This window comes from Coregonus lavaretus, assembly GCF_964263955.1.
Source record: "Coregonus lavaretus genome assembly, chromosome: 29".
Taxonomy (NCBI): domain Eukaryota; kingdom Metazoa; phylum Chordata; class Actinopteri; order Salmoniformes; family Salmonidae; genus Coregonus; species Coregonus lavaretus.
In genome coordinates this window covers 40,206,660-40,783,375 of record NC_140016.1, presented here as the reverse complement: position 1 = coordinate 40,783,375, position 576,716 = coordinate 40,206,660, and the positions used below count along the sequence as shown (strand labels likewise).

Here is a 576,716-nt window from a genome sequence, read left to right as displayed (position 1 = left end):
CGTGATCGTTGTAGTGCGCCTGCTCGGGCTGAAGCTGCTGTGTGAGAATGGCTGGGGGCCGAGTGTATGCTGCAGAGCTGTCTGTTAGCATTGAAGAGCATTCCAACGCCGCTTCAACCTGGAGTGCTATTTTAATAGCTCCATCTAGTTGTAAATTATCCGATTCCAAAAGCAGTTTCTCCCATGTCTTTTCACATAACGTCCCCTCTATCAACTGATCCCTGATGATCTCGTCCTGAAGTGTCCCGTAGTTACAAGAGCTAGCCAAATCCCTCAGATTAGCCACGTAGCTTTGAATGGACTCACCCGGCCGTTGGTGTCTCTTCCGTAGCCGGTAGCGTCGCTCTTTCCCGGCGAAGTGGTTGGAAATGTAGACGTGCGCGTATATAATAATAATATGCCATTTAGCAGACGCTTTTATCCAAAGCGATTTACAGTCATGTGCGCATACATGTTTACGTATGGGTGGTCCCAGGGATGGAACACACTACCCTGGCGTTACAAGCGCCATGCTCTACCAATTGAGCTACAGAGGACCACGTATAAATAGATCAATTATGCCTTTTTGATGGAAATATTGAGGTGGGATTTTGGAGATCAGTTCATAATTTACGCGCGCTCTCTGCAAATAAGGCGGGCCAGCTCGATGTCCTAGGGCACGATATGCACCCTCTTTGCGTGGATGGCACACAGTTTGGTGTCCTCAAACAGACCGACCAGGTAAGCCTCGCTGGCCTCCTGCAGGGCCATCACGGCGGAGCTCTGGAAGCGCAGGTCGGTCTTGAAGAACAGGGCGATGTTTCTCCCCAGGCGCTGGAAGGGCACATTGCGGATGAGCAGCTCAGTGGAGCTTTGGTAACGACGGATCTCTCTGAGACACGGTGCCGGGCCTGTAACGGGGAGGCTCTCCTGCGCGCAGCCTTGGCGGCGAGCTGCATCCTGTAGGCTTTGCCACGGGTGGATTTGCGAGCGGTTTGCTTGGTTCTGGCCATGGCGCTAGCTTCCTTCTTAGACAGTCGGAGTATAGCCTCGAAATGCCCATGTGAAATGTATAAAGCCGGCAGTGGCATCTGCTGATTGGACACCATCTCCCCACCACCCCGATTGACCCGTTACGGAGGCCTCCTCTGTCGGCTATCGGAAGGGATGCTTTGCTTCTCTTTTTTTTTGACCGCGCACCCAAAACAGTACACTGCGCACCCAAAACAATACACTGCGCGCCCATAAAACACACTGTACGCCAAAAAACAATACACTTTGCGTGCGCCCGCAATAATACACTGCGCGCCCAAAACAATAGATCACTGCCGGCCTTTACACGCAATAATTGTCGCCAAAGTCAAGAGTGAAATATTGTGTTATAATTTAATGCTAGCCTGCTATGGCAAACGAGGCCAATAGTACACTGCGCGGATGCAACTGCACACTGCGCGCAGGCAAAAGCACAATGTGTGCGCAAAAGTACACTGCCGGCCCTTTATGCGCAATAATAGTCGCTGAAGTCAAGAGTGAAATCTTGTGTTATAATTTAATGCTAGCCTGCTATGGCAAACGAGCCCAATAGTACACTGCGCGGATGCAACTGCACACTGCGCGCAGGCAAAAGCACAATGTGCGCGCAAAAGTACACTGCCGGCCCTTTATGCGCAATAATAGTCGCTGAAGTCAAGAGTGAAATCTTATGTTCTAATCTAATGCCAGCCTGCTATGGCAAACGATGCCAATAGTCCACTGCGCGCAGGCATTAGGACACTGCCGCGCGATAATATTAGCCAAAGTCAAGAGTGAAATCTTTTGTTCTAATCACCACATGTTCAGTAATGGCATTTCCCCCCTTTATTCAAATTACAACCTCTCACTTTCAGTTATTTGAAATGAAATAATCTCTCAAATATCACTATATCTAAAACAAGCCATAGAAAGTTGGTTGCAATTTCAATTAAATCATCCAGAAACGACAGAACAAACTCAAATACACTAATAGGAGAAAATATATATTTATTGATATTGTATGTTGTATAGCCTTACTTGTTGGTATCTCAGACGACCAGAACCTTAATAATAATCACCATACTTACTTCACATAGCACGGACATATAGTAGACTACTGACACTCACTCCTATGGAATGGGTATGGGGACTGGACACGCCGGGACCCAGACCCTACTGTTGTCGATCACACATATTAATGTCGTGTTCAGGGTGCTATCAGAGTTATCGGAAATACCTAGTTCCGACTGGGAAGTTTCACTTTAATGACCCTCCAAGTAGGAATTACAAGTGAGAAATAGTGAAAATGTTGTTGCCAATCTTATTGGTTTAAGAATTGTTCCGACTTCAAAACCACTTGAACACAATCATGTGGGAGTTACAACTTCCCATTTTCCACGAGAATGTGAAGTTGGCATAATACAGCATTCAAGTGCTAGTCGGTACTAGGAAATGGACATTTCTGACTTGCTAACTGGTTGAACGCGTTACAATAGCCTAAGTATATAATATGATTGACATAACCACAATAGAAAGGCCTTGGAAGTGCCATAAGTGAAAGCCGACATATTTCATTATTTTTACATTAACCTCTTTAACATGTATTAAATGAATAATGAAGAAAATTGTGTAATTTAGACTACGAAATATGAAATGCATTATGAAGAAAGTCGTGTACTTTTGCCTACACGGAAAAGGGGGCTTTCTGACCAAAAGTGCACCAGTGTCCCAAAGTATTAATCGAAATCAAGCATAGAAAACAGCGTTAGCATTAATAAAACAATTTTTCCCACGAATTAAGTTGCACGTAAATGTGTGTATTTTCTCACAAATGATGTTCAGAAAATCTCAAACAGTACATAGGCATACAACTACAATGTTTGAAACATTATTAAATAAAGACAACATTTCTGTATATTCATAACGTTTAATTAGCCATAATAAAGAAAATAAAGAAAAATAGGCTATCCGTTTATGGTTGTTGTGTGTTAAATTGCTGTCTTTTCGCACGAATTAAGTAGCACATAAATTTGTGTCTTTTCACACAGAAACGCACGAAATCTGCTGAAATACATTATGCTACCAGTGGTTTTTTCGAGCACGGTTATATGTCAGACATTTAAACGGCGACGGATAGCGGAAAGCAAACCCCGTATTGAGTCAATACTGTCATCGATTGGTAAACATAATCCTTAACGTAAATATCCCAGGTTAGTACACAACGATTTTCCTTACATGTTGTGCTAGGTCCTGCAGGACATCACCCCCTTCATCTTGCTGGGAAAAAAAATTACACACAAACACAGACATTCTTTCAATGTTGGGAACAAATTTTACATGAACATTTAAATCAAGATGGATTACGAGATGCCCAGGCTGATGCGCAAAGGCAACTATGCCGAGCGTTTGGGCGCTGTCGCACCAGTCTACCTGGCTGCCGTGCTCGAGTGCCTGACTGCTGAGATCCTGGAGTTGGCCGGAGACATTGCCCGTGCAAACAAGAAGCCCCCATTACCTACTCCCCAAGAAGACCGTCAAAGCCAAGTAAATTCGCTACTGCGGCTTCAACTTGACAACTCAACCTCCAAAGGCTATTTTAAGAGCCAACCAATTGAGTGGGTGTATACACAATTATGTCGACTATTACTTACATACATGGCACTATATCATGTTCCCATATGAGGCCATGAATGAACAATAACACCTACTAGGCCTCGTTTGCCATAGCAGGCAAGCATTAGATTAGAACACAAGATTTCACTCTGGACTTTGGAGACTAATATTCCGCATAAAGGGCCGTCAGTGTGCTGTTTCGCGCGCACAGTGTGCTTTTGCCGGCGCGCAGTGTGTAGTTGTGTGCAGGCAGTGTACCATTGGCCTCGTTTGCCATAACAGGCTAGCATTAAAATATAACACAAGATTTCACTCTTGACTTTGACGACTATTATTGCGCGCAAAGGGCCAGCAGTGTGCTATTGTACGCACGCGCTTAGTGGACTATTGTTTTGGGCGCCCAGTGTATTGTGTTGGGCGCGCGGTCCTAAAAAAAAGAAGCAAAGCATCCCTTCCAGTAACCGACAGAGGAGTCCTCCGCAATGGGCCAATCGGGGTGGTGGGGAGATGGTGTCCAATCAGCAGATGCCACTGCCGTCTTTATACATTTCACATGGGCATTTCGAGGCTATACTCCGACTGCAAATCCACCCTTGACAAAGCCTACAGGAAGCAGCTCAACGCCAAGTCTGCGCGCAGGAGCGCCTCCCAGTTATAGGCCCGGCACCGTGTCTCAGAGAGATCCGTCGGCCACTGAGATGCTCGTCCGCATTGTGCCCTTCCAGCGCCTGTGGAGAAAAATCGCCGACCTGCGCTTCCAGAGCTCCGCCGTGATGGCCCTGCAGGAGGCTAGCGAGACTTACCTGGTCGGTCTGTTCGAGGACACCAAACTGTGTGCCATCCACGCAAAGAGGGTGACCATCGTGTCCTAGGACATCCAGCTGGCCCGCCTTATTGGCAGAGAGCGAGCTATAAGGAATAAGTCAACTCATCATTCAAGTAATATAGGGAGGGATCTTAGCACCACCTGCTGGATCAGAAGTACTCTTTACCGTAGGCTCAGAGAGCCATCATCTCTCAACCGGTGCAATTTTCATAAGTATGTGGTAAAAAAATAAATACAACAGCTCATCATATAGGCAGTGGTTTCAAAACTCTAAGCACATGTTCAAGTAGAGCACACCAAATCATACAGGTACTTGTTCACCACACTGAATCAGTGTTTAATCTAGAAATACATGCTTCGCATTGCAATACATGTTCTTGTAAAGTCATTGCTTTCCACAATGCAATGCTCACATCACTTTCCATGTGATATTGTTGTTCATTTGTTCAAATGTATTTGACTATGACCTAATCCGACTGCTCTGAATTCATAATCACTTCACGGTTTGGTGTTAACCTACCGATTTTCAACTGCTTTGCCTACTACAGATTAGGAACACTGTCATGGAAATGTATGGTTGGGAAGTCTAAAATGAGGGTAACTCCCCTTAAGGTAAATGTCTGTGTTCTGAGTGGCAAAAATAAATAAAATGTTTTATAACATTTAGATATGTGCATACTGGCTTTCCTTAGGCAAACGCATTTAGAAGGGAAAGAAGTGGAACCAATTAATACTTTTCTTGCTCTTCAATCAAAACAAAACCTTCACAAAGTGGTGCGTTTTGTCCCAAAAATGACCCCTGAGGATTAGTGTGTTCTCATTTGTCAGTAATTGACCCTGACATACTCCCTTTAAATTGTACTATTTTACTCAAATATATACTGTAATGTACTACTATTATGATGATGACTATTATGATTTTACTTCACGGTAAGTAGAGCAAAATGTTCCTTTTTCAAACTCCCCGACGGTAGATGGCGCTGATGAGCGCCACTGAACCATATGCGCTGCACCCCGAAGTTAGTGACAGAAGAAGAGATACTATTGCTGCGAAATACAAAAACGTCACTACCTCAAGAAGTCTGATAATAAATTGAGCTGAGACGAGACTAGGTATGTAACAATGAAATGTCGTCCAATTGAGTACTCACTCTCTTAAACTTTAAATCTTGAAGTAAATTATTTGTTTGTGCGTGTGAACATGATTTAGTGTGGTGAATGTATTCCAAATAATTTAACATAAATACAGGAAATGATGCGCAAAAATCAGCCGCTTTTGCAAGTCAAATCTATGCTGGACAAATGCACATTATTTTAATGACAGTTTTTTGATTACATGTTTTGTCTGCGCATTTGTTGGTTTGTATGTGACCGATGGTTAGCGAGCTCTCGTTTGGCCATGTGTTACTAGCTAACGTAGCCTAGACTAGCTAGCTAGCTAGACATTTGCACGCCAAAAGACAGGAAGTGATCAACCAGTGTCCCAGTGTTGAAGACATGAAAGACAGATAGCCTGCTCTGTTTAGAAGCCTCTCAGGTGAGTCGGCAGGCAAAAAAAGGAAATGCCAAATGATGTCTTCACTATGACAAACCTCTTTGTTATGAGCCTTGCTTGATGATATTTCAGTATTTGTCTTTCAGATCAATGAACAATTCCACAGGCTCACCGCAAAGCATCTTGAGGCAAGGTTTATGCAGGACACCCCTAAGCCCCTAAGTCCTTATTCCATTCCAAGGGAGGAGTACTTTCAGACAGATTGCGGGTCATGCTGGATGGTAAAGTATCCTCAGGAAAAATGCACTCTTTTGTATTTAGCTGGCTGATGTTCGGTGCTGCAATTTAAGCCACGGGCCCCACGGTGCTATTGTACACCTTTTGCTAAAATCGGATACTTGGGTCAGTGATTTCATATATTTCACATGCACAGATTGAATCCAATGAGATCAGTGATTTTATTCTATATCAGGGTCATGATGTGAGTTCAGTGAGGAATTATTGTTCAGCTTTACTGGAGGTGGCCTCATTAAAGACTACCGTGTGGGGGGCAATAAAGCATTTTCATCCATGAATATTCGATCACGTGTGTGTGTGTGTGAGAGAGAGAGAGAGGGAGAGAATGTTCACTGCAATCTGATAACAAATAAGGGCATGTCGTAATCCAGGTGGAATAAAATGTGTTCCCCACATTGACAGAATGTCTGTATTTGTGTGTTATTTATTTTACAGGAAGCTGAGGGGGGTCATTTCCTGCAAGACCTTGCGCAACATGTAAAGCAAATCTATGCGATCAACAAGGAGGGTGCCGTGGCGAGTGATGGTCCAGAGGAGGTAGGCGTCATCCTTAAGTGATCACCGGTCTGAGTTTTGCAAAGGCTTCTGCCATTCTTCTTGGCATGACATACAGTGAGGGGAAAACAGTATTTGATCCCCTGCTGATTCTGTATGTTTGCCCACTGACAAAGAAATGATAAGTCTATAATTTGAATGGTAGGTTTATTTGAACAGTGAAAGACAGAATAACAGCAAAAACTTCCAGAAAAAAACGCATGTCCAAAATGTTATGAATTGATTAGCATTTTAATGAGGGAAATAAGTAGTTGACCCCCTCTCAATCAGAAAGATGTCTGGCTCCCAGGTGTCTTTTATACAGGTTACGAGCTGTGATTAGGAGCACACTCATAAAGGGAATGCTCCTAATCTCAGCGTGTTACCTGTATAAAAAAAAAATGTATAAAAGACACCGGTCCACAGAAGCAATCAATCAATCAGATTCCATACTCTCCGCCGTGGCCAAGACCAAAGACCTCTCCAAGGATGTCAGGGACAAGATACTTATTTCCCTCATTAAAATGCAAATGAATTTATAACATTTTTGACATGCGTTTTTCTGGATTGTTTTGTTGTTATTCTGTCTCTCACTGTTCAAATAAACCTACCATTACAATTATAGACTGATCATGTCTTTGTCAGTGGGCAAACGTACAAAATCAGCAGGGGATCAAATACTTTTTTTCCTCACTGTATGCTCTGAATCTCAGCCACCCCTAAAAGCCGGAGTACACGTTCAAGGCATTCCAGAAAGTGTTTGTGGAGCTGGACTGCTCAAAGCTCACAGTCAAGATGACAGGCCTCAAGAACAAATGACTGTCTTAAGCAGAATGACAGGCCAGAGGACAATTGTCATAGACTGAATGTCACGGTTACTTTGTAACACCTTCGTAGTTAAACGCTGAGGTGCCTTTTGGAACTCTTCTCTCCCTTCATTTTTTCTGGTAGCAGGTCAGGAACGGTGTCCTCTACCACAGGCCCGCTTGTTGTTGGTGAAGCCGCCTGGGGCACAGAATCTGTGCTGGGACCAACCTCTGCCTACCGGGGGATGGTCACCGAGAGGCGGGGCTCGAGCACATTGCGGTCTGGGACCCCGTCCCCGATGGGCCCGTGGCGGTCATCTAGGCTAAAGAGGTTAGAGGGTAAGGAAGACACGTTTATTCTGCAAGGTGTGTTTTAAAGGGTTACTGCCACAGTATTTTCCATTGTGTTTTTGTATACAAGAGATTTAATGAAGGATGTCATTGTAAAATGTAATGTCCATTTTGTTCCCATACACAGTGGTTGTAGAGGTTGCAACAGGTCAGTCGGTACAGTCGGTACATCAGGAGTAAATGTCACTTGGCTTTTCATAGGCGGCCATTTAGAGGTTGAAATAGCAGCAGGTGCGGGACAGATTTCTATTGGGAACTGTTGAAAAAAGGCGCACCTACAACATTAATGGGTTAAAGGAAAAATTACCAAAGTAATATACAGTGGGGAAAAAAAGTATTTAGTCAGCCACCAATTGTGCAAGTTCTCCCACTTAAAAAGATGAGAGGCCTGTAATTTTCATCATAGGTACACGTCAACTATGACAGACAAAATGAGATTTTTTTTCTCCAGAAAATCACATTGTAGGATTTTTAATAAATGTATTTGCAAATTATGGTGGAAAATAAGTATTTGGTCAATAACAAAAGTTTCTCAATACTTTGTTATATACCCTTTGTTGGCAATGACACAGGTCAAACATTTTCTGTAAGTCTTCACAAGGTTTTCACACACTGTTGCTGGTATTTTGGCCCATTCCTCCATGCAGATCTCCTCCAGAGCAGTGATGTTTTGGGGCTGTCGCTGGGCAACACGGACTTTCAACTCCCTCCAAAGATTTTCTATGGGGTTGAGATCTGGAGACTGGCTAGGCCACTCCAGGACCTTGAAATGCTTCTTACGAAGCCACTCCTTCGTTGCCCGGGCGGTGTGTTTGGGATCATTGTCATGCTGAAAGACCCAGCCACGTTTCATCTTCAATGCCATTTTTTTAATTTTTATTTTATTTCACCTTTATTTAACAAGGTAAACCAGTTGAGAACAAGTTCTCATTTACAACTGCGACCTGGCCAAGATAAAGCATAGCAGTGCGATAAAAACAAACACAGAGTTACATATGGGGTAAAACAAAACAAAGTCAAAAATACAACAGAAATACATATAATATACAGTGTGCAAATTTAGCAAGTTATGGAGGTAGGCAATAAAATAGGCTATAGTGCAAAATAATTACAATTAGTATTAACACTGGAATGATAGATGTGCAAGAGATGATGTGCAAATAGAGATACTGGGGTACAAATGAGCAAAATAGATAACAATATAGGGATGAGGTAGTTGGGCGGGCTAATTTCAGATGGGCTGTGTACAGGTGCAGTGATCGGTAAGGTGCTCTGACAACTGATGCTTAAAGTTAGTGAGGGAGATAAGTGTCTCCAGCTTCAGAGATTTTTGCAATTTGTTCCAGTCATTGGCAGCAGAGAACTGGAAGGAATTGCGGCTAAAGGAGGTGTTGGCTTTGGGGATGACCAGTGAGATATACCCGCTGGAGCACAGACTACGGGTGGGTGTTGCTATGGTGACCATTGAGCTAAGATAAGGCGGGGATTTGCCTAGCAGTGATTTATAGATGGCCTGGAGCCAGTGGGTTTGGCGACGAATATGTAGTGAGGACCAGCCAACAAGAGCGTACAGGTCACAGTGGTGGGTATTATATGGGGCTTTGGAGACAAAACGGATGGCACTGTGATAGACTACATCCAATTTGCTGAGTAGAGTGTTGGAGGCTATTTTGTAAATGACATCGCCGAAGTCAAGGATCGGTAGGATAGTCAGTTTTACGAGGGCATGTTTGGCAGCATGAGTGAAGGAGGCTTTGTTGCGAAATAGGAAACCGATTCTAGATTTAACTTTGGATTGGAGATTCTTAATGTGAGTCTGGAAGGAGAGTTTACAGTCTAACCAGACACCTAGGTATTTGTAGTTGTCCACATACTCTAGGTCAGACCCGTCGAGAGTAGTGATTCTAGTCGGGTGGGCGGGTGCAAGCAGCGTTCGGTTGAAGAGCATGCATTTAGTTTTACTAGTGTTTAAGAGCAGTTGGAGGCTACTGAAGGAGTGTTGTATGGAATTGAAGCTCGTTTGGAGGTTTGTTAACACAGTGTCCAATGAAGGGCCAGATGTATACAAAATGGTGTCGTCTGCGTAGAGGTGGATCTGAGAGTCACCAGCAGCAAGAGCGACGTCATTGATATACACAGAGAAAAGAGTCGGCCCAAGAATTGAACCCTGTGGCACCCCCATAGAGACTGCCATAGGTCCAGACAACAGGCCCTCCGATTTTACACATTGAACTCTATCTGAGAAGTAGTTGGTGAACCAGGCGAGGCAGTCATTTGAGAAACCAAGGCTATTTAGTCTGCCAATAAGAATGCGGTGGTTGACAGAGTCGAAAGCCTTGGCCAGGTCAATGAAAACGGCTGCACAGTACTGTCTATTATCGATCGCGGTTATAATATCGTTTAGGACCTTGAGCGTGGCTGAAGTGCACCCATGACCAGCTCGGAAACCGGATTGCATAGCGGAGAAGGTAAGGTGGGATTCGAAATGGTCGGTGATCTGTTTGTTGACTTTCAAAAACTTTTGAAAGGCAGGGCAGGATGGATATGGGTCTGTAACAGTTTGGATCTAGAGTGTCACCCCCTTCGAAGAGGGGGATGACCGCGGCAGCTTTCCAATCTCTGGGGATCTCAGACGTTACGAAAGAGAGGTTGAACAGGCTAGTAATAGGGGTTGCGACAATTTCGGCGGCTAGTTTTAGAAAGAAAGGGTCCAGATTGTCTAGCCCAGATGATTTGTAGGGGTCCAGATTTTGCAGCTCTTTTAGAACATCAGCTGTCTGGATTTGTGTGAAGGAGAAGCGGTGGGGGCATGGGCAAGTTGCAGCGGAGGGTGCAGAGCTGGTGGCCTGGGTAGTGGTAGCCAGGTGGAAAGCATGGCCAGCCGTAGCAAAATGCTTGTTGAAATTCTCGATTATTGTAGATTTATCGGTGGTGATAGTGTTTCCTAGCCTCAGTGCAGTGGGCAGCTGGGAGGAAGTGCTCTTATTTTCCATGGACTTTACAGTGTCCCAAAACTTTTTGGAGTTAGTGCTACAGGATGCAAATTTCTGTTTGAAAAAGTTAGCCTTTGCTTTCCTAACTGCTTGTGTATATTGGTTCCTAACTTCCCTGAATAAGGCAGTGATCCCAGGCAATAAGGCAGTGATCGCTGAGATCCTGGTTGAAGACAGCGGAGGTGTATTTAGAGGGTAAGTTAGTCAGGATGATATCTATGAGGGTACCCATGTTTACGGATTTAGGGTTGAACCTGGTAGGTTCGTTGATAATTTGTGTGAGATTGAGGGCATCTAGTTTAGATTGTAGGATGGCCGGGGTGTTAAGCATATCCCAATTTAGGTCACCAAGCAGTACGAACTCTGAGGATAGATGGGGGGCAATCAATTCACATATGGTGTCCAGGGCACAGCTGGGGGCTGAGGGGGGTCTGTAGCAAGCGGCAACAGTGAGAGATTTATTTCTGGAAAGGTGGATTTTTAGAAGTAGAAGCTCAAACTGTTTGGGCACAGACCTGGATAGTATGATGGAGCTCTGCAGGCTATCTCTACAGTAGATTGCAACTCCACCCCCTTTGGCAGTTCTATCTAAACGGAAAATGTTATAGTTGGGGATGGAAATTTCAGAATTTTTGGTGGCCTTCCTAAGCCAGGATTTAGACACTGCTAGAACATCAGTGTTGGCGGAGTGTGCTAACGCAGTGAATAACTCAAACTTAGGAAGGAGGCTTCTGATATTTATGTGCAGAAAACCAAGACTTTTACGGTTACAGAAGTCAACAAATGATAGCTCCTGGGGAGTAGGAGTGATACTGGGGGCTGCAGGGCCTGGGTTAGCCTCTATATCACCAGAGGAACAGAGGAGGACTAGAATAAGGATACGACTAAAGGCTTTAAGAACTGGTCTTCTAGTGCGTTGGGTACATAGAATAAAGGGGGCAGTTCTCCGGGCGTTGTAGAAAAGATTCAGGGCATTATGTACAGAAAAGGATATGGAAGGATATGAGTACAGTTCAGGTAACCCTAAGCGTTGGGTAACAATGAAAGAGATAGCGTCATTGGAGGCATCGATTGAGCCGGTCTCGGCGTGTATGGGGGGTGGAACAAAGGAACTATATGAGGCAGTTTGAGAGGGACTAGGGGTTCTACAGTTAAATTGTATAATATGAACTAACCCAAACAGCAATAGGCAAGGCATAATTGACATGGGAGAGAGGCATAAAGCAGTCACAGGTGTTATTAGAGAGAGCTAAGACACAACTGGAAATAGCGATAACGTTTGGGCTAAGACTAAACAGAATAAACAGGACAGGGTACCGTGTAAAGGAACAGTCCAGCAGGCATCAGCTGTGCAGCTGAGTGATCATAAGGTCCAGTGAACAGCAATATGTGAGTCCGAGAGCAGTTCAAATTGGTGCTTCAGCACAGCTAGCAGGGAGCACAGTTGTAGTTTGCGTGTGCTAGTGGGCCGGGGCTGGCAGATGGATCTTCGTGGTCGTCGCAACGGGAAGCCTGTTGAAACCACATCAGACTATTTCGTCGGCAAACAAGTCGTGTTGGATCGGTGGGGCTCCGTGTCAACACTAGGTGGTCCCGTCCGGTTGACAGAGAGGTAGATAGCCGGGAGATGGGAGATGGGCCTAGCTCAGGATGATTAGCCAGACCTCAACGTCCATTTTGTAGCAGCTAGCTGGTAGCGATGAATCCGGAGTTAAAGGTCCAGTGATTCAGTGATTCCGGCAGAAAAACTGATATGTTCTGGGTCGATAACGCGCTGTGCAGACTGGCCGAATAATAGTCTGGACTAGAGCTGGCTGGTAGGTGGTGCAGGCCACGGACAATGGTGAAAAACCGCTAACGGTAGCAAGTAGCTAGTTAGCTGGCTACTCCCGTCCGGTAGACCTAGAGGTAGATAGCCAGGATATGAGCCTGACTCTAGGCTAGCTCGAGGCTAACTGGTGCTTGCATCGGGGGCAGTGGCGATTAGCCAAACAGCAACATCCATTCGGTTGCGGCTAGCTAGTTGCGATCCGGTGATTAATGTCCAGTGATTAAATTATTCCGGCAGAAAATCCAATGTTCGTGCTCGCGGCGGCACTAAGGGAAGGGGTTCTACTTCTTTGTCTTCCACCACACTGCACCCGTGTCCTGCAGCCGCTGGACGTGGCATACTTTGGCCCTTTAAAGGCTGAGTTCTCCAAGGTAGCTGGAGACCTTAGCCATTTTGACCACTCCTACATGGTAAACAAATCAGAATTTGCCAGAGTATTCCGCTACTCGTACCAGCGATGCAAGGACATGCGCTATGTGGTGGAAGGGTTTAATAAGTGTGGCCTCTTCCCTTTTTGACCCTTCAGCCATTGAAGTGTCCCGTTTAATGTTGTCTCTGTCCCTACTGTGTCCCACCACCGTCTCTCCTGGAACCAGCAGCACTGTGCCATCTGTCAGCGCCTCCTCCCCAGCGACCACAGGAGGACCCTCAGCCCCATCTCCAGTCCCAGTCCCAGGCCTAGCTCTAGAAGAGCACCCCCTAATAGAGGGTGGGCTGATAGCGAAGGACCTGGCGCACATCCTTACTGTCCTGAAGTATCGGATGGACCGATACAGAAGAGTCGCTGTGGTCGCCACGTGCCTCACCGGGGAGGAATACACGCGCCGGTGGCAGGAGAGGGGTGAGAAGGAGAGGGCCGAGACAGAGGAGAAAGAGCGTCGGGCAGCCCTCAGAACACAGAGGGCACAGGAGAGGCCTGCCGTGGATGAGACCATTGGCGCCATCGCCTCTGCGGGACCCCCTGCCGGAACCACTCCTGACAGCTGTATCACCACTGCCAGTGCCTCCCGGTGTGCAACACCTGTAGGAGCCGCCGGAGTCCCCAGCTGCAGAAGGCCACGTGCCTACTCTCCCGGCCACACCGTCGTCGGCCCCTCAACCCCACCGTTACAAACACCGGCTCCTCCAAGCCATCGTCGGCGGTTTTGTCCACCGCCACCGCGATGCACACCACCCACCCTGTCTGTCACCACCAACACGGCCTCCTCTGGACCAACTGCCTCCTCAGACTCCCCTGGTCACACCACCGTAGCGGCCTCATCTGGTGTCCCTGGCCCCCTGCAATTTGAATACCGCCACCTCCACAGGTAAACGCGTGTTAAATTACATAAAAATGACTGTTTGTTATCTGTTTTATACAACAGCAATGTAAACAACAGAATATCTCTTTACATATCTACAGTGCATAGCACCAGCCCTCAAGTCATCTCCACCTCCTCCAAAACCTCTGCGGCTTCCTCCAGAGGTGTTGGTGTAAAAAAGTGGAAAAGGGTTTTCATGAAACATGCTCTGTCTAACAGTACTTTTTCTCAAACTGCAGCACAGAAAAGGAAGAGAAAAGCTCCACCGGTCACGTCAGTCACGCCACCCATGGCACCGCTCTCAGGTACTTCATCTGTTTTTCTCTCTCTCTCTCTCTCTCAGTTGTATCAATTACTATTGTTGCTGAAGAACTTCTACATTTTGTAAAACCATATTAATCCATCTATTATTTGGTATAAAAGAAGACCACCTGCTGTGCTCGCTGCGGGGAGCGTGATCCGCCTGCAAGCTCCTCTCAGGAGTGTAGATCCGAGGTGCCATGGTTGTGCTGTGACTTCTGCCAGCACTGGTTCCACTGCAGGTGTGTGCAGTGGTATCAAGAGGTAGCGGTGGAGCTGGAATATTATTGTGATTTTTGTGACAATATAAGGATGGAGGTCGAGATTTAATTGTTTGTGTTCATAAGAAATTATTTATTTGTACAAAAAAATAAGTCTAAAATGCTATATATATATATATATATATATATATGGAACCACTCTTGTGTAGTTCTTCCTTTACTTTCCAAGTGCATCTCTGCAACAAACTCCAAGTGTTTTCATTGTTTATGTCAATGCACATCACTGAAAATAAAGGTTTATTTGATGTAAATTATTAATACTCATATTTTAGATTTAAACTGTTATCTACTTTCTCAAAACATAAGATGAATCTATAAGACAAATGATGAGACATTGTAGCTGATGGACCATTTTTTAATCGTCCTCAAGAGGGCGCACCGGGCCACGCAATGAAAACTGGACAGGAAATTCATTATTTTTTACCGGAAGCCTAGCAAACTAGTCAAACACTTCCGGTACGCGGGCCGTGTGTCTCTTGAACAAAATTGAACGGATATATCTTGTAATGGAACTGAATAGTAAGGTGGCCAACAACTGGGGCCCGAATGGCGATAATACGTGAGGTTTTTTTTCTCAAAACCGCTCATCAAAAAGCTGAAAATAGTATTTTCACTGAAATTTCAAACTTGCTAATTGCTAACATTTTGACATCACCAAAAATCACCTAACATTGATGGCTTGATCACAAGATAACATTGTTGAAGGTAATGCATTATTTAAACGCTGTTGAATATGCCGAGAATACGGCGTCCCACGCTACGTTTCCGCGTCCCCTTATTTGTGTCATACTACCTTTAGCTAGTAGGTAGCTAGCTAGGTTACTTTCTAAGATAAGCTAACATTAGCTAATTTAGGTTTGTCTGTATTAGCGCGAACTAGCTAGTAGCGTATCAACCGTGTTGAGACAGATAGCCTGCTCTGTTTAGAAGCCTCTCAGGTGAGTCGGCAGGCAAAAAAAGAAAATGCCAAATGATGTCTTCACTATGACAAACCTCTTTGTTATGAGCCTTGCTTGATGATATTTCAGTATTTGTCTTTCAGATCAATGAACAATTCCACAGGCTCACCGCAAAGCATCTTGAGGCAAGGTTTATGCAGGACACCCCTAAGCCCCTAAGTCCTTATTCCATTCCAAGGGAGGAGTACTTTCAGACAGATTGCGGGTCATGCTGGATGGTAAAGTATCCTCAGGAAAAATGCACTGTTTTGTATTTAGCTGGCTGATGTTCGGTGCTGCAATTTAAGCCACGGGCCCCACTGTGCTATTGTACACCTTTTGCTAAAATAGGATACTTGGGTCAGTGATTTCATATATTTCACAAGCACAGATTGAATCCAATGAGATCAGTGATTTTATTCTATATCAGGGTCATGATGTGAGTTCAGTGAGGAATTATTGTTCAGCTTTACTGGAGGTGGCCTCATTAAAGACTACCGTGTGGGGGGCAATAAAGCATTTTCATCCATGAATATTCGATCACGTGTGTGTGTGTGTGAGAGAGAGGGAGAGAATGTTCACTGCAATCTGATAACAAATAAGGGCATGTCGTAATCCAGGTGGAATAAAATGTGTTCCCCACATTGACAGAATGTCTGTATTTGTGTGTTATTTATTTTACAGGAAGCTGAGGGGGGTCATTTCCTGCAAGACCTTGCGCAACATGTAAAGCAAATCTATGCGATCAACGAGGAGGGTGCCGTGGCGAGTGATGGTCCAGAGGAGGTAGGCGTCATCCTTAAGTGATCACCGGTCTGAGTTTTGCAAAGGCTTCTGCCATTCTTCTTGGCATGACATACAGTGAGGGGAAAACAGTATTTGATCCCCTGCTGATTCTGTACGTTTGCCCACTGACAAAGAAATTATCAGTCTATAATTTGAATGGTAGGTTTATTTGAACAGTGAAAGACAGAATAACAGCAAAAACTTCCAGAAAAAAACGCATGTCCAAAATGTTATGAATTGATTAGCATTTTAATGAGGGAAATAAGTAGTTGACCCCCTCTCAATCAGAAAGATGTCTGGCTCCCAGGTGTCTTTTATACAGGTAACGAGCTGAGATTAGGAGCACACTCATAAAGGGAATGCTCCTAATCTCAGCGTGTTACCTGTATAAAAAAAAAATGTATAAAAGACACCGGTCCACAGAAGCAATCAATCAATCAGATTCCATACTCTCCGCCGTGGCCAAGACCAAAGACCTCTCCAAGGATGTCAGGGACAAGATACTTATTTCCCTCATTAAAATGCAAATGAATTTATAACATTTTTGACATGCGTTTTTCTGGATTGTTTTGTTGTTATTCTGTCTCTCACTGTTCAAATAAACCTACCATTACAATTATAGACTGATCATGTCTTTGTCAGTGGGCAAACGTACAAAATCAGCAGGGGATCAAATACTTTTTTTCCTCACTGTATGCTCTGAATCTCAGCCACCCCTAAAAGCCGGAGTACACGTTCAAGGCATTCCAGAAAGTGTTTGTGGAGCTGGACTGCTCAAAGCTCACAGTCAAGATGACAGGCCTCAAGAACAAATGACTGTCTTAAGCAAAATGCCAGGCCAGAGGACAATTGTCATAGACTGAATGTCACGGTTACTTTGTAACACCTTTGTAGTTAAACGCTGAGGTGCCTTTTGGAACTCTTCTCTCCCTTCATTTTTTCTGGTAGCAGGTCAGGAACGGTGTCCTCTACCACAGGCCCGCTTGTTGTTGGTGAAGCCGCCTGGGGCACAGAATCTGTGCTGGGACCAACCTCTGCCTACCGGGGGATGGTCACCGAGAGGCGGGGCTCGAGCACATTGCGGTCTGGGACCCCGTCCCCGATGGGCCCGTGGCGGTCATCTAGGCTAAAGAGGTTAGAGGGTAAGGAAGACACGTTTATTCTGCAAGGTGTGTTTTAATGGGTCACTGCCACAGTATTTTCCATTGTGTTTTTGTATACAAGAGATACCAAATAGGTGTTTTTAATGAAGGATGTCATTGTAAAATGTAATGTCCATTTTTTTCCCATACAGTTGCGGTTTGAAATGTCCATTTTTGAATCCGTTGTACGTACCATTTTGAGGTTTCATCAAGGTACACACCTTTTACCACTGGTATTTTGACAATTCTACCATCAATCAATCAATCAATGAAGTGGATCTATAAAGCCCTTTTTACATCAACAGATGTCACAAAGTGCTATGCAGAAACCCAGCCTAAAACCCCAAACGGCAAGCGATGCAGATGTAGAAACGCGGTGGCTAGGAAAAACTGCCTAGAAAGGCACAAACCTAGAGAACAACCAGGCTCTGAGGGGTGCCCAGTGCCCTTCTGCCTGTGCCGGGTGGAGATTACAACAGTACGTGGCCATTAAGGGCACATTTCTCTCCAAGATGTTCAAACGTTCATAGAAAACCAGCAGGGTCAAATAATAAGCACAGTGGTTGTAGAGGTTGCAACAGGTCAGTCGGTACATCAGGAGTAAATGTCACTTGGCTTTTCATAGGCGGCCATTTAGAGGTTGAAATAGCAGCAGGTGCGGTACAGATTTCTATTGGGAACTGTTGAAAAAAGGCGCACCTACAACATTAATGGGTTAAAGGAAAAATGACCAAAGTAATATACCGTGGGGAAAAAAAGTATTTAGTCAGCCACCAATTGTGCAAGTTCTCCCACTTAAAAAGATGAGAGAGGCCTGTAATTTTCATCATAGATACACGTCAACTATGACAGACAAAATGAGATTTTTTTTCTCCAGAAAATCACATTGTATGATTTTTAATAAATGTATTTGCAAATTATGGTGGAAAATAAGTATTTGGTCAATAACAAAAGTTTCTCAATACTTTGTTATATACCCTTTGTTGGCAATGACACAGGTCAAACATTTTCTGTAAGTCTTCACAAGGTTTTCACACACTGTTGCTGGTATTTTGGCCCATTCCTCCATGCAGATCTCCTCCAGAGCAGTGATATTTTGGGGCTGTCGCTGGGCAACACGGACTTTCAACTCCCTCCAAAGATTTTCTATGGGGTTGAGATCTGGAGACTGGCTAGGCCACTCCAGGACCTTGAAATGATTCTTACGAAGCCACTCCTTCGTTGCCCGGGCGGTGTGTTTGGGATCATTGTCATGCTGAATGACCCAGCCACGTTTCATCTTCAATGCCCTTGCTGATGGAAGGAGGTTTTCACTCAAAATCTCACGATACATGGCCCCATTCATTATTTCCTTTACACGGATCAGTCGTCCTGGTCCCTTTGCAGAAAAACAGCCCCAAAGCATGATGTTTCCACCCCCGTGCTTCACAGTAGGTATGGTGTTCTTTGGATGCAACTCAGCATTCTTTGTCCTCCAAACACGACAAGTTGAGTTTTTACCAAAAAGTTATATTTTGGTTTCATCTGACCATATGACATTCTCCCAATCCTCTTCTGGATCATCCAAATGCACTCTAGCAAACTTCAGACGGGCCTGGACATGTACTGGCTTAAGCAGGGGTACACGTCTGGCACTGCAGGATTTGAGTCCCCGGCGGCGTAGTGTGTTACTGATGGTAGGCTTTGTTACTTTGGTCCCAGCTCTCTGCAGGTCATTCACTCGGTCCCCCCGTGTGGTTCTGGGATTTTTGCTCACCGTTCTTGTGATCAGTTTGACCCCACGGGGTGAGATCTTGCGTGGAGCCCCAGATCGAGGGAGATTATCAGTGGTCTTGTATGTCTTCCATTTCATAATAATTGCTCCCACAGTTGATTTCTTCAAACCAAGCTGCTTACCTATTGCAGATTCAGTCTTCCCAGCCTGGTGCAGGTCTACAATTTTGTTTCTGGTTCCTTTGACAGCTCTTTGGTCTTGGCCATAGTGGAGTTTGGAGTGTGACTGTTTTGAGGTTGTGGACAGGTGTCTTTTATACTGATAACAAGTTCAAACAGGTGCCATTAATACAGGTAACGAGTGGAGGACAGGGGAGCCTCTTAAAGAAGAAGTTACAGGTCTGTGAGAGCCAGAAATCTTGCTTGTTTGTAGGTGACCAAATACTTATTTTCCACCATAATTTGCAAATAAATTCATAAAAAATCCTACAATGTGATTTTCTGGAAACAAATTTCTCAATTTGTCTGTCATAGTTGACGTGTATGATGAAAATTACAGATTTTTTTTCATCCACAGAGGGTTCTCCCCAACAAACTGGCAAAGTACACAGACTTACTAGAGAACCACAGAAAGCGTAAGTCCTCCTCTTCCCGTGATACTCTTGTGAAAAATGCAAAAATCACAGCCTTCGCTGCCCCAGGACGGGTAACACAAGCAACGCTTGACAAGCTGGTGCTAAGTTTTGTATGTGAGGCCAACCAACCATTTTCTGTGGTTGAGACGCCATCCTTCAATACTTTGATAGAAACCTTGCAACCTCAAACAGTAATGACAAGGAAAACGTTATGCACAAGAATACAAGAAGCTGCAAAACACAAGAAGAGCATAATCATCAAAAAGCTGAGTGCTGTGAACTATGTTGCTACCACAACAGACTGCTGGTCTGCCAGACAACGTAGCTACTTAGGTGTCACCTGTCACTGGATAGACAACACCTCACTGGAGAGGCACTCCGCTGCATTGGCTTGTAGACCTGTCAAAGGCTCGCACACGTTTGATGTCCGTGCTGCTGCATTAGAGGAAATACATTCTGAGTACCACATCAGGGAAAAAGTGACCATGGCGACAACAGACAGTGGCTCAAACTTCCTGAAGGCCTTTCGATTATATGGTGAGGAGAAAAAGGAGGAAGCCATCAATGTACAAGAGGAGAGTGACTCCACCCTTGATGATGCAACAGAAGATCAGAGTGAGTCAGAGGTGGAGTGTCAAGATGTGTCTGCTATTCTGGATGACAACACAGGCCTTGAGTACCAACTTCCAAGGCACCAAAAGTGTGCATGCCATCTCCTCAATCTTATATCCACAGTTGATGCCACTGCTGCAGGAGGAGCTGCAAACGAAACCTACAAGAGGCTGTCTCGGTCTGCTTTTGCAAAGTGTCATGCTCTTTGGAATAAAACCAGCAGGTCAACCATGGCTCATGAAACAGTGGAACGTGAATGCAAGCTGCTGTTTCTCCGACCCAATCAGACACGCTGGAGCTCCCTGTTCCTTGCTGTAGAAAGGATTGTGCGCATTCACAGAGAGCAAGGAGAACAAGCAATTCGCAATGTCTGCACAGCATTAAAGATAAATATGTAAGTTGACAAAATGTATATTTTGTTTTAAAAGAATAATAAAAAATAAATAAGCCTTGCTGATTAATGGGTGATTCCACTTGTCTCAAGTAACTAAGTTTTCTTTGCATGGTGGTGTGACAATTGTGGATGACTTGAATGAAATCATTTAACTAATTTATTATATTTTTATTTATTTGTGCATTATTTTTATTTATTTGTGCATTTAACATGTACAATGCATAATAAACACATTGTACCAGAAATAGCTATAAGTAATTTTTTTATCGTTACATCTTTTATAGGTTCAATCCAGCTGAAATTCTAATCCCCGAGCCGACTAGGTGAAAAATCTGTCGATGTGCCCTTAAGCAAGGCACTTAACCCTAATTGCTCCTGTAAGTCGCTCTGGATAAGAGCGTCTGCTAAATGACTAAAATGTAAATGTAAATTGGGTTTTTGGTCGAGTATGCTGCTGTGATGAAGCCTGTTGCCATGGTCCTTAATATCCTCCAAGGGGAATCATCTGTGCATATGGGCCTCCTGCTGCCAACACCTTACCAGTTGCGGGACAAGCTGAAGAGGTTGGAGTCAACTTGCAAAATGTGTACACCTCTTGTTCACGCCCTGCAGCAAGGGATCCAGAAACGTTTTGGAGACGTCATGAAAGAGCCTGAGCTGATTGCAGCAGCAATACTCCTACCAAGATTCAGAACATCCTGGACCACAGAGGAGAACATCTTAAATGCTGGTAAATATAATTGTTTATCAATTCAAATGTGAACCAGTAGACATTGACCTATATAACTCTGTATAATATTACTGTAATTTAGGATTATAGTGTGTCAGTGACAAACCACAGGGTGGCAATATAGTTAGAAGCTCAGGTAGCTTTTAATGTCAAACATCAGCAGCTTGACAGCCTATACAGTAGAAGGGTAAGAATAATGTGCAGACTTAATTCGTTTGAAAAACGATTTATCTTGCCCTAAATCCCACAGGCCTTGACTACATCAGAAATCACCTCAACACCGACTTGGATGATGTCACCAGCGCAAACAGCGGCCTCTCTGATGAAGACGACTTCTTTGCCTCCATGGAGTTGGGAAAATCACAAGTAGGAGAGCTGGAGAGGTACCTTTCATGTCTGTCCCCTGCAGGTATGGATCTACTCCACACCTTTCCTCGCATCAAGAAGCTGTCACTCAAAGTCAACACAGGTCTTCCTGCATCTGCAGCCTGTGAGAGACTTTTCAGTCATGCAGGACTCCTGTTCACTGCTAAACGATCACAGCTTCACAGCAAGAACCTTGACAGCCAGCTACTGTTGAAGCTTAATAGTGACATCACTGAGCGATTCTTTGGTGAAATAGTTTGTTTCTGCATGTTTTGACACACACACACAAACTCCCAGTGGGGCCTTCAATATAAAAGGGTTTTCATGTTACTGTGCCAAAGAGTTCCTGGAGTGTTGACTGAAGTCAACCAGTCAAAGGGCCAGTGTCAGCCTAAAGGTTAGAATATTGCCAAATCTGTTGTCTGCCTGTGGGAGTCTAGATGGGGGAAGCTGCTCCTCTCTCAGCTGCTTTTGAGCAAAGCGTGTAATCCCCTTAACTGTGTAATGGTTGTGCTAGAGAGCACAGAGCTATTAATGTATAACTCCATTGTAAAGACACATCATACATGCTTTATGCTGCTTATCTTGGGGGGGTGGGGACAAGTGTGACTTTTTTTTTGCTGACTTTTCTTGTTAGATATTGGAGCTGGAAGTAAACATAATGCCCCATCTACAACTACATCACTCTCCTCTGATGCCTTTTAGAGAACATGCATTCAGCTTAATTTGTGTTCTGGGATACTAGGCCTGCAATATTGTTTTATTTGGCCATCTATCATGGACTGGTGCTTTTTCAGTTGATGTGTATTGCTGCTCTTTTCCTCTGCTCAGTGAGATGTGCAGTGTGGCCTAATCACAGATCAGAGTATTAATTTCTAGGCACACAGAAAAAGGGCTGTTGCTTGACATGCAATACAAAGGTACTGAGTAGGCCTAATCAACACCTATTGATTATTTTATGTTGACCGCTTCCTTCTGGTGTGCAGTTTTCTGTTCAGCATACCTGGTATGAAATGTTTGTGTTTCCTTCTGTTGTTCTGTCACTGTGGAGACACACACATACACAGTTTATGAGAGTTTATGGGCTTCCTCATTCTAGTTCTGCCTGGTAAAAAAAAGTATAAAAGTTTGGAAATGTGTGTTACTTGTGCTTTTTATTTTTTTTATTTTTATTTATTTGATAAGTACTTGAATTTACCGGAATTATTTTCATTTAAGCTATTTTGTAATTCATTTTAATTTATTTTATTGTTGGATGAACTATAATTTGCCTAAAGATGATTATTTTGTATTTTTGTCTGTCTGATTGTTGCCTTGTGTTAAAAAATAAACTCAAGTAACTCAACAGTTACTCAGTACTTGAGTAGTTTTTTCACCAAGTACTTTTTTACTCTTCCTCAAGTAATTATTTGGATGACTACTTTTACTTGAGTCATATTTGTTATATCTAGCCTAGCTGTAGAAGAACGGACATCTGCACAGTTTCACATTGTACATCACTCTGTCGTTTAATGAATGTGCCACACATTCTGACAACCCATTCATCCGTAAAGCAGCACACTATCGTAAACCATAACAACGTACAGTACGACGTACAGCACGTCGTACCATACATAACATTTCCCCCCCTTTCCAAAACCAGGGACTGGTACCATATATAAAATGTCCATAGGGCAAGAACCTAGAGTGATACCTGTAAGAAATAAACATTAACCCTTAAACGGATGGACTCTCCAAACTAGCCAGTTCAGTCCATTAACCTGGAGGTTGACTAAGACACCTAACGGAGCCTAAGAATGAAAAGAGGTTAAGTAGTCCCCCAGATAAGCAGGGCGAGTTCGTGCCCGCATAGGCCTTTCTTCATCCGCCACCGCTTGTGGATCTGGCCCTTGGGGAGCCCACAGAGGCTGGGGCTCGGGTGGTAGTGGTGGAGGAGGTCCATCCGGTGGCGTCTCTGGCCTGCATGTCTGTTTTGTGTGCCTTTGTGTTCCTCGAGGGGCAGGGACTTTTCTGAGGCGGCTGGCGTGCCAGCGTGATCCATTGCTCATCATGAAATATGGCGGGCCCCAGTTGTCGACTGACCTGCAAGGGGTCCGACCAGAATGAGGGCATTTTGTTGTACTGCTGAGGCCGTCGGGCTCGGACCCAGTCTGACACTTGGATGATCGACAACTTAGAGCTAGTAGCAGGGGCCGAACGACACACTCACTTTCGCAAAGTGATTGTATTTTGAACAGTTCTTGCATATTTTCCCACGGGCTGGGCAGTTTGAAGCCCTTGAATTGTGAGAGCTAGCCCCACAGTTGCCACAGCTACTTCTGTTGGTTTGTCTGTGTGCCTGCTGCACGGGCATGCCGGTGTCTGTGTCCATGCAGCTATCGACGTGGGAGGGCGTGCGCAGCGCGTGATCGTTGTAGTGCGCCTGCTCGGGCTGAAGCTGCTGTGTGAGAATGGCTGGGGGCCGAGTGTATGCTGCAGAGCTGTCTGTTAGCATTGAAGAGCATTCCAACGCCGCTTCAACGTGGAGTGCTATTTTAATAGCTCCATCTAGTTGTAAATTATCCGATTCCAAAAGCAGTTTCTCCCATGTCTTTTCACATAACGTCCCCTCTATCAACTGATCCCTGATGATCTCGTCCTGAAGTGTCCCGTAGTTAAAAGAGCTAGCCAAATCCCTCAGATTAGCCACGTAGCTTTGAATGGACTCACCCGGCCGTTGGTGTCTCTTCCGTAGCCGGTAGCGTCACTCTTTCCCGGCGAAGTGGTTGGAAATGTAGACGTGCGCGTATATAATAATAATATGCCATTTAGCAGACGCTTTTATCCAAAGCGATTTACAGTCATGTGCGCATACATGTTTACGTATGGGTGGTCCCAGGGATGGAACCCACTACCCTGGCGTTACAAGCGCCATGCTCTACCAATTGAGCTACAGAGGACCACGTATAAATAGATCAATTATGCCTTTTTGATGGAAATATTGAGGTGGGATTTTGGAGATCACTTCATAATTTACGCGCGCTCTCTGCAAATAAGGCGGGCCAGCTCGATGTCCTAGGGCACGATATGCACCCTCTTTGCGTGGATGGCACACAGTTTGATGTCCTCAAACAGACCGACCAGGTAAGCCTCGCTGGCCTCCTGCAGGGCCATCACGGCGGAGCTCTGGAAGCGCAGGTCGGTCTTGAAGAACAGGGCGATTTTTCTCCCCAGGCGCTGGAAGGGCACATTGCGGATGAGCAGCTCAGTGGAGCTTTGGTAACGACGGATCTCTCTGAGACACGGTGCCAGGCCTGTAACGGGGAGGCTCTCCTGCGCGCAGCCTTGGCGGCGAGCTGCATCCTGTAGGCTTTGCCACGGGTGGATTTGCGAGCGGTTTGCTTGATTCTGGCCATGGCGCTAGCTTCCTTCTTAGACAGTCGGAGTATAGCCTCGAAATGCCCATGTGAAATGTATAAAGCCGGCAGTGGCATCTGCTGATTGGACACCATCTCCCCACCACCCCGATTGGCCCGTTACGGAGGCCTCCTCTGTCGGCTATCGGAAGGGATGCTTTGCTTCTCTTTTTTTTTGACCGCGCACCCAAAACAGTACACTGCGCACCCAAAACAATACACTGCGCGCCCATAAAACACACTGTACGCCAAAAAACAATACACTTTGCGTGCGCCCGCAATAATACACTGCGCGCCCAAAACAATAGATCACTGCTGGCCTTTACAGGCAATAATAGTCGCCATAGTCAAGAGTGAAATCTTGTGTTATAATTTAATGCTAGCCTGCTATGGCAAACGAGGCCAATAGTACACTGCGCGGATGCAACTGCACACTGCGCGCAGGCAAAAGCACAATGTGCGCGCAAAAGTACACTGCCGGCCCTTTATGCGCAATAATAGTCGCTGAAGTCAAGAGTGAAATCTTGTGTTATAATTTAATGCTAGCCTGCTATGGCAAACGAGGCCAATAGTACACTGCGCGGATGCAACTGCACACTGCGCGCAGGCAAAAGCACAATGTGCGCGCAAAAGTACACTGCCGGCCCTTTATGCGCAATAATAGTCGCTGAAGTCAAGAGTGAAATCTTATGTTCTAATCTAATGCCAGCCTGCTATGGCGAACGATGCCAATAGTCCACTGCGCGCAGGCATTAGGACACTGCCGCGCGATAATATTCGCCAAAGTCAAGAGTAAAATCTTTTGTTCTAATCACCACATGTTCAGTAATGGCATTTCCCCCCTTTATTCAAATTACAACCTCTCACTTTCAGTTATTTGAAATGAAATAATCTCTCAAATATCACTATATCTAAAACAAGCCATAGAAAGTTGGTTGCAATTTCAATTAAATCATCCAGAAACGACAGAACAAACTCAAATACACTAATAGGAGAAAATATATATTTATTGATATTGTATGTTGTATAGCCTTACTTGTTGGTATCTCAGACGACCAGAACCTTAATAATAATCACCATACTTACTTCACATAGCACGGACATATAGTAGACTACTGACACTCACTCCTATGGAATGGGTATGGGGACTGGACACGCCGGGACCCAGACCCTACAGTTGTCGATCACACATATTAATGTCTTGTTCAGGGTGCTATCAGAGTTATCGGAAATAACTAGTTCCGACTGGGAAGTTTCACTTGAATGAACCTCCAAGTAGGAATTACAAGTGAGAAATAGTGAAAATGTTGTTGCCAATCTTATTGGTTTAAGAATTGTTCCGACTTCAAAACCACTTGAACACAATCATGTGGGAGTTATAACTTCCCATTTTCCACGAGAATGTGAAGTTGGCATAATACAGCATTCAAGTGCTAGTCGGTACTAGGAAACTGACATTTCTGACTTGCTAACTGGTTGAACGCGTTACAATAGCCTAAGTATATAATATGATTGACATAACCACAATAGAAAGGCCTTGGAAGTGCCATAAGTGAAAGCCGACATATTTCATTATTTTTACATTAACCTCTTTAACATGTATTAAATGAATAATGAAGAAAATTGTGTAATTTAGACTCTACGAAATATGAAATGCATTATGAAGAAAATCGTGTACTGTTGCCTACACGGAAAAGGGGGCTTTCTGACCAAAAGTGCACCAGTGTCCCAAAGTATTAATCGAAATCAAGCATAGAAAACAGCGTTAGCATTAATAAAACAATTTTTCCCACGAATTAAGTTGCACGTAAATGTGTGTATTTTCTCACAAATGATGTTCAGAAAATCTCAAACAGTACATAGGAGTACAACTACAATGTTTGAAACATTATTAAATAAAGACAACATTTCTGTATATTCATAACGTTTAATTAGCCATAATATAAGAAAATAAAGAAAAATAGGCTATCCGTTTATGGTTGTTGTGTGTTAAATTGCTGTCTTTTCGCACGAATTAAGTAGCACATAAATTTGTGTCTTTTCACACAGAAACGCACGAAATCTGATGAAATACATTATGCTACCTGTGGTTTTCTCGAGCACGGTTATATGTCAGACATTTGAACGGCTACGGATAGCGGAAAGCAAACCCCGTATTGAGTCAATACTGTCATCGATTGGTAAACATAATCCTTAACGTAAATATCCCAGGTTCGTACACAACGATTTTCCTTACATGTTGACTTTGCGCGCAGCCTTGGCGGCGAGCTGCATCCTGTAGGCTTTGCCACGGGTGGATTTGCGAGCGGTTTGCTTGGTTCTGGCCATGGCGCTAGCTTCATTCTTAGACAGTCGGAGTATAGCCTCGAAATGCCCATGTGAAATGTATAAAGCCGGCAGTGGCATCTGCTGATTGGACACAATCTCCCCACCACCCCGATTGGCCCGTTACGGAGGCCTCCTCTGACGGCTATCGGAAGGGATGCTTTGCTTCTCTTTTTTTTTGACCGCGCACCCAAAACAGTACACTGCGCACCCAAAACAATACACTGCGCGCCCATAAAACACACTGTACGCCAAAAAACAATACACTTTGCGTGCGCCCGCAATAATACACTGCGCGCCCAAAACAATAGATCACTGCTGGCCTTTACACGCAATAATAGTCGCCATAGTCAAGAGTGAAATCTTGTGTTATAATTTAATGCTAGCCTGCTATGGCAAAGGAGGCCAATAGTACACTGCGCGGATGCAACTGCACACTGCGCGCAGGCAAAAGCACAATGTGCGCGCAAAAGTACACTGCCGGCCCTTTATGCGCAATAATAGTCGCTGAAGTCAAGAGTGAAATCTTGTGTTATAATTTAATGCTAGCCTGCTATGGCAAACGAGGCCAATAGTACACTGCGCGGATGCAACTGCACACTGCGCGCAGGCAAAAGCACAATGTGCGCGCAAAAGTACACTGCCGGCCCTTTATGCGCAATAATAGTCGCTGAAGTCAAGAGTGAAATCTTATGTTCTAATCTAATGTCAGCCTGCTATGGCGAACGATGCCAATAGTCCACTGCGCGCAGGCATTAGGACACTGCCGCGCGATAATATTCATCAAAGTCAAGAGTAAAATCTTTTGTTCTAATCACCACATGTTCAGTAATGGCATTTCCCCCCTTTATTCAAATTACAACCTCTCACTTTGTGACACTCTGGCTCTAGGTCTTGTGTATGTGAGCTAGAGTGTATGTTGTTTTGTTGGGGTTTGGGTGTATTTCTATGTTTGCATGTCTGTGGGTTATATTTCTAGGTTGTTGTATGTTGTCGTCAATGACTCCCAATCGGAGGTAACGAGTGTCAGCTGTCGGCTCGTTATCTCTGATTGGGAGCCATATTTAAACTGTGTGTTTTCACCTTGTGTTTGTGGGTTTTTGTTTCCTTGTTGCTGATAGTGGTATTCAGTGTTGAACTTCACTTTCGTCTATTTTGGTTTATTGTTTGTGATCGTGGTTTCTTTAATAAAGTCTACGATGTTCGCTCAACACGCTGCGCTTTGGTCCGCTCATTTTGAAGACGAACGTGACAGAAAAACCCACCATCAAAGGACCAAGCAGCGTGTCCAGGAGCCGAGGGTCTGGACATGGGAGGAGTTATTGGACGGAAAGGGTCCTTGGGCACAACCGGGAGAATATCGCCTCCCTCGTGAAGAGCTGGAGGCAGCCAAAGCCGAGAGGAGGTGGTACGAGGAGGCAGCACGAAGGCGAGGCTGGAAGCCCGTGGAAGAGAGGCAACCCCAAGAAATTTTTTGGGGGGGGCACATGGCTTGGGCGACTGAGCAGCAGGAGGCTGCCACAAGGCAGAGTCAGAAGGCTGCCAGGTTAAGGGGGCTGACGGAGGCAGAGAAGGGACGGATTCAGGAGGCTACCAGGTCAAGGGGGCTACTGGGTAAAGCAGGGAAGGAAGGTGTAGAGGCTCGGCGAGAGGTACTGGGGTGTGTAACCAGTCCGGTCCGGCCCGTTCCTAATCCCGAGGTACAGCCAGTAGTGTGTGTTCCCCGTACGGTACGGCCTGTTCCGGCCCCTCGCACTAAGTGTACGGTGCGCGTCGCCAGCCCGGTTCGGCCTGTTCCTGCCACCCGCACCAAGTGTACGGTGCGCGTCGCCAGCCCAGCCCGGCCTGTTCCTGAGCCTCGTAGGAAGCCTACGGTGCGCGTCGCCAGTCCGGTTCGGCCTGTTCCTGCCACCCGCACCAAGTGTACGGTGCGCGTCGCCAGCCCAGCCCGACCTGTTCCTGCCACCCGCACCAAGTGTACGGTGCGCGTCGCCAGCCCAGCCCGGCCTGTTCCTGAGCCTCGTAGGAAGCCTACGGTGCGCGTCGCCAGCCCGGTTCGGCCTGTTCCTGCCACCCGCACCAAGTGTACGGTGCGCGTCGCCAGCCCAGCCCGACCAGTTCCGGCACCACGCATCAGGCCTACGGTGCGTCCCCAGGGCCAAGCATGCCCTGTTGCTACTCCCCGCACTAGCCCTGAGATGCGTGTCCTCAGCCCGGTACCTCCAGTTCCGGCACCACGCATCAGGCCTACGGTGCGTCCCCAGGGCCAAGCATGCCCTGTTGCTGCTTCCCGCACTAGCCCTGAGATGCGTGTCCTCAGCCCGGTACCTCCAGTTCCGGCACCACGCATCAGGCCTACGGTGCGTCCCCAGGGTCCAGCATGCCCTGTTGCTTCTCCCCGCACTAGCCCTGAGATGCGTGTCCTCAGCCCGGTACCTCCTGTTCCGGCACCACGCACCAGGCCTACGATGCGCCTCAGACGGCCAGAGTCTGCCGTCTGCCCAACGGGGCCTGAACTGCCCGTCTGCCCAAAGCCTGCAAAGCCGCCCGTCTGCCATGAGCCATCAGAGCCGTCCGCCAGACCGGAGCCGCTAGAGCCTTCCGCCAGACAGGATCAGCCAGAGCCTTCCGCCAGACAGGATCAGCCAGAGCCTTCTGCCAGACAGGATCAGCCAGAGCCTTCTGCCAGACAGGATCAGCCAGAGCCTTCTGCCAGACAGGATCAGCCAGAGCCTTCCACCAGACAGGATCAGCCAGATCCGTCAGTCGGCCATGAGCAGCCAGATCCGTCAGCCAGCCATGAGCAGCCAGATCCGTCAGCCAGCCATGAGCAGCCAGATCCGTCAGCCAGCCATGAGCAGCCAGATCCGTCAGCCAGCCATGAGCAGCCAGATCCGTCAGCCAGCCATGAGCAGCCAGATCCGTCAGCCAGCCATGAGCAGCCAGATCCGTCAGCCAGCCATGAGCAGCCAGATCCGTCAGCCAGCCATGAGCCGTCCAGCCAGGATCCGCCAGAGCCGTCCAGCCGGGATCCGCCAGAGCCGTCCAGCCGGGATCCGCCAGAGCCGTCCAGCCGGGATCCGCCAGAGCCGTCCAGCCGGGATCCGCCAGAGCCGTCCAGCCAGGATCCGCCAGCCAGCCAGGATCCGCCAGAGCCAGCCAGCCAGGATCCGCCATTTAGTCAGGTGCTGCCCCTTAGCTCGGTGTTGCTCCTTATCCTGGTGCTGTCCCTTATCCTGGTGCTGTCCCTTAGCCTGGTACTGCCCCTTAGTCCGGTACTGCCCCTTAGTCCGGTACTGCCCCGTAGTCCGGTGCTGCCCCTTAGTCCGGTGCCGCCCCTTAACCCAGTGGGGTGTAGTTGGGGGGTGGTAATGTGTAGGAGGCTACTTAAGCAGGTTGTGACTGTGGTGGGGTGGGGATCACGACCGGGGCCAGAACCGCCACCGTGGACAGACGCCCACCCAGACCCTCCCCTAGACTGTGGGCTGGTGCGCCCGGAGTTCGCACCTTTAGGGGGGGGTACTGTGACACTCTGGCTCTAGGTCTTGTGTATGTGAGCTAGAGTGTATGTTGTTTTGTTGGGGTTTGGGTGTATTTCTATGTTTGCATGTCTGTGGGTTATATTTCTAGGTTGTTGTATGTTGTCGTCAATGACTCCCAATCGGAGGTAACGAGTGTCAGCTGTCGGCTCGTTATCTCTGATTGGGAGCCATATTTAAACTGTGTGTTTTCACCTTGTGTTTGTGGGTTTTTGTTTCCTTGTTGCTGATAGTGGTATTCAGTGTTGAACTTCACTTTCGTCTATTTTGGTTTATTGTTTGTGATCGTGGTTTCTTTAATAAAGTCTACGATGTTCGCTCAACACGCTGCGCTTTGGTCCGCTCATTTTGAAGACGAACGTGACACACTTTCAGTTATTTGAAATGAAATAATCTCTCAAATATCACTATATCTAAAACAAGCCATAGAAAGTTGGTTGCAATTTCAATTAAATCATCCAGAAACGACAGAACAAACTCAAATACACTAATAGGAGAAAATATATATTTATTGATATTGTATGTTGTATAGCCTTACTTGTTGGTATCTCAGACGACCAGAACCTTAATAATAATCACCATACTTACTTCACATAGCACGGACATATAGTAGACTACTGACACTCACTCCTATGGAATGGGTATGGGGACTGGACACGCCGGGACCCAGACCCTACTGTTGTCGATCACACATATTAATGTCGTGTTCAGGGTGCTATCAGAGTTATCGGAAATACCTAGTTCCGACTGGGAAGTTTCACTTGAATGACCCTCCAAGTAGGAATTACAAGTGAGAAATAGTGAAAATGTTGTTGCCAATCTTATTGGTTTAAGAATTGTTCCGACTTCAAAACCACTTGAACACAATCATGTGGGAGTTACAACTTCCCATTTTCCACGAGAATGTGAAGTTGGCATAATACAGCATTCAAGTGCAAGTCGGTACTAGGAAATGGACATTTCTGACTTGCTAACTGGTTGAACGCGTTACAATAGCCTAAGTATATAATATGATTGACATAACCACAATAGAAAGGCCTTGGAAGTGCCATAAGTGAAAGCCGACATATTTCATTATTTTTACATTAACCTCTTTAACATGTATTAAATGAATAATGAAGAAAATTGTGTAATTTAGACTCTACGAAATATGAAATGCATTATGAAGAAAATCGTGTACTGTTGCCTACACGGAAAAGGGGCCTTTCTGACCAAAAGTGCACCAGTGTCCCAAAGTATTAATCGAAATCAAGCATAGAAAACAGCGTTAGCATTAATAAAACAATTTTTCCCACGAATTAAGTTGCACGTAAATGTGTGTATTTTCTCACAAATGATGTTCAGAAAATCTCAAACAGTACATAGGCATACAACTACAATGTTTGAAACATTATTAAATAAAGACAACATTTCTGTATATTCATAACGTTTAATTAGCCATAATAAAGAAAATAAAGAAAAATAGGCTATCCGTTTATGGTTGTTGTGTGTTAAATTGCTGTCTTTTCGCACGAATTAAGTAGCACATAAATTCGTGTCTTTTCACACAGAAACGCACGAAATCTGATGAAATAAATTATGCTACCTGTGGTTTTCTCGAGCACGGTTATATGTCAGACATTTAAACGGCGACGGATAGCGGAAAGCAAACCCCGTATTGAGTATATACTGTCATCGGTTGGTAAACATAATCCTTAACGTAAATATCCCAGGTTCGTACACAACGATTTTCCTTACATGTTGACTTTGCGCGCAGCCTTGGCGGCGAGCTGCATCCTGTAGGCTTTGCCACGGGTGGATTTGCGAGCGGTTTGCTTGGTTCTGGCCATGGCGCTAGCTTCCTTCTTAGACAGTCGGAGTATAGCCTCGAAATGCCCATGTGAAATGTATAAAGCCGGCAGTGGCATCTGCTGATTGGACACCATCTCCCCACCACCCCGATTGGCCCGTTACGGAGGCCTCCTCTGTCGGCTATCGGAAGGGATGCTTTGCTTCTCTTTTTTTTTGACCGCGCACCCAAAACAGTACACTGCGCACCCAAAACAATACACTGCGCGCCCATAAAACACACTGTACGCCAAAAAACAATACACTTTGCGTGCGCCCGCAATAATACACTGCGCGCCCAAAACAATAGATCACTGCTGGCCTTTACACGCAATAATAGTCGCCATAGTCAAGAGTGAAATCTTTTGTTATAATTTAATGCTAGCCTGCTATGGCAAACGAGGCCAATAGTACACTGCGCGGATGCAACTGCACACTGCGCGCAGGCAAAAGCACAATGTGCGCGCAAAAGTACACTGCCGGCCCTTTATGCGCAATAATAGTCGCTGAAGTCAAGAGTGAAATCTTGTGTTATAATTTAATGCTAGCCTGCTATGGCAAACGAGGCCAATAGTACACTGCGCGGATGCAACTGCACACTGCGCGCAGGCAAAAGCACAATGTGCGCGCAAAAGTACACTGCCGGCCCTTTATGCGCAATAATAGTCGCTGAAGTCAAGAGTGAAATCTTATGTTCTAATCTAATGCCAGCCTGCTATGGCAAACGAGGCCAATAGTCCACTGCGCGCAGGCATTAGGACACTGCCGCGCGATAATATTCGCCAAAGTCAAGAGTGAAATATTTTGTTCTAATCACCACATGTTCAGTAATGGCATTTCCCCCCTTTATTCAAATTACAACCTCTCACTTTCAGTTATTTGAAATGAAATAATCTCTCAAATATCACTATATCTAAAACAAGCCATAGAAAGTTGGTTGCAATTTCAATTAAATCATCCAGAAACGACAGAACAAACTCAAATACACTAATAGGAGAAAATATATATTTATTGATATTGTATGTTGTATAGCCTTACTTGTTGGTATCTCAGACGACCAGAACCTTAATAATAATCACCATACTTACTTCACATAGCACGGACATATAGTAGACTACTGACACTCACTCCTATGGAATTGGTATGGGGACTGGACACGCCAGGACCCAGACCCTACTCTTGTCGATCACACATATTAATGTCGTGTTCAGGGTGCTATCAGAGTTATCGGAAATACCTAGTTCCGACTGGGAAGTTTCACTTGAATGACCCTCCAAGTAGGAATTACAAGTGAGAAATAGTGAAAATGTTGTTGCCAATCTTATTGGTTTAAGAATTGTTCCGACTTCAAAACCACTTGAACACAATCATGTGGGAGTTACAACTTCCCATTTTCCACGAGAATGTGAAGTTGGCATAATACAGCATTCAAGTGCAAGTCGGTACTAGGAAATGGACATTTCTGACTTGCTAACTGGTTGAACGCGTTACAATAGCCTAAGTATATAATATGATTGACATAACCACAATAGAAAGGCCTTGGAAGTGCCATAAGTGAAAGCCGACATATTTCATTATTTTTACATTAACCTCTTTAACATGTATTAAATGAATAATGAAGAAAATTGTGTAATTTAGACTCTACGAAATATGAAATGCATTATGAAGAAAATCGTGTACTGTTGCCTACACGGAAAAGGGGCCTTTCTGACCAAAAGTGCACCAGTAACCCAAAGTATTAAAGTATTAATCGAAATCAAGCATAGAAAACAGCGTTAACATTAATAAGGGTGGCAGGTAGCTTAGTGGGTAAGAGCGTTGTGCCAGTAACCGAAAGGTCGCTGGTTCTAGTCCCCGGGCCGACTAGGTGAAAAATCTGTCGATGTGCCCTTAAGCAAGGCACTTAACCCTAAATGCTCCTGTAAGTCGCTCTGGATAAGAGCATCTGCTAAATGACTAAAATGTAATAAAACAATTTTTCCCACGTAAATGTGTGTATTTTCTCACAAATTATGTTCAGAAAATCTCAAACAGTACATAGGCATACAACTACAATGTTTGAAACATTATTAAATAAAGACAACATTTATGTATATTCACAACTATAATAAAGAAAAATAGGCTATCCGTTTATGGTTGTTGTGTGTAGCTTACTGGTTAAATTGGTGTCTTTTCGCACGAATTAAGTAGCACATAAATTTGTGTCTTTTCACACAGAAACGCACGAAATCTGCTGAAATACATTACGCTACCTGTGGCTTTCTCGAGCACGGTTATATGTCAGACATTTGAACGGCTACGGATAGCGGAAAGCAAACCCCGTATTGAGTCAATACTGTCATCGATTGGTAAACATAATCCTTAACGTAAATATCCCAGGTTAGTACACAACGATTTTCCTTGCATGTTTTGCTAGGTCCTGCAGGACATCACCCCCTTCATCTTCCTGGAATAAAAAAATCACACACAAACACAGACATTCTTTCAATGTTGGGAACACATTTTACATGAACATTTAAATCAAGATGGATTACGAGATGCCCAGGCTGATGCGCAAAGGCAACTATGCCGAGCGTGTGGGCGCTGTTGCACCAGTCTACTTGGCTTCCGTGCTCGAGTGCCTGACTGCTGAGATCCTGGAGTTGGCCGGAGACATTGCCCGTGCAAACAAGAAGCCTCACATTACACTGATTAACTCTATAGTATTATCCCAGTTTACGGTCTTGCCTACACCTAGCGAACAGTTCTTTAATTGATATGAAAAATAAATATTCCATTTGATTTGGAACAGCAAGCCAGACAAAATTAAACGGGCCTATTTATAAAATGAATATCAATAGAGAGGACAGAATTGATTAAATATTTTAAGCTTGGACCTACCACTAAAAGCTTCAGTCATACAAAAGTTATACTTAAATCCGAACTGGTTCTGTAGAAATGTGTAAGACTGTCTCACCACGTTCAATAAATGGCATTTCCCCCCTTTATTCAGATTACGACCTCTCACTTTCAGTTAGTTGAAATGAAATCAATTCTCAAATATCACTATATCTAAAACAAGCCATATAAAGTTGGATGCAATTTCAATTTAATCATCCAGAAACGACAGAACAAACTCATATACACTAATAGAAAAATACATATGTCTTGATATTGTATAGCCTACTTGTTGGTATCTCAGACGACCAGAACCTTAATAATAATCACCATACTTACTTCACAAACAATAATTATACTAGCTGCCTGCACATAGCACAGACATATCACTGTAAACCCGAATAAGTAAGCAGAACTTTAAGAAAGTGAGGCAATCCGTTGCCACAGTTTTTGAGTTCATAAACTCAAACATTTGAGTATATCATTGCTTATATATTTGGAGTTCATGTTAAATGTAATTTTTAATTATAATTAAATTAAATGTACTGATTAAGCCAACTCAAAAATTTTCAGTTTATGCTACTCAGAATATTTATTCATCTTTCTCATTGCAATATCTCAAGAGAACTTAATAATTTCAAGCATGAAAATGAAACATAAATATCCTGAGTTAACTTAACATTTATTCGTTTTTTCAATCAATCTTCTGATTACCCATAACTCAAAAACATAGACTTGTTACAACTCAAAATCATTTACCACCAAACTTAAAATATTTGTGGCAACTGATTGCCTTAAAAATAATAAGTACTCTTGACTTAAAGGTCAAACAAAAAAACATCATCTATTCAGATGTTTAGTATAAACTTTTCTTGCCCAGTCTTTTAGCAAAAAAATATGAAATAAAAAAACATAAATAAAAAATAACAATTAACAAGTCTACTTCTGGGTATTTTGTTTATACTTTAAGATGAACTATGTAATAGTAGAACATATTCAAACTCAGAAAAGCTAAAATTACATTAAGAAAATATCATCATATCACAAATAGCTTATAAACTGTTAATACAACATTACCAGGAGGGCATCAGCAAGTCTTGGGTGGTGACCAAACATATGTTTAGAAAGATTATTTGCCCACACCTGTGCCTTTTAGCACAAAATGAAACAATCTATTTAATAATAATAGTAATATAACAATAATAGTAATACAAATAATTAAGAATTAAAAAGATAATTAAATAAACAATTACAAAGGCACACTTTTGGCCATCTGGTTGTAAACTTGCAGTGCAGCAATGTATAAACAAATTGCTTGTAAATTCTTCACAACTAAAACGGCTAAAATTTCAAAACGGTACATTAACATGTAAAAAGGCAGTGTTTAGCCTTCCTTTGGCTATCTGGTTCAAATCTAGCAACTTCAGGGTGCACTGTATAGTTTTAGAAAATTAATTCAAACTCGAAAACTCGAAAAGCAAAATTAACAATATTAATAAGACAATAAAAATTATTTTACCATTTCCATAACTGAATAAACATCCCATCCTCAGAAGAAAATAAAGTCCCTATAACACTGTTTCCAACTGAAACTTTGAGGACAGTTTATTTATTTATGAAAATGTATCAATGAAGAGCTTTCCTTTCTGATAAAAATGTACTTCCCAAAGCTATATAGTACACCTTTAAAAAAAAAAAAAAAAAAAAAATGCCATAGAAGAACAAAATGCCATAATGCCATAAATATTTTTGCCAAAATGCCATAAATATGGAGGATATATTTATTCATAATTAAAATTGAAAGTCCAAAGAGAAAAAGAAGCATAATCATGCCATAATTAAATGTATGATGTAAAAGCTTAAAATGGAAATACTTCAATTAAAATCTAAAATATAATTGTTTTATTTTAGCCTTTCCCCTTTATAATTTTCAATTTGACATTTTATCTTTTGAATTTTACGTTTTACATTTGACATTGACATTTTCAGATTCACCTTTTACATTTTGATTTAAGCTTTTCATTTAGAAGTGACAGGTGTCAATTAAAAAGGAGGCATGGCCCAACGGCTGGTGGGAGGGTCTGAAACGACTTCCAGCTGACAGTTGAAGCTTTGCATTTTAAATTTGACTTTTTAAATTTAATTATGGCATGATTTTTCCTAGTAGTGTAGTAAAATAATAATATTTTTAATTTGATCTCGCTTCGTTTTCCCTTTGGCCTTTCAATTTGAATTATGAATAAAAATATCCTCCATATATAAACACTTAATTCAACCCTGAATTTCAGTTTAACAACAATTAAATGTACATTAAAACGTACAAAGACAGTGTGTACTTTGTGCCATTTGGCTGAAAACCCGTTGAGTAGAGCAGCAACAGTATTCAACATGGACCTGACATGACATATTCTCATTATGGACTATGCTCTAACAGAGTGAGCCATCAGAATCCACCACTCCTTTTTGGATCTTCAGTTACACATACAACATCAGCTCATTTTTAAGATTCTGCAGCTTGGGTGACAGTTTAGAGTCATCAAGACCAAGTAAGATTTTCTGTGTGAACTCAAAAGTGTTTGTCAGTCCCTTGGGATAGCTGAGATGTAGTGCATAAATCAGGCCGAACATTACCAGGAAGGCATCAGCAAGCCTGGGGAGATTGACAACCACATCACCCTCTAGGACGACAGAGACTCTCACTGGGTGGTAGTGAACTGGGCTTGTGGCATCATCACTGACTGTTGTAAGGAGGACCACTGATGCATCCCACAGGTCTGGCTCATCCATATCATCCTTTAAAAAATGAAAGGGAGAACATATACTAATCACATTTACTGAAACTATGGCTGTGGCAATTTTGATTACAGTTGGATGTAGGGGTGGAACGGTACATGTATTTGTATTGAACCGAAATGGTACGGGCGTCTCGGTACGGTACATGAATTTACACGGAGAATACACAGTATAAAAATAAATAAAACTTGAGTGCAAATTAATTAATGTAATGCGGAACTACTGTTAGACAAGCGGTTCTTTAGGGACACCTAATCTGTAGCCCTGCCCTTAGCTCTGAAGCTCCCGAGCCCCGCCTACATGTCGAGTCAGTCAGTCCAGTCCAAATGAAGAGTCCACATGAAGCGAACTAGTCCCTTCCAAATACAACCAAACACGGACGTAGCTGTATCCCTTCTCGCCTCGACCACAAATGGCCTCCAGGCCCGTTTGATTCGCTGTTTGCTCCGGTATTAGCTGTTAGCTCCGCCGTTAGCTTCGCCGTTAGCGTGTGAAGCTAACACCAAAACTCACATCATCCCCTGTCACCTGCAGCTGGCCTTCTGTAACGACGAGGACCCAACATCCGGGCGGTGCTACTCCCCAAGAAGACCGAGAATGCCGTCAAAGCCAAGTAAATTCGCTACTGCGGCTTCAACTTGACTACTCAACCCCCAAAGGCTATTTTAAGTGCCAACCAATTGAGTGGGTGTATACACAAAGAACCAGACACCTGGATAGTTCCCGTTGAGGTTCCCCCCGGAAGAGAAATTGTTTCTGACTGCAACAGTGAGTCCTACAACATCTTAATTATATCAACCCCCTCTCCACTAAGCACCCCAGTTATTTTAGGGACACATATCACTTCTTAGAAAATATCAAACACATAGCTGTTCCCTCCCAAACATATACACATATATACAGTATCTCACAAAAGTGAGTACACCCCTCACATTTTTGTAAATATTTGAGTATATCTTTTCATGTGACAACACTGAAGAAATGACACTTTGCTACATTGTAGAGTAGTGAATGTACAGCTTGAATAACAGTGTACATTTGCTGTCCCCTCAAAATAACTCAACACACAGCCATTAATGTCTAAACTGCTGGCAACAAAAGTGAGTACACCCCTAAGTGAAAATGTTCACTCGTTAGTGTTACAAGGTCTCAGGTGTGAATGGGGAGCAGGTGTGTTAAAATTTGGTGTCATCGCTCTCACACTCCCTCATACTGGTCACTGGAAGTTCAACATGGCACCTCATGGCAAAGAACTCTGAGGATCTGAAAAAAAGAATTGTTGCTCTACATAAAGATGGCCTGGGCTATAAGAAGATTGCCAAGACCCTGAAACTGAGCTGCAGCACGGTGGCCAAGACCATACAGCGATTTAACAGGACAGGTTCCACTCAGAACAGGCCTCACCATGGTCGACCAAAGAAGTTGAGTGAACGTGCTCAGCGTCATATCCAGAGGTTGTCTTTGGGAAATAGACGTATGAGTGCTGCCAGCATTGCTGCAGCGGTTGAAGGGGTCGGGGGTCAGCCTGTCAGTGCTCAGACCATACACTGCACCAAATTGGTCTGCATGGCTGTCGTCCCAGAAGGAAGCCTCTTCTAAAGATGATGCACAAGAAAGACCGCAAACAGTTTGCTGAAGACAAGCAGACTAAGGACATGGATTACTGGAACCATGTCCTGTGGTCTGATGAGACCAAGATAAACTTATTTGGTTCAGATAGTGTCAAGCGTGAATGGCGGCAACCAGGTGAGGAGTACAAAGACAAGTGTCTTGCCTACAGTCAAACATGGTGGTGGGAGTGTCATGGTCTGGGGCTGCATGAGTGCTGTCGGCACTGGGGAGCTACAGTTCATTGAGGGAACCATTACTGCCAACATGTACTGTGACATACTGAAGCAGAGCATGATCCCCTCCCTTCGGAGACTGAGCCGCAGGGCAAGTCACAGTGGGGGGAAAAAGTATTTAGTCAGCCACCAACTGTGCAAGTTCTCCCACTTAAAAAGATGAGAGAGGCCTGTAATTTTCATCATAGGTCAACTATGACAGAGAAAATGAGAAGAAAAAAAATCCAGAAAATCACATTGTAGGATTTTTTAATGAATTTATTTGCAAATTATGGTGGAAAATAAGTATTTGGTCAATAACAAAAGTTACTCAATACTTTGTTATATACCCTCTGTTGGCAATGACACAGGTCAAACGTTTTCTGTAAGTCTTCACAAGGTTTTCACACACTGTTGCTGGTATTTTGGCCCATTCCTCCATGCAGATCTCCTCTAGAGCAGTGATGTTTTGGGGCTGTCGCTGGGCAACACGGACTTTCAACTCCCTCCAAAGATTTTCTATGGGGTTGAGATCTGGAGACTGGCTAGGCCACTCCGGGACCTTGAAATGCTTCTTACGAAGCCACTCCTTTGTTGCCCGGGCGGTGTGTTTGGGATCATTGTCATGCTGAAAGACCCAGCCACGTTTCATCTTCAATGCCCTTGCTGATGGAAGGAGGTTTTCACTCAAAATCTCACGATACATGGCCCCATTCATTCTTTCCTTTACACGGATCAGTCGTCCTGGTCCCTTTGCAGAAAAACAGCCCCAAAGCATGATGTTTCCACCCCCATGCTTCACAGTAGGTATGGTGTTCTTTGGATGCAACTCAGCATTCTTTGTCCTCCAAACACTACATGTTGAGTTTTTACCAAAAAGTTATATTTTGGTTTCATCTGACCATATGACATTCTCCCAATCCTCTTCTGGATCATCCAAATGCACTCTAGCAAACTTCAGACGGGCCTGGACATGTACTGGCTTAAGCAGGGGGACACATCTGGCACTGCAGGATTTGAGTCCCCGGCGGCGTAGTGTGTTACTGAGGGTAGGCTTTGTTACTTTGGTCCCAGCTCTCTGCAGGTCATTCACTAGGTCCCCCCGTGTGGTTCTGGGATTTTTGCTCACCGTTCTTGTGATCAGTTTGACCCCACGGGGTGAGATCTTGCGTGGAGCCCCAGATCGAGGGAGATTATCAGTGGTCTTGTATGTCTTCCATTTCATAATAATTGCTCCCACAGTTGATTTCTTCAAACCAAGCTGCTTACCTATTGCAGATTCAGTCTTCCCAGCCTGGTGCAGGTCTACAATTTTGTTTCTGGTTCCTTTGACAGCTCTTTGGTCTTGGCCATAGTGGAGTTTGGAGTGTGACTGTTTGAGGTTGTGGACAGGTGTCTTTTATACTGATAACAAGTTCAAACAGGTGCCATTAATACAGGTAACGAGTGGAGGACAGGGGAGCCTCTTAAAGAAGAAGTTACAGGTCTGTGAGAGCCAGAAATCTTGCTTGTTTGTAGGTGACCAAATACTTATTTTCCACCATAATTTGCAAATAAATTCATAAAAAATCCTACAATGTGATTTTCTGGAAACAAATTTCTCAATTTGTCTGTCATAGTTGACGTGTATGATGAAAAATTTTTATCCACAGAGGGTTCTCCCCAACAAACTGGCAAAGTACACAGACTTACTAGAGAACCACAGAAAGCGTAAGTCCTCCTCTTCCAGTGATACTCTTGTGAAAAATGCAAAAATCACAGCCTTCGCTGCCCCAGGACGGGTAACACAAGCAACGCTTGACAAGCTGGTGCTAAATTTTGTATGTGAGGCCAACCAACCATTTTCTGTGGTTGAGACGCCATCCTTCAAGACTTTGATAGAAACCTTGCAACCTCAAACAGTAATGACAAGGAAAACGTTATGCACAAGAATACAAGAAGCTGCAAAACACAAGAAGAGCATAATCATCAAAAAGCTGAGTGCTGTGAACTATGTTGCTACCACAACAGACTGCTGGTCTGCCAGACAACGTAGCTACTTAGGTGTCACCTGTCACTGGATAGACAACACCTCACTGGAGATGCACTCCGCTGCATTGGCTTGTAGACCTGTCAAAGGCTCGCACACGTTTGATGTCCGTGCTGCTGCATTAGAGGAAATACATTCTGAGTACCACATCAGGGAAAAAGTGACCATGGCGACAACAGACAGTGGCTCAAACTTCCTGAAGGCCTTTCGATTATATGGTGAGGAGAAAAAGGAGGAAGCCATCAATGTACAAGAGGAGAGTGACTCCACCCTTGATGATGCAACAGAAGATCAGAGTGAGTCAGAGGTGGAGTGTCAAGATGTGTCTGCTATTCTGGATGACAACACAGGCCTTGAGTACCAACTTCCAAGGCACCAAAAGTGTGCATGCCATCTCCTCAATCTTATATCCACAGTTGATGCCACTGCTGCAGGAGGAGCTGCAAACGAAACCTACAAGAGGCTGTCTCGGTCTGCTTTTGCAAAGTGTCATGCTCTTTGGAATAAAACCAGCAGGTCAACCAGTCTGATAACAGTCTGCTGTAGTTTACAACAATTCTAATTTCTAAAGTGGAAGTTGGGAGAGTTTTACTCGGGTGGTTCAGTGAAACAATTATAGTTTCTGAGGTGGAAGTTGGGAGAGTTATATATATATATATTTTTTTTGGTGAGGGAGGCCTGCTCTCTCCTTTCCCTGATGTTTAGTTCATTTTATTCCGATCTCCTCTGCATTATTGTAGCCATCTGCTGCAGCCTGTCAACTATGCCTCTGCCTATCCCTGTTCTCTCCTCTCCGCACAGGCTACACAAACGCCTCACACCGCGTGGCTGCTGCCTCTCTAACCTGGTGGTCCCTGCACGCACCACACACCTGGAGTTCCAGGTCTCAGGCAGCCTCTGGAACTGCCGTTCTGCCGCCAACAAGGCTGACTTCATCCCAGCCTATGCTACCCTCCAGTCCCTCGACTTCCTGGCACTGACGGAAACATGGATTACCACTGAAAACACTGCTACTCCTACTGCTCTCTCCTCGTCTGACCATGTGTTCTCGCATACCCCGAGAGCATCTGGTCAGAGGGGTGGTGGCACAGGAATCCTCATCTCTCCCAAGTGGTCATTCTCAATTTTTCCCCTAACCCATCTGTCTATCTCCTCATTTGAATTCCACGCTGTCACAGTCACTAGCCCATTTAAGCTTAATATCCTTGTCATCTATCGCCCTCCAGGTTCCCTTGGAGAGTTCATCAATGAGCTTGACGCCTTGATAAGTTCCTTTCCTGAGGATGGCTCACCCTTCACAGTTTTGGGGGATTTCAACCTCCCCATGTCTACATTTGACTCATTTCTCTCTGCCTCCTTCTTTCCACTCCTCTCCTCTTTTGACCTCACCCTCTCACCACCCCCCCCCCCCCCCCCCCACTCACAAGGCAGGCAATACGCTTGACTTCATCTTTACTAGATGTTGCTCTTCTACTAATCTCACTGCAACTCCCCTCCATGTCTCCGACCACTACTTTGTATCCTTTTCTCTCTCGCTCTCCTCCAACACTACTCACTCTGCCCCTACACAGATGGTAACGCGCCGCCGCAACCTTCGCTCTCTCTCTCCCACTACTCTCTCCTCTTCCATCCTATCATCTCTTCCCTCTGCTCAATCCTTCTCCCTCCAATCTCCTGATTCTGCCTCCTCAACCCTCCTCTCCTCCCTTTCTGCATCCTTTGACTCCCTGTGTCCCCTATCCTCCCGGCCGGCTCGGTCCTCCCCTCCAGCTCTGTGGCTTGATGACTCATTGCGAGCTCACAGAACAGAGCTCCGGGCAGCTGAGCGGAAATGGAAGAAAACTAAACTCCCTGCCGACCTGGCATCTTTTCACTCCCTCCTCTCTACATTTTCTTCATCTGTTTCTGCTGCTAAGGCCACTTTCTACCACTCTAAATTCCAAGCATCTGCCTCTAACCCTAGGAAGCTCTTTGCCACATTCTCCTCACTGCTGAATCCCCCCCCCCCCTCTCTGTGGATGACTTTGTCAACCACTTTGAAAAGAAGGTTGACGACATCCGATCCTCGTTTGTTAAGTCTAATGACACTGCTGGTCCTGCTCACACTGCCCTACCCTATGCTTTGACTTCTTTCTCCCCTCTCTCTCCAGATAAAATCTTGCGACTAGTGACTGCAGGCCGCCCAACAACCTGCCAGCTTGACCCCATCCCCTCCTCTCTTCTCCAGACCATCTCCGGTGACCTTCTCCCCTACCTCACCTCGCTGATCAACTCATCCTTGACCGCTGGCCATGTCCCTTCCGTCTTCAAGAGAGCGAGAGTTGCACCCCTTCTCAAAAAACCAACACTCGATCCCACTGATGTCAACAACTACAGACCAGTATCCCTTCTTTCTTTTCTTTCCAAAACTATTGAGCGTGCCGTCTTTAGCCAACTCTCTTGCTATCTCTCTCAGAATGACCTTCTTGATCCAAACCAGTCAGGTTTCAGGACTGGTCATTCAACTGAGACTGCTCTTCTCTGTGTCACGGAGGCTCTCCGCACTGCTAAAGCTAACTCTCTCTCCTCTGCTCTTGTCCTTCTAGACCTGTCTGCTGCCTTTGATACAGTGAACCATCAGATCCTCCTCTCCACCCTCTCCGAGCTGGGCATCTCCGGCGCGGCTCACTCCTGGATTGCGTCCTACCTGACCGGTCGCTCCTACCAAGTGGCGTGGCGAGAAGCTGTCTCCGCACCACGTGCTCTCACCACTGGTGTCCCCCAGGGCTCAGTTCTAGGCCCTCTCCTTTTCTCCCTATACACCAAGTCACTTGGCTCTGTCATATCCTCACATGGCCTCTCCTATCATTGCTACGCTGACGATACACAACTAATCTTCTCCTTTCCCCCTTCTGATAACCAGGTGGCGAATTGCATCTCTGCATGTCTGGCCGACATATCAGTATGGATGACGGATCACCACCTCAAGCTGAACCCTGGCAAGACGGAACTGCTCTTCCTCCCGGGGAAGGACTGCCCGTTCCATGATCTCGCCATCACGGTTGACAACTCCGTTGTGTCCTCCTCCCAGAGTGCGAAGAGCCTTGGCGTGACCCTGGACAACACCCTGTCGTTCTCCGCCAACATCAAGGCGGTGACCCGATCCTGCAGGTTCATGCTCTACAACATTCGGAGAGTACGACCCTGCCTTACACAGGAAGCGGCACAGGTCCTAATCCAAGCACTTGTCATCTCCCGTCTGGATTACTGCAACTCGCTGTTGGCTGGGCTCCCTGCCTGTGCCATTAAACCCCTACAACTCATCCAGAATGCCGCAGCCCGTCTGGTGTTCAACCTTCCCAAGTTCTCTCACGTCACTCCCCTCCTCCGCACACTCCACTGGCTTCCAGTTGAAGCTCGCATCCGTTACAAGACCATGGTGCTTGCCTATTGAGCAGTGAGGGGAACGGCACCTCCGTACCTTCAGGCTCTGATCAGTCCCTACACCCAGGCGAGGGCATTGCGTTCATCCACCTCTGGCCTGCTGGCTCCCCTTCCTCTGCGGAAGCATAGTTCCCGCTCAGCCCAGTCAAAGCTGTTCGCTGCTCTGGCACCCCAATGGTGGAACAAGCTCCCTCACGACGCCAGGACAGCGGAGTCACTCACCACCTTCCGGAGACATTTGAAACCCCACCTCTTTAAGGAACACCCGGGATAGGATAAAGTAAGTACCCCCCCCAAAATTTAAAAAAAAAAATATATACAAAATAAAATAAAAAAATAAAAATAGCTGCTGTTTCTCCGACCCAATCAGACACGCTGGAGCTCCCTGTTCCTCGCTGTAGAAAGGATTGTGCGCATTCACCGAGAGCAAGGAGAACAAGCAATTCGCAATGTCTGCACAGCATTAAAGATAAAGATGTAAGTTGACAAAATGTATATTTTGTTTTAAAAGAATAATAGAAATAAATAAGCCTTGCTGATTAATGGGTGATTCCACTTGTCTCAAGTAACTAAGTTTTCTTTGCATGGTGGTGTGACAATTGTGGATGACTTGAATGAAATAATGTAACTAATTTATTTTATTTTTTATTTATTTGTGCATTTAACATGTACAATGCATAATAAACACATTGTACCAGAAATAGCTATAAGTAATTTTTTTATCGTTACATCTTTTATAGGTTCAATCCAGCTGAAATTGGGTTTTTGGTCGAGTATGCTGCTGTGATGAAGCCTGTTGCCATGGTCCTTAATATCCTCCAAGGGGAATCATCTGTGCATATGGGCCTCCTGCTGCCAACACCTTACCAGTTGCGGGACAAGCTGAAGAGGTTGGAGTCAACTTGCAAAATGTGTACACCTCTTGTTCACGCCCTGCAGCAAGGGATCCAGAAACGTTTTGGAGACGTCATGAAAGAGCCTGAGCTGATTGCAGCAGCAATACTCCTACCAAGATTCAGAACATCCTGGACCACAGAGGAGAACATCTTAAATGCTGGTAAATATAATTGTTTATCAATTCAAATGTGAACCAGTAGACATTGACCTATATAACTCTGTATAATATTACTGTAATTTAGGATTATAGTGTGTCAGTGACAAACCACAGGGTGGCAATATAGTTAGAAGCTCAGGTAGCTTTTAATGTCAAACATCAGCAGCTTGACAGCCTATACAGTAGAAGGGTAAGAATAATGTGCAGACTTAATTCGTTTGAAAAACGATTTATCTTGCCCTAAAACCCACAGGCCTTGACTACATCAGAAATCACCTCAACACCGACTTGGATGATGTCACCAGCGCAAACAGCGGCCTCTCTGATGAAGACGACTTCTTTGCATCCATGGAGTTGGGAAAATCACAAGTAGGAGAGCTGGAGAGGTACCTTTCATGTCTGTCCCCTGCAGGTATGGATCTACTCCACACCTTTCCTCGCATCAAGAAGCTGTCACTCAAAGTCAACACAGGTCTTCCTGCATCTGCAGCCTGTGAGAGACTTTTCAGTCATGCAGGACTCCTGTTCACTGCTAAACGATCACAGCTTCACAGCAAGAACCTTGAGAGCCAGCTACTGTTGAAGCTTAATAGTGACATCACTGAGCGATTCTTTGGTGAAATAGTTTGTTTCTGCATGTTTTGACACACACAAACTCCCAGTGGGGCCTTCAATATAAAAGGGTTTTCATGTTACTGTGCCAAAGAGTTCCTGGAGTGTTGACTGAAGTCAACCAGTCAAAGGGCCAGTGTCAGCCTAAAGGTTAGAATATTGCCAAATCTGTTTTCTGTCTGTGGGAGTCTAGATGGGGGAAGCTGCTCCTCTCTCAGCTGCTTTTGAGCAAAGCGTTTAATCCCCTTAACTGTGTAATGGTTGTGCTAGAGAGCACAGAGCTATTAATGTATAACTCCATTGTAAAGACACATCATACATGCTTTATGCTGCTTATCTTGGGGGGGTGGGGACAAGTGTGACTTTTTTTTTGCTGACTTTTCTTGTTAGATATTGGAGCTGGAAGTAAACATAATGCCCCATCTACAACTACATCACTCTCCTCTGATGCCTTTTAGAGAACATGCATTCAGCTTAATTTGTGTTCTGGGATACTAGGCCTGCAATATTGTTTTATTTGGCCATCTATCATGGACTGGTGCTTTTTCAGTTGATGTGTATTGCTGCTCTTTTCCTCTGCTCAGTGAGATGTGCAGTGTGGCCTAATCACAGATCAGAGTATTAATTTCTAGGCACACAGAAAAAGGGCTGTGGCTTGCCATGCAATACAAAGGTACTGAGTAGGCCTAATCAACACCTATTGATTATTTTATGTTGACCGCTTCCTTCTGGTGTGCAGTTTTCTGTTCAGCATACCTGGTATGAAATGTTTGTGTGTTTCCTTCTGTTGTTCTGTCACTGTGGATACACACACATACACAGTTTATGAGAGTTTATGGGCTGCCTCATTCTAGTTCTGCCTGGTAAAAAAAAGTATAAAGGTTTGGAAATGTGTGTTACTTGTGCTTATTTTTGTATTATTATTATTTTATTTGATAAGTACTTGAATTTACCGGAATTATTTTAATTTAAGCTATTTTGTAATTCATTTTAATTTATTTTATTGTTGGATGAACTAGAATTTGCCTAAAGATTATTATTTTGTATTTTTGTCTGTCTGATTGTTGCCTTGTGTTAAAAAATAAACTCAAGTAACTCAACAGTTACTCAGTACTTGAGTAGTTTTTTCACCAAGTACTTTTTTACTCTTACTCAAGTAATTATTTGGATGACTACTTTTTACTTTTACTAGAGCCATATTTGTTATATCTAGCCTAGCTGTAGAAGAACGGACATCTGCACAGTTTCACATTGTACATCACTCTGTCGTTTAATGACATATGCCACACATTCTGACAACCAATTCATCCGTAAAGCAGCACACTATCGTAAACCATAACAACGTACAGCACGTCGTACCATACATAACATTTCCCCCCCTTTCGCAAAGTGATTGTATTTGAACAGTTCTTGCATATTTTCCCACGGGCTGGGCAGTTTGAAGCCCTTGAATTGTGAGAGCTAGCCCCACAGTTGCCACAGCTACTTCTGTTGGTTTGTCTGTGTGCCTGCTGCACGGGCATGCCGGTGTCTGTGTCCATGCAACAATTGACGTGGGAGGGTGTGCGCAGCGCGTGATCGTGGTAGTGCGCCTGCTCGGGCTGAAGCTGCTGTGTGAGAATGGCTGGGGGCCGAGTGTATGCTGCAGAGCTGTCTGTTAGCATTGAAGAGCATTCCAACGCCGCTTCAACCTGGAGTGCTATTTTAATAGCTCCATCTAGTTGTAAATTATCCGATTCCAAAAGCAGTTTCTCCCTTGTCTTTTCACATTACGTCCCCTCTATCAACTGATCCCTGATGATCTCGTCCTGAAGTGTCCCGTAGTTACAAGAGCTAGCCAAATCCCTCAGATTAGCCACGTAGCTTTAAATGGACTCACCCGGCCGTTGGTGTCTCTTCCGTAGCCGGTAGCGTCGCTCTTTCCCGGCGAAGTGGTTCCGTAGGAGGCTGACTGCAGCAGTGAATGTAAGAGCCGATCCAAGCGCTCTGAAAATCCTCTGTCCCTCTGTACCAAGGCAGTGACGGAGCAGTCCTCCGCTTGTCGGAGATTGTAGAAAAGTCCATAGCTTCGAGATAAGTGTTAAAACTTTCAAGCCAGTTATTCCACGGGACTGGAGGTTCGCCAGGCACGGCAAGGAATGGTGCTGGCAGTGGTAAACTGAATTCAGTCATCTTCGTCGCCAATGTTATATCTAGCCTAGCTGTAGAAGAACGGACATCTGCACAGTTTCACATTGTATATCACTCTGTCGTTTAATGACATGTGCCACACATTCTGACAACCCATTCATCCGTAAAGCAGCACACTGTCGTAAACCATAACAACGTACAGCACGTCGTACCATAAATAACAATATTATTCTGAAGTAACAGTACTTTTACTTGAGTACAATTTTTGGCTACTCTACCCACCTCTGTATGTATATAAGCCAAGCTTACCTCCCGCCAGAGAGACAAAACTTCAACCTCTGACTCTGAATGCATTCAACCGTGCTGAATACAGAAACGCATGCGCGGAGCCTTCCTGATTTGGCCATGCGACTTTGACTATTGTAGATAATCCATTTGGATTGATGCCTTTTATTTCAACGCCTCAGGCAAGTAAAACGTGCAGTACGTAGCTTTTAGACAAGTTAGTTAACAACATACATGGTGAGAAATGTAGACGTATATAATAATAATTTGCCATTTAACAGACGCTTTTATCCAAAGCGACTTACAGTTAGTGAATACATATATATTTTTTATACTGGCCCCCTGTGGCAATCAAACCCAAAACCCTGGTGTTGCAAACGCCACGCTATATCAACTGAGCTACATCCCTGCCGGCCATTCCCTCCCCTACCCTGGACGACTTGTGCGCCGCTCATGAGTATCCAGGTCGCGGCCAGCTGCAACAGAGCCTGGATTCGAACCAGGATCTCTAGTGGCACAGTTAGCACTGCAAAGCAGTGCCTTAGACAACTGCGCCACTCAGGAGCTACAGCGGTAGGGGAGGGAATGGCCGGCGGGGAGGTAGCTCAGTTGGTAGAGCATGGCGTTTGCAACGCCAGGGTTGTGGGTTCGATTCCCAAGGGGGGCCAGTATGAAATGTAGACGTGCGCGTATATGATAATAATATGCCATTTAGCAGAGGCTTTTATCCAAAGCAACTTACAGTCATGTGCGCATACATGTTTACGTATGGGTGGTCCCAGGGATGGAACCCCCTACCCTGGCGTTACAAGCGCCATGCTCTACCAATTGAGCTTCAGAGGACCACGTATAAATAGATAAATTGTGCCTTTTTGATGGAAATATTGAGGTGTGATTTTGGAGATCAGGTCATAATTTACGCGCGCTCTCTGCAAATAAGGCGGGCCAGCTGGATGTCCTAGGGCACGATATGCACCCTCTTTGCGTGGATGGCACACAGTTTGGTGTCCTCGAACAGACCGACCAGGTAAGCCTCGCTGGCCTCCTGCAGGGCCATCATGGCGGAGCTCTGGAAGCGCAGGTCGGTCTTGAAGAACAGGGCGATTTTTCTTCCCAGGCGCTGGAAGGGCACATTGGGGATGAGCAGCTAAGTGGAGCTTTGGTAACGACGGATCTCTCTGAGACACGGTGCCGGGCCTGTAACAGGGAGGCTCTCCTGCGCGCAGCCTTGGCGGCGAGCTGCATCCTGTAGGCTTTGCCACGGGTGGATTTGCGAGCGGTTTGCTTGGTTCTGGCCATGGTGCTAGCTTCCTTCTTAGACAGTCGGAGTATAGCCTCGAAATGCCCATGTGAAATGTATACAGCCGGCAGTGGCATCTGCTGATTGGACACCATCTCCCCACCACCCCGATTGGCCCGTTGCGGAGGCCTCCTCTGTCAGCTATCGGAAGGGATGCTTTGCTTCTTTTATTTTTTGACCGCGCACCCAAAACAGTACACTGCGCACCCAAAACAATACACTGCGCGCCCAAAAAACACACTGTACGCCAAAAAACAATACACTTTGCGTGCGCCCGCAATAATACACTGCGCGCCCAAAACAATAGAACACTGCCGGCCTTTACATGCAATAATAGTCGCCAAAGTCAAGAGTGAAATCTTGTGTTATAATTTAATGCTAGCCTGCTATGGCAAACAAGGCCAATAGTACACTGCGCGGATGCAACTGCACACTGCGCGCAGGCAAAAGCACAATGTGCGCGCAACAGTACACTGCCGTCCCTTTATGCGCAATAATAGTCGCTGAAGTCAAGAGTGAAATCTTATGTTCTAATCTAATGCCAGCCTGCTATGGCAAACGATGCCAATAGACCACTGCGCGCAGGCATTAGGACACTGCTGCGCGATAATATTCGCCAAAGTCAAGAGTGAAATCTTTTGTTCTAATCACCACATGTTCAATAATGGCATTTCCCCCCTTTATTCAAATTACAACCTCTCACTTTCAGTTATTTGAAATGAAATAATCTCTCAAATATCACTATATCTAAAACAAGCCATAGAAAGTTGGTTGCAATTTCAATTAAATCATCCAGAAACGACAGAACAAACTCAAATACACTAATAGGAGAAAATATATATTTATTGATATTGTATGTTGTATAGCCTTACTTGTTGGTTTCTCAGACGACCAGAACCTTTAATAATAATCACCATACTTACTTCACATAGCACGGACATATAGTAGACTACTGACACTCACTCCTATGGAATGGGTATGGGGACTGGACATGCCGGGACCCAGACTCTACTGTTGTCGATCACACATATTAATGTCGTGTTCAGGGTGCTATCAGAGTTATCAGAAATACCTAGTTCCGACTGGGAAGTTTCACTTGAATGACCCTCCAAGTAGGAATTACAAGTGAGAAATAGTGAAAATGTTGTTGCCAATCTTATTGGTTTAAGAATTGTTCCGACTTCAAAACCACTTGAACACAATCATGTGGGAGTTACAACTTCCCATTTTCCACGAGAATGTGAAGTTGGCATAATACAGCATTCAAGTGCTAGTCGGTACTAGGAAACGGACATTTCTGACTTGCTAACTGGTTGAACGCGTTACAATAGCCTAAGTATATAATATGATTGACATAACCACAATAGAAAGGCCTTGGAAGTGCCATAAGTGAAAGCCGACATATTTCATTATTTTTACATTAACCTCTTTAACATGTATTAAATTAATAATGAAGAAAATTGTGTAATTTAGACCCTATGAAATATGAAATGCATTTTGAAGAAAATCGTGTACTGTTGCCTACACGAAAAAGGGGCCTTTCTGACCAAAAGTGCACCAGTATCCCAAAGTATTAATCGAAATCAAGCATAGAAAACAGCATTAGCATTAATAAAACAATTTTTCCCACGAATTAAGTTGCACGTAAATGTGTGTATTTTCTCACAAATGATGTTCAGAAAATCTCAAACAGTACATAGGCATACAACTGCAGTGTTTGAAACATTATTAAATTAAGACAACATTTCTGTATATTCAAAACGTTTAATTAGCCATAATAAAGAAAATAAAGAAAAATAGGCTATCCGTTTATGGTTGTTGTGTGTAGCCTACTGGTTAAATTGGTGTCTTTTCGCACGAATTAAGTAGCACATAAAATCTGCTGAAATACATTATGCTACCTGTGGTTTTCTCGAGCACGGTTATATGTCAGACATGTAAACCGTGACGGATAGCGAAAGCAAACCCCGTATTGAGTCAATACTGTCATCGATTGGTAAACATAATCCTTAATGTAAATATCCCAGGTTAGTACACAACGATTTTCCTTACATGTTGTGCTCGGTCCTGCAGGACATCACCCCCTTCATCTTGCTGGAAAAAAAATAACACACAAACACAGACATTTTTCAATGTTGGGAACAAATTTTACATGAACATTTAAATCAAGATGGATTAAGAGATGCCCAGGCTGATGCGCAAAGGCAACTACACCGAGCGTGTGGGCGCTGTCGCACCAGTCTACCTGGCTGCCGTGCTCGAGTGCCTGACTGCTGAGATCCTGGAGTTGGCCGGAGACATTGCCCGTGCAAACAAGAAGCCTCACATCATTCCCCATTACCTACTCCCCAAGAAGACCGTCAAAGCCAAGTAAATTCGCTACTGAGGCTTCAACTTGACAACTCAACATCCAAAGGCTATTTTAAGAGCCAACCAATTGAGTGGGTGTATACACAATTATGTCGACTATTTCTTACATACATGCCACTATATCATGTTCCCACATGAGGCCATGAATGAACAATAACACCTACTAGGCCTCGTTTGCCATAGCAGGCAAGCATTAGATTAGAACACAAGATTTCACTCTGGACTTTGGAGACTATTATTCCGCATAAAGGGCCGTCAGTGTGCTGTTGCACGCGCACAGTGTGCTTTTGCCGGCGCGCAGTGTGTAGTTGTGTGCAGGCAGTGTACCATTGGCATCGTTTGCCATAACAGGCTACCATTAAAATATAACACAAGATTTCACTCTTGACTTTGACAAACTATTATTGTGCGCAAAGGGCCAGCAGTGTGCTATTGTACGCACGCGCTTAGTGGACTATTGTTTTGGGCGCCCAGTGTATTGTGTTGGGCGCGCGGTCCTAAAAAAAAGAAGCAAAGCATCCCTTCCAGTAACCGACAGAGGAGTCCTCCGCAATGGGCCAATCGGGGTGGTGGGGAGATGGTGTCCAATCAGCAGATGCCACTGCCGGCTTTATACATTTCACATGGGCATTTCGAGGCTATACTCCGACTGCAAATCCACCCTTGGCAAAGCATACAGGAAGCAGCTCAACGCCAAGTCTGCGCGCAGGAGCGCCTCCCAGTTACAGGCCCGGCACCGTGTCTCAGAGAGATCCGTCGTTACCAAAGGGCCACTTAGCTGCTCATCCGCATTGTGCCCTTCCAGCGCCTGTGGAGAAAAATCGCCGACCTGCGCTTCCAGAGCTCCGCCGTGATGGCCCTGCAGGAGGCTAGCGAGACTTACCTGGTCGGTCTGTTCGAGGACACCAAACTGTGTGCCATCCACGCAAAGAGGGTGACCATCGTGTCCTAGGACATCCAGCTGGCCCGCCTTATTCGCAGAGAGCGCGCGTAAATTATGACTTGATCTCCAAAATCCCACCTCCATATTTCCATCAAAAAGGCACAATTGATATATTTATTCGTGATCCTCTGTAGCTAAACTGGTAGAGCATAGTGCTTGTAACGCCAGGGTAGTGGGTTCGATCCCCGGGACGTAAAAATGTATGCGCACATGGCTTATTATATACGCTCACCTCTACATTTCTCACCATGTATGTTGTTAACTAACCTGTCTAAAAGCTACGTATTGCACGTTTTACTTGCCTGAGGCGTTGAAATAAAAGGCACCTGCTGGACCAGAAGTCATGTGGCCAACACTCTGCTTAAAATCATTAAGAGCTATAAGGAGTCCATCAACTAACTGGTCAGTCAAGTCATATAGGGAGGGATTTCATGGCCATCTGCTGGAGCAGAAGTAATGTTTGCCAACACTGGCCTTAAAATCATTAGGAGCTATAAGGAATACGTCAACTCTTCATTCAAGTAATATAGGGAGGGATCTTAGCACCACCTGCTGGATCAGAAGTACTCTTCACCATAGGCTCAGAGAGCCATCATCTCTCAACCGGTGCAATTTTCATAAGTATGTGGTTAAAAAAATACAACAACAGCTCATCATATAGGCAGTGGTTTCAAAACTCTAGTAGAGCACACCAAATCATACAGGTACTTGTTCACCACACTGAATCAGTGTTTAATCTAGAAATACATGCTTCGCATTGCAATACATGTTCTTGTAAAGTCATTGCTTTCCACAATGCAATGCTCACATCACTTTCCGTGTGATATTGTTGTTCATTTGTTCAAATGTATTTGACTATGACCTAATCCGACTGCTCTGAATTCATAATCACTTCACGGTTTGGTGTTAACCTACCGATTTTCAACTGCTTTGCCTATTGCAGATTAGGAACACTGTCATGAAAATGTATGGTTGGGAAGTCTAAAATGAGGGTAACTCCCCTTAAGGTAAATGTCTGTGTTCTGAGTGGCAAAAAAAACACAATGTTTTATAACATTTAGATATGTGCATACTGGCTGTCCTTAGGCAAACGCATTTAGAAGGGAAAGAAGTGGAACCAATTAATACTTTTCTTGCTCTTCAATCAAAACAAACCTTCACAAAGTGGTGCGTTTTGCCCAAAAATGACCCCTGAGGATTAGTGTGTTCTCATTTGCCAGTAATTGACCCTGACATACTCCCTTTAAATTGTACTATTTTACTCAAATATATACTGTAATGTACTACTATTATGATGATGACTATTATGATTTTACTTCACGGTAAGTAGAGCAAAATGCTGAAATTGACAAGATCAGAGACTCGTTCGTTCCTTTTTTCAAACTCCCCGACGGTAGATGGCGCTGATGAACCATATGCGCTGCACCCCGAAGTTAGTGACAGAAGAAGAGATACTGTTGCTGCGAAAGACAAAAACGGTCACTACCTCAAGAAGTCTGATAATAAGCTGAGCTGAGACTAGGTATGTAACAATGAAATGTCGTCCAATTGAGTACTCACTCTCTTAAACTTTAAATCTTGAAGTAAATTATTTGTTTGTGCGTGTGAACATGATTTTGTGTGGTGAATGCATTCCAAATAATTTAACATAAATACAGGAAATGATGCGCAAAAATCAGCCGCTTTTGCAAGTCAAATCTATGCTGGACAAATGCGCATTATTTTAATGACAGTTTTTTGATTACATGTTTTGTCTGCGCATTTGTTGGGTCGTATGTGACCGATGGTAAGCGAGCTCTCGTTTGGTCATGTGTTACTAGCTAACGTAGCCTAGACTAGCTAGCTAGCTAGCTAGCTAACTTGTAGCTAATTTCCCCCTAACCTCTGACACTCTCTAGCGGTTGGAGGACTAAATCACCTCGAGCTCAACATTTTAAAATGGAACTGGAAAATGGTACGTTTTGCTGCTAACGACACCCTTCTAGCTAGCTGACCACCGATTTGAGGTGAAAGCTAGTGCGACTTTCATTTGGTGACGTCACTTGCTCTATTAACTGGAAGTAGTTACTTTGAGAGCATCGCAGATGGTGTGGAATGCCTGGCGAGGTATGTAGAGGGTTCCTGGTTCGAAAACAGTTAGGGACAGTGATTAAAGCTTTCACAGTGGGGCTATATACCTAGATTACCGTATTGGTCCGAATATAAGACGACCCTGATTATAAGACGACCCCCCGTTTTTCAACACAAACATTTAGAAAAACAGATTTGCAGACTAGATTTGCCGAACAAAGAACTTCATTTTATTTTAAAATAACAATATTAAAAACACAGTGAATTAAACACAAAGGCAAACTATGTACAGTATGATTCAAAATTAATATCAAGCAATAATAAAGCAACATTTTTAAATAACAGAGAAAATACAGGCCACACATTTAACTAAACTTAACAAAAATTCGCCAAACTTCTCCTCCGATGTCTCTCTATCCCTCACACACGTCCTCTGCCCCGCTGTGTTCGCTCTCGCTGTCATCGCTCCCCAGCTGCTCCGCTTCCACCGGCTCCTCCCAAAGCACGTCGTCCTCGCTGCCGTCCAATGCATTTGAGATGCAACATTTTTTAAAGCCATCGATGATGCTCTGTGAGGGAATAGCATCCCATGCATGCAGGATCCATTCACACAGTAGACTTCTCTCCGAAGTCTGACGGCAGGCGTTGGGCCAAACTCGTTCTCCGTCTAAGTGACAGTCCATTACGCCGCATCATCCTACGACACCAGCCGAGGCTGGCTTTAAATCCAGTGATGTTGAGCTCTCTGGCGATTTCCAGGGCCTTAACCTGGATGACAGCTCTGGTAATGGGCATTCCCTCACTTCTTTTTTCCCCTGACATATTCAAAAACCCTCCGGTCAACCTCAATGAAACGACCACTTTGAGGACCACGGAAGGATTTTCGCTGACTGTTAGCATCTTTTAGACGTTGTTTTTCTGCTCGCCATCTTCTTACATTACACTCAGTGACCCCGAATGTCTTGGCAGCTTGGCAGTTGTTAGATGACTCTGCCTTATTGACAACCATTATTTTGAAATTGGCATCATAGCTCCTCCGCTGTTGTTTATTGACCTGGCCCACTTTTGAGCCACTTGTCTCTAAATGGTCAGCCTGTCTTTCCATCTTTAAACACCGGTAACGGGCTGGTTGTTAAGGACGCCTCTTCCCTCCGTCCGGAACGAATTTTTGGCGCCATCTGTGCCCGCGAATGTGTATTGACATTTAAAGGGAGCGCCGAAGAAGAGAAACTGCGCTCTGAATACTAGACCCCGAATATAAGACGACCCGACTTTTTTGGACCTATTTCGAGGGGAAAAAAGGCCGTCTTATATTCGGACCAATACGGTACTATGTGGATTGAGAAATGTGAAAGGTTGAATTAGATAGCTTAAATAGAAGTATTCTAGAAAGGTCTATGAAAATATGTTATAAGGACACCATGCGCCTCCCCCATAATGTAGGAAGGAGCAGGAGAGGGGGGGGGTGTGAGAGACAGTACATAGTTCAGATGGTAGGAATGTCATTAAGTGTATACTGATCAACGATATCAAGCATTTGTTTTATTAATTAGGGCCTAATCAGAGAGAACAGTTAAAGAAATTGAATAGCGAACTGAAATGGGTTAGCGGGAAAATATAAATAGTTGGTACAACGATAATTTATTTTGGTTACGGGGAAGCAAGTGGCATTGGCTGTTGTGCTGGGGAAATAGCGCCAGCCTGTGGTGGGTTCTGGATTTGTTATAAATACATTTATATTTTAAACTAAAGTGATGGAATAGACTACAATTATAACATCAGAAAAAGGGCACAATATAATTTGTAAGTTATTATAATTATTATTGATAGTTATTGCAGTTATTATCATTGATTCAGTAATGATAGAAGGGTAGAGAGGAAATAGGCAGGAAGAGCTAGAGAAAGTAAACACAGAGAGTTTAAACACAGGGAGTTGAAGAGATTAGAAGACTATAATAAGCCAGGGAGAGTAACCACCCTCCCTGGCTTATTATAGTCTTCTAATCTCTTCAATGATGAGGAAGGGGATGACCAGTACCCTTTGATAGCCTTGCCGAACCCAAGGGCTGGGGAGGAGCATGCACCAGACACACTGGATGTATATAGGGCGTGGACACAGCGAGATGTAGTAAGAGCAATAGAGGGTGTAGTGCACCCTAAGAGAGGAGAGGGGTCAGAGGAACACATTGATACGGGGTGGGAAGTGTTTGAATTGGAAACAATTTAATTGGCTCTGCAGCAAGAACAGAAACCGTACCTCACCTTAACAATATTAGGGAAAAATATTACATTCTTGTGTGACACAGGGGCATGTCGAACAGCAATCTGTGTAGCCGACATACCCAAAATAATTAGAATTAAGGGGGGGAAAAATCATGGTACGCTCGGCCTCGGGCTATCAATTTATGGAGCGATTATCAGCCCCTGTGACTTTACAACATGAAGATTCAGGGGGAGAGGTATGCATACCTGTACTGGTATCAAGCCGGTGGCCTCATTAAAGACTACCATGTGGGGCCAATAAAGCATTTTCACCCATGAATATTCGATCACGTGTGTGTGTGTGTGTGTGTGTGTGTGTGTGTGAGAGAGAGAGGGAGAGAATGTTCACTGCAATCTGATAACAAATAAGGGCATGTCGTAATCTAGGTGGAATAAAATGTGTTCCCCACATTGACAGAATATTTGTGTCTTATTTATTTTACAGGAAGCTGAGTGGGGTCATTTCCTGCAAGACCTTGCGTAACATGTAAAGGAAATCTATGCGATCAACAAGGAGGGTGCCGTGGCGAGTGACAGCCCTCAAGAACAAATGACTGTCTTAAGCAGAATGACAGGCCAGAGGACAATTGTCATAGACTGAATGTCAGGGTTACTTTGTAACACCTTCGTAGTTAAACGCTGAGGTGCCTTTGGAACTCTTCTCTCCCTTCATTTTTTTCTGGTAGCAGGTCAGGAACGGTGTCCTCTACCACAAGCCCGCTTGTTGTTGGTGAAGCCGCCTGGGGCACAGAATCTGTGCTGGGACCAACCTCTGCCTACTGGGGGATGGTCACCGAGAGGCGGGGCTCAAGCACATTGCGGTCTGGGACCCCGTCCCCGATGGGCCCGTGGCGGTTCTCTAGGCTAAAGAGGTTAGAGGGTAAGGAAGACACGTTTATTTTGCAAGGTGAGTTTTAAAGGGTCACTGCCACGGTATTTTCCATTGTGTTTTGTATACAAAAGATACAAAATAGGTGTTTTTAATGAAGGATGTCATTGTAAAATGTAATGTCTATTTTGTTCCCATACAGTTGCGGTTTGAAATTCCGATTTTTGAATCCGTTGTACCATTTTAAGGTTTCATCAAGGTACACACCTTTCATCACTGGTATTTTGACAATTCTACCATCAATCAATCAATGAAGTGGATTTATAAAGCCCTTTTTACATCAAAAGATGTCACAAAGTGCTATACAGAAACCCAGCCTAAAACCCCACACAGCAAGCGATGCAGATGTAGAAGCGCGGTGGCTAGGAAAAACTCCCTAGAAAGGCACAAACCTAGAGAACAACCAGGCTCTGAGGGGTGGCCGGTGCCCTTCTGCCTGTTCCGGGTGGAGATTATAACAGTACGTGGCCATTAAGGGCACATTTTTCTCCAAGATGTTAAAACGTTCATAGATGACCAGCAGGGTCAAATAATAAGCACAGTGGTTGTAGAGGTTGCAACAGGTCAGTCAGTACATCAAGAGTAAATGTCACTTGGCTTTTCATAGGCGGCCATTTAGAGGTTGAAATAGCAGCAGGTGCGGTACCAGGGTCTCTCTGCACAGTATGGTTGTTATGACATCACAATGCTACCTGCATCACTGATGGTCTACTGCAAAACCTTGTAGTTTATTTTAAACAGATTTCTATTGGGAACTGTTGAAAAAAGGCGCATCTACAACATTAATGGGTTAAAGGAAAAATGACCAAAGTAATATAGGTGGCATCCATCAGCAGTGCTCGTGAACAGAGAAATGTTATAGGAACAAACGAGTAAGTGTTTCGATTATTGGGGTTGTCACGTCTTTAATTATTTTGGCCTTGTAGGCAACATTGTAGTTTGAAAAATATCCCACAGTGCAAACACAAGCTATTTGAGCCTCCATTTCAGTAGTTATCCATGGTTACTATGATAATATTTTGTTCCCCGTGACGTCTATGGGGTTGAAGCTCCATTGTATCTCTCGTAAGTAAATGTTCTGCCCACAGAGATCTTATACTAGTTAGTGTTCTAGGTCCTATTTCTATGGTTTTGCCTACCTACAGCAATCAGGACTTAACTGCAGTGTTGTTTGCAATTCCGTAATTTGTCAACTCATAATAACACATATTTAGCAAAACGTTGATGTTTAAATAAATGGATTCCCGGTGTCCGGATACCTTTTCTCTTAAGGGATCTGATTGAGTGAATCCAAAGTAAAAATGTGAACCTTTTCTGAGTTGGTCTAAATGAATATATCATGTAACATTGAGTACATAATAGGATGAATCATTCAGGTAAAATAACACAATGTCATGGATCTATTTGAGTTGAATCAATGTAATATAATCATTTTTTACCTCTATCATCTTTACTCAATGTATTTGACCACATCTAAACAACTTACTCAAGCTTATCTACTCATAAAAACAAGCAAAAATATCTAATCAATAATATGACGTGTGCTTTTGTTGACTGTAATAGTTTGAGTACATTCCAAAAAGTCCTTTTTTACAGTGTATCTAAAGACACGTTTGTTGTGGTGATGCACTTTTTCTTTGACGTTGAACTTGCATTGAACAGACAATTCCATTTCGTTACAACCCTTTTGTAGTATGACTTAGGAATATTTTTTGATTATCCTAATGTCTATGCTTGAATAGTGATTGGTTGTTGGTGAAATATTGCTGAGAACCCATAGTTTCCTGCCATTTTTTGACTCCCTTTAGGTACCATGGGTGAAAGCAAAACTTTGCAACATCCAATAAATGTTTGGGTAGCTCTATTTGAATAGTCAACTTCTCCTTCGGGGGGGTTCACACTGCTTTTCGGAAATGGCATTGGCCAATGCCCTACCTTCATAACCTATAGCTTTGATATAGCTGGCGCTTTTATCCCAAGTGACAACAGTGAGTCCATACCTTTTTAGCATGTGACCCCAGTGGGGATCCAACCCACAACCATGGTGTTGCTAGTGACATGCGCTGAATACCTGAGCCACACAATACTGTGAAATGCAATACAGGTGGAAGGTGTGTGTGATTGCCATCCCCATGAGCGAGCCACCCTCCTCCAGGCCACAGATGAGGCATGCAATGACATCAAATCCACACCTATGTCAAAATGCTCAAGACAGGCTTGATGCAAACTAGTGCCTGCTAAACGTTCGGTTTGTTTCATTCATTCCATTTGTGTCGTTTGATTACAGGACATCTATGTTGTAATTATCTAAAGAATACATGGACTTTTTCCTTCAATGATTGTGACATGTCTTCAATGACGACACAGGGGATAAGATAGATGTAAATGTGATTTCCACAGTGTAATTGACAGACTGTAGCATGCTACATTCAAAGAGCAATTTAGAAACATTTGTTTTGCTATTAGATTCATAATGGTCACCTGGGACAAGTAATTAGTTCAGCGGTTGGCATTAAAGCGATCGAACCAAGTCATCATAATAGGCTAGTATTAGCCTAAAGCAGGGTTTCCCAAACTCAGGCCACGTTTTGGGAGTTTTTGCCCTAGCACTACACAGCTGATTCAAATAATCAACTCATTATCATCAAGCTGGGAGTATTAGAATCAGCTGTGGAGTGCTAAGGCAAAACGCGCACCCCTTGGGGACCCCAGGACCGCGTTTGGGAAACGCTGGGCTAAAGAGCTACATGGGCAGTACCCGAGTTGAACCACAAGATGCCCTCCATGCTCCACTGTAAAGTTTTGGCCTCTGCATGAGTCTCTCAGCAGCACTACAACATGGGACTTTCAAAGTCAGTTGGCATGCAATGTTTTTTCTTGACTGCATGCAAGGCTATTATTACACACAACTAATAGTGTCAATTATTCATCTGAACACAATTCTTGTTACTATTCGGCCTATATTATCACTAGTTTCTTTTTCCCCTCCTTTGTAAAGCATTTTACTGTGCTAGTATAGTCCAAAGGAAGTGGATGATGCCAGATGGTTGTATATACACACACAAACATTGAAGCTAGACTTCAGGCAACTAAAAGGTGCAATACGTAGCTTTTAGACGTGTTAGTGAACAACATACACATGCTGGGTAATGTAGAGGTGCGTGTATACATGGAACAATTGTGCCTTTTTGATGGAAATATGGAGGTGGCTCTTAAAAGAGCATTTGGGGGATTTTGGAGATCAGGTCATCCTCATTTATGCGTGCTCTCCGCGAATTCGGCGGGCCAGCTGGATGTCCTTGGGCATGATGGTCACCGGCTTGGCGTGGATGGCGCACAGGTTGCTGTCCTCGAACAGGCCGACCAGGTAAGCCTCGCTAGCCTCCTGCAGGGCCATCACGGCGGAGCTCTGGAAGCGCAGGTCTGTCTTGAAGTCCTGGGCAATTTCTCTCACCAGGCGCTGGAAGGGCAGCTTGCGGATGAGCAGTTCAGTGGACTTCTGGTAACGATGGATCTCTCTCAGAGCCACGGTGCCGGGCCTGTAACGGTGAGGCTTCTTCACACCGCCGGTGGCCGGGGTGCTCTTGCGAGCAGCCTTAGTGGCAAGCTGCTTCCTGGGGGCTTTGCCACCGGTGGATTTGCGAGTGGTTTGCTTGGTTCTGGCCATGGCGCGTCTCTGCATTTCGAGGCTATACTCCCGACTGTCAGTGTGCTTTTGCCAGCGAGCAGTGTGTAGTTGTGTGCAGGCAGTGTACTATTGGCCTCGTTTGCGATAACAGGCTAGCATTAAAATATAACACAAGATTTCACTCTTGACTTTGACGACTATTATTGTGCGTAAAGGGCCAGCAGTGTGCTATTGTACGCACGCGCTTAGTGTACTATTGTTTTTGGCGCGCAGTGTATTGTGATGGGTGCGCGGTCCTAAAAAAAAAGAAGCAAAGCATCCTTTCCAGTAACCGACAGAGGAGTCCTCCGCAACGGGCCAATCGGGGTGGTGGGGAGATGGTGTCCAATCAGCAGATGCCACTGCCGGCTTTATACATTTCACATGGGCATTTCGCGGCTATACTCCGACTGTCTAAGAAGGAAGCAAGCGCCATGGCCAGAACCAAACAAACCGCTCGCAAATCCACCCGTGGCAAAGCCTACAGGAAGCAGCTAGCCGCCAAGTCTGAGCGCAGGAGCGCCTCCCCGTTACGAGCCCTGCCAGCGCCTGGGGAGAAAAATCGCCCAGTTCTTCAAGATCGACCTCCGCTTCTAGAGCTCCGCCGTGATAGCCCTGCAGGAGGCTAGCGAGGCTTACCTGGTCGGTCTGTTCGAGGACACCAAACTGTGTGCCATCCACGCAAAGAGGGTGTCCATCGTGCCCTAGGACATCCAGATGGCCCACTGTATTTGCGGAGAGCGCGTGTAAATGATGTCCTGATCTCCAAAATCTCACCTCCATATTTCCATCAAAAAGGCACAATTTCTCCATTTATACGCGCACCTCTACATTTCTCACCATGTATGTTGTTAACTAACCCGTCTTAAAGCTACGTATTGCACGTTTAACTTGCCTGAGGCGTTAAAATAAAACGCATAAATCCAAAGGGATTATCTACAATAGTCAAAGACGCGCGGCAGACCGAAATACTCAAATAATTGGCCAAATCAGGAAGGACAAAGGAAGACTCGGTGCATGCGTTGCTTTATTCAGCACAGTTGAATGGACAGCACTTCTGCTTCATCTCCACTCACGAGACGGGTAATAGCGGAGCTCCGTGGTGCTGAAATGTAAAAAGTTGTCCACTATCGGTATATCTATTTATTATGGCCATCGAAATGTTAGCTATTCAAATCAGATCCAACAATTATATCAAGGGATTAGAAATCCAAGGTTTAAAAACAAACGTGTCATTGTACTCAGAGGATCTAGATACATTTTCTAACCTCTCTGGAATACAACCACATTATGATAAATGTACTATATAAGGTATTGGCCCTCCTGTAGCTCAGTTGGTAGAGCATGGCGCTTGCATCGCAAGGGTTGTGGGTTCGATTCTCACGGGGGCCAGTATGAAAAATGTATGCACTCACTAATTGGAAGTCGCGTCTGCTAAATGACTAAACTGTAAATTGGATCACTGACAATACAACTTGTAGTTTAAAAATAAAATGGTCTGATGGTGATGTGGATACATATCCCAAAATAAATAAAATTATCTCACTCTATTAAATGTTAATAGAAAGTTAGCAAAAAATGCTACGATCTTGCTACCAAGGAAAGGTAAAAATACCTGTCTATTTGTGGAAAGAAATCGCATTGATTAACTCTATAGTATTATCCCAGTTTACGGTCTTGCCTACACCTAGCGAACAGTTTTTTAATTTATATGAAAAAGAAACATTCCATTTTATTTGGAACAGCAAGCCAGACGAAATTAAACGGGCCTATTTATAAAATGAATATCAATAGGGAGGACAGAAATGATTAAATATTTTAAGCGTTGGACCTACCACTAAAAGCTTCAGTCATACAAAAGTTATACTTAAATCTGTAGGCCTACATGTATTATAGATTATAGTGGACTCCAAATTAAATAATGTACTATGTTGCTATTACTGCTTTCAGTGTCTCAAAACTATTTGAGTGGTCCACAATGTGGATTGTTTAAGCTGTTTTGTATTGTCAAATGATGTATCACTGTGGTGTGACAGACTTTTTTCAGTGATGGATTGTTCTTACTGAAAAAACTGTTGTGTCAAGGAAGTTGACTTCTTGCAGATGAATTGTGTATTTAATCTTAATGGATGGATGATTGTTGAGAATGTTTAGGAAATCTGTAAATAGTTGAAAGTCGTGAGGCCAGGCTCCTATTATATCGTCTAAGAATCGGTAATAACATGTTGGTTGGTATGGACACTTGGCCAGTGCCTCTCTCTCCCATTCAGCGCCTCTCTCTCCCATTCAGCCATGTATATATTTGCGTATGCAGGTGCACATGTTTTACCAATAGCTGTTTCCACCACCTGTGCTGTGGATCGTTGAATAAAAAGTTATTGCTAGTAAGGCTGATTTCTAATAGTTGTAGTATTTCTTTGTCTGGTCTAGTGTTAACTGTATATCTCTTGAAAATGTTTCTGACTGCTTGTATTCATGTTGCTGTATTTATATTAGTGTATAGGCCATCAATATATATTGTGAATATGTGGGTTTGGGAGCGAACAACTATGGGTCCAATCCTCTCCATTAAGTGATAAGTGTCCCTAAGATAACTGGGGTGCTTAGTGGAGAGGGGGTTGATATAATAGTCAATGTATTCTGAGATGTTGTAGGACTCACTGTTGCAGTCAGAAACAATTGGTCTTCCGGGGGGAACCTCAAAGGGAACTATCCAGGTTTCTGGTTCTTTGTGAATTTTCGGGAGAAGGTACAGTGAGGGGAAAAAAGTATTTAATCCCCTGCTGATTTTGTACGTTTGACAACTGACAAAGAAATGATCAGTCTATAATTTTAATGGTAGGTTTATTTGAACAGTGAGAGACAGAATAACAACAAAAAAATCCAGAAAAACGCATTTCAAAAATGTTATAAATTGATTTGCATTTTAATGAGAGAAATAAGTATTTGACCCCCTCTCAATCAGAAAGATTTCTGGCTCCCAGGTGTCTTTTTATACAGGTAACGAGCAGAGATTAGGAGCACACTCTTAAAGGGAGTGCTCCTAATCTCAGCTTGTTACCTGTATAACAGACACCTGTCCACAGAATCAATCAATCAATCAGATTACAAACTCTCCACCATGGCCATGACCAAAGAGCTCTCCAAGGATGTCAGGGATAAGATTGTAGACCTACACAAGGCTGGAATGGGCTACAAGACCATCGCCAAGCTGCTTGGCGAGAAGGTGACAACAGGTGGTGCGATTATTCACAAATGGAAGGAACACAAAACAACTGTCAATCTCCCTCTGCCTGGGGCTCCATGCAATATCTCACCTTGTGGAGTTGCAATGATCATGAGAACGGTGAGGAATCAGCCCAGAACTACACGGGAGGATCTTGTCAATGATCTCAAGGCAGCTGGGACCATATTAACCAAGAAAACAATTGGTAACACACTACGCCGTGAAGGACTGAAATCCTGCAACGCCCGCAAGGTCCCCCTGCTCAAGAAAGCACATATACATGCCCGTCTGAAGTTTGCCAATGAACATCTGAATGATTCAGAGGAGAACTGGATGAAAGTGTTGTGGTCAGATGAGACCAAAATCGAGCTCTTTGGCATCAACTCAACTCGCCGTGTTTGGTGGAGGAGGAATGCTGCCTATGACCACAAGAACACCATCCCCACCATCAAACATGGAGGTGGAAACATGCTTTGGGGGTGATTTTCTGCTAAGGGGACAGGACAACTTCGCCGCATCAAAGGGATGATGGATGGGGCCATGTACTGTCAACTATTGGGTGAGAACCTCCTTCCCTCAGCCAGGGCATTGAAAATGGGTCGTGGATGGTAATCCAGCATGACAATGACCCAAAACACACGGCCAAGGCAACAAAGGAGTTGCTCAAGAAGAAGCACATTAAGGTCCTTGAGTGGCCTAGCCAGTCTCCAGACCTTAATCCCATAGAAAATCTGTGGAGGGAGTTGAAGGTTCGAGTTGCCAAACGTCAGCCTCGAAACCTCAATGACTTGGAGAAGATCTGCAAAGAGGAGTGGGACAAAATCCATCCTGAGATGTGTGCAAACCTGGTGGCCAACTACAAGAAACGTCTGACCTCTGTGATTGCCAACAAGGGTTTTGCCACCAAGTACTAAGCCCTGTTTTGCAGAGGGTTCAAATACTTATTTCCCTCATTAAAATGCAAATAAATTCATAACATTTTTGACATGCGTTTTTCTGGATTATTTTGTTGTTATTCTGTCTCTCACTGTTCAAATATACCTACCACTAAAATGATAGACTGATCATTTCTTTGTCAGTGGGCAAACGTACACAATCAGCAGGGTATCAAATACTTTTTTCCCTCACTGTAAAACATTCTAGGTCGTGGGGTGTCTGGTCCAAAGAGAAAGTTCCGTTGTTTAGCAGTGATATGTTTTTCATAGAAGGTTTGAAATTTGCCTTAATTGTATTTGTGTCTGTAGTTGTATACTGTTGTCTATTGGTTAATAGTGTTTAGTGTTGGATAATTATATTGGTGTTTATCTATTATAACTCTTTTTGATCCTTTGTCTGCTGGTTTCGGTATATTGTGTGGGTTGTTTTTAAGTTTTTTATGGCCTCTCTTTCTATGTGGGTGAGATTGTCTTTTGTGTCTGTCTGGGGTTGGTCATTGTGGAGAGTATTTTTCTCTGTTCTGATTAGCTGCTTAATCCTCCCATCCACCTGGGACAACTTTGTTTCCCAGGTGGAAGGAAGGGTAAATGGCAAGTGATTGTCATTAGTCTCATAGTCAAAATAGTCTGAAAGTCTTAGTCGTCTGTGGTACTTGTGGGTGTCCCTTTGAAGTTCCTCCCAATCGAATCTGTTGGGGCGGGGAATGAAATAAAAACCATTTTCCAGGAATTGGATCTGTATTGCTGTTGGCTGAAAAGTTTTTGATAAATCCATGATGTTTGATAAACCAGGTGTAGTTCTGCCCTCTGCTGTGGGATCTGAGGTAGTGGCTGTGGCAGCAACAGTGAGGTAAGAGGGAAAGAGTTATATTAATATTCTGTTGGTGTGGCTATGATTGTCCAAGCTGTGGATGGAAGTCAATGTAAATGTAATGCTGACACCAGTTATTGAATATCAGTCTTGCTGTGGTTGTTGTCCAGTGTATCAGATCTGGAGACGCATGGAATGTATCATACAGTATCTCTAGGAGTGTTGGGAATTGTGTGGTGATGTATCCATTCGTGATTTTCAGGTTGTGTTTCTGCACTGGGGTGAGGAACTATGAGTGGTTAAGGATAGGGATATAAATAATAGCATTTGGAAAAGTGTTTTTTGCTTCTTTATACATGGCTGCCGGTTGTTTGAGGGAGGTCTGGTAGGGATCATGGTCCTTGTTGTTTATACCCACCGAGAGAACCACCTGGCTGGTGTCTAAGTGCACAGGTGTCTTTTTCAGAACCTTGGCAAAATGATAAAAAGTTGCACCTGGGTAGCTGTCGATTTGTATGTTTGGGTTATTGAATGGGGGTATTCAGTTGAGGTTGGAATCTCCTAGTATCAGTGTGGATGCTGTGCCTATGAAGTTTTGTATTTGGGTCTTGCTATATGGTATGTAGGTGTTTGGTGTGTTAGTGTGGGTGCAGACCGAGGCTGGAGTTGGGGCTGGTACGATTGGAACTGTGTCTGAGGTGGATGTGCTGAGGTACCAGTTGTTTCGGGGTCCCGGTCCGGCAAGGGCATGGTGTTTTCAGGGACGGGCTCAGATTGTTTTTTTGACTGGGTTTACCAATAGTTTGTCATGTGCCCTATTAGCTGCCCTGTCCGTGACTGGACCCCTGAACTGGTGCCTCCTGTTGGTGAAAGAGAGAAGAGGGGTGAGATGCTTTCCATGTTAGTACTGCTACATTGCTGTGCCTCTTTCATGTGTTTGCTGGTAGGGGAGAGTGGGAGGATGTTGTTGCTGTTGGTTGGCTGCAGTATCTGTGATGTACCATGACGGGTATGTTAATATTGGACTTGGGAGGTATGGGTTCAATATTGCTGACATCCATCTGTAATTGCAGAGGAGTAGTGTGATTGTGCGGAGTTGTGGTACGGTTCTCTTTTATTGTTGTATGAGAACCCGGTTGTGTCTGGGGAGGGGTGTGAGAGGGGGGATATTTTTCTATGCAGTCCTTTGCTATTGAAGACCGAGTGGGTACTGAGGTTGGGGCAGTGGGTAGAGGGATCGGTTGTGCTCTTTCATTAATAGTGGCAGTGGTGTCACATGCTCTTGGGCGTGGTCCAAGTGAATGTGAGCGTTTGGGTCGAGGAGGGGGCTTGAGTAGGGGAGGAGGGGGCTTGGGTAGGGGAGGGTACTCATCAATTGGTGGTAGGTAGGGGGCTGGGGCGGTAGCCAGTTTAGCAATTACCATTCTGGTTGTTGGTATTTTCAAAGGGGCTGCGGGAAATGGGTTCTGTACTGTGGTGAGAAGGGGTGTTCCTAGGAGCTTGACTATTGCTTGTGGCTGGGGAGGGATTGAGAGCTGCCTCTACTGTAGTGATGGTGGTCAATGTGAGTTTACGTGCGTATCGTTTCTCTGCCCAGCCCACAGCTATATTAAGTGCCAGAGATTCGAAGGTGTTTTGTGGTTGTGTGAGTGATTGGATGATGTTGTTGTAATTTATTTGTAATATCTGCATGTTATTGTTCATCCATTGGTTAGTGTTTGCTGCTACCAGGGCTGTGGTGTGATCTGTGGGTGAGGAGGGTTTGATGAAGGCGGTGAAATGTTTCACCTGTCTCATCATTCCAACAGGGAACATTTGGGTTGAGATTATTGCTCTGTGGTGTATTGCTTGAATTACCTTAAAGTACACCTTGGCCATCTGTCTGGTCGCATCATCAGGAGGTTGGTTGAGTTGGGGCTGTCAGTGGATAGGCCATGGTGGGATTGTGTTGGTACGGGGTTTTTGGACTCTATAGGGTAAGCGTTGTATTGTTCCATGGGGGAAGGGCTGTGGTGTTCTGTTTGTGTGTGAACGTGTCACTATGTTCATCAGGGGCTACATGATGAATTATACAGGGTGTGGTCCTAAAACTATAGCAAAAGGTGTTATCAATAGGCAAAATGACAAGACAGTTTGTCCCCCCCACATTGGTATAAACTATATTTAAAAACAGGATGTGAATTTTCCCAACAGCACAAGGCATGTGCTGTCAGGAATGGGTTCTTACTGCCTTGATATTTGTAGGCTGGTTGGTCCTAGGGTTGGAATGGTGTTGCCTGGTGGATGAAGTCCAGATAAAACAGATTCTACTGGTAGTTAAAATGTCGTTGACGTTATATCACCAAACCCCTGAACCCTTCACCTCCTGTTGTTAAAACGTAACTTTTAATAAATGATTTAAAATCAAGATCAATAAAGAAAACCAAAACCAAGGTGAGGCCCACTGTGTCGTCCCGTTTTAAAATCCTCCTGACGTTTTGCAGTGATACTGCTTCTTCAGAGGACATTTTACCTATTGAGGACACCCTAGTGCTTTTAAAAGAGAGTAGTTGGGATAGGGGAGGAGAAACTCTCCAATTGCTCTTATATTGGGGGAGGGCCTAGCTGTTGCCCTTGCTGTTGATTGGCTGGCCGTGTTATACCTTAGCCTATCAACCTTCTAGTAGATCAGCCTATCCAAACTATTTACTCAATTTTTATGTAAAGGTAGTAGAGCATGTGCATCTTTAGGTGAGTACTGTTTTCTGTGTTGCATTGATTTGATTGAAGAAGGCTGTTGTATCCAAGAAATGTACTTCCATTGGTTCTATATCGTGGAGCTCCGCCCCATAGGGGAGCTCTGCTCCTAGTGGTTTACCCTCTGCCCTAAGGCAGCATCAGCCTGAGACAAAATTATGCACACACCTGCAGCCAATAGGAGTACAGGTGTCCCTATAAGAGGGGATGCCTCCCCTCAATCAGCCTCCCTTTTTCTTCAGCGACTGGATGACTAGACTGAAGAGCCAAGAAGAGACGAAGCACAAGACTCAGGACGAAAACGCAGTTGATATTCCAGTCATCAACGTCGTCTAAATGAGCACACCGGGAGATTTTCCACCCCCAAAAGCTCTTTTCAGAGCTCAGTGCAGATGCACTTCCATGGCGGCCGGTGACCACCACGACCTGTGTTTCGTGTGTTTGGGATGCCAGCATGCCAAGGAAGGCGTCTGCAGTCCCCCGAATTGCGCCTCCTGCGCCCTCCTTTCTTTAAAGGAGAGGAAGCAGCGTTGGGCGTTTTTCAGGGAGGACATCCCCCTTGAGGACGTGCTGTCGATACTAGCCTCTGCTTCAGAGGCGTCGTCCGACAGCGCAGACTCGGGGGAAGATTGGGACTTTGAGGAGGGGTCTGGCATTCCAATGGAACAGTCGGAACCCATCCCTCATACTTTCAAGCCCCCCTTTCCTTTGGAGAGCGAGAGGGCTTATAGTCCCTATAGCGAAGGGGATACGAGCTCTGAGAGATCAGAAGCTCTCTCTTTCGCTGCAGCCTCTCTGAGATCGGATTTTCCGGGTCTCATTGAGAGAGCTGCTCAACGGCTGGTGATAAGGCTGCCACCTCTTCCCTCCGCACCGGAGGTTGATATGATGGAGAGCGGTCCTTATTCCAGGCCAAGGAAGGCGGCAGAGCCAGTGGCTCCTGCCATGCCTTCTTTGGCTAGGTACGTTGAGGGCTCGTGGGAGGCACCTTTAGCGGCGCGTTCGCCTGTAAAAGCGTATCTCCCATTCACGAGAGTGGAAGGAAGGTTCCAGGGTCAGGGAATCCCCAGGTTAGAGAGCGCCATTGCGGCGTATCTCGTACCGGGTTCGAGCCCTTGGCCCTCTTCCAAGAAGGCCACGTTGCCATCCCAGAAGGACCGACTCACAGCGTTGCTGTTAGAGAAGTCCTTTGGGTTGGGAGCCCAAGCTGTAGCAGCAGCTAACAACATTGCCCTCTTGGCGGCCTCTCTGTCCCGTTTAACCACGGGCAAGACAGAGCTTGCACCGGAGGAGGTGGAGGAGGCGTCCAGAATTTCTGGCGCCATACTCCACCTGACACAGGCGTCCGCAGTCTGCGCGGGGAGGTCCATGGCCACTTCGGTGGTCGGGGAACGACACCTCTGGTTGTCCTTGACATCCATGAAAGAGGCAGACAGGACGTCTCTTTTGAACGCCCCCCTCTCTGACGACGGCCTCTTTGGGGTCGCAGTCAAAGAGGCGACGGAGCGTTTTTCCAAGCTGGAGGAGGAAACGAAACAGCTGGCCAAGCACCTGCCGTTGGCAGGATGACTCGGCCCCGCTCCATCCCAAAGGCCATCTACCTCCGCCCCTCCAAGTAGACCGGGGTCTACGGCGAGGCGGCGTAATCGGCGTCATCCGGCGGCCACGAGCAGCAAGGGAATGGGCCCCGCCCTTCCAGCAGCTACGGTAGCCCCACTACAGCCGGCGAGGGAGGTGACGAGGACGCCGACCTGGCCCTCCAAGGGAGGCAAGAGGAGGCGTATGTGACGGGACGCGGGGGAGTGGATGGAGGACGCATCGATGGTGTCGAACGTGCCCACTGTTCCCCCCCCACCCTTCAGTTGAAGGGATGGGTGTTGATGTAAATGCCTTTGTTGATGTATTTAATAAAGAGTTGGCTCCACCTGACTTTGTCAAAAAAGAGCCTCTTTTCCATAATACGTCCGAGAGCGTTCAAATCTCACCCTCTCTTCCTTACCACTCTAAGAGCCGTTCAGCCCACCAAGGGTGCGTTGCTGAACAGGCACTTAGAGTAGGTATCCATAAGACCTCAATCAGGTCGTCACATCACACTTCACGTATAAGAAGTGCTTTACATAGCAGGCAGCAGTCCCTGTCAGATTCTGACATGAGGACGCAGCCGCTATTTGGGGATGGCGCACTAGCACAGACTAAGGTCTCCGCTAGTACGAGCCAGACCCATGCTGCGTTCACGGAGGGCCCGATTACCGCAGTCACGAAGGTGTCCAGAGTATCGGCGCCCCCAGGCATTGTAACACAGCAGCTATCTGGGGACGGCGCATTATCGCAGACCAAGGTCTCGGTTAATGCGATTCAGACCAATGCTACGTTCACAGAGGGCCAGATTACTAGGGTTATGGTTATAACCAACGTATCGGCTCCCCTGACAGAACGAGCTAGTACTCACCACACTGAGTGTGAATCAACCCACCAGGGGTGCAGAGTTGAACGCACACAGAAGGTGAAAGTTAAGAAGGTATCAAGGCGCCGCCTTGTTTTACCTCATAGAGACCTCATACTACAGACTTCTAGGAGTACTGTAGTGAAGGGCTTGGATAGCGAATTGCAGTCTCCTAAAATGACGCAATCGCTTGCTGGGGATGGTGCCCTGCCGCAGGCTGTGACCTCGGTCAGCGCAATTCAGACCCGCGATGCGTTCAAGGAGGGCAGGAATACAACGGTTACGAGTTTAACTGACGTCCCTGCTCCTCTTTCTCTCTCAGAACGCATTGATGGTTCCTCTCCCTTTCACGGGAGGCCCACCTTGGGCTGTTCCACCACTTCAATGTTGGGGAACAGTGGCGGTAAGGGCCATAGAGGAATACAGGTCCTTCCTACTGGATGCACCTCAGCTTCGTGCTCAGCCGCTTTCCTGCATTGCTGGCAGTGGCGAAGAAGCTGCACCCTCTCACGCTGGCTAGAACAGACGTTGCAGAAGGGTTATGCTCTCCAATTCCACCGGACCCCACCCCCGTTCAGGGGAGTGGGGGAGACGGTGATGAAAACGCCAGACAAAGTGGCCGCTCTGATGTCAGAGATTACGGAACTTTTGGCGAAGGAGGCGGTGACAGTAGTTCCCCGGGAGCAAAGGAACAAAGGGCTATATTCGCCTTATTTCCTAGTGCCCAAAAAGACGGGGGGAGTGAGGCCGATTTTGGACTTACTCATTCTCAACGAGAGCATAACCAAACGGCCCTTCCGAATGCTAACGACAAAACGTCTGCTGGAATGTGTCCAGAGAGGGGACTTTTGTACGAGCATAGACCTAAAGGATGCGTACTTTCATGTGCCGGTTCAGCCGAGTTACAGGAAGTTTCTGCGGTTCGCCTTTCAAGGGGTGGCGTACGAATACACAAGGATGCCATTTGGGTACGCCCTGGCACCTCGCACATTTTCCAAGTGTGTGGAGGCGGCATTGGAACCGCTGCATCGTCAGGGAATACGGCTACTAGCCTACCTGGACGATCTACTGGTTCTCGCCCCGTCAGCAGAGCTGGCGATCACTCACACAACACAGACAGTGATGCATCTCACAAGTCTGGGGTTTGCTGTGAATTGGAAAAAGAGCGCGCCCTAGCCCACTCATCAGATTGTCTACCTGGGGATACAGCTAGACACTGTGAGGATGAGGGCTCGAATTTCGGACCCCCGAAGGGTAGCCTTGTTGCTAGCCCTGAGGAAGTGTCGTCCGAATCACACGGTGACGGCGCTGTCGATCATGTCACTTTTGGTTCTCATGTCATCAGCCCACTCTGTGGTTCCGCTGGGACTCCTGCATATGCGCAGGATGCAGCGATGGTTCGCCCAACTAAGACTAGACCCATTGCGTCAACGTCATCGGTTGGTGGTGGTTCCCCTCTCGCTCAGTGCAGATCTGAACTATTGGAGAAACCCGCGCGTTCTCACGCACGGAGTCCCGATAGGAAAGGTGTCCTCTCACATCCCAGTATTCACGGATGCGTCCCTGACGGGATGGGGAGGGACATGTCAGACCCAAGCGATAGGAGGTGTGTGGCCTCAATCAGGTCGTCATATCAACCTCTTGGAGTTGGAAACGGTTCGACTGGTTCTGACCCACTTCGCGTCTACCCTTTGGGGTCGCGATGTGCTGGTCTGGTCAGACAACCGGACCCCAGTAGCTCACATAAATCGCCAGGGAGGAGTCAGGTCTCCTGCTCTCCATCGGGCGGCAGAGGAATTGTGGCTGTGGGCTCACGAGCACCTTCGCTCATTGAGAGCAGCACACATTCCGGGCTACTTGAACGTAGGAGCAGACCTCATGTCAAGAGGGGGTCCTCGAGACGACGAGTGGTGTCTGCATCCGGACATTGTTCTTCAGATTTGGGAACAATTCGGGAGAGCCGAGGTGGACCTATTCGCGTCACGCGTGAACGCGCAATGTCCTCTGTGGTTCTCTCTGAGGGAACAGGACGAACCGCCACTGGGAAGGGCGCCTTTGCGCACCATCCGTGGCCGAGAGTTCTCCTGTATGCATTCCCTCCGCTGTCCTGCATTCTCCCACTGCTAGCCAGGGTGAGGTCAGGGGGGCTGTCAGTGATACTGATAGCGCCCGATCGCCCGGGGGCTCCTTGGTTTGCGGAGATGAGTCAGATGTTGATTGCGCCACCTTGGCCAATTCCACATCGACGGGACGTGTTGTCTCAGGCGGGAGGCACGATAGGGAAATTGCCCATAATCGGCCAACCACTGAAGGCCTGGCTGCTGAGAGGGACAGGCTAGAGCGCCGTGGGTTATCTGATGCAGTGAATAGGACCATACAGGGTTCACGTGCCAGTTCCACTTCTAAGATGTATGCCAGTAGATGGAACGTGTTTTCACGATGGTGTGTCACACAAGGTGTAGACCCCATGAGCTGTCAGGTGGAGAGTATTCTCTCTTTTCTACAGCTCACGTTTGATAAGCAAAAATCGCCTGCCACTATTAGGGTGTTTGCAGCAGCGATTTCAGCTGGTCATGAGGGGTTTGGCAGAGACAATGTCTTTAGCCACCCTCTAGTGAAACGCTTCCTATTAGGAACGCGGCGACTTAGGCCAACACCCAGAGTCACGCTTCCTCAGTGGGATTTGGCTTTGGTACTCGAAGCGCTATGTAAGTCGCCGTTCGAGCCATTGAATCAAATACCCCTCAAGATGCTGTCTATGAAGACAGCACTGTTGCTCGCTTTGACTACAGCTAAGCGGGTCAGTGATTTGTGTGCTCTTTCGACGAGACCTGACTGCCTGGCCATCAATGGTGACCTGAGCAGAGCAGTGTTACGTCCTAACCCGGCATTTGTGCCGAAGGTTATTAAGAGTTCATATAGGTCACAGACCGTGGAGCTGTGGGGTTTTTCTCCTCCTCCTCATAGAGAGAGGAGTGAGGAAAAGCTCAATCGCCTGTGCCCGGTACGCGCTTTGGCGTGTTACGTCGAGCGCACAGCAGCGATTAGATCATCGCCTCAGTTGTTTGTGTGTCACGGTGCGGCTGCACTAGGTAGACCACTTTCAAAACAGCGGTTGTCTCACTGGCTTTGTGAAGGCATTGAGACAGCTTATGAGGCAGCGGGGCTGCAATTGCCTCAGGGTATCAGAGCTCACTCCACTCGTGGAGTAGCGGCTTCCACTGCCCTTTTCAGAGGAACAGGGGTAGAGGATATCTGTAGAGCAGCATCCTGGTCGACGCCGTCTCCATTTATCCGTTTCTATTCTCTTAGATATGTCTTCTAACTCTCTGGCTCAATCTGTACTCAGCGTGGCTGAAGGGAGATCTTGAGCAAGAAAGAGAGGAGAAGCAGGACTGTGGACACAGGTTTCCATCAGGTCCGCTTTGGTTAGGAAGACGTGTTTTTGACAGATATGTTTTCTAACTCTTTGGCTCGGTCTGTACTCAGCATAGCTGAAGGGAGATCTTGAGCTAGGAGGAGAGGAAAAAGCAGGACTATGGACAAGGTTTCCATCAGGTCCGCTTTGGATAAGAAAATATATTTTGTGGCATGACTCCTGACTGACAGGTTCAGTACAGTAGAGGCATGTGTTGATTGACAGAATGTGAGGTCATCTATCTGCTTGTTCAGTTTAGTATGACCCATGTTTTGTTCCTGTCCACTAATCTCTGGGATTCCATTGAGTGAGTGAGGCGGTCTACCGCGTTCACAATGTAGAGTGACACTTGGTGTCATTCCATTAGTGGTCGGTAGTGTTTTCACAGGATATTGAGGCACATCTATCTGCTAGTACAGATTAGTATGGTTTCTATTCTGGTGATCTGCCCACTAGTCATTGGCATTGCCATTGGACTAGGTGGGGCGGGTCTTTAACCGATGACGCGGTATATTGTGACGCCCGTATGGGTTTTTAGTTGCAGTACTGCGGGACTTGGTTGCAGCCATTGCTAGGCCTGACCTTTTCGTTTCGATGGGAAGTGTTAGGCTCGGCAGGGAGTACATTTTGGAGCGCTACGCTCCGCCTTAAACCACTAGGAGCAGAGCTCCCCTATGGGGCGGAGCTCCACGATATAGAACGATTAGTTACCGGAGTGTAACTCCAGTTCTATGAGTGGAGCGGAGCCCCATAGGACTTAAGGCCCTGCCGACCCTCTCTAGTCTCGCTGAAGAAAAATATCTCGGGAGGCTGATTGAGGGGAGGCATCCCCTCTTATAGGGACACCTGTACTCCTATTGGCTGCAGGTGTGTGCATAATTTTGTCTCAGGCTTATGCCTGAGACAAACTAGGAGCAGAGCTCCCCTATGGGGCTCCGCTCCACTCATAGAATTGGAGTTACACTCCGGTAACTAATCGATCTATTGTGTATTTAACTTGAATTGATGGGTGATGATTATTGAAAAAAAAAAAACTCGCCCTCTAAGGACATGAAATAAGGTTGAGATGGCATTGTCCAGGTCCTGTTGACGGGAGGAGATTCTATTGAAGCAAATTCATTGTGATTTCACTATACCGTTGAAAGTGTGTTTTGGATGGTAGCTGTGTTTATGGAGTAGAGCATGTGTATCTTTAGGTGAGTAATGTTTTCTGTGTTGCATTGTTTTGGTTGAAGAAGGCTGTTGTATCCAAGAAATGTACTTCCATTGGATCTATTGTGTATTTAACTTGAATTGATGGGTGGTGATTATTGAGAATATTAATGAAATCTGTGAAAAGTGTGATGTAATTGGGCCAAGATCCTATGATGTCATCTAAAATAGAAGGTCGGTGGGAACGGGCACTTTGCCAGTACCTCTCTCTCCAATTCAACCATGTAAATGTTTGCATATGCAGGTGCAAATGTCTTACCCATAGTTGTTCCCTCCACTTGTAAGTAGTGCCTACCATTAAACATGAAGTCATTGCTCGTCAGGCTGATCTCTTACAGTTCTAATATGTCGTTGTCCGGTCTATCCCTATCTGGAAACCTATTGAAAAGTGTTCTAACTGCCTCTATCCCTACTACTGTGTTGATATTGGTGTATAAGCTATCTATATCAATGGTAAATATATATATACACACACAGTGGGGAGAACAAGTATTTGATACACTGCAGATTTTGCAGGTTTTCCTACTTACAAAGCATGTAGAGGTCTGTAATTTTTATCATAGGTACAGTTCAACTGTGAGAGATGGAATCTAAAACAAAAATCCAGAAAATCACATTGTATGATTTAAGTAATTAATTTGCATTTTATTGCATGACATAAGTATTTGATACATCAGAAAAGCAGAACTTAATATTTGGTACATAAACCTTTGTTTGCAATTACAGAGATCATACGTTTCCTGTAGGTCTTGACCAGGTTTGCACACACTGCAGCAGGGATTTTGGCCCACTCCGCCATACAGACCTTCCTCAGATCCTTCAGGTTTCGGGGCTGTCGCTGGGCAATACGGACTTTCAGCTCCCTCCAAACATGTTCTATTGTGTTCAGGTCTGGAGACTGGCTAGGCCACTCCAGGACCTTGAGATGCTTCTTACGGAGCCACTCCTTAGTTGCCCTGGCTGTGTGTTTCGGGTCGTTGTCATGCTGGAAGACCCAGCCACGACCCATCTTCAATGCTCTTACTGAGGGAAGGAGGTTGTTGGCCAAGATCTCGCGATGCATGGCCCCATCCATCCTCCCCTCAATATGGTGCAGTCGTCCTGTCCCCTTTGCAGAAAAGCATCCCCAAAGAATTATGTTTCCACCTCCATGCTTCACGGTTGGGATGGTGTTCTTGGGGTTGTACTCATCCTTCTTCTTCCTCCAAACACGGCGAGTGGAGTTTAGACCAAAAAGCTCTATTTTTGTCTCATCAGACCACATGACCTTCTCCCATTCCTCCTCTGGATCACCCAGATGGTCATTGGCAAACTTCAGACGGGCCTGGACATGCGCTGGCTTGAGCAGGGGGACCTTGCGTGCGCTGCAGGATTTTAATCCATGACGGCGTAGTGTGTTACTAATGGTTTTCTTTGAGACTGTGGTCCCAGCTCTCTTCAGGTCATTGACCAGGTCCTGCCGTGTAGTTCTGGGCTGATCCCTCACCTTCCTCATGATCATTGATGCCCCACCAGGTGAGATCTTGCATGGAGCCCCAGACCGAGGGTGATTGACCGTCATCTTGAACTTCTTCCATTTTCTAATAATTGCGCCAACAGTTGTTGCCTTCTCACCAAGCTGCTTGCCTATTGTCCTGTAGCCCATCCCAGCCTTGTGCAGGTCTACAATTTTATCCCTGATGTCCTTACACAGCTCTCTGGTCTTGGCCATTGTGGAGAGGTTGGAGTCTGTTTGATTGAGTGTGTGGACAGGTGTCTTTTATACAGGTAACGAGTTCAAACAGGTGCAGTTAATACAGGTAATGAGTGGAGAACAGGAGGGCTTCTTAAAGAAAAACTAACAGGTCTGTGAGAGCCGGAATTCTTACTGGTTGGTAGGTGATCAAATACTTATGTCATGCAATAAAATGCAAATTAATTACTTAAAAATCATACAATGTGATTTTCTGGATTTTTTGTTTTAGATTCCGTCTCTCACAGTTGAAGTGTACCTATGATAAAAATTGCAGACCTCTACATGCTTTGTAAGTAGGAAAACCTGCAAAATCGGCAGTGTATCAAATACTTGTTCTCCCCACTGTATATCTGTGTTGTAACAGTGTTTGTGTCGCACTGCCCGTGACGTAGTATAAAATGTGTCTGAATTTTCTAATTATATTTTTAACTATTCATACATTATTCTTGCGCAATGTGACTTTCATTTAAATGTCGTATACATTTTCGGATTCTATTAAATAATTGATGTAACAGATAAATTCTTATGTTACAGAAACCGGAAAAGTTGTGAACTATAAACGTGGCGCCATTTTTTATTTTTTTCCTAACCCTAACCGGTTGATTCTTTATTAATATCTTCACCAACATCTTTCTAATTGATGTGTAGAATGATATGTACACTCATGATGACATACATAATGCTGTACTGCATCAGAACATTCCAATTCAATGTCTGAAATGTGTTTTTTTGTCCTAAGTAGTTAAGCTTGAAATGTTTGTTTCTTAAGATTTAATAATGTCCCCTTACTAAACCTTCACGTCAAATAACGTTAGACTATGTTAATCTATTCTTGATTAAAAAATCATCAAAGTTTGTGGAAAAGTCGACTGTGGGTGGCGCTATTGAGCACCCCATGTGCACCAGGGGTATGGGATTGCATAATTATGTCTAATTGATGCAAAATATTATTTGTGCCAAGCCATAAGACTGAGCTACGAAAAACAACAAAAATATTTTGGGGGGGATTCCATGACCAGACCTGACCTCTTCCAAAGGTTTCCTGGTGGTGTATAAAGGTTCATGACAGAAAACAAGTGTATGTATAGAAATGCTTATGGAAACGTTGTTACATCGATATTGGCGCTTCTAGAGGCTCAAATAATAGACAATGTAAACATTCAACAGCCTATATGTGGCTTTTCAACCCCTATACCCATTACCCGCATGGCCTTATAACCGCACCTCTATTGCCATGGTCCTTGGCACATCATATTCCTATTCCTAATAAGCAACAATGATGAAAAACTCCAACCAAACAATTGGCCAAATCAGGAAGAACAAAGGAAGACGGCGCATGCGTTGCTGCATTCAGCACCGTTGAATGGACAGCACTTCTGCTTCATCTCCACTCATGAGACGGGTAATAGCGGTGCTCCGTGGTGCTGAAATGTACAGCGCCTCTGTCCAGTTGGCAAGGGATATTTCCCGTTTGAGGGAATTCTGACATGCTAAAGGCACTGTTCAGTACACCCCTCATCCAATAGACCCCAGCTACTGAATTTAGGATACTTGTTATGGTATAGGGGATGCATCTGTTACATACCGTACGTCTCTGATATGGTCAATATCAGCATTTTGCTCTACTTACTGTGAATGTCTAGTTTTAAATGTGGTACTTGGTAATAATGCTCATTTAACTCTAGCAGGGGTATATCAGCTCCTCCTTGTACTCCATGCAAATTATCTGATATACTGTCTAACTATGCAAACTCTGAATTACTGATTTTGGGAGATTTTAACCTGGATTGGCTTTCAACAGTATCCGATAAATTAAAAGACCCGGTTTTAGCCCTTGCTTTTTTCTCTTCTATTGTTACCTCTATGTCTGATAAACATGGCCCGCTTAAGAATCACAGAGTAAGAAACCGAACCAGTTATTGGTTCTCTCCTGAATTGTCAGGTGTTTTTCTGCAAAAGAATCGGGCCTGGGCCTTGGCGAAGAAAACAGGTACTCCAGCTGATTGGCTGTTTTTTAGGCAATTGAGAAATAAATGTACTGCAGCTTTCAAAAAGGCAAAATCAAATTACTTCCTTAATGCTATGACAGATTCTGCAGGAGATCCTGCAAAATTCTGGAAAACCATTAATTCACTGAAACGGGGGAATTATGCTGTTTCTCTTCCTAAGCAAATTATCTCAGACTCCTGTATTCTAAGTGAAAAAAATTATATTTGTGATGCTTTTAATAAGCATTTAATCTCTGCTGGTTTTTTATTTGAAAAGAAAAGTGGCCATTGTGGTACTGGCCAGTTAGTTGATTTTTCGTCTTGCTTTTCAACTGTTACTCTGAAAAATGGTAACCCTGTTTTTACTTTCCAGAAAATAACTGAAGCAGAGGTTCTAGCTGCCCTGTGTGCCATTGATACTAAGAAATCCTTAGGCCCTGACAATTTAGACCTGTACTTACTTAAGTGTGCTGCACCTATCATTGCTGGTTCAGTGACACACATTTTTAATCTAACATTAAGCACAGGACATATCCCTAAGGTGTGGAAAGCAGCTTTTGTTCTGCCATTACATAAGGGAGGTGACGGTAGTGATTTGGATAACTATCGACCCATCTCTAGGCTCCCTTGTCTGGCAAAGATCCTAGAATCTATAGTCAACAAACAGTTACAATCTTTTCTTTCTGTTAACAGTATTTTTAGCCCCAATCAATCTGGTTTTAGATCTAAACACAGTACCACATCGGCCACTGTGCTTGTTGTAAATGATATTGCAAATGCCTTAGATGATAGAAAGCACTGTGTTGCATTGTTTGTAGATTTGTCAAAAGCTTTTGACACTGTAGACCATGCTATCCTTTTGAGTAAGCTGTCATCTATAGGACTGAGCACTGATGCCTGTCGATGGTTTTATGACTATTTTAAAGATAGAACTCAGCCCGTCATGGTCGACGGGGTCAAGTCTGACCCCTTACAGTTACTTAAAAGGGTCCCTCGGGGTTCAATAATTGGCCCACTATTGTTCTCACTTTATATAAACAACATTGGTGATGATGTCAGATATTGTAAATTCCATTTATATGCAGATGACACAGTGATGTACTCTATTGCTCCAACAGCGGACCAAGCTTTAATGCAGTTGGAGTCTGATTTTAGGATACTACAGGGGTCTCGTTTACAGCTTAAACTTGTTTTAAACGCTAAGAAAACAAATGTCATGTTTTTTTCTAGGTCTAAACTCTCAATTAGAAACACTTCTGTAATCACTAGCTTGGATGGTACTCAAATCAAACAGGTCTCTGCATATAAATACTTAGGGGTATGGTTAGATGATAGGCTTTCTTTTAAAAAAACATGTTACTGAATTGGGAAAAAAGCTCAAATTCAAGATAGGGTTCCTTTACAGAAACAGGGCTTGTCTGTCCTCCGTAAATAGAAAACAAATTGTGCAGGCTACTTTTATGTCCATTTTAGATTATGGTGATATTATCTATATGCATGCATCGGCAAACACATTAAAACCACTGGATGCTATTTACCATTGTGCACTCAGGTTTATCACAGGTGATAGTTACAAAACTCATCACTGTATCCTATATCAACATGTGGGTTGGGCCTCTCTATCTGTGAGGCGAGAGCAACATGCTCTCTTGTTTATTTATAAAGCACTTCTTTTAAAACTACCTCCATATATCATCATTCATTTCCACTAGATATACTAATTTTAAAACCAGATCACAGATGTGGATTACATTAGAGACGTCTGTGGTCTCCACAGAGTTGGGTAGGACTGCCTTCAGTTCCTTTGCACCTTATTTATTTAACAAACTGCAGATCCAACTTTAGTTAGACACTCTGGTGTCCCTTGCCCATTTAAAACATGTTATGGAGGATCAACATGATGTTGTCTGTGATTGTTTCTGTTGAATTGTGTTTTTGTTTTGTATGTTTGAAATGTTGTTGTCTGTATGTCTAAAACTGTACATGTCAACATGTTTACACAGGGCACAGTCATAAAAGAGATCCAGGTCTCAGTCTGTTTTTCCCTGTTAAAATAAAGATTTAAAAAAACAAAGTAAAATCATATTAGTCATCATCACAACATTAGTACATCGCAGTATATATCATCCCCATCCTGTAATTCTCACAGAACCCCCTTTATTTAGGCAAAAAAAAATTCAACAGTTTCCCTGGATGTCCCTAGTCTTGCTCAACAAAACATTTGATCTGTCATCTCTACTTTTTAAGTCACTGCAACAAAACGATTTTTGAGGTGCATTTATGTAATATTTTGCCATTGAGTAAAAGTTGTATAGGCTAAGGATAGCCAGTATGCACATATATAAATCTTACCAAACATTGTTTTTTTGGGGCAGACAGAAATAGACATTTCCCGTAAGGGGGGCGTTTTCCCCCCAAGTTACCCTCATTTTATACTTCACAAACATACATTTTCATGATGTAGTGTTCAAAATCTGCAGTAGACAAACAAATCTGTAGGTTAACACCAAATGGTTAAGTGGTTATGAATTCATAGCAGTCGGATTAAGTAACAGTCGCATACATTTTAACAAATGAAAAAGATCCTATCAAAAGTAATGTGAGCATTGCATTGTGGAAAACAATGACTTTATAAGAACGTGAATTGCAATGGGAAGCATGCATTTATAGATGAAACACTGATTACGTTTGGTGAAAAAGTAACCGCATGATTTGATGTGCTCTACTTGAAAATATGCTTAGAGTTTTGAAACCGCTGCCTATTTGATGATTTGTTGTTGTTTACCTTGCGATGATGGCTCTCTGTGGCCTTGGTGAACAGTACTTCTGATCCAGTAGGTGGCGCTAAAACCCCTCCCTTTATGACTTGAGTGATGAGTTGACTTATTCCTTATAGCTCCTAATGAATTTAAGCTCCGTGTTGGCAACATTACATTACTTCTGATCCAGCAGGTGGCAATGAAAGCCCTCCCTATATGACTTGACTGACCATATAGTTGACTGACTCCTTATAGCTCCTAATGATTTTAAGCAGAGTGTTGGCAACATTACTTCTGGTCCAGCAGGTTGGTGGGGAAATCCCTCCCTATATGAGTTGACTTATTACTTTGAGCTTCTAAATGGGGTTAGGTTTAGGTTAAGGGGGGTAGAGTTGGGAGAGTAGGGTTTAGGTGGGGTTAGAGTTAAGGTTAGGGGTTTGTAGTCCTGTGTAGCTCAGTTGGTAGAGCTTGGTGCTTGCAACGCCAGGGTTGTGGGTTCGATTCCCACGGGGGGCCAGTATGAAAAAATAAAATACAAAATGTTGCACTGGATAACAGCGTCTGCTAAAATGTAATGTGGTTACGGTTAGGTTTTGAATATGATTGTGTTTTAGGTCAGCTAGTTTGCTTTCCGGTGCACAGGCCTATCTCATATTTATCCCCCTCCCTGTAATAACACATCTGTTATTTTGTATGTAATACTAATCCAATTTTATTGGTCACATACACTGTCCGGTCTTCCTTGGCTGAGAATACCCTGGTTGGATTGTATTATATTAGGAAGTATTTTATTTAGTTGTTTTAGCCTCGTAGTTTAGTTAAACATATTTTTATTTTATTTTTTTGGGTCATTTAGCAGACGCTCTTATCCAGAGCGACTTACAGGAGCAATTAGGGTTAAGTGCCTTGCTCAAGGGCACATCGACAGATTTTTCACCTAGTCGGCTCGGGGATTAGAACCAGCGACCTTTTGGTTACTGGCACAACGCTCTTACCCACTAAGCTACCTGCCGCCCTAATGAATTTGAGAAGCAAGCCATACTATAGCAGGATATCACAACCCTACACATACAAGCAGTCTCACCTATACGAACCTCCAGATGAGGAGTCTAGGCATCCTGCTAAATTATATTTCAAACTCATACAGGCAACCCAACACATGAGAAGGCCCCCTTAAAACCCATGCATTTCCTAGTGGCATGATGAGACAGGTGCATCGTGTCACCAACTTCATCAAGCCATCCTCATCCACAGACCTCACCACAGCAGAACTATCACAGTACAAACACCAGTGGATGCACAACAATATGCACAATCACCCACACCATTACACAACAAATGAACACATTCAACACTCTCGCACTGACCATTGCAATGGGCTGGGCACACAAGAGGTACAAACATAAACTGACACCCACCACCATCACCACAGCTGAAACTACTTTGAAACTTCCTCAGGTCCCCCCGTCTCCCAAACAAACAACTACACGGACCCACACAATACCAGACCAACAACATACACCTCCAGCAATAGAATACACCCCACTACAAACTTCCCTGCCAACAGGACCAAATCCAGCTTCAACCCCAGTGCCCTCCCTCTCCTCAACTGAGGAATTTGCACCCGTTATCAATGCCTCTTCCCATCAAAAACACAGCAATCACACATTCGGGCACTATCACTGGGCAGACAACCGGCCCTGAGTGAAATCTGTAACTCTCGCAAACAGACTCTCTCTAAAACTCATCTCCACTCTCCACATCCACTTTCCCTGTTTCCCCCCTCTCCAACCAAAAAGGAGAGGGAAGAATAGCAACCCCTATAACTACAGATACGAGATGGATAAGTCCAGTGGGTCCCCCTACTCCCCAAGCAGCCACCCCTATCATAGGCCAGGTTCACCACACAGTCAACAGTCAAACAGAAACCTGTACACCTACACCCCTCAAACAAAACACTGGCCGGGAAAGGTGGCTCAAAGTGGAGGAGAGATTGACTTCATCACTACTTGAATTTATGAGTGGTATTGACATGTTGAATGCATCGAGCTGTCTGTTTTAAACTACTAGCACACAGCTCGGACACCCATGCATACCCCACAAGACCAGAGGTCTCTTCACAGTCCCCAAGTCCAGAACAGTACTACATAGAGCCATTTCTACATGGAACTCTGTTTCACATCAAGTAACTGATGCAAGCAGTAAAATTAGATGTAATAAACAGATAAAAATACATGTTATGGAACAGCGTGGACTGTGAAGCAACAACTTCTTGTCCGAATGATTTTGTGACTATTTTCTTGTCCGGATCCTGTCATATGTAGAATAAGACCGATTTCCCAAGCCCCATGTTATGGAATTGGCACAAGCTTTATATTGGTGGAAAGAGGGGATTGAGGTGCAGCCACTACAAGGTAAGTCTCTAGCATATACACACGGGGAGCTATTCAATATCTAAAATTATGTCACCGTGTGACGCATGGGTGCGTCAATCGACTCTAGGGTTTTTTAAACATCTAACATCAAATGAAGTGCATATGATGAAACATTATGAACATTCATATTCAATCATATTCAATTTTCATTGACGTGAGACAAGCATTGCATGCTTGTTGAGTAACATTATCATTCCGATATGTCTTTTTAAAGGGACGGGGTCCTGAACAACATGATCACACAAAAGAACGCTCACAATGGTCGAAAATCAGACACAGAAAACCGCATATTCAAACGTCCGTTTTAGACGTTGATAAGCAGGTTAACCTTCAAGCTAGCAACTGGTTATTTAGCAAATTGGTTAACAAGTGGTAAAGTTAGTAAGTCACTTAAGGTTATGTTTATAAGTCACCTTGTCCAAGCCAGAATGGCCCATAGGCAGCACGCCCGTGTAGCTCAGTTGGTAGAGCATGGCGCTTGCAACGCCAGGGTTGTGGTTTCCATTCCCACAGGGGACCAGTATGAAAATGTATGCACTCACTAACTGTAAGTCGCTCTGGATAAGAGCGTCTGCTAAATGACAAAAATGTAAAATGTTGTGTTTACAACAGAGTTACTCGTCCACTAGGGGCACCAAAAACAACAACACGCCAGGATTTGTACCACTGCCACTTCTGGACTGCGAGCCCAGGGCTCTGTCTGACAATCAGTCTATTATTCTTATGGTGATTGAATAGGGAGTACTGAACGCACTCCGTAATTATTGATTCGCTATAATGCCTTAGTAAAGCATTTATTAAACTTGACTGGCAAAGATAACATTATTGCTTGTTCACAATTAAGTCTCACACGTATACAACCTTATACGATTTTTTGCTAACACTATCCGTAACCTAGAGGTTGTAACTGCTCCAGTTTCATGAAATAGACAGAGTTAGAGCAAATCCCCAGTTGTTTATGCGATTTTCGAATATTTAATGTATCTATCTCACACGACAATAATTATCCCCCTTCCTGTTTATATTGTAAAGACTGTATCTCGTACAATCTCAATATTAACTAGATTATTTTGGTAATAGCTATTCACCTAGGGTCCCCCCTTCCTTCCTTTAATAATTATTATTTCCTTTGAGATTTTGGTAACTATTCTCTGCCCTTCACAAGAATTACTATTCTTATACAAGTTCAAATAATTACACCAAAACCATGAATTAAAATTCCTGACCTCCTCCTTGCAGTCGGGATTAAATGCTTTTTCAATCTCGTTAACGTCTTTATCGTTCATAAGATTCATCACCGGCCTGTTTATAACCTTAACGTCGAAGGCCAGGACTATTCTCCACGGATGCTATCATCCGCCCGTGCACGGTTTCGGTGTCCTTAGAACGACAAAGACGTATTTTTGAGCTCCGCTTGAAGGATCACCGCTCTGGTTTTAATCATAAATGATTCAAGGTCCACAACCAGCAAGAATGATCTGTATATTTAATCATGGAGAGCTCTGCCGCCAAAATACATACATACAGCTTTATACCCCTTGACACACAAAGGCACTTTGCTCCGCCCACCTTTAGGAGGCTTTTTTTAACCCGTTTTCTCAGTCCCCTTCACCCTGGAATGTTTAGTCCCGCCCACCTCTGTTAGTGGGTTGCCACTACATTATAACTCTAACACCGTCACACATTTATACTGTATTTGGGGTGAAATCCTTTCGTCATTATTCTTAAAATACTAATTAATCTATCAATCCACCCCTTTGACTAAATGTTTTCACATTCAGGATAAATGTATTTTACAAGCACGATTAATCTCAGAGATTACGTCAGAACTAATAAACATTTCATCCAATGGCGGTCTTTCAGTGTCAAAATCCTTGTCATCCACCAAGCCTGGAGGATCGTTTTTCACATTCCCCTGGTCAGAGTCCGGTGTTGGTCCATCTCTCATCATTGTTGAGATACTGCAATTCACCAACGCCTGACTCACCAATCCTCGGACACAGGGAACAAGACAACAACCACATAATACAATAATACCCATACAAACACTGACCGCTCCTAAGATGGTGGCTGCTATGGTTTTCCATTTACCAAACATTTAATCAAACCACCCCAACTTCTGAGTTCTCAGTTCATTCTTCACTTAGTGCAGTTAATTCTGCAAGAGCTCTGGTGACTGTCCCATCCAGTGTGGTGTTGTTAGGGATAAATGTGCAATAATGGTTTATCATTCTATAGACACCGGCCCTTTCTGCCTGATCTAGAGCCAACCTCCACTAAGTAATGAGTGGGATGGCGGATAATTGCTCGGAGATCCCCTTTACTGCATCTCTAGTCTGGTTAATAAATCGTTGTTGGTTGTAATAGATATAATTTATCCAATCCACATTCTTGTTTATTGTCACCCACCCGCGAGATGATAATCCGGGCTGCGAGATGATAAAAAAAAAAAAAAAGTTTTAATGTAAAGTATAAAAATGCGCTGCAATTTTTCAATAAAATAAACTGCTGTTCCAATTGCGTCCACTGGATGGCGCAATGGCAATTGTGTTAAGCAAGCAAACTGTTTATACCGGGGCAGAGCAAGTAGGTCAAGCACGTGCAGCCAATGAGCTACTTTGTTTTGCCCGCGATATTTATTACGGCTTCTACTTTTAACATTATGTGCTTTGGCACCCTCATTGCCCCAATATGTCTCTGTCAAAAAAGAGAAAAGTGGACGCAGAGTGTTCCAAGAAAAATGGTCATCCTATTTAATCACGGAATTGAATGGGAAAGCTGTATGTTTGGTGTGTTCAGAGCATGTTGCAGTGCTGAAAGAATATAACCTTCGTCGCCACTATGTGAGTCTTCATGCCGACAAATATGACAACTTTCAAGGACAGCGGAGATGAGAGAAGGTGAATGAACTGTTGGCGGGTCTGAAGAAACAGCAGTCTGTGTTTACTCACAGCCGAGACATCAGTGACGCTGCAGTGAAAGCTAGCTACCTCATTGCTAATGAAATCGCAGTGGCTTCAAAACCATTTAGTGAGGGTGAATTTGTAAAAACATGCATGATGAAGGCAGCGGAGATTGTGTGCGCGACCCAACATGTGGCAAACATGAAGCGGTTCAAAGATAAAATAACGGGACTGTTACGGGAGTTTGAGCAACGCTTTCAGATTTATGTTTATATGTGTTTATGTTGATGTGCTATTGTTTTTAATTGATTTTATTTTATTTGTATATTTAACCCATTCTTGACTCTGTGGTTCTTGCACTTGTTTGGGGAACAGGATTTCATTATTTTTATCTACATTTCTGCCTGAGAAATGACACCCTGATATAGTTCTGTGATCTGTGATATACTTCTGTGAATCACTGAGGCATTGTGTGTTTGTGTGTTCTTTTTCTTTAGAATTTTCAAATAAACTTGACGTGTTTTATGATTAATAGTGATGTTGTGCTTGTACTATTTTGGACACACTGTCCTCAGGCTCCAGCTTTATGTAGTATGTTGATCGTATTAAAACAAAGAAAACAATCTGAAGTTGTTGTTTTTAAGTTATATATACCATGATTTTTCCGGTCCGGCCCACTTGGGAATAGATTTTCCTCCATGTGGCCCCTGAGCTAAAATGAGTTTGACACCCCTGCTCTAATCATTGCAACCTGTTGCATTGATGTTCTTAAAATATAAACCTATTGTTTAATAACTTCATACTTATAACCAATGTTTATTCAATCCATCTTCCTAATAGTAAAAACGATCTCCCCTTGTTCATGTACCGAAACCAAATTATTTTTTTAGAATCCACCACTTATTTTCATACACCACGGTTGTTACTCAACCTATACAATAGAGTAATAATCATTTGAATTAATCAAAGCACTTCCTTCCAGTCAAGTCTTTAGACCTCTACTTGAAATTTTCCAGCTCAATCTAACTCGCTGGACTCTCAATTTTTTCCCGCTAACCAGAGCCATAAATTATTCTCCTTTGTCCTCAACTCAATTTTCACAGCTCTATCGCCATTTCAGTTCGCTATTCAATTTTTAAAACTGTTCTCTCTGATTAGGCTCTAATTAATAAAACAAATACTTGCTATCGTTGATAAGCATACATTTAATTATATTCCTATCCTTTAAACTATGTACTGTCTCTCACCCCTTCTTCCCCCCCTGCTCCTTCCTACACAACGGGGGAGGCGCGGGGACCTGCCCTAACATATTTTCATAGACCTTTTTAGAATACTTCTACTTAAGATATCTAATTCAACCTTTCACATTTCTCAATCCACGTAATAATCTAGGTCTATAGCCCCAATGCGAAAGCTTTACCCACTGTCCCTACCTGGGTTCGAACCAGGGACCCTCTCCATACATTGCCAGTCACCACACACATTCCGCGATGCTTTCAAAGCACGCCAAACAACCTCTTCCATGTCGCACAACCAGCCACGTCATCACTCCCGACTAGCCAGCCCTTTCATCTCAAACACTAAATCCCCCAGTAGCAAAAATAAAACACACTCTCAAACAGCATTCTGCATTTACCTCTATCATCGGTATAAACAAATATTTATAATTAATATGCCATTTAGCAGACGCTTTTATCCAAAGCGACTTACAGTCATGTGTGCATACATATTTGTGTATGGGGGTGGTCCCGGGGATCGAACCCACTACCTTGGCGTTACAAGCGCCGTGCTCGACCAGCTGAGCTACAGAGGACCACATAAAAAAATAAAAATAACGTAACAACATTAACCATCCTCTATTGCTGTAGTAACGTCTTGCTTGGTTCAGTTTATTTATTACGGAGTGTCCATAATACTTCTCTATTCTCAGTAGTTTAACTCCCACCTCATTCAGTAACACAAAAACTCTCTCCCCGCACCTATTTCAGCCGCCGAATTCACTCATACACACAGACCTCACCTTATGCCATTGAAATGCCAAATAAACCATAATAGTTCAATGGAACCCTCTGTTGGCTCTCTGCTATATTATACATTACTTCTATACCCACATTAGTCATTTAGCAGACACTCTTATTCAGAGCGACTTACAGTTAGCGCATACATTATTTTACCGAACCCACAACCCTGGCGTTGCAAACACCATGCTCTACCAACTGAGCTACATCCCCTGCCGGCCATTCCCTCCCCTACCCTGGGCCAATTGTGCGCCGCCCAATGGCTCTACCGGTCGCGGCCGGCTACGACAGAGCCTGGATTCGAACCAGGATCTCTAGTGGCACAGCTAGCACTGTAATGGGTAATCGGGTCCGATTACCCATTAAACCTTATCACATGATCAAACAACGGCACAACCTTAAACTCATATGGGGCGGCAGGTAGCCCAGTAACCAAGAGCACCGTGCCAGCAACTGAGAGGTCTCCGGTGCTAATCCCCGAGCCGACCAGGTGAAAAATCTGCCGATGTGCCCCTGAGCAAGGCACCCAACCCCAATTGCTCCTGCAAGTCGCTCCGGACCAGAGCGTCTGCTAAATGACCAAAAATGCAAATGTAAATATTCTCTACTTTCTCACCCATGACGTATGTCTACGTTTGGTTGAGAAAATCCATACGTATATATTGTTAGAAATGTATAGGTACCTCTCAAATAATCACTTCGTGGTGTTTTTAGCCAATTCTTAATCGACACAAATCACTTCTTCAAACATTTTACCCGTGGAACCAAAAAATAGACTGTCATTTCCCGGACATTGCCCTTTCCCTCCCTGGCCAAATGTCCCTCTTTGTTCTCTTTACTGGCCTCCCTACTCTGCCCCCCCTCTTCCCGCCCTCCCAACATTTCGGCTTGGCTGTCATATGGTGGGGGAGGAGAGGGGATCACTCCTAATTTTCTCCTACACATGAAAACGTTATCATCTGGCCTTTCTTTCCAAGCCTGTTCTACCAAAACTGGATATAACCTTTCTGCTCTCTGCTCTGGGGGAGGCACTGAAACCTCAATTTTTATGTCACTTTCTCTTTGCATATCTAATATTTTTTTTATTAATTATTTAATAAAAAAATAAAAATAAACTTTGTCCCTCCTCTCTCCTTCGCGCTTCCAAAAGCCATACCCTTCTCCCAAATGGATCCATTAAACATATTTCTTCGATCCCCCGTTAATTCTCGGACCTCTTTAGAATATTTATTTCCCATGGTGGAAAAATAAGAAATCCCCCCGTTTAGTAATAATTCAATCCAGAATTATTTTCCTGGGACTTATTATTAGGTGCGACTCTTGAGCCAATGTTTATGATCTGCTTTTGTAATTAACCATTTAAATTATCCAACCCGTAACCCAGTTTCATGAAAGGGATCGGACAACCATTTTTTTCTCACGCGACCTATTTTAGTTCCTTCCTTGAAACAATTATCACGTATTTCGATGGATCATTAAGTCTCACACGTATACAACCTTATACGCTTTTTTGCTAACACTATCCGTAACCTAGAGGTTGTAACTGCTCCAGTTTCATGAAATAGAAAGAGTTAGAGCAAATCCCCAGTTGTTTATGCGATTTTCGAATATTTAATGTATCTATCTCACACGACAATAATTATCCCCCTTCCTGTTTATATTGTAAAGACTGTATCTCGTACAATCTCAATATTAACTAGATTATTTTGGTAATAGCTATTCACCTAGGGTCAATTCCGGACCCCCCTTCCTTCCTTTAATAATTATTATTTCCTTTGAGATTTTGGTAACTATTCTCTGCCCTTCACAAGAATTACTATTCTTATACAAGTTCAAATAATGTCACGCTCTGGCTCCGGGACTGTGTAGGTAGAGCCAGGGTGTATTCGTTTGGTTGTGTGGGGTATGGGTGTGTTCATTAGTTGTGTTTGTCATGTGACTCCCAATCGGAGGTAACGAGTGTCAGCTGTCGGCTCGTTATCTCTGATTGGGAGCCATATTTAAACTGTGTGTTTTCACCTTGTGTTTGTGGGTTTTTGTTCCGTGTTCCTGTTCAGTCATTGTCACTTTTGGACTTCACGTATCGTCATTTGGTTTTGTTATTTTCGTGGTTGCTTTGTTTAATAAAGTCAACATGTTCGCTACAAACGCTGCGCTTTGGTCCGCTTCCTTAGACGATCGTGACAGAAAAACCCACCACAAAAGGACCAAGCAGCGTGTCCAGGAGCCAAGGGTCTGGACATGGGAGGAGATTTTGGACGGAAAAGGGTCCTGGACTTGGGAGGAAATCCTGGATGGGATGGATCGCCGTCCATGGAGCGAAACAGTGGAGAGGCGACGGAGAGAGGAGCAACGGCGTCAGCAGGGCCATCGTCGGAAGGACGAGAGGCAACCCCAAAAAATTTTTTGGGGGGGGCACATGGCTTGGGCGGCTGGGCAGCAGGAGGCTGCCACAGGGAGACGTGGAGAGAAGGCTACCGGATTACGGGAGCCATTGGCGAGTAGAGGGAGGGAAGTTGTTGTGGCACGGCGTGAGAGACTGATGTGTGTTACCAGTCCGGTCCGGCCCGTTCCTGAGCCCCGGTTAAGGCCAGTGGTGTGTGTTCCCAGTACGGACCGGCCTGTTTCTACTCCACGCATCAAGCCCACGGTGTGCGTCGCCAGCCCAGCCCGGCCTGTTCCTGCGCCACGTACGAAGCCTACGGTGTGCGTCGCCAGCCCAGCCCGGCCTGTCCCTGCGCCACGTACGAAGCCTACGGTGTGCGTCGCCAGCCCAGCCCGGCCTGTTCCTGCGCCACGTACGAGGCCTACGGTGTGCGTCGCCAGCCCAGCCCGGCCTGTCCCTGCGCCACGTACGAAGCCTACGGTGTGCGTCGCCAGCCCAGCCCGGCCTGTTCCTGCGCCACGTACGAAGCCTATGGTGTGCGTCGCCAGCCCAGCCAGGCCTGTTCCTGTGCCACGTACGAAGCCTACGGTGTGCGTCGCCAGCCCGGCCCGGCCTGTTCCTGCCACTCGCACCAAACCAGGGGTGCGAGTCGTCAGCCTGGTCCAGCCCGTTCCTGCTACTCGCACCAAGCCAAAGGTGCGAGTCGCCAGCCTGGTCCAGCCCGTTCCTGCTACTCGCATCAAGCCAAGGGTGCGTGTCCTCAGCCCGGTACCTCCAGTTCCGGCACCACGTACCAGGCCTATAGGGCGTCTCGGCCGGCCAGAGTCTGCCGTCTGTCTAACGGCGCCTGAACTGCCCGTCTGCCCAACGCCGTCTGAACTGTCCGTTTGCCAAGCACTGCATGAACGGCCCGTCTGTACTGAGCCTGCTAAGCCGCCCGTCTGCCATGAGCCTTCAGAGCCGTCCGCCAGACCGGAGCCGCTAAAGCCTTCCGCCAGACAGGAGCCGCCAGAGCCTTCCGCCAGACAGGATCAGCCAGAGCCTTCCGCCAGACAGGATCAGCCAGAGCCTTCCGCCAGACAGGATCAGCCAGAGCCGTCCGCCAGCCATGAGCAGCCAGATCCGTCAGCCAGCCATGAGCAGCCAGATCCGTCAGCCAGCCATGAGCAGCCAGATCCGTCAGCCAGCCATGAGCAGCCAGATCCGTCAGCCAGCCATGAGCAGCCAGATCCGTCAGCCAGCCATGAGCAGCCAGATCCGCCAGCCAGCCATGAGCCGTCCAGCCAGGATCCGCCAGAGCCGTCCAGCCGGGATCCGCCAGAGCCGTCCAGCCGGGATCCGCCAGAGCCGTCCAGCCGGGATCCGCCAGAGCCGTCCAGCCGGGATCCGCCAGAGCCGTCCAGCCGGGATCCGCCAGAGCCGTCCAGCCGGGATCCGCCAGAGCCGTCTAGCCGGGATCCGCCAGCCAGCCGGGATCCGCCAGAGCCGTCCAGCCGGGATCCGCCAGAGCCGTCCAGCCAGGATCCGCCAGCCAGCCAGGATCCGCCAGAGCCAGCCAGCCAGGATCCGCCGTTTAGCTCGGTGCTGCTCCTTATCCTGGTGCTGACCCTTATCCTGGTGCTGCCCCTTAGTCCGGTGCTGCCCCTTAGCTCGGTGCTGCTCCTTATCCTGGTGCTGTCCCTTAGTCCGGTGCTGCCCCTTATCCTGGTGCTGCCCCTTAGTCCGGTGCTGCCCCTTAGCTCGGTGCTGCTCCTTATCCTGGTGCTGTCCCTTAGTCCGGTGCTGCCCCTTAGCTCGGTGCTGCTCCTTATCCTGGTGCTGCCCCTTAGTCCGGTGCTGCCCCTTAGTCCGGTGCTGCCTCTTAGTCCGGTGCTGCCCCTTAATCCAGTGGGGTTAGGTTGGAGGGTGGTCAGTTGGAGGAGGCTACGAAAGCGGGTAGTGACTATGGTGGGGTGGGGACCACGACCAGTGCCAGAGCCGCCTCCGAGGAGCAACACCCACCCAGCCCTCCCCATTTTTGGGGTGTAGGCGCGGTCGGAGTCCGCGCCTTTAGGGGGGGGTACTGTCACGCTCTGGCTCCGGGACTGTGTAGGTAGAGCCAGGGTGTATTCGTTTGGTTGTGTGGGGTATGGGTGTGTTCATTAGTTGTGTTTGTCATGTGACTCCCAATCGGAGGTAACGAGTGTCAGCTGTCGGCTCGTTATCTCTGATTGGGAGCCATATTTAAACTGTGTGTTTTCACCTTGTGTTTGTGGGTTTTTGTTCCGTGTTCCTGTTCAGTCATTGTCACTTTTGGACTTCACGTATCGTCATTTGGTTTTGTTGTTTTCGTGGTTGCTTTGTTTAATAAAGTCAACATGTTCGCTACAAACGCTGCGCTTTGGTCCGCTTCCTTAGACGATCGTGACAAATAATTACACCAAAACCATGAATTAAAATTCCTGACCTCCTCCTTGCAGTCGGGATTAAATGCTTTTTCAATCTCGTTAACGTCTTTATCGTTCATAAGATTCATCACCGGCCTGTTTATAACCTTAACGTCGAAGGCCAGGACTATTCTCCACGGATGCTATCATCCGCCCGTGCACGGTTTCGGTGTCCTTAGAACGACAAAGACGTATTTTTGAGCTCCGCTTGAAGGATCACCGCTCTGGTTTTAATCATAAATGATTCAAGGTCCACAACCAGCAAGAATGATCTGTATTTTTAATCATGGAGAGGTCTACCGCCCAAATACATACATACAGCTTTACACCCCTTGACACACAAAGGCACTTTGCTCCGCCCACCTTTAGGAGGCTTTTTTTAACCCGTTTTCTCAGTCCCCTTCACCCTGGAATGTTTAGTCCCGGCCCCTTCTGGTAGTGGGTTGCCACCACATTATAACTCTAACACCGTCACACATTTATACTGTATTTTGGGTGAAATCCTTTAGTCATTATTCTTAAAATACAAATTAATCTATCATCCATCCCCTTGTTTGAGTTAATAACTCAGGAGAAACTGGGGATCATATCGGATCGTTGTTTGTTCTGTGATAAGCTGAAGAAGCCTGTTATCTTAGCGGCCAGTGCTAAATTAGCCTGTTTTGCTCTACTGATTTGAATCTCCTACCGGGGTGCTTCTTTCGCCCCTATACCAAAAATGAGGTTACTGGGAATATTGTGAGTTTGATGTCGCTGCTTTGTAACAAACCCAGAAAAAAACAATTATTCCAAATTTTCACACATTTTTTATTCATTTTATTTTATTTATTTAACTAGGCAAGTCATGCCACAATGCAAATCTAATGCCAGTAATAACCCTAACATGTAATTTATATATATATATATATATATATATATATATATATATATATATATATCTATATATATATCAACAGTTTTAGAACACCTACTCATTGTAGAAAATAGTAAAAATAAAGAAAAACCCTTGAATGTGTAGGTGTGCCTTCTTAAATGTTAATTTGTGGAATTTCTTTCCTTCTTAATGCATTTGAGACAATCAGTTATGTTGTGACAAGGTAGGGAGGGTATACGGAAGATAGCCCTATTTGGTAAAAGACCAAGTCCATGTTATGGCAAGAAAAGCTCAAATAAGCAAAGAGAAACCACAGTCCATCATTACTTTAAGACATGAAGGTCAGTCAATCCGGAACATTTCAAGAACTTTAAAAGTTTCTTCAAGTGCAGTTGCAAAAACCATCAAGTGCTATGATGAAACTGGCTCTCAAGAGGACGACCATAGGAATGGAAGACCCAGAGTTACCTCTGCTGCAGAGGATAAGTTCATTAGAGTTACCAGCCTCAGAAATTGCAGCCCAAATAAATTCTTCACAGAGTTCAAGTAACAGACAAACCTCAACATCAACTGTTCAGAGGATACTACGTGAATCAGGCCTTCATGGCCGAATTGCTGCAAAGAAACCACTACTAAAGGACACCAATAATAATAAGAGACTAGCTTGGCCCAAGAAACACGAGCAATGGACATTAGACCGGTGGAAATTTGTCCTTTGGTCTGGAGTCCAAATTTGAGATTTTTGGTTCCAATAGCTGTGTCTTTGTGAAACGCGGTGTGGGTGAACGGATGATCTCCACATGTGTATTTCCCACCGTAAAGCATGGAGGAGGAGGTGTTAGGGTGTGGGGGTGCTTTGCTAGTGACACTATCTGTTATTTATTTAGAATTCAAGGCACACTTAACCAGCATGGCTGCCACAGCATTCTGCAGCGATACGTCATCCCAACTGGTTTTGGCTTAGTGGGACTATCATTTGTTTTTCAACAGGACAATGACCAAACACACCTCCAGGCTGTGTAAGGGTTATTGGACCAAGAAGGAGAGTTATGGAGTGCTGCATCAGATGACCTGGCCTCCACAATCCACCGACCTCAACCAAATTGAGATGGTTTGGGATGAGTCGGACCGCAGAGTGAAGGAAAAGCAGCCAACAAGTGCTCAGCATATGTGGAACTCCTTCAAGACTGTTGGAAATGCATTTCAGGTGAAGCTGGATGAGATAATGCCAAGAGCGTGCAAAGCTATCATCAAGGCAAATGGTGGCAATTTGAAGAATATATATGTTGATTTGTTTAACACTTTTTTGGTTACTACATGATTCCATATGTGTTATTTCATAGTTTTGATGTCTTCACTATTATTCTACAATGTAGAAAATATAAAAAAATTAAGAAAAGCACTTGAATGAGTAGTTGTGTCCCAACTTTTGACTGGTAGTGTATGTAAACCAGACCATTTAAACGTTATATTTACAAAGAAAATATTACAAAATGTCAACCATGTATTTATTTTTGAAGCTGTTGAATACATTTGTCTGTAATATGCTTGCAGTCTTGTGACCATTTTGAGAAACTTCTCTGAATCATACTTGACAACTTAATAATACATGATATGTGACACATTAACTTCTCTAGAGCCTGTAATGTACAAACACTATAGTGACCCATGGGATTAAATGGGTTGATGTAATGCCACAAACGACCAACCATTTAAAGGAAGTCTGGAGGTCCATCCCACATTAGTGCTGGATTAGCCAAGTCCCATCTTGCAGGATGTGGCTTTCTCCAAATGCATGACTCCGCCTCTGTCAGAACACTTAAGGGCTTATTGCACCTTATTTCAAAAGTGAACAGACTTTCTTAGGTAGTTTAGAGCAGGGGGGTCAGTTGGGTATGGCAGGGCATGACCGTCACGATACCCAAGCTCATATCTAAAAAGTCAGGCGCGAGAGGTAAAATACCGTAGTCCAGAGTTTATACCGTTTACATAAACCAAATGCCCCAAGCGTCAAACGAAACAATTACAAGGGAAAACATCCACCTTGGCATAAACACAATGAAATATTAGCTCAACCGAGCTACACGCTCTCACAACAAACAATCACTCACAAAGACAAGGGGAACAGAGGGAACACTTCTACACATACTAATTAGGGGAATGAGCACCAGGTGTGTGTGATTGACAAGACATGACAAGTGGAGTAATGAGAATGGGATCGGCAGTAGCTCGTACTCCGGTGACGACGAACGCCGAAGCCTGCCCGAACCAGGAGGGGGAGCAGCGTCGGTGGAAGCCGTGACAGTACCCCCCCCGCCCACTGACAAAGAAATTATCAGTCTATCATTTTAATGGTAGGTTTATTTGAACAGTGAGAAATAGAATAACAACAAAAAAATCAAGAAAAACGCATGTCCAAAATGTTATGAATTGATTTTCATTTTAATGAGGGAAATAAGTATTTGACCCCTCTGCAAAATATGACTTAGTATTTGGTGGCAAAACGCTTGTTTTTCAGGAGAGATTTTGTCCCACTCCTCTTTGCAGATCTTCTCCAAGTCATTAAGGTTTCGAGGCTGACGTTTGGCAACTCAAACCTTCAGCTCCCTCCACAGATTTTCTATCGGATTAAGGTCTGGAGACTGGCTAGGCCCTGTTGTAATGTGCTTCTTCTTCAGACACTCCTTTGTTGCCTTGGCCGTGTGTTTTGGGTCATTGTCATGCAGGAATACCCATCCATGACCCATTTTCAATGCCCTGGCTGAGGGAAGGAGGTTCTCACCCAAGATTTGACGGTACATGGCCCGTCCATCGTCCTTTTGATGCAGTGAAGTTGTCCTGTCCCCTTAGCAGAAAAACACCCCCAAAGCATAATGTTTCCACCTCCATGTTTGACGGTGGGGAAGTGTTCTTGGGGTCAGAGGCAGCATTCCTCCTCCTCCAAACACGGCGAGTTGAGTTGATGCCAAAGAGCTCCATTTTGGTCTCATCTGACCACAACAATTTCACCCAGTTCTCCTCTGAATCATTCAGATGTTCAAACCTCAGATCGTCATGTATATGTGCTTTCTTGAGCAGGGGGACCTTGCGGGCGCTGCAGGATTTCAGTCCTTCACGTCATAGTGTGTTACCAATTGTTTTCTTGGTGACTATGGTCCCAGCTGCCTTGAGATCATTGACAAGATACTCCCGTGTAGTTCTTGGCTGATTCCTCACCGTTCTCATGATCATTGCAACTCCACGAGGTGAGATCTTGCATTGAGCCCCAGGCCGAGGGAGATTGACAGTTCTTTTGTGTTTCTTCCATTTGCGAATAATCGCACCAACTGTTGTCACCTTCTCACCAAGCTGCTTGGCGATGGTCTTGTAGCCCATTCCAGCCTTGTGTAGGTCTACAATCTTGTCCCTGACATCCTTGGAGAGCTCTTTGGTCTTGGCCATGGTGGACAGTTTGGAATCTGATTGATTGATTGCTTCTGTGGACAGATGTCTTTAATACAGGTAACAAGCTGAGATTAGGAGCACTCCCTTTAAGAGTGTGCTCCGAATCTCAGCTCGTTACCTGTATAAAAGACACCTGGGAACCAGAAATCTTTCTGATTGAGAGGGGGTCAAATACTTATTTCCCTCATTAAAATGCAAATCAATTAATAACATTTTTGACATGCGTTTTTCTGTATTTTTTTGTTGTTATTTTGTCTCTCACTGTTCAAATAAACCTACCATTAAAATTATAGACTGATCATTTCTTTGTCAGTGGGCAAACATTCAAAATCAGCAGGGGATCAATTACTTTTTTCCCTCACTGTAATTCTCGGTCAGGCAGCGCATTGTACGACCGATACTGTCACGATTCAGACAGACGACCAGAGGACCACAATTGCGTCACACCAGAAAGTTTATTAAACTTAAGGGAAAAGGGAAGTAGGGAGTGAATGAAGACTCCAGGGGTAACAGGGGTCCCGTCCAATGTGCTGGGTCTGTGCCCCCCCCAGTGGCAGCGATGCGTCCTATGAAGCCGGTGGTGGGTGGTCCAGAAGTCCTGGGGGGGGGGAGACACAGACACAACAGGGCGGAATGAAACAAGGCAGCAGTACAGTTCAAGGGAAATCCAAAATACGTAGTAGCAAGGCAGAAGGCTGGTCAGAGTTACCGGGATTGAAGAGTAGTCAGGAGTCGTAATGGCAGAAGCAGGTCTGGATCTCCTGAGGCAGAAGAGTATCCAAAAAACAGGCAGGTCCGGGGTCACAAAACCAGGGTGAGCCAGAAGCGCGAGCAAACAGGTTCCGGGTGTGAGCTTTGCAGACGATCTGACACCGGAGAGCTGAAAGACAGGGCCTTAAATACTGGGAGAGGTAGTGGGTAATGCAGCGCAGCTGGCAGAGTAATTAGAGCAGAGCAGAGCAGGGACAGGTGGAGCTAGTTAGGCTGAGTAGAGAGAGTGGTGAGCAGAGTGGAAGAAAATTAAGGTGGTAACCCGGTGGAGTGAGAGGCCCATGACAGAACCCCCCCCCCAAGGGACGGCCCCAGAAGTCCCAAGAGCAACACCACGCCGGGCGGGAGGAGGGGAGCCGGAGGAGGGCTAGAACTCCTCCGAACGGTCCGAGTGAACGTCCTCATCCTCGGAGGAAGCCGGAGGGCCGTGGTCGGGAGATGGGACAGGTCCCGAGACAGGATCAGGCACAGGACAGGAAGCCGAGCGGGCAGGACGGTTAGGGACCCCTCTGGGGCGGCCCCTACGGATTGCAGGTTGATCAGGATGCCGTTGGTGGAAAGCGGTGATGAGAGTCCTATCCACAATCCGACTAGCTGGCACCCAGGTCCTTTCCTCAGGTCCATAGCCCTCCCAGTCAATGAGGTACTGGAGACCCCTACCCCTCCGTCTGGACCGAAGCAGGCGGCGGACGGTGTAAACCAGACCACCATCGACGAGCCGTGGAGGAGGAGGACCAGGCGCAGCAGGGACCAGCGGACTCTCATGGATGGGCTTAATCTTAGACACATGGAAAGTGGGGTGCACCCTCAGGGAATTAGGCAGTTGGAGCCGGACAGCAGTTGGGCTAATCACTCTTATGATAGGGAATGGGCCAATGAACCGAGGTGCCAGCTTCTGCGACTCCACCCTGAGTGGCAGGTTCTTCGATGACAACCACACCCTTTGACCAACATGGTAGGTGGGAGCAGGAATTCTCCGACGGTTGGCCCCGGTAGTGTAGCTGGCAACGGATCTGAGGAGTGTGGCTCGGGCTTGTGACCAGGTGCGGCGACATCGACGGGCAAAAGCAAGTGCAGATGGGCAAGTAACCTCCTCTTCCTGGCTGGCAAATAGAGGAGGCTGGTATCCATAAACACATTGGAAAGGGGACATACCGATGGCAGAGCAGGTCAGAGAATTGTGTGCGTACTCCACCCATGTCAATTGCTGCGACCAGGAGTGGGGGTTGCGTGAAGTCATGCATCGCAGTGCCTTCTCGAGCTCCTGATTAGCCCGCTCTGACTGCCCATTGGATTGGGGATGGAATCCGGAAGTCAGACTGACTGTGGCTCCCAGCAGGTGACAGAACTCCTTCCAAAAAGCGGAGGAGAATTGTGGACCACGGTCAGAAACTACATCCTTTGGCAGTCCGTGGATCCGGAAGACGTGTTCCAGGACCACCTGGGCGGTCTCCTTGGCGGTTGGGAGCTTGGGGAGGGGAATGAAGTGTGCCATCTTGCTGAAACGGTCAACGATGGTGAGAATGACGGTCATGCCACTTGAAGGGGGCAGCCCCGTGACAAAGTCAAGGGCGATGTGAGACCAGGGACGTCTGGGCACAGGCAGGGGCTGCAGCAATCCAGCTGGGGGCTGGCAGGACGACTTGTGTTGGTTGCAGATGGGGCAGGCTTGGACGAATTCCCGTACATCCTTCCTCAGAGAGGGCCACCAGAACCTCTGGGCGAGCAGGTTGTAAGTGCGGGTGGAGCCAGGGTGACAAGCTAGGCGGGAGTCATGTCCCCACTGAACGACCTGGGACCTCAGGTCTTCGGGGACAAAAAGGCGGTCAGCTGGGCAAGTGCTGGGACCTGGCTGGTTACGGAGAGCCTCCAGCACCTGTTCCTCAACAGCCCAGGTCAGAGCTGCAACGATGCAGGGACTTGGCAGAATCGACACAGGGTCCTTGGAGGGGGTGTCATCCTTCTGGAATTGACGGGAGAGGGCGTCTGGCTTGGTGTTGCGTGATCCAGGCCGGTATGACAGAGTGAAATTAAACCTGGTGAAGAACAGGGCCCAGCGGGACTGCCTGGAGTTCAACCGTTTGGCCGTGCGGATGTACTCCAAGTTCTTATGATCGGTCCAAACGAGAAATGGAATGGTGGACCCCTCCAGCCAGTGACGCCACTCCTCCAAGGCAAGCTTCACAGCCAGCAGCTCACGGTTCCCTATGTCGTAATTGCACTCAGAGGGGGACAACCGACGTGAGAAAAAGGCACAGGGATGGAGCTTCCTATCCTCCGCAGCCCACTGAGAAATCACAGCACCAACTCCCACATCCGAGGCGTCCACCTCCACAATGAATTGCCGGTCCACATCAGGCATCTGGAGGATGGGAGCGGAGGTGAACCTCACCTTGAGGGTACTGAAGGCTTTGTCGGCTGCTGGGGTCCAGGTGAAGGGTTGCTTGGTGCTGGTTAGAGCAGTGAGAGGGGCAGCAACGGTACTGTAGTTCCGGATAAACTTCCTATAGAAGTTAGCAAACCCCAGAAACTGTTGCAGCTTCTTTCTGTTCTCCGGAACTGGCCATGAAGTGACTGCTGATACTTTGGCAGGATCCATTTGGATACTTCCCTCTGCCACTATGTACCCCAGGAAGGCCACTGTCTTGACGTGAAACTCACATTTCTCTGCCTTGGCGTAGAGGGAATTCTCCAGAAGACGATGAAGGACTTGCTGGACATGGCGGGTGTGTTCAGACAGGTTTCTGGAGTAGATTAAGATGTCATCCAGGTAAACGAAGACAAACTTGTTTAACATGTCCCGCAGTACATCATTCACTAGAGCCTGGAACACAGCAGGAGCATTGGTGAGGCCAAAAGGCATAACCAGATACTCGTAGTGGCCTGTTGGTGTATTGAATGCGGTTTTCCATTCATCTCCCTCCCGGATCCGCACTAGGTGGTAAGCGTTTCTGAGATCCAACTTGGTAAAAACAGTGGCTCCCTGGAGCAACTCAAAAGCAGAGGTGAGCAGAGGCAGAGGGTAACGGTTTTTTCACTGTGATGTCGTTGAGTCCCCTGTAGTCGATGCAGGGGCGAAGAGATCCGTCCTTCTTCCCCACAAAGAAGAAGCCAGCACCAGCAGGAGATGAAGATGAACGGATTAATCCTGCGGACAGAGAGCCATTGATGTAGTCCTCCATGGACTTTCTTTCAGGAGCAGACAACGAATAAAGACGACCCTTTGGAGGAGCTGTTCCAGGGAGGAGGTCGATGGCACAGTCGTACGGTCGGTGAGGGGGCAGAGATGTGGCTCTTGCTTTGTTAAACACCTCTCTGAGACCATGGTAGCATTCTGGGACATTGGAGAGGTCAGGAGCGGAGTTAGTAGGTACTGGCCGAGGGGGTAGTGCGGCAGCAAGCAGGCAGGTTCGGTGGCAGTCCTCTCCCCACTCCCTGATCACCCCGGTCACCCAGTCGAGCTGAGGGTTGTGCCGGCGGAGCCATGGGTAACCCAGGATGAGGGGTTGGCCTGGAGAGGGGAGCAGGTGAAACTGGATAGTTTCTTGATGGTTTCCGGACAGACCCATCGAGACCGGGGCCGTGACATGAGTGACCGATCCGAGTAAGTGTCCGTCCAGTGCCCGGGCAGGAATAGGAGGTGTCAAACGGAGGTTCTCCAGTCCCAGTTGGCGTGCCAGCTTGATGTCCATTATGTTGGCTTCGGCGCCAGAATCCACCAGAGCAGCCAGGGTGTGAGTAGAGTCAGAGAGGCGGAGGTGAACTTGCAGCAGGGGTTTGCGGTCGGAGGACTGGATGGTCATTGAACTCAACCGGACTCCCCCTATGCCCGGTGAGCTTCGGCCCTTTAAAGGGCAGGTTACCACACGATGTCCATCACCTCCACAATAGAGGCAGAGGTTTGAGGTGAAGCGGCGCTGGCGCTCTGCAGGAGTGAGAGAGGCTCGCCCAATCTCCATAGGCTCAGACTGATCAAGCTGACCTGGGTGAGTGGCAGTAGATGACAGGAGCCCAGTCGGATCTCTCCGAATGCCGGTAGTAGGTGGACCTTGGCGCCCCCTCTCACGACGACGGGTCTGTATCCTTCTGTCGATCCTGACAGTCAGTGCGATGGCTTCATCAAGAGTGGAAGGCAGTTCATGGGAGACCAACTCGTCCGTGATATAGTCAGCCAAACTATGGAAGAACGCGTCCACCAACGATGGTGTGTTCCAAGAACTTCGTCTAGCCAGGGTTCGGAAGTCGATGGAATGGTCTGCGACTGTACGTCTGCCTTGTCGAATACTGAACAGTTCACGAGACGCCTCTGCGGTGGGTGAATCCAGGTCAAACACCTTCAGCATCTCCTCAGCAAACAGGTCGAAGGTTGCACATGCGGGGGTTTGACGTTCGAACTCTGCTGTTCCCCAGAGTCGAGCTCGGCCCGTCAGGTGAGTGATGGCATACCCAACTTTAGCCCCCTCCGTGGCGAAGGTCCTTGGCTGCAAGGAGAACTGAAGTCGGCAGCTAGTCAGGAATGGCCGGACCTGGGTTGAATCGCCGTTGAACCGCTCGGGGTTTCCAATCTTGGGTTCCGGAGCAGCGGCTGCAATGACCGGGGCAGGTAACTCGGGGGCAGGGCTGGTGGGCAGACTGGCTGGGGTAAGGTTGGTGAGGAGTTGAATGATCATGGCGAGTTGTTGTTGCTGCTGCTGGAACTGCTGCTCATGCTCATCGGTTTCCATGTCGGGGAAAGTGTGCGCTGAGTCCATAATGGTCAGATCGTACTGTCACGATTCAGACAGACGACCAGAGGACCACAATTGCGTCACACCAGAAAGTTTATTAAACTTAAGGGAAAAGGGAAGTAGGGAGTGAATGAAGACTCCAGGGGTAACAGGGGTCCCGTCCAATGTGCTGGGTCTGTGCCCCCCCCAGTGGCAGCGATGCGTCCTATGAAGCCGGTGGTGGGTGGTCCAGAAGTCCTGGGGGGGGGGAGACACAGACACAACAGGGCGGAATGAAACAAGGCAGCAGTACAGTTCAAGGGAAATCCAAAATACGTAGTAGCAAGGCAGAAGGCTGGTCAGAGTTACCGGGATTGAAGAGTAGTCAGGAGTCGTAATGGCAGAAGCAGGTCTGGATCTCCTGAGGCAGAAGAGTATCCAAAAAACAGGCAGGTCCGGGGTCACAAAACCAGGGTGAGCCAGAAGCGCGAGCAAACAGGTTCCGGGTGTGAGCTTTGCAGACGATCTGACACCGGAGAGCTGAAAGACAGGGCCTTAAATACTGGGAGAGGTAGTGGGTAATGCAGCGCAGCTGGCAGAGTAATTAGAGCAGAGCAGAGCAGGGACAGGTGGAGCTAGTTAGGCTGAGTAGAGAGAGTGGTGAGCAGAGTGGAAGAAAATTAAGGTGGTAACCCGGTGGAGTGAGAGGCCCATGACAGATACCTGGATGACCAGAGGAGAGTGACGTGTGTGCCCAGTAAATCAGACAATCACGGTAAGCGCAGGCACGTACTGAAGCCCAGCTGGACAATGCGGTGGAGATGGAACAGTGCGTAATGCCTGCGCTATATCTGCGTCCATCGCCCATACTACCGGCGCCACAATGCATGAGGCCGGGAGTATGGGGGTGTTGTCTCTGGGCCTCTCCTTGTGTCATACAGCTGAGCCTTCACATTCTTCGTACCTGGAATGTATGAGAGTGTGAAATCAAACCAGGTGAAGAAGAGGGCCCACCTGGCCTGCCGAGGATTCAGCCTCCTCGCTGTCCGAATGTACTCCAGGTTACGGTGGTCTGTCCAGACGAGGAAAGGGTGTTTCGCCCCTTCGAGCCAATGTCTCCACACCGTCAAAGCTCAGACAACAGCCAGCAGCTCCCGATCACCAACGCCGTAGTTCTGCTCCGCCGAGCTGAGCTTCTTAGAAAATAAGGCACGGGGTGGAGCTTGGGTGGCGTACCCGAGCATTGGGATAATGAAGCTCCTATCCCTACCTCAGACGCATCCACCTCCACCACGAACAGTATTGATGGATCGGGGTGAGCCAGTACCGGGGCTGAGGTGAAAAGACACCGCAATCTACTGAAGGCCAAATCAGCCTCAACAGACCAGCGGAGCCGGGACGGCCCACCCTTCAACAAGGAGATAATGGGAGCTGCGACCTTGCCAAAGCCCCGAATAAACCTTTGATAGTAGTTGGCAAAGCAAAGGAAGCTCTGCACCCCCTTTACCATGATTGGAGTCGGCCAATTACAAACGGCTGCAATGCGGTCTCCCTACATCTCCACACCTGTGGTGGTAATGCGATATCCGAGGAAGGAGATTGACTGCTGGAAAAACTCACACTTCTCTGCCTTGGCATAAAGAACATTTTCCAGCAGTCGGACAAGTACCTTGCGAACCAGGGACACATGCTCGGCGCGCGTAGCGGAATACACCAGGATGTCATCGATGCAGACCACCACACCGCGATCAAGCATGTCCCGAAACACCTCGTTCACAAAGGACTGGAAAACTGATGGAGCATTCATAAAACCGTAGGCCATCACCAGGTATTCATAATGTCCCGAGGTTGTGCTGAATTCTGTTTTCCACTCACCCCCTGCCCGAATACGCACCAGGTTGTAGCACTCCTGAGGTCTAATTTGGTGAAAAAGCAGGCCCCATGCATTGACTTAATCACTGATGGAATGAAGGGAAGAGGATAACTAAATCGTACCGTCACATTATTCAGTGGTCGATAATCAATGCACGGGCGTAAACTGTCATCTTACTTCTTCACAAAGAAGAAACTTGAGGAGGCAGGTGAAGAGGAGGGACGTATATACCCCTGGCGCAGGGACTCGGTGATGTATGTTTCCATAGCCTCCGTTTCAGCCTGTGACAGGAGATACACATGACTTCTGGGAGGTACAGAGTCTACCCGAAGGTTTATTGCGCAATCCCCCTTCCGATGAGGTGGTAATTTAGTTGCTTGCGTATTGGAAAATGCGAGTGCCAGATCATGGTATTCGGGGGAATGCGCACGTTGGGGGTACCGTCTGGACTTTCCACCATGGTCGCACCAACGGAAACACCTAGACACCTACCCGGACACTCACGCGACCACCCCGTAAGAACCCTCTGCAGCCATGAGAAATTGGGGTTTTGAAGGGCTAACCACAGGATACCCAAGACTACAGGGTAATTTGGAGACTCAATAATCATAAATGTGATATGCTCAACATGCGTCTCCTGCGTAATCATGGTGACTGGTACCGTAACTTCCTTAACCAACCCTAATGGTCGACTATCAAGTGCTCTGATTGGGAGTGGAATGGTTAGGGGAACCAATGAAATGCCTTGACGGCATGCAAATGCCCTGTCCATAAAATTCCCAGCTGCGCCTGAATCGACTAGCGCCTTACACTGGGAACCTACCAAGTGATCGGGAAAGGACATAGATAAAGTACAGCGTGCCGCAAATGGCTTTCAACAAGTTTGGGTGTTCGTTACCTGGGGTGATGCGTGAGTACCCTGCCTACCGCCTCCAGACCCAAAAGAACGTTGACTGCGACGTGAGTTGGATTGCTCCCCCCATCTCCATCTGCTCGGGGTCAGTCGTTCGGAGTGGGAACGGTCAGACCCCTACCAGGACGTCCTCTGGATGCTAGCAGATTGTCCAGCCGGATGGCCATGTCCACCAGTTGGGAGAACGATAGCATGGCATCCCGGCAGGCTAGCTCCCGTCGGACGTCCTCCCTTAGGTGGCACCGGAAATGGTCGATCAGGGCCCCCTCGTTCCACCCGGACCCCGCGTCCGGAACTCCAGCGCATAGTCCTGAGCGGTCCTCGTCCCCTGCCTCAGATGAACCAGTCGTTCGCCCGCCTCTCGACCCTCAGGCGGGTGATCAAAAATGGCCCAAAAGAGGCGAGCAACCTCCCCATAGTCCTCCAACATGGTACCTCCCTCATTCCACACCGTGTTGGCCCACTCCAGGTCTCTCCCACAAAGGCAGGAAACGAGGACGGATATCTTCTCCCACTCCCGGGGCGCCGGCCTGATGCTCAAGAAATACAACTCCAGTTGGAGTAGGAATCCCTTACATCGCGCTGCCATCCCATCAAACGCCGGTGGCCGGGATATCTGAATCCCTCCAGGGGCTGGGGTGTAGGTGGCTGGATCCGGACGACCAGCTGGTCTCGATAGATCGGATCCTCTCCTCTCCAGGCGTTGTACCACCTGAAGAACCCGATCCATCGCTTCCCCCAAGCTGGCCAACATCGAGGAATGCTACTGGACCCTTGCCACAACTCCAGGCATGCGGTCTTCTCCTGCTGACTCCATTTCAGATCAGGTGAGTGAATCTGTGACGAGGTGTGAATGAAGGAGTCAGGCGCAGGAGGTAAAATACCGAAGTCCAGAGTTTATTCCTTTTACATAAATCAAACGCCCCAAGCGTCAAACGAAACTATTACAAGGGAAAACATCCACCTTGGCATAAACACAATGAAATAGTAGCTCAACTGAGCTACACGCTCTCACAACAAACAATCACTCACAAAGACAAGGGAAACAGATGGAACACTTATACACATACTAATTAGGGGAATGAGCACCACATGTGTGTGATTGACAAGACATGACAAGTGGAGTGATGAGAATGGGATCGGCAGTAGCTAGTACTCCGGTGACGGCGAACGCCGAAGATGCCCGAACCAGGAGGGGCAGCCTCGGCGGAAGTCGTGACAAGAGCAGAGACTTTGCCAGACAGTTTGCTTTGTTGGTCAGCTGTTTAGGCAGTGTGCTGATTGCTTTGAATTTGATGTTGGCTATTTAACGTTGCCTTGTAAGCCTCACGGCCAGCTGTTATCTAGAATTTGATGAGAGTCCACCTGTGATCAATTCAATTGATTGGACATGATTTGGAAAGGCACACAGCTGTCTATATAAGGTGCCACAGTTGACAATGCATGTCAGAGCAAAAACCAAGCCATGAGGTCGAAGGAATTGTCAGTAGAGCTCCGAGACAGAATTGTGTTGAGGCACAGATCTGGCGAAGGGTACCAAAAATGTTCTGCAGCATTGAAGGTCCCCAAGAACACAGTGGCCTCCATCATTCTTAAATGAAAGAAGTTTGGAACCACCAACACTCTTCCAAGAGCTGGCCGCCCGGCCAAACTGAGCAATCGGGGGAGAAGGGCCTTGGTCACTCTGACAGAGCTCTGGAATTCCTCTGTGGAGATGGGAGAACCTTCCAGAAGGACAACCATTTCTGCAGCACTCCACCAATCAGGCCTTTATGGTAGATTGTCCAGACGGAAGCCACTCCTTAGTAAAAGGCACATGACAGCCCGCTTGGAGTTTGCCAAAAGGCACCTGAAGACTCTCAGACCATGAGAAACAAGTTTCTCTGGTCTGATGAAACCAAGATTGAACTCTTCGGCCTGAATGCCAAGTGTCACGTCTGGAGGAAACCTGGCACCATACTAATGGTGAAGCATGGTGGTGGCAGCATCATGCTGTGGGGATATTTTTCAGCAGCAGGGACTTGGAGACTAGTCAGGAATGAGGGAAAGATTAACGGAGCAAAGTACAGAGAGTTCCTTGGTGAAATCCTAATCCAGAGTGCTCAGGACCTCAGACTGTGGCATAAATTCACCTTCCAACAGGACAGCGACCCTAAGCACACAGCCAAGACAACACAGGAGTGGATTTGGGACTAGTCCTCCTGACCGTACCCCTCCAACTCCACGAGGTGCTGAAGGCCGTACCTCCCCCACCCGACGCCTTGAATCCAGGATGGAACGGATGGAGTACGCCGGGCCCCCTCGATGTCCAGAGGAGGCGGAGGGACCTCCCGCACCTCAGACTCCTGGAGCAGACCAGCCACCATCGGCCTGAGGAGAGACACATGGAACGTGGGGTTAATTCGATAATCTGGCGGGAGTAACAACCTATAGGTAACCTTGTTTATCCTCCTCAGGACTTTGAACGGCCTCACAAACCGCAGGCTCAGCAGCAGTCATCCACCCCAGGAGCCTCGGTCTGGCTCTAGTGCCACGGTGTCAGAACCGGTTGATAACCTAAACACATTGAAATGGTTTTAGGTTAGTGGAGGAGTGACGGAGAGAGTTCTGGGCTTATTCGGCCCATGGCAAGAACACCGACCACTCCCCCGGCCGGTTCTGGCAGTAGGACCGCAGGAACCTACCCACATCCTGATTCACTCGTTCCACCTGCCCATTAGACTCGGGTGAAAACCAGAGGTCAGGCTGACCGAGACCCTCAGACGTTCCATGAACGCCTTCCAGACCTTTGATGTGAACTGGGGACCCCGGTCAGACACTATGTCCTCTGGTACTCCATAGTGCCTGAAGACATGTGTAAACAGCGCCTCCGCAGTCTGCAGGGCCGTGGGGAGACCGGGCAGAGGAAGGAGGTGGCAGGCTTTGGAAAAGCAGTCCACAATGACCAGAATGGTGGTGTTACCTTGAGAGAGGGTAAGATCAGTGAGGCAATCAATACTCAAGTGGGACCAGGGCCGTTGTGGGACTGGTAAAGGCTCTAGCTTACACGCTGTGAGGTGCCTAGGTGCCTTACTCTGGGCGCACACCGAGCAGGAGGAGACATACACCCTCACATCCTTAGCCAAGGTAGGCCACCAGCACTTTCCGGTCAGGCAGCGCACTGGACGACCGATACCTGGGTAACCAGAGGAGGGGGACATGTGTGCCCAATAGATCTACGGTCACGGACAAGAGCAGGCACGTACTGCAGCCCAGCTGGACACTGAGGTGGAGAGGGCTTTGTGCGTAACGCCTGCTCTATATCCGTGTCCATCGCCCATACTACCGGCACCACAATGCAGGAGGCCGGGAGTATGGGTGAGTTGTCTCTGGGCCTCTCCTCTGTGTCGTACAGCAGTGACAGCGCGTCTGCCTTCACGTTCTTCATACCCGGGATGTATGATAGTGTAAAATCAAACCGGGTGAAGAATAGGGCCCACCTGGCCTGGCGAGGGTTCAGCCTCCTCGCTGCCCGGATGTACTCCAGGTGGCGGTGGTCCGTCCAGACGAGGAAAGGGTGTTTCGCCTCCTCAAGCCAGAGCCTCCACACGGTCAGGGCTCGGACAACAGCCAACAGCTCCCAATCACCAACGTCGTAGTTCTGCTCCGCCGGGCTGAGCTTCTTGGAGAAGAAGGCACGGGCGGAGCTTGGGTGGCGTGCCCGAGCATTGAGATAGGACCGCGCCTATCCCTACCTCGGATGCATCCACCTCCACTATGAACGGTAGTGATGGATCGGGTTGGGCCAGTAACGGGGGTGAGGTGAACAAACCCCTCAGGTTACTGAAGGCCCTGTCAGCCTCAGCAGACCAGCGGAGCCGGGATGGCCCACCCTTCAACAGAGATGTGATGGGAGCTGCGACCTTGCCAAAGCCCTGGATAAACCTCCGATAGTAGTTGGCAAAGCCAATAAAGCGCAGCACCGCCTTTACCGTGGTTGGAGTCGGCCAATTACGCACGGCTGAAATGCGATCTCCCTCCATCTCCAAACCTAAGGTGGTAATGCGGTATCCGAGGAAGGAGACTGACTGTTGGAAAAACAGACACTTCTCTGCCTTGGCATAAAGGTCATGTTCCAACAGTCGGGGCAGCACTTTGCGAACCAGGGACACATGCTCGGTGCGTAGCGGAATACACCAGAATGTAATCGATGTAGACCACTTCACCGCTTCAAGCATGTCCCGAAACACCTCGTTCACAAAGGACTGGAATACGGGTGGAGCATTCATCAATCTGTAAGGCATCACCAGGTATTCGTAATGCCACGTGGTTATGCTGAATGCTGTCTTCCACTCGTCCTGCTCTCGGACACACACCAGGTTGTATGCACTCCGGAGATCTAATTTTGTGAAAAAGCGCGCCCCATGCATTGACTCGATCACAGATGGAATGAGGGGTAGAGGATAACAAAATCGTATCTTCTCCTTGTTCAGTGATCGGTAATCAATGCAAGGGCGCAGACCTCCGTCTTTCCTCTTCACAAATAAGAAACTCGAGGAGGCGGGCGTAGTGGAGGGACGTATAAACCCCTGGCGCAGGGACTCTGAGACTTTTGCCTCCATAACCTCAGTTTCAGCCTGTGACAGGGGATATACATGACTCCTGGGAAGCACATCCTCTACCCGGAGGTTTATCGCGCAATCCTCCGCCCGATGAGGTGGTAATTTGGTCGCCTGCGTTTTGGAAAATGTGTGTGCCAAATCAAGTTATTTGGGGGGAATGCGCTAGACACCTACCCTGACACTCTCGCGACCACCCTGTGAGAACCCTCTGAGGCCATGAAAAGGTGGGGTAGTGGAGTGCTAACCAGGGATACCTAACACAACAGGGAAATCAGGAGACTGAATAATAAAAAAGTGACTTGCTCGTGATAAGTCTCGTGTGTAACCATAGTGACTGGTGCTGTAACCTCCCTAATGAACCCGGACCATAATGGTCGACTGTCAAGTGCTCTGATGGGGAGTGGAATGGATAGGGGAACCAATGTAATGCCTAGACTGTGTGAAATTACCTATCCATAAAGTTCCCAGCTGCGGAAGTTCCCAGAGTCCGGAACTCCAGGGTGAAGTCCTGCATAAAGATAACAACTTTACAATGTTTTTTTTTTTTTTTTTTTTGGGGGGGGGGGGGGGGGGTGGGGGGGGGTAGAAGGATTACTTTATCCTATCCCAGGTATTCCTTAAAGAGGTGGGGGTTCAAATGTCTCTGGAAGGTTGTGAGTGACTCCGCTGTACTGGCGTCGTGAGGGAGCTTGTTCCACCATTGGGGTGCCAGAGCAGCGAACAGTTTTGACTGGGCTGAGGCGGGAACTGTGCTTCTGCAGAGGTAGGGGAGCCAGCAGGCCAGAGTTGGATGAACGCAATGCCCTCGTTTGGGTGTAGGGACTGATCAGAGCCTGAAGGTACGGAGGTGCCGTTCCCCTCACAGCTCCGTAGGCAAGCACCATGGTCTTGTAGCAGATGCGAGCTTCAACTGGAAGCCAGTGGAGTGTGCGGAGGAGCGGGGTGACGTGAGAGAACATGGGAAGGTTGAACACCAGACGGGCTGCGGAATTCTGGATGAGTTGTAGGGGTTTAATGGCACAGGCAGGGAGCCCAGCCAACAGCGAGTTGCAGTAATCCAGAGTGGAGATGACAAGTGCCTGGATTAGGACCTGTGCCGCTTCCTGTGTAAGGCAGGGTCGTACTCTCTGAATGTTGTAGAGCATGAACCTACAGGATCGGGTCACCGCCTTGATGTTAGCGAAGAACAACAGGGTGTTGTCCAGGGTCACGCCAAGGCTCTTCGCACTCTGGGAGGAGGACACAACGGAGTTGTCAACTGTGATGGCAAGATCATGGAACGGGCAGTCCTTCCCCGGGAGGAAGAGCAGCTCTGTCTTGCCAAGGTTCAGCTTGAGGTGGTGATCCGTCATCCACACTGATATGTCTGCCAGACATGCAGAGATGTGATTCGCCACCTGGTTATCAGAAGGGGGAAAGGAGAAGATTAGTTGTGTGTCGTCTGCGTAGCAATGATAGGAGAGGCCATGTGAGGATATGACAGAGCCAAGTGACTTGGTGTATAGCGAGAATAGGAGAGGGCCTAGAACTGAGCCCTGGGGGACACCAGTGGTGAGAGCACGTGGTGCGGAGACAGCTTCTCGCCACGCCACTTGGTAGGTGCGACCGGTCAGGTAGGACGCAATCCAATTGTACTGGTGCATGTGTGATCAAGTGTGTGTTGCTTGTGTGTTTGCCTTTTCAATGGCAGAGCTTGTTTTCAGGAGGCATGGTGTGGGTTGTGTTTGCGAACTCATTTTAGCTCACAACAAGCTTGTAGCATAGCTAATACTAGACAGAAAAATGCTGCAAAGCTCAATGCGGAAGAGGAATACATGTCAAGCATGTCTACACTCCATAAACTACTCGATCAACAAAAAGAGTTCTATAAAGATTTAATAGATCTGCAGGAAAATAACTAAGTACTTCCTGCAACTCTTTTTGGATTCTACCAGTAAAAGGGTTGATGATCTGTTTAAGGATGTCATGGAATTTAAACACAGGAATTTACGCAGCCAGAGGTGGAGGAGCTAAAGGGCGCGAATGTCACCAGCCAGATCACATTCAAAACCATGTCTTTAGGATTTTGCAATTTTCCAAACAACACTTGACAAGCACTCTTCCAAAGGAGACCACCTCGAAAACCAATTGAAGCGCAATAACATTTTACGTAAAGACTGAAACTTGGCATGAAACAGAAGTCAAGGCCAAGAAACTCTTTGCAGATCAACTCAAACTGGACCCTAAACTCATAGAGTTGGAGAGGATACAAAGGAATGTCACTTTCTTCCCCGATGGACAGCCCAGATCTATAGTTGTGAAACTGCTCTGGTTCAAAGACATGGACGAGATTCTCAGGAGAGCCAAGTGCCTGAGGGAACCAAAATCTTAAATCAATGAAAACTTATCCGAAAAGGTATGCCTCAAAAGAAAGGAACTGCTGCAACAACTAATTGAAGAATGAAAAAAAGGCAACATCGCATACCTGAAGTATGATCAGCTGCTCCCCCCCCCCCATGCCAATGGCAAATGATTTGACACACACACCCACATACACACACATACAAATATGTATTCTACTTTGTTTCACCTAACCTCATGACCAAAAACACACGTTGCTCTAAATGTCATAACCCTCTGAAGTCTTAAGTGGTGTTATGGTGACTGTGTCAATGTGCATTCCATATGAAGTGCATCCCTATTGATAAAACTTACACAAATGTATGGTTGTATTGGACATGTGAGGCATGCACTTCTATGTTTCTGTTCCATTCTCTGGATGATTTTGACTGTGTACCTCTCTTGGTTGGGCAGGAAATCAACCCTGATAACATGATCTTTAACCCATTAGATATTAATGAAGCAAACAATAAATATAATGATTGTATTGATCCAGATTCAAATTTCCTGAGATTTACCAGAGATGAGTCTATCACTTGTGATTACTATAATGTTAAGCAATTTAACAACCTGTGTAGCAGTTTATCTAATTCCAAGACAAGCTTATTTTCTACTTTCATTTGAACGTTCGCAGTCTTCCTAAAAATCATGACCACCTTGTACATTATCTGTCTTCTCTCAGTCATGAATGTTCCATTGTTGCCCTTTCAGAAACATGGCTGACTGAAGAGACAACCATGCTTAATGACATGTCCCCTTATAATGTTGTTCACCACTGCAGAACCTCAAGAGTGGGAGGAGGAGTGTCCATTTTTGTTCGTAAACATTTTCAATTATTTGTAAGAGAGGACATCACACTTATATCTGATAACACTGATGTTCAATCTCTTTTCATAGAAATTCCCTCCCGTTAATTTTTGGGTGGTAAAAAAGTGGTAATTGGACACCCAATTCTGCCATTGGTTGTTATATTGATATCCTTGCATCAACCTTGGATTTGATAAATAATGAAGATAAAATGTATTTTCTATTGGATGATTACAACATAAACTCATTTAAAACTGAGAACCACTTACTGACATCTGACTTTTTGAATACTTTATACTGCAGCTATCCGTATCCCCTCATATATAAGCCCACAAGAGTGATCAGTTGACCTGCCACCCATATTGATAATATATTTACAAATTCTTTGAATAATGTGGCTAATACAGGTACACTTTATAGTGACATTTCTGACCAGTTTCCAATTTCCCACTTCTCTTTGGCAGCTGGAAATGAACAGATGGGAATGATTAGTAGTATTAAGGGTAGAATATTTAACAAAAGTGAGCGCTTTAAGATGTTGATTGATGATACTTCATGGAATTTTTTTAATAATCAGGCCGATGTGGAGTCTGCTTACCAGACTTTTCTCACATCTTTCAATTCTATATTTCACCAATGCTTTCCCTTAAATAAATCACGGAAGAGAGCAGCAGATGGGTTCTGGAAACCTTGGTTTACAACCGGTCTCAAAAAATCCTCAGTTATAAAAAACAAGTTGTATAAGAAGTTTCTCACAAATCCCACTCCCCTGAAATCTGCAAATTACAAAAAGTATAAGAAAACATGTACTCACCTACTTCGGATATCCAAAAAAACCTCAAGCCTTAAACTTGAAAAATCAACAATCAATAAGAAAAAGGCATATATAACTATCCATTCTCAACGTATTGTTGAAAATAAGACCTATAGTGATCTTGATGTTATTTAATGTGAATTTGATAACTTTCTTTGTGAAAGTGGGTTCCTCTGTCAAAGAAAATAGAGAAAACTAATGGAAATCCTTTGGATTACATTAAGGGACATTTCCCTTTGTGTTTTTGAACGTAGCCCTGTCTTTCATTTTTGTTAATTGGTTTCACCTGTTTTAGTTACACACCTGGTCTCATCAGCTCGTTATTTAGTTCAGTTCATTCTGTTTGTGCCTTGTGAGGTATTGTTCGTTTTGTCTCCAGAAAGCCTTTTCCTAGCTCGTTTGTGAGAACCAGTTATAACCTTCAGTCCTAGTTTTTGAATCTCCTGCCTGTTTGCCTTCCTGTGTATGACCATTGCCTGCCTGTGACCATGATTCCTGCCTTCTGCGAAGGCGAAATAGACACCTGCCACGCTCTGTGCGCAAATCTACACCTTATTCTCCCTTAGTATTCATTACAAGTACCAGTCAAAAGATTTAGAACACCTACTCATTCAAGGGTTTTTCTTTATTTTTACTATTTTCTACATTCTAGAATAATATTGAAAGCATCAAATCTATGAAATAACACATATGGAATCATGTAGTAACCAAAATAGTGTTAAACAAATCAAAATATATTATATATTTGAGATTCTTCAAATAGCCACCCTTTGCCTTTGCATTCTCTCAACCAGATTCATGAGGTAGTCACTTTGAATGCATTAGATTTAACAGGTGTGCCTTCTTAAAAGTTAATTTGTGGAATGTATTTCCTTCTTAATTTGTTTGAGCCAATCAGTTGTGTTGTGACAAGGTAGAGGGGGGTGTACAGAAGATAGCCCTATTTGGTAAAAGACCAAGTCCATATTATGGCTAGAAAAGCTCAAATAAGCAAACAGAAACAACAGACTATCATTACTTTAAGACATGAAGGTCAGTCAATCCAGAAAATTCCAAGAACTTTGAAAGTTTCTTCAAGTGCAGTCGCAAAAACCATCAAGCGCTATGATGAAACTGGCTCTCATGAGGGCCGCCACAGGAATGGAAGACCCAGAGTTACCTCTGCTGCAGAGGATAAGTTCATCAGAGTTACCAGCCTCAGAAATTCCAGGCCAAAGTCACAGACACATCTCAACATCAACTGTTCAGAGGAGACTGTATGAATCAGGCCTTCATGGTCGAATTGCTGCAAAGAAAACACTACTAAATGACACCAATAAGAAGAAGAGACTTGCTTGGGCCAAGAAACACAAGCAATGGACATTAGACCAGTGGAAATATGTCCTTTGGTCTGGAGTCCAAATTGGAACATTTTGATTCCAACCGCCGTGTCTTTGTGATACGCAGAGTAGGTGAACGGATGATCTCAACATTAGTTTCTCCCACAGTAAAGCATGGAGGAGGAGGTGTTATGGTGTGGGGGTGCTTTGCTGGTGACACTGTCAGTGATTTATTTACAATTCAAGGCACACTTAACCAGCATGGCTGCCACAGCATACTGCAGCAATACGCCATCCCATCTGGTTTGGGCTTAGTGGGACTGTGATTTGTTTTTCAACAGGACAATGACCCAACACACCTCCAGGCAGTGTAAGGGCTATTTTACCAAGAAAGAGAGTGATGGAGTGCTGCATCAGATGACCTGGCCTCCACAATCCCCCCACCTCAACCAAATTTAGATGGTTTGGGATGAGTCGGACCGCAGAGTGAATAAAATACGGCTAACGGGTGCTCAGCATGTGTGGGAACTCCTTCAAAACTGTTGGAAGAGCATTCCAGGTGAAGCTGGTTGAGAGAATGCCAAGAGTGTGCAAAGCTGTCATCAAGGCAAAGGGTGGCTATTTGAAAGATCTCAAAAATAATATATATTTTGATTTGTTTAACACTGTTTTGGTTACTACATGATTCCATATGTTGTTATTTCATAGTTTTGATGTCTTCACTATTATTCTACAATGTAGACAATAGTACAAATAAAGAAAAACCCTTGGATGAGTAGGTGTTCTAAAACTTTTGACTGGTACTGTATGTTGGGTATATTTTGTATATTTATGTTGCATATACAGGGCACATTCGTAAAAGAGCCTTAGGTCTCAATACGTCTTCCCTGTTAAAATAAAATAAAAACTGCTGGTCTTGGTAGATCTGTTTTTGTACTTGCTATGACCACACCAGAGACTCAGTCAAGATTTTCCCACATCATTCCCATTTGGTCCTGCAGGTGGTGCTACAAGAACAACTAACTCCTGCTATGCTCTCCCGCGACGTCACTAACATTACATTTACATCATTTAGCAGACTCTCTTATCCAAAACGACTTACAGTTAGTGAGAGCATATATTTTCACACTGGTCCCCCGTGGGAATCGAACCCACAACCCTGGCGTTGCAAGCGCCATGCTCTACCAACTGAGCTACACGGGACTAGCATCAACATCCAGCATCAGTGTTTCTGTCAGTTGAGGCTGTTGAGGGGAGGACGGGTAATAATTATGCCTGGAATGGAGTCAATGGAATGGTATCAAACACATCAACGATGTGGTTTCCATGTTTCCATTGACTCCATTCCAGCCATAATTATGATCCGTCCTCCTCTCAGCAGCCTCCACTGGTTTCCATCTCAGCTCATCTTATGACAGCGTGTTACTTACCAACCTGAGATCTGTATACTCAGTGAATGAGTGCAGTCTACAAAATGTATAAGTGAGAGAGGTAGCCTACGATCAAATAAGCATGTAGGCTATGTGATTGCTTGGATTTAGTTGACATGACTAGTAGCCTAGGCTAGCCTATAATTTTATTGAGGACGATTTGTCAAAATATTTAAATAGTTATGGTATAAAACGTTGTTCCACTGCCTTCAATGAATGATAGACACGGTGTGTCAGTGCTGAAATATGTGTCGGAGTTCATACTGGACCGAGATGAAGGTGGAATGATACCAAAATAATAAGAGATATAGGCTATGGTTTTACTGTTCGTATCATATATAATTACATATTTCGAAAATGTGCAATGAGAAAGATAATGTTTGGAAATCTCTAAACAGGACTTGCTTCCCTCTGCCTTTTTGCTGTATGTAGTATTTCGTATATATGTGTGTGTGAATGTGTGTGTGAATATGTATGTGTATGTGAATGTGTGTGTGTGTGTGTGTTTGTTTGTGTGTGTGTGTGAGAGAGAGAGAATTGCTTTTGAAATCACTTCACTCTCACACGCGCATCTTGCAGCGGCGCGAAGTGAGTGGTGGAGCAAACGAACCCGAGGCAGCCCATAGTTGTGTGACTGTAAGAGGGTGACTTACAGAGGACCAAAACGCTGGCAATTAATGTACATATTGTGGTTTTATCCTGTTTTTTTCCCCTCCATGGCATTTCACTTTGGAACCCTCTGCTACGGGAACATATTGAAGATGCTGTCATTTTAGTGTAGCAGTGGTGAGAATGTTCCAAACTAAGCACGGGATCCTGCTGTGAAACTGGTCCGGAGACCTTCTAATCTTCTATACTGGGTTGTTTCCGTATCAGATGATGGGAGAACAATCTGATGCGTGGCACTTCGGGTTCACCAAGTTGTTTTCTGACGGCAATTGGCAATTAATCCAACACACACGATTGTACAGGGAATTGATATCCGGGGGACCATCGTTGGATTTGAAGGAATAACCTTCGTTGGCCGATCCAGTGGAATGTTTTTTGTTATTTTTACAGGGAGTGCATTGTTAATGTATTGTGGATTCCTAATTGTGGGGAGATATTGAGGGCTGAAGTGGCTTCCTTCAGGAGCGGAGAGAGATCGACGCGTCTAGCCCGGCTGAAGCGCTCAGATCTGGGATAGCCTACTGAGGAGTTATCATCCATCCAAGGTATGAACTTCACTGTCACAACTCACAGCGCTCATATTATTATTTTATTGACAGTAAACACACACATATTATCCCTACCAGTCCCTTGGGTATGCGATCCATTACGCGCAACAAATGATATCCAGGTCCAATAGTGTGTATTTTCCAATTAATTGGGAACGGTAACATTATAATAACGACTGGGGGATATGTATAATGAAATATTCCACAAACGTGTGGAGATTTCGCTCCGTTTCATTCTGAGAGTGAATACTTGTTTGCTTTCCGACCGTGGGCTTGTGTGTTGGCGGTTGATATTCACCGCATGATCTTTGCACTGATGACTACTGACGTGAGATGTTTACCCCTACACTACTGGTATTGATTTCTCTATGAGGGACAGTGACCCCGTCTACCGTCGAAAATTACCATTCCATATACAATATGTCATAAATGAGCTAAAACTCACCACGAAATCTCTCCCTCTGGGGTCACGAAATGCGCTTTTTATGAGGACCTTCCAGTGAGGAATATTTTAAATAAATATATATTACTTGCCTAATGATGATTTTTTTGGTGGGGATACCTCAGCCCAACCTAGACAAATAGGCACATGGCTTGAACGTAATATGCGAATAGTAAGGTAATAAATATTCAATATTACCATTCCAATATATCAGCAGAGAATAGCCTACCCAGCAATATACTATAGTTTGAAGAATCTTAAATGGATCAATTGTAAATGTCCATTCATTTCTAAATTAGTTACTTTAAAAAAGTAGTTGTCTATTATAATTTATAAAACAGTCATATGCTTATGGGTAGCCAATGCGCCCTTCCAATTGAAGCTCTTGTAGCACCTGTAGCTTTTACACACTTTTTCAATGCACATTCCCTCTTATTCAGCCTAGGCCTCTTTATCAACAGGCAGTATGCTATAGTTTATAGCTAAATGGCAATATCTGATCATGACAGCCACACTGGCTGTGACATTACAGGGTTATCCGGTCTTTCTGGCCTCTCCTGTTCCAAGCTGTCTCCTTCCACAAAGGCGTCTAACCTGCTTTGCAATAGATGGTCTTGGCATTTACACAAGTGAGAGGATATACTGTTGAAATATTACTGATGAATAAAGACACTTAATTGTTGAAAGTCTACAGACATGCAGTTGACATCTTACCGAGAGTATGTAGAGCATCTACAGATGGACTTTCCAAATAAAGTGTTACCCCAGCCTTCGCTGTGTTTTTGCTGGTGACTTTATTGTGGTTTCGTGGTGCGGGACACATGAAACGATGGTGTGGGACACATGAAACCATAGAGATGAAACTCACACCTCTGAGTAGTATCTCACTTAGGATGATATTGATAAAGGATTGTATGGGGAGATTGAGGGCGCATCGACACATAATTCGGTCGTTTCATGCAATTACCTCCTCTCTTCGCCCTATATAATTTACATTTTAGTCAATTAGCAGACACTCTTATCCAAAGCGATTTACAGGAGCAATTAGGATTAAGTGCCTTGCTCAAGGGGGGCACATCATCAGATTTCTCACCTAGCCGCTCAGGGATTCGAACCAGCGACCGTTCTGTTACTGGCCCAACGCTCTTAAACGCTAGGCTAGCTGGCACTCTAATTTGGCTACCATAGCTACCATCTAATTTAAGCACCTCAAAATAAATTGTCTAAACTTCGACGTAGGCCATGATGGGCAAAAACTGCACTTTATTAGCCAACCACGACTTACCCAAGCCTACCACTGTAGTCCAGCATAGGCTAGTGAAAGATGAAGCAAGCATTTGGGGGAGAATGGTTTCGGGTTCAAGGATATTCACCAAGATTATCTGCCCGCTGGTAAAATGCCAAGCTCCCCAGCTCGTCTGATTCATTTGCATGCGGGGATCACGCAATCAAAAATTATTAGATGCGAGCTAACAACGTATTTCTATTGACGTTGCTTAGGTTTAGGCCTACATAGCCTACCAGAAAAGATGTCAAAAACATGAACGTGTTGCTGGATTTTAAACTGGAGGCCTACGGTGTAGGCCTAGATTGGTCAAGCAAAATATTGTGGACTATTCCATAGAATTTACATACTCACAAGCAACAAAGTAACACAGGCCAGTTGGTTATCGTCAGCCCACCTGGTTCCATGTAGGTTGGGTTATGCATAAGCTTGATTATCAACACAATTGGCCAGTACTTCAATATCACGTGCCAAGTGGGAATCTGGGGTCGTTACAAGAGCCTGGCTCATTCAGTGTGTGTTTTCCCTTGAATGTCAAGAATCTTGCCTCATTTGAACCGTGAGTATTTTAAATAATTTCTGTATTTATTAACAGAGTAGGGTAGCCTATAGTTGTTTGCTCATATTATTGACAGTGTTCACTATGTAGCCAATTAGCCTTGAACTATTGTCGACCTACCAAAGACACTTGTGACATGTTGCAATGGAATGAGCAGGGAATGCAGAGAAAGGCTAAACTCAAAAAATAAATAGCACTTGTGTAAAATTAAAGATCTGAGTCGATAGGTTCACTGAAGCCGTAGGCTTCTTAGCTGTGTGCCCTAGACCTCATGAGAATGGGTGTGGTGGATAATGTGTCTATGCTTCAGACTATGCATTTCCATGGCCTGTTTTGGGTTCAGAAAGTCTTATTCCAACTGTAAACATAGTAAATGTGACTTCCAATTCGATATATTGCGATTTTTTTCTACCTACCCTAATTTCAACAGAATTAGACCATGTAGGTAAACAATGGATAGAATCATTGCATTCATTCAGATTCTAGCAGCTATAATAAATATGTTTTTAAAGAGATCACATCATGACTTCTGATATAGGCCTACAGATGTAGGATCTTAATTTGATCACTCTTTTGTTGCTGAGAATTTGTTACTGAGAATTGCAGGAAATGCAAACTCGTAGTGTATTGAAGGTTTAAAAAGGCTTCTAAAGTTTGTAATTTCCATTTTAAAATGTCAGACTTGATTTGCCCTAACGAAAAATTTATCAACACCTACAAAAAAATTCCATTAAGTATAATTAATATATTAATTCACACTTCCAATTGCTGAGGGATTATACCTAGGTGAACAACATCTAGCCTTCATGGTTTGACTATATGCCGCCTTGCCTTCATTTGGTGTTATCTAGCGGTAGTCAATGACATACACATACTAGAGCTAGGGCACTGGCTCTTTGGATCACAGAGGAGGAACATCTCGATGCAATTAAAGACTTTAAGTCTGGGAAAACTCCAGGGTTGGATGTCATACCAGTTGAGGTATACCAAACATTTAAATATACTCACCATTATTAGCATGTTTTAACCACTCCTATGTAAATGGTAGATTATCAGACACTCAAGAAGAAGGTCTGATTTCAGTAATACTGAAACAAGATACAAGTGGGAAATATAAAGATCAAGTCCATTTAAAAAAAATTGGAGGCCCCTTACACTTCAGTGTTGTGGTGCAAAAATTCTAGCCAAATGTATAGCACATAGAATAAAAAAGGTATTGTTGGACATTATTCATTCTAATCAGACAGGTTTTTTATATGGACGATACATTGGAGATAATATAAAGCAAGTACTGGAAACAATAGAATACTATGAAAAATCTGGGAAACCAGGCCTACCATTCATAGCAGACTTTGAAAAGGAATTTGTACAACTGGAGTTTATATATAAATGCCTGGAGCATTTCAATTTTGGAGAATCTCTTATAAAATTGGTTAAAATAATGTATAGTAACCCTAGGTGTAAAATAGTAAATAATAGCTATTTGTCTGAAAGTTTTAAACTGTCTAGAGGAGAAAAACAAGGTTGTCCACTATTGTCATATTTATTTATTATGGTCATCGAAATGTTAGCTATTAAAATCAGATCCGACAATAATGTCAAGGGATTAGAAATCCAGGGCTTAAAAACAAAGGTGTCACTGTACGCTGATAATTCATGTTTTCTTTTAAATCCACAACTTGAATCCCTCCACAGCCTCATAGAGGATCTAGATACTTTTTCTAACCTCTCTGGATTACAACCAAATTATTATAAATGTACTATATTAGGTATTGGATCACTTAAAAATACAACTTTTACATTACCTTGTAATTTACCAATAAAATGGTCTGGTGGTGATGTGGATATACTCAGATTACATATCCCAAATGAAATGAATGATCTCACTCCAATATATTTTAATAGAAAGTTAGCACAAATAGAAAATATCTTTCTACCATGGAAAGGTAAATACCTATCTATTTGTGGAAAAATCACACTGATTAACTCTTTAGTATTTTCCCAGTTTACCTATTTGCTTATGGTCTTGTCTACACCTAGCAAACAGTTTTTTTTTTATTATATGAGAACAAAATATTCAATTTTATTTGTAACGGCAAGCCAGACAAAATTAAATGGGACTATTTATATCATGAATATGAATTCGGAGAACAGAAATTATTAAATATTAAAGCATTAGACCTATCACTAAAAGCTTCAGTCATACAAAAGTTATACTTAAATCCGAACTGGTTCTCTAGCAAATTAGTAAGATTGTCTCACCCAATGTTCAAGAATGGCCGTTTTCTCTTTATTCAGAATACAACCTCTCCCAAATATCACTATTTCTAAAACAAGCCATAGAAAGTTGGTTGCAATTTAAATTTAATCCTCCAGAAATGGCAGAACAAAAAATGACTAAAATGTAAAAATGCAACAAATATTGTGGTTAAACTCAAATATACAAATTATTTTTTGAAAAAATGTTTTAAAACGGTATACAGTGGGGAAAAAAAGTATTTAGTCAGCCACCAATTGTTCAAGTTCTCCCACTTAAAAAGATGAGAGAGGCCTGTAATGTTCATCATAGGTGCACATCAACTATGACAGACAAACTGAGAAAAGAAATCCAGAAAATCACATTGTAGGATTTTTAATGAATTTATTTGCAAATTATGGTGGAAAATAAGTAATTGGTCACCTATAAACAAGCAAGATTTCTGGTTCTCACAGACCTGTAACTTCTTCTTTAAGAGGCTCCTCTGTCCTCCACTCGTTACCTGTATTAATGGCACCTGTTTGAACTTGTTATCAGTATAAAAGACACCTGTCCACAACCTCATACAATCACACTCCAAACTCCACTATGGCCAAGACCAAAGAGCTGTCAAAGGACACCAGAAACAAAATTGTAGACCTGCACCAGGCTGGGAAGACTGAATCTACAATAGGTAAGCAGCTCGGTTTGAAGAAATCAACTGTGGGAGCAATTATTAGGAAATGGAAGACATACAAGACCACTGATAATCTCCCTCGATCTGGGGCTCCACGCAAGATCTCACCCCGTGGGGTCAAAATGATCACAAGAACGGTGACCAAAAATCCCAGAACCACACGGGGGGACCTAGTGAATGACCTGCAGAGTGCTGGGACCAAAGTAACAAAGCCTACCATCAGTAACACACTACGCCGCCAGGGACTCAAATCCTGCAGTGCCAGACGTGTCCCCCTGCTTAAGCCAGTACATGTCCAGGCCCGTCTGAAGTTTGCTAGAGTGCATTTGGATGATCCAGAAGAGGATTGGGAGAATGTCATATGGTCAAATGAAACCAAAATAGAACTTTTTGGTAAAAACTCAACTCGTCGTGTTTGGAGGACAAAGAATGCTGAGTTGCACCCAAAGAACACCATACCTACTGTGAAGCATGGGGGTGGAAACATCATGCTTTGGGGCTGTTTTTCTGCAAAGGGACCAGGACGACTGATCCGTGTAAAGGAAAGAATGAATGGGGCCATGTATTGTGAGATTTTGAGTGAAAACCTCCTTCCATCAGCAAGGGCATTGAAGATGAAACGTGGCTGGGTCTTTCAGCATGACAATGATCCCAAACACACCGCTCCGGGCAATGAAGGAGTGGCTTCGTAAGAAGCATTTCAAGGTCCTGGAGTGGCCTAGCCAGTCTCCAGATCTCAACCCCATAGAAAATCTTTGGAGGGAGTTGAAAGTCCGTGTTGCACAGCGACAGCCCCAAAACATCACTGCTCTAGAGGAGATCTGCATGGAGGAATGGGCCAAAATACCAGAAACAGTGTGTGAAAACCTTGTGAAGACTTACAGAAAACATTTGACCTGTGTCATTGCCAACAAAGGGTATATAACAAAGTATTGAGAAACTTTTGTTATTGACCAAATACTTATTTTCCACCATAATTTGCACAAAAAAAATAAAAAATAAAAAAATTCATTAAAAATCCTACAATGTGATTTTCTGCATTTTATTTTCTCATTTTGTTTGTCATAGTTGACGTGTACCTATGATGAAAATTACAGGCCTCTCTCATCTTTTTAAGTGGGAGAACTTGCACAATTGGTGGCTGACTAAATACTTTTTTCCCCCACTGTAATATTCGTAAATTATATCATTGGTAGGACTGGTGGAGTTATGTCGCATATGCAGCTAACGAAAACATATGGAAATGTCTGCTCCAAAATTACAACCAAATAATTGCAGCGTTACTGCAAATATGGAAGAGGAAAGTGGAAGGTGGAAAAACTTGTCTGTCGGCCCTGCATTAAAGAACATAATTGGATAAAGAAAATCGTGATAAATAAAAAGTATACCAGTTTAATTTCAGGACCAAAGGATTACCAGCCATCCCATATAGATTGCAAAATAGTTGGGAAGAGATTTTTTGACGTACCAATTCCATGGCATAGTGTTTATAAACTGATAAACAAAACAACGCCATATTCAGAACTTATAATTTTTCCATTTATATTATTATACAAATTTCTTGCTACCAATAGAATGTTATTTATATGGGGGATACAATCTTCCCAGCTCTGCAGATTTTGCTACGAAGTGACAGAATCATTAGATAATTTGTTTTGGTACTGTCCATTTGTAGCTTGTTTTTGGACACAGGTCCAGGAATGGCTGAAGGATTGCTATATTTACCTGGAGCTAACCCTGCAGATAGCACTACTGGGTGATCTGAAAAGTCATAGTCAATCGATCAATAATATAATAATACTTTTAGCAAAAATGTTTATTTACAATCTGTAGAAACAATGAGAATAGAAGGGTTCAGAACTTTTGTGAAACATCACAGTACAGTAGAAAAATATATGGCAAATAGAAATCCAATATGGATGGTGTCTGAGAGAGATTGGAGGTGTGGCTACAGGTTTTCGAGCATGAACTGCCTTTTGAAGGTCATGCCACAGCATCTCAATAGGATTCAGGTCAGGACTTTGACTAGGCCACTCCAAAGTCTTCATTTTGTTTTTCTTCAGCCATTCAGAGGTGGACTTGCTGGTGTGTTTTGGATCATTTTCCTGCTGCAGAACCCAAGTTCGCTTCAGCTTGAGGTCACGAACAGATGGTCGGACATTCCCCTTCAGGATTTTTTGGTAGACAGCAGAATTGATGGTTCCATTTATCACAGCGAGTTTTCCAGGTCCTGAAGCAGCAAAACAGGCCCAGACCATCACACTACCACCACCATATTTGACTGTTGGTATGATGTTCTTTTTCTGAAATGCGGTGTTACTTTTACGCCAGATGTAATGGGACACACACCTTCCAAAAAGTTCAGCTTTTGTCTCGTCAGTCCACTGAGTATTTTCCCAAAGGTCTTGGGTATCATCAAGATTTTTTCTGGCAAAAATGAGACGAGCCTTAATGTTATTTTTGCTCAGCAGTGGTTTTCGTCTTGGAACTCTGCCATGCAGGCCATTTTTGCCCAGTCTCTTTCTTATGGTGGAGTCATGAACACTGACCTTAACTGAGGCAAGTGAGGCCTGCAGCTCTTTGGATGTTGTTGTGGGTTCTTTTGTGACCTCTTGGATGAGTCGTCGCTGCGCTCTTGGGCTAATTTTGGTCGGCCGGCCACTCCTGGGAAGGTTCACCACTGTTCCATGTTTTTGCCATTTGTGGATAATGGCTCTCACTGTGGTTCCCTGGAGTCCCAAAGCTTTAGAAATGGCTATATAACCTTTTCCAGACTGATGGATCTCAATTACTTTCTTTCTCATTTGTTCCTGAATTTCTTTGGATCTCGGCATGTCTAGCTTTTGAGGATCTTTTGGTCTACTTCACTTTGTCAGGCAGGTCCTATTTAAGTGATTCCTTGATTGAGAACAGGTGTGGCAGTAATCTGGCCTGGGTGTGGCTAGAGGAATTAAACTCAAGTGTGATAAACCACAGTTGAGTTCTGTTATAACAGGGGGGACAAACACTTTTTCACACAGGGCAATGTAGGTTTGGATTTTGTTTTCCCTTAATAATAACAACCTTCATTTCAAAACTGCATTTTGTGTTTACTTGTGTTATCTTTGACTAATATTTAAATTTGTTTGATGATCTGAAACATTTAAGTGTGACAAAAATGCAAACAAATAACAAATCAGGAAGGGGGCAAACACTTTTTCACACCTTTGTATATGTATGTATGTGTATGTGTATGTATGTATGTACAGTTCTATGATAAAGTATTTGCCCCCTTTCAAATTTGCTCTACTTTTGCATATTTGGGATACTGAATGTTATCAGATCTTCAACCAAAAGCTAATATTAGATAAAGGGAACATAAGTGAACAAATAACACAACAATTACATATTTATTTCATAAACAAAGTTATGCAACACCCAATTCCCCTGTGTGAAATAGTAATTGCCCCCTTACACTCAATAACTGGTTATGCCACCTTTAGCTGCAATGACTCCAACCAAATGCTTCCTGTAGTTGTTGATCAGTCTCTCACGTTGTTGTGGAGTAATTTTGGCCCACTCTTCCATGCAGAACTGCTTTAACTCAGTGACGTGTGGGTTTTCAAGCATGAACTGCTCGTTTCAAGTCCTGCCACAACATCTCAATTGGGATTAGGTCTGGACTTTGACTAGGCCATTCCAAAACTTCCAATTTGTTGCTTTTTAGCAATTTTCATGTAGACTTGATTGTGTGTTTTGGATCATTGTCTTGCTGCATGACCCAGCTGCGCTTCAGCTTCAGCTCACAGACGGATGGTCTGACATTCTCCTGTAGAATTCTCTGATACAGAGCAGAATTCATGGTTCCTTCTATTAAGGCAAGTCGTCCAGGTCCTGAGGCTGCAAAGCATCCCCAAACCATCACACCACCACCACCATGCTTGACCTTTGGTATGATGTTCTTACTGTGGAATGCAGTCTTTGGTTTTCGCGAGGCATTACTGGAACCAGGTCGTCGATTTTTTTGTTGTTATTCTGTCTCTAACTCTTCCATTAAAATTATAGACTGATCATGTCTTTGTCAGTGGGCAAACTTACAAAATTAGCAGGGGATCAAATTATTTTTTCTCTCACTGTGTGCGAGAAAAAAAAACATATGGGGGATTGGAAGTGATGCAGACAATTACGTTGATGGAAGTTACAATCTATCTGCAATGTTAAAGCTGATCTATACCCTCAAAAGGTATAATCCATATATTAATGCTCAGTTCCTATTGCTGCAGGATTATACCTAGGTAAACAACATCTAGCCTTCATATGATTTCACTCTATGCCGCCTTGCCTTCAATTGGTGTTATCTAGCTGCAGTCAATGACATACACATACCAGAGCTAGGGCAGATTTGTATGATCTCCATAATTCCACTGGCTCTTTGGATCCTACTAAGGTGAACAATATCTAGCCTCTCAACCAGACACAGTGTTCTGGTTCCACTGTCTCTTTGGATCATACCAAGGTGAACAACGTCTAGCCTTCATATGGTTTGGCAAAAAGCAGTCAGTTGGAACGGTTAGACCACAATCATTCTCACTGCAGTTTATCTCATAGGCTAGACTGTGAGATAGAGACACTGTATCCTACTCACCTAGACTAGAGTCTTCCAGCCCTATACTGTACATTCTGCCAAACCACAAGAGACAGCTTCCCATCTCCTCATCACCCCATCAAATATTACACTAGCATACTGCTAGTACAGCGAAATAATAACAACAATATGTGGTGGTAAACTATGTCAAAGCCTGAAATTGTCCCTGATATTTTGTTTCCACCAGCAGCCACACATATTGTCCCAGCATGTTGAGTCTCACTGCACACCATCCTAGCATGCCATATCTCTGTCAGCCATCAACAGTGAGTGGTGTAGTGGAGCGCTTTAGTCTTCATCCGCCCTTAGCAGCAGCCCTGGCTTGGTGATGCTGTGACTTTGTGGATGACGCTATCCCACTATGCTCTGCCTCTTTGACCGGCAACAGTTTGCCTACTTCTGAATAAAGGGGAGAGCCAAACAATAGAGTTGAATGAAATCATTGAAGTAATCCCCTCTGTGCTATGGGGTTTTGGGACCGCCCATTCAGCATGGAAAGAAGCCTCCGTCCATGAGTCCCCAGAGCGGAGAAGAGAATCGGGCCGATTCTGCTGGACAATGGCCTGGCTGGATGGGCCGTCCAGAGTTGGGTCCAACCCCCCCTCACTTCAAACTGGAACAGATAAAAAGCCAGTGTATAAAAATGGAAAGAGTCATGTTCTATGTAATTGGTACAATGTGGTTCATGTAAGATGTACAGAAATGTGTGTGTTTGCCTGGAATAACCTACGTCTTCTCTCTGTGTGGACATGACCCTGGCTGTCTGTATGGGTTTTGTTTGTGTGTGTGCATTGGGGAGGGGGGGGGTACTCTACTTATATTGTTGCCGGTAACATTGTAATAATAGTTGCTCACTTACTCCGAAACATATAAGCAAACGTTTAATTTGTTTGCCTTGAGATCTTGTGAGCAGTTGGTAAGCAATTCCTGTGTGGTGCAGTAAAAAGCCTGGTTCACCCTGTAATAGTGAGGTTACACATTAACCAGGGAGGGAAAGATGCAATCGTCCAGTGCTCTCTCACAGAGTCAATCATTCCGCTAGCACGTCTGGAACAATGCCACTTCTTAACCTCCATAAATGTCACTGTGTAATTTGATCCTTGAATTATTCGGCCTTATGCACATTCCAATGAGGGCTCGAGTGAAGTGTGTGAACGGCTTCTCGTTACCATGACGCAGCGGCATCGCAATGGTAAATTACTTGGCAAACTGGTCAGCTTGCTGTGTGTCTTGCTGTTTCTTCTGCAACTGCTTTTATGTCGCTAAATTACATTATGAGATTACATCCCAATATTACACTTTATATACATCACAGAAGACTGAAATATAAGAAAACCATCTGACATAGAAACACCGGCTATTCGTCTGTAATTTATTTTATTTTTTATTATGAAATTATGAAAAATATTACTAACATTCCACCCATGAGGACCACTAAAGGGAGATTTGGTAATTTGACTGCAGGAAAGAGAGCCAGAAAAGCTCAGTCAAGCACAGATAAAGTAAATGTATTTGAAATTATTTAAAGTAGTATTTGAACCCAGGTCTGGTAGCTAGCTGGATGGTTGAGGGAAGGTTGCTGGGGGGTTAGGATATGAATTCCTTGCCACGGGTTTGAGGTAAAACCTTAATACAATGATTGTATGCAATGTCAGCGGGAGGCCTTGGAATAGCAATTAGCCCGTTAAATCTGTTAACCTCCTTCAGTGTGGAAGCGCAATGCTCTCCAAGAGAAAGGAGGGAGAGAGGAAGATGAGAGGAAGGAGGGAGGAGAGCAAAGGAGGGAGGGAGTATAGGAGGGATAAGGTAAAAGAGAGATCTAGAGAGGTGAATCAAAGGAGGGTGGGAGTATGGAGAGACAGAGGGAGAGAGAGAGACAGAGAGATGTACAATGAGGGGATTTGTAATGGGTCTTTGTGAGCTGAATTTAGCGTGCAGCAAGCTAGCAGAGGACACAGCATCACAGGTGTAGGGCACATGTGTGGGTGTAATACCCAGTGCACAAGTCACAATGCCTTTTCATTCACAAATCCATTGGTTTCTATAATATTCACGTTGATAGAAATGGAACGAGGAAGCTACTAGTTTCCAAGGCATCCTACAACAGCAGAGGTCTCTCTCTCTCTCTCTCTCTCTCTGGCTCTCTCTCGCGTGTGATCTTCAGAATTGTCACGCGTTGCTCAGACACACATCTCTCCAGCACTGCTAATGAGGGAGGTGGGGAGAGCCGGCCTGTGTTGATCTATTAGCCGAAAAGCAGCCAAATGGCACACTATTCTCTATGTTGTACACTACTTTTGACCTGTGCCCGTAGCACTATGTAAGGAATAGGGTGCCATTTGGGACTTAACCCCAGTCTCTCACAGCCCCTTGCCCCATCCATCACAACGAAACTAGTCAAACCCCACACACTTATCATATCTCATAATATGATAATACATATTTACTACATATGTATTTACAGCCTAAAGGGTCATGTTAAACATATCTGTTACAGTGGCATAATGATACATGATTAGGTGGACACTGATGCTTCTTTCTAGTTTGTTATCTATCACCAACTCTGGCCTTTCTAGGTTTTCACTAAACAGGTCCATGATGAAGTCAGTTGGTTGGATGGGTTTTTAGTGGTGGCCTGTGTTTTTCCTCACCAGCGGTACAGAATTCAATGCAGCCTGTTCTCCCAGGCCTCCTCGGAGGGTTGAGAAATGTCTGTGGCATGACTGACTCGCTGAGAGGCGGAGACGAAAGCCCAGGTATTTTGTACCTCTGAAAAGCTCTCCACACTCTACCACACACACAAACACAGACGAGTACACAAGTACACATACATTGACACACTCAAACTACACACACACACACACACACTTTATAATTCTGCCTGTTTGGAGACCCAGAATTAGACAGCAGAACTGAGTCTCTCTCTCCCACTTGCTCACCCTTGATCGTAGATTGCAGCTGATGTTCCGTACGAGTCTCATTAGTGCATCTCTCCTGCCTGGGTATGAGTAGCATTCTGTGGGTATGCACTTGAGTACCCTATATGTCATTTATTGTGTGTGTGTGTGCACGTGTGTGAGAAAGAGTCTCTCTCACGGTATACTGGTTCAGGCTGTGGGGTTAAGTAGAGAGATCTCTCTCTGGGCCTCTGATCCGCCCCAACTCTGCATCATTAGAGTTAGAGTCAGAAAGTAAAGGATAGAGGTAGGGAGAGATAGAGAGAGGGAAAGAGAAGAGAGAAACAGAAAGGCCTAATGTTCCACAGCCGTGATAGGGGCCTCTGCAATTAGCACAGCGGACAACATCAAGTACCGTGACCTTAAACAGAAATCTGTTTTATTAAATGTAGATACTTTGTTCATCTTATTCTCTCTATCCCTCTCTATCGCTCCCTCCCTCCTGTGCATGTAGAGGTTGGTACTGTGGCTGTCGAGCAGAGGGGGTTGGTTGTCACGGCGCTGCCCTCTCCTCTTTTCCCCTTCAACCCCTCTTCTCTCTTCTCATGTAGTGTGTGATGAGTTTTGAAACGGGGAAGAAATGTTAATAGCTGAAGTGGCCAGTGGAAGATTTAAAAAAGCACTGTCTCTCTCTCTCTTTCTCCTATTATTTTGCCTCATTAAAGAGACACCAGGGGACCAGACTTCCAGGAAATTAAGGTTTATTTTCCTCTTCTCTTATTTTTGCAATGCACACACACATACTGTACTCACACTCACACACATACAGTGGGGAGAACAAGTATTTGATACACTGCCGATTTTGCAGGTTTTCCTACTTACAAAGCATGTAGAGGTCTGTAATTTTTATCATAGGTACACTTCAACTGTGAGAGACGGAATCTAAAACAAAAATCCAGAAAATCACATTGTATGATTTCTAAGTAATGAATTTGCATTTTATTGCATGACAAAAGTATTTGATACATCAGAAAAGCAAAACTTAATATTTGGTACAGAAACCTTTGTTTGCAATTACAGAGATCATATGTTTCCTGTAGGTCTTGACCAGGTTTGCACACACTGCTGCAGGGATTTTGGCCCACTCCTCCATACAGACCTTCTCCAGATCCTTTAGGTTTCGGGGCTGTCGCTGGGCAATACGGACTTTCAGCTCCCTCCAAAGATTTTCTATTGGGTTCAGGTCTGGAGACTGGCTAGGCCACTCCAGGACCTTGAGATGCTTCTTACGGAGCCACTCCTTAGTTGCCCTGGCTGTGTGTTTCGGGTCGTTGTCATGCTGGAAGACCCAGCCACGACCCCTCTTCAATGCTCTTAATGAGGGAAGGAGGTTGTTGGCCAAGATCTTGCGATACATGGCCCCATCCATCCTCCCCTCAATACGGTGCAGTCGTCCTGTCCCCTTTGCAGAAAAGCATCCCCAAAGAATTATGTTTACACCTCCATGCTTCACGGTTGGGATGGTGTTCTTGGGGTTGTACTCATCCTTCTTCTTCCTCCAAACACGGCGAGTGGAGTTTAGACCAAAAAGCTCATTTTTTGTCTCATCAGACCACATGACCTTCTCCCATTCCTCCTCTGGATCATCCAGATGGTCATTGGCAAACTTCAGACAGGCCTGGACATGCGCTGGCTTGAGCAGGGGGACCTTGCGTGCGCTGCAGGATTTTTAATCCATGACGGCGTAGTGTGTAACTAATGGTTTTCTTTGAGACTGTGGTCCCAGCTCTCTTCAGGTCATTGACCAGGTCCTGCCGTGTAGTTCTGGGCTGATCCCTCACCTTCCTCATGATCATTGATGCCCCACGAGGTGAGATCTTGCATGGAGCCCCAGACCGAGGTTGATTGACCGTCATCTTGAACTTCTTCCATTTTCTAATAATTGCGCCAACAGTTGTTGCCTTCTCACCAAGCTGCTTGCCTATTGTCCTGTAGCCCATCACAGCCTTGTGCAGGTCTACAATTTTATCCCTGATGTCCTTACACAGCTCTCTGGTCTTGGCCATTGTGGAGAGGTTGGAGTCTGTTTGATTGAGTGTGTGGACAGGTGTCTTTTATACAGGTAACGAGTTCAAACAGGTGCAGTTAATACAGGTAATGAGTGGAGAACAGGAGGGCTTCTTAAAGAAAAACTAACAGGTCTGTGAGAGCCAGAATTCTTACTGGTTGGTAGGTGATCAAATACTTATGTCATGCAATAAAATGCAAATTAATTACTTAAAAATAATACAATGTGATTTTCTGGATTTTTGTTTTAGATTCCTTCTCTCACAGTTGAAGTGCACCTATGATAAAAATTACAGACCTCTACATGCTTTGTAAGTAGGAAAACCTGCAAAATCGCCAGTGTATCAAATACTTGTTCTCCCCACTGTATATACACACACCTCAACGCATTGTTAAACAGCTATGACTCAAGATTGCAGCAGAGTGATGGAGGCATGTATGAGGAGGAAGAGGAGGAGGACAAAGAGAAGGCAAATCGGTCATTCCACATTTCTTCTTTCAGCATGCCAGACCATACACAGTGTCTGAGGAGAGGGATGGGGGGGGCGATTAGAAGTCATCCTTTCAAAAACAAGGACGTGAGAAACTCCACAGATTAACCCCCGGTGACCTGCCTCCTTCTCCCCCCGGTTGCAGCAAGCATTAGACTTTCCACACGCAGAGAAAATATAATATACATGAATTACAGCCAGGGGAGAAAAGGGAAGGGGAAAAAACTGCCAGCTACACACAAAAAATGCGAGTTTCTCACGTCTTTGTTTTTGAAAGCAAAGAACCCTTTTGTGAACTGTAAAAATACATTGAAGAGCTCAAAGGGTTATTTAAGTCATTATGATCCCACATAGAACCATCAACCTTCCCAAAGAACCCTTTGAGCTCTTCAATGTATTTTTGGAGTTCACAAAAGGGTTCTTTAGCTTTCTTAGGGGCGTGGTTTACGTACAGGTCTTTTTGTGCAACCGTGACTGAGAGTGTTATTCCTGTTTATGTAATGTGTTGTTTTATGCCTTTACATATTACTGTATATATGATTATGGCTAGTGACGGTGCCTTGTGAAAGACTTAATCTATCATTAGTCATCAATTCTCTCCTCAGGGACCCCCAGTTGTTCCAGAGGTAGCTCACTTGATTCAACTTGTCAATTAACACAATAATTAATATCTATGGAATTTTTACAACATAATATGGCTGACCAGAATAAAAAACCCTTTATGGTTCTTCAAAATGCTCCACAAAGAACCTTTTAGATTGAGAAATGTTCTTTATAGAACCACTATCCATAAAGGTTCTATAAAGAACCATGAAAAAAAGGTTCTATACAGCCCCAAAAAGGGTTGTAACTAGGGCTGTTGCGGTGACCGTATTACTGCCACACCGGCGGTCACGAGTCATGAAGGCAGTCAAATTCCATGTGACCATTTAGTCACAGTAATTAGGCTTCTCCATGCTCTGATGTTGCTGCTGGTCATTAGTAGCCTACCAGACTTGCCAACTGCCTGGTACTCAGCACTCTATTGTCCCTCTAATCACTCTGACATGTAATCAAAAAATCGAATCAAACACTTCATGAGAGCCCATGAGCTCATGTTGCGCAACATTTCTACAGGCTATGCAATTGCGTGAGAAAACAGAGTGATGGCCTCTACTAAAAAGAGGAGGATCCCTTCAGCTTTCTATAGGCTAGGCCTACTACTGTATATTTATTTCTCAACTTTCCTAATATTAAGCACATTGCTTATATTTACAACACGAGTATAGCCTATCTGGCTGGCATGAAAATGAACCACGGGAAAAGCGTCATCCATTCGCTATTTAAGTGCATAGATTACAGGTATTTTTTCCCGCTGCCCCTGTTTCGATACAGGGGCTGTCACGCCCTGACTCTGGGGACTCTTATTTGTTGAGTCAGGGTGTGATTTTCTATGTTGTATTTTCTATGTTTGGATCTAGTATGTTCTAGATCTATGTTGGCCGGTGTGGTTCCCAATCAGAGGCAGCTGTCGCTCGTTGTCTCTGATTGGGGACCATACTTAGGCAGCCTATTGGCACTAGTGGGTTGTGGGATCTTGTTCCGTGTTAGGTATGTTGTTTGTGTACCTTGGACTTCACGTTTCGTTTGTTGTTTTGTCGTTGTGTTTATTAGTCAAATAAACATGTATGCATATCACGCTGCGCCTTGGTCTGACCCGTTCATGAACGAACGTGACAGGGGCATGATAATGGTCCATTCTAAATCAAAACAAATTTCACACACATATTATTTAGTATATGTAAAGACAAGATAAAATCAAGAATAGTCCGGTGTAGAGCCTAACATAAGCAGCGAGTGGGTTTCAAGTTTGGGGAAGATAATTTTCACCATAAAAATGCACCTTTATAAAAAAAGCATTACATGCATAATTGCATTTGCGGTCACTTTTGATAATGTGAAGAAATAGCCTGATAGTTTATCAGCATTTTAAACTGAACGTTCTGATCTGTTGCATCAGCCACATTGTGTAAAAAGGTTTTTTGATGCTAGTGGTTGTATTAATTTGGGAGGTATCACATCCCACAACTGTCCCATAGTTGGCTTGGGAAAGTATTAACCCCTCTTGGAATTTTTTTCTAGTGAAACAAACAAGAAATAGGATGAAAGAAACTGAACACTTGAACGTGCATAACTATTCTCCCCCCCAAAGTAAATACTTTGTAGAGCCACCTTTTGCAGCAATTACAGCTGCAAGTCTATTGGGATATGTCTCTATAAGATGGCACATCTAGACATTGGGATGTTTGCCCATTCTTCAAGACAAAACTGCTCCAGCTTCTTCAAGTTGGATGGGTTCCGCTGGTGTACAGCAATCTTTAAGTCATACCACAGATTCTCAATTGGATTGAGGTCTGGGCTTTGACTAGGCCATTCCAAGACATTTAAATGTTTCCCATTAAACCACTCGAGTGTTGCTTTAGCAGTATGCTTAGGGTCATTGTCCTACTGGAAGGTGAACCTCCATCCCAGTCTCAAATCTCTGGAAGACTGAAACAGGTTTCCCTCAAGAATTTCCCTGTATTTAGCGCCATCCATCATTCCTTCAATTCTGACCAGTTACCCAGTCCCTGCCGATGAAAAACATCCCCACAGCATGATTCTGCCACCACCATGCTTCACTGTGGGGATGGTGTTCTTGGGGTGATGAGATGTGTTGTATTTTCCTTGATGGCCAAAAAGCTCAATTTTAGTCTAATCTGACCAGAGTAACTTCTTCCATATGTTTGAGGAGTCTCCCACTTGCCTTTTGGCGAACAACAAACGTGTTTGCTTATTTTTTTCTTGAAGCAATGGCTTTTTTCTGGCCATTCTTCTGTAAAGCCCAGCTCTGTGGAGTGCATGGCTTAAAGTGGTCCTGTACACAGATACTCCATTCTCTGCTGTGGAGCTTTGCAGCTCCTTCAGGGTTATCTTTGGTCTCTTTATTACCTCTCTGATTAATGCCCTCTTGCCAGGTGAGTTTTGACGGGCGGCCCTCTCTTGGCAGGTTTGTTGTGGTGCCATATTATTTCCATTTTTTTATAATGGATTTAATGGTGCTCCGTGGGATGTTCAAAGTTTAGGATATTTTTTATAACCCAACCCTGATCTGTACCTCTCCACAACTTTGTCCCTGACCTGTTTGGATAACTCCTTGGTCTTCATGATGCTGCTTATTTTATTTATTTTATTTTTGGTCATTTAGCAGACGCTCTTATCCAGAGCGACTTACAGGAGCAATTAGGGTTAAGTGCCTTGCTCAAGGGCACATCGACAGATTTTTCACCTAGTCGGCTCGGGGATTAGAACCAGCGACCTTTCGGTTACTGGCACAACGCTCTTACCCACTAAGCTACCTGCCGCCCTTACCCACTAAGCTACCTGCCGCTACCTGCCGCTTGGTGGTGCCCCTTGCCTAGTGGTGTTGCAGACTCTGGGGTGTTTCACAACAGGTTTATATATACACTGAAATCATGTGACAGATCATGTGACACTTAGATTGCACACAGGTGGACTTTATTTAACTAATTATGTGACTTCTGAAGGTAATTGGTTGCACAGATCTTATTTAGGGGCTTCATAGCAAAGGGGTGAATTTATATGCATGCACAACATTTACGTTATTTATTTTCTTAAATTTTTTTAAACAAGTAATTTTTATCATTTCACTTCACCAATTTGGTGGAATGTCCGAACCTTTGTAGAAGATGAGTGAGGCCTTTTCTAACCATGTTTGTTTGTTTTTTCTTTGTATTTTTTTTCATCTACAGGCCGAAGCTGTGCCAGTCGAGCGGAGTAATGGCGCTGAGGTGGGGTGCCACCCTGGTATTGGCCGCCATGCTGCTGGTTTACTGTGGCGCCTCCCCCACCGACATTCTCTACCGGATGCGCGAGGAGCAGCCTCCCAACACGTTGATCGGCAGCCTGGCATCGGATGAGGGCCTGCCTGACTCGGGCCACCTGTACAAGCTGGAGGTGGGCAGCCCTTACCTTCGTGTGGATGGCAAGACGGGTGACATCTATACCACGGATAGCCCCATTGACCGTGAGACGCTGCGGGACTGCCGCAACTTGTTCGAGGGCGACAAGTGCTTCCTGGAGTTCGAGGTGTCCATCACGGACCTGATGCAGGGCCAGGGACCGCGGCTGATTGAGGGCCTCATCGAGGTGCAGGACGTTAATGACAACACACCCCAGTTCGCCTCGCCCATCCTCACACTGTCCATCCCAGAGAACACACACATCGGGGCCGTCTTCTTCATCCCCATGGCCAGCGACAAGGACTCGGGCCACAATGGCGTGGCCGAGTATTCACTTAGTGCCGGGCCTAACGCCGACCAACTCTTCAGCCTACAGGTGGCCGAGGACACGGATGAGAAGTTGCCGCAGCTCATCGTCATGGGCAACCTGGACCGCGAGCAGAAAGACTCATACGACCTTAACATCCGCGTGGTGGACGGGGGCACACCGCCGCGCGCCAGCAGTGCCCTGCTGAGGGTCACCGTCACCGACCAGAATGACAATGCACCCAAGTTCGAGAGGAGCCACTACGAGGTTGAGCTGGCCGAGAACAGCCCAATGGGACACTCAGTTCTGCAGGTACAAGACACACATATACCTACAGCACATACACACAGACTATTTCATTTTTTTTTTTTTTTACAGTTTAGTCATTTAGCAGACCAGAGTGACTTACAGTTAGGTTGACATACACTCATAGACTCACTCACTCACTCACTCATTCACTCACTCACACACTGTCTCTCTCTCCCTCTTTCAGAGCATTTCAAACATGAAAATAACTGCCATTTCTTGCTGTGGGGCCAATTGTTTCAGTAAAAAACAAAAACAAGTAGATTCAGTCCTTTATTTATTTATTTATTTATTTTTTAAACAGCCTTTAAACTCAGACTTTGTGGTTCAGCTATTCAACTCCCCACACCAAATGTATTCTTCACAAATGAGATCTGGTGGAGAGACTGGGTGAGAGAGGAGCTGTTGAACTAACTCTCACTGACATCCCAAGAGCCCGGAAGCCCCTCAAACTCCACTTGACAAACACCCTTATTACATAAGGCTCCCTCTTTCCCATGGGGCCCGTGCACCGATGCAAAACAACAGGGTTAAGGTTAAGAAAATTATTAAACCAAATCATATTCTCCTCAGCAAATAAATTGTTCTTCCTCTTCCCTCTGTCACTTAAACATCAGCTTTAGAAAACACTATTGAATTATTGACAGGTTCTGAGAATTGCATATTGGATTGCAATGCAAACACAGCCGTTAACGTGAGCCCTACAGTTGGCCGGGTTCCAGGAGCAATTTGAGGCAAAGTGTCCAGGCATGAAATTGGTATAAATACTGTTCATCTCTTAGTCAACAATTAGTCCATGTGATCATGAGCGTCTCAAGAGTATTTACTTTCATGATTATCTTGCTAAGGGAGCAGTGGCAATTGAAAGGCAAGGGAAGAAAAATTGACTAATTTGATGACTTAAAGGAGAAATCCACTCCAAAACTATCTTTTTATTTATTTTTTATTAGTCAACTGTTGATACAGTCCCAAAATGTTTTGCATGTCAGAAGTCATGTTTTCAAGATATAGGATTTTCAAGAAGCAGTGTAACTTTCCACATCATCATGATTCTGAATTTTGCATGTGTCAAGTTACACTTTGCTTCTTGAAAGTCCAATATCTTGAACACTTGACTGCTGACATGCAAAACATTTGTGACTGTATTACCAGTGGACTAATGGAAAAAATACAAAAACATTGTTTGTGAGTGGACTTTTCCTTTAAACAGGTCAGACGTGTCAATCAAGCATTTCTTCTTCCTCAATGGAAGTCTCTTCAAATTCCTGTTAACGATTCCCTTATGTTCCGGGTCAATTTGATGTAATCTTTCCACCATGACCCTTCATCTACTTACCTAAGTATGGGTCTCAAAATTGTAAAACATGTAATAAAAAACAGTATAATAATAATAGACCCAGTACCGGAAAAGTGAAGTCCATGATGTTCTGGGAAAACTGGACCTGCAATTTGACCCGTTCTATTTGACCTTGACCTTGGTCAATATACACTACATGGCCTCCTGCTCGTCGAACATCTCATTCCAAAATCATGGGCATTAATATGAAGTTGGTCCCCCCTTTGCTGTTGTAAGATCCTCCACTTTTCTGGGAAGGCTTTCCAATAGATGTTGGAACATTGCTAAAGGGACTTGCTTCTATTCAACCACAAGAGCATTAGTGAGGTCAGGCACTGATGTTGGGCGATTAGGCCTGGCTCTTAGTCGGCGTTCCAATTCATCCCAAAGGTGTTCAATCAAATCAAATCACATACACATGTTTAGCAGATGTTATTGTGGGTGTAGCGAAATGCTTGTGCTTCTAGATCCGACAGTGCTAACAAGTATATCTAACATCTAACAGATATCTAACAAGTAATATGTAACAATTTCACAACATATACCCAATACACACAAATCTAAGTAAGGAATGAATTAAGAATATATGCATATATACAGTACCAGTCAAAAGTTTGGACACACCTACTCATTCCAGGGTTTTTCTTTATTTGTGCTATTTTCTACGTTGTAGAATAATAGAGAAGACATCAAACTATGAAATAACACATATGGAATCAAGTAGTAACCAAAAAAGTGTTAACCTCTTAAGGATCTGACCTTTTTTTTCAATTTTTGCCAAAAATGACATACCCAAATCTAACTGCCTGTAGCTCAGGACCTGAAGCAAGGATATGCATATTCTTGATACTATTTGAAAGGAAACACTTAGAAATTTGTGGAAATGTGAAATTAATGTAGGAGAATATAACATATTAGATCTGGTAAAAGATAATACAAACAAAAAAATGTGCATTTTCTATTGTTTATTTAGATCCATCATCTTTGAAATGCAAGAGAAAGGCCACAATATAATATTGCAGTTTAGGCGCAATTTAGATTTTAGCCATCAGATGGCAGTAGTGGGTGTGCAACATTTCAGATTGATCCAGTGAAGCATTGCAATACTGGACTGTATTTTCGACATAAAGTCGAAAAATACAACAGAAAATATATATACAGTGTGTGCAAATGTAGCAAGTTATGGAGGTAAGGCAATAAATAGGCTATAATGCAAAATAATTACAATTAGTATTAACACTGGAATGATAGATGTGCAAGAGATAATGTGCAAATAGAGATACTGGGGTGCAAATGAGCAAAATAAATAACAATATGGGGATGAGGTAGTTGGGTGGGCTAATTTCAGATGGGCTGTGTACAGATGCAGCGATCGGTAAGCTGCTCTGACAACTGACGCTTAAAGTTAGTGAGGGAGATAAGAGTCTCCAGCTTCAGAGATTTTTGCAATTCGTTCCAGTCATTGGCAGCAGAGAACTGGAAGGAATGGCGGCCAATGGAGGTGTTGGCTTTGGGGATGACCAGTGAGATATACCTGCTGGAGCGCATACTACGGGTGGGTGTTGCTATGGTGACCAATGAGCTAAGATAAGGCAGGGATTTGCCTAGCAGTGACTTATAGATGACCAGGAGCCAGTGGGTTTGACGACGAACATGTAATGAGGACCAGCCAACAAGAGCGCACAGGTCACAGTGGTGGGTAGTGTATGGGGCTTTGGAGACAAAACGGATGGCACTGTGATAGACTACATCCAATTTGCTGAGTAGAGTTTTGGAGGCTATTTTGTAAATGACATCGCTGAAGTCAAGGATCGGTAGGATAGTCAGTTTTACGAGGGCATGTTTGGCAGCATGAGTGAAAGAGGCTTTGTTGCGAAATAGGAAGCCGATTCTAGATTTAACTTTGGATTGGAGATTCTTAATGTGAGTCTGGAAGGAGAGTTTACAGTCTAACCAGACACCTAGGTATTTGTAGTTGTCCACATACTCTAGGTCAGACCCGTCGAGAGTTGTGATTCTAGTCGGGTGGGCGGGTGCCAGCAGCGTTTGATTGAAGAGCATGCATTTAGTTTTACTAGTGTTTAAGAGCAGTTGGAGGCTACTGAAGGAGTGTTGTATGGCATTGAAGCTCGTTTGGAGGTTTGTTAACACAGTGTCCAATGAAGGGCCAGATGTATACAAAATGGTGTCGTCTGCGTAGAGGTGGATCTGAGAGTCACCAGCAGCAAGAGCGACAGCAATGATATACACAGAGAAAAGAGTCGGCCCAAGAATTGAACACTGTGGCACCCCCATAGAGACTGCCATAGGTCTAGACAACAGGCCCTCCGATTTGACACATTGAACTCTATCTGAGACGTAGTTGGTGAACCAGGTTAGGCAGTCATTTGAGAAACCAAGGCTATTTAGTCTGCCAATAAGAATGCGGTGGTTGACAGAGTCGAAAGCCTTGGCCAGGTCGATGAAGATGGCTGCACAGTACTGTCTATTATCGATCGCGATTATAATATCGTTTAGGACCTTGAGCGTGGCTGAGGTGCACCCATGACCAGCTCGGAAACCGGATTGCATAGCGGAGAAGGTACGGTGGGATTCGAAATGGTCGGTGATCTGTTTGTTAACTTGGCTTTCAAAAACTTTCGAAAGGCAGGCCAGGATTGATATACAGTGGGGAAAAAAAGTATTTAGTCAGCCACCAATTGTGCAAGTTCTCCCACTTAAAAAGATGAGAGAGGCCTGTAATTTTCATCATAGGTACACGTCAACTATGACAGACAAAATGAGAAAAAAAAATCCAGAAAATCACATTGTAGGATTTTTAATGAATTTATTGGCATATGATGGTGGAAAATAAGTATTTGGTCACCTACAAACAAGCAAGATTTCTGGCTCTCACAGACCTGTAACCTCTTCTTTAAGAGGCTCCTCTGTCCTCCACTCGTTACCTGTATTAATGGCACCTGTTTGAACTTGTTATCAGTATAAAAGACACCTGTCCACAACCTCAAACAGTCACACTCCAAACTCCACTATGGTCAAGACCAAAGAGCTGTCAAAGGACACCAGAAGCAAAATTGTAGACCTGCACCAGGCTGGGAAGACTGAATCTGCAATAGGTAAGCAGCTTGGTTTGAAGAAATCAACTGTGGGAGCAATTATTAGGAAATGGAAGACATACAAGACCACTGATAATCTCCCTCGATCTGGTGCTCCACGCAAGATCTCACCCCGTGGGGTCAAAATGATCACAAGAACGGTGAGCAAAAATCCCAGAACCACACGGGGGGACCTAGTGAATGACCTGCAGAGTGCTGGGACCAAAGTAACAAAGCCTACCATCAGTAACACACTACTCCGCCAGGGACTCAAATCCTGCATTGCCAGACGTGTCCCCCTGCTTAAGCCAGTACATGTCCAGGCCCGTCTGAAGTTTGCTAGAGTGCATTTGGATGATCCAGAAGAGGATTGGGAGAATGTCATATGGTCAGATGAAACCAAAATATAACTTTTTGGTAAAAACTAAACTCATCGTGTTTGGAGGACAAAGAATGCTGAGTTGCATCCAAAGAACACCATACCTACTGTGAAGCATGGGGGTGGAAACTTCATGCTTTGGGGCTGTTTTTCTGCAAAGGGACCAGGACGACTGATCCGTGTAAAGGAAAGAATGAATGGGGCCATGTATCGTGAGATTTTGAGTGAAAACCTCCTTCCATCAGCAAGGGCATTGAAGATGAAACGTGGCTGGGTCTTTTAGCATGACAATGATCCCAAACACACCTCCCGGGCAACGAAGGAGTGGCTTCGTAAGAAGCATTTCAAGGTCCTGGAGTGGCCTAGCCAGTCTCCAGATCTCAACCCCATAGAAAATCTTTGGAGGGAGTTGAAAGTCTGTGTTGCCCAGCGACAGCCCCAAAACATCACTGCTCTAGAGGAGATCTGCATGGAGGAATGGGCCAAAATACCAGCAACAGTGTGTGAAAACCTTGTGAAGACTTACAGAAAACGTTTGACCTGTGTCATTGCCAACAAGGGGTATATAACAAAGTATTTAGAAACTTTTGTTATTGACCAAATACTTATTTTCCACCATAATTTGCAAATAAATTCATAAGAAATCCTACAATGTGATTTTCTGGATTATTTTTTCTCAATTTGTCTGTCATAGTTGACGTGTACCTATGATGAAAATTACAGGCCTCTCTCATCTTTTTAAGTGGGAGAACTTGCACAATTGTTGGCTGACTAAATACTTTTTTCCCCCACTGTAGGTCTGTAACAGTTTGGACCTAGAGTGTCACGCCCTTTGAAGAGGGGGATGACCGCGGCAGCTTTCCAATCTCTGGGGATCTCAGATGTTACGAAAGAGAGATTGAACAGGCTAGTAATAGGGGTTGCGACAATTTCGGCAGCTCTTTCAGAACATCAGCTGTCTGAATTTGTGTGAAGGAGAAGCGGGGGGGGGGCATGGGCAAGTTGCAGCGGAGGGTGCAGAGCTGGTGGCCGGGGTAGTGGTATCCAGCTGGAAAGCATGGCCAGCCGTAGGAAAATGCTTGTGGAAATTCTCGATGATTATAGATTTATCGGATGGTGATAGTGTTTCCTAGCCTCAGTGCAGTGGGCAGCTGGGAGGAGGTGCTCTTATTCTCCATGGACTTTACAGTGTCCCAAAACTTTTTGGAGTTAATGCTACAGGATGCAAATTTCTGTTTGAAAAAGTTAGCCTTTGCTTTCCTAACTGCTTATGTATATTGGTTCCTGACTTCCCTGAAAAGTTGCATATCACGGGGCCTATTTGATGCTAATGCAGTGCGCCACAGGATGTTTTTGTGCTGGTCAAGGGCAGTCAACTCTGAGGAGAACAGGGGCCATATCTGTTCTTAGTTCTGTATTTTTTTAATGGGGCATGTTTATTTAAGATTGAGAGGAAATTACTTTTAAAGAACAACCAGGCATCCTCTACTGACGGAATGAGATCTATATCCATCCAGGATACCTGGGCCAGGTCAATTAGGAAGGCCTGCTCGCTAAAGTGTTTTAGGGAGCTTTTCACAGTCATGAGGGCTGGTCGTTTGACCGTGGACCCATTACGGACGCAGGCAATAAGGCAGTGATCGCTGAGATCCTGGTTGAAGACAGCGGAGGTGTATTTAGAGGGTAAGTTAGTCAGGATGATATCTATGAGGGTACCCATGTTTACGGATTTAGGGTTGTACCTGATAGGTTCGTTGATAATTTGTGTGAGATTGAGGGCATCTAGTTTGGATTGTAGGACGGCCAGGGTGTTAAGCATATCCCAATTTAGGTCACCAAGCACTACGAGCAATGAGGATAAATGGTGGGCAATCAATTCACATATGGTGTCCAGGGCACAGCTTGGGGCTGAGGGGGGTCTGTAGCAAGCGGCAACAGTGAGAGACTTATTTCTGGAAAGGTGGATTTTTAGAAGTAGAAGCTCAAACTGTTTGGGCACAGACCTGGATAGTATGATAGAGCTCTGCAGGCTATCTCTACAGTAGATTGCATCTCCACCCCTTTTGGCAGTTCTATCGAGACAGAAAATGTTGTAGTTGGGGATGGACATTTCAGAATTTTTGGTGGCCTTCCTAAGCCAGGATTCAGACACTACTAGAACATCAGGGTAGGCGGAGTGTGCTAACGTAGTGAATAACTCAAACTTAGGAAGTAGAATTCTGATGTTAACGTGAAGAAAACCAAGGCTTTTATGGTTACAGAAGTCAACAAATGATAGCTCCTGGGGAGTAGGAGTGATACTGGGGGCTGCAGGGCCTGGGTTAGCCTCTACATCACCAGAGGAACAGAGGAGGACTAGAATAATGATACGGCTAAAGGATTTAAGAACTGGTCTTCTAGTGCGTTGGGTACAGAGAATAAAAGCGGCAGATTTCCGGGCTTTGTAGAAAAGATTCAGGGCATTATGTACAGACAAGGATATGGAAGGATATGAGTACAGTGGAGGTAAACCTAAGTGTTGGGTAACAATAAAAGATATAGCATCACTGGAGGCACCGATAGAGCTGGTCTCGGCGTGTATGGGGGGTGGAACAAAGGAACTATTTGAGGCAGTTTGAGAGGGACATGGGGTTCTACAGTGAAATTGTATAATAGGAACTAACTGGAACAGCAATAGGCAAGGCATATTGACATGGGAGAGAGGCATAAAGCAATCACAGGTGTTATTAGAGAGAGCTAAGACAACAACTGGTAATGGCGATAAAGTTTGGGCTGAGGCTAAACAGAATAAACAGGACAGGGTACCGTGTAAAGGAACAGTCCAGCAGGCATCAGCTGTGCAGCTGAGTGATCATAAGGTCCAGTGAACAGCAGTTCAAATTGGTGCTTCAGCACAGCGAGAAGGAAGCACGGTTGTAGTTTGTGTGTGCTAGCGGGCCGGGGCTAGCAGATGGATCTTTGTGGTCGTCGCAACGGGTAAACTGTTGAAACCACTGACGATTACATCGGCAAACCAGTCGTGATGGATCGGCAGGGCTCCGTGTCGACTCTAGGAGGTCCCGTCCGGTTGACAGAGAGGTAGATAGCCGGGAGATCTGCTTGACTCAAGGCTAGCTCAAGGCTGATTAGCTAACAACAACGTTCATTTGGTTGGAGCTAGCTAGTTGTGATTATCCAGTGTTAAAGGTCCAGTGATTCCGGCAGAAAATCCGATAGGTTCTGGGTCGATAACTCGCTGTGCAGACAGTGCAGACTGGCCGATAACAGTCCAGACTAGAGCTGGCTGGTAGGTAGTGCAGGACATGGACAATGGAGAAAAAGCCGCTAACGGTGGCTAATAGCAAGTAGCTAGTTAGCTGGTTAGCTGGCTACTCCCGTCCGGTAGACAAAGAGGTAGATAGCCGGGGCTAGCTCAAGGCTCAAGGCTAACTGGTGCTACGAGGGCACACCTGTTAATTGAAATGCATTCCAGGTGACTAGCTCATGAAGCTGGTTGAGATAATGCCAAGAGTGTGCAAAGCTGTCATCAAGGCAATGGGTGGCTATTTTGAAGAATCTCAATTATAAAATATATTTTGATTTGTTTAACACTTTTTTGGTTACTACATGATTCCATATGTATTATTTCATAGTTTTGATGTCTTCACTATTATTCTACAATGTAGAAAATAGTAAAAATAAAACCCTTGAATGAGTAGGTGTGTCCAAACTTTGACTGGTACTGTACAAATATGGACGAGCGATGTCAAAGCGGCATGGAATAAGATACAGTAGAATAGTATAGAATACAGTATATACACATTAGATGAGTAATGCAAAATATGTAAACATTATTAAAGTGGCTAGTGTTCCATTTCTTAAAGTGGCCAGTGATTTCTAGTCTATGTCTATAGGCAGCAGCCTCTAATGTGCTAATGATGGCTGTTTAACAGTCTGATGGCCTTGAGATATAAGCTGTTTTTCAGTCTCTCGGTCCCAGCTTTGATGCACCTGTGCTGACCTCACCTTCTGGATGATAGCGGGGTGAACAGGCAGTGGCTCGGGTGGTTGATGTCCTTGATTATATTTTTGTCCTTCCTGTGACATCAGGTGCTGTAGGTGTCCTGGAGTGCGGGTAGTTTGCCCCTGTTAATACGTTGGGCAGACCGCCCCACCCTCTGGAGAGCCTTGCAGTTGTGGGCGGTGCAGTTGCCGTACAAGGCGGTTATACAGCCCGACAGGATGCTCTCAATTGTGCATCTGTAAAAGCTTGTGAAGGTTTTAGGTGCCAAGACACATTTCTTTAGCCTCCTTGAGGTTGAAGAGGCTCTGTTGCGCCTTTTTCACCACATTGTCTGTGTGGGTGGTCCATTTCAGTTTGTCAGTGATGTGTATGCCAAGGAACTTGAAGCTTACCACCTTCTCCACTGTGGTCCCGTCGATGTGGATAGGGGGGTGCACCCTCTGCTGTTTCCTGAAGTCCACGATCATCTCCTTTGTTTTGTTGACGTTGAGTGAGAGGTTATTTTCCTGGCACCACATTCCCAAAGACCTCACCTCCTCCCTGTAGGCTTTCTCGTCATTGTTGGTTATCAAGCCAACTACTGTTGTCTGCAAAGTTGATGATTGAGTTGGAGACGTGCTTGGCCACGCAATCATGGGTGAACAGGGAGTACGGGCAGAGCACGCACCCTTGTGGGGCCCCAGTGTTTAGGATCAGCGAAGTGGAGGTGTTGTTTCCTGCCTTTACCACCCGGGGGCTGCCTGTCAGGAAGTCCAGGACCCAGTTGCACAGGGCGGGGTTCAGACCAAGGGCCTCAAACTTAATGATGAGCTTGGAGGGTACTATGGTGTTTAATGATGAGCTGTAGTCAATGAACAGCATTCTAACGTAGGTATTCCTTTTGTCCAGATGGGATAGGGCAGTGTGCAGAGTGATGGCGATTGCATCGTCTGTGGATCTATTGGGGCGTTAAGCAATTTGAAGTGGGTCTAGGATGGCAGGTAAGGTAGAGGTGATATGATCCTTGACTAGTCAATGGGGTTGAGGTCAGGGCTCTGTGGAGGCCAGTCAAGTTTTCCACATCGTTCTCGACAAACCATTTCTGTATGGACTTCGCTTCGTCCACGGGGACATTGTCATATTGAAACAGGAAAGGGCCTTCCCCAAACTGTTGGCACAAAGATGGAAGTACAGAATCGTCTATAATGTCATTGTATGCTGTAGCATTAAGATTTCAATTCACTGGAACTAAGGGGCCTAGCCCGAACCATGAAAAACAGCCACAGACCATTATTCATCCTCCACCAAACTTTACAGTTGGCACTATGTACTGGGGTTGGTAGTGTTCTCCTGGCATCTGCCAAACCCAGATTTGTCCGTCCGACTGCCAGATGGTGAAACGTGATTCATAATTTCCACTGCTCCAGAGTCCAATGGTGACGAGCTTTCCACCACTCCAGCCGAATTTTGGCATTGCGCATGGTGATCTTAGGCTTGTGTGCGGCTGCTCGGTCATGGAAACCCACATCATGAAGCTCCCGACTAACAGTTATTGTGCTGACGTTGCTTCCAGAGGCAGTTTGGAACTCGGTAGTGAGTGTTGCAACGAGGACAGACTATTTGTACGCGTTATGTGCTTCAACACTCACTGTTCTGTGAGCTTGTGTGGGCTACCACTTCGCGGCTGAGCCGTTGTTGCTCCTAGACGTTTCCATTTCACAATAACAGCACTTACTCCATTTAATCCAGACAGCACACCAGATAGAGTGGGGAAAAAAAGTATTTAGTCAGCCACCAATTGTGCAAATTCTCCCACTTAAAAAGATGAGAGAGGCCTGTAATTTTCATCATAGGTACACGTCAACTATGACAGACAAATTACCTGTCCACAACCTCAAACAGTCACACTCCAAACTCCACTATGGCCAAGACCAAAGAGCTGTCAAAGGACACCAGAAACAAAATTGTAGACCAGCACCAGGCTGGGAAGACTGAATCTGCAATAGGGAAGCAGCTTGGTTTGAAGAAATCAACTGTGGGAGCAATTATTAGGAAATGGAAGACATACAAGACCACTGATAATGTCCCTCGATCTGAGGCTCCACGCAAGATCACACTCCGTGGGGTCAAAATGATCACAAGAACGGTGAGCAAAAATCCCAGAACCACACGGGGGGACCTAGTGAATGACCTGCAGAGAGCTGGGACCAAAGTAACAAAGCCTACCATCAGTAACACACTACGCCGCCAGGGACTCAAATCCTGCAGTGCCAGACGTGTCCCCCTGCTTAAGCCAGTACATGTCCAGGCCCGTCTGAAGTTTGCTAGAGTGCATTTGGATGATCCAGAAGAGGATTGGGAGAATGTCATATGGTCAGATGAAACTAAAATAGAACTTTTTGGTAAAAACTCAACTCGTCGTGTTTGGAGGACAAAGAATGCTGAGTTGCATCCAAAGAACACCATACCTACTGTGAAGCATGGGGGTGGAAACATCATGCTTTGGGGCTGTTTTTCTGCAAAGCGACCAGGACGACTGATCCGTGTATAGGAAAGAATGAATGGGGCCATGTATCGTGATATTTTGAGTGAAAACCTCCTTCCATCAGCAAGGGCATTGAAGATGAAACATGGCTGGGTCTTTCAGCATGACAATGATCCCAAACACACCGCCCGGGCAACGAAGGAGTGGCTTCGTAAGAAGCATTTCAAGGTCCTGGAGTGGCCTAGCCAGTCTCCAGATCTCAACCCCATAGAAAATCTTTGGAGGGAGTTGAAAATCTGTGTTGCCCAGCGACAGCCCCAAAACATCACTGCTCTAGAGGAGATCTGCATGGAGGAATGGGCCAAAATACCAGCAACAGTGTGTGAAAACCTTGTGAAGACTTACAGAAAACGTTTGACCTGTGTCATTGCCAACAAAGGGTATATAACAAAGTATTGAGAAACTTTTGTTATTGACCAAATACTTATTTTTCACCATAATTTGCAAATAAATTCATAAAAAATCCTACAATGTGATTTTCTGGATTTTTTTCCTCATTTTGTCTGTCATAGCTGACGTGTACCTATGATGAAAATTACAGGCCTCTCTCATCTTTTTAAGTGGGAGAACATGCACAATTGGTGGCTGACTAAATACTTTTTTCCCCACTGTATGTATATTATTTTACTTCTCTAGGGGTATAATTATTTTCTGGAGAACCTTATTTGATTGATTTTTACCGTACATTCTTTCACTCTTTATGCGATATACACTGCAGTGAACACTGGAAGAAGAATTGTCACTGAATTACCACAGTGAATTATTTTAATGTTTGTTTATGTGTCAATTAATCCCATAAGGCATGGGTTGCCAATTGGCGATTTGACACGAAAATAATATGTCATTCATACAGTTGAACATGGCAGCTCTAGCAGGGCAGACATTTGACGAACTGACTTGTTGGAAAGGTGGCATCCTATGACGGTGCCACGTTGAAAGTCACTGAGCTCTTCAGTACAGGCAATTCTACTGCCAATGTTTGTCTATTGATATTGCATGGCTGTGTGCTCAATTTTATACACCTGTCAGCAATGGGTGTGGCTGAAATAGCCAAATCCACTAATATGAAGGAGTGTAACTTTTGAGGCTGAGCAACACAGGTCTGAAGTCAATTTGACCAGCAATTTGACCTTGGCCTACTTAACTTTTGAACAGTGTGTCCTAGAAACAAGACATTTTCTGTACAGGAATGGTGCTACCATTCTGATCACGTATATTATGCTCAGAGGCTGAGCAACACTGATTTGAAGTCAATTTGAAGTCAACGTGACCATGACCTTTGGCCTTGACTTTTGTGCTAGAGACAAATGGTCTTCTGTGCAGTAAAGATCTATACATTATGATCACAAGGATATAAGTATGCTTTCCCTGTGATGTTCAGAGGCCGACGGATAGTGGTCAAAAGTTTGGCTAAAAATAGGCTAAACATTTCATAAAATGCAATCATTTGATTGATTTATGGATTTGGTACAGTATTCTTTTGAACAGTTGGGTTTATCAACTCAAGGGGAAAAGCATATGAAAGAGGACATTCTCTGCTACTGGAACATACATTTGTGGAAGTTATAATCATATATTTATGTACTTAACTGGTCAAATTGTCCGAGAACATAAACGGTGAAGGCCGAATTGAACATACGTACCAATCAAACGTTTGGACACACCTACTCATTCAAGGGTTTTTCTTTATTTTTACTATTTTCTACATTGTAGAATAATAGTGAAGACATCAACACTATGAAATAACACATATGGAATCATGTAGTAACCAAAAAAGTGTTAAACAAATCAAAATGTTTTATATTTGAGATTCTTCAAAGTAGCCACCTTTTGCCTTCATGACAGCTTTACACACTCTTGGCATTCTCTCAACCAGCTTCATGAGGTAGTCACCTGGAATTGATTTCAATTAACAGGTGTGCCTTGTTAAAAGCTAATTTGTGGAATTTCTTTCCTTCTTAATGTGTTTGAGACAATCAGTTGTGTTGCGTCAAGGTAGAAGGGGTATACAGAAGATAGGCCTATTTGGTAAAAGACCAAGTCCATATTATGGCAAGAACAGCTCAAATAATCAAAGAGAAACGACAGTCCATCATTACTTTAAGACATGAAGGTCAGTCAATCCGGAAAATTTCAAGAACTTTGAAAGTTTCTTCAAGTGCAGTCGCAAAAACCATGAAGCTCTAAGATGAAACTGGCTCTCATGAGGACCGCCACAGGAAAGGATGCCTCTGCTGCAGAGGATAAATTCATAAGAGTTACCAGCCTCAGAAATTGCAGCAACTGTTCAGAGGGGACTGTGTAAATCAGGCCTTCATAGTCGAATTGCTGCAAAGAAACCACTACTAAAGGACACCAATAAGAAGAAGAGACTTGATTGGGCCAAGAAACATGAGCAATGGACATTAGACTGGTGGAAATATGTCCTTTGGTCTGTTGAGTCAAAATTTCAGATCTTTGGTTCCAACCGCCATGTCTTTGTGAGACGCAGAGTAGGTGAACGGATGATCTCCGCATGTGTGGTTCACATCATGAAGCATGGAGGAGTTTGTGTGATGGTGCTTTGTTGGTGACACTGTCAGTGATTTATTTAGAATTCAAGGCACACTTAACCAGCATGGCTACCACAGCATTCTGCAGCGATACGCCATCCCATCTGGTTTGCGCTTAGTGGGACTATCATTTGTTTTTCAACAGGACAATGACCCAAAACACACCTCCAGGCTGTGTAAGGGTTATTTTACCAAGAAGGAGAGTGATGGAGTGCTGCATCAGATGACCTGGCCTCAACCCAATTGAGATGGTTTGGGATGAGTTGGACCACAGAGTGAAGGAAAAGCAGCCAGCAAGTGCTCAGCATATGTGGGAACGACTTTTGGAAAAGCATTCCTCATGAAGCTGGTTGAAAGAATGTGCAAAAGTGTCATCAAGGCAAAGTGTTGCTACTTTGAAGAACCAAAAATATAAAATATATTTTGATTTGTTTAACAATTTTTTCGTTGCTACATGATTCCATATGTGTTATTTCATAGTTTTGATGTCTTCACTATTATTCTACAATGTAGAAAATAATACAAATAAAGTAAAACCCTTGAATGAGTAGGTATGTCCAAAACTTTGACTGGTACTGCAGGAAGGGTTAAGTTGAATGAATTCTGTTTTTTCTCTGGCAAGGATGAAATGGAATTAGTGTGTTAAAGGATAGTTAATGTTATAAAGATTACAGAAGTGGATCTTGGTGTGTAAGGTGGTAAGGTGTCAGGTGTGATGTTAAGTGTAACAGTGACACTACAAGGTTTGGTTAATCAGTTAAAGGGAATTCTTGGTTTACCATTCTCATTTGCTCAGTCCATTTACACCAGATATACTCACATACACATATATGTATACTGTGTAATAATGGGCCTATAATGGGAATAAAATACATTAGGATCCTTATGACCAAATTCACTGAGATGACATTCCCCCATGTGTAGGTAACAGAGATGTCTTGCTTGTGTCGTAATGTATTACTTCCTCTAATCCCACATGAATAAATACTAAAGTGTATACTATTGTACCAATACTATAGTATCCACTGTAGTGTTTTTGCTGAATTTGCTTTAGTTTAAAACACTACAGTGAAAACTGTGGTATACCGTAGCATTTACAGTTTACTATAGTATACATACTGTAGTAAAATAAAGAGTAGTATGTACTATAGGTATTACTGTAGTGTTTTTGCAGACTCTAGTATACTGTAGTATTTATTGTAGTGTTTTTGTCGACTGTAGTATACTGTAGTATTTACTGTCGTTTTTTGGGGGACCGTATTATTTACTAAAGTGTTTTAGTTTTATTATCTTTGAATAATAATAGAAGTGGGGTGCACATTTTTCATAACCTATAGGTAGGTAGGACTGGGTTCAGCACTTCTGCTCTTTTCTATAACCTGTAGGGAACACAATATATGGTCTATAGCATGTAGATTTCTCAGTTACGGGTGGCACAAATTGGGATATGGAGGAGGGGAATGGGCTGGCTATATGCAAATGAAATACTGTAGTATTTACTGTAGTAAAACAAATGTAGTGTTTTAGCGGACTGTAGTGTTTTTGCGGATATTTCTGTAGTGTTTACTACAGTGTTTTTTTGTGGATAATAACTATTTACTATAGTATTCTACAGTATACTACAGTTTACTACAGAATTCTATATTAAGTACTGAAGTATTCTACAGCAAACTGTAGTATGTCTTATGTGGAATGCAAGTCTGTTCTCAGTAGCCTATGGGAAATGTCTTGTTTTGGCAAGGATTACAAAGGCAGGACAAAGACAATACATTGCCACCAATCCCTTTTGATAATGAGAGGAACATTAACACTCTCAGTAATTTAGCTGCTCACTCCATTAGCTGCCAATGACCCATGTGACAATCACTAGATGTTTATGTGGGGCTGCGCATGCTTAGTCCAAAGCTATGGGAAGAATCAATGCTTTGATAGAATCTAGGAGTGACTTTAGAGGTAATTACATAAATTACAGGGAATACAATTGTTTTGTGGTTTTGAAAGTGGTAGGTTGTAGAAGCTAAAGACTCATCTTTATGTGTGTGTGTCCCCAGGTGAAAGCCAGCGATGCTGACATGGGCACTAATAGGGAAATCGACTACAGCCTGCACCAGGCCTCCGATGCCATCCAGAGACTGCTGCACATCGACATCTCCACAGGCATCATATACGTCAAGGGCCTGGTGGACCGAGAGGAGGAGAACTTCCTCAAATTATTCGTGATAGCCAAGGACCGCGGCCCCAACTCCAAGAGCTCCAAAGTCCTGGTGACCATAAACATCAAAGACCAGAATGACAACGCACCCTCCATCGAGATCCGCGGTATCGGCCTAGTCAACCACCAAGACGGCGTGGCCAACATCTCTGAGGACATGCCCATCGGCACGCCCGTGGCACTGGTGCAGGTGTCGGACCGCGACGAAGGGGAAAACGCAATGGTCACCTGCGTGGTGGCTGGGGAAGTCCCCTTTCGATTGCGGCCCGCCAGCGAGTCAGCCAACGACCGCAAGAGGAAGTACTTCCTGCAGACAACGACCCTGCTGGACTATGAGCGCACCAAGGACTACAGGATTGAGATAGTAGCAGTGGACTCTGGAAACCCCGCTTTGTCCAGCACCAACTCCCTGAAGGTGCAAGTCACCGACATGAATGACAATGCACCTGTCTTCTCCCCCACCCTGTTCGAGGTGGATTTTGCAGAGGAGAACAAGCCAGGCGATAAGGTCCTGGATGTGTTGGCCACGGACGCGGACAGTGCCGCCAACGCAAAGCTGACTTACAGCATCATCATGGATTCGGCCACTAAGGGTCTCTTTGAGATCGACCCCAAAACGGGAGAGGTGCGCGTGAGGAACACGCTGGACCGTGAGCACAGGGAGCACTACGAGTTCCACGTGGCGGCGGCCGATATGGGCACGCCTAGGCTGAGGGGGACGGCCACGGTGGTGGTCAAGGTGCTGGACCGTAACGACAACGACCCCAAGTTCATGTTGAGTGGCTACAGCTTCTCCGTCTTGGAGAACATGCTTCCGCTCAGCCCCGTCGGCATGGTGACGGTCATCGACGCAGATAAGGGCGAGAACGCCAGGGTGCAGCTATCGGTGGAGCCTGACAACGGCCAGTTTTTCATCCAGAACGGCACAGGCACTATCCTCTCCAGCATCTCCTTCGACCGCGAGAAGAAGAGCACCTACACTTTCCGCCTCAAGGCTATTGATGCCGGTGACCCTCCCAGGTCCTCTTACGTGAGCGTGACTATCAACGTCTTGGATGAGAACGATAACGCCCCCTACGTCACCAAGCCCTCCAACTCCTCCTACAAGTTCCTCCCACCTCTCACCAACCCTGACACCAGCGTGGAAGTGGTAGAGGCCGAGGACATCGACACAGGACCCAACGCCGAGCTGGTCTTTAGCATCACCGGCGGGAACCCCTACGGACTCTTCCACATTTCCCCCAACAATGGAGAGATCACCCTGGCTCAGGAGTTCACCCGCAAGCACAATGGGCTCCACCGTCTGGTGGTGAAGGTGAGCGACAAAGGCAAGCACCCGTGCCACACCACCACCCTGGTCCACATCTTCATCAATGACACCATGGGGAACATCACACTGATCGAGTCTCTGGTGGGTCACAGCCTCTACACCCCTCTGGACAGAGACATTGCCGGGGACCCCAACTACGCGCTGGCCCAGCGCAGCAACATCCTGTGCGGCAGTCTGGCGGGCATCGCCGGAGTAATTCTGGTCATTGTGGTGGTGGTGGTAATCCGCCATCGCCTGCAGAAGGACACCAAGAGTGGCTACCAAGCAGGCAAAAAGGAGAGTAAGGACCTGTACACTCCCAAAGCAGGGCCCATGAATGGCAAGGGCAAAAAGAGCAAGAAGGGCAAGGCGCACAAGCCCGCCAAGTCAGTGGAGGAGGACAAGGAGGCCAGCCTCCAGAAGGGCCTCAAGTTCAACCTTATAAATGATAATGTCAATGACAGTCCCCGGATCCACCTGCCCCTCAACTACCCCCCGGGTAGCCCCGACCTGGGCAGACACTACCGCTCCAACTCCCCTCTGCCCTCCATCCAGCTGCAGCCCCAGTCCCCCTCCGCCTCCATGAAGCACCAAGCCGTTCAGGACCTACCTGCCACCAACACCTTTGTGGGCACGGGTGACAACAACTCTACAGGCTCTGATCAGTATTCTGATTACAGCTACAAGGCCAACCCGCCAAAATACAGCAGCAAACAGGTAGGCGACTACTTCGTAAACATGGCAGGGTACAACAGGAACATTATGTAGACCAACAAGGTTTGGTAGACATTGACTGAGATCTGCTTCCAAAGTTACACTGATCACTCTTTCTCTCACAGCGACCATGGCATTACCTTTCCCCATTTAGGGAAGGCTTGCCTTTTCATCTCTCTTGTTTATTTATATTTTTTGTTATGTTTGTCATTAATTTTTTTCCACTTTAAAATGGACTCACTACACTTTAACACTAAGAAAGAAATATATTTTTTTTATTACATTTTATCGCACCTTTTCTGGAGGGGGGGTAAATGAAGGAGCTTATGTTGTTTTTTATTGTTTTTATTTTACAAGAGGCATATCTTTGATTGGGGACCTACACTGCCCCACACAGAGTCAATCCGTATATTTGAATGTGTTTGGAGAAATAATTTGGTTTTAAAGACCTTCTTTATGGCAGGATTCTATTTCCCTTCACACTGAGTTTGTTCAATTGAGTTTGACAAAGAGCAAATGTGAATTCCTCAGACATGTTTATTTTCTGTTGGCTACCATTGGAGAGTAACAGCTTGGCTTAACTGCTCTTTTCACTGGGTTCAAAACAATTAAGGCCACAGGAGGTTGGTGACACTTTAATTGGGGAGGACGGGCTTGTGGTAATGGCTGGTGCGGAATTGGTGGAATGGTATCAAATACATCAAACACATGGTTTGATGCCATTCCATTTGTCCGTTCCAGTCATTATTATGAGCCGTCCTCCCCTCAGCAGCCTCCACTGACTAAGGCCGTTCAGCAAAAGGTAGAGAGCCAAGGGGGAAGAAGGGAGAGGGGGAAGGGGAAGGACAAAAAGAAGAGCACACTTAACGACAAGGGAAGTTCCTTTCAGACCCCTCGTCTTATTTTGAACTCTGCCACTGCACATCCTCAGGCCATTGAAATATGACTTTAATTAGTCCCTCTTCATTTACTGGGGCTTAAGTAAATTCTTTGCACAGAATAACAACAGGTCATTCAGGCCCACTCGTCTGTACACAGAGAGTGCCTTGCTTTATTTAATGTACATACAGTGGGGAGAACAAGTATTTGATACACTGCCAATTTTGCAGGTTTTCCTACTTACAAAGCATGTAGAGGTCTGTAATTTGTATCATAGTTACACTTCAACTGTGAGAGAAGGAATCTAAAACAAAAATCCAGAAAATGACATTGTATGATTTTTAAGTAATTCATTTGCATTTTATTGCATAACATACAGTGGGGAAAAAAAGTATGTAGTCAGCCACCAATTGTGCAAGTTCTCCCACTTAAAAAGATGAGAGAGGCCTGTAATTTTCATTTTAAAAAATCCAGAAAATCACATTGTAGGATCTTTTATGAATTTATTTGAAAATAAGTATTTGGTCAATAACAAAAGTTTCTCAATACTTTGTTATATACCCTTTGTTGGCAATGACACAGGTCAAACTTTTTCTGTAAGTCTTCACAAGGTTTTCACACACTGTTGCTGGTATTTTGGCCCATTCCTCCATGCAGATCTCCTCTAGAGCAGTGATGTTTTGGGGCTGTCGCTGGGCAACACGGACTTTCAACTCCCTCCAAAGATTTTCTATGGGGTTGAGATCTGGAGACTGGCTAGGCCACTCCAGGACCTTGAAATGCTTCTTACGAAGCCACTCCTTCGTTGCCCGGGTGGTGTGTTTGGGATCATTGTCATGCTGAAAGACCAAGCCACGTTTCATATTCAATGCCCTTGCTGATGGAAGGAGGTTTTCACTCAAAATCTCACGATACATGGCCCCATTCATTCTTTCCTTTACACGGATCAGTCGTCCTGGTCCCTTTGCAGAAAAACAGCCCCAAAGCATGATGTTTCCACCCCCATGCTTCACAGTAGGTATGGTGTTCTTTGGATGCAACTCAGCATTCTTTGTCCTCCAAACACGACGAGTTGAGTTTTTACCAAAAAGTTCTATTTTGGTTTCATCTGACCATATGACATTCTCCCAATCCTCTTCTGGATCATCTAAATGCACTCTAGCAAACTTCAGATGGGCCTGGACATGTACTGGCTTAAGCAGGGGGACACGTCTGGCACTGCAGGATTTGAGTCCCTGGCGGCGTAGTGTGTTACTGATGGTAGGCTTTGTTACTTTGGTCCCAGCTCTCTGCAGGTCATTCACTAGGTCCCCCCGTGTGGTTCTGGGATTTTTGCTCACCGTTCTTGTGATCATTTTGACCCCACGGGGTGAGATCTTGCGTGGAGCCCCAGATCGAGGGAGATTATCAGTGGTCTTGTATGTCTTCCATTTCCTAATAATTAATCCCACAGTTGATTTCTTCAAACCAAGCTGCTTACCTATTGCAGATTTAGTCTTCCCAGCCTGGTGCAGGTCAACAATTTTGTTTCTGGTGTCCTTTGACAGCTCTTTGGTCTTGGCCATAGTGGAGTTTGGAGTGTGACTGTTTGAGGTTGTGGACAGGTGTCTTTTATACTGATAACAAGTTCAAACAGGTGCCATTAACACAGGTAACGAGTGGAGGACAGAGGAGCCTCTTAAAGAAGAAGTTACAGGTCTGTGAGAGCCAGAAATCTTGCTTGTTTGTAGGTGACCAAATGCTTATTTTCCACCATAATTTGCAAATAAATTCATAAAAAATCCTACAATGTGATTCTCTGGATTTTTTTTCTCAATTTGTCTGTCATAGTGGACGTGTACCTATGATGAAAATTACAGGCCTCTCTCATATTTTTAAGTAGGAGAACTTGCACAATTGGTGGCTGACTAAATACTTGTTTTCCCCACTGTAAGTATTTGATCACCTACCAACCAGTAAGAATTCCGGCTCTCACAGACCTGTTAGTTTTTCTTTAAGAAGCCCTCCTGTTCTCCACTCATTACCTGTATTAACTGCACCTGTTTGAACTCGTTACCTATATAAAAGACACCTGTCCACACACTCAATCAAACAGACTCCAACCTCTCCACAATGGCCAAGACCAGAGAGCTGTGTAAGGACATCAGGGATACAATTGTAGACCTGCACAAGGCTGGGATGGGCTACAGGACAATAGGCAAGCAGCTTGGTGAGAAGGCAACAACTGTTGGCGCAATTATTAGAAAATGGAAGAAGTTCAAGATGACGGTCAATCACCCTCGGTCTGGGGCTCCATGTAAGATCTCACCTCGTGGGGCATCAATGATCATGAGGAAGGTGAGGGATCAGCCCAGAACTACACAGCAGGACCTGGTCAACGACCTGAAGAGAGCTGGTACCACAGTCTCAAAGAAAACCATTAGTAACACACTACGCCGTCATGGATTAAAATCCTGCAGCGCACGCAAGGTCCCCCTGCTCAAGCCAGCGCATGTCCAGGCCCATCTGAAGTTTGCCAATGACCATCTGGATGAACCAGACGAGGAATGGGTGAAAGTCATGTGGTCTGATGAGACAAAAATTGAGCTTTTTGGTCTAAACTCCACTCGCCGTGTTTGGAGGAAGAAGAAGGATGAGTACAACCCTAAGAACACCATCCCAACCGTGAAGCATGGAGGTGGAAACATCATTCTTTGGGGATGCTTTTCTGCAAAGGGGACAGGACGACTGCACCGTATTGAGGGGAGGTTGGATGGGGCCATGTATCGCGAGATCTTGGCCAATAACCTCCTTCCCTCAGTAAGAGGATTGAAGATGGGTTGTGGCTGGGTCTTCCAGCATGACAACGACCCAAAACACACAGCCAGGGCAAGTAAGGAGTGGTTCCGTAAGAAGCATCTCAAGGTCCTGGAGTGGCCTAGCCAGTCTCCAGACCTGAACCCAATAGAAAATCTTTGGAGGGAGCTGAAAGTCCGTATTGCCCAGCGACAGCCCCGAAACCTGAAGGATCTGGAGAAGGTCTGTATGGAGGAGTGGGCCAAAATCCCTGCTGCAGTGTGTGCAAACCTGGTCAAGCCCTACAGGAAACGTATGATCTCTGTCATTGCAAACAAAGATTTCTGTACCAAATATTAAGTTCTGCTTTTCTGATGTATCAAATACTTATTTCATGCAATAAAATGCAAATTAATTACTTAAAAATCATACAAAGTGATTTTCTGGATTTTTGTTTTAGATTCCGTCTCTCACAGTTGAAGTGTACCTATGATAAAAACTACAGACCTCTACATGCTTTGTAAGTAGGAAAACCTGCAAAATCGGCAGTGTATCAAATACTTGTTATCCCCACTGTATGTGGGGTCGTTAAATGCATGCTCATAATGAGCTTTCCATGTCAGGTGCGTGGTATGGGACCTTTATAAGTAATGGTGTTGAGGCTCCGGCAAGCTGTGAATAATGTCACATCCACTTTGAAACGAGAGGCTCTGAAAAGAAAGAACAGGAGGCCGAGATAGTATCCGTTGGAGAGTATACCAAATAAAAACAGCATTGCTTTGTTCATATGGCCTCTTTCCAATGATTTCGGAGACAATCGTATGAGGTAATAATATGCAAGTGAATAACAAACAATTTTTGCTGTTGTATTTTTGTTTTTGTTTTACTCATCATGTGTTGTTTGTTCTGATTGCAACATTTCCCTGTGTGTGATTTATACTCAAATGGAGCACATTCATTTTCTGTGCCTAACTGTGGCACTCAGTTTTCCTTGTTAGTGATGCCTGCATTCACCAACAAAATGCACACACACACACGCACGCACGCACGCACGCACGCAAGCACGCACACACACACACACACACACACACACACACACACACACACACACACACACACACACACACAGACACACAGACACACAGACACACAGACACACAGACACACAAACACACAGTCTTGTGCAGCTAACCTTGTGGGGACAGTCCCATTCTAAATCCTATTTTCCCTAACCCCTAACCCGTACCCTTACCCTAACCCTATCCTTATCCTTAACCCTAACCCTAAACCTACCCTATCTTCTAACCCTAACAATAAACCTAATTCTAACGTAACACTAATTCTAACCTTAACCCTAAACCCCCTAGAAATAGCATTTGACCTTGTGGGGACCAACACAATGTCCCCAGTTGGTCAAATCTTACTTGGTTTACTATTCTTGTGGGGACTTCTGGTCCCCAAACGTATAGTTAAACACGTCCACACACACAAATACACATACACGCACACACACACACACACACACACACATTTAAATACAGGAGGTCGTACTGTTTGCCAGTAGAGTGCCCAGGAGGCATTGCGGTTCAGTGTTCCATGTTGCTTGTGTACCATCTGTGAGTTCAGCTGTATTTATAGCTGCAGTTGTCCCTATTTTGACAATACATTTTCCTTTTGCCTTAGTTTTTATTTCACCCATTTGTTTGCAAAAATAATGTACCATGAGAAATTATTGTACACCGTTTTTTACGACTACATTCAATTTTATTTCAATAAAAATGTTGTTAAAATTAAGAACTCACACTCTCTGTGCATTCCATGGGCATTGGGCTTGAGCTAAAGTAGTATTTTGGGCCGGGCCAAATGGCGATTCAAGTTACAAATGGGAATGAATGCTTAAGGTACAGTATCCCATTTTCATTTCCATCTTTCTTTGTTAACAACCTTTAACATTCCATATAGCTTACAAGCTAAATTTCACCATGGATTATATGGGTTTGACTAACAGCTCCACAATAACTAAAATGTAAATGTAATGTAAATGTACTCACCAGTGTGCACTAGCCACTGCACTTATACTTTACATTTATGACTCCCCTCTCCCAGTTAGCATTTTAACTTTAAAATTTCAAAGAAACACAATAAGGTGAACATTTATAAAGCCTTGACCTCACTCTAAATGCTAAATTAGCTCTTATAACTGCATTAGCCTACATGCCATTTATAAGATATAAACCTTAATAATTAACTTTTTTGTTGCTGCTGTTTTTGTCTTTCTGTGTTTGAGAAGTAAATCTCTGACATTTTCAGTTAAATGAAATCCCTATTCCCCATCCCTACCCAAGCTGCATTTCCCCCTCAATATGGAATGTAGACTGAGTTGACAAAACATGAACACCTGCTCTTTCCATGACATAGACTGACCAGATGAAAGCTATGATCCCTTATTGATGTCACTTCTTAAATCCGCTTAAATGTAGATGAAGGGAAGGAGACAGGTTAAAGAAGGATTTTTAAGCCTTGAGACATTGTGTATGTGTGCCATTCAGAGGGTCAATGGGAAAGAAGGGGTCCCGTGTGGCTCAGTTGGTAGAGCATGGCATTTGCAACGCCAGAGTTGTGGGTTCAATTCCCATGGGGGACAGTTTCCCATGTGTTTCAAGAATGGTCCACCACCGAGGACATCCAGCCAACTTGACACAACTGTGGGAGGCATTGGAGTCAACATGGGCCAGCAGCCCCGTGGAACGCTTTCGACACCTTGTAGGGTTATGGTCAGATTTGCCAAATGGAGGGCGAGGGAGAGCTTTGTGTGTGAAGTAAAGGTGATCTAGAGTTTTTTTTTGCCTCTGGTTGCACAGGTGAAATGCTGGTAGAAATGAAGTAAAACAGATTTCAGTTTTCTGCATTAAAGTCACCGGCCACTAGGAGCGCTTCCTCTGGGTGAGCATTTTCTTGTTTACTTATGGCCTTATGCAGCTTGTTGAGTGAGATCTTAGTACCAGCATCAGTTTGTGGTGGTAAATAGAAAGCTACGAAAAATATAGATGTAAATAGTATGGTCTACAGCTTATCAGGAGGTACTCTAACTCAGGTGAGCAGAACAGCGCACCAGCTGTTGTTAATAAAGAGACACACAACCCTTCCTCTAAGCTTCACCAACGCCACCTTTCTGTCCTGGCCGATGAATAGAAAAAACAGCTAGATTTAAATGTACCATGTCCTTGTTCAGCCACGACTCGGAGAAACATAGGCTATTACAGTTCTTCAGATCACGTTGTTTGAATAGTCTCGAATGGAGCTCATGCAGTTTATTCTACAGTGATTGCACGTTAGCCAATAGAATGGAGGGTAGAGGCGGTTTATCCACTCTCCGACGTAGTGTCGTCAGGTATCCCGCACGCCGGCCTCTATAGCGTCGTCTCCTCCTTCTATGAGTGTCGAGGATTTGGGCCTGGTTCATATCAAACATTTCTGAAAAAAATCTAATGGTGCATTCTAACAGCCAGACTTTTTGGCAAGTCCCAACAGTTTCCCAAATGGCTGAGAATTTTAAACAAAAAACAGTGGAAAGGGGATCATGTGCTGACATAGAGGGGTCAGGTGTTGACATAGAGGGGTCAGGTGTTGACATAGAGGGGTCAGGTGTTGACATAGAGGGGTCAGGTGTTGACATAGAGGGGTCAGGTGTTGACATTGAGGGGCCCATCACACATTCAGAGTGCGGGTTAAGGGCGAGAGGTTGTCAAAGAAACTGTCTCCTGATCCTTTTGGTTCGATAGGACTACTTGTACGCCAGCGGCTACTTTAAACCCCCCACCCAGCCTAAAAACAAACACACCTCCTGTACCCTCACACTTACCCACCCTCCCAACCTCCCAGAATTGAAATTCCTCCTGCATCCATGCTGCCTAAGCACTGTCGATTCTGCCCTCAGCTTGCACGGTCACCATGGAAACGGAATGACCAGGGTGTTGTGTGTATGTGGGCTGACTCACGGAGCTGTGCGGCGTAGGTGGGGAGGGGGAGGTGGAGGGGAGAGAGACAGAGCTCTGCCTTAGCTCTCTGTTATGCCCTCATACCCAGTGCCTGTCCCTCTAATGCTCACATCATTACATCTCCTGTGGTCGTCACACAGAGATAATCAAATCATCCCTTTTCAGTCACTCTTAAATACACAGTAGGATTTTAATAGAAGAATACTGTACCTTGCGTGTTTGGGTTTTTCTCTCTGTGCTCTGCCCTTTGAGGGAGAAAAAATAGTAGGGGATACTGCAGCCTTAAGCAGTGTGTGTGTGTGTGTGTGTGTGTGTGTGTGTGTGTGTGTGTGTGTGTGTGTGTGTGTGTGTGTGGACGTGTTTAACTATACTTGTGGGGACCAGAAGTCCCCACAAGAATAGTAAACAAACAAAAAGTTGACCAACTGGGTACATTTTGGTGGTCCCCCACAAGGTCAAATGCTATTTCTAGGGGGTTTAGGGTTAAGGATAGAATTAGTGTTAGGTTTTCGGGTTAAGGTTATGGTTAATGTTAGGGTTAGGGTAAGGGTATGGGCAAGGGTACGGGTTAGGTTTAGGGTTAGGGGTTAGGGAAAATAGGATTTTGAATGGGACTGAATTGTGTGTCCCCACAAGGTTAGTTGTACAAGACTGTGTGTTTTTGTATGTGTTTGTATGTGTGTGTGTGTCTGTGTGTGTGTGATGCATCAGCGGTGCTTTTTGTTTGTGCTCACTGGCATTCCTGTCTTGGTGTAACTACGTGGCTTATAGCCCCACCAATATCTGTTTAGTCACAAGCTGAAATAGGTGTTCTTGTTCGTCAGAGTTTGATGGCTACAGAGATGCATTTGGACAACTACTACTTGTGGTCGCGGAACAGTTATTTCTTGTCTGCTTTCCCTTTTTAGTTTTTGTTGAAGTGGGTGTGGGAGTGATGGTTCCCGAAGGCATAATGGTGTACTGTAAAAGCACAGAGAGAAAGAAAGGAAGAAAGAGGGAGTATTTGACATGTGACATGTGTTTCCCTCAAATTGGGTCTGAAGAGCCAGAACAATGGTGAAGACCCACCGTCTATGCTTTAGACTGAAATGAAAATCTTCCTCCCTCCGAGTGGGCCTGAGAATGAGGGAATATTAATGCCCTCTCTCTCTCTGTCCATCCCTCCTGCCATCCCTCTCTCATTCACAGATTTACTGCTGTCCATTAACCTACCCCTGCCTTTCATGGCAGTCATTTCCCAAACGCTCAATCACTCTTTCTCTCGCTCTCTCTCTGTAATTTCCCCTTCTGTCACAGTGGTCAGGCCACCTAGGGCAAAAAAAGTACAGTGTCACCCTATTCATCTAAGAAGGAAGTAAATTATGCAAATGAGTCCAATGGCAGATGGTATGACAAGCCCTTGCATAATGTCCAGAGAGTTTTTAAGGCTGTCTGTCTCAGACCTGAATGTCAGACTTATCTCCCCGTTGGTCGGTTTAGCCAACGTTTCACTCCCTTTTTCATGAATCCCTCAATGAGCGTCCATCCCTAGTTAATCTTCAACTCAATGAGACTGTGATCGACATTCAATGGTGACTCACACAGGCACAACAACACAACAGATCTGTAGGTGTAGATAGATAGGAAAAAAACAAGCGAGGGGAAAAATGACCACCACAAAAGATTTGGGAATAAGAAAACTGACCAACAAGTTTTTGTCGACAATGCCGGGCTAAATACAATAAAAGGAACCCAATTTTAAGGAGCAGAATCCCGTTAAGAGTCTTATTGTTTTTCTTTTTTCGCCAGCGTTGGTCTCTTCTGACTTGGCGTGACACTGATGAGATGAGAATCATTAGCCTAGCAGTGCTCCCCACCTGTGCCAGCCCCCAGACTGATAACATATTTTGTGTGCATTTCATAGGAGAAAATTACACAAATTTTAGCACCGCCGTGGCTCTTTGTGCCTGGCAGTTTTTCATCTGTAATCAGGGATACCCGAGCCCTTTGTGTATGTGTGTCTATGTATACATTACAGTACGTGCGCTCCTGTGTGTGTATGCATTATGCGTGTGTATGTATGCTTGCGTTCATGTGTGTGTGTCTTGTGCACAGGGCTAGACTGGATAGAGAGACAAGACAGGTGAATTCATAACACAACTGAACACAATTCCCTTACTGAGGGCCTCATTCACCTTTTGACCTCATTAACAAACAACAGTATAGGAAGGTCAGGGTTATTAGCCTGCTCACGGTCGACAGTCAACAGCTCACAAAAGATGTCTCTTCTGTCAGGATAGCATGGTGATTGGTGAAAGAGACTAACAGACAAAGTCCCTTGGTTTTAGTAACACTACTACAGTCAACGGCCATGTTAAACATGATTGCATTCCAGACCTGGGATCAAGTACTATTTGAAATTCTTAAATACTGCTCTAGCTTGTCTAGAGTGCCCGATGGGAGGGTTTTAAAGTTTTGGGACTATAATGTTGGTCAATTAAGTCAGGCAAGCTCAATCAATCACAGTCAAATAAGTTGCAATTAATTTGAATAGTATTTGAGCACAGGTCTGCACTTACTGCCATGTTAATCATTATGGCATGCCTCCATTTGAGAGGATGTTAGTCACATATACAGTTGAAATCGGAAGTTTACATACACCTTAGCCAAATACATTTAAACTCAGTTTTCACAATTCCTGACATTTAATCCTAGTAAAAATTCCCTGTCTTAGGTCAGGTTTATTTTAAGAATGTGAAATGTCAGAATAATAGTAGAGAGAATGATTTATTTCAGCTTTTATTTCTTTCATCACTTTCCCAGTGGGTCAGAAGTTTACATACACTCAATTAGTATTTGGTAGCATTGCCTTTAAATTGTTTAACTTGGATCAAACATTTCGGGTACCCTTCCACAAGCTTCCCACAATAAGTTGGGTGAATTTTGGCCGATTCCTCCTCACAGAGCTGGTGTAACTGAATCATGTTTGTAGGCCTCCTTGCTCACACACGCTTTTTCAGTTCTGCCCACACGTTTTCTATAGGAAAAGGTCAGGGCTTTGTGATTGCCACTCCAATACTTTGACTCTGTTGTCCTTAAGCCATTTTGCCACAACTTTGGAAGTATGCTTGGGGTCATTGTCCATTTGGATGACCCATTTGCGACCAAGCTTTAACTTCCTGACTGATGTCTTGAGACGTTGCTTCAATATATCCACATCATTTTCCTTCCTCATGATGCCATCTATTTTGTGAAGTGCACCAGTCTCTCCTGCAGCAAAGCACCCCTACAGCATGATGCTGCCACCCCCGTGCTTCACGGTTGGGATGGTGTCTTTCAGCTTGCAAGTCACCCCCTTTTTCCTCCAAACATAACGATGGTCATTATGGCCAAACAGTTCTATTTTTGTCTCATCAGACCAGAGGACATTTCTACAAAAATCTTTGTCCCCATGTGCAGTTGCAAACCGTAGTCTGGCTTTTTTATGGCTGTTTTGGAGCAGTGGCTTCTTCCATGCTGAGCGGCCTTTCAGGTTATGTCGATATAGGACTCGTTTTACTGTGAATATAGATCGTTTTGTACCTGTTTCCTCCAGCATTCAGTACCTTCAGGCGTTTGGAAATTGCTCCCAAGGATGAAGCAGACATGTGGAGGTATACATTTTTTTTCTGAGGTCTTGGCTGATTTGTTTTCCTTTTCCCATGATGTCAAGCAAAGAGGCACTGAGTTTGAAGGTAGGCCTTGAAATACATCCACAGGTACACCTCCAATTGACTCAAATTAGCCTATCAGAAGCTTCTAAAGCCATGACATCATTTTCTGGAATTTTCCAAGCTGTTTAAAGGCACAGTCAACTTAGTGTATGTAAACTTCTGACCCACTGAAATTGTGATAAAGTGAATTATTAGTTAAATAATCTGTCTGTAAACAATTGTTGGTAAAATTACTTGTGTCATGCACAAAGTAGATATCCTAACCGACTTGCCAAAACTATACTTTGTTAACAAGAAATTTGTGGAGTGGTTGAAAAACAAGTTTTATTGACCCCAACCTAAGTGTATGTAAATGTCCGATTTCAACTGTAGGTATGTTAATAGCTCCTGATTAAGTCTTTTAGGTTATTTGTACAGGCATGTTAGTTGTCTTAGGACCATTTTGAACAGAGCCTTGACTCCTATAGCCCTCTGCAGAAAATACATCTTCATGTTCACTTGGGAGTTAGGAAGTATGTCTGCTAATGGCGACAGACTCACTGTCCACCTACAACAGATGGTCTTTCACATGACATAATCTAATGCCACCATGCCTCTCTCGCTCTCTCTCGCTCCTGCGATTGTCAATTACTTTCCATCTTCCATCCTGTCGGCGGCACTGGTTGCCATGCCGCTCCTTGGAGACTGTACACTTCACAGACACACTCCACTACCACCCCCACCACGGTGGAGGCTTCTCAGAGGAGGAAAGGTAGGACCATCCACATCAGGTGAATTCCATAAAAATAAAAATAGTGAAACATTTATAAAGTTATCATTTTTTAGACGAAACTATATAAAATATATTCAAATGTCACCAAATAATTGATTAATACACACTGTTTTGCAATGAAGGTCTACAGTAGCCACAACAGCACTTTGTAGGGTACCACGATGGTGTAGCCGCAGGACAGCTAGCTTCCGTCTTCCTCTGGGTACATTGAATTCAATTCAAAACCTAGGAGGCTTGTGGTTCTCACCCCCTTCCATAGACTTACACAGTAATAATGACAACTTCCGGAGGACATCCTCCAACCTATCAGAGCTCTTGCAGCATGAACTGACTTGTTGTCCAACCAATCAAAGGATCAGATAATTAATCATGTACTGAAAGCATAAGCTACAGCTAGCTAGCACTGCAGTGCATACAATGTGGTGAGTAGTTGACTCAAAGAGAAAGACAATAGTTGAACAGTTTTGAAAAAATGTATTTCTAGCTATATTTTGTCATTTCTTTTTCCCATTTTCACTTTCAATTACTAATGCAGCTAGCTAGTTTAGTCTACCTAAACACCTGGCTCAAACAGAGAGATGCTATGTTAGCTAGCTGTCTATGACCATCCAACACGGAAACTCTTCCAAGTCACGGTAAGCTTTTGGTTTTACTATTTTATTTCCACTGGGGCCCGCCAGTGTAACTGCTAAACTGCTTACTGACTGTACACTGTACTGCATGATTGTAACAGGTTTACTAACGCGTTAGTTCTGTTAACTATGTTGACTATGACGTTATAATGATGTAGGCTGTGTGTAGCAGTTATGATATGAAGGTTTGGCTTGGAAAATATTTTTTGCTTGGTCACAGACAGCTGATGTGCATTGAATTCCATAAGCAAAGGGAAAAGTTGAGAGGAGGAGAGCACGTAGATGTGAGAAGGAATACAATGAGCTGTTTGTATGTTGCTGCTATGAAAGTGAACTGTGTTTACGTGTGATCAAGGGTGTACGAACAAATATGAATGTATATGAATGTATGCACTCACTACTGTAAGTTGCTCTGGATAAGAGCATCTGCACTGCCCCACCATCCCTGTGACTCACACATACTCACACACTCCCCAGAGGGCCTTCATGCACACCCTCGATTGTCAGCTAGCATCTGCTGGAATTTCGTCTCGCCATCCTCCCCTCTCTCCCATTCCTCACTTTTCCCTCCCTCCCTCCCTCCATCCAAATGCCCGTCTGGTGACAACAGCTGACTTTTACAGGGGCCTAAGAGCAGGAAAATAAACATGCGTACATATTCACCCATGGGACCTTAGCAAAGAGCCTTGAATGATCATCATAATAATCGTAAAAATTAGGATTCCAATAAACCCGGGCTACTGTATTCTGCCATGTTTACACCCTCCACCTTACAAAGAGGAGCCAAAAGACACTGTCAGCTCTGTGGCGAAAACATGACGCACAGTGAGGTGGAAAAAAAGGAAGGGTGAAGGAGTGGGGTATATTGCGAAGTTTGTGGGGACCTGTCAATTGGAGGAGACAGATTGGGTGAACTTTAGCTAAGTCTAGCTGCTCAGTCACCCAGTTAGGACTACCTTATCATATTCTAGCCTTAACTGATTATTTCTTGTCTCTTCTTAGGGCGGACAGGGGATCAGCAGTGTGCGCACACACACACACACACACACACACACACAGAGATGCTCTAACACACCGAGATGAACAGACTCTTCATGTGTCACTTCTTATGTCACTGTGGTGAATGCACACACATGCTGACATACACACTTGAGTAACCTTGCTTGCTTTTAGATGTAGCTACACTCCAAGGACATAGAGTGACATTTAACTGTCAAATCTAAATGCACAGACACATATACACATTTCATACACTGAGTGTACAAAACATGATGCTCTTTCCATGACATAGACTGTCCATGTGAATCCAGGTTAAAGCTATGATCCCTTATTGATGTCACTTGTAAATCCACTTCAATCAGCATAGATCAAGGGGAGGAGACAGCTTAAAGAAGGAATTTTAAGCCTTGAGACAATTGAGACATGGATTGTGTTTGTGTGCCATTCACAGGGTGAATGGGCAAGACAAAAGTGCAGTGGGTGATTTGGATGGAGTCAGGCGCAGGGGGGTAAATCACATAATAAATTGTTTATTCGGTAAATACAGCAGTACGCAGCTATGTGTAAAACACTACAGTGCGGTAAAACAGAGCATTAGAGAAAACAAGCACAAGGGTGAATATCCCGGCGATACAAATATATATAGCTCCACCGAGCTATCGTCACCTCCACAATAACCAATCACACACAAAGACATGGGGGACAGAGAGAATACTTACACAGGTACTGAAATGAACCAGGTTTGTGTAAAAATAAGACAAAACAAATGGAATGATGAGATGAGGAGCAGCAGTGGCTAGAAGGCCGGTGACAAAAAATAGAAGTGCTTTTGAACTGTGAATGGTAGTAGGTGACAGGCGCACCTGTTTGTGTCAAAAACTGCACCGCTGCTGGGTTTTTCAAGCTAAACAGTTTCCCGTGTGTATCAAGAATGGTCCACCACCCAAAGGACATCCAGCCAACTTGACACAACTGTGGGAAGAATCGGAGTCAACATTGGCCAGCATCCCTGTGGAATGCGTTCCACACCTTGTAAAGTCCATTCCCCGACGAATTGAAGCTATGCTGAGGGCAAAAGCGGGGGTGCAACTCAATATTAGTAAAGGCGCTCTTAATGTTTTGTACAGTATATACAGTGGGGAGAACAAGTATTTGATACACTGCCGATTTTGCAGGTTTTCCTACTTACAAAGCATATAGAGGTCTGTCATTTTTATCATAGGTACACTACAACTGTGAGAGACAGAATCTAAAACAAAAATCCAGAAAAACACATTGTATGATTTTTAAGTAATTAATTTACATTTTATTGTATGACATAAGTATTTGATCACCTACCAACCAGTAAGAATTCTGGCTCTCACAGACCTGTTCGTTTTTCTTTAAAAAGCCCTCCTGTTCTCCACTCATTACCTGTATTAACTGCACCTGTTTGAACTCGTTACCTGTATAAAAGACACCTGTCCACACACTCAATTAAACAGACTCCAACCTCTCCACAATGGCCAAGACCAGAGAGCTGTGTAAGGACATCAGGGATAAAATTGTAGACCTGCACAAGGCTGGGATGGGCTACAGGACACTAGGCAAGCAGCTTGGAGAGAAGGCAACAACTGTTGGCGCAATTATCAGAAAATGGAAGAACAAGATGACGGTCAATCACCCTCGGTCTGGGGCTCCATGCAAGATCTCACCTCGTGGGGCATCAATGATCATGAGGAAGGTGAGGGATCAGCCCAGAACTACACGGCAGGACCTGGTCAATGACCTGAAGAGAGCTGGGACCACAGTCTCAAAGAAAACCATTAGTAACACACTACGCCATCATGGATTAAAATCCTGCAGCGCACGCAAGGTCCCCCTGCTCAAGCCAGCGCATGTCCAGGCCCGTCTGAAGTTTGCCGATGATCCAGAGGAGGAATGGGAGAAGGTCATGTGGTCTGATGAGACAAAAATAGAGCTTTTTGGTCTAAACTCCACTCGCCGTGTTTGGAGGAAGAAGAAGGATGAGTACAACCCCAAGAACACCATCCCAACCGTGAAGCATTGAGGTGGAAACATTTATTTGGGGATGCTTTTCTGCAAAGGGGACAGGACGACTGCACCATATTGAGGGGAGGATGGATGGGGCCATGCATCGCGAGATCTTGGCCAACAACCTCCTTCCCTCAGTAAGAGCATTGAAGATGGGTCGTGGCTGGGTCTTCCAGCATGACAATGACCCGAAACACACAGCCAGGGCAACTAAGGAGTGGCTCCGTAAGAAGCATCTCAAGGTCCTGGAGTGGCCTAGCCAGTCTCCAGACCTGAACTCAATAGAAAATCTTTGGAGGGAGCTATTGCCCATCGACAGCCCTGAAACCTGAAGGATCTGGAGAAGGTCTGAATGGAGGAGAGGGCCAAAATCCCTGCTGCAGTGTGTGCAAACCTGGTCAAGACCTACAGGAAACGTATGATCTCTGTAATTGCAAACAAAGGTTTCTGTGCCAAATATTAAGTTCTGCTTTTCTGATGTATCAAATACTTATGTCATGCAATACAATGCAAATTAATTACTTAAAAATCATACAATGTGATTTTCTGGATTTTTGCTTTAGATTCCGTCTCTCACAGTTGAAGTGTACCTATGATAAAAATTACAGACCTCTATATGCTTTTGTAAGTAGGAAAACCTGCAAAATCTGCAGTGTATCAAATACTTGTTCTCCCCACTGTATATACACAATACCAGTAAAAGTTTGGACACACCTACTAATTTTTGGGTTTTTCTTTATTTTAACTATTGTGAAGACATCAAAACTATGAAATAACAACATATGGAATCATGTAGTAACCAAAAAAAGTGTTAAACGAATCAAAATATATTTTATATTTGAGATTCTTCAAAGTAGCCACCCTTTGCCTTGATGACAGCTTTGCACACCCTTGGCATTCTCTCAATCAGCTTCACCTGGAATGCTCTTCCAACAGTCTTGAAGGAGTTCCCACATATGCTGAGCACTTGTTCGCTGTTTTTCCTTCACTCTGCGGTCCAACTCATCCCAAACCATCTCAATTGGGTTGAGGTTGGGGGATTGTGAAGGCCAGGTCATCTGACGCAGCACTCCATCACTATCCTTCTTGGTCAAATAGTCCTGTTGAAAACCAAATGATTGTCCCACTAAGCCCAAACCAGATGTGATGGCATAGCACTGCAGAATGCTGTGGTAGCCATGCTGGTTAAGTGTGACTTGAATTCTAAATAAATCACAGACAGCGTCACCAGCAAAGCACCCTCACACCATCACACCTCCTCCTCGCTTCACGGTGGGAACTACACATGCGGAGATCATCTGTTCACCTACACTGCGTCTCACAAAGACACAGCGGTTGGAACCAAAAATCTCTAATTTGGACTCCAGACCGAAGGACACATTTCCACCGGTCTAATGTCCATTGCTTGTGTTTCTTGGCCCAAGCAAGTCTCTTCTTCTTATTGGTGTCCTTTAGTAGTGGTTTCTTTGCAGAAATTCAATCATGAAGGCCTAATTCACATAGTCCCCTCTGAACAGTTGATGTTGAGATGTGTCTGTTAGTTGAACTCTGTGAAGAATTTATTTGGGCTGCAATTTCTGAGGCTGGTAATTAATGAATTTATCCTCTTGACATTTACAGGATTAACGGACCTTCATGTCTTAAAGTAATGATGGACTGTCGTTTCTCTTTGATTATTTTAGCTGTTCTTGCCTTAATGTGGACTTGGTCTTTTACCAAATAGGGCTATCTTCTGTATACTTCTTCTACCTTGTCAAAACACAACTGCTTGTCTCCAACGCATTAAGAAGGATTGAAATTCCACAAATTAACTTTTAGCAAGGCACACCTGCTAATTGAAATGCATTCCAGGTGACTAGCTCATGAAGCTGGTTGAGAGAATGCCAAGAGTGTGCAAAGCTGTCATGAAGGCAAAGGGTGGCTACTTTGAAGAATCTCAAGTATAAAATATATTTTGATTTGTTTAACGCTTTTTTTGGTTACTACATGATTCCATATGTGTTATTTCATAGTATTGATGTCTTCACTATTATTCTATAATGTGAAACATAGAAAAAATAAAGAAAAACCATGGAATGAGTAGGTGTGTCCAAACATTTGACTGGTACTGACTATATAAGTCAACTAACTGTACAGTACAGTACAGTATGAAGACATGACGCTAACCCTTTGTTGGCAGTCATCTGTGGCATGCTGTATACATGGACATGAGGACCAGAGAGAGGAGGGGTGAGAGCACGGCAGAAGACATGTTGGCGTGCGTGCGTGTTTGTGTTTGTGTGTGTAAGAGAGAGAATGCGCAGAGAGGAGATGTAATCTGCACTGAAGGAACAGGCCCAGTGCAGACGTTAACTAATGGACTGACGGCATTTCCACTCCCCCCATCCTCCCATCCCTGGCACCTAGTCAGGAGGAGAGCAGATTGAAGCAGAAATAATTAAAGAGTAGCACAAGGCTGCGTCTCGTATGGGCAGAGGAGGAGAGGAAGTGACCCATCCCTACTTCGCTAAATCTATCCACCTTCTCTAGGTAAACCCCCCACCCCCCTGTGTCTACCAATGCTGGTGTCTGCATCTGATCTTTGACTTTTGTTAGCGGTGGCCCCTGTGTGGTGTGTGTGTGTGTGTGTGTGTGTGTGTGTGTGTGTGTGTGTGTGTGTGTGTGTGTGTGTGTGTGTGTGTGTGTGTGTGTATGTGTGTGTGTGTGTATGTGTGTGTGTGTGTGTGTGTGTGTGTGTGTGTGTGTGTGTGTGTGTGTGTGTGTGTGTGTGTGTGTGTGTGCGTGTGTGCGTGTTATGTGTGTGTGCGGGTGTGTGTGACAAGACAGGGTTGGTAGCAGGTGGCAGAGCTCCGAAAAGGTGCATGCTCGTTGCCTTGCCCTGCAGTGAACACATGTTGTCTAGGGTGGAGCTCACACACACACACATGCACAAACAAACAAACAAACCCACGCACACGATAGTGCACGTAACAGTAGGGTTTGTGTGTGCATTTTTATATGTCCAATATGGCTTAGGAAGACAAATGCGTTGCTCAAGCTAGTTTGTCTGTGTGAGCCTGGTTGTGTGTGTGTGTGTGTTTGTTTACGTGTGTGTGTGTGTGTTTTCGTGTGTTTTCGTGTGTAACAGCTTAGTAAAAAATTAAGCACAAGCTGCTTCCCACTCTTCCTTCTCCTCTTCCTTCTCCTCTTCCTTCCCACTCTTCCTTCCCACTCTTCCTTCTACTCTTCCTTCTCCTCTTCCTTCCCACTCTTCCTTCTCCTCTTCATTCTCCTCTTCCTTCCCACTCTTCCTTCCCACTCTTCATTCCCACTCTTCCTTCTCCTCTTCCTTCTCCTTTTCCTTCCCACTCTTCCTGCTCCTCTTCCTTCTCCTCTTCCTTCCCCCTCTTCCTGCTCCTCTTCCTTCTCCTCTTCCTTCCCACTCTTCCTCTTCATCCTTTCCCCTCCACAAACAGTGCTAACATATACAGTCGCTCACTGCATGTTGTTCCTGAGTACTTGAATGTGTGTATGTGGTGTGTGTGTGTATATTGAGACAGGGACTCAGCTTGTGATTCCATTCAACTTCATTTCCATCGCCGGAGCAGGTGGAAAAACTACACAAAGCAGCTCAATGACGCCATTTACATCAATTGGAAAGGCTAAGAATAAGAAAACACACACACAAACACAACTACAGTGCTTTGCAAAAGTATTCATCCCCCTTGGCGTTTTTCCTATTTTGTTGCATTACAACCTTTAATATAAATTGATTTTTATTTGGATTTCATGTAATACACATACACAAAATAGTCCAAGTTGGTGAAGTGAAAAAAAAAAAAAAAACTTGTTTCAAAAGATTCTAAAAAATTAATTACGGAAAAGTGGTGCGTGCATATGTATACACCCCCTTTGCTATGAAGCCCCTAAATAAGATCTGGTGCAACCAATTACCTTCAGAAGTCACATAATTAGTTAAATAATGTCCATCTGTGTGCAATCTAAGTGTCATATGATCTGTCACATGATCTCAGTATCTATACACCTGTTCTGAAAGGCCCCAGAATCTGCAACACCATTAAGCAAGGGGCACCACCAAGCAAGCGGCACCATGAAGACCAAGGAGCTCTCCAAACAGGTCAGGGACAAAGTAAGCAATTACAGCTGCAAGTCTCTTGGGGTATGTCTCTATAAGCTTGGCACATCTAGCCACTGGGATCTTTGCCCATTCTTCAAGGCAAAACTGCTCCAGCGCCTTCAAGTTGGACGGGTTCCACTGGTGTACAGCAATCTTTAAGTCATACCACAGATTCCCAATTGGATTTAGGTCTGGGCTTTGACTAGGCCATTCCAAGACAGTTAAATGTTTCCCCTTAAACCACTCGAGTGTTGCTTTAGCAATATGCTTAGGGTCATTGTCCTGCTGGAAGGTGAACCTCCGTCCCAGTCTCAAATCTCTGGAAGACTGAAACAGGTTTCCCTCAATAATTTTCCTGTATTTAGCGACCATTCCATCATTCCTTCAGTTCTGACCAGTTTCCCAGTCCCTGCCGATGAAAAACATCCCCACAGCATGATGCTGCAACCATAATGCTTCACTGTGGGGATGGTGTTCTCGGGGTGATGAGAGGTGTTGCGATGGCCAAAAAGCTCAATTTTAGTCTCATCTGACTAGAGTACCTTCTTCCATATGTTTGGGGAGTCTCCCACATGGCTTTTGTCGAACACCATGTTTGCTTTTTTTTTTTTTAACAATGGCTTTTTTCTGGCCACTCTTCCGTAAAGCCCAGCTCTGTGGAGTGAACGGCTTAAAGTGGTCCTATGGACAGATACTCCAATCTCCGCTTTGGAGCTTTGCAGCTCCTTCAGGGTTATCTTTGGTCTCTTTGTTGCCTCTCTGATTAATGCCCTCCTTGCCTGGTCCATGAGTTTTGGTGGGCGGCCCTCTCTTGGCAGGTTTGTTTTGGTGCCATATTCTTTCCATTTTTTAATAATGGATTTAATGGTGCTCCGTGGGATGTTCAAAGTTTCAGATATTTTTTTATAACCCAAACCTGATCTGTACTTCTCCACAACTTTGTCCCTCAAATACTTATTTACCTCATTACAATGCAAATAAGTGTATAACATATTTGACGTGCGTTTTTCTGGATTTTGTTGTTGTTATTCTGTCTCTCACTGTTCAAATAAACCTACCATTAAAATGATAGACTGATCATTTCTTTGTCAGTGGGCAAACTTACAAAATCAGCAGGGGATCAAATACTTTTTTCCCTCACTGTATAAAATGTTTGACATACGTTTTTCTGGATTTTTTTTGTTGTTATTCTGTCTCTCACTGTTCAAATAAACCTACCATTAAAATTATAGACTGATAATTTCTTTGTCAGTGGAAAACGTACAAAATCAGCAGGGGATTAAATTACTTTTTAATTCTGTCATGGAAATAATACATATTCTTCTTACCATGTCATTTATGGTTTCAATGCCTTTAGTTTTCCATGTGGACCAATTTATCAGTGAATTCTGAAAGGCTATTCAAGGTTCACATAGAATTGGATGTAAAACTTTCCTTTTTATTCTATGAATTTTATTAGGCCATATAAAGTATTATGTCCAACAATGAAAATTCTACCAAAATATCAGATATTTCAAGCCTCATTATCCTTTATTCTTTAAAAGTGTTCTTAAACTATGATTACACTATGATTTTGAACATACAAAGCAACTGGGAAACGTCCATGGCAGGCACTAACTTTGTTTCCATTAATTAATGATTTTTTTGTTGACATTTAGAAAGTTTGCATAGAAAATAGATGCGACGTTCGCCTACTAGGGTGAGTTTCCATTGAACTATCTGCAGTGTTGAATAAAAATGAAATGATTGAAGTGTTTCCATTACTCATTTAGGCAAATTGCATATTAATAAATTGGCGACAGCCTGTTTGCCCTCCGAACTATCTATTTCATGTCTCAGGTAGCTTGCGAAAGCCAACATGGATAGAATGCAATAATTGACTAATATTTGCCATATTATAATAATTATCATATGCTAACATATCACCACGGTCCATGGCATGGTGAAACTTGCACTCCAATAGATCTGAAATAATGGGATGGTGAAACTTGCCAGCCAACCAGAAAAGCAAGGCGAAGCAATTCAGGTATTTGTGAACCATGTCCTGCAAAGAAACATTTTTATATTGAAAAAAAAAAGGGTTTTGCAAGCAGTATGCATTTTAGAATTAAATGTGGAAGGGAGCTTTATAGTTACGTGATGAAATCATGTGCCCCGCAATCATAATTCGAAAAACACAGTTTCCATCATGTGTAAAAAATTTCGCAAATAAATAAAGTTTGAAAAAAGAAAAATCGACCCTTCTCGAACGGATACATTTTTTGTCAATTTTTAGAACGTTTCTCCTATACAGTGGGGGGAAAAAGTATTTAGTCAGCCACCATTTGTGCAAGATCTCCCACTTAAAAAGATGAGAGAGACCTGTAATTTTCATCATAGGTACACGTCAACTATGACAGACAAATTGAGGAGAAAAAAATCCAGAACATCACATTGTAGGATTTTTTATGAATTTATTTGCAAATTATGGTGGAAAATAAGTATTTGGTCACCTACAAACAAGCAAGATTTCTGGCTCTCACTGACCTGTAACTTCTTCTTTAAGAGGCTCCTCTGTCCTCCACTCGTTACCTGTATTAATGGCACCTGTTTGAACTTGTTATCAGTATAAAAGACACCTGTCCACAACCTCAAACAGTCACACTCCAAACTCCACTATGGCCAAGACCAAAGTGCTGTCAAAGGACACCAGAAACAAAATTGTAGACCTGCACCAGGCTGGGAAGACTGAATCTGCAATAGGTAAGCAGCTTGGTTTGAAGAAATCAACTGTGGGAGAAATTATTAGGAAATGGAAGACATACAAGACCACTGATAATCTCCCTCGATCTGGGGCTCCACGCAAGATCTCACCCCATGGGGTCAAAATGATCACAAGAACGGTGAGCAAAAATCCCAGAACCACACGGGGGGACCTAGTGAATGACCTGCAGAGAGCTGGGACCAAAATAACAATGCCTACCATCAGTAACACACTACGCCGCCAGGGACTCAAATCCTGCAGTGCAGACGTGTCCCCCTTCTTAAGCCAGTACATGTCCAGGCCCGTCTGAAGTTTGCTAGAGTGCATTTGGATGATCCAGAAGAGGATTGGGAGAATGTCATATGGTCAGATGAAACCAAAATATAACTTTTTGGTAAAAACTCAACTTGTCGTGTTTGGAGGACAAAGAATGCTGAGTTGCATCCAAAGAACACCATACCTACTGTGAAGCATGGGGGTGGAAACATAATGCTTTGGGGTTGTTTTTCTGCAAAGGGACCAGGACGACTGATCCGTTTAAAGGAAAGAATGAATGGGGCCATGTATTGTAAGATTTTGAGTGAAAACCTCCTTCCATCAGCAAGGGCATTGAAGATGAAACGTGGCTGGGTCTTTCAGCATGACAATGATCCCAAACACACCACCCGGGCAACGAAGGAGTGGCTTCGCAAGAAGCATTTCAAGGTCCTGGAGTGGCCTAGCCAGTCTTCAGATTACCCCATAGAAAATCTTTGGAGGGAGTTGAAAGTCCGTGTTGCCCAGCGACAGCCCCAAAACATCACTGCTCTAGAGGAGATCTGCATGGAGGAATGGGCCAAAATACTAGCAACAGTGTGTGAAAACATTTACATTACATTTACGTCATTTAGCAGACGCTCTTATCCAGAGTGAGTTACAAATTGGTGCATTCACCTTATAGCCAGTGGGATAACCACTTTACAATTATAATTTTTTACAATTATAAGGGGGGATTAGAAGGATAACTTTATCCTATCCCAGGTGTTCCTTAAAGAGGTGGGGTTTCAAATGTCTCCGGAAGGTGGTGAGTGACTCCGCTGTCCTGGCGTCGTGAGGGAGCTTGTTCCACCATTGGGGTGCCAGAGCAGCGAACAGTTTTGACTGGGCTGAGCGGGAACTGTGCTTCAGCAGAGGTAGGGGAGCCAGCAGGCCAGAGGTGGATGAACGCAATGCCCTCGTTTGGGTGTAGGGACTGATCAGAGCCTGAAGGTACGGAGGTGCCGTTCCCCTCACAGCTCCGTAGGCAAGCACCATGGTCTTGTAGCAGATGCGAGCTTCAACTGGAAGCCAGTGTAGTGTGCGGAGGAGCGGGGTGAAGTGAGAGAACTTGGGAAGTTTGAACACCAGACGGGCTGCGGCATTCTGGATGAGTTGTAGGGGTTTAATGGCACACGCAGGGAGCCCAGCCAACAGCGAGTTGCAGTAATCCAGACGGGAGATGACAAGTGCCTGGATTAGGACCTGTGCCGCTTCCTGTGTAAGGCAGGGTCGTACTCTCCGAATGTTGTAGAGCTTAAACCTACAGGATCGGGTCACCACCTTGATGTTATCGGAGAACAACAGGGTGTTGTCCAGGGTCACGCCAAGGCTCTTCGCACTCTGGGAGGAGAACACAACGGAGTTGTCAACCGTGATGGCGAGATCATGGAACGGGCAGTCCTTCCCCGGGAGGAAGAGCAGCTCCGTCTTGCCAAGGTTCAGCTTGAGGTTGTGATCCGTCATCCATACTGATATGTCTGCCAGACATGCAGAGATGCGATTCGCCACCTGGTTATCAGATGGGGGAAAGGAGAAGATTAGTTGTGTGTCGTCTGCGTAGCAATGATAGGAGAGGCCATGTGAGGACATGAAAGAGCCAAGTGACTTGGTGTATAGCGAGAATAGGAGAGGGCCTAGAACTGAGCCCTGGGGGACACCAGTGGTGAGAGCATGTGGTGCGGAGACAGCTTCTCGCCACGCCACTTGGTAGGAGCGACCAGTCAGGTAGGACGCAATCCAAGAGTGAGCCGCGCCGGAGATGCCCAGCTCGGAGAGGGTGGAGAGGAGGATCTGATGGTTCACAGTATCAAAGGCAGCAGACAGGTCTGGAAGGACAAGAGCAGAGGAGAGAGAGTTAGCTTTAGCAGTGTGGAGAGCCTCCGTGACACAGAGAAGAGCAGTCTCAGTTGAATGACCAGTCTTGAAACCTGACTGGTTTGGATCAAGAAGGTCATTCTGAGAGAGATAGCAAGAGAGTTGGCTAAAACCTTGTGAAGACTTACAGAAAACGTTTGATCTATGTCATTGCCAACAAAGGGTATATAACAAAGTATTGAGAAACTTTTGTTATTGACCAAATACTTATTTTCCACCATAATTTGCAAATAAATTCATTAAAAATCCTACAATGTGATATTCTGGATTTTCTTTTCTCATTTTGTCTGTCATAGTTGACTTGTACCTATGATGAAAATTACAGGCCTCTCTCATCTTTTTAAGTGGGAGAACTTGCACAATTGGTGGCTGACTAAATACATTTTTCCCCCACTGTATCTTCCATTTCCATTGCACGTCGCAAATATTTATTTAGGTGACATTGCTTTTGTCGACTAATCCTGCGTCAATGGAATGGCAGGTTTATTGTTGTCACCTTAGCTAATTCTGAAGACGGATGCTGTACCATCATTGACAGTAGATCAGTGGATCTTGCAAGCGCTGACCATAAGTATCAGAGTTTGATAAGTCTGACACTGTGGCTGTAACTGTGGCTGTTTTGACTTGTGAACCGTATATTTTCTGTAACACCTGATAGTCACTATATGGTTTTTGTTCATCTACCCCTAAGCCCCCTACGTTGAATCTGAGAACTGCCAGCACACAGCTGACATGAATGAAAGTAGTCCACAAAAGGAGTTGCGGTGTGTATGGTATTTGTAATTTACCCCTTAAAATCATATTCTGCCTTTCCATTGTGTAGGTTGTTGTCTTACAGTTTATGTAGCTTGTGTCATTGGGGCTAATTATTCTGTTATTAGTTACAAAACAACAAAAATGCAGTTGTGTATTGCTGCTGTTTGCCTGATATCCAACAGTTCATGATAAGCTCTGCTGACCATGAGAACATTTTGCTGAGAAAATAACTACTATTTAGGCTCAGAATGACATGTGGCCCATTGTTTACCTTGTTACCTGGCAACAACCACATGGGTGTTTCAAAGAGCTGTCAGTCAAGGCGAGCTCATGAATATAAGCTCCCCACACACTCAGCCTGTTCTTTCAGGCTTCCTGATAGTTAGAGATCAGAGAAAAGGTCAACTATTTTCAATTCTGAGCATTTTAATAGTATAAAGATACTATGGTTGATGTTTTGGTCATTCAAAGGCTATTTTTACTTGGGAAATAGGATGACTGTGTGGGACATTTAAAACATTCTGCCCACACCTCTACAGAACTATGATAAAATTTGCCATTGCCCTTTCTTTTAGAAACTGACATGGCCCAGTTCCAACATCTCCAAATCATACAGCAAATTAGGGCGTTTTTGTATCCATTAAAGGTGAATGGAGGGCATTTTCCAGGGGGGTTGTACTGCTCGTTCACAAGGGCAGAAATATATTATGGCTATGATTTATCAATGAAAACTGTCGCGTGCAACAGTTTGATAAATCCCAATAATTTTGTTGTGGAAAATTCAATCCAAAGATTAAGACAGAGACCAATGCATGATATAATAGAACAATATTTAATACAAGCAGCAGCAGGGGAGATCTATCTCTGATTTCACAGGAAAGAAGTCAAGGAAGAAATTGTTACATGTCCCTTATATATTGGGAGGTGATAATACAATCAATTGTTTACACAACAGTAATTTCAATACAAGCAACAGTTCTGGAACACAATGGCCTTGTGTTATTGTGCAGACATACCAGAGTATATGAAAGGCATAACATCACAGTCCAACACAGAACATATCCCTTAAGAAGTTACAATAGCTCACCCCACAATTTGTTGTGCAAGCAAATTCCAGAAACTCCACGTACGCCAGAATTTAGTGAGAAATTTACGCAGGTTGATAAATGAAGCCCCTGGGGCCTCATGTATCAATCTTGCGTACGCACGAAAACACGGCGTACACCAGCTTTCACGTTCACGGTCAGATGTACTAACAGTGAAATTAACGTAAGAATGTGCGTTCTTCCACGTAAACATCAGGCCTGGCGTACGTACATTTTTGTGATGTTTGTCCGTTGGCGACTCATAGAGGCAATAAAGTGAAGTGGCAAACATTACACTACGAACTGTTCTATCGCACCTGCCAGATATTGCTTATAATTTGTAATTGATAAATGATTTGCCATATTATTGTCACACGAGTCTTATTAGAATATTCTATTAATTATGCAATTAAGTAAGAACATATATAAAGGATGTGAAAATTGATACAACCCGTCTAGCAATGGCAGCTTTGGCTTTATTAGAAGACATTTTCAATGGACAAATCCGGAGAGAACGAGTTTCTAGGGACCACAGTGATTTTCTGGCCCACGACGATGACTGGCTCATCAGCCGTTTCAGATTTCCAAGGGCTATACTCTTGGAGCTCTGCGCTGAGTTGGGTCCGAATTTGGAAAGAGAGACAGTGAGGAGCCACGCATTACCCGTTCCTTTACAGGTGCTTACTACACTTGGTTTCCTAGCAACCGGTTCTTTCCAAAGAGAACTGGCAGACCGCTCAGGAATAAGCCAGTCGTGTTTGAGCCGTGCAATGCCACCTGTATGGGACGGCATCATCCGCTTGTCTACCAGGTATATAACGTTCCCATACGATGCAGGTGACCAGCCAAACATCAAAGCGCAATTTGCAGCGATAGCCGGTTTTCCTAATGTAATCGGAGCGATCGACTGCACACATATTGCTATAAAGGCGCCATCTGAAGACGAATTTGCATATGTGAATCGGAAACATTTCCATTCAATAAATGTGCAGATTATATGTGATGCACAAATGCGCCTAACAAATATTGTGGCAAGGTGGCCTGGGTCAACCCATGATTCATATATCCTTACAAACAGCATGGTTGGGATGAGACTCCAAGCTGGCAGGGTGCGCGATGGGTGGCTACTTGGTAAGTTATGCATTTAAATGTATGGTTCTATCTAAAAGTAAAATGTTTGTGTCTGTAATTATTATTACTGCCCATCAGGAGACAGTGGTTATCCACTAAAGACGTGGCTGTTAACCCCCCTCACCAACCCACAAACTGACCGAGAGCGCAGATACAATGATGCCCATTCCCGCACTCGGTCAGTTGTGGAGCGGGCGATTGGGCAGCTGAAATGTCGGTGGCGCTGCCTTGACAGGACCGGGGGGATGCTGTTATACCGCCCTGACAAGGTTTGCCGCATCATACTGGCCTGTGGAGTGCTGCACAATGTCGCGCACAGGCATGGCATACCCCTTGGTGAGGTGGGGGCACCGCCAGATGACCCTGACCCAGGACCAGTATATGTGCAGCACAATCAACAAGCCATTCAGGCCCGTCAACGTGTAATTGCGACAATATAAATGGTACTCAGACACAAAGTTCATTTTTTGACCAATTCTTTTAATGAATGGCTTATTTCTGTGAGTGCGTCAGTGACATTTTTAAGGTGACTGTTCATTTCTTCAATGGCCCTAACAATTTGTTGTTGTGACTCCAGAACAGCATGCGTCAAGACACGGCCAGATGGACGGGCTTCAGCACTGGGGGGAACATTAGAGACACGGGAGACGCTGGACTGAATGGGCTCTGGCTGCTCAGGTGGTGCGGACTCTGAGTGCGTGCCAGTGGACGTTCCTGCGGTTCCTAAGTCCAATTAAACACAGGCACATCTTAACAGTAATTTGAGTCTGTACACGCATTTGCAATAAAAGCAGTGGATACGTGAAATCTCTGGTGTACCTTTTGCTATATTGCATGCATTTTAAAATTAAACGGTGGCTGGCTATGTATATCAAAGTTAAGGAAATAAATCTGAGTCACCTTGCTGGCAGTCCTGTAGTATATCCGAGTCTCCTACATCAGCGGATACGATTCCAGAGATTAACGTGTCTCCTACAATAGAGGCAACTCTCTGATCAAAGGGTGCAAGTTCATCGGTCCCTGTACCACCGCCTGTTCTGCCCACACTTTGTCGGTGCGCAGCAGTTCTCCGCTTAACTTCCACCTTTATGTCTGACCATTTCTTCTTCAGTTCATTTACGGTGCAACTCTCAGATCCCACCGCGTTGACGGCATCAGACAAACTCGCCCACTCTTTTTTCTTTCTTTTGTTATTAATTCCAGAGGACAGATTTCCAAATAAAATATGTTTTCTTGTTTCTACCTCTGATAGTAGCACCTCTAATTCGTTTTCAGTGAAATTTCGTTTCTTGCTTGCTTTAGCCATGTTCTTGCAGGTTTATTTTGCCAAATTGGACTAATTACCATATTTAAATTGATTTAATTGAGGGAGGAGACAGGGTGTGGTGTGGTGCTCGTGCATGTGCGCTCAATTTCGCGTTGATTGGGATGTACAAAGAGAATGTATGTGGAATGCTGCGTACGCAGAGATTCATACATCAGATTTTTTTGGTGCGTACGCACATTTATGGCTTTGTCCGTACGCAATGTTTTAGTATGAATTCAACGCAAGTCTTTGTACATGAGGCCCCTGGTGTCCCAGGTCTGAATCAGTCCCTGATTACAAGGGCAGGCTGAAAACCAGCTGTGATGTGGACTTAAAGGGGAACTGCACCCACTGATTTGGCCTTGGTTTTGGCTTGCTCCTCAAGAAATGCTGGCGGCCATGACAGAAGCCAAACGTTAGTTGGCTTTGGGGTGTGGTTTGATGTGGGTGTGTCCTTGCCACCACCAAGACACACCCATCTGTCAGAAAATTGCCCACAGCTGTTTCCCCCCACCCAATCCCAACAAACAAACCTCCTGCAGAGGGGTATACTACAAAGCAGGATAAATGAGTTAGCCAGCCAACTTTGATAAACAACCAGAAATAAATACAGATTTTTTGGTTCATTAAGAAATCGAAACATAGATATGTGTTTTTGCGTATTGAGTCAAATAGACCACGCTCATTTCAAGCTTATCTTTCAAAAAAATGTAACGTTATTTCAGAATATTTAGGCAAGTTAGCTGGCTAACGCATTAATTCTGCTTTGTAGTTGAGTTCAATAATTACAGGCAGATGTTTGGTGAGATGCCGGAGGAAGCTTTGAATAAGCAATATGAGAAGAAGGCAATTGCTGATCTCATGTAGATATTCTAAAAGAAGTGTTTTGATAACTTTCAAATGTAGTAATAGGTCCATGTAGAATAAATAACCCATTAGATAACACCATAGAAGCAGTGTTTTGCTAATTTAACAGTGTGCACCTTTCATCTTTCATTGTCATTCCCAGCTGATACAGATACTGTGCCTATCGGCATTTTGTCTGGTGGTAATGGGGGCTACTCATCTACACAGCTATGGGACAGAGAATGAGTGGATCACACCATCTACTCACCACAGTGATTTCACCCTTGCCGTTAAGGGGCTCCAGAAGGAGGAGGGAAGCCACTACGTGCCCACCTTCCTACAGACAGCAGCTCAGACCACCATCGACCAGGCCGCTGCCAACCAGACCACCCAGACTGCCACTGCAAGCTACAGAGAGTGGTACGCTGCCCAGAGAGGACCTGCACGGTACGATTACCACTGCTCTTCAGGGAGTGGGGGTGGTGGAAAACCCCAAACCTGGAAGGTATGAGGTCTGTAAACTCTCCAGCTTCCCTGCCAGCATGCTCCAAGGTCCTGCATAGGAGCTTTGCCTCAACGAACATGCCAGTTCACAGAAAGGCTGATGAAGTCCTCATCGTCTGTCACCTGGCCCATTCAGGCATAAGTGACTGTGTTCAGTGAACTAAACACCTGCTGAGTTACCAGTATGGACAGTGACAGTCAAAACTGTTTGTATTTGTTTTGATAATTGAAAAAATTGGAGTTTATTGCTCTAGGCCAGTGGCCTATCCACATAAGGGTACTTGATCAAAATCATGAGATGGTAGGTCTATTGGTAAAATATACATGAGGGGTTACTTCAGGGGTACTCAGGTCAGAGCGAAATTTGGTGGTACAGTAACTGAACAAGTTCGGGAACCACTGCTTGCCACAACAAAATGTTTGAATAGTTATTTACTCAAGAAAATGCAGCTTTTCATTTGTTATTAATTAAACAAAGCACCCCCACACCATCACACAAACGGCTCCATGCTTCACGGTCGGAACCACACATGAAAAGATCATCCGTTCACCTACTATGCGTCTCACAAAGACACAGCGGTTGGAATATAAAATCTCACATTTGGACTCATCAGACCAAAGGACAGATTTCCACCAGTCTAATGTCCATTGCTCATGTTTCTTGGCAGAAGCAAGTCTCTTCTTCTTATTGGTGTCCTTTAGTAGTGGTTTCTTTGCAGCAATTTGACCATGAAGGTCTGATTCATGCAGTCTCCTCTGAACAGTTGATGTTGAGATATGTCTGTTACTTGAACTCTGTGAAGCATTTATTTGGGCTGCAATTTCAGAGGCTGGTAACTCTACTGAACTTATCCTCTGCAGCAGAGGGAACTCTGGGTCTTCCTTTCCTGTGGTGGTCCTCATGAGAGCCAGTTTCATCATAGCGCTTGATGGTCTTTGCGACTGCACTTGAAGATACTTTCAAAGTTTTTGAAATTGTCCGGATTGACTGACCTTCATGTCTTCCAGGTGACTACCTCATGAAGCTGGTTGAGAGAATGCCAAGAGTGTGCAAAGTTGTCATCAAGGCAAAGGGTGGCTATTTGAAGAATCTCAAGTATAAAATACACTGCTCAAAAAAATAAAGGGAACACTAAAATAACACATCCTAGATCTGAATGAATGAAATAATCTTATTAAATACTTTTCTCTTTACATAGTTGAATGTGCTGACAACAAAATCACACAAAAATGATCAATGGAAGTCAAATTTATCAACCCATGGAGGTCTGGATTTGGAGTCACCCTCAAAATTAAAGTGGAAAACCACACTACAGGCTGATCCTACTTTGATGTAATGTCCTTAAAACAAGTCAAAATGAGGCTCAGTAGTGCGTGTGGCCTCCACGTGCCTGTATGACCTCCCTACAACGCCTGGGCATGCTCCTGATGAGGTGGCGGATGGTCTCCTGAGGGATCTCCTCCCAGACCTGGACTAAAGCATCCGCCAACTCCTGGACAGTCTGTGGTGCAACGTGGCATTGGTGGATGGAGCGAGACATGATGTCCCAGATGTGCTCAATTGGATTCAGGTCTGGGGAACGGGCAGGCCAGTCCATAGCATCAATGCCTTCCTCTTGCAGGAACTGCTGACACACTCCAGCCACATGAGGTCTAGCATTGTCTTGCATTAGGAGGAACCCAGGGCCAACCGCACCAGCATATGGTCTCACAAGGGGTCTGAGGATCTCATCTCGGTACCTAATGGCAGTCAGGCTACCTCTGGCGAGCACATGTAGGGCTGTGCGGCCCCCCAAAGAAATGCCACCCCACACCATGACTGACCCACCGCCAAACCGGTCATGCTGGAGGATGTTGCAGGCAGCAGAACATTCTCCATGGCGTCTCCAGACTCTGTCACGTCTGTCACATGTGCTCAGTGTGAACCTGCTTTCATCTGTGAAGAGCACAGGGCGCCAGTGGCGAATTTACCAAATCTTGGTGTTCTCTGGCAAATGCCAAACGTCCTGCACGGTGTTGGGCTGTAAGCACAACCCCCACCTGTGGACGTCGGGCCCTCATACCACCCTCATGGAGTCTGTTTCTGACCGTTTGAGCAGACACATGCACATTTGTGGCCTGCTGGAGGTCATTTTGCAGGGCTCTGGCAGTGCTCCTCCTGCTCCTCCTTGCACAAAGGTGGAGGTAGCAGTCCTGCTGCTGGGTTGTTGCCCTCCTACGGCCTCCTCCACGTCTCCTGATGTACTGGCCTGTCTCCTGGTAGCGCCTCCATGCTCTGGACACTACGCTGACAGACACAGCAAACCTTCTTGCCACAGCTCGCATTGATGTGCCATCCTGGATGAGCTGCACTACCTGAGCCACTTGTGTGGGTTGTAGACTCCGTCTCATGCTACCACTAGAGTGAAAGCACCGCCTGCATTCAAAAGTGACCAAAACATCAGCCAGGAAGCATAGGAACTGAGAAGTGGTCTGTGGTCACCACCTGCAAAACCAGTCCTTTATTGGGGGTGTCTTGCTAATTGCCTATAATTTCCACCTGTTGTCTATTCCATTTGCACAACAGCATGTGAAATTTATTGTCAATCAGTGTTGCTTCCTAAGTGGACAGTTTGATTTCACAGAAGTGTGAATGAGTTGGAGTTACATTGTGTTGTTTAAGTGTTCCCTTTATTTTTTTGAGCAGTGTATATAACACTTATTTGGTTACTACATGATTCCATATGTGTTCTTTCATAGTTTTGATGTTTTCACTATTATTCTACAATGTAGAAAATAGTAAAAATTAAGAAAAACCCTTGAATGAGTAGCTGTGTCCAAACTTTTGACTGGTACTGTATATGTTGACAGATAGTGACACACATATAACAACTTCAATTCAATATACAGTATGTAACAAAAGGTTAATGTATGTCAGCAACATACAGTGTATATCAATATGTAACATACACATGACACATATTGCTATAAATAGTCCCCATAAACAGACTAATGGATTAATACTCGTCAGACCCCATATTTGACTAGTCACACAGAGCGCAGGTCAGACAATTCCCTTGAAATGCATGGCAGCTGCTGCCGTGGAGCTTACACCCGGATATTGGGCCAAACCAGGTACAAAAGCCCTTATTTACTGGTTGATCCTCTTAGCGACCGGTGCTGCATCCATCTCTCAAATGGAGCTTAGCATAGATTAACCAGGGGAAGATCCTCTTTCTGATATTTAGCTCTTCTAATCGTTGCATTAGAACAAGAGGATGGGAGCCCCGGTGGCCGTGTATCAGTGTGTTTGGGTGTGCTTGGTTAACTGTGTGCATGTGCGTGTGCGTTTGATGATGGGGGGCAGAGTAGGTCTGTTTTAGCTCTGGCTAGACGACCTACGAGTAAGGTGTTTGGACAGTAAGGTGTGTTTGGGGCAATAATGTTTGACTGATGAATGAAATGTAATAGCATACAGACAACCAAATATAGCACAGGAACTGGACAAAAAGATGAACAACAGCAATAAAAAGAAGGAAATGTCTCTCTGTTTACTGTTTGCTGCTCGAATATGTGAGTTTTAATTAAGCTTACTGACTTTGTACTTGTATCTCTAAGCCTCATTACAAATCAAGTTGGAGAGCAGCTGATAGCTGATAAAGGATGACTCTCATAAGGAACAAGGTGAGGATTTAGAGCTTTCTGAGGTATGGAGAATTGAGCTTTGGTGGTTTGGAAGTTGGAGTGCCCTGTAGGGCTTCATCGTCAAGACATACTTTAAATAAGATGAGCTCGGGTCCCTTAGGGACTCCTTTCAGAGTGGCTTTAGAATGCAGTAACCTGGGATATAAGCCAGAATGGAGAACCTCCCCATCATCCCACCGACTGAGCAAGATGCTCTCCCAAAGTTTAATTAGAATGCATGGGACTGCAACTCTGCCGCTTCCATCCATATTCCTCCTCCCTCCTTGCCTCCATCTCCATCTCATCTTCTCTTTCTTGCATAAATGGGTGTGTCTGCACAGACGTAAGATTGCTGTGACAGATGAATGTGCTGTGGCTAAGCTGGTATAATTTTACTTCCCTTTATAGGACATTGGGTGCCCATGACTTCCCTTAGATGTGAGTAAACACTCTTAAAAAAAAAGACAGGAGAAAGTAGAGGGAAAATATAACCCCCCGTCAAACGAAAATAATCACGACCAAAGAAAATTTAACTAAGGGACAATTTAAATATGCCAACAACTTCAAAGTGTAAGATGTTTTTTGGACATGGAGTAAGGAAATGTAATTGCCTCTGAAAATCCCAAGGTTTGCTTGTACGTGTCTGTTGGGGAGATAGAAAACAAGGGGTGGCCATTGAAGTCGCCTGTCTGCATAAAATAACTTGCACTGTATGACTTGGCAGGAGAGACACATGGTGCATGGATTAATGTCTGATTTAAGACTTTATTTATCATTTTGGTTGCTTCGGAGAAGAGGTGAATAGAGCACGAACAGTCGTCAATACTAATGTGCTGAGCAAAAACACTGAGATCGCAGCAAAGTCTTCTCTTTTGTCAAGACAGATTTTGATCTTCTCAGATCCCTTCCCCTCTTTCAATCTCTCTCCACCACCACACCTCTCTTTCTCTCGCTGTCTCTCTCTCTCTCTCTTGTGCCTTCTTGCCATTCCTTGAGTAGTTAAAGGCTAATTAAAAGCAAAACAGTGTTCGCTGAAGACAAGGTGTCAATATGTGAAGTAAACAACGTGTGTGATAATCGGGTGGAACAGCGCAGAGGAATGCGCTGTCTCATCCTGGAATATCCAAGGCCTGACGTCATCTGCCTTTGGCCTAAAGAGCAGGAACCTGGACATTGTCATCCTACAAGAAATATGGTATAGAGGAGATGGGCCCACTGGTTGCCTTCTAGGTTACAGAGAGCTGGTAGTCCCATCCACCAAACTACCAGGAATAAAACAGGGAAGGGACTCATGGGGTATGCTAATTTGATATAGAGCAGACCTAACTCACTCTATTAAATTAATCAAGACAGGAATATTTTACATTTGGCTAGAAATTCTAAAGGAAATTATCTCAACAGAGAAAAATGTATTCCTGTGTGCAACCTATATCCCCATACTTTACTGAAGACAGCTTCTCCATCCTAGTGGGGGAGAGCAATCATTTCCAGGGCCAGGGACATGTACTAGTCTGTGGCGACCTAAATGCCAGAACTGGACAAGAACCTGACACCCTCAGCACACAGGGGGACAAACACCTACCTGGAGGTGACAGCATTCCTTCCCCCATATGCCCCCCCCCCCCAGACATAACTACGACAACATAACCAACAAAAATGGGTCACAACTCCTGCAGCTCTGTCACACGCTGGGTATGTACATAGTCAATTGTAGGCTTCAAGGGGACTCCTACGGTAGGTACAACTATAGCTCATTTCTTGGCAGTAGTACTGTAGACTACTTTATCACTGACCTCAACCCAGAGTCTCTCAGAGCGTTCACAGTCAGCCCACAGACACCCCTATCAGATCACAGCAAAATCCAAGTCTACTTGAACAGAGCAATCCTCAAATCATGAGACATCAAGCCAAAGGAATTTAATACTATTAAGAAATGCAATAGATGGAAGGAAAGTAGTGTGGAAACCTAACAAAAAACTATTAGGCAACAACAAATTAAATCCCTTTAAGACAACTTCCTGGACAAAACGTTCCACTGTAATAGTGAAGGTGTAAACTTTTCAAGCAGACAACCTAAGAAAATTAACAATGACAAATGGTTTGATGAAGACTGCAAAAACCTAAGAAAGAAATTGAGAAACTTATCCAACCAAAAACATAGAGACCCAGAAAACCTGAGCCTACGCCTTCACTATGGTGAATCACTAAAACAATACAGAAAGACACGTCAGAAATCAGCTCAATGTAATTGAGGAATCCATAGAATCTAACCGCTTCTGGGAAAATTGGAACACACTAAGGGAGATGCATGGATAATCCACTTCTCCAATCTTTTTGGCTCTATAAACAAAGAAAAAAGAACAAACAGCCAAAACAAATACATGATCAAATACAAATCTTAGAATCAACTATTAAAGACTACCAGAATCCACTGGATTCTCCAATTACATTGAATGAACTAGAGGACAAAATACAAAAAGGCCTATGGTGTTGATGGTATCCTAAATTAAATGAAAAAATATACAGACCACAAATTCCAATTGGCTATAGTTAAACTCTTTAACATCATCCTCAGCTCTGGCATCTTCCCCAATATTTGAAACCAAGGACTGATCACTCTAATCTACAAATGTGGAGATACATTTGACCCCAATAACTGCTGTGGGATATGTGTTAACAGCAACCTTGGGAAAATCCTCTGCATTATCATTAACAGCAGATTCGTAAATTTCCTCAGTGAAACAATGTACTGAGCAAATGTCAAATTGGCTTTTTACCAAATTACCATACGACAGATCATGTATTCACCCTGCACACCCTATTGACAAACAAACAAAACAAAACAAAGGCAAAGTCTTCACATGCTTTGTTGATTTCAAAAAAGCTGTTGACTCAATTTGGCATGAGGGTCTGCTATACAAATTGATGGAAAGCGGTGTTGGGGGAAAAACATATGACATTATAAAATCCATGTACACAAAGAACAAGTGTGCGGTTAAAATTGACATAAAACACATTTATTTTCACATGGCCGTGGGGACAGACAGGGATGCAGTTTGAGCCCCACCCTCTTCAACATATCAATCAATGAATTGGTGAGGGCACTAGAACAGTCTGCAGCGCCCTACCTCACCCTACTAGAATCTGAAGTCAAATGTCTACTGTTTGCTGATGATCTGGTGTGTCTGTCCCAAACCAAGGACGGCCTACAGCAGCACCTAGATCTTCTGCATAGATTCTGTCAGACCTGGGCCCTGACAGTAAATCTCAATAAGACAAAAATAATTGTGTTCCAAAAAAGGTCCAGTTGTCTGGACCACAAATACAAATTCCATCTAGACACCATTGCCCTAGAACACACAAAAAGCTATACATGCCTCGGCCTAAACATCACCGCCACAGGTAACTTCCACAAAACTGTGAACAATCTGAGAGACAAGGCAAGAAGGGCCTTCTATGCCAACAAAAATAACATAAAATTCGACATACCAATTAGGATCTGGCTAAAAATACTTGAATCAGTTATAGAACCCATTGCCCTTCATGGTTGTGAGGTCTGTGGTCCGCTTACCAACCAATAATTCACAAAATGGACAAACACCAAATGAATAGATGGTGAATAGAGCCTCAAACTTCCAACCTCCCTTCTGTTGTTGTAAGGTTAAGGAAGGGAGAGGCAATTTAGATGCCAGCACTAATTTATCTCTCTGGGCATAAACCTAAAGAAAATATTTCAGTGGACACAAACTTTTACTGAATAGGCCTATAAAGTAAGTTTGTTTCATTGTCTTTTTTAAATGTATTTTTACAAGGGCTTCTATAATGAAACACTTGATAGAACGATAGACACATACTTTTAATTAAACTCATTCACAGTAATTTGCTACCTCTTTGGGCCAGCATTAAAGGTGACCTTTACAAAAGAAATAAAACTAAAAGAACATGATATCCAACATCTGCATTGTTAAGCACTGCCAAGGGTAGTACCTGTTATAGTGTGGACACTATATCAATAATTACATTGAATATGTGTTGTACTTACCTGCAATATAGTATGATTGCTATTCATGTGTGCATGGTTATTATTGGCATTGACCGTGACCTTTCCCCTTTTGATGATGTCATCACCAAGAGTCAGATCTGTACAATGTGATTCTACCACAGGTTGAGTGGGCTGTATCGTTCTGCTGTTTTTGTACCGTTTGTACACCTTTTATTTATTGGGTTTAAAGTAAAGGAAAGTAATATTGAAATGGATGTTGGCATTCCTTGTCAAGTTACTACATCTTTTTGGCGACGAGGATAAAACTTTATCAACATGTACAGGGCGATGTGCTAGCTAGCTAAGTAACAGTGGAGGTAGTCAGTTAGCTAGCTAGCTTAATGAGCGACGAAGAGCAGGTGCCGCTGGACGGAAACGCAGCAAGTGAAAATCGCTAACGAGGATCAAGGACAAGTTGGCGTTATAATGGCAATGTTTGGGACTATCACTGAGTTTGTGGAAGAGAACGAGGACTGGACGGAATATATGGAAAGGTTGGGACACTTTTTCTTGGCAAATGGAATCACAGATGAGGCTAAACAGCGCTCTATTCTCTTGAGTGTGTGTGGGGCTAAAACCTACAAGCTAATGAGGAATTTGGCTACACCCCGGAGACCGGGAGAAATTGCTTTTGGGGATCTAGTTGTTCTCGTTCAGACTCACCACAATCCAAAGCCTTCAGTGATTGTCCAGAGGCTCAAGTTTAACTGCCATTTTCGGGAAAACAGGTCAGTCTGTTGCTAACTTTGTTGCTGAATTCCGTGAACTCTCTGAACATTGTGAGTTTGGGGCTATGTTAGAGGACATGCTCCGTGACAGATTAGTCTGTGGCATTAATGAGGACAGCATAGAGCGCCGGTTGCTGGGGGAAGCCACACTGACTTTCAAGAGAGCATTGGAACTATCTCAAGGGATGAAGATGGCCGCTAGTAATGCGAAACATTTTCAAAAGGCCAACAGTGGAAGTTGTGCAGTGCATCAGGTGACAAAAGTGGTGGCAGGAAAAAGGGGAAAAGCAGTGGAATGTTTCAGATGTGGAGGAAAACATTATCCAAACAACTGTAAGTTCATGGATACTGTCTGTCACAATTGCAACAAAAAGGGACATTTAGCTAAAACATGCAGGGGTCCTAGGAGCAAGCCAGAGGGTGGGCAGACTGGGCAGTCAGCAGCGCACCACCTAGAGAGCACAGAGGAGGTGGAAGAGCATTGTACCTACAACATGTTTAATGTGAGTGAGCCGCGTGCAGAGCCTATCTATGCTACAGTGGATCTATGCTACAGTGGAGGTAGATGGAAAGCAGATGAGGATGGAGGTTGACACAGGGGCCTCTGCCTCTGTCATCAGTGAGGAGACCTACAAACAAATGTGGGGCTCAAAACAGGCTTCTGCCCTCACACCGGCAGGAATCAGACTGCGTACGTACACTGGGGAGACCATACCATTGCTGGGGGCTCTAGAGGTGGACATTGCATACAACAGCCAGGAAGCGAGAGCACGGCTCCTTGTGGTGAAAGGGAATGGGCCTAGTTTACTAGGGCGTGACTGGCTAAACAAAATACAACTGAACTGGGGTGAGATAAAACACACCCGAGTGACTGAGGATGTCATTCAAAAGTACCCAGAGATTTTCAAAGATGAACTGGGCACACTGCAGGGCACTGCAGTTAAGCTGTTTGTGGATCCTTAGGCCGAGCCTCGCTTTTTCAAGCCCAGGACAGTGCCTTACGCCATGAAAAAGAAAGTGGAAGATGAGTTGGAGCAGCTGCAGGAAACAAACATCATTACTCCCATTCAGTTCTCCCGCTCGGCAGCTCCAATCATTCCCATTCTGAAAAGTGACGGCACGGTGCGTATATGTGGGGACTACAAACTCACCATCAACAGGGCCTCTAAGCTAGACGCTTACCCGCTGCCGCGGGTGGAGGACCTGTTCGCGATACTTGCAGGAGGCAAGACGTTCTCAAAGCTTGACATGAGTCACGCCTACCAACAGCTCTTCCTGGATGAGGACTCAAAAGAGTATGTCACAGTCAACACACACACAGGCTTGTTCAGGTACAACCGCTTGGTTTTCAGAGTGGCATCCAGCCCAGCCATTTTCCAGAGGACAATGGACAATCTGCTGCAGGGGATCCCTCATGTAGCAGTGTACCTGGACGACATCCTGGTTACAGGGGAGACGGAGGAGGAGCACCTCTACCATCTGGACCAGGTGATAAAGATAATCTCTGAGGCAGGGCTGCACCTGAAGCGTAGCAAGTGCACATTCCAAGCACAGAGTGTGACATACCCAGGTCACAAGATCACAGCGCAGGGTCTGTGTCCTGTGGAGGACAAAGTCAGGGCAATCAAGGATGCTCCAAACCCCAAGAATGTGTCCGAGCTTAGGTCGTTCCTGGGCATGGTGAACTACTTTGGTAAGTTCCTCCCTGAGCTGTCAACAGTGTTGGCTCCACTTTATCAGCTGCTCCACAAAGACTGACAAATGGAAGTGGGGGCCAGCACAAGAGAAAGCTTTCAAGGAAGTGAAAGCACTACTACAATCAGCACAACTTCTGTTTCATTTTGACCAAGACAAAGAGATCATCCTGTCATGTGACGCCTCGCCCTATGGCGTCGGGGCAGTACTCTCTCATTGATGGAGGACGGGTCAGAGAAACCCATTGGATTCACATCACGTAAGCTGACGAGTGCTGAGAAGGGTTATTCACAATTAGACAAGAAAGGCCATAGGGCCTTCAGCAAGGATACAGCGCTGGGCCCTCACACTGTCAGCTTACCAGTACACTATAGTGTATAGAGCGCTCAGCAGTCTCCCGCTATCTTAAATGGAAAGATTCTATGTTTTGAATCCGGTGTCGTTTTGCATATCAGTTCATAAACACTATGCCATCGGATCTGTACGTCAAAAATCTCTTCCCAACTATTTTGCAATCTACAGAATATGGGACGGCTGTCAATCCTTTGGTCCTTAAATGAAACTGGTATACTTTTTTATTTATCACAGTTTTCTTTAACCAATTATGTTCTTTAATGCAAGGCCGACAGACAAGTTCCTTACTTTCACCCCCTTCCACTTGCCTTTTCCATTTTTGCGGTAAGGCTGCAATTATTTGGTTGTAATTTTGGGTAGAGCAGACATTTCCATATCTTTTTGTTAGCTGCATGTGCGACATAACTCCACCAGTCCTATTGATGATATCATTTACAAAGATTATACCTTTTTTAATTTTTTATAAAAAAAAAAAAATAGTTTTTTTGTCAATTAGTATATTTGAGTTTAACCACAATATTTGTTGCATTATTTGTTCTGTCGTTTCTGGAGGATTAAATTGAAATTGCAACCAACTTTCTATGGCTTGTTTTAGAAATAGTGATATTTGGGATATTATTTACTTTTCAAATAACTGAAAGGGAGCGGTTGTAATCTGAATATTCTTGAACATTGTTCACAATTCTTGAACATTGGGTGAGACAATCTTACTAATTTGCTAGAGAACCAGTTCGGATTTAAGTATAACTTTTGTATGACTGAAGCTTTTGGTGATAGCTCTAATGCTTTATATTTAATAATTTCTGTCCTCTGAATTTATATTCATTATATAAATAGGCCCGTTTAATTTAGTCTGGCTTGCCGTTCCAAATAAAATGGAATATATATTTTTTCATATAATTAAAAAAACTGTTCGCTAGGCGTAGGCAAGACCATAAGCAAATATAGTTGGGAAAAAAAGTATTTAGTCAGCCACCAATTGTGCAAGTTCTCCCACTTAAAAAGATGAGAGAGGCCTGTAATTTGCATCATAGGTACACGTCAACTATGACAGACAAATTGAGAAAAAGAAATCCAGAAAATCACATTGTAGGATTTTTAATGAATTTATTTGCAAATTATGGTGGAAAATAAGTATTTGGTCACCTACAAACAAGCAAGATTTCTGGCTCTCACAGACCTGTAACTTCTTCTTTAAGAAGCTCCTCTGTCCTCCACTCGTTACCTGTATTAATGGCACCTGTTTGAACTTGTTATCAGTATAAAAGACACCTGTCCACAACCTCAAACAGTCACACTCCAAACTCCACTATGGCCAAGACCAAAGAGCTGTCAAAGGACACCAGAAACAAAATTGTAGACCTGCACCAGGCTGGGAAGACTGAATCTGCAATAGGTAAGCAGCTTGGTTTGAAGAAATCAACTGTGGGAGCAATTATTAGGAAATGGAAGACATACAAGACCACTGATAATCTCCCTCGATCTGGGGCTCCACGCAAGATCTCACCCCGTGGGGTCAAAATGATCACAAGAACGGTGAGCAAAAATCCCAGAACCACACGGAGAGCTGGGCTGGGACCAAAGTAACAAAGCCTACCATCAGTAACACACTACGCTGCCAGGGACTCAAATCCTGCAGTGCCAGACGTGTCCCCCTGCTTAAGCCAGTACATGTCCAGGCCCATCTGAAGTTTGCTAGAGTGCATTTGGATGATTCAGAAGAGGATTGGGAGAATGTCATATGGTCAGATGAAACCAAAATATAACTTTTTGGTAAAAACTCAACTTGTTGTGTTTGGAGGACAAAGAATGCTGAGTTGCATCCAAAGAACACCATACCTACTGTGAAGCATGGGGGTGGAAACATCATGCTTTGGGGCTGTTTTTCTGCAAAGGGACCAGGACGACTGATCCGTGTAAAGTAAAGAATGAATATCGTGAGATTTTGAGTGAAAACAACCTTCCATCAGCAAGGGCATTAAAGATGAAATGTGGCTGGGTCTTTCAGCATGACAATGATCCCAAACACACCACCCGGGCAACGAAGGAGTGGCTTCGTAAGAAGCATTTCAAGGTCCTGGAGTGGCCTAGCCAGTCTCCAGATCTCAACCCCATAGAAAATCTTTGGAGGGATTTGAAACTCTGTGTTGCCCAGCGACAGCCCCAAAACATCACTGCTCTAGAGGAGATCTGCATGGAGGAATGGGCCAAAATACCAGCAACAGTGTGTGAAAACCTTGTGAAGACTTACAGAAAACGTTATACCTGTGTCATTGCCAACAAAGGGTATATAACAAAGTATTGAGAAACTTTTGTTATTGACCAAATACTTATTTTCCGCCACAATTTGCAAATAAATTCATTACAAATCCTACAATGTGATTTTCTGGATGTTTTTTTTTCATTTTTGTCTGTCATAGTTGACGCGTACCTATGATGAAAATTACAGGCCTCTCTCATCTTTTTAAGTGGGAGAACTTGTACAATTGGTGGCTGACTAAATACTTTTTTCCCCCACTGTAGGTAAACTGGGATAATACTAAAGAGTTAATCAGGGTGATTTCTTCACAAATTGACAGGTATTTACCTTTCCATGGTAGCAAGATCTTATCTATTTTTGCTAACCTTCTATTAAAATGTATTGGAGTGAGATCATTTATTTCCTTTGGGATATGTATTCCGAGTATATCCACATCACCATCAGACCGTTTTATTGCTAATCTACATGGTAATGTAAAAATGTAATTTTTTTGTGATCCAATACGTAATATAGTACATTTGTCATAATTTGGTTGTAATCCAGAGAGGTTAGAAAATGTATCTAGATCCTCTATGAGGCTGTGGAGGGATTCTAGTTGTGGATTTAAAAGAAAACATGAATCATCAGTGTACAATGACACCTTTGTTTTTAAGCCCTGGATTTCTAATCCCTTGATATTATTGTTGGATCTGATTTTAATAGCTAACATCTCGATGGCCATAATAAATAGATATGCCGATAGTGGACAACCTCTCTCGGTTCTTGTTCCAGTACTGCATCACGCCACAAACAACAACAGGACAGGCTCCAGTGGAGATGTTTAATGGGCAGAAAGCCAAAAGCTCACCTGGATCTACTGCGTCCGGACATCAAAGCACGAGTGGAACGGAAGCAGGAGAAACAAAAAGAGAGACATGACCACCACGCGAGGGAGAGACAGTTAAAACCCAATGACACTGTCTACATCTGCAACTTCACAAGCAGCCAACGCGGGTTACCAGGTATCATTCTGAGTCAGAGTGGTCCCGTCTCCTTTGTGGTCAAACTGACTGATGGTCGAGTCATGCGCAGACACCAGGACCACCTCCGCCTGCGCCATGACAAAGACAAGACCATGTTTTCAGACGGAACAGCTGTGGGTGGTAGTATACAAGTTGAAACCCCACAGGAAACAGTATCTGATTAACAGGGGCATTCAGTGGTTCCAGCAGAGGGAAATGGACATTCTCTCACAAACACCCAACCCGCTCCTGTGCCCTCAGACACTGCTTCACTGGGACACGCCTTACCTGTGTCTCATGGCACACCAGGAGTACTGCGCAGATCACAGTGTAGTCACAAGCCTCCTGAAAGACTAACTCTGTAGTTGACACTGAGCGACTTGTGGTGTTAGTGTTTGTTTAGAGCAGCAGACCTAGTTGAAAAGAAATAAGGACTGTCATTTTTTTGTTTTGTTTACATTTACAGTAACACCAGCAGAAGTTCTACAATGTTGAAAAGAAAAGAAAACACTGATGTGGTTTACTTGTTAACCTTATGTTTTCCTGTGTTATAGTGTGGACACTATATAAATAATTACATTTAATATGCATTGTACTTACCTGCAGTATAGTATGATTGCTATTCATGTGTGCATGGTTTTTATTGGCATTGACCGTGACCTTTCCCCTTTTGATGATGTCATACCCAAGAGTCAGATCTGTACAATGTGATTCTACCACAGGTGAGTGGGCTGTATCGTTCTGCTGTTTTTGTACCGTTTGTACACCTTTTATTTATTGGGTTGAAAGTAAAGGAAAGTAATATTGAAATGCATGTGGGCATTCCTTGTCAAGTTACTACAAAACCTCTCTCTCCATTCCTCTCTCCCTCCCTCCTCCTTCTTCGGTCTCCTAGAGCAACTGTGTGTTATCAGTAGGAGGCCTACATAAAAGGTCAAGAAAAGGCTTTCTCTTTTTGTTCCATATTAATTTCTCATTCCTGGTTTAATTGGTCTTAATTAGAACATCTAGAGGACTCAAAGAAAACCCATGCACAAAAAACACAAGGCCTTTCAAAATCCACACCGACAAAGACGACCACTTCAGCGCTATCTATCGCCTGAAGGAACCTCTAAAGGTCAGACTATTGTCATCCCAGTGACCGTCTCAGACAAAATTAGCATTCATCAACCCCTCTGGTCTTCAACCTGTCTTTCTTTCTTCTGAGGACGCTTGGGAAGGATAGAAGTCAATGCTCCTGTTTTCTGCAACTCGACGCTTCAATATCGTTAGCCCGCCTTGCCGACTCCTCGTCTTGTTTCCCTTTCTCAGTTCCACCTGTTTTGCTCTCTCTCTCTCTCTCTCTCTCTCTCTCTCTCTCTCTCTCTCTCTCTCTCTCTCTCTCTCTCTCTCTCTCTCTCTCTCTCTCTCTCTCTCTCTGTCCATCCTATTGTTCTGTCATTTAAAACATTTGTTTATCTCTAGGTGCTGTCTCTTCCCTCTCTGTGTCTCTGTAAGTACTTCATTCAGGTGGCCCTTTCTCAAACCCTGGAAAGCCAGGAGAGTCTAAATGCATTGCAGCGTTTCCTCTTTTTCTGTTGTTCTTTTCGATTGATGGCGACTTAGGGGTGGAAAAATTGAGCGGTCTCAGGCGAGGGGGGCCTTCAATCAGTAAATAAATGTGGTGTGTGAGAAGTGAAGTGGAGTGGATGCCAGATCCCAGGCTGAGGCTCTACCTCTTGTCTTTCCTGTTTCAGGGCCTTAAGCAGGTGTTAGTGAAGCGTGGCCTTCGAATCCCGGGGCCCCTCGTGGTCTGCTCTCCCGCTCCCGCTCCCGCTCTCGCATGTTTTGTTTATCTGCTCACATGAAGGAAGCACTATAAGAGCAATACAGAGGGTTCCGATATGATCTGTGGTGAGCTATTTAGAAAATTTGTGTTTTCTTCTGTTTTAAAGTCTTTGCCTCTTCCCTCATTTGGTCTGTGCTGTGTGTGTGTGTGTGTTTGTGCGCGTACGTGCACGTGTGCGTATAGGCCAAAGAATAAGGATAAGCGGTATACATATCATATGTTGAGCTCAGGGAGAGGCCACTCACTGTGTCACTTCTAAATGAGAATTTCCATGTCATTTGGAAAATTCAATTTCACTGTGATAAGGCTGTGGCTGCACACACAATAAGATAAGCCAAAGACATGGACCACATTCTCTCTCTCCCTCTGTCATGCTTTGCCTCTCCCCCTCTCCCTCCCCCTGTCTCGTTCGCGCTGGCCCCTCCATTTCCAATCCTCTGCTTGACCTCCTCTGATGCTCATTTCTCCCCTGCTCCCTCTCTCCCCCCCTCCTCCTACCAGCTTTGTCATTTCATCTCACCCTTCCCTCTTTCCCCTTACTGTAAATAAATCCCATACATTTGCTGTGGCCTCTGAATGGGAAAAATACTTTGGGAACCTAAGCGTTGTTTTCTTTAGGTGAGGGTCGAAAAGACACACCTCTGACCAACTCGTTACTTCCTTCCCAATTGCTTGTGATATCTCCTCCCCGTCTCTCATTGTCCCATACTCAGGAGGACACCTGCACAGATGCTAATGTCCTAACACCAACCAATGCTAACATGTTGCTACAGTAAATCTTAGCCCCATTTATGAATAAAAACAAGATAATTGAGAAGACACAATGGCACAGCATGGGACCTTTTTAGAATTGCAAAATATAAACAATTAAAAGATGAATTAGAGAACATGCATTAGAATGTGTTTCAACCGTACTCCCTGCTACTGCTAGGAGTAACATGCATCAGAATGAGTAGCAACTGTGCTACCTGCTACTGCTAAGAGGAACACGCATCAGAATGAGTAGCAACCGTGCTCCCTGCTACTGCTAGGAGGAACACGCATCAGAGTGAATAGCAACCATGCTCCCTGCCACTGTTAGGTGGAACACGCATCAGAGTGAGTAGCAACCGTGTTCCCTGATACTGCCAGGTGGAACACGCATCAGAATGAGTATCAACCGTGCTCCCTGCTACTGTTAGGAGGAACACGCATCAGAGTGAGTAGCAACCGTGTTCCCTGCTACTGCTATGAGGAACACGCATCAGAATGAGTAGCAACCGTGCTCCCTGCTACTGCTAGGAGGAACACGCATCAGAAGGAGTAGCAACCGTGCTCCCTGCTACTGCCAGGAGGAACACGCATCAGAATGAGTAGCAACCGTGTTCCCTGCTACTGCTAGGAGGAACACGCATCAGAGTGAGTATCAACCGTGCTCCCTGCTACTGTTAGGAGGAACAAGCATCAGAGTCAGTAGCAACCGTGTTCCCTGCTACTGCCTGGAGGATCACGCATCAGAGTGAGTATCAACCATGCTCCCTGCTATTGCCTGGAGGATCACGCATCAGAGTCAGTAGCAACCGTGTTCCCTGCTACTGCTAGGAGGAACACGCATCAGAGTGAGTATCAACCGTGCTCCCTGCTACTGTTAGGAGGAACACGCATCAGAGTCAGTAGCAACCATGTTCCCTGCTACTGCTAGGAGGAACACGCATCAGAATGAGTAGCAACCGTGTTCCCTGCTACTGCTAGGTGGAACACGCATCAGAGTGAGTAGCAACCGTGCTCCCTAATACTGCCTGGAGGAACACGCATCAGAGTGAGTAGCAACCGTGTTCCCTGCTACTGCCAGGAGGAACACGCATCAGAATGAGTAGCAACCGTGCTCCCTTCAACTGCTTGGAGAAACACGCATCAGGGTGAGTATCAACCTTGCTCCTTGCTACTGTTACGAGGAACACTTATCAGAGTGAGTATCAACCGTGCTCCCTGCTACGAGGAACACGCATCAGAGTGAGTAGCAACCGTGCTACCTGCTACTGCTAGGAGGAACATGCATCAGAATGTGAAGCAACCTTGCTCATTGCTACTGTTAGGAGGAACACTTATCAGAGTGAGTATCAACCGTGCTCCCTGCTACGAGGAACACGCATCAGAATGAGTAGCAACCATGCTCCCTGCTACTGCTAGGTGGAACAAGCATCAGAATGAGTAGCAATTGTACTCCTTGCTACTGCTAGGAGGAACACGCATCAGAGTGAGTATCAACCGTGCTCCCTGCTACTGCCTGGAGGAACACGCATCAGAATGAGTAGCAACCGTGCTCCCTTCAACTGCTTGGAGAAACACGCATCAGAGTGAGTATCAACCTTGCTCCTTGCTACTGTTACGAGGAACACTTATCAGAGTGAGTATCAACCGTGCTCCCTGCTACGAGGAACACGCATCAGAGTGAGTAGCAACCGTGCTACCTGCTACTGCTAGGAGGAACATGCATCAGAATGTGAAGCAACCGTGCTCCCTGCTTCTACTAGGAGGAACACGCATCAGAGTGAGTATCAACCTTGCTCCCTGCTACTGTTAGGAGGAACACTTATCAAAGTGAGTATCAACCGTGCTCCCTGCTACGAGGAACACGCATCAGAGTGAGAAGCAACCGTGCTCCCTGCTACTGCTAGGAGGAACACGCATCAGAGTGAGTAGCAACCTTGCTCCCTACTACTGCTAGGAGGAACACGCATCAGAGTGAGAAGCAACCGTGCTCCCCACTACTGCTAGGAGGAACACGCATCAGAGTGAGTAGCAACCGTGCTCCCTACTACTGCTAGGAGGAACACGCATCAGAGTGAATAGCAACCGTGCTCCCTGCTACTGTTAGGTGGAACACGCATCAGAGTGAGTAGCAACCGTGTTCCCTGATACTGCCAGGAGGAACACGCATTAGAATGAGTATCAACCATGCTCCCTGCTACTGTTAGGAGGAACACGCATCAGAGTGAGTAGCAACCGTGCTCCCTGCTACTGCTAGGTGGAACACACATCAGAGTGAGTAGCAACCGTGTTCCCTGCTACTGCTAGGAGGAACACGCATCAGAATGAGTATCAACCATGCTCCCTGCTACTGCCAGGAGGAACACGCATCAGAAGGAGTAGCAACCGTGCTCCCTGCTACTTCAGGAGGAACACGCATCAGAGTGAGTAGCAACCATACTCCCTGCTAAAAAGGTTGAAGGGGGAGGTAGACAGTCGTGAAGGAGAGGAAAGTCCTTGTACATTCATCCAGTTGCATAGGTGTGCTTATGCAAAGCGGGCCTTATTGACAAGTAAAGATGGCTAGCAGATGTGTTAGCACGTGGTTAAAGCTCCATTAATTGTCCTAATTTTGTCTTGGACTCTGTCGGAGGTATGCTAACCTTGAGCTTACTCATGCCAACTGTCTTTGCTTAACAAACTTGTTAAATCACTGTGTATCATTTAATGTCATTACTGATGCAAAAACTTGGCTACTATAGGCCTGGCTTAAACACACAGTGCATGTTTGAACAGGGGATATACTGTACTGTTACTGTACATGATGACTCAGTTGTCTCTATTTGCCTCTTGACTGTGTCTCTGTCTTGCTCTGTCTCACTCGTTTGTTCTTTCCCTACATCTTTCACATGCACACACACACATACTTTCGCTCTCTCACTCTCTCTCTCTCTCATATTTCCAATTTAGAGAGATTACCGGCCCGGGCGCGCCATTAATGGAGCCAAAATAAGCCTTTGAGAGCATAAACTTAACTCAGCATAAATATGTCATCGGTTGTGGTCACATTAACACACACACACACACACGCCCTAATCCAGGACCCTCAGAGTGGGGATGGATGTGTGTCACTCAGTCTCAAATCCCTGAGCGTGCACACACGCGCACACACACACACACACACACACACAAACACACACACACACACACAGTCTTGAACAGCTAACCTTATGGGGACAGACAATTCAGTCCCTTTCAAAATCCTATTATCCCTAACTCCTAACCCTAAACCTTACCTTAACCCAAAAACCTAACCTCAACCCTAACCCTAAACCTAGCTCGTAACCCTAACCCTATAACTAACTCTAGCTCCTAACCCTAACCCTTAACGTAATTCTAACCCTAAGACTAATTCTAAACTTAACCCTAAACCCCCTAGAAATAGCATTTGACTTCGTGGGGACTAACAAAATGATCTCAACTTGCTGTGTGTTTGTTGTGCTAGACTGAACACTACTGAGAAAAGGTCCTAAAAATCAGACCAACCCTTTCAAGTTAAACCTTCCTCTTTTGACCCTATTGTCTTCTGCCCATACCTTAAAAATGCCAGCCTCCTACTGATCTAAATGGCAAAAAATAATATAGTTAAATAATATAGTTAAATCATCTAGGCTGAATGCCACATGTTAACTCCTTCCTGAGTTAGCATCCGCTTTTTGCGGATGCTAACCAATGCTAACACATTATGCTGTAAGGCACTGGCAGGCTATAGCTAACCCATGCCAACACGTTCTGCTGTAAGGCACTGGCACTCCTCACTCCTCTTTATCTTCTTGTACCTCTTCTCCCTTGAAGGTGCAGAGGTAGCGGTTCCTCAAGAGAAGGTATTTTGGTTTGGGTAGGTTTTAATAGTCAGTGGGAACAACATTCCCTATACACTTCCTGATGAACTCAGTCACCGTGTGCATGTATAAGTCATTGTTATTCTCAGAGGCAACCCGGAGCAAATCCCAGTCCGTGTGATCAAAACAATCTTGAAGCATGGATTCTGATTGGTCAGACCAGTGTTGAATAGACCTTAGCACGAGTACTTCTGGTTTTAGTTTCTGCCTATAGGAAGGGAGGAGCAGAATGGAGTCATGATCTGATTTTCCGAAGGGAGGGCAGGGCAGGGCCTTGTACCCATCCCGGAAGTTAGAGTAACTTTGGATTCTCCTATGTCATTAAAAGGGGTATAATGTTTATTTGCTGTAACATGGAATGTGTGTATTTCACCCAAGGCACTGTATGTTTGGAACCTACAGTCTATGTATTTCATCCTAGACAGTTAAACTGTTTTCTGTACAGTAGAAACATGCTGTGGACACCTACTCAGACCGAAGCAATCATCCCAGAGGGGATCCTGCGAAACACACGGTTGGCGAGAGAGCGAAAGATAACTATTTTGACTGTGAACTATTTCGGCCTGATGGCCTCAGCACTGGTGTCAAGAGAGACTTCGACAACCATCCATCCCGGCTCCTTCCCATCCTAATCGGAATCCAAATGGGCAGGCAACATAGACATACAAGTAATATTACCCTGTTACATTCTTCACCTCCTCTGAAAGTGGCGTTGTTTGTAAAGTGGTGGATGTTATTGAGTATTGTAAAACGGCATGCTCTTGTTAGGGATGCTCTTGTTTGGGTGTGAGGCCTTGAACAAGTGTGTGTGTGTTATTTGTGCGGGGAGAGGGAAGAGATGTTACACTAAATTGGTTGAATAAGGTGCAAACATCTTCAGGCAGATGAGCTCTGTGCTAAGCGTGGCTCTGAATGGTTCAGTATCACGAGCTGCAGTGTGTGTGTGTGTGTGTGTGTGTGTGTGTGTGCGCACGTGCATGTTTGTGTTCTCTCAGTGAGGGCACTCAAGATTACATCCTGACAGCTGACAAGTCGCCACAGGACACCCAGCACCGTGTTTGTGTGTTTGATTGTACTATCCTTGTGGGGTACAGAAGGATAGTACAAGTGGGAAATACGGACAAGTGGGGACATTTCGCCGGTCCCCACAATGAAAAAGGCTTTTTTAGGCTTAGGGGTTAGGTTTAGGGTTACAATTAGGGTTAGAGGGTTAGAATTAGGTTTAGGTGTAGGGTTGGGGTTATGGTTAGGTTTAGGGTTCGGTTAAGGGTTAGGGTTAGGTTTTGGGTTAGGGGTTAGGGAAAATAGGATTTTCAATGGGAATCAATTGTTTGGTCCCCACAAGGATAGTAAAACAAAAGTGTATGTCTGTCTGCGTGTGTATCCATCCATCTGTAGGTGGTTAGGTGTTAGGTGAAGAGTGAATTATTCACTCATTAATTTTGTAATTACACCTTTGCCCTAAGGACTGAACTTTGATTTGTCTAGGGTCCTCCACATGACTAAAAACCTGCATGAATTACAGTGAATTACAAGATGCAACAGTTGGGTTCAGAGCAGAATATTTACTGACTGGCTATTTGACCTTTGTCCTTTGAATTGGAGGTGAGAGTGTTATTGTATTTTGTATTTATTAAGGATCCCCATGCCAAGGCAGCAGCTACTCTTCCTGGGGTCCAGCAACATTAAGGCAGTTATATACAATACAAAATATTACATGACATTACATTTCATAACACTTTCACAACAAATTAAGTGTGTGCCCTCAGGCCATTACTCTACTACCACATAACTACAATACAAAATCCATGTGTACGTGTGTGTAGAGTGAGTGTGTTAGCATATGTACAGTGGGGAAAAAAAGTATTTAGTCAGCCACCAATTGTGCAAGTTCTCCCACTTAAAAATATGAGAGAGGCCTGTAATTTTCATCATAGGTACACGTCAACTATGACAGACAAAATGAAAAAAAAATCCAGAAAATCACATTGTAGGATTTTTAATGAATTTATATGCAAATTATGGTGGAAAATAAGTATTTGGTCACCTACAAACAAGCAAGATTTCTGGCTCTCACAGACCTGTAACTTCTTCTTTAAGAGGCTCCTCTGTCCTCCACTCGTTACCTGTATTAATGGCACCTGTTTGAACTTGTTATCAGTATAAAAGACACCTGTCCACAACCTCAAACAGTCACACTCCAAACTCCACCATTGCCAAGACCAAAGAGCTGTCAAAGGACACCAGAAACAAAATTGTAGACCTGCACCAGGCTGGGAAGACTGAATCTGCAATAGGTAAGCAGCTTGGTTTGAAGAAATCAACTATGGGAGCAATTATTAGGAAATGGAAGACATACAAGACCACTGATAATGTCCCTCGATCTGGGGCTCCACGCAAGATCTCACCCCGTGGGGTCAAAATGATCCCAAGAACGGTGAGCAAAAATCCCAAAACCACACGGGGGGACCTAGTGAATGACCTGCAGAGAGCTAGGACCAAAGTAACAAAGCCTACCATCAGTAACACACTACGCCGCCAGGGACTCAAATCCTGCAGTGACAGACGTGTCCCCCTGCTTAAGCCAGTACATGTCCAGGCCCGTCTGAAGTTTGCTAGAGTGCATTTGGATGATCCAGAAGAGGATTGGGAGAATGTCATATGGTCAGATGAAACCAAAATAGAACTTTTTGGTAAAAACTCAACTCGTCGTGTTTGGAGGACAAAGAATGCTGAGTTGCATCCAAAGAACACCATACCTACTGTGAAGCATGGGGGTGGAAACATCATGCTTTGGGGATGTTTTTCTGCAAAGGGACCAGGACGACTGATCCGTGTAAAGGAAAGAATGAATGGGGCCATGTATCGTGAGATTTTTTGTGAAAACCTCCTTCCATCAGCAAGGGCATTGAAGATGAAACGTGGCTGGGTCTTTCAGTATGACAATGATCCCAAACACACCGCCCGGGCAACGAAGGAGTGGCTTCGTAAGAAGCATTTCAAGGTCCTGGAGTGGCCTAACCAGTCTCCAGATCTCAACTCCATAGAAAATATTTGGAGGGAGTTGAAAGTCCATGTTGCCCAACGACAGCCCCAAAACATCACTGCTCTAGAGGAGATCTGCATGGAGGAATGGGCCAAAATACCAGCAACAGTGTGTGGAAACCTTGTGAAGACTTACAGAAAACGTTTGACCTGTGTCATTGCCAACAAAGGGTATATAACAAAGTATTGACAAACTTTTGTCATTGACCAAATACTTATTTTTCCACCATAATTTGCAAATAAATTCATTAAAAATCCTACAATGTGATTTTATGGAGAACTTGCACAATTGGTGGCTGACTAAATACTTTTTTTCCCCACTGTATGTGTGTTCATGTTTATGTGCCTGAGTATGTCCCTGCTGTTCCATAAGGTGTATTTGTATCTGTTTTTTAGATCTGATTCTACTGCTTGCATAAGTTACCTGATGTGGAATAGAGTTCCATGTAGTCATGGCTCTATGTAATACTGTGCGCACCCCATAGTCTGTTCTGGACTTAGGAATTGTGAAGAGACCTCTGGTGATAAAGTCAATTTCTCCTCTACTTTAAGCCATGAGAGTTTGACATGAATATTATTAATCTTAGCTCTCCGTGTACATTTAAGGGCCAGCCGTGATGCCCTGTTCTGAGCCAATTGTAATTTTCATAAATCCCTCTTAGTGGCACCTGACCACACGACTGGACACTAGTCCAGGTGTGACAAAACTATGGCCTGTAGGACCTGCCTTGTTGATAGTGCTGTTAAGAAGGCAGAATAGCGCTTTATTATGGACAGACTTCTCCCCTTTTTAACTACTGTTGCATCAACATGATTTGACCATGACAGTTTACAATCCAGGGTTACTCCAAGCAGTTTAATCACCTCAACTTGCTCAATTTCCACATTATTCATTACAATTGAGGTTTAGGGTTTAGTGAAGGATTTGTCCTAAATACAATGCTTTTAGTTTTTAAAATATTTAGGACATACCTTTTTCATGCCACCCATTCTGAAACTGACTGCAGTTTTTTGTTAAATGTTGCAGTGATTTCACTCGCTGTAGTAGCTGATGTGCATAGTGTTGATTCATCTGCATACATAGACACACTGGCTTTGCTCAAAGCCAGTGGAAGGACATTAGTAAAGATTGAAAAAAGTAAGGGGCCTAGACATCTGCCCTGGGGCGAATGCCTGATTCTACCTGGATTATGTTGGAGAGGCTTCCATTAAAGAATACCCTCTGTGTTCTGCTAGACAGGTAACTCTTTATCCAAAATATAGCAAGGGGTGTAAAGCCATAACATACGTTTTTTCTGCAGCATACTATGATCGACAATGTCAAAAGCTGCACTGAAGTCTAGAAAAACCGCTCCCACAATGTTTACGAAGGGTTGGTAACAGGCTGATTGGTCGGGGACTTGAGCCAGTAAAGGGGGCTTTACAATTATTGGTCGCGGAATTACTTTTGCTTCCCTCCAGGCCTGAGCACACACACTTTCTTCAGATTTCAGATTCAGATCAACTTTATTATCCCACCAGGGGGACATTCATTTGGTCAAGTGCTTAAAAAGACGGTACATAAAACATGAAAACACAGAAGTTACTCAAAATAATTAATTCAAAGTGCTGTAGCTACACATTTAAAGTGAAAGTGCAATATGCTGTATACTGGAGGGACCAACAGACTATCTATTATACAACCTAATGGCTGTTGGAATAAAAGAGTCCCCATATCTATCTGTTTTTATTTTATTTTGAAGAAGTCTCTTTCCCATTGTACGGCTGCTGCTTTGACATAATTTTGAGTGAAGGGGATGAGTACTGTCCTGTAAAATGGTTTAAAGTTTTAGGAGGATGAGTTTTGTGTACAGGTTGGTTGATCTATACAAATTATCCTTCCCGCCATCTTAATCAAGCGCTGAAGCTTGACTTGGTCTTGCACTTGCATCTTTCCAAAGACACATATCAGACCAAAGGACAGCACACTCTGCAGGACAGATTTATAGAACATTTGTAAGGTATGGTGGTCGACATTAAAATGGTTCAGTTTGCGTAAAAAAACATTATCTGTTGCAATTTCTTTGTCTTTGCAAAGGTACAGTCAATGAATTTCAGTTTATTGTCTATTTCGATTCCCAGGTACTTATATGTGGTCACTCTATCGACTGATCTTCGTAGGGGGTAGTGGAGTTTTTTTCCTTCTGAAATACATTTTCCATCTCTTTTGTTTTCTTAATGTTTATTTCAAGAATGTTATCTGCAAACCACTGGATGACTTTTGCTGTTTCTCTGTCAAAACCTTTGTGATGAGTACTGAGTATACGAAGAGGCAGGACGCAGATGCAGGAATAAAAAAGGTCAAGGTTTACTTAACAATGACAAAGAGAAATAACAAAGATAGAGTAAACGACACAAAGCTAAACAATCACACACAACATCATCCAGAACAGTCCAGGGCTAAATAGGGGTGGTGATGAGGTGCAGGTGTGCTGGAGGTGATTAGGGTGCATTGGGTTTCCATTCCGGTGTTGCCGAGGTGGTGCACTCAGACCGGTGGCTCAGTAGACCGGCGAATCAGAGCGCTGGAGGGGAGCAACGGGAGTAGACGTGACAGTACCCCCCCGGACGCGCGGCTCCAGCCGCTGGACGTCGCTGGCCAGGAGGACGACCCCGAGGACGGTCAGGGCGGCGACGGTGGAAGTCCCAAATTAGGTTGGGGTCCAGAACGTCCCCAGCCGGAACCCAGCCCCTCTCCTCAGGACCATACCCCCCCCAGTCCACCAGGTAATTGACCTGTCCCCCACGGAACCTGGAGTCCAGCAGGTCCCTCACCGCATACGCCGGACTCCGGTCAATGTCCAGGAGCGGAAGAGGCATACCCCGGGGGACGGCATCAGCCAGAGGACCAGGAACCACCGGCCTGAGGAGAGACATGAAAAGTGGTAGTGAAGGGGAAGGGGCAGCCGGTATGATACCTCATTTATCCGCCGGAGGACCTTAAACAGCCCCACAAACCAGGGGCTAAGTTTCTTGCAGGGCAGGTGGAGAGGGAGGTTTTTTGTGGACAGCCAGATACGATCCTCAGGCTGGAACAAAGGGGCCTCACTGCGGTGGCGGTCGGCTTGGTCCTTCTGACGATGAATGACCCTCTGGAGATGGACATGGGAGGCGTCCCAGACCTGTCCGGCCCTGTGGAACCATTCGTCGACATCGGGCGCATCGGTCTGGCTGGGTGTCCAAGGGGCCAGGGCCGGCTGGTACCCCAGGACGCACTCGAAGGGAGTGAGCCCCGTGGAAGAGTGAATGAGGGAGTTCTGGGCATATTCTGCCCAGGGAAGAAATCTCACCCACACACCCTGCCGGTCCTGACGGTGGCAACGAAGAAACCTCCCCAGCTCCTGGTTCATGCTCTCCACCTGCCTGTTCGACTGAGGCCTATACCTGGAAGTGAGGCTGGCCGTGGCCCCGATCTTCTCCAGGAAAGCCTTCCACACTCGGGAGGTGAATTTGGGTCCTCGGTCCGAGACGATGTCCTCCGGAAGTCCATAATGCCGGAAGACCTGTTGGAACAGGACCTCAGCGACCTGGAGAGCAGAAGGAAGACCAGTTAGTGGCAAAATACGGCATGATTTGGAGAACCACTCTATGACCACCATGACTGTGGTGAAGCCGTCAGAACGTGGAAGGTCGGTGACAATGTCTATGGACAGGTGTGACCAAGGTCGCTGAGGCACTGGGAGAGGAACTAGTTTGCCTGCCGGGGCGTTCCGAGGTGTCTTTGCTTGGGCACATACGGAACAGGAGTTGACATAGCGGGAGACATCAGAAGCCAAGGTGGGCCACCAGCACAGTGACATTGCTTACTTACAAGCCCTTAACCAACAATGCAGTTTTAAGAAAAATTTGTATTAAGTAAAAAATAGATAAGTTAAAAATTAAAATAAAAAAGGAGCAGCAGTAAAATAAAATAACAGGTACCGGTACAGAGTCAATGTGCTGGGGCACAGGTTAGTTGAGGCAATTGAGGTAATATTTACATGTGGGTATAGTTAAAGTGACTATGAATAGATAATAAACAGAGAGTAGCAGCAGCGTGAAAGAGGGGGTGGGGTGATGGAACAATGCAAATAGTCCGGGTAGCCATGATTAGCTGTTCAGGAGTGTTATGGCTTGTGGGTAGAAGATGTTAAGAAGTATTTTGGACCTAGACTTGGCACTCCGGTACCGCTTGCTGTGCGTTAGCAGAGAGAACAGTCTATGACTAGGGTGGCTGGAGTCTTTGACAATTTTTAGTGCCGTCCTCTGACACCGCCTGGTATTGAGGTCCTGGATGGCAGGAAGCTTGGCCCCAGTGATGTACTGGGGCCATACGCACTACCCTCTGTAGTGCCTTGCGGTCGGAGGCTGAGCGGTTGCCATACCAGGCAGTGATGCAACCAGTCAGGATGCTCTCGATGGTGCGGCTGTAGAACCTTTTGAGGATCTGAGGACCCGTACCAAATCTTTTCAGTCTCCTGAGGGTAAATAGGCTTTGTCGTGCCCTCTTCACGACTGTCTTGTTTGTTGGTGATGTGGACACCATGGAACTCTCAACCTGTTGCACTACAGCCCCGTCGATGAGAATGGAGCCGTGCTCAGTCCACTTTTTTTTCCTGTAGTCCACAATCATCTCCTTTGTCTTGATCACGTTGAGGGAGAGGTTGTTATCCTGGCACCACATGGCCAGGTCTCTGACCTCCTCCCTTTAGGCTGTTTCATCGTTGTCGGTGATCAGGCCTACCACTGTTGTGTCGTCGGCAAACTTAATGATGGTGTTGGAGTCGTGCTTGGCCATGCAATCATGTGTGAACAGGGAGTACAGAAGGGAACTGAACACGCACCCCTGAGGGGCCCCCGTGTTGAGGATCAGCATGGCAGATGTGTTGTTACCTACGCTTAACACCCGGGTGCGGCCTGTCAGGAAGTTCAGGATCCAGTTGCAGAGGGAGGTGTTTAGTCCCAGGGTCCTTAGCTTAGTGATGAGCTTTGAGGGCACTATGGTGTTGAACACTGAGCTGTAGTCGTAGTTGGCAATATCAGTGGGTTTTGTGATGAATGAGTAATCCTATTCAATGAAAATAAATGTAATTTAAGGTGCTCCAATGCTTTTTACTATCATTCTTTATATTATTTATCTTTGTTTCACAGAATAGTTTCTTCTTTTTTTATTCAGTTTAGTCAGTCTTATTTGTAAATGTTTCAATTCCTCATCAATCCACGAGAATTTAAGAGTTTTTATAGTCATTTTCTTAATGGGTGCATGCTTATTAGTAACTGGAATAAGCAATTTCATAAATGTGTCAAGTGCAGCGTCTGTTTGCTCCTCATTACACATCACAGACGAGCAAATATGCTTTATAATAATAATATGCCATTTAGCAGACGCTTTTATCCAAAGCGACTTACAGTCATGCGTGCATACATTTTTTTTTGTGTATGGGTGGTCCCGGGGATCGAACCCACTACCTTGGTGTTACAAGCGCCGTGCTCTACCAGCTGAGCTACAGAGGACCACCATTTACATCATCAAGATAGGAATCACTGCAAAACCCCCCTCCAGCGCTCTATGTTGCCGTTCTACTAACCACCGGTTCTGGCAACCCATCATTACGCACACCTGCACCTCATCGTTAGGCACACCTGGACATCACTGCACCTCTTTCCTGACTCCTGCGTATTCGTTACAGAATTCTGCCTCATAAAATGGCAGCAGCAGCCAACCGAGACATCTCCCAGACGGTCGATGAAAAGGGAGACCTACATCACTAACACCACTGCCAGCTGGCACAACTGGGGACGGTGATGGATGAGGTCCTGCATGTTCTTCAACATCTAGATCTTCCTCAAGAGGCATCACCTCCAACGAGGATCCTCTACCATGAGTCGACCCAGTGAGCCAGCACCTCAGCCCATTCAGCAGTCCGCCCAGGTCAGCGATGCCCATTTGTACCACCCGGACAAATATGACAGGACTCCATTCAAATGTCGTGGCTTCCTCCTCCAGTACTCCCTCTATTTTGCTCATCAGATGGGAGTCCCCACCACCGAGAGGTCCAATGTTGCCACGGTTATTTCCCTGCTGACCAGGCGGGTGTTGGAGTGGGCTACGGCCATCTGGGAGAGAGGAGAGGAAGAGCTGGGTTCCTATGAGAGGTGCATGGCTCTGTTCAGAGGAGTCTTCGATCATCCACCGGAGGGCAGAGAGGGGTTGAGCGCCTACTCCAAGTACGGCAGGAAGGCCATACTGCTGTGGAGTATTCCCTCAACTTCCGTACAGTGGCAGCATCCAGTGGATGGAATGAACCGGAGCTCCGCACCTTATTCAGAAGAGGATTGCGCGAAGAGGTCCAGATGGAGTTGGCATGCCGAGACGACACCCTCCCCTTGGACGCACTCATCACAATTGCCAGCCGTCTGGATAACCTTCTTCGGGAGCGTTGGTACCCCCGTCGCCTCTCTCCCTCCTTCGGTGACAGTTCTGATTCAGAGCCTGAATCCATAGAGGTAGGGACCACATGCCTCCCCGCGGCTGAGCGACGCCGTCGGAGACAGCTGGGGCTCTGTCGTTATTGTGGTCAGGAGCTTCAACAGTCCACTAGAGCAGAGGGACAGCTCGTGATCATCTGTCTCCTGGGGTAGGCGTGAGTATTCTATCATCATCACTTTCCACCAAACCCTTTTACGTACCGATTTCACTAGCTGGCGGTCCCTCATGTGTTTTTTCTACAGGCCCTTGCCTCCTCCCTGAACATAACCTCATACCCGCTCTCCTCTCCGTTACCGGTTCAAGCGCTGGATAATTGACCACTGGGATCTGGGCAATCACACACATCACAGCACCACTCACCATCACCGTGGAACCTCTGCACCAAGAAAGCCTTCCCTTCCTCATCATCGAGGCACCCATACACAAAGTCATCCTCGGCCTCCCGTGGCTCCAATGCCACGACCCCACCATCTCCTGGTCGAGGATGGAGATTACAGCCTGGGCACCCAGATGTCGGAAGACCTTACCCTGTGGTTCCAGGTTGTTTGAGAATCCTGTGGTTCCCTCCAGGCTAACATCCCAGAGTTTACCAGGATCTCCGGGAGGTTTTATCCAAGATCCGTGCAACCTGTCTCCCTCCTTATCGCCCATGGGACTGTGCCATCGACCGGCTAGCAGACGCTGGATGGCCAGACTACGTCTACCTCCTGTCGATGGCTCAAACCAAGGCTATGGAGGAGTACATCCAGGAAGCTCTCCAACAGGGTTTTATCAGCCCATCCACCTCCCCTGCGTCAGCAGGCTTCTTCTTTGTGGCCAAGAAGGAGGGTGGTCTATGTCCGTGTATCGACCACAGGAGTCTCAACTCCATCACCACCATGTACCGCTACCCTCTCCCGTTGGTACCGGAATGGAATGGAAGATGGCCTTCAGCACAATGTTCCATCGGTGTTCCAGGCATTCATGAACGAGGTGTTCCGGGACATGCTTGGGCATCAGGTGGTTGTGTATATCGATTACATCCTGATCTACACGGTCACCTTGGAGGATCACATCGCCCACGTCCGGGTAGTCCTGGGACGCCTCCTGGAGAACCACCTGTACGTCAAAGAGGAGAAGTGCCAGTTCCATCAGGCCGCTGTCTCCTTCCTGGGATACCGGATCAGCCTGCAGGGAGTGGTTATGGATGAAAGGAAGGTCGAGGCAGTCAGGTCATGGCCAGTTCCACTCACCATAAATGGACTGCAACAGCTTTTGAGGTTTACCAACTTCTACCACAACTTCATTAAAAACTTCAGATCCATTGCCTCTCCACTCACCTCTCTCCTCAAGGGTTGTCCCTGTAAGTTGATATGGAGTCCTGCAGCCGATGAGGCCTTCCTCCTTCTGAAGGGGCGTTTCACCTCCGCCCTGTTGCTGAAACACCCAGATCCTACGCTGCCATTTGTGGTGGAGGTGGATGCCTCAGAAGTGGGCGTGGCAGCTGTCCTGTCACAACACCAAGGTAACCCACAACATTTTAATCCATGTGCATATTGCTCAAAAAATCTGTCTGCTGCAGAGAGGAACTATGATTTACATTTTAGTCATTTAGCAGACGCTCTTATCCAGAGCGACTTACATGAGCAATTAGGGTTAAGTGCCTTGCTCAAGGGCACATCGACAGATTTTTCACCTAGTCGGCTCGGGGATTAGAACCAGCGACCTTTCGGTTACTGGCACAACGCTCTTAACCACTAAGCTACCTGCCGCCAGAAGTTGGTGATCGGGAGTTTCTGGTGGTGAAGTTGCCACTAGAGGATTGGAGACTGACTGGAAGGCGCCAAGGACCCATTTCTCGTCCTTACTGACCATTGGAACCTGGAGTACATATGGACATTGAGGCGGCTGAACCCGTGCCAAGCAAAGTGGGCCCTTTTCTTCACTAGATTCTGTCACGCTGCCCAGGTTCAAAGAACATCAAGGCCGATGCCCTGTCCCGTCTCCACGATTCGGGAGAGGTCATTCCACCCTCCAGAATCATTGAACCTGTGCTTTGGGATGTACACATGGACATCCGCCAGGCTCTGGAGAGGGAACCCGTGCCTGCTACCTGCCCTCCAGAGCACACCTACATTCCCATGTAGGTAAGGGATTGGCTGTTGACCTGGGTACACATATTCCTTGTCGCTGGACACCCAGGTATCACCCGCACCATTCAATCCATCTCCGGTAAGTACTGGTGGCCCATCTTGGCGCAGGACGTCGCTCGCTACATCAACTCATTCTCCGTATGTGCCCAAACCAAATCTACCCGGCACGCTCCAGCAGGGAAGCTCCTTCTCCTTCCCGTGCCTCAGTGGCCTTGGTCTCATCTGGCCATTGATTTAATCACTGATCTCCCTTCTTCTGATGGTTACACTACTATTATAGTTGTTGTGGACAGATTTTCTAAATCTTGCCATTTTATCCCTCTCTCTGGTCTCCCTACCACTTTCCAGGTCGCTGAGGCACTGTTCCAGCAGGTCTTCCGGCACTATGGCCTTCCGGAGGACATCGTCTCCGTCCGTGGCCCCAATTCACGTCACAGGTATGGAGAGCCTTCATGGAAAAGCTGGGGGTCATGGTCAGCCTTACTGCTGGGTACTGGCCTCAGTCCAACGGGTAGGTGGAGAGGATGAACCAGGAGCTGGGGAGTTTCCTTAGGAGTCCCTGCCAGAACCGGCAGGGGAAGTGGGCCCGGTTCCTTCCCTGGGCGGAGTACGCCCAGAATTTACTTAATCACTCCTCCACCAGGCTGTCTCCCTTCCAGTGCATTCTGGTGTACCAGCCAGCCCTGACTCTGTGGACCCTAAGCCAGACCGAAACTCCTGTGGTGGACGAGGGGTTCCAGAAGGAGCAGGCAGACCACCACTGCAGTGAGGCTCCTGTGCTCTATCCTGGTAATCGCATCTGGCTATAAACGAGGAACCTCTCACTCCAACTGCCCTGCCGGAAGGTGAGCCCCCAGTTTGTGGGGCCATTCAAAGTACTCCGAAGGTTCAAGTGGTTAACATACCGATTACAACTCCCCACTAACTACCGGATCTCACCCTCTTTTCACGTTTCCCTCCTCAGGCCGGTGGTTCCTGGTCCCCTGGCTGATGCCGCCCCCCATGACACCTCTCCGCCTTCCCTAGACATCGAGATGAACATCGTGGTGGACTGGGAGGGATACGGTCCAGAGGAGCGGTTGTTGGTTCCTGTGGACAACATCATCCGAGATTTCCACCTTTGCCGTCCGGACCGGCCCGCTCCTCGACCTTGGGGTTGTCCTCCTGGCCGGCGTCCTCCTGGCCGGCGTCATCCCACGGCTGGACCCGCGAGTCGGGAGGGGTCCTGTCATATCTACTCCCGCTCCTCCCCTCCGGCGCTCAACGTTGCCGGTCTACTAACCACTGGTCCTGGCAACCCATCATTACGCAAACCTGCCAACCATCATTAGGCACACCTGCACCTCATCATTAGGCACACAGGGACTTCATCACTTCCCTGACTACTCCCCCTTTGTCTAGCACTCAGTTGTTATCACCCATCAGGCAGCATTGTTCCTGTGTTCATGTTCAGACGCTACTTGTTTGTGTATTCACTTTATGTTCATTCATATTAAACTCACCGACTGCACCTGCTTCCTGACTCCCTGCGTCTTTGTTACGTATCGGCGATCACTCACCAGCATTCCAACCACAAATTCAATTTCCCTGTATTGGATCCTTTGTTTCAACAAACAAGGAAGTTCCATTCATCCCGGGGGCTGCTCCAAGACGGCGACGCCGGAGAAAATGAATAATGAGTGTGCTCCTAGTCAGAGTCAGGAGGCATGTATACCATTAATCGCTTCCGAGTATATTACTCACTAACGTTCAGTCCTTGGACAATAAAGTAGACAAGATCACGGCTTGGAGTAACCCTGGATTGCAAACTGTCATGGTCAAAACATATCGATACAACAGTAGCTAAGATGGGGAGAAGTCTGTCCATAATAAAGCGCTGCTCTACCTTCTGAACAACACTATCAACAAGGCAGGTCCTACAGGCCCTAGTTTTGTCGCACCTGGACTACTGTTCAGTAGTGTGGTCAGGTGCCACAAAGAGGGACTTAGGAAAATTACAATTGGCTCAGAACAGGGCAGCACGGCTGGCCCTTAAAAGTACACGTGGATCTAACATTAATGATATGCATGTCAATCTCTCATTGCTCAAAGTGGAAGAGAGATTGACTTCATCACTACTTGTTTTTGTAAGAAGTGTTGACAAGCTGAATGTACCGAGCTGTCTTTAAAAAAAAACTAGCACACAGCTCGGACACCCATGCAAACCCCATAAGACATGCCACCAGAGGTCTCTTCACAATCCTCAAATCCAGAACAGACTATGGGAGGCGCCCAGTACTACAGAGACCCATGACTACATGGAACTCTATTCCACATCAGGTAACTGATGCACGCAGTAGAATCAGATTTTTTTTTAAACAGGTAAAAATACCCCTTGTGGAACAGTGGGGACTGTGAAGAGACACACAAAGGTACAGACACACGCATTCAAGCACTAACACACGCACTCTAACACACATACATTGTAATATTGTTGTATGGTGGGATTATACATTGTGTATTGTAGATATGTAGTGGTGTAATAATGTTATATGATGTACAGTTTTTTCTTTGTTTTATACGTAATGTAAGTGCCTTAATCTGATGTTTGGTGTTTGTCACACAGAGATGGCCAGTCTTTCACACCATTGGCTCCTGCCTCTACTCCCCTCTCATTGCTAGACATAAATAGTGTTGGAAAGTGGGTGATCTAATCACCCTCGGTCCTTCTCGCTCTCTCCCTATCTCTCTGCTAATACCCATCTCCCCTCAGTTTTAAAATCCTCACAAATCTCTCCTCTTCTCATCTCACCCACTTGTGCACACACACATCTACACACACCCTCACAGTGACATTCCTATTCCTGCCACACACAGGGTTAGAAAAGTTGATGTGTCTCATGCTTTTAAGACCATTCTTCTTCACCTATCTAATGACTACTCTAAGACCATTTCTAAGCTCACAAAAAAAAGGTATGCCAGGTTATGACAGATGCTACACATCTTGATGACATGTTTACATTATTTTTATGAAGCTTTTTGGTGGTTAGTTCAAGTAAAGTGTTAGTGCAAAGTATTAGTCCGGGCTCTGGCTGGGCCACTCATGGACATTCAGAGACTTGTCCCGAAGCCACTCCTGCATTGTCTTGGCTGTGTACTTAGGGCTGTTATGCTGTTGGAAGGTAAACCTTCACCACAGTGTGAGGTCCTGAGCGCTCTGGAGCAGGTTTTCATCAAGGATCTCTCTGTACTTTGCTCTGTTCATCTTTGCCTCGATCCTGACTAGTCTCCCAGTCCCTGCCGCTGGAAAACATCCTACAGCATGATGCTGCCACCACCATGTTTCACCGTAGGGATGGTGCCAGGTTTCCTCCAGACGTGACGCTTGGCATTCAGGCCAAAGAGTTCAATCTTGGTTTCATCAGACCAGAGAATCTTGTTTCTCATGGTCTGAGTGTCACGATCGTTGGAGGAAGTGGACCAATGCGCAGCGTGATGAGTGAACATACTTTTTATTTTATTCACCACACGAAGCAAAACAACAAAACGATACGTGAAATCCTAGGTAACAGACACAAACCATACACGGAACAAGATCCCACAAACACTGTGGCAAAACAGGCTGCCTAAGTATGGTTCCCAATCAGAGACAACAATCAACAGCTGATTTACGTTGCCTCTGATTGAGAACCACACCGGCCAACATAGAAAACACATTGGCTTGGTGCGGGGTGCAGGAACAGGCCTTGCCGGGCTGGCGACGCGCACCATTGGCTTGGTGCGGGGAGCAGAAACAGGCCGGACCGGGCTGGCGACACGCACCATTGGCTTGGTGCGGGGAGCAGGAACAGGCCGGGCCGGGCTGGCGACGCGCACCATTGGCTTGGTGCGGGGAGCAGGAACAGGCCGGGCCGGGCTGGCGACGCGCACCATAGGCTTGGTGCGGGGAGCAGGAACAGGCCGGGCCGGGCTGGCGACGCGCACCATAGGCTTGGTGCGAGAGGCAGGCGACGCTCATCACAGGCTTGGTGCGAGGGACAGGAACAGGCCAGACCGCACTGGGAACACACACCACTGGCCTCACACGGGGATCAGGAACGGGCCAGACCGGACTGGCAACACACCTCAGTACCTCTCGCCGTGCCTCTACATCTTCCTTCCCTCTACTCGCCAATGGCTCCCGTAACCCGGTGGCCTTCTCTCCTCGTCCACTAACTCGCCCCTTATCTGCCTCCAGCAGTCCCGTTGTCCACGGTGTGAGCCCCCCCCTAAAAATTTCTTGGGTTCGTCTCTCCCCCGTGGCTATGGCCTCCATGGCTCTCGCCAGACTCTCCAGCCTCTGCTCCCAAGTCCAACCTCTCTCCTCCTCACGCGGCTTGACCCAGTCAAGGTGGATATCCGCTAGAGTTACCTCTGGCGTTGGTTCCATGACACGCTGCTTGACCCAGTCGAGGTGGATATCCGCTAGAGTTACCTCTGGCGTTGGCTCCTGGACACACTGCTTGGTCCAGTTTTGGTGGGATCTTCTGTCACGATCGTTGGAGGAAGTGGACCAATGCGCAGCGTGATGAGTGAACATACTTTTTATTTTATTCACCACATGAAACAAAACAACAAAATGATACGTGAAGTCCTAGGTAACAGACACAAACCATACACGGAACAAGATCCCATAAACACTGTGGCAAAACAGGCTGCCTAAGTATGGTCCCAATCAGAGACAACAATCAACAGCTGATTCACGTTGCCTCTGATTGAGAACCACACCGGCCAACATAGAAAACACATCAGCTAGATAAACAACCTAGAACACAGACACATAGAAAACTACACACCCTGGCTCAACATAACAGAGTCCCAGAGCCAGGGCGTGACACTGAGAGTCTTTAGGTGACTTTTGGCTAAATCCAAGCGGGCTGTCATGTACATTTTACTGAGGAATGGCTTCCGTCTAGCCACTATACCATAAAGGCCTGATTGGTGGAATGCTGCAGAGATGGTTGTCCTTCTGGAAGGTTCTTCCATCTCCACAGAGAAACCTTAGAGCAATGTCAGAGTGACCATCGGGTTCTTGGTCACCTCCCGACGGGTTCTTGGTCAAGGCCCTTCTCCCCCGATTGCTCAGCTTGGTCGGGCGGCCAGCTCTAGTAAACGTCTTGGGGGTTCCAAACTTCTTCCATTTAAGAATGATGGAGGCCACTGTGTTCTTGGGGACCTTCAATGCTGCAGAATATTTTTTGTTCCCTTCCCCAGATCTGTGCCTCAACATAATGTCTCGGAGCGCTACAGACAATTCCTTCGACCTCTTGGCTTGTTTTTTACTCGGACATGCACTGTCAACTGTGGGACCTTATATAGAAAGGTGTGTGCCTTTCCAAATCATGTCCAATAAATTGAATTGACCACAGGTGGACTCCAATCAAGTTGTAGAAACATCTCAAGGATGATCAATTAAACAGGATGCACCTGAGTTCAATTTCGAGTCTCATAGCAAAGGGTCTTAATACTTATGTAAATAAGGTATTCCTGTTTTTTATGTTTAATACATTTGCAAACATTTCTAAAAACCTGATTTCACTTTGTTGTTATGGGATGTTGTGTGTAGATTGCTGTGGATTTGTATTTATTAAATATATTTTAGAATAAGGCTGTAACGTAACAAAATTTCTAAAAAGTAAAGGGGTCTGAATACATTTGTATTATTTTTATTATTAATTTTGCCCATTTACCATAGGTGCCCCCTTGTTTGCGAGGCATTGGACAACCTACCTGGTCTTTGTGGTTGAATCTGTGTTTGAAATTCACTGCTCGACTGAGAGACCTTACAGATAATTGTATGTGTGGGGTACAGAGATGATGTAGTCATTCAAAAATCATGTTAAACACTATTATTGCACACAGAGTGAGTCCATGCAACGTATTATCTGTCTTGTTAAGCACATATTTACTCCTGAAAAGATTTAGGCTTGTCATAACAAAGGGGTTGAATATTTATTGATTCAAGACATTTCAGCTTTTCATTTGTAATTAATTTCTAAAGGTTTGAAAAAACATAATCCAATTTGACATTATGGGGTATTGTGTGTAGGCCAGTGACATTTTTTTTTGTAATTTCATCCATTTTAAATTCAGGCTGTAACACAAAAAAAATTGGAAAAAGTCAAGGGGTGTGAATACTTTTTGAAAGCATTGTAATACATACAGTTCATCAATTCTACATTTACCTTTTATGTAACTTTTCACAACGAATGGCCGACTTCTTTAGTCATTTGGCTATTTATTCCCCCCAACATTTTGGAGCCACGGCGCTAAGGCACTGAAAAAGGCAGTATATTAAGTGTTGCCATTTGTACCAGCCCTGAGTCATGTCCAATTTGAGAGTTCTCTCCTCTCCTCTCCCTCTCTCCTCTGCTCCTTTATCTCCTCCAGTTTCCACCATTCAGTCGGTCCCAGCGATGGCGGTGGAATCGCCATCCGTTTGTTTGCTAGTCAACCGTCAAAAGCTTTTCTCAAACAAGATCCCTCTGTAATTACACAGTGTAAATCACAGTGTAAACCCCCCCCCCCCCCCCCCCCCCCAAAATAAATAAGTCAATACTTTGTATGCAGTATGCTTAGGGTCACTGTCCAGCTTTGCAGCTCCTTCAGGGTTATTTTTGGTCTCTTTGTTACCTCTGTGATTAATGCCCTCCTTGCCTGGTCCATGAGTTTTGGTGGACGGCCCTCTCTTGGCAGGTTTGTTGTGGTGCCATATTCTTTCCAATTTTTAATAATGGATATAATGGTGCTCCGTGGGATGTTCAAAGTTTCGGATATTTTTTTATAACCCAACCCTGATCTGTACTTCTCCACAACTTTGTCCCTGACCTGTTTGGAGAGCTCTTTGGTCTTCATGGTGCCGCTTTCTTGGTGATGCCCCTTGCTTGGTGGTGTTGCAGACTCTGGGGCCTTTCAGAACAGGTGTATATATACTGAGATCATGTGACAGATCATGTGACACTTAGATTGCACACAGGTGGACTTTATTTACAGTGGGGAAAAAAGTATTTAGTCAGCCACCAATTGTGCAAGTTCTCCCACTTAAAAAGATGAGAGAGGCCTGTAAGTTTCATCATAGGTACATGTCAACTATGACAGACAAAATGAGGAAAAAAAATCCAGAAAATCACATTGTAGGATTTTTAATGAATTTATTTGCAAATTATGGTGGAAAATAAGTATTTGGTCAATAACAAAAGTTTCTCAATACTTTGTTATATACCCTTTGTTGGCAATGACACAGGTCAAATGTTTTCTGTAAGTCTTCACAAGGTTTTCACACACTGTTGCTGGTATTTTGGCCCATTCCTCCATGCAGATCTCCTCTAGAGCAGTGATGTTTTGGGGCTGTCGCTGGGCAACACGGACTTTCAACTCCCTCCAAAGATTTTCTATGGGGTTGAGATCTGGAGACTGGCTAGGCCACTCCAGGACCTTGAAATGCTTATTACGAAGCCACTCCTTCGTTGCCCGGGCGGTGTGTTTGGGATCATTGTCATGCTGAAAGACCCAGCCACGTTTCATCTTCAATGCCCTTGCTGATGGAAGGAGGTTTTCACTCAAAATCTCACGATACATGGCCCCATTCATTCTTTCCTTTACACGGATCAGTCGTCCTGGTCACTTTGCAGAAAAACAGCCCCAAAGCATGATGTTTCCACCCCCATGCTTCACAGTAGGTATGGTGTTCTTTGGATGCAACTCAGCATTCATTGTCCTCAAAACACGACAAGTTGAGTTTTTACCAAAAAGTTCTATTTTGGTTTCATCTGACCATATGACATTCTCCCAATCCTCTTCTGGATCATCCAAATGCACTCTAGCAAACTTCAGACGGGCCTGGACCTGTACTGGCTTAAGCAGGGGGACACGTCTGGCACTGCAGGATTTGAGTCCCTGGCGGTGTAGTGTGTTACTGATGGTAGGCTTTGTTACTTTGGTCCCAGCTCTCTGCAGGTCATTCACTAGGTCCCCCCGTGTGGTTCTGGGATTTTTGCTCACCGTTCTTGTGATCATTTTGACCCCACGGGGTGATATCTTGCGTGGAGCCCCAGATCGAGGGAGATTATCAGTGGTCTTGTATGTCTGTCATTTCCTAATAATTGCTCCCATAGTTGATTTCTTCAAACCAAGCTGCTTACCTATTGCAGATTCAGTCTTCCCAGCCTGGTGCAGGTCTACAATTTTGTTTCTGGTGTCCTTTGACAGCTCTTTGGTCTTGGCCATAGTGAAGTTTGGAGTGTGACTGTTTGAGGTTGTGGACAGGTGTCTTTTATTCTGATAACAAGTTCAAACAGGTGCCATTAATACAGGTAACGAGTGGAGGACAGAGGAGCCTCTTAAAGAAGAAGTTACAGGTCTGTGAGAGCCAGAAATCTTGCTTGTTTGTAGGTGACCAAATACTTATTTTCCACCATAATTTGCAAATAAATTCATTAAAAATCCTACAATGTGATTTTCTGAATTTTTTCCCCTCAATTTGTCTGTCATAGTTGACGTGTACCTATGATGAAAATTACAGGCCTCTCTCATCTTTTTAAGTGGGAGAACTTGCACAATCGGTGGCTGACTAAATACTTTTTTCCCCCACTGTATATCTCTCTCTTTATTTCTCTCTCTTTCTCTCTCTGGGCTGATAAGGAAGAGTCAATTGCCAACCATCATGTACATAGAGAAGTAGAAGTAAGAAAAATAAAGAAAAATATGTAATAAAGGTTGTGCACTCTGTCATGTACTGCTGTTTTTGTGATGTAGGGGTGTTTTGAGTGGCAATGTCCATTGTAATTGTGGATGATGGTTGGTGCTTATTGGTTGTTTTCTCAACATTGTTTTGTTGTTGGGTGAGGGAATTAATCTATTTATGACCTTGTATGGTGTGACTGGTGCCATGCTGGCGTTTCAGACACCACGCTAGCATCTGTACAGAGATTTCAATTTAAGACGGCTCCAGAAAGCACAGCTCCACTTCTCTCCTCTATACTTTTTTTTAAACCATCTACCACCACACGCCTTCGGAGGACACGTATCTTGTTTGTTTTTTACAGCTTTTCTGCTACATATACATACATTTTACATATACATTTTGCATACACATTTTACATATGTGGTACTTTTATATAAAGCAATCACATAACAATAACACATGACCAAACATAAGCTCTTTAATCCCACCCCTCAGCCCCTCTCCGCCCATCCCTATCACGATAGACCTCTCCTCAACTCTCAACCATGAAAGACAATCATGCATGTTGTTGATATTAGTTATGTGTGTGCAGTTAAGGGCAAGATGTGCTGCTTTGTTTTGAGCCAGCTGCAGCTTTGCTAGGTCTTTCTTTGCTGCACCTGACCATATTGTTGGACAGTAATCAAGATGGGCAACGTGGTCTCTGAGCATTTCGTATTACTCTGTACGGTACGTAAATCCGAGACACTCCATTTAAGGAGTGAAAGGGTTACATGGAGAAAATCGGATCTCTCTGAAATGAAAATGGATGGCCCTCCCTTCAGCAAAATGTATTTTACCTAAACCCTCCATGAACACTTGAAAAAAAACAAGTTACCCTCCCCTATACCCAAAATAATATCTCAAATAAAGTGGATGGCAAAGAACATGTTTACCATTTACCCTCCCTATTTGGACAGACCAGAGGCTTAGATACACAGTTATATAATTCTTCTTCGTCCTGTAAAAAAAAAAAAGGGTTATGGGTTCGCAGACCACCATGGAAAAGAGCCCATGCGCCTGTTATCGATGTTAGTGTTTTAAAATGTATTAAATCATTTTTACATTAACCCTCCAAAAAAATCATTCATTCATAAACCTTTTACATTTCCATATGTACTAGGACGCTAAGTGTTTGTTTCTTGGGCTTCAGGAATGTGACTGAAAAATGCCCCAGGTCTTGAAAAAGAAAACATGTAACTGATTGAAAGTATAACGGGGATATCGGTGAACATATTCCATGGTCAAGGCTATGACGGCACCAGTTCAATGAGTGGAGCTTACTCTGGTGTTCAAAAGCTCATATCAGACCGAGAGCCTAATGCTTCTTATGTAGTTCTTAATGAGTTTTAGTTTAGAAAATGATCTCTCCGCAGAAGCGACAGTAACAGGGATAGTAAAAACAGATTATCATATTTAGCCGAAAAAGTTATTGATGGCTTCAACAAAAAAAGTGGTTTGCAATTTTCATTCCTACTCATGAACCGCCGTTTGAGTTGTGTGGTTGCAATATCAACAGTCCCTTATCTCTGGTATATCTTGGCATGTATCATTCAAGACTAAGTTTAAATTGTGTGCAGCGCAATGGACATATAATGCACAATGTCTCAGGAAAGACTGTCTGCGTTGGCAATCCTCAGTATAGAAAACAGTTGGGCCTGCAACCTGGAGATCAGGAGAGTCTCTCAAGTTGGATTTAATTTAATTTAGGACTAATTTAATTTACCTTGAATATTGCAGCCCATTTGTGTAGGCTATTAGCCAGACAAAACCAGCTGAGTTCAACAATAAATAGTGGCTGAATTTATCCTCAAGCCGACTACATTTTTCCTAATTGTTAGGCTATTTGATGTGTAATTTTTATAAAAAGTTTATAAATAGCACCTAAATCACAGCTAAAGACGATATATACTGTAGCTATAGATAGTACACTGCATAATGAAACAATCCCTAGTAAGCTAGTGTTGAGGGTGGACTGACTGCATTATTTGGCATTACAGTGCCTTACAAAAGTATTCAACCCCCTTGGCATTTTTCTTATTTTGTTGCATTACAATCTGTAATTTAAATGGATTTTTATTTGGAATTCATGTAATGGACATAAACACTCTGGGTCTGAACACCTCCCTATGCAACTGGATCCTGGACTTCCTGACGGGCTGACTTCAGGTGGGGAGGGTAGGCAACATCACCTCCGCCACGCTGACCCTCAACACAGGGGCCCCACAGTTGTGTGTGCTTAGTCCCCTCCTCTACTCCCTGTTCACCCACGACTGCGTGGCCACGCACGACTCCAACACCATCATCAAGTTTGCTGATGACACGACAGTGGTAGGCCTTATCACCGGCGACGATGAGTCAGCCTACAGGGAGGAGGTCAGTGACCTGGCAGTGTGGTGCCAGAACAACAACCTTTACCTCAACGTCAGTAAGACCAAGGAGCTGATCGTGGACTACAGTAAATGGGGGTGGGCGAGCACGCCCCCATCCACATCGACGGTGCCGCAGTGGAGCAGGTTGAAAGCTTCAAATTCCATGGTGTTCCTAAAGACTTAAAATTTTATAAACACACGCGTACAGTCGTGAAGAAGGCGTGACAGTGTTTGGCATGGGCCCTCAAAAACTAAAAAAGTTCTAAAGCTGTACCATTGAGAACATTTTGACTGGCTGCATCACTGTCTGGTATGGCAATAGCAACGCCCTCAATCGCATGCCGCTACAGAGAGTGGTGCGGACAGCCCAGTACATATCTGGATCCGAGCTCCCTGCCATCCAGGACATCTACAGTTGAAGTCGGAAGTTTACATACATCTTAGCCAAATACATTTAAACTCAGTCCTCTGGTCTGATGAAACAAAAATAGAACTGTTTGGAGGAAAAAGGGGGTTGCTTGCAAGCCGAAGAACACCATCCCAACCATGAAGCACGGGGGTGGCAGCATCATGCTGTGACACTCTGGCTCCAGGGACTCTGATTGTTGAGCCAGGGTTGTTATTTTCATTTAGGGTGTATTTCTATGTTGGATCTAGTTGTTCATTTCTATGTTTGGTTTTGTTGTTGATTTAGTCATATGACTCCCAATCGGAGGTAACGAGTGTCAGCTGTCGGCTCGTTATCTCTGATTGGGAGCCATATTTATACTGTGTGGTTTCTCCTTGGTTTTGTGGGTTTTTGTTCCATGTTTCTGTCAGTGTTACAGAGGACTTCACTATCGTCATTTGTTGTTTTTTCGTGGTTGCTTTATTAAATAAAGTCATCATGTTCACTCCACGCGCTGCGTATTGGTCCGCTTCTTCAGACGATCGTGACAGAAAAACCCACCATAGAAGGACCAAGCAGCGTGTCCAGGAGCAAGACAGCTGGACATGGGAGGAAGCGCCTGGTAAGGAAATCGAGAGGCTGGCGATGGCCCAGGTGGGCAAATCGTGGTCCTGGGAGGACATGCTCGGGGGCAAGGGACCTTGGGGGAAGATCAAGGCCCTGGCGAGAGAGGAGCAACGGCGTCAGCAGGGCCATCATCGTTGGAAGGACGAGAGGCAACCCCAAAAAGTTTTTGGGGGGGGGCACATGGCTTGGACGACGGGGCTAACGGAGGCAGAGAAGGGGCGAATTCAAGAGGCAACCAGGTTACGGGGGTCACTGGCCAAAGTAGGGAAAGGAGATGTAGAGACACGGCGTGAGAGACTGAGGTGTGTATCCAGTCCGGTCCGGCCCGTTCCAGTTCCCGGGGTAGAGCCAGTGGTGTGTGCCTCCAGTACGGTCCGGCCTGTTACGACCCCTCGCACCAAGGATACGGTGCGCTTCGCCAGCCCGGCCCGGCCTGTTCCGGCCACTCGCACCAGGGATACGGTGCGCTTCGCCAGCCCGGCCCGGCCTGTTCCGGCCACTCGCACCAGGGATACGGTGCGCTTCGCCAGCCCGGCCCGGCCTGTTCCGGCCACTCGCACCAGGGATACGGTGCGCTTCGCCAGCCCAGCCCGGCCTGTTCCGGCCACTCGCACCAGGGATACGGTGCGCTTCGCCAGCCCGGCCCGGCCTGTTCCGGCCACTCGCACCAGGGATACGGTGCGCTTCGCCAGCCCAGCCCGGCCTGTTCCGGCCACTCGCACCAGGGATACGGTGCGCTTCGCCAGCCCGGCCCGGCCTGTTCCGGCCACTCGCACCAGGGATACGGTGCGCGTCGCCAGCCCGGCCCGGCCTGTTCTGGCCACTCGCACCAGGGATACGGTGCGCGTCGCCAGCCCTTTCCCACCAGTGCCTACACCACGCCCCAAGCCTCCTGTGTGTCTCCCGAGTCCTGTGCGTCCTGTTGCTGCTCTCCGCACTAGGCTTAATGTGAGTCCCCAGGGTCCAGCATGCCCTGTTCCGGCTCTCCGCACTAGCCCTTATGTGCGTTCCCAGGGTCCAGCATGCCCTGTTGCTTCTCCCCGCACTAGCCCTGAGATGCGTGTCCTCAGCCCGGTACCTCCTGTTCCGGCACCACGCACCAGGCCTACGATGCGCCTCAGACGGCCAGAGTCTGCCGTCTGCCCAACGGGGCCTGAACTGTCCGTCTGCCCAACGCCGTCTGAACTGCCCGTCTGCCCAACGGGGCCTGAACTGTCCGTCTGCCCAATGCCGTCTGAACTGTCCGTCTGCCCAACGGCGCCTGAACTGCCCGTCTGCCCAACGCCGTCTGAACTGTCCGTCTGCCAAGCGCCGCAGGAACTGCCCGTCTGTACTGAGCCTGCAAAGCCGCCCGTCTGCCATGAGCCTTCAGAGCCGTCCGCCAGACCGGAGCCGCTAGAGCTCTCCGCCAGACAGGAGCAGCCAGAGCCTTCCGCCAGACAGGATCAGCCAGAGCCTTCCGCCAGACAGGAGCAGCCAGAGCCTTCCGCCAGACAGGATCAGCCAGAGCCTTCCGCCAGACAGGATCAGCCAGAGCCTTCCGCCAGACAGGATCAGCCAGAGCCTTCCGCCAGACAGGATCAGCCAGAGCCTTCTGCCAGACAGGATCAGCCAGAGCCTTCCGCCAGCCAGGATCCGCCAGAGCCGTCCAGCCAGGATCCGCCAGAGCCGTCCAGCCAGGATCCGCCAGAGCCAGCCAGCCAGGATCCGCCATTCAGTCCGGTGCTGCCCCTCAGGCCGGTGCTGCCCCTTAGTCAGGTACTGTCCCTTAGTCCGGTGCTGCCCCTTAGTCCGGTGCTGCCCCTTAGGCCGGTGCCGCCCCTTAATTCAGTGGGGTTTAGTTGGGGGGTGGTCATGTGGAGGGGGCTACGGAAGCGGATAGTGACTAAGGTGGGGTGGGGACCACGACCTGGGCCAGAGCCGCCACCATGGACAGACGCCCACCCAGACCCTCCCCTAGACTGTATGCTGGTGCGCCCGGAGTTCGCACCTTTAGGGGGGGGTACTGTGACACTCTGGCTCCAGGGACTCTGATTGTTGAGCCAGGGTTGTTATTTTCATTTAGGGTGTATTTCTATGTTGGATCTAGTTGTTCATTTCTATGTTTGGTTTTGTTGTTGATTTAGTCATATGACTCCCAATCGGAGGTAACGAGTGTCAGCTGTCGGCTCGTTATCTCTGATTGGGAGCCATATTTATACTGTGTGGTTTCTCCTTGGTTTTGTGGGTTTTTGTTCCATGTTTCTGTCAGTGTTACAGAGGACTTCACTATCGTCATTTGTTGTTTTTTCGTGGTTGCTTTATTAAATAAAGTCATCATGTTCACTCCACGCGCTGCGTATTGGTCCGCTTCTTCAGACGATCGTGACACATGCTGTGGGGGTGCTTTGCTGCAGGAGGGACTGGTGCACTTCACAAAATACATGGCATCATGAGGAAGGAAAATTATGTGGATATATTGAAGCAACATCTCAAGACATCAGTCAGGAAGTTAAAGCCTTGGTTGCAAATGGGTCTTCCAAATGGACAATGACCCCAAGCATACTTCCAAAGTTGTGGCAAAATGGCTTAAGGACAACAATGTCAAGGTATTGGAGTGGCCGTCACAAAGCCCTGACCTCAATCCTATAGAACATTTGTGGGCAGAACTGAAAAAGCGAGTGCGAGCAAGGAGGCATACAAACCTGACTCAGTTACACCAGCTCTGTCAGGAGGAATGGGCCAAAATTCACCCAACTTATTGTGGGAAGCTTGTGGAAGGCTACCCAAAACGTTTGACACAAGTTAAACAATATAAAGGCAATGCTACAAAATACTAATTGAGTGTATGTAAACTTCTGACCCACTTGGAAGGTGATGAAAGAAAGAAAAGCTGAAATAAATCATTCTCTCTACTATTATTCTGACATTTCACATTCTTAAAATAAAGTGGTGATCCTAATTGATCTAAGACAGGGAATTTTTACTAGGATTAAATGTCAGGAATTGTGAAAAACTGAGTTTAAATGTATTTGGCTAAGGTGTATGTAAACTTCCGACTTCAACTGTATATACCTCCATCACTCCAGTATCCCTGCACATTGTACATGTAATATTGGAACTGACACTGTATATAGTATGCTTAGTTACTTATTGTGTTCATATTTCTTCTTATTTTTGTATTTTTTTGTATTACATTGTTACTGATTATTGCATTGTGATCGAGATGTAGTTGTCCCTGATTGCACTGACTTTGCTCACATCTGCTTGTTTGAAGAAGTGTAGTTACTGTGATCAAGATGTGGTTGTCCCACTGGCTATCCTAAGTTGAATGCACCAATTTGTAAGTCGCTCTGGATAAGAGCGTCTGCTAAATGACTTAAGTGTAAATGTAAATGTAGGGTTTTGAGTTTGCAAGAAAGGTATTTCACTGTACTTGTGCAGGTGACATTCACACTTGAAACTAGAAACTAGTAGTACAGTATTGTAGGATTATTTTATGAGATATTATTATTTTCTAAGTCACTGTTGTGTAGTTCTGAAATGTGTAGAATCAGTTGATGTGAATTGTAATGTTCATGCATGATCTAACTAGCAACTAGCATCTGCTGTATTTTGATTAGTCAGATGTTGTTAATTGTTTTGAGCAATAACAGAAAGTACTTGAGTTGATGCATGGCATTAATTAATTATATCTGCCAAAGAGTAATCTGTTTTCATCCTGTGTTTGTCTATATAGAGAGTCATCTATCCACCATATAAAGAACCCTCAAACTACACTGGTGGCAATGAGTTGGATCAACACACAGTGAGTAAAGTCTCTGAACATATTTTCCACATCATGACACAGATAACGTGATTTGAGACTTTTGTGTTGTACAGTAATTGGTGAAACTTTAATTAAAGAACGTCAGTGTTTGGTTGGTAATCTGCCTGTGGAGTGTTTGGCCCGTGCAGTGTGAGATCACTGGTCCAGATGGCTGTGTGTGTGTGTGTGTGTGTGTGTGTGTGTGTGTGTGTGTGTGTGTGTGTGTGTGTGTGTGTGTGTGTGTGTGTGTGTGTGTGTGTGTGTGTGTGTGTGTGTGTGTGTGTGTGTGTGTGTGTGTGTGTGTGTGTGTGTTAATGTAGCTTGCTTCAGCTTACTGTGATTAAGGCCCACTCTACTGTTTTAGTGCTACGTGCCTTGGCTCCACAGGGAAAATAGATGGTAGGTCACACTCTGAAAGACACTCCACATAACCAGGGTATTTCTATCAGTGGCCTAACAGCCAGGAGAGGAAAAGTGTGTGTGTGTGTGTGCTTTCATTGTAGGGCCTATATGTTTCGAAATTGATTGCAGGTGTGTGTCTTAACCTCTTAAGGATCGGACCCTTTTTTAAAAATGTTCTCCTAAAATGACATACCCAAATCTAACTGCCTGTAGCTCAGGAGGCTAACTGCCTGTAGCTCAGGAGCCTGCTCCTGCCTATTGAAATCACTGGCCACTTTAAGAAATGGAACACTAGTTACTTTAATAATGTTTACATATCTTACACTACTCATCTCATATGTATATACTGTATTGTATTCTATAATATTCTACTGTATCTTAGTCCATGCCGCTCGGTCATTGCTTGTGCATATATGTATATATTCTTAAATTCATTTCCTTACTAGATTTGTGTGTATTGGGTATATGTTGATATTACTTGTTAGATATTACTGTACTGTCGGCGCTAGAAGCACAAGTATTTCGCTACACCCGCAATAACATCTGCTAAACATGTGTATGTGACAAATACAATTTGATTTGATTTGACTTGATTTGACCTGAAGCAAGGATATGCATATTCTTGATACCATTTGATAGGAAACACATAATTTTAGGGGTATGCTTGTCATCGTCAAGGACTAGGGAGTGTTTTTTGGGAAAAAAAGAAACGGAACAGAGCTTAGCAGAGGAAAAATCCTAGAGGAAAACCTGGTTCAGTCTGCTTTCCAACAGACACTGGGAGACAAATTCACCTTTAAGCAGGACAATAACCTAAAACATAAGGCCAAATCAACACTGGAGTTGATTACCAAGACGACATTGAATGTTTCTGATTGGCCTAGTTACAGTTTTGACTTAGATGGGTAAAAAAATATAAATATCAATTTTGAATTCAGGCTGTAACACAGCACAATGTGGAATAAGTCAAGGGGTATGAATACTTTCTGAAGGCACTGTATGGAAATATGTTTTATTGTCACATAAACCGGATAAGTGCAGTGAAATGTGTTGTTTTACAGGGTCAGCTATAGTACTACGGCGCCCGTGGAGCAAATTAGGGTTGAGTGCCTTTCTCAAGGGCACAGACAGATTTTTCACCTTGTCGGCTCGGATTTTCAAACCAGCGACCTTACTGGCCCAACGCTCTAACCGCTAGGCTACCTGCCATTTTTAGAACATATTTAAGTTTTACCCTATATTACCACAACATTCTCATTGTAGCTACTTAAAGAAAGTTTGAATACATCCCCATTAAGTTCCTCTCCAGAATTAACATTTGAGGACTGTATTGTCAGTATATAGCCATGGCAGTATGGTCAATCAGGAATTCCATGCTTCCCTTTAAGCCTTCTTAGACATAACCCAGGGAAATACTGGTAACTAGGTTATTCAACATCACTTCACCCATCCTCTTTATACAGTGAGGGAAAAAAGTATTTGATCCCCTGCTGATTTTGTACGTTTGCCCACTTACAAAGACATGATCTGTCTATAATTTTAATGGTAGGTTTATTTGAACAGTGAGAGACAGAATAACAACAAAAAATTCCAGAAAAACGCATGTTAAAAATGTTATAAATTGATATGCATTTTAATGAGGGAAATATGTTTTTGACCCCTCTGCACAACATAACTTAGTACTTGGTGGCAAAACCCCTGTTGGCAATCACAGAGGTCAGACGTTTCTTGTAGCTGGCCACCAGGTTTGCACACATCTCAGGAGGGATTTTGTTCCACTCCTCTTTGCAGATCTTCTCCAACATTTACATTTTTACATTTTAGTCATTTAGCAGACGCTCTTATCCAGAGCGACTTACAGGAGCAATTAGGGTTAAGTGCCTTGCTCAAGGGCACATTAACGTCATTTAGCAGACGCTCTTATCCAGAGCGACTCACAAATTGGTGCGTTCACCCTATAGCCAGTGGGATAACCACTTTACAATTTGGGGGGGGGGGTTAGAAGGATTACTTTATCCTATCCCAGGTATTCCTTAAAGAGGTGGGGTTTCAAATGTCTCCGGAAGGTGGTGAGTGACTCCGCTGTCCTGGCGTCGTGAGGGAGCTTGTTCCACCATTGGGGTGCCAGAGCAGCGAACAGTTTTGACTCCAAGTCATTAAGGTTTCGAGGCTGACGTTTGGCAACTCGAACCCTCAGCTCCCTCCACAGATTTTCTATGGGATTAAGGTCTAGAGACTGGCTAGGCCACTCCAGGACCTTTATGTGCTTCTTCTTGAGCCACTCATTTGTTGCCTTGGCTGTGTGTTTTTGGGTATTTGTCATGCTGGAATACCCATCCAAGACCCATTTTCAATGCCCTGGCTGAGGGAAGGAGGTTCTCACCCAAAATTTGACGGTACATGGCCCCGTCGATCGTCCCTTTGATGCGGTGAAGTTATCCTGTCACTTTAGCAGAAAAACACCCCCAAAGCATAATGTTTCCACCTCCATGTTTGATGGTGGGGATGGTGTTCTTGGGGTCATAGGCAGCATTCCTCCTCCGCCAAACACGGCGAGTTGAGTTGATGCCAAAGAGCTCAATTTTGGTCTCATCTGACCAAAACACTTTCACGCAGTTCTCCTCTGAATCATTCAGATGTTCATTGGCAAACTTCAGACGGCCCGGTATATGTGCTTTCTTGAGCAGGGGGACCTTGTGGGCGCTGCAGGATTTGAGTCCTTCACGGCGTAGTGTGTTACCAATTGTTTTCTTGGTGACTATGGTCCCAGCTGCCTTGATATCATTGACAAGATCCTCCCGTGTAGTTCTGGGCTGATTCCTCACCATTCTGATGATCATTGCAACTCCACGAGGTGAAATCTTGCATGGAGCCCTAGGCCGAGGGAGACTGACAAATCCTTTGTGTTTCTTCCATTTGCGAATAATCGCACCAACTGTTGTCACCTTGGCGATGGTCTTGTAGCCCATTCCAGCCTTGTGTAGGTCTACAATCTTGTCCCTGACATCCTTGGAGAGCTCTTTGGTCTTGCCCATGGTGGAGAGTTTGGAATCTGATTGATTGATTGCTTCTGTGGACAGGTATCTTTTATACAGGTATCAAGCTGAGATTAGGAGCACTCCCTTTAAGAGTGTGCTCATAATCTCAGCTCTTTACCTGTATAAAAGACACCTGGGACCCAGAAATCTTTCTGATTGAGAGTGGGTCAAATACTTATTTCCCTCATTAAAATGCAAATCAATTCATAACATGTGTTTTTCTGGATTTTGTTGTTGTTATTCTGTCTCTCACTGTTCAAATAAACCTACCATTAAAATTATAGACTGATCATTTCTTTGTCAGTGGGCAAACGTACAAAATCAGCAGGGGATCAAATACTTTTTTCCCTCACTGTATGCTGCGTACTTCTGGGCCCATATTTAAAAGGTATCCAAGACAGTGCTGAACACTTGCTTTTCAGATCATGAAAAATAAGATAGGGGGACAATGTCAAGTGTCTCAAAATAGTAATGATATTAGGTGAATTTTTTTGGTGGCCAATATTGTCAATCAGGACACAGAACAGTGTATTAGTTATTAACATGTTCCCATCCTCTTCATACATTATGTATTTGTAACACTGTATTTTGTGATTTTTTTCTTCATCACATTTTGAAAGTCTTTAGAAATGTGATTTTAGTTGCATAGAGCTTCCTTTACATAACTTGTATATTCAAATGCTTCTCAAATACAGACTAAGAACCTTCAAACCAAACAAACAAAAACAATTTAAACTTTTCTCAATTTAAAATCAAAACAAATACAGATGCATGCAATACCATTCTGAAAAAATGTATGATACATACAGTGGGGAGAACAAGTATTTGATACACTGCCAATTTTGCAGGTTTTCCTACTTACAAAGCATATAGAGGTCATAGGTACACTTCAACTGTGAGAGACGGAATCTAAAACAAAAATCCAGAAAATCACATTGTATGATTTTTAAGTAATTAATTTGCATTTTATTGCATGACATAAGTATTTGATCACCTACCAACCAGTAAGAATTCCGGCTCTCACAGACCTGTTAGTTTTTCTTTAAGAAGCCCTCCTGTTCTCCACTCATTACCTGTATTAACTGCACCTGTTTGAACTCGTTACCTGTATAAAAGACACCTGTCCACACACTCAATCAAACAGACTCCAACCTCTCCACAATGGCCAAGACCAGAGAGCTGTGTAAGAACATCAGGGATACAATTGTAGACCTGCACAAGGCTGGGATGGGCTACAGGACAATAGGCAAGCACCTTGGTGAGAAGGCAACAACTGTTGGCGCAATTATTAGAAAATGGAAGAAGTTCAAGATGACGGTCAATCACCCTCGGTCTGGGGCTCCATGCAAGATCTCACCTCGTGGGGCATCAATGATCATGAGGAAGGTGAAGGATCAGCCCAGAAGTACACGGCAGGACCTGGTCAATGACCTGAAGAGAGCTGGGACCACAGTCTCAAAGAAAACCATTAGTAACACACTACGCCGTCATGGATTAAAATCCTGCAGCACACGCAAGGTCCCCCTGCTCAAGCCAGCACATGTCCAGGCCCGTCTGAAGTTTGCCAATGACCATCTGGATGATCCAGAGGAGGAATGGGAGAAGGTCATGTGGTCTGATGAGACAAAAATATAGCTTTTTGGTCTAAACTCCACTCGCTGTGTTCGGAGGAAGAAGAAGGATGAGTACAACCCCAAGAACACCATCCCAACGTGAAGCATGGAGGTGGAAACATCATTCTTTGGGGATGCTTATCTGCAAAGGGGACAGGACGACTGCACCATAATAAGGGGAGGATGGATGGGGCCATGTATCGCGAGATCTTGGCCAACAACCTCCTTCCCTCAGTAAGAGCATTGAAGATGGGTCGTGGCTGGGTCTTCCAGCATGACAACGACCCGAAACACACAGCCAGGGCAACTACGGAGTGGCTCCGTAAGAAGCATCTCAAGGTCCTGGAGTGGCCTAGCCAGTCTCCAGACCTGAACCCAATAGAAAATCTTTGGAGGGAGCTGAAAGTCCTTATTGCCCAGCGACAGCCCCGAAACCTGAAGGATCTGGAGAAGGTCTGTATGGTGGAGTGGGCCAAAATCCCTGCTGCAGTGTGTGCAAACCTGGTCAAGACCTACAGGAAACGTATGATCTCTGTAATTGCAAACAAAGGTTTCTGTACCAAATATTAAGTTCTACTTTTCTGATGTATCAAATACTTATGTCATGCAATAAAATGCAAATTATTACTTAAAAATCATACAATGTGATTTTCTGGATGTTTGTTTTAGATTCCGTCTCTCACAGTTGAAGTGTACCTATGATAAAAATTACAGACCTCTACATGATTTGTAAGTAGGAAAACCTGCAAAATCGGCAGTGTATCAAATACATGTTCTCCCTACTGTAAATATACAAAAACAAATTCAGGTTCAATGCAATAACCTTTTTGAAATAAAAAAGGTAAATTGCAGCCATTTTTAAATCAATATCAAATAATTTCTGGGTAACAACTAAGTACCTTACTGTGATTGTTTTCAATAAAAAGGGTCCCAAAAAAACACAATAGCAAAGAGCAAAATCATAAAATACAGTTTTACAAGTACAGAGCATATGAAGAAGATGGGAACATTTTAATAACTCACATTCTTACAACATTATAGGAATGTCATCACAACTGATGAGTCACACCTGTAACATTCTCACCCACTTAATGAGTACAAAAAAAAACTGCTAAATAGCATACGTGCAATAAGAATTCACTCAGATTAGAAAAATATATATTACACAAGAAGTGTCACACAAAAGATTAGCCCTCATAAATAAAATGTACAAAGTCCCCTTGAAAATAAAGTCCTCCAATACCTGCCTGTAGCTACCCCACATGGTGTCTAGGGCAGCCATTTTGTATTTTGCCATCCTCTGCTTCCTCTTTACCTGGTCAACCTGGGGCATCAGGCTTGTGGTAGCCCCACTCCTCCATTGGGCCGGCATCTTGACTGCCAGGCAACGATGGGTGTGACATCCAGCACCTGCCCATCCCGGTCACCTCAGTCCCACCGCTTACCCACTTTGAGTGGACTACTCTGTCCAGCTGTTTTCAGCCCCCACTGCAGTGACCTGTCCTCTTGGCTGGCACATCCCACTCAGCCTCACCAGGCCACACACCTCCAGACATGTCCTTAGAGCTGCTCAGCCTTCACCCTTAGGGCACCTTAACACACTCCAGGCAAGTTAGGTCACACAAAGGTCTCTCAGACCAATAGGGGATGGCTTCCTCTTCTGCCCCAGTTGCACCCAGAACAACCCATGGGAGAGATACATGCAGCTCAAGTCAATTAACCAATACAAAAGAGTCACACCTGTGACACAAATATTATCTGAATGTCAGCACAACTGGACAGTTGTTTTGGGAACCTACACCACATAACCAAAGGTATGCGGACACCTGCTCGTCAAACATCTCATTCCAAAATCATTGGCATTAATATGGAGTTGGTTCCCCTTTGCTGCTACAACAGCCTCCACTCTTCTGGGAAGACTTTACACTAGATGTTGGAACATTGCTGCGGGGACATGCTTCCATTTAGCCACAAGAGCATAAGTGAGGTCGGGCGAGGATGTTGGGTGATTAGGCCTGGCTCACAGTCAGCATTCCAATTCATCCCAAAGGTGCTCGATGGGATTGAGGTCAGGGCTCTGTGCAGGCCAGTCAAGTTCTTCCACACCGATTTCGACAAACCATTTCTGTATGGACCTCGCTTTGTGCACGGGGGCATTGTCATGCTGAAACAGGAAAGGGCCTTCCCCAAACTGTTGCCACAAAGTTGGAAGCACAGAATCATCTAGAATATAATTGTATGCTGTAGCGTTAAGATTTCCCATCACTGGAACTAAGGGGCCACTGGAACTCTCTTGGCATCCGGCAAACCCAGATTTGTCCGTCGGACTGTCAGATGGTGAAGCATGATTCATCCAGAGAATGCGTTTCCACTGCTCCAGAGTCCAATGGTGGCGAGCTTTACATCACTCAAGCCGACGCTTGGCATTACGCTTGGTGATCTTAGACTTGTGTGCGCTGGTCAGCAATGAAAACCCATTTCATAAAGCTCCCGACGAACAGTTATTGTGCTGATGTTGCTTCCAGAGGCAGTTTGGAACACAGTAGTGAGTGTTGCAACCGAGGACAGACGATTTTTGCGTGCTACTCGCTTCAGCACTCGGTGGGCCCGTTCTGTGAGCTTGTGTGGCCTACCACATTGCGGCTGAGTCGTTGTTGCTCCTAAAAGTTTCCACTTCACAATAACAGCACTTACAGTTGACCGAGGAGCTCTAGCAGGGTAGAAATTTGACAAACTGACTTGTTGGAAAGGTGGCATCCTATGAAGGTGCCACGTTGAAAGTCACTGAGCTCTTCAGTGAGGCCATTCTACTACAAATGTTTGTCTATGGAGATTGCATGGCTGTGTTCTCGATTTTATACACCTGTCAGCAACGGGTGTGGTTGAAATAGCCCAATCCACTAATTTGAAGGGGTGTCCACATACCTTTGTATATACAGTGCATTCGGAAATTATTCAGACGCCTTGACTTTTTCCACATTTTACTATGTTACAGCCTTATTCTAAAATGGATTAAATTGTTAATGAAATATAATTTGTTATTAAAAGCATTCTTTGAATGTTTTTGGGATGTTATCATCCTAATGTTAGATAAAACCCTAACTACAACTTATTGGGAATCTTTGCTAATGTTCTTGGAATGTTCACGGTTTGCTGGGTGCTTGCTAATCAGTCTCATAAGGCCCAACTTCAGATGACCGGTAAACTCCAGAAATACCATCTTCAGAAATAATATTCCAATATCCTTTCTTCTCCATACTTCCTTCATTACTCAGCATACAATTTGTAATTGGATGCAACTTGTAAAATGTGTAGTAAATGCTTGGTCTGGATCACTAGGAATGCCTTGAACGACATGCAATCCCTTGAAACTAACAAAGTTTCACAGCAAGTGAGAGAGAGTGAAAGAGAGAGGGAGACAGAGAAATAGAGAGAGAACAAGAATGAGAAAGAGGTGAAGGAAGTATCAAGAGGAAACTGCTCTCTCTCTCTTTCATCCCCCTTTCCCCTCTCCCCTTCCGCCCGCAGACCTCTCACCCGTAACCGGCATAAAACAATAGCCGGTCTCTGGCATTTAGATGGTTTAATGTAGGATTGTTCTTCATTAACTATCCTTTAGTCCTGATCTGAGGGCCGATCCATTTGCTAATAATCTCCTGCACCTTGTATTATCCATCAATGTCTTTGTTCTCCTTTCGTAATGACTTTCTTCCCCTATAGCGCGGCCATGATTAGACAGTGTTTATGAAAAAGGAACGCACCGGGCTACTCTTTGGGATCGATGGCAGTGCATGTTCAAAATATCAATCACTGTCTGCTTGCGTTAGTCGTGTGTTAGCCGCCCGCAAGCTAGGCTATCAGGTTAATCAGGGGGCTGAGAGCGGGCTCTGTTTTGGGCTGTGGACCTTATGAAGGGATGTCGGAGAATACGATTATTGTCAGATCAGTGTGAGTGTGTTGGGGTGAGGGCGTGAGTGTGTGTATGAGGGTGGGTGTGGTGGGTTGTGTGTGTGTTTCCAAAAGTGTGTTGTGTGTGTTGGGGGGTGGGGTATTTCGTGGTGGTGTTGCCACAAATTGACTCAAAGAGAAACCTTCAAAATGTGTGTGTTCGCTCGCAGCCTCATCACGGCCACGCGTATGAAAGGGACGCCTGTTTGCAGAGAGCGCCATTGACATTCCTCTGATAAGAGTTCCTCTTCCTCCCCCCTTTCTTTGCCTCCTCCCTGCCTCCTTCCCTCCCCCTATCTTATTAACCGTCGTCTGGGAATGCCAGGGATCTTTATCAAAACATTCCTTGCTGTCATCTCTTTCCCCTCAACCTGCATCCTCCGTGCAGTCCCTTGCTCGCTCCCCCCTCCTCCCTCCATCCCCCTCTCTCCGCCACACAGGCCCCTTATCAGATGCATGCTGGACGCAAAAACAAAGACTGCCATGCTTTTGCCTCATTATTTTGTAATTTCACAACCCAATAACTTTGCTTCTCCGAAGAGAGAAATACGTCCCACGTCGCGATGTGAGGATGCTGAAAGAGTAGAAAACAGAAGAAACAAAAGAGAAAATGGAGAGAGCAAGACAAGTGGCATGTGTTCCAGGTTGGAAGGGGAGCTGTTGGAGAGGGATGGAGGGAGGAAGGGAGGGAAAAAAGGAGGGAAAAGGGAAGAAAGAGGATGTGATGCGTCAGATCGCTTCTAGAGTCTGGGCCTATGATTTCTTGCATGAAGGTCGAAAACAAATGATTTTGCCTCTCTTTAGAGGTTTGTGTTTGTGTGTGTGCTTCCATCAGCATTGAGGAGTAACGGAATACATGTAAACGGATGACGTTATTGATGACAAAAATACTATAACTGTAATCCACTACTTTACCAGCAAAAATATTGTAATCAGATTACAGATAACTTTGAAAAACTAGATGATTACTTCTAGGATTACTTTTAAATTTAGAAAGGATGTTTGTGAAAACATTCTTTATGACACCTTTCTGTTTTCTATGTCTTCTAATGTTGCGACTGCTGTCGGCATCCAATAATAAGCCTATACAGTGCCTTCGGAAAGTACTCATATCTCTTGACTTTTTCCAAATTTCGTTAGGTTACAGCCTTATTCTAAAATTGATTAAATTGTTTTCTTCCCTCATCAATCTACACACAATACCCCATAATTATAAAGCATTATCATAATGGGGGTGAACCTTCGCCCCAGTCTGAGGTCCTAAGCGCTCTGGAGCAAGGATCTCTCTGTACTTTGCTCCGTTCATCTTTGCCTCGATCCTAGTCTCCCAGTCCCTGCCACTGAAAAACACCCCCAGAGCATGCTGCTGCCACTCTACTCCAGAGGTGACGCTTGGCATTCAGGCCAAAGAGTTGAAACTTGGTTTCATCAGACCAGAGAATCTTGTTTCTCATGGTCTGAGAGCCTTTAGGTGCCTTTTGGCAAACTCCAAGCGGGCTGTCATGTGCCTTTTACTGAGGAGTGGCTTCCATCTGGCCACTCTACCATAAAGGCTTGATTGGTGGAGTGCTGCAGAGATGGTTGTCCTTCTGGAAGGTTCTCCCATCTCCACAGAGGAACTCTAGAGCTCAGAGTGACCATCGGGTTCTAGATCACCTCCCTGACCAAGGCCCTTCTCCCCTGATTGCTCAATTTGGCTGGGCGGCCAGCTCTAGGAAGACTTGGTGGTTCCAAACTTCTTCCATTTAAGAATGATGGAGGCCACTGTGTTCTTGGGGACCTTCAATGCTGCAGAACATGTTTTGTACCCTTCCCCAGATCTGTGCCTCGACACAATTCTGTCTCGGAGCTCTACGGACAATTCCTTCCACCTCATGGCTTGGTTTTTGCTCTGACATGCGCTGTCAACTGTGGGACCTTATATAGACAGGTGTGTGCCTTTCCAAATCAATCATGTCCAATCAATTGAATTTACCACAGGTGGACTCCAATCAAGTTGTAGAAACATCTCAAGGATGATAAATGGAAATAGGATGCACCTGAGCTCAATTTCGAGTCTCATAGCAAAGGGTCTGAATACTTATGTACATTTATTTTTTATACATTTGCTAAAAAATCTAAAAATATGTTTTTAGCTTTGTCATTATGGGATATTGTGTGTAGATTGCTGAGGGTGTTTTTTTATTTAATCAATTTTAGAATAAGGCTGTACCGAAACAAAATGTGGAAAAAGACAAAGGGTCTAAATACTTTCCATTAGGCACTGTATAGGCTAATCTTTGGATACCAACTTGAATAAACGCTTGGAGCCTGGTAAGGACAACAGCAGTGGTGTAGCCTACGGGCGATAAGGATATCCTCTTTGGCCTATTATTGATATCTACAGTACATAGCGCAATAACATGAATCATGCTGCTCTCTTATGGATTGTGGTTGTTGTAGATGGATGTTCACAATTGTATAGGTTTATTTTAACTCAATAATGGTTGAAGTTTAAGCTGCCTATCAATCATTGTTTTTGCGACCAGTGGACAGCCAGTGGAAAATGTGCTCTTGCAACAGCTGCACAGTACGGATCCCAGCCTATGGAATCAAAGTTTGGAGTTCCTACCTTCTAAACACCTCCGTGGTAACCGTGGTATTGTGCCCCACACATACTGTCAAATGTACTGTTTAATTTAAGAAGTTCCCGAGTGGGGCCTTTATTGCTCAATCTAAATAGTGCTGATAAAAAAACGTCCATTGGCTCAAACTCGTGCACGTTTGATAGACCTAAACAGTTGCACATAGAGTACCATAAGGAGATGGTCAAAGAGAGCAATGGTGGAAGCAGAAGCACTGCTTGATTCTGTTGGTGCGAGTGAAGATGAGTGGAATACTGTAACATCTAAAAATGGAGCTAAAAGGGCTAAAGTTGTAAATCAAGATAAGCCTCGGTATGATAATGCCTCATTCCTTGTTGGAGTGCGTTTCATGATCTTGTTTTTTTGGGAAACCCATTTGCGGTCATAAAGATGGTGAAGGATGCATTGGGAGAAGTGGAGTCAGTCAGAGAGACCAGGAGTGGTATGAAAGCACAGTGGATGTACAAATGTGCAAATGATCAACGCATGAAGTGGAATACTATGATTATCGATAAAAGGTGTTATATCTGGCGTCTCGATGGATACCTCGATGGATATATTGATGGATATCGCTTAACCCGCACTGTGAATAGAAAGGAGGAAAGCCTTTCTGTATTATTGATGTTTGATTAAGATTTCTCCCGACCCATGTAAAGCTGAGATATGCGGCGCATAAGCCACTTCAATGTCATAAATGTAAAATATTTGGCCACGTGTCAAGTGTTTGCAAACAGAATATCAGTCTGAGGATGCAGGGTGTTAAAATTGTGATGGGAATCACGTTCCAGATTTCCCAGAGTGCTCTGTTAGGGTGAAAATCAAAGTAGGAAGAATCAGGGCTGTCGAGAAGGTCTCCTATGCAGAGGCAGTGAAAATTGTCGAAGCAGCGAGTGGAGATTATGAAGCTATGGCAGTGGATGCCCAACAGTCTGTGGATGTCAGTTAGTTGAGAGATCCTGAAACACTAATCTTGAAGAAGGTTGATTTTGTTGCGTTTATTGCGCAGGTGATTAATTGTACAGGACAAACTAACAAAAAATCGAAGAAACTGGAAATCATTGTAAAAGCGGCTAAAAGGTTCTTGAATCTCCAGGATTTCACGGCTGAAACATTGCAGGGAATACTGTCTGAAGATGCTTCCCCCTCTCAGACCCCAGAGCCTGTGTAGGGATCTGAGTACATTGACTTTTGTTTAGTTTTATGAGAATAATATGAGTGTTTTAAAAAATTTTTAGTTAAAGTATCTCGGTTTTTACCACACTGAGTAGTTGGCGGCAATACACCTTTTTGAATGTAGTCCCCCAATAAAATCTTGAAGAAGAAGAAGACCACAGTATGAGTCATAATACCAATAAAACATAGCATTCAAACAGGGAAATGGTTTCAATCGTTTTTCCATCATTCATTTTTCCCATAGTTGATTTTAGAAACACTTAAAATAAGGGCTGTGTTTCATGTAGGCTTACCCTAGCGAGATGTTGCGATAACCATGTAACAAGGTGGCTTTTATCATGGTGGTCCTCTGTAGCTCAGCTGGTAGAGCACGGCGCTTGTAACGCCAAGGTAGTGGGTTCGATCCCCGGGACCACCCATACACAAAAATATATGCACGCATGACTGTAAGTCGCTTTGGATAAAAGCGTCTGCTAAATGGCATATTATATCATTATATTCGGCTGTATTTACCCCCCAATTTCTTTTAAACACAAATTAGCTGCTAATGTGGCTATCATAAAGAACAACAAATGCCATGATGAGCTGGACGAGACTGCCGAATCAAGGCAAAAGTAAGATTATCTGGATTAACTATTTAATGTTAGCTAAATGTAGTTATTAATAAATTGGATACATTTCTTTAAATGGACAATTCTGAGAACTGTCTTGTGCAAGTTTTAAATTGACACAATACCTGTTAGCAAAGGTGTCAGCTAGAGATGACATGCAGGAGCTTGCAGGGATTTGTAGTTTTGCATGATGTCTACTTTGATGCTAATTAGTGTTTTAGAATTTGAGAGTAAATAGAGCCGAATATATTGATAAAAGTCACCTTGTCCGAGAGAGATTCACATGGTTATCAAAACGTCATGCCAGGGTAAGCCTACACAAAACACAGCCCTTATTGTAAGTGATTCTAAAAATCTCCTATGGAAAAAATTAATGGTGGAAAAACGATAGGAACCATTTCCCTGTTTGATCACTAGGTTTTATGGGTATTATGACACCTCCATTGTGGGGCTTTATTATGGAGATATTAAAGTGTCACCAACAAACACATAAACAATAGGTCTATAGCAAATGCAGTGTATGGCATTCATTTTTCACATGCAAATAGCACTTTTCGAGAGCAGCATTTATTTTTCAACTCAAAACAATAAGCCCAACAAAATAAACAAACAACAGAGTAGGCTAATAAGTCCTTAGTTTTGGGGTTTTGCTCAGGTAAAGCAATTTGACTAATCTATGTTTCCATATTTCCAAGTCCTATTCTTGAAGATCAAAGGGTATTTAATTAATTAGAATAATTGGAAATCTAACAGACTTTGGTTTTTGATATAACGATATAATTAATTAGAATAATTGGAAATCTAACAGACTTTGGTTTTTGATATAACGATATAGCCTAATTTTATTGTTATCTGTACTGAAGTAGAAAGCAATGGGTTAGAAGCCTACATAACCCATAACATTAAATGCAACATCCATTCATGGCCAGCTATGAAAACTCTAACATTGATTAATCCTGCAATAGATGTCGTCCAATTGGTAATATTCAATTTTGTGTTCTTCTAATGCCTAAAGTAACTGAAAGTTCTCCGATTAGGTTACTGAGTTTGGGTAATCCAAAGTTATGTTACTGATGACAGTTATGGACAGGTAACTAGTAACTGTAACGGATTACATTCAGAAAGTAACCTACCCAACCCTGGCTTCCGTACCTACATATCCGTATCAGTAGGTCCGTGTGGCCATACATAGGTGTGTGTGTGTGTGGCTGTATGCTCTCCTCTTTGTTGTCCTAGGAAAATACTTGCATGATTTACATAATTGAGAGAGAGTGTTGGGACCTGTGTCAAGCTACTGGCTAACTGAACCAGATTGGGCATCATGGCAAACAAAGAGTCATTGGGAGCGTTCGTATTGCATCGCCCGGTTCTCGCCTGATTCTCTTCAGGACCAATAAAATTGCCTAAAATGTACAAACTCAGCCCACCTGGAGCATTGGGCAATGCAAATTGAACGACTACTACTACAGCAATATGCCGCTTAGCAGACGCTTTTATCCAAAGCAACTTACAGTCATGCGTGCATACATTTTTGTGTATGGGTGGTCCCAGGGATCGAACCCATTACCCTGGCATTACAGGCGCCGTGCTCTACCAGCTGAGCTACAGAGGACCACGATACTAATACTAATACTACTAGACTAGTAGTATGAACCCCCCCCCCCTTCACCCCCCTCTTTCCACTCATTCAAACACTCTATTAAAGGCGCCAGCTAAAAACTCTAAACCTCAGAGAGATTAATTCTCGCTAGACTTCACACGGCATCGAAATTCCACGCCAAACATCACATTTTTGTTTATCCCATTTTTCTGCCCTGGCTCTCTGTTATGTAAACCGGCAGACTAATAACTGTGAAATGAGCTCTGCAGGGTGGGAGTACAGAGGTAATGGTCTCTGGTAATGACATGTCCCACCGTGTTAAATGTCTAAGAAGGAGGGGGGGCATGAAATGACAGATGAGCACCACCTCAACTTACATGCTCAGGATGGAGGGACAACAGGAAAGGAGGGAGGGAAAGAGAATGGAGGAGAGAGAGAAAGAGGAGCATATTACGATAGAAAAAGCTCACACTCAGACACTGAAAAAAGGAGAAAGAGAACAAGAGCAAGAGAGAGAAGAAAGGATTGAAGTAGAAAAGGGGTCTAAGGTGATTGAGAGATTGATAGAGTTCGGGATAGGGAATGAGATAGTGCCCTCAGTGATCATTATCGGCCTTGAGAAAGGGTGCTTCCTAAAAGGTACGACCCTACTCCCTATATAGTGTAGTACTTTTGTTCAGGGCCCATAGGGCTCTGGTCAAAAGGATGGAGGATATAGGGAGTAGGCCTTCAGCCTCTAGGACTTCATACAAAGTGGAGTTTCAAGTTTTAATGTCACATGCACAAGTACAGTGAATTGCCTTTCTTGCAAGCTCTAAACTCAACAATGCAGTAATCAATAAAAAATGTATAGAACAAATAACATAAGGTATAACAAAAACACACAATAAATAAATAAGAAATATACAGTGGGGGAAAAAAGTATTTAGTCAGCCACCAATTGTGCAAGTTCTCCCACTTAAAAAGATGAGAGAGGCCTGTAATTTTCATCACTATGACAGACAAATTGAGAATTTTTTTCTCCAGAAAATCACATTGTAGGATTTTTTATGAATTTATTTGCAAATTATGGTGGAAAATAAGTATTTGGTCACCTACAAACAAGCAAGATTTCTGGCTCTCACAGACCTGTAACTTCTTCTTTAAGAGGCTCCTCTGTCCTCCACTCGTTACCTGTATTAATGGCACCTGTTTGAACTTGTTATCAGTATAAAAGACACCTGTCCACAACCTCAAACAGTCACACTCCAAACTCCACTATGGCCAAGACCAAAGAGCTGTCAAAGGACACCAGAAACAAAATTGTAGACCTGCACCAGGCTGGGAAGACTGATTCTGCAATAGGTAAGCAGCTTGGTTTGAAGAAATCAACTGTGGGAGCAATTATTAGGAAATGGCAGACATACAAGACCACTGATAATCTCCCTCGATCCGGGGCTCCACGCAAGATCTCACCCCGTGGGGTCAAAATGATCACAAGAACGGTGAGCAAAAATCCCAGAACCACACGGGGGAACCTAGTGAATGACCTGCAGAGAGCTGGGACCAAAGTAACAAAGCCTACCATCAGTAAAACACTACGCAGCCAGGGACTCAAATCCTGCAGTGCTAGACGTGTCCCCCTGCTTAAGCCAGTACATGTCCAGGCCCGTCTGAAGTTTGCTAGAGTGCATTTGGATGATCCAGAAGAGGATTGGGAGAATGTCATATGGTCAGATGAAACCAAAATATAACTTTTTGGTAAAAACTCAACTCGTCGTGTTTGGAGGACAAAGAATGCTGAGTTGCATCCAAAGAACACCATACCTACTGTGAAGCATGGGGGTGGAAACATCATGCTTTGGGGCTGTTTTTCTGCAATGGGACCAGGACGACTGATCTGTGTAAAGGAAAGAATGAATGGGGCCATGTATCGTGAGATTTTGAGTGAAAACCTCCTTCCATCAGCAAGGGCATTGAAGATGAAACGTGGCTGGGTCTTTCAGCATGACAATGATCCCAAACACACCGCCCGGGCAACGAAGGAGTGGCTTCGTAAGAAGCATTTCAAGGTCCTGGAGTGGCCTAGCCAGTCTCCAGATCTCAACCCCATAGGAAATCTTTGGAGGGAGTTGAAAGTCTGTGTTGCCCAGCGACAGCCCCAAAACATCACTGCTCTAGAGGAGATCTGCATGGAGGAATGGGCCAAAATACCAGCAACAGTGTGTGAAAACCTTGTGAAGACTTACAGAAAACGTTTGACATGTGTCATTGCCAACGAAGGGTATATAACAAAGTATTGAGAAACTTTTGTTATTGACCAAATACTTATTTTCCACCATAATTTGCAAATAAATTCATAAAAAATCCTACAATGTGATTTTCTGGATTTTTTTTCCTCATTTTGTCTGTCATAGTTGACATGTACCTATGATGAAAATTACAGGCCTCTCTCATCTTTTTAAGTGGGAGAACTTGCACAATTGGTGGCTGACTAAATACTTTTTTTCCCCACTGTACCTGTTTTGCATTTTCTCTGTCTTTGTGTGTGTGTCTGTGTGTGTGTGTGTGTGTGTGTGTGTGTGCACACCCTTAGGGTGATGCCACAGATAAGGGACCAGGATGCAGAGCCCAAGGCCTCATGTAGCCCTGCAGACAGCCTTATCACCCCCATCATCGCACACGCACACACAGATATATATTCCAGGTCTGCTTTGCAGCGAGCGAGAGAGCGAGAAAATCGATAGCAGATCTTTGTCTTCGGCCCGAGCGGGAACGTGTGCTCCCATATCATTGGAAACATTGTCTCAGTTTTCATTTTAGCATTCGTCATCGTTTGGCTGTGTTTTTAGGCCACGTCTATAGCTGTGGAGAATTCTGATGAGTCGGTGAGCGGGCTGGGGCTGTAGCATCATACACCTGAGGATTAGCCAGAGATAGGAGGAGAGGAGAGAGGAGGAGAGGAGAGGCAGAGGAGGAAAGACGAGGTAAGGTAAGGGGAAGGAAGAATAGTTCAAAGGGAGGGGAGAAGAGGAGATAAAAGATTGAGAGGGGCGAGGGAGGAAAAATAGGTAAGAGAAAGAAGAAAGAACAATAGACAATGAGAGATGAATAGGATGACATGAAAGCAAATAACGCATGAAGATGTTTCAGAGAGACAGAGTACGATGGAGGAGAGAGGTGAGGTCATGAAGAAAGGAGAGAAAATTAGGCTGATGAAAGAGAAGAGAAAAGGTCTACACGCATTGTAGAAAAGACAGGAAAGGGCGAGAAAATTATGAAGACAGGAGAGAAAAGAGGAGGAAAGAAGGAGAGAAGAAGGTTTACAGTGGAGGGAGGAGGGACAGGGGAGGGAAGGTGGCTGTGGAAAGAAGAGAAGAGGGGAGTGGGAGGAGAGAAGGAGGAGGGAGAGTAGCCTCCTCTCTGTAGTTATGAGGGAGGGGCAAGCAGAGCTGACAGCATGTGACAAATGCATAATCCACAGTTTTTCCTCAACTGTGATCTCTCTCTGTCTCTCTCTCCCTCCCTACCTCTTCTGTTATTTTTTTTTAGCAGTGTAATCCTGAAGGTAACCCTTGAAGATGTCTTCGTATATTGCAACTGCAAGTGTCTTTTAACCTGCATAGTTGAAATACAAAAGCACATACATACACAAAGAAACCTGTTGGACCTTGGTGTAAAATTGGACAATAAAGTAATCTTCTTCATCTTATTACTCTTCAGGTAGAGTGGGCATATGCAAATATTAGTGATGTAATGATTCACCAATACGCATTGGTCCCGATTCAAATGATATGAGTGCATTTAAGATATGAGTGTATTGGTCAGCAGCACACCAAACCGATCCAAATGTAGAATGCACAGCTCAGAAAATTGATAAAACGTTACGAATCGCTGGTTCCCTAAAATGTTTTGCTCAATTTACTTTCTTTCTACCTTCTGAAAATACCTCTCATCTTTTGTGACAACTGCGTCAAACTAAGTAGGTAATTATGTTGACAGTTATGTTGACATTGATCTACAAGTAATTTTGCATGCTGGACATCCCCAGGCAATATTACATTTACATTTTAGTCATTTAGCAGACGCTCTTATCCAGAGCGACTTACAGTTAGTGCATACATTATATATTTTTTCCCCTGTGGGAATCGAACCCACAACCCTGGCGTTGCAAACGCCATGCTCTATCAACTGAGCTACATCCCTGCCGGCCATTCCCTCCCCTACCCTGGAAGACGCTGGGCCAATTGCGCGCCACCCAATGGGTCTCCCGGTCGCGGCCGGCTATGACAGAGCCTGGATTCAAATCAGGATCTCTAGTGGCACAGCTAGCACTGCGATGCAGTGCCTTAGACCACTGCGCCACTCGGGAATATCAGTAGCCTAGTCCAACTGCAAGCTGCGCGCACTGACCACCAAGAGGTAGGCCTATTCCTGATCTGCATGTCACTTTCAGCATTCAAATGTTTGTAAAATGGCTTGCACAATATTACGCTTTATTGGTTGAGTGACAACCAATGTAATTTGATAGGTAATTTTATAAAACGCTTTGTTGAAAATTGTGTTTTACCAGAAAAAAAAAAGTAGCCTAAACTACCGCTGGAGACACAACTCTCTTTTGGCTATATAGAATATATCAGTTCAACATCTAGTTTTGATTTACATTTGGTTGAGTTGTCGACTAATGTGAATTAAACGTGAAATCAACAAAAAATGGCACCATGTCATTGGATTTAGGTAAAGATTTGGGTAAGAAAAAGACTAAATTCCCTTGATTCTTTTGATTACTTTTTCATAATGAGGACAGCAATCACTTTTTTGCTACCGAAGCAGGAGAAGAAGAGAAGCTCACTCCAAGTCTGACAAAACTTCCAAAAGGTTATACCGTTCGATTATGAAACAGGGGTGAAATGCACAGTTGTGCTATATATTCATTGGCAATGTCATAGCTACCTTTTTAAATATAAATATAGATACATTACGCAGCTCTAACACTTTTAATCTGCAAAAATGACAAATTAATTATTGGTGATGGTGATTTCAGATCAAAAGTTGAAATCACCATCACCCACTAATTAATTTGTCTGTTTTGCAGATTAAAAGTGTTAGAGCTAGTAATGTATCAATAGTTATTTCCCCCCTAACTGACACACACACACACACACACACACACACACACACACACACACAAACACAAACACAAACACAAACACAAACACACACACACCAGAGCATGTGAGTGAAGTTGAGCACTCATCACTCATGGAGCGGTGCATGCGCACAGTTCTGGCGCTCCATGTCCTTTCCCACAGCCCTGCTAAAAACCGCTCCATGCTCACAGGAAAAATAAACTCCCACTCTAAATTCGCTCCATTTATTAAAATCACAATTTAATAATAATATGCCATTTAGCAGACGCTTTTATCCAAAGCGACTTACAGTCATGCGTGCATACATTTTTGTGTATGGGTGGTCCCGGGGATCGAACCCACTACCTTGGCGTTACAAGCGCCGTGCTCTACCAGCTGAGCTACAGAGGACCACATTAACCAACAACACCCATCTGTTTTTGTGACTACCTGGACCTACCAATTGTTTTTTAAGTATTGAAACCAAACCATATGGAATTGAATGAAAACTATTTGAATAAACATGAAAAGGTGAATGTAGGAAGCAAACATAATTTCGAATACGCTACATGTCATATTAAACAGCATATACCGTAAACAGTCTAAATAGGTCAGGAGCCAGACAGGGAGCATAAGAAGGAATGAAAATAAATTATTTAGGCAATATTATTTCAGTTATTTCTAGGGTATAGCCTACAAAGAAATACATTGTGAAGCATTTGCAAGTGCGACGTAATAGGCTGGTAGGGACATAAATTAAACAACATTTCATTGTATTAAATCCTTATAGTCTATACATTGCGCATATAGGCTGTGACTTAAATGCAAATTAAACGAAAAATGACTTATTAGTGCCTTTGAATTCATTTTTAGAATTAAGTGTTAAGAGTTTGGCCAGTCTGTGGCTTCAGGCTCCTGCGATTGTGCCTGGAGAGCCGGCCAGCAGCTGAGAAAATTCTCTCCACACTTGCAGAGCCACTGGGGATGCTAAACACCCTTTTGGCCATTCTTGCCAGGCTGGGCAAAGATGCAGAGTTGTTTTTGTATTTTTCTATAGGTAGGCCTAAAGGTCTTTAGAAAAAATAACCCAATCAAAACCCAGTGAACGTGGGAATATGCCAGGCCTATTGGGCCAAAATCAATTATGGCCTATTGTATAGATAATAGAACAAAAATGAACGAAAGGTTTAAGAGATCAGATTTTTTGTTTATAAATACTTTGCTACAATGACACACTTAGTTTTCTACCCACATCGTTCCTTTCTTTTAGCATGTGCACGTAGTAAGCACACCATCATGCTTTTGGGATGTGTCTTTTCAGATTCCACAATGATTCTTTAGTTGTGGACACTACATCACCACACTACCTCTCTTGCTCTTGGTCCTCATCTTTGTAAGTCATTTCGATGTAGTACCTGTGTGTTTTATCAGTTTCTTTATGAAAATATTTAGCGAACTCCATGACAGTAGCTAAAGCAAGGGGCTGTAGCAGCACACTAGTAGACTTCAAATTCATGCTGGTGCAGGCATGCCCTGACCGGAGTGAAATTGGAGCGGGCGAGAAGGCCGACGCTCCAGCCTTTGTGAATCTCGCACCACGCTCTAGTCAAATTGGGCACGCTCTGCTCCAGCTCCGCTCCGCTCACATACACTGACACACACACACAGTCACACACACAGAAAGACAGACAGACACAAGTCAGCTAAACTCAGACAGATCCAGTTTAGAGAGGCCCAGCTCATGAGTGTTTATGTAACAAAGGTTAGTGCATCATCTCGCATCAAACCAAATCGCATCGATTCGTTCCTCAAATCAAACCGAATCGCACCGAAACGTATCAAACTAAAACGCATAGTTCCTATATGGTATCGGAGCCCATGTATCTAGATACGTACAGTTGAAGTCGGAAGTTTACATACACCTTAGCCAAATAAATTTAAACTCAGTTTTTCACAATTCCTGACATTTAATCCTAGTAAAAATTCCCTGTTTTAGGTCAGTTAGGATCACCACTTTATTTAAATAATGTGAAATGTCAGAATAATAGTAGAGAGAATGATTTATTTCAGCTTTTTTTTTCTTTCATCACATTCGCAGTGGGTCAGAAGTTTACATACACTCAATTAGTATTTGGTAGCGTTGCCTTTAAATTGTTTAACTTGGGTCAAATGTTTCGGGTAGCCTTCCACAAGCTTCCCACAATAAGTTGGGTGAATTTTGGACAAATCCTCCTGACATGGGCGGCGCACAATTGGTCCAGCGTCATCCAAGGTAGGGGAGGGTTTGGCCGGCAGGGATGTGGGTTCGTTTCCCATGGGGGGCCAGTATGAATTTTTAAAAAAAAAAATTGTTTTAACTGTAAGTCGCTCTGGATAAGAGTGTCTGCTAAATGACTAAAATGTAATGTAAATGTAAATAACTGAGTCAGGTTTGTAGGCCTCCTTGCTCGCACAAGCTTTTTCAGTTCTGCCCACAAATGTTCTACAGGATTGAGGTCAGGGCTTTGTGATGGCCACTCCAATACATTGACTTTGTTGTCCTTAAGCCATTTTGCCACAACTTTGGAAGTATGCTTGGGGTCATTGTCCATTTGGAAGACCCATTTGCGACCAAGCTTTAACTTCCTGACTGATGTCTTGAGATGTTGCTTCAATATATCCACACAATTATCCTTCCTCATTATGCCATTATTTTGTGAAGTGCACCAGTCCCTCCTGCAGCAAAGCACCCACACAGCATGATGCTGCCACCCCTGTGCTTCACGGTTGGGATGGTGTTCTTCGGCTTGCAAGCAACCCCCTTTTTCCTCCAAACATAGCGATGGTCATTATGGCCAAACAGTTCTATTTTTGTTTCATCAGACCAGAGGACATTTTTCCAAAAAGTACGATCTTTCTCTGCATGTGCAGTTGCAAACCATAGTCTGGCTTTTTTATGGCAGTTTGGAGCAATGGCTTCTTCCTTGCTGAACGTCCTTTCAGGTTATGTCGATATGGGACTGGTTTTACTGTGGATATAGATACTTTTGTACCTGTTTGCACTTTTCACACCAAAGTGCGTTCATCTCTAGGAGACAGAACACGTCTCCTTCCTGAACGGTATGATGGCTGCTTGGTCCCACGGTGTTTATTCTTGCGTACTATTGTTTGTACAGATGAACGTGGTACCTTCAGGCATTTGGAAATTGTTCCCAAAGATGAACCAGACACAAAATTACTTGTGTCATGCACAAACTAGATGTCCTAACCGACTTAACAAAACTATAGTTTGTTAACAAGAAATTTGTGGAATGGTTGAAAAACAAGTTTTAATGACTCCAACCTAAGTGTATGTAAACTTCCGACTTCAACTGTATATAATCTCCTTGCAAGGGAAAGATGCACATCCCTAGCAAATATGCAAACAAGGCCTAATCCAGCTTGCCTTAGTGTGTCAAATAAGGTTTGCTTTAGTGTGGGTGTGTGTGTGTGTATTCAAGGCTGTAGTCTAGATCTTGCCATTCAGATGTTTTTGGAGAGAGTAATAACTAGTTCTATGGAATGCATAAATCATAATGAAACTTTAATAGGCCAAAGCAGCTATTAAGCTATTTAGTCAGGGTAACCCCCACTGCGCACACACACACACACACACACATTCCCTGTCCCACCCACCGTAAACACACACACTCCTGCATTCCTCTGTCAGTACATGGTATGTGTGTTGGTTAGCTAATGCAGACACACACTTCTCTCTCTCCTCTCCCCTGGGTCTCCCCTGCTCTCAGAGTGATTGATGTTGGCTGACTGGGCCTTGGAAGGCCTGTAAACACCTCACTCTCTTCCTCCTTTCTCCTTATCCCTTACTTCCGTCTCTCTCTCCATCCCTCATTCCTTAAATCACTTTATATTGTTTTCCCTCTCTTTCATTCTTTGGTCTTCCCTCAATGTCCTGCCTCTTTTCTTGACTCACATTCCACTTTGTCGTCCCTTTCTCTCTTCTGTAAGGGGGACAAGTATGATAGGTTGTTAGTGTCCTCCATAGGATAGCACATGTTTTTGGCAGCCATTTGTTTTAACTTTAGAAGATTTGCTTTCCGAGTCCCTCTTCCTCTGTCTCTATGGCACTGTATTCTGTATGGGGTTGAATCTATGATGTTCTTAGTGAATGGCCTTGAATTGTGTGTATTCATGATCCGTAATAACAAAGTGAAAACATGTTAGTTTTTTATGTTAGCAAATTTATTGAAAATGAAATACAGAAATATCTCATTTGCATAAGTATTCACACCCCATAGTCATTTTTTTAATTTACAATTTTTACTTTTAATTATTCAGGGTCTGATCCCAATGGTTCCCTGAATACGAACATTTTCTCACAACAGGAATAACACTTTATATTACAAATAAAACAAGAAGAAGAAAAAAAACACATGATACACCACAATTTCAACAAATAAACAATAAATCGAAAAAACAGCAATCCTCAATTAATTCATTCAAAACCAGAGTCCTAAACTGCCCCAGCGGCACGAAGGAATCAAGATGCAAGGAATTAAAATTGACAGAGGATTTACCTAAATACATGTTAGAATCACGTTTGGCACTGATTACAGCTGTGAGTATTTCTGGGTAAATCTCTAAGAGCTTTGCGCACCTGGATTGTACAATATATTTCTAAATTATAATTGTTTTAATTCTTCAAGGTCTGTCAAGTTGGTTGTTGATCATTGATACACAGCCATTTTCAAGTCTTGCCATATATTTTCAAGCCAATTTAAGTCAAAACTGTAACTACGCCACTAAGGAACATTAAATGTCATCTTGGTAAGCAAGAAAGGTGAATTTGTCTCTCAGTGTTTGATGGAAAGCAGACTGAACCAGGTTTTCCTCTAGGATTTTGCCTGTGCTTAGCTCCATTCCGTTTCTTTTTATTAAAAAAACTCCCTAGTCCTTGCCAATGACAAGAATACCCATAAAATGATGCAGCCACCACCATGCTTGAAAATATGAAGAGAGTTACTCAGTGATGTGTTGTGTTGGATTTGCCCCAAACATAACGCTTTGTACTCAGGACATACAGTTTATTTCTTTGTCACATTTTTTGAAGTTTCACTTTAGGGCCTTTTTGAAACAGAATGTATGTTTTATTCTGAAGAGGCTTACTTCTATTACTCTATCATTTAGGTTAGTATTGTGGAGTAACTACAAAGTTGTTGATCCATTCTCAGTTTTCTCCTATCACAACCATTAAACTCTTTAACTGTTTTAAAGTCACAATTAGCCTCATCGTGAAATCCCTGAGCGGTTTGATTATTGTTTTTTTTTTAACATTTAGCAGACGCTCTTATCCAGAGCGACTTACAGGAGCAATTAGGGTTAAGTGCCTTGCTCAAGGGCACATCGACAGATTTTTCACCTAGTCGGCTCGGGGATTAGAACCAGCGACCTTTCGGTTACTGGCACAACGCTCTTAACCACTAAGCTACCTGCCGCCCGCTCAGTTGCCAGAGACGTTTCCTTCCTCTCTGGCAACTGAGTTAGGAAGGACGCCTGTATCTTTGTAGTGACTGGGTCTATTGATACACCATCCAAAGTGTAATTAATAACTTCACAATATTCAAAGGGATTTTTTTTTACGAATCTACCAATATGTGTCCTTCTTTGCATTGGAAAACCTCCTTGGTCTTTGTGGTTGAATCTGTGTTTGAAATTCACTGCTCGACTGAGGGACCTTACAGCAAATGTTATGTATGTGGTACAGAGATTAAGTAGTCGTTAAAAAAAAACTGTAAACACTATTATTGCAACGTATTATCTGACTTGTTAAGCACATTTTTGCCATAGCAAAGGGGTTGAATACTTATTGGCTCAAGACATTTCAGCCTTAAATTTTTAAGTAATTAGGAAATATTTCTAAAAACAAAATTCCAGTTTGACGTTATGGGGTATTTTGTGTAGGGCAGTGACACAATATCTCAATTTAAACCATTTTAAATTCAGGCTGTAAGACAATTTTTTGGGGAAAAAGTCAATGGGTGTGAATACTTTCTGGAGGCACTGTATATCATGCTGTTGTGCATGTATGTATGTGACTTTATTGGTATTACTTTCTCCTGCTGCCAGGCAAACTCTATTAATTGTATGTGTTATGTGTAGGCTAGATACTCTATGACCTGTATGATATTGGCTGCTGTATTGTATATGGGAGATGGCAATTTGCATTGAAGTACTAAGGTGCTGTTGTAGTGCAGCTCATGTATGATATTTAGTAATGCAGAGTATAGAGAGAGAGATACTGCAGTGTATACAGAGAGATATATTACATGACTAAATGTATGTGGACACCTGCTCATTACAAAATCATGGGCATTAATATGGAGCTGTTCCCCCCTTTGCTGCTATAACAGCCTCCCATCTTCTGGGAAGGCTTTACACTAGATGTTGGAACATTGCTGCGGGGACTCAGCCACAAAGCATTAGTGAGGTAGGGCACTGATGTTGGGCGATTAGGCCTGGCTCGCAGTCGGCGTTCCAATTCACCCAAAGGTGTTCGATGGGCTTGAGGTCAGGGCTCTGTGCACGCCAGTCAAACTCTTCCACACCGATCTCGAAAAACCATTTCTGTATGGACCTCACTTTGTGCAAGGGAGCATTGTCATGCTGAAACAGGAAAGGGCCTTCCCAAAACTGTTGCCATAAAGTTGGAAGCACATAATCGTCTAGAATGTCATTGTATGCTGTAGTGTTAAGATTTCCCTTCACTGGAACTAAGGGGCCTAGCCCGAATCATGAAAAACAGCCCAAGACGATTATTCCTCCTCCACCAAACTTTACAGTTGGCACTATGCATTGGGGCAGGTAGCGTTCTCCTGGCATCTGCCAAACCCAGATTAGTCCGTCGGACTGCCAGATAGTGAAGCATGATTCATCACACCAGAGAACGCGTTTCCAGTGCTCCAGAGTCCAATGGCGGCAAATGTTACACCATTCCAGCCGACACTTGGCATTGCGCATGGTGTCTTAGGCTTGTGTGCGGCTGCTCGGCCATGGAAACCCATTTCAAGAAGCTCCCAACGATCAGTTTTTACTTTTGTATACACAGTGCATTCGGAAAGTATTAAGACCCCTTCCCTTTTTCCACATTTTGTTACGTTACAGCCTTATTCTAAAATGGATTAAATTATAAATTTTTCTCATCAACTTACACACAATACCCCATAATGACAAAGCGAAAAACTGGATTTAAGAAATGTTAGCAAATGTATTACAAGTAAAAAAAATGAAATACCATATTAACATAAGTATTCAGATCCTTTGCTATGAGACTCGGGTGCATCATGTTTCCATTGATCATCCTTGAGATGTTTCCAAACTTGGTTGGAGTCCACCTGTGGTAAATTCAATTGATTTGACATGATTTGGAAAGGCAAACACCTGTCTATATAAGGTCCCACAGTTTACAGTGTATATCAGAGCAAAAACCAAGCTATGAGGTCGAAGGAATTGTCCATAGAGCTCTGAGAAGGGATTGTGTCGAGGCACAGATCTGGGGAAGGGTACAAAAAATGTTCTGCAGCATTGAAGGTCCCCAAGAACACAGTGGCCTCCATCATTCTTAAATAGAAGAAGCTTGGAACCACATAGACTCTTCCTAGAGCTGGACGCCCGGCCAAAATGAGCAATCGGGGGAGAAGGGCTTTGGTCAGGGAGGTGACCAAGAACCCGATGGACACTCTGACAGAGCTCCAGAGTTCATTTGTGGAGATGTGAGAATCTTCCAGAAGGACAACCATCTCTGAAGCACTCCAACAATCAGGCCTTTATGGTAGAGTGGCCAGACAGAAACCACTCCTCAGTAAAAGGCACATGACAGCCTGCTTGGAGTTTGCTAAAAGGCACCTAAAGACTCTCAGACCATGAGAAACAAGATTCTCTGGTCTAATGAAACCAAGATTGAAAATTTTGGCCTGAATGCCAAGCGTCACGTCTGGAGGAAACCTGGCACCATCCCTACGGTGAAGCATGGTGGTGGCAGCATCATGCTGTGGGGATGTTTTTCAGTGGCAGGGACTTGGAGACTAGTCAGGATCGAGGGAAAGATGAACGGAGCTAAGTACAGAGAGATCCTTGATGAAAACCTGCTTCAGAGCGCTCAGGACCTCAGACTGGGGCGAAGATTCACCTTCCAACAGGACTGCGACCCTAAGCACACAGCCAAGACAACGCAGGAGTGGCTTCGGGACAAGTCTCTGAATGTCCTTGAGTGGCCCAGCCAGAGCCCGGACTTGAGCCCGATCAAAAATCTCTGGAGAGACCTGAAAATAGCTGTGCTGCGACACTCCCCTTTCAACCTGACAGCGCTTGAGAGGATGTGCAGAGAAGAACGGGAGAAACTCCCCATATACAGGTGTGCCAAGATTTTAGCGTCATACCCAATAAGACTTAAGGCTGCCAAAGGTTCTTCAACAAAGTATTGAGTAAAGGGTCTGAATACTTATGTAAATGTGATATTTCAGTTTTAATTGTAATACAATGGGTCAAAGGGTCTGAATACTTTCCAAATGCACTGTAGTGTATACTGCAGTAGTGCAGTGTATACAGAGAGAAAGTGGAGAAAACAGCGGAGAAAGAGAGCCAGAGGGAAGTAGGAAAGTAGGAAAGTATGAGAAAGAGAGAGTAATTATGACAACCTCTGTTGCAGTGCAGACAACAGCCTTACCTCTAAGCTTGGCAAGCTGCATCTATTAAAAAAATATATTTTTTAAGGTATTTTCCTGAACAGACAGTGAGAGAGGATGACAGTGGGCTGGATTCAATCCCATGCCGATAATGCCATTTTACACACGCTCTTACCCAGAGTGACTTACAGTTAGTGCGTGCGTAAATGTTTCATACTGGCCCCCCGTGGGAAACGAACCCACAACCCTGGTGTTGCAAGCACCATGCTCTACCAACTGAGCTACAGGGGATACAGATATGTTTGAATGCCCAGTCATGTTCATATAATCTCAGACACAAATTATTGAAGTTTAAGACCATCCATAGAACGTACTATATGCCAGTGAAACTGAATATCATGGACTCAGAAATGTAATTCCTCTCCTGGAGGTGTAAAACACAAAAGGGGACATATGTTACGCTCTTGTGAAGACTGGCTGAATTCTGGCAAAGAGTATGTTATTTTATCTCAGCATGTCCCTTCTCCCTGTTTTTGTTTGCTTGGAAATGTTGATACTGGAGACTTATCAGAAGAAACTGTGTAACCTAGCATTTGTAGTGGCTAAGAAATGCGTTGCCATTAATTGGAAGGTTGGTTATCCTCCCACAATGTCACAATGGATGGCAGAAATGTCAAGTTATGTATCACTAGATTTGCTTTATTACAAGAGTAAAGGTATACTGTGCAACTTTCATAAGGTCTGGATGCCTTATATGGAATACTGTACGACAAAAGGAGTCTATTGAAAACATGCCCACGTCCCTGTTGCACTGTCAGTTGTCACTCTGGCCTTGGCCTAACACACCTGAAACCAATAATGAATGTTTCACAAAGATCCTAAAGCTGAGTGGGGTATGTTGAATTGGGGTGTTGCAGGGCGGTGGACCCTAGGGGCAGGACGGGGCATTTTTTCTTATTTTGGCTCTATATTCCAAAACTTTGGATTTTAAATCAAACAGTGACAATGAAGTTAAAGTGCTTATGGTCAGCTTTAATTTGAAGGGGTATTTTCATCCATATCGTGTGAACCGTAGAGAAATTAGAACACTTTTTGTACATATTGGGACAAATTCACTTGTATGTGTAATAAAGAAGTAAAACGTTATGTATTTGGTCCCACATTCATAGCACGCAATGACTACATCAAGCTTCTGACTCTACAGATAATCCTGAATGAATCGTGAATAAGTTAGACGCACAAATATTATACCCCCAAGACATGTCTCTCTCATTACAATAACAGGGGAGGTTAGCACTTTTAAGGGGGTATGATATGAGTCTATAACTTTCTAACTCATCATTATTCAGTCAGGATTATACATAACCATGGTAGCATCCACATTCATTTAAAAGTGGTTAGAAACAGATTCTATTCTTATTTACAATAAAAGTGACCCTAAAAGGATAATATTAGATTGTGTAGAAATGCAGGAAATTAGCATTAGATGCCCAATACATTTGAGGGAGGAACCCCAAACCCCCCACTTCTAAATCTGAAGTGGCTGAGGCATTACCGCTAGATCAGCCAGGCTATTGCGTGCGGCATATTGATTGATGACGCTCCTCCCAGCTCCTAATTGACAGGAAGTGGCCACCCGCGCCCTTTGACCTGGCCTACCCCTGTCGTCCTAGGTAACAAGCTCGGTACCTGTCAGAGCAGTGCATCTGGAGTCCATTCAGACACTAATGAGGCCTCTGTACTGCCCAGTGTCTGTACTGTTTCCACCTTTCCCTCCCTTCTCCCCTCCTTTCTTCACCTCTCCTCTCCCTCTGTTTGTCCTTCCTCTGCCCTCCCCCTCTAACTCGCATAGTCCCACATGAAAAAATCCTATAGCATACTATGGTGTAAATACTGTAATATTAACTGTAGTGTTTTTGCAGACTAAAGTTAGCAAAAACACTACAGTGAATACTGTGGTATTTACTGTAGTATACTGTAGTATTTATAGTTACAGTGGGGAAAAAAAGTATTTAGTCAGCCACCAATTGTGCAAGTTCTCCCACTTAAAAAGATGAGAGAGGCCTGTAATTTTCATCATAGGTACACGTCAACTATGACAGACAAAATGAGAAAAAAAATTCCAGAAAATCACATTGTAGGATTTTTAATGAATGTATTGGCATATGATGGTGGAAAATAAGTATTTGGTCAATAACAAAAGTTTCTCAATACTTTGTTATATACCCTTTGTTGGCAATGACACAGGTCAAACGTTTTCTGTAAGTCTTTACAAGGTTTTCACACACTGTTGCTGGTATTTTGGCCCATTCCTCCATGCAGATCTCCTCTAGAGCAGTGATGTTTTGGGGCTGTCGCTGGGCAACACAGACTTTCAACTCCCTCCAAAGATTTTCTATGGGGTTGAGATCTGGAGACTGGCTAGGCCACTCCAGGACCTTGAAATGCTTCTTACGAAGCCACTCCTTCGTTGCCCGGGCGGTGTGTTTGGGATCAATGTCATGCTGAAAGACCCAGCCACGTTTCATCTTCAATGCCCTTGCTGATGGAAGGAGGGTTTCACTCAAAATCTCACGATACATGGCCCCATTCATTCTTTCCTTTACACGGATCAGTCGTCCTGGTCCCTTTGCAGAAAAACAGCCCCAAAGCATGATGTTTCCAACCCCATGCTTCACAGTAGGTATGGTGTTCTTTGGATGCAACTCAGCATTCTTTGTCCTCCAAACATGACGAGTTGAGTTTTTACCAAAAAGTTATATTTTGGTTTCATCTGACCATATGACATTCTCCCAATCCTCTTCTGGATCATCCAAATGCACTTCAGACGGGCCTGGACATGTACTGGCTTAAGCAGGGGGACACGTCTCGCACTGCAGGATTTGAGTCCCTGGCGGCGTAGTGTGTTACTGATGGTTGGCTTTGTTACTTTGGTCCCAGCTCTCTGCAGGTCATTCACTAGGTCCCCCCGTGTGGTTCTGGGATTTTTGCTCACCGTTCTTGTGGTCATTTTGACCCCACGGGGTGAGATCTTGCGTGGAGCCCCAGATCGAGGGAGATTATCAGTGGTCCATTTCCTAATAATTGCTCCCACAGTTGATTTCTTCAAACCAAGCTGCTTACCTATTGCAGATTCAGTCTTCCCAGCCTGGTGCAGGTCTACAATTTTGTTTTTGGTGTCCTTTGATAGCTCTTTGGTCTTGGCCATTGTGAAGTTTGGAGTGTGACTGTTTGAGGTTGTGGACAGGTGTCTTTTATACTGATAACAAGTTCAAACAGGTGCCATTAATACAGGTAACGAGTGGAGGACAGAGGAGCCTCTTAAAGAAGAAGTTACAGGTCTGTGAGAGCCAGAAATCTTGCTTGTTTGTAGGTGACCAAATACTTATTTTCCACCATAATTTGCAAATAAATTCATTAAAAATCCTACAATGGGATTTTCTGGATTTTTTTTTCTCAATTTGTCTGTCATAGTTGACGTGTACCTATGATGAAAATTACAGGCCTCTCTCATCTTTTTAAGTGGGAGAACTTGCACAATTGGTGGCTGACTAAATACTTTTTTTCCCCACTGTAACTATAGTATAAATGCTGTAGTATACACTAGTATTTACTGTAGTGTTTTTGTGGACTGTAGTACACTGTATTCTACAGTATACTACAAAATTCTATAGGAAGTACGACTTATTCGAGGGATACTACAGTGTGTTGTATAGTATTCTACAGTATACTACAGTTTACTACTGAATTCTATAGTAAGTACTGTAATATTATATAGTCAAATGTAGTATTTTTTTCATGTGGGGTCCCAAACAACATGGTGATAAAAGTGTTGGTGTATGCTTTCTTTTGTTAGGGACATAGACGGTAGTTCCGATGTGTTTCAGTCACTGTTTCCAGCCTGGTATGACCTGATAAGTCCTGTTGTGGATGAGTGGCCACTCATAGGCAGGAAAACAAACCAAACATTAACCGCCCTCTTAGTGTGAGTTAACTTATTGACCATTGGTCTTCTAATATGACTAAACTTATAAAGGTTTTACTTGGTACCCCCCCCCCCCCCCTGTAAAACCTTTATACGTTTAGTCATATTAGAAGACCAGTTTTAAGACACAATAGGTATATTTTAAAACTACACACAGTCAGCTAAATGAGGTTGTTACCGTTCTATTCCCACTCACAGGGCTGTTCCCCACTGAGGCCATTTGAGCTGCTTTATGGATGGTTTAAGTTAGCTAATGTAATTAAGAGTGAAATGACGTCTGGAACAGTTCTCGTTGGATTTTAATGACCGTTCTATCATTACCGTGGTTCGACCGCAGTGGAGCAGCGATGCAGATTGAAATGCACACACAGAATCACACACATGCGGTGCACAATTGGCCCAGCGTCGTCCGGGTTTGGCCAGTATAGGCCGTCATTGTAAATAAGAATTTGTTCTTAACTGACTTGCCTAGTTAAATAAAGGTAAAATTAAATTAAAATAAACATGCACACACAGGTGACACACACAGACTACATGCACACACACACACACACACACACACACACACACACACACACAGGCTACCTACACACACGCACACTCACACACATTTGAAATACTTGATTTGAATCCACAAATCATACAATAAGGATTCAAACGTTTCAGGACAGATAGCACCTTCTTCTCCACACAGCAAGGCTGCCCATTACCGCTGACACGGAGCAGTGCCTCACTAGCTGCTTCACCTTCATCTTATGTAGGCCTACAATCTGAAGGCCACGTACCGTCAGCCTGTGAACATTCCCAAGACTTCCGAATATCAGCAGAGCAAGCTTGCAATGACAGCCAAAGCTGTTCAGGCGTGACACAAGGAGCTGGTATTTAAACTGCTTGTCTGAAAAGGCCTGCTCCATGTAGCAGTCAAATGACGCGCACACAAAATAGCTGTGCTGCAACACTCCCCTTTCAACCTGACAGCGCTTGAGAGGATGTGCAGAGAAGAATGGGAGAAACTCCCCATATACAGGTGTGCCAAGATTTTAGCGTCATACCCAAGAAGACTTGAGGCTGTAATCACTGCCAAAGGTGCTTCAGCAAAGGGTCTGTATACTTATGTAAATTAATTATTTCCAGGGGGTTTTATAAAAAACAGTTTTTACTTTGTCATTATGTGGTATTGTGTGTAGATTGATTGGGAAATAAACAATTTAATCCATTTTAGAATATGGCTGTAACGTAACAAAATGTGGAAAAAGTAAAAGGGTCTGAATACTTTCCGAATGCACAGTACATATACCTGTGTTTTCTCAATCTTTCTGCTCTCTCTCTCTCTCTCTCTGTTTTCTCTAATTGCCCCATTCTCTCTTTCTCAGACTCATTTCTCTTTTCTCTTTTTCTTTTCACTAACTCACTTTTTTCTCTTCTCAGCTCTTATCCTTTTCCCCTTCTCTCCTTTTCTTATTTTTAAGCATCTTGTCTTGTCTTGGCTGTGTTTGTGCTCAACCAGCCTGTGTGATCTGGACTGATTCGGGGGCTTGAGATTGCCTGGTCAGAGCCCATGTTTTTAATTACTCTTAAGCTCCACTATACGCGTTGCTTTGCCGTCAACGTGGCGTCAATATTACTTTTTACCTGCTACACAGAGCGCGTTGTTTTGAGAGGAGCAGAGGGGAAGAGCGTCTTTTTTCTATTTAGCCTACTGTACCATATTCATCGATTATGTGTAAGTACAATAGCTTTGGTCCAGTTTTCAGCAGGTACTCATTAAATTGTTGCTCATGGTTGTACTAAATTATCAGCTACATTATTAAAGTTGCTTTTGTTTACATTGTGAACCTAGCTAGTCAATGTAGCTAGCTAGCTAGTAGTAGTAGCTTCTTGACTTCATAAATCTTAGAAAAATAACCAGTGGTGTATAGTTGAGGCCATATGCAACCAAAATCTACTTAAATTCCCAAGATAGAATGAACGCGCACGTCAGCCATCGAGAATTGAACTTCAGCTATTCTTGAGCTTGGAAGCTGCCATTGGACGTGACGCAATGTGAGTGGAACACGGGCAGTGAAGCAGCTTTTATTGATTTCAAAGGAAGCATTTCCTCAACGGCTGATTGATGATGGCTATAGTGTAGCAGGGCCGTTAGCTGCCATTGTCATGCTTCTGAGCCCAGCGTTCAAACAGTCAGAGACACACACACACACACAAAACACACTTACATGGACGCATGCACACACACACATACACACAGAGCATGAGGCAAACACACGTATGGACGCATGCACAGGCACGCACACACACACACACAAACATTTTTTTTTTGACTTAATAGAAAATACTGGTCTAATGGCCTAGCGGACTTAGCGAGTTAGCATGTTAGCATATGACGAAAAAGCAGATTTCTCTCACACAGAAAGTCTGTTCACTTTGAATTATGTCTCTGTTTCTGTAATGGACTTTTGGAGCTCCAAAACTCCAATGAGATGCAAAGCACGGGAGACAATTAATTGCTTTTTTTTATCATTCTTGGTGAAAGACAGATAAAGGCACGAGCAAACGATTGTGGCTGCTGGGAGATTGGTACTCTAGGGTGTGTTGTTGGAGTCACATACATGATGGCTCACCGTCATCCATACTAATACTCACTCAATAGTGTAGTGAATGTCTATCCACATACACAGGGAACTGTAACTGATCAAATCAAATCAAATCAAATGTTATTGGTTACATACACGTGTTTAGCAGATGTTATCGGCGGGTGTAGCGAAATGCTTGTGTTTCTAGCTCCGACAGTGCAGTAATGTCTAACAAGTAATATCTAACAAATACACAACATATACCCAATACACACAAATCTAAGTAAAGCAATGGAATTAAGAATATATAAATAAATATATGGACGAGCAATGTCAGAGCGGCATAGACTAAGATACAGTAGAATAGTATAGAATACAGTATATACAGTTGAAGTCGGAGGTTTAAATACACCTTAGCCAAATACATTTAAACTCAGTTTTTCACAATTCCTGACCGTTAATCCTAGTAAACATTCCCTGTCTTAGGTCAGTTAGGATCACCACTTTATTTTAAGAATGTGAAATGTCAGGATAATAGTAGAGATAATCATTTATTTCAGCTTTTATATCTTTCATCACCTTCCCAGTGGGTCAGAAGTTTACTTACACTCAATTAGTATTTGGTAGCATTGCCTTTAAATTGTTGAATTTGGGTCAAATGTTTCGGGTAGCCTTCCACAAGCTTCCCACAATAAATTGGGTGAATTTTGGCCCATTCCTCCTGACAGAGCTGGTTTAGCTGAATCAGGTTTGTAGGCCTCCTTGCTCGCACAAGCTTTTTCAGTTCTGCCCACAAATGTTCTACAGGATTGAGGTCAGGGCTTTGTGATGGCCACTCCAATACATTGACTTTGTTGTCCTTAAGTCATTTTGCCACAACTTTGGAAGTATGCTTGGGGTCATTGTCCATTTGGAAGACCCATTTGCGACCAAGCTTTAACTTCCTGACTGATGTCTTGAGATGTTGCTTCAATATATCCACATAATTTTCCTTCCTCATGATGCCATCTATTTTGTTAAGTGCACCAGTCCCTCCTGCAGCAAAGCACCCCCACAGCATGATGCTGCCACCCCCGTGCTTCATGGTTGGGATGGTGTTGTTCGGCTTGCAAGCCTTCCCCTTTTTCCTCCAAACAAAACGATGGTCATTATGGCCAAACATTTCTATTTTTGTTTCATCAGACCAGAGGACATTTCTCCAAAAAGTATGATCTTTGGCCCCATGTGCAGTTGCAAACCGTAGTCGGGCTTTTTTATGGCTGTTTTGGAGCAGTGGCTTCTTCCTTGCTGAGCGGCCTTTCAGGTTATGTCAATATAGGACTCGTTTTACTGTGGATATAGATACTTTTGTACCTGTTTCCTCCAGCATCTTCACAAGGTCTTTTGCAGTTCTTCTGGGATTGATTTGCAATTTTTTGCACCAAAGTACGTTCATCTCTAGGAGACAGAACGCGTCTCCTTCCTGAGCGGTATGACGGCTGCGTGGTCCCATTGTGTTTATACTTGTGTACTATTAATTGTACAGATGAACGTGGTACCTTCAGGCGTTTGGAAATTGCTCCCAAGGATGAACCAGACGTGTGGAGGTGTACAATTATTTTTCTGAGGTCTTGGCTGATTTATTTTGATTTTCCCATGATGTCAAGCAAAGAGGCACTGACTTTGAAGGTAGGCCTTGAAATACATCCACAGGTACACCTTTAATTGACTAAAATTATGTCAATTAGCCTATCAGAAGCTTCTAAAGCCATGACATCATTTTCTGGAATTTTCCAAGCTGTGTAAAGGCACAGTCAAGTTAGTGTATGTAAACTTCTGACCCACTGGCATTGTGATACAGTGAATTATAAGTGAAATAATCTGTCTGTAAACAATTGTTGGAAATATTACTTGTGTCATGCACAAAGTAGATGTCCTAACCGACTTGCCAAAACTGTAGTTTGTTAACAAGAAATGTGTGGAGTGGTTGATAAACGAGTTTTAATGACTCCAACTTAAGTGTATGTAAACTTCCGACTTCAACTGTACATTTGAGATGAGTAATGCAAGATATGTAAACATTATTAAAGTGACTAGTGTTCCATTTATTAAAGTGGCCAGTGTTTTCTAATCTATGTATACAGGCAAAAGCCTCTAATGTGCTAATGAAGGCTATTTAACAGTCTGATGGCCTTGAGATAGAATCTGTTGTTCAGTTTCTCGGTCCCAGCTTTGATGCACCTGTATTGACCTCGCCTTCTGGATAATAGCAGGGTGAACAGGCAGTGGCTCAGGTGGTTGTTGTCCTTGATGTTCTTTTTGGGCTTCCTGTGACATCGGGTGCTGTAGGTGTCCTGGAGGGCTGGTAGTTTGTCCCTGGTAATGCGGTTGCGGGTGGTGCAGTTGCCATACCAGGCGGTGATATAGCCCGACAGGATGCTCTCAATTGTACATCTGTAAAAGTTTGTGAGGGTTTTAGGTGCCAAGCCAATTTTTTTCAGCCTGCTGAGGTTGAAGAGGTGCGGTTGCGCCTTGTTCACCACACTGTCTGTGTGGGTGGACCATTTCAGTTAGTCAGTGATGTGTATGCCGAGGAATTTGAAGCTTTCCACCTTCTCCACTGTGGTCCCGTCGATGTGGATAGGGGGTGTTCCCTCTGCTGTTTCCTGAAGTCCACGATCATCTCCTTTGTTTTGTTGACGTTGAGTGAGAGGTTATTTTCCTGGCAGCACACTCACAGAGCCCTCACCTCCTCCCTGTAGGCTGTCTCGTCATTGTTGGTAATCAAGCCTACTACTGTTGTGTCGTCTGCAAACTTGATGATTGAGTTGTAGGCGGGCTTGGCCACGCAGTCATGGGTGAACAGGGATAATAAGAGGGGGCTGAGCACGCAACCTTGTGGGGCCCCAGTGTTGAGGATCAGTGAAGTGGAGGTGTTGTTTCCTACCTTCACCACCTGGGGGCAGCCCGTCAGGAAGTCCAGGACCCAGTTGCACAGGGCGGGGTTCAGACCCAGGGTCTCAAGCTTAATAATGAGCTTGGAGGGTACTATGGTGTTGATTGCTGAGCTATAGTCAATGAACAGCATTCTTACATAGGTATTCCTCTTGTCCAGATGGGATAGGTCAGTGTGCAATGTGATGGCGATTGCATCGTCTGTGAATCTATTGAGGCGGTAAGCAGGGGGACTAGTGGTTCTAGTGTGGCAGGTAAGGTAGAGGTGATATGATCCTTGACTAGTCTCTCAAAGCACTTCATGATGACAGAAGTGAGTGCTATGGGACGATAGTCATTTAGTTCAGTTACCTTTGCTTTCTTGGGTACATGTGTGGACAGCAGACTGGGATAGGGAGAGATTGAATATGTCCGTAAAACACCAACCAGTTGGTCTGTGCATGCTCTGAGGACGCGGCTAGGGATGCCATCTGGGCCGGCAGTCTTGCAAGGGTTAATATGCTTAAATGTCTTACTCACGTCGGCCACGGAGAAGGAGAACCCACAGTCCTTGGTAGCGGGCCGCATCGGTGGCACTCTATTATCCTCAAAGCGGACGAAGAAGGTGGTTATTAGGTACATGTATCACAGTAAACTTGGTTTGACGAGAACACACACAAGCAAATTGTTCTTAAGTCCGATATACTCACCCCTTCTAAACTGAGCCCAACTGCCGATCCGGGTCACAGGCATCACTGTAACAGGGATCAGTTTCCTGCTAACAGCTTAGCTTCCTCCACTCCCCGACCGCCCCATACTGGGCTCGAACAAGTGTTCCTCTGCTTTGCAACACACGTGACCGTCCTCCTTGACAACGTGTAAACCGATTGAACCATACAAAAGGGATCTCTTTGATGGCTCCATCGGCGACATTTCAAGCTAGCTGCGGAGTGAGCTTATGGTTCTTAACTCCATTACACATGCACACGCCACCACCGCCACCACCGCCACCCCCCTTTCTGTTTGTTTTGAGGGTTTGGTCTGCCTATGATCTAAGTGCTAGCCCCCATATTCAAATATCTGTTTTTTGTGGCTAGTCCCATTTGCCTTTCAAAGACCTCTGAAATGGAGGGTAAAGACCAGATGAATGTCTCTCCCCCTATTCCCTTCCTCCTCTTCTTTTCTATGTTCACAGCCCTCCATTCTCTCCCTCTCTTCCATTCTTCACATGGAGAGGCTGTCATTTGCATATTGTTAGAACGCCGGCTCGTTGGGAAAGGCCTCCTCAGAGAAGAAAAGGAAGAAGACAGGGAAAAGGGAGGAGAAGATGAGAGGCAGGCATTTACGGTCCACTTCACCCCTCCTCCACTCCATGCTTCTTCTCTCCATGTCTTTTTCACTTTCATGGATTCCCTTATATGAGAAGCACATTAGCATAATGGAAGCTGTCCTTGTCTTTGAGATTGTTCTGCCAAAGGGTCATTGATAGTGCTTCTGTGTATAGGGCCCAAGTCATTTAGATAAGCAATCTATACACAGTCCACATTATCCAATGCCTAGCCTATCTGTTCATAGCTGAGCATACAGTATGTCACTTCCAGAGCGATCAGAGGGCCATAGAAATTTGGTTCCACCGACCGTCGACATGGACCTGGCTGGAAGGCCATCCGTTATCCGAGTGCAGTGGAGCGGGGCCCACCATCTGATATTTGCCGTCTCGTTTTGTCATCTGACGTCTATATTTATAAACTTCATCGATCCGGTAGGGGGTGAGGGCAGGGAGGGGGGCTTTGTAAACTAAACACAGTTGACCAGTCAATAAAAAGAAAGTAATGTGGCATGCTTCTAGCCACACGTTGAAATTCCACCAGTACAAGAACATGGTGAGACACTTTCTTGCTTGTTGGTACTGGAATCGTGCAGGTTTTCAAGGATGGTACCTATGGTTACCTTTGTGTTAAATGTTTTATTCATCGACACGGTGGCTGAGTTCATCAGGAAGTGTATAGGGGATATATAGGGGATGTTGTTCCCACTGTGACTATTAAAACCTACCCATTCCAGAAACCATGGATAGATGACAGCATTCGCACAAAACTTAAAGCGCGAACCACCGAATTTAACCATGGCAAGGTGACTGGAAATATGGTAGAATACAAACAGTTCAGTTATTCCCTCCGTAAGGCAATCAAAAAGGCAAAACGTCAGTACAAAGACAAAGTGGAGTCGCAACGGCTCAGACACGAGACGTACGTGGCAGGGTCTACAGACAATCACAGATTACAAAGGGAAAACCAGCCAAGTCGCGGACACCGATGTCTTGCTCCTAGACAAGTTAAACACCTTCCTCGCCCACTTTGAGGATAACACAGTGTCACCGACGAGGCCCGCTCCCAAGGACTGTGGGCTCTCGTTCTCATTGGCATACGTGAGAGACATTTACGCGTGTTAACCCTCGCAAGGATCCCGGCCCAGACGGCATCCCTATCCATTTCCTCAGAGCATACGCAGACCAGCTGGCTGGAGTATTTATGGACATATTGAATCTCTCCCTATCCCAGACTGCTGTCCTCACTTGCTTCAATATGTCCCCCATTGTTCCTGTCCCCAAGGAAGCAAAGGTAACTGCACTAAATGACTATCGCCCCGTAGCACTCACTTCTGTCATCATGAAGTGTTTTGAGAGGTTAGTTAAGGATCATATCACCTCTACCTTGCCTGACACCCTAGACCCACTTCAATTTGCATACTGCCCTAATAGATCCACAGAGGATGCAATCGCACTGCACACTGCCCTATCCCATCTGGACAAGAGTAATACCTACGTAAGAATGCTGTTCATTGACTATAGCTCAGCCTTCAACACCATAGTACCCTCCAAGCTCATCATTAAGCTCGGGGCCCTGGGTCTGAACTCCGCCCTGTGCAACTGGGTCCTGGACTTCCTGACGGGCCGCCCCCAGGTGGTGAAGGTAGGAAACAACACCTCCACTTCGCAACAATGACAAGACAGCTTATAGGGAGTAGGTGAGGGCCCTGGCGGAGTGTCAACAAAAGGAAGGAGCTGATCGTGGACAGCAGAGGGAGCACGCCCCTATCCACATCAACGGAACCGCAGTGGAGAAGGTGGAAAGCTTCTCCACTGCCTCAGGAGGCTGAAGAAATTAATCTTGGCCACTAAGACGCTCACAAACTTTTACAGATGCACAATTGAGAGCATCCTGTCGGGCTGTATCACCGCCAGGTATGACAACTGCACCACCCACAACCGCAGGGCTCTCCAGAGGGCATCACCGTGGGCACACTGCCTACTCTCCAGGACAGCTACTGCACCCAATGTCACAGGAAGGCCAAAAAAGATAATCAAGGACATCAACCACCCGAGCCACGGCCTGTTCAACCCGCTATCATCCAGAAGGCGAGGTCAGTACAGGTGCATCAAAGCTGGGACCGAGAGACTGAAAAACAGCTTCTATCTCAAGGCCATCATACTGATAAATAGATATCACTAGCCGGCTACCACCCGGTTACTCAAACCTGCACCTTAGAGGATGCTGCCCTATATACAGTGAGGGAAAAAAGTATTTGATCCCCTGATGATTTTGTACGTTTGCCCACTGCCAAAGAAATGATCAGTCTATAATTTTAATGGTAGGTTTATTTCAACAGTGAGAGACAGAATAACAACAACAAAAATCCAGAAAAACGCATGTCAAAAATGTTATAAATTGATTTGCATTTTATTGAGGGAAATAAGTATTTGATCCCCTCTCAATCAGAAAGATTTCTGGCTCCCAGGTGTCTTTTATACAGGTAACGAGCTGAGATTAGGAGCACACTCTGAAAGGGAGTGCTCCTAATCTCAGTTTGTTACCTGTATAAAAGACACTTGTCCACAGAAGCAATCAATCAATCAGATTCCAAATTCTCCACCATGGCCAAGAACAAAGAGCTCTCCAAGGATGTCAGGTACAAGATTGTAGACCTACACAAGGCTGGAATGGGCTACAAGACCATCGACAAGCAGCTTGGTGAGAAGGTGACAACAGTTGGTGCGATTATTCGCAAATAGAAGGAACACAAAATAACTCTCAATATCCCTCGGCCTGGGGCTCCATGCAAGATCTCACCTTGTGGAGTTGCAATGATCATGAGAACGGTGAGGAATCAGCCAAGAACTACACAGGAGGATCTTGTCAATCATCTCAAGGCAGCTGGGACCATAGTCACCAAGAAAACAATTGGTAACACACTACGCCGTGAAGGACTGAAATCCTGCAATACCCGCCAGGTCCCCCTGCTCAAGAAAGCACATATACAAGGCAGTCTGAAGTTTGCCAATGAACATCTGAATAATTCAGAGGAGAACTGGGTGAAAGTGTTGTGGTCAGATGAGACCAAAATGGAGCTCTTTGGCATCAACTCAACTCGCCGTGTTTGGAGGAGGAGGAATATTGCCTATGGCCCCATGAACACCATCCCCACCGTCAAACATGGAGGTGGAAACATTATGCTTTGGGGGTGTTTTTCTGCTAAGGGGACAGGACAACTTCACTGCATCAAAGGGACGATGGACGGGGCCATGTACCGTCAAATCTTGGGTGAGAACCTCCTTCCCTCAGCCAGGGCATTGAAAATGGGTCGTGGATTGGAATTCCAGCATGACAATGACCCAAAACACAAGTCCAAGGCAACAAAGGAGTGGCTCAAGAAGAAGCACATTAAGGTCCTGGAGTGGCCTAGCCAGTCTCCAGACCTTACTCCCATAGAAAATCTGTGGAGGGAGCTAAAGGTTCGAGTTGCCAAACGTCAGCCTTAAAACCTTAATGACTTGGAGAAGATCTGCAAAGGGGAGTGGAACAAAATCCCTCCTGAGATATGTGCAAACCTGGTGGACAACTACAAGAAACATCTGACTATTATCTGACCTCTGTGATTGTCAACAAAGGATTTTCCACCAAGTACTAAGTCATGTTTTGCAGAGGGGTCAAATACTTATTTCCCTCATTAAAATGCAAATCAATTTATAAAATTTTTGACATGTTTTTTTCTGGATTTTGTTGTTGTTATTCTGTCTCTCACTGTTCAAATAAACCTATCATTAAAATTATAGACTGATCATTTCTTTGTCAGTGGGCAAACATACAAAATCAGCAGGGGGATCAAATACTTTTTTCCCTCACTGTACATAGACATAGAATCACTGGCCACTTTAATAATGGAACACTAGTCACTTTAATTATGTTTACATACTGCTTTACTCATCTCATATGTATATACTGTATTCTATTCTACTGTATTTTAGTCAATGCCACTCCGACATTGCTTGTCCTTATATTATATATTTCTTAATTCCATTATTTTACTTTTACATTTGTGTTTATTGCTGTTAATTGTTAAATACTACTGCACTGTTGGAGCTAAGAACACAAGCATTTCACTACACCCGCAATAACATCTGCTACAAATGTGTATGTGAACAATACAATTAGATTTGATTTGATTTTGTGCCCAGTGTGTAGCCACCTCAATGGCCTATAAAATGGCTGCCATTTTGAAGGAGAGTCAATTGGCCCCCTCAGATAAACAGTTTTGCAATATTTTTGAATATTTTGCCTTAAAAATCTATGAGTGTCTAAGCTGAAGCTACAATAGGGAGTCTAATTGGCAAGCACAAGAGACTTTCACCACCAGAAGTTTGTTTTGAGCATTTTAACGTATGCGAAAGGTGTTTTGGGAAATACTGAATCTAGATTTTCATACACACTTCAAATGAAGATGCATGATATCTTTGCACAGCGTGTGTCTGGCTTGGTTGCCCGAGGGATTCATTTCACTTCTCTCCTAGCATTGTTGACAGGACAACCCAACCCCTGGGTACTTCCAAAACAGCCCCTAATAGAATTAGTTCCACTTCATTTCATTCGCAAACAAAAATAACAATAACCCTAACAGTTATGGGTGCATGCCAGCATGGCCTTAAGGTGAGCTGCAAGTCAGCTAGGATATAAGGACCTTTTCAAATGATATAATAGGCTTCAACGACTCGCTGTGTCCAACCCGGAACTACCTAGAACTCAATTCACTTCCTGTTGAACGTGGAACGAGGGAGAGCTTTGTTTGTTGTTTTGAAAAGTTTGTTGTTTTGAAAGTGTATTGGAAAGTTTCTTAGTAGCTAGCTAACTTTTTAGTTTGGATCTCACGATGCATTTGGCATCAGTTGCTGGGACTGCTACTCTCTGTCCAGTGATCCTGCCAACCAAGGCAGTGTCTGTGGAGCTATTTCGCGCAGCAGCTAGCTTATCAAAATAGCAGGGTTTCTTGAGTTTTTTTTACTTTTATTTTTATTTTTGGGGGGTAGATCAGCTTAATATTGCAGATAAATTGTAACTTCGATCAATGTAATTGTCTGCATCACTTCCAATATACATACATACACATACACATATACATACATACACACATACACGCAGAACAAGTATTTGATACACTACCGTGTTTTTTTTTGCAGGTTTTCCTACTTACAAAGCATGTAGAGGTCTGTAATTCTTTATCATAGGTACACTTCAACTGTGAGAGATGGAATCTAAAACAAAAATCCAGAAAATCAAATTGTATGATTTTTAAGTAATGAATTTGCTTTTTATTGCATGACATAAGTATTTGATCACCTACCAACCAGTAAGAATTCCGGCTCTAACAGACCTGTTCATTTTTCTTTAAGAAGCCCTCCTGTTCTCCACTCATTACCTGTATTAACTGCACCTGTTTGAACTCGTTACCTGTATAAAAGACACCTGTCCACACACTCAATCAAAAAGACTCATTTACATTTACATTTTAGTCATTTAGCAGACGCTCTTATCCAGAGCGACTTACATTATTTATTTATTTTCCTACCCCCTGTGGGAATCTAACCCACAACCCTGGCGTTGCAAACGCCATGCACTATCAACTGAGCTACATCCCTGCCGGCCATTCCCTCCCCTACCCTGGACGACGCTGGGCCAATTGCGCGCCACCCCATGGGTCTCCCGGTCACGGCCGGCTCTCCACAATGGCCAAGACCAGAGAGCTGTGTAAGGACATCAGGGATAAAATTGTAGACCTGCACAAGGCTGGGATGGGCTACAGGACAATAGGCAAGCAGCTTGGTGAGAAGGCAACAACTGTTGGCGCAATTATTAGAAAATGGAAGAAGTTCAAGATGACGGTCAATCACCCTCGGTCTGGGGCTCCATGCAAGATCTCACCTCGTGGGGCATCAATGATCATGAGGAAGGTGAGGGATCAGCCCAGAACTACACGGCAGGACCTGGTCAATGACCTGAAGAGAGCTGGGACCACAGTCTCAAAGAAAACCATTAGTAACACACTACGCCGTCATGGATTAAAATCCTGCAGCGCATGCAAGGTCCCCCTGCTCAAGCCAGCGCATGTCCAGGCCCGTCTGAAGTTTGCCAATGACCATCTGGATGATCCAGAGGAGGAATGGGAGAAGGTCATGTGGTCTGATGAGACAAAAATAGAGCTTTTTTGTCTAAACTCCACTCACTGTGTTTGGAGGAAGAAGAAGGATGAGTACAACCCCAAGAACACCATCCCAACCGTGAAGCATGGAGGTGGAAACATCATTCTTTGGGGATGCTTTTCTGCAAAGGGGAAAGGACGACTGCACCGTATTGAGGGGAGGATTGATGGGGCCATGTATCGCGAGATCTTGGCCAACAACCTCCTTCCCTCAGTAAGAGCATTGAAGATGGGTCGTGGCTGGGTCTTCCAGCATGACAACGACCCGAAACACACAGCCAGGGCAAATAAGGAGTGGCTCTGTAAGAAGCATATTCAAGGTCCTGGAGTGGCCTAGCCAGTCTCCAGACCTGAACCCAATAGAACATCTTTGGAGGGAGCTGAAAGTCCGTATTGCCCAGCGACAGCCCCGAAACCTGAAGGATCTGGAGAAGGTCTGTATGGAGGAGTGGGCCAAATTCCCTGCTGCAGTGTGTGCAAACCTGGTCAAGACCTACAGGAAACATATGATCTCTGTAATTGCAAACAAAGGTTTCTGTACCAAATATTAAGTTCTGCTTTTCTAATATCTCAAATACTTATGTCATGCAATAAAACGCAAATTAATTACTTAAAAATCATACAATGTGATTTTCTGGATTTTCTAAATTCTGTCTCTCACAGTTGAAGTGTACCTATGATAAAAATTACAGACCTCTACATGCTTTGTAAGTAGGAAAACCTGCAAAATCGGCAGTGTATCAAATACTTGTTCTCCCCACTGTATATACTCCCCTTCATTACTTTCCAACCCCGCCACCCTTTCCCCACTTGGAGTAAACTAATGAACAACAACGCCTAGGCCTTTACTTCCAGCCCATACCCACTATCTACATTTTATGGACACTGTCAATTTTACAGTAATTATATTTTGTTTGTTCTTTCTCCTGAACTTCTTCTACTCTCAACCTCTCCGATCATTTTCATGATGTCCATCCGGTTTGCTTCTATATGCCATATCTTTCTAACTGTGCTCCTTCACAAAAGCTCCCAACCCACAACCCATACACTTATTATGGACACAGCGTGCCTACATTATTAGTTATCATTTTATTGTTTGTTGTTAGTTGTTATTAGTCCCATCCTTCAATTCCATTCAACACCTCCCATCCATATAGGATTTCTAATTGCCATATATATTTCAACTGTACTGTGATGTCTTACAAAAGTTCTGAACCTTTCTATTCTCATTGTTTCTACAGATTGTGAATTGAAAATAAACATTTTTGCTAATAGTATTATTATGTTATTGATCGATTGACTATGACTTTTCAGATCACCCAGTAGTGCTATCTGCAGGGTTAGCTCCAGGTAAATATTGCAATTCTTTAGCCATTCCTGGACCTGTGTCCAAAAACAAGCTACAAATGGACAGTACCAAAACAAATGATCTAATGATTCTGTCTCTTCGCAGCAAAATCTGCAGAGCTGGGAAGATTGTGTCCCCCATATAAATAACATTCTATTGGTAGCAAGAATTTTATATAATAATTTAAATTGAACGATTTTAAGTTTTGAATCCGGTGTCGTTTTGCGTATCAGTTCATAAACACTATGCCATGGGATCGGTACGTCAAAAATCTCTTCCCAACTATTTTGCAATCTATATGGGACGGCTGTCAATCCTTTGACCCTTAAATGAAACTGGTATACTTTTTTATTTATCACAGTTTTCTTTAACCAATTATGTTCTTTAATGCAAGGACGACAGACAAGGTCCTTACTTTCTCCTCCTTCCACTTTCCTCTTCCATTTTTGTGGTAAGGCTGCAATTATTTGGTTGTAATTTTGGGTAAGGCAGACATTTCCATATGTTTTTGTTAGCTGCATGTGCGACATAACTCCACCAGTCCTACCGATGATATCATTAACAAAGATTATACCATTTTTTTTTTTTTTGTCAAAAAAACGTTTTTTTGTTAATTAGAATATTTGAGTTTAACCACAATATTTGTTGCATTATTTCTTCTGTCGTTTCTGGAGGATTAAAATGAAATTGCAATCAACTTTCTATGGCTTGTTTTAGAAATAGTGATTTCTGGGAGATGATTTCCTTTTCAAATAACTGAAAGTGAGTGGTTGTAATCTGAATAAAGGGAAAAAGGCCATTCTTGAACATTGGGTGAGACAATCTTACTAATTTGCTAGAGAACCAGTTCGGATTTAAGTATAACTTTTGTATGACTGAAGCTTTTAGTGATAGGTCTAATGCTTTAATATTTAATAATTTATGTCCTCCGAATTTTTTTCATTATATAAATAGGCCCGTTTAATTTTGCCTGGCTTGCCGTTCCAAATGAAATGGAATATTTTTTTCTCATATAATTAAAAAAAAACGTTCGCTAGGCGTAGGCAAGACCATAAGCAAATAGATAAACTGGGATAATACTAAAGAGTTAATTATGGTGATTTTTCCACAAATTGACAGGCACCAACCTTTCCATGGTAGCAAGATCTTATCTATTTTTGCTAACTTTTTATTATAATTTATTGAACTGAGATCATTTATTTCCTTTGGGATATGTATTCTGAGTATATCCACGTCACCATCAGACCATTTTATTGGTAAACTACATGGCAATGTAAAAATTGTATTTTTTATTGATCCAATACGCAATATAGTACATTTGTCATAATGTGGTTGTAATCCAGAGAGGTTAGAAAATGTATCTAGATCCTCTATGAGGCTGTGGAGTGATTCTAGTTGTGGATTTAAAAGAAAACATGAATCATCAGCGTACAATGACACCTTTGTTTTTAAACCCTGGATTTCTAATCCCCTGACATTATTGTTGGATCTGATTTTAATAGCTAACATCTCGATGGCCACAATAAATAGATATGCCGATAGTGGACAACCTTGTTTCACTCCTCTTGACTACCTACCATGACAAAGACCAAAGCTGGCGGGAGTACCGTTGAGGACAGTGGTGTCTCTCTTTCACTGGTGAAGGATCTTTTAAAATCAACAAAAATAGTTAAATAATCAGTTGCGAGCTTCCAGTTGAAACTCGCATCCGCTACAAGACCATGGTGCTTGCCTATGGAGCAGTGAGGGGAACGGCACCTCTGTACCTTCAGGCTCTGATCAGTCCCTACACCCAAACGAGGACATTGCGTTCATCCACCTCTGGCCTGCTGGCTCCCCTTCCTCTGCGGAAGCATAGCTCCCGCTCAGCCCAGTCAAAACTGTTCGCTGCTCTGGCACCCCAATGGTGGAACAAGCTCCCTCACGACGCCAGGACAGCGGAGTCACTCACCACCTTCCGGAGACATTTGAAACCCCACCTCTTTAAGGAATACCTGGGATAGGATAAAGTATTCCTTCTAACCCCCCCCCCCCCCCCCCCCAAATTGTAAAGTGGTTATCCCACTGGCTATAGGGTGAACGCACCAATTTGTGAGTCGCTCTGGCTAAGAGCGTCTGCTAAATGACGTTAATGTGCCCTTGAGCAAGGCACTTAACCCTAATTGCTCCTGTAAGTCGCTCTGGTTAAGAGCGTCTGCTAAATGACTAAAATGTAAATGTAAATGTAAAGAAAATAGCTTTGTCGAAATACTGGTCGATTCAACTAATAAAAGAATGGACGACCTGACCAGAGAGGTCCAGGACCTGAAGAACAGTTTGCAGGCTCGATGAGGTGAAACAGGAGAACGGCAAGATGTCAGCAATCTGTAAGTCAGGAACAATCAGCAAAATGAAGATCAGCATTCCCTCCTCGTCGCAAAATTGTCGCGGTAATTATTCTAATCAAAGGAGAGACTTTTAGATTTCTTCAAAACAATTGACCTTTATTATCTAATTACTGCGGTAATGGAACGTTAACGGTCACCCATTGGTGTAGAGTTAAGGCCCAAATAAGCAGGGTTAGCTTACAACTTTTTATTGTCTTTCTGAGTGCTTGTGTTGAAGAACAGATGTGTGAAATTATACAAAGGTACATTGTGCTCTAATGCAACAGACAGCAAGATTTACATGGCGCCAAATATCTGTCTCTAGTTCATTTACTACTTGTTTACACAGAAATACTAATGCAACACGGGACACTAGGTCCTTCCCTTAATTTATGAAGTCCAGTGTTCATTAATATTCTGGAGGGAGGGTTCTCCTCATCCTGGCAGACAGACCAGCATTTCACACAGACACTACTAATGGAAGGGAGTGTTTTCTTATCACCAAGCCATCATAAATAGACTGTCAGTGTTAAGCCTCAGAGGCTCTTCTCGGAAAAACAGACATTGTGAAAGTACTAATATAGGAATAGATTCTAATATAAAAGTAATGTGATTAACATAATGTTGTAATTCTACCACAAGTTGCAGTCTGTCTTGGAATAGGTGGACAGTAATATACTGGTACTGAACATCAAAAAAATTAAGAGCATTGTATTTGGGACAAATCATTCCCTAAGTTCTAGACCTCAGCTGAATCTGGTAATGAATGGTGTGGCTGTTGAACAAGTTGAGGAGACTAAATTACTTGGCGTTACCTTAGATTGCAAACTGTCATGGTCAAAACATATAGATTCAATGGTTGTAAAGATGGGGAGAGGTCTGTCCGTAATAAAGAGATGCTCTGCTTTTTTGACACTACATTCCAAAAAGCATGTCTTATCTTGATTATTGCCCAGTCGTGTGGTCGAGTGCTGCAAGGAAAGACCTAGTTAAGCTGCAGCTGGCCCAGAAAAGAGTGGCACGTCTTGCTCGTTATTGTAATCAGAGGGCTTATATAAATAATATGCATGCCAGTCTCTCTTGGCTAAGAGTTGAGGAGAGGCTGACTGGATCACTTCTTTTTTATAAGAAACATGAATGTATTGAAAATCTCAAATTGTTTGCATAGTCAATTTACACACAGCTCTGACACACACACTTACCCCACCAGACATGCCACCAGGGATTTTTTCACAGTCCCCAAAGCATACAGTATTATACGTATAGAGCCATTATTGCATGGAACTCCGTTCCATCTCATATTGCTCAAATGAACAGCAAACCTGGTTTCAAAAAACAGATAAAGCAACATCTCACGACACAACGTCTCTCCCCTATTTGACCTTGATAGTTTGTGTTCATGTATTGGTATTGATATGTAGGCTACGTGTGCCTTTTTTAAATGTATTTTTTATTGATATAGTTCTGTCCTTGAGCTATGTTCTGTATTATGTCATGTTTCATGTTTTGTGTGGACCTCAGGAAGAGTAGCTGCTGCTTTTGCAACAGCTAATGGGGATCCTAATAAAATACCAAATACCAAAAGTCCAATAACAAATCATATTTTATTAGTTGCTTCGTAAAACAACAGGTGTAGACTAACAGTGAAATAATTATATAAGGGCCCTTCCCAACAATGCAGAGAGAAAGAAAATAGAGAAATAATAGATAAAGGTAACAACACATAATAATAAAAGTAATAATACATATACAACTACATTGTAACTTTACAAGTAAAAAATTATTTTTGTGGTAGTGAAAGAAGTTTATATTATTTGAATAGTCAAATCATTTTAAATTCCCATCGATAGTTGGTAGTGGTCAGTACATTTGGTCAATAGTTGTGGTCAGTAGTAGTGATCAGTAGTTGTGTGGTTCAGAAGTTGTGGTCAGTAGTTGTGTGGTTGTGGTCAAAAGTTGTGTGGTTATGGTCAGTAGTTAGATGTGTGGTCAGTAGTTGTGTGGTGTGAAGTTGTGTGGTTGTGGTCAGAAGTTATCAATCAATCAATCAAATTGATATTTAAAGCCCTTTTTACATCAATCAATCAATCAATTTTATTTTATATAGCCCTTCTTACATCAGCTAATATCTCGAAGTGCTGTACAGAAACCCAGCCTAAAACCCCAAACAGCTAGTAATGCAGGTGTAGAAGCACGGTGGCTAGGAAAAACTCCCTAGAAAGGCAAAACCTAGGAAGAAACCTAGAGAGGAACCAGGCTATGAGGGGTGGCCAGTCCTCTTCTGGCTGTGCCGGGTGGAGATTATAACAGAACCATGCCAAGATGTTCAAAAATGTTCATAAGTGACAAGCATGGTCAAATAATAATCAGGAATAAATCTCAGTTGGCTTTTCATAGCCGATCATTAGAGTTTAAAACAGCAGGTCTGGGACAGGTAGGGGTTCCATAACCGCAGGCAGAACAGTTTAAACTGGAATAGCAGCAAGGCCAGGCGGACTGGGGATAGCAAGGAGTCACCACGGCCGGTAGTCCCGACGTATGGTCCTAGGGCTCAGGTCTCTCAGTTGGCATCAGCATATGTTGGCATCAGCATATGTCACAAAGTGCTATACAGAAACCCAGCCTAAAACCCCAAACAGCAAGCAATGCAGATGTAGAAGCATGGTGGCTAGGAAAAACTCCCAAGAAAGGCAGGAACCTAGGAAGAAACTGAGAGAGGAATCAAGCTCTGAGGGGTGGCCAGTCTTCTTCTGGCTGTGCCGGGTGGAGATTATAAGAGTACATGGCCATTTAAGGCCAGCTTGTTCTTCAAGATGTTCAAACGTTCATAGATGACCAGCAGGGTCAAATAATAATCACAATGGTTGTAGAGGGTGCAACAGGTCAGTACCTCAGGAGTAAATGTCAGTTGGCTTTTCATAGTCAAGCATTCAGAGGTCGAGACAGCAGTTGCGGTAGAGAGAGAGTCGAAAACAGCAGGTCCAGTGAACAGGTCAGGGTTCCTTAGCCGCAGGCAGAACAGTTGAAACTGGAGCAGCAGCATTACCAAGTGGACTGGGGACAGCCAGGAGTCATCAGGCCAGGTAGTCCTGAGGCATGATCCTAGGGCTCAGGTCCTCCGGGAGGGGAGGGAGAGAGGGAGAGAGAGAGAATTAGAGGGAGCCTACTTAAATTCACACAGGACACCAGATAAAACAGGAGAATTACACCAGATATAACAGACTGACCCTAGCCCCCGGCACCTAGACTATTGCAGCATAGAGACAACTTATGTTATGTGGTTGTGGTCACTAGATGTGGTCAGCAGTTGTATGATAGTGGTCAGAAGTTGTATGGTTGTGGTCAGTAGATGTGTGGTCAGCAGTTGTGTGGTTGTGGTCAGAAGTTGTGTGGATGTACTCAGTAGTTGTGTGGTTGTGGTCACTAGATGTGGTCAGAGGTTGTGTGGTTGTGGTCAATAGTTATGTGGTTGTGGTCAGAAGTTGTCTGGTTGTGGTCAGCAGTTGAGTGGTCAGTAGTTGTGTAGTCAGAAGTTGTGTGGTTGTTGTCAGAAGTTGTGTGGTTGTGGTCAGTAGTTGTGTGGTTGTGGTCAGAAGTTGTGTGGTTGTTGTCAGTAGTAGTGTGGTTGTGGTCAGTAGATGTGGTAAGCAGTTGTGTGGTTGTGTTCAGAAGTTGTGTCGTTGTTGTCAGTAGTTGTGTGGTTGTGGTCACTAGATGTGGTCAGAAGTTGTATGGTTGTGGTCAATAGTTTTGTGGATGTGGTCAGAAATTGTCTAGTTGTGGTCAGTAGTTGTGGTCATCAGTTGAGTGGTCAGTAGTTGTGTGTTCTTAAGTTCTGTTGTTGTGGTCAGTGGTTGTGTGGTTGTGGTCAGAAGTTGTGTAGTTGTGGTCAGTTGTTGTGTAGTTGTGGTCCATAGATATGATAAGCAGTTATGTGGTTGTGGTCAGACGTTTTGTGTTTGTTGTCGTGAGTTTTGTGGTCACTAGATGTGTCTGGAAGTTGTGTGGTTGTGGCCAGTAGTGGTGTGATTGTGGTCAAAAGTTGTGTGGTTGTGGTCAGTAGTTGTGGTACGTACAGTGGGGAAAAAAAGTATTTAGTCAGCCACCAATTGTGCATGTTCTCCCACTTAAAAAGATGAGAGAGGCCTGTATTTTTCATCATAGGTACACGTCAACTATGACAGACAAATTCAGGAAAAAAAATCCAGAAAATCACATTGTAGGATTTTTTATGAATTTATTTGCAAATTATGGTGGAAAATAAGTATTTGGTCACCTACAAACAAGCAAGATTTCTGGCTCTCACAGACCTGTAACTTCTTCTTTAAGAGGCTCCTCTGTCCTCCACTCGTTACCTGTATTAATGGCACCTGTTTGAACTTGTTATCAGTATAAAACACACCTGTCCACAACCTCAAACAGTCACACGCCAAACTCCACTATGGCCAAGACCAAAGAGCTGTCAAAGGACACCAGAAACAAAATTGTAGACCTGCACCAGGCTGGGAAGACTGAATCTGCAATAGGTAAGCAGCTTGGTTTGAATAAATCAACTGTGGGAGCAATTATTAGGAAATGGAAGACATACAAGACCACCGATAATCTCCCTCGATCTGGGGCTCCACGCAAGATCTCACCCCGTGGGGTCAAAATTATCACAAGAACGGTGAGCAAAAATCCCAGAACCACACGGCGGGACCTAGTGAATGACCTGCAGAGAGCTGGGACCAAAGTAACAAAGCCTACCATCAGTAACACACTACGCCGCCAGGGACTCAAATCCTGCAGTGCCAGACGTGTCCCCCTGCTTAAGCCAGTACATGTCCAGGCCCGTCTGAAGTTTGCTAGAGTGCATTTGGATGATCCAGAAGAGGATTGGGAGAATGTCATATGGTCAGATGAAACCAAAATATAACTTTTTGGTAAAAACTCAACTTACCGTGTTTGGAGGACAAAGAATGCTGAGTTGCATCCAAAGAACACCATACCTACTGTGAAGCATGGGGGTGGAAACATCATGCTTTGGGGCTGTTTTTCTGCAAAGGGACCAGGACGAGTGATCCGTGTAAAGGAAAGAATGAATGGGGCCATGTATCGTGAGATTTTGAGTGAAAACCTCCTTCCATCAGCAAGGGCATTGAATATGGAACGTGGCTGGGTCTTTCAGCATGACAATGATCCCAAACACACCGCCCGGGCAACGAAGGAGTGGCTTCGTAAGAAGCATTTCAAGGTCCTGGAGTGGCCTAGCCAGTCTCCAGATCTCAACCCCATAGAAAATCTTTGGAGGGAGTTGAAAGTCCGTGTTGCCCAGCGACAGCCCCAAAACATCACTGCTCTAGAGGAGATCTACATGGAGGAATGGGCAAAAATACCAGCAACAGTGTGTGAAAACCTTGTGAAGACTTACAGAAAATGTTTGACCTGTGTCATTGCCAACAAAGGGTATATAACAAAGTATTGAGAAACTTTTGTTATTGACCAAATACTTATTTTCCACCATAATTTGCAAATAAATTCATTAAAAATCCTACAATGTGATTTTCTGGATTTTTTTTCCTCATTTTGTCTGTCATAGTTGACGTGTACTTATGATGAAAATTACAGGCCTCTTTCATTTTTTTAAGTGGGAGAACTTGCACAATTGGTGGCTGACTAAATACTTTTTTTCCCCACTGTAGTTGTGTGGTTGTGGTCACTAGATGTGGTCAGAAGTTGTGTGGTTGTGGTCTGTAGTTGTGGTCAGCAGTTGAGTTGTCAGTGGTTGTGTGGTCAGAAGTTGTGTGGTTGTGGTCGGTAGTTATGTGGTTGTGTGGTCAGAAGTTGTGTGGTTATGGTCAGTAGTTATGTGGTTATGGTCAGTAGATATGGTCAGCAGTTGTATGGTTGTGGTCAGAAGTTGTGTGGTTGTGGTCAGGAGTTATGCGGTTGTGGTCACTATGTGGTCAGCAGTTGTGTGGTTGTGGTCAATGGATGTGGTAAGCAGTTGTGTGGTTGTGGTCAGAATTTGTATGGATGTGATCAGTAGTTGTGTGGTTGTGGTCAGAAGTTGTGTGGTTGTGGTCAGTATTTGTGGTCAGCAGGTGAGTGGTCAGTAGTTGTGTGGTCAGAAGTTGTGTGGTTGTGGTCAGTAGTTGTGTGATTTAGGTCGTAAGATGTGGTCAGCAGCTGTGTGGTTGTGGTCAGAAGTTGTGTGGTTGTGGTCAGTAGTTGTGTGGTCAGTGGTTGTTTGGTCAGATGTTATGTGGTTGTGTTCAGTGGTTATGTGGTTGCGGTCACTAGATGTGGTAAGCAGTTGTGTAGTTGTGGTCAGACGTTGTGTGGTTGTGGTCAGTAGTTGTGTGGTTGTGGTCAGAAGTTGTGTGGTTGTGGTCAGTGGTTGGGTGGTTGTGATCAGTCATTGTGTGGTTGTGGTCACTAGTTGTGTGATTGTGGTCACTAGATGTGGTCAGCAGTTGTGTGGTTGTGGTCAGAAGTTGTATGGTTGTGGTCAGTAGTTGTGGACAGTAGTTGAGTGGTCAGTAGTTGAGTGGTCAGTAGTAATGTGGTTAGTAGATGTGTGGTTGTGGTCTGTATTTGTGTTCTTCAGTTGTTGTGTGGTCAGTAGATGTGTGGTTGTGGTCAGTAATTGTGGTCACTCTTCACCCTTTTCATCATTTTTGCCCTCTGTGAGTATCCATAGCAACGGCTCCGTTTGGGCTGCTCAATGATGACAGAGAGCTGTTAGTAGATGTCAGCTAGCCACTTTTCTTTCACTCTAAACTCCAACAAACAACTGTAGCTTTTTATTGGTAGAAGCTATTACTAATCCGCTCTATCCAATCAGAGGGTTACAGCCCACCCTTCTCTTTAGAGAAAGGCAAACTAGACAGTTACGTTATTTAGAGCATGGAGCATGATCCTGGAAAAGGAGGATGAAGCTAGTAAGCATTAGAAATCTTCTCTTTATCATTCCAGGTCGTCCAGACCGGGTAATTATTCTTAATCTTAGCGCTAGCTGTTCGGTATGAAACAGATTGATGAATCATGGGAATTTGAAGAGCTATGAAGACATTCATTCCCGCGTGTTAAGCATTGATAGGCAACAGTAGCCTTGGCAACACTGCTCCCTTTTGGCTAAAGCAATTGTGAGAAACATGCTAGCATATAGTAAGTTTGTGCTTTAATATTAACAAAATACTGCACTCTGACCCACAAAACGTATTTGCTAGATTCATGATAGTGTTGTTAGACAAAGCAAGGAAAGTGAACTAAACATGATGTAGTTTTATTGGAATTTGCAGCTGTGTTGGTAAATAATTAATCTGCTAGCTTCTGACATGACTTACTGTAGCTAGAAAGAGAGCAGTTGATGGGTTACTAAAACAGCTCTATCTACACATTGGTAGATGCTATTCCTAATCCGTTTTTCGGATTTGAGATGCAGAGAAGTAGGGGAAGATTTCATACCCTCTAACTTTTTGTGTAACTTGTTGGGGTAGTGGTCAAAACAGTAGTTGTTTGCAAAAACGTTACAGAAAATATTGTTAATGTGGTAACTGAAACAGCTATATTGTTAGATCAGTACTGGATATTTCTGTTATTATTTCAGATTTGAATAGCGGAGAAGTAGACCAAGATGTCATACCCTCTAACCTTTTGTCTAAATTGTTAGAAAAGTGGTCAAAGTAGATTGTGTCAAAAGTTGAATTTTTTGCATTGACAGTGAATGGCAGTTGGAAGTGATGATGTCTCAATGGGGAGCTTTAGAATATTGAGGAAAATACCATGAAAGTGAATGAAGATTGTCAAAAATAAGTACAAAAAATGTAATAACGTAAAAAGTCTAAAAGATATCAAAAGATGTATACAAGCAACTCGAGTGAGACCTTCCTGCACGTTTAAAATTTTGAACAGCGTTTCTAGCTTAAACGGTGTAGGAGGGGTAGCTTGCTAGTATAATTATAAGTATAATAATAATGACAATGAGAAAAAGAAGAAGAAGAAGAAGAAGAAGAAGAAGAAGAAGAAGAAGAAGAAGAAGAAGAAGAAGAAGAAGAAGAAGAAGAAGAAGAAGAACTTGGATATGTACACGGGGTACCAGTACCGAGTCGATGTGCAGGGGTACAAGGTCATTGAGGTAGATACACTACAGGACCAAACATATGTGGACACCTGCTTGTCGAACATCCATTCCAAAATCATGGGCATTAATAAGGAGTAGGTCCCCCCTTTCCTGCTATAAAAGCCACCACTCTTCTGGGAAGGCTTTCCACTAGATGTCGGAACATTGCTGCATAGACTTGCTTACATTCAGCCATAAGATAATTAGTGAGGTCAGGTTTTCGATGGGGTTGAGGTCAGGGTTCTGTCAAGTTCTTCCACATCGATCTTGACAAACAATTTCTGTATGGACATTGTTTTGTACTTGGGGGCATTGTAATGCTGAAACAGGAAAGGGCCTTCCCAAAACTGTTGCCACAAAGTTGGAAGCACATAATCGTCTAGAATGTCATTGTATTCTGTAACGATAAGATTTCCCTTCACTGGAACTAAGGGGCCTAGCCCCAACCATGAAAAACAGCCCCAGACCATTATTCCTCTTCCACCAGAATTTACAGTTGGCACTATGCATTTGGGCTGGTAGCGTTCTCCTGGCATCTGCCAAACCCAGATTCATCCATCGGACATCCAGATGGTGAAGCGTGATTCATCACTCCAGAGAACGCGTTTCCACTGCTCCAGTCCAATAGCAGCGAGCTTTACACCACTCCAGCCGACGCTTGGCATTGTGCATGGTGATTGGCATTGTGCATGGGTTTCCACGGCTGTTTGGCCATGGAAACCCATTTCATGAAGCTCGACGAACAGTTCTTGTAATGAAGTTGCTTCCAGAGGCAGTTTGGAACTTCGTAGTAAGTGTTGAAACCGAGGACAGATGATTTTTACGCGCTACGCGCTTAAGCACTCGCCGGTCCCGTTCTGTAAGTCTGTGTGGCCTACCACTTCGAGGCTGAGCCGTTGTTGCTCCTAGACGTTTTCACTTCACAATAACAGCACTTACAGTTGATCAGGGCAGCTCTAGTAGGGCAGAAATTTGACGAACTGACTTGTTGGAAAGTCACTGAGCTTTTCAGTAAAGCCATTCTACTGCCAACGGGTGTGGCTGAATTAGCCAAATCCACTGATTTGAAGGGGTGTCCACATACGTTTATATATATAGTGTATGTTCTTCTGAAATATGAACACAGAAATACTGGACATTTTCAACTCGTATTATAATGGCGATTTGACCAAATTACAATCATGGTCTTGAATTGGTCTGGTCTCGGTCTTGACCCGTTGTCCCACTCCCAGTCTCGGTCTCGACTCGATCTCGCCCCCTCTCTGGTCTTGGTCTTGACTCGAGCTCGATTTGCTTGAGTCTTGGTCTTGAATAGGTCTAGCTTTAGGTGGTCTCGAACACAACACTGGTGTGTAATGAGTCAAAAATGTTTGTGCAAAAAGGGTAAATGCAGATAGTCCGGGTAGCAATTTGGTGAACTATTTAACTAAATATTTAGCAGTCTTATGGATTGGGGGTAGAGGCTGTTCAGGGTCCTGTTGGTTCCAGACTTGGTGCATCGGTACTGCTTGCCGTGTGGTATCAGAGAGAACTGTCTCTGACTTGGGTGGCTGGAGTCTTTGACAATTTTTAGGGCCTTCCTTTGACACCGCCTGGTATAGATGTCCTGGATGTCAGGGAGCTCGGCCCCAGTGATGTACTGGGCCATACACACTAACCTGAGTAACGCCTTGCGGTCGGATGCTAAGTAGTTGCCATACCAAGCGGTGATGAGGCTAGTCAAGAAACTCTCAATGGTGCAGCTGTATAACTTTTTGAGGATCTGAGGGCCCATGCCAAACCTTTTCAGTCTCCTGGAAGAGGCATTGTCGTGCCTTCTTCACGACTGTGTTGGTGTGTGTGGACCATAATAGATCTTTAGTGATGTGAACACCGAGGAACTTGAAGCTCTCAACCCGCTCCACTACCTGCTCCACGTGAAAGGGGGCGTGATTGGGCCTCCTTTTCCAGTAGTCCACGATCAACTCCTTTGTCTTGCTGACATTGAGGGAGAGGTTGTTGTGCTGGCACCACACTGCCAAATCTCTGACCTCCTCCCTGTAGGCTGTCTCATCATTGTCGATGATCAGGCCTACCACCGTCGTGTTGACAGCAAACTTAATGATGGTGTTGGAGTCGTGCGTGGCCACGCAGTTGTGGGTGAACAGGGAGTACAGGAGGGGACTAAGTACGCACCCCTGAAGGGCCCCCGTGTTGAGGGTCAGCGTGGCAGTACCCTAGGGAGAGGTGCGTCTATGTACTTGTGTTGTGGGGGTGTTAGGAGTAGGGGGATAAGTTGTGAAATGGAAGCTTTTGTTGCAACACTGTTTCGGAGGAGGTAAAGGGTGGTGATGGCGTGAGGGGTGTATAGGGAGAGGCATCTTGTAGGCCATTCAAGGTCTTGAGTTACTCACACACACAAACACACACACACAGTGAGGTAACTCAATCCCGAATCAGGGCATTAAAGCCTGTCAGCCCAGTCAACCCTACTCGAATGTATAATTTAGAGGACGGAAGTAGCAGTAATAGTGAAGACATAAACATGTTGAGATAATTGAGCAATCACTCCTCTAATGAATGTATGTTGGACACAGGGCCTGAGTGACAGCTTCTCAGATGAAGAGGGGGAGAGAGAGATAGAGAGAGAAAGAGAGAGAGAGAGAGAGAGAGCAAGACAGGCTGTCTTTAAAAAAAATATTTTCTTCAATAAATTGTCATGCTTACAAGCTCTCGCTCTCGCTGCCACACACACACACACACACATACACACACACACACACACACACACACACACCGGATAGTAGGCATGGCTTGTGCAGAACCGTATGATGGAGGCTTTGCTGCCCTGCGTGTGTGCTCACTCCACTCTCGCTTGTACTCCTGAGTGGCGCAGTGGTCTAAGGCACTGCATCGCATTGCTAACTGTGCCACTAGAGATCCTGGTTCGAATCCAGGCTCTGTCGCCACCGGCCGCGACCGGGAGACTCATGGGCGGCGCACAATTGGCCCAGCGTTGTCCAGGGTAGGGGAGGGAATGGCCGGCAGGGATGTAGCTCAGTTGATAGAGCATGGCGTTTGCAACGCCAGGGTTGTGGGTTCGATTCCCACGGGGGGCCAGTATAAAAAAAATATGTATTCACTAACTGTAAGTCGCTCTGGATAAGAGTGTCTGCTAAATGACTAAAAAATGTTTAAAATAAAATAATGAGCCCCTGTCTCCCTCCACCAGCCTACCCCATCACACTGCCTGCCTGCCTCAGCCATGTCTCCTGTCGCTGGTGCTCACACACTCTTGAGCAATTCATTTTCAACATGGCTGGGTTTGCTATCTCGGTTAGGGGGAAAGGGTGCCATGCCTGCGTCAATACTAATTTTGAATGGAGGAAAACAAATGTATTTAATCCTTGTTTGTCTTGTCTCGTTAGTTTCTCTCTATCTCTATCGCTCCTTTTTTCTGTCCCTTTCCTCTCCCTCCAGGCCTAGCCAACTGATATCCATCAGAGCAGCAAAGGGAATTGTTATGTAGTAGCTACAATGTAATGGAAATAATATTTAAAACAGAGGCTGACTGGTGAAATAAGGGGAAATGAGGAAGGACATATTCTGCCCTCGTCGGTTTGTATTGGTGGACGCTTTGCTTTCTGTTTTCAGCAGCTCCAGGGAGGAAAGGGAGCTATTTGAGCTTGACACGCAGTATATTTACATCTCTCATCATTGGGTGCATCTCAATAGCCTGAAGTGGCTTCCTCTCCTTGTATGCCATCCTTCATCTGCACTAAGGTTGAAAAACTAAATCCCCATTAGCCTTCCACTATATATTCTTTATTCATATTTTGTTGTCAGATCAGTAATGTGATTATAGGTATGTTGAACGCTAAATGAGAGACCTCAGTTTATTGTTTTTGTAAAGTTGTGACAGTGTCTGAAGTTGTTTGCCGTAGCTAGCTACTAGCCTAGCTGTTAGCTATCAGTATCAAGATAGCAGGGTTTTTCACAAACAGCTTGAACATAGCCCGTGGCTGGGACTGCGGCGATGTCTCAAGCTAATTGTGTCTGTATTCCCTGCTGCCTGTTGCTTTTTCCCTGCAACCTGACCTGGTTGGAACTGCGTTGTATACCGTTAACCGATGCTGCTACCAACATTACGCACAAAGACACTGCTTTCATGCAAAGAAAAAGCCATATCTCAGACTGGCCAATAAAAATAAAAGATTAAGATGGGCAGTCTGAGATATGGATTTTTCTTTGCAACTCTGCCTAGAAGGTCAGCATCCCTGAGTCACCTCTTCACTGTTGACGTTGAGACTGGTGTTTGTGAATAGTTATGCACGTTAAAGTTTTCTGTTTCTTTGTCTTATTTCTTGTTTGTTTCACAAAAAAATATATTTTGCATCTTCAAAGTGGTAGGCATGTTGTGTAAATCAAATGATACAAAGCCCCCCAAAAATCAATTTTAATTCCAGGTTGTCAGGCAACAAAATAGGAAAAATACTTTCGCAAGCCACTGTATGCACAGTACCAGTTAAACGTTTGGACACACCTACTCATTCAAGGGGTTTTCTTTATGTTTACTATGTGAAGACCTCAAAACTATGGAAAAATACATATGGAATCATGTAGTAGCCAAAAAAGTGTTGAAGAAATCAAAATATATTTTATATTTGAGATTCTACAAATAGCCAACCTTTGCCTTGATGACAACTTTGCACACTCTTGGCATTCTCTCAACCAGCTTCACCTGTGATGTTTTTCCAACAGTCTTGAAGGAGTTCCCACATATACTGAGCACTTGTTGGCTGCTTTTCCTTTCTCTGCGTTCCGACTCATCCCAAACCATCTCAATTGGGTTGAGGTCGGGGGATTGTGGAGGCCAGGTCATCTGATGCAGCACTCCATCACTCTCCTTCTTCGTAATATAGCCCTTACACAGCCTGGAGGTGTGTTGGGTCATTGTCCTGTTGAAAAACAAATGATAGTCCCATTAAGCCCAAACCAGATGGGATGGCTTATCACTACAGAATGCTGTGGTAGCCATTCTGGTTAAGTGTGCCTTGAATTCTAAAACAAATCACAGACAGTGTCACCAGCAAAGCACCCCCACACCATAACACCTCCTCCTCCATGCTTTACTGTGGGAAATACACATGCGGAGATCATCTGTTCACCCACACCGCGTCTCACAAAGACACGGCGGTTGTAACCAAAATTCTCAAATATGGACTACAGACCAAATGACACATTTCCACCGATCTAATGTCCATTGCTCGTGTTTCTTGGCCCAAGCAAGTCTCTTCTTCTTATTGGTGTACTTTAGAAGTGGTTTCTTTGCAGCGATTTGACCATGAAGAAAGATTTGACCATGAAGAAAGATTTGACAGTACAGTTGAAATATATATGGCAAATAGAAATCCTATATGGATGGCGTTAAAAGATAGATGGGAGGTGTTTGTTGTTAGTTGTTATTAGTCCCATCCTTCAATTCCATTCAACACCTCCCATCTATCTTTTAACACCATCCATATAGGATTTCTATTTGCCATATATATTTCAACTGTACTGTGATGTCTTACAAAAGTTCTGAACCTTTCTATTCTCATTGTTTCTACAGATTGTGAATTGAAAATAAACATTTTTGCTAATAGTATTATTATGTTATTGATCGATTGACTATGACTTTTCAGGTCACCCAGTAGTGCTAGGATTCCAGTCTGAGGATTCCAAGATGGCGTAGCAGTGCGGTCGCTTTTATTTTTCGTCCTGTGTAAATATCCCGTTTCTTGTTTTTTTTTTGTCTATATTTCTCAATTTTTTACTTTCATTCTTTAACTAAATATACTTTCCTGCAACCCGCCTCACCCAACGTGGAAAGGATTCTATTATTTCTTTATAACTTTCATCAAGAACCGTAAGCTGAAAATAGTGGCTACCTGTTATTAGTCACCGTTAGCGTCTTCACCATTGTCCGTGGCCTACACTATCCACCAGCCAGCTCTAGCTCTAGCCTGGACAATTCGTCGGCCAGTCTGCACAGCGTGCTATCGACCCAGCGTGCTATCGACCCAGAGCTTATTGGACTTTCTGCCGGAATCACTGGACCCTAGCGCCGGATCATCACAACCAGCTAGCTAGCTGCAACCTGTTGTTGGCTGATTACCATTACCATTGCCCTATAGCAAGCACCAGTTAGCCTTGAGCTAGCCTCAGGCCCATCTCCCGGCTATCTACCTCTCTGTCAACCGGACGGGACCTCCTAGTGTTGACACTGAGCCCCGCCGATCCAACACGACTGGTTTGCCGACGAAATAGTCTGATGTGGTTTCAACAGGCTTCCCGTTGCGACGACCACGAAGATCCATCTGCCAGCCCCGGCCCGCTAGCACACGCAAACTACAACTGTGCTCCCTGCTAGCTGTGCTGAAGCACCAATTTGAACTGCTCTCGGACTCACATATTGCTGTTCACTGGACCTTATGATCACTCAGCTGCACAGCTGATGCCTGCTGGACTGTTCCTTTACACGGTACCCTGTCCTGTTTATTCTGTTTAGTCTTAGCCCAAACGTTATCGCTATTTCCAGTTGTGTCTTAGCTCTCTCTAATAACACATGTGACTGCTTTATGCCTCTCTCCCATGTCAATTATGCCTTGCCTATTGCTGTTTGGGTTAGTTCTTATTATACAATTTCAATGTAGAACCCCTAGTCCCTCTCAAACTGCCTCATATAGTTCCTTTGTTCCTCCCCCCATACACGCCGAGACCGGCTCAATCGATGCCTCCAATGACGCTATCTCTTTCATTGTTACCCAACGCTTAGGGTTACCTGAACTGTACTCATATCCTTCCATATCCTTTTCTGTACATAATGCCCTGAATCTTTTCTACAACGCCCGGAGAACTGCCCCCTTTATTCTATGTACCCAACGCACTAGAAGACCAGTTCTTAAAGCCTTTAGTCGTATCCTTATTCTAGTCCTCCTCTGTTCCTCTGGTGATGTAGAGGCTAACCCAGGCCCTGCAGCCCCCAGTATCACTCCTACTCCCCAGGAGCTATCATTTGTTGACTTCTGTAACCGTAAAAGTCTTGGTTTTCTGCACATAAATATCAGAAGCCTCCTTCCTAAGTTTGAGTTATTCACTGCGTTAGCACACTCCGCCAACCCTGATGTTCTAGCAGTGTCTGAATCCTGGCTTAGGAAGGCCACCAAAAATTCTGAAATTTCCATCCCCAACTATAACATTTTCCGTCTAGATAGAACTGCCAAAGGGGGTGGAGTTGCAATCTACTGTAGAGATAGCCTGCAGAGCTCCATCATACTATCCAGGTCTGTGCCCAAACAGTTTGAGCTTCTACTTCTAAAAATCCACCTTTCCAGAAATAAATCTCTCACTGTTGCCGCTTGCTACAGACCCCCCTCAGCCCCCAGCTGTGCCCTGGACACCATATGTGAATTGATTGCCCCCCATCTATCCTCAGAGTTCGTACTGCTTGGTGACCTAAATTGGGATATGCTTAACACCCCGGCCATCCTACAATCTAAACTAGATGCCCTCAATCTCACACAAATTATCAACGAACCTACCAGGTACAACCCTAAATCCGTAAACATGGGTACCCTCATAGATATCATCCTGACTAACTTACCCTCTAAATACACCTCCGCTGTCTTCAACCAGGATCTCAGCGATCACTGCCTTATTGCCTGCGTCCGTAACGGGTCCGCGGTCAAACGACCACCCCTCATCACTGTCAAACGCTCCCAAAAACACTTCAGCGAGCAGGCCTTCCTAATTGACCTGGCCCAGGTATCCTGGATGGATATAGATCTCATTCCGTCAGTAGAGGATGCCTGGTTGTTCTTTAAAAGTAATTTCCTCTCAATTTTAAATAGACATGCCCCATTCAAAAAATACAGAACTAAGAACAGATATAGCCCCTGGTTTTCCTCAGACTTGACTGCCCTTGACCAGCACAAAAACATCCTGTGGCGTACTGCATTAGCATCAAATAGCCCCCGCGATATGCAACTTTTCAGGGAAGTTAGGAACCAATATACACAAGCAGTTAGGAAAGCAAAGGCTAACTTTTTCAAACAGAAATTTGCATCCTGTAGCACTAACTCCAAAAAGTTTTGGGACACTGTAAAGTCCATGGAGAATAAGAGCACTTCGTCCAAGCTGCCCACTGCACTGAGGCTAGGAAACACTATCACCACCGATAAATCTACAATAATCGAGAATTTCAACAAGCATTTTGCTACGGCTGGCCATGCTTTCCACCTGGCTACCACTACCCCGGCCACCAGCTCTGCACCCTCCGCTGCAACTTGCCCATGCCCCCCCCCGCTTCTCCTTCACACAAATCCAGACAGCTGATGTTCTAAAAGAGCTGCAAAATCTGGACCCCTACAAATCATCTGGGCTAGACAATCTGGACCCTTTCTTTCTAAAACTAGCCGCCGAAATTGTCGCAACCCCTATTACTAGCCTGTTCAACCTCTCTTTCGTAACGTCTGAGATCCCAAGAGATTGGAAAGCTGCCGCGGTCATCCCCCTCTTCAAAGGGGGTGACACTCTAGATCCAAACTGTTACAGACCCATATCCATCCTGCCCTGCCTTTCAAAAGTTTTTGAAAGCCAAGTCAACAAACAGATCACCGACCATTTCGAATCCCACCGTACCTTCTCCGCTATGCAATCCGGTTTCCGAGCTGGTCATGGGTGCACTTCAGCCACGCTCAAGGTCCTAAACGATATTATAACCGCGATCGATAATAGACAGTACTGTGCAGCCGTTTTCATTGACCTGGCCAAGGCTTTCGACTCTGTCAACCACCGCATTCTTATTTGCAGACTAAATAGCTTTGGTTTCTCAAATGACTGCCTCGCCTGGTTCACCAACTACTTCTCAGATAGAGTTCAATGTGTCAAATCGGAGGGCCTGTTGTCTGGACCTATGGCAGTCTCAATGGGGGTGCCACAGGGTTCAATTCTTGGGCCAACTCTTTTCTCTGTGTATATCAATGACATCGCTCTTGCTGCTGGTGACTCTCAGATCCACCTCTACGCAGACGACACCATTTTGTATACATCTGGCCCTTCATTGGACACTGTGTTAACAAACCTCCAAACTAGCTTCAATTCCATACAACACTCCTTCAGTAGCCTCCAACTGCTCTTAAACACTAGTAAAACTAAATGCATGCTCTTCAACCGAACGCTGCTTGCACCCGCCCACCCGACTAGAATCACTACTCTAGACAGGTCTGACCTAGAGTATGTGGACAACTACAAATATCTAGGTGTCTGGTTAGACTGTAAACTCTCCTTCCAGACTCACATTAAGAATCTCCAATCCAAAGTTAAATCTAGAATCGGTTTCCTATTTCGCAACAAAGCCTCCTTCACTCATGCTGCCAAACATGCCCTCGTAAAACTGACTATCCTACCGATCCTTGACTTCGGCGATGTCATTTACAAAATAGCCTCCAACACTCTACTCAGCAAATTGGATGTTGTCTATCACAGTGTCATCCGTTTTGTCTCCAAAGCCCCATATAATACCCACCACTGTGACCTGTATGCTCTTGTTGGCTGGTCCTCACTACATATTCGTCGCCAAACCCACTGGCTCCAGGCCATCTATAAATCACTGCTAGGCAAATCCCCGCCTTATCTTAGCTCATTGGTCACCATAGCAACACCCACCCGTAGTCTGCGCTCCAGCGGGTATATCTCACTGGTCATCCCCAAAGCCAACACCTCCTTTGGCCGCAATTCCTTCCAGTTCTCTGCTGCCAATGACTGGAACAAATTGCAAAAATCTCTGAAGCTGGAGACACTTATCTCCCTCACTAACTTTAAGCATCAGTTGTCAGAGCACCTTACCGATCACTGCACCTGTACACAGCCCATCTGAAATTAGCCCGCCAAACTACCGCATCCCTATATTGTTATTTATTTTGCTCATTTGTACCCCAGTATCTCTATTTGCACATCATCTCTTGCACATCATTCCAGTGTTAATACTAAATTGTAATTATTTTGCACTATAGCCTATTTTATTGCCTTACCTCCATAACTTGCTAAATTTGCACACTGTATATTATATGTATTTCTGTTGTATTTTTGACTTTGTTTGTTTTACCCCATATGTAACTCTGTGTTGTTGTTTTTATCGCACTGCTTTGCTTTATCTTGGCCAGGTCGCAGTTGTAAATGAGAACTTGTTCTCAACTGGTTTACCTGGTTAAATAAAGGTGAAATAATTTTAAAAAAAAAACATTCTATTGGTAGCAAGAATTTTATATAATAATTAAATTGAAAAAATCTACGTTTTGAATCCGGTGTCAAAAATATCTTCCCAACTATTTTGCAATCTATATGGGACGACTGTCAATCCTTTGGTCCTTAAATGAAACTGGTATACTTTTTTATTTATCACAATTTTCTTTAACAAATTATATTCTTTAATGCAAGTCCAACAGACAAGTTCCTTACGTTTCCCCCCTTGCACTTTCCTTTTCCATTTTTGCGGTAATGCTGCAAATATTTGGTTGTAATTTTGGGTAGAGCAGACATTTCCATATGTTTTTGTTAGCTGCACCAGTCCAACCGATAATATAATTTACGAAGATGATACCTTTTTAAAACATTTGTAAAAAAAAAATTAAAAAAAGGTTTTTTATCAATTTGTATATTTGAGTTTAACCACAATATTTGTTGCATCATTCGTTTCTGGAGGAATAAATTGAAATTGCAACCAACTTTCTATGGCTTGTTTTAGAAATAGTGATATTTGGGAGATTATTTCCTTTTCAAATAACTTAAAGTGAGAGGTTGTAATCTGAATAAAGGGAAAAAGGCCATTTTTGAACATTGGGTGAGACAATCATACTAATTTGCTAGAGAACCAGTTCGGATTTAACTTTTGTATGACTGAAGCTTTTAGTGATAGGTCTAATGCTTTAATATTTAATAATTTCAGTCCTCCAAATTCATATTCATATTCGAATTAATATTCATTATATAAATAGGCCCGTTTTAATTTTGTCTGGCTTGCCGTTCCAAATAAAATTGAATATTTTTTTCCCATATAATTTAAAAAACGGTTCACTAGGCGTAGGCAAGACCATAAGCAAATAGGTAAACTGGGATAATACTAAAGAGTTAATCAGGGTGATTTTTCCAGAAATTGACAGGTGTTTACCTTTCCATGGTAGCAAGATCTTATCTATATTTGCTAACTTTCTATAAAAATGTATTGGAGTGAGATCATTTATTTCATTTGGGATATGTATTCCGAGTATATCCACATCACCATCAGACCATTTTATTGGTAAACTACATGGTAATGTAAAATATTACTTTTTTTGGTGATCCAATACGTAATAGAGTACATTCATCATAATTTGGTTGTAATCCAGAGAGGTTAGAAAATGTATCTACAGTGAGGAAAAAAGTATTTGATCCCCTGCTGATTTTGTACGTTTGCCCACTGACAAAGAAATGATCAGTCTATACTTTTAATGGTAGGTTTATTTGAACAGTGAGAGACAGAATAACAACAAAAAAATCCAGAAAAACGCATGTCAAAAATGTTATAAATTGATTTGCATTTTAATGAGGGAAATAAGTATTTGACCCCCTCTCAATCAGAAAGATTTCTGGCTCCCAGGTGTCTTTTATACAGGTAACGAGCTGAGATTAGGAGCACACTCTTAAAGGGAGTGCTCCTAATCTCAGTTTGTTACCTGTATAAAAGTCACCTTTCCACAGAAGCAATCAATCAATCAGATTCCAAACTCTCCACCATGGCCAAGACCAAAGAGCTCTCCAAGGATGTCAGGGACAAGATTGTAGACCTACACAAGGCTGGAATGGGCTACAAGACCATCGCCAAGCAGCTTGGTGAGAAGGTGACAACAGTTGGTGCGATTATTCGCAAATGGAAGAAACGCAAAATAACTGTCAATCTCCCTCGGTCTGGGGCTCCATGCAAGATCTCACCTTGTGGAGTTACAATGATCATGAGAATGGTGAGGAATCAGCACAGAACTACACGGGAGGATCTTGTCAATGATCTCAAGGCAGCTGGGACCATAGTCACCAAGAAAACAATTGGTAACACACTACACCGTGAAGGACTGAAATCCTGCAGCGCTCGCAAGGTCCCCCTGCTCAAGAAAGCACATATACAGGCCCGTCTGAAGTTTGCCTATGAACATCTGAATGATTCAGAGGAGAACTGGGTGAAAGTGTTGTGGTCAGATGAGACCAAAATCGAGCTCTTTGGCATCAACTCAACTCGCCGTGTTTGGAGGAGGAGGAATGCTGCCTATGACCCCAAGAACACCATCCCCACCGTCAAACATGGAGATGGAAACATTATGCTTTGGGGGTGTTTTTCTGCTAAGGGGACAGGACAACTTCACCGCATCAAAGGGACGATGGACGGGGCCATGTACCGTCAAATCTTGGGTGAGAACCTCCTTCCCTCAGCCAGGGCATTCAAAATGGGTCGTGGATGGGTATTCCAGCATGACAATGACCCAAAACACACGGCCAAGGAAACAAAGGAGTGGCTCAAGAAGAAGCACATTAAGGTCCTGGAGTGGCCTAGCCAGTCTCCAGACCTTAATCCCATAGAAAATCTGTGGAGGGAGCTGAAGGTTCGAGTTGCCAAACGTCAGGCTCGAAACCTTAATGACTTGGAGAAGATCTGCAAAGAGGAATGGGACAAAATCCCTCCTTGAGATGTGAGCAAACCTGGTGGCCAACTACAAGAAACATCTGACCTCTGTGATTGCCAACAAGGGTTTTGCCACCAAGTACTAAATCATGTTTTGCAGAGGGGTCAAATACTTATTTCCCTCATTAAAATGCAAATCAATTTATAACATTTTTGACATGCGTTTTTCTGGATTTTGTTGTTGTTATTCTGTCTCTCACTGTTCAAATAAACCTACCATTAAAATTATAGACTGATCATGTCTTTGTCAGTGGGCAAACGTACAAAATCAGCAGGGGATCAAATAGTTTTTTTCCTCACTGTAGATGCACACAGGTCGAGAAACAAATTTGAGGTGACAGACAGTGACATTAAATACCGCCTTGCACACTCTTGCCTGGATCTATCTGATATAGGGTGTAATCATTAGTCCAACAGTTGCATACAAGTGTTTCTATTGGACAAATGCAGGTATGTTTATCCCCGTTTCGTTCCGTTTGCTTCCCTTTAAGAAATGTTTTTCAACAGAATCGGCAGAATGAATACACCCCTGATCACACGTAAACCGAGTTCACTCTCATAATAGCCACGTTGTATTCCTTCCTGCTTGTGGACGTCAATGCACAACAAATCAGCTGTATGTGACCAGGCGAAAAAACCTTTCCAAGCCAAACCTCTACAAACAGCCTACATCGTTGTCACCATATTAGCTAAAGTAACGTCATAGTCAGCATAGATAACATAGGGTGACCATACGTCCTCTTTTTCCCGGACATGTCCTGTTTTTGGACCTAAAAAAATGCGGCCGGGATTTCTAAATTGTCCAAAATGTCCGGGATTCGGCTTTTGCTTTCTACAGTCGCCATTCATTGTGTGCGTTTTCGGGGTTTTGCATTGCTTTGACCTTTCTCTTTAGGTCCCGCATTCTCACACGCCACCATTGGTCGGTCATGTAGGCCTACGCAAACATTGGTCAAACTGCATCTCAATCATTACCCTCACCATGGCAACAGCCAAGAGACAGAGCAGCAACTTGCTTGTCAACAGTGGCACATGGCTCCAGAACAGCGTAAAAATGCCCTAACGCAAATGTAAATTCACAGACGATTTAAAGAGAAAATTCCTGTGTTTTCGTCTTGGTCGGGATCCGTGTGAAGCAGAATGCATGACCTGCAAAGCTGGCACGTACGTGTGTGTGACAGTGTCAAATAAAGGTGCTAGCGACCTAGAAGCCCACATAAGCTCCGCAAAACACAAAATTGTAGCTAAAGGAGAGAGTTCGTCAGGTAAATTAACTGACTATTTTGTGAGAGCAGGTAAAACAGAAGATGCTGTTACTGCTGCGGGGGGAGTTTTTGCATTCCACACCACGAAGCATCACAATAGCTACAGATCAATGGACTGCACGTCTGCCTTGTTAAAAAAGACTTTCCCTGATTCCGAGACTGCGCAAACATTTTCAAGCGCTCGTACTAAGACCGAAGCAATTGTTAATGCTGTGATAGCACCACGTTCTGTCGACATAGCTCTGAAAGCACTAGAAGACACACCCTACTGTGGTGTTTCTACTGATGGGAGCAATCACGGTGCTGTGAAAATATTCCCTCTGCTTATTCAGTATTTTGATTGGAAGAATGGTGGCGTGCAAAGTAAATTAGTAAAAGTTAAAAACACTCCAAATGAGACAGCTGATACGATCGCGCAATACATCAAAGAAAGACTGGAAAATAATGGGATTTTTTCCAAATGTATTGCATTTACAGGTGACAACTGCAATACAATGTTCGGGGGAATCCGGTGTGATGAAGAAGGAAAGAATGTTTTCGCAAACTTAAAGAAGTCATTGCAAAACAAGACTTTAATCAGTGTGGGCTGCCCAGCACACGTCTTGAACAATTGTGTTCATTACGGGGCAGACACAATAGATGTCGATATTGAGAACATCATCTTCAGAATATGTCAATACTTTTACATCTACACTGTGCACACAGAGAATCTGAAGGAGTACTGTGAATTTGTTGATGTTGAATACAGAAGTCTCCTTTCTCACAGCAAGACGCGATGGCTGTCATTATTCCCAGGTATTGAGAGGCTGCTACAGATGTTTCCAGCCTTGAAAGCATTATTTTTGTCACAGGAAAAAAACACCCTCCTTGATCAATATGTTTTTTGAAGATGAGTTCAGTGAAATTTACCTCTGGCACATGCATTCACTCATGTGTGTGTTTCATTCACACATTCAGAAGATGGAAAGGGAGAACAACTCAATTGTGGAAGTGAAGAACCTTTTGAACAAAGTCCACACCATGCTTCTTGAACGCAAGACCAATAACTTAATGTCCCTTAAAGTTAAGGGACTATTGGCACAAAAGCACAAGGATGAACTTGGTAAGAATTGTGACCATTTCAGTGCTCAAGTACAGGGTCTGTACAGTTCATGCCTGGAGTATCTGGAGAAATGGATGGCACCCATGGAGGAGTTCTCCTCTTTCATGTGGATGGATCTGAGTGAGACACCTGACTGGAATGACATAGAAGCCTGTATCAAACACCTGGGAGAAAAGGGGGTGCCAACTGATGATGCAAAGCGCTTTGATCAGGTCACCAACCTGAAGAAATTCACAGAAAGGTGTAACAGTGATGGAGAGTTCAGTAATCTGCAAGCACACAAGAAGTGGATCAAATATTTTGAAAGGTCCAAAAGCATAGATTTTCATTCAGAGCTACTGAAGATTGCAGAGTTTTTCTTTGCTATTCCTTCTCACAATGCAAATGTAGAGAGAGTTTTTTCACTGATGCAAAGCCAGTGGACAAAGGAAAGGAATCACTTGTCTGTTGAGTCACTGAAGGGGCTTCTGTGTACACAATACAACTTTAAAAACATGTCTTGCAAAGACTTTCATGCCTACGTGATTGGTAATCAAGGACTGTTGGGAAAGATTCGATCTTCGGGAAAGTATTCCTAGAGAGCATCAGGAGGACTGACATTATTTCTGACTGAAATAGTGGATTTTTTTATGACAACTGTTTTTAATTTTTTTATTTTAACCTATGGCCATGAAAATAAACAGTGTCATGTAAAAGGTGTTAAAAGCTAAACTGTATATATTTTTTTGTTTGTTATTATTCTATTGTTGAGGGCCAACAGTTGAATGGAAAGGATGTATTACTTTATGTATTAAAGTTCAATAACATAGTTGCATGGTTGTGAACGCATTTGTATTTACCACCCACTGCAGGTGTCCGTCTGCCTCCCGCTCCCACTGTCCTCTTCTTTGAAAACGAAAATATGGTCACCCTAGATAATAGAACTAACACATTAGTAAATCTGCCACAATCATGCAGTAATGTTAGTGTACAATCAGTAAGCAGTTACACCGGTGGGCCCCGTTGGCAATAAATTAGTAATACCAAAAGCTTACCTTGACTTGGAAGAGTTCCAGTGTTGTGTTGGAAAGTCATAGCCAGCTAGCTAACATAGCATCCCTCTGTTTGAGTAGGGTGTTTCAGTAGAATAAACTAGCTAGCTGCATTTGTTAGCTAAGTAAGTGAAACTGAAAGTGAAAAAATATGACAATCTCTCTCTCTCTATTTCTCTCTTACTTAAATTAATTTGTTAAACTGTTCAACTATTGTCTTTCTCTCTCTTTGAGTCAACTACTCAACACATTTTATACACTGCAGTGCTAGCTAGCTAGCTGTAGCTTGTGCTTTCAGTACTAGGTTAATTCTCTGATATTTTGATTGGGTGGACAACATGTCAGTTCATGCTGCAAGAGCTCTGATAGGCTGGAGGACGTCCTCCGGAAGTTGTGATAATTACTGTGGAAGTCTGTGGAAGGGGGTGAGAACCATGAGCCTCCTAGGTTTTGTATTGAAGTCAATATACCCAGCGGAGAAACAGAAGCTAGCTGTCCTCTGGCTACACTATGGTGCTACCCTATAGAGTGCTGTTGAGGCTACTGTAGACTTTCATTGCAAGATAGTGTGTTTTAATCAGTTATTTGGTGACGTGATTATATTTAGTATAGTTTTATCTAAAAAGGATAACTTTTTTAATGTTTTACAATTTTAATCGTTATGAAATTCACTGAGGAGGATGGTCCTCCCTTTCCTCCTCCGAGGAGCCTCCATTGGTGTGTATGTGTGTGTTGGGGTGTCAGTGTAAGTACAGTATGTGTGTGTGGGTAGAGTCCAGTGTATGTGCATAGAGTCAGTGCAAGAGAGTCAGTCCAAAAAAGAGTCAATGCAAGTAGTCCGGGTAGCCATTTGATTAGCTATTTAGCAGTTTTATGGCTTGGGGGTAGAAGCTGTTCAGTGTCCTGTTGGTTCCAGACTTGGTGCACTGGTACCGTTTTCCGTGCGGTAGCAGAGAGAACAATCTATGGCTTGGGTGGCTGGAGTCTGACAATTTTTTGGGCCTTCCTCTGACACCGCCTGGTATAGAGGTCCTGGATGGCAGGGAACTCGGCCCCAGTGATGTACTGGACCATACTCACCACCCTCTGTAGCGCCTTGCGGTCAGGTGCCTTGCAGATGCCATACCAAGCAGTGATGCAGCCTTTCAAGATGCTCTCAGTGGTGCAGCTGTATAACATTTTGACGATCTGAGGGCCCATGCCAAATCTTTTCAGCCTCCTGAGGGGGAAGAGGCACTGTCGTGTGTGTGGACCATGTTAATTCCTCAGTGATGTGGACACCGAGGAACTTTAAGCTCTTGACCCGCTCCACTACAGCCCCATCGATGTGGATGGGGTCGTACTCGCCCCTCCATTTCCTGTAGTTCACAATCAGCACCTTTGTCTTGCTGACGCTTTAGCTGGATTACACCGATGATGGCTGAACACCAAAAAGGTTCCTCCATTCTCTTCTAGAATGCGTATATTATTCTCAGCAACATTTAATTCCAATTTTGAGTGTGGACCTGGAACATTATTATGTTAACCCTCCCGCTGTCCTAGGGTCAAAATGACCCGCCACTGTGTTGAACCAACTTTATTTATTTTTTCTTTTTTGGGGATCATTTGTGAGAAGGAGGCAGTGAGACTTTAAAGAAAGTATCACTGCCTCCTTCTCACAAATGATCCAAAAAATATAAAAATTAAATAAAGTTGGTTCAACACAGTGGCGGGTCATTTTGACCCTAGGACAACGGGAGGGCTAGAGGAGGAACATAAAAAATAAAAATAAACATTTGCTTTGATCCCGGCCACTGATGACTAACTGAAGACTTGTGAGGGAGGAGATAGGATTCCAAGTTCTACACTGGCCTTGTACCAGACCAATTGCCCCAAATTGTCCCCATTCTTCCCCACTTTCTCCTTCCAGACGCGAGTTCGGCTTACGAGTGACACAAGGTTGCGACACTTACGAACAGGGTGGGACCTCATTCCTAGGAGGCCGGGCGGGACACGTCGAAATGCTATTGTGGCTGGACACACACACCCTCGTAACTGAGGCAAAGACGTCCTGTTTCTCCATTACTCTGCTACAGCCAGCTGCGCTGTGCTAACATAAGCCTGTTTTCACTTTACTATATTTGACCTAATGCTATAGCACCGCTCACAGATGACTTGCCTGGTGAGGTAAACCTGGGGAAGGACACACACACACCTGGAAGGACACACACCTGGGCTTAAACACTCACAAACAACGAGGACAGTAGTAAGCAGTGAGTTTCCTTTGTAATCTCATGCAGTTCCAATACGACAACAGTAGTACAATACAGATGTACCATCAAAGAAAAGACTACGTCTTTGACTTTCAAGCCCCTTAAATCATTCAGCACTGAGTCCTCCCACTTCAAACACGAGTTTACTTGAGCACCAACACAGACTTTTCCCCATCTAGCGTACAATACTCGAGCAGAAGAGTTGACACATTGTTTGCATTTGGTGTTGGGAGAGGGAGTGTGGGGGGGAGGAAGGGTTTTAAGAGAGGGAGAGTGGGGGGATGAGGTGTCTGGTGTTAAGAGAGGGAGAGTGGGGGGATGAGGGGTCTGGTTTTAAGAGAGGGAGAGTGGGGGGATGAGGTGTCTGGTGTTAGGAGAGGGAGAGTGGGGGGATGAGGGGTCTGGTGTTAAGAGAGGGACGTTGGGGGATGAGCGGTCTGGTGTTAAGAGAGGGAGAGTGGGGTGTGAGGGTTCTGGTGTTGGGCGACGGCGACGGCGAGGGAGAGTGGGGGTACGAGGGGTCTGGTGTTAAGAGAGGGAGAGTGGGGGGATGAGGGGTATGGTGTTAAGAGAGGGAGAGTGGGGGGATGAGGGGTCTGGTTTTAAGAGAGGGAGAGTGGGGGGATGAGGTGTCTGGTGTTAGGAGAGGGAGAGTGGGGGGATGAGGGGTCTGGTGTTAAGAGAGGGACGTTGGGGGATGAGCGGTCTGGTGTTAAGAGAGGGAGAGTGGGGTGTGAGGGTTCTGGTGTTGGGCGACGGCGACGGCGAGGGAGAGTGGGGGTACGAGGGGTCTGGTGTTAAGAGAGGGAGAGTGGGGGGATGAGGGGTATGGTGTTAAGAGAGGGAGAGTGGGGGGAAGAGGGGTCATGTGTTAAGAGAGGGAGAGTGGAGGGATGAGGGGTATGGTGTTAAGAGTGGGAAATTGGGGGGGATGAGGGGTATGGTGTTAAGAGAGGGAGAGTGGGGGGATGAGGGGTCTGGTGTTAAGAGAGGGAGAGTGGGGGGATGAGGGGTGTTAAGAGAGGGAGATTGGGGGTTGAGGGGTATTGGGCGAGGGAGAGTGGGGGGGATGAGGGGGATGAGGGGTCTGGTGTTAAGAGAGGGAGAGTGGGGGGGATGAGGGGTCTGGTGTTAAGAGAGGGAGAGTGGGGGTGAGGGGTCTGGTGTTGGGTTAGGGAAAGTGGGGGGGGGTAAGGGGTCTGGTGCTGAAAGAGGGAGAGTGGGGGGGGGGGGGTGAGGGGTCTGGTGCTGAGAGAGGGAGAGTGGGGGGATGAGAGGTCTAGTATTATAAAGAGAGGGAGAGTGGGGGGATGAGAGGTCTAGTATTATAAAGAGAGGGAGAGTGGGGGGATGAGAGGTCTAGTATTATAAAGAGCGGGAGAGTGGGGGGGATGTGGAGAATTGGAGAGGGTAGGTTGTTTTAGTGAAGTCATGGACTGAGATGGTGAGATGGTCACAGATGAGAGACTTGGGCCTGAGAGCTGGATTTCTGTGGATAGGGGTGCTTCTGCTCCATTTCTATAAATGCGACACGTGAACCGTCAGAAAATAAATTCACACAGAACAAGCCGTAGATCGAGAACATATGTGCATCGATATACGTGTGTATATATGTGGCATACTGTATGCGTCTCAATGTATCCTTTTACAGTATGTGTGTGTGTGTGTGTGTGGGTGTGTGTGTGTGTGCGATGCACGTGTTTTTAAGACCAAAATCAAGACCATCTGTTTTAATATCCCACTGTTTTCCCTCATTATTTATCTTCATGAGTTGAAGTTTACTTTTCCTCTTTTATCTGATCCCAAACTGTGCCCCATTCGCTGCCCTCCCAACTCATCGGCTACCCACACTCACCCTGCCTCTGTGGGAGTGTAAGCTCATGGGGCAAAGGTTGTGTCACCAATTAATAATATTGATAGAGCAATGTTTGCTTTTTAAAAGTGCTGGCAGGTTGCGCAGTTGGAAATATTGATTCTGGAATGGGTGGCAGAGCAGGGTAGCAGAGTTCATCTGAATCATGAATCAATGGCTATTGGCCCCAGACAAACAGTGGACTAAACCATGAAACACACTGAGAATCTCACTGCCGATAGACTCCCAATAATTACTTATCACAGTGGGAGGACATTCCTTCTCTTGCTAGAACAAAAGCAGTACCTGCTGCATGCCGAACCGGTAGAGACGAACCTATAATTTCTACTTGTAGAATCGTCAGTGGTCAACAACTTGACTTTGAGCCAATCAGAGAGCATGAACCCCCACGTGGCGGAGCCAACTAAAAAATTTAAAATCCGTATTTTCTCCGTACATCCACAGATGAGCCAGTCACACTTTATATCAATATAGGCTATGGGATAGTAGCTAGCTAAGTGCACGGACACAATGCACACAACACTAAATACTTCCTCCAAGCTAGCTAACCACTGTAGCTAGTATTGACAATATAATGAAATCACAATGGATTAGCTTGTTTATATGAAACAGCTGCCTGTGTTAGCTGCTGAATATGCTAACGTTAGCTAGCTAGCTAAATATTTGGCTTAGGGCTGGCACTGGCGGTATGGGATTATTAATTCAATTGTTTCTTCGTCATCTTGAGCAGGTTGTTATCTAGCTGTGGTCATCTGGCTAGTATCAACAAGGGCTTTCTACAAGATAGCAACATTTTCGCAGCTAGCTTGGAATCTAGACCATAAGCCACACACACGGACATGCATTGCCAAACAACACTACTGCCACCTTCTGGTTGGAGTATTTTAACAAGGTCAAGTGGCTGACGACTTCCAAGGTCTTTGCTGTGTGAACACAAAATAGATTTACTGCCGACACACTGTTCAGAGGTGCTAAGTACTGTTGGCAGGCAAACGGCAGACAATCCTACCACTGTGTCTGAGCTTTTAGACAGATTGGGCCTTCTGTGGGCAGCTGGGTCCTATATAAAAAGGCAGCAACACAAACACACACACACACACACACACACAAGCACACACACAGACAGACAGTAGACACAGACACAATATCTCACACATGTACACAAGGGATGGAGAAGGGTGTCTTGCACTAACGGCTTATTCATCAATTTTTTTTACACCAGTATCTGGATGGTTATGGGACTATACTGACTAGTGTATACACACACATATAGTTTACAACACAGGTGTACACGGATGACTTTAAACACAGTAAGAGTAATCCATAAATACACATAGGGCAAGTAATTTCCGGGCTTGCTGCTCCCACTCCCTCTCTCCCTCTCTCCCTCTCTCCCTCTCTCCCTCTCTCCCTCTCTCCCTCTCTTCCTCTGCCTCTCTTTCTCTCTCTGTCATGCACATGCACAGGGCAATGGTATGATCTCTGATTTTGTTCCCAGTCGGAGTCCTGCATTGTTGTGGTGTTTTTCTATTTTTCTCTCTTTCTCTGTGGCTGAAGTGAACATCCTCTCTTTCTCTCTCTTTCAGTCCCTCTCTCTCTTTCTTTCAGTCCCTCTCTCTCGTTCTCTTTCAGTTCCCCCCCCCCCCTCTCTCTCTCTCTCTCTCTCTCTCTCTCTCTCTCGCTCTCTCTTCTCTCGCTCTCTGCCCCCCCCCCCTCTCTCTTTCTCAGCCAGAGGGGGAAGTGGCCCATAAAAGTGAACTAATATCCCATCTCCCTGTGCACAAAAGGCCACCTGACGCCACAGACATTCACAGCCCTTTGAACATGACAGGGAGACCCCACGCTAAGCGCCATGGCTAGCTGCACAGGTCCAATTTGCACCGCCTTTGCCCCTGCCGCGGCTCAACGCGTCCGATTACGGCGCCTCAACTCCCACTGTAACCTCCCATCCTCCCCTCTGCCTCACCCCTCCCTCTTTCTTCTTTAAAACATACTTCCTTCCTCTCTGCAATCTTGTTACTTTTGTTGCTTCTCCCTCCCGCCACCCCGTCTCTTCTTCTTCTTTCAACACTCACAAAGGACAATGTTGGGCGATGAGGAATGTCAACGTTATCTTGGTAGCTGCTCTGGATTTTAATTAAGCAGAATTTAATTAAGCAGAATTATTCTTCTCCTTTGTTTCTCTTCCCCTATTCTCCAGCTGCTGGCTGGCTTTGTATGTGTGTGTATGTGTGTTTGTCTGTGTGTTTGTGTGTGCATGTGTGCTCTTTTGTATAATAATTAACCAACTGTATACCTGTAGGACGAGTCTCTAACATGACTCATCAAACACAGCTAGGACAAGATCGCAAAGGTCACTTTTCAACCACCCAACTGTGTGTGTGTGTGTGTGTCTGTGTCTGTGTGTGTGCGTGTGTGTGTGTGTGTGCACCTGCATTTATTTACACATGCACTTGTCCAAGCGCTCCCTACCCATCCCACACCCCAGCAGGCCTAACAGCTATCCTACAGATAGCACAACACAACACACTCTGCAAACCCACAGTGAGTTAGACAGTGAGATAGCTAAGTAACTATACATTTTCAATTGATTATATAAGTTCAAAAGTTATTCTTTTGAACAAAAGTTCAGAACTCTCCGGGTAGTGGCCATCATGTATTTTTAATGGCTCCTTTTGATTAACCTACTGTATTTTATCTCCTCATTTCAATTCCACTGGAGTCGGCAGGAAGTCAAGAGAGAGGGCCAAGTCGGATTTAACAGCTGAATAATGATTGGCCCCGACTCTGCTGACTGTCGCGGTGGAATGCTAAAGAGAGTCATTCCCATCCCAGTAGCAGGTATTGGGGTTAGGGAAAAGGAGGAGGATTGGAGGGGAGTGTGCGGGGAGGAGAAGGGACCTGTCCCTGCTTGAAATTCTGAGCAACTCTGGTCGGCCTCTGTCCAAATCCCCCTCCGGAGTAAATAGGCTTAATCTCGGAGAAGGCAATATGGGATCATTAAAAAGTGGGTTGAAGAATAGAGGCAAGGTCCACCCCTTCCTCCCTCCTTCCTACTCCTTTCCGACCAGCCTCCTCTTTCACCTGCCGTACTGATACTGTTGAATCACCAAAATCCTCCTTTTATCTCTGTCCATACCTCTTTCCCTCCTCTCTCTCTCTCTCTTTCTCTCTCGAGTCAATCCCGCCTCTTTTGCCCAGAGGGCAGCCCATCCCCTCATCCAACCGCCCTATCTCCTTCCTTGTTGGGATGTGTTTCTGGTTTGCTCTCCTTCCCTCATTCTCTATTCCCTCTCTCTCTTTCCTCCCAGAGTCCCACACACATTTATCAGATCTCAGTAAGGGTGGGCTAGACCTGCTGCTGTGGTGCTGTGTCCTCTCTCCTCCTCTTTCTCCCCACACTACTGACCTGACCTCTATAGATAGAGTATGTGGGAAGAGAGAAAGAGAGAGAGAGTAAAAGAGACTAAAAGTAACTAAAATACTTTCTCAGAAACAGAACAGAGAGAGAGATAATATGGGGGAAATTGAGAGAGTGGGATGAGAGAGGAAAATAGCAGGGGAATAGATACTGTGTGAAGTGATGGATAGGCCGAGACGCAATAAATGTAATTGCAATTTTTGTACCAGATATTGCGATTTTACTTGCGATTATACACTGAACAAAAACATAAACGCAACATGTAGGGTGATGGTCCCTTGTTTCATGAGCTGACATAAAATGTCCCAGAAATGTTCCATATGCACAAAAAAGCATATTTTTCTAAAATGTTTTGACAATTGTGTTTACATCCCTGTTAGTGAGCATTTCTCCATTGCCAAGCTAATCCATCCAACTGACAGGTGTGGCACATTAAGAAGTGTGCTGTTAAAATGTGCCGGTTTGTCACATAACACAATGCCACAGATGTCTGAGCGTTCAAATGGCTTGCAGACTGCAGGAATGTCCACCAGAGCTGTTTCCAGATAATTGAATGTTCATTTCTCTACCGTAAGCCGCCAACGTCCTTTTAAAGAATTTGGCAGTACGTCCAACCGGCCTCACAACCGCAGACCATGTGTATGGCGTCGTGTGGGTTAGCGATTTGTTGATGTCAACGTTGTGAACAGAGTGCCCCATGGTGGCGGTGGTGTTATGATATGGGCAGGCATAAGCTACGGCCAATAAACACAATTGCATTTTATCGATGGCAATTTGAATGCACAGAGATACCATGACGAGATCCTGAGGCCCATTGTCGTGCCGTTCATCCGTTGCCATCACCTCATGTTTCAGCCTGATAATGCACGACACCATGTCGCAAAGATCTATACACAATTCCTGGAAGCTGAAAATGTCCCAGTTCTTCCATTGCCTGCATACTCACCAGACATGTTACCCATTGAGCATGTTTGGGATGCTCTGGATCGACGTGTACGACAGCGTGTTCCAGTTCCAGCCAATTTCCAACAACTTCGCACAACCATTGAAGAGGAGTAGGACACATTCCACAGGCCACAATGAACAGCCTGATCAACTCTATGCGAAGGAGATGTGTTGTGCTGCATGAGGCAAATGATGGTCACTCCAGATACTGACTGGTTTTCTGATCCACGCCCCTACTTTTTTTTAAAGGTATTTGTAACCAACAGTTACATATCTGTATTCCCAGTCATACAAAATCCATAGATTAGGGCTAATAACTTCATATCAATTGACTGATTTCCTTATATGAACTGTAACTCAGTAAAATCTTTGAAATTGTTGCATGTTGCATTTACACTACCAGTCGAAAGTTTGGAAACACCTACTCATTCAATTCTCCGTTAGTTTTTCATTTGTTGTCATGCATAACAAAACTGCATTCCAAGTGCCCACTGTATTACAACCATAAAATAGAATGATCATTCTACTTCTATAATTCCAACAGTTTACCCAAGTGTTTTGATCTATACTGAACAAAAATATACAGTACCAGTCAAAAGTTAGGACACACCTACTCATCCACTGGTTTTTCTTTATTTTTACTATTTTTTACATTGTAGAATAATAGTGAAGACATCACAACTATGAAATAACACATATGGAATCATGTAGTAACCAAAAAAGTGTTAATCATATCTAAATATATTTTAGATTTTAGATTATTCAAATAGCCACCCTTTGCCTTGATGACAGCTTTGCACACTCTTGGCATTCTCTCAACCAGCTTCATGAGGTAGTCAACTAAAATACATTTCAATTAACAGGTGTGCCTTCTTAAAAGTTAATTTGTGGAATTTATTTCCTTCTTAATGTGTTTGAGCCAATCAGTTGTGTTGTGACACGGTAGGGGGGGTATACAGAAGATAGTCCTATAAAGACCAAGTCCATATTATGGCAAGAACAGTTCAAATAAGCAAAGAGAAACAACAGTCCATAATTACTTTGAGACATGAAGGTCAGTCAGCACAGAACATTTCAAGAACTTTGAAAGTTTTTTCAATTGCAGTCGCAAAAACCATCAAGCGCTATGATGAAACTGGCTCTCATGAGGACTGCCACAGGAATGGAAGACCCAGAGTTACCTCTGCTGCAGAGGATACGTTCATTAGAGTTACCATCCTCAGAAATTGCAGCCCAAATAAATGCAATGAGTTGGACGGCAGAGTGAAGGAAAAGTAGCCAAAAAGTGCTCAGCATATGTGGGAACTCCTTCAAGACCGTTGAAAAAGCATTCCAGGTGAAGCTGGTTGAGAGAATGCCAAGATTGTGCAAAGCTGTCATAAAGGCAAAGGCTGGCTATTTAAATTACCATTTTTTGGGTACTACATGAGTCCATATGTGTTATTTCATAGTTTTGATGTCTTCACTATTATTCTACAATGTAGAAAATAGTAAAAATAAAGAAAAACCAGTGAATGAGTAGGTGTGTCCTAACTTTTGACTGGTACTGTATATTTTTGTTCAGTATAGATCAAAACACTTGGGTAAACTGTTGGAATTATAGAAGTAGAATGATCATTCTATTTTATGGTTGTAATACAGTGGGCACTTGGAATGCAGTTTTGTTATGCATGACAACAAATGAAAAACTAACGGAGGAGATGGCTTTGACGGAGTAGGAACCAAAGTCTTGATCAGTGTTTCCCATGGGACCCTAATTAGATTTAAATAGATAGGTACATTCAGGAAAAGATTTTAGAATCTTCTTAATCTTTTCCTCTCTGATTAAGAACAAGGTGTTGCACAAACAATTCTGATATACTCCACCACTGGTACCAGCCCTATTTCAGTGGATTTAGCTAGGCAGCTAGCTAGCTAGTGATTAGCATTAGGGGCTAACTCCATTTTCTTTGGCACATTTGCAGCTAGCTAAGACCAACTAACTAGCGTTTTGCAGAGAGCAAGTTACACTTCCAAGTAGTAATATAGAAAACATGTGGCTTTATATTAATTAAGAAGCAAAGTGGAAAGCTGCATCATTCTTTTTTGGAACAATCTATTGACTGCATGCTGTTGTTTGGTCAATGTATGCAGAGTGAATCTCAAGCACAAGGAGTTGCCTGCTTGAGTGTATGGGATTGGAAGCAGCCAAAAGTTACAGGCGGATAAGTGGCGTTTTACAGTTTTTCTCAATTGCTAAAACACTAAACCCTATTGTCTGAACCAAATGCTCAGTTGCCTGAACCCACTGATTGAATCAATCACTCTTTTGGCAAAACCATAAGCACTTTTCACCTGTTTAGACACAACTTGCCAACACATTTTCATTGTGATGCACCCGTGCTGCATAATGGTGAGCACATGTGACAAAAGTCAAACACAATTAGAGCACAGGTATCACCACTTGAACACAACTCAAAATTGATCACACTTGTGGCTAATGATGTGAGGGAACATATACAGTAAGCCAGTTCAGAGAGCACTGGTTTGTGAGGCCCTACAATGGATAGAAATCTGAGAGGAAGTGTTCGTGTGAGAGGAGGTCGAGGTGGTCGGCGAAGACAAAGAACAGTAATATCTGATGAAATCAGAGCTACTGTGATTGACCATGTTCTTGTCCATGGTATGAGCATGAGGGAGGCTGGACAAAGGGTACAACCAAACATCAGTAGATTCACTGTGTCCACCATAATCCGAAGATTTAGAGAAGAGAACAGGTAATTACCTTTTTTTGACATTATAGTACAGTATGTAAATGTTGACAGCAATTACTGTATGACATACTATATACTGTACCACAGTATACTGTAAGTGAATATATGTTTCAGTACATCACTGTACCAATGTACTGTAGTATTGTAATGGAGGGTTGGTCTAACTGTTTGTAGGCCTAGTATTCCATGTATATTTTTTGTAACTCCATGTTCTCTTTTTGTAGAATTGAAAGACTGCCACATGGGGGTGGGAGGACAGGTATGTTCTCCCCACACCAAGAGACCCTAATTGTTGATATGGTCCGTAAGAAAAATGCCATTAAACTGAGCGAAATTCAGCAGAAGATCATTGAGGACCATTTACATTTTGAGGGTATCAACAGTGTCAGCCTCTCTACTGTTGATCGTGTCCTCAAGCGCAACAGACTGCGCATGAAACAGCTATACAGAGTGCCCTTTGATCGCAACTCAGACAGAGTCAAAGAGCAAAGATTCCAGTATGTACAGGTTGGCATATATCCAGACACATTCAATGTTGATTACTCTAAGTAGTGATTTACTGTAGTGGCCTAAATCACTTTTTCCGTATCACTTACAAAACTATATCTATTTCTACAGAGGGTTTTTCAACTGGATGCAATGGAAAGACCCCATCAATACATCTACATGGATGAAGCTGGGTTTAATCTCACCAAAAGGAGAAGGAGAGGCCGTAATGTGATTGGCCATCGGGCCATTGTTGGTGTTCCTGGGCAGCGTGGTGGCAATGTCACATTATGTGCTGCCATCAGCAATCATGGGGTTGTGTTAGGCTATGGTTCAACCCAGCACTCAGAGAAACAAACACGACAAAGGGAGTGGAAGAAACAAAAATATTTAATAAAAGTAAAAATTGTCTTAGTCCAAAAAACAACTGAAGTAAAGGCACAGAGTGGGCTAGTCGGCTCCGGAGGAAGGAGAGGCTGAGGCAGGCAGGCAGGCAGGCAGGCAGGCAGGCAGGCAGACCGACAGGCAGGAAGGCAGGCAGGTTGGGAGGTATGTCCGAAACTAAAGACAAAACAAACGACAGGTTAAGGAGAGTGGAGAGCCAGGCTGAAGACAAAGACAAAATAACTTTACTGGTGAGCCAAGTTACCGCTCTGGTAAGAACAACGATCTGGCGCCGGTGGAGAGCCATGCCCCGGAATATGTAGTGCAGGTTGATTAGAGAATAGGATGCAGCTGCGTAGGCAGGAATCACTGGAAACAACCCGCAGCTGCACAGGAGAGGCAGATCCTGAGCACGCCCCCTGATCCACTCCAGACACACCCACATAAAGGGGACAAACACACATACAGATACAACAGACACAGAGGGGACAAAACAAGGAGGAAGGGAAACAGAAAAGGGAGAGACAAGCTGCCCACATAACAGTACCCCCCCCTCAATGGTCGCCACCTGGCGACCCACCAGGCCTGTCCGGGTTGTCGTGATGGAAGTCCGTGATCAACTGAGGATCCAACACAAAACGCTTTGGGACCCAAGACCTCTCCTCTGGTCCATAACCTTCCCAATCGACTAGGTATTGGAGACCCCTACCCCGCCTCCGAGAGTCCAGTAGCCTACTGACGGTGTAGGCCGGATGGTCGTCAATGAGACGAACAGGTGGAGGTGGAACAGCCGGCGGACACAAAAGGCTGGAGGACACAGGTTTCAGTTGGGAGACGTGGAAAGTAGGGTGTATCTTCATGGCTGAAGGCAACTTCAAACGAACCGCAGCGGGGTTAATGATGGACTCCACCACAAACGGACCCAGGTACCGAGGAGACAGCTTGCGTGATTTGGTACGAAGAGGTACGTTCTTAGACGACAGCCAAACCTCTTGACCAGGATGAAACACAGGTGCGGGAGTCCTGCTCCTATCCGCTGTCATCTTGTTCCTGTCGGTGGTCCGAAGCAACGCTTCCCGAGCATCGCGCCACACTCTCTGGCAGCGGCGGAGGTTCTCCTGAACCGAAGGAACAGCCAATTCCTTCTCCTGAGCAGGAAACAGAGGGGGTTGATAACCCATGGTCACTTCGAAGGGTGAAAGACCAGTGGCAGAGGTGGTGAGGGAGTTGTGGGCGTACTCTATCCAAGGCAGATGTTTGGCCCAGGATGATGGATGTTGAGCAGCCACACAACGAAGGGTTGCTTCGAGGTCTTGATTGGCTCTTTCTGTTTGACCGTTGGTCTGGGGATGAAACCCTGAGGACAGACTAACGGAAGCACCCAAAGCAGAACAGAACACCTTCCAAACACGGGAAGTAAACTGTGGGCCTCTATCAGATACGATGTCCACAGGTATTCCATGGGGACGGAATACATGTTGGACTAGGAGGTCCGCTGTCTCACTGGCAGACGGTAATTTTGGTAATGCTATATAGTGAACAGATTTAGAGAATCTGTCCACAATGGTAAGTATAGTATCATTACCTTCAGACTTGGGTAGGCCGGTGACAAAATCCATGGCTATGTGGGACCAGGGACGGCTGGGAACTGGGAGGGGTAGCAGCAGCCCCGAAGGGGACTGATGGGAGGCTTTGCCCCGAGCACAGGTTGAACAGGCTGCCACAAAAGCCCGAACGTCAGTTTCCATTGAAGGCCACCAAAAATGTCTCCTAAGCAGCGTCAACGTGCGTCTCATCCCAGGGTGACCAGCAAAACGGGAGGTGTGAATCCACTGCAACACCTGAGACCGGACCGTCTCGGGAACAAAGAGTAGGTTGGGAGGTCCATCACCCGGTCCCGGGTCCGTGGCAAGTGCAGTCTTCACAAGAGACTCGATCTCCCACTGAACAGCCGCCACGACGCATGAGGAAGGCAGGACTGCCTCAGGCTCGCTGGTCTCCGAAGGGTCAGCAAACTGGCGGGACAAAGCATCTGGTTTAACATTTCTTGACCCCGGTCTGTATGTAAGAATAAAGTTAAACCTACTAAAAAACAGGGCCCATCTGGCTTGGCGTGAGTTGAGTCTCTTAGTGGCTTGGATGTAAGCCAAGTTCTTGTGGTCAGTCCAGACCACAAACGGCAGTTCAGCTCCATCCAGCCAGTGCCGCCATTCTTCCAGTGCTAGCTTGACCGCCAGCAGCTCTCGGTTTCCAACGTCGTAATTCCGTTCTGTGGGTGACAATTTTTTGGAGAAAAAAGCACAGGGGTGAAGCTTTTGGTCAGTGGGGGAGCGCTGGGAGAGGACGGCTCCCACACCTGAGTCCGACGCGTCCACCTCCACAACAAACTGCAGAGAGGTATTGGGGTGTATCAACACAGGGGAGGTGGAAAACAGTTCCTTCAAAACCCCTACCGCCTGCTCCGCCTCAGGGGACCACAAAAAAGGGACCTTTGGGGATGTGAGTCTAGTAAGGGGTGCCACCACTTTACTAAAACCCTTAATGAACCTACGGTAGAAGTTAGCAAAGCCCAAAAATCGTTGAAGTTGCTTACGGGTGGTGGGTATGGGCCATTCCGTCACTGCCCGGATCTTCTCGGGGTCCGCCTTCACCTGCCCGCTCTCAATGATGAAACCAAGGAACGATGTAGACTGTTTGTGGAACTCACACTTCTCTGCTTTGACGTACAGCTTGTTTTCCAAGAGCCGTTGAAGGACTTGACGGACGTGTGACTCATGCTCCTCGGGTGACTTGGAAAAAACAAGAATATCATCCAGGTATACAAAGACAAAACGGTTCAAAAAATCCCTAAGAACATCGTTCACCATGGCTTGGAAAACAGCAGGGGCGTTTGAGAGCCCAAAGGGCATGACCAAATACTCAAAATGTCCCAGTGGAGTGTTGAAAGCGGTTTTCCACTCATCTCCCTTACGGATCCGGACAAGGTGATAAGCGTTCCTGAGGTCGAGCTTGGAGAAAACTGTGGCGCCATGCAGAGGTTCAAAAGCAGAGTTGATGAGTGGAAGGGGATACTTGTTTTTAACAGTTATGTTGTTTAAACCCCTGAAATCGATACAGGGGCGTAACGACTTGTCCTTCTTTTCCACGAAAAAGAAACCTGCACCCAAAGGAGACGACGAGGGACGGATTATGCCCGAGACCAGAGAATCACCAATGTACTGCTCCATTGCCTCTCTTTCCGGTCGGGACAGATTGTATAAGCGACTAGAGGGCAAGGGAGCACCAGGAAGCAGTTCAATAGGGCAATCATAAGGCCTATGTGGTGGTAGAGACAGAGCCTTGTCCTTACTGAAAACCTCCGCTAAGTCATGGTATTCTTTGGGGACAGATGACAGATCAAGAGGAGCTGAGGGATGAGTTGGGTTACACTTAGTGGGGGGAACCGCTGACCTAAGGCACTCTGAATGGCAGTTAGTGCTCCAACTGAGAATGGTGTGACGTGTCCAATCAATTTGTGGGTTGTGAAGAGCCAACCAGGGGAAGCCAAGGATTAGTGAGGTAGCTGAGCCAGACATAACTCTTAGCTGAATGCTTTCACAATGATTGCCAGAAATCACAAGGGAAACGGGGGTGGTTTGATGAGTTATCTCCGCGAGGAGGCGCCCATCAAGGGCTGTGACCCGAATGGGGGTAGGTAGTGGCTCCATGGGGATACGAGCTTGTGTAACGAACTGGTGGCTAATAAAGTTATCTTCTGCACCTGAGTCTATGAGAGCTGAGAGTGGCAGGGAATGACTCTGGAAACGTAAGGTTACAGGTACTTGTAATCGGGGAATGATGGGTTCAGGATCTAACTCTGGGCTCGCAAGTAGACCCACCGTTACGAGCGAGCCTTGTCTTTTGGCCGCTTAGGGCATGTAGCCAGAATGTGTGTGGCGTCTCCACAGTACAGGCACTCACCCGCCTGGAGGCGCCGTTGCCGCTCTGCTGGAGGTAGTCGAGCTCGACCCACTTGCATAGGTTCCTCCTCTGTGCTCGGGATGGAATCAGGAACAAGAAGCTGCCGGCTCCGGGGAGGCGAGACTCGAGTGGTTGAAGGCTGGGGAACTCGTCCTCCTAGATGCGGCCGACCGCCTCTCTCCCGACGCCTCTCCCGCAACCGGTTGTCTAGCTTAATGGACAGGGAAACGAGAGAATGTAAATCATGTGGCTCGTCACGAGCAGCCAGTTCATCCTTAATGGCTTCATTCAAACCGTTTCGAAATGCTCCTTGAAGTGCCACATTGTTCCACTTGGAGTCCGCTGCCAAAGTCCAGAACTCAATAGAGTACTCAGCCACACTGTTAGAACCCTGCCTCAAATTAAAAAGTATCTTGGAGGAATTACCCACATGGTCAGGATGGTCAAAAACAGTCTTCAATTTAGCAGAAAAATCAGCGAAAGTCAATCCAGTCAAAGTTTGATTTGAGCACACCGCCTCAGCCCAAACCAGAGCTCTCCCTCTTAACAGCCCCAGAACATAATGTACCTTAGAGGAATCAGTAGAAAATGACAGTGGTCTCTGCCGAAAAATCAAGTCACACTGAAGCAAAAATCCCCGGCACTTGTCCAATTCTCCATTGAACGGTTCAGGCGACGTGACAGGGGGTTCCCGATGGAACGAAGCCTGCATCATGTCCGAGGAACCAACTTGGGGTGCATCAAACTGGGGGTCAGAGAGAGATGGAGAACTGATAACAGACAATTTAGAGACTTGTGTAGTTAACTGAGTCACCTGGTTCAGCAGTTGATGATTATTTTCCAAAAGAGTCCGAATCCGTTGGTCATGCTGTCCTAGCAACGTTCCTTGAGCCTGGATAGCTTGTTGGAAGCTGTCTTCGTTTGCCCCGTGCTGTCTCTCTGTTGGGTCCATGGCCAGATCGTTCTGTTAGGCTATGGTTCAACCCAGCACTCAGAGAAACAAACACGACAAAGGGAGTGGAAGAAACAAAAATATTTAATAAAAGTAAAAATTGTCTTAGTCCAAAAAACAACTGAAGTAAAGGCACAGAGTGGGCTAGTCGGCTCCGGAGGAAGGAGAGGCTGAGGCAGGCAGGCAGGCAGGCAGGCAGGCAGGCAGGCAGACCGACAGGCAGGAAGGCAGGCAGGTTGGGAGGTATGTCCGAAACTAAAGACAAAACAAACGACAGGTTAAGGAGAGTGGAGAGCCAGGCTGAAGACAAAGACAAAATAACTTTACTGGTGAGCCAAGTTACCGCTCTGGTAAGAACAACGATCTGGCGCCGGTGGAGAGCCATGCCCCGGAATATGTAGTGCAGGTTGATTAGAGAATAGGATGCAGCTGCGTAGGCAGGAATCACTGGAAACAACCCGCAGCTGCACAGGAGAGGCAGATCCTGAGCACGCCCCCTGATCCACTCCAGACACACCCACATAAAGGGGACAAACACACATACAGATACAACAGACACAGAGGGGACAAAACAAGGAGGAAGGGAAACAGAAAAGGGAGAGACAAGCTGCCCACATAACAGGTTGTCCACCATCATGCCAACCTGGGGCCCTACAACACTCACCAGCTCCTCATTTTCCTCAATCACATGCGAGATGCTTTGTTAGGGCAGCAGGATGAGCATCCCATCTATGTTGTTGTTTGGGACAATGTGAGTTTTCACAGAGCCCTCCAGGTTAGAGAGTGGTACAATATGAACCAAGGTTTTATCAATCTTTGCCTTCCACCGTACTCCCCTTTCCTAAACCCCATTGAGGAATTATTCTCCTCATGGCGGTGGAAGGTATATGAACGCCAACCTTACACCAGGGTAACTCTCCTGCAAGCCATGGGACTTGCCTGTGGTGACATAGGTGTGGAGGCATGCCAAGCCTGGATACGGCATGCCAGGGGTTTTTTCCCCCGTTGCCTGGCCAGACAAAATGTGGCCTGTGATGTGGATGAAGTCCTGTGGCCTGACCCAGTACGGAGACATGATGCTGTGGCTGAGTAATGCACTTATTTGTATATTTTTGTACTTTATTTTTACATGGGCTTACTGTACACAAGTGGCAAACGCATAAGATTTCTGTTTGTTTTTACAAGTGCTACATGTAAATGCACAATATTTCTGTTTTGTCTTTTTGTACAAGTGCTAAATGCACAGGTATTCTTTGTTTTGCAACATGCATTTAGCCTACAGTGAACAATAAACATTTATTTCTCCAGCTTCATGTCCTGAGCATTGTGTTTTCTATTTTTCTACGTAGTGTTTAGTGACTGTTCAGTAGTGTTTTTTATTTTGATTGACTCGGGGCACGATTTGACAACATAGTTCAGTTTTGAGCACAGATTGAACTGTTTTGAGGTGAAAGTTTGGTTTTGCAAGAAGAGTCTGAGGTTTTGTGAATGTAGCTTGAAAATTGGGTTTTGTGTTCACAGTTAAGAGAAAAGGAGAGCAGCTTTCAAGAAATGTGTCTTAGCAATCGAGAAAAACTGTAAAATAGCGCAGCTTCTTGCGATATGGATATTGCACATGTCAACATCGCAATTTCAATTACAATTAGATGAATCGTGCAGCCCTACTGAGAATGATCAGACAGAAAGAAAAATAAGCAGAGAGAAAGGAAAAACTAGGGACTTCAGGGCAGGCGTGCCATTCTGCCTCTCTCTGTTGAAATGAAACCGCTAGTGCACACTTCCTAGCTCGTTCACACTGATTTATTTCCTGCTGCTAATAGAGTGTATTACTGAAGCGAATAGGAACTGACTGTTTAGCATAGCTAGAGCGAGAGCGAGAGCGAAAGAGAGAGAGAGCGCGAAAGAAAGAAAGAAAGAAAGAAAGAAAGAAAGAAAGAAAGAAAGAAAGAAAGAAAGAAAGAAAGAAAGAAAGAAAGAAAGGGGAGAGAGAGAGAGAGAGAGAGATAGAGAGAGAGAGAGAGAGAGAGAGGCGAGGGAGCAAGAGAGCAAGAGAGAGAGAGAGAGAGAGAGAGAGGGAGAGAGAGGCGAGTGAGACTGTCGAGGGACAGTGTGTCAGTACCATCCCAATCACCTATGAGCCAAGGGGTAGGAAAGATACAGACACTGAGGCCCAATCAAATACAGGAAAAGGAGAGACGTTCTTTCCCAATTGACCACCTGCTAGGTTTAAACAGAGAAAAGTACAGGAGTAGGACTTTGACTCTGGATGTCCCTGCTCAAACTGTAGTGTTCTTTATGACTGAGAGATCGGCCAATATAAACAGTGGGCAGTGGACCCTGACCTTCTGTAAGTGTGTGTGTGTGTCCAATCCTCTCCCTTCTGGGTGTCTGCACTGTGACTGATAGCACTGCTCTGTCCACCCCAGTGCCTCCCTGAAAGTCAATGATGAACGAGATGACGTCCGCAATGCATCCACCAGCCTCACCAGAGAGCACTGTTGCCTGAAAAAGGGGTGTATAGGTGTGTGTGTATAAATGTGTGTGTTTCATTTGTGTATGTGTGTTCGAATACATCAGTATATTATGTGTGTGTATGTGCGTGCACAATTGTGCATGTGCCTGGGTGTACGTGCTTGTGTGCATGTGTGTGTGCCAGTGAATTGGGGCCAGCTTTAATCAAAGTAAGATCATACGCCAGTAAAACACAAACACCCCTGTCCTGTCTCACGCTCCACTGCTTCATGTAATGAACTGAATGGTCGGCTGGGCGGAGGCCCACTCACCACTGCCCCAGACACATAGGGACCAGACCCTAGATCTAGAGATCAATGATCGAAGTGACACACAGCAGGCCAACACTCTTAAAGTCATTGACTTCGGGGTAAGGTTGATGTTTGCACTATTTTGCACCTTGCACTTTTGCACCATGCACTTGATAAAATAGAATTGGTCTATTTTTGATAGACTTCTGAGTTTTATTTTACGCTGTTAGATTTCAGTGTGTGATGTGCATTTCTCCCTCCCCTTACCTAAACACATTGACCTCATTGAACTGATGCTAAACTCAATGACAAGACATGAGTTAGAGAGCAGAAGACACATCAGAGAAATACTGAGTAGGATCTGGGGAAAGATAGCTAGGCTAAACATGAAAACATGGCAGAACACCTATTTACTCCACCTCTCTCCCTCTATCCACACTCTCAATCTAGCAGGAGATTTCTCAGATTACCTAGGGAGCATCCCAAATGGCACCCTATGTAGTGCATAGTCCTATAGGCCCTTGTCAAAAGTAGTGCACTTTGTCTTGTAGGGAATAGGGTGTCATTTGGGACACAGTCATGTTCTCAGATTACCTGCACTCGTTTGAAACCCCATGAAGGTAATTGAAGATAATGCTATCTCAGTCTCTAGGCATTAGTGTGTCAACAGTAGTAATATAATATCTACTGTAATTTTGGCTTATTGCCAAGGCACGTACAGAGGGGTTCAGTGAGGCGTCAACAGTGACTCCGGAAACTGACGTTGGAATTGATCTATTTTTCATTTAGAAATGTGTCTCCTGAGCATTGTGTTTTAGTAAATGATTTTGATGTGCATATGGATTAAGAACGACAACAGGATGAGCAGTTTATGTTTTCACGTTAGAATCTATTAAGTTTGCCGACGACACAACAGTGGTAGGCCTGAACACCGACAACGATGAGACAGCCTATAGGGAGGAGGTCAGAGACCTGGCCGTGTGGTGCCAGGATAACAACCTCTGCCTCAACGTGACCAAGACAAAGGAGATGATTGTGGACTACAGGAAAAAAAGAGGACTGAGCACGCCCCCATTCTCATCGACGGGGCTGTAGTGGAACAGGTTGAGAGCTTCAAGTTCCTTGGTGTCCACATCACCAACGAACTATCATGGTCCAAACACACCAAGACAGTCGTGAAGAGGGCACGACAAAGCCTATTCCCCCTCAGGAGACTGAAAAGATTTGGCATGGGTCCTCAGATCCTCAAAAAATTATACAGCTTCACCATCGAGAGCATCCTGACTGGTTGCATTACCACCTGGTATGGCAACTGCTTGGCCTCCGACCGCAAGGCACTACAGAGGGTAGTGCGTACGGCCCAGTACATCACTGGGGCCAAGCTTCCTGCCATCCAGGACCTCTATACCAGGCGGTGTCAGAGGAAGGCACTCAAAATTGTCAAAGACTTCAGCCACCCTAGTCATAGACTGTTCTCTCTGCTACCGCACGGCAAGCGGTACCGGAGTGCCAGTCTAGGTCCAAAAAACTTCTCAACAGCTTCTACCCCCAAGCCATAAGACTCCTGAACAGCTAATCATGGCTACCCGGACTATTTGCACTGCCCCCCCACCCCATCTTTTTAAGCCGCTGCTACTCTGTTAATTATTTATGTATAGTCACTTTAACTCTTCCCACATGTGCATATTACTTCAACTACCTCAACTAGCCGGTGCACCCGCACATTGACTCTGCACCGGTACCCCCCTGTATATATAGCCTCCCTACTGTTATTTTATTTTACTTCTGCTCTTTTTTTCTCTACACATTTTTGTTGTTGATTTATTTTTATTTTTTATTAAAAATAAATGCACTGTTGGTTAAGGGCTGTAAGTAAGCATTTCACTAATGTCTGCACCTGTTGTTTTCGGCGCATGTGGCTAATAACATTTTATTTCATTTTATTTGATTCAGTCCACCCTTCCACAAGGTATAAACACTAATCTACACTACCGGTCAAAGGTTTTAGAACACCTACTCATTCAAGGGTTTGTCTTTATTTGTACTATTTTATTCATTGTAGAATAATAGTGAAGACATCAAAACTGTGAAATAACACATATGGAATCATGTAGTAACCAAAAAAGTGTTAAACAAATTAAAATATATTTTATATTTGAGATTCTTCAAAGTAGCCACCCTTTGCCTTGATGACAGCTTTGCACATTCTTGGCATTCTCTCAACCAGCTTCATGAGATAGTCACCTGGAATGCATTTCAATTAACAGGTGTGCCTTCTTTAAAGTTAATTTGTGGAATTGATTTCCTTCAAAATGTGTTTGAGCCAATCAGTTGTGTTGTGACAAGGTGGGGGGTATATAGAAGATAGCCCTATTTGGTAAAAGACCAAGTCCATATCATGGCAAGAACAGCTCAAATAAGCAAAGAGAAATGACATTCCATCATTACTTTAAGACATGAAGGTCAGTCAATACGGAACATTTCAAGAACTTTGAAAGTTTCTTCAAGTGCAGTCGCAAAAACCTTGAAGCGTTATGATAAAACTGGCTCTCATGAGGACCAACACAAGAATGTAAGACCCAGAGTTACCTCTGCTGCAAAGGATACGTTCATTAGAGTTACCATCCTCAGAAATTGCAGCCCAAATAAATGCTTCACAGAGTTCAAGTCACAGACACATCTCAACATCAACTGTTGAGAAGAGACTGTGTGAATCTGGCCTTCATGGTCGAATTGCTGCAAATAAACCACTACTAAAGGACAGCAATAATAAGAAGAGACTTGCTTGGGACAAGAAACACGAGCAATGGACGTTAGACCGGTGGAAATTTGTCCTTTGGTCTGGAGTCCAATTTGGAGATTTTTGGATCCAACCGTCTTTGTGAAACACGGTGTGGGTAAACGGATGATCTCCGCATATGTATTTCCCACCGTAAAGAATGGAGGAGGAGGTGTTATGGTGTGGGGGTGCTTTGCTGGTGACACTGTCTGTGATTTATTCAGAATTCAAGGCACACTCAACCAGCATGGCTACCACAACCTTCTGCAGCGATACACCATCCCATCTGGTTTGGGCTTAGTGGGACTATCATTTGTTTTTCAACAGGTCAATGACCCAACACACCTCCAGGCTGTGTAAGGGCTATTTGACCAAGAAGGAGAGTGCTGCATCAGATGACCTGGCCTCCACAATCCCCCGACCTCAACCAAATTGAGATGGTTTGGGATGAGTCGGACCTCAGAGTGAAGGAAAAGCAGCCAACAAGTGCTCTGCATATGTGGGAACTCCTTCAAGGCTGTTGGAAAAGCATTCCAGGTGAAGCTGGTTGAGAGAATGCCAAGCGTGTGCAAAGCTGTCATCATGGCAAAGGGTGGCTATTTGAAGAATCTCAAGTATAAAATGTATTTTGATTTGTTTAACACTTTTTTGGGATACTACATGATTCCATATGTGTTATTTCATAGTTTTGAGGTCTTCATTAATATTCTACAATGTAGAAAATAGTAAAAATAAAGAAAAACCCTTGAATGAGTAGCTGTTCTAAAATGTTTGACCGGTAGTATATGTGATTGAATAACAGATGGAGTGGTGTATATTTTCTTTATTTTGTCAGACAGGAAGGATGCATTTTTTTATTATGAGAACAGCTCTTCTGTCTCTAACCAGATGGAGAACAAAAAGTAGTGGATGCTGCCATTAGTGGCAAGGGGAGTTAACTACCCCCTATAAAGATGGCTGACTGGGAGCTCATTGAGCTTAATTTGTCCCGGGCCCTGTTGTTGTTGTTGTTGTTGTTGTTGTTGTTGTTGTTGTGAACCCATATGTCACCACTTTGTTTGCACTCAAGCTAAAGAGGACAAAGACAAAGGTCGCACTCGTCAACATGCTCCCTCTACAAGGTGACAACATTCCCTGACAACACAGGGGGCTGTAGTTGGTGTACGTGTGTGTGCTCTATTCATGTGTGTACTATATCTTTCTTTTTGTGTGCGTGTATGTGTGTGTGTATGTGTGTATGTGTGTGTGTGTTTGTGTCTTTCAGGTAGGGTTTGTTTGTTTGTTTGTACAGCTGGTTTGACTGACAGTTGGAGAGTGAGTCAGAGTGTTGAAGACTAGGGGAACACAGAGCTGCTCTTGTAGCTGCTGTTGTTGTCAGTGTTTGTTTGTTTGTTTGACTGGGAGACAACCCCGGGAGCGCTCTTGTGTAGCAAAGCGTGTATCTCACACACACACACACACATTCTCACTCAAAACCTGTGATCACACATGGGCCTCTTATGGTCCTGGGTTGGCTCGGTGGATAAACCAACACACACATTCAAGCACAAGCACACACACACACACACAGACACAAAATAAAACCTAAAATACTTGGATAATGTGGTTTTGTCATCATTGAGTCAGAACAGCTTAAGCTAAGTTCAGGGTACTCTGCCCATATCATAAAACACTGAGTAGGCCTTGATGCCATAATACCATACTGATCTGGTTGTACTCTGCCAGGTGACAGGCGTCAGCATTCTGTTGTGGTTGTCAGCAGTGGCGGCTCCTGAAAAAATTCTCAGGAGGGGCAATTTTTCTGATGATTTAGGTGACCTACACACATTTAAAAAAAGATATGTCCAGCAACAACATGAAGACAGGGGCAGCATATAAGTCAATACCAGAAGCATTTATTGACTGATCTCAAAAGTGTTGGCTTACCAGGGTTGGTGGAGCCCTCAGTTTCATCTTTGCCTCGCAAAGCTAACTCAAACACTCCGCAAAACTTCACACACTGGATTAGCCGGCTGAGGATGTGGCGGTTCTTGCTAATGTCGTAGTAAATATATTTGTTATAGTGAATATGGAATATGATATGTTGAGTAAAATGTTGTGCTAAGATCTATTTAGGTCAGGAGCTGGTTATAAGTTCTGTTCCTATCCAATAACAATGGACAAAAGGGTCCTATCTTGTCAGCCTTGTCAGCAGGTGGCCAAGGACAACACCCACGCCATAGGCCTCTCAGTTCTTCCAACTCACGAGTTCTTGCTCTGAGGACACACACACACACAAACACACACACACACACACACACACACACACACACATCATCACTGTTAAACACACACACACACACACATCATCACTGTTAAACACACACACACACACACACAAAAATCCCCTCTCTTAGGCTGAACATTTGAAGACAGAGAACCCGACTCAGAGCCAATGCAACAGTGACAGTAGCCTGGAGGTGACCTCGCCCAACTCATCAGGACCAATCAGAAGATCAGAACTACTAGATTGAACCTACTTCATTTATTGCATAAAATGTCTGCACACAATGTTTCGGGGCTCTCTTCAGATAATAATAATAATAATAATAATAATATGCCATTTAGCAGACGCTTTTATCCAAAGCGACTTACAGTCATGCGTGCATACATTTTTGTGTATGGGTGGTCCCGGGGATCGAACCCACTACCTTGGCGTTACAAGCACCATGCTCTACCAGCTGAGCTACAGAAAGTGGATACTCATGGATGCGCATTGCAATTGTAAAATGTCAACACAATTGGAGACACCACGTCATTTTTGGAGACATGTTATTGACAGTAAACTATTGTAGATGCGACTGCTAACTAAATAAAACAATTTAGCTGGCTAGCTAATCATCTTAGCTAAATGTGGGGCAAACAATTCAGTTATTTACCGTTAATTTGAGGGATTGGGGTGAAAGAAATCGAGTTACATAGTGATACTTTACGATATACTGTATTGACAATATCGCAATATTTTAGCGCTAGTTGGCTGTACCTGCACCAAAACACCATTATTGTTCCTTCATAGCTTGTTCTCAATCTTTTCACATTGGGAGCCAATTAGTTTTCAGCACTTTTATTTCCATGACTGATCAAAACTCGTTCTCATGGCTTTCTGATCCCTCTGCAACAGACATATGGTGCGCAATAAAATCACAGTATCGAATCGCAATATGTATAGAATCATGAGACTCGCAATGCTGATGCATATATCTTATCGTGAGGTTCCTGGCAATTCCCAGCCCAAGTTCATTTGCCACAACAAATCTCTTCGCTAGCAAACGCGATGTCTTCTCCAAAACGACAATGTTTCTCCAGCAATGTTTACTTTTTTGACGTTCTATGGCATCTCCACTTTCCAAGCATATATGACCACATGTAATATTTTGGTAAGTGATGCAAATAGTGAACTATGTAGGGCCAGGATGTAAAATATATGTAGCTGCAGCAATTTCTCTTATCTGATATGGTAAGTAATGGGGCTTAATTTATAGCTCCCTAAGAGTTTGACGAACGGGTCCGTGAACGCGATTCCAGATATATTTACCTCTGAATAAACTGCCTTTATTACACCATATCCACATCCAGTAAACTTGTGATTATCAACACTAACCTCATCGTTGTGGCGGCGGACAGCTAGCCTGTATCCCTCGTCATCCAGTTGAGTGAGTGGCAATGTCTTTTTTCGTTCGTACCAATTTTTGGAAAATCCTCGGGTGTAGGACTTTCCGCCTTTAGTAGAAACCTGTTGAATTATTAAATTTGGTCTGGGAGGTCCTAATTGTTTCGTTGCCAATTTATCTTAATTTGTTCGCCGACAAAAAGGAACTTCTTTCAAAGACACAATCGAGTTGGACTGAAGCCTAGCCATTTTGATAGTAGTAGTGAATTGATTGAGGCTGCTACCTGGTCTTTTCTTAGTTACGTTCATTCGTGGTTACGTTATGTATGACGAAAGCGCGTAAGTGCAAGCCCACAGACACCCATAGAGAATGTATTGAAAGCTTTGAAATTTAAAAAAAATAGATTTTACATGACAGGCTATGAGAGACTTCTGGGCGATTTTCAACCTGACTGAAATCGCCCAAAAAACGGGCGGGGCCATTTGAAGCACGACTTTAGCCTGATTTGACATTTAGTGGCTGGCAGATCAGACGTGAACACTGATAACTGCTGTTGCCGTGATATAATTTTTTATAAATTTATAAAAAAAAATTATAATTTTTTTTTTTTTTTTTTTATATAATTGATTAGAAAAAAAATCCCTTCCTTTTCCCGTTTGGCAGTGCGTCGCCCATATCGCCCTATTGAACAAGCCGTCCCTGGTTGTCAGAATTGTTTTCATATAGGTTGAAAGCTTACTGCTATCGTGTCTCTATGTGGACCGCCTAACCGGCAGGCAGCCCTATATCCAAATGGAACAATAAGGTCCCACATCACCAGGCACAAAGGCAAAACAAAAAATGACATATGCCCACATTTGTTTTCCTCAATTAGCGATTCGATTATTCTCTTTCCGTCACACTCTGATGGCAGATTTTGTATTTTGTACGCCTGCCGAAGCCTCTTCTTTGCAAATGACTGTCGCTCATGCTGGCGTCTCTAGTTGAGACCATATCTCATTTTATGGCTTAATTTGATCTTTGAAGAAGCAGAACACGCCTCATAAATGCTGACTGCATGGTGTCATGTGATATGAAAGGAACCCAGCCGAAGAAGAATCGGGACAAGCCCTCCACTGCCAAGCCGGAGCACTTATTGTTGCTTAGCATTTTTAGTTTTTTCTCCCCTTTTCTTTTTTTCCTTATATTGCCTCCTTGTTAGAACATGCTAATGGTCCTTCCCCTGCATTTAGGCCCCTTGTTTTTCCTCTCTCTTTTTGCTTTGTTTCACTCTCTTTCTATTTCCTTCTTTCTTTTGCTCTCTCCCCTTACAAACACTGACTCTGTACTCTTTCAATCCTTGTCTCGCTTCTCCTTCTCCAACACTCATGCTCTCTATCATGAACACTGAACACTGTATTGCCCTCTTTCCCTCCCTCTTTCTTTCTCTCTCTCTCTCCTCTGCATGCACTCAGTGGTGATCATCTATGCACGGTCCGTCCCAGCATGCAATGATTTGTGAGCCAGGAGCGTGAATGTTTGTGTACTGAGATAGGACCGATGTGTCTAAGTTGAAACAGAGGCTGCCAAGGCCTGTTCAAAGGGCCAATCCTTTGACCCTGAACTGGGACCTTGTCCTCCTCATAGGCTATTGTATGGTGATTTGGAGTTCATGGATAACCCTGGGAAAGGACATTCTCTCTCGCACTCGCTCACACACACACACACACACACACACACACACACACACACACACACACACACACACACACACAACAATTCACACTCACAAGTAGGAAACTTTGCTCATCCTTTGTTGTCTCGGCCACTTCCTGGTTTGTGCTCTGAAGCGGTCATTGTTCCCGGGGTGGGCATGTTTACACGTTGGACCAAGGCCTAGTACTTCCTGTCCCGTAGCGTCCGTCTTGTCCATTCACCTTTGAGGGTTTCAGCCCAGTGGGGGCTATTGGCATGAAAGAGAGTGAGTAATGTACTCTAGCTTGTTTGATCTTCCTATCCCTTTTTATCCCTGCTGCTATTCGCATGGCGAGGTGACGTAACTGAAATATATTTTGTGTGCTGCATGATCCAAGATGGCGTAGCAGTGCGGTCGTGTACTCTGTGTGTGTCCGTGTAAATAGCCAGTTTTTTGTATTTTTCGTACATATTTCCCTATTACACTTTTCATCCTTCTACTAAATATACTTTCCTGCAACCCGCCTCACTCAATGTGGAAAGGATTCTATTATTGACTTACCTTTTACCTAGAATCTCCAGTTGAAACTAGCTAGCCAGCTAACTAGCTACTTGCTATTAGCCACCGTTAGCGGTTTTCACCCAGAACATTGGATCTTCTGCCGGAATAACTGAATCACTGGACATTAACACCGGATCGCAACTAGCTAGCCGCAACCAAATGGATGTTGCTGTTGGCTAATCACCACTGCCCCCGAAGCATGCACCAGTTAGCCTTGAGCTAGCCTCGAGCCAGGCCCATATCCCGGCTCTCTACCTCTCGGTCTACCGGACGGGAGTAGCCAGCTAACTAGCTACTTGCTATTAGCCACCGTTAGCGGTTTTTCACCGTTGTCCGTGGCCTGCACAACCTACCAGCCAGCTCTAGCCTGGACTATTATCGGCCAGTCTGCACTGTCTGCACAGCGCGCTATCGACCCAGAACATATCGGTTTTTCTGCCGGAATCACTGAATCACTGGACCTTTAACACCGGATCATCGCAACTAGCTAGCTTCAACCAAATGGATGTTGTTGTTAGCTAATCTGCCTTGAGCTAGCCTTGAGTCAGTCCCATCTCCTGGCTATCTTTACACGGTATACCCTGTCCTGTTTATCTGTTTAGCCTCAGCCCAAACTTTCATCGCCTTTACCAGTTGTTGTCTTAGCTCTCCCGAATAACACCTGTGATTGCTTTATGCCTCTCTCCCATGTCAATATTCCTTGCCTATTGCTGTTCCAGTTAGTTCTTATTATACAATATCACTGTAGACCCCCAAGTCCCTCTCAAACTGCCTCAAATAGCTCCTTTGTTCCACCCCCCATACATGCGGAGACCGGCTCAATCAGTGCCTCCAGTGATGCTATCTCTTTCATCGTTACCCAATGCTTAGGTTTACCTCCACTGTACTCATATCCTTCCATATTCTTGTCTGTACATAATGCCCTGAATCTATTCTACAATGCCCGGAAATCTGCCCCCTTTATTCTCTGTACCCAACGCAATAGAAGACCAGTTCTTAAAGTCTTTAGCCGTATCCTTATTCTAGTCCTCCACTGTTCCTCTGGTGATGTAGAGATTAACCCAGACCCTGCAGCCCCCAGTATCACTCCTACTCCCCAGGAGCTATCATTTGTTGACTTCTGTAACTGTAAATGCAAGGTTTTTTGCACGTTAACATCAGAAGCCTCCTCCCTAAGTTCGAGTTATTCACTGCGTTAGCACACTCCGCCAACCCTGATGTTCTAGCAGTGTCTGAATCCTGGCTTAGGATTCAACATTTTCCATCTAGATAGAACTGCCAAAGGGGGTGGCGTTGCAATCTACTGTAGAGACAGCCTGCAGAGCTCTATCATACTATCCAGGTCTGTGCCCAAACAGTTTGAGCTTCTACTTTAAAAAATCCACCTATCCAGAAATAAGTCTCTCACTGTTGCCGCTTGCTACAGACCCCCCTCAGCCCCCAGCTGTGCCCTGGACACCATATGTGAATTGATTGCCCCCCATCTATCCTCAGAGTTCGTACTGCTTGGTGACCTAAACTGGGATATGCTTAACACCCCGGCCATCCTACAATCCAAACTAGATGCCCATAATCTCGAACAAATTATCAACGAACCTACCAGGTACAACCCTAAATCCGTAAACATGGGCACCCTTATAGATATCATCCTGACTAACTTACCCTCTAAATACACCTCCGCTGTCTTCAACCAGGATCTCAGCGATCACTTCTTTATTGCCTGCATCCGTAATGGGTCCGCGGTCAAACGACCACCCCTCATCACTGTCAAACGCTCCCTAAAACACTTTAGCGAGCAGGCCTTCCTAATTGACCTGGCCCAGGTATCCTGGATGGATATCAATCTCATTCCATCAGTAGAGGATGCCTGGTTGATCTTTAAAAGTGCTTTCCTCTCAATCTTAAATAAGCATGCCCCATTCAAAAAATGCAGAACTAAGAACAGATATAGCCCCTTGCTCTAATCAGACTTGACTGCCCTTGACCAGCACAAAAACATCCTGTGGCGTACTGCATTAGCATCGAATAGCCCCCGCGATATGCTACTTTTCAGTGAAGTTAGGAACCAATATACACAAGCAGTTAGGAAAGCAAAGGCTAGCTTTTTCAAACATAAATGTGCATCCTGTAGCACTAACTCCAGAAAGTTTGGGGACACTGTAAAGTCCATGGAGAATAAAAGCACCTCCTCCCAGCTGCCCGCTGCACTGAGTCTAGGAAACACTATCACCACCGATAAATCTACAATAATCGAGAATTTCAACAAGCATTTTGCTACAGCTGGCCATGCTTTCCACCTGGCTACCACTACCCCGGTCACCAGCTCTGCAACCTCCGCTGCAACTTGCCCATGCCCCCCCTGCTTCTCCTTCACACAAATTCAGACAGCTGATGTTCTGAAAGAGCTGCAAAATCTGGACCCCTACAAATCATCTGGGGTAGACAATCTGGACCCTTTCTTTCTAAAATTAGCCGCTGAAATTGTCGCAACCCCTATTACTAGCTTGTTCAACCTCTCTTTCATAACGTCTGAGATCCCCAGAGATTGGAAAGCTGCCGCGGTCATCCCCCTTTTCAAAGGGGGTGACTGTCTAGATCCAAACTGTTACAGACCTATATCCATCCTGCCCTGCCTTTCGAAAGTTTTTGAAAGCCAAGTTAACAAACAGATCACCGACCATTTCGAATCACACCATACCTTCTCCGCTATGCAATCCGGTTTCCGAGCTGGTCATGGGTGCACCTCAGACACGCTCAAGGTCCTAAACGATATTATAACCACGATCGATAATAGACAGTACTGTGCAGCCGTCTTCATCGACCTGGCCAAGGCTTTCAACTCTGTCAACCACCACATTCTTATTGGCAGACTAAATAGCCTTGGTTTCTCAAATGACTGCCTCGCCTGGTTCACCAACTACTTCTCAGATAGAGTTCAATATGTCAAATCGGAGGGCCTGTTGTCTGGACCTATGGCAGTCTCTATGGGGGTGCCAAAGGGTTCAATTCTTGGGCCGACTCTTTTCTCTGTGTATGATTGTAAGATCCACCTCTACGCAGACGAAAATATTTTGTATACATCTGGCCCTTCATTGGACACTGTGTTAACAAACCTCCAAACAAGCTTCCATGCCATCCAACACTTCTTCCGTAGCCTCCAACTGCTCTTAAACACAAGTAAAACTAAATGCATGCTCTTCAATCGAACGCTGCTGGCACCCGCCCACCCGACTAGAATCACCTACTCTCGACGGGTCTCACCTAGAGTATGTGGACAACTACAAATACCTAGGTGTCTGGTTAGACTGTAAACTCTCCTTCCAGACTCACATTAAGCATCTCCAATCCAAAGTTAAATCTAGAATCGGCTTCCTATTTCGCAACAAAGCCTCCTTCACTCATGCTGCCAAACATGCCCTCGTATAACTGACTATCCTACCGATCCTTGACTTTGGCGATGTCATTTACAAAATAGCCTCCAACACTCTACTCAGCAAATTGGATGTAGTCTATCACAGTGCCATCCGTTTTGTCTCTAAAGCCCCATATACTACCCACCACTGTGACCTGTACGCTCTTGTTGGCTGGTCCTCACTACATATTTGTCGCCAAACCCACTGGCTCCAGGCCATCTATAAATCACTGCTAGGCAAATCCCTGCCTTATCTTAGCTCATTGATCACAATAGCAACACCAACCGTAGTATGCGCTCCAGCAGGTATATCTCACTGGTCATCCCCAAAGCCAACACCTTCTTTGGCCGCCATTCCTTCCAGTTCTCTGCTGCCAATGACTGGAATGAACTGCAAAAATCTCTGAAGCTGGAGACTCTTATCTCCCTCACTAACTTTAAGCATCAGTTGTCAGAGCACCTTACCGATCACTGCACCTGTACACAGCCCATCTGAAATTAGCCCACCCAACTACCTCATCCCCATATTGTTATTTATTTTGCTCATTTGCACCCCAGTATCTCTATTTGCACAAATAATATCTTGCACATCTATCATTCCAGTGTTAATACTAATTGTAATTATTTTGCACTATGGCCTATGTATTGCCTTACCTCCATAACTTGCTAGATTTGCACACACTGTATACATATATTATGTTGTATTTTTGACTTTATGTTTTGTTTTACCCCATATGTAAATCTGTGTTGTTGTTTTTATTGCACTGCTTTGCTTTATCTTGGCCAGGTCGCAGTTGTAAATGAGAACTTGTTCTCAACTGGCTTACCTGGTTAAATAAAGGTTAAATTAAAAATTAAAATAAATAGGCACAGAATGTACAGTACCTAACCAATCATGGAAAAGCAGGCTAGAAAACATGAGTTTCCATTCAGGATCAGAGGAAGATTGGTTTCCTCTTGAGTTTTATTTCCTCCCAAGGTTTCCTGCTACAGAGCACATCAAATGTAGCATTTATCTTGGACCCCTTTGGTGCTATGCTAGCAAAGATAAAGATGTTGAACTGCAGAGAGGGCTGAAAGATAAGCTGAGACATGGAGGTAGTAGTGCAGCACTATCATTAACATTACCTGAAACAGAGGTAGAAGTGCACAGAGAGCGATAGCGTAAGACTCATCAGAGAGGTGAGATTGCAGTAAAAGCTAGACAAAACATTGATCGATGAGGTGAATCATGGGGTCCTTGGTCTTCTTGGGTACTGATGAGATTGTTAAGACAGTTGCAAGTGATGCTGTATTTTGTGTGTACATTTGTGTGTGTGTCCTCATGTACATGCGACTGTGTGTTCGTTAGGCCTATTTATGTGTGTGTGCGTGTGTGTGTGTGTGTGTGTGTGTGTGTGTGTGTGTGTGCAGCTGCGTGTCCACATGTGCGTGTGCTGTGCATGCAGGTGATTTGTCTAAGTCAGACTTAGCCAGGCTGGCCACCACAGTGGAATCCAAATGCAACCCCTGTACTCCCGGGACTGAAAGTGCTCGCTGTTCATTGAGAAAGTAGACAGGCAGGCAGACTGGGGAGACAGGGGAGGAAAAGAGGGGCATGACACTAGATGTCCAAAAAGTTGGACCCGGGCCCGAACGGACCCAAGGACAATCAGACCTGAATGTACCCAATCTAGATTTTATTAAATAGGGAACCAGACCTGAATGGACCCGAGAACAATCAGACCCGAACCCGAATAGTCCCGAAGACAATTCGACCTAGACCCGATTGGACCTGAGTGACAAAAAAATTATGTTTGTCAGCCAAGTTGCTCTTCTGGTTAACGAATAGGTCTTTATATGTTGGCTAGGCCTTCCACAAGTCAATAAACTCACCTTATGTCACGATCGTTTACAGACGGGTCAGACCAAGGCGCAGCGTGATATACGTACATGTTTATTTAAATGAATAAACAACCGACAAAACAATAAACTAACGAAACGTGAAGTCCAAGGCAGCACAACACAACATACCTTAACCGGAACAAGATCCCACAACCCACTAGTGCCAATAGGTTGCCTAAGTATGGTCCCCAATCAGAGACAACGAGCGACAGCTGCCTCTGATTGGGAACCACACCGGCCAACATAGATCTAGAAAGAAAACATAGAACTACACAACATTGAATATACACACCCTGACTCAACAAATAAGCGTCCCCTGAGTCAGGGCGTGACAGTAACCCCCCCCCCCCCCCCCCCCCAAAGGTGCGGACTGCGACCGCACAACCTTTACTTAACAGGGTAGGGGCCGGGTGGGCATCCGCCTTGGAGGCGGATCCGGCTCCGGGCGTGACAACCACCTATTCTCCGCCTCCCTGTTGCGCCCCTGGTCTGGTCTGGACCTCGGCGCGCTGATTCCCCTCTCCTTCCTCTCACTATACTCCAAGCCCTGTCTGGACCCTGGTGTGGGAGACCCCGAACCTGGAGAGGGGCTGACGTCTGGGTCTGGACTAGAGCCGCTGACCGGAGCTGGACCGGGCACCGGTGGAGCGGACTGCTCAGGCTCCGGACTAGAGCCGCTGACCGGAGCTGGACTGGGCACCGGTGGAGCGGACTGCTCTGGCTCTGGAGTGGAGCCGCTGACCGGATCTGGACTTGACCCCGGTGGAGCGGACTGCTCTGGCTCCGGAGTGGAGCCGCTGACCGGAGCTAGATCAGGCACCGGTGGAGCGGACTGCTCTGGCTCCGGAGTGGAGCAGCTGACCGGAGCTGGATCAGGCACCGGTGGAGCGGACTGCTCTGGCTCCGGACTGGAGCAGCTGACCGGAGCTGGATCAGGCACCGGTGGAGTGGACTGCTCTGGCTCTGGACTGGAGCTGCTGACTGGTGCCGGACCAGGCACCGGTGGAACGGGCACGGGCCGTGCCGGACTGGACACACTCACCACTGGTCTGGTGCGAGGAGCAGGCACGGGCCGAACCGGACTAGGAACATGCACCACAGGCTTGGTGTGAGGAGCAGGAACAGGCCGGGCCGGACTGGCGACACGCACCACTGGCTTGGTGTCAGGAGCAGGAACAGGCCGGGCCGGCGACGCGCACCACTGACTTGGTGCGAGGAGCAGGAACAGGCCGGGCCGGGCTGGGAACACGCACCACTGGTTTGGTGCGAGGAGCAGGAACAGGGCGGGCCGGGCTGGCGACGCACACCACTGGCTTGGTGCGAGGAGCAGGTACAGGCCGGGCCGGGCTGGGAACATGCACCACTGGTTTGGTGCGAGGAGCAGGAACAGGCCGGGCTGGTGACGCGCACCACTGGCTTGGTGCGAAGAGCAGGAACATGCCGGGCTGGCGACTTGGTGCGAGGAGCAGGAACAGGCCGGGCCGGGCTGGCGACGCGCACCACTGGCTTGGTGTGAGGAGCAGGAACGGGCCGTACCGGACTGTGGAGGCGGACTGGAGGTCTGAAGCGGAGAGCTGGCACAACCCGTCCTGGCTGGATGCCTACTTCCGCACAGTATGTGTGAGGCATTAACACAGGACGCACAGGGCTGTGCATGCGCACTGGCGATACAGTACGTAGAACCGGCGCAGGATATGCGGGACCGAGGAGTCGTACTGGAGACCAGGAGCGCGCATCTTTGCACGGCACGTGCGTGGTGCTAGCACTGGACGTACAGGACTGTGCTGGCACACTGGCAACACAGTACATAGCTCTGCATAACACGGAGCCTGCCCAGTCACACGCTTCCTTGCGTGAGTACGGGGAGTTGGCTCTGCTCTAACACTAGGCTCCGCCAACCACCCTTTTAGCCCCCCAAAAAAAATTAATTGGGGCTGTCTCTCGGGCTTCTTCCTCGACCGGCTTCCTTTGTGTTGCCGTTGCTCCTCTCCTGCCTGGGCATCTACCTTTGCCCATGGCCCTTTCCCCGCAAATATCTCCTCCCATGACCACCAATTGCCCACCTGTGACATGGCTACTCTCTCCGCCTGGGCACGCTGCTTGGTCCTCGTTTGGTGGGATCTTCTGTCACGATCGTTTACAGACAGGTCAGATCAAGGCGCAGCGTGATATACGTACATGTTTATTTAAATGAATAAACAACCGACAAAACAATAAACAAACGAAACGTGAAGTCCAAGGCAGCACAACACAACATACCTTAACCGGAACAAGATCCCACAACCCACTAGAGCCAATAGGCTGCCTAAGTATGGTCCCCAATCAGAGACAACGAGCGACAGCTGCCTCTTATTGGGAACCACACCGGCCAACATAGATCAAGACATACTAGAAAGAAAACATAGAACTACACAACATAGAATATACACACCCTGACTCAACAAATAAGCGTCCCCTGAGTCAGGGCGTGACACCTTATTAGCATAAAATAAATGTGCTATAGGCTATGCAGAGTTGTGGTCATGTCCATTCGGGTCCACTCGGGTCTATCAGCTGTAGTTACATAGACCCGAGACCCAATGACAATCAAACAGGACCTGACCCGGACCCGAGGGATAAGTAAGAATTTCAGACCCGAACCCGATCGGGCCCGTGTCGGATCTCGTATCTGCTGTAGTACACCTCATTACAGGGTATGTGGAAATCATATCTCTTCCGACTACATTTTGGATGCCTGATCCATTTGATGGAAATGAGATGAGGATGATGCTGATGATGATGATGATGATGATGATGGGTGCAAATGCTTGTTCTCCATCAACTTTGAAGGACACTATGGGATAATGCTAGAGTGATTTCTAGGAGATAATGCTAGTGTGACAGTTCTGACTTTGTTCATGTACAGTAAGTACATACACTTTTCATGTTTGTGTACAAGTGTCCTGGTTTTAGCAAAGTCACTGGGCACTGTGAGAAATTAGATGGGACTGGATGAAATTAAGTGCTAGAAACCACTCAAGTTCACTTCTTGCACCTATAACCTGTTGACAAAAGCCCTTCAAGGAGGGTAAAAAGTGTGTGTGTGATGCGTGATTTGAAGGAGTCAGGCGCAGGAGGGTAAATCACAGTATACAGAGTTTATTCCGTAATACAGCGTTAACCAGTCCAGTGCACAAAAACAGGTGCACTGGAACAAAAAGGCACACTGGGAAAATACACCGACAATACAAAATACACTGAGCTCAAAAAAGCTACTATCTCCTCACAATAAACAATCACCCACAAGGACAAGGGGGCAGAGGGAACAATTATACACATACTAATGAGGGGATATGAACCAGGTGTGTGTAATAGACAAGACAAAACAAATGGAATGATGAGATATGGAGCGGCAGTTGCTAGAAGGCCGGTGACGACGAACGCCGAAGCCTGCCCAAACAAGGAGAGGAGGCAGCTTCGGGGGAAGTCGTGACAGTGTGTGTGTTGTGCATGCAGGTAATTTGTCTAAGTCAGAGTTAGCCAGGCTGGTGATGATACTTTCTTGTTCAATCTCACTGTGTGACAATTCGGAAAATATTATGGAACTAGGCCCTATATGTTTTTAAAGGGTGATAATGACAGTTGGTTAGTGCTAGATATCAGAATGTCCAAGCCAAGGGACCTTGGATCTTCTCCTACAATGCATTTTGAAAAAGGAGGTGAGGAGAGAGTATGCAATGTACAGATAAGCTGAGAAAGAGCCCTGGTCTTTACTCCAGCCTCCAAGGCTAAATTAGGAAGCTCACAGTTAGTATCCATTCTCTAAAAATGTTCTGCTACTGACAATGAGGCAGAATTCAACAGTTAAAAAAAATAATGTTTATGCTTAGGGATAAGCTTCATGGTGGTCTTGTCCTCCCCTGTGTTTTACCTTACTGACTTTACTTCTATATACAATGCATTGTTACAGTATATTTAGCTGTTGTCAACCGGTCTGTACCAAGTCCTGTGTTCTTCTACCCCACTCTGTGTGCTGGGTGCGTCTACCTAGCCCAAAGTGCTTTTATGTGTTTGTGAAGTTTAAGGTTAGGGCCAGGGATTCTGTAAGCGGTGTACCGTGCACCCAAAGCAGAATGAATTTGATGGCTTCTACTCTCAACGAACACACATCAACATACAAATATGACCTAGTCCCCTCTCCTCTCTGACACACACACACACACACACACACACACACACACACACACACACACACACACACACACACACACACACACACACACACACACACACACACACACACACACACACACACACACACACACACGCATGTGCACAACCATACACACACAAACACTCACACATCTACGTAAAAGCTGTGTACCCTCTAAAGCACATACAGTACATCTGTCTTATGTTATGTATTTAAAACATGTCATAATTCATATGTCATAAGATCATAACATCCTCCGTATTCCCCATGGACTGACGCTACGATGCAAGGATGAGTGGTAGACGACTGAACATGTGGGAGAGGAAGAGAACGGGAGAGAGAGCCCCCCCAAAGATTGGATTCTCTTCATTTATTACTTTTTTTCGTTCTGCCTTTCTCCTGCACCCCAGCTTTCTCTTTGTGTTCTAGTTTTTTTATATTTGTTATCTGCAGAATCATCACAAGCAGTAACAAAACGTCCATTAATCCATCTAACAGAGAGAAAATTGTCTGAGAATCCCTAACACCAGCAAGTCTCAAATCCTACAAAATGTGTTGGGGTATTTTGTAAGAAGTTGTGGTTAGCACATGAAAAGAGATGCCTTTCAACATCAACAGACAGATCCTACCATTTTTTTGACTACTGCATTTTCTCCTTTTAAATAGCTGATTCCTATCAATAATTACGATTTATCTCAGAGCAAGTGCTCTGTTTGTTTTTGCGGAATATATAGGAGGAAATTCTTGCCGTCAGCATCGCATTCAGTGATTGTTCCTGTTTTGTCATTCCTAGTTAGCCCTAGCAAATGGACAATGGGCAATTTCATAAGCAGCTGCTGCCATTGTTCTTCAGAGCATTGAATACTTTATGCTTCATAAAGTAGGCATACATGAGCAGTGGGTCATTAATATTAAAGTGACATGCACCTAGCTAGCGAACACATACACACATGAGTGCATGTATACACACACATGCACACACACACACACACACACACACACACACACACACACACACACACACACACACACACACACACACACACACACACACACACACACACACACACACACATACACAGCACATACTGTGCTTAAACATTTTCCCAAGATCTAATTTGCATGACTCACTCACACATTGATCATAAATAGGTCTTACTGTCTTACTGCGGTGTGTGAAGAATCCAATACTTTACCTTTGTTAGGTTCTAAATAAAACTCACAGACGATTAGGAAAAGCTCAAGTTTATTCACCAACTGGGTCAAACAGCTGCATAAGACAAAGACATGTTTACACAAGTACATACACTACCAGTCAAAAATGTGGACACATCTACTCATTCCAGGGTTTTTCTTTATTTTTAAATTGTTTTACATTGTAGAATAATAGTGAAGACATCAAAACTATTAAATAACACATATGGAATCATGTAGTAACCAAAAAAGTGTTAAACAAAAGAAAATATATTTTATATTTGAGATTCTTCAAAGTAGCCACCCTTTGCCTTGATGACAGCTTTGCACACTATTGGCATTCTCTCAACCAGCTTCATGAGATAGTCACCTGGAATGCATTTCAATTAACAGGTGTAACTTGTTAACCTTTTCACACGTACCAACAAACGGGTGTGATCATAATACAGTGGTCCCTGCAGCATATGCTCAAACCGGTGTGATTAGAAAACGTATTTAGAACGTCCAGTTTTGATTGACGCAACAGTCAGCATTTGAGCTAGCCACACTGTTTTTTCACAGAAACATTTTGCACAAACACAGTCCTTACAAATTTTGTACTGAATGTGACCAGTTTATTTTTTGAATGCAATGTTCAGACATTCACAGAAGTAGCGACATCATACACAATCATCCAAATGGGAAAATGTAGGCTACATTAGTCCTAGCGCCTACTGAGGAAAGATTGACGTAACACAAGTGGTCATATTTAGATAATTCTCGGCTGTCAGAAACCACAATATCAATTAGCTAATAGCAATTACTATCTATAATTCATCACATCACGTGTGAGCTCACCATTGATCAAAATAATTGAGTACAACACTTTCTAGAAATCGAAAGCAATCCGACGATGGGTAGAGTGTGCGCGCCGCCATGTTTGTTTTTTCGCCTCAACCAAAGATAATAAGAGTAGACAAGATGAGTTTGGTCTGTTTGCAGTATGCATGTTGAAGGGGGTGTGTCGTCTACGATCATTCACTTCCCTTCATTCACTTCCGGAAGTTTACCCTTCACGTCATTATAACATCTTTAGTCTGACAGACGTTTACGTGACACCGAGAATGCATTGTATAATGTCAACAAACTTGGCGCCACACATAGCTGGCAAATAGCTTAGCATTAGCTCATTATAATCTGTAGAACCTTCAAAAAAGTATTTTACACACATCATAGGTGTCCATTGCAATCTATTATAATCGGAATTCATTATTTGTCACCAGTACTTGAAAACATGTGAACTGTAAATACTTTATGCTCCATACTTACAAAACATACATACAAACTGTATGCTACAAGTAGAAACGACAACACGATATACAGAAAATAAGGCACTTACTATGATAGGAACGCACACATGTCCAAAGTTAATATTTGTATGGAAAACAACAAGGAAGACAATTCAAACACCAGCCAGAAAACTTTCCAATTCGTGCAAGACTGCGCAAATGTCTGCATATTTGATCTGCAGAAACATTGGTAAAAACGTGCTTGTGCTCTCCTCGAATAGAGAAGTTTGTCCGGCTCAGTAAAGCCTCAAATATAAATTGTCCGTGACACTGAAATGGGCTACTTCTATGTGAATTAATGAGGAGGCGGAACACACCTCAATTCAAACTGTTGTTAGAAAATAAAACTTGTTAGAAAATAATTTGTTGAAAGTTGAAACATAGCCTATAGATAATTAGCAGAGAGCGCATGTTAACTGTCCTGTTGCGTAACAATCACATTTTGGAACAGTGAGTGCATTCTGACATCACGTGCATAAAACAATTCACGCTGGGGCAACCGTTAGAGATATTTGGAACTCACATGTGAAAAGGTTAAAAGTTAATTTGTGGAATTTCTTTCCTTCTTAATGTGTTTGAGCCAATCAGTTGTGTGTTGACAAGGTAGGGGTGGTATACAGAAGATAGCCCTATTTGGTAAAAGACCAAGTCCATATTATGGCAAGAACAGCTCTAATAAGCAAAGAAAAACGACAGTCCATCATTACTTTAAGACATGAAGGTCAGTCTTGGTGGTTCCAAACTTCTTCCATTTAAGAATGATGGAGGCCACTGTGTTCTTGGGGACCTTCAATGCTGCAGACATTTTTTTGTACTCTTTCCCAGATCTGTGCCTCGACACAATCCTGTCTCGGCGCTCTATGGACAATTCCTTCGACCTCATGGCTTGGTTTTTGCTCTGACATGCACTGTCAACTGTGGGACCTTATATAGACAGGTGTGTGCCTTTCCAAATCATGTCCAATCAATTGAATTTACCACAGGTGGACTCCAATCAAGTTGTAGAAACATCTCAAGGATGAGCAATGGAAAGAGGATGCACCTGAGCTCAATTTCGAGTCTCATAGCAAAGCGTCTGAATACTTACATAAATAAGGTATTTAAAAAATATATATCTATATAAATGAGCAAACATGTCTAAAAACCTGTTTTTGCTTTGTCATTATGGGGTATTGTGTGTAGATTGATGAGGAAAGATTTTTATTTAATCAATTTTAGAATATGGCTGTAATGTAAAAAAAATTGGAAAAAGGGAAGGGGTCTGAATACTTTCTAGTATATATATATATATATATACACATATCTTATTAAAATATATTTTCATTTATTATTTTCCGCTAACCCTACCACCCCTCCCCTAATTGGAGTAAATTAATGAACTACCACCCCTCCCCTAATTTGAGTAAATTAATGAACAACGACACATAGGCTTCTACTTCCAGCTTATACATACAGTGGGGAAAAAAAGTATTTAGTCAGCCACCTTTTGTGCAAGTTCTCCCACTTAAAAAGATGAGAGAGGCCTGTAATTTTCATCATAGGTACACGTCAACTATGACAGACAAATTGAGGAGAAAAAATCCAGAAAATCACATTGTAGGATTTTTAATGAATTTATTTGCAAATTATGGTGGAAAATAAGTATTTGGTCACCTACAAACAAGCAAGATTTCTGGCTCTCACAGACCTGTAACTTCTTCTTTAAGAGGCTCCTCTGTCCTCCACTCGTTACCTGTATTAATGGCACCTGTTTGAACTTGTTATCAGTATAAAAGACACCTGTCCACAACCTCAAACAGTCACACTCCAAACTCCACTATGGCCAAGACCAAAGAGCTGTCAAAGGACACCAGAAACGAAATTGTAGACCTGCACCAGGCTGGGAAGACTGAATCTGCAATAGGTAAGCAGCTTGGTTGGAAGAAATCAACTGTGGGAGCAATTATTAGGAAATGGAAGACATACAAGACCACTGATAATCTCCCTCAATCTGGGGCTCCACGCAAGATCTCACCCCGTGGGGTCAAAATGATCACAAGAACAGTGAGCAAAAATCCCAGAACCACACGGGGGGACCTAGTGAATGACCTGCAGAGAGCTGGGACCAAAGTAACAAAGCCTACCATCAGTAACACACTACGCCGCCAGGGACTCAAATCCTGCAGTGCCAGACGTGTCCCCCTGCTTAAGCCAGTACATGTCCAGGCCCGTCTGAAGTTTGCTAGAGTGCATTTGGATGATCCAGAAGAGGATTGGGAGAATGTCATATGGTCTGATGAAACTTTTTGGTAAAAACTCAACTCGTCGTGTTTGGAGGACAAAGAATGCTGAGTTGCATCCAAAGAACACCATACCTACTGTGAAGCATGGGGGTGGAAACATCATGCTTTGGGGCTGTTTTTCTGCAAAGGGACCAGGACGACTGAACCGTGTAAAGGAAAGAATGAATGGGGCCATGTATCGTGAGATTTTGGGTCTTTCAGCATGACAATGATCCCAAACACACACACCGGGCAACGAAGGAGTGGCTTCGTAAGAAGCATTTCAAGGTCCTGGAGTGGACTAGCCAGTCTCCAGATATCAACCCCATAGAAAATCTTTGGAGGGAGTTTAAAGTCTGTGTTGCCCAGCGACAGCCCCAAAACATCATTGCTCTAGAGGGGATCTGCATGGAGGAATGGGCCAAAATACCAGCAACAGTGTGTGAAAACCTTGTGAAGACTTACAGAAAACGTTTGACCTGTGTTATTGCCAACAAAGGGTATATAACAAAGTATTGAGAAACTTTTGTTATTGACCAACTACTTATTTTCCACCATGGATTTTTTTTCTAAATTTGTCTGTCATAGTTGACGTGTACCTATGATGAAAATTACAGGCCTCTCTCGCCTTTTTAAGTCGGAAAACTTGCACAATTGGTGGCTGACTAAATACATTTTTTCCCTTCTGTAGGACTTGTTTTACTGTGGATATAGATACTTTTGTACCTGTTTCCTCCAGCATCTTCACAAGGTCCTTTGCTGTTGTTCTGGGATAGATTTGCACTTTTCCCACCAAAGTACGTTAATCTCTAGGAGACAGAATGCGTCTCCTTCCTGAGCGGTATGACGGCTGCGTGGTCCCATGGTGTTTATACTTGCGTACTATTGTTTGTACAGATGAATGCGCCCAAGGCTGATCCAGACTTGTGGAGGTCTACAATTTTTTGTCTGAGGTCTTGGCTGATTTCTTTTCGTTTTCCCATGATGTCAAGCAAAGAGGCAATAGTTTGAAGTTAGGCCTTGAAATACATCCACAGGTACACCTCCATGACCTCATTCTTTGGAATTTTCCAAGCTGCTTAAAGGCATAGTCAACTTAGTGTATGTAAATGTATGACCCACTGAAAATGTGATACAGTGAATTATAAGTCAAATAATCTGTCTGTAAACAATTGTTGGAAAAATTACTTGTATCATTCACAAAGTAGATATCCTAACCGACTTGCCAAAACTATAGTTTGTTAAAAAGAAATGTGTGGATTGGTTGAAAAACAAGTTTTAATGACTCCAACCTAAGTGTATGTAAACGTCCGACTTCAACTGTATGTCGACTATGACTGACAAATTATGTAGGCTGTGTGTAGTTTTTAGCGGTCATGATATGAAGGTTTGGCTTGGAATGTTTTTTTTGCCTGGTCACAGACAGCTGATACGTTGTGCACTGAAGTCCACAAGCGAAGGGAAAAGGTGAGAGGAGGAGAGAACATAGAGAGATCGGAGAAGGAATTATATACACAAGGAGCTGTTTGTATCTGTCTGGCATGAAAGTGAACTGTGTTTACGTGTGATAAGGGGTGTATTCATTGCGCTGATTCTGTTAAAAAAACGTTTATTAAACGGAAGCAAACGGAATGAAACATACCTGAATTTGTCCAATAGAAACTCTTGTTTGCAACTGTTGGACTAATGATTACACCCTAGATCAGCTAGATGCAGGCAAGAGTGAGCAAGGCGGTATTGAATGTGCCGCTGTCTGTCACCTTAATTACTCAAAATTCTCTCGACCTGTGGACCTACGTTGTAAACTTTCATTTATAGGCTAGGTTGTAGCAATCTCATGATGGGTACAGGGAAAATGCGAGTATCATGTAGTAGCCTAAACCTATTGATGTTACATTGAGCTGGGTGAATGGAATATGAATGACAGTCATCCAATATACTGTAATAGAATATTACAACCGGCCAAACCCTCCCCTAACCCGGACAATTGTGCGTCACTCTATGGGACACCTGATCATGGCCAGTTGTGATACAGCCCGGGATCGAACCCGGGTCTATAGTGACACATCTAGTACTGCGATGCAGTGCCTTAGACCGCTGCGCCACTCGAGAGGCCTATTCACCATCATCTTAAACACCTCTGACTGCCACTGATGTGTGCCATTCAGAGGGTGAATGGCAAGACAACAGATTTAAGTGCCTTTGAACGGGATATGGTAGTAGGTGCCAGGCACACCAGTTTCTGTCAAGATCTGCAACTTTGCTGGGTTTTTCACGCTCAACAGTTTCCCGTGTGTATCAAGAAGGGTCCACCACCTAAAGGACATCCAGCCAACTTGACACAATCGTGGGAAGCATTGGAGTCAACATGGGCCAGCATCCCTGTGGAATGCTTTCGACACCTTGTAGAGTCCAAAACCTGACGAATTGAGGCTGTTCTGAGGGCAAAAGGGGAGGGTGAAACTCAATATTAGGAATGTGTTCCTAATGTTTGGTATACTCAGTGTATGAGAGCATTAATAAGAGCTGTTTTGCCACGATCCAACCACTGCCACCATCCATCACAAACTCTACTTTTAATTAATTAATTCCACAGAGTTGCTGATTTGTCGGATCTTACAAACACATGCTCTCTCTCTCTCTCACTCTTTACTAAGCTCTTTTTTCAACAGTACACAACTCTGTCTGAGTTGCACATTGTAGCATGTGATTTGCTGTGGTGTTGTCATGCTGTTCAAAGCTGGGCAGAGAGGATAAGGAGAGGCTAGCTGATCCTTGACTGAGACTAGTCTACAGACAGACACACACACACACACACACACACACACACACACACACACACACACACACACACACACACACACACACACACACACACACACACACACACACACACACACACACACACACACACACACACACACACACACACACTCACACAAAGACCCCTTGTGCCCTTTTCTACTCGTACACTTGTGTACACGCAAATACACACACACACACATATACCCACACTTCCCCATTTCACTCTGCCTCAACTCTTTATTTTGATCTAAAACTTTTCTGGCCACTCTCCAAAGTGATTTTTTGTTTACTGTACACACAGCTCTTTCTGTGTCATTGGACTGTGGCTGGCTAAGTCCAAAGTGAATTTAGCTTTGCTGACCTAGAATTTCCCTGGCTGCCCATCCATGAGTCTTTGTGCTGTGTTGTGCTAATGCCATCCATGAGTCTTTGTAATGTGTTGTGTTATTGCCATTATTTTTGCATACGGGGGCAGAGGGAATGCAAACACAATGACTTTACTGTCCGTCATGATAAGACTATGAGCAGGAACTATCTCCAGTGAGCACTTCCTGATCACCTGTCCATCAGATTTTTATCGTAGGTTACGGCTGGCTGTAGCCTATCACGGTTCACTGCTGCCGGACGATTCAGAGAGTTGAATATACAGTAACAACGGAAGGTTGATCAGAAAGCGATGGATCTATATCCATATGGATCTTTCTTTCTTTCTTTCTCTTTCTTTCTTCCTTTCTTTCTTTCTTTCTTTCTTTCTTTCTTTCTTTCTTTCTTTCTTTCTTTCTTTCTTTCTTTCTTTCTTTCTTTCTTTCGTTCTTTCTTTCTTTCTTTCTTTCTTTCTTTTTCTTTCTCTCTCTCGCTCTCTTTCTCTCTTTCTTTCTCTCTCTCTATCTTCTCTCCTGAACATTGGACCCCCTAAAAATAAGAACAAAAGCAGCAGCAACACAAAAACACAGATGTTTCCTGTAACTAGGAGATCATCAGTTTCATTGTACTGATGAGAGGAAATTATGTTCTCAAGTAAATAGAGGCTTTCTCTGTTGAACATAATTTCAATTAAAACATGTAGGTATGCTGGAGACGATCATACACCAGAGGAGTCTGGTTATAGGAGGACGGTTCACAATAATGTCTGGAATGGAGTGAATCGAATGGTATCATTCACATGGAAACCATGTGTTTGATGTGCTTGAAACCATTCCGTTTGAGCCATTACTATGAGCCCTTGCTCTGATGTAAAGTGCCATGAGCCATCACTGACATACAACCATATCATTAAATGGAACATTGTATTATTGTATATCTCTTTTTATAACCTGGGTAGTTCGAGCCCTGAATGCTGATTGGCTGAAAGCTGTGGTATATCAGACCGTATACCCCGGGTGTGACAAAACATTTATTTTGACTGTTGTAATTATGTTGGTAACCAGTTTATAATAGCAATAAGGCACCTCGGGGGTTTGTGGTATATGGCCAATATACCATGGCTAAGGGCTGTATCCAGGCACTCATTGTGTCGTGCATAAGAACATCCCTTAGCCGTGGTATATTGGCCATATACCACAACCCCTCAGGCCTTACTGCTTAAGTATACACCTATATAAATACACATCCTCTGACACATCCTCTCACAACTATCCCTACCACCCACACATACACCCTCTACCCACACACACACATACACCCTCTACCCACACACACACACACACACACACACACACACACACACACACACACACACACACACACACACACACACACACACACACACACACACACACACACACACACTTCCACCCTCCAACTCCCCATCCACAGTACAGTTTCATCCCTAACAGCCACAGTCACAAGCATTTTGTGTGAGTCCTAAGAGGGTGAGTAGGTGTGACGTAACCCTCGTGTTCAATACAATATTCCCGCCCAGCAGTAGGGAATATGATGGGTCCTCAGGCACTACGAAAGCTGTGAAGGTCTATGAGAGAGTGAACTGTGCCCCCTTCAGATGTATGCTGGTAGTGGCGATGAAAGGAAAGGTGGAAATAATGAGGTATTTAATTGAATGAGGAATAAATGCAAAATTAGCAATGATAGATTGGTTATGTACATGGGGTACCAGTGCCGAGTCGATGTGCAGGGGTACAAGGAAATTGAGGTAGATATGTACATATAGGTAGGGGTAAAGGGACTAGGCAACAGGATAGATAATAGACAGTAGCAGCAGCGTATGAGTGTGAAAGTGTCGAAGTGTGTGTGTAGCGACAGTGTGCCTGTGTGTACGTGTTATTTGTGAGTGTGTGTGTTGGAGTGTCAGTGTAATTATGTGTGAGTCCAGTATGCGTGCATAGAGTCAAAAAATAGTTAGTGCAAAAAGGGTAAATGCAGATAGTCCAGGTAGCTATTTGGTTAACTATTTAGCAGTCTTATGGCTTGGGGGTAGAAGCTGTTCAGAAGCCTTTTGGTCCCAGACTTTGCGCTCTGGTACCGCTTGCTGTGCAGTAGCAGAGAGAACAGTCTATGACTTGGGTGGCTGGAGTCTTTGAAAAAAAATTGTGCATCCTCTGACACCGCCTGGTATAGAGGTCCTGGATGGCAGGGAGTTTGGCCCCAGTGATGTACTGGGCCGTACACATTACCCTTTGTAGCACCTTGTGGTCAGATGCCGAGCAGTTGCCATACCAAACAGTGATGCAGCCAGTCAAGATGCTCTCAATGGTGCAGCTGTAGAACCTTTTGAAGATCTTGGGGCCCATGCCACCTCTTTTCAGCCTCCTGAGGGGGAAGAGGCGTTGTTGTGCCCTCTTCACGACTGTGTTGGTGTGTTTGGACCATGATAGGTCCTTAGCAATGTGGGCACTAAGAACTGGAAGCTCTTGACCTGCTCCACTACAGCCCTGTCGATGTGAATGGGGGGGGGGGGTTCGGCCCTCAGTTTCCTGTAGTCCACGCTAAGCTCTTTTGTCTTGCCCACATTGAGGGAGAGGTTGTTGTTCTGGCACTACACTACCAGGTATCTGATATCCCTATAGGCTGTCTCATAGTAGTTGGTGATCAGGCCCACCACTGTCGTGTCATCGGCAAACTTGATGATGGTGTTGGAGTCGTGCGCGGCCATGTTTTCATGGGTGAATAGGGAGTCCAGGATTCAGTTGCAGTGGGAGGTGTTCAGTCCCAGAGACCTTTGCTTAGTGATGAGCTTGGAGGGCACTATGGTGTTGAATGCTGAGCTGTAGTCTATGAACAGCAATTTCACGTAGGTGTTCCTTTTGTCCAGTTGGAATAAGGCAGTGTGGAGTGCAATAGAGATTGTGTCATCTATGGATCTGTTTGGGCGGTATGCGAATCGGAGTGGGTCTAGGATTTCTGGGATGATGGTGTTGAGGTGAGCCATGGCCAGCCTTTCAACGCATTTCATGGCTACAGGGGTGAGTGCTACAGGGCGGTAGTCATTTAGACAGGTTACCTTGGCGTTATTGGGCACAGGGACTATGGTGGTCTACATGAAACGTGTAGGTATTACAGACTGGGTAAGGGAGAGATTGAAAATGTCAGTGAAAACACTTGCCAGCTGGTCAGCGCATGATCTGAGTACGCGTCCTGGTAATCCGTCTGAATGTTAACCTGTTTAAATGTTTTACTCACATCGGCTACGGAGAGCGTGATCACACAGTCGTCTGGAACAGCTGGTGCTCTCATGCGTAGTTCAGTGTTGCTTGCCTCAAAATGATCATAGAAGGCATTTAGTTCGTCGGGTAGGCTCACGTAATGGGCAGTTCTTGGCTGGGTTTCCCATTGTAATAGTTTGCAAGCCCTGCCATATACAATGAGCGTCAGAGCCAGTGTAGTAGGATTTCATCTTAGTCCTGTATTTACGCTTTACAGGTTTGATGGTTAATCGAAGGGTGTAGCGATATTTATTTGAAGCGTCCGGATTAGTGTCCCGCTCATTGAAAGTGGTAGCTCTAGCCTTTAGCTCAATTCAGATGTTGCCTGTAATCCATGGTTTCTGGTTGGGATATGTGCGTACTGTCACTGTGGGGATGACGTCGTCAATGCTTTTATTAATGATGCCAGTGACTGATGTGGTATAATCCTCAATGCCATCGGATGAATCCCGGAACATATTCCAGTCTGTGCTAGCAAAACAGTCCTGTAGCTTACTATCTGCTTTATGGGACCACTTCCATATTGAGCGCATCACTGATACTTCCTGTTTGAGTTTTCACTTATAAACAGGAATCAGGAGGATAGTGTTATGGTCAGATTTGCCAAATGGAGGGCGAGGGAGAGCTTTGTATGCATCTCTGTGTGTGGAGTTAAGGTGATCTAGAGTTTTTCCCCCCTCTAGTCGCACAGGTGACATGCTGGTAGAAATTAGGTAAAACCGATTTCAGTTGTCCTGCATTACAATCACCGGCCACTAGCAGCGCCATCTCTGGATGAGTACTTTTTTGTTTGCTTATGGCCCTACACAGCTCGTTGAGTGCGGTCTTAGTGCCAGCATCGTTTTGTGGTGGTAAATCGACAGCAAAGAAAAATATTGATGAAATCTCTCTTGATAAATAGTATGGTCTACAGCTTATCATGAGGTATTCTAACTCAGGCGATCAGAACCTCGAGACTTCCTTAATATTAGAGATGGCACACCAGTCTTTGTTGACAAAGAGACACACATCATCCCCAAGGATCTTCCCAGACGCTGCTGTTCTGTCCTGCCGATAAATGGAAAACCCAACTAACTGTATATTATCCATGTCCTTGTTCAGCCAAGTGTGCATTTGCATTGATTTAACAATGGTGGAAACTCCCTGCTTTTAAATCCATTTGGGAGAAGTGAGGAGAATTGGGATGTGGTTGACATATGGAATTATTTTAAGAAGGTCATACAAAGGATAATTTTGCTATTGGATTTGGAATTTTAAGACCCTGGAAGTATAAAAGAATTAAAGATAAAAAATATATTTGATGAAAAATGTTATTTGTCTTACTGCTATTAGCCCATACAAACGTATTGAAGAACAGATTCACAACATGGAACAACGGATAGTCCCCACCAAAAATCTAAAGGAAGTTTATTCTGAAGTGTCTGTCCTATATCTGAGAGATATAAGAAGATCAGGAAACATATTATTTATTTTTTACTTGTATTTAAACCCTTATTTTTGGCACTAAACAGTCTCCATATATACAGTTGAAGTCGGAAGTTTACATACACCTTAGCCAAATACATTTAAACTCAGGTTTTCACAATTCCTGACATTTAATCCTAGTAAAAATTCCCTGTCTTAGGTCAGTTAGGATCACCACTTTATTTTAAGAATGTGAAATATCAGAATAATTGTAGAGAGAATGATTTATTTAAGCTTTTATTTCTTTCTTCACATTCCCAGTGGGTCAGAAGTTTACATAAACTCAATAAGTATTTGGTAGCATTGCCTTTAAATTGTTTAACTTGGGTCAAACGTTTCGGCTAGCCTTCCACAAGCTTCCCACAATAAGTTGGGTGAATTTTGGCCCATTCCTTCTGACAGAGCTGGTGTGACTGAGTCAGGTTTGTGGGCCTCCTTGCTCGCACACGCTTTTTCAGTTCTGCCCACACATTTTCTATAGGATTGAGGTCAGGGCTTTGTGATGGCCACTCCAATACCTTGACTTTGTTGTCCTTAAGCCATTTTGCCACTGCTTTGAAAGTCATTGTCCATTTGGAAGACCCATTTGCGACCAAGCTTTAACTTCCTGACTGATGTCTTGAGATGTTGCTTCAATATATCCACATAATTTTCCTTCTTCATGATGCCATCTATTTTGTGAAGTGCACCAGTCCCTCCTGCAGCAAAGCACCCCCACAGCATGACGCTGCCACCCCCGTGCTTCACGGTTGGGATGGTGTTCTTCGGCTTGCAAGCAACCCCCTTTTTCCTCCAAACATAACGATGGTCATTATGGCCAAACAGTTCTATTTTTGTTTCATCAGACCAGAGGACATTTCTCCAAAAAGTACGATCTTTGTCCCCTTGTGCAGTTGCAAACCGTAGTCTGGCTTTTTTTTGGCAGTTTTGGAGCAGTGGCTTCTTCCTTGCTGAGCGGCCTTTCAGGTTATGTCGATATAGGACTTGTTTTTCTGTGGATATAGATACTTTTGTACCTGTTCCCTCCATCATCTTCACAAGGTCCTTTGCTGTTGTTCTGGGATTGATTTACACTTTTCGCACCAAAGTACGTTCATCTCTAGGAGACAGGTATGACGGCTGCGTGGTCCCATGGTGTTTATACTTGCAGACTATTGTTTGTACAGATGAACGTGGTACCTTCAGGCGTTTGGAAATTGCTCCCAAGGATGAACCAGACTCTAGCACAGGCACACCTAGTGCAGTTTGCTTTCCAACAGACACAAATTCACCTTTCAGCAGGACAATAACCTAAAACACTAGGGCAAATATACCCTGGAGTTGCTTACCAAGACAACATTGAATGTTCCTGAAGGGCCTAGTTACAGTTTTGAATAAATCTGCTTTAAAATCTATGGCAAGACTTGAAATGTCTGTATAGCATTGATCACCAACCAACTTAATAGCGCTTGAATAATTTTTTTATAATAACGTTCAAATATTGTACAGTCCAGGTGTGCAAAGCTCTTAGAGACATATCCAGAAAGATTCACAGCTGTAATTGCTGCCAAAGTTAATTCTAACGATAAGAGTGTCTGCTAAATGACTAAAATGTAAAAATGTGTGCATACTTATGTAAATGAGATATTTCTGTATTTCATTTTCAATAAATTAGCAAACTTGTTTTCACTTTGTCATTATGGGGTATTAAAAGCATCTGTTTTGAGAGCAAATTGCTGCTCGTGAGTGTTGTCTCAGTTTAAGTGTTTTCTCACTTTCCCCCCAGTCGCTGCATGTCTCTCTTTCCTTCACTCCTGTCTCATTCTCTCTATTTCTCTTTCCTCCTTCTCCCTTTCAGAGTTCCTTCCTTCCTTTTGTCTGGGGAATTGGCAAAGTGTTTTTTTTCAAGCTCTGTTTGCTGCTGTTAGAGAGTGCATGTGCCTGGGGGCTCTCTCTCTGGCGTCAAGCATTAAGACGTACACCACACATCCTGAGGGAGCGAGAATCTTTTGCAATTCTGCTGTGATCAGAGCCCAGACTAAGGAGTGTGTTGGAGGTGTGTGTTTTAGCACCTGCAGTCCTCTAGTGTTTGTGTGGCACTGGGACTCTTATTTTGTCTGCAGTGTCTGTGTGTATGTGTGTGTGTGTGTGTATGATATTCAGCCCACTTCAGTGTCAAAAAAAATCCAAATAAGCAGATGTAATGTTTTTATTCAATTTTGATAATCTATTTATGTTATGGTGGTTATGGGCTGTTGGCTGTGTGTTGACATATTCTTCATGTTGACCTTTGCCTGTGCTGTTACTACTGCACACAGTCTGGCTTGTAATGTCAAAAATGCCCTTTGGTGTTTGTTGCATGAGCTCAGACTTGATCACTCTAAGAAAACTCTCGCTGTTTTCTTTTCTTTCTGTCGCTCTTGTTCTGGGTTTCCGCAAGTTGACAATTCTTCTGTCTCACCTCTACGTAAACCAAAACACTCCCACATGTTGTCACGAGTGTCAGTGTAATGCGGTGGAAGAAGTCAGGCGCAGGACACAGAACTCTAAGAAACGTACTTTACTAAACAAAGTAAAGAACACAACACAGAATACCTCCACACAGGGAGGGACTAACCCGCTCACCAACAACACACGTAACAATAAACAATAACACACAAATTCCAAATGAGAGACAGGGGTAAATATAGGGAATACAATCAAACATAATGGGGAACAGGTGTAAACAATAAAGACTAAACTAGACAAACACCGAAACATCGATCGGCAGCAGCTAGTACTCTGGGGACGATGAACGCCGAAGCCTGCCCGAGCAAGGAGGAGGAGCAGCCTCGGCTGAATCCGTGACAGATGGCAGCTTCAGGTTAAAATAATACTGCATGTCAACTAGGGGTGGTGGCTTGTTTTGTAAACAACAGTAAAGAGAAGTCAAGAAAATGTTGACTTTTTTCAGAGAGAGAGAGAGAGAGAGAGAGAGAGAGATAGGGAGATATGGGTATTATACATATTATGGGATAGTGAGTTTGTCTCTGTCTGAAATCGGCCAATCTATCCACCTGTTAGTGTCTATCTAGCAAACCTATATTTTCTAAAACGACAGCTATAGTTATATAAATCCATATAACTATCTAAAAAGCTAGCTGTCTATTGAACAAACTGGCAGTATTGTCATAAACAAACTATTGCTTTAGACTCAGCCTTGGAACACGGGCTTCATCAATAAGTGCATAGATGACGTCGTCCCCACGGTGACTATACGAAAGTACCCAAACCAAAAACCATGAATTATAGGCAATATCCGCGCTGGGCGAAATATTTTATTTATTTTATTTTTATTTCACCTTTATTTAACCAGGTAAGCCAGTTGAGCAAGTTCTCATTTACAACTGCGACCTGGCCAAGATAAAGCAAAGCAGTGCGATAAAAACAACAACACAGACTTACATATGGGGTAAAAAAACATAAAGTCCAAATATATATATATATATATATATATATATATATATATATATATATATATATATATATATATATATATATATATATATATATATACAATACAACAGAAAATATATATACAGTGTGTGCAAATGTAGCAAGTTATGGAGGTAAGGCAATAAATAGGCTATAGTGCAAAATAATTACAATTAGTATTAACACTGGAATGCTAGATGTGCAAGAGATTATGTGCAAATAGAGATACTGGGGTAAAAAAGAGCAAAATAAATAACAATATAGGGATGAGGTAGTTGGGTGGGCTAATTTCAGATGGGCTGTGTACAGGTGCAGTGATCTGTAAGGTGCTCTGACAACTGATGCTTAAAGTTAATGAGGGAGATAAGAGTCTCCAGCTTCAGAGATTTTTGCAGTTCGTTCCAGTCATTGGCAGCAGAGAACTGGAAGGAATGGCGGCCAAAGGAGGTGTTGGCTTTGGGGATGACCAGTGAGATATACCTGCTGGAGCGCAGACTACGGGTGGGTGCTGCTATGGTGACCAATGAGCTAAGATAAGGCAGGGATTTGCCTAGCAGTGATTTATAGATGGCCTGGAGCCAGTGAGTTTGACGACGAACATGTAGTGAGGACCAGCCATCAAGAGCGAACAGGTCACAGTGGTGGGTAGTGTATGGGGCTTTGGAGACAAAACGGATGGCACTGTGATAGACTACATCCAATTTGCTGAGTAGAGTGTTGGAGGCTATTTTGTAAATGACATCGCCGAAGTCAAGGATCGGTAGGATAGTCAGTTTTACGAGGGCATGTTTGGCAGCATGAGTGAAGGAGGCTTTGTTGTGAAATAGGAAGCCGATTCTAGATTTAACTTTGGATTGGAGATTCTTAATGTGAGTCTGGAAGGAGAGTTTATAGTCTAACCAGACACCTAGGTATTTGTAGTTGTCCACATACTCTAGGTCAGACCCGTCGAGAGTGGTGATTCTAGTCGGGTGGGCGGGTGCCAGCAGAGTTCGATTGAAGAGCATGCATTTAGTTTTACTAGTGTTTAAGAGCAGTTGGAGGCTACTGAAGGAGTGTTGTATGGCATTGAAGCTCGTTTGGAGGTTTGTTTACACAGTGTCCAATGAAGGGCCAGATGTATACAAAATGGTATCGTCTGCGTAGAGGTGGATCTGAGAGTCACCAGCAGCAAGAGCGACATCATTGATATACACAGAGAAAAGAGTCGGCCCAACAATTGAACCCTGTGGCACCCCAATAGAGACTGCCATAGGTCCAGACAACAGGTCCTCCAATTTGACACATTGAACTCTATCTGAGAAGTACTTGGTGAACCAGGCGAGGCAGTCATTTGAGAAACCAAGGCTATTTAGTCTGCCAATAAGAATGCGGTGGTTGACAGAGTCGAAAGCCTTGGCCAGGTCGATGAAGACGGCTGCACAGTACTGTCTATTATCGATCGCGGTTATAATATCGTTTAGGACCTTGAGCGTGGCTGGAGTGCACCCATGATCAGCTCGGAAACCAGATTGCATAGCGGAGAAGGTACGGTGGGATTCGAAATGGTCGGTGATCTGTTTGTTAACTTGGCTTTCAAATACTTTCGAAAGGCAGGGCAGGATGGATATAGGTCTGTAACAGTTTGGATCTAGTGTGTCACCCCCTTTGAAGAGGGGGATGACCGCGGCAGCTTTCCAATCTCTGGGGATCTCAGACGTTACGAAAGAGAGGTTGAACAGGCTAGTAATAGGGGTTGCGACAATTTCGGCGGCTAGTTTTAGAAAGAAAGGGTCCGGATTGTCTAGCCCAGCTGATATGTAGGGGTCCAGATTTTGCAGCTCTTTCAGAACATCCGCTGTCTGAATTTGTGTGAAGGAGAAGCTGGGGGAGGCATGGGCAAGTTGCAGCGGAGGGTGTAGAGTTGGTGGCCGGGGAAGTGGTAGCCAGGTTGAAAGCATGGCCAGCCGTAGCAAAATGCTTGTTGAAATTCTCAATTACTGTAGATTTATCGGTGGTGATAGTGTTTCCTAGCCTCAGTGCAGTGGGCAGCTGGGAGGAAGTGCTCTTATTCCCCATGGACTTTACAGTGTCCCAAAACTTTTTGGTGTTAGTGCTACAGGATGCAAATTTCTGTTTGAAAAAGTTAGCCTTTGCTTTCTTGACTGCTTGTGTATATTGGTTCCTAACTTCCCTGAAAAGTTGCATATTGCGGGGGCTATTTGGTGCTAATGCAGTACGCCACAGGATGTTTTTGTGCTGGTCAAGGGCAGTCAAGTCTGAGGAGAACCAGGGGCTATATCTGTTCTTAGTTCTGTATTTTTTGAATGGGGCATGTTTATTTAAGATTGAGAGGAAATTACTTTTAAAGAACAACCAGGCATCCTCTACTGACGGAATGAGATCTATATCCATCCAGGATACCTGGGCCAGGTCAATTAGGAAGGTCTGCTCGCTAAAGTGTTTTAGGGAGCGTTTGACAGTGATGAGGGGTGGTCGTTTGAACGCGGACCCGTTACGGACGCAGGCAATAAGGCAGTGTTCGTTGAGATCCTGGTTGAAGACAGCGGAGGTGTATTTAGAGGGTAAGTTAGTCAGGATGATATCTATGAGGGTACCCATGTTATGGATTTAGGGTTGTACCTGGTAGGTTCGTTGATAATTTGTGTGAGATTGAGGGCATCTAGTTTGGATTGTAGGATGGCCGGGGTGTTAAGCATATCCCAATTTAGGTCACCAAGCAGTACGAACTCTGAGGATAAATGGGGGGCAATCAATTCACATATGGTGTCCAGGGCACAGCTGGGGGCTGAGGGGGGTCTGTAGCAAGCGGCAACAGTGAGAGACTTATTTCTGGATAGGTGGATTTTTAGAAGTAGAAGCTCAAACTGTTTGGGCACAGACCTGGATAGTATGATAGAGCTCTGCAGGCTATCTCTACAGTAGATTGCAACTCCACCCCCTTTGGCAGTTCTATCTAGACGGAAAATGTTATAGTTGGGGATGGAAATTTCAGAATTTTTGGTGGCCTTCCTAAGCCAGGATTCAGACACTGCTAGAACATCAGGGTTGGCGGAGTGTGCTAACGCAGTGAAAAACTCAAACTTCTGATATTAACATGCAAGAAACCAAGGCTTTTGCGATTACAGAAGTCAACAAATGATAGCGCCTGGGGAGTAGGAGTGAAACTGAGGGCTGCAGGGCCTGGGTTAGCCTCTACATCTCCAGAGGAACAGAGGACTAGAATAAGGATACGGCTAAAGGCTTTAAGAACTGGTCTTCTAGTGCGTTGGGTACATAGAATAAAGGGGGCAGATTTCCGGGCGTTGTAGAAAAGATTCAGGGCATTATGTACAGACAAGGATATGGAAGGATGTGAGTAAAGTGGAGGTAAACCTAAGCGTTGGGTAACAATGAAAGAGATAGCATCACTGGAGGCATCAATTGAGTCGGTCTCCGCGTGTATGGGGGGTGGGACAAAGGAGCTATCTAAGGCAGGTTTAGCTGGGCTGGGGGATCTACAGTGAAATAGTAGAATTAGAAATAACCGAAACAACAATAAGCTAACCATATTGACATGGGAGAGAGGCATAAAGCAATCACAGGTGTAATTTGAGAGAGCTAAGACAACAGCTGGTAATGACGACACATTTTTGGGCTGAGGCTAAACATAAACAGGATGCGGTACCGTAAAAAGGAACAGCTTTATAGCTGAGTCAGCTGTATAGCTGAGTTATCATAAGGTCCGGTGAACAGCAATAGGATAGTTCGGAGGTAGTTCGGGGGCTGCTAAAGCACTAGCGAGCAAGAGGCCACGGCTAGCGTGTGCTAGCGGGCTGGGGATAGCAGATGGAATCTTCATGTTCGACGTCGTAACGGGAAGCCTGTTGTAACCACATCAGACGATTTCGTCGGCAGACCAGTCGTGTAGGATCGGCAGGGCTCCGTGTCAACACTAGGCGGTCCCGTCCGGTTGACAGAGAGGTAGATAGCCATTTTGTTGCAGCTAGCTGGTAGCGATGAATCCGGAGTTAAAGGTCCAGTGATTCAGTGATTCCGGCAGAAAAACTGATATGTTCTGGGTTGATAACGCGCTGTGCAGACAGTGCAGACTGGCCGAATAATAGTCCAGGCTAGAGCTGGCTGGTAGCTGGTGAAAAACCGCTAACGGTAGCTGATAGCAAGTAGCTAGTTAGCTGGCTACTCCCGTCCGGTAGACCGAGAGGTAGATAGCCGGGATATGGGCCTGGCTCTAGGCTAGCTCGAGGCTAACTGGTGCTTGCATCGGGGCAGTGGTGATTAGCCAAACAGCAACATCCATTCGGTTGCGGCTAGCTAGTTGCGACCCTAGTCATAGACTGTTCTCTCTGCTACCGCACGGCAAGCGGTACCGGAGTGCCAAGTCTAGGTCCAAAAGACTTCTCAACAGCTTCTACCCCCAAGCCATAAGACTCCTGAACAGCTAATCACGGCTACCCGGACTATTTGCACTGCCCCCCCACCCCATCCTTTTACGCTGCTGCTACTCTGTTAAGTATTTATGCATAGTCACTTTAACTCTACCCACATGTACATATTACCTCAACTACCTCAACTAGCCGGTGCCCCCGCACATTGACTCTGCAACGGTACCCCCCTGTATATATAGCCTCCCTACTGTCACTTTATTTTACTTCTGCTCTTTTTTATCTCAACACTTTTTTTGTTGTTGTTTTATTTTTACTTTTTTTGTTCAAAATAAATGCACTGTTGGTTAAGGGCTGTAAGTAAGCATTTCACTGTAATGTCTGCACCTGTTGTATTCGGCGCATGTGACCAATAACGTTTGATTTGATTTGATTTGATTTGATTAATGTCCAGTGATTAAATTATTCCGGCAGAAAATCCAATGTTCTGGGTGAAATACCGCTAACTGTGGCTAATAGCAAGTAGCTAGTTAGCTGGCTAGCTAGTTTCAACTGGAGATTCTAGATAAAGGTAAGTCAATAATAGAATCCGTTCCACATTGAGTGAGGCGGGTTGCAGGAAAGTATATTTTGTAGAAGGATGAAAAGTCTGATAGGGAAATATGTACGAAAAATAAAATAAAAAACAGGGTATTTACAAGCTATTTACAGACACACGACAAAAACATGACTGCACTACTACGCCATCTTGGATTTTTTTTCTAGACTAGAGCTACCGCTTCCGAGAAATGGGACATGGAGATGTACGCATAAAAGAAAGCCTGCTACGACCTCCGACGAGACATAAAACATGCAAAAGGACAATTTAGGAGGACGGTGGAATCCTATTACACCGGCTTCGAGCTCGTCATATGTTGCAGGGCTTGCAGACGGATTACAAAGGGAAACCCAGCCGTGAGATGCCCAGTGATGCAGAACTCCCATACGAATTAAATGCCTTTTATGCTTCATTCGAGGAATACAACACTGAGTCTTGCGTGAAAGCCCTGTTTGTTTCTGATAACTGTGTGATCTCGCTCTCCGTGGCCGATGTGAGTAGAACATTTGAGCAGGTTAACACTTGCAGGGCCGCCGGGCCAGACAGAATACCAGGCCACGTTCTCAAAGCATGTGCAGACTAGCTGGCAAGTGTCTTCACTGACATTTTCAATCTCTTCTGTAATGCCAACATGTTTGAAGCTGACCACCATTGTCCCTGTTCCCAAGGCAACCTGCCTAAATAACTATCTCCCTGTAGCACTCACATCAGTAATTATGAAGTGCTTTAAGGCTGGACATGACATACATCAACACCATCATCCCAGAAACCCTGGACCCACTTCAATTTGCATACCGGCCCAACAGAACCACAGACGGCCTAATCTTTAATTGCACTTCACACTGGCCTCTCCAACCTGGACAAATAACTATGTGAGAATGCTGTTCATAGACTACAGCTTAGTGTTCAACACAAGAGTCCCCTCCAAGCTCATCACCAAGCAGGGGACCCTGGGACAGAACACCTCCCTCTGCAACTGGATCCGGGACCTCCTGATGGGTTGGCCCCAGGTGGTGAGGGTAGACAACAACACCTCCGCCACACTGACCCTCAGCACGGTGGCCCCGGAAGGGTGTGTGCTTAGTCCCCTCCATTACTCCCTGTTCACCCACGACTGCGTGGCCACGCACGACTCCAACACCATTGTCAAGTTTGCTGACGACACAACGGTGGTAGGCCTGATCACCGATGGCGATGAGACAGCCTACAGGGAGGAGGTTACAGACTTGGCAGTGTGGTGCCATGACAACAACCTCTCCCTCAACGTCAGTATGAACAAGGAGCTCATCGTGGAATACAGGTGAAAGAGGGGAGAGCATGCCCCCATCCACATCGAAAGGCTGTAGTGGAGTGGGTTAAGAGATTCAAGTTCCTTGACGTCCACATCACTAAGAACTTAACATGGTCCACATATACCCGCACAGTCGCGAAGAGGGCACGACAGTGCCTCTTCCCCTCCGGAGGCTGAAATGATTTGGCATGAGCTGTCGGATCCTCAAAAGGTTCTACAGCTGCATCACCGAGAGCTTCTTGACTGGCTGCATCACCGCTTGATATGGCAAATGCACCACCCTCGACCGCAAAGTGCTACAGAGGGTGGTGCAGACAGCCCAGTACATCACTGGTGCCGATCTCCCTGCCATCCAGGATTTCTATATCAGGCGGTGTCAAAGGAAGGCCTGAAAAATTGCCAAAGACTCCAACCACCCAAGCCAGTTCACTCTGCTACCGTCCAGCAATCGGTACCGGAGCATAGACTCTCGGACCAACAGGCACCGAGACAGCTTGTACCCCCAAGTCATAATTAATTAGCCATAAGACTGCTTAATAGTTAATTAATGGTTACCTGGACTATCTGCACTGACCCTATCTTGCACAAGACTATATATATACACACTATATACACTACATATACACTACACTGACACTTTCACATAAAACCCACACACATTCACGTTCACTACATACGCACACACATACACACACGCATACCGACGCAACACAAACACATATACACACACGCAAACACACACACACACACATACACAAACACTTTTACACTCTTCATATGCTGCTGCTGTTATTATCTATCCTGATGCCTAGTCACTTTACCCTGTCTTCATTGACATACTGTATCTACCTCAAAAACCTTGTACCGCTGCACATTGATCTGGTTCTGGTACTCCCTGTAAATAGCTCCATTCTTGTGAATTTTCTTCCTATTGTGTTACTATTTTAATGTTTTATTATGTTTTATCTATGCATCGTTGGGAAGGGCTCATAAGCAAGCATTTCACGGTGAAGTCTACACCCGTATTCGGCGCATGTGACAAATTAAATGTAATTTTATTTTGTCCGCATTGACTCACGGGAAGTGTTTAGCATAACTTTGAATATGTAAATACCATTTCAAGTTTTTATGGTACACAACTATGAAAAGCCTGTAACGCTAAATGTAATAGCCATGCTGTGGATGACAGTAGAGTAGATTGGAGTAGTGTAGAGCAGTGATGCACCAACACATCCACGCAAGATGACAAGGACATAGGGAATACACACCAAACCCCCTTTTACCGCCCAGAGAGCACAGAGGGGGGCCAGAAGGATAAAAGCAGGAACCCTTCCCCCTTGCCTTCTCTCACACCTCCGTCGACTTCAAATCTTCTCCTATCAGCAACAAGGGCGGCAGCTTCAAATGACATCGTTAAAAGTGTTGAGATGTGTGTATAATAAGACCTTGTATTGTCCACACAGTCTTCACACGGATGTTGGAACACGTTATGAGAGTATACAAACTACCCTCCTTTGGTGTAGACAATGTATTCATTCATAGGCTGCTCAGGTCACAGAACACTGCAGGCGATGAATGGGGGCGTACTCCACTCCTGGAACTTTTCCCTCACCTGAGCCAATTACAGCTCTCATGCTGAGAGGCCTCATATCTTCCTGGTTTCAGGAATTTAAACTGAACATGTGAACACCACTCCTTGTATTCGGATGGCGACCAGCCATATGGTTTCTGTCAATTTATGAATTACAAACTAATTCAAGGTCAAAAAATTTCTACTGAAATCCTTGTTTTGGACTCTACACCATGGAGAGTTTCCTGAAGACTGTTGGTTCCAGACATAATATACGTAAATAGCCAGCTCGATTTCACCTCTCTTTTCCCTGATTTGAATGTGAGTGTGTAATCTGTATCTGTTACTATATTATTACTATCTGTATTTATCCTATAATCCCTGCTTTGTTTCATTCTGAAATATCAAGAATAACTTTGTTTTTTTAGGCCCTCTAATCCCCATTACCTGTTTGTTACTCTGATTCTGTAGCCTATCATATTAGTATATCATTTTGCCATTTACAACAAAGACATAGTAAAATAAATAAAAGTGTGTGCAGAAAATGTATTTTTCATGCTGAAACCCTCACTTTAAACACCAATGCTATTCACTAAGTTGATGGTTTATGTTTTCATTTTTAAATAATCGTATTGATTATTGTATATATTTTACATGTGATAAGGCCACACAGAGGGCCAGAGATAATTACAGACCTGTGATAATCTGAAGTACCCAAAAGGGCCACGTCATGTTATAAATGAAAGTTTATAAGATGAAAGTTACTTAACTTCTGGTAATACTGGTAAACTTAGAAAGTTAGTAGGAATTGTCCGTAGAGCTCCGAGACAGGATTGTGTCGAGGCATATATCTGGTGAAGGGTATCAAAACATTTCTGCAGCATTGAAGGTCCCCAAGAACACGGTGGTCTCCATCATTCTTAAATGGAATAAGTTTGGATCCACCAAGACTTCATAGAGCTGGCCGCCCGGCCAAACTGAGCAATCGGGGGAGAAGGGCCTTGGTCAGGGAGGTAACCAAGAACCCGATGGTCACTCTGACAGAGCTCTAGAGTTGCTCTGTGGAGATGGGAGAAACTTCCAGAAGGACAACCATCTCTACAGCACTCCACCAATCAGGCCTTTATGGTAGAGTGGCCAGACAGAAGCCACTCCTCAGTAAAAGGCACATGACAGCTCGCTTGGAGTTTGCCAAAAGGCACCTAAAGACTCTCAGACCATGAGAAACAAGATTCTCTGGTCTGATGAAACCAAGATTGAACTGATTAGCCTGAATGCCAAGCGTCACTTCTGGAAGAAACCTGGCACCATCCCTACAGTGAAGCATGGTGATGGCAGCATCATGCTGTGTGGATGTTTTTCAGCGGCAGGGACTGGGAGACAAGTCAGGATTGAGGCAAAGATGAACGGAGCAAAGTACAGAGAGATCCTTGATGAAAACCTGCTCCAGAGTGCCAAGGACCTCAGACTGGGGCGAAGTTTCACCTTCCATCAGGACAACAACCCTAAGCAAACAGCCAAGACAACGCAGGAGTGGCTTTGAGTGACCCAGCCAGAGCCCGGACCTGAACCCGATCGAACATCTCTGGAGAGACCTGAAAATAGCTGTGCAGCAACGCTCCCCATCCAACCTGACAGAGCTTGAGAGGATCTGCAGAGAAGAATCAGAGAAACTCCCCAAATACAGGTGTGCCAAGAACGTAACATCATACCCAAGAAGACTCGAGGCTGTAATCGCTGCCAAAGGTGCTTCAACAATGTACTGAGTAAAGGGTCTGAATACTTATATAAATGTGATATTTCAGTTTTGTATGTTTAATAAATTTCCTTATTTTAAAATGGTTTTTGCTTAGTCATTTTGGGGTATTGTGTGTAGATTGATGAGGAAAAAAACTATTTAATCAATTTTAAAATAAGGCTGTAACCTAACATAATGTGTAAAAAGTCAAGGGGTCTGAATACTTTCTGAAGGCACTGTATACTAGCATTTCTGACCCAGGAAGAGAGCATTGTAAAAAGAAGGAACACCCACAAATCTTTTTGTTTCAAGTCATTTTTATTAAGTAACTTTTTCCATAGCCTTTTTTTTTTCTCAACTTTTCAGTCCAACTGTTACCTGAACAAAATATAAATAGTTGTCCGAAACGTAGCTCCAACTTGAAAAAACTTTGGCAAAAATTCAGTCAATTTAATAAGATGTGTTTCCTCAACTTGTTTCAAATGTTCATTCAATAATAAATTATTATTTGGGCCTAAACTAAAAAAGTCTGTGCAACTGGTTACACACACACAAACAGTGCTTTCAACATAATATTTTACATACATGATTATATTGTGCATTTCTAGAGTAATTATTATTATTATGTCCTCACCTGGGATTTGAACTCACAACCTCTTGGTTCATGGCATGGTCAATTGTCAGTTAATCTGACTATTCTCTCATTATTGTTTTAATTTACTTAATTAAGCAATTTTTTGTTTTTCTGTATAGTTGTTTAATGTTGTTGTGTTACAGGAGGGGGTCGCAGTTCCGGAGCGACCCACTAGGTGTCATCCTCCGACAACCTTAGGCACCTTCTCACTCACAGTCTGAACTAATCAGTATTCTATTGGTATCACCTGTGTCTACCTGTTCACCTGTGTATTTATGCCCTCACTTCCCTGTGTTCCCTTGCTCATTTTTCTCTGTTAGTTTCTCTATGTCCAGCAGTACTACTCAGTGTCTGATCGGAAAAATATGTACAGGTACTTGAGGAGTGTTCTACCTGTTTTGTTATTTGTTTCAGTCATAGGTCGTATTTCGTATTTTTGCTGTCAGACGATTTTTGGAGACTTATTTGCTCCGCCTTTCTTTTATCGTGATAAGTCAGTTATTTTGTATTCTGGCTTCGGGACCACCAGTAAAGATCCTTGTTTCACAATCTCTGCCTACTGCCTACTGTATATCCTGCACCGTACCTGGGTCACACCTCACACCAACCCTTACAGAAAACTGAGCCAATATGGACCCAGCGGAGGCAGCACAGTATCGGAGCGCATTGGCAGCACAGGGAGCTATGCTGAACTAAAAAAACCACAGCCTGCAGCAGATCATCGAGAATCTCTGCCAGCTGACGATCGCCGCGCAGAGCCGGGTGGACACCTGACCAGCCACAGCAGCCGGCGGAGTGGAAGCCGCGGCAGCGGCGTCTCCAGTCTCGCCTGTGACATCGCGGGAACCCCGCCTACCACCTCCGGAGAGGTATGACGGACGTCCAGAGGGCTGCAGGGAATTCCTCACCCAGTGTTCCCTGGTATTCAGCCTACAACCCTCCTCCTTCCCGACAGAGTAGGGCCGGGTGGCCTACATCATCACTCTGTTGACGGGTCGGGCCCTTTCCTGGGCTACCGCGGAGTGGGAGAGCCAAACTCCGGCGTGCTCCGACTCTTACCAATTCACCCGGGAGCTACGCAAGGTGTTCGACACCTTTCGGGTGGTGTCGGGGCACGAGGCCGGGAGGCGGCTCACGGCCTGTCAGCAGGGTGACCGTTCGGTGGCGGACTACTCCGTGGAGTTCCGGACCCGGGCTCGAGAGGCAGGATGGGAGGAGGCCACCCTGGTCATCCTTTACACACAGGGGCTGTCGGAGGGATGAAGGACGAACTCTCCTTCAGGGAGCTGCCTGAGCGACTGGACGGCCTCATCGAACTCTCGGTGCGGGTAGACAATCGGCGTCGTGAGAGGGCGCATGAGAGAGGGATGACGCAAGGCGCGCCTCCGCGTCCCCCTATCAACCCGGAGAAGCCGGAAAACGGGAGGGGTGTATAAATTAACATGCAAATTATGTAAGTTAAAAGCAGTGTGTGTGTAACTAGTTCCACAGCTTTGTGTTTGGTAGCATTAGACAATTTAAGCAAACACATCATTTTAAGTTGACCAAAGTTTTGCCAACGTTTTCTCATGTTGGAGCTAAGTTTGGGCGAACAAAAAATGTTAAGTTCAGGTAACACTTTGACTGTAAAGTTTAGTAAACAAAAAAAAGGCTGTGGAAGTAGTTACTTAATAATAGTTTGTTGAAACAACTAGATAGCTTTTTTTTACAGTGAGAGAGAGAGAAAGAGAGCGAGCGAATGAAGAACATGTGAGTCGATGAGAGAGAGAGAGAGAGCGAGAAGAAAGGGAAGAAGATAATTAATCACACCAACGATATGAGCCTATGAGTATGTATTTTAGAGACTGGAGGATCAAGAGGGCGGGAGAGGGAGAATAAGTAACATATGTTGGTATGTGTTTACCTGTATGTGTGAGTCTTTGATATCAAACCACACAGGCATAGATATGGCTTGGTGTGGGATAACATGTTGTTTGTTCAACTGGGGGGGGGGGGGGGAGTGAGGAGAGGATACAGAGAAGGGGGATGAGTAGTCTCCCAAAGGGTTTCCTCTCTTCTTCCTCCTCTTCCTCCTCCTCCTCTCTTCTCTCTTCCTTCTCTCCGTCTCTCTCTGCCATCACCCGCTCTAGGTGAAAATGAGAAAGTGATGATAATGAACATTGGGCTTTTAAAAAATGTATCTTGGGCATTTCTCAAAAAATTATGTTAGCATTGCTCAAGGAGAACCGGCACCACAGAAGGAATGTTTATGTATGCATGTGTGTGTGCATGCGTGTTTGTGTGTTTGTGCGTGTGTGCGCGTGCGACTGTGTGTTTATGCACTTGTAGCAACAAAGACCCAGCGCTTGTGAATATAGAAACATGTATTTAAGTAGTCTTCAAGTACCATGAGTAATACGTTGAAAAGAGTGGAAAACCATAAGTTGCTGAAGTGAGTTGCTTCTGGAAATGGGAAGTGAAACTGTGCCTAAGAACCAGATTTATACTGTTAGCACTGAGCCGGTGTGCCCGAGGAAGAAGTCCACTGTGTGCAGCTCACCCTGCACTAACATAAAGAACATGACCACATCTACTGCTGCTAAGCTTCCCAGTAAAGCAATAAAAACAAGTAAGCATCCCAGAAGAAAAGTGCTCAAAATAGCCCACATTAATATATGTAGCTTAAGAAACAAGGTTCATGAAATCAATAATTTGCTAGTAATAGATGACATTCATATTCTGACTATCTCTGAAACTCACTTAGATAATACCTTTGAGGATACAGTGGTAGCAATGCAAGGTTATAACATTTACAGAAAAGATAGAAATGCCAATGGTGGAGATTTTGTTTATATTCAGAACCACATTCATATGAAGATTAGAGAGGATCTGTTTATATTCAGAACCATATTCCTGTGAAGATTAGAGAGGATCTCATGTTAAAAACTGTAATATGGATACAGGTTCATCTGCCTCACCTAAAGCCAATTCTGGTGGGAAGCTGCTATAGACCACCAAGTGCTAACAGTCAGTATCTGGATAACGTGTGAAATGCTTGATAATGTATGTGATATCAATAGAGAGGTATACTTTCTGGGTGATTTAAATATTGATTGGCTTTCATCAGGCTGCCCACTCAAGAGAAAGCTTCAAACTGTAACCAGTGCCTGCAACCTGGTTCAGGTTATCAGTCAACCTACCAGGGTTGTTACAAACAGTACAGGAATTAAATCATCAACATGTATTGATAATATCTTTACTAATGCTGCAGAGATTTGTTTGAAAGCCGTATCCAAATCTATTGGATGTAGTGATCACAATATAGTAGCCATATCTAGGAAAACCAAAGTTCCAAAGGCTGGGCCTAATATTGTGTATAAGAGGTCATACAATACATTTTGTAGTGATTCCTATGTTGTTGATGTAAAGAATATATGTTGGTCCTTGGTGTGTAATGAGGAGCAGAACTGCACTTGACGCATTTATGAAATTGCTTATTCCAGTTACTAATAAGCATGAAACCATTAAGAAAATGACTGTAAAAACGGTTAAAACCCTGTGGATTGAAAAGCAAATAATGCACAACCGATTGGCAAACGTATTGCAAATTGAGAAATCATGTGACTAAACTGAATAAAAAGAAGAAGAAACAACACTATGAAACAAGGATAAATGACATAAAGAATGATAGTAAAAAGCTTTGGAGCACCTTAAATGATATTCTGATATTGCCAAATACTTTAATAATTTTTTCATCTGCAAAATTAGCAAACTTAGGCATGACATGCCAGCAACAATTGCTGACACTACACATCCAAGTATATCTGACGAAATTATGCAAGACAAGCATTGTAATTTTGAATTCGGTAAAGTGAGTGTGGAAGAGGTGAAAAAATGATTGTTGTCTATTAACAATGACAAGCCACCGGGGTCTGACAACTTGGATGGAAAATTACTGAGGATAATAGCGGATGATATTGCCACTCCTATTTGCCATATTTTCAATTTAAGCCTACTAGAATATACACTGCTCAAAAAAATAAAGGGAACCCTAAAATAACACATCTTAGATCTGAATGTATGAAATAATCTTGTTAAATACTTTTTTCTTTACATAGTTGAATGTGCTGACAACAAAATCACACAAAAATGATCAATGGAAATCAAATTTATCAACCCATGGAGGTCTGGATTTGAAGTCACCCTCAAAATTAAAGTGGAAAACCACACTACAGGCTGATCCAACTTTGATGTAATGTCCTTAAAACAAGTCAAAATGAGGCTCAGTAGTGTGTGTGGCCTCCACGTGCCTGTATGACCTCCCTACAATGCCTGGGCATGCTCCTGATGAGGTGGCGGATGGTCTCCTGAGGGATCTCCTCCCAGACCTGAACTAAATCATCCGCCAACTCCTGGACAGTCTGTGGTGCAACGTGCGTTGGTGGATGGAGCGAGACATGATGTCCCAGATATGCGCAATTGGATTCAGGTCTGAAAAACGGGCGGGCCAGTCCATAGCATCAATGCCTTCCTCTTGCAGGAACTGCTGACACACTCCAGCCACATGAGGTCTAGCATTGTCTTGCATTAGGAGGAACCCAGGGCCAACCGCTCCAGCATATGGTCTCAAAAGGGGTCTGAGGATCTCATCTCGGTACCTAATGGCTGTCAGGCTACCTCTGGCGAGCACATGGAGGGCTGTGCGGCCCCCCAAAGAATTGTCACCCCACACCATGACTGACCCACCACCAAACCGGTCATGCTGGAGGATGTTGCAGGCAGCAGAACGTTCTCCACGGCGTCTCCAGACTCTGTCATGTCTGTCACATGTGCTCAGTGTGAACCTGCTTTCATCTGTGAAGAGCACAGGGCACCAGTGGCGAATTTGCCAATCTTGGTGTTCTCTGGCAAATGCCAAACGTCCTGCACGGTGTTGGGCTGTAAGCACAACCCCCACCTGTGGACGTCGGGCCCTCATACCACCCTCATGGAGTCTGTTACTGACCGTTTGAGCAGACACATGCACATTTGTGGCCTGCTGGAGGTCATTTTGCAGGGCTCTGGCAGTGCTCCTCCTGCTCCTCCTTGCACAAAGGTGGAGGTAGCAGTCCTGCTGCTGGGTTGTTGCCTTCCTACGGCCTCCTCCACGTCTCCTGATGTACTGGCCTGTCTCCTGGTAGCGCCTCCATGCTCTGGACACTACGCTGACAGACACAGCAAACCTTTTTGCCACAGCTCTCATTGATGTGCCATCCTGGATGAGTTGCACTACCTGAGTCACTTGTGTGGGTTGTAGACTCCGTCTCATGCTACCACTAGAGTGAAAGCACTGCCAGCATTCAAAAGTGACCAAAACATCAGCCAGGAAGCATAGGAACAGAGAAGTGGTCTGTGGTCACCACCTGCAAAACCGGTCCTTTATTGGGGGTGTCTTGCTAATTGCCTATAATTTCCACCTGTTGTCTATTCCATTTGCACAACAGCATGTGAAATGTATTGTCAATCAGTGTTGCTTCCTAAGTGGACAGTTTGATTATTTAGAAGTGTGATTGACTTGGAGTTACATTGTGTTGTTTAAGTGTTCCGCTACTTAAGAATAGTAAAGCCCCCTTTACTGGCTCAAATAGCCGACCAATTAGCCTGTTACCAACTCTTAGTAAACTATTGGAAAAAATTGTGTTTGACCAGATACAATGTTATTTTACAGTAAACAAATTGATAACAAACTTTCAGCATGCTTATAGAGAAGGACAATCCTGCCATCCAGGACCTCTATACCAGGCGGTGTCAGAGGAAGGCCCTCAAAATTGTCAAAGACTCCAGCCACCCTAGTCATAGACTGTTCTCTCTGCTACCGCACGGCAAGCGGTACCGGAGTGCCAAGTCTAGGTCCAAAAGACTTCTCAACAGCTTCTACCCCCAAGCCATAAGACTCCTGAACAGCTAATCATGGCTACCCGGACTATTTGCACTGCCCCCCCACCCCATCTTTTTACGCCGCTGCTACTCTGTTAATTATTTATGCATAGTCACTTTGACTCTACCCACATGTACATATTACTTCAACTACCTCAACTATCCGGTGCCCCCGCACATTGACTCTGCACCGGTACCCCCCTGTAGCCTCCCTACTGTTATTTTATTTTACTTCTGCTCTTTTTTTCTCAACACTTTTTTTGTTGTTGTTTTATTTTTACTTTTTTTGTTAAAAATAAATGCACTGTTGGTTAAGGGCTGTAAGTAAGCATTTCACTGTAATGTCTGCACCTGTTGTATTCGGCGCATGTGACCAATACAATTTGATTTGATTTAATTTGATTCAACAAGCCCAGCACTTACACAAAGGACTGATTATTGGCTGAGACAAATTGATGATAAAAAGATTTTGGGGGCTGGTTTGTTAGACTTCAGTGCGGCTTTTGACATTATCAATCATAGTCTGCTTCTGGAAATACGTATATGTTATGGCTTTACACCCCCTGCTATAATGTGGATAAAGAGTTATTTGTCTAACAGAACACAGAGGGTGTCCTTTAACGGAAAACTCTCAAACTTAATCCAGGTAGAATCATAAATTCCCCAGGGCAGCTATTTAGGCCTCTTACTTTTTTAAATATTTACTAACGACATGCCAATGGCTTTGAGTAAAGCCAGTGTGTCGATGTATGCGGATGACTCAACACTGTACACGTCAGCTGCTACAGCAACTGAAATAACTGCAACACTTACTAAAGAGTTGCAGTTAGTTTCGGAATGGGTGGCAAGGAATAAGTTAGTCCTAAATATTTCCAAAACTAAAAGCATTGTATTTGGGTCAAATCATTCACTAAACCCTAAACTTCAACTACATCTCGTAATGAATAATGTGGATATTGAGCAAGTTGAGGAGACTAAACTGCTTGGAGTAACCCTGGATTGTAAACGGTTACCCCACAAGACATGCCACCAGAGTTCTCTTCACAGTCCCCATGTCCAGAACAGACTACGGGAAACACACAGTACTACATAGAGCCGTGAATACATTGAACTCTATTCCACATCATGTAACTCAGTCAAGCAGTAAAATCAGATAACATGTATTCAGAAAACGACACTTTATGGAACAGTGCGGACTGTGAAGAGACACACACACACACACAGGCACACACACAGCATTTGCAAGCACATGCTAACACACGCACTCTACACACACACATTTTAATATTGTCATTTTGCTGTATTATTGATTTTGTATTGTAAATATGTTATGGTAGAGTAGTGTGTAATAAAGTGTTGTGTTATGTATTGTTTTATTGTATATAATTTGTGGTTGGACCCCAGGAAGAGTAGCTGCTGCCTTGGCAGCCGCTAATGGGGATCCGTAATAAATACAAATACAAAAACTGAGTGGCATGTTCTTTTTTTTGTCCTTTTTATTTCAGCACTTTGATAGATTATATGTTTGGGGCAGTGAGGCGGTAAATTGAAAATATATGCTGAAGTGTCTTGACATATTCAAGGGGGAATTTAACAGCAGTCTTGTAGCTGAGGGATGGTATGTGTGTGTGTGTTTGTCACTGCCTAATTCCTCAGTCTGTGAGTCAGTGTGTCGGTATGTCCATCACTGTAAGCAATGCTTTTACTGTGACACACACACACAAACATGGAAACACACACACACACACACACAAACAGACTTGTCAGACGTGTTTCCCCAGTGTCTCGGTGGACTGAGGGAGGTGTGTGTGTGTGTGTGTATGTGCAAGAGAGCGATACACGTGCAGTATAATGTCAATATAATATGTGTCTCTAATTAATATAATAATTTAGAATCATTCCAAGTCCGTTGTCTGTTTATGGTTGTTATTATTGTGTGTGGTTGTGTTTGTGTATTACGTGCCCCACTGCATGTGTGTGTACACTGCAGGAGTTAAATGCTTGGTTAAGTGTGTGTCAGAGTTATGGCTGTTTGTCCTGCCAGCCACAGGGTAGATTTACTGTCAATAAGACTCTCCTGGGTCACTGTTTTTTTGGTTCTAACACACACACACATTATTCACCTTCCCAGGGTACAGGAATGCAGAAGGAATGCTGCCACTAAAAAACAGATGCGAACAAAAAAAGACAACCTGCTAGAGATGGAGAGAGAGAGAGAGAGAGAGAGAGAGAGAGAGAGAGAGAGAGAGAGAGAGAGAGAGAGAGAGAGAGAGAGAGAGAGAGTGAGAGTGAGAGAGAGAGAGGCCAAGCCACACGACCAACAACATTAGACACTTAATGGAACACAAAGCCTTCATTATTTCATCCTGGAATATCCAAGGCCTGAGATCATCTGCCTTTGGCCTAAAGAGCAGGAACCTGGACTTTACAAAATAAATTGAAAATACAGACATTGTCATCCTAAAAGAAACATGGTATAGAGGAGACGGACCCACAGGTTGCCCTTTAGGTTACAGAGAGCTGATAGTCCCATCCACCAAACTACCAGGTCTGAAATAGGGAAGGGACTCAGGTGGTATGCTAATTTGGTATAGAGCAGATCAAACTCACTCTATTCAATCAATCAAAACAGGAACATTTTACATTTGGCTAGAAATGCTAAAGGAAATTATCTCAGCAGAGAAACATTTCCTCCTATGTGCTAACTACAGTGGGGGAAAAAAGTATTTAGTCAGCCACCAATTGTGCAAGTTCTCCCACTTAAAAAGATGAGAGAGGCCTGTAATTTTCATCATAGGTACACGTCAACTATGTCAGACAAATTAAGAAAAAAAATTCAAAAAAATCACATTGTAGGATTTTTTAAGAATTTATTTGCAAATTATGGTGGAAAATAAGTATTTGGTCACCTACAAACAAGCAAGATTTCTGGCTCTCACAGACCTGTAACTTCTTCTTTAAGAGGCTCCTCTGTCCTCCACTCGTTACCTGTATTAATGGCACCTCTTTGAACTTGTTATCAGTATAAAAGACACCTGTCCACAACCTCAAACAGTCACACTCCAAACTCCACTATGGCCAAGACCAAAGAGCTGTCAAAGGACACCAGAAACAAAATTGTAGACCTGCACCAGGCTGGGAAGACTGAATATGCAATAGGTAAGCAGCTTGGTTTGAAGAAATCAACTGTGGGAACAATTATTAGGAAATGGAAGACATACAAGACCACTGACAATCTCCCTCGATCTGGGGCTCCACGCAAGATCTCACCCCGTGGGGTCAAAATGATCACAAGAACGGTGAGCAAAAATCCCAGAACCATACGGGGGGACCTAGTGAATGACCTGCAGAGAGCTGGGACCAAAGTAACAAAGCCTACCATCAGTAACACACTACGCCGCCAGGGACTCAAATCCTGCAGTTCCAGACGTGTCCCCCTGCTTAAGCCAGTACATGTCCAGGCCCGTCTGAAGTTTGCTAGAGTGCATTTGGATGATCCAGAAGAGGATTGGGAGAATGTCATATGGTCAGAAGAAACCAAAATATAACTTTTTGGTAAAAACTCAACTTGTCGTGTTTGGAGGACAAAGAATGCTGAGTTGCATCCAAAGAACACCATACCTACTGTGAAGCATGGGGGTGGAAATATCATGTTTTTCTGCAAAGGGACCAGGACGACTGATCCGTGTAAAGGAAATAATGAATGGGGCCATGTATCGTGAGATTTTGAGTGAAAACCTCCTTCCATCAGCAAGGGCATTGAAGATGAAACGTGGCTGGGTCTTTAAGCATGACAATGATCCCAAACACACCGCCCGGGCAAGGAAGGAGTGGCTTCGTAAGAAGCATTTCAAGGTCCTGGAGTGGCCTAGCCAGTCTCCAGATCTCAACCCCATAGAAAATCTTTGGAGGGAGTTGAAAGTCCGTGTTGCCCAGCGACAGCCCCAAAACATCACTGCTCTAGAGGAGATCTGCATGGAGGAATGGGCCAAAATACCAGCAACAGTGTGTGAAAACCTTGTGAAGACTTACAGAAAACGTTTGACCTGTGTCGTTGCCAACAAAGGGTATATAACAAAGTATTGAGAAACTTTTGTTATGGACCAAATACTTATTTTCAACCATAATTTGCAAATAAATTCATTAAAAATCCTACAATGTGATTTTCTGGATTTATTTTTCTCATTTTGTCTGTCATAGTTGACGTGTACCTATGGTGAAAATTACAGTCCTCTCTCATCTTTTTAAGTGGGAGAACTTGCACAATTGGTGGCTGACTAAATACTTTTTTCCCCCACTGTATATCCCCCCACTAGAATCCCCATACTTGGAGGGGGAAATCAATCATTTCCAGACCCAGGGACATTGTACTAGTCTGTGGCGACCTAAATGCCAGAACTGAACAAGAACCTGACACCCTCAGCACACAGGGGGACAAACACCTACCTGGAGGTGACAGCATTCCCTCCCTCATATGTGTCCTTAGGCACAACTACGACAACATAACCAACAAAAATGGGTCACAACTCCTGCAGCTCTGTCGCACGCTGGGTATGTACATAGTCAATGGTAGGCTTCGAGGGGACTCCTATGCAGTGGCGGCTCCTGAAAAAATTCTCAGGAGGGGCAATTTTTCTGATGATTTAGGTGACCTACACACATTTAAAAAAAGATATGTCCAGCAACAACATGAAGACAGGGGCAGCATATAAGTCAATACCAGAAGCATTTATTGACTGATCTCAAAAGTGTTGGCTTACCAGGGTTGGTGGAGCCCTCAGTTTCATCTTTGCCTCGCAAAGCTAACTCAAACACTCCGCAAAACTTCACACACTGGATTAGCCGGCTGAGGATGTGGCGGTTCTTGCTAATGTCGTAGTAAATATATTTGTTATAGTGAATATGGAATATGATATGTTGAGTAAAATGTTGTGCTAAGATCTATTTAGGTCAGGAGCTGGTTATAAGTTCTGTTCCTATCCAATAACAATGGACAAAAGGGTCCTATCTTGTCAGCCTTGTCAGCAGGTGGCCAAGGACAACACCCACGCCATAGGCCTCTCAGTTCTTCCAACTCACGAGTTCTTGCTCTGAGGACACACACACACACAAACACACACACACACACACACACACACACACACACATCATCACTGGTAAACACACACACACACACACATCATCACTGTTAAACACACACACACACACACACAAAAATCCCCTCTCTTAGGCTGAACATTTGAAGACAGAGAACCCGACTCAGAGCCAATGCAACAGTGACAGTAGCCTGGAGGTGACCTCGCCCAACTCATCAGGACCAATCAGAAGATCAGAACTACTAGATTGAACCTACTTCATTTATTGCATAAAATGTCTGCACACAATGTTTCGGGGCTCTCTTCAGATAATAATAATAATAATAATAATAATATGCCATTTAGCAGACGCTTTTATCCAAAGCGACTTACAGTCATGCGTGCATACATTTTTGTGTATGGGTGGTCCCGGGGATCGAACCCACTACCTTGGCGTTACAAGCACCATGCTCTACCAGCTGAGCTACAGAAAGTGGATACTCATGGATGCGCATTGCAATTGTAAAATGTCAACACAATTGGAGACACCACGTCATTTTTGGAGACATGTTATTGACAGTAAACTATTGTAGATGCGACTGCTAACTAAATAAAACATTTTAGCTGGCTAGCTAATCATCTTAGCTAAATGTGGGGCAAACAATTCAGTTATTTACCGTTAATTTGAGGGATTGGGGTGAAAGAAATCGAGTTACATAGTGATACTTTACGATATACTGTATTGACAATATCGCAATATTTTAGCGCTAGTTGGCTGTACCTGCACCAAAACACCATTATTGTTCCTTCATAGCTTGTTCTCAATCTTTTCACATTGGGAGCCAATTAGTTTTCAGCACTTTTATTTCCATGACTGATCAAAACTCGTTCTCATGGCTTTCTGATCCCTCTGCAACAGACATATGGTGCGCAATAAAATCACAGTATCGAATCGCAATATGTATAGAATCATGAGACTCGCAATCAGTGGCGGCTCCTGAAAAAATTCTCAGGAGGGGCAATTTTTCTGATGATTTAGGTGACCTACACACATTTAAAAAAAGATATGTCCAGCAACAACATGAAGACAGGGGCAGCATATAAGTCAATACCAGAAGCATTTATTGACTGATCTCAAAAGTGTTGGCTTACCAGGGTTGGTGGAGCCCTCAGTTTCATCTTTGCCTCGCAAAGCTAACTCAAACACTCCGCAAAACTTCACACACTGGATTAGCCGGCTGAGGATGTGGCGGTTCTTGCTAATGTCGTAGTAAATATATTTGTTATAGTGAATATGGAATATGATATGTTGAGTAAAATGTTGTGCTAAGATCTATTTAGGTCAGGAGCTGGTTATAAGTTCTGTTCCTATCCAATAACAATGGACAAAAGGGTCCTATCTTGTCAGCCTTGTCAGCAGGTGGCCAAGGACAACACCCACGCCATAGGCCTCTCAGTTCTTCCAACTCACGAGTTCTTGCTCTGAGGACACACACACACACAAACACACACACACACACACACACACACACACACACATCATCACTGTTAAACACACACACACACACACATCATCACTGTTAAACACACACACACACACACACAAAAATCCCCTCTCTTAGGCTGAACATTTGAAGACAGAGAACCCGACTCAGAGCCAATGCAACAGTGACAGTAGCCTGGAGGTGACCTCGCCCAACTCATCAGGACCAATCAGAAGATCAGAACTACTAGATTGAACCTACTTCATTTATTGCATAAAATGTCTGCACACAATGTTTCGGGGCTCTCTTCAGATAATAATAATAATAATATGCCATTTAGCAGACGCTTTTATCCAAAGCGACTTACAGTCATGCGTGCATACATTTTTGTGTATGGGTGGTCCCGGGGATCGAACCCACTACCTTGGCGTTACAAGCACCATGCTCTACCAGCTGAGCTACAGAAAGTGGATACTCATGGATGCGCATTGCAATTGTAAAATGTCAACACAATTGGAGACACCACGTCATTTTTGGAGACATGTTATTGACAGTAAACTATTGTAGATGCGACTGCTAACTAAATAAAACATTTTAGCTGGCTAGCTAATCATCTTAGCTAAATGTGGGGCAAACAATTCAGTTATTTACCGTTAATTTGAGGGATTGGGGTGAAAGAAATCGAGTTACATAGTGATACTTTACGATATACTGTATTGACAATATCGCAATATTTTAGCGCTAGTTGGCTGTACCTGCACCAAAACACCATTATTGTTCCTTCATAGCTTGTTCTCAATCTTTTCACATTGGGAGCCAATTAGTTTTCAGCACTTTTATTTCCATGACTGATCAAAACTCGTTCTCATGGCTTTCTGATCCCTCTGCAACAGACATATGGTGCGCAATAAAATCACAGTATCGAATCGCAATATGTATAGAATCATGAGACTCGCAATGCTGATGCATATATCTTATCGTGAGGTTCCTGGCAATTCCCAGCCCAAGTTCATTTGCCACAACAAATCTCTTCGCTAGCAAACGCGATGTCTTCTCCAAAACGACAATGTTTCTCCAGCAATGTTTACTTTTTTGACGTTCTATGGCATCTCCACTTTCCAAGCATATATGACCACATGTAATATTTTGGTAAGTGATGCAAATAGTGAACTATGTAGGGCCAGGATGTAAAATATATGTAGCTGCAGCAATTTCTCTTATCTGATATGGTAAGTAATGGGGCTTAATTTATAGCTCCCTAAGAGTTTGACGAACGGGTCCGTGAACGCGATTCCAGATATATTTACCTCTGAATAAACTGCCTTTATTACACCATATCCACATCCAGTAAACTTGTGATTATCAACACTAACCTCATCGTTGTGGCGGCGGACAGCTAGCCTGTATCCCTCGTCATCCAGTTGAGTGAGTGGCAATGTCTTTTTTCGTTCGTACCAATTTTTGGAAAATCCTCGGGTGTAGGACTTTCCGCCTTTAGTAGAAACCTGTTGAATTATTAAATTTGGTCTGGGAGGTCCTAATTGTTTCGTTGCCAATTTATCTTAATTTGTTCGCCGACAAAAAGGAACTTCTTTCAAAGACACAATCGAGTTGGACTGAAGCCTAGCCATTTTGATAGTAGTAGTGAATTGATTGAGGCTGCTACCTGGTCTTTTCTTAGTTACGTTCATTCGTGGTTACGTTATGTATGACGAAAGCGCGTAAGTGCAAGCCCACAGACACCCATAGAGAATGTATTGAAAGCTTTGAAATTTAAAAAAAATAGATTTTACATGACAGGCTATGAGAGACTTCTGGGCGATTTTCAACCTGACTGAAATCGCCCAAAAAACGGGCGGGGCCATTTGAAGCACGACTTTAGCCTGATTTGACATTTAGTGGCTGGCAGATCAGACGTGAACACTGATAACTGCTGTTGCCGTGATATAATTTTTTATACATTTATAAAAAAAAATTATATTTTTTTTTTTTTTTTTTTTATATAATTGATTAGAAAAAAAATCCCTTCCTTTTCCCGTTTGGCAGTGCGTCGCCCATATCGCCCTATTGAACAAGCCGTCCCTGCTCGCAATGCTGATGCATATATCTTATCGTGAGGTTCCTGGCAATTCCCAGCCCAAGTTCATTTGCCACAACAAATCTCTTCGCTAGCAAACGCGATGTCTTCTCCAAAACGACAATGTTTCTCCAGCAATGTTTACTTTTTTGACGTTCTATGGCATCTCCACTTTCCAAGCATATATGACCACATGTAATATTTTGGTAAGTGATGCAAATAGTGAACTATGTAGGGCCAGGATGTAAAATATATGTAGCTGCAGCAATTTCTCTTATCTGATATGGTAAGTAATGGGGCTTAATTTATAGCTCCCTAAGAGTTTGACGAACGGGTCCGTGAACGCGATTCCAGATATATTTACCTCTGAATAAACTGCCTTTATTACACCATATCCACATCCAGTAAACTTGTGATTATCAACACTAACCTCATCGTTGTGGCGGCGGACAGCTAGCCTGTATCCCTCGTCATCCAGTTGAGTGAGTGGCAATGTCTTTTTTCGTTCGTACCAATTTTTGGAAAATCCTCGGGTGTAGGACTTTCCGCCTTTAGTAGAAACCTGTTGAATTATTAAATTTGGTCTGGGAGGTCCTAATTGTTTCGTTGCCAATTTATCTTAATTTGTTCGCCGACAAAAAGGAACTTCTTTCAAAGACACAATCGAGTTGGACTGAAGCCTAGCCATTTTGATAGTAGTAGTGAATTGATTGAGGCTGCTACCTGGTCTTTTCTTAGTTACGTTCATTCGTGGTTACGTTATGTATGACGAAAGCGCGTAAGTGCAAGCCCACAGACACCCATAGAGAATGTATTGAAAGCTTTGAAATTTAAAAAAAATAGATTTTACATGACAGGCTATGAGAGACTTCTGGGCGATTTTCAACCTGACTGAAATCGCCCAAAAAACGGGCGGGGCCATTTGAAGCACGACTTTAGCCTGATTTGACATTTAGTGGCTGGCAGATCAGACGTGAACACTGATAACTGCTGTTGCCGTGATATAATTTTTTATAAATTTATAAAAAAAAATTATAATTTTTTTTTTTTTTTTTTATATAATTGATTAGAAAAAAAATCCCTTCCTTTTCCCGTTTGGCAGTGCGTCGCCCATATCGCCCTATTGAACAAGCCGTCCCTGCTCGCAATGCTGATGCATATATCTTATCGTGAGGTTCCTGGCAATTCCCAGCCCAAGTTCATTTGCCACAACAAATCTCTTCGCTAGCAAACGCGATGTCTTCTCCAAAACGACAATGTTTCTCCAGCAATGTTTACTTTTTTGACGTTCTATGGCATCTCCACTTTCCAAGCATATATGACCACATGTAATATTTTGGTAAGTGATGCAAATAGTGAACTATGTAGGGCCAGGATGTAAAATATATGTAGCTGCAGCAATTTCTCTTATCTGATATGGTAAGTAATGGGGCTTAATTTATAGCTCCCTAAGAGTTTGACGAACGGGTCCGTGAACGCGATTCCAGATATATTTACCTCTGAATAAACTGCCTTTATTACACCATATCCACATCCAGTAAACTTGTGATTATCAACACTAACCTCATCGTTGTGGCGGCGGACAGCTAGCCTGTATCCCTCGTCATCCAGTTGAGTGAGTGGCAATGTCTTTTTTCGTTCGTACCAATTTTTGGAAAATCCTCGGGTGTAGGACTTTCCGCCTTTAGTAGAAACCTGTTGAATTATTAAATTTGGTCTGGGAGGTCCTAATTGTTTCGTTGCCAATTTATCTTAATTTGTTCGCCGACAAAAAGGAACTTCTTTCAAAGACACAATCGAGTTGGACTGAAGCCTAGCCATTTTGATAGTAGTAGTGAATTGATTGAGGCTGCTACCTGGTCTTTTCTTAGTTACGTTCATTCGTGGTTACGTTATGTATGACGAAAGCGCGTAAGTGCAAGCCCACAGACACCCATAGAGAATGTATTGAAAGCTTTGAAATTTAAAAAAAATAGATTTTACATGACAGGCTATGAGAGACTTCTGGGCGATTTTCAACCTGACTGAAATCGCCCAAAAAACGGGCGGGGCCATTTGAAGCACGACTTTAGCCTGATTTGACATTTAGTGGCTGGCAGATCAGACGTGAACACTGATAACTGCTGTTGCCGTGATATAATTTTTTATAAATTGATAAAAAAAAATTATATATATATTTTTTTTTTTTTTATATAATTGATTAGAAAAAAAATCCCTTCCTTTTCCCGTTTGGCAGTGCGTCGCCCATATCGCCCTATTGAACAAGCCGTCCCTGCTCCTATGGTAGGTACACCTATAACTCATCTCTTGGCAGTGGTACTGTAGACTGCTTTATCACTGACCTCAACCCAGAGTCTCTCAGAGCGTTCACAATCAGCCCACTGACACTCCTATTAGGCCACAGCAAAATCACAGTCTACTTGAACAGCAATACTCAATCATGAGGCATCAAAGCCAAAGGAATTGAATAATATTAAGAAACGCTATAGAAGGAATGAAAGTAATGTCGAAACCTACCAAAAAACAATTTGGCAACACCAAATTCAATCCCTTTTAGACAACTTCCTTGACAAAACGTTCCACTGTAAACTTGGCAGTAGAAAACCTAAACAGTATATTTGACCTCTCAGCTTCCCTATCAAATCTAAAAATCTCTAACAGAAAACCAAAGAAAAGTAACAATAATGACAAATGGTTTCATGAAGAATGCAAAAACCTAAGAAAGAAATTGAGAAACCAATCCAACCAAAAACATAGAGACCCATAAAACCTGAGCCTACGCCTTCACTATGGTGAATAACTAAAACAATACAGAAATACACTACGGAAAAAGAAGGAACAGCTGTTAGAAATCAGCTTAATGTAATTGAAGAATCCATAGACTCTAACCACTAAACAAACAGAGATTTTTGACGTACCAATCCCATGGCATAGTGTTTATGAACTGACACACAAAACGACACCAGATTCATAAATTTAAATTTAAATTATTATATAAAATTCTTGCTACCAATAGAATGTTATTATATGGGGGATACAATCTTCCCAGCTCTGCAGATTTTGCTGTGAAGCGACAGAATCATTAGATCATTTTACTTTGGTTCTGTCCATTTGTAGCTTGTTTTTGGACACAGGTCCAGGAATGGCTAAAAAATTGCAATATTTACCTGGAGCTAACCTTGCAGATAGCATTACTGGGTGATCTTAAAAGTCACAGTCAATCGATCAATAATATAATAATACTTTTAGCAAAAATGTTTATTTTTAATTCCCAATCAATGAGAAGCAATGAGAATAGAAAGGTTCAGAACTTTTGTAAAACATCACAGTACGGTTGAAATATATATGGCAAATAGAAATCCTATATGGGTGGTGTTAAGAGATAGATGGGAGGTATTGAATGGAGTTGAAGGATGGGACTAATAACAAATAACAACAAATAATAACAAGATAACTAATAATGTAAGCATACTGTGTCCATAACAAGTATATAGGTTGTATGTTGGGAGCTTTTGGGAAAGAGCACAGTTAGAAATATATGGCATATAGAAGCAAACCGGATGGACATCATGAAAATGATCGGAGAGGTTGAAAGTAGAAGAAGTTCAGTAGCAAAAACAAATAAAATAGAATTATTGTAAAATTGACTGTGTCCATAAGGTGTAGATAGTAAGTATAGGCTGGAAGTAGAGGCCTGGGCATTGTTGTTCACTAATTTACCCCAAGTAGGGAAAGGATGGCAGGGTTGAAAAGTAATAAAGGGGAGTAGATATATAAAAAACATGGGGGATTGGAAGTGATGCAGACAATTACATTGATAGAAGTTACAATCTATCTGCAATATTAAGCTGATCTACCCCCAGAAGAAAAAAAACAGAAAAAAAAAAACAACAACAACACGAAGAGCTATCTATCCAAAATGGAGATGTATGGGTAAACCAATTCTCCAATCTTTTTGGCCCTATAACAAAGAACCAACAGCAAAAAAATATACATGATCAAATGCAAATCTTAGAATCAACTATTAAAGACTACCAGAACCCACTGAATTATCCAATTACATTGAATGAACTACAGGACAAAATACAAACCCTCCAACCCAAAAAGGCCTGTGGTGTTGATGGTATCCTCAATGAAATGATAAAATATACAGACCACTAATTCCAATTGGCTATACTTAAACTCTTTAACATCATCCTTAGCTCTGGCATCTTCCCCAATATTTGGAACCAAGGACTAATCACCCCAATCAACAAAAGTGGAGACAAATTTGACATCAATAACTACCGTGGGATATGCGTCAACAGCAACTTTTGTCCATTTGTCATCAAAAACACACAACTCAGACAGCTGCTTTCCCCCTCATATCCCCCTCTCACACACACACACACACACACACACACACACACACACACACACACACACACACACACACACACACACACACACACACACACACACACACACACACACACACACACACACACACGTTAGAGAGGGACCACGCATCCACAGTTCACTGCTCATGAAACTAACGGAGTGCAACCGACCTACCATATCCCTTCTTTTTGCTCTCCTCCTATCACAGCTTCCCCACCGCCGAGTGACCTTCTCCACAGCCAATCAGGCTCAAGACCTGCAGGACCCCTCCCAGCACAGCTACTACGACAGCGGATTGGAGGAGTCTGAGACCCTCAGCTCCAAATCGTCAACGGGGCCCCGTATCGGGCCGCTGGCCCTGCCTAAGGACCACTACGAGAGGACTACCCCGGACGGCAGTATCGGAGAGATGGAGCACCCGGAGAGCGGTAAGACCAGGTGGCGTTTCCCCCCCTCTTCCTCTTTCCCCCCCTCCTCCTCATCAATTCATCCTCTCTGAAGTGGACCCTCTACCCTAGAGTCCATCTACTGTGCACATATGGACCTGAGGATTGAACACACACAAACATATAAAAGCAATGAGAGTATGTCTAGACATGACATTAGTAGATGGACGATAAGTAGAGGCCTCCAGCACAAAGACCTCTGACAAGGCATTTGTGGATAATACTCCAATCAACAGTAAATGACTGACATGATGATTATTAAAATGAGCATGCCTTGCAGCTATATATATATATAGCTATAGATGAGAGAGAGAGAAAGAGAGAGAGAGAGAGAGAGAGAGAGAGAGAGAGAGAGAGAGAGAGAGAGAGAGAGAGAGAGAGAGAGAGAGAGAGAGAGAGAGAGAGAGAGAGAGATGGTACAGGCTGCAGAAAGTGTGTGTGTATCAGATGCATGTTGGAATTTATTGTCATGAATCTTACCCTGGAGGCAGCTCTGCAGAGTTCTCACTAGCTGGCACAATGACAAAGACATAAATTCTGATTTTAAACCTAACCCTAACCTTAACCACACTGTCTAACCCTAACCTTAAAAGCGTATTTTTTTTTTCATGAATTTTTACGATATAGCCAATTTTGACTTTGCAGCTGGACATCGCTCAGTTCTGCCTCCAGGGCAAGATTCATGACAATAAACCTCAACCTGCATATCAGACACACACAGCCACTGTAACAGAGAGAGAGAGAATCCCCGGCCCAAATGTCAAGGCTGTCCCTAGTCATCAGAGAGGATTGTGGGCTACAGGGAGGGGAAACAGGGAGACTCTCTTTATTTCACGCTCTCTCTTTCCTCCTCTCTCTCTTTCTGTCTCTGTACCCGCACAGGTCGCACATATGCCATCTGTAAACACAATTACTCACAGCTGCACTCAGACGGCCATAGGCTAGAGCGAAAAGGGTGAAGGAGAAAAATAACTAGGGATAAAATAAAAGGAGGCTCTTCACTGTTACATTTCCTGGTATTTACAGAAAAATAAGTCCTGCATGCTTTGCTAGCAATAGACAACAAGAAATCCATAGGGCCTGAACAATTGGATCCCGGTCTGCTTAAGTGTGCAGCGCCCATCATTGTTGGCTCAATAACCCAGATTTTTTCTTTAACATTGTTATCAGGAGATATTTAAAAAGTATGGAAATCAGATCTTGTGCTGCCACTCCATAAGGATGTGGATAGTAGTGATCTCAATCATTTTCGCCCCATTTCAAGGCTTCCTTGTCTAGCTAAGATTCTTGAATCCTTGGTAAATGTACAACTTTGCATTTTTTTTCTGATAAATGTATTTTGAATATAAACCAATCAGGGTTTAGGCCTGGGCATAGCACTATTACAGCAACCACTTTAGTTGTTAATGATCTTGACATGCTTTAGATACTAAAATGAAATGTTCTGCTTTGTTTGTGGACCTGTCAAAAGTTTTTGATACTGTTGATCATGCTATTTTATTGAATAAGTTGTCCTCGCTAGGTCTGACCTCTGACGCCTGCTCATGGTTTCATTATTATTTTAGTGACATAACTCAGGCCATCATAGCTGATGGGGTTAAGTCCGAATTTCTTGAAATACACAAAGGTGTTCCGCAGGGGTCGATACTAGGACCTGCTCTTTTCACTATTTAAGCATCCAGGACTGTAAATAGCCTAAAACAAAAGCTTTCACTATAATATATCTGATAATTCAGCAAGTTTCACTTATCAGCATCCAGCCCAATATCATTGTGAATAGGCTTAGAAGTTATTTCAAAAAGATAGACAGAGGAAAATAATGGGGATTAAATGCCTCAATGATGGGCCTCCCGAGTGGCGCAGCGGTCTAAGGCACTGCATCGCAGTGCTTGAGGTGTCACTACAGACCCGGGTTCGATCCCAGGCTGTGTCAAAACCGGCCATTACCGTAGGGCAGGGTTCTTCAATTCCGGTCCTGGAGGGCTGATTTCATTATTACTGAAACAGGATACAAGTGGAAAATATAAAGATCCAGTCCATTTAAAAAATTGGAGGCCCCTTGCACTTCAGTGTTGTGATGCAAAAATTATAGAAAAACGTATAGCTCATAGAATAAAAAAGGTATTGTCGGACATTATTCATTCTAATCAGGCAGGTTTTTCACATACATTGGAGATAATATAAGGCAAGTACTGGAAACAATAGAACACTATGAAAAATCTGGGAAACCAGGCCTGCTATTCATAGCAGACTTCGAAAATGCAATGGAGAAAGTACGACTGGGGTTTTTTATTATAAATGCCTGGAGCATTTCAATTTTGGAGAATATCTTTTAAAATGGGTTAAATCATGTATAGTAACCCTAGGTGTAAAATAGTAAATAATGGCTATTTCTCAGAAAGTTTTAAACTGTCAAGAGGAGTGAAACAAGGTTGTCCACTATCGGCATGTCTTTTTATTATGGCCATCAAGATATTAGCTATTAAAATCAGATCCAACAATAATATCTAGGGATTAGAAATCCAGGGCTTAAAAACAAAGGTGTAATTGTACGCTGATGATTCATGTTTTCTTTTAAATCCACAACTTGAATCCCTCCACAGCCTCATAGAGGATCTAGATACATTTTCTAACATCTCTAGATTACAACCACATTATGATAAATGTACTCTATTATGTATTGGATCACAAAAAATTACAATTTTTACATTACCGTGTAGTTTACCAATAAAATGGTCTGATGGTGATGTGGATATACTCGGAATACATATCCCAAATGAAATAAATGATCTCACTCCAATACATTTTAATAAAAAGTTAGCAAAAATAGATAAGATCTTGCTACCATGGAAAGGTAAATACCTGTCAATTTGTGGAGAAATCTCCCTGATTAAATCTTTAGTATTATCCCAGTTTACCTATTTGCTTATGGTCTTGCCTACACCTAGCGAACAGTTTTATAAATTATATGAGAAGAAAAAATCCATTTTATTTGGAACGGCAAGCCATTCAAAATTAAACAGGCATATTTATATAATGAATATGAATTCGGAGGACAGAAATTATTAAATATTAAAGCATTAGACCTATCACTAAAAGCTTCAGTCATACAAAAGTTATACTTAAATCCGAACTGGTTCTCTAGTAAATTAGTAAGATTGTCTCACCCAATGTTCAAGGATGGCCTTTTTCCCTTTATTCAGAATACAACCTCTCCCAAATATCACTATTTCTAAAACAAGCCATAGAAAGTTGGTTGCAATTTCAATTTCAATTTAATCCTCCAGAAACGACAGAACAAATAATGCAACAAATATTGTGGTTAAACTCAAATATACAAATTTATAAAAAAAAACTTTTTTTTTGACAAAATGTTTTAAAAAGGTATAATCTTCGTAAATGATATCATCGGTAGGACTGGTGGAGTTATGTCTCCACATGCAGCTAACAAAAATATATGGAAATGTCTGCTCTACCCAAAATTACAACCAAATAATTGCAGCATTACCGCTAAAATCGAAGAGGAAAGTGGAAGGGGGAAAAAGTAAGGAACTTGTCTGTCTGCCTTGTATTAAAGAACATAATTGGTTAAAGAAAACTGTGATAAATAAATAAGTATACCAGTTTCATTTAAGGACCAAAGGATTGACAGCCATCATATATAGATTGCAAAATAGTTGGGAAGAGATTTTTGACGTACCGATCCCATGGCATAGTGTTTATGAACTGATAGGCAAAACGACGCCGGAATCAAAACTTTGAATTTCTCAATTAAAATTATTATATAAAATTCTTGCTACCAATAGAATGTTATTGATATGGGGGATACAATCTTACCAGCTCTGCAGATTTTGCTGCGAAGACACAGAATCATTAGATCATTTGTTTTGGTGCTGTCCATTTGTAACTTGTTTTTGGACACAGGTTCAGGAATGGCTAAAGGATTGCAACATTTACCTGGAGCTAACCCTGTAGAGAGCATTACTGGGTGATCTGAAAAGTCATAGTCAATCGATCAATAATATAATAATACTTTTAGCAAAAATTTATATTTTCAATTTACAATCTGTAGAAATAATGAAAATATAAAACATCACAGTTCAGTTGAAAAATATACAGTGGGGAGAACAAGTATTTGATACACTGCCGATTTAGCAGGTTTTCCTACTTACAAAGCATGTGTCAGTGGGTGCTGTAGGTGGGTGTGGTGCAGGAATCAGATGCAGGACGCAGAAAAATAAGTCCAATAGACTTTAGTGAAAAGCACACTCAAAATAACGAGTCAAACGCCCGGAGGCGAGAAAGTCCGCACACAGGCGAAAACCAAAAGGCGCACAAAACAGTGCGTAAATAACCTCCTAACACAGAGGAGGAAAATACGAAATGCACTAGGCAACAGTAGCGCACAAACACGACAGCGAAACAATCACACACAAACACAGACACACACAACGAGAACTAAATAGAACACTAACGAGGACTAACTAGACACAGGTGTACAACATCAAGACCAAACCAAACGAACATGAAACATAGATCGGTGGCAGCTAGTACTCCGGAGACGACGACCGCCGAAGCCTGCCCGAACCAGGAGGAAGAGCAGCCTCGGCCGAAACCGTGACAGCATGTAGAGGTCTAATTTTTATCATAGGTACACTTCAACTCTGAGAGACAGAATTTAAAACAAAAATCCAGAAAATCACATTGTATGATTTTTAAGTAATTAATTTGCATTTTATTGCTTGACATAAGTATTTGATCACCTACCAACCAGTAAAAATTCCGGCCTTCACAGACCTGTTAGTTTTTCTTTAAGAAGCCCTCCTGTTCTCCACTCATTACCTGTATTAACTGCACCTGTTTGAACTCGTTACATGTATAAAAGACACCTGTCCACATACTCAATCAAACAGACTCCAACCTCTCCACAATGGCCAAGACCAGAGAGCTGTGTAAGGACATCAGGGATAAAATTGTAGACCTGCACAATGCTGGGATGGGCTACAGGACAATAGGCAAGCAGCTTGGTGAGAAGGCAACAACTGTTGGCGCAATTATTAGAAAATGGAAGAAGTTCAAGATGACGTTCAATCACACTCGGTCTGGGGCTCCATGCAAGATCTCACCTCGTGGGGCATCAATGATCATGAGGAAGGTGAGGGATCAGCCCAGAACTACACGGCAGGACCTGGTCAATGACCTGAAGAGAGCTGGGACCACAGTCTCAAAGAAAACCATCAGTAACACACTACGCCGTCATGGATTAAAATCCTGCAGCGCATGCAAGACACCCTACTCAAGCCAGCGCATGTCCAGGCCCGTCTGAAGTTTGCCAATGACCATCTGGATGATCCAGAGGAGGAATGGGAGAAGGTCATGTGGTCTGATGAGAAAAAAATTGAGCTTTTTGGTCTAAACTCCACTCGCTGTGTTTGGAGGAAGAAGAAGGATGAGTACAACCCCAAGAACACTATCCCAACCGTGAAGCATGGAGGTGGAAACATCATTCTTTGGGGATGCTTTTCTGCAAAGGGGACAGGACGACTGCACCTTATTGAGGGGAGGATGGATGGGGCCATGATTTGCGAGATCTTGGCCAACAACCTCCTTCCCTCAGTAAGAGCATTGAAGATGGGTCGTGGCTGGGTCTTCCAGCATGACAACGACCCGAAACACACAGCCCGGGCAACTAAGGAGTGGCTCCGTAAGAAGCATCTCAAGGTCCTGGAGTGGTCTAGCCAGTCTCCAGACCTGAACCCAATAGAAAATCTTTGGAGGGAGCTGAAAGTCCGTATTGCCCAGTGACAGCCCCGAAACCTGAAGGATCTTGAGAAGGTCTGTATGGAGGAGTGTGCCAAAATCCCTGCTGCAGTGTGTGCAAACCTGGTCAAGACCTACAGGAAACATATGATCTCTGTAATTGCAAATAAAGGTTTCTGTACCAAATATTAAGTTCTGCTTTTCTGATGTATCAAATACTTATGTCATGCAAAAAAATGCAAATTAATTACTTAAAAATCATACAATGTGATTTTCTGGATTTTTGTTTTAGATTCCGTCTCTCACAGTTGAAGTGTACCTATGATAAAAAAAGTACAGACCTCTACATGCTTTGTAAGTAGGAAAACCTGCAAAATCGGCAGTGTATCAAATACTTGTTCTCCCCACTGTATGTCAAATAGAAATCCAATATGGATGGTGTTAAGAGGTAGTTGAAGGATGGGACTATAAGAACTAATAACAACTAATAACAGCAAGATAACTAATAATGTAAGGGTACTGTGTCCATAATAAATATATAGGTTATATGTTGAGAGCTTTTGTGAAAGAGCACAGTTAGAAAGATATGGCATATAGAAGCAAACCGGATGGACATTACATTTAAATTTACATTTTAGTCATTTAATAGACGCTCTTATCCAGAGCGACTTACAGTTAGTGAGTGCATACATTTTCACACGGCTGGCATTCAAATCAAAACAATTACCAGCTAGCCAGCTGACATTAGCTAGCTTGCCAAGCAAACAAATTACTTGCCAGCATCAGTCTAGAAACTCTGTGGTGGATTCTAATGACATTAATTAGCTATATTAATTGTTAAAACAAAAAGTTTGCAGGGAAAAATGCCATAAATGTATTAATTATACAATTATTTGCAACATGTACAGTAGCCCTCTGCCTAGGTGACCACACTGCGCCATGGAAACCACGGAATGTGAAGCTAACTGAAGCTGGCTAGCTTTAGAAAACCCTGAGTAGGTCTAGCTTGGGCATCATGAAAATGATCATAGAGGTTGAGGGTAGAGGAAGTTCAGGAGTAAAAACAAACAAAATAGAATTACTGTAAAATTGACTGTGTCCATAAAATGTATATAGTATGTATAAGCTGGAAGTAGAGGCCTAAGCATTGTTGTTCACTAGTTTACTCCAATTACGGAAGGGGTGGTGAGGTTGGAAAGTAATAAAGGGAAATATATTTTTAAAAAAGGATATGTATGTGTTATTTTTTATTTTGTAGGGGGTAGATCAGCTTTAATATTGCAGATAGATTGTAACTTCAATCAATGTAATAGTCTGGATCACTTCCAATCCCCCATATGTTTTGTTCTCTCGCAAACACACACACATACAGTGGGGAGAACAAGTATTTGATACACTGCCGATTTTGCAGGTTTTCCTACTTACATAACATGTAGAGGTCTGTAATTTTTATCATAGGTACACTTCAACTGTGAGAGATGGAATCTAAAACAAAAATCCAGAAAATCACATTGTATGATTTTTAAGTAATTCATTTGCATTTTATTGCATGACATAAGTATTTGATACATCACAAAAGCAGAATTTAATATTTGGTACAGAAACCTTTATTTTCAATTACAGAGATCATACGTTTCCTGTAGGTCTTGACCAGGTTTGCACACACTGCAGCAGGGATTTTGGCCCACTCCTCCATACAGACCTTCTCCAGATCCTTCAGGTTTCAGGGCTGTCGCTGGGCAATATGGACTTTCAGCTCCCTCCAAAGATTTTCAATTGGGTTCAGGTCTGGAGACTGGCTAGGCCACTCCAGGACCTTGAGATGCTTCTTACGGAGCCACTCCTTAGTTGCCCTGGCTGTGTGTTTTGGGTCGTTGTCATGCTGGAAGACCCAGCCACGACCCATCTTCAATGCTCTTACTGAGGGAAGGAGGTTGTTGGCCAAGATCTCGCGATACATGGTCCCATCCATCCTCCCCTCAATACGGTTAAGTTGTCCTGTCCCCTTTGCAGAAAAGCATCCCCAAAGAATGATGTTTCCACCTCCATGCTTCATGGTTGGGATGGTGTTCCTAGGGTTGTACTCATCCTTCTTCTTCCTCCAAACACAGCGAGTGGAGTTTAGACCAAAAAGCTCTAATTTTTGTCTCATCAGACCACATGACCTTCTCCCATTCCTCCTCTGGATCATCCAGATGGTCATTGGCAAACTTCAGACGGGCCTGGACATGCGCTGGCTTGAGTAGGGGGTCTTGCATGCGCTGCAGGATTTTAATCCATGACGGCGTAGTGTGTTACTGATGGTTTTCTTTGAGACTGTGGTCCCAGCTCTCTTCAGGTCATTGACCAGGTCCTGCCGTGTAGTTCTGGGCTGATCCCTCACCTTCCTCATGATCATTGATGCCCCACGAGGTGAGATCTTGCATGGAGCCCCAGACCGAGTGTGATTGACCGTCATCTTGAACTTCTTCCATTTTCTAATAATTGCGCCAACAGTTGTTGCCTTCTCACCAAGCTGCTTGCCTATTGTCCTGTAGCCCATCCCAGCATTGTGCAGGTCTACAATTTTATCCCTGATGTCTTTACACAGCTCTCTGGTCTTGGCCATTGTGGAGAGGTTGGAGTCTGTTTGATTGAGTGTGTGGACAGGTGTCTTTTATACAGGTAACGAGTTCAAACAGGTGCAGTTAATACAGGTAATGAGTGGAGAACAGGAGGGCTTCTTAAAGAAAAACTAACAGGTCTGTGAAGGCCGGAATTTTTACTGGTTGGTAGGTGATCAAATACTTATGTCAAGCAATAAAATGCAAATTAATTACTTAATAATCATACAATGTGATTTTCTGGATTTTTGTTTTAGATTCTGTCTCTCACAGTTGAAGTGTACCTATGATAAAAATGACAGACCTCTACATGCTTTTTAAGTAGGAAAACCTGCAAAATCGGCAGTGTATCAAATACTTGTTCTCCCCACTGTATGTGTGTGTGTTTGCGAGAGAACAAAACATATGGGGGATTGGAAGTGATCCAGACTATTACATTGATTGAAGTTACAATCTATCTGCAATATTAAAGCTGATCTATCCCCTACAAAATAAAAAATAACACATGGTTTCCAGGTGTTTAATGCCATTCGATTTGCTCCATTCCGGCCATTATTATGTGCTGTTCTCCCCTTAGCAGCCTCCACTGGCTAAAATACAATCAAGGTCACTAAAATAAAGATACGTAAAAACCTGTTTACTGAAGTTTTTAAGTTCCTCTTTGTGATGACATGAGGCTAAGATGTTTGTATTCTCACATCTCTAACACAAACAACTGGGCAATGGTCACTAATGTCTTGGGCGATGACACCAGCTGGGTTAGGTTTAGATCATTAGAGATCTTTTTAAGATTGTCTGAAGCCTGCATTTCCCAATCATCATTTAGGTCACCCAGTATAATAACTTCTGATTTAGTAAAAGAAGACAACAAACTAGTTAACTCCTCGAGTGCACAAATGTTAGCCGAGGAGGACGGTAGACCCCTGTAACAGTTACGTATACGTTTCCACAGACAAAGGCTTAAAGAGACAGATACATTATTTTTAATAAGAATGGCCACTCCACCTGTCTGTCAGCTCTCAACACATTATAACCCTCAATATTAATATCAGAGTCTAAAATGTCCCCAGAGATCCAAGTTTCAGTCAATACCAGAATGTCTATCTGCATAGCCCAGATCTTGATGTAATCCAGTTTAAGAAGTAAGCTTGTAATGTTCAGATGCATCAACCCAAGTTAAATTCACATGGAGTCTCCAACTCAAACAACCTTCGTTCAATAGGTGGTTGCATGCCCTGTCTGATGGTTGATATTGATATAGTTGGTATGGCTTGCATAGATTGCATAGAACTGCACCATTTGGTGTATCCCTATTAGTAATAGAGGAAGGAGTAGAAATCGGAATTACTAGCACCATAGGGCCTGAGGTCGCAGCCAATGTCAATATGAGGAACTATCAGAATAACTAATGATGGAATGTTATAAACTGACTTACATGGGCTTTGGTTGCTATCGTACAACAGCCCAAGGCCTCTACTTGATTTGAAAACTGAGGGGGTATTCAAGTTTATGGAATTTACATTTGAACTAAAAGCACTGGGTGAGCAGACCACAGCACTGGGTGAGCATAACCCCTCTCACTTTTGAGCTAACAATAGCAGATCTAAGAGTGGAGTTCAAACGAATGGGTACAAGGTTACAACTGACAACACCCCTGGCAGTATAGACAGCAGTACGACGATAACGCTTAGAGAGGATGGGAGGTATTACCTGAGCGGGGCTAAGTCTCTATGCCTTGAAATTTGAAGAGATGGTCCAAGCTCCTTGATGGTTTGGGTGGTGTCCATCATCTCTGTAGAGCATCTTTTTTCTTTCCAAAAGGTGTCAAAATTGTCAATAACAGTTATGCCAACAGAGTGGCAGTAGTCTTTAAGCCAGATATTAAGTGCTAAGAGCCTGCTGAACCTTTAGCAGCCATGACCCAGCGATGGCACAGGACCAGAGATAATCAGCTGTCATTTATCTTTGTGTAGAATAAAATGAATCAACCTAATAAATATATACGCAAAAACACAGATATTACAGTAAAACAAACAATTAGAAAATCTCCCTGCAATAGAGCATGCTGGGTGTAGAGATTGTGCACCAGTTGTTGTTAAAAAAAGAGACACACACCTCACCCCTTAACATTACCTGAAGCTGCAGTTCGGTCTTGACGATGCATAGAAAACCAGTTAGATGTACACTACCAGTCAAAAGTTTGGACACACCTACTCATTCAAGGGTTTTTCTTTATCTTTACTAATTTCTACATTGGCGAACATACAAACACTAGAGAAACAACTGGACGAGCGCTGTTCGAGACTATCTTACCAACGGGACCTGAATAACTATAAAATCCTATGTTTCTCTAAGTCGTGGCTGAAAAAGAACATGGATAATATACAGTACCAGTCAAAAGTTTGGACACACCTTCCAGGGTTTTTCTTTATTTTTACTATTTTCTACATTGTATAATAGTAGTGAAGACATCAAAACTTTGAAATAACACATATGTAATCATGTAGTAACGAAAAAAGTGTTAAACAAATCCAAATATATTTTATATTTGAGATTCTTCAAATAGCCACCCTTTGCCTTGATGACAGCTTTGCACACTCTTGGCATTCTCTCAACCAGCTTAATGAGGTAGTCACCTGGAATGTATTTCAATTAACAGGTGTGCCTTCTTAAAGTTATTTAATGCGTTTGAGCCAATCAGTTGTTTTGTGACAAGGTAGGAGGGTATACAGAAGATAGACATATTTGGTAAAATACCAAGTCCATCTTATGGCAAGAACAGCTCAAATAAGCAAAGAGAAACGACAGTCCATCATTACTTTAAGACATGAAGGTCAGTCAATACGGAACATTTCAAGATCTTTGAAAGTTTCTTGAAGTGCAGTCACAAAAACCATCACGCGCTATGATGAAACTGGCTCTCATGAGGACCCCAACAGAAATGGAAGACCCAGAGTTACCTCTGCTGTAGAGGATAAGTTCATTAGAGTTACCAGCCGAAGAAATTGCTGCCCAAATAAATGCTTCACAGAGTTCAAGTCACAGACACATCTCAACGTCAACATTTCAGAGGGGACTGTGTGAATGAGGCCTTCATGGTCAAATTGCTGCAAAGAAACCACTAGTAAAGGACACCAGTAAGAAGAAGAGACCTGCTTGGGCCAAGAAACACGAGCAATGGACATTAGACCGGTGGAAATTTGTCCTTTGGTCTGGAGTCCAAATTTGAGATTTTTTGTTCCAACCGCCATGTGTTTGTGAGACGCGGTGTGGGTTAATGGATGATCTCCGCATGTGTATTTCCCACCGTAAAGCATGGAGGAGGAGGTGTTATGGTGTAGGGGTGCTTTGCTGGTGACACTGTCAGTGATTTATTTAGAATTCAAGGCACACTTAACCAGCATGTATACCACAGCATTCTATATCGATACGCCATCAGATCTGGTTTGGATTTAGTGGGACTATCATTTGTTTTTCAACAGGACAATGACCCAACACACCTCCAGGCTGTGTAAGGGCTATTTTACCAAGAAGGAGAGTGATGGAGTGCTGCATCAGATTACCTGGCCTCCACAATCCCCCGACCTCAACCCAATTGAGATGGTTTGGGATGAGTGGACCACAGAGTGAAGGAAAAGCAGCCAACAAGTGCTCAGCATATGTGGGAACTCCTTCAAGACCATTGGAAAAGCATTCCAGGTGAAGCTGGTTGAGGGAATACCAAGAGTGTGCAAAGCTGTCATCAAGGCAAAGGGTGGCTATTTGAAGAATCTCAAATCTCAAATATATTTTCATTTGTTTAACACATTTTTGGTTACTACATGATTCCATATGTGTTATTTCACTATTATTCTACAATGTAAAAATAGTAAAAATATAGAAAAACCCTTGAATGAGTAGGTGTGTCCATACTTTTGATTGGTAGTGTATATATGCACTACAGTTCGAAAGTTTGGGTCACTTCAAAATGTCCATGTTTTCGAAAGAAGAGCATTACAATTACATCAAATTGATCAGAAATACAGTGTAGACATTGTTAATGTTGTAAAGTGCTATTGTAGCTGGAAACAGCTGATTTTTAATGCAATATCTACATAGGCGTACAGAGGCCCATTATCACAACCATCAGTCCTGTGTTCTAATGGCACGTTATGTTTGGTAATCCAAGTTTATCATTTTAAAAGGCTAATTGATCATTAGAAAACCCTTTTGCAATTATGTTAGCACAGCTGAAAACTGTTGTGCTGTTTAAAGAAGCAATAAAACTGGCCTTCTTGAGACTAGTTGAGTATCTGGAGCATCAGCAATTGTGGGTTCAATTAAAGGCTCAAAATGTCTCTCTCACGTCGCTGTGGAGGAATTTTGGCCCACTCTTCCATGCAGAACTGCTTTAACTCAGTGACGTGTGGGTTTTCAAGCATGAACTGCTCGTTTCAAGTCCCGCCACAACATCTCAATTGGGATTAGGTCTGGACTTTGACTAGGCCATTCCAAAACTTCCAATTTGTTGCTTTTTAGCAATTTTCATGTAGACTTGATTGTGTGTTTTGGATCATTGTCATGCTGCATGACCCAGCTGCGCTTCAGCTTCAGCTCACAGACGGATGGTCTGACATTCTCCTGTAGAATTCTCTGATACAGAGCAGAATTCATGGTTCCTTCTATTAAGACAAGTCGTCCAGGTCCTGAGGCAGCAAAGCATCCCCAAACCATCACACCACCACCACCATGCTTGACCTTTGGTATGATGTTCTTACTGTGGAATGCAGAGTTTGGTTTTCGCCAGGCATTACTGGAACCGTGTCGTCCAAAAAGTTATACTTTTGAATCATCTGTCCATAGAATGTTATTCCAAGAGTCTTGATGATCATCCAGGTGCTTTTTGGCAAACTTGAGTCAACTTTTTGGATGAGATGGGTCCCATTATGCCTGGCGAAAACCAAACACTGCATTCCACAGTAAGAACATCATACCAAAGGTCAAGCATGGTGGTGGTGGTGTCAAAAGAAATCAGCCAACACCTCAGAAAATTAATTGTAGACCTCCACAAGTCTGGTTCATCCTTGGGAGAAATTTCTAAACACCTGAAGGTACCACGTTCATCTGTACAATCAATAGTACACAAGTATAAATACCATGGGACCACACAGCAATCATACCGCTCAGGAAGGAGACGCGTTCTGTCTCCTAGAGATTAACGTACTTTGGCGCGAAAAGTGCAAATCAATCCAAGAACAACAGCAAAGGACCTTGTGAAGATGCTGGAGGAAACAGGTACAAAAGTATCTACAGTTGAAGTCGGAATTCTAAATACACCTACATTTCAACTCAATTTTTCACAATTCCTGACATTTAATCCTAGTAAAAATTCCCTGTCTTAGGTCAGTTAGGATCACCACTTTATTTTAAGAATGTGAAATGTCAGAATAATAGTAGAGATAATTATTTATTTCAGCTTTTATTTCTTTCATCACGTTCCCAGTGGGTCAGAAGTTTACATACATTCAATTAGCATTTGGTAGCATTGCCTTTAAATTGTCTAACTGGGTCAAACGTTTCGGGTAGCCTTCCACAAGTTTCCCACAATAAGTTGGGTGATACAATTATCAGCGCCGGAAGAAGATGGCTGCCGTTTTACAGCCCTCTAACCAATTGTACTATTATGTGTGTTTTTCCGCGTTATTTGTAATTTATTTTGTACATAATGTTTATGCCATCGTCTCTTATAACCAAAGAGAGCTTCTGGATATCAGGACAGCGATTACTCACCTCGCGTTGGACGAACACTTTTTCTTCAACGAGGCGTTCGCGAAGGATATTCTACAGACTCCAGACAAGGCCCAGATCCCCGTCATTCGCGTGAGGAAGAGACGGAGATACCGTGGACGTAGGTCGGGGTGCCTTGTAAAGATCCGACGGCGAACGAGTAAACTGCCTCTCCCATCAATCCTATTAGCCAACGTTCAAGCTTTGGATAATAAAATGGACGATTTAAGATTACGGTTATCCTACCAACGGGACATTAAAAACTGTAATATCTTATGTTTCACGGAGTCGTGGCTGAATGACAACAATGACAACATTCAGCTAGCAGGCTATACGCTACATCGGCAGGACAGAACGGCAGACTCGGGTAAGACGAGGGGTGGCGGTCTCTGTATTTTTGTAAACAACAGCTGGTGCACAAAATCAAATACTAAGGAAGTCTCAAGGTTTTGCTCGCCTGAGGTAGAGTATCTTATGATAAGCTGTAGACCACACTATTTACCAAGAGAGTTTTCATCTATACTTTTCATAGCTGTCTATTTACCACCACAAACCAATGCTGGCATTAAGATTGCACTGAATGAGTTGTACAAGGCCATTAATCAACAGGAAAACGCTCATCCAGATGCAGCGCTCCTAGTAGCAGGGGACTTTAATGCAGGGAAACTTAAATCCGTTCTACCTCATTTCTACCAGCATGTTAAATGTGCAACCAGAGGGGAAAAAACTCTAGACCACCTTTACTCCACACACAGAGACGCATACAAAGCTCTCCCTCGCCCTCCATTTGGCAAATCTGACCATAACTCTATCCTCCTGATTCCTGCTTATAAGCAAAAACTGAAGCAGGAAGCACCAGTGACTCGGCTAATAAAAAAGTGGTCAGATGACGCAGATGCTAAGCTACAGGACTGTTTTGCTAGCACAGACTGGAACATGTTCAGGGATTCTTCAGACAGCATTGAGGAGTACACCACATCAGTCACTGGCTTCATCAATAAGTGCATCGATGATGTCGTCCCCACAGTGACCGTACGTACATACCCCAACCAGAAGCCATGGATTACAGGAAACATCCGCACTGAGCTAAAGGGTAGAGCTGCCGCTTTCAAGGAACGGGACTCTAACCCGGACGCTTATAAGAAATCCCGCTATGACCTCCGACGAACCATCAAACAGGCAAAGAGTCAATACAGGTCTAAGATTGAATCATACTACACTGGCTCTGACGCTCGTCGGATGTGGCAGGGCTTGAAAACTATTACAGACTACAAAGGGAAGCACAGCCGCGAGCTGCCCAGTGACACAAGCCTACCAGACGAGCTAAACCACTTCTATGCTCGCTTCGAGGCAAGCAACACTGAAGCATGCATGAGAGCACCAGCTGTTCCGGACGACTATGTGATCACGCTCTCCGTAGCCGATGTGAGTAAGACTTTTAAGCAGGTCAACATTCACAAGGCCGCAGGGCCAGACGGATTACCAGGACGTGTACTCCGAGCATGTGCTGACCAACTGGCAAGTGTCTTCACTGACATTTTCAACATGTCCCTGACTGAGTCTGTAATACCAACATGTTTCAAGCAGACCACCATAGTCCCCGTGCCCAAGAACTCTAAGATAACCTGCCTAAATGACTACCGACCCGTGGCACTGACGTCTGTAGCCATGAAGTGCTTTGAAAGACTGGTCATGGCTCACATCAACAGCATAATCCCAGAAACCCTAGACCCACTCCAATTTGCATACCGCCCCAACAGATCCACAGATGATGCAATCTCTATCGCACTCCACACTGCCCTTTCCCACCTGGACAAGAGGAACACCTACGTGAGAATGCTATTCATTGACTACAGCTCAGCATTCAACACCATAGTGCCCTCAAAGCTCATCACTAAGCTAAGGATCCTGGGACTAAACACCTCCCTCTGCAACTGGATCCTGGACTTCCTGACGGGCCGCCCCCAGGTGGTAAGGGTAGGTAACAACACATCTGCCACACTGATCCTCAACACGGGGGCCCCTCAGGGGTGCGTGCTCAGTCCCCTCCTGTACTCTCTGTTCACCCATGACTGCATGGCCAGGCACGACTCCAACACCATCATTAAGTTTGCCGACGACACAACAGTGGTAGGCCTGATCACCGACAACGATGAGACAGCCTATAGGGAAGAGGTCAGAGATCTGGCCGTGTGGTGCCAGGACAACAACCTCTCCCTCAACGTGACCAAGACAAAGGAGATGATTGTGGACTACAGGAAAAAAAAGAGGACTGAGCACGCCCCCATTCTCATCGACGGGGCTGTAGTGGAACAGGTTGAGAGCTTCAAGTTCCTTGGTGTCCACATCACCAACGAACTATCATGGTCCAAACACACCAAGACAGTCGTGAAGAGGGCACGACAAAGCCTATTCCCCCTCAGGAGACTAAAAAGATTTGGCATGGGTCCTCAGATCCTCAAAAAATTCTACAGCTGCACCATCGAGAGCATCCTGACTGGTTGCATCACCGCCTGGTATGGCAACTGCTTGGCCTCTGACCGCAAGGCACTACAGAGGGTAGTGCGTACGGCCCAGTACATCACTGGGGCAAAGCTCCCTGCCATCCAGGACCTCTATACCAGGCGGTGTCAGAGGAAGGCCCTCAAAATTGTCAAAGACTCCAGTCACCCTAGTCATAGACTGTTCTCTCTGCTACCGCACGGCAAGCGATACCGGAGTGCCAAGTCTAGGTCCAAAAGACTTCTCAACAGCTTCTACCCCCAAGCCATAAGACTCCTGAACAGCTAATCATGGCTACCCGGACTATTTGCACTGCCCCCCCACCCCATCCTTTTCACGCTGCTGCTACTCTGTTAAGTATTTATGCATAGTCACTTTAACTCTACCCACATGTACATATTGCCTCAACTGCCTCAACTGGCCGGTGCCCCCGCACGTTTACTATGCAACGGTACCCCCCTGTATATATAGCCTCCCTACTGTCACTTTATTCTATTGTATATATAGCCTCCCTACTGTCACTTTATTTTTTACTTCTGCTCTTTTTTTCTCAACACTTTTTTGTTGTTGTTTTATTCTTACTTTTTTGTTTAAAATAAATGCACTGTTGGTTAAGGGCTGTAAGTAAGCATTTCACTGTAATGTCTGCACCTGTTGTATTCGGCGCATGTGACCAATAAAATTTGATTTGATTTGATTTGATTTGATTTGAATTTTGGCCCATTCCTCCTGACAGAGCTAATGTAACCGATTCAGGTTTGTAGGCCTCCTTGCTCGCACACGCTTTTTTAGTTCTGCCAACACATTTTCTATAGGATTGAGGTCAGGGCTTTGTGATGGCCACTCCAATACCTTAACTTTGTTGTCCTTAAGCCATTTTGCCACAACTTTGGAAATATGATAGGGGTCATTGTCCATTTGGAAGACCCATTTGCGACCAAGCTTTAACTTCCTGACTGATGTCTTGAGATGATGCTTCAATATATACACATACTTTTCCTTCCTCATGATGCCATCTATTTTGTGAAGTGCACCAGTCCCTCCTGCAGCAAAGCACCCCCACAGCATGATGCTGCCACCCACGTCCTTCACGGTTGGGATGGTGTTCTTCGACTTGCAAGCTCCCCTTTTTTCCTCCAAACATAACGATGGTCATTATTGCCAAACAGTTCTATTTTTGTTTCATCAGACCAGAGGACATTTCTCCAAAAAGTACAATCTTTGTCCCAATGTGCAGTTGCAAACCGTAGTCTAGCTTTTTTATGGCAGTTTTGGAGCAGTGGCTTCTTCCTTGCTGAGTGGCCTTTCAGTTTATGTCGAGATAGGACTCGTTTTACTGTGGATATACAGTACATATCTACCTCAATTATGAGATATCCCTGCACATCGATTCAGTACTGGCACCCCATGTATAAAGTGAAGTTATCGTTACTCATTGTGTATTTACTCCTCGTGTTGTTTATTTTTATTATTATTTATCCCTGCATTGTTGGGAATGGCCAGTAAGTACGCATTTCACTCTTAGTCTACACCTGTTGTTTGGGAAGCATGTGAAAATTGTTTTATTTATTTAATTTCATTTTATTTGAAAAGCAACTGCTTGCTAAGGTTACTGTTATGGTTTGGTGTACGATAAGGGTACAGATTAAAGTAGGGTTAGGGTAAGGGCTAAGTTTAGAGTTTGGATAAGGGCTAAGGTTAGTGTTAGAGCTAGGGTTAGGATTAGTAGATACAGTGCATTCGAAAAGTATTCAGACCCCTTGACATTTTCAAAATTTTGTTGCATTATAGCCTCATTCTAAAATTGATTAAATAAAACATTTTCTTCATCAATCTACACACAATACCCCATTATTACAAAGTTAAAACAGGTTTTTAGACATTGTGCAAATTTATAAAAAAACGACAAACAGAAATACCTTATTTAAATGAGTATTCAGACTCTTTGCTATGAGACTCGAAAATGATCTCCTGGGCATCCGGTTTCAATTTATCATCCAATTTAACATACCACCTGTGGTAAATTCAATTGATTGGACATGATTTGGAAAGGGACACACCTGTCTATATAAGGTCCCACAGTTGACGATGCATGTCAGAGCTAAGACCAAACCACGAGGTCGAAGGAATTGTCCGTAGAGCTCCGAGACAGGATTGTGTCGAGGCACAGATCTGGGGAAGGGTACCAAAATGTTTCTGCAGCATTGAAGGTTCCCAAGAACACAGTGGCCTCCAACATTCTTAAATGGAAGAAGTTTGGAACCACCAAGTCTCTTCCTAGAGCTGGCCACCCGGCCAAACTGAGCAATCGGGGGAGAAGGGCTTTGGTCAGGGAGGTGACCAAGAACCTGATGGTCACTCTGACAGAGCTCCAGAGTTCCTCTGTGGAGATGGGAGAACCTTCCAGAAGGACAACAATCTATGCAGCACTCCACCAATCAGGCCTTTATGGTAGAGTGGCCAGACGGAAGCAACTCCTCAGTAAAATGCACATGACAACACGCTTGGAGTTTGCTAAAAGACACCGAAAGGACTCTCAGACCATGAGAAACAAGACACTCTGGTCTGATGAAACCAAGATTGAACTCTTTGGCCTGAATGCCAAGCGTCACTTCTAGAGGAAACCTGGCACCATCCATACGGTGAAGCATGGTTGTGACAGCATCATGTTGTGGGGATATTTTTCAGCGGCAGGGACTGGGAGACATGTCAGAATCGAGGCCAAGATTAATGGAGCAAAGTACAGAGAGATCCTTGATGAAAACCTGCTCCAGAGCGATCAGGACCTCATACTGGGGCGAAGGTTCACCTTACAAAAGTACAACGACCCTAAGCAGACAGCCAAGACAACACTGGAATGGTTTTGGGACAAGTTTCTGAATGTCCTTGAGTGGCCCAGCCAGAGCCCGGACTCCATCCTGATCGAACATCTCTGGAGAGACCTGAAAAAAGCTGTGCAGCGACTCTCCCCATCGAACCTGACAGAGCTTGAGAGGATATGCAGAGAAGAATGGGAGAAACACCCCAAATACAGGTGTGCCAAGGTGGTAGCGTCATACCCTAGAAGACTCAAGGCTGTAATCGCTACCAAAGGTGCTTCAACAAAGTACTGACTAAAGGGTCTGAATACTTATGTGATATCTTTTTAAATATAAATTTGCAAAAATGTATAAAAAACAGTTTTTACTTTGACAATATGGGGTATTGTGTGTAGATTGATGAGGGAAAAAAAACATTTAATCCATTTTGGAATAAGGCAGTTGTCACGCCCTGGCTCTGTGGACTCTTAAATGTTGAGCCAGGGTGTGTAGTTTCTATGTGTAGTTTTCTATGTTGAGTGTCTAGATCGTGTAGATCTATGTTGGCCAGGGTGGTTCCCAAACAGAGACAGCTGTAGCTCGTTGTCTCTGATTGGGGACCATACTTAGGCAGCCGTTTGGCACCAGTCTGTGTGGGATCTTGTTCCGTATAGGTATGTTATTAGTCTACCTTGGACTTCACGTATCGTTTGTTTGTTGCTTTGTTCGTGTTCAGTACGTTAATGAATATGTACGCTTATCACGTTGCGCCTTGGTCCGTCTCATCCGTAAACCATCGTGACAGAAGATCCCAATAAATTTTTTTGGATGGAACACGGCGTGGACGACGAGGCAGCAGGAGCAGCGACAGGGCGAATCTGCAGACTAGGAGAGGAGGCCACCAGGTTACGGGGGCTATTGGTCCAGAGGGAGCAGGAGTTATTGGGTCAGAGGGAGGAGCTACAGGAGGCGATAAGGGAGAAGGAGAGTGTAGAGGCACGGCGAGAGGAGCTGGTGGAGAAGGAGAGTGTAGAGGCACGGCGAGAGGAGCTGGTTAGGCAGCAGAAGGAGCGGAGGTTTATAAGGGAACCCAGTCCCGCTCCTCGCACCAAGCAAGTGGTGTGTGTCGCCAGTCCGGTCCGGCCCGTTCCTGTTCCCCGCACTAAGCCAGTGGTGCGTGTTCCCAGTATGGCCCGACCCATTCCTGCTTCCTGCACAAGGTCAGTGGTGTGTGTTCCCAGTACGGTCCGGCCCGTTCCTGCTCCCCGCACTAAGCTAGTGGTGCGTGTTCCCAGTATGGCCCGACCCGTTCCTGCTCCTCGCACTAAGCCAGTGGTGTGTGTCCACAGTCCGGTACGGCCCGTTCCTGCTCCCCGCACCAAGCCAGTGGTGCGTGTTCTTAGTCCGGCCCAGCCCGTTCCTGCTCCCCGCACCAAGACAGTGGTGCATGTTCCCAGTCCAGCCCGGCCTGTTCCTGTCCCTCGCACCAAGCCAGTGGTGCGCATCGCCAGCCCGGTCCGGCCTGTTCCTGTCCCTTGCGCCAAGCCAGTGGTGCGCGTCGCCAGCCCGGTCAGGCCTGTTCCTGCCCCTCGCACCAAGCCAGTGGTGCGCGTCGCCAGCCCGGTCCGGCCTGTTCCTGCCCCTCGCACCAAGCCAGTGGTGTGCGTCGCCAGCCCGGACCGGCCTGTTCCTGCTCCCCGCACCAAGCCAGTGGTGCGCGTCGTCAGCCCGGTCTGGCCCGTTCCTGCTCCCCGCACCAAGCCAGTGGTGCGCGTCGTCAGCCCGGTCCGGCCCGTTCCTGCTCCCCGCACCAAGCCAGTGGTGCGTGTGTCCAGTCCGGCACGGCCCGTGCCTGTTCCACCGGTGCCTGGTCCGGCACCGGTCAGCTGCTCCACTCCGGAGCCAGAGCAATCCGCTCCACCGGGGTCCGATCCAACTCCAGTCAGCGGATCCACTCCGGAGCCAGAGCAATCCGCTCCACTGGTGCCTAGTCCAGTTCCAGCCAGCAGCTCCAGTCCGGAGCCTGTACAGTTCGATCCACCGTCTTCGGGTCCAGCTCCAACCAGCGGTGCCAGACCACACCAGGGGTGCAACAGGGAGGTGGAGAGAAAGTGGTGGTTACGCCCGGAGCCGGATCCGCCTCCGAGGCGGAATGCCCACCCGGACCCTACCCTGTTATGTTTATGGGGCGCGGTCGGAGACCGCACCTTTGGGGGGGGGGGGGGGGGGGGGGGGTACTGTCACGCTCTGGCTCTGGGGACTCTTAAATGTTGAGCCAGGGTGTGTAGTTTCTATGTTTAGTTTTCTATGTTGAGTGTCTAGATCGTGTAGATCTATGTTGGCCAGGGTGGTTCCCAATCAGAGGCAGCTGTAGCTCGTTGTCTCTGATTGGGGATCATACTTAGGCAGCCGTTTGGCACCAGTCTGTGTGGGATCTTGTTCCGTGTAGGTATGGTATTAGTCTACCTTGGACTTCACGTATCGTTTGTTTGTTGTTTTGTTCGTGTTCAGTACATTAATAAATATGTATGCTTATCACGCTGAGCCTTGGTCCGTCTCATCCGTAAACGATCGTGACAGCAGTAACAAAATGTGGAAGAAGTCAAGGGGTCTGAATACTTTCCGAATTCACTATAGTTAGTTGAAATGTTACTGACAGTCTGTAGATAGTCTGTAGAGCATCTACAGATGGACTATCCAAACAAAGTGTTACTGGAATATATCACTGCATTATTGTGTTATTATTACATTGTAATATAATTACATAACATTTCCCCATTCAACAGCCCCTCCCTGTCACGGTTTCGGCCGAGGCTGCTCCTCTTCCTTGTTCGGGCAGGCTTCGGCGGTCGTCGTCTCCGGAGTACTAGCTGCCACCATTCTATGTTTCATGTTCTTTTGGTTTTGTCTGTTCATAACACCTGTCCCTTATTTGTGTCTTAATTGTTCCCTTATTTAGTTCGTGTGTTTGGGTCAGGTGTTATGCGTGATTGTTTTGTTGTCAGCTGTTGCTCGAGATATTTTGAGTCTCTCGTATGTGTTACGAGAGTTCGCACTGCGTGCGCTTTTTCTTGTTTTCTCCGCACAGTGTTTTGTGCGTAATCTGTTTGCGCCACCCGGTTGGGTTGACGTTTATTGTCGTGTCAGACTTGACTAAAGTTCTGTTAAAGTCCTCCTGGTTTCCTGCGCTTGATTCCTTCCTCATCTACACACACCACTCTGACAGAATCACGCATCCTCACCATGGAATCAGCAGGAGCGACCGCGCCGACAGCCGAGATGGCTGAACGTCTTCGTGGTCAGGAGGACCGCATCAACCAGGTCTGTCATGCCCTGGAGGGGGTGATGAATACTCTGCACCGATGGGAGACCAGCGGGGTTCCCACACCTCCAAGAACCGAACCAGCCCCATCGGCCAGCCCCCCTGTCTCATCTCCGGAACCTAGTGGGATTCGGCTCTCGCTCCCGAGGGCGTACGACGGCTCCACTGCCGGGTGTCAAGGATTCCTGCTGCAGGTGGAGCTCTACCTCGCCACCGTACACCCGGCGCCCTCGGGACACGAGAGCGTCTCAGCCCTCATCTCCTGTCTCACCGGCAAGGCGTTGGAGTGGGCCAACGCCGAGTGGAGGAGAATGGACGCCGCTACCACGAACTATGCGGAGTTCTCCCGCCGCTTCCGTGCTGTGTTCGACCATCCACCGGAAGGGAAGGCGGCGGGGGAACGTCTATTCTACCTCTGACAGGGGATGAGGAGCGCCCAGGACTTTGCCTTAGAGTTTCGGACCCTAGCGGCTGATGCAGGGTGGAATGAGCGGGCCCATATCGACCATTTCCGCTGCAGCCTCCGGGAGGACGTCCAGCGAGAGTTGGCGTGCAGGGACACGTCGTTGACGTTCGACCAGCTGGTCGACATGGCCATCCGGCTGGATACCCTGCTCGCCACCCGTGGGCGTCCCGGAGGGGGGGGTTCGCCCATTCCACTCTCCAGCACCTCCGAGCCGAGCCCTATGGAGCTCGGAGGTGCTGGCGCTAGGGAACGGAGGAGTAGGAGCCCGAGGGGACCCGGCCCTTGCACCAACTGTGGTCGTGGAGGGCACACCGCGGCTAGGTGTTGGGGCGGGTCCTCCAGTGAGGGAGATGGCAGGTCACGCATTGGGGGGTCCCCCCAGGTGAGTAGGCGCCCTGCTTACCCAGAGCTTTCTGTCGTGCACCTAACCTTGCCTGTTTGTTTCCCACAGGTTGCACCTCGTTCCCAGCATAAGGCGCTGGTAGATTCAGGCGCAGCTGGGAATTTTGTAGATCGCCAGTTCTGTATAGAGTTAGGGATTCCCCTCCTTCCAGTGGATAAGCCTTTCCCCGTCCATGCCCTAGATAGCCGTCCGTTAGGGTCTGGGTTGATTAGGGAAGTCACAGCACCCATTCAGATGACGGCGCAGGAGGGTCATGAGGAGAGAATTCAGCTCTATCTGATTGACTCTCCTGCGTATCCGGTAGTGCTGGGTCTTCCCTGGTTGATGACTCATGACCCTATTATTAGGTGGCGAGAGAAAGCTCTTAAAGGGTGGTCTGCTCAATGTGAGGGGCGGTGTCTGGGTGTTTCCATAGGGGCGACCTCGGTGGAGAGTCCGAATCTAATGCCAGCACTGCAGATTCCCCCCGAGTATGAGGATTTGGCACTGGCGTTTAGTAAGACTAGGGCGGCGCAGCTGCCGCCTCATAGACGGGGGGATTGTGCGATAGATCTCCAGTCAGGAGCAGCTCTCCCGCGGAGCCATGTGTATCCCTTGTCTCAAGAGGAGAGAAAGGCTATGGAGACATACATCTCTGAGTCTCTTAGACAGGGATACATACGGGCCTCCGTTTCACCCGCTTCCTCAAGTTTCTTTTTTGTAAAGAAAAAGGATGGAGGTCTGCGCCCGTGTATTGATTACCGCGGTCTCAATCAGATCACAGTGAAGTACAGCTATCCACTTCCTCTGATTGCGACTATGACGGAGTCACTGCACGGTGCGCAGTTCTTTACAAAATTGGATCTTAGGAGCGCATATAACTTGGTACGCATTCGAGAGGGCGATGAATGGAAGACAGCGTTTAGCACGACTTCCGGACACTACGAGTATCTAGTCATGCCATATGGGTTGATGAATGCTCCCTCAGTCTTCCAATCCTTCGTCGATGAGATTTTCCGGGACATGCAGGGACAGGGAGTAGTTGTGTACATCGACGACATTCTGGTGTATAGTCCTACCCGTGCTGAGCATGTAGCCCTGGTGCGCCGAGTATTGAGGAGGCTGTTGGAGCATGACCTATATGTCAAGGCAGAGAAATGTCTGTTTTTCCAGAAGTCGGTCTCCTTTCTGGGTTACCAGTTATCTGCGTCAGGGGTGAAGATGGAGGTAGACCGGGTGTCAGCTGTGCGTAATTGGCAGACCCCAACCACTGTGAAGGAGGTGCAACGGTTCTTGGGTTTTGCGAATTATTACCGGAGGTTTATCCGGGGTTTTGGACAGGTGGCAGCTCCCATAACGTCTCTGTTAAAGGGGGGTCCGGTGCGCTTGCGGTGGTCAGCTGAGGCGGACAGGGCATTTGGGAGACTAAAGGACCTGTTTACCTCGGCGCCGGTGTTGGCGCATCCGGATCCCTCTTTACCGTTCCAAGTAGAGGTGGACGCGTCAGAGGCCGGGATAGGGGCCGTTCTTTCCCAGCGTTCTGGCACTCCACCTAAACTCCGTCCCTGTGCGTTCTACTCTAAGAAGCTCAGTCCGGCGGAGCGGAATTATGACGTAGGAGACAGGGAGCTGTTAGCCGTGGTACAGGCCCTAAAGGTGTGGCGGCATTGGCTCGAGGGGGCTCAACACCCTTTCCTCATTCTAACTGACCATCGTAACCTGGAGTACATCCGGGCAGCTAGGAGACTGAATCCTCGCCAGGCTCGCTGGACTATGTTCCTAGCCCGGTTTGTGTTTAAGATCACATACATCCCTGGGTCCCAGAACGGGAAGGCAGATGCTCTGTCTCGGCGGTATGACGCAGAGGAGAGGTCAGTTGAGTCCACGCCCATACTACCGGAGTCTTGTCTGGTTGCTCCGGTGGTGTGGGAGGTTGATGGTGAGATCGAGCGGGCGTTACGCACCGACCCGAGTCCTCCACAGTGTCCTGTGGGTCGGACGTACGTTCCGCTCGAGGTACGCGATCGCCTCATTTGTTGGGCTCATACGTCCCCCTCCTCTGGCCATCCGGGTATCGGCCGGACAGTGCACTGCCTTAGCACGAAGTACTGGTGGCCAACGTTAGCTAGGGATGTGAGGATTTATGTCTCCTCCTGTTCGGTGTGTGCCCAGTGTAAGGCGCCCAGACATTTGCCCAGGGGTAAGTTACAACCCCTGCCTATTCCACAACGACCCTGGTCCCACCTCTCGGTGGATTTTGTTACCGACCTCCCCCCCTCACAGGGGAATACTACCATCCTGGTCGTTGTGGATCGGTTCTCTAAGGCCTGTCGTCTCCTTCCCATGCCGGGTCTACCCACTGCCCTACAGACCGCTGAGGCTCTGTTCACCCATGTCTTCCGGCATTACGGGGTACCCGAGGATATAGTGTCTGACCGAGGCCCCCAGTTCACCTCTAGAGTGTGGAGAGCATTTATGGAACGGTTGGGGGTTTCGGTAAGCCTTACCTCGGGGTACCACCCGGAGAGTAATGGGCAGGTTGAACGTGTCAACCAGGATGTGGGTAGGTTTCTGAGGTCATACTGTCAGGGCCGGCCGGAGGAGTGGGCGAGATATGTGCCCTGGGCCGAGATGGCACAGAACTCTCTTCGCCACTCCTCCACCCAACTAACCCCTTTTCAGTGTGTGTTAGGGTACCAGCCGGTTCTGGCACCATGGCATGAGAGCCAGATCGAGGCCCCCGCTGTGGATGAGTGGGTGCGGCGCTCGGAGGAGACGTGGGACGCTGCACATGTCCATCTGCAGCGTGCCATACGTCGACAGAAGACGAGCGCCGACCTACACCGCAGTGAGGGGCCAGTGTACGCACCTGGAGATCGAGTCTGGCTCTCAACCAGAAACCTGCCCCTCCGCCTGCCCTGCCGGAAGCTGGGTCGGCGGTTTGTGGGGCCATTTAAAGTCCTGAGGAGATTGAACGAGGTGAGTTATAGGTTAGAACTACCTGTTGATTACAAAAATATTAACCCCTCGTTCCATGTGTCTCTCCTCAGGCCGGTGGTAGCTGGTCCACTCCAGGACTTTGAGATTGAGGAGACTCCTCCGCCCCCGTTGGACATCGAGGGGGCTCCGGCGTACACCGTGAGGTCCATCCTGGATTCTAGACGCCGGATGGGGGGTCTTCAATATCTCGTGGAGTGGGAGGGGTACGGCCCGGAGGAGCGGTGCTGGGTGCCAAGGAGGGACGTCTTAGACCAGTCCCTACTGACAGGATGACATCGTGGTCAACCTGCGCGCCCTGCTCCGCGTCGTCCGGGTCGTCCCCGAGCTCCGGGTCGGCGCACGGCTGGAGCCGCGCGTCAAGGGGGGGGTACTGTCACGGTTTCGGCCGAGGCTGCTCCTCTTCCTTGTTCGGGCAGGCTTCGGCGGTCGTCGTCTCCGGAGTACTAGCTGCCACCGTTCTATGTTTCATGTTCTTTTGGTTTTGTCTGTTCATAACACCTGTCCCTTATTTGTGTCTTAATTGTTCCCTTATTTAGTTTGTGTGTTTGGGTCAGGTGTTATGCGTGATTGTTTTGTTGTCAGCTGTTGCTCGAGATATTTTGAGTCTCTCGTATGTGTTACGAGAGTTCGCACTGCGTGCGCTTTTTCTTGTTTTCTCCGCACAGTGTTTTGTGCGTAATCTGTTTGCGCCACCCGGTTGGGTTGACGTTTATTGTCGTGTCAGACTTGACTAAAGTTCTGTTAAAGTCCTCCTGGTTTCCTGCGCTTGATTCCTTCCTCATCTACACACACCACTCTGACACTCCCCCAAAACACATACACACACACACACACACGCAGACAGATTCCTTTTGAAAATCCTATTTTTCTTAACCCTAACTCTACCCTTAACCCTTAACCCTAACTCCTAACCCTAACACACATTCTAACCTAACCCTAATTATATCTCTATCCCTAAACCTAATCCGTATGGCTAAAATAGATTGTTTTCCTTTGTGGACCGGCTAAATGTCCCCAATTGTCAAAAATAAAACTTCCCGGCAGGTAGCTTAGTGGTTAAGAGCGTTGTACCAGTAACCGAAAGGTCGCTGGTTCTAATCCCCAAGCCGACTAGGTGAAAAATCTGTCGATGTGCCCTTGAGCAAGGCACTTAACCCTAATTGCTCCTGAAAGTCGCTCTGGATAAGAGCGTCTGCTAAATGACCAATACATTTTTTTATTTAAAATACTGACATCCTCCTAGTAGCACAGAGGTCAGCCCGATACTTACAAGACCATTACTATACAACATCCCCAGAGTCCCTGGTCTGTGTCCAGACCTCTTATTGTCCTCTATCTCTATTATCCAGCAATTATCCTATAAATGGGTTCCTCTTGGCAAGATAATGGAGTATAATTCCATTACCCCAGACCTGGATCCCTCGGGTGTGTGTTTCCGGCAGACCCCCTCCTCGCTCTCCTAATGCGTTCATTTACTCCTTCTAATAGGGATGAATGTGTCTGTGGAGCCCCCTGGAAAAATGAGGGAGGAAGAGTAAGAGAGGAGAGGGAGGGAGGTTGGATAGAAAGAGAGGGAATGGGTTTATTGCAATGATATGGGGTGATAGACAGCGAGAGAGAGAGAGAGAGAGAGAGAGAGAGAGAGAGAGAGAGAGAGAGAGAGAGAGAGAGAGAGAGAGAGAGAGAGAGAGAGAGCGAGTTGGGGAGGATTGATTGGGCAATAGAGGTGGGTCGGCGATAGATAAAGATTGGGACGGTGTAAAGGGATCGAGTTGATGAAGGATGAAAGGAGATTGAGAGGGTGTGAATAGGCAATCGAGAATGGGATAGATTGGTGTCAGAGATGGTGTGAGTGTGTAGGGATTATGGAGAGATATTGAGCCTTCTTGGAAAGGCAATACATCGAGGGAGAAGGATGGGTGCTGCTGGCTGTATCAGATAAGTCATCTCGAGGTAATGCTCTTCCAATGCAGCAGGGATATTCAAATATTTATCCTACTACTGTTGATTTTCTGACCCAGGTCTAAATCAGTCTCTGATTAGAGGGGAAGAATGAAAAAAAAAGTATTGTAGTGGCAGAATCATGTTATGGTTATGCTTGTCACAAGCAGGGTCTGGGGAGTTTGTCAGGATCAAAATAAATATGAAAGGAGCAAAGGCCAGGTAAAAAGTTACAAGAAAACCCACCATAGCCTTCTGAAAACCTAACCCTGAGATAGTTGCATTTTTCAGCAGGGCAATTACACACTTTTCCATGCTAAAGACACAACAGAATGGGTTTACAAGAGGGGTTGACTGTTCCTGAATGGTCCAGTCTCAGTCCTTACTAAAACCTGCTTGAAAAGCAGAGATAAGTTTTGAATATTGCTGTCCATCAATGATTCCAAATTAAATTGACTGACCTTGAGCAATTGACGTAACAATGGATATACAGTACACTGAGAATACTAAGCATTAGGATTCACCCTAGGAATGCCACACATACACAATCCATGCCTTAATTGTCTCAAGGCTTAAAACTCCTTCTTTAACCTGTCTCCTTCCCTTCATCTACACTGACTGAAGTCGATTTAACAAGTGACATCAATAAGGGAACATAGCTTTGACCTGGATTCACATGATCAGTGTATGTAATGGAAAGAGCAGGTGTTCTTAATCTTTTGTAAACTCAGTGTATGTTGTGCAAGGTTGGTAGAATCTTAATCAAAATTATTCACAGCTGTAATATCTGCCAAAGGTGCTTCCAACAAGTATTAACTCTGGGGTGTGAAGACACATGCAATCAATACATTACATTTTTTTTTTTTAAGTAGGTTGTAGTCTACGGTAAGAAAATCATTTAATTTAATCCCTTTTTAGATTGCTTTTAAGGAAGCAAAATGTGAAGACTTTGCAAGGTGTGTGTAGACTAACTAGTGACTGTAAAAGTTCATGTCTATCTCCAGTACACTATGTAGAGTAAACCCTGCTGTCTCAATCACATCACATCTCAATTTTCCCAAGCATAAAGTATAAATGCATTTAGAGCATGCAGGGAGGAGGGTGCACCGCCATTCAGGTAATTACATTACATTTGGGAGTAGCCTCATGCATCATCGAAGGGGAGGGCTGGCTTGTGAGTGTCTGGCTCGGCCGCTGTGTTGGTTACGGATTATAATAAGGCAGCGTGGCTCTCCCCCGTTAGTATAGAGATGAAGCCGCACTCCTCAACGTGTGGCGTGTTTGAGAGAGAGAGAGAGAGAGAGAGAGAGAGAGAGACTGAGCATACAAAACATTAGGAACACCTTCCTAATATTTAGTTGCACCACCTTTTGCCCTCAGATCAGCCTCAATTCCACAGGGATGCTGACCCATGTTGAAGCCAATGCTTCCCACAGTTGTGTCAAGTTGACTGGATGTCCTTTGGGTGGTGGACCATTCTTGATTCTTCAAACTGTTGAGCCTGAAAAACCCAGCAGTTTTGCAGTTCTTGACACACTCAAACCGGTGTGCCTGGCACCTACTATGAAACCCTGTTCAAAGGCACTTAAATCTTTTGTCTTGCCCATTCACCCTCTGAATGGCACACATACACAATCCATGTCTCTAATTTGTCTCAAGACTTAAAAATTATTCTTTAACCTGTCTCCTCCCTTTCATCTACACTGATTGAAGTCTATATAACAGGTGACATGAATAAGGGATCATAGCTTTCACCTGGATTCACCTGGTCTGTCTATGTCATGAAAAGAGCATGTTTTGTACACTCAGTGTATGTTTATTAAAGGCCCAGGACAAAAGTCAAAGAGCAAAGACCCCCAGAGGAACAGAAAAAACATCGAAAAAGACAGATGGCGGCATTGCGCTCCACTCTCATGCCCACCACTGTGACCAAATTACCTGAATGGCTCCTTTCTCTCTTCTTCCTTCGCTCCCTCTCATGGGTTCATCCCATAAAGATTGGCTGTTCATTGTTTACAATGGGAAATGTCTTTGAGGGTTTGGCGGAGAAGTCAGAAGTGCGCTCAACCCAACATCCAGATGAAAATGTGCCCAAGACATATTTTTTCAGGTGAGAGAAAACGTGCTTGTTTCTATCTGAGGGTTTGGTTGAGAGCGCTAGACTTGACCTTTGTGTGAAACTCACTGCAAACTATTCTCAACAGCTGTAATAGTTTGGTCCACCGGAATTAACACATTATCGGAGCTCTAATTCAATTGAAATTGGCAGTGTTTATGAGACCGGGGGAAGCATCCCTCATTTCCAATGAAAAGCAGGAGGAAATTAGAAAAGGAGGACAGATAATTTAATTTTTCTCCACGTTCGACAACATGGGCTCCCAGCACAGCCACAGCTACTTTGCCCTCAGAAGGGCCTGCTGAATGAAACTCTCTCTCTCACACAGAGACAACACACACACCGCAATGCACACTGACGGACAATGTTTCTGACTTCTTCAATCATATCCACATATAACTTTACGCTTGTATACACATATACACTGTCCACACAGACATACCAGCAGACACACATTCCCCTCTCTCTCTCTCTCTCTCTCTCTCTCTCTCTCTCTCTCTCTCTCTCTCTCTCTCTCTCTCTCTCTCTCTCTCTCTCTCTCTCTCTCTCTCTCTCTCTCTCTCTCGCACTGTCTCTCTTCCTCTCACTGTCTCTCTCTCTCTCTCGCTTTCTCTCTCTCTCACACACACACAAGCACGCAAGTGGAAGAGGATGTGGAGGTAAAAAGGGATTAAATGCCGAATGCCAGTCAAGATGACGGTCAGTGATTACCGCATATATTTCGCTTAATTCTTGTACAAACACTATTCACTAATGAAAAGGTGTGTGTGTGTATATGCCTAATATGACTAAATACAGTAAGCAGCCCAGTAGATTAAAAGCTCCACTGGTGGGTTGTGTTGCAATCTGGCTGGCTATGGCCATCTGTAATGGATGGTCATTGTGCTTTTGAAAGTATTGCCACTGAAAAACATCAACTCTTACACACACACACACACACCCAACCCTCCCAATAGCCATAGCCGAGACCTCATCTCACCCCTCCACCATTCCCTCCAGCCCACTAACACTATCTCCCTCACAGCACCTCACAGACCTTAATAGCCTTTGTATTGGCCGTTTGGGCATGTGGGGGGGATTGGACATTTCAGGGCCCTATGTTTTGCAGTATTGAGTTCTGTGTCTCAGGCTAAGACAAGGCTGTGATACTCTTCAGCCCCCTATGCCCTCCGGTCTCCTCGTTCTGCCTGGGGGATGCATGCCCCCTTGCCCTGGGCCAGGCTGCTGCCTGCCTGCATGGGGAGAGGAGATAAACAGGGATGGAGCAAGGGGGCCTGCTACATTCCTGTCGAGGCGGAGGGTGTGTTTGTGTGTGGGGGGGGCAACACTGCCCCCCCAGTGATTCGATGACTGCAGCAGTAAATTGGAGCGCGGTGTACAGGGTCCCAAAACTGATGTTTTACAGCCAGGAGTACTGAGAACTGCATTTCTGCCAACGACAACGGCTGTGATTGTGTGTGTATGTTTATGTCTGTTTGCGTGTTTGTGTGTGTGCATGTATGTGTCTGGGTGCAAATCGTGTGTGTGTAGAAGTAGACAGGCCTACTTGTGACTGGTTTAAAGTATGTGTGGAATAGTCATATAGTAGATACTGATAGAGGCTTGTTTGTTTGTGTGTGTGTGTATCCATGTGTATCCCCTCTGTTGAAAGGGTTTGTGGATCCCCTCTGTTGAAAGGGTTCTACATGGAACCCAAAAGGGTTCTTCAAAGGGTTCTCCTATGGGGACAGCCGAAGTACCCTTTCAGGTTCTAGATAGCACCTTTTTTTCTAAGAGTGTACTCACTCCAATTCTGATTCAACCAACACTTGAGACATTTTTGGATTTACTGATTAACAAACCAAATGATATGATACTTAGAATTACTCTCTCAGGAGCATCTTGTTGAAGAGAAAAATAGGCTGTGGGGGGTGTCTCGAATGGTTGCGGGGAAGCTCTCAACATTTAGGAACTGTGGGAGGATCTTGGATGGTTGGTGGCCTGGCGGTTGGGAGCTTTGGCCAGTGGCAGATAGGTCCCCGTTTTGACTTGGTGGGAGATCTGTCGACGTGTCCTTGGGCGGGGCGCTTGTCCCTGGTTGCTCCTGTGGTTCGTTGCTCTGGACAGGAGCCGGTTAGATGACTGAATAATGTAAATGTTGAGTGGCTTCACTACAGGTAGATTCTATGTTTTAATATTCAATAACAAATATATAATAAATAAATAAAATATAAGTATTACATTTCTGTAGCTTCGAATAAGATTCCTGGGTATTATCATGTAACATTCTTAAATTTGCATCTAGGAAAGGAGATGAAAGGTTTCTTTTTCTGCGGTCTGAATGGGGAATTTTTAAATGTCACTCTGTGATAAGAGTGAGTGACTCAAAGCCACAAGAGGGTAGAACATATTTCAAACGTTGCTTGTTAATGTACTTATGTGTCTCAATCAAATCAACAAATCCTTGTGGCATGAATTAGGAAATAAAACTATTAGCCTGAAATGTGAGTCAGTTGGTGAAATTTGAGGTTCACCATCAATGTCACTTGTCTCTGCTACCGGTCTCTCCTTAACTTGTTGACCGGTGTTTTGGCTCACTGCCCCCACAATTTACTGCTTGTTTATACAGCACCAACTTGTGAGTTGGTCATCTCCCGCTCATATAGTGAATGTGCAGCCAGGATCCATACAGTGAGCAAGTCATCTGATTTCTCTCTGTTTGCTGTACTGGTGTGTGACTCGGTATGTGTTTGGATGTGCTTGTTTCAGGAGGCAGGGTGCGTCTGTAACTTTTAGTAAATTCTTGTCAAGAAGAGAGCTACGAAAGCCCAGCTAGCCTAGCTAGCCAAGCTAACCTGTAGTTTCAAAAGGAGGTCGCTTACGAACGTTTTCAACACTGCAGGAGCTGTGTTTTATTTCTCTATTTCAGGACAATGTGTTTGCTTGCGGAGTACAACAGGGGTGAATTGGCTACTCTTAGCAAACAAGTAGCAAACTTATGCAAGCTACTGGGGATTTCAGGTCTGCCTACTTTGTCTTTCTCTTAGTATTGGTATTTTATTAGGATCCCAATTAGCTGTTGTGAAAGCAGCAGCTACTCTTCCTGAGGTCCACACAAAACATGAAATATGACATAATGCAGAACATTAATAGACAAGAACAGCTCAAGGACAGAACTACATACATGTAAAAATGTATCAATATCAATACAACCTTACAACCTGGAATTAAAGTAGTTTTTTGGGGTGTTTGTATCATTTGATTGACACAACATGCCTACCATTTTGAAGATGCAAAATATTTTTTGGGGTGAAACAAACAAGAAATAAGACAAAAAAACAGAAAACTTGAGCATGCAGAACTATTCACACCCCAAAGTCAATACTTTGTAGAGCCAACTTTTGCAGCAATTACAGCTGCACGTCTTGGGGTATGTCTCTATAAGCTTGGCACATCTAGCCACTGGGATTTTTGCCCATTATTCAAGGCAAAACTGCTCCAGCTCCTTCAAGTTGGATGGGTTCCGCTGGTGTACAGCAATCTTTAAGTCATACCACAGATTCCCAATTGGATTGAGGTCTGGGCTTTGACTAGGCAATTCCAATACATTTAAATGTTTCCCCTTAAACCACTCAAGTGTTGCTTTAGCAGTATGCTTAGGGTCATTGTCCTGCTGGAAGGTGAACCTCCGTCCCAGTCTCAAATCTCTGGAAAACTGAAACAGGTTTCCCTCAAGAATTCCCCTGTATTTAGCGCCATCCATCATTCCTTCAATTCTGACCAGTTTCCCAGTCCCTGCCGATGGAAAACCTTCCCACAGTATGATGCTGCCACCACCATGCTTCACTGTGGGGATAATGTTCTCGGGGTGATGAGAGGTGTTGGGTTTGCACCAGACATAGCGTTTTAATTGATGGACAAAAAGCTCAATTTTTGTCTCATCTGACCAGAGTACATTCTTCCATATGTTTGGGGAGTCTCCCACATGGCTTTTGGCGAACACCAAATGTGTTTGCTTATTTTTTTCTTTAAGCAATAGCTTTTTTCTGGCCACTCTTCCGTAAAGCCCAGCTCTGTGGAGTGTACGGCTTAAAGTGGTCCTATGGACAGATACTCCAATCTCCGCTGTGGAGCTTTGCAGCTCCTTCAGGGTTATCTTTGGTCTCTTTGTTGGCTCTCTTATTAATGCCCTCCTTGCCTGGTCCGTGAGTTTTGGTGGGTGGCCCTCTCTTGGCAGGTTTGTTGTGGTGCCATATTCTTTCCATTTTTTAATAATGGATGTAATGGTGTTCCGTGGGATGTTCAAAGTTTCTGATATTTTTTTATAACCCAACCCTGATCTGTACTTCTCCACAACTTTGTCCCTGACCTGTTTGGAGAGCTCCTTGGTCTTCATGGTGCCGCTTGCATGGTGATGCCCCTTGCTTAGTGGTGTTGCAGACTCTGGGGCCTTTCAGAACAGGTGTATATATTTTGAGATCAGCTGACAGATCATGTGACACTTAGATTGCACACAGGTGGACTTTATTTAACTAATTATGTGACTTCTGAAGGTAATTGGTTGTACCAGATCTTATTTAGGGGCTTCATAGCAAAGAGGGTGAACACATATGTGCGCACCACTTTTCCGTAACTTATTTTTTAGAATTTGTTGAAACAAGTTATTCTTTTCATTTCACTTCACCAATTTGGACTATTTTGAAATCCAAATAAAAATCCATTTAAATTACAGGTTGTAATGCAACAAAATAGGAAAAACTCAAGGAGGATGAATACTTTTGCAAGGCACTGTATATAGATCCAATAGGGGAGAGGCATTGTGCCGTGAGGTGTTGCTTTATCTGTTTGTTTGTTTTAAATCAGGTTTCCTGTTCATTTGAGCAATATGAGATGGAAGGGAGTTCCATGCAATACTGGCTCTATATAATACTGTATGCTTTCTTGAATTTGTTCTGGATTTGGGGACTGTGAAAAGACCCTGGTAGCATGGATGGTGGGGTAAGTGTGTGTGTCAGAGCTGTGTGTATGTTGACTATGCAAACACCTTGGAATGTTCAACACAAGTGATGCAGTCAGTGTCCACTCAACTCTTAGCCAAGAGAGACTGGCATGCACAGTATTTATATTAGCACTTTGATTACAATGAAGAGCAAGACGTGCCTCTCTGTTCTGGGCCAGCTGCAGCTTAACTAGGTCTTTCTTTGCAGCACTTGACCACATGACTGGACAATAATCAAGGTGAGTCTAAATTAGAGCCTGCAGGATTTGCTTTTTGGAATGTGGGTAAAAAAAGCAGAGCATCTCGTTATTACGGACAGACCTCTCCGCATCTTTATAACCATTGAATCTATATGTTTTGACAATAACATTTTACAATCTAAGGTAACACTAAGTAATTTAGTCTCCTCAACTTGTTCATCAGCCTAACCATTCATTACCAGATCCAGCTGAGGTCTAGAGTTTAGGGAATGATTTGTACAAAATACAAGCTCTTCGTTTTAGAGATTTTTAGGACTAGGTTATTACTGGCCACCAATTCCAAAACTGACTGCAAATCCTTGTTAAGGGTTTCGGTGACTTCATTAGCTGTGGTTGCTGACACGTATATGGTTTAATCATCAGCATACATTGACACACAGGCTTTGCATAATTAGCATAATAAAAAACTCCCCATAAAAATCCATCAGTTTAAGCTAGATATATCACTATCGAAAGATGAGACTCTCACGAACAGGATGGTCTCCACAAGCGTCTTGGGACTTGTCTGAAGTCGGTACCACCGGTCTGCCAACTTCGGTCTGTAACATCCAAAATGTTTGGGCTACACACTAATATGACCAATCCGTGGAAAGGTGAGACCCTCATGAACACGTACACTACATGAACAAAAGTATGTGGACACCTGATAGTCGAACATCTCATTCCAAAATCATAGGCATTAATATGTCCCCCCTTTGCTACTATAACACCCTCCACTCTTCTGGGAAGGCTTTCCACCAGATGTTGGAACATTGCTGCGGGGACTTGCTTCCATTCAGCCACAAGCATTAATGAGGTCGGGCACTGATGTTGGGCGATTAGGCCTAATATGCAGTCGGCGTTCCAATTCGTCCCAAAGGTGTTCGATGGGGTTAAGTTTAGGTATGGGTGCAGGCCAGTCAAGTTCTTCCTCACCGATCTCGACAAACCATTTCTGTATAGACCTCACTTTGTGCACATGGGCATTGTCATACTAAAACAGGAAAGGGCCTTCCCCAAACTGTTGCCACAAAGTTGGAAGCACAGAATCGTCTAGATTTCCCTTCACTGGAACTAAGGGGCCTAGCCCGAACCACAAAAAACAGCCCCATCCCATTATTCCTCCTCCACCAAACTTTACAGTTGGCACTATACATTTGGGCAGGTAGCGTTCTCCTGGCAACCGCCAAAACCATATTAGTCCGTCGGACTGCCAGATGGTAACGCGTAATTCTCCACTCCAGAGAACACGTTACCACTACTCCAGAGTCCAATGGCGGTGAACTTCACACCATTCCAGCTGATGCTTGGCATTGCGCATGGTGATGTCAGGCTTGTGTGGGCTGCTCTGCCATGGAAACCCATTTCATGAAGCTCCCAACGAACAGTTATTGTGCTGACATTGCTTCCAGAGGCAGTTTGGAACTCGGAAGTGAGGGTTGCAACCGAGGACAGACGATTTTTACACGCAACTCGCTTCAGCACGGTCCCATTTTGTGAGCTTGTGTGGCCTACGACTTTGCAGAGGAGCCGTTGTTGCTCCTAGACATTTCCACTTCACAATAACAGCACTTACAGTTGACTGGGGCAGCTCAAACATGGCAGAAATTTGACGAACTGACTTGTTGGAAAGGTGGCATCCCTATGACTGTGCCACGTTGAAAGTCACTGAGCTCTTCAGTACGGTCATTCTACTGCCAATGTTTGTCTATGGAGATTGTATGGCTCTGTGCTCGATTTTATACATCTGTCAGCAACGGGTGTGACTGAAATAGCCGAACCTACTAATTTGAAGGGGTGTCCACATACTTTTGCAAATATAGTGTACATGTTGGTTGTTTTGCTCTAGGATGCCCACAGGTCTCACAAGAGTTGTCTGAAAGTCCCCCAAAATATATGGAAGTACAGTACCAGTCAAAAGTTTCGACACACCTTCTCATTCAATGTTTTTTCTTAATTTTTACTATTTTGTGGATTTTTTTACTAAATTGTGGAATAATAGTGAAGACATCAAAACTATGAAATAACACATATGGAATCATGTAGTAACCCAAAAAGTGTTAAACAAATCAAAATATATTTTAGATTTTAGATTCTTCAAAGTAGCCACCCTTTGCCTTGATGACATCTTTGCACACTCTTGGCATTCTCTCAACCAGCTTCACCTGGAATGCTTTTCCAACAGTCTTGAAGGAGTTCCCACATATGCTGAGCACTTGTTGGCTGCTTTTCCTTCACTCTGCAGTCCAACTCATCCCAAACCATCTCAATTGGGTTGTGGTCAGGGGATTGCGGAGGCCAAGTCATCTGATGCAGCACTCCATCATTCTCCTTCTTGGTCAAATAGCCCTTACACAGCCTGGAGGTGTGTTTTGGGTCATTGTCCTGTTGAAAAACAAATGATAGTACCACTAAGCGCAAATCAGATGGGATGGCTTATCACTGCAGAATGCTGTAGCAGCCATGCTGGTTAAATGTGCCTTGAATTCTAAATAAATCACAGAGAGTGTCACCAGCAAATCACCCCCACACTATCACACCTCCTCCATGCTTCATGGTGGGAACCACACATGCAGACATCATCCATTCACCTACTCTGCGTCTCACAAAGACACGGTGGTTGGAACCAAAAATCTCAAATTTGGACTCAAAGGACAGATTTCCACCGGTCTAATGTCCATTGCTCGTGTTTCTTGGCCCAAGCAAGTCTCTTCTTCTGATTGGTGTCCTTTAGTTGTGGTTTCTTTGCAGCAATTTGACCACGAAGGCTTGATTCACGCAGTCTCCTCTGAACAGTTGATGTTGAGATGTGTCTGTTACTTGAACACTGTGAAGCATTTATTTGGTCTTCAATCTGAGGTGCAGTTAACTCTAATGAACTTCATTTCCTGTGGCGGTCCTCATGAGAGCCAGTTTCATCATAGCGCTTGATGGTTTTTGTGACTGCACTTGAAGAAACTTTAAAAGTTATTGAAATGTTCCAGATTGACTGACATTCATGTCTTAAAGTAATGATGGACTGTCATTTCTCTTTGCTTATTTGAGCTGTTCTTGCCATTATATGGACTTGGTCTTTTACAAAATAGGGCTATCTTCTGTATACCACCCCTACCTTGTCACAACACAACTGATTGGCTCAAACGCATTAAGAAGGAAATAAATTCCACAAATTAACTTTTAACAATGCACATCTGTTAATTGAAATGCATTCCAGGTGACTACCTCATGAAGCTGGTTGAGAGAATGCCAAGAGTGTGCAAAGCTGTCGTCGAGGCAAAGGGTGGCTACTTTGAAGAATCTCAAATATAAAATACATTTTAATTTGTTTAACACTTTTTTGGTTACTACATTATTCCATATGTGTTATTTCATAATTTTTATGTCTTCACTATTATTCTACAATGTAGAAAATAGTAAAATTAAAGAAAAACCTTAAATGAGTAGGTGTGTCCAAACTTTTGACTTGTACTGAATATTAAAGATATGACAGATAAGAGTTGCGATAGAGTCAGTTACCATCCAGCTTTCCATCTAAGGGGTCAATGCCAGGAGGTTTGTCATTATTGATTAATAACAATAATTGTTCCACCTCTGCCACACTAATGAGATTAGGAATGGTAGCTTGAAACAGCTGAAAAAGGATTTTGAAGAACTCTGCTTTAAACCAAAAACAACGTTCTGGCCCTGTGCCCTCGCTGGGTCGAGGTAGTGAATGTTTTAGCAGGCTACTGTCACTTCACAAATTGCTACGGGACTACTGCAGCTGCATGGGTGTAACTTTTGTTCACAACTTTGACACCTTTTGGAAGCAGAGGATGCTTTATAAGAAGGACGGGATCCACCCTAATGATTTGGGTGCCTGGATCCTGTCCAAACACCGCAAAGCAGCGCTGAAGCATTGACTGATCAAATCAAGCTCCTCAAAAGTATTTACTTGCAGTGATATCATTGTACCACAGCTTCCCATGTTGATAGGGGTATTGTAAATAGTAATTCTGTGATAGTTCTGTTAGCTCCCGTAAGGAACCCACTGTTGTTAGTTCCACTTATGCTAATAATAGTCTCATATCAAGCTATCATATTGCTACATGTGCTCATAAGCATAGGGGTATTGTCAATAGTAATCTTGTGCACATTTACCTGAATTCTACTATTAGCTCTGCAACTTTGAATGCAGTCAATAACCCCATTGTGGCTAGCTCATCCAGTTCTATTGATTCTTGTGTCATCATGGATACTCCCGCTGTTTTAAAATCTGGCAGAGGACTTGGACTGTTACATATAAAAGTGTGAAGCCTGATGTCTAAACTTTCTGGATGTATGACACTAGCTCAGTTTTTCTGGTTATGTCAGAGACCTGGTTGAATAATTGTATTATGGATAAGGATGTTGCCATTGCGGACTACAACATTTTGAGATGTGATAGACAAAAAAACGGGGGAGGGGTGGCTAGTTATGTCAAATCTACTCTTATGGCATCATGCTTTCTTAGCATCTCTGTCCCCAAAATGTGTGAGCTTTTGGTTGTAAAAGTGCCCATAAGACAAAATATGCAAATATGTATTGCTGCGGTCTACCCTTTCAGATACCAGAAAGGGTTTTAAATAATCTGAAATAATGCCAACAGCCTCCACCCAAGCGGTTGGGTGGAGGCTGTTGGCATTATTTCAGATTATTTAAAACCCTTTCTGGTATCTGAACGGGTTATGTTAGGAGATCTAAATCGTGATTGACTTACACATGCCTCAGATCAGTTTAAGAATATCTGTATTGAGTTCAACTTCACTCAGCTGATAACGAAACCCACTCGGATTATTGTAAAAAAAACAACAAGCAAACTCCTCATTGATTGACCTTATCCTGACTAACCGTCCCCGTAAGTATTTGACCAGTGCTGTTTTTGAAAATGATATCAACGACCACTGCCCTATTGCTTACATTAGAGATACCAAATGGAAAAACTCTGACCCTTGTATAATTGTGAAGATAATTTTTTTTAGATTCTTGGCCCAGGCGTTCATGATCTATATTATTCCAAGCTTTTTTCTTCTAGCTGCATACTAGACCCTGTTTTGGCACTTTAATTTGTCTCATCCATTTTTACCTCTCTGGCTGATAAACATGCCCCTTTCAAGTAACTCAGAGTCAAAAACTGACTAATCCATGCTACTTTCCTGTACTCTCAGACCTCCTCAAGCCTGGGCCAAGGCTAGACAAACTGGCTCATTAGCTGATTGGCAGCTATTTAGGCAATTGAGAAATAGGTGTACTGCCTCGGTTAAACAGGCCAAATCAAACTACTTCCTTAGTGCTATGACAGACTCTGTTAGTGATCCCTCTAAATTCTGGAAAACCGTTAATTCACTGAAGCAGGGTAATTCCTCTACTTCCATGCCTAAGCAAGTAGTTTTAGACTCCTGCATCATTACTGAAAAAGTTAAGATTTGTAATGCTTTTAACCAGCATTGTATCTCAGCTGGTTTGTTTTTTGAAAGAAATGGCGGTCATACTGGTCTTGGCCAGTCAGTTGACTGTTCTTCCCACATAAAATCTTCAGTTGCCTTGATGGATGATCAGTCAACCTCAAATGATTTGGGAAATGGTAGTCAGGGTTTTTCTTTTTTGCAAATCTCAATAATTATCGGCCCATTTTCAGGCTCACACAAACAGCTACGTTATTTTCTATCTGTAAATAGTAATCTTAATGTTAAAGAATCTGAATTCATACCTAAACATAGTACCACTACGACTACCATGCTTGTTGTAAATGATATTGCAAATGCCTTAGATGATAGAAAGAATTGTGCTGCCATGTTTGTAGACGGGGTAAAATCTGAGTTCATTTTTTATTAATGGATTTAATGGTGCTCCGTGGGATGTTCAAAGTTTCTGATATATTTTTATAACCCAACCCTGATCTGTACTTCTCCACAACTTTGTTCCTGACCTGTTTGGAGAGATCCTTGGTCTTCATGGTGCCGCATGCTTGGTGGTGCCCCTTGCTTACTGGTGTTGCTGACTCAGGGGCCTTTCAGAACAGGTGTATATATACTGAGATCATGTGACAGATCATGTGACACTTAGATTGCACACAGGTGGACTTTATTTAACTAATTTTGACTTCTGAAGGTAATTGGTTGCACTAGATCTTATTTAGGGGCTTCATAGCAAAGGGGGTGAATACATATGCACGCAACACTTTTCCGTTATTAATTTTTTAGAATAATTTGAAGCAAGTTATTTTTTTCATTTCACTTCACCAATTTCGACTATTCTGTGTATGTCCATTACATGAAATCCAAATGAAAAACTATTTAAATTACAAGTTATAATGCAACAAAATAGGAAAAACGCCAAGGGGGATGAATACTTTTGCAAGGCACTGTATCAAAAAGTGGGTTGGGCCTCTTTGTATGTAAGGAGAGAGCAGCATTGTCTTGTGTTTATTTACAAAGCACTCATGCAGAAACTTCCCACAGTATGTATCTATCATCATTATTTCAATTTAGTCTTACAATTGACAAAACCCAGTCCCAGGCTTGGATAACACTGAAGGCCCCCACAGAGTCGGGTAAAGCTGCATTTTGTTTTTTTGCAGCCTTTATGTGGAACAACTCACAGAGATCTCTGAAATTTGATGTTCTGGTCCCCCGTACTCAGTTCAGAGAAATGATCAGAGACCTCTATGTTGATAAAGGTGTCTGTTTTTCTTAATATGTTTTGCAATGTTGTATATTGTATGTTGTATATACAGTGGGGCAAAAAAAGTATTTAGTCAGCCACCAATTGTGCAAGTTCTCCCACTTAAAAAGATGAGAGAGGCCTGTAATTTTCATCATAGGTACACGTCAACTATGACAGACAAAATGAGAAAAAAAATCCAGAAAATCACATTGTAGGATTTTTTATGAATTTATTTGCAAATTATGGAGGAAAATAAGTATTTGGTCAATAACAAAAGTTTCTCAATACTTTGTTATATACCCTTTGTTGGCAATGACACAGGTCAAACGTTTTCTGTAAGTCTTCACAAGGTTTTCACACACTGTTGCTGGTTTTTTGGCCCATTCCTCCATGCAGATCTCCTCTAGAGCAGTGATGTTTTGGGGCTGTCGCTGGGCAACACGGACTTTCAACTCCCTCCAAAGAATTTCTATGGGGTTGAGATCTGGAGACTGGCTAGGCCACTCCAGGACCTTGAAATGCTTCTTACGAAGCCACACCTTCGTTGCCCGGGCGGTGTGTTTGGGATCATTGTCATGCTGAAAGACCCAGCCACGTTTCATCTTCAATGCCCTTGATGATGGAAGGAGGTTTTCACTCAAAATCTCACGATACATGGCCCCATTCATTCTTTCCTTTACACGGATCAGTCGTCCTGGTCCCTTTGCAGAAAAACAGCCCCGAAGCATGATGTTTCCACCCCCATGCTTCACAGTAGGTATGGTGTTCTTTGGATGCAACTCAGCATTCTTTGTCCTCCAAACACGACGAGTTGAGTTTTTACCAAAAAGTTATATTTTGGTTTCATCTGACCATATGACATTCTCCCAATCCTCTTCTGGATCATCCAAATGCACTCTAGCAAACTTCAGACGGGCCTGGACATGTACTGGCTTAAGCAGGGGGACACGTCTGGCACTGCAGGATTAGAGTCCCTGGCGGCGTAGTGTGTTACTGATGGTAGGCTTTGTTACTTTGGTCCCAGCTCTCTGCAGGTCATTCACTAGGTCCCCCCACGTGGTTCTGGGATTTTTGCTCACCGTTCTTGTAATCATTTTGACCCCACGGGGTGAGATCTTGCGTGGAGCCCCAGATCGAGGGAGTCTTCCATTTCCTAATAATTGCTCCCACAGTTGATTTCTTCAAACCAAGCTGCTTACCTATTGCAGATTCAGTCTTCCCAGCCTGGTGCAGGTCTACAATTTTGTTTCTGGTGTCCTTTGACAGCTCTTTGGTCTTGGCCATAGTGGAGTTTGGAGTGTGACTGTTTGAGGTTGTGGACAGGTGTCTTTTATACTGATACCAAGTTCAAACAGGTGCCATTAATACAGTTAACGAGTGGAGGACAGAGGAGCCTCTTAAAGAAGAAGTTACAGGTCTGTGAGAGCCAGAAATCTTGCTTGTTTGTAGGTGACCAAATACTTATTTTCCACCATAATTTGCAAATAAATTCATAAAAAATCCTACAATGGGATTTTCTGGAGAAAAAAATTCTCAATTTGTCTGTCATAGTTGACGTGTACATAGTTGACGTGTACCTATGATGAAAATTACAGGCCTCTCTCATCTTTTTAAGTGGGAGAACTTGCACAATTGGTGGCTGACTAAATACTTTTTTCCCCCACTGTATGTGACCAGCTGCTTCGATTCGTTCTAATGTAGCAACATTTTAAATTGTGTTTTTTACATTGGATAAAAGTACAGTCTTGAAAATTGTATATCATACACTGCAGTTGAGGAACAATGGGAAAGTAATTATTTTGAGAAAATGGACCTTGAATGTTTTGGTACCCCTACTGGAGAGCTCGTCTTTGTCTACACCCATCCAGCATTGTTCACACCCTCTTAATCCTTAGCCCCACCCATCTATTTAAGGATTCACATGTGAGGCCATGTGATAAACAGAGTGAGTAGTTTAGTAAACAAGACTAAAAATGGCAAAAGTACAATAAGGAAAAACTCCAGGTAAAAATACACTTTATTTAGTCCTTGGCCTATATCCTAATCTGACTTTGGTGCAGGTTATGTTGTTCTTCACATTACTGTCTCTGGTAAACACACACTATATCAAATACAATCAGAAGTGTATTTGTCACATGCACAGGATACAGAAGGTGTAAATGGTACAATGAAATGGTTACTTGCATAGTAGCAATTTCAGAAACAGAAAGTGTCCAGATAATTTTTTTAAATAATTATTAGATTACCTGACACACTTGTCTAAATTGATGGTTCATGTGAAAGAAATGCTACGAACACCCCCCAGCCACACCTAGCTAAGTGGATGGGTCACTATTGTCTAGACATGTACACATGTTCATGAAAAACAATAGATGGCCGTAATCACCCCCAGACACACCTGGCTTACTTGATGGGTCATGTAATCATCTGGCGAAGTGGAGTCTTTTGTTTAGACATGTAGCTAGCTAGCTAAACAATGGACCGGCATAATCCCAACTCATACTACTGCCAATACAAACATTGTCATAGCGGTAGTATGAATCTGCAGGTAGCGAAAGCTAACAAACTAGGTTCAATGTTAGCTACCTAGCTAACATTAGGCTTGAACTAGCAATGCAAATGTTTTTCTGATTCGAATAATATTACACTACACAGATCATACACATAACGTTAGCTAGGGAGTCAGCAAGCTAACGTTCGCTAGCTAGCTAACATTATGCTTTATCTTGCAATGAAAACAACTTTCTGACTAAATTAGAAACATAAATATATGAAAATGTAGCTAAACTCTTGGATGAAAGCATCACGGCAGACTGGAACTATTTAACATCTTAAGGATCAGACCCTTTTTTTCAATTTTCACCTAAAATGACATACCCAAATCTAACTGCCTGTAGCTCAGGACCTGAAGCAAGGAAATGCATATTCCTGATACCATTTGAAAGGAAACACTTTGAAGTCTGTGGAAATGTGAAATTAATGTAGGAGAATATAACACATTAGAGCTGGTAAAGATAATACAAACAAAAAAAGAGGCCACCATATAATATTGCAGTTTAGGCGCAATTTAGATTTTGGCCACTAGATGGCAGCAGTGCACAGTTTCAGATTGATCCAGTGAAGTGTTGCAATACTGGACTATTAGGTATCAATTCTGCCCAAATGTGCCAAATTGGTCAATTGATACATTTTCAAGTACATAAGTATAGAGAACATACAAAAATGATATGGTAATACAAAATGTAAGTTTACACACTCCCAGGAATGTCATACATGATGGATCATTAGCTAATACACTAACTTTCACACATCTAGATGGCCGGGCGGGGTGGGTGTGGAGCCAGAGACAGCAGGGGTTCAAACTGTAGAACCCAGTTCCTACATTTGAATATAAGAATGAACTTTATCAAACAAAACTATGCTACATTTTATCTCTGGGACCCTTAGGATGACAAATCAGAGCAAGATTACTGAATGTAAGTACATTATTTGCCTTGATACCTTTTCTGTTACTGTGCACTCTCCTCAAACAATAGCATGGTCTTTTTTCACAGTACTAGCTACTGTAAATTGGACAGTGCAGTTAGATTAACAATAATTTAAGATTTCTGCCCATATAAGACATTTCTATGTCCTGGAAAGTTTGCTGTAACTTACAACAGTCATGCTAATCACATTAGCGCACGTTAGCTCAACCGTCCCATATACGGGACACCAATCTCATAGAGGTTAACTCTGTTTTATTTGTATTTACATCTTGTTTGGCCAGCATTATGTCAAGTTACTACGGTTCACACTGACTGTGGCGTGTGCAGAAAGTAGCCCATCACTTTTTCCAACTGATTGGTCGATAGTGCCTGCTAAATTCAGGGCATCAATGTTGCTGAGAAAAGCAGCAAAACTTTTGGAGTTCTCAATGGCTAACAGTATACCTTTCAAAAACAGCACGGTAGAAAGGACTATCAACACATTCTGAGTAGCTCAAGTTTATAGACAGAAGCATGCTACATGGCAAACCAATCCATACTCATCTCCCGGCATGTCCAGCCCATCCATTATCTCAGCCAATCATGGCTAGTGGGAAGGTTCCTGTCTTTTTCCGTGGCTAAACCAACTATGCTTGTAATTTAACAATTTTATTCGTATGGATGGATGGAATACAAGTTTGTTATTAAGGCACATGAAGTTCACATGTTTCAGAAGGCATTTCTGCAAAACAAAACAAAAAGTTTACGTTCAAATCTCTCTCTTGTGAAATAGTGATGTGCGACATACACCTAGTTATAAAAAGGTTTAATAATAGTTAGGGGAACAGAGGAGTATTATTCAAATGTGTTGGATTTAGAAATATGAATACATTTATTCAACTGTACTTTCAAAGAGAGAAAAAAGTATTGGAGCCAGCAGCTGTCTCTGGGTGTCTGGATGGCCACTCTAGCATCTCCAGGACAGGTGGCTGGCCACCGTCACCGCCACTACAATGTATTACATGACGGGTGAGCTAACCAGTGATAAAAAAAAAAATCAAACACTTTCTAGATAGAGTTTGTGCGTGCCACTATGTTTGTTTTTCCGCGTCAACCAAAGATAAGACGAGGTGACTAGATGAGTAGGGTCTGTTTGCAGTATGCATGTTGAAGGCAATGGGGGTGTGTTGTCTAGCATCATTCACTTCACATCATTCACTTCCGGAAGTTTACTCGAAAGACGAGTGAACCATCCCTTCACCTCGTTTGGCTATAACATCTTTGGTCTGGCAGACGTTTAAGTGACACCCAGAATGCATTGAATGATGTCAACAAACATGGCTCCACACATTGTTGGCAATAGCTTAGCATTAGCTCATCATAATCAGTACAACCTTTAAAAAAGTATTTTACACACATCATATGTATCCATTACAATCTATGCAAGAATTGGAATGTATGATTTGTCACCAGAACATGTGACAGTAAATAAATAAATAATTACCACACAAACCGTTTTCTGATAGTGATTTATTGATACAAGTGGCACGTGCCGGTGTTATGATACTGATGATTTATTGCCACAGATGGTTTGTTTAAGTTTCTATCATTATGGCTAGATGGAGTAGCTAGGCTCTATCTAGTGGTCGCGTCGGAGACAACAGTTGTTGACAACTGTAGCATTGTAGCTAACCCTAACCCTTTTCCTTAACCTCCTATGTTAATTCACCTAACTTGCTTTGTTAGTTCTCCTAACCTGCCACGTTAATTCACCTAACCTGCCACGTTAATTATACTAACTTGCCATATTAATTATCCTAACCTGCTATGTAAACAAACCATCTTTGAAGACAAATCCTCAGTATTACCACAACGGCAGCCATTCACATCATCCTTGACACTCACTTTGAGCCATTCAGTGTTGTTGTTTATGTATGTAGCTAGTGGGCTAAGCTGTAGCATTTTCAAGGTCTTTCAAAAGGAGACAACTCATAAATGTGGTAATTCTCAAAATATTTGTAAATTCTGACAATGAGTCTGAGTATGAAAGTGAGGAATCAGATTCTGACAGTGCGGAGCTGCCCCACAACCTTGAGGCCATTGAGATCCCTGAATCTGAGAAACCCAGGTCCCTCTGAAGATGCTGGTGGTGATGGAGGAAGACCAACAGTGGGTGAAGTACAGGAGGTCTGCGGTAGCTGGAAGGCCACCAGCCATTTCACCCCTCCTGGCCCTGCTGATGGCTTTAATGAGTCCCAGTTTGGAGTGCAAAGCCCCTTGCCATCTCCCTCTGAGGCAGAGTGCTTCAAGCTGTTTCTGACAAAGGAGCTGGTGGGAGACATAGTGGAGGAGACCAATTGCTATGCCTTCGAGCTACAGGAGGAAAGAGAGCCACAGGGAAGGTGGAATACTTGACGGGAGAAGAAAGATCAAACCAGACTGTGTGCTTGACTATAATCGCAAAATGGGGCAGTGGATAAGGCGGACATGATAAACTGTTTTTTGGCATGCGCCTTGAAAACCAACAAGTGGAATAAGAATATATTCTTCCATCTGATCGACACTGCTGTTCTCAATGGCCACATAGTTCACCGCCAGCTAACAAGTGAGATGATTACTGAACAAGGTTTTTTGTAATTGGACAAAAAGGTCCATTATATTGACAATATCTCACCGACCTCTCCGTTCCCTCATCATCCTCTCCACTCCCTCTCCAAACAGTACGTTGCTAGCTGGCCTCAATCTTCATCAAGAAAGATGTCCAGTGCCAGTATGATGTTGGAAAATGATGTTTAATACTGTTTCTGTGTGTGTGGATTCTGAAAGTACAGAATAAAGAGGAATTATTTGTAATTATAATACAATATCAGGATATAGCTATAAAACAATATTACAATGATGTAACATAACACTGCTATAAAAATAATATGTTGCATTGACAATATGACAATTATGAATGATGTATATGTAATAAACAGTAACTGAAGAGCTCCACAAGGGCTCCACAAGGTTACAGTGCAGAGCAGATATATGCTAAACAGGCCAAATGAATACGCAGGCCAATAAATGGTCGTGATGAGGCCAGGGAAGCTTCAAAGGATAACACAAGCGAATACTTTTCTGATTACATTAGCATTATTTTACAGAACTAATAGAAGGATGTAGCTACAGTTGAAGTCAGAAGTCTACATACACCTTAGCCAAAAACTCAGTTTTTCACAATTCCTGACATTTAATCATAGTACAGATTCCCTGTCTTAGGTCAGTTAGTTAATGTGAAACGTCAGAATAATAGTAGAGAGAATGATTTTTTAAAGCTTTTATTTCTTTCATCACATTCCCAGTGGGTCAGAAGTTTACATACACTCAATTAGTATTTGGTAGCATTGCATTTAAATTGCTTAACTTGGGTCAAACGTTTCGGGTAGCCTTCCACAAGCTTCCCACAATAAGTTGGGTGAATTTTGGCCCATTCCTCCTGACAGTGCTGGTGTAACTGAGTCAGGTTTGTAGGCCTCCTTGCTCGCACACGCTTTTTCAGTTCTGCCCACACATTTTCTATAGGATTGAGGTCAAGGCTTTGTGATGGCCACTCCAGTACCTTGACTTTGTTGTCCTTAAGCCATTTTGCCACGGCTTTGGTAATTGTCCATTTGGAAGACCCATTTCCGACCAAGATTTAACTTCCTGACTGATGTCTTGAGATGTTGCTTCAAAATATCCACATCATTTTCCTTCCTCATGATGCCATCTATTTTGTGAAATGCACCAGTCCCTCCTGCAGCAAAGCACCCCCAAAGCATGATGCTGCCACACCCATGCTTCACGGTTGGGATGGTGTTCTTCGGCTTGCAAGCACCCCCTTTTCCCTCCAAACATAACGATGGTCATTATGGCCAAACAGTTCTATTTTTGTTTCATCAGAGCAGAGGACATTTCCCCAAAACAGTTGACAGTTTAGTTATTTAGCAGACGCTCTTATCTAGTGCGACTTACAGTAGTGAGTGCATACATTTTCATATTTGTTCGTACTGGTCCCCCGTGGGAATCGAACCCACAACCCTGGCATTGCAAGTGCCATGCTTCACCAACTGAGCCAAAACTTACGATCTTTGTCCCCATGTGCAGTTGCAAAACGTTGTCTGGCTTTTTTATGGTGGTTTTGGTGCAGTGGCTTCTTCTTGGATGAGCGGCCTTTCAGGTTATGTCGAAATAGGACTTGTTGTATTGTGGATATAGATACTTTTGTACCTGTTTCCTCCAGCATCTTCACAAGGTCCTTTGCTGTTGTTCTGGGATTGATTTGCACTTTTCGCACCAAGGTACGTTTATCTCTAGGAGACAGAACGCGTCTCCTTCCTGAGCGGTATGACGGCTGCGTGTTCCCATGGTGTTTATACGTACGTACTATTGTTTGTACAGATGAACGTGGTACCTTCAGGCATTTGGAAATTGCTCCCAATGATGAACCAGACTTGTGGAGGTCTAGGCAGATTTCTTTTGATTTTCCTATGATGTCAAGCAAAGAGGCACTGAGTTTGAAGGAAGGCCTTGAAATACATCCACAGGTACACCTCCAATTGAATCAAATGATGTCAATTAGAATCAGAAGCTTCTAAAACCGTGACATCATTTTCTGGAATTTTCCAAGCTGTTTAAAGGCACAATCAACTTAGTGTATGTAAACTTCTGACCCACTGGAATTGTGATAGAGTGAAATAATCTGTCTGTAAACAATTGTTGGAAAAATTACTTGTATCATGCACAAAGTAGATGTCCAAACAGGCTTGCAAAACTATAGTTTGTTCACAAGAAATTTGTGGAGTGGTTGAAAAACAAGTTTTAATGACTCCATCCTAAGTGTATGTAAACTTCCGACTTCAACTGTACATAAGCACAATTGAGTATAACACCATAAAGGTTATGAAATTAATTCTTGGTTATAAGGGAATACATAATGAATACATTATGCTCCATGCATATACGGTGTGCTACAGTATAAATGACGTAACACGATATACATAAACTGTATTATGATAAAGTAATAAGGCACTTACTTTGATAGGAATGCAAACATGTACAAAGTAATTATTAGTAAGGAAAACAACAGTGAAGGCAATGCAGGTGCCAGCAGGGAAATACACCAGGGGGGAACAGTTTGGGCAGGTTCTGTTCTGACTGGAGATTAGCAAATGTCTGCATACTTGAACTGGGGAAATACAGGGGGAGTGCTTGGGCTCTCATCGAAGAGAGAAGTTTGTCCGGCTCATCTAGCTAATCCTCGCACTACATGTTCATTATTGAGGAAGCGGAACCAGGGGTGTAGTGCTGCCGGAGCACGGAAGAGTGGCGCTCCCTCACATTTTTTGAATTTGAGAATACACAGAGCTGGTAAAACTATTTCTGGAATTTATATTAAATGATATTTAATAACCTCAAACATTCCATGAACATCGATAGAATGACAAACCAAATAAATATGTATAGCAGCATAAAGGTAGGTAAATGGTGGTTTCTTCTCTATCTTCTCTCTGGCAGTTGAGAGAACCAGAACTATATGTGAACACTTGGTTACGGCGACACCATTCGGGCCGAGGACACCCAAACCAGAGTGACCACCGCAAAGGCCAAGGAGACTGACCCTCTCTAGAAGTTTCTGTTGCCCTGCTTGAAATATTGAAAGTACATTGGCAATTTGTTGAGACACAGGGCCTGTTCTAGCTTGGTATGTCAGGGTGGAAATTTGGAAATGTGAATAGGGCCAAGTTGGAGGTAATAATTCATTTAGGTTATAGTTTGAGACGCAAGCACCAACAACTTGATTTTATGGCAGTTTTAAAACGAATTTCCTGCATTTCTACGTAGTAATGATTTATGTTCACTACTTGATCAATTGATTTGTTAGTACATAATAATAATAATAATAATAATAATAATAATAATAATAATAAATAATAATAATTTATTCAACGTTTAATCTATTCAAACATATTCTATGAATTGATAGTTCATCTCTCTGTTTTATTTTATTCTGTAATAGGGTATATTGTAACCATGTGTTTAAGCTAATCAAAGTTGATTTATGATACAGCATGTAAGCTACAAATACAATGAAATGCTTACTCATAATGAAGCTCTCCTTGCAAACAGTGCAATGATATTAAGCTATATGTATTTGTATTTACTTTAGGCTATAGCCTACAAATACAGTGCGTTTAGAAAGTATTCATATCCTTTGACTTATTCCACATTTTGTTGTGTTACAGCCTGAATTCAAAATGGATTAAATATATTTCTACACACAATACCCCATAATGATGAAGTGAAAACATATTGTTTGCACATGTATTGAAAATTAAAACAGCAATATATAATTGACATAAGTATTCACACCCCTGAGTCAACAAAGTACATGTTAGCTGTGAGTCTTTCTGGGTAAGTCTCTAAGAGCTTTCCACACCTGGAATGTACACTATTTGCCCATTATTCTTTTTACAAGTCTTCAAGTTCTGTCAAGTTAGAAAATGAGTGCTTTAACTAATATAGATTAAAAGCTGTTTTGGCGACAGACTTTTGGTAAATGTTATGCCTCCATGATCACTTAAGTCACACAGCTTAGTGCTCATCTCTATTAATGAAGAGCTTAGTGGCTAAAATACTGAGGGTACTGTAGCCAGGCCAGGCTTGTTCAATTACAATGACTAGCATAACAGGGAAATGCCTTCTATTAAGCTTATAATGCAGCGAATGCTAGCTGGATTAGCATAGATGGGTAATTACACAAAATGAGTGCTGATTTGATATTTTGATATTTTAAGTAGTAAATGTACGCCAATATTGCATTTTAAAACCCTGTTACAGTAAATGAAGTGCCATCTAATATAGACCACATGGAGAATTCAGCAAACCAGATTTCTTTATTTGAATAAAGGCTTGCTAAAGTGCCAAAATTCAGCATTTTGACATGTCCATCCATCGACCCTGTGTCACTAGGAATATTTCAACCCACTTAATCTAACCCACTTTGTTTCATTGTCAAAGTCATTTCTGAATATTATTATTCATCTCATGTGATTAGTGAACAGTGAGCAATGCGCATAAAAAAAAACTCACGCTGGGGGGTCCGTTAGAGATATTTGGAACTCATACGTGAAAAGGTTAATGCCCAGCAGCCCAGTTACCTGACAGAGCATGAATCACACACACACACACCAGTGGCGGTCAGTGCCGTTTATTATTTTTTCTTTCTATGAGCATGGCCTTATTTCTATTACAGCATGTTGGATTCACCCAGTTCAATGTAACATCGATAGGTTTAGTCTACTACATGATACTCTGATGTTCCCTTTACCCATCATGAGGTTGCTACAACCTAGCCTATGAATGAACGTTTACAACGTAGGTGCACACAGGTCGAGAGAATTTGAGTTGACAGACATGGACACATGGACAGACAACGACACATTCAATACCGACTTGCACACTCTTGCCTGCATCTAGATTATCTAGGGTGTAATCAGTAGTCCAACAGGTATTTTTATCCCTGTTTAGTTTGCTTCCGTTTAAGCAACGGTTTTCAACAGAATCGCCGGAATGAACACACACCTGATCATGCATAAACACAGTTCACTTTCATAGCAGCCACATTGTATTTCTTTTCACCTCTATGCACTCTCGTCCTCTCACCTTTTCCCTTCGTTTCTGGACTTCAATGAACAACACATCAGCTGTATGTGACTAGGCGAAAAAAACTTTCCCAGCCAAACCATGTCATAACCACTACACACAGCCTACATCTTTGTCCCCATATTAGCTAAAGTAACTTCCTAGTCAACATAGCTAATAGAACTAATGCATTAGTAAACCCGCTAAAATCATGCAGTAACGTTACAGTGTGTAGTCAGTAAGCAGTTACACCGGCGGGCCCCGGTGGTAATAAATTAATAAAACCAAAGGCTTACCTTGACTTGGAAGAGTTCCAGTGTTGTGTTGGGATAGTCATAGCCAGCTAGCTAACAATAGCATCCCTCGGTTTGAGCCAGGTGTTTGAGTAACTAAACTAGCCAGCTGCATTTGCTAGCTAAGAAAGTGAAACTAAAAGTGAAAAAAATTACTCTCTCTCTCTCTCTCTCTCTCTCTCTCTCTCTCTCTCTCTCTCTCTCTCTCTCTCTCTCTCTCGCATCTCCTTCATTTTTGAAGAAATTAATTTGTTGAAAACTGTTCAACTATTGTCTTTCTCTCTCTTTGAGTCAACTACTCACAACATTGTATGCACTGCAGTGCTAGCTAGCTGTAGTTTATACTAGATGTATTCTCTAATCCTTTGATTGGGTGGACAACATGTCAGTTCAAGCTGCAAGAGCTCTGATTGGTTGGAGGACGTCCTCCGGAAGTTGTCATAATTACTGTGTAAGTTTATGGAAGGGGGTGAGAACCAAAAGCCTCCTAGGTTTTGTATTGAAGTCAATTTACCAAGAGGAGGACGGAAGCTAGCTGTCCTCCGGCTACACCATGGTGCTACCCTACAGAGTTGTAGACCTTCATTGCAAAACAGTGTGTTTTAATCAATTATTTGGTGACGTGAATATATTTAACATAGTTTTATCTAAAAATGTTAACCTTTTCAATGTTTTACCACACACACACACACACACACACACACACTTTATTCTACGGTTTACCCTCATTTTAAGGTGAACCCTGTTACGTGAACTGAACTCTCATTTTAATATGGGGAAACTATTCCTTAAAAAATATTTTTCAATAGTCAAATCAGTGTGAAAGCAGGTGAGCTGGTTCTAGTCTTTATGGCAAATTTCTGGTGTTGTGTGGTGGAAAACTGAGCGGTTGAGTCAACCCTGTTACCCATAGATAGACAGGCTAGAAATGTTTTAGAAATTGTATTTTGTTTCAATTGTCACTCCACGTTGCACAAAAAAAAGCTTCCAGGGGATTTATGGCTGATTTAATCCTTAAGAGAGTATTGATGGACCTGTGCATCAATCTAAGTAACATAATAAAAATTCCCCATCAAAAAGTTTTTTTGAGTGGTCTGTGTCTCAATTCACCACAATCACCTATGTCGACCTTCCGTATCTGCGGTGGAAGGAGGCCGATCTACAGTGTTTGTCAGATATGAGACGTTCCAGAAATCGGTCTTCTCAGAAAAACGACTGTATTGTCTGAACGGTTTGGCTTACAAACTATTATGACAACTTTATGGAAAGGTGAGACTCTCACGAACACGATGGTGTTCTCTGTTTTTTAACAGTCCGGTTGAGTAACAATAAAAAAAACTAATTTAGGGGGGACCATTAGAGATATTTGGAACTCACATGTGAAAAGGTTAATGCCCAGCAGCCCAGTTACCTGTAGTCTCAATCCACCTCATCTGCCTATGTCAGCCTTCCGCATCTGCGGTGGAAGGTGGCTGAGCTACAGCGGTGTTTGTCAGAATATGAGACATCCCGAAAATGTGTCTTCTCACGAAAACGTCCTGTAGCGTCCAAACGGTTCGGCCTACAAACTAGTATGACGCCACTATGGAAAGAAGAGACTCTCACGAACAAAATGGTGTCCAATTTGCTATACGACCCCAACAAGTGTCGCAGGACTCGTCTGAAGGTAACTCATAAAAAGGCTGGGCCTAATAAAGTGTATAACAGGTAATTCAATAAGTTTTGTAGTGATTCTTATGTTGATGATGTAAAGAATATTTGCTAGTCTGTGGTGTGTAATGAGGAGCAACCAAATGCTGCAATTGACACATTTATGAAATTGCTTAGTCAAGTTACTAATAAGCATGCACCCATTTTAAGAAAACTACTGTAAAAACTGTTCAATCCCCTTGGATTGATGACGAATTGAAAAATTGTATGGTTGAGAGGGATGAAGCAAAAGGTATGGCAACACAACCGATCAGCTAAACTGAATAAAAAGAAGAAACTATACTATGAAACAGATAAATCATATAAAGAATGATAGTAAAATGCTTTGGAGCACCTTAAATGAAAGTTTGGGCAAAAGACAAACTCAGCTCCGTCATTAATTGAATCAGATGGCTCATTGATCACAAAACATACTGATATTGCCAACTACTTTAATGATCTTTTTATTGGCAAGATTTGCCAACTTAGGCAGGACATGCCAGCAAAAAAACACTGACACTACACATCTAAGTATATCTGACCAAATTATGAAAGAAAAGCGTAATTTTGAATTCCGTAACGTGAGTGTGGAAGATGTTAAAAAATTGTTGTCTATCAACAATGACAAGCCACCTGGGTCTGACAACTTGGATGGAAAATTACTGAGGATAATAGCAGACAATATTGCCACTCCTATTTGACATATCTTTAATTTAAGCCTATTAGAAAGTGTGTGCCTCTGGCCTGGAGGGAAGCAAAAGTTATTCCGCTACCTAAGAATAGTAAAGCCCCCTTTACTGGCTCAAATAGCTGACCAATCAGCCTGTTACCAACCATTAGTAAACTTTTGGAAACTATTGTGTTTCACCAGATACACTGCTATTTTACAGCAAAGAAATTGACAAAAGACTTTCAGCACGCTTATAGGGAAGGACATTCAACAAGCATAGCACTTACACAAATGACTGATGACTGATGATTGGCTGAGAGAAATTGATGATAAAAAGATTGTGGGGGCTGTTGTGTTAGACTTCAGTGCGGCTTTTGACATTATCGATTATAGACTGCTGCTGGAAAAACGTATGTGTTATGGCTTTATTGTGGATAAAGAGTTACCTGTCTAACAGAACACAGAGGGTGTTCTTTAATGGAAGCCTCTCCAACATAATCCAGGGAGAACTAGGAATTCCCCAAGGAAGCTGTCTAGGCCCCTTACTTTTTTCAATCTTTACTAACGACATGCCACTAGTTTTGAGTAAAGCCAGTGTGTCTATGTATGCAGATGACTCAACACTATACATATCATCTACTACAGCGACTGAAATCACTGCAACACTTAACAAAGAGCAGAAGTTCGTTTCAGAATGGGTTGCAAGGAATACGTTAGTCCTAAATATTTCAAAAACTAAAAGTTTTGTATTTGGGACAAAACATTCACTAAACCCTGAACCTGAACTAAATCTTGTATTGAATAATATGGAAATTGAGCAAGTCGAGGTGACTAAACTGGTTGGAGTAACCCTGGATTGTAAACAGTCATGGTCAACAAGGCAGGTCCTACTATCAACAAGGCAGGTCCTACAGGCCATAGTTTTGTCGCATCTGGACTACTGTTCAGTCGTGTGGTCATGTACCACAAAGAGGGACTTAGGAAAATTACAATTGTCTCAGAACAGGGCAGCACAGCTGGCCCTTAAATGTACACGAGGAGCTAACATTAATTATATGCATGTCAATCTCTCATGGCTCAAAGTGGAGGAGTGATTGACTTCATCACTACTTGTTTTTGAAAGAAGTGTTTACAAGCTGAATGCACCGAGCTGTCTGTTTAAACTACTAGCACACTGATGGGACACCCATGCATACCCCACAAAACATGCCACCAGAGGTCTCTTCACAATACCCAAGTCCAGAACAGACTGTGGGTACACAGTACTACATAGAGCCATGACTACATGGAACTATATTCCACATCAGGTAACTGATGCATGCAGTAGAATAAAAAAAAAAAAAAAAAAAAAAATACACCTCATGGAACAGCAGGGACTGTGAAGAGACACACACACACACACACACACACAGGTACAGACACACGCATAAGCACAAAAACGCTAGCACTCTACACACGTACATTGAAATAACGTTGTATGGTGGTATTATACATTTTGTATTGTAGATATGTAGTGCTGTAATAATGTTATATGATGTACTGTTTTATATTTTGTGTAATGTAAGTGCCTTAATATGTTTGGACATCAGGAAGATAGCTGATGCCTTGGCAGCAGCCAATGGTGTTCCCTAATGAATACAAATACAAGTACAAACAAATAGAGGTAAGGAAGTAGTTTTGTGGCCCCAAAAATATGGGGTTAAATATGTGTAAAGATAAAAAATACAGTACCAGTCAAAAGTTTGGACACACCTACAGTGAGGGAAAAAAGTATTTGATCCCCTGCTGATTTTGTACGTTTGCCCACTGACAAATAAATGATCATTCTACAATTTTTATGGTAGATTTATTTGAACAGTGAGAGACAGAATAACAACAAAAAAATCCAGAAAAACGCATGTCAAAAATGTTATAAATTGATTTGCATTTTAATGAGGGAAATAAGTATTTGACCCCCTCTCAATCAGAAAGATTTCTGGCTCCCAGGTGTCTTTTATACAGGTAACAAACTTAGATTAGGAGCACACTCTTAAAGGGAGTGCTCATAATCTCAGTTTGTTACCTGTATAAAAGAAACCTGTCCACAGAAGCAATCAATCAATCAGATTCCAAACTCTCCACCATGGCCAAGACCAAAGAGCTCTCCAAGGATGTCAGGGACAAGATTATAGACCTACACAAGGCTGGAATTGGATAAAAGACCATCGCCAAGCAGTTTGGTGAGAGGTGACAGCAGTTGGTGAGATTATTCGAAATGGAAGAAACACCAAATAACTGTCAATCTCCCTCAGCCTGGGGCTCCATGCAAGATCTCACCTCGTGTAGTTGCAATGATCATAAGAACGGTGAGGAATCAGCCCAGAACTACACGGGAGGATCTTGTCAATGATCTCAAGGTAGCTGGGACCATAGTCACGAAGAAAACAATTGGTAACACACTATGTCGTGAAGGACTGAAATCATGCAGCGCCCGCAAGGTCCCCCTGCTCAAGAAAGGACATATACAGGCCCGTCTGAAGTTTGCCAATGAACATCTGAATGATTCAGAGGAGAACTGGGTGAAAGTGTTTTGGTCAGATGAGACCAAAATGGAGCTCTTTGGATCAACACAACTCACCATGTTTGGAGGAGGAGGAATGCTGCCTATGACCTCAAGAACAACATCCCCACCGTCAAACATGGAGGTGGAAAAATGTTGCTTTGGGGGTGTTTTTCTGCTAAGGGGACAGGACAACTTCACCGCATCAAAGGGACGATGGACGGGGCCATGTACCGTCAAATCTTGGGTGAGAACCTCCTTCCCTCAGCCAGGGCATTGAAAATGGGTCGCATGACAATGACCCAAAACACACGGCCAAGGCAACAAAGGAGTGGCTCAAGAAGAAGCACATTAAGGTCCTGGAGTGGCCTAGCCAGTCTCCAGACCTTAATCCCATAGAAAATCTGTGGACGGAGCTGAAGGTTCGAGTTGCCAAACGTCAGCTTCGACAACTTAATGACTTGGAGAAGATCTGCAAAGAGCAGTGGGACAAAATCCCTCCTGAGATGTGTGCAAACCTGGTGGCCAACTACAAGAAATGTCTGACCTCTGTGATTACCAACAAGGGTTTTGCCACCATGTACTAAGTCATGTCTTGCAGAGGGGTCAAATACTTATTTCCCTCATTAAAATGCAAATCAATTTATAACATTTTTGACATGCGTTTTTCTAGATTGTTTTGTTGTTATTCTGTCTCTCACTGTTCAAATAAACCTACCATTAAAATTATAGACTGATCATGTCTTTGTCAGTGGGCAAACTTACAAAATCAGCAGGGGATCAAATACTTTTATCCCTCACTGTATTCATTCAAGGTCTTTTATTTATTTATTTTTACATTGTAGAATAATATTAAAGACATCAAAACTATGAAATAACACATATGGAATCATGTAGTAACCAAAGAAATGTTAAACAAATCAAAATATATTATATATTTGAGATTCTTCAAAAAGCCACCCTTTGCCTTGATAACAGCTTTACACACTTTTGGCATTCTCTCAACCAGTTTCATGAGGTAGTCACCTGGAATGCATTTCAATTAACAGGTGTGCCTTCTTAAAAGTTAATTTGTGGAATTACTTTGCTTCTTAATGTGTTTGAGCCAATCAGTTGTGTTGTGACAAGGTAGGGGTGGTATACGGAAGATAGCCCTATTTGGTAAAAGACCAAGTCCATATTATATATTATGGCAAGAACAGCTCAAATAAGCAAATAGAATAGACACTCCATCATTACTTGAAGACATGAAGGTCAGTCAAATTTCAAGAACTTTGAAAGTTTATTCAAGTGCAGTCGCAAAAACCATCAAGCGCTACGATGAAATTGGCTCTCATGTGGACCGCCACTGGAATGGAACACCCAGAGTTACCTCTGCTGCAGATAAGTTAATTAGAGTTACCAGCCTCAGAAATTGCAGCCCAAATAAATGCTTCACAGAGTTCAAGTAACAGACACATCTCAATATCAACTGTTCAGAGGATACTGTGTGAATCAGGCCTTCATGGTCGAATTGCTGCAAAGAAACCACTACTAAATGACATGGTGACGTGGTGTGGGTGAACGGATGATCTCCGCATTTGTATTTCCCTCCGTAAAGCATGGAGGAGTTGGTGTTGTGGTGTGGGGGTGCTTTTCTGGTGACAGTATCTGTGATTGGTTTAGAATTCAAGGCACACTTAACCAGCATGGCTACAACAGCATTCTGCAGTGACACACCATCCCATCTGGTTTGGGCTTAGTTGGACTATCATTTGTTTTTCAACAGGACAATGACCCAACACACCTCCAGGCTGTGTAAGGGCAATTTGACCAAGAAGGAGAGTGATGGAGTGCTGCATCAGATGACCTGGCCTCCACAGAGTGAAGGAAAAGCAGCCAACAAGTGCTCAGCATATGTGGGAACTCCTTCAAGACTGTTGGAAAAGCATTCCAGGTGAAGCTGGTTGAGAGAATGCCAAGAGTGTGCAAAGCTGTCATCAAGACAAAGGGTGGCTATTTGAAGAATCTCAAATATAAAATGTTTTGATTTGTAAAAAAAAAAATGTGTTGGTTACTACATGATTCCATGTGTGTTATTTCATAGTTTTGATGTCTTCACTATTATTCTACAATGTAGAAAATAGTAAAAATAAAGGAAAACCCTTGAATGAGTAGGTGTGTCCAAACGTTTGACTGGTACTGTATATATTAAATATTTGTTAGCCTAGCATGACTCATGATTTAACAGGTCTTCTTACCTGGCTTAACTCTAGTCAGGTTGATGGGCTGAATGACTTGATGAACTGCAAAGCGTATTCAGCAGAGCAGGCCAGTTTACTCACTTGAAGAGATTCAGTATACAGCGAATTGTCTTTAGACCAATCCTCATTGTATTTTCTCCTCTCTAAATCCTCCTAGACATCTGTCCTTCCACTTCTGCAAGTCACTACAATTTACATTTACATTTTAGTCATTTAGTAGACGCTCTTATCCAGAGCGACTTACAGTTTTAGTGAGTACATACATTTTCACCCATAAGAAAAATATCTACACCTACACTATATATACAAAAGTATGTGGACAGCCCTTCAAATGAGTGGATTCGGCTATTTTAGCCACACCTGTTTCTGACAGGTGTATAACATCGAGCACACAGCCATGCAATCTCCATAGACAAACATTGGCAGTAGACTTGCCTTACTGAAGAGCTCAGTGACTTTCAATGTGAAAACGTCATAGGAGGGCACCTTTCCAACAATTCAGTTCCTAAAATGTCTGCCCTGCTAGAGCTGCCGCGGTCAAAAGTAAGTTATGTTATTGTGAAGTAGAAACGGCTAGGAGCAACAACGGCTCAACTGCGAACTAGCCCGCCTAGTGCTGAAGCGCATAGCGCTTAAAATGGTCTGTCCTCGGTTTGCACATTCACTACCAAGTTCCAAACTGCCTCTAAAAGCCACGTAAGCAGAATAACTGTTTGTCGGGAACTTCATGAAATTGGTTTCCATGGCCGAGCAGCCGCACACAATCTTATGATCACCATGCGCAATGCCAAGTCTCGGCTGGAGTGGTGTAAAGCTTACCGCCATTGGACTCTGGAGCAGTGGAAACGCGTTCTCTGGTGTGACAAATCACGCTTCACAATCTGGCAGTCCGACAGACGAATCTGGGTTTGGCAGATGCCAGGAGAACGCTAGCTACCCGAATGCATAGTGCCAACTGTAAAGTTTGGTGGAGGGGAATAATTGTCTGGGGCTGTTTTTCATGGTTCGGGCAATGCCCCTTAGTTCCAGTGAAGGGAAATGTTAATGTTAAAGCATACAATGACATTCTAGACGATTCTGTGCTTCCAACTTTGTGGCAACAGTTTGGGGAAGGCCCTTTCCTCTTTCAGCATGACAATGCCCCCGTGCACAAACCGAGGTCAATACAGAAATGGTTTGTCGAGATCGGTGAGGAAGAACTTGACTGGACTGCACAGAGCCCTGACCTCAACCCCATCGAACACGTTTGGGATGAATTGGAACGCCGACTGCGAGCCAGGCCTAATCGCCCAACATCAGTGCCCGACCTCACTAATGCTCTTGTGGCTGAATGGAAGCAAGTCCCCGCAGCAATGTTCCAACATCTAGTGAAAAGCCTTCCCAGAAGAGTGGAGGCTGTTATAGCAGCAAAAGGGGAACCAACTCCATATTAATGCCCATGATTTTGGAATGAGATGTTCTACAAGAAGGTGTCCACATACTTTTGGTCATGTAGTGTATTTCACCCATACGAGCCGAAGGAATAGATAGAGTGACACTTTCGTTGGCTCCTATTGATAGCCTAAGAAGATTTGTCGAGGATGATCACTGACTTTAAATCTATCCCCGAAGGCTCCAATCTGTGGGTAGGCAATGTTGCACTGCAGTGTCTCGCTCAGCTATAATTGTATTGTTCTACAAACATATTCTCTCTTCTATTGTGAGGATTTTTAAAAACAACAACAACCACAGCAATGGCAGCCGTTTTGGTTAAGACATACTCAACTGAACACTGTTTTGAGTTTCTATGTTAGTGTTCTTTTTTATGCACATACTTCTTTCTAAAGTCACTCTGAAAAAGTGTTTGCTAAATGACAAAAATGTATATGTAAAATTGAATGCCAGGCCTTATCATCCTGTTGCCATGGTCTCTGCTGCTGTTGTCAGAGGAAAGGAGTCTACTTTATTGGTGGCAGCGCTTGACGGCATGACCATCCAGCCTTGCGAGTGCCCCCACGACAAGCGTCAGAGGGCCTCACGCTCACTGGGGCCAGAATCAATATCCTGTGCCAGGTAGCAAGACTGCCTGTTGCATCATCCTGCTTCTGATTTTCAATATTTTCAATAACCCCCCCATCACGACAAGACATCTGCATCCTTTATACCTTTCCTATTGTGCTTGCCTGAGCCAGGCAATAATGTAAAAGAAAAGCTTTCATTCCCTATAAATATGAGTGGCTTTCTTTTCATATTTATCTGCTATTTGCTAATCTTTTCTCTGGTCTGTCTCAGTCAGACTGGGGATAAGGAAGATGTGCCTTGCGAGTGCACTGGCCAATTAGGAGTCTTGCCTGGTCTGTATGTCTCATACTGGGCTATTGTAACCACAGCTGGACAGCATTTGATGTTTCCTTTTATTACAAGGCTGGAGAAAGAGTCAGATACAGTGAGAGAACTGGGCAGACAAAAAGAGAGAGACTTATAGATGGAGGAGAGATAAAGACAGAAAGATTTGAGATAGGGAGTTGGGAGAAAAAGGTGAAGAACAATTACAGATATCATGAGCGAGAGAGAGAAACAGAGAGACAAAAAGAGAGACAAATCTCAGAAATTAACTTTCTAACTAACACAAAAACATCTTTCAAGGAGGAACCTTGAACCTATATCAGTTGGGACATGCCTCTTGAAAGCCTATCTTGTTCAGGTTCTCAGAAGGAAGGGGGGAGTTGCTTCCGTGTCAGACAGGTCTTAATTTGGCCCTAAGATTTTGGTTATGGGATTTAAAAAGGGCAGTGTGCGAGGGTTTGGAGAGGTTAAGGAGATTTGGTGGAAGATTTATGAGCTGGATGGTTTGGATTCTATCTCCACCCCAAACCAATGCTCTGTTTGTTGCCTGCTGGAGAAGAAAGGCTATAATTGGAGGCTTTTTTTGCAACCAACCCAGCTAGCACATTTGGTTCCTATGAAGTTGTGGACACGTACGATGTTTGTTTCCCATTGGTTCTGGGAATGAAACCGTACGTTTACAGACCAGTAAAATTTTAGGTTTTTAAAATGTATAAAACATTTGACTGTTCTGGGAACGTTCATTTTTAGGTTGCAGTGAGGTTCTGAGAACGTTTTACAATGGTTCCCTGAAAGTTTTCCTGGGAGGTTTTATTCACGCTCTGAGAATGGAAATAAGTTATTTGGAGTTTTTTTTTTATAACTTCCTTAAAACAATCACTGAATGTTTCAATAATACTTTTACATTTACATTTACATTTACGTCATTTAGCAGACGCTCTTATCCAGAGCGACTTACAAATTGGTGCATTCACCCTATAGCCAGTGGGGTAACCACTTTACAATTTATTTATTTATTTATTTATTTTATTTTTTTGGGGGGAGGGTAGAATGATTACTTTATCCTATCCCAGGTATTCCTTAAAGAGGTGGGGTTTCAAATGTCTCCGGAAGGTGGTGAGTGACTCCTCTGTCCTGGCGTCGTGAGGGAGCTTGTTCCACCATTGGGGTGCCAGAGCAGCGAACAGTTTTGACTGGGCTGAGCGGGATCTATGCTTCCGCAGAGGAAGGGGAGCCAGCAGGCCAGAGGTGGATGAACGCAATGCCCTCGTTTGTGTGTAGGGACTGATCAGAGCCTGAAGGTACGGAGGTGCCGTTCCCCTCACAGCTCCATAGGCAAGCACCATGGTCTTGTAACGTCTTTTAATGACAATACTAGCTTAATTTGGGTTAACTTTTTTGAATTCCAAACACAGACACATGGGAATTGTGACACAGCATCAGTGAGATTCTTCTGTTCTCTACCCATGGAATTAGTCTACTGTGCCACCAGGATGGAGCTAGTATGCCATCTTCTTTTACGCATACAAAGCTGTTCATTTGACTACTTAAGTAGAAATACTTTAATATACTACTTAAGTAGTTTTTGGGGGTATCTGTACTTTACTTTACTATTTATATTTTTGCCAACTTGTACTTTTACTTCACCACATTCCTAAAGAAAATAATGTACTTTTTACTACATACATGTCACTGACACTCAAAAGAACTCGTTACATTTTGAAAGGAAAATGGTCCAATTCACACACTTATTAAGGTAACATCCCTGGTCATCCCTACTGCTGCTGATCTGGCGGACTCAAATGCATTGTTTGTAAATTATGTCTGAGTGTTGGAGTATGCCCCTGGCTATCCATCAAAAAAATTTATACAAACAAAATACAAATTGTCTTGTATGGTTTGCTTAATAAGGTGCGTTCGGAAAGTATTCAGACCCCTTGACTTTTTCCACATTTGTTACATTGCAGCCTTATTGTAAAATGGACTAAATTGCATTTTTCCTCATCAATCTACACAGAATACCCCACAATGACAAAGCGAAAACAGATTTTTAGAAATTTTAGCAGATTCATAAAAATAAAATATATAAATACCTTACTTACATAAGTATACAGACCATTTGCTATGGGACTCGCAATTGAGCTCAGGTGTATCCTGTTTCCATGGCTGATCCTTGAGATGTTTCCATAACTTAATTGGAGTCCACCTGTGGTAAATTCAAATGATTGGACATGATTTGGAAAGGTTAAAACCTGTCTCTATAAGGTCCCACAGTTGACAGTGCATGTCAGAGCAAAAAACAAGCAATGAGGTCAAAGGAATTGTCCATAGAACTCCGAGACAGGATTGTGTCAAGGCATAGATCTGGAGAAGGGTACCAAACAAGTTCTGCAGCATTGAAGGTCCCCAAGAACACAGTGGCATCCATCATTCTTGAATGGAAGAAGTTTGGAACCACCAAGACTCTTCCTAGAGCTGGCCGCCCGTCAAAACTGAACAATCGGGGGAGAAGGGCCTTGGTCAGGGAGGTGACCAAGAACCCAATGGTCACTCTGACAGAACTCCAGAGTTCCTCTGTGGAGATGGGAGAACCTTCCAGAAGAACAACCATCTCTGCAGCACTCCACCAATCAGGCCTTTATGGTAGAGTGGCCAGACAGAAGTCACTCCTCAGTAAGAGGCACATGATAGCCCACTTGGAGTTTGTCAAAGGGCACCTAAAGGGCTCTCAGACCATGAGAAACAAGATTCTCTGGTCTGATGAAACCAAGATTGAACTCTTTGGCCTGAATGCCAAGCGTCACTTCTAGAGGAAACCTGGCCCCATCCCTACGGTGAAGCGTGGGGATGTTTTTCAGCGGCAGGGACTGGGAGACTAGTCAGGATCGAGGGAAAGATGAACAGAGCAAAGTAGAGAGAGATCATTGATGAAAACATGCTTCAGAGTGCTCAAGACCTCAGACTGGGGAGAAGGTTCACCTTCAAATAGGACAACAACCCTAAGCACACAGCCAAGACAAGGCAGGAGTGACTTCGGGACAAGTCTCTGAATGTCCTTGAGTGGCCCAGTCAGTGCCCAGACTTAAACCCGATCTAACATCTCTGTCACACTCTGGCTCTGGGGACTCTATATGTTGAGTCAGGGTGTGTAGATTCCGTGTGTTTATGTGCTGTGTTTGGAGTGTCTAGTTGTTCTATGTCTAGGTTGGCCTGAGTGACTCCCAATCAGAGGCAACGAGTGTCAGCTGTTTGCTGGTTGTCTCTGATTGGGAGCCATATTTAAACTGTCGGTTTTCCTTTGTGTTTGGTGGGTTCTTGTTTCTAGTTGGTTGTGTTATACCGTGTACTGTCACGTTTCCGTCTTTTGTTGTTTTGTTCGCGTTTCGCTCAATAAATGAGTATGTTTGCCTGCAACGCTGCGCCTTGGTCCTCTTCATCTTTGGTAGACGACCGTGACAGAAGAACCCACCAAAACTGGACCAAGCAGCGTGTCCAGGAGCCCTCGCCAGGGGAGTCGCTAGCAGATCTCCGTGGCAGCCTCGACTGGGTCAAGCCGAGGGAGGAGCAGAGAGAGTGGACGTGGGAACAATGGAGGAAGAGCCTCGACTGGGTCAAGCCCATTGAGGAGTTGAATAGCGGGAGTTGGACGCAGAGGAGTGAGAGTTGGGCGAGAAATATAGAGGCCTGGCCCACGGGGAGGAGAGAACCCCAGAAATTTTTTAGGGGGGGCTCACGACGTGGACGACGGGGCAGCAAGAGGCCGCGATGGAGCGGTCCAGCGGGTGTGCAGAGGAGGCCGCCAGGTTAAGGGGGCCACTGGTCACAGAGGAGAGGGAAAATGTGGAGGCACGGCGAGAGGTACTGGGGTGTGTTACCAGTCCGGTCCGGCCTGTTCCTGATCCCTGCGTAGAGCCAGTGGTGTGTGTCCCCAGTACGGTCCGGCCTGTTCCTGTTCCTCGCATCGAGCCTGTGGTGCGTGTCGTCAGCCCGGCCCGGCCCGGCCTGTTCCTGCTCCCCACACCGAGCCTATGGTGCGCTTCGTCAGCCCTGTCCGGCCTGTTCCTGCTCCCCGCACAAAGTCTGTGGTGCGTTTCGTCAGCCCTGTCCGGCCCGTTCCTGCTCTCCGCACCAAGTCTGTGGTGCGCGTCGCCAGCCCAGTCCGGCCCATTCCTGCTCCCCGCACCAAGTCTGTGGTGCGTTTCGTCAGCCCTGTCCGGCCCGCTCCTGCGCTCCACACCAGGCCAGTGGTGTGCGTCGTCAGTCCGGTGAGGCCCGTTCCGGCTCCACGCATCAAGCCTGGGGTGCGCATCGTCAGCCAGGTCCGGTCCGTTCCTGCCTCACGCGCCAAGACAGGGGTGCGCGTCGTCAGTCCGGTGCCTGATCAGGTACTGGTCAGCTGGTCCACAACGGAGCTTAAGCAATCCGCTCCGTCGATGTCCAGTCCTGATCCAGTCAGCGGGGTCAGACCGGACCAGGGGCGCTACGGGAGGATTATGGAGGGGTGGTGGTCAAGCCCGGAGCCGGAGCCGCCTCCGAGGAGGAATGCCCACCCAGCCCTCCCCTGTTTGGGGTTTTGTTGAGGCGCGGTCGCAGTCCGCGACTTTGGGGGGGGGTACTGTCACACTCTGGCTCTGGGGACTTTATATGTTGAGTCAGGGTGTGTAGATTCCGTGTGTTTATGTGCTGTGTTTTGAGTGTCTAGTTGTTCTATGTCTAGGTTGGCCTGAGTGACTCCCAATCAGAGGCAACGAGTGTCAGCTGTTTGCTGGTTGTCTCTGATTGGGAGCCATATTTAAACTGTCGGTTTTCCTTTGTGTTTGGTGGGTTCTTGTTTCTAGTTGGTTGTGTTATACCGTGTACTGTCACGTTTCCGTCTTTTGTTGTTTTGTTCGCGTTTCGCTCAATAAATGAGTATGTTTGCCTGCAACGCTGCGCCTTGGTCCTCTTCATCTTTGGTAGACGACCGTGACAATCTCTGGAGAGACCTGAAAATAGCCGTGCAGCGACGCTCCCCATCCAACCTGACAGGATCTGCAGAGAACAATGTGAGAAACTCCCCAAATACAGGTGTGCCAAGCTTGTAGTGTCATACCCAAGAAGACTTGAGTCTGCCAAAGGTGCTTCAACAAAGTACTGAGTAAAGGGTCTGAATACCTATGTAAATGTGATATCAGGTTTTAATTTTTTATACATTTTCAAAAATGTCTAAAAACCAGTTATTGCTTTATCTTTATGGGGTATTGTGTGTAGCTTGATGAGGGGAAAAAACAATGTAATCAATTTTAGAATATGACTGTAACGTAACAAAATGTGGAAAAAGTCAGGGGGTCTGAATACTTTCTGAATGCACTGTATACGGAATTTGAAATGGTTTATACTTTTACTTTTACTTTTGATACTTAAGTACATTTTAGCAATTCCATTTACTTTTGATACTTAAATATATTTAAAACCAAATACTTTTAGACTTTTACTCAAGTAGTATTTTACTTGGAGACTCTCAATTTTACTTGAGTCATTTTCTATTAAGGAATCTTTACTTTTACTCAAGTATGACAATTTAGTACTTTTTCCACCACTGATTTTGGTCTATTCAAACAGACCACATTTCAAAGGAAACAAGCACTCATCAAGATCAGTTGTGACCAATTAGTGGGCGCGGCCAACACACCTGAACACACTTAACAAGATAGAGGATGGAGAGAGTTTTGTTGATGCTGAGAATGGAATGTATATGTTTCAAATTAATTCTTAGAATGTTCTCTGAATGTTACAAAAGTTTTGTTGTGGTTTTTATGGAAAGTTTAACAACGTCCTCTGAACAATTTGAGAACATGATTTTAAATAGAACCATGACGAAACCTGTAGGAAACGTTCCCACAGAAGAACATTGTTTCTTAACTTCCTCTGAACTATTTGAGAACATTCCCAATGTCAAACCAGTTGGAGAATGTTCCTAGAACATTACCAAAATTGAAGTGTAATGTAACACGGCCTGCCCAGAATATTCTCACAGAGAGAACAGGCTCTACACCTCACGCAAAGAGACAAATTGCGATCGCACTCAGCAGTTTTATTTATTTATGTGACATGCAGATGTTGCAGCACATCAGAGATTGTACTGTCGCTCATGCACACAGAAAAGGAAACAGCGCGTGGGACATTGCACTCTTGTACAATATTACTGCAGGGCATATGGCGGAAAGAGCATGTATGTGAAGTCATTTTGGTCTGATAGGTATTGGGGTGGACTTTTTCAGAGAGACCATGCCATGCAACCGCTTCAGAGAGATTATGCGACACCTGCGTTTTGATGACAAGTTTGCCACTGTCTCAGACACCTGTTGTTATTGTAAGGGAAACTAAAATAGGCTATAGGCCTACGGCTTTCACTAGGACTTTGTAGAATTATACAAAACATATCCTTGATTCTATCTAAAAAATAACTATTGTGGATATATTTCCACAATATTTCATCATGCAATTCATCCTTTACAATTGTTTATGCATTATTTATCAAGCATTGGTGCTTATGTTTGCACACTTTGCGGGTTGATATGCATCTGATGCATATGCTAAAGGGGATGCCCGGCAACGTTCTCAACGTTCTCTAGCAGGTACTTATAGGCTGAAAGGCCAGGCGGTTCTAGTGTTAAACAGGCCAGGCAAGAGGGAGTCTGATCGGCTTAGTTGGACGCAACCCCAGAAGGTAATCCTTGGGGTGGGAGCCTGGAGCAGGAAGAAGACCTAATTAAAAAGTGATTTTCACTACAAGGAGCTTATTGAGCGGGAACGCATTTTAGGAGCCATGGAGAGCAAAAAGTGGATCCCGTAAAAGGCTTGACCGCCATCCGTCAAAGCAAGTGTGTTTTTTCTCTCTCTCTTCCTCTCTTACTCCTTTTCCAACGTGGGATTTTCTATGTGGGTGCCGAGATGATTGACAGGCAGTAAAGTGTGAAGCCAGAGCTTTACAACAGCAGAAACATAGATATAGCCAAGCCAAAGGTTTAAATGGGAGGCTAAAGCATGTGCTAGCCAATCGGACAGAAACTGGAGGTGACAGCCAGCTTCTCTACCAAGCAGTCTCTTCCTGCTTTGTTGTTTTCCATAAGGATGGAAACATTTTAGTCTATGGAGATGGCCTGTTACTCTCTGTCGTTAGCGATGAAGCTTTGGCTTTCTCTGTAAATTGAAGGTTGTGACTGTAGTGGTGTTAGCTGTTTAGGGCTTTGGTATTAGCTCATTCTAAGAAAGGTATTTTCATAGAAGGTGATGATTTAATAATGTTATTGGATTAATACGGTGTGACTTTCCAGTCCAGAGTAGATAAACTGGTTGATGAGACAAAAGGGAAACAAAGGTGCTATTGTTAGATGCCGCTGACTCCTCTGACCTCTCACCTCCCTGACCTATTTACCTAGCCCACGCATGGATTCACTTAAAGACTGGCCTTAGAATCCACAGGCACTATGCGGCCTATGAGTGATGGAGACAAGAAAAAAGTGGGGAGGTGTTTTAGCCTGTCACAAAATTAAAGATTAGATGTGCCCTTTGAGACAAATATACTCTCTGTCTTTGTGTTTTGATGTTTTTGTATGCTTAGATGTAGCCTGAATAAACAGTTTCACAACTTTGCTACATGTGTATGTATGTGTGTGCATGTGTCTGTGTTTGTCTGGGCTAGGGCTGGTAAAACACTACCCTCCTCATTGTGTGGTAAGAATGTGGGAACTGCAAAGTATTCCTTCCCCTTTACCCTATCTGGTCTGCTCTCCAGTTCATCAGTGATTGGGGCGTTTTTTTGGTTTCTGAGAAAAATGTTATGAGCATTTAAGAATTCTGAGCTCTGGCTCTCCACACGTGTTTGTGTGTGTGTATGTACAGTTGAAGTCGGAAGTTTACATGCACCTTAGCCAAATACATTTAAACTCAGTTTTTCACAATTCCTGACATTTAATCCTAGTAAAATTACCAGATTTAGGTCAGTTAGGATCACCACTATATTTTTAGAATGTGAAATGTCTGAATAATAGTAGAGATAATTATTTATTTAAGGTTATATCTCTTTCATCACATTCCCAGAGGGTCAGAAGTTTACATACACTCAATTAGTATTTGGTAGCATTGCCTTTAAATTGTTTAACTTGGGTCAAACGTTTCGGGTAGCCTTCCACAGGCTTCCCACAATAAGTTGGGTGAATTTTGGCCCATTCCTCCTGAAAGAGCTGGTGTAACTGAGTCAGGTTTGTAGGCCTCCTTGCTCGCACACGCTTTTTCAGTTCTGCCCACAAATGTTCTATAGGATTGAGGTCAAGGCTTTGTGATGGCCACTCCAGTACCTTGACTTTGTTGTCCTTAAGCCATTTTGCCATGGCTTTGGAAGTATGCTTGGGGTCATTGTCCATTTGGAAGACCCATTTGCGACCAAGCTTTAACTTCCTGACTGATGTCTTGAGATGTTGCTTCAATATATCCACATAATTTTCCTTCCTCATGATGCCATCTATTGTGTGAAGTGCACCAGTCCCTCCTGCAGCATAGCATTTTTTATGGTGGTTTTGGAGCAGTGGCTTCTTCCTTGATGAGCGGCCTTTCAGGTTATGTCGAAATAGTACTTGTTTTACTGTGGATATAGATACTTTTCTACCTGTTTCCTCCAGCGTCTTCACAAGGTCCTTTGCTGTTGTCCTGGGATTGATTTGCACTTTTCACACCAAGGTACGTTCATCTCTAGGAGACAGAACGTGTCTCCTTCCTGAGCGGTATGACGGTTGCGTGGTCCCATGGTGTTTATACTTACGTACTATTGTTTGTACAGATGAACGTGGTACCTTCAGGCGTTTGGAAATTGCTCCCAAGGATGAACCAGACTTGTGGAGGTCTACAATATTTATTCTGAGGTTTTGGCTGATTTCTTTTGATTTTCCCATGATGTCAGGCAAAGAGGCACTGAGTTTGAAGGAAGGCCTTGAAATACATCCACAGGTACACCTCCAATTCAATCAAATGATGTCAATTAGCCTATCAGAAGCTTCTAAAACCATGGAATTTTCCAAGCTGTTTAAAGGCACAGTCAACTTAGTGTATGTAAACTTCTGACCCACTGGAATTGTGATACAGTGAATTATAAGTTAAATAATCTGTCTGTAAACAATTGTTGGAAAAATTACTTGTGTCATGCACAAAGTCGATGTCCTAACCGACTTGCAAAACTATAGTTTGTTCACAAGAAATTTGTGGAGTGGTTGAAAAACAAGTTTTAATGACTCCATCCTAAGTGTAAGTAAACTTCCGACTTCAACTGTATGTGTGCGTTTGTATGCGTGTCTGTGTGTGCTTGCGTGCACATGTGCAGGTGCATGTACAGTGTGCTTCTCTGAGGAATATTTTCAAAGGGAAATAAGTATTTGACCCCTCTGCACAACATGACTTAGTACTTGGTGGCAAAACCCCCGTTGGCAATCACAGAGGTCAGACATTTCTTGTAGCTGGCCACCAGGTTTGTACACATCTCTTAATGACTTTGCAGTTCTTCTCCAAGTCATTAAGGTTTCAAGGCTGACGTTTGGCAACTGAAACCTTGAGCTCCCTCCACAGATTTTCTATGGGATTAAGGTCTGGAGACTGGCTAGGCCACTCCAGGACCTTAATGTGCTTCTTCTTGAGCCACTCCTTTGTTGCCTTGGCCGTGTGTTTTGGGTCATTGTCATGCTGGAGTACCCATCCACGACCCATTTTCAATGCCCTGGCTGAGGGAAGGCGGTTCTCACCCAAGATTTGACGGTACATGGCCCCGTCCATCGTCACTTTGATGCGGTGAAGTTGTCCTGTCCCCTTAGCAGAAAAACACCCCCAAAGCATCATGTTTCCACCTCCATGTTTGACGGTGGGGATGGTGTTCTTAGGGTCATAGGCAGCATTCCTCCTCCTCCAAATACGGCGAGTTGAGTTGATGCCAAAGAGCTCCATTTTGGTCTCATCTGACCAAAACACTTTCACCCAGTTCTCCTCTGAATCATTCAGATGTTCATTGGCAAACTTCAGATGGCCCGGTATATGTGCTTTCTTGAGCAGGGGGACCTTGCGGGCGCTGCAGGATTTCAGTCCTTCACGGCTTAGTGTGTTACCAATTGTTTTCTTGGTGACTATGGTCCCAGCTGCCTTGAGATCATTGACAAGATCCTCCTGTGTAGTTCTGGGCTGATTCCTCACCATTCTGATGATCATTGCAACTCCACGAGGTGAGATCTTGCATGGAGCCCCAGGCCGAGGGAGACTGACAAATCTTTTGTGTTTCTTCCATTTGCGAATAATCGCACCAACTGTTGTCACCTTCTCACCAAGCTGCTTGGCGATGGTCTTGTAGCCCATTCCAGCCTTGTTTAGCCTTAGTAAACTGTTGGAAAAAATAATGTTTGACGAGATACAATGCTATTTTCCAGTAAACAAATTAACATCTGACGTTCAGCATGCTTATAGGGAGGGGCACTCAACATATCCAGCACTTACACAAATGACTGATGATTAGCTGAAAGAAATTGATAATAAGAAGCTTGTGGGAGCTGTTTTGTCACACTTCAGTGCAGCTTTTGACATTATCGATCATAATGTAATGCTGGAAAAACGGATGTGTCATGGCTTTACATCCCCTGCTATATTGTGGATTCAAGAGTTACCTGTCTAAAAGAAGACAGAGCGTGTTCTTTAATGGGAGCCTTTCCAACAGAATCCAGGTAGAGTCAGGCATTCCCCAGGGCAGTTACCTAGGCCCCTTACTTTTTAAAATTTTTACTAATGACCTGCCACTGGCACTGAGTAAATATTGTGTTTATATGTATGCTGATGACTCAACATTATAAATGTTTACAATACCACAGCAAGTGAAATCACTGCAACACTTAACAAAGAGCTACAGTCAATTTTAGAATGGGTGGAGAATAATAAGATAGTACTAAATATTTTAAAAACTTTGGGACAAACCATTCACTAAACCCTAAACCTTATGCCTATCTTGTAATGAATAATGTGGAAATGTAGAAAGTTGAGGAGACTAAACTGTTGTAATGTGTCATTGTCATAACATATTGTTGCAACGGTAGCTAAGATGGGGAGAGGTCTGTCCATAATAAAGCGCTGCTCTGCATTCTTGACATTGCTATCAACAAAGCAAGTCCTACAGGCCCTAGTTTTGTCACACCTGGAAACTGCCCAGTCATATGGTCAAGTGCCACAAAGAGGGACATAGGCAAGTTACAGTTGGCCCAGAACAGAGCAGAACGGCTGGACCTAAAATGTACACAGAGAGCTAACATCAATGACATGCATGTCAATCTCTCCTGGCTCAAAGTAGCGGAGAGATTGACTGCATCCCTACTTGTCTTTGTGAGAGGTATTGACATGTTGAAAGCACCGAGCTGTCTGTTCAAATGACTAGCACACAGCTCACAGACCCATGCATATCCCACAAGACATGCCACCAGGGGTCTCTTCACAGTCCCCAAGTCCAGAACAGACACGAGGAAACGCACAGTAGTACACAGAGCCATGACTACTTGGAACTGTATTCCACATCAAGTAATTAATGCAATCAGTTAACTCAGATTTTAAAAACAGTTAAAACTACACCTTATGGAACAACGCAGACTGTGAAGAGACACACATACACAGGCACACACACACATGCATACTCACACACATGCTGGCACATGCATTCTACACGTACATTTTAATATTGTTGTATTGTGGTATTATAAATGTTGTGTTGTAGATATGTAGTGTTGTAATGATGTTATATGATCTACTGTTTTATTTTATTGTTAGTTTTTTGTGTGACGTGCCTTAATGTGTTTGGACCCCAAGAAGAGTATTTATTATGTGCATCCAAAAATATTGTAATCTACACTATTTGCCTGACAGGGAACACACCTACAGTTAAGTGCTTCTCTTGTAAGACACAGAAAACAGAAATGTCTTTGTGTTTTGTGCCAGATGATGAACATGATTACAGTCAATCCCAGAGGACTCCTGTGACTGAAAGATGGTCTGGCATTCACACGCACACATGCATGTGTGTTTTTTTTTGCGCTGATCCTAACTTTTTGGTACATAATGCTTAGGCCATTGTTTTATATGAAAGAAAATAGATTATGGACATCAGAACAGCGATTACTAATCCTCCAAATCTCCGTCACTCGAAGGAGGAGGGGCAGTGCTATATAGGTCGGCATGCGGGATATCTAATGAGACTTTGACGGCGAGTGGATAAGTCACCATTACCCTCTGTTCTATTGGCGAATTTGCAATCTCTGGAAAATAAAGTGGATGAGCTCCGTATCGAGACTATCCTATCAACGTGGTCTGAAGAACTGTAATATCCTATGTTTCACCAAGTCATGGCTGAACAAGGACATGGAAAATATAAATCTTGCTGGTTTTTCTATACATCGGCAGGACAGAACAGCTGAGGGGTGGGGGGGTGTCAACAACAGTTGATCTAATATTAAAGAAGACTCGTGGTTCTGCTCCCCTGAGTTAGAATAAGAGGGTTTTCATCGATATTTTTCGTAGCTGTCTATTTACCACAACAAACCGAAGCTGGCACTAACACTACACTCAACGAGCTGCATAAAGTCATAAGCAAAGATGAACATGCTCACCCAGATGCGGCGCTACTAGTGGCTGGAGATTTTAATGCAGGCACACTGAAATCCGTTTTACCTCATTTCTACCAGCATGCCTCCTGTGCAGCTAGAGGCGAAAAAACTGTAGATCACCTTTACTCTACACACAGAAACGCATGCAAAGCTTTCCATTTGGCAAATTGGACCACAACTCCATCCTCTTAATTCCTGTTTACAAGCAAAAACTCAAAAAGGAAGTTCCAATGATGCGCTCAATACAGAAGTGGTCCGATGAAGCGGACGCTAAACTAGAGGACTGTTTCGCTAGCACAGATTGGAATATGATACGGGATTCATCTGATGGCATTGAGGAGTTTACCACACCAGTCACCGGCTTCGTTAACAAGTGCATCGAAGACCTAGTCCCCACAGTGACCGTACGTACATATCCTAACCAGAAGCCATGGATTACAGCCACCATCTGCACTGAACTAAAGGCTAGAGCTGCCGCTTTCAAGATACGGGACAAAAATCTGGATGCTTATAAGAAATCCCACTATGCCCTCCGACGAATCATAAAATCAGGCAAAGCGTCAATACAGGACAAAGATCGAATCCTACCACACCGGCTCTGACGCTCGTCGGATGTGGCAGGGCTTACAAACTATCACGGATTACAAAGGGAAACCCAGTCACGAGCTGCCCAGTGATGCAAGCCTACCAGACGAGCTAAATGCATTCTATGCTTGCTTGAAGGCAAGCAAAACCTAACCATGCATGAGAGCACTAGCTGTTCAGGACAACTGTGTGATCACACTCTCCGTAGCCGATGTGAGTAAGACCTTAAAACAGGTTAACATTCACAAGGCCGCAGGGTCAGATGGATTACCAGGATGAGTACTCAGAGCATGCACTGACCAGCTAGCAAGTGTCTACACTGACATTTTCAAACTCTCCCTGACACAGTCTGTAATACTCACATGTTTCAAGCAGACCTCCATAGTCCCTGTGCCTAAGAATGCCAAGGTAACCTGTCTAAATGAGGTAACCTGTATAAATCACTATGCATATCACATCTTTAATTTTGAAAGGCTGGTCATGGCTCACATCAACACCATCATCCCAGACACCCTGGACCTTTTACAATTTGCATACCACCCCCCAACATATTCACAAATGACGTAATCTCTATTGCACTCCACACAGTCCTTTCCAATCTGGACAAAAGGAACACCTACATGAGAATGCTGTTCATTGACTACAGCTCAGCGTTCAACACCACAGTGCCTTCCATGCTCATCAATAAGCTAAGGACCCTGGGATTAAACACCTCCCTCTGCAATTGGATACTGGACTTTCTGACGGGCTGCCCCCAGGGTGTCAGGGTAGGCAACAACACATCCGCCACGCTGACCCTCAACACGGGGGCCCCTCAGGGGTGCATGCTTAACCCCATCCTGTACTCCCTGTTCACCCACGACTGCATAGCCGCACACGACTCCAACACCATCATTAAGTTTGCTGACGACACGTCGGTGGTAGGCCTGATCACCGACGATGATGAGACAGCCTACAAAGAGGAGGTCAGAGACCTAGCGGTGTGGTGCCAGGACAACAGCCTCTCCCTCAACATCAGCAACACAAAGGAGCTGATTGTGGACTACAGGAAACAGAGGGCCGAGCACGCCCCCATTCATATCGACAGGGCTGTATTGTAGATGGTTGAGAGCTTCAAGTTCCTCGTTGTACACATCATTAAGGACCTATCATTGTCCAAACACACCAACACAGTCGTTAAGAAGACACAACAACATCTCTTCCCCCTCAGTAGGCTGAAAAGATTTGGCATGGGCCCTCAGATCCTCAAAAGGTTCTACAGTTGCAACATTGAGAACATCTTGACTAGCTGCATCAGCGCTTGATATGTTAACTGCTCGGCATCCGACAGCAAGGCGCTACAGAGGGTAATGCGTACGGCCCAGTAAATCACTGGGGCCGAGCCCCCTGCCATCCAGGACCTCTATACCAGGGGGTGTCAGAGAAAGGCCCTACAAACTGTCAAAGACTCCAGCCACCCAAGTCAAAGTCGGTTCTCTCTGCTACCGCACGGCAAGCGGTACCAGAGCACCAAGTTTGGGACCAAAAGGCTCCTAAACAGCTTCTACCAAAGCCATAAGACTGCTGAACAGTTCATTGATCGTCTACCCGGACTGTCTGCCTTTCACCCCCTACCTACATGTACATAGTACATGAGATAAACAGATGTTGGACAATGCTAAACAGGAAGGCCTGCACAATGATAAGTAGAGGTTGTCTACTTTAGAGAACAAACTGGGCCAAAGCTCAGTCCAAAAACAATCCCTTCTCTATCCCATACCCCTTCTGTGTTTGTAGAACTGTGATCAAAATGGCAGAAGATCCACTAAGCCTCAAAGGGTTGTTTTCAGACTGACGTGCAGAGCTGCAATATAATAATAGTATCACAAAAGTATTATACAAGGCATGATAGTTCAGTCCAGCACCAATTCCCATCAGCCAATCTGTCCCTGCCTCTGGTTGCCTCTCACCGGCTACGTTGGAACTTCTCTGTCTCTCTCTCTGTGGTTTGCCCTGAGACATGCTGTGTGGTGTCTGGCTACCTGCAGGGTTCCACTGCCCTTCCAAGGCCCTCTCACTCTGGGCTCTGTTTCCCTGACCAACACACCAACACAGAGACAGACAGTCAGACAGACTGACAGGCAGGCGGCAGGTAGGCATGCATGAAGGGAGGCAGACAGACAAGCACAGACAGACAGAGGGAATGTTTTTCCTCCAACATTGTTCCCATGGCGATTGTGAGACCGCTGCAGTCTCAGCTGACCCCTGAACCACAACCACTGGTTTTAAAAAGCCCCAAAGCTGCCTTTATCAGACTAAAACATGCCCCAAACCTGCCTTTACCGGACTAAAATAAGCCCCAAACCTGCTGTAGCGGAGTGGCCTAACGTTATGATAATGTCTAATTAATTAAGTCAGATTCAAAATTTCAGAGACATTTATTATAAAAACAATGTAATACTACAGCATACATCATAAAGGAATCAGTGACAGATTATGACAAAATTATATGCAGCGGGGGGGGGTGGTTCAGTACATCTATTTAAAGCCATCCCTTTGAAGAGATTATTCTGTACTTTTGTATACTTTCAGCCAATAGTTCTGAAAGTAGCACACACGAGCCAAAAGTGGTCCCCTAAAATTGTGTACTACGTCACATATGTGCACCACATAATATATTTTCTCTGGATAAGTCACTAAGTGCACACCTGGACTGTACAACATTGGCATATTATTATTTTTTTAATTCTTCAAGCTCTGTCAAGTTGGTTGTTGATCATTTCTAGACATCCATTTTCAAGTCTTACCATAGATCGTGAAGCCGGTTTAAGTCAAAACTGTAACTACGCCACTAAGGAACATTCAATGTCGTCTTGGTAAGGCACTTCAGTGTATATTTGGCCTTGTGTTTTAGGTTACTGTCCTCCTGAATGGTGAATATATCTCCCAGTGTCTGTTGGAAAACAGACTGAACCAGGTTTTCCTCTAGGGTTTTGCCTGTGCTTAGCTCGATTCCGTTTAATTGTATCCTAAAAAAACATAGTCCTTGCCGATGACAAGCATACCCATAAAATGATGCAGCTACCACAATGCTTGAAAACATGAAGAGTGTTACTCAGTGATGTGTTGTGTTGGATTTGTCCCAAACATAACGCTTTGTATTCAGGACATAAAGTCAATTTCTTTGGCACATTTTTTGCAGTTTTACTTTAGTGCCGTGTTGCAAACAGGATGCATGTTATGGAATATGTTTTATTCTTTACAGGCTTCCTTCTTTTCACTCTGTCATTTAGGCTAGTATTGTGGAGTACCAGTAGAGGCTAATATTTAACACGATACAAATTGTAAAAAATACAGTGAAAAGTCTGGCCATATAATTAAAACATTCTAGAAATTATAAATCAACTCAGTAGGTTTGGCGCTATAGTGTCATTGGTTACAGAAGCCTATAGCTTGGGTCTCCATATTTCATCCTTGGAAGTTATAAGGCCCGCATCTAATAAAGGTAAAATAGATCTAAAACTATTGTCATTTATATTTACAATCCCCTTATCCAAACGGTTTACTCGTTTACCTAGCTCTTATCCTTTTATCAATTTGTAAATTACAGTGCATGGAGAATGGTGTTATTTCTATCGGAAAAAACTAAGTAGATGTTGTTCCACTTGGAACTGTCATGTTAATCAACCTTATTTATCGTGCAAAAAGGTGGTGGAATTATGAGAGAATTCCCAGCTTGCACATTTGGTTCCTTGGAAGTTTTGGGAACATATGTTTTTGGTTTCCCATTGGTTCTGGGAGCGAAGCCATACATTTCCTGACAGGTAAAACTGAAGATATTTTAAACATTCTGAGAATGGAAGTGAAAATTTTTCCTGTTCTGGGAATGTTCATTTTTAGTTTGCAGGGAGGTTCTGATAACATTTTACTATGGTTCCTTGAAAGTTTTTCTGGGAGGTGTTATTAATGCTCTGAAAATTGAAATTAATAAGACTTTTAATAACAATGCTAGCTTATTTTGGTTTAACTCCAAGCACAAATATGTTTCTGTGTTTTATTATCTCGCTGCCATTCTGTGTTCAATCTTGCCTTGTCTCAAGAGGTCCAAAATGGAAATAAGTCCCAGAATATATTGTGTGTTATCTTCAATGAATTTACTCATGTGCTTTTTCAAGTTTTATGTGTGCAATTTCTTTTTAATGGTAGAATTAATAAACTAAAACTAGGACACGTGGAAATGTATTTCCTTAGGAATTAATCATGCAAACACATTTATTTTTTATTGTGACACAGCATCAGTGAAATTCAAACCTATAATCTTCTGTTCTCTATCCATGGAATGAATCCACTGCACCACCAGGATGGAGCTAGCATGCCATGGTTTTTCACGCCTACAAAGCCATTAATTTTAGTCTATTCAAACTGACCCTATTTCAAAGGAATCAAGCACTCATTAAGACCAGGTGTGGCCAAGTAGTGGGTGCGGCTAACACACCTGAACATAAACTCATCAAAAAAAGAAACGCCCCTTTTCCAGGACCCTGTCTTTCAAAGATAATTCATAAAAATCCAAATAACTTCACAGATCTTCATTGTAAAGGGTTTAAACACTGTTTCCCATGCTTGTTCAATGAACCATAAACAATTAATGCAAATGCGCCTGTGGAACGGTCGTTAAGACATTAACAGCATACAGACGCTAGGCAATTAAGGTCACAGTTATGAAAACTTAGGACACTAAAGAGGCATTTCTACTGACTCTGAAAAACACCAAAAGAAAGATTTCCAGGGTCCTTGCTCATCTTCGTGAACGTGCCTTAGGCATGCTGCAAGGAGGCATGAGGACTGCAGATGTGGCCAGGGCAATAAATTGCAATGTCCGTACTGTGAGACGCCTAAGACTGCGCTACAGGGAGACAGGGCGGACAGCTGATCGTCCTCGCAGTGGCAGACCACGTGTAACAATACCTGTGCACAGGATCGGTACATCCGATTATCACACCTGCGGGACAGGTACAGGATGGCAACAACAACTGCCCGAGTTACACCAGGAACGTACAATCCCTCCATCAGTGCTCAGACTGTCCGCAATAGGCTGAGAGAGGCAGACATCACTGGCAACAACGTCGCCTATGGGTACAAACCCACCGTCGCTGGACCAGACAGGACTGGCAAAACGTGCTCTTCACTGATGAGTCGCGGTTTTGTCTCACCAGGGGTTATGGTCGGATTTGCGTTCATCGTCGAAGGAATGAGTGCTATACCGAGGCCTGTACTCTGGAGCGGGATCGATTTGGAGGTGGAGGGTCCGTCATGGTCTGGGGCGGTGTGTCATAGCATCATTTGACTGAGCTTGTTGTCATTGCAGGCAACCTCAACACTGTGCGTTACAGGGAAGACATCCTCCTCCCTCATGTGGTACCCTCCCTGCAGGCTCATTCTGACATGACCCTCCAGCAAGACAATGCCACTAGCCATACTGCTCGTTCTGTGCGTGATTTCCTGCAAGACAGGAATGTCAGTGTTCTGCCATGGCCAGCGAAGAGCCCGGATCTCAATCCCATTTAGTACGTCTGGGACCTGTTGGATCGGAGGGTGAGGGCTAGGGCCATTCCCCCCAGAAATATCTGGGAACTTGCAGGTGCCTTGGTGGAAGAGTGGGGTAACATCTCACAGCAAGAACTGGCAAATCTGGTGCATTCCATGAGGAGGAGATGCACTGCAGTACTTACTTTTGATTTTGACACCCCCCCTTTGTTCAGGGACACATTATTCCAATTCTGTTAGTCACATGTCTGTGGAACTTGTTCAGTTTATGTCTCAGTTGTTGAATCTTGTTATGTTCATACAAATATTTACACATGTTAAGTTTGCCGAAAATAAAAGCAGTTGACAGTGAGAGGACGTTTCTTTTTTTGCTGAGTTTACTTAACAAGATAGAGGAGAGAGAGTTTTGTTGATGCTGAGAACGGAATTTATGTCTTTAAATAACATTCTTAGAACGTTCTCTGAACGTTTTATGTGTTTTTTAAGGAACGTTTTCTTAATGTTCTTGAGAACGTGTCTTTAAGTGCTAGCTGGGTTAAGTCAAGGTCAGAATAAGGCGTATTTGTAGTCACACCTCTGCCACACCTTCATTTATTTTATCTCCATCCCAAACGAATAGGGGGTGAATAGCATGCTATTCTCATGCTTAAGTTCAAGGTCAGAATACGTGTAGAGAGAAAAGTGCATAAAAAAAGTGAATCACGTTCCAATTTACGCACGCTTAACTCGGGACGGAATTGCCCCCATGGTGTGTGGTGCGTAAAGGAGCGAGACTGACTAGGGAGAACTCCAGGCGGTGTGAGATGAGGAGAGGGTCAAATCAAATGTTATTTGTTACATGCGCCGAATACAACAGATGTAGCCCTTTTCCAACAATGCAGAGTTAAAAAGTAAGAAAAGATTAGCATAAAAAAATATACTGAAACAAAGGAAATAGTAACTCAATAAAATAACAATAAAGAGGTTGTATACAAGGAGTATTCAATATTCAATGTGCTGGGGTACTAGGTAGTTGTGGTAATTGAGGTAATATGTACATGTAGGTCGGGGTAAAAATGATAAATTTTTTATTGGCACGCTTGCCTTCTTCCCCCGCGTCCGGACTTAAGACTTTCAAATCGCTTTGAGCCCCTGTACCAGCTGTCCTTTGTCGGGGGCTTGGGTGTTCCCTCAATGGCTGTGGATGATCCTCCAGCTACCTCTCCCTGTCCTAGTCAATCAACTGCCTGGGCACAGCCTGAACCACCACTGGGCCGTACGCTCTGGATCAGAACTCTGTCCCTTTGTCGGTTGTGGCCTGCATGCAGCCGGCATCTCAGCAGCCCTCTTCTCAGGTGAGTTCTGTGGCTCTGGCCTAGTAATCTTCTTCGAGACACGACAGAGGCCGGATCATTCCGGTGATTGAGATAGGGAGTTCGATGGTGATGCAGATATCTGTACCTGGGGCAAAGACTTTGTGTTTTCCTGGGGTAAAAGTTCAGGATATTACCAGGTTGCTACCCCAGGCTGTGAGTCAGTCACCGGGGGCTGATACTGTCATGGTTCATGTGGGGTCAAATTACATTATGAAGGGCAGCTCAGAACAGCTGAAGATGTATTTTAAAGAACTGATTGGGTCTGTACTTGACACCAACAAACGCTCAATAATATCTGACCCTCTGTCCTCCCTAAATTGTGGCATTGAACGTTTCAGCAAACTTTTAGCCCTCCATAACTGGCTACGAGAATATTGCAGCTCTGTGGGTATAACATTTATTTACAATTTTGATACCTTCTGGAAACATAGCTCGTATTATAAGGAGGATGGGATCCACACAAATCATTTGGGTTCCTGGATCCTTTCACAGCATTATAAGGCTGTGTTGAGACAATTACTTATCAATGACCCAAGTCCATTTAATTTAATCCTTACCATTGTGTCGCTGAGTTGTCATAATCATTCAGCAAATGTACATTATCCTAGGGGCGTTGGAAGACACAATGTAAATAAACCAATTTATGTCCCTCTTTCTGCCCGGAATGCCTCTGCTGATAATACAGCCATTGTATGCAGTAATCATATGCCTATGAACCAGAGTAATACTGTTAGCACTGAGGTGGTGTGCCCTAGTAGGAAGTCCACTATGTTCAGCTCACCTTGCACTAATAAATATAACCTGAGTATGTCTACCTCTGCTAAACTTCCCAGTAAAGCAAGAAAAATAATCAAGCATCCCAGAAAATTGTAAAGATAGCCCACATTAACATATGTAGCTTAAGAAAAAAGGTTCATGAAATCAATAAAAGACATTTAGAAATGTCTACATTTCCCACATTCCTGTAAAGCTTGGAGAGGATTTCATGTTAAATACTGTTGAAGTAATATGGCTACAGGTTCACCTGCCTCACCTAAAGCCCATTCTGGTGGGAAGCTGCTATTGACCACTAAGTGCTAACAGTCAGTATCTGGACAACATGTGTGAAATGCTTGATAATGTATGTGATATCAATAGAGAGGTATATTGACTGGCTTTCATCAGGCTGCCCACTCAAGAGAAAGCTTCAAACTGTAACTACTGACTGCAAGCTGGTTCAGGTTATCAATCAACCAACCAGGGTAGTTACAAACAGCACAGGAATTAAATCATCATGTATTGATCATATCTTTACTAATGCTGCATAAATGTGTTTAAAAGCAGTATCCAAATCCATCGGCTGTAGTGATCACAATAAAGTAGCCATATCTAGGAAAACCAAAGTTCCAAAGACTGGGCCTAATATTGTGTATAAAAGGTCATACAAAAGTTCTGTAGTGATTCCTATGTTGTTGATGTAAATAATATTTGTTGGTCTGTGGTGTGTAATGACGAGAAACCAGAAACTGCACTTGACACATTTATTAAATTATCTTAGTTACTAATAAGCATGCACCCATTAAGAAAATGACTGCAAAAGCTGTTTAATCCCAGTGGATTGATGAGGAATTTAAAAATGGTATGGTTGAGAGGGATGAGGCAAATGAGATGACAAATAGTTCTGGCAGTACAACCGATTGGCAAACGTACTGCAAATTGAGAAACCATGTGACTAAACTGAAATAAAAGAAAAATAAACTACACTATGAAACAAAGGTAAATGATAGAAATAATTATAGTAATATGCTTTGGAGGACCTTAAATTACATTTTGGGCAAAAAGGCAAACTCTGCTCCATCATTCATTGAATCAGATGGCTTATTCATCACATAACCCACTTATATTGCCAAGTACTTTAAAGCATTTTTCTTTGGCAAGATTAGCAAACTTAGGCATGATATGCCAGCAACAAACGCTGACACTACACATCCAAGTATATCTGACCAGACAAGAATTGTAATTTTGAATTCCATAAAGTAAGTGTGGAAGAGGTGAAAAAGTATTTTTGTCGATCAACAATGACAAATAATAATAATATAAATAATAATATGCCATTTAGCAGACGCTTTTATCCAAAGCGACTTACAGTCATGCGTGTATAAATTTTTACGTATGGGTGGTCCCGGGGATCGAACCCACTACCTTGGCGTTACAAGCGCCATGCTCTACCAGCTGAGCTACAGAGGACCACAAGCCACCAGGGTCTGACAACTTGGATGGAAAATTACTGAGGATAATAGTGGACGATATTGCCACTCCTATTTGTCATATCTTCAATTTAAGCATATTAGAAAGTGTATGACCTCAGGCCTGGAGGGAAGCAAAAGTGATTCCCCTACCTAAGCATGGTAAAGCCCCCTTAACTGTCTCAAATGGCTGACCAATCAGCCTGTTACGAACCCTTTGTAAACTTTTGAAAAAATGATGTTTGACCAGATAAAAATGCTGTTTTACAGTTAACAAATTGACAACAGACGTTCAGCGCGCTTCTATGGAAGGACATTGAACAAGCACAGCACTTACACAAATGAAAGATGATTGACTGAGATAAATTGATGATAAAAAGATCATCAATTGATGATAAAAAGCTTTTGACATTATATATCATAGTCTGTTGCTGGAAAAACGTACGTGTTATGGCTTTACACCCCCTGCTATATTGTGGAAAAAGAGTTACCTGTCTAACAGAACAAAGATGGTGTTCTTTAATGGAAGCCTCTCCAACAAAATCCAGGAAGAATCAGGAATTCCCCAGGGCAGCTGTCTAGGGCCCTTAGCTGCAGTTAGTTTCGGAATGGGTGGCAAGGAATAAGTTAGTCCTAAATATTACAAAAACTAAAAGCATTGTATTTGGGACAAATCATTAACTAAACCCTAAACCTCAACTAAATATTGTAATAAATAATGTGTTAATTGAGCAAGTTGAGGTGACTAAATTGCTTGGAGTAACCCCGGATTGTAAACTGTCATGGTCAAAACATATTGATACAACAGTAGATAGGATTGGAAGAAGTCTGTGTATATTAAAGCGCTACTCTGCATTCTTAACAGCACTATCAACAAGGCAGGTCCTACAGACCCTAGTTTTGTTGCACCTGGACTAATGTTCAGTCATGTGGTCAGGTGCCACAAAGATGGACTTAGGAAAATAGCAATTGGCTCAAAACAGGGCAGCACGGCTGGCCATTGGATGTAAACAGAGAGCTAACATTAATAATATGCATGTCAATCTCTCCTGGCTCAAAGTGGAGGAGAGATTGACTTCATCACTACTTGTATTTGTGAGCGGTATTGACATGTTGAATGAACCAAGCTGTCTGTTTGAACTACTGGCACAAAGCTCGGACACCGATGAATACCCACAAGACATGCCACCAGAGGTCAATAACAGACTATGGGAGGCGCATAGTACTACATAGAGCCATGTCTACATTGGACTCTATTCCATCAAGTAACTCATGCCAGCAGTAAAATTAGATTTAAAAAACAGAAATATATACACCTTATGGAACAGCGGGACTGTGAAGCAACACAAACATAGACACATGCATACAAACACACATTAACAAACGCGCTATACACACATGGACACATGTATTTTGTTTTAGATATATGTGGTAGTAGAGTAGAGGCCTGAGGGCACACACTTAACATGATGTGAAATCTGTTATGAATGTAGTGTAATGTTTTTAAAATGTATAACTGCCTTAATTTTGCTGGACCCTGTCACGGACTCGTTGCTCGGTCAGGCTTCGGCGTTCGTCGTCCCCGGAGTACTAGCTGCCACCGATCTATGTTTCAGTGTTTGTTTTGTACTTTCTTTACTGTGTTAAGTAAAGTACGTTCTGCCAGTAGTTCGGTGTCCTGCGCTTGACTTCGTTTCCCGCATACGCGTCACCTTGACAGACCCCAGGAAGAGAAGCTGCTGTCTTGGCAGCTAATGGGGTTCCATAATAAATAAAAATACTAGGCAATCAGGATAGATAATAAGCAGAGTAGCAGGATTCGGTGTGTTTTCAGACGCCTTGACTTTTCCCAAATTGTTTTATGTTATAGCCTTATTCTAAAAGGGATTAAATAGCCTTTTTTCCTAATCAATCTACAAACAATACCACATGACGACTAAGGAAAATTAGTTTTTTTTAGAAATGTTTGCAAATGTATTAAATATAAAAACGGAAATATCACATTTACATAAGTATTCAGACCCTTTACTCAGTACTTTGTTGAAACACCTTTGGCAGCTTGGAGTCTTCTTGGGTATGATGCTACAAGCTTGGCACACCTGTATTTGGGGAGTTTCTCCCATTCTTCTATGCAGATCCTCTCAAGCTCTGTCAGGTTGGATGGGGAGCATCGCTGCACAGCTATTTTCAGCTCTCTCCAGAGATGTTCGATCGGGTTCAAGTCCAGATTCTGCTGGGCCACTCAAGGACATTCGGAGACTTGTCCCGAAACCCCTCCTAAGCTGTATTGGCTGTGTGCTTAGGGTCGTTGTCCTGTTGGAAGATGAACCTTCGCTCTGGAGCAGGTTTTCATCAAGGATCTCTCTGTACTTTGCTCTGTTCATCTTTCCCTCGATCCTGACTAGTCTCCCAGTCCCTGCCGCTGAAAAACATCCCCACAGCATGATGCTGCCACCACCATGCTTCACCGTAGAGATGGTGCCATGTTTCCTCCAGACGTGACGCTTGGCATTCAGGTCAAAGAGTTCAATCTTGGTTTCATCACACCAGAGAATTTTGTTTCTCATGGTCTGAGTCCTTTAGGTGCATTTTGGCAAACTCCAAGCGGGCTGTTATGTGCCTTTTTCTGAGGAGTGGCTTCTGTCTGGCCACTCTACCAGAAAGGCCTGATTGGTTGAGTGATGCAGAGATGGTTGTCCTTCTGGAAGGCTTCCCATCTCCACAGAGGAACTCTGGAGCTCTGTCAGAGTGACCATCGGGTTCTTGGGCACCTCCCTGACCAAGGCCCTTCTCCCCCGATTACTCAGTTTGGCCGGGCAGCCAGCTCTTGGAAGAGTCTTGGTGGTTCCAAACTTCTTCCATTTAAGAGTGATGGAGGCCACTGTGTTCTTGGGGACCTTCAATGCTGCAGACATTTTTTGGTACCCTTCCCCAGATCTCTGCCTTGACACAATCCTGTCTCGGATCTCTACGGACAATTCCTTCGACCTCACGGCTTGGTTTTTGCTCTGACATGCACTGTCAACTGTGGGACCTTATTTAGACGGGGTTGTGCCTTTCCAAATCATGTCCAATCAATTGAATTTACCACAAGTGGACTCCAATTAAGTTGTAAAAACTTCTCAAGGATGATCAATGGAAAGAGGATGCAGCTGAGCTCAATTTCGAGTCTCATAGCAAAGGGTCTGAATACTTACTTATATAAGGTATTTCTGTTTTATATTTTTAAGAAATTGTTAAAAAAATAAGGTATTATTATTATTTATTTTATTTTCTTAGCAAAAAATTCTGAAATCCTGTGTGTGCGTGTTTGTGTGGCGTCATTATTAATGTGTGTGTGTGTGTTTTGTGTGTGAGAGCATATGTAGTGAGTGAGTTTGTGTGTGTATGTTAGAGTGACAGTGTAGTATATTTGGGTGTGAGCATAGAGCCAGTACAAGAATGTCTGTGCAAAAAATATATATATACAGTACCAGTCAAAAGTTTGGACAATACCTACTCATTCAAGGGTTTTTCTTCATTTTTACTATTTACTACATTGTAGAATAATAGTGAAGCCATGAAAACTATGAAATAACACATATGGAATCATATAGTAACCAAAAAAGTGTTAAACAAATCAAAACATATTTTAGATTTGAGATTCTTCTAAGTAGCCACCCTTTGCCTTGATGACAGCTTTGCACACTCTTGGCATTCTCTCAACCAGCTTCACCTGGAAAGCTTTTTCCAACAGTCTTGAATGAGTTCCCACATACAGTGAGGGAAAAAAGTATTTGATCCCCTGCTGATTTTGTAAGTTTGCCCACTGACAAAGACATGATCAGTCTATAATTTTAACGGTAGGTTTATTTGAACAGTGAGAGACAGAATAACAACAACAAAAAATCCAGAAAAATGTATGTAAAAAATGTTATAAATTGATTTGCATTTTAATGAAGGAAATAAGTATTTGACCCCTCCGCAAAACATGACTTAGTACTTGGTAGCAAAACCCTTGTTGGCAATCAAAGAGGTCAGACATTTCTTGTAGTTGGCCACCAGGTTTGCACACATCTCAGGAGGGATTTTGTCCCACTCCTCTTTGCAGATCCTCTCCAAGTCATTAAGGTTTCGAGGCTGACGTTTGGCAACTCGAGCCTTCAGCTCCCTCCACAGATTTTCTATGGGATTAAGGTCTGGAGACTGGCTAGGCCACTCCAGGACCTTAACATGCTTCTTCTTGAGCCACTCCTTTGTTGTATTGGCCGTGTGTTTTGGGTCATTATCATGCTGGAATACCCACCCACGATCCATTTTCAATGCCCTGGCTGAGGGAAGGAGGTTCTCACCCATGATTTGACGGTACATGGCCCCGTCCATCGTCCCTTTGATGCGCTGAAGTTGTCCTGTCCCCTTAGCAGAAAAACACCCCCAAAGCATAATGTTTCCACCTCCATGTTTGACGGTGGAGATGGTGTTCTTGGGGTCATAGGCAGCATTCCTCCTCCTCCAAACACGGCGAGAAAGAGTTAATGCCAAAGAGCTCCATTTTGGTCTCATCTGACCACAACACTTTCACCCAGTTCTCCTCTGAATCATTCAGATGTTCATTGGCAAACCTCAGACGGGCCTGTATATGTGCTTTCTTGAGCAGGGGGACCTTGCGGGCGCTGCAGGATTTCAGTCCTTCACGGCGTAAAAGTTCTTGAAATGTTCCGGATTGACTGACCTTCATGTCTTCATGGACTGTCGTTTTTCTTTGCTTATTTGAGCTGTTCTTGCCATAATATGGACTTGGTCTTTTACCAAATAGGGCTATCTTCTGTATACTACCCCAACCTTGTCACAACCCAACTGATTGGCTCAAACGCATTAAGAAGGAAAGAAGTTCCACAAATGAACTTTTAACAAGGCACACCTGTTAATTGAAATGCATTCCAGGTGACCACCTCAAGAAGCTGATTGAGATAATGCCAAGATTGTGCAAAGCTGTCGTCAAGGCAAAGGGTGGCTACTTACAAGAATCTCAAATACACTTTTTTAGTTACTACATGATTCCATATGTGTTATTTCATAGATTTGATGTCTTCACTATTATTCTACAATGTAGAAAATAGTAAAAATGAAGAAAAACCCTGGAATGAGTAGGTGTGTCCAGACTTTTGACTGGTATATATAAATACTAGGAATTATACAAAATAAAAAAGTAGGAAGTAAGGTGTGTGTCTCTGCAATGGGTGACACTCCTTAAAGGGATAGTTCACCAAAATTACAAAATATCACATTGTTTTCATTACCCTGTAAGCAGTCTATGGACAAGGTATGACATCAATCCATGCTTTGCTTTAGTTTCTCTGGCACTTTTTCCACATGCTAACATTTTAGCATTTGTGGCACAAATCCCATTCAAGTCATGGACCGATATTAAATAGTTTCATGTCCAAATCATCCTAAAGTTTCTAAAGCTCCACAAAGTCACTTATCGATGTTTTGAACATGATGTGTGAAAATTGCTAATATCGGTCCCATGAGTTGAATGGGATTTGTGCCACAAATACTAAAACATTACGATGTAGAAACAGTGGCAGAGAAAGTAAACCGAAGCATGAATTGCTGTCATACCTTGTTCTTAGACTGTTTACAGGGTAAGGAAACCAATATGTAATTTTGTAATTTGGTAATAAATTTATATTTGGTAATAAAGTATCGCCTTTAAAGGAGGAACATCACAGGTTAGAACATTTCAACAGAGCAGACGCACTCATCCAGAGAAAGGAGAGCACAGATTGTCAGTGTGTGTGTGTGCATGCATGTGTGCGTTTGTGTTTGTTTGTGCGTGTGCTGCGTCAGTCTAGCTCTATCATGTAGTGAATCAATACACAACATTGAAATGAAAATTTACTTGACAATTGGTCAGAGCAATATAGCTCTGCTTCACTCTATACTTCACAAAGGAATAAATTAATCAGAAAACAAAGGGCAACAAAAAACATGTTAAGCAATCAATTTCCAACTTGCACATAATGAAGTGTTCTTGTACTGATCTGCAACAATTGGTTGAAGGTAGAGCTCTGATTGAGTGTGCACTGTACACTAATCAAATTATTCTCAAACTAGGTGTGGAGTTATGTGGCCTTGGTATGCTGTTTGACCTATTCAAATATCAAATATCCTCTTGTTTAGATGACAGGGAGGTCCAATCAGTGATTTTTTGCATTGTGTGTGCATGTGTAGAGGTGTGTGTCAGAGGTAGAGGTATGTGTGTATGCATGTAAGTGAGAAAGAGGTAGGTTAAAAATAAATCAGGGAAGTGTGGGTAGGGAATGGTTTGAACCTAGTACCCCAACCTTGATTATAATTTGATTATTTCAAAAGAGTATTAGCATTTTATCACTTATAAATATATTGCAGCAAGAGGCATAAATGGCGTTTGCAGCTGTCTCCAATCTCACAACACTAAAGCCCAACTCAATGTGGAGTTGAAATTAATTCAACAATGCAGCTGCCATTTTCTCCATGGCTGGTTTAATTGCAGTGGTATAAAGTTCTGGAAGCATAATCTAATACACGCACGCATGGGACGGGTACACACATTTGTACACATGCACGGGAACATGCACATACATGCACAAATGGCACTCAGGTGCACACAATCAAGCATGTACTCCTATAAAACTAACAAAAACATATCCTGTATACATTCTCTTTCTCCCTCTCTTAATAACACATGCATGTACGTATGTGCACCCATGCACACACACACACACACACACACATTTGACTTTCATACCTAGAAAAGCAAGAGAGTACTGGGATCTTCCATTTTGAAATACCATGTATGAGGTTATAGTACGGTACCTTTCCTGTAACTCCTGTGTCTGGCATGTCTCATGAGCCAAGGAAAGACCAAATCTGAGGTGGAGGAATCTTGTTAAGAGGATTAATTGTGAGAGGTTGGCATGCAGACCTGATACCGCCAAGTAACCTTGCTATTATTATTTTTCTGTGAAAATATCCGATTTTTTGTTTTGTTTTGAACTTGTAGGCTGAGAAAGCAAGGAAAATAAATAAATAAACAAATGAGTAAAAGTGCTTTTAGAGAGGAAGGATAGACGAGTCTTCAGCTTCGTCTTTTATCCTGACGCCCTCAGCCATACACACAACTCTGTGACAGTCACACCGCTGTCCCTTTGTCTGGGTGCAGCCATTCTGAGATGAGGTCAGTCCAAGCTACTGTTGTCTTTGTTTGCATCAATTGCTTGACACCATGGCCTTGTGCACCTCGTTGCACTTGAATCTAAGTTTTGGGGGCACAGGTTTTTGGGGGCACATGTCTATGAGGCAGAAAACCTGAAGACCAAAACCTTGTTAGTCGGGTATATTTACACCTCAAATTAGGGAATTGGGGTGTCTCCATTTACTTGGGAGTGTGTCTCTGTCTAATGTTTTTGGACAAAGTAAAAAGTCCAATAATGGTAAAAAAAGTCAATATCTACCTCTCCTGTCTTCAAACGATCAGGAGGATAGACAGACAGCGGTCGTTGCGGGTCTTGTCTGGTGTGTCTCGCTGGTCCTGCGGTGATGACACAGCTATGCGGTAAGGCCCCATGGGATGCTCCGGGCACTGGTGGAAAGGGGGAAAAGTGGGTTTGGACAGAAGCATCTTTCATAAGGATGCCCTGTCGTGCTCTTTTACCTCAGAGAGACAATAACAAAGGGAGCTCCCGCCGGCTGCCCTCAGAGTCCCACTGGATAGAGTGAAACTAGCCCAGGCTCCACTGTGCACACAATATGCCTCACTCACCAGGAAAGCCCAGACTAACAGAGAGGAGAGGGTGTGAGCCAAGTAGAGAAAAAAGAGAAAGTAGAAAAGAGATGGACAGAAAGAGAAGGATAAGTATGAAGGCACAGATAGTGATACACACAAAGAACAACCGGACAAGCACAGATACTGTATGTTTACAAAAGATGGATGGAGAGAAAGAGAGTTTGGAATGAGTCAGGTTTTGGTAAAAAGTTAAAAGACATTAAAGTATAGGTTACTGGTAAGAAAGAGACTGGACACATGATTCCATTTTCCAAATGGAGCAACCTACTCTGTCTTGCGCTTGTGTGCATTTGCTAAACTGCCTCATCTACAGAGTAAATCACTCCAGAATGGCCACTTTATACAGCAAAGGAAATGTTTGCACTACAGATAAAATGGCTGGAATATACAAATTGATGGATAAATTCTCCATCAATTAGCGCTTATGTCATCACCATTACAGCCGTGACATTGGTGACACTTCTCATTCCCCCCTCATGTAGACCAAAGAAAAGCAAAAAGAAAAGCTAAAACAAAGGAAATTCTTATTATCTCGACATTGACAGTGAGCGGCGGTTCCTAACCATGGGTTCACTTCACTTAGCATAGCGTATTTATTTTTCAAGGCAAACAACAAACTGATATGAAAATTAATGAGAGGCACTTTATCTGCTTCTCTAAGCCATTGAACCTCGCTAGGAAACAAAATGTTGACTCTTATACATGTTCCAAAATGTTCTTACTTACTGCTCAGCAAGGTTTCTCTATTAGCTGTCGGAATTTTGGGATGAAAGCTCATGCAAAGCAGGTCACCAGGAATACTGTAAGACAAAGTAAATACATTAATATTACCCCTCATCTATATCAGGGTAGTGGTCAATTTAAATTCAAGACTCAATTCAGGAAGTGATTTGAATTAGAAGTAAAGAGCTTCTCCAATTAAAATTGACCCCAACCCTGATCTACAGTATGTGTGACTCGTTTCAGGAAACTAGGCGTTAGTCGCACATCACTACTTCACAGGAGAGGCATTTGAACGTAAACTTTTTTTTTTTTATCAAAATGCGTTTTTTGGCCTTAATAACAAACTTGTATGCCATCTGTAAATACGAATAAAACTGTTAAATTACCAGCCACGGAAAAAGACAGGAAAAAGACAGGAACCTTCCCGCTAGCCATGATTGGCTGAGATAATGGATGGGCTGGACATGCCAAGAGATGAATTTGGATTGGTCTGCCATTTAGCATGCTTCTGTCTATAACATGAGCTGGTCAGTATGTGTAGGTAATCCTTTCTAACACAGCTTTTTTGAAAGATATCACATAGTAGAACTGCAACATTTCTGCTCTCCACTTTCTGGAGGACAGAGTTGTGAAATCAGTGGAATGCCCGGTGGAATTAAAGTATGATAGCTAAGGAGATGGAGAAAATTCTGACGTTTGATTGCAAATATGCAGAGGGAGTCGAAAAGAGAACACAGAGAAGGCTGTTGTATAAAACACCTGTCTCTGCATTACATCTTCAAACTAAGGGCAACCATGACATCCGTGACAGACAAGGAGAAGCATGCATCCAAGTATCCGGGTGAAATAGTCTAGCTAGCTATATTTTCAGATATTATACGCTTCTAATTTTGTCAGAAAGTCGTTTTCATTTCAAGTTAAAGTGTACTGTTAGCTAGTTGACGTTAGCTGGCTGGCTCACTAGCTAACGTTACGTGTATGATCTGTGTAGTAACATTATTCATATCTTAGACCCATTTGTATTGCTAGTTATTGCCTAATGTTAGCTAGCTAGCTATCATTGAACCTGGTTGGTTAGCTACCTGCAGGTTCATGCAGGGTAGTAATGTTATGATTTGGGATTATGGTTAATTGTTTAGCTAAACATGTCTAAACAAAAGACACCATTATGCAATTAACAATTTCACTACACCTTCTGTATCCTGTACATGTGACAAATAAACGTTTATTTTATTTTATATAGTATGTGTTTACCAGAGAACATGACCTGCACCAAATGTAAAACGTTAGGCCAACGAGACAGTGTCCAAATTCTAAAATTCTCCGGGTAAATGCCCTGCTTTTATTTTGCCACACTCACAACCGTAAGCTATTTTCTGTAATTTGGCACGCCATTAACTTGTAAATAATGATCTTGCTGTGAGTTTATTTTAATGTAATAATGAAGACAAATGAGCTAAAGTGAAGACGTTGTCAGCTATATGATATGGTCATGATTTGAACTGGCTAGCCAGCTAACTTAACATTAGCTAGCTAGCTAACAAGCTAGAAATGAACCAAAACATTGTTTAGTACATTGCTTTTAGTTGCCTGGTTTGCTAGATTGACATACAGTGGGGGAAAAAAGTATTTAGTCAGCCACCAATTGTGCAAGTTCTCCCACTTAAAAAGATGAGAGAGGCCTGTAATTTTCATCATAGGTACACGTCAACTATGACAGACAAATTGAAAAAAGAAAATCCAGAAAATCACATTGTAGGATTTTTTATGAATTTATTTGCAAATTATGGTGGAAAATAAGTATTTGGTCACCTACAAACAAGCAAGATTTCTGGCTCTCACAGACCTGTAACTTCTTCTTTAAGAGGCCCTCCACTCGTTACCTGTATCAATGGCACCTGTTTGAACTTGTTATCAGTATAAAAGACACCTGTTTGAACTTGTTATCAGTATAAATAACACCTGTCCACAACCTCAAACAGTCACACTCCAAACTCCACCATGGCCAAGACAAAAGAGCTGTCAAAGGACACCAGAAACAAAATTGTAGACCTGAACCAGGCTGGGAAGACTGAATCTGCAATAGGTAAGCAGCTTGGTTTGAAGAAATCAACTGTTGGAGAAATTATTAGGAAATGGAAGACATACAAGACCACTGATAATCTCCCTCGATCTGGGGCTCCACGCAAGATCTCACCCTGTGGGGTCAAAATGATCACAAGAACGGTGAGCAAAAATCCCAGAACCACACAGGGGGACCTAGTGAATGACCTGCAGAGAGCTGGGTGTCACGATCGTTGATGAACGGGACGGACCAAAGCGCAGCGTGATATGCATACATGTTTATTAGACTATTAAACACAACGACAAAACAAGAAACAAAACGTGAAGTCCAAGGTACACAAACAACATACCTAACACGGAACAAGATCCCACAACCCACTAGTGCCAATAGGCTGCCTACGTATTTGACCCCAATCAGAGACAATGAGCTACAGCTGCCTCTGATTGGGAACCACCCCGGCCAACATAGAAATACACATAATAGATCTAAACATAGAAAATACAACATAGAAAATCACACCCTGACTCAACAAATAAGAGTCCCCAGAGTCAGGGCATGACAGTACCCCCCCCCCCCCCCCCCCCCCCCCCAAAGGTGCGGACTCTGACCGCGCAACATAAACATAACAGGGTAGGGGCCGGGTGGGCATACCACCTATTCTCCGCCTCCCTGTTGCGCCCCTGGTCTGGTCTGGACCTCGGCGCGCTGCTTCCCTCTCCTTCCTCCCACGAAGTACCAATTCCTGTCTGGACCCTGGTGTAGGAGACCCCGAACCTGGAGAGGGGCTGACGTCTGGGTCTGGACTGGAACCGCTGACTGGAACTGGACCCGACGATGGTGGAGCAAACTGCTCTGGCTCCGGAGTGGAGCCACTGACCAGAGCTGGATCAGGCACCGGTTGAGCGGACTGCTCTGGCTCCGCAGTGGAGCCGCTGACCGGAGCTGGACTAGACCCCGGTGGAGCGGATTGCTCTGGCTCCGGAGTGGAGCAGCTGACCGGAGCTGAACTGGGCACCGGTGGAGCGGACTGCTCTGGCTCCGGAGTGGATCCGCTGACCGGAGCTGGACTAGACCCCGGTGGAGCGGATTGCTCTGGCTCCGGAGTGGAGCAGCTAACCGGAGCTGGATCAGGCACCGGGGGAGCGGACTGCTCTGGCTCCGGAGTGGAGCAGCTGACCGGCACCGGTGGAACAGGCACGGGCCGCGCCGGACTGGACACATGCACCACTGGTCTGGTGCGAGGAGCAGGAACGGGCCGGGCCGGACTGGCGACACGCACCACTGGCTTGGTGCGAGGAGCAGGAACGGGCCGGACCGGACTGTAAAGGCGGACTGGAGGTCTGGAGTGGAGAGCTGGCACAACCCGTCCTGGCTGGCTGCCCACTTTCGCACTACACGTGCGGGGCGCTGGCACAGGACGCACTGGGCTGTGCACGCGCACTGGCGATACAGCTCGTAGGACTGGCGCAGGATATGCGGGACCGAGGAGGCGTACTGGTGACCAGGAGCGTTGAGCCGGCACACCCCGTCCTGGCTGGATGCCCATCTTTGCACGGCACGTGCGTGGTACAAGCACAGGACGTACAGGACTGTGCCGGTGCACTGGCGACACAGTACGTAGCTCCGCATAACATGGAGCTTGCCCAGTCATACGCCTTCTCGCATGAGTACGGGGAGTTGGCTCTGCTCTAACCCTAGGCTCCGCCAACCACCCTCTTAGCCCCCCCCCCCAAAAAAAAATATATTGGGGCTGTCTCTCGGGCTTCTTCCTCGACCGGCTTCCTCTGTGCTGACATTGCTCCTCTCCTGCCTGGGCATCTACCTTTGCCCATGGCCCTTTCCCCGCAAATATCTCCTCCCATGACCACCATTTGCCCACCTGTGACATGGCAATTCGCTCTTCCTGGGCACGCTGCTTGGTCCTCGTTTGGTGGGATCTTCTGTCACGATCGTTGATGAACGGGACTGACCAAGGCGCAGCGTGATATGCATACATGTTTATTAGACTATCAAACACAACGACAAAACAAGAAACAAAACGTGAAGTCCAAGGTACACAAACAACATACCTAAAACGGAACAAGATATCACAACCCACTAGTGCCAATAGGATGCCTAAGTATGGTCCCCAATCAGAGACAACGAGCTACAGCTGCCTCTGATTGGGAACCACCCCGGCCAACATAGAAATACACATAATAGATCTAAACATAGAAAATACAACATAGAAAATCACACCCTGACTCAACAAATAAGAGTCCCCAGAGTCAGGGCGTGACACTGGGACCAAAGTAACAAAGCCTACCATCAGTAACACACTACGCCGCCAGGGACTCAAATCCTGCAGTGCCAGACGTGTCCCCCTGCTTAAGCCAGTACATGTCCAGGCCCGTCTGAAGTTTGCTAGAGTGCATTTGGATGATCCAGAAGAGGATTGGGAGAATGTCATATGGTCAGATGAAACCAAAATAGAACTTTTTGGTAAAAACTCAACTCGTCGTGTTTGGAGGACAAAGAATGCTGAGTTGCATCCAAAGAACACCATACCTACTGTGAAGCATGGGGGTGGAAACATCATGCTTTGGGGCTGTTTTTCTGCAAAGGGACCAGGACGACTGATCCGTGTAAAGGAAAGAATGAATGGGGCCATGTATCGTGAAATTTTGAGTGAAAACCTCCTTCCATCAGCAAGGGCATTGAAGATGAAACGTGGCTGGGTCTTTCAGCATGAAAATGATCCCAAAAACACCGCCCGGGCAACGAAGGAGTGGCTTCGTAAGAAGCATTTCAAGGTCCTGGAGTGGCCTAGCCAGTCTCCAGATCTCAACCCCATAGAAAATCTTTGGAGGGAGTTGAAAGACCGTGTCGCCCAGCGTCAGCCCCAAAACATCACTAATCTAGAGGAGATCTGCATGGAGGAATGGGCCAAAATACCAGCATCAGTGTGTGAAAACCTTACAGAAAACGTTTGACCTGTGTCATTGCCAACAAAGGGTATATAACAAAGTATTGAGAAACTTTTGTTATTGACCAAATACTTATTTTCCACCATAATTTGCAAATAAATTCATTAAAAATCCTACAATGTGATTTTCTGGATTTTTTTTTCTCATTTTGTCTGTCATAGTTGACGTGTACCTATTATGAAAATTACAGGCCTCTCTCATCTTTTTAAGTGGGAGAACTTGCACAATTGGTGGCTGACTAAATACTTTTTTTCACCACTGTATACTAATTTAATTTTTAAACGGGTGGGTTTATTGGTGTTAAAATACACTAGTTATGTTGTTTTGGACCACCAGTGCTGTAGTTTTTGTGTTTATACATAACGACAACGACAAGTTTGATATTGTATGACAATATAATGTTCATGATGTCACTGCAACAACTGTCAATAGACGTAGTATAAACCAGCCTTGAAATCTTTTGTTGTTTAGTACATGTCCTCACATGTGAATCCTTAAAGAGATGGGTGGGGCTAAGGCTTAAGAGGGTGTGAACAATGCTGAATGGGTGTAGACAAAGAAGTGCTCTCCAGTAGGTTTACCAAAAAATTCAAGGGCCATTTTCTCAAAAGTGAGGTTACAAGTTTATCAACTTTCAAAGCAGAACTACTTTCCCATTGTTCCTCAACTGTAATGTATGATATACCATTTTCTAGCTCTGAGTCTACTTTTATCCAATGAAAAAAACAAAATTTCTAATTTTGCTTCATAAAACTGAATCGAGCCAGTCGCTCACATATACCATACCAAGTCAACGGTTTCCAGTGAACTGAAGTGAACCTGCAAGACTGTAGCAATGACCAATAATGCAAGGATGATAAAGTGTCTTTATAGCACTTTTCCAACTTTCTAGAACATTATCAAGCCGTACACTCCTCCTCCTCCTATCTCTGTGTGTCTGAGCTTTGACTCTGCTCAGTGACCCAGTTGCAAGATCAACAACTAGCGCAATCTGGAGGTGTTGGTGGGGGTGATGTGAGGTGCGGATGTTGTCGTACAAACCTACCCGGCAGGAGGTAACCTTAAGAGTCAGGTACTGCAGATTAGGCGCTAAACGGGGACAGTGTCAGGCTATGCATCTCATTACGGCCAGATGCTGCAGAGGGCATAGAGGGGTAAGGAGGAGGTGGAGAGGGAGGGAAGTGACTGGGTCCTATCTCCCTAACAGCTGTTGCTGTGTTAGAGGTGAGGAGCAGAATTATGGAAGGGCTAATTTCCCAGCGATTAGAAATAAGGAAAACAGACTGAGCATGGCCACTACGGGCCCTTGTGGAACCATCACAGTTCTACCTCCTGCTTGTGTGTGTGTGTGTTTGTGTGTGTGTGTGTGTGTGTGTGTGTGTTTGTGTGTGTGTGTGTGTGTGTGTGTGTGATGTGAGAGGGTGTGTACGTGCATGTCAACTGGCCTCCTTAGCCTACCCAGAAATAAATTGTGGCTTCTTACACACAATCACAAGCATATGCAAACACACACAACCTAACCGTGCTGAAGCTGACCTTAATATAACCCTGATTGAGCAGTATAGAGTTACAAAGAGAAACGACCCCTATACACATTCACTCTATTAGGTTGATATAACTTGAAAATCATTCATTTAAAAAACATATTTACAAACTGGTCAATACACACTGTCACACACACACACACACACACACACACGCACACGCACACGCACACGCACACACAAACACGAAAACGACAATGCATAATCACTGATTGGAACTCCCTGTCATCTAAAGAAGAGGAGATTAGATTTTTGATGATTGAGTACACACACACACACCCACCTATTTGTGCTTGCAATGTGGAAGCAGCCATGACTGTCACTCTCTGGATAGGCCCTTGCCCTGCGATTAGAGAAAGTGTCAGAAGCATTGCTCATGCTAAAGTTCTATCCTGGGGACCAGCTAGCTGGACCAATTACATGCAGAGTGAGTGGGGGTCTTTGTCTTCTTTGAGGGTGTGCATCACTCCAATTTAACCACTCCACCCGAGCCCCACTTAAATGGAAAGGCCATCTTCACAATTGGGCTATTCCCAGCAAGCATGTGGTTCTGAATATTGATCGGCGTTATCTGTCTGCTGATGCAGGATAAAATGGTTACCCATTGTAAACTCAATAGCATTCCGTTCTGTGAATGAAGTTGGGATATGGGCAAAATGTCAGTACTGTGATTCAGCACCAGTCATTTTGAGTATATTGCATTATTCAAGTATAAACGTTGTGTTATTGCCAGTCATAAGGTTTAATGATGTTATAGGGCATGCATCATATCATGATAGCGTTAAACTGAAACAATTCATAAAGAATGTAAAGTATTGGAAGTAGATGTTTTTTTGATAAGTAAATTGGTTAACTTAAACTGTTTTTCGTATCTGCATTCTGTTTTTAGTAGCATACATACATTTTTCTATGAATTTCTGTACTTTTTTTCAATTAATTATCACATTGTTGAGAAATGTTTCATGGAATGTATTGCGTTCCATTATGTGAATGGTAAGACATATCTATCCTCTTATAGGTGCAGTATCGGGTGCAGTTCAAGAGATGGGGGCCAGACAAAAAAGACTACCTTAAGACACAAATAAGACAGAAAATCAAAATATTTTTTTCTTAAAAAGTTCTAAAAGATTTAGTGCACTCTCTTTTTCTCTGCTGCAGTTCAAATTATTTATTCCCTCCCATCATATGCCTGTCGTCCTGAACTGCTTTTATCGCTAGATGTCTGTCAAATAGAAACTTGGTACAAGTCTGTTGTGGAGTAACGAAAGAAGGAGAAAAACTCTGACAAAGGTTGTAACTTTGTCCAAAAGTTGATAACTCAAAATAATGACTGGAACTTTTGTCTATTTGGAGGTCAAGACTGGCAGTTGAGTCATCCTCCCTAAAGTTTTCCCTCTCCTCTTCTTTTTTGATATTTTTGGAGTGGAACTCATACCTCTATGGATACTGCGGCCTTCGTCATATGGATGTAGACATTATCTAATAGATCCATTACGTTATAACTGGATTATGTCTTCATTTTTGGACTGTCTTTTTGCGGCCACTGTGCTCTCTCCCTTTTTGTGTTCCTGGAGTGGTTCCACTCTGTGTGTGGGTGTGAGGAGTGGGATTTGTATTAATTTTTTCTGCCTCCACCCGTCTTACCCCCTGGTGCCTTTCCATCTGTCCGTCTGTTCATCATCTGTGATTGACAGTCAGAGTAACCAGGACAGGGTTTGACAGGTAGTTCCCATCGGTAGCTTTTACAGAAGCAGCAGCTGCTCGTCCTTGGGTCCCCCCCCCCCACCAAAAAAAACTAAACAAGGACAGTCATCCAAATGTAAAATATCACAATATACACTATATAAACAAAAGTATGTGGACACCCCTTCAAATTAGTGGATTTGGCTATTTCAGCCACAACTGTTGCTGACAGGTGTATAAAATCGAGCACACAGACATGCAATCTCCATAGACAAACATTGGTAGTAGAATGGCCTTACTGAAGAGCTCAGTGACTTTCAACGTGGCACCGTCACAGGATGCCACCTTTCCAACAAGTCAGTTCGTCAAATTCCTGCCCTGCTAGAGCTGCCCCGGTCAACTGTAAGTGCTGTCATTGTGAAGTGGAAACGTCTAAGAGCAACAACGGCTCAGCCGCGAAGTGGTAAGCCACACAAGCTCACAGAACTGGACCGCCGAGTGATGAAGGACGTAAAAATTGTCTATCCTCGGTTGCAACACTCACTACCGAGATCCAAACTGCCTCTGGATGCAACGTCAGCACAAGAACTGTTCGTCGAGAGCTTCATGAAATGGGGTTCCATGGTCGAGCAGCAGCACACAAGCCTAAAATCACCATGAGCAATGCCAAGCATCTGCTGGGGTTGTGTAAAGCTAACCTCCATTGGACTCTGGAGCAGTGGAAACGCTTTCTCTGGAGTGATGAATCATGCTTCACCATCTGGCAGTCCGACGGACGAATCTGGGTTTGGCGGATGCTAGGAGAACGCTACCTGCCCAAAAGCATAGTGCCAACTGTCATGTTTGGTGGAGGAGGAATAATGGTCTGGGGATGTTTTCATGGTTCGAGCTAGGCCCCTTAGATCCAGTGATGGGAAATCTTAACACTACAGCTTACAATAACATTCTAGATGATTCTGTGCTTCCAACTTTGTGGCAACAGTTTGTGGAAGGCCCTTTCCTGTTTCAGCATGACAATGCCCCCATGCACAAAGCGAGGTCTATACAGAAATGGTTTGTCGAGATCGGTGTGGAAGAACTTGACTGGCCTGCACAGAGCCCTGACCTCAACTCCATCAAACACCTTTGGGATGAATTGGAACGCCGACTGCGAGCCAGGCCTAATCGCCCAACATCAGTGCCCGACCTCACTAATGCTCTTGTAGCTGAATGGAAGCAAGTCCCCGCAGCAATGTTCCAACATCTAGTGGACAGCCTTCCCAGAAGAGTGGAGGCTGTTATAGCAGCAAAGGGGGATCAACTCCATATTAATCCCCATGGTTTTGGAATGAGATGTTCGACGAGCAGGTGTCCACATACTTTGGGTCATGTAGTGTACAAACAATACCAAAAAATAATAATATATCTGTTAGAGTGTGTCTGTGTATGTGTCCCCTCACATTCCCTCCCCTGCCCTTCCTGGATTTGGAAGGAGGTTCCATGCGATCATGGCTCTGTATCTGTATAAAACTGTGCATTGCCGTGAATTTGTTTTGGACTTAGGGACTGTGAAAAGCCTTGGTGGCATGTCTTGTGGGGTATGTATGTGTCTGAGCTGAATGTTATTTGATTATGCAGACAATATTTTTTTTCAATTTACGTCACAATAATATTTCTCATAAAAACTAAAAGAGAAGCAATTAAGATCTCGTCAACCCTCAACCAGGAAAGACTGGTATGCATGTTGTTGATGTTAGCTCTGTATGTGCAGTTAAATGCAAAGCGTTCTGCTCTGTTTTGAGCCAGCTGCAGCTTTAATTATCATGTACCTACCCTACCAGGAGCAAGCAACTTATTTCAAAGTAAAACCCAGAGTAGGGTATATCCTTTATAATTACTATGTTGTTACAATGCATTGCAGACTGAGAAAATAGGCTAACCAGGAGAACATTAGGTATAACCCTTTTAGCTACATTGCACATTGTACTTACAATGTAACAATCTTTAACAACCAACTCTGTAAGTGCAATGTTGTAACAAGTGATATACATGCATTTACAATGTCACTTAATAGTGAACAAAAAGGTTAACTAATGATTTTACAGATTTTATATGAGTGAGAGTTCACCGGGAAGTGATATGACACTGACCTCTGACCTCTCACACTCTCCTCTGCAGCCAAAATGGAAGCCACATGCTATTTCTGTCTCTGAATTTGTTGTGTTTATAAAGGTTTCTAATGTGCAAATGTGCAAAGTAAGTCTCAAAATAGTGAACTAACATTGCTAACTAAATGTTTCATAAGTTTTATGACTTTGTCATTTTTATTGACGAGTTGGAACACGTGTTGACATTGTGCCATTGCTTAACTAGCTACATTAGTGAATGATGGGGAAATGCTAGCTAGCCAACTTTACCACCATCCTGTCTTAGTACGTTTTACAATCTAAAATAGTTATTGCTTTGAGTCTGAAATGGGGAATTGAAATGTAATGGTTTGAATTTGAATCTTTGTCAAATACATTAAAGACAATGTGAACTGAAATTCTTTCTCCTGTTGCCTAATTGTCTGCAAAGGTTGTTACATTGTAACTACAAAGTAATTAAAATGCCACTTTACTTTGCATAAAGTTGCTTGCTCCTGGGTAAGTACATTGTAAATACATGTATATCCCTTGTAACAACCTTGTAAGTACAGAGTTGGTTGTTAATTATAAAGGTTATTCCCTACTGGGTTTCACTTTACATTAAGTGGCTTGCTCCTGGGTAGGTACATAATAATTACAAGTGTATCCTATGTAACTACATTCTTCTTACTTAACACTTAATTCGGTATAGCCTTTGAGCCAGGTCATGAGGTAGGGTGGCAGGTAGCTTAGTGGTTAAGAGCGTTGTGCCAGTAACCGAAAGGTCGCTGGTTCTAATCCCCAAGCCGACTAGGTGAAAAATCTGTCGATGTGCCCTTGAGCAAAGGCACTTAACCCTAATTGCTCCTGTAAGTCGCTCTGGATAAGAGCGTCTGCTAAATAACCAATTATATGACATAGAAATAAACTAATTGAAAATGTCTGGTAGTTAATGACAGGGTGTGCTGTGTTACAATTGTTGTTTCCATGTCCTAGCCTATTTATCAACCCTGGTTTTACAAGTGGATTCAATGGTAGTGGCACCTTGTAACAAGGTCACATTGTGGTTTGAGTTATTAACATGGTAATTCACAGGTGACTTTCAAATGTGTAATTAAAAAACAATAGTTACATAGTGGAACAAGATAATGTGTAATAACATCAGTAGTTACACATGTGGCATAACCTTTAGCAAGTGAATGTGTAATTACACATTTCTTGTTTCAATTGTGTAATTGATTCTGCAACAACCCTATTACCATGTAATTACAGAGTGAAACCTATGAAATTACTATGTTGTTTACACAGTTATTACTGTGTTAGTTACATAATAACAGGGGCAACTTAATGTAAAGTGTTACCGTATGTTTATGGAACATGGTAAAACGGTGTAAAGACACATTTGCTTTTAAGACATATGAATTGATATCAGTTTTTCTTTCTTCATCTTTGATGGTTCCAGTATTGTAATGACAAAAACTGTAGTCGGGGCATCTATCAGAATCCTTGTCTCATGTATCAGTATGCTAGTGTTAGGGGTCAATGTGAGTATGTGGACAGGCCAAAGGAATTACAGTACCTGTGAATGTACTTTGTATTCAGAGACTTTTATTATATTAAAGAAAACATAAAATGCCTTTGTGCTTGTTTCTGTTTTGTGTGTAAGGACGTCACAAAGTCTTGGTTGGTTAATGCATAAAAAAAAAAATGTTTTAGTCATTTTAGCAGACGCTCTTATCCAGAGCAACTTACAGTTAGTGAGTGCATACATTTTTATTTTTATTTTTCATACTGGCCCCCGTGGGAATCGAACCCACAACCCTGGTGTTGCAAACGCCATGCTCTACCAACTGAGCTACATCCCTGCCGGCCATTCCCTCCCCTACCCTGGACGACGCTGGGCCAATTTTGCGCCGCCCCATGGATCTCCCAGTCGCGGCCAACTACGACAGAGCCTGGATTCGAACCAGGATCTCTAGTGGCACAGCTAGCACTGCGATGCAGTGCCAAAGACCACTGCGCCAAACAAGCCTTAAAAGGGGCAATCTGCTATTGCTGCATACATTTTTGCACTTTTGCACTACATACATACCCATTGATCCTTGAAGAATATAACTTATAAATGCCTCATGAGCTTAGTTCAACTGTTTTACCCAGTAAGCATATTTTACTCCATCATTTGTCAAAAAATGTAAATAAAATAATAACACTACATAGCCTCAAAACATGGTTCAAACCATAATTTTGATCTTATGGATGGTCAGTCCATATCTGTCTATACATTTGAGAGTGCTTAGATTTCTCCATCCCTATCCCTCTGCGTTTTACCAAAAAAAGGTGGGGTGTCCGCCCCCGCTCTCTGGAACTCACTCCCCTGTGATATTCGCAAATCTGACTCCATCCAAAGCATCAACATTCAGCCTATAACATTTTAAACCTTGTTCTAGACCTTTTTTTTTATCCACCTAAGGTTGATGTCTGCGCCCCTGCGGAAATCTAATTAGCGTAAAAAAGAAATCAGCATTCAAATCTGTCAGTTTAAGGTAGAGATATCGTTTTTTTTGCATTGGATGTGTCTCAATCAGTGACGACCCGTCATTCAGGGCTCTTTTGAGCCCCACATGTTTCGCCCCCCAAAAAAAGAACAAAAAAAAATATGTTTTTTTGGGTGGGGGGGTTGCCTGTTTTGCATGTTATTTTGGCATTAATACATGTCACATATCAGTTTGCAAACAATGTAAAAAATAAATAATAATCATTGAGTTAATAAAGCCGAATACAAACATGGTCTCTTTTTTTCTTTCTTGAGTAAGGCAGCTCCGAAATGCAGGTCTTTCAGCCTAGCTCAGTGCTTTCTGTGGTGGTGGGGCAGCCAGTGGAAAATATGGAGCATAGGGGTTGGTAATGTTCCCTAGTTGCGCTGTGATTGGCTCAGTTTTCTGTCACTCATGGGGACACTACATCACTGCCAAATCTAAGGGTAGAGCTCGAAAATACAAGCCCCTTGGGTGCTGCCATAGAGTTACATTAGAATTGCCCATCCAAGAAGGCTCAAGGTCATTGGACACAGATAACATGACATCAAATCACGTTATATATACAGTAGCTTTGATTGGACTGAACATGTCAACATCATACTTTCAAAATCTTAGCTAGCAGTCATCATCATGAATCAAGTTGACAATCTACTGGCAAATCCTTTTGAATCCTTGTCATATGAAGACAAATAATGAAGATCAATTATACTGAACAAGTTGGAAAACGCAAATTCAACAATGAGTGGTTTGGAAGGAATCAGTGGCTAACTGCAAGCATTTCAAAACAATCACTAGCCTGCTATTCAGTGGATGTCACTATTCCGTCGTGGATGTGGTGGAGGAGTCAAGCGCAGGAAACAGAGGTTTAGTCCAACAAGACTTTTAATAGTCTCAATAACAAGAGAACAAACCCCGACCTCGAAAACACGAAGTGGCGAGGGAAAATTACGCACACGCGTAAAACACTAAACATGGAAAAATGACACGGAAAACAAACACGTATCATAGACACAGTGGCAACAGAATAACAACACACAAATACCCTAGATCACAACACGGAACTTATAAGACACGTAATCAACTCCCAAACAGACACAGGTGTGACAGCCAGACAAAAGCAATCAAACACAGAAACATAGAGCGGTGGCAGCTAGTACTCCGGGGACGGCGAACGCCGAAGCCTGCCCGAACCAGGAGGAGGAGCAGCCTCGGCCGAAACCGTGACAGGCGCGCCGACCCCGGCCTCGGGGATGGCCAGGAGGACACCGGACCCGGGCGCGTGGGATGCCCATGGTGAAACTCAGTCAGGAGGGAAGGATCGAGTATGTCCCTCCTGGGCACCCAGCACCGTTCCTCCGGACCGTACCCCTCCCACTCAACGAGATACTGGAGACCACTCCTCCGGCGCCTCGAGTCCAAGATGGTCCGGACCCTGTACGCCGGGACCCCCTCGATGTCCAAAGGGGGCGGAGGGGTCTCTCCTATCTCATCTTCTTGGAGTGAGCCAGCTACCACCGGCCTGAGAAGAGACACATGGAACGAGGGGTTAATATTTTTATACTCAATTGGCAGTTGTAACCTGTAACACACCTCGTTCAATCTTCTCAGGACTTTGAAGGGCCCCACAAACCGCCGACCCAGCTTCCGGCAGGGCAGGCGGAGGGGCAGGTTTCGAGTCGAGAGCCAGACTCGATCTCCCGGTGCGTACACCGGTCCCTCACTGCGGTGGCGATCGGCGCTCGCCTTTTGTTGACGGATGGCACGCTGCAGATGGACATGGGCAGCGTCCCACGTCTCTTCCGAGCGCCGAATCCACTCGTCCACCGCAGGGGCCTCGATCTGGCTCTCGTGCCACGGTGCCAGGACCGGCTGATAACCTAAAACACACTGGAAAGGTGTTAAGTTGGTGGAGGAGTGGCGGAGAGAGTTCTGGGCCATCTCTGCCCAGGGGATGAACCTCGACCACTCCTCCGGCCGGTCCCGGCAAAGGACCTCAAAAACCAACCCACATCCTGGTTGACACGTTCCACCTGCCCATTACTCTCTGGGTGGTACCCCGAGGTAAGGCTTACCGAGACCCCCAACCGTTCCATGAACGCTCCCCAAACTCTGGAAGTGAACTGGGGACCTCGGTCAGACACAATATCCTCGGGGACCCCATAGTGCCGGAACACATGGGTAAAGAGGGCCTCAGCGGTTTGTAGGGCAGTAGGGAGACCCGGCATGGGAAGGAGACGACAGGCCTTGGAAAACCGATCCACAACGACCAATATGGTGGTATTCCCCTGGGAGGGGGGTAGGTCAGTTACGAAATCCACCGATAGGTGGGACCATGGTCGTTGTGGAACGGGCAGGGGATGTAGCTTACCCCTGGGCAAATGTCTAGGCGCCTTACACTGGGCACACACCGAGCAGGAGGAGACATAAACCCTCACATCCCTAGCTAACGTTGGCCACCAGTATTTCATGCTAAGACAGTGCACGGTCCGGCCAATACCTGGATGTCCAGAGGAGGGTGATGTATGAGCCCAATAAATAAGACGATCACGGACCTCGGGCGGAACGTACGTCCGCCCCACAGGACACTCGGGGGGAGTAGGGTCGGTACGCAGTGCCCGCTCGATTTCCGTATCGACCTCCCATACTACCGGAGCCACCAAACAAGATTCCGGCAATATGGAAGTAGGTTCGTTGGACCTCTCCTCCGTGTCATACCGCCGGGACAGGGCGTCTGCCTTACCATTCTGGGACCCTGTGATGTATGTGATCTTAAAAACAAACCGGGTTAGGAACATATTCCACCTAGCCTGACGAGGGTTCAATCTCCTAGCTGCCCGGATGTACTCCAGGTTACGGTGATCAGTCAGAATGAGGAAAGGGTGTTGAGCCCCCTCAAGCCAATGCCTCCACACCTTTAGGGCTTGGACTACGGCTAACAGCTCCCTGTCCCCAACATCATAGTTGCGCTCCGCCGAGCTGAGCTTCTTCGAGTAGAAAGCACAGGGGCGGAGTTTAGGTGGCGCGCCGGACCGTTGTGACAGGACTGCCCCAATACCGGTCTCGGACGCGTCTACCTCAACCTGGAATGGTAAAGAGGGATCCGGATGCGCCAGCACCGGAGCCGAGGTGAACAGGTTCTTAAGTTTGACAAATGCCCTGTCCGCCTCAGCCGACCACCGCAAACGAACCGGACCCCCCTTTAACAGCGACGTAATGGGAGCTGCAACCTGTCCAAAACCCCGAATAAATCTCCGGTAGTAATTAGCAAAACCCAAGAACTGCTGCACCTCTTTTACAGTGGTTGGAGTCTGCCAATTACGCACGGCCGATACCCGGTCTACCTCTATCTCCACACCAGACGCGGACAACCGATAACCCAAAAAGGAGACGGACTCCTGGAAGAACAGGCATTTCTCTGCCTTGACATACAAGTCATGCTCCAACAGTCTTCTCAACACTCGGCGCACCTGGGCTACATGCTCGGCTCGAGTAGCAGAGTACACTAGGATGTCGTCGATGTAAACTACTACCCCCTGCCCATGCATGTCCTGGAAAATCTCGTCAACAAAGGATTGGAAGACTGACGGAGCATTCATTAACCCGTATGGCATGACGAGATACTCGTAATGACCCGAGGTGGTGCTAAATGCTGTCTTCCATTCATCCCCCTCCCTAATGTGCACCAGATTGTACGCGCTCCTGAGATCCAACTTTGTGAAGAATCGCGCTCCGCGTAATGACTCCGTCATCGTCGCAATCAGTGGAAGTGGGTAGCTGTATTTAACTGTGATCTGATTGAGACTACGATAATCAATACACGGGCGCAATCCCCCGTCCTTCTTCTTCACAAAGAAGAAACTCGAGGAGACTGGGGAAGTAGAGGACCGTATGTATCCCTGTGCCAAGGACTCGGCTATGTATGTCTCCATAGCCGCTGTCTCCTCTTGAGACAGGGGATACACATGACTCCGTGGAAGAGCCGCTCCTGTTTGGAGATTTATCGCACAGTCCCCCTGTCTATGAGGAGGTAGCCGTGTTGCCCTCGATTTGCTAAACACGAGTGCTAAATCCTCATACTCGGGGGGAATGCGCAGTGCGGGCACTTGGTTCGGACTCTCTACCGAGGTCGCCCCTACGGAAACACCTAGACATCTCCCTACACACTGAGCAGACCACTCCATAAGAGCCCTCTGTTGCCACGCTATGGTGGGATCATGGGTGCTTAACCAGGGAAGGCCCAACACCACGGGGTATGCAGGAGAGTCAATCAGATAAAACTGAATGATCTCCTCATGACCCCCCTGCCTCGTCATCGTCAGTGGTGCTGTGACCTCCCTGATCAGGCCCGACCCCAACGGCCGGCTGTCTAAGGCGTGGACAGGAAATGGCTCGTCTACCGGCCGAAGGGGAATCCCTAACCTACTACAAAATGCCCGATCAATAAAGTTCCCAGCTGCGTCTGAATCTACTAGCGCCTTATGCTGGGAATGAGGTGCCACCTGTGGAAACCTCACAGGAATACTCATGTGACCAACAGAGAGCTCTGGGTGAGTGGGGCGCCTACTCACCTGAAATGACTCCCCAGTGCGTGGCCTGTTGTCACTCCTCCCAGGAGACCCTCCCCAGCACCTGGCCGCAGTGTGTCCTCCACGACCGCAGGTGGTGCAGGGGATGGCCCCCCTCGGGTTCCCTCTCCTCCTCTCTCTAGCGCCAGCACCCCCTAGCTCCATGGGAATCGGCTCGGGGGTGCTGGAGGGTGGACTGGACGACCCCCACTCGGGACGTCCGTGGGTAGCCAACAGGGTATCCAGACAGATGGAAATGTCCACCAACTGGTCAAACGACAGGTTGGTGTCCCTGCAGGCCAGCTCCCTACGAACGTCCCCGCGTAGACTACACCGGTACTGGTTGATGAGGGCCCTCTCATTCCACCCCGCATCCGCCGCTAGTGTCCGGAACTCCAGTGCGAACTCCTGTGCGCTCCTCTTCCCCTGTCGGAGGTGGAATAGACGCTCTCCCGCCGCTTTCCCCTCAGGGGGATGATCGAAGACAGCCCTGAAGCGGCGGGAGAACTCCGCGTAGGTGATGGTAGCGGCGTCTATTCCCCTCCATTCGGCGTTGGCCCACTCCAACGCCTTGCCGGAGAGACAGGAGATGAGGGCGGAGACGCTCTCGTATCCCGAGGGCGCCGGGTGTATGGTGGCAAGGTAAAGTTCTACCTGCAGGAGGAATCCCTGACACCAGGCTGCAGAACCGTCATATGCCCTCGGGAGTGAGAGCCGAATGCCACTGGGTTCCGGTACTGAGAGAGGAGGACTGGCCGTTGGTGATGCGATGTTGTAAGGGTCCTTGGCCACCTCAGAGTTCACCAATCGGCGCAGAGCGTTGGACACCTCGTCCATGGCGATCCCGAGTTGCCGGATCATGGCGTCCTGGAGGTTGATCCGGTCCAGCAGGGATTCGGGTGCCGACAAAAGCAATCAAACACAGAAACATAGAGCGGTGGCAGCTAGTACTCCGGCGACGGCGAACGCCGAAGCCTGCCCGAACCAGGAGGAGGAGCAGCCTCGGCCGAAACCGTGACAGTGGAGTTCTGTGTGGTCCCAAGTCTGGGATTAGGGGTCTCTTTTCCAAGCTTAAAATGATAAACATTCAACATTGGCCATGCTGTCAATCTAGCATGATTTCTTCCACGCTCAAAGCAACTGTTAACTCGGAACTGGGAAATCTGACTTCAGTGAGTTCAAGACAACTGGGAACTCGGGAAAAAACAAGTTCCGACTAAGAAAATATGTTTTGAACGGTCATCCAACTCGGAATTGTAAGTCGGGAACTCGGGCCTCTTTCTAGAGCTACGACTTGAAGATCACTGACGTCATCATGATTCGACCTTGTTTTTTTTCAGAGTTCCCAGTTGTCTTGAAAGCACCATAAATCCAGAGAATGCCAGACTTTGATGACAAAGTTTGATGACAAAATTTGCCCACGAAGGACCGCCGTACCACCTTCCTGTTCAAGTGAGCACAGCACAACAAGGCGAGTCCAAAAATGTCTCGTATGCTGCTGCATAAATGATGTAATATGCCAGGGAGATATGTATACTGTAGCTAAGAAAAGAATACCAAGTGTATATTGTCTAGTAAGCTTTTAGTAGCTCATGTGCCTCACCCTAATAATTTGTTATATTTTCCCTTGTTGATCAGTCGGAGCAAATTTTGATAAAAATGGCATGTATACTAGAGCCGCATCAGCTTGTTTCTAGGCTAAAGCATTGCAGAACTATGCATCCTATATGTAAGCTATAAACGGAGCTGTAAATACAATCAAGACGGTCAAATCGCAGAGTTCTTAGTATTGCACTGTTGATCAGCACATATTTGGATTAAAGTGTCAAGAAGACAGGAGAAGGAGCATACTGGAATCTATTCTGGATCTTCGAAATTGGTGAGTTTTTCTGATGCTAGGATTTGTTTTCGTAGCTACAGTTTAAGTTGTGTCCTGTCTGACAGTGAAATATGGCTAGCTCTTACCGTATCTTGGAATATGGTGTAGCTAGCTAGCTAGCTAGGGTTGCAAAAGCCCATTGCATTGCATGCATTGTAAGGTAGCAGCATGACAATTTGCCCAAAGTTTGGTGTTGTTTTTGAACTGATGTAGCTAACTAGCCATGATTTGTGGACAACTTTAGGACTGGCATTTGGATGTGAGCTAGCTATCGTTAGATAGCTTCTGTGTCGAGGTCAGCTGTTGTTGTCTGTCTCTAGCTAGCTTGCTAGCTAACTAATGGTTGAAGTTATTTGTGTAACAATCCTTCTATAAACAAATATAGCTAGCTACCTTTCTTTGCCTGTTCATTAGCTAACTAGCTAGCTTTCAGCTGACTGGTGTTAGCTAGCTAGCTAGCTAGAGAGGCTAGCTGCTGGACTTTAGACAAGCAAGCTAACGTTTGCCACCTAGCTAATCAAATTATCTGTTTGCATTTATTGATTAACCTCAGCTTCAATACCACCATATAGCTAGCTATCTACAGTAGCCTAGGTTTTTTCTCAGTAATTTCTTATAACTGGCAACATTCAACTAAAAAGATGTTAACATTGTCAGAAATGCTACAAAAAGGTAGCAAAACATTTGTTCTTAATGGACGGGAATTGTTTCTTAATGGGCTATCGCCCCCACAATAATACAATTTCACTCAAATGTTCTAACCTTTCTCTGTAGCTTACCTTTAAACCCCATGGTTTTATAGATTACGCTTGGCTGTCTAGGCTCTCATCAAAACCTTATTTTAAAAGGAACATAACATGCTCCCTGTTGATACCTTTCATTTCACCACTTCTCATTTTACCACCATTCATTCTACCCCCCCCCCCCCCCCCCCCCCCCACACACACACACACACACACACACACACACACACACTTTCTTACAGTTGTGGGGCTGGGTTGAAAATCACTAACTCTCCTATTGGCTATGTTAGTCAGGGGAGGGAAACTACTCAGAGATTTGCATATATCCATATCAAGAGTGTCCAAGGCTTCAGGAGAAGAAAATGTGACATTGACATCTCTATTGATGTAGAAAAAAGAAGCAGGCAATTATTTTCTCTACTCTGCATTTAGCAAATGGTACTTAGCCCCAAAATAACATGTTTTCAATGGCAGTCTGCAACGCAGAGCTGGAGTGGAAAGGGGGTTGGAAGCAGTGGAGGGGGAAGGGGTGGGGTTGTGAAAAACACGGCACACAAGATACTACAACTCCATTCTCACTTTCTAATTCTGGCACTGGGTGGGGGATGGCGATGACAAGATGAAAGACTTGTTTTTGTTTTTTCTGTCCCTTTTCTTCCTCTGTTTTCTGCACACACCATACTCAGATGTTGTTGTTGTTTAGTTTTTTACCTCAGTGATTTAGGCAAATAAGGGAAAAACTGAGTTTTGGGAAGAAGTAGCCGTGAGCGAGAGTGCATTCTGTGACGGTGTGTACGTATGTACGTGTGTTTAGCTATGTACAGTATGTATGTATTTATCCTCCTGAGACCCAGCAAAAAAAAAAGTCCACCCTAATGGACGTAGGTTTTAGGTCTGTATCTTTGTGTTTATCCTGTTGTACCTTTGAGAGGACATTCTGGGCTTTTCAATGATAATCAAATGTGGGGATGTGACCTGGATAGCTTTTGGTTCCTGGTTTTTCAAAATGCCTGCCAAACACATTTAGCACATTTGATGGTGGAAAGGTAAGTCTGTGTAATTGTGTAATTATAGTTTTTGTGAGTTTGATATTCAAATTGCTTCTAATAAACTAATATCTCTGGAATAGTTTGAGTTTTCAGAGCAGTGTAATCCTTTTTTCACATTAAATAAGAGCTAAATATGTAAATATATAACAATATATATATTTCACCCCAAACTCTTATATGATTTTTAAAATAAATCAAACACTTTTTTTGGCTGGGTGTCAGGAGGGTGTGTGTGTGTGGTGTTGTATGTCCCCTATCTGGTTATGTCTTAATACGATTTTAACTCATTGGATTAATTATCGCCATGATAAACAACACCTTTGGTCGGGGGTGCGAAAGCCCCCCCCCCCCCACGCTGGTCACAGCCCAGCCCCAAAAACTGATTAGCAGTGGGATTCTGGGAGCTGAACAGGGCTGGGGCCTTCATGCATGTATGTGTTTGCTTGTGTGTATGTACTGTATGTTAGAGACATTCCCTTAAGACTCACCTGGGTGTCAGGAGGGTGTGTGTGTGTGATGTTGTATGTCCCCTATCTGGTTATGTCTTAATAAGATTTTAACTCATTGGATTAATTATCGCCATGATAAACAACACCTTTGGTCGGGGGTGCGAAAGCCCCCCCCCCCCCCACGCTGGTCACAGCCCAGCCCCAAAAACGGATTAGCAGTGGGATTCTGGGAGCTGAACGGGGCTGGGGCCTTCGTGCATGTATGCGTTTGCTTGTGTGTATGTACTGTATGTTAGAGACATTCCCTTAAGACTCACCTGCCTTCAGAAAGTATTCACACCCCTTGACTTTTTCCACATTTTGGACTAGACATAATACCCCATAATGTCAAAGTGGAATTATGTTTTTGAATTTTTTATAAATTGATAAAAAATTAAAAACTGAGTCAATAAGTATTCAATCCCTTTGTTATGGGAAGCCTAAACACATTCAGGAGAAAACATTTTTTTTAACAAGTCACATAATACGTAGAGGTACAGGTACAGGTAGGACAACAACAGAACTGGTGTGCCTGTCCAACTATGTTTGCTTGAATGTGGCAGTAACAGGAGTTAAAGGACAATTCCACCCAAAACCTTTTTTTGGTATTTGTTTCATTAGTCCCAAAATATTTTGCATGTCAGCAATCAAGTTTTCAAGATATAACACTTTCAAAATACAGAAATACAGCCAGTATGATGCATTTAGCATCATATGATGCAAAACGCAGCATTATATGATGCAAAATGCATCATAGCGACTGTATTTCTGTATTTTGAAAGTTATAAATTGAAAACTTGATTGCTGACATGCTAAATATTTTGGGACTATATCAAAAATATAAGACAGATAGGCCTATCACGTACTTCCCCTTATATCAGTCAAAAAGAGGGTGTCTTGTCCTGCTCCTGGAATCTGCTCCTGCATTCATCCCAGTCATCAGCAACGGAGCATTGTGGTAGGTGCATTTTTTACATCAATTTGTGTGCAATTACAATTATAATTTAATACGGTCAATTTCAGAACATGTTATATAACATAAGCATACTGTTGACACAGGCTATGGTGTAATGAAATGTTTTGCCTTGAGTGGGTTTTAACACTCTTATGTAGGTGTCATAACCAGCCATAAAATAATGCAATATTTGTCACAACAGGTCTAAATATGTGTCATGACAGTGTTATGACCATATTATGACAGGTTATGACAAATTATGTCAGCTGTTATGAGTGAAGGAAAAGCAGCCAACAAGTGCTCAGCATATGTGGGAACTCCTTCAAGACTGTTGGAAAAGCATTCCAGGTGAAGCTGGTTGAGAGAATGCCAAGAGTGTGCAAAGCTGTCATCAAGGCAAAGGGTGGCTATTTGAAGAATCTCAAATATAAAATATGTTTTGATTTGTTTAACACTTTTTTGGTTACTACATGATTCCATATGTGTTATTTCATAGTTTTGATGTCTTCACTATTATTCTACAATGTAGAAAATAGTAAAAAATAAAGAAAAACCCTGGAATGAGTAGGTGTGTCCAAACTTTTGGCTGGTATTGTACATGCATTTGTTTGTATGCCATTAGAGCTGCGTTCTATTCCATGACAATGGGGTTCAGCAGATGAAAATGTGGCTTTGGGCGAGTTGAGAGACTTGTAAAGCAGTGCGGAGTGTATTAAGTTCTTGTGAGTGGTTTGAGGCGACAGGGTAGAGGGAAAATGGGACAGGGGTGTAAGGTGATGGGGCAGAGTGTATTAAGTTCTTACAGAGGTGTAAGGTGATGGGGTAGATGGAAAAGGGGTGCTGAATATTTGTCCTGCATTAGGCGAGCTCAGACTTGGAGACATAATTCTCCCCGAGCCCTCTCATCACAGCGGGACACCCTGGCACGTCGGAGAGCCGGGTTATCGTCCCATTCAGAAACACACATTTAACGCCACTCTGCCTTTCATTGTGCTCAGACAAGGGGGGCTGGAAAGTGGTACATACGGCCCAGTAACTCGCATCACATCGCATTGCATCGCAGAGTTGGTCTGTGAGAGTGTGTGTGTGTGGGGCATGTGGCTGCGGGGCTATGAACTGTATGTGTGTATGTGTGTATGTGTTTGTTTGAGGACTTGTGTGTGTGCCTATGTGTGTATGTGTTTGGGTTAGCGGCCATGTAAGTGTATGCGTGCGGACATGTATGTACAGTGTATGTGGTCTATGTGATTGTGTGTGTCTGCATGCATCGGTGTGTTTGTTTGCATGTGTGTGTCTACAGTTTGCAAGTGTGTGTGTATGCTCTGCCCTTTTTGTTTTATTTTCGGAGGAGGACCTCACAAGCCAGGGGGGCGTATATTTTTCTGCCCAGTTAGGCTGCTTGCCCTGGGCGAGATGTACAGTACTAGTGGATGAAAGAGAAAAGGGAAAAGGATGGACAATAATATTATAAACACAGAACCTGAAAAATGCAGCATAGATCTAGTTCACCATTTTGTCTTTGTACATGCAAACTCACGTTGGAAAGCAGGTATTCAAACAGTCAGACAAACCTACCCTCTGGTAGTAGAAGAGTGTTCAATCAAGCGAAGCTCTGTCCTTGTCCGGACCTGCTAAGTTAGGGATGCCCATGACCTTAACAAGTACTGCACAGCCAGTGCTGCTGTCAACGGTCTGTCTGCGCAGAGGGAGTCGAGCTACACAGTCAGGGCTAGTCTCAGTGCTCAGTGGGGACCACGTGTTCGGACAGTAGGAGGTAGAACACCGTTGCTAGCTAACGCCATGGACTAGCCTCCTTGTTAATTAGCAACGCAGCATCTGTCGTGGAGCGCAGCATCGTCCTCCAGTGCGATGTCCATGTTTGGACACCATCAATACTCTATAGGCTACCATGGATACTTCCCCCAGTTTACTGACACTATCCAACACACAGTGGACAGTGTGTCGTCCCTCCTCTCTCTCCCCATTTCTCTCTGTCATCTCCTCACTTCTCTCTCTCTGTGTCTGTCTGTCTATCTGCTAGTCTCTGTTGTCACCCCCTTCATCAACATCATTGTCTCTCTTCTCCCCCCTCTCTCCTTGGCATCCATCATCCCTCCTTCTCTGGTTCTCCATTTCGCTCTCTCTCTCTGGTCTTATAGTATAGCCTTTGTAAATGCATCCTTAACCTGACCTACATTTGCATGGGTAGGCACAAAGGCACTTGGCTTGGGGGATTGCTGAAGAGGATAATCTAATTTTCATATATAATAAAGTTATTTCTTGAGGGAGAGGAGAGGATGAAAACGCATGAAAATGGCTTTATTTATGTATGGTTTCGTCATAGATTTTCCTCAGCATTTGATGTCGATCCAGAAAGGTAATCATGTGTTTGAGTGCCAGCATGAGACTGCGTTGTTTTTAAGGGACTATGTTTCAATGTCCCTGCCTCTCTTAGGGGAATATGATAAAGAGTGGCATGTCCCGGTTTTTGCACCTTAAATGAAGAAGCTAGGACCGTTCACTCTTTTTCACTCTCTTTTCTGCTGGCAAAAACAACCCCCATCTTTTCTTCTGATGTTTTTCATTAATTCAAATGTTCGTTGTAGTCTGCAATGCATCTCCAAAGAAAGCCAGTTGACTAACTGCCCTTCCTCATACAATGGACTGTCAGGAAACTTGCTTGTATCACACCTCACGCCTCACATAGCAAGCTAAGAAATGGATGACTGCATACAAAGACAAGGCATGCAAGAAACTGGTTCCTTTAGAGGAGCTGAAAGCCATTTTGAGCATGTGCAAGGAGGGAGGGGTACTGAAAATAATGGGAAATGAAGGCTTATCATATTTTTGGGGTGGTTTTTTACTTTCTAATCTGCAATGCAAGATAATTAAAGTGTCGAGCAGGGCTGTTATCACTCGCACACAGAGAGAGAGAGAGAGAGAGAGAGAGAGAGAGAGAGAGAGAGAGAGAGAGAGAGAGAGAGAGAATAGTCTTGCGTTTAAATATTAGTCAAACATACTCCAAAGCATTCAAATTTCCTTTACTGCACCTTAAAACATTGAGAGGCCTCGTTCTCATCCCTTTATCTCTGGGAAAAGTAAAGTAACAATATGTTCGAAAATGGGGGCAGAAGGGAACACCTGCCTCTTCCCTTTGTTGACACCCACATAACCAGGCCTGGTATTCTGTCTTGTGTTGTGCCTGTTTTCTTAACACTTCTAACAAACATTTACATAACATACTGTATGTGGATGGGGAATAGTGACACTTTGGAGAAAAGGGCAGCAGTCATTTTTAGTATAGGCTTTGCAAAAGAAGTTTGGCACACACAAACAGCAGAATATCTCCCCTGTAGCTCAGTTGGTAGAGCATGGCGCTTGTAACACCAGGGTTGTGGGTTCGTTTCCCAGGGGGGGCCAGTATGAAAATGTATGCACTCACTAACTCTAAGTCGCTCTGGATAAGAGCGTCTGCTAAATGACAAAAATGTAAAATGTAGAATCAAACCATCACATGAAACTGAGTAAAAGGTTTGGTGGGCTGCAGTGGCGGTCAGTGCCATTTTCATGAGCACAGCCTTATTTCTATTACAGCATATTGGATCATTGTCCATTCATCCAGTTCAATGTAATATTGATAGGTTTAGGCTACTATATGATACAAAAAATGTCCCTATACCCATCAGGAGGTTGCTACAACCTAGCGTATGAATTAAAGATTACAACGTAGGTGCACACAGGTTGAGAGAAATTGTTGACACATTCAATACCACCTTGCACAATCTTGCCTGCATCTAGCTGATCTAGGGTGTAATCATTAGTCCAACAGTTACAAACGAGAGTTTCTATTGGACAAATTCAGGTATGTTCATCCCCATTTCGTTCCGTTTGCTTCCGTATAAGAAACGTTTTTCAACAGAAGTGGTGGAATGAATACACCCTGGTCATGCGTAAACAAAGTTCACATTCATAGCAGCCACGTTGTATCCCTTCTCGCATCTATGTGCTCTCCTCCTCTCACCTTTTCCCTTCATTTCTGGACTTCAATGCACAACACAACAGCTGTATGTGACCACGCGAAAAAACCTTTCCAAGCCAAACCATATCATAACTGCTACAACTGCTAACAGACTATACACTGTAAAGTTTCTGCATGATTATAGCAGGTTTACTAACACGTTAGCTAATAGAATTATGTTGACTATGAAGTTACTTTAGCTAATATGGTGACAACGATGTAGTGACGTCATAGTCAACATAGTTCGACGAGCAGGTGTCCACATATTTTTGGTCTTGTAGTGTATATTTCAGGATGTTGTGTATCCCTGGAAATAATCAGAATTCCTGTAAACTGTACAGTTTTGAAAACACAGCTTGTCCAAAAAGTTGGGCTCTTAGCACAACTTACCCCGGGTAAGTTGAGCCACGGGACAGGGTAAGTTAAGCCGCCTACACATTTGTGTACTACATTAAATATGACCACTACCTTTTAAAAATCTTTACACAATCCAACCATGTCTATCTTTACACAATTCAACACAATTACAATAGCTTTTTTGTCTTTTAATATGCCTGGGAAGAAAACACTTCAATTTGCTCAACTTGCCATTGGCTCAACCATTGGCTCAACTTACCTCATGGCCATTGGTTCAACTTACTCCAAGGCAAACATTTTGACTACACTCACAGGCCAATGTATTAGGCAAACCAATCTTGTCGGACCCCACTTTGCCTCCAGAACAGCCTGAATTATTTGGGGCATTCTACAAGGTATCAGAAACGTTCCACAGGGATGTTGGTCCATGCTGATGTGATGGCATCACACAGTTGTTGCAGATTGGACGGCGGCACATTCATGCTGTGAACAGCCCGTTCCATCTCATCCCAAAGATGCTTTATGTGAGGTCTGGGGACTGCACAGGCCACTCAAGTAAACTGTACTCTCTGTCATGTTCCAAGCAATGTTTTTTCCACTCCTCAATTGTCCAGTGTCAATGGTCGCGTGCCCACTGGAGCCGCTTCTTCTTGTTTTTAGATGATAAGAGTGGAACCCGGTGTGGTCGTCTGCTACAATAGCCCATCCGTGACAAGGATCGACGAGTTGTGCATTCCGAGATGCCGTTCTGCACACTACTGTTGTACTGCACTGTTATTTGTCTGTTTGTGGCCCGCCTGTTAGCTTGCACAATTCTTGCCATTCTCCTTCCACCTCCTTTATCAACGAGCTGTTTTCGCCCATAGGACTGCCGCTGACTGGATGTATTTTGTTTGTTACACAATTCTTGGGAAAACCCTCGACACTGTCGTACGTGAAAAACCCAGCATGGCGGCCATTTCTGAGATACTGGATCTGGCACGTCTGGCACTGACGATCATGCCACGCTCAAAGTCGCTTAGGTCACTTGTTTTTCCCATTAAAATGTTCAATCGAACAGTAACTGAATGCCTTGATGCCTGTCTGCCTGCTTTATATAGTGAGCCACGCCCACGACTCACTGTCTGTAAGAGCCGATCCATTTTCATGAACGGTATGGTGTACCTAATAAACTGTTCGGCGAGTGTATATTAGCACACAAAACTACAAGGATGCACTTTCATGCTGGGTTTAGGACCTCATTGAAGCTTATAGAGACCCCAACTGATGTATAGAACAATCTTAAAATTATCTACTTTGGTTTAGATACAAGCATCATGAAACCTCTAACACGAGAAATGTATTTGACTTCGTGACTCCATGAAATGATGACCTCTTCCTAAATATTTGGTTAAATTATACATTCTGTGTATGGTTTCTTAGAAACAAGAGTGGCTCAACTTAGCCCTTTGGCTCAACTTACCCCACTCTCTCCTACCAAGGATGATTTTACACCAATTGCATTATTGACCCGACTTTGCTCGCACCTAAATCTGCATATCGAATGAGCGTGGAGGTGTCTTAAGTCCAATGTCATTATTCACTGGGAGAGAGACAATTCCAATCACTGTCTTCACAAAAAAGGAGTTTAGCTAGCTCAGCCCTGTAGCATGGCATGGTGTCCTTCTCATGCTCCCGATTGAATAAGGGGATGGGCGGGTGGTTAGTGGAAGAAGACACTGAAGAAAGATAAATAATAAAATGTGTGGAGCATAAAGCTCGTCCTAATTATGCTATAATCCTGGATGTTGTTTCAGCATTAGCCCTGATGAGAAATGGAAAAGAGAGAGGGAGGAATGCATGCATGAAAGACAGAGGATGTAAACAGAGTAGAGAGTTGGTATTTTATAAGGAAGGGAGAGGCAGAGAATGAGAAAGGAAGGGAGGGAGGATGAGAGGGAAATGGAAGAGAGGGATGAATGAATAAATGAAAGACAAACTAAAATGAGAAGGTGATAGAGTTGGTAGAGGAAGAGGGGTTGAGAGATCGAGTGAGAGGGGGGAGGTAGACATCGGGTAGAGGTAAGGATGGGTCAAGGGAGAGCAGGGTAACCAGATAAGGAGATAGACTGCAATAAAGAGCCAGGCCGCAACCTCATCTCAGTACCAATACACCATACTCCCAAAAGTAAACCTTAATTGTATTCTCATTTCATTGTTGTTGCTCAGGAAGAAAATGTCTGCCATAGTCTATCCTCTGAGTAATTCTCTGAGGCAGTATTAGGTTTCACTGGTGTCAAACTTATTTTGTTCACTAAGCCACTTGAGTACATGAACAGTACATTCGGAAAGAATTCAGACCTCTTCACTTTTTCCACATTTTGTTACGTTACGGCCTTATTCTAAAATTGATGAAATTATTTATTTCTAGGCAATCTACATACAACTCCATAATGACAAAGTCAAAAACAGTTTTTTTGAAATGTTTGCATTTGTATTAAGAATTTAAAAAACTGCAATACCTTATTTACATAAGTATTCAGACCCTTTGCTATGAGACTAAACATTTAGCTCAGGTGGATCCTGTTTCCATTGATGATCCTTGAGATGTTTCCACAACTTGATTGGAGTCCACCTGTGGTCAATTCAATTGATTGGACATGATTTGGAAAGGCACACACCTGTCTATATAAGGTCCCACAGTTGACAGTGCATGTCAGGGCAAAAACCAAGCCATGGGGTCGAAGGAATTGTCTGTAGAACTCCGAGACAGGATTGTGTCGAGGCAGAGATCTGGGGAAGATTTCTGCAGCATTGACGGTCCCCAAGAACACAGTGGCCTCCATTAGCTTAAATGGTAGAAGTTTAGAACCACAAAGACTCTTCCTAGAGCTGGCCGCCCAGCCAAACTGAGCAATCGGGGGAGAAGGGCCTTGGTCAGGGAGGTGACCAAGAACCCGATGGTCACTCTGACAGAGCTCCAGAGTTCCTCTGTGGAGATGGGAAAACCTTCCAGAAGGACAATTTTCTCTGCAGCACTCCACCAATCGGGCCTTTATGGTGGAGTGGCCAGACGGAAGCCACTCCTCATTAAAAGGCACATGAAAGCCCGCTTGGATTTTGCCAAAAGGCACCTAAAGGACTGTCAGACCATGAGAAACCAGATGATCTGGTCTGATGAAGCCAAGATTGAACTCTTTGGCCTGAATGCCAAGTGTCACGTCTGCAGGAAATCTGACACCATCCCTACGGTGAAGCATGGTGGTGGCCGCATCATGCTAGTGGGGATGTTTTTTAGCGGCAGGGATTGGGAGACTAGTCAGGATCGAGGGAAAGATGAACGGAGGAAAGTACAGAGAGATCCTTGACGAAAACCTGCTCCAGAGCACTCAGGACCTCAGACTGGGTTACCTTCCAATAGAACGACCCTAAGCACACAGCCAAGACATTAAGGAGGTGCAGCGCTTCCTTGGCTTTGCCAACTACTATCGGAGGTTTATCCGGGGCTCAAGGTTGCAGCTCCCATTTACATCCCTTTTGAAGGGTGGGCCGTCCCGGCTCCGCTGGTCTGCTGAGGCTGACCTGGCCTTCAGGAGACTGCGGGGTCTGTTCACCTCAGCTACGGTACTGGCCCACCCCGATCCATCACTACCGTTCGTAGTGGAGGTGGATGCGTCCAAGGTAGGGATAGGCGCTGTCCTGTCCCAACACTCGGGCACACCACCCAAGCTCCGCCCCTGTGCCTTCTTCTCTAAGAAGCTCAGCCCGGCGGACCAGAACTACGACGTTGGTGATCGGGAGCTGTTGACTGTTGTCCGAGCTTTGACTGTGTGGAGGCATTGGCTCGAAGGGGTGAAACACCCTTTCCTCATCTGGACGGAACACCGTAACCTGGAGTACATCCGGGCAGCGAGGAGGCTGAATCCTCGCCAGGCAAGGTGGGCCCTATTCTTCACCCGGTTTGATTTTACACTGTCATACATTCCGGGTACAAAGAACGTGAAGGCAGACGCACTGTCCCGGCTGTATGACACAGAGGAGAGGCCCAGAGACAACACCCCCATACTCCCGGTCTCCTGCATGGACGAGGATATAGAGCAGGCATTACGCACAGATCCATCTCCACCGCAGTTTCCAGTTGGGCTGCGGTACGTGCCTGCTCTTATCCGTGATCGTCTGATCACGTCACCCTCCTCTGGTCTCCTCTCAGGTCACCCAGGTATTGGTCGTACAGTGCGCTGCTTGATCAGAAAGTACTGGTGGCCTACCTTGGCTAAGGACGTGAGGGTGGATGTCTCCTCCTGCTCGGTGTGCGCCCAGAGTAAGGCACCTAGGCACCTCCCAGCGGGTAAGCTACAACCTTTACCAGTTCCACAATGACCATGGTCTCACCTTAGAATGGATTTTTTTACAGATCTTACCCTCTCCCAAGGTAACACTACCATCCTGGTCGTTGTGGACCGCTTCTCCAAGTCCTGCCGCCTCCTTCCTCTGCCCATTCTCCCTGCGGCCCTGCAGACTGCGGAGTCCCTGTTTACTCACGTCTTCCGGCACTACGGGGTGCCAGAGGATATAGTGTCCGACCGAGGTCCCCAGTTCACGTCCAAGGTTTGGAAGGCGTTCATGGAACTTCTGGGGGTCTCGGTCAGCCTGACCTCTGGGTTCCACCCCCGAGTCAAATGGGCAGGTGGAACGGGTAAATCAGGATGTGGGTAGGTTCCTGCGGTCCAACTGCCAGGACCAGCCGGGGGAATGTTCGATGGGCAGAATATGCCCAGAACTCTCTCCGCCACTCCTCTACTAACCTAACACCATTCCAATGTGTTTTAGGTTACCAACCGGTTCTGGCGCCGTGGCACCAGAGCCAGACCGAGGCTCCTGCGGTGGATGACTGGTTTCGGCCCGCAGAGGCGACGTGGGACGCTGCCCACGTTCACCTCCAGCGCGCCGTGCATCGTCAGAAGGCCAACGCTAACCGTCACCGCAGTGAGGCCCCGGTCTTCGTACCGGGGGATCGGGTCTGGCTCTCGACCCGGAATCTTACCCTCCACCTGCCGGAAGCTGAGCCCACGGTTTGTGGGGCCGTTCAAAGTCCTGAGGAGAATCAAAGAGGTTACATATAGGTTATTACTTCCCCCTGATTATCGTATTAACCCCTCGTTTCATGTGTCTCTCCTCAGGCCGGTGGTGGTTGGTCCACTCCAGGAGTCTGAGGTAGGTTCCTCCACCTCCTCTGGACATCGAGGGGGCCCTGGTGTACTGTCCACTCCATCCTTGATTCAAGGCATCGGGTGGGGGGCCTTCAGTACCTCGTGGAGTGGGATGGGTACGGTCCGGAGGAACGGTGCTGGGTCCCGGTGAGGGATATCCTCGATCCCTCCCTGTTGAGGGATTTCCACCGTCGCCATCCGGCTCGCCCTGCTCTGCGTCCTCCTGGCCGTCCCCGAGGCCGGGGTTGGCGCGCTGCTGGAGCTGCGCGTAGAGGGGGGGGGTACTGGTACGACTTCGGCCGAGGCTGCCTCCCCTCCTTGTTCGGGCAGGCTTCGGCGTTCGTCGTTACCGGCTTACTAACCACTGCCGCCCCAATCATCATCACATTTGTCTTGTCTTGTCAATCACACACACCTGGTTCTAAACCCCTCATTAGTTTGTATATAAGTGTTCCCTCTGCCCCCTTGTCCTTGTGGGTGATTGTTAGTTGTGAGAGTAGTAAAGCTCGGTGGGGCTACTCGTACATTTTGTTGCCAGGGTAGATTTTCTATACACCGTTACAGTGTATTTGCCAGGGATTAGAGTTTACGCTGTGCCTGTTTCGTTGATCGCTATTTGAGCGCATTTGTGTGTCAACGAAGGAATAACCTCTGTGTTCGGTGATTACCCTCCTGCCTCTGACTCCTTTCATCACACTCATCACACAAAGATGCTTCAACAATGTACTGAGTAAAGGGACAGAACATTTTTTGATGGTATTTATTTTTTGCAAACATATCTAAAAACTGTTTTTTGTTTTGTCATTATGGGATATTGTGTGTAGATTGAAGAGGGGGGAACTATTTAGTCCATTTTAGAATTTGTCTGTAATGTGACAAAATGTGGAAAAAGTGAAGGGGTCTGAATACTTTCCGAATGCACTGTAGATGCTTAATTCACTTAGTATTACTGTCACGATACGAGAATATTGACTTTGATACCGATTCCAGGTTTAGTATCACAATTCGCGATACCATCACGATACTCAATTCGATTTTAAAACGATACCAAAACAAAACCATGGCAAAAAAAGAAGGCCTATTAACCAAAGTCACAGAATGGCAATTGATCCAGACAGATAAACTCAGCTGCTGCTCAATCGTTGGGCATCTTTTCAGTTCAATATCATTACATTTTACATTTTTTACATTATATATTTTTTAGAGATAGCCATTTATTTGACTTTGTTTTTACCATTCTAACTCATAACAACATAATGGTCATCATGTATTTGAATGGTAAATCTCTATTGATAAACTGGGTAAATGAAGATGTAGCCCTATTCACAATACAGGTGAATTCATATTCAATAGGAGTGGGGTGAGTTGTTGAGTTATTGAGCTTGTTTTGGCTGATTTCATTGGGCTACAGATGACAAACAATCTGTTTCCCTTCCATTTGAGTCTTATTTTATTGTACTGATCAACAACATTTGCATAGCTTATTTTATAAAAGCTTGTGCTGTCCCTTTAACCAGTAGTGACATCATTCACGAGGCAAGAGGTGGCGGCCTGTCAAAGTCCTATTCACAGACAGTCAGTTCACTGAGGCAATAGATCGATAATAATTGGGAGAAATGTGAGAGAGAGACTGATTAAGTGAATGAATAGTTTTGGTGGCAATCTGCTTTGAAATCAGCATATTTTGCGTTATGGTTATCACAAACAAAGTACTAGGGTAGTGAATTGATGTTAGCTCCAGCTGTAACCTAGCAAGAAAAGTTAGCCTACAAAGCTGGAAGCTACTGGTATATTCTTGCATTGTAAAGTGTTCTAGCCTGTATGGACGTTGTTTTCCGAACAGTAATTAACAGTTTCAACATTTCTACATTCCGTATCACATTATTCCAGTGTGTTAAATTGTGTGCAGCATGAGTGCAGAGCTATATATTATATATCCTGATCGCCTAGTCACTTTTACCCCTACCCACATGTACATACAGTATTACCTCAATTACCTCAACTACCTCATACCCCTGCACTTTGACTCAGTACCGAATATACAGCCTCAGTATTGTTTTACTATTTCCTTTTTTATTTAGCAAATATTTGTCTTAATTTTTAACTCTGCATTATTGGGAATGGGCTCGTAAGTAAGCATTTCACTGTAAAGTCTACACCAGTTGTATTCGGCGCATGTTACTAATACAATTTGATTTGAACATGATGCAGCCCAGACACCCAGTGCTGGCTAAGTGGAGCAGGCACGGTGCTTTTGCGCTACAAAGGGATCATCGGCTGCGGTGATTGACAGACTTGATATGTGAAACACATTTGACAGAAGTACTGAAGGTAACAAAAATTGTAGTACCGAATCGTTTTTCATGTTCTAGTATCGTTTCGGTATACCATGCAACACTACTTAGTACACTGAACAAAAATATGAACACAGCATGCAGCAAATTTCTAAGATTTTCCTGAGCTACAGTTCATACAAGGAAATCAGTCAATTGAAATAAATAAATTAGGCCCTAATCTATGGATTTCACATGACTGGGAAAACAGATATGCATCTGTTGGTCACAGATACCAGTCAGTATCTGGTGTGACCACAATTTGCCTCATGCAGTGCAACACATCTCCTTCGCATAGAGTTGATCAGGCTGTTGATTGTGGCCTGTGGAATGTTGTCCCACTCCTCTTCAATGGCTGTGTGAAGTTGCTGGATATTGGCAGGAACTAGAACATGCTGTCGCACACATCAATCCAGAGCATCTCAAACATGTCTGGTGAGTATGCAGGCCATGGAAGAACTGGGACATTTTTAGCTTCCAGGAATTGTGTACATATCCTTGTGACATGGGGCAGTGCATTATTATGCTGAAACATGAGACGATGGCGGCGGATGAATGGCACAAGAATGGGCTTCAGGATCTCGTCAAGGTATCTCTGTGCATTGAAATTGCCATCGATAAAATGCAATTGTGTTCGTTGTCCGTAGCTTATGCCTGCACATACCATAACCCCACCGCCACCATTGGCCACTCTGTTCACCACTTTGACATCAGCAAACCACTCGCCCATACGATGCCATGTCCGGGTGGCTGGTCTCAGTCAATCCATCAGATGAAGAAGCCGGATGTGGAGGTCCTGGGCTGGCGTGGTTACACGTGGTCTGTGGTTGTGAGGCCGGTTGGACGTATTGCCAAATTCTCTAAAAAGATGTTGGAGGCGGCTTGTGGTATAGAAATTAACTTTCAATTCTCTGGCAACAGCTCTGGTGGACATTCCTGCTTTCAGCATGTCAATTGCATGCTCCCTCAAAACTTGAGACATCTGTGGCATTGTGTTGTGTGACAAAACTGCACATTTTAGAGTGGCCTTTTTACTGTCCCCAGCACAAGGTGCACCTGTGTAATGAACATACTGCTTCATCAGCTTCTTGATATGCCACACCTGTCAGGTGCATGGATTATCTAGACAAAGGAGAAATGCTCATTAACAGGGATGTAAACAAATTTGTGCACAACATTTTAGAGAAATAAGCTTTTTGTGTGTATGGAAAATTTCTGGGATCTTGTATTTCCACTCATGAAACATGGGATCAACACGTTACATGTTGCATTTATATTTTTGTTCAGTGTATTATTTAGGTACGTTTTATCTGATTAATCTATTGAAAGATAAAAAAAGTGCATAACTGAGACTATGTCTCTATTAAACACAGCACAAATACTAAAAGAGGTGGTGTTTTTCATCTCAGATAATGATAATGTATGTGGAGCATGAAATGCTTGGAACACAGTAGGATATGCATACTGAGGATGAGAAAGAGAGAGAGAGTGTGTGCATACCATCTTCTGCACGATCTCATTCTGTCTGAATAGCTAATGTAACTAAATGAGGAAAATAAAGGTTGTAAAAGGACAAAACTGAATTATATTTCACGCATGGTCACACCAATACAGAGGGAAACAGTGACATGTAGCTGTGCCAAATGTCAGAGTAGGAAAACCTCAATGTTCCCTCACATTCAAGGTGAAATGTACCCTCGGTCTGCAATCATACACTCATAACTGTCTGCCTTGTGCACACTGATTCAAGGCACTGACCTCAACAAGTCTAACATGCTGACTAGACCGGGCATGCGCATTCATCCGCGTGCGCTATCGCACACATGTTGATTTTGTCCATCAACACGCAGGATAAAATATCAAAACGAACTCGGAACCAACTATATTAATTTGGGGACAGGTCGAAATGAATGAAACAGTCATGGCAATATAGCTTCATGTTGCTAGCTAATTTGTCCTGGGATATGAACATTGGGTTGTTATTTTACCTGAAATGCACAAGGTCCTCTACTCCGACAATTAATCCACAGATAAAAGGGTAAACTGAGTTAGTTTCTAGTAATCTCTCCTCCTTCAGTCTTCTTCTTCTTCTTTGGAATGTATATGGCAGTTGGCAACCAACTTTATGGTGCATTACCACCACCAACTGGACTGGAGTGTGGATCTCAGTTAATCTTTCAATCACCCGCGTGGGTATATGCTCCTAAAAACCAATGAGAAGATGGGAGAGGCGGGACTTGCAGTGCGTCAAGCGTCAAAAATAGACCCAAGTTCTGTTTTAGCGCCTGGCTACGCAGACGCTCGCAAGCAGTTTGGATGAAATGATTGGATGTACAGTTGAAGTCGGAAGTTTACATACGCCAAATAAATTTAAATTCAGTTTTTCACAATTCCTGACATTTAATCCTAGTAAAAATTCCCTGTTTTAGGTCAGTTAGGATCACCACTTTATTTAAGAATGTGAAATGTCAGACTAATAGTAGAGAGAATGATTAATTTCAGCTTTTATTACTTTCATCACATTCCCAGTATGTCAGCAGTTTACATACACTCAATTAGTATTTGGTAGCATTGCCTTTAAATTGTTTAACTTGGGTCAAACATTTCGGGTAGCCTTCCACAAGCTTCACACAATAAGTTGGGGGAATTTTGGTCCATTCCTCCTGACAGAGCTGGTGTAACTGAGTCAGGTTTGTAGGCCTCCTTGCTCGCACACGCTTTTTCAGTTCTGCCCACAAATGTTCTATAGGATTGAGTTCAGGGCTTTGCGATGGCCACTCCAATACCTTGACTTTGTTGTCCTTAAGCCATTTTCCCACAACTTTGGAAGTAAGCTTTGGGTCATTGTCCATTTGGAAGACCCATTTGCGACCAAGCTTTAACTTCCTGACTGATGTCTTAAAATGTTGCTTCAATATATCCACATAATTCTCCTTCCTCATGATACCATCTATTTTGTGAAGTGCACCAGTCCCTCCTGCAGCAAAGCACCCCCACAGCATGATGCTGCCTCCCCCGTGCTTCAAGGTTGGGATGGTGTTCTTCGGCTTACAAGCAATCCCCTTTTCCTCCAAACATAACGATGGTCATTATGGCCAAACAGTTCTATTTTTGTTTCATCAGACCAGAGGACAGTTCTCCAAAAAGTATGGTCTTTGTGCCCATGTGCAGTTGCAAACCGTAGTCTGGCTTTTTTTCAGGCGGTTTTGGAGAAGTGGCTTCTTCCTTGCTGAGCGGCCTTTCAGGTTATGTCGACATAGGACTCGTTTTACTATGGATATAGATAATTGTGTACCTGTTTCCACTAGCATCTTCACAAGGTCCTTTGCTGTTGTTCTGTGATTGATTTGCACTTATCGCACCAAAGTACGTTCATCTGTCGCAGACAGAACGTGACTCCTTCCTGAGCGGTATGACGGCTGCGTGGTCCCATGGTGTTTATACTTGTGTACTATTGTTTGTTGTTACGTTCTCCCCTCGGGTGTAGTTCGTCTGAGGAGGAGACGTAAATGCCTGGGCCTGCACACACAAGGTAAACTAGATGAAGTAACCAGACAACAACCAGTTCTCAAGGTTAGCCCTCGGGGGGCGTTTACTAATGTACTTAAACAAAATAAACAACACCTATAAAGAAACAACAAATCAATCAAATAAACCAGGGAAGGTAAGAGAAGGGAATATTTGGGAACGGGGTCCAATTAATGAAAATAATCAAAAGGTCCCTCCTCTTCTACACACCTAAACCTTCCTATCACACTCTAACCCACTTTCCTACCTGTTTACCAAAAATACAGGGGTGACACCCGCCCGGCTAACATAGTGTGTAAAACAATGGGCTATCTACGTGTGAATGTACACCCATGGGCAGATCTACCTTTCCCTTCTCCAGGACCCAGGTAGGGTGGAGTACATCAGGAGGACAGGCTGGAACACAAACAAAGATAAATTAACACAGCCAAATAACAAGTGTCCTCTCCCCTCCTTCTTCGACCTCACACGGCAAACAGGTATACTCTCGTCAATCAGCTACAGCTGCCAGGACTCCGGACCGAAGCCACGCCCACCATCGTTAGCCGCAACTCAGCACACCTGTAATGCCCAGAACACACAAACACACTACAAAGGGAAATGGGGAGAAAGAAAAATACGTCACACGTAACATTTGTACAGATGAAAGTGGTACCTTCAGGCGTTTGGAAATTGCTCCCAATGATGAACCAGACTTGTGGAGGTCTACACATTTTTTTCTGAGGTCTTGGCTGATTTATTTTGATTTTCCATGATGTCAAGCAAAGAGGCACTGAGTTTGAAGGTAGGCCTTGAAATACATCCACAGGTACACCTCCAATTAACTCAAATCATGTCAATTAGCCTATCAGAAGCTTCTAAAGCCATGACATCATTTTCTAGGAATTTTCCAAGCTGTTTAAAGGCACAGTCAACTTAGTGTATGCAAACTTCTGACCCACTGGAATTGTGATATAGTGAATTATACAGTGGGGAAAAAAAGTATTTAGTCAGCCACCAATTGTGCAAGTTCTCCCACTTAAAAATATGAGAGAAGCCTGTAATATTTCATCATAGGTACACGTCAACTATGACAGACAAATTTAGGAAAAAAAATCCTGAAAATCACATTGTAGGATTTTTTATGAATTTATTTGCAAATTATGGTGGAAAATAAGTATTTGGTCACCTACAAACAAGCAAGATTTCTGGCTCTCACAGACCTGTAACTTCTTCTTTAAGAGGCTCCTCTGTCCTCCACTCGTTACCTGTATTAATGGCACCTGTTTGAACTTGTTATCAGTATAAAAGACACCTGTCCACAACCTCAAACAGTCACACTACAAACTCCACTATGGCCAAGACCAAAGAGCTGTCAAAGGACACCAGAAACAAAATTGTAGACCTGCACCAGGCTGGGAAGACTGAATCTGCAATAGGTAAGCAGCTTGGTTTGAAGAAAACAACTGTGGGAGAAATTATTAGGAAATGGAAGACATACAAGACCACTGATAAACTCCCTCGATCTGGGGCTCCACGCAAGATCTCACCCCGTAGGGTCAAAATGATCACAAGAACGGTGAGCAAAAATCCCAGAACCACACGGGGGGACCTAGTGAATGACCTGCAGAGAGCTGGGACCAAAGTAACAAAGCCTACCATCAGTAACACACTACGCCACCAGGGACTCAAATCCTGCAGTATCAGACGTGTCCCCCTGCTTAAGCCAGTACATGTCCAGGCCCGTCTGAAGTTTGCTAGAGTGCATTTGGATGATCCAGAAGAGGATTGGGAGAATGTCATATGGTCAGATAAAACCAAAATATAACTTTTTGGTAAAAACTCAACTCGTCGTGTTTGGAGGACAAAAAATGCTTAGTTGCATCCAAAGAACACCATACCTACTGTGAAGCATGGGGGTGGAAACATCATGCTTTGGGGCTGTTTTTCTGCAAATGGACCAGGACGATTGATCCGTGTAAAGGAAAGAATGAATGGGGCCATGTATCGTGAGATTTTGAGTGAAAACCTCCTTCCATCATCAAGAGCATTGAAGATGAAACATGGCTGGGTCTTTCAGCATGACAATGATCCCAAACACACCGCCCGGGCAACGAAGGAGTGGCTTCGTAAGAAGCATTTCAAGGTCCTGGAGTGGCCTAGCCAGTCTCCAGATCTCAACCCCATAGAAAATATTTGGAGGGAGTTGAAAGTCTGTGTTGCCCAGCGACAGCCCCAAAACATCACTGCTCTAGCGGAGATCTGCATGGAGGAATGGGCCAAAATACCAGCAACAGTGTGTGAAAACCTTGTGAAAACTTACAGAAAACGTTTGACCTGTGTCATTGCCAACAAAGGGTATATAACAAAGTATTGAGAAACTTGTGTTATTGACCAAATACTTATTTTCCACCATAATTTGCAAATAAATTCATTAAAAATCCTACAATGTGATTTTCTGGATTCTTTTTTCTCATTTTGTCTGTCATAGATGCATGCACCTATGATGAAAATTACAGGCCCCTCTCATCTTTTTAAGTGGGAGAACTTGCACAATTGGTGGCTGACTAAATACTTTTTTCCCCCACTGTAAGTGAAATAATCTGTCTGTTAACAATTGTTGGAAAAATTACTTGTGTCATGCACAAAGTAGATGTCCTAACCGACTTGCCAAAACTATAGTTTGTTAACAAGAAATTTGTGGATTGGTTGAAAAACGAGTTTTAATGATTCCAACCTAAGTGTATGTAAACTTCCGACTTCAACTGTATGTGTACATTTATTTTAAAACGCTCGCGCACATAACGTGAGTGGTGTGGTCAGCATGTAAGTTGAAATCCAACTTTCCCCCTCAATGGCCTTGCTTATTCTCTGTAAATCTAAATCAAACACTATTTACTTTCACATTCTATCTCACCGAGGTACAATATGGTGTGGTTGTTAAGCAACTTGCAACTATAACAGTTACCTCTGTTTGTATGTTTTGTGATTGATTGTCAGTTAGTTATTGCGAGTACTGCTGTGAAGAGCCCAACTCCTGCTTGCCAGCCTATTTCGGTGTGTCGCTTTTTTAACGTAATTGAACTGCGTTCTCTCGCTCTCCCATTTACTGTGGCTGTCAGTGAAACCAATCATCGCCTGGCTTTATGTCTTAATGGAAGGGGATGTATAACTGACACCAGACAGATTGCAGTAATATGTTTTTATTTTCTTTCGTTTTATTTTTTCCCGTAGTCTTTTCCTTCCTTTTTTACTAAATTCAACCTTCCATGTTGTGAAGGACCGGACTGTATTTTTCCTTCGCTTTTTCACTTTGATGAATCGATATAAAAGGTTTGTTTATTACATGTGGGAATATTGATGGTTGGCAAAGAACTCACAATTTATTTGCCAATGTACATACAGCTATGACTGATAACCATGTTTATTTCTGTTGGTAAATTCCGTTTTCGGGCCTGTGCTTTCCAAATGACAAAGAGAGAACGAACGAAAGAGAGAGTTTTTGAGTCAGCGTTTAGTAGTGTTATCAGTCACAACTGTAATGAATACTCTGTCTCATTGAGAGGACAAGGCTGTGGGTTTTCTCTCCGGTGAGTCCTTCAAGCTGGGGCTCAAAGGCGAGTGCCACTCACCGGCCAGGGCTCCTATGAAGACAAATTACAGAGACGGCAACGAGGTGTCAAGAGTGTGACCCGACACGCAGGGCTGCAAAGTACCTGTCATCTGTGAGGAATGATAATGACAAGGCCAAGAGATATGTTTATGTCGCCCAAATCCTTCCTTCCTTCCCTCCCTCTCTCTCTCTTGCCTTTTGCTTTCCCTTTACCTCCCTCTCATGTCGTCTACCTTTCACACTCTTCCCTGCAACCTCACTATTCTCCTTCTCCAGTTATAGTGCCTTCAGAAAGTATTCACACTAAATTTAAAGAAGTGTTCACACTTAATTTAAAAATATTTAATTGAGGTTTTGTGTCACTGGCCTACACACAATACCCCCTCATGTCAAATTGTCACATTTTTACAAATTAAAGCTGAAGTATTCAATCCCTTTGTTATGGAAACCCTAAATAAATTCAGGAGTCAAAATGTGCTTAACAAGTCACAAAATAAGTTGCATGGACTCACTCTGTGTGCAATAATATAGTTTAACATGATTTTTTAATGACTACCTCATCACATACAATTATCTGTAAGGTCCCCCAGTCAAGCAGTGAATTTCAAACACAGATTCAACCACAAAGACCAGGGAGGTTTTCCAATGACTCACAAAGAAGGGCACCTGTTGGTAGATGGGTCAAAATAAAAAAAAAAGCAGACATTAAAATCCCTATGTGCATGGTGAAGTTAATAATACACCCAGTCAATACAAAGATACAGGCGTCCTTCCTAATTCAGTTGCCGGAGAGGAAGGAAACCGCTCAGGGGTTTCACCATGAGGCCAATGGTGACTTTAAAACAGTTAGAGAGTTTAATGGCTGTGATAGGAGAAAAAAGAATGGATCAACAACTTTGTGGTTACTCCACAATACTAACCTAAATGACAGAGTGAAAGGAAGGAAGCCTGTACAGAATAAAAATATTCAAAAACATGCATCCTGTTTGCAATAAGGCACTAAAGTAAAACTGCAAAAAACATGGAAAAGAAATGAACTTTCTGTCCTGAATAAAAAGCGTTGTTTGGGGCAAATTCAACACAACACATCACTGAGTACCACTCTTCACATTTTGAAGCATGGTGGTGGCTGCATCATGTTATGGGTATGCTTGTCATAGGCAAGGACTGGGAGTTTTTTAGGATAAAATAAATGGAATAGAGCTAAGCATAGGCAAAATCCTAGATCAAAATCTGTTTCAGTCTGCATTCCAACAGACTGTTGGAGACAAATTTAACTTTCAGCAGGACAATAACCTAAAATACAAGGCCAAATATATACTGGAGCTGCTTACCAAGACGACGTTGAATGTTCCTGAGAAGCCTAGTTACAGTTTTGACTTAAATCTTTTAGAGACTTACCCAGAAAGAGTCACAACTATAAAACTGTCAAATTTCTGAAGGGTTGCATTTCCTCCTCTCTGCCCCAACAATTTCATTCAGACTCTGGCCCCAGTATGGACAAAAATGCCATAATTTATGCATTTTAATCGTCAGCGGGCTATCTTTTTGCAAGAGAGTTTAACCCTACTATCTCTAAACATTGATTCTGGAATATTGCAGATTGACTTGGAAAATGGTAGTCAAGTTTTATCATTTCGGCAATTCACAGAAAAATAAGTCCTTGATGCCTCACTTGCCATAGATACCAAGAAATCCACAGGTACTGACCAATTACCACCGGGTCTGCTCAAGTGTGCTGCCCCCCTTATTGCTGGCTCAGTAACCCATATCTTCAATCTAATATTGTTATCAGGAAATATTCCAAAAGTATGGAAAACAGCTTATATATTCCCACTCCATAAGGGCGGGGATAGTAATCTTGATAATTATCGTACGATCTCCAGTTTTGTGGACCTGTCGAAAGCATTTGATACTGTTGTTCATGCTATTTTATTGAATAAGTTGTCCTTGATTGGCCTGGGCTCTGAAGCCTGCTCATGGTCTAATGATTATCTTAGTTACATAACTCAGGCCATCATGATTGATGGGGTTGTCCGAATTTCTTCAAAGGTGTTCCACATTTTGTGATGTTACAGCCTTATTCTAAAATTGAGTAAATGAAAATTTTCCCTCATCAATCTACACACAATACCCCATAATGACAAAGCAAAAACAGGTTTTTAGAAAGTTTAGTAAATGTACTTATTTACATAAGTATTCAGACCCTTTGCTATGAGACTCAAAAGTGAGCTCAGGTGCATCCTGTTTCCATTGGTCATCCTTGAGATGTTTCTACAACTTGATTGGAGTCCACATGTGGTAAATTCAATTAATTGGACATGATTTGGAAAGGCACACACCTGTCTATACAAGGTACCACAGTTGACAGTGCATGTCAGAGCAAAAACCAAGCCATGAGGTCGAAGGAATTATCCGTAGAGCTCCGAGACAGGATTGTGTCGAGGCTCAGAAGGGTACCAAAACATTTATGCAGCACTGAAAGTCCCCAAGAACACAGTGGCCTCCATCATTCTTAAATGGAAGAAGTTTAGAACCACCAAGACTTTTCTTAGAGCTGGGCGCCCGGCCACACTGAGCAATCGGGGAAAAGGGCCTTGGTCAGGGAGGTGACCAAGAACCCGATTGTCACTCTGACAGAGCTCCAGAGTTCCTCTGTGGAGATGGGAGAACCTTCCAGAAGTACAACCATCTTTGCAGCAATCCACAAATCAGGCCTTTATGGTAGAATGGCCAAACAGAAGCCACTCCTCAGCAAAAGGCACATGACAGCTTGCTTGGAGTTTGCCAAAAGGCACCTAAAGACTCTCAGACCATGAGAAACCAGATTCTCTGGTCTGATGAAACCAAGATTGAACGCTTTGGCCTGAATGCCATGCGTCACGTCTGGAGGAAACCTGGCACCATCCCTACATTGAAGCATGGTGGTGGCAGCATCATGCTTTGGGGATGTCTTTCAGTGGCAGGGACTGAATGACTAGTCAGGATCGAGGGAAAGATGAATGGAGCAAAGTACAGAGAGATCCTTTTGGAAGGTGAACCTTCACCCCAGTCTGAGAACCTGCTCCAGAGCGCTCAGGACCTCAGACTGGGGCCAAGGTTCACCTTCCAACAGGACAATGGCCCTAAGCACATAGCCAAGACAACGCAGGAGTAGCTTGGGGACAAGTATCTAAATGTCCTTCAGTGGCCCAGCCAGAGCCCAGACTTGAACCCGATCTAACATCTCTGGAGAGACCTGTAAATAGCTGTGCAGCGACGCTCCCCATCCAACCTGACAGAGATTGAGAGGATCTGCAGAGAAGAATGGGAGAACTCCCCAAATACAGGTGTGCCAAGCTTGTAGCATCATACCCAAGAAGACTCAAGGCTGTAATCGCTGCCAAAGGTGCTTCAACAAAGTGCTGAGTAAAGGGTCTGAATACTTATGTAAATGTTATATTTCAGTTATTTATTGAAAACATTCTAAAAACCTTTTTTTTTGCTTTGTCATTATGGGGTATTATGTGTAGATTGATGAGGGGAAAAAACGATTTAATCAACTTTAGCATAAGGCTGTAACGTAACAAAATGTGGATGAATATTCCCTTTTTTATTTTTTTTTATTTTTCTCCATACATTTTCCCCACTACCCTACTAGCCCTACCCTAATTGGAGTAAATGAATGGACAACAATACTTACACTGCTACTTACAGCTATTTCACTCACATCTACAGAACCTGTAGTTCGATAATTATACATATATTCCTAATTTCCTCTTTCTTCAAGTGCTGGATTTTCACCCACATCGGCCAATCCACCATTCATTCTGATTTTAACTCCAGCCCTCTGATGTCCACAGATTAACCCATCTTTCCCAGTATAATGACAATTTGATATTTCCTTTTGCAATACTTCAGTTTTCTGCTACTTTTACATTCACTGAAGCATCACCGAGGTGGGTGCTACACTTTGATAGTGGATGATCCAGCCTACATATGGATGAGGAGGAGACGACATGCTTGAGGAAGAGCTCCAGGCTGGTCTACCAGTATCTGACTGAAGTTTTCTCCCTGCCTGTCTGTATCATCAATTCTTCCTCCGCTCAAGCTACTGCTTCTGACTGCCTTTCCGAACTACCTTGACTTCTGAAGCTGTGGAACTGCCAGATCCCTACATTTGTTTTTGTTTTCAAAGCGAGATTCTTGTTTGTAATGAAAAGCGGAATATAAATTAAATGTATTATTATTATTTGTATTATGCTCAGAAACACTTGTTTTGCAAACATGGTCCTGTTTTATATATTAATGTATTGATTAATGGGCAGTTATTACCTCTGTCAAATGAATATGTAGCTTAAAGTTATGTGTGTATTAGATTTTTTTTTGTGCAATAAAGATGGTGACGCTACAATAATATACATTTACAATAGGCCTATATCCAGTGGCGGCTCCTGAAAAAATTCTCAGGGGGGGCAATTTTTCTGATGATTTAGGTGACCTACACACATTTTAAAAAAGATATGTCCAGCAACAACATGAAGACAGGGGCAGCATATAAGTCAATACCAGAAGCATTTATTGACTGATCTCAAAAGTGTTGGCTTACCAGGGTTGGTGGAGCCCTCAGTTTCATCTTTGCCTCGCAAAGCTAACTCAAACACTCCGCAAAACTTCACACACTGGATTAGCCGGCTGAGGATGTGGCGGTTCTTGCTAATGTCGTAGTAAATATATTTGTTATAGTGAATATGGAATATGATATGTTGAGTAAAATGTTGTGCTAAGATCTATTTAGGTCAGGAGCTGGTTATAAGTTCTGTTCCTATCCAATAACAATGGACAAAAGGGTCCTATCTTGTCAGCCTTGTCAGTTTCAGTTCTCCAGTAAACTTGTGATTATCAACACTAACCTCATCGTTGTGGCGGCGGACAGCTAGCCTGTATCCCTCATCCAGTTGAGTGGCAATGTTCACTCCCCAAAGTAGACAATCTCAAACAGCTATCCATGTGGGTCTTTGACAGCTCATGTTTCTTAATCTTTCCTGAAAGATGGTGCATGTCCGTTACACACCAGTCGCTGTCCAAGCGGTGCTGTCTGCCGTGCCGCCTTCAGGGTGAAAGAGTAAGCAGGGGGTAGCAGAAGACTGCATTAGCTACATCGCAGCCTGCTAGCCAGGTTTTTCGTTCGTACCAATTTTTGGAAAATCCTCGGGTGTAGGACTTTTCGCCTTTAGTAGAAACCTGATGAATTATTAAATTTGGTCTGGGAGGTCCTAATTGTTTCGTTGCCAATTTATCTTGATTTGTTCGCCGACAAAAAGTAACTTATTTCAAAGAGACAATCGAGTTGCACTGAACGCTAAAGCCATCTTACCATTAGTAGTGAATTGATTGATGAGGCTACCCGCTCTTTTCTTAGTTACGTTCATGGTTATGTTACGTATGACGAAAGCGCGTAAGTGCAAGCCCTCAGAAACCCATAGAGATTGTATTGAAAGCTCTGATATTTGAAAAAAATAGATTTTACATGGGAGTCTATGACAGACTTCTGGGCGATTTTCAACCTGACTGAAATCGCCCCAAAAGGGGGGGGGGGGGGGGGGGGGGCATTTGAAGCACGACTTTAGCCTGATTGGACATTTAGTGGCACTGTGGCAGATCAGACGTCTAGATTACAACACTGATAACTACTGTTGCCGTGATATAATTGATTAGAAAAAAAATCCCTTCCTTTTCCCGTTTGGCAGTGCGTCGCCCATATCGCCCTATTGAACACACCGCCCCTGCCTATATCTAAAAATACATACAGTTTAATGATATACAAATACAGTGCCTTCAGAAAGTATTCACACCCCTTGACCTTTTCAAAAATGTGTTATGTTACAAAGTGGGATTAAAATGGATTTAATTGTATTTTTTTGTCAACGGTCTACACAAACTACTCTGTAATATCAAAGTGAAAGAAAAATTCTAACATTTGTAAAACATTCATGAAAAATAAAACACTACTATATCTTGATTAGATAAGTATTCAACCCCCTGAGTCAATACATGTTGGAATCAACTGATTTCAGCTGCGAGTCTATCTGGGTAAGTCTCTAAGCGCTTTCCACACCTGGATTGTGCAACATTTGCCCATTATCCTTTTCAAAAGTATTATTTTCAGGTCTTGCCATATATTTACAAGCAGATTGAAGTCAAAACTGTAACTTGGCCACTCAGGAACATTCTTGTGTTTTAGATGATTGTCCTGCTGAAAGGTGAATTCATCTCCCAGCGTCTGGTGGAAAGCAGACTGAACCAGGTTTTCCTCTAGGATGTTGCCACTCTTCCTGTGGTCCAGCAGAAGTTAAGGCAGTAATATACATTATAATAAAAAAATGTAACATTAAAATACATTTTACAACATCTTTCACAATACATTAAATGTGTGCCCCTCAGGCCACTATTCTATTACAACACACAATCCAGGTGTACATGTGTTTATGTTATGTGTGTTTGCATGCGTGTGTTTTTACCAGTGTGTGTGACTCTTCACAGTTCTCGATGTTCCATAAGGTGTATTTTTATCAGTTTTATCAGCTGCACTAGGGAATGCCTGATTCTACCTGGATTATGTTGGAGAGGCTACCATTAAAGAACACCCTCTGTGTTCTGTTAAACAGGTAACTCTCAAGCCACAATATAGCAGGGGGTGTTAAGCCATAACACATACGTTTTTCCAGCAGCAGACTATAATGTCAAAAGCCGCACTGAAGTCTGACAAAACAGCAACCACAATCTTTTTATCATAAATTTCTCTCAGCCAATCATCAGTCATTTGTGTAAGTGCTGTGATTGTTGAATGTCCTTTCCTATAAACGTGTTGAAAGTCTGTTGTAAATTTGTTTACTGTAAAATAGCATTTTATCTGGTCAAACACCATTAAAAAAAAAGTTGACTAAGGGTTGGTAACAGGCTGATTGGTCAGCTATTTGAGCCAGTAAAGGGGGCTTTACTATATTAGGTAGTGGAATTACTTTTGCTTATAAACAGCAACACCTTCACCGTTGGCATTTCTGTCTTTTCTGTAAATGTTATAACCATGTATTGCCACCACTGTATCATCAAAGGTATTGTCTAAGTATTTTTTTTTTTTTTTTTTTTTTTAGTCATTTAGCAGATGCTCTTATCCAGAGCGACTTACAGGAGCAATTAGGGTTAAGTGCCTTGCTCAAGGGCACATCGACAGATTTTTCACCTAGTCGGCTCGGGGATTAGAACCAGCGACCTTTCGGTTACTGGCACAACGCTCTTACCCACTAAGCTACCTGCCGCCGTGAGTTTCAGATAGTCAGTCAGAATATGAATATCATCTGTTACTAGCACATTTTTGATTTCATGAACCTTGTTTGTTAAGCTACATATGTTCATGTGGGCAATTTTGAGCACTTTTCTTCTAGGATGCTTACTTGTTTTCATTGCTTACTAGGGCACACCACCTCAGTGGTAACAGTATAAATCTGGTTCATAGGCACATGATTACTGCATACAACAGTTGTAGGATCAGCAGAGGCAATCAGGGCAGTTAGACGGATATAATTAAGGTTACTTATATTGTGTCTACCAATGCCCCTGGTATAATGTACATTTGCTGAAGCATTATGACAACTCAGCATCACAATGGTAGGGATTCACTGAGCTGGGCTTGGGTCATTGATAAGTAATTGTCTCAACACAGCCTTATAATGCTGTGAAAGGATCCATGAACCCAAATGATTTGGGTGGATCCCATCCTCCTTATAAAATGTGTTTTGTTTCCAAAAGGTATCAAAATTGTTCACAAAATGTACATCCTTTGAGCTGCAATAATCACGTAGCCAGTTGTGAAGAGAAAGAATCCTGTGTCATGACTTGCCCTCATGGGCTGAGGATCAAAGATGCCGACTAGGCAAAGGTTTGAAGACCCCCTTTGCTGGAGGCCAGTTTTATGACTGGTCGTAAATTCCTTGCAGAAACTTTCTTTGCGGTGCCATGCAGTATTGGGAGATGGAATTTCCCTGTGAGACAAAGGAAGTCTTCCCTCCAAGACTCCAACATCCAAAAGTGGATAATGAAACAATATTTCTACTTAAAATAATGTGGGAAATGGTTGGTGGGGACTTAAAGAACAATTATGTCAAATGTGTTACTATGGGCGGCAGGTAGCTTAGTGGTTAAGAGCGTTGTGCCAGTAATCGAAAGGTCGCTGGTTCTAATCTCTGAGCCCACTAGGTGAAAAATCTGTCGATGTGCCCTTGAGCAAGGCACTTAACCCTAATTGCTCCTGTAAGTCGCTCTGGATAAGAGCGTCTGCTAAATGACCAATTAATTATTATGTTGTGATGTCATTAAAGACGGTGGAACAACATAACTGTATCTCTGGGGGTGTACACTTACCAGTTATGAGGTTTGCATCTAATTGTTGTATAAAACGAATGATTAAGTATAATAATACTTTTGTGAAGATAACAATGTGATTTTAGCATTCTTGATGAGATTATTGTTTTCCATATTGATTTTTTCTCAGTCAGTGGCCACGCCCAGATGAGCACAAACATGATGGGACACCCCTTTTACCTTGTGACGAAATTCACCTCAAACCAGGAAGCCCCACGGCTTAAAATGGTTGAAACTCTACAGACCAGCAGACGTGAAGCGTGAGCTAAACGTTACAAAATGGTTTAAAACTACAACTCCATTACCAAAGGAAGACCAAGCATACTACGGTATAAGCCGGATGTTGCATATCTAAAATAGAATGAGGCCTTACTGTTGAATTCAGACTATATGAAGTGTGCAGCTCATTACGTTATACACCCAGGTTAAATATACACCAGTAGAGCCGTAGGCAGGATTTGTTGTTGAGGTGTGTTTCCATTTGAACAAGATGCTACAGGTTGCCTCTGGTGTTGATTATCTGACGAAAAGTCAGTTCGTAGAGTGAATTACTGAATGCTACGAGCCAGAACATACTGGGCCGGCAGATTGAGGTATTCTCAGATATAGTCCCGTTGGGCCAAACGGGTACTATTTCTTCTGTTTCTCGCGTCTCAGGAGCGAGTTGACTCGGTCAGTATTAATTTCTAGAGCGAGGACATAGGGCCAGCAATGATAGAAATTTGGATAGATATATTCGTTGACCGGGCCAGAGTTATTATCTATCTGTCTATCGTGCTTTGTTAGCGTGGGTAGGCCACAGGCATATCTCTTAGGTTACCACGTGTTCCGGTAATATAGTGCTAGCAAAGAGAATGCCGAATGGGTTTGAATATGAGTCGTCACTAATAAACCCCTTCTCGTAGTGTATGGGATCCTGTTGTGTGCTTAAAACAAGTATAAGAAAGGTTAGCTGTGCACTAGATGCTAAGATAACAAAGGAAGAGCAGCCGTTTTTCCTGTGTCATGTTGAAATCCCCGTCTTGGCCGACGGAAGTCCCACACCTCTGTACACCCGTTCGAGTTCAGCTTTCTGCGATCAGTGACCCCTTGTGGTGAAGAATCGCAAGTAATTGTCTTAAAAGAAAAAATAGATTCTATTACATTTTACATTTTAGTCATTTAGCAGACGCTCTTATCCAGAGTGACTTACAGTTAGTGAGTGCATACATTTTTCATTCTATGTGAGGGCAAAACGTGTTCTTATAGTGTGTAACTACGAGCTACATTTATGATATCCAACAAATCTCAACTGATTGGATATCATTGTCTCATTCAATTTAAGAAGTTAAAATGCCAAACACACCTTTTCAGGTTGATCATTTGGATAAGATCCAAATTGATTTGGTTCAACAAAGGAGACAATTTAAACTTTTCCATATTAACCTAGATAAAGCAACACTTCTCAGGTTAATTAAAGTTGAATTCCCAGATAGCCTATACAGGTATGATTAATCATTATCATTGATTAATCAACTCAATTTGCTTTTGCAAATTCATTCACATCCATCTCCCACATGACAAATCAGCTAAACTCATTGAAGCCGCTGGCAAATTAATGATGTGAGAATTCAGGTGATGAAGATGGAAATATTGATTTCTAAGCAAGCGGAGGAAATCTTATCACTGAATCTCTCGCTCCATACTCAAGTCCTCTACCTGCAAACCATGTCAGGTAAGTATGAGGCCGAACAGAGCAAGTTCGACACTCACGTGTCTGAAATAAATACTCTGCTATGCAGCAGAATACCACCCTTAGGTACCATATGGAGGAATTCCAGAACAGTCATGCGCTACAGCGTGACTACCCAGTTAAGCAACCAAGCTCGCAACCGGAGATTGGCACACAAAGGAGTGAAGACAACAGAAGGTTTCAGACTTGGCCTCTCGCAGATGTCCCTCCGTCATCCCCTCTTGGCCATTCGGCACAGGGTAATATGGCGCCTCCTCGCCAACAAAGCCAAAGCTTCGCTTCTCCTCTTGGCCTTTCGGCCCACAATTCTCCACAGGATGAAGCCAACCCTCCCCGCGCCATTGACATGGAACGCCTTGACAAACTCATCAAAAACATCTGCACCTTTAACCCTGTTCCAGGTAAGCCAAACAACACTGAGACGTTCCTAGCAGACATAAAGGACGCCTTGGATAGCTACCAGAATGCTACGGGTGCTGACAGGCTTTACTTGTTGAAGCAAACGTTGAATAGACACGTGACAAGGTTCATTTGTCTCCAACAGCAACAAGTGCAAAATGACTACGCTAAACATGCCACAGCTATTGAAAATAGAATTCAGTTGTTCTGCGACTCCCAATCATGACAGCTCGCTGGCTAACACTGCCAAGCAAGCTCGGAATGAACACCCACAAGCTTACTATCATAGGCTTCGTTCAGCTTACTTTGGCCTACTCACTGAAACCGGAACGAAAGAGCTGTTAACATTATAAAAAATATTTCTGTCTAACATGTATCCCAACTTCATTACCTACTTGGGCCCTACAGCCCACGTTGGTTTGCCAATCTCAGAACTCAGAGAGCTTGACAGCACAGCTTTTGAGGCATCAAAAGTGCACAGCGCTAAGATACCTGACATCTCGATTTTGGAGTTTGAACACGAGCACTCACACCAGTTAGAGGGTGCATTATCAGGTTTTGAAGCGTCAAGAGATGATGTACATCAACGGTTTCTACCACGAAACCACGATACCAATGCCCACCACGGTTGAAATAACTGTAAAGTATATCGCCAGCGAAACAATTACCTCTACAATTGACCAGATAGCTAAGTTTCTGCACCAAATCGACCCAAAGTGTCACAGCACAAGGGTAGCAAGGGTTAAAAATGGTTCAATGACGACAGAAGCATACGCCAATACTTGCTAAAAGCTCTGCTAAGAGAAATAAAGAACCAGAAAGAATTTGATAAACTGGAAAAAGACAAGGGACTATGACTAGACGTGAAATTGCCGGACAACAGGTCGGCCAGAATTAACACCCTTTGCAAGGACGTTAACAATCAAATAACTCCCGCTCTCACTCGAGACCCTATCCAGGGCCCGCTCGATCAAGACACAAGCCCACAAGCTTTGTCTATAGTCTCTGATACAAATGCTGCGAAGAAAAAGGTCAAACACATCGCAAGTGCCAATTCCACTCGAAACCCGCTAAGTCCATCTGTTTTCACAATGAACACAAATTACACATCACATCATTGCGAACGACCACTCCACTTTGTGGGGAATATGACAACAAAATGCAACTCAAACAGCCCATACCTGGAAACAGCCCTGGAGGACTGCTTAACCTGTCATGCCCTAATTGATTCAGGCTTGACAATATCTCTCATCTCTCAAACTTTGATTAATGATCTCAAAAGGGCTTTGAACCCAGCTAAATGTTTGTTGAAAATGGAACGAAGACTACCTCGCCTCTCACAATGTGACTCATGCTGAAACTACACTTCCAAGATGTATCGCTTGTTCACCCGGTGTATGTTACCAGCCTCGAAAGTGAACCCCTGCTACTCGGAGTAGACTTGATGGATCGGTTGATCCCACTGATGGATGACCAACCAATTATGTTCACAGGCAACCGTGCCATCTCCACTGACCATACTGTCGTCTCCTACCGCTGACTGCGACACAGTCATCCATAAAGAGCATCTATCAAAAGAACCCCTTTTGAAAAAGATTTATCAAAACTTCTCTGTGAAGCATCTGACCCAAGGAGATATTATGATATCACATTCAATCAGCAAACCTGATTGACCAGTCCTTTCATGATTTCAAGCCAGCAGTCTCTGTGAATGAGCCACTTCACTACTCCTTGGAGTCATGTGGTACTGTAGCTAAAATGAACTTATCTTGTCCTACGGACACTTTCGCAAGCACTGCAGCCATCTCAGGAACAACGGCATCGACGTGCAGAGTGTACTCTGCTTCCGATGATACATTTTCGGCTTTGAGGGGGACTGAAACCCCTTACAATGAATCGAACGGCGTCAGTCCTGCAACTGACCCGATGATTCCCACTGGTGAAACACTGTGCCATATCGCAGAATGATATCCTCGTCTCAGTTTGAAGGTACTGGAACGGTTGCCACATGCAGACGCTGTGGTGACTGACAGGTGTTTTCAAGTACAAACACCAGGAGATTTGGTTGAATCGTTACAGCCAATATACTAACCACACGGCTGCTGACAACTCGTACAAAGGGTCCAACCTTTTCGTTTGTGCCTCGGACACCAACACCCACCGCTGGTGGGGGGGGGTCCCATGACACAAAGGGGGGAATACTAGCCCAGACCCATGATGAGCCTCGTCGAGGCCGGTGATGGGGTCGAGACCATGTGCAACACTGTACGAGGCCGCCAGAGCAGGAAACAAATCTAGTTGTAAACTTCCCCATGAGAACAGAGAGGAGCGGACAAGCCCCTCGATGGGGATAACCTTAGAACACATCTGAGATATCACTGCGGTGTACCACACTGGTCGTAAAATAACTCCAGTGGACTTTCCTCCTCCAAAACAAATGGCAACAATAATTTCCTTGCAATGTGCAGTTTCAACTACAATGCAAGTAGTAAAATGCTCTAATCATTTATTCCGGTAGGATAACATTTCAGAATAAATCGGTAGGATAGCTGGTCCCTTTGAGTACCAGTACCAATGCCAGCAACAGTCAGTCCAGCCACAATCAGTAAGAAGGTTAGAGACCTAACAAGTCAAATTACCCTTGACAACAGCGACAGAGGAGTTAGTAGTCACTCAGATTGCAACACGTGGAAGGGAATCTCCCAAAACACTCTTCTGATGGTTAGCATGGTTAGTACACATGCCACTAAGAAATAGAACCCTCAATTCAGGAGGAAAGTTTTAGAAGTCATTAACCATAATCACACCGCGTACGACTGGTTCAGTGCTTATAGAGTACTTCCGTCGTGAGGTTAGGTCCTCCGGGGATAACATAGCTATGAAACAGACTCCTTCATACCTATCGCCACTACAATTGTGTAAGACACCGTGACCGGTAGTAAAACCACTACAGGTTCCCTCGACACCAATTCGTACTGACCTCCCGACATTGACATGAAATTGATCTTATTACGTCAGACTCATTCTGAACAGGTTGCAGCCTACCAGGATACCTGGTTTTCTTTCCCTTGGCATGCGCACTTGTGCACATGTACAACGGAACATTCAATGAGGATTTATGCTAGGATCACTTAAGGGTCAGAGCAAAACACCAGCCTTGGTCAAGTTCAATTTACCCTGAGGCCTTTGATTCTACAGCTACCGTACTCACCAGTTTATCCATAGAAGTCCATAGGTCATCCCTGTAGACTGTCCGAAGCTAGTGCCTTACAGCTGTAGACTTATCATGTAGTTATCAATTTAGGATAGTGCCTAAACAACACACCACTAACTAGGAAATCCCTAGACATGACATTAGAGACAATGCCATGATAGTCATTTAGCCAAGACCGTGGACGTAAATAGAATACAGTCCAATTAGATTATTAAGTTGTTTTAACTATATTTTGTATCTCTTTTGTTTATGCTCTTATTCATTTTGTTTCATTTTCTCTGACACTTAGGAAGTGATAGAGCCATAAACAAGATCCCCATACAACCATCAGTTAGTGCCACAACGCTGCTCATTTGGGAAAGAAATGTAATCATGTATTTCGTGAGTGTGTGTGTGCGTTGTTAACATCTGCCTAAGTTACTGCCCAGATCTACCAGCCAGGATGACCAGACGACGGGTCTGCAACGGCGATCCCCAACCAGGATATCCCCTGGCCATTCTTGTGGTGGCCTGCAGCTTGCAGAGATCCTCCCAAGGTAAACCACCAGAAGGGGACCGCAACGGCGATCCCCAACCAGGACATCCCGTGGTCATTTTTATGGTGTGTTGCAACTTGCAGAATAAAACCAAGATTGAACCACCAGAGGGGGACTGTCATGACTTGCCCTCATGGGCTGATGATCAAAGATACCAGCTAGGCAAAGGTTTGAACACCCCCTTTCCTGGGGGCCAGTTTTATGACCGGTCGTAAATTCCTTGCAGAAATGTTCTTTTCCGTGGCATGCAGTATTGGGAGAGGGAATTTCCCTGTGAGACAAAGGAAGACTTCCCGCCAAGACTCCAACATCCAAAAGTGGATAATAAAAGAATGTGGGAAATGGTCGTTGGGGACTTAAAGAACAATCATGTCAAATTCGTTACTATGTTGTGATGTCATTAAAGACGGTGAACAACATAACTGTATCTCTGGGGGTGTACACTTCCCAGATATGGGGTTTGCATCTAATTGTTGTAAAAAAACAATTATTAAGTATAATAATACTTGATTTTAGCATTCTAGATGAGATGATTGTTTTCCATATTGATTTATTCTCAGTCAGTGGCCACGCCCAGATGAGCACAAACATGATGCAACGCCCCTTTTACCCCGAGTGCATAAAAAGCCTTAAATTCACCTCAGACCAGGAAGCCCCATGGCTTAAAATGGTTGAAACTCTACAGACCAGCAGACGTGAAGCGTGAGCTACAGTGGGTATTCACCCCCCTTGGCATTTTTCCTATTTTGTTGCCTTACACCCTGGAATTAAAATATATTTTTGGGGGGTTTGTATCATTTGATTTACACAAAATGCCTACCACTTTGAAGATGCAAAATATTTTTAATTGTGAAACAAACAAGATTGGATTGAGGTCTGGGCTTTGACTGCGCCATTCCAAGACGTTTAAAGGTTTTCCCTTATGCCACCCGAGTGTTGCTTTAGCAGTATTATTAGGGTCATTGTTCTGCTGGAAGGTGAACCTCCATCTCAGTCCAAAATCTCTGGAAGACTGAAACAGGTTTCCCTCAATAATTTCCCTGTATTTAGCGCCATCCATCATTCCTTCAATTCTGACCAGTTTCCCAGTCCCTGCCGATGAAAAACATCCCCAAAGCATGATGCTGCCACCACCATGCTTCACTGTCGGGATAGTGTTCTCGGGGTGATGAGAGGTGTTGGGTTTGTGCCAGACATAGCGTTTTCCTTGATGGACAAAAAACAAAATTTTAGTCTCATCTGACCAGAGTACCTTCTTCCATATGGGGAGTCTCCCACATGCCTTTGGGCGAACACCAAACGTGTTTGCCAATTTTTTTCTTTAAGTAATGGCTTTTTTCTGGCCACTCTTCCGTAAAGCCCAGCTCTGTGGAGTGTATGGCTAAAAGTGGTCCTATGGACAGATACTCCAATCTCCGCTGTGGAGCTTTGCAGCTCCTTCAGGGTGATCGTTGGTATTTTTGTTGCCTCTCTGATTAATGCCCTCATTGCCTGGTCCATGAGTTTTGGTGGGCGGCCCTCTCTTGGCAGGTTTGTTGTAGTGCCATATTCTTTCCATTTTTTAAATAATGGATTTAATGGTCTCCGTGGGATGTTCAAAGTTTCTGATATTTTTTTGTAACCCAACCCTGATCTGTACTTCTCCTCAACTTTGTCCCTGACCTGTTTGGAGAGATCCTTGGTCTTCATTTTACCGCTTGCTTGGTGGTGCCCCTTGCTTAGTGGTGTTGCAGACTCTGGGGAATTTCAGAACAGGTGTATATATACTGAGATCATGTGACAGATCATGTGACACTTAGATTGCACACAGGTTGACTTTATTTAACTAATTATGTGACTTCTGAAGGTAATTGGTTGCACCAGATCTTATTTAGGGGCTTCATAGCAAAGGGGATGAAAACATACAGTGGGGAGAACAAGAATTTGATACACTGCCGATTTTGCAGGTTTTCCTACTTACAAAGCATGGAGAGGTCTGTAATTTTTATTATAGGTACACTTCAACTGCGAGAGACTGGAAAAATCCAGAAAATCACATTGTATGATTTTTAAGTAATTAATTTGCATAAGTATTTCATCACCTACCAACCAGTAAGAATTCCGGCTCTCACAGACCTGTTAGTTTTTCTTTAAGAAGCCCTCCTGTTCTCCACTCATTACCTGTATTAACTGCACCTGTTTGAACTTGTTACCTGTATAAAAGACACCTGTCCACACACTCAATCAAACAGACTCCAACCTCTCCACAATGGCCAAGACCAGAGAGCTGTGTAAGGACATCAGAGATAAAATTGTAGACCTGCACAAGGCTGGGATGGGCTACAGGACAATAGGCAAGCAGCTTGGTGAGAAGGCATCAACTGTTGGCGCAATTATTAGAAAATGGAAGAAGTTCAAGATGACGGTCAATCACCCTCGGTCTGGGGCTCCATGCAAGATCTCACCTCGTGGGGCATCAATGATCATGAGGAAGGTGAGGGATCAGCCCAGAACTACACGGCAGGACCTGGTCAATGACCTGAAGAGAGCTGGGACCACAGTCTCAAAGAAAACCATTAGTAACACACTACGCCGTCATGGATTAAAATCCTGCAGCGCAGGCAAGGTCCACCTGATCAAGCCAGCGCATGTCCAGGCCCGTCTGAAGTTTGCCAATGACCATCTGGATGATCCAGAGGAGGAATGGGAGAAGGTCATGTGGTCTGATGAGACAAAAATAGAGCTTTTTGGTCTAAACTCCACTCGCCGTGTTTGTAGGAAGAAGAAGGAAGAGTGCAACCCCAAGAACACCATCCCAACCGTGAAGCATGGAGGTGGAAACATCATTCTTTGGGGATGCTTTTCTGCAAAGGGGACAGGACGACTGCACCGTATTGAGGGGAGGATGGATGGGGCCATGTATCGCGAGATCTTGGCCAACAACCTCCTTCCCTCAGTAAGAGCATTGAAGATGGGTCGTGGCTGGGTCTTCCAGCATGACAACGACCCGAAACACACAGCCAGGGCAACTAAGGAGTGGCTCCGTAAGAAGCATCTCAAGGTCCTGGAGTGGCCTAGCCAGTCTCCAGACCTGAACCCAATAGAAAATCTTTGGAGGGTGCTGAAAGTCCGTATTGCCCAGCGACAGCCCCGAAACCTGAAGGATCTGGAGAAGGTCTGTATGGAGGAGTGGGCCAAAATCCCTGCTGCAGTGTGTGCAAACCTGGTCAAGACCTATAGGAAACCTATGATCTCTGTAATTGCAAACAAAGGTTTATGTTCCAAATATTAAGTTCTGCTTTTCTGATGTATCAAATACTTATGTCATGCAATAAAATGCAAATTAATTACTTAAAAATCATATAAAGTGATTTTCTGGATTTTTGTTTTAAATTCCCGTCTCTCACAGTTGAAGTGTATCTATGATAAAAATTACAGACCTCTACATGCTTTGTAATTAGGAAAACCTGCAAAATCGGCAGTGTATCAAATACTTGTTCTCCCCACTGTATGCATTCGATAACGACAAATGACAATACATCCAACAAGCATGAACGCCTTCCAACCACCGGTGTAGAAAAGGCAAACATTCCACTCTGTGCTTTCCCCAGTTTCTTACGTAGGCTGGCCACCTGCGTGATCAAGGAAGCCACCTCAAGACTATAATCCTTTGCAAGCAAACAATTGCCGCATTGGAACTCTGAGTGATCCGGTTTGTCCCGAAACAAAGTGTATTAGATACAGCTCCTACAGCGCTGGAAACGTTCATTTATTTCTCCAGACAAAGAGGGATCCATTGCAAAACCCACCGGTCTAATGTCCATTGCTCGTGTTTCTTGGCCCAAGTAGGTCTCTTCTTATTATTGGTGTCCTTTAGTAGTGGTTTCCTTGCAGCAATTTGACCATGAAGGCCTGATTCACAGTCTCCTCCTAACAGTTGATGTTGAGATGTGTCTGTTACTTGAACTCTGTGAAGCATTTATTTGGGCCGCAATCTGAGGTGCATTTAACTCTAATCAACTTTTCCTCTGCAGCAGCGGTGACTCTGGGTCTTCTTTTCCTGTGGCAGTCCTCATGAGAGACAGTTTCATCATAGCGCTTGATGGTTTTGGCGACTGCACTTGAAGATACTTTCAAAGTTCTTGAAATGTTCTGTATTGACTGACCTTCATGTCTTAAAGTAATGATGGACTGTCGTTTCTCTTTGCTTATTTGAGCTGTTCTTGCCATAATATGGACTTGGTCTTTTACCAAATAGGGCTGTCTTCTGTATACCACCCCTACCTTGTCACAACAAAACTGATTGGCTCAAACGCATTAAGAAGGAAAGAAATTCCACAAATTAAGAAGGCACACCTGTTAATTGAAATGCATTCCAGGTGACTACCTCATGAAGCTGGTTGAGAGAATACCAAGAATGTGGAAAGCTGTCATTAAGTTAAAGGGTGGCTATTTTGAAGAATCTCAAATATAAAATATGTAACACTTTTTTGGTTACTACATGATTCCATATGTGTTATTTCATAGTTTTGATGTCTTCACTATCATTCTACAATGTAGAAATAGTAAAAATTAAGAAAAACCCTTGAATGAGTAGATGTGTCCAAACTTTTGACTGGTACTGTATATATTTTAGTATTTTTTATTTTCACTTTCAATTACTTAGCTATCCAATGCAGCTAGATAGTTTAGCTTACTCAAACGCCCGGCTCAAACAGAGAGGGTTGCTATGTTATCTAGCTGGCTATGGCTATCCAACACTGGAATTCTTCCAAATCAAGGTAAGCTTTTGGTTATATTAATTTATTGCCAATGGGGCCCGCCGGTGTAACTGCTAAACTGCTTGCTGCTGACTGTAAGGGCTTGTAAGTAACATTTCACTGTAATATCTACATCTGTTGTATTCGGCGCATGTGGCAAATACAATTGTATTTGATTTGTACAATGTACTGCATGATTGTAGAGGGTTTATTAACACGTTAGTTGTAGCTATGTTGACTTTGATGTTAATATGGTGACAACAATGTAGGCTGTGTGAAGCGGTTAGCGGATGTAGGCTGTGTTTTAGCGTTTAGCGGTTATGATATGAAGGTTTGGTTTGGAAAGGTTTTGTGTTGAGCACTGAAGTCCACAAGTGAAGGGAAAATATGAGAGGAGAGCGAGTAGATGCAAGAAGGAATACAAAGATAAAAGGGATCATGCTTTTTTTATGTGGCTGCTATGAAATTAAACTGTGTTGCCATGTGATCATGGGTTTATTCATTCTGCCGATTATTTTTTAAAATAATATCTTAAATGGAAGCAAACGGAACGAAATGGGATAAACATACCTGAATTTCTCCAATAGAAACTCTCATTTGCAACTGTTTGACTAATGATTACACCCTAGATCAGCTAGATTCAGGCAATATTGTGCAAGGCAGTAGGTATTGAATGTGTCAATGTCTGTCAGCTTGATTACATTTTACATTTTAGTCATTTAGCAGACGCTCTTATCCAGAGCGACTTACAGGAGCAAGTAGGGTTAAGTGCCTTGCTCAAGGGCACATCGACAGATTTTTCACCTAGTCGGCTCGGGGAGTAGAACCAGCGACCTTTCGGTTACTGGCACAACGCTCTCACCCACTAAGCTACCTGTCGCCCCAGCTCAATGTAACATCGATAGGTTTAGGCTACTACATGATACTCTACTTTCATTATACACATCATGAGGTCGCTACAACAATTTCTCTCGACCTCTGCACCTACGTTGTAATCTTTCATTCATAGGCTAGGTTGTAGCAACCTCATGATGTGTATAAGGAAATTAGAGTATCATGTAGTAGCCTAAACCTATCGATGTTACATTGAGCTGGGTGAATGGAATATGAATGACAGTCATCCAATATGCTGTAATATATTTATGGCCATGTTAATAAAATACAGAAATTGTCCTCCCTCATCTTTGTGTGTGTGTGTGTGTTTGTGTAAAGTTGTAAGGGTTAGGGCCTGGGTGTATAAGGGCTTATAAGACACATTGCAGCGTGACCCTGTCAGCTCTGTGACCTTATTACTGACCCGTTCATCACATACACTATATATATACATAAATATGTGGACTTCAAATTAGTGGATTTGGCTATTTCAGCCACACCTGTGCTGACAGGTGTTTCAAATCAAGCACACAGTCAAGCAATCTCCATAGACAGATATTGGCAGTAGAATGGCCATACTGAAGAGCTCAGTGACTTTTAACGTGGCACCCTCATAGGATGCCACCTTTCCAACAAGTCAAAATGTGAAATTTCTGCCTTGCTAGAGCTGTCCCGGTCAACTGTTAGTGCTGTTATTGTGAAGTGGAAATGATAGGAGCAACAACGTCTCAGCCGCGAAGTGATAGTTCACACAAGTTCACTGAACGGGACCGGCGAGTGCTGAAGCGCGTAGCTCGTAAAAATTGTCTGTCCTCCGTTGTTACACTCGCTACCGAGTTGCCTCTGAAAGCAATGTCAGCAGAAGAACTGTTCATCGGGAGCTTCATGAAATGGGTTTCCATTACCGAGCAGCCGCACACAAGCCTAAGATCACCATGCGCAATGCCAAGCATCGGCTGGAGTAGTGTAAAGCTTGCCACAATTGGACTGGAGCAGTGGAAACGAGTCTCTGGAGTGATGAATCACTCTTCACCATCTGGCAGTCTGACAGACAAATCTGGGTTTGGCGGATTCCAGGAGAACGCTACCTGCCCCAATGCATAGTGCCAACTGTAATGTTTGGTGGAGGAGGAATAATGGTGCAGTTCAATAATTAATGCAGTTCAATCTATCGCAGACCTGGCTACCTACCTTACTCTCTACTTAGGAGAGCGAAAACGTCACACTTCCACATTGACGTGCTGCTCTGCTGTTTGTTGCGACTTGCCTATCTGCCACACTTTTTGTTTTGTACTTTTATTAACCATTTCATCAAAACTCTGAATTTAACATATTTACCAACATCTTAGTTGTTTCCTTGTTCAACTTTTTTCATTCAACTTTTTCACCCCGGACACTATAATACCTGGATACCAACAACCGAGCCAGGCGACCAAGAGCTCAACTCATACAACGCTCCCTATAGAACTACTAAAGGAAAGTGCTTATTTTCAGCAGGTGAGTGTGAATTGTTGGCCAGTACATGCTGTAATTTTATGTTTTGTATCCTCCATGACTACAGACACTGGGGACACGCCCGACACAGCTCTGAGAGGCTACACCAAATGCTAACACGCAGCCGGGCCGATGCATAGCAAGGAACAGCCGGCGACCTGCCACTGACAACCGACCCAGGTATCACCCACCCCCCTGCACTTCACTCTCGCTTTTCACATTCAACGAGAGACAGACAACAACACAGTTATGCGAGGCGCTGATGGGGGCGTCTGCGGCCATGGAGGGAGCATCTAAATCCCCGGCAGAGCCTGGAGATGTTTGTTCCCTTGGACTGTCCTTTGAAAGGTCAGTTGGATACCTTCATTTGTGAAAATGTATTGAAATTGATGCAGCTAAAGAAAGGAAATTTGACCAAGTGCATTGAACTGAATAAGGATTCTATGAAACTATCGGCATATTTAAATGCTTCCTATCAAAACATACAAGAGGATCATAATGGGACCTTCCTGGACTATGATCAATTTCCGCCACTGCATCCCTCTACTAGCTTGAACCAGAAAATGGCTGGTCATTGTTCGACTCCAGGTGAGCGTAAATGACATCCGCTGATCCGTGCTCTCTGGACCAGAGCTCTATCCCTATGGCTTTTGTGGCCTGCATGCAGCCGGCGTCTCAGCAGCCCTCTTCTCAGGTGAATTATGTGGCACTGGCCTCTCAATCTGTTTCGAGACACGGCAGAGGCCGGATCATTCTGACAATTGTGATAGGGTGATCGATTGTGAGGCATATATCTGTACCTAGGGCAAAGAGTTTGTGTTTTCCTGTGGCAAATGTTCAGGATATCACCAGGTTGCTTCCTGAGGCTGTGAGTCAGTCACCGTGGGATGATACTGTCATGGTTCATGTGGGGTCGAATTACATTATGAAGGGCAGCTCAGAACAGCTGAAGATGGATTTTAACGATCTGATTGGGTCACTACTTCACACCAACAAATGCCCCACAATATCTGGCCCTCTGCCCTCCCTGAATCGTGGCATTGAACGGTTCAGTAGACTTTTAGCCCTCCATAACTGGCTACGAGCCTATTGCAGCTCTGTGGGTGTAACATTTATTGCAAATTTTGATACCTTCTGGAAACAAAGCTCGTATTATAAGGAGAATGGGATCCAGCCGAATCATTTGGGTTCCTGGATCCTTTAACAGCATTAAAACGTTGCATTGAGACAATGACTTATCAATGACCCAAGTCCAGCTCACTTAATCCCTACCATTGTGTCGCTGAGTTGTCATAATGCTTCAGCAAATGTACATTATCCCATGGGCATTGGAAGACACAATATGACTAACCTATATATCCCTCTTACTGTCCTGAATGACTCTGTTGATCCTACAGCTATTGTATGCAGTAATCATATGCCTATGAACCAGAGTTACGTGAGGGAAAAAAGTATTTGATCCCCTGTTGATTTTGTACGTTTGCCCACTGACAAAGACCATAAAAAAATCCAGAAAAACGCATGTCAAAAATGTTATTAATTGATTTGAATTCTATTGAGTGAAATAAGTATTTGACCCCTCTGCAAAACATGACTTAGTACTTGGTGGCAAAACCCTTGTTGGCAATCACAGAGTTCAGAAGTTTCTTGTAGTTGGCCACCAGGTTTGCACACATCTCAGGAGGGATTTTGTCCCACTCCTCTTTGCAGATCTTCTCCAAGTCATTAAGGTTTCGAGGCTGACGTTTGGCAACTCGAACCTTCGGCTCCCTCCATAGATTTTCTATGGGATTAAGGTCTGGAGACTGGCTAGGCCACTCCAGGACCTTAATGTGCTTCTTCTTGAGCCACTCCTTTGTTGCCTTGGCCGTGTGTTTTGGGTCATTGTCATGCTGGAATACCCATCTACAACCCATTTTCAATGCCCTGGCTGAGGGAAGGAGGTTTTCACCCAAGATTTGACGGTACATGGCCCCGTCCATCGTCCCTTTGATGCGGTGAAGTTGTCCTGTCCCCTTAGCAGAAAAACACCCCCAAAGCATAATGTTTCCACCTCCATGTTTGAAGTTGGGGATGGTGTTCTTGGGGTCATAGGCAGAATTTCTCCTCCTCCAAACACGGCGAGTTGAGTTGATGCCAAAGAGCTCGATTTTGGTCTCATCTGACCACAACACTTTCACCCAGTTCTCCTCTGAATCATTCAGATGTTCATTGGCAAACTTCAGACGGCCCTGTATATGTGCTTTCTTGAGCAGGGGGACCTTGCGGGCGCTGCAGGATTTCATTTCTTCACAGCGTAGTGTGTTACCAATTGTTTTCTTGGTGACTATGGTCCCAGCTGCCTTGAGATCATTAACAAGATCCTCCTGTGTAGTTCTGGGCTGGTTCCTCACCGTTCTCATGATCATTGCAACTCCACGAGGTGAGATCTTGCATGGAGCCCCAGGCCGAGGGAGATTGACAGTTATTTTGTGTTTCTTCCATTTGTGAATAATCGCACCAACTGTTGTCACCTTCTTAGCAAGCTGCTTGCCGATGGTCTTGTAGCCCATTCCAGCCTTGTGTAGGTCTACAATCATTTCCCTGACATCCTTGGAGAGCTCTTTGGTCTTGGCCATGGTGGAGAGTTTGGAATCTGATTGATTGCTTCTGTGGACAGGTGTCTTTTCTACAGGTAACAAGCTGAGAGTAGGAGCACTCCCTTTAAGAGTGTGTTCCTAATCTCTGTCACGGTTTCGGCCGAGGCTGCTCCTCCTCCTGGTTCGGGCAGGCTTCGGCGATCGCCGTCCCCGGAGTACTAGCTGCCACCGCTCTATGTTTCGTCATTCGATTGCTTTTGTCTGTCTGTATCACCTGTGTCCATTTGTGTGTTGATTGCGTGTCTTATAAGTTCCTTGTTTTGTTCTAGTATGATTGTGTGTTGTTAATTACTGCCACAGTGTCGGAGCTACGTCTTTGCTCCCTGTTTGTTTTGTGTTTTAGTGTTTACGCGTGTGCGTAATTCTCTCTCGCAAATGTACAAAATCAGCAGGGGATCAAATACTTTTTTTCCCTCACTGTATACTGTTAGCACTGAGGAAGTGTACCCTAGCAGGGAGTTCACTGTGTGCAAATCACCCTGCACTAACATAAATAACTCAAGCATATCTACCTCTGCTAAGCTTTCCAGTAAATCAGGAAAAACTATCAAGGATCCCAGAAAAGTGTTAAAAATAGCCCACATTATCATATACAGTTTATAAAACAAGGTTCATGAAATCAATAATTTGCTAGTAACAGATGCCATTCAAATTCTGACAATCTCTGAAGCTCACTTAGATAATATTGTTGATGATACAGTGGTAGCAATACATGGTTATAAGATCTACAGAAAATACAGAAATGCCAAAGGTGGAGGTGTGGCTGTTTATATTCAGAACAACATTCCTGTAAAGCTTAGATCTCACGATAAATACTGTTGAAGTAATATGGCTACAGGTTCATCTGCTTCACCTAAAGCCCATTCTGGTGGGAAGATGCTATAAACCATCAAGTGCTAACAGGCAGTATCTGGATAACATGTGTGAAAAGCTTGATAATGTATGTGATATCAGTAGAGAGGTTTATTTGCTTGGTGATTTAAAAATTCACTGGCTTTCATCAGGCTGCCCACTCAAAATAAATCTTCAAACTGTAACTAGTGCCTGCAACCTGGTTCAGGTTATCAATCAACCTACCAGGATAGTTACAAACAGCACAGGAATGAAATGATCAACATGTATTGATCACATCTTTACTAATGCTGCAGAAATTAGTTTGAAAGCAGTATCAAAATCCATCGGATGTAGTGATCACAATATAGTAGCCATATCTAGGAAAACCAAAGTTCCTAAGGCTGGGCCTAATGGTGTGTGTAAGAGGTCATACAATACGTTTTGTAATGATTCCTATGTTGTTGATGTGAAGAATATTTGTTGGTCCGTGGTGTGTAGTGACGAGCAACCAGACGCTGCACTTGACACATTTATGAAATTGCTTATCCCAGTTACTAATAAGCATGCACCCGTTAAGAAAATGACCATAAAAATGGTTAAATCCCAGCGGATTGATGAGGAATTGAAAAATTGTATGGTTGAGAGGGATGAGGCAAAATAAATGGTAAATAGGTTTGGCTGTACAACCGATTGGCAAACGTACTGCAAATTGAGAAATCATGTGACTAAACTGAATAAAAAGTAAAAGAAACTACACTGTGAATCAAAGATAAGTGACATAAAGAATGATAGTAAAACGCTTTGGAGCACCTTCAATTAAATTTTGGACAAAAAGGCAAACTCCGCTCCATCATTCATTGAATCAGATGACTCATTCATCACAAAACCCACTTATATTGCCAACTACTTTAATGATTTTTTCATTGGCAATATTTGCAAACTTAAGCAGGACATGCCAGCAACAATCGCTGACACTACACATCCAAGAATATCTGATCAACCTTTGAAACACAAGCTTTGTAATTTTGAATGCTGTAAAGTAAGTGTTGAAGAGGTGAAAAAATCATTGTTGTCTATCAACAATGACAAGCCACCGGGGTCTGACAACTTGGATGGAAAATTACTGAGGATAATAGTGGACGATATTGCCACTCCTATTTACCATATCTTCAATGTAAGCCTACTAGAAAGTGTGTGCCCTCAGGCCTGGAGGGAAGCAAAAGTTATTCCCCTACCTAAGAATAGTAAAGCCCCCTTTACTGGTTCCAATAGCCGGCCAATCAACCTGTTACCAACCTTTAGTAAACTTCTGTAAAAATTTGTGTTCGACCAGATACAATGCTATTTTTCAGTAAACAAATTGACAACAGATTTTCATCACGCTTATAGGGAAGGACATTCAGCAATCACAGCACTTACACAAATTACTGATGATTGGCTGAGAGAAATTGATTAAGAAAAAGATTGTGGGGGCTGTTTGTTAAACTTCAGTGTGGCTTTTGACATTATCGATCGTAGTCCGTTGATGGAAAAACGTATGTGTTATGGCCCCCTGCTATATTGTTGTTAAATAGTTACCTGTCTAACTGAACAGAGAGGGTGTTCTTTAATGTAAGCCTCTCTATCAAAATCCAGGTAGAATCAGGAATTCCCCAGGGCAGCTGTCTAGGCCCCTTCCTTTTTTTCAATATTTACTAACAACATGACGGCTGGCCCTTGGATGTACACAGAAAGCTAACATTAATAATATGCATTTCAATCTCTTGTGGCTCAAAGTGGAGGAGAGATTGACTTCATCACTACTTGTATTTGTGAGAGGTATTGACATGTTGAATGCACCGAGCTGTCTGTTTGAACTACTGGCACACAGTCCGGACACCAATGCATACCCCACAAGACGTGCCACCAGAGGTCTCTTCCCAATCCCGAAGTCCAGATCAGACTAAGGGAGGCTCACAGTACTACATAAAGCCATGACTACATGGAACTCTATTCCACATCAAGTAACTCATGCAACCAGTAAAATTAGATTTAGAAAACAGATAAAAATACACCTTATGGAACAGCGGGGACTGTGAAGCAACACAAACATAGAAACAGACACACGATAACATAGCACTATACACTGACGTACACATGGATTTTGTGTTGTAGATATGTGGTAGTAGGGTAGGACACAGTATGTTGTGAAATCTGTTGTGAATGTATTGTGATGTTTTAAAAAATGTATAACTGTCTTAATTTTGCTGGACCACAGGAAGAGTAGCTGCTGCCTTGGCAGCAGCTAATGGCGATACATAATACATACAAGTACAAATACGAATGGTCTGTGTCTGTTTTTCATGGTTCGGTATAGGCCCCTTAGTTCCAGTTGTCGTGACGTGACTTACTTTAATGTATGACTGTGATTTATCGAATCAACTAGCTATGTTTAATTGTCACTTGATTAAATTAATCATGTAACAATTAACTCATTAGGAATTTGGGGCACATGGAATAAATTGTTTAACATGTTACCATCTCCCGAAATAAATTCTTAGGTATATATATATATATATATATATATATATACATATATATATATATATATGTTATATATCTATAACAGTCACATATTAAATAATTACCTATTATCAGTCTCATTCTGAACGTCGCATAATCCTTTAACCTGCAAGAACCCTAACCTTATTGATGAATCAGCAATACACAAATTGGCTGAATAATTTATTTGCCAACTAACTAAATAATAACACAATACAAACACACACACGCACACACATACTGGAGGTTATTGATTACTAATGTAATGCAATGAAAACAAGTCCCTATTTGACTGGACTAACAATAGCATGAACACTTGGATGGAAGAGACAGCGATTCAAACTATCATTGATACTTTGGAAACTACGCTCACGGGAATACAAAATGTTTTTCCTATTTTGTTGCATTACAACATGTAATTTAAATGGATTTTTATTTTTATTTCATGTAATGGACATACACAAAACAGTCCAAATTGGTGAAGTGAAATAATAAAAAAAAACATTATCCAAAATAAATAACGGAAAAGTGGTGCGTGCATATGTATTAACCCCCTTTGCTATGAAGCCTGTTAATAAGATCTGGTGCAACCAATTATCTTCAGAAGTCACATATTTAGTTAAATAAAGTCCACCTGTGTACAATCTAAGTGTCACATGATCTGTCACATGATCTCAGTATATGTACACCTGTTCTGAAAGGCCCCAGAGTCTGCAACACCACTAAGCAAGGGACACCACCAAGCAAGCGGAACATTGAAGACCAAGGAGCTCTCCAAACAGGTCAGGAACAAAGTTCTGGAGAAGTACAGATCAGGGTTGGTTTCAAAAAAAATATCTGAAACTTTGAAAATCCCAAGGAGCACCATTCAATCCATTATAAAAAAATGGAAAGAATATGGCACCACAACCAATCTGCCAAGAGAGGGCCGCCCACAAAAACTCACAGACCGGGCAAGGAGGGAATTAATCAGAGAGTCAAAAAAGAGACCAAAGATAACCCTGAAGGAGCAGGAAAGCTCCACAGCGGAGATTGGAGTATCTGTCCATAGGACCACTTTAAGCCGTACACTCCACAGAGCTGGGCTTTACGGAAGAGTGGCCATAAAAAAGTAATTGCTTTAGAAAAAATAAGCAAATACGTGTTCGCCAAAAGGCATGTGGGAGAAGGTACTCTGGTCAGATGAGACTAAAATTGAGCTTTTTGGACATCAAGGAAAAATATTTTGCATCTTCAAAGTGATAGGCATGTTGTGTAAATCAAATGATGCAAACCCCCCCCAAAAATCAATTTTATTTCCAGGTTGTAAGGCAACAAAATAGGAACAATGCCAAGGGGGGTGAATACTTTCGCAAGCCACTGTAGGACTCTGGCTTGCCCACAAGATATCCCAATGTCCTTGGTAGAGTTTCTGGTCATAGTGGTGGTTAGAATGGAAATTTCAGTGTATCCTGTAGTTCGTAGAGTTGATCTGTTAGTATAGATACTTCAGATGTACCAACGGTTGTTTGAGAGGGATTGTCCTTCCCAACTCGTGTCTTTAGTGAAAGTTCTCTAGACGACTATACATGCCAGCTGCAGACTGGTAATGCTTGGCTCTAGTGAGTTTATTCTTCTTTTGTAGAGATTGAGAGTTTCAGAGTTTCTCACCATTTCAAACATATGGACTAATGTCTCATGTTTTCTGGTCTTTCTGGTCTCACCATTTAAACGTTTAGCTCACGCTTCACATCTGCTGGTCTGTAGAGTGTCAACCATTTTAAGCCGTGGGGCTTCCTGGTCTTCTTGGTCTAACCTTTTTATGCCCTCGGGGTGAAAGGGGCGTTATGTTTGTGCTCAACTGGGCGTGGCCACTCACTGAGAACAAATCAATATGGAAAACAATAATCTCATCTAGAATGCTAAAATCACATTGTAATCTTCATAAAAGTATTATTATACTTAATCATTCATTTTATACAACAATTAGATGCAAACCTCATAACTGGGAAGTGTACACCCCCAGAGATACAGTTATGTTGTTCCACAGTCTTTAATGACATCACAACATAATAACGAATTTGACGTGATTGTTCTTTAAGTCCCCACCGACCATTTCTCACATTCTTTGAAGTAGGAATATTGTTTCATTATCCACTTTTGGATGTTGGCGTCTTGGCGGGAAGACTTCCTTTGTTCCACAAGGAAATTCCGTGACCCAATACTGCTTGGCACGGAAAAGAACGTTTCTGCAAGGAATTTACGACCGGTCATAAAACTGCCCCCCAGGAGAGGGGGGTGTTCAAACCTTTGCCTAGCCGGCATCTTTGATCCTCAACCCATGAGGGCAAGTCATGACACATTGAAGGAATAAAATGATGCTACAGCATACAATGTCATTCTAGACGATTCTGTGCTTCCAAATTTGTGGCATCAGTTCGTGGAAGGCCCTTTTCTGTTTCAGCATGACAATTCTACTTTGCACAAAGCGAGGTCCATAAAGAAATTGTTTGTCGGGATGAATTGGAAAACCGACCATGAGCCAGGCTTAATCGCCCAACATCAGTTCCCGACCTCACTAATGCTCGTGGCGGAATGGAAGAAAATGTTAGGCCTACTGCTGCTAGGTAGCTCTCTCTGCTCTCTCCCTCCCCTCTGTCTGTTTTGATTGCAGGAGTGAAGTCTGGTGTGCGGGAGTCAGGGTTCCAGCTGCAGCTCATTCACCATAATCACCTCAGCCTTAAAGACCCGGTCAAACTTGCCACTCATCGTCAGATCATAGTCAAGACGACCATGTTAGTCTCGCTGTTGACTCAACCTTCTTGTTTTCGCTCTTTGTGTTTTTGGCCTGTTCTATTTACTTTTTTCCTGTGCCACAGATTATTGGAACCTGACTCCTGCCTCCGCTTCACTCCTGCCACCACCATCCTGCTTTCCACTACCGGACCTCCCTTTTGGACTCACCACGGACACTAGGACGTTACGGTACCACTCCTGCTCAGAACCTGGATCTGTTAACCTCCCTGTAAACCTGGACTTGCTCTTCCCCTATTTTTGGAAACCTGGACAATTGCACGTTGTAAATAAACCTGTTAAACCTTCTCTGGCTCGGTGTAGTTGTCTGCATTTGGGTTCATATCTAGTTAAATCGTGACAGCAAATCCCCGCAGCAGTGTTCTAACATCTAGTGGAAAGCTTTTCCAGAAGAGTGGAGGCTGTTATAGCAGCAAAGGGGGGACCAACTCCATATTAATGCCCATGATTTTGGAATGAGATGTTCGACTAGCAGTGTCCACATACTTTTGATCATTTAGTGTATCAGCGAAAGATGGACAGGAAAGGGAGTTCAGATGCTGTGCAAGAAAAATATAGAAATGCTTGCATGCATCGTTTTTCCAGTTTGTGTGTATCTGTGTCCCGATATTTTGTTTGGTGCCCCTATGCTTGTCATGCAAGTCTTGCATATTTATTTTGAATTCATGCTCGTCTAATACCGTTCCGTTCATACTTTGACTCACACTGTTTTGCATTGTTTGTCATCAATATGTCTAGGTGGATGTTGACGCCTGGAGCATATCAATCTAAGTTTGAACGACAGACAGTGGGTGAGACATGAAGAGTTAGTGAAAGCCTGTGAAATCATAAACAAACAACACATACAAAAGCCATCATAACTTATCACCAGATAAGTCGATCAACATGCAAGTTGCATGCTGTCATTCATACATAGCAGTTACTGTTTTATTCAGATTACCATAAACAACAGGATTTGCTTAAAAATAGCTTATTCCTTTTATCCTCGTTTAGCCATGATGAGATTTCAGCAAGGAAAACCCCAAATGGGATCTGATGTCAGTTTCTCTCCTCATCAGAGAGCATAGGCAAACTGGATCATAACGCTCATCATTTATCGGTGAAGAAGTGTTCTGCCTACATTCTCTTGGCTCAGCAGCCAAGGACAGATGCCACAGCACAGAATGATTTGATGCACACAAAAATTAACACACACTCACACACCCACAGAGAGAAACACACATTTACCAATCTCTTCTACCTGAATGTGGCTGTGAGTGTTGGTATTAGCGTGGGTGTGTAATGTACAGTTGAAGTCGGAAGTTTACATACACTCCACAACTTTTTTGTTAACAAACTATAGTTTTGGCAAGTCGGTTAGGACATCTACTTTGTGCATGACACAAGTAATTTTTCCAACAATTGTTTATAGACTGATTTATTTCACTTATAATTCACTGTATCACAATTCCAGTGGGTCAAAAGTTTACAAACACTAAGTTGACTGTGCCTTTAAACAGCTTGGAAAATCCCAGAAAATGATATCATGGCTTTAGAAGCTTCTGATAGGCTAATTGACATCATTTGAGTCAATTGGAGGTGTACCTGTGGATGTATTTCAAGGCCTACCTTCAAATTCAGTGCCTCTTTGCTTGACATCATGGTAAAATCAAAAGAAATCAGGCAAGACCTCAGAAAAAAAAAACTGTAAAAAAAATTGTACACTTCCACAAGTCTTGTTGTCTGTTTAACGTCTACCTGTTTAGAATCAAATAATATGTCTCCAGGGTTTGACCAAGATACAATAACCTCAGCTGCCACCCATACTATGCTTTCTCAGCATAGCAAACACTGCGATGTTGAATTTTCTTTGTCAAATAACTTTACTCTCTCTCTATTCATTCTCTTTTCCATTAGGCTCCTCAAATTTTTTTTACAAATGTCACGGCGTAAGATGGCATAAGTGCAACATGAACTTTTTGTTTATAAATGGGAACCGTCACAAATGAACAGAGGGAATTTCCTTGCATCTTGGGGTATAGTTCATGCTGTGGAGGCCCCTCTAGCTTGCACGCGCACATCGATAAAATATATGTCCCCTTTCTATATAAAATTAGTTTTTCTAGAGATATTAGAATATTGAGCTACACTTTAAAGATTGACTGCCTCTTAATAAGCTCCCCTTCTCTTCTGTGGCCCTAAAAGCAATGTGGGAAATGGTATATGCCAGAGCCACAGGGGCTAGCTGTCACGCTCTGGCTCCGGGACTCTGTATGTTGAGCCAGGGTGTGTTCATTCATTGGGTGTATTTCTATGTTGGTATTTCTGTTGGGTTGTGTTTCTTTGTTTGAAGGAGTGACTCCCAATCAGAGGTAACGAGTGTCAGCTGTTGGCTCGTTGTCTCTGATTGGGAGCCATATTTATACTGTCTGTTTTCACCTTGGGGTTGTGGGTTTTTGTTCCTTGTCAGTATTTTGTCTGAGGACGTTACGTATCGTTTATTGTTTTGTAATCGTGTGTGCACTTTACGATTAAAGTATGTTCGCTCAACACGCTGCGCCTTGGTCCTCTCTAACTAACGAACGTGACACTAGCAGCACTGCTGAAAATGTATTCACTTTTCTGGCACATTATAATGTTTCCTTTGTTATATCCCAGAGGGTTGTGGGTGTGGGTTAGAAATTGGAAACCAAAAATACTCTAAAAAGCCTCTTCCGTCTCCCATTCTTTGGGGGTATTTTTCCCCCAACTATAAATAACTGAGTTGGATATTTTTTTCCATATACAATCAAAGATGGCTCTCTTTCACCCTGTCAATGTAATATATCAATGTTTTATACATATCAAATGTATATTAAGTGCTGTCTTTTTTTGGTTCAGTTGATTATTTTACATTGTGAGGTCAGTCAGGAAAGGGTCATATATAGTGTTGTTTTTAGACTATTGTTTCCATTTGAGTTTAATGAACATTGTTCCGCAACTATAGTGTGTGTGTGTGTGTGTGTTTGTGTGTGTGTGTGCATGCACATGTGTGTGTGTGTGCATAAGAGAGGAACAGAGAGGTTGGGAATACACCAAAAGTCAAACAAAAGACAGCAAGAGAAAGGTAAACACAGTACACATTTTGATCCCAGTAGTGTAGGGATTGAAACAAAGAAAGCAGGGGTGGATGACTATGGTCTTCAGGGGCTGCAGTATGTGCTGGTTTTTGACCCTTCACTAAACCAGTGAAGATTTAGACTTGGGAAACCAGATGTGAGCAATGCGACACCTAAGAAAAGAGATCAAACAAGTGTCAGGAAACCAGGAGAGGAAAAAAACAGCAGATGCTGCGGCCCCTGAATACCAGAGTTTCCCACCCTTGACCTAAAGTTTTGCTTGTTGTTCTTGTTTATTTTTTCATCTTCCATAGCATCAGTGTAAAGTTATACCTACCTAAGCATCTTTCGAAAGTGAGAGCAGTCAGGTGCCTCCCAGGAATTTTTAGTGCAATCACAAGCCATGTTTCGCTACATCTTTAATGACCCATCTTACACAGACTAGCGTGCAATCTGAAATATTGATGAATATGAGATGTCAGTTCAGGTATTGTACTTGATATAGCCACGGGCTATTGTTAATAGTCATATCTTGTCAGGACCTTGACTTTAAAGCATAAACAAGCTGTTTTCTCTTACAGCCTATGGGCATAGTATGTACCGGTATAACAAATTCAATGAAATTCGACGCATTATGTATGAACGTTCTGACACATTAATGTTACGTGGTTACATGGTTAATTATGTGTTTTTGCAGAGTTAAGACAGAACCAACTCAAAGGATAACAGTTTAGGCATTATTTCTGAGTGGTTAAGGTAAGGCTATGGTTTGGGGAAGGCTTCAAACAAAATAATAAAAATCTATTAGCTAGGTATCATCAGTTTTCATAGTATTCTCACGGCTTGCTAGAGCATTGTGAACTGCCGTAGCGTAGTAGTCTAAGCAGTGCGCTCCAGCACCAAGCCTCATGAGTATGTGCCCAGTGCTGGATAATCATTTTTCTTTTTCTTTTTGTGAGTGACATACACTACCAGTCAAAAGTTTGGACACACCTACTATTTCAAGGGTTTTTCTTTATTTTTACTATGTTTTACATTTGTAGAATAATAGTGAAGACATCAAAACTGTGAAATAACACATATGGAATCATGTAGTAAACAAAAATGTTTTAAAAAAATCAAAATATATTTTATATTTGAGATTCTTTAAATATCCACCCTTTGCCTTGATGACAGCTTTGCACACACTTGGCAATCTCTCAACCAGCTAGATGAGGTAGTCACCTGAAATGCATTTCAATTAACAGGTGTGCCTTCTTAAAAGTTAATTTGTGGAATTTATTTCCTTCTTAATGCGTTTGATCCAATCAGTTGTGTTGTGACAAGGTAGGGGGGGTATAGAGAAGATAGCCCTATTTGGTAAAAGACCAAGTCCTTAATATGGCAAGAACAGCTCAAATAAGCAAAGAGAAACAACAGTCCATCATTACTTTAAGACATGAAGGTCAGTCAATACGGAACATTTCAAGAACTTTTAAAGTTTCTTCAAGTGCAGTCGCAAAAACCATAAAGTGCTATGATGAAACTGGCTCTCATGAGGACCGCCACAAGAAAAGAAGACCCAGAGTTACCTCAGTTGCAGAGAATAAGTTAATTAGAGTTACCAGCCTCAGAAAATGCAGCCCAAATAAATGCTTCAAAGAGTTCAAGTCACAGACACATCTCAATATCAACTGTTCAGAGGGGATTGTTTGAATCAGGTCTTCATGGTCGAATTGCTGCAAAGAAACCACTACTAAAGGACACCAATAAGAAAAATAGGCCTGCTTGGGTCAAGAAACACGAGCAATGGACGTTAGACCAGTGGAAATTTGTCCTTTGGTCTGGAGTCCAAATTTGAGATTTTTGGTTCCAACCGCTGTGCCTATGTGAGACGCGGTGTGGGTGAGCGGATGATCTCCACATGTGTAGTTCCCACCGTAAAACATGGATGAGGAGGTGTGATGGTGTGGGGGTGCATTGCTGGTGACACTGTCTTAGAATTCAAGGCGCACTTAACCAGCATGGCTACCACAGCATTCTGCAGTGATACACCATCCCATCTGGTTTGGGCTTAGTGGGACTATCATTTGTTTTTCAACAGGACAATGACACAACACACCTCCAGGCTAGTTGACCAAGAAGGAGAGTGATGGAGTGCTGCATCAGATGACCTGGCCTCCACAATCCTCCGACCTCAACCCAATTGAGATGGTTTGGGATGAGACGGACGTCAGAGTGAAGGTAAAGCAGCCACCAAGTGCTCACCATATGTGGGAACTCCTTCAAGACTGTTGGAAAAGCATTCCAGGTGAAGCTGGTTGAAAGAATGCCAAGCGTGTGCAAAGCTCTCATCAAGGCAAAGGGTGGCTATTTGAAGTATCTAAAATATAAAATATATATATTTGTTTAACACTTTTTTGGTTACTACATGATGTTATTTCATAGTTTTGATGTCTTCTCTATTATTCTACAATGTAGAAAATAGTAAAAATAAAGGAAAATCCTTGAATGAGTAGGTGTGTCCAAACTTTTGACTGGTACTGTATGTCGAATATTGGCCTGTTGGAAATTACAACTCCCTAAAATATTGCACAGTTCAGACTGGATCTGATTTATCTCTAGAGAAACTGTGCAATGTGCGCATTGAGATCACAAAAAAAATAGAATTTAAATAATTTTCTTCTATTTGGTTAATTACTCAGTATTACATTGGATAAAAGTACAGAGCTTCAAAATTGTGTATCATACACTGCAATTGGTAGAACAACGGAAACGTAATGCTGCTTTGAAAGTTGATAAACTTGTATCCCAACTTTTGAGAAATGTCCCTTGAAAGTTTTCCTAGAGAGCTCTTCTTTCTTTACGCCCATTCAGCATCTTTCACACCCTCTTAAGCCTTAGCACCACCAAACTCTTTAAGGATTCACGTGAGGCCATGTGCTAAACAGAGTAAGGTAGTATAGATAGAAGTGACACTGGTGATAGATGAGGTAGTTCTATGCATATAATCAGGGGTGAAGTGGCTGAGCAGCAGGACAAAACATTTTATTGTAGCAGCAACGTGTGTGTGTGTTTCTTTGGTTTTACTATCATTAAGGGGACCAGAAGTCATAGGAACAAGGACAATTTGGACAAGTGGGGACATTTCATCTGTCCCCACAAGGAAAAAGGGTATTTTAGGCTCAGGTGGTATGGTTTAGGGTTACAAGTAGGGTTAGGGTTAGGAGTTAGGATTAGGTTTAGGGTGTGGGGTTAAGATTATGGTTAAGGTTAGGTTAAGGGTTAGGATAGTAAAACAAATGTGTGTGTGTGTGAGAGAGGGTGTGTTGTGTGTGTCCATGAGTGCTAGGAGAGAATCAAATGAATGTGCATAGAGGCATTGCAGATAGTCCGGATGACTAGGAACTCGCCCTCAGTGATGAATTGGGCCGTCGGCACCACACATGATCAAACAGAATCTATATTCTTTGGAGAGCCTGTTTCTGTCCTGCTCTCGACTTTGGTACAGGGCATGGGATGTTCATGGAATCTTCGTAACAAAACTCCCTGATCTTCTCAAAAAGAGGTGTTGTTTGTACAGGCAGACTATCTCTGGGAAGAACAACGTCAGCGTTGCGCAGCAGCTGAAACCTGGTCCTGACTGAGTCCGAACACTCCTTGGTGACACAACACTAGGTTCCAGAGCTTCAAAGCTGTAAACCAGGAAAATAGACAAAAAATTAACAAGACATTTAAACCTTGCATACCAGCTATAACATCAATTCACCTCCCAAGTTTAGATACCAAGAATAGGCCCATACAATGCAGGTTATCAGTCAACCAACTATATTCATTTGGGGACAGGTCGAAAAAAATGAAACATTCATGGCCATTTAGCTAGCTAGCTTTCTGTTGCTAGCTAATTTGTCCTGGATATAAACATTGGGTTGTTATTTTACCTGAAGTGCACAAGATCCTTTTGTCTGGAATTGTAGAATTTGGACACATTTTGAGTCACACAAAATCCTGTGTTCTCTACTCTACGACAATTAATCCACAGAAAAAAGGGGAAACCTAGTTAGGTTCTAGTAATCTTTCCTCCTTCAGTCTTCTTCTTCTTCTTCTTCTTCTTCTTCTTCTTCTTCTTCTTCTTCTTCTTCTTCTTCTGTTATCAATTTCAATTATGCATAAAGCAGAGGCAGTTTAGGAAAAAAATCACTTTCCACAGAGAACTGAACAGCCTGTTCCCCCCTCCCATCTCGCACCCCAGTATCAAATAATAATCTACTGTCACGCACAGAAGAAAGGTTACTTTCTGCATAGGCATTGATATATCCGCTCGTGGATGCTGACCTTTTCCATTAAGCTGTGATTTTTTTTAAATGTGGCACAGTCATAGCAGAGGCGGTATCTGTGTGTTATATTAACCTACATTATGCCATTTGTTCTAAGTAAAAAAGCAGTAGCAGCGTTATTGACTCAGCCTTAATTGACTGCGCGCCATAATTACATTTTAGTCAACCTTGAGCGTGTTTTTCTTTAAATGTATTTAATCCTGTTTCACACTCAACACCCACTATCTAATATGTTGATGCATCTCTGTTAAACATCACATTAGGCAATGTTCTTGGAGGTTTTTGCAACATGACTCTGAATATTAGATTCTTACCTAACGTATTATGAGTTTTCTTATCTTAGGTATTATGAGTTTTGTTGTTGTGAAACTTGCATTGATTGTTTACTGAATAGTTGTATGCTGGATTGGTTGTGCACAGTATGTTGGTAGATTTGGCCAAACCTTTTGGCTCTGTTGTCTCTTTTCATAAGCAAAAAAGGCAATAACTCTTTCATGATATAGTCTGTAATTTCCCTTCATTGTCATCTTTCATAATAAGATGATCACTTCATGAAACATATTATAAATGTGTTTTATGCTAGTCACATGTGCCCATCTAACCCTACTTTACAGGACTCATCCTCTTTATTGTGTGTCATCCTCCTTCGCCCTGTTATACTAACTCCTCTACCTTCTCTGTCTGCAGATCTCAGGCCTTTGCCCGATGTGGCCATGACAGGCAACTGCACTCATGAGTGTACCGAGTTCGGTCACTCCGACGCCTGCTGGATGCCTAGCCAGCCCTCCCCCAATCGTAAGAGCTCCACCAAGAACGCCCCTAAGCTCTCCACCTTCGTGCCTTACCTGGAGAGTGAGGTGCAGGAGCACCTCATGGCCAACGGCAGCCCCAAGCACCTGACAAAGGAGTGTGGGAGTGGCAGTGGCCGCTCCAAGGTGGCTAACATCTGCTTCCTGCCCTCTTACAGCAGTGCCTATTCCGGGGGCAGCAACTCCGGCAAAGACTTCAAGGAGATCCCCCTGAGCCAGGCAGCTGAGTACTACTCTGCCACCTCCCCCACCAGCCAGTGCTCCAAGAGAGAGATTTACATGTGAGGGCAATGATGTGGCCCCCTTCCTGAGAAAAAGAATAACACCCCGCCACCTTCATCCTTACCTGTACACCCACTATAACTGACCCCATGCCCCCGAGCCTGCCCCCGAGCCTACCCCCTCACTGTTCCTGTGCTTAGCTGCTGTGCCGTCTGAGAAGTGCCATAGCAGCACCATTTCCCTATTTTTTATAACCACCTCCCACCATGTGAGGCTTTAGAATCCCCAAAACCTCCAAATAAATCAAGAGTAACATTTTGTCAACAACAAATTAATAATAAACTTGGAGAGTACAACAACTACCTTAAGAATGTAAACTACACTATCGGTTGGACATTGTGATAACTTAATGGGAGACTATTTAGCTACACTTAGAAAAAAAGGTGCTATCTAGAACCTAAACGGGTTATTCGGCTGTCCCCATAGGATAACCCTTTGAAGAACCCTTTTTGGTTCAGGTAGAATCCTTTCGATTCCAGGTAGAACCATGTTGGGTTCCATGTAGAACCCTTTCCACAGAGGGTTCTACATGGAACCCAAAAGAGTTCTACCTAGAACCAAAAATTGTTCTCCTATAGGGATAGCCGAAGAACCCCTTTGGAAACATTTTTACTACGAATGTACTATTGCATGTTCAAGTTACATTTTTTTTCCATTTTTTGGGACGATGGACAATGTTGCTCAGTTGGAACTGAGAAAACAATCAGGGGGTGGGGGGGGAGTCTTGTAAAATAAACACATGCTCTATTTGCAATCTATTTGAGGTGTTCTCTTGGTTTTTCGGGTTTGTTTACTTTTTTTTAGAAGTGAGTGTCGGTCTGTCAACTCTGGGACCTCCAATTAGAAAAAGAGAAGTGTTGCTCCTACTCAAGAGGACACAATTGACAGAGCATTTGCCAATCTTTGCACAACATAAGACAAGTCCTCAACACATTCGTTCTCTACCTACCTACCTAAAGGCAAATGTTTCCGACTTGAACATTTTTCACAGAGCTGTAAATACAATGGACATGAGTTTGACTTTTAGCATTTTATAGATTTTTTTCCTTTGGTTGTAAAGAGTTTAACAAAGAACTGTAGCTGTTGTATCATTGCGTCAAGATCTCACAGTGATGTGGAACCTTTGTTGGTTGGGTGTGGTATCCATGATGTACAGGGGGACAATACCAAATGTTACACTGGGCAGACATATAACCTGTGACATCACTGAACATGGGAAGCTGCAGTACAAATATGTGACTTTGTTTTTCTCATCTTTACCCTGAACTTAAATATTGAGACAAAAACTAGCATGAAATGTTGGCTCAGGTGGATGTCACTGTCTTCTGCTGTGTGTTTTCAAGGCCTCGCCACCACAATCTCAACCTCCTGATTGAGGTCTCACTGAAAGATCATTTCACACCAGTATCCAGTTGGAGAGCAGGGGGAAAACGGCTTGCTAAGGTGTTTTGTTCCAATGTGTGGTTACTCCATAACTCTAACTCCCATCTGTTGCATCTCTAGTTTCTAAGTTTGACAATTTAGTAGTCGTCTTAGAGAAAACTAATGACATTTAACACCTGCTGTTCCAAGGCAGCTCCCCACTGTAGCACGGATGTTAGAGAACTTCTGTGGGTGTGAGGGGAAGGCTGGTCCTGTGGTGTGACATTGGTAGGCGTGGTAGAGATAGGGAGGGTTCACGGCTCCATTATAGACTAGCACGCTAACCCCGTAAAGCAGAGGCATTGCTCTAATTGCGCTTGGAGGCACTGTTCATTAGCAGCAATAATTTCCAGATATCAAAACCAAGCAGTGTGTTCTGGTGGTTTAGAAGTTCATTTTGAACTTCATATTAATAGCCGCTGACAGTAATGGGGATTTCACCTGTGGCAATGAGCATCAGCCATGACAAGACTAATGAAAACACGTTGAGGAAAAAAAAAGAGGGTGTTAAAAAGTCCTCCAGACTGCTACCACGACAGCTCGAGCGCTTGCACAACATACAGAACTTATTAAAGAGACGTTGTGTTTGTTATGCCTACCTAGAATACAAACATGCTTCAGGTGGGGTAATTTAAGGGTCAGGACATCAAAACTAAGGTCACGAGGCCTGCTATGGAGTCCTAGTGGCCAAAACAAATGTTTTATGTGTATCTGATGTTCCTTGACAATAGACTGCATTTTTTAAAAATGCATTTCTAGTGTGCTTTGACTTAACGTTCACATTCTACAAGTTCATGGCTGACTTGATTGTGCGTGTGTGCATGTGCTAATGTACAGTACCAGTCAAATGTTTGGACACACCTAGTCATTCAAGGGTTTTTCTTTGTTTGTACTATGTTCTACATTGTAAAATAATAGTGAAGACATCAAAACTATATATGGAATCATTTAGTAATCAAAGAAATGTTAAACAAATCAAAATATATTTAATATTTTAGATTCTTCAAAGTAGCCAGCCTTTGCCTTGATGGCACCTTTGCACACTCTTGGCATTCTCTCAACCAGCTTCACCTGGAATGCTTTTCCAACAGTCTTGAAGGAGTTCCCACATATGCTGAGCACTTGTTGGCTGCTTTTCCTTCACTCTGCTGTCCAACTCATCCCAAACCATCTCAATAGGGTTGAGGTCAGGTGATTGTGGAGGCCAGGTCATTTGATGCAGCACTTCTTCACGCTCTTTCTTGGTCAAATAGCCCTTACACAGCCTGGAGGTGTGTTGGGTCATTGTCCTGTTGAAAAACAAATGATAGTCCCACTAAGCGCAAACCAGATGGGATGGCGTATCGCTGCAGAATACTGTGGGAGTCATGCTGGTTAAGTGTGCCTTGAATTCTAAATAAATCACAGACAGTGTCACCAGCAAAGCACTCCCACACCATCACACATTCTCCTCCATGCTTCACGGTGGGCCCACACATGCGGAGGTCATCCGTTCACCTACTCTGCGTTTCACAAAGACACGGCGGTTGGAACCAAAAATCTCAAATTTGGACTCATCAGAACAAAGGACAGATTTCCACCATTCTAATGTCCATTGCTCGTGTTTCTTGGCCCAAGCAAGTATCGTCTTCTCATTGTTGTCCTTTAGTAGTGGTTTCTTTGCAGCAATTCGACCATGAAGGCCTGATTCAAGCAGTCTCCTCTGAACAGTTGATGTTGAGATGTGTCTGTTACTTGAACTCTGTGAAGCATTTATTTGGGCTGCAATTTCTGAGGCTGGTAACTCTAATGAACTTATCCTCTGCAGCAGAGGTAACTCTAGGTCTTCCTTTCCTGTGGTGGTCCTCATGAGAACCAGTTTCATCATAGCGCTTGATGGTTTTTGCGACTTCACTTGAAGAAACTTTCAAAGTTCCTGATAATTTTCTGGATTGACTGACCTTCATGTCTTAAAGTAATTATTGACTGTTGTTTCTCTTTGCTTATTTGAGCTGTTCTTGCCATAATATGGAATTGGTATTTTACCAAATAGGGCTATCTTCTTTATACCACCCCTACCTTGTCACAACTCAACAATTGGCTCAAACGCATTAAGAAGGAAAGAAATTCCACAAATTAACTTTTAACAAGGCACACCTGGCAATTGCTTTCCAGGTGACTACCTAATGAAGCTGGTTGAGAGAATGCCAAGAGTGTGCAAAGCTGTCATCAAGGCAAAGGGTGGCTACTTTTAAGAATCTCAAATATAAATATATTTTGATTTGTTTAACACTTTTGTGGTTACTACATGATTCCATATGTGTCATTTCATAGTTTTGATATCCTCACTATTATTCTACAATGTAGAAAATAGTAAAACTAAAGAAAAACCCTGGAATGAGTGGGTGTGTCCAAACTTTTTACTGGTACTGTACACCATGATTTAAATGTAACTAAAGGGTTGATCATTGTAAAAAATTGATAATTTATATTTCTCAGTCATATGTCTATCTATCATGGTGACAATCAATCCCTGAGCCTCTTGAAAAAGTGCATGTATTTTATTCAAAGCCAGATGATAAAGGGATAGGCTACGATAGGAACGGTAGATGTCATTGAATCTGTTTGAAATCTTCAGTACCCTTTTTTCCAGTGTTCTACTGTCTTATGTCAACATTTTTCTATATGTTACATTTACATTACTTAATGAATTAATACAATTTTCATCATGATCACTTATTCTAAAGACCAGAAAGTAATGTTCAACCAAATCCTCCCAATGACTTCTCCTCCACAAGGAGACCCATACAAAGTCACAGAAGAATCTTGGGCCTCATGTACCTGCTCATTCAAGCATGTCTGTCTCTCGACTTTGATTTAATGTCCACCGGGATCCTTGTTTGATAATATATATATCAAAAACTGGTCCGCTATGAAGTCACTGGTTTTACCTGTGGTGTTCTTTCACAGCAAACAAGTCATTGTTTTTCCATGACAGGGCCTCTAGTTCCCTGTTGACCTCTCTTACTCACCCCTGGACTGCCCCATCTTATCTGATCAGGACCTCTAGCGCTGGAGGGATAGACTCTAAGCCCTCCTGAGCTCCATATTCCAAGTTGACATAGCTGATACACAGAGGGCTGAGGGGGACAAGGGAGGAAGGGGGGTCCTTGAACAGCAAAGTGGGAGGAACGGAGGAGATAGCGATGGGGTGAGAGTAAATGATTTGTGGGTGCGAGGTCATGTAGCTCCAATTAAACCAGGCTCTTTGTGGTGGTGCGGACAAGCTGACCTTTGAGATGTGACACTATTTGATTTCCTTTAACCTTTGGGGCACGATGTGAACACGGTGAAATTTGAGAGGGGACGAGGAGAGCATGTGAGTGTGTGTGTTTGTGAAGGTATGTAGGGACTGTGTGTTTGTTTGTGTGTGTGCACACGACTGTACAGTATGTAGCACAATGTTTTTTTTGTTGTATTTGTGGCTTTAGAGGTGCTGCCTGCATACTGTGATAAACTGGTCCCACATCAGCAGACTCTCACTCTCTCCCACGGGATTCACCTGGAGTTCATCCCTAGAGAGGAAAAGACTGTGTGTGTGTGTGTTTGTGTGTGTGTGTGTGTGTGTGTGTGTGACATTCAACCATCACTCGGTGGCAGTGGGTGGGACTCAATGAGAAAGAGGACAGAGAAAGGTATGCAGGGAGAAATTGGCATACTAAATCTAAAGTGATTTACATTATTGTGAACAATAGTGCATACCCCAGTCCCCCGCCCAGTAATAGTAATGTTGCTAATGTACCAAACTACTGTAATGACAAATGTCCCTGTCTGATAGTGTACCGCTGACCACGCCCCTTGGTGTGAAACTGTTGAAACGATACAACCAGACTATTTCCCAGATATATGCAATTTAACCCTTGAAGAGGTAGATAATGTTTTGACTTCCCTACCAAACAAAAAGACAAATGGATCTGATGGTGTCACTTACGAGACTTTATAGGCCACAAGGCCCCAGTCCTCCCATGCCCTCATGCATATCTTCAATGCCTGTCTGATTAATGGAAAGGTACCTGACTCTTGGAAGGGTGGTCTTATCCACAGACTACCCAAAAAATATAATGTTCCAGATGATCGATCTAAATGGAGAGACATCTTCCTCTTGCCCTCTGTCTATAAAGTGTTCATGAAATGCTTGCTCACCCACATACCACCATGGTTTGTAGATACAGGCATTCTCTGTCATAAATAAAAGGCATACAGCATATAGACAGACAGGGCATGAATGATCAGGTTTTCTGCCTAAAAACTGGAATTGATTACTTCAAGAATTAATCCACAAAGTTTTCCACTGTGTTTTGGACTTTAGAGATGCATTTGGTACTTTATCACATAGTGTAATGATCAATGACTTGAGGAAATACAACTGCTTCAGCCTTATGTGGACATTATATCTGATGTGTACAAAGGCTCTTTTCTTCAAGTTATTTGTGGGAAGCAGCTGACTGAGCCAATCCCACTCAGGGTTGGCATAAAAACTGTCTGCCCATGGAGTGCCGTTAACTTCATCCTAGCCATCAACCAGTGGTTGAAATGGCTATGCCAGTGTGACTAAGCCCATGTGTGGTCACTCAACCCAGTACAGGTGTATGCTGATGACGTTCAGATCTCCTCCAGAGAGGAGAATGTTATCAAAGACATGCTCTCTCGCACAGATGACTTTTTGAGATGGTCTGGGCTGGAAGTGATAGAGAATGGCGTTTGCAACGCCAGGGTTGTGGGTTCGTTTCCCACGGGGGGCCAGTATAAAAAAATAAAATAAAATGTATTCACTAACTGTAAGTCGCTCTGGATAAGAGCGTCTGCTAAATGACTAAAATGTAATGTCTCAATTGTGTCACGGCTTAAAA

The 576,716-nt window shown here is 44.0% G+C and overlaps 2 protein-coding genes and 1 long non-coding RNA gene across 12 annotated transcripts; all 3 read left to right on the top strand.

Annotated features, from left to right (window-relative positions):
• The first annotated feature begins 13,280 nt into the window (after window positions 1-13,280).
• On the top strand, window positions 13,281-19,847 carry LOC311104796 (uncharacterized protein). 6 transcript variants are annotated; one of them, XM_084146716.1, is made up of 8 exons: window positions 13,281-14,043; window positions 14,277-14,342; window positions 14,461-14,579; window positions 15,661-15,795; window positions 16,241-16,342; window positions 17,291-17,484; window positions 17,637-17,697; window positions 19,775-19,843. In XM_084146716.1, the coding sequence occupies exons 1-4, from the start codon at window positions 13,283-13,285 to the stop codon at window positions 15,666-15,668; spliced, it is 954 nt and encodes a 317-aa protein (XP_084002842.1). In that variant the 5' UTR covers window positions 13,281-13,282; the 3' UTR covers window positions 15,669-15,795; window positions 16,241-16,342; window positions 17,291-17,484; window positions 17,637-17,697; window positions 19,775-19,843. The 6 variants fall into 6 exon arrangements, with proteins under 6 accessions (XP_084002842.1, XP_084002843.1, XP_084002844.1 ...); XM_084146717.1 differs by lacking the exon at window positions 19,775-19,843 and adding an exon at window positions 17,790-18,006; XM_084146718.1 differs by lacking the exon at window positions 17,637-17,697 and having other exon boundaries at window positions 19,775-19,847.
• Window positions 19,848-21,122: 1,275 nt separating this feature from the next.
• LOC311104828 lies at window positions 21,123-23,297 on the top strand. Its single transcript, XR_014610189.1, has 2 exons — window positions 21,123-21,568; window positions 21,819-23,297. It is a non-coding gene; the product is annotated as an uncharacterized lncRNA (long non-coding RNA).
• Window positions 23,298-121,070: 97,773 nt separating this feature from the next.
• LOC311105137 (protocadherin-1-like) lies at window positions 121,071-571,072 on the top strand. Of its 5 annotated transcripts, none has more exons than XM_084147163.1 (6): window positions 121,071-122,123; window positions 141,216-142,044; window positions 157,979-160,165; window positions 238,336-238,404; window positions 395,569-395,788; window positions 570,002-571,072. In XM_084147163.1, exons 2-6 carry the CDS (start codon window positions 141,244-141,246, stop codon window positions 570,406-570,408), a joined length of 3,684 nt encoding a protein of 1,227 aa, XP_084003289.1. In that variant the 5' UTR covers window positions 121,071-122,123; window positions 141,216-141,243; the 3' UTR covers window positions 570,409-571,072. The 5 variants fall into 5 exon arrangements, with proteins under 5 accessions (XP_084003289.1, XP_084003292.1, XP_084003291.1 ...); XM_084147166.1 differs by lacking the exon at window positions 570,002-571,072 and adding an exon at window positions 553,182-553,554; XM_084147165.1 differs by lacking the exon at window positions 570,002-571,072 and adding an exon at window positions 497,725-498,488.
• Window positions 571,073-576,716: the final 5,644 nt, after the last annotated feature.

Coding starts and splice junctions, on each gene's coding strand:
- LOC311104796 (XM_084146718.1), top strand. CDS start 13,283: ATGTTGTCTCTGTCCCTACTGTGTCCCACCACCGTCTCTCCTGGAACC. Junction 14,044..14,276: donor GAATACCGCCACCTCCACAG/GTAAACGCGTGT, acceptor CTCAAACTGCAG/CACAGAAAAGGAAGAGAAAA. Junction 14,343..14,460: donor ACCCATGGCACCGCTCTCAG/GTACTTCATCTG, acceptor TTGGTATAAAAG/AAGACCACCTGCTGTGCTCG.
- LOC311105137 (XM_084147163.1), top strand. CDS start 141,244: ATGGCGCTGAGGTGGGGTGCCACCCTGGTATTGGCCGCCATGCTGCTG. Junction 142,045..157,978: donor TGGGACACTCAGTTCTGCAG/GTACAAGACACA, acceptor GTGTGTCCCCAG/GTGAAAGCCAGCGATGCTGA. Junction 238,405..395,568: donor ATGAGTTGGATCAACACACA/GTGAGTAAAGTC, acceptor CTCCTATCACAG/CTTCCCCACCGCCGAGTGAC.